A 464,547-nucleotide genomic window follows, 5' to 3' on the forward strand; every position below is an offset into this window, starting at 1 on the left:
TAATTGCTGGGGAATCCGAAAGGGACCTAGCGACCAAACTGACAAAAGTGCTCCATAGGTTCAGAGCAGCAGGGCTTAAATTAAGGCGGGACAAATGCTCCATAGGGGTGCCTTCAGCGGAATTCCTAGGCTTCAAAATCGATGCAAAAGGGATACACCCCACTGAGTCTAAAATAAAAGCCATCAAAACAGCCCCAATCCCAAAAAACAAACAAGAACTGCAAGCCTTCCTGGGGTTAGTTAATTTTTATCACACCTTCCTGCCACATAAGGCTACCATAGCAGAACCCCTCCATAGGCTTTTAGACAAGGGCACCACGTGGTCTTGGTCCCTGCAGCACGATTCAAGCTTTAGACTCCTAAAAAACTTACTGTCCAGCAACGCCACCGTAGCACTGTTCAACGAACAGTTACCCCTTTGTTTGGCATGCGATGCCTCCCCCTACGGCATCGGAGCAGTCCTAAGCCACCTGACAAAGGAAGGAACCCAAACTCCTATAGCGTTCTATTCCAGAACGCTGTCAAAACCTGAGCGCAATTACGCTCAAATCGATAAAGAGGCTTTAGCCATAGTGGCCAGCGTGAAGAAGTTTCACGACTACCTCTATGGGCGCCAATTTACTATTTTTACAGATCACAAGCCCCTGTTAGGAATTTTTACAGTCAATAAACAAACGCCCCAAATTTTGTCTCCCCGCATCCTCAGATGGTCTACCTTCTTGTCAGCCTATTCTTTTACACTAGAACACAAGCCAGGGAAAAGCATGGGTCACGCAGACGGGCTTAGCAGGCTTCCCCTACCAGAGATAGACCCGGACCCTGCACCAGCTGTAAAAATACTAGCTATCTCTGAATTACCAGAATGCCCCTTATCAGTCAGGGACATTTCTTCCGCCACAGCTGCAGACAAAATCCTGGGCAGAGTCTTAGGCTATGTGACTTCAGGATGGCAAACCACACCCCCAGGGCCAGAATTCCAACCCTACTTTCTAAAACAAAAAGAATTATCCTCCCACCAGGGATGCATATTATGGGGCAGCAGAGTAATAATTCCTGAAAAACATAGGACCAAAGTCCTAGCAAGCCTGCACGAGGGTCACCCAGGAACTGTCAAAATGAAAGCTTTAGCCAGGAGCTACGTCTGGTGGCCTGGCCTCGACAAGCAAATAGAAACACATGTGGCTGGGTGTTACCCCTGCCAACTTGTCAGAGCCGCCCAGCCCCAAGCTCCTGTACACAGGTGGGAAACAACAAAAACACCCTGGTCTCGCGTCCATTTAGACTTTGCAGGTCCCTTCCAGGGACAAATGTTCCTAATCGTGGTAGACAGTTATTCCAAATGGTTGGAGGTGGCCCCAGTCACAAGCACGACCTCTGCAGCCACAATACAGGTGTTAAGGGGTTTGTTTGCCACACATGGGCTTCCGGATGTATTAGTCTCCGATAATGGCCCCCAATTTACTTCCCACGAATTCCAGAGTTTCACAACGGCGAACTCTATTAGACACACCACCACGGCTCCGTTTCATCCCTCGACGAACGGCTTGGCTGAGGTGATGGTAAAGTCAACCAAAGAGGCACTGCGGAAAATCATCACCGGCAATTGGCACCGCAGACTTGCACAATTTCTGTTAGCGCAACACACCACCCCCTGCACGACCACCGGAAAATCCCCAGCCGAACTCCGCTGGGGCAAACGACTTACGACCAGATTAGATCGCTTACACCCAGATAGAACCCCCGCAGACCCAGAACTACCCATCCGGCACAGAACTCTCAATACCGGGCAGGCCGTCTGGGCAAGAAACTATGGAGGTGGCAATAAGTGGATACAAGGGGTTATCATAGAACAGACTGGACCCTTGTCATACATCGTCGATACTGGAAACAACAACCACCTCCGTAGACACATCGATCAGTTACGGCAATGCAGCCCACAAAACATGGGGGGAAGGGGGAGCAACGAAATGCCAGCAACCCCCCCCCGAGCAAATACCGTCACACCAAAGCCACCCCGAACAAATATCATCACAACAAAAACCCGAGCATAATGACTTTTTCCAGCAACACGCATCCAACGAGAGGGACCCGGAAACCGAGGAGCCAAACCCCCTGCCCCCCGAGCCGGACTCTAACAGGGACACAACACCAAGAGTCGAGGAACAGGCAGATAAAACACCCCCCCGACGTTCTGGAAGAGCGAGGAAACCCCCCGCCTACCTGAAAGACTTTGAATGGGGAAAACCGCAAAGAAACAGCCGGGGTAACGTTCGACCCAATCAGAGGGAGGGGTAAGGGGTGTTATGTATTTACATGTTTAATCATACATTAAATAATTCAACGGGGCTGAGGTAAAAGCCGCGGCAGCTTTTGACAGCTGTCAAAAGCTACCAGAGATCAACCACGCAGGCGCAAGCCGGTTGACAGCTCTCGGCTGTCAAAGTTGCTGGCTACCGCGCACGCGCCACCAGTTTGACAGCTCTGAGCTGTCAAACCGGCCCGACACCGATTGGCTAGAACAAACAAAGCGGGAAACCAGCTCAGCCCCGATTGGTTAAACAGCTGACAGCTGTAAGTATAAATAGGAGTGCTGTTGACTTGTTCTTTGCCTGGTTCAGAATAAAGTTAAGTTCTGTTTTAACCTGCTGTCCTGCCTGCTCCTTTAAAGCATCTATCTCGACCCTTGAACTAGAACACCCCATGGTTCTATCGAGTCTGGTGCACTGAAGCCTCCTAGTGAGACTTCCGCCTACCACCACAGTTTTTGGGTCAAAAAGGAACCCAAGGAGCACTCTGGATCCCTCACAGAGAACTGGGATGCTCCTTTATTATTATTTTATTATTTATTTATTTTAATTCCATTTATATCCCGCCCTTCTCCAAAGACTCAGGGCGGCTTACAAGCTTAGCAGTAGCCTTCATTCTATGTATATGCCTGCTTATTAGGGCTTTCACACACACCCCAAGCGGCATTATTACAAAGTCAGCTTATTGCCCCCAACAATCTGGGTCCTCATTTTACCTACCTCGGAAGGATGGAAGGCTGAGTCAACCTTGAGCCTGGTGGGATGCGAACCTGCACTAATTGCAGGCAGCTGGTGTTACTTAAGGAGGCATTAGCCCACTGCTCCACCAAGGCTCATAAAGGGATCTTCCACCACAATTTCAGACCAAAAAGGGGTCTGTTGAGGACTCTTCTGCTCCTCTGCAGAAGGTACATGGATGCTGTTACTGGCTTTACCTTCACTTTTCACCACCACTGTTTGCAGACTTCAAATATCTGGGAGGACCTCTGCTTGCTTCCCAGAGGTAAGGGATGCTCCTTGCCTGAGGCTTAATTTCCTAACTTTGCTTTGCTTTGCTCACAGGGCCTAACCAGCTAGTTGCCCAAATCCAATTCTCTCATTCCATTCCATTCTTCACACAGTCTCTCCCTTTTCCCTAACAAAAGGTCCTGCACTCTAATCAAAAGGGTTTTCTCACTCACACACAGAGACATACAAACATTTATTTCACTCCCCTGGGCTTTCAAGTTAAAATTTAGAGGTACTCACCTTCACCTTCTTTCCAAACCAGCCCTTGAGCTCAAACCCAAAACTCCCTTTACTACCTTTGGCTCCACATGGGCAGGACCTGGGAAATCCATCCACAGTCACAAAGGGGTCTGCTGCAGGCAGGATGGGCTTACCAGTCTCAGTCCATTGGAGAGGTTAGCTTGGAGTCCCTTCGTAGTCGCCAAATTGTTGGAAGAAAAGTCTTCATCATGGTTCCTCCAAGCGGGGAATAAACATGGCAACTTCTTTGGGAAGAAGATTGTAGTTTATTGCAGAGGAAAGCCAGACAGAAAGATGGATCCAACTGAAAAAAAAGGGCTGACCACATATGGGTAGTGGCTTTTTATACCCCCCTGGACTCTATTGTTTGGAGTTATTTCCTGTTTCAGGCTTTGTATTTCCTCTGTCACGTATTCTGTCCTGAGTCTAGGTGTGCCCCTCTAGGATTCTTGATGGTTGTGGGTATGTCCTATTATGTTCCCTGCTTTCCTGGGGCTGTGGCTGATGTTGACTCTAGAGATCTTTCTTCCTAATCCCAGTTTCCTGACAAGATTATCACATCTGCATTCCTGCAGACTTGGTTTGTGCTTGGGACAGAGAGACTTGGGGGCAGTGTTGGTTTCTGCTTTTAAAATCCTTTAGAGAAATATATTCTGCCTTTTTAATATTTCCTTCTCTGGGGAGCTGACTTCCCACAAATGTAAGCACTAAGTGCCAGCAAATTTAGAAAACTCAACAGTGGCCACAGGATTGGAAAAGATCAGTTTACATTCCAATTCCAAAGAAAGGCAGTGCCAAAGAATGTTCAAACTATCACACCATTGCACTCATTTCTCATGCTAGTAAAGTTATGCTTAAAATCCTACAAGCTAGACTCCAGCAGTATGTGGATCGAGAACTACCAGAAGTACAGGCAGGATTTCGAAGAGGCAGAGGAACTAGAGATCAAATTGCCAACATACGCTGGATCATGGAGAAAGCTAGAGAGTTCCAGAAAAACATCTACTTCTGCTTCATTGACTATGCTAAAGCCTTTGATTGTGTGGATCATAACAAACTGTGGCAAGTTCTTAAAGAGATGGGCATACCAGACCATCTTATTTGTCTCTTGAGAAATCTATATGTGGGCCAAGAAGCAACAGTGAGAACTGGACACGGAACCACTGACTGGTTCAAAATTAGGAAAGGAGTCCGGCAAGGCTATATACTGTCACCCTGCCTATTTAACTTATATGCAGAGCACATCATGAGAATAGCAGGGCTAGATGAATCAAAAGTTGGAATTAAGATTGCCGGGAGAAATATCAACAACCTAAGATATGCAGATGAAACCACTCTAATGGCAGAAAGTGAAGAAGAACTAAAGAGCCTCTTGTTGCGGGTGAAGGAGAGTGCAAAAGTTGGGTTGAAACTTAACACTAAGAAAACCAAGATCATGGCATCTGGCCCTCTCAATTCCTGGCAAATAGATGGGGAAGAAATGGAGGTAGTGACAGATTTTATTTTCCTGGGCTCCAAGATCACTGCAGATGGGGACTGTAGCCAAGAAATTAAAAGATGCTTGCTCCTCGGGAGGAAAACCATGACAAATCTATACAGCACACTAAAAAGCAAACAAAGGCTGGGCAGCTATGGGGTCTGAAGTTGGATTCTAGCACAAGCAGGATATTGGGGCCCAATGATTAAATAGATCCTTCCAACTATATCAGTCTATGAAGGGAGGGACGGAGAGAGGAAAGCTCACATCCATGTTCTCCAATAGTTTGTCCTGCTGCTGGTAGAGATGTGCTGACTTTCCAATGCAGTCTAGATAAACCTATGAAACCTTGGAGAAGTAGTTAATCTTATTACAGTCTCTGTAATAAGGATGAAAAAACTACTTTGTGAATAAAAAATCTAATATGAAGCTTTTGAGCAAATGACTTCTTGCTTGTTGCTTGCTTGCTTGCTTGCTTTTTCATTGATTGTTAAAATAGTATAAGACCAAAGATATAGGACAACATAAAAGTTATTTTAAAAAGAAAACAAGAATTTTATATTACTGGGATTTAAAGGGAATCATTTTCTGCATTAAGGAATGGTAATTGAAGAAATTTTATGAATCTTCTTGAGATATTAGAGTTCTAACCAGTCCTTAGAAACAAACAAACCTACTCATTCTCAGAGTTAGTGGAACTACTATTAGTAAGTGAAATTCAGGGTGCTACAGGAGCAACATCTAGGAAATATATGGACCAGAGAGGTCTCCTCCACATCACAGGGGTAAGTATAATATGTTATTATGCTTTTCATCCAAAATTGCAGATGGGAGGACATTAAAGTGGGCTAAGAAATTTGAATTTGTGAAATGTAATTTTATGTACAGCAATTATACTTTTACAAAACCTAGAAAATATTTAATTGTGAGTACTCTTTCTTAATTCTTGGAAAACAAAATTATTTGTTTCAGTGAGGACAGAAGTAATTACATTCCAGTGCTAACTGCCTGTTGGGAAGGAAAAGCTTAAAAAATATGTCCATTCCTGTCCAGGAGACAAAAATAAGGTCACCTATTTAGCTTTGGCTGAAAATATCAAGAATTCTAATACCATCAAATTCCAAATGTCAAGACTAAAATCTAAATGCTGGACAAAGAGCAAAAGCAACAGGATTACAGCAATCATTAGAAATAAACTGATCAAAGTGCTCTTATTTAGGCCAAGAATTCCAGTAAAACATCTTGCTTGCTATTCAAAGTTTGGGTTATAGCACAACATCATTTTCTAAAGTGATTCAGGATCAAAACATAACTCCTTAGGTATTAATAACTAAATATGTTTATCAGTTTTCAAGTCTGAAAACCAAGAACCCAGTTTAACATACCCAGACCCTAAAATTTGCCAAGATTTCAGATCCAAAGAGAGGAATCATTCATAAGAAATCTCCTTTCCAACAAAAGTTGAAAATCTGGTAGATTGAAACCATCTTCAGTGTAAGTTAACTTGAGTTTGGCCAAGAATATTCAAGCGGATTTAGCCTGCCATTAAAAAAATAATTAACACAGTGTTTTGAACCATACCTTAACCTGGTCTTATCCCAAAGACTTGATAGGATTTCGTAAATATTGATTTTCCCAAGTAGGAATTTCAATAGGGCCTGTTCAGGAGTGCATAATTTAATTCACTGAGGCAGAAAAAAAGCTCAAAATCAAATTTAATCAGTCAAATTTATTTCAGAGATTGACCAGCAATTAAAGAAACATAATTTTTAAATACAAAGTAAAACATAAAGAACTGGGAAAAGATTAAATATATACATAGAATAAAAGGTACCCGTACAAACCTTAAAATTTTAAAATAAGAGTAAACTAAAATAAGATATTAATGATAAAATTACATTTACTTAAATATTCCACATTGAATTAGGGATGTAATAAAATATTAATATGTTAAGAAAAAAATTATAAACTAACAATCTCCCAAAATATTTTAACAAAAGCAACTGAACTACCACAGGATCAATAAGTCTTGTTTGGTTATTTTTTTAAAAAACCAACTATTGTAAATTGAGGAGGTTGACCTCAGATAGTGAGACAATTGATCAATAATTATGATAATGATTGAAACAAAATGATTTTCAATGTGTATGCCTATGCCTCATTCTTGTAATTATCTGTCATTTATGTGTTTTAATTGCTGCAGTGAAAAAACTGGCAAACATTACAGGTGATAAAAGGCTTCTTGATTAATAGATTAAAAATAGTGAAGACATGTTCATTTTTCCTTTTAAAATCAGTCAATAAAAAGAAAATAAAGGTTTGCTGGCTAATAGGGGCAATATAAAAGCATGGGAAATATAGTCTCCATGTCACCTGTGCTACAAGGATACGTTCTTTCACACATGGGGATTCAGTAAATCTCACTTTGAGTCACTATGAACTCCAATAAGGGGACTCATCAATATCTCCTAATACATTGTGTGGAAACTTAGAGACCTATTGGAGTCCGTTCAGTTATACACACAAACATACAGAATGCATATTTAAGAGCGAAATAGAGTTAAATCTCTGTATTTCATTTCATTTGGAAGTGTATATTTTCAGAGAAAATGTACTGAAAGCATCAACTGTTCTCCTATTGTTCACATCTATAGATAGAAGGCCCAGTGTCATTCTAGAAAAAAGACATAGCTGCTTTAAGGTGCTGCAGAAGGGTGCTATTCCCATAATCCTTTGTTCTCTGAAGCTTCTTGATGGAGATTCAGTCTCTCTCAACTACTGCATAGCCTTAATGGCAAATTCTATGCAATATCGCAGATCACCGTCATGTCATGTCATGTCATGTCATTTTTCATGTTAATTTATTTTTTGTTGTATCAATTCTTTTCTCTTAAGCTAAATGAAGCCTCTGGAGTATCTCTTCTCTTAAAACCACTTTAATTCCTCTTAAACACAGCATGCTATCATAAGCTCTTGTGAATACCCAGAATTCTATGGTAGCAAATATGGCTCTACTAAGAAATAAGATTTAAAAGATGATCTGTTTCATTCAAAATACTTCAATATACCAAAATTCTTCTAAAAAATTGCAGCTGAGATTTCCCCCCAAAAAAATCCTCCACTTCTTTCCTTCTCTCGATTAGCATTCAACGTTTAATGGCTCGCAAAAAAGGGAACTGATTATCTTTGAAGTCCATAATCAAAGATATTACATCCATGCCTTTGGTGTCCACATCCAGATAGAAGGTGAACTTCTGGAGCAGAGCACTGAAAAACAAGAAGAGCTCCATCCGAGCCAAGGCCTCCCCTGGACAGGACCGCTTCCCTGCATTAGCAAAGAAGAAAACAAAACTTATTTAGGAAGTACACCTGCTGGAATTGTGTCTGATAAATGAATAATATGGATAAGGGAAATATATGGCTTTGTAAAGCATCCAATCTGTTCCAGAAGATGGTACCTGCTGAGAATGCCATGAAAGCATCTCTTTTCCTGAACTGGCCCTTTTCATCCAAAAAGTGATCTGGATTGAACTCCTCTGGAGTTTCCCACTGGAGAGGATCATAATTTGCAGAGGGGAGGACTGGCACAACAGCCATGTTCTAAAGGAAAATAAAGAAACAGATGGCATTAATTGGCACTACTTTATGCAGAGAAAAATCTTCAGTTCTTACTTGCCTTAAATAACATAGGTCAGTGGGGAGCCCTCTCTAAAGAGGGAGGGAAATGAGAGATATTTGGTTTAATATTCAAAATGCCTTGAATATGAAGGATCTCTGGATACATAACAGACATCTTGCTTTTTCTTCCCCAGAATATCTTGACTAATAGTTACATCACCACACCTTGGGAATGTTATAACCATGGAATTTTATGTCACAGGTTGTTGCCCGTGGAAAGGTCTCGAGACTGTCTTTCCAACAACGTTGAACCTCATGGATAACAGCATTTGTGAAAGGCATCTTCAAACGGTCTTCCATGCTTGGAATGCGATTTGTACCCACCACCTCATCAATCTCCTTTTGCACTTTAGCTGTGAGAAAAACATATTAAGACCAGATTGACAACCTTTTACTTTCATGTGCTGAGCACCTGCAATCAACTACCACTTGCATAGAAGCATGTTTTTTCAAAGCACATACAGAGAAGATACTTCTAAACAGGAAAATGACTCTCCTCCTCCTCCTCCCCCTCCTCCTCCACCCCCTCCTCCCTCCTCTCACTGAGACCATTTCAATTCTTCTAATTTAAGATGTGATTTATATTGTTTATAGTATATGTACCTGTGTGGCTTCCAAATAGGCCTAGAGCCAGTAAACATAAAGTATTTCCATATATGCGCTATCTGAAGATTAGAATTTCTACTCCAAAAAATGCAGTGGATGAATTTAAATTAATTTAAACTAATTAGGGGGAGGGTTAGATACTGAAATTCCATAAAGTTAGTATTAAATTAATGCAGTTGGCAGCTTTGCTGTATCTCTATTAAGGAAAGGGGAAGGGGAAGGACATGGTACATCATTTCCATAATGGTTCCATCCCCTCCTTCTAATTAGTTTAAATTAATTTAAATTTATCCACTGCATTTTTGGATGATGATGATGATGATGATGATGATGATTATACTGTAAGATCTGAAACCTTTCTATTTTTGTGTTCATTTCTGTACCTTGAAGGTGTGGCAATTTGGCCATCACAATTAGACTGGAGACCAAAGCATTGCTTGTGCTTACTGTCCCAGCAAAAAACAGTTCAAGCACAGAATGCACAAGGCTTTCAGGAGTGTCGATAATCTCGGATGAATTCTGCTCCTGAAGGGGGGAAAAACAGGAAAAAGGGAAGAATAAAGAACTCTAGTTGGAATTAGTAGTAGTTCATGTAGGCATATATTCCTAAAGATTAATCTGGCTTTCTGCTAAAAAGACAGTTTAGAGACTATTCTGAACATTATTGAATATTTATACTATCATAATGAGAAACAGGCAGCTTTAATATTTTTAAATGCAGTGAAGGCCTTTGACAACCTAAATTGGGCTTTTATGTTTAAAATTTTGGAATACATGGACTTTGGAGAGAATTTTATTCAAGGGGTCAAATCAGTTTATATGTCACAGCAAACACAAATTATTATTAATGGGGATCTAAACAATTCATGTGAAATTCAAAAGGGTACAAGACAAGTCCCTTATTGTTTATATTGGTGCTGGAAATTTTGGACAGAGTTATTGGGTATGAGATATGAGAAAATAACAGGTGTAAGCATCAAGAAGAAAGTATATAAATTGAGTGCATTTGCTGATGATTTGGTTATATTTTTGCAAGACCAAAAATAATATACAATATTTTATGTGGAAATTAAATGAAATGAGGGTTTAGCGGCTTTTAAAATAAACAGTAAACAACAATGTTTATTAAGAATAGGATGGTGATTTATTGACTAAAAAGTCTGGTTTTAGGGTTGAGAAAAAGGTGAAATATTTGGGCATTATACTGACAAATGCAAAACATATTTCAAAATAACTATGTGCTTCTCTGGAATGATATCAAAAAGATGGGATAAACTGCATTTTATATTATTGGGTAGAATTTCTGTAATTAAGATGAATGTTTTACAAAAAAAAATTTTTTTGTTTCAGATGTTACCAATATTTACAACTGATATTCCATTTAAACAATGCCAGATGGATATTTCTAAGTTTATATGGCAAGGGAAAGAACCAAAAATTAAATATAAATTACTGGAAGATGCGAAGGAAAGAGGGGGCTTGGGTTTACCAGATTTAAAACTCTATTTTGATGCTTGCTGTTTAATCTGGCTAAAAGAGTAGTTGAACCTCTAGAATAAGAGGCTACTTGATCATGAAGGTCAAGTAGAGCAGGGGTCCCCAATCCATGGTCTGTGGACTGGTACCAGCCTGCGGCATGCCAGCAACCAGTCCACACAAACAAGCAAAGCCCTATCCATGGGATTCAGGTAGTACACAAAACTATGCACCCTCCGGTCCACAGAAAAACCTCTTTCCATGGAACCAGTCCCTGGTGCCCAAAAGATTGGGGACCTTTGAAGTAGAGGTTACTTAATTCATGAAGGACATGAATTAAGATTTGGATGAAACGGTTATTTATGTCTATGGAGATTCTCAGTCATCCAGGTCATAGTTATCCCAAAGATGCTTTTTCAAGAGGCAACTGGACCTTCTTATTTTTCTTTAAAGACGTTTCGCTTCTCATCCAAGAAGCTTCTTCAATTCTCACTGGATGGTGGGAAATGGAAAGATTTATACTCCTTGCATTTTAAAAGAATGCAAATGAACAGCTGTCTGCAAGGAGTATAAATCCTTCCATTCCTCACCATCCAGTCAGAGCTGAAGAAGCTTCTTGGATGAGAAGTGAAACATCTTCAATGAAAGATGAAGAAAGCCCAGTTGCCTTCTGAAAAAGCACCTTGGGGACACGGTTATTTATGGTGTGACAAGTTTAAAGTAAATGTTGATTTTAATAATCACTTTGTTAGGTGTGACATTTTAAGAGTTTAGAATAAATATAAAACAAGATTTTCTATGAAGATGCTTCTTTGGGTGTCCCAAGAAGGACGCTTTTAGAAAAGAAATGATGGCAAAGCCAGACTGGTGGATTTATAGTGAAATAATATATTTAATTTTGGTGATCTTATCCTCAATCTAAGGAGGAGTTACAATCAGAAGGACATGTTTGCCATTGGTTTATATACTTACAATTGAAATAAAGATTTACATTAGATAAAAAGAGTTATAGGTTTGACTTTGTCAAAACTGAATTTGAAATCCTACTGTGTGGTAGTGATGGGACATATTATTGCTAAGTTCTATAAATTATTATTGGAAAATGAACATGTAAAGCATTGAATGATTTAGTGGATAAGGAATTTTGGATATAATGTAATGCTTGACCAACGGGAGAACATGTGGACGAAAGGTTTAAAATTTACACTAAATTATAATTTAAAAGAAAATTTCTATAAGATGATGTATTCCTGGTATTTAACACCAAACTGTCAAGAATGTATAAATTTATTTCAAATGAATGTTGAAAATTAAAATGTAAAGAAGGGATATTTTATCATTTAGGGTGGACATATGACAAAGCAAAGAATTATTGGAGTAGAATTCCCATCCTAATACAGAAGAGTGTTGAAATGAATATAAAAATAAAACCAGAAACTTTTCTCATGGATTTAATGGAAAAAGACTTCGAAAAAAACTTTGGAACTTTGATGTTATATATGTTATATATGCCTGAGCCATGGAGGATGTGAGGGTGTGACTATGTGGCTCAAGGAAGATGCGCACTGTGGGCCCGAAAACATCTTGTCCATATCATAGAAGCTATGATATTATATCCAAGAAACTAATCAAAATTGCTTATAAATTCCAGGAAATTTCACTTGATCATCTTCATATGATCTATTACAAATCTAAACAAACATTCTATAAAGAATGAATTAGGATGGAGAACAAAATTCTACACATACTGATGTTTTTAACAAATTAGCTTTTCTATGAATATAGCAACATTATTTTAAGGAAGTCTCCTTTTACTTTGATTTCTGCATAAACAATACCAAATAGAGATTTCTCATGCTCAGCTTATCTGGAAAATAGTGTATCTATTTTTAGCAACAGCAATTATAGCCAGAAGAAGAATATATGCCAAGAACTAGCAATGTGTTATAATCAAAGAGCAAAGATAGAATATGGAGAATACATAATGTTATAGTGGTTCACATTAGGTAAATTGGTTTCATGTTAGATGCATATCAGCGAGTACTCATATTTATGCAGAAATTTTACAAACACACATATACACATGCACAAACAAACACAAACACAATATATACATACACATAGACACACAAACACACACACATACCTTCTCTAATTTGATAAGGAAACAATCAATGAAGTCACGGGGCTCCTGAATATCCAGTGTTTTCTGGTGAAGTACCACTTTTTCATGGATAAAGTCACAGAGCTTGTCAATATCAGCAAAAGTCTTTGTGTGTTGTCCAGGAAAATATTCCATTATTTTTGGAAAACTATTGTACACCTGTAGCAAATTTCAGGTTAAATAGCATACATTTTTAGACTGTTATGGTGGCATCATAATCCTCCAAACATTCAGAAATTAATTTTTACAGTGAAATTGCTAATTGTTAAGGTTCCCATAGGCCAAGAATGCAAGAACTGGATTTCACAAAAATGTCTGTAATGGTAGTCTCAAATAAATAGAGAATTTGGAAAAGGGTAATAGGAAATTTATATTTACCACCAGTTAATTAAAGCAAACTTTCATTGAAAAGGTTTTCCCCAGATCTCTCCTCACTTGGGCTGAGTTCCATTTGTAAAATAATCTGTCAATTGATTCACCCACTATTTTCCTACCCTACCCACAGTCTCTCACATTAATGGATAGTAGTGTAACTGCTCATAATCTTTGAAATAGAGAAAAGAGAGTGTGATTATTAGCACAGAGGTAACAGCTAACTGGAAAGAAACTGAGGGGAGAGAGAAAGAGAGCTTAATAATTTAACATGAAAATTACTATTACATACCAATATTATTTGGTATGTATGTGCCATGCACTTTTTAAAAATATATAATATACATTCTTTTTTGTGTGTGGAATACTGCTATTTATCACAAAGGTAGCATGCAGAAAATAGCAGTGAAACATTAAGAGGCATCAACTGTTCCAGTGAAATTTCATGTTTGGACCTCCCTGGCAAGTTAAGAAATGAGTAAGTACTAGAAAAAGCAGGCTAAAGTCCAAAGGAATTATGGCTCTAATGCTCAGGGAAGAAAATGGCCCATAGGAAATAAATCCAGCTATGAGAGGTGAACTGGAAATCAACTGATATTTGGGTGGCTCAGCCTCTCTGGATGACTAGATTTAGCTTTCCAAATCTGCAGTTCATTACATCTAGTGTTCACATTTTTGCCTTCAGCATTTGCATCCCTGCTAGTAAAAATGAGGTTTCAAGATAGGAGGTGCAGAGTAGATGAGTAACATACCATTCCTGTGAAATTACTCAAGAGTTTTAATAGAGATTCCACAGTCTTTTGGTTCTCCATGAACGTTTGATCTTTGTAATGAAATCGATTGCCGAAGACAACTGCACAGATTACATTAGCAACAGCACTTGTACATTTTCTTTTGGGTTCAAAAGGCTGCCCTGCAAGAAAGGTCACAAATATTTATGAGTGGTTTCAGAAAATGCTGTGCTTTCTTTCCACAAATCTCATTATAAACCGAGAATAATAATCATGATCTTTCTAGAATGAAGTGGTCCAGATGGGTAATTACTCTGGAATCCATTAAATATGTTAAAATATATGAAAATCTATATAATCTAAAACTCGTCTGTAACTTCAGCTGGATGAAACAGTGTATCATAGGCAAAACACATTCAACTGAGATACCTTAAATTCAGAGTCCCCAACCTCTGGTCCATGGATCAGCACCGGGCCGCAGCATGCCAGCAACCGGGCCGCATAAACAACTAAAGCCCCATCCATGGGATGCAGGCAGCACATGAAACCATGCCCCTTGCAGTCTGTGGAAAAACCTCTCTCCTTGGAATTGGTCCCTGGTGCCCAAAACAGGGGGCTCTGCCTTAAAGGGGGGCTCTGCCTTAAAGTGGGGCTAACCTAGAGGACACACTGCTCCTGTGGGGATAGAATTTAGGAAAGTTCTTGCCATTTCAGCAATGCTATGTTGCTGCTGCTTCTGTGCTGTTGCAGTCACATGATCCTCATTTACAATGTACTCTGACACTTCCCCACAGGTCAATGGGGAAGCCTGAAAAGGTTGCAAGGAGAAAGTCAATGGGGATCATGTGATCATGGCTGATGGCAGGAATGCAGCACTGAGTTTGGACTTCTTCCTTCCTGGGAAGCTTGGAGGGAAGATCACAAGTTACTAAGGTAGGTCTCCCACACCTACACAATCTCTGCCAAACAATGACCAAACAGCTGACAGTGGTGTCTGATACCATGGTACTTTGGTACTCAACTTTGAAACTCATCAAATTTGGTACTCAACACATTTTGATGTGAAAATTTTGTCCCAGTACTCATTGTTTGTTTGGTAGTCAACACACAAGCTAGAACTTGCTGTCAGCTGCTTTGTGACTGACTACATTATTCATTATGGGAAACACTGTTCATTTTTGGTACTCATCATGCCTCCTAGAGCCAATTACGGTAACAATGAATACCAAGGTACCACTGTATAGATTAAATACATGAAAGCCTACATTATGTTTCCACCATCGTATTGCTGGATTCTGCTGTCTACAAGTTTTTCTCATTGTCTGGGGCTCCTCACTCTGCATTTTTCTGCTCATAGCTGGTTTCTTTTATTTTGTTCCCTTCCCTTGACCAACTTAATTCTTCTTTACCTTTTTTAATTTTCTGCTTCTTTTCCCAGTTTTAACCAAACTTTTGTTCTTTCCATATCCCTCTCCTTCTAATCTAGCCAACACTTTTTAAAAAACAGTGCCACACTCTTAGTTTTTATTTCTTTTCCTATCTCCTTCCCTAGACTCCACTGAAGATGGTTTTCAAAAGTAATATAATTCCCTGAGTGAATTTTATTTGTAGCTTTTTAAGTCTACATCGCCTACAGATCTTCATCCCTCATGCAGAATATTCTCATCCATGTTTTCTTTACCTACCTTAGCTTACCTATCTCATTTAGCCATAAAGTGTTTTGCTGGCTGCTGAATTTACCTGATGGGTAATTTAGCATTGATACTAAACCTGGTTAAAAATATCCCTGATTAAAAATCCATAATTACCCCATTAAACAATAGTATTTCTGATCAGTTGCTGCAGCCACACTAAAATTTCACTACTTCTCAGTATCCTTGTAATTTTATGAAGCCAAGAGCGGATAATGGGTAGAAAAGTGTGGGAAACAGCTTGAAAGTTTTATGTATTTCCTTTAAAAAAAGTTTTATTAGTTTTTCAATTTACAACCTATATATCTCTTTACTCTCCTACCATCAGGTAGGAGATATAGGAATATAGCCAGCCGCACCAACAGGCTGAAAAACAGCTTTTATCCATGGACTGTTAGGCTTTTGAATGGGAAATAATTTTTATAAACTTCAATTAAATAAAAATTTTGTCAATCCAATTTCAGTGAAGTATATCTATATTCTGTTATTAAATTTTATCTAATTTTGATGTTAATTATAGTGTCCAAGTTTAACCTTTAACATCCCAAATAGTATTCAGAACCCAAAATTCCCTTATTTTATTACATCAAAGATTGTATCATCTAACATACACCCAATAGTTAAGTAGCTAGCTTCTACCTAATAAACATTGTTTATTTCATATCCTAATACATCAGAAGTTACCAATTGGACAACCTATATTTATCAGTTTACTTCTACTTATATGGTACATAACCAAAATTTTAACATCAAACGTAGGATCCATAAGCCAAATTTCCATTATGTCAATATATAAATTTATAATATTTGGAATAAGCCCAATAAGTACTTAAACACATTCTAATTCTATCTCATGAACATTTTCTATGTCAGATCCTAATAAGTCACTAATTACTAACAAAATGACCTATAATAATTCTCTAGGAATTCTTTTTTTTAATTAAAGAGTTTTACAAAAAAAATTTTTTACAAAACATCCCCAAAACCCACCCACCCCAACCCCCCTCCCCCCACTTCCCAGAGCTTAATACAGGGTCATAAATATAATAATCATATTCTAACTAAAATTATCCATTATAAAATTAACCAAATTCATAATGTGCTTTAACTCCCCTTTAATTCATTTTTGGAATCTAACTCTAGGGGGTTTTTTTTGCCAGTCGGATTTCCAGACCAAGGGCTTTAAATTGCTAAGTAAGTCTTCATTCGCTCTCATGCATATTATTTGCACCAGAGGCCACCCAACCATCAACAATGTACAAAGGTTAAACCATTCATAGTTGTTATAATGTTGCCATGTTGATTCCACTCTTTATTTGCTCTCTGTCTGCTGTTCCATCTGGATTCTAATTCTATGTGGGTTGCTCTGTTTTGAGTAGAAAATCTTATCCAGTTTTATAGTTAGTAGTTGACTGTCCAAGCTTTCCACAGGATTTTCTTTGTTGGTCTTCGGCGTCCTCTATGTTGGCATCACTATCTTTCATGTAGTATACTTCTGAAGTTATAAGCTCTTTAGAAAGGGTAAAAAGTTGAGTATTAAGTTTTTTCCTAGTTTGTTGTTGGTCTTTAGAATTGTCTGTCTTAGTAGTAGTTCCTTTTACTTTTAAAATTGTAGGTTCTTTGAGTAAAGTCAAGTTTTGAATATTAGTTTTTTCAGTACCTTGTTGTTGCTTATATTCCTCTGTCTCAATTGTATCTTCCAATTTTATTATATTCTGAAGTGTAAGTTCTTTAGTTGCAGTCTGGATTTCAGTTTGTGAATTAAAGTTGGCACGTAAATTTTTTAATCTGGAGATAGACATCTCAGTGACTATAGATTGTTTCAAGTATAAGGTTATAATCAAGCAATGTTTGTGGCTGATCCTTCTCCATTTTGTAGTAATTATAAATAGTCCTTAGTGGAGGCTAATTTTCAAACAAAAGTCAGTAAGTGTCCACCTCCACAAGGCTAAGGCAGATTCATCTCCAGCTGTTTCAGGTTTTTATCTTAATGCCAAGGTCAGTCCAAAATGTAAGCAAGCTTGTTTGCCAGTAATATTCACGTGCTATATCAGGCGCGACCACTAGATGTCCCCAGAGTACTTCAAATCCTTTTCAGACACAGTCTTTTTAATTATTTCTTTTTTTTGTCCCCTTTTTTAGACTAATAGGTAGAATAGTCCATTTCTGTAAATATAGGAACTTTAGGCCAAAAGTAGAAAGGCAGTAAGTCCAATTAATCAGTATTATTTAGTTCAAGGCTTTTTCTTTTCTCTCCCAATTTAGACAGAGCCTGCCATTAAGGAGGGTGGGGGGGAAAGTCCCTTCCCTCTCTCCTTGCAAGGGGAAACAAATTCGAAAAGCTTTTAGCTTCATCGGTTCAGAGTATTGCTCCAAGCCAACGGGTGGGCCACCACTGTCAACGCTGCTAACATCTAATGTTATTGCTTGACAAGAGATGAAGAAGTAGCTGTTTCATATGTTAAACTTGTGTATTGCTTTAAGACTAGTGTATTGCTTTAGTTTAAGGTTAGGAGGCGGAATGAGTAGGAATGCACTTTCAAGGCTATTTCTCTCTAAGAAGATAAGGCTTTGGCGGGTCTTCTAATGGAAGGGAAACTGATTCTTTAAATTAATTGGAGAATAAGATTAATGACAAAATTAGAAAGGTGGAGAATTGTGTTTTAATATATTGTGCAAGGGGTGGAGATTTCAGATTCCAGCTTCTTTCGAGCAAGCATTTGCTGGTATATTAGGCTAATAAAGGAGTTTTAAGTTAAACAATGCCTCAGAGTCACTTGAAAAGCCCATATGTCAGAAACCTGACATCAAGCTGGAATCCACACTACTTTTTAAACTAATTAGGGAGTCCCGACCTCCCGTCACTGTCTCCAAGCTTCGGAGGCAGTCTGGCAAAGAGTTGGGGAAGATCCCATAATGGAGGGAGTAAAATTGCCTGAAGCCAGCTCTCCAGCACCACCAGCCACCCCAGTGGGGGAAGGGCCAGTGAAGAAGCTGGCAGGGAAAGAGTTTCAGCAATCCTCCCAGCTGGGAGCTAGACCCAAACAACCAGGAGAATTTGTCTGGTCGTCAGAGTGGATTAAGCCCGGCAGAGACTCCAGGAGCCTCGGAGCAGCCAGGCCAGTTGAGATTGAATACTCAGGTGAGTGGAAAATCCTGTCTGCAGATCAGACTGCTTGCCAGACCCAGGAGTCCCCTGCCAAGCCCTCCAGACCCATAGAGACAGAGGACCCCAGCCTGGGGCCTCTGCAGCAATGGGAGGTTGGGAAGCCCCCACACGTGAAATACCAACAACCTCTGAGCTTGCCCCAGCTAATAGAAGCCTTGCAACAGCTGGGGGTGGTACAAAAACCTGGAGATCAGGAGCTGGTGGGAGGACAATAGCAAGGGTGGCAGCAGCAGGACCCAATGTGCAATCCCTGAATGTACAGCAGGACCAGAGGGGCCAGCAGCAGGGGGGTCCTGGCAGCCATTAAATCAGCAACCAGAATGGGGCCAGCAGCCACTGGAGACACAACAGCAGTGGGGGTCCTGGCAGCTGGTGAATCAACAACCAGGAGGGGGCCAGCAGCAGTGGGGGCTCCAGCAACTGTTGATCCAACAACCAAGTGGGGGACAGCAGCAATGGGGGTCCCAGCAAGCAATGATGAGCCCACCATTCAGAGCAACCTTTGATGGGGACCCAGAGAAACTGATTTTTTTCCCTCAACCAAGTATGCTCTCACTTGAATCGCTGGGGTGCAATGGTCGATGTGATTGCATCCAACCTAGAGGGAGAAGCATCTGAATGGTTGAACAATTTATATAATGAGCAGGCCCCTGAATTGGAGGACCCCCACCTTTTCCTCCTGGGGCTGAGGGAAAGCTTTGAGGACCCATCCATTGCCCTCAAAATATAAGAACAAATCCATAAGATAAAACAAGCTGGCCGGCCTGCCCTAGAGTACGTGCGGGAGTTTCGAAAGATGGAAGGTTGGATAGAGAGATGGCCTGAGCAATCAATGATTCATCTTTTTAGAGAAGGGTTAGACAATCAGTTTTCTCAGGCATGTATCTACCAAGCTGTACCTGACCAGCTGCATGAATGGTACCAGGCAGTGGTGAAATTAGATGTCCAGCTCTCCCGCTATAAAAAGCCTCCCCCACCTGAAGCTGTGCCAAAACCAGGATCCAGATGGCTACCACTACCCCTGAAAACCCCCAACGACTGCTACTGCTGAAAGACCTAGACCACCTACAAGTCCGCCAATCAAGTGCTTTCAATGTGGACAGCAGGGACATTGAGCAGCAAACTGCCCAGTTCCTTACCCGCAACAGCAGAGTAGACTAGATCCAACAACGAGGAAGAAACTCACACAGCAGCCATCAAGAGAAAAGTCCAACTGGGCCACCCAGGGGAGCCCTTCATAATTCAGGCAGACACAAGCTATGTGGCAGTCGGAGTGGTGTTATTGCAAAAGAATAAAAGTGGGGTCCTGCAACCTTGTGCTTACACCTCTAAGAAATTTACTGAAAGCGAGAGGAGATGGACATTCTGGGAAAAGGAAGCCTTTGCTATTAGGTGGGGGCTATTAAACTGGCAGCACTACTTAGAAGGGAGCAAGGTGCCTTTTGAAGTATGGACAGATCACAAAAATTTAGAGGCACTAAAATCTCCCCGTAAATTGTCCCCAAAACAAGTATGATGGGCACAGTACTCCAACTGTTTTAACTTTACTCTAAAGTACATACCAGGAAGAAAAAAACTTCCTAGCTGATGCGCTCTCCTGATTGCCACAGTACAAAAGCAAACGTGAAGAAGTTCATGAGGCAATTATCTCCGGTCCACAAACTGCGGCCCAACTTATACCTTGCAGGACCCCTAATCCTGATGACCCTGGGGTAAAGAAAATAAAGTGAGAACTCCTCACTGATCAATGGTTTAAAGACAATCAGACATCCCTAACATGCAGGGGTGGTCTGGCTTACAAGGGGGGAAAACTGTACTTGCCTGAAGCTCTTCATCTTAATGCCCTCAAACACAGCCATGATGTCAAACAGGCTGGACATTTTGGATGTCTAAAAACTCTACATCTCACTCGCTGGCAATTTTGGTGGCCGGGACTAAAATGAGATGTAGAAAACTATGTCAAGAGCTGTACTGTATGTGCCACCATGAAAAAAATCCCAGGAAAGACCTGTGGGTTACTGCAACTGGTGGCCAAACCTTCTCAACCATGGGAAGAAATAGCTATGGACTTTATAGTAGACCTACCCGACAGTAGAGGAAATACTGTCATTTGGACTGTGATAGACCTATTTTCAAAACAGGCTCATTTTATCACCTGCAAAGGACTTCCATTGGCTCAACACCTGACTAAGTTGTTCCTAAAACATATCTATTGACTACATGGCACCCCTAAGCAAATAATTTTGGACAGAGGGGTGCAGTTCACAGCGAAACTTTGGAGAAACTTTCTTAAATTAATTGGATTATCTCAAGGCCTATCAACTGCTTTTCACCCAGGTACTAATGGAGCAGCAGAATCCGCCAACTAAATGGTGGAACAATACCTTAGATGCTACGTCTCTTACCAACAAACAAACTGGACCGACCTCCTCCCTTTTGCAGAGGTGGCTTACAATAATTCAGTACATAGCACCACCGCCTACACTACTTTCTGTGTAGCCACAGGGAAAGAATTCAACCCCATACCGGAATACCCTCAGTTACCCTCCACTTCCCAGACTCTCTTGATCATTGGGTGAGGGGTTGGGAAGAAGTTTGGAAAAGACAAAGTTGGCCTTAAAAAAGACTTTTGAGACCTACAAAAAGCAAGCTGACAAAAAGAGAGCTCCCCAAAGAACCTTCCAAGTTGGGGAAAAGGTCTATTTGTTGACCAAATATTTATGCCTTAAACTACCCAATAAGAAATTGGGACCGAAACTCTTGGGGCCTTTCCCCATTGTGAAAATCATCAAGCCGGTCACAGTAAAATTGAAACTACCCAGACTTTGGGGGAAAATTCACCCAGTGTTCCATTGTAGCTTGCTGAAACCTTTTCGAACCTCCACTTTAATACCTCCCCCTAAGAAAGCACTTGGACCCCTTGTGGTAGCAGGTTAGACCCATTATGAAGTGAAATATATTCTTGACTCTAGAATCTTTAAGCGAAAATTGCAATACCTAGTACAATGGAAGGGATACCCATTGTCTGAAGCCATTTGGGTGAAATCTACTGATGTGAAAGGTGACAAACTTATCAAGAGGTTTTATGAGAAACACCCCAACAAACCAAAATCCAGTTGCTAACTTGTATTTTGTTTACATTACAGGATCTGTCCTTTTTCTAAGGGGGACCGGATGTCAAGGCTGCTAACATCTAATGTTATTGCTTGACAAGAGATGAAGAAGTAGCAGGTTCATATGTTAAACTTGTGTATTGCCTTAAGACTAGTATATTGCTTTAGTTTAAGGTTAGGAGGGGGAATGAGTAGGAATGTACTTTCAAGGCTATTTCTCTCTCTAAGAAGATAAGGCTTTGGCGGGTCTTCTAATGGAAGGGAAAGTGATTCTTTAAATTAATTGGAGAACATGATTAATGACAAAATTAGAAAGGTGGACAATTGTGTTTTAATATATTGTGCAAGGGGCGGAGATTTCAGATTCCAGCTTCTTTCGAACAAGAATTTGCCGGTGTATTAGGCTAATAAAGGACTTTTAAGGTAAACAATGCCTCAGAGTCACTTGAAAAGCCCATACGTCAGAAACTTGACAGCTGCCTTCTACCGCTGCCCGGAGAGACCTCCCCCCGCTCGTCACCCCTCCAGGGTGACTTTTGACCCCTTTACAGGGGTCCCTCAGCGAAGAAATCCAGGCAACTCAAGGAATGATTTCCTCACACACCTGGCCGTGGTGCGATCTGAAACCGGCAAAAGTTTTATATATTGCCTACATGTATCTGTATCTGTACTCCTGAACTCCAGTGTGAAAAAAACACAGTAGGGGAGGAGGGGGGCTTGTCACCGCCTCTGTTTCTTTTTCTTTATTTTGTGCACAATAAAATGCAGAGGTATTTGAGTTTCAACTTAGAATCTAATTTTCCTGTAATCTTACATGATACAAAACCTCTCTCAGCTTCTTTTTACAAATGAAATTATTCTTCTGCAAGATAAGTGTTTGGGGCTTTTTGTAGTACCTTGCAAGCTGCCTACTTCCTCCACTAGACAAAAGGCTTCCTCCTGCACTCTTTCAGACATTTGTTTCTTTCCCATCCCAAAATTCCTCAAGGTAGATAGCATGAAATGTCTCCTATCCTTCCAATGTCTCTCATTAGAAGTGGCCAGACCTGAAACCAAAGAAACAGGGGAAAGAGCATGATGTCAGTTTTCAGCTTTTGAGAAGTAGCATGTTTCAATATAAACAATGGTTACAAGTACTTTTCTCCTTCACATCTTTGTCCTGCTGATAGCTAAAACAGCTCACTGCGTTGCAATATATTGTGGGTCACAAAATCTCCCACTTTTCAGAAGTACAACTGGCAGCTTGCATACTAATTGGCCAATACAGCTTCCATTTATTTATTCATTCATTTTCAATTTATGTAGCTACCTATCTGAAAAATTTACTCTGGGCAATATTAAAGAAAATGTATTTTTCTCAGCTACTATGTATTTTATAATTGTTATTGGAATTGTGTTTATCTTTAACACAATTCCAAGAACAATTATGAGATTTAAAATAGGTAGTAGCTGTGAAAAATACATTTTCTTAGTCATTAGTGTAACTGGGAGATGAGAGCCTTCACACACTCAGGGCCCCAATCCTGACTGCTGTCATATCAAAAGGAGAATAAGTAAGGTTATGAAAATCATGACACAAGTTTCTGCCATTGTGATACAGACAAAAATATATGATGTATATTGAACATAGAGACAGTTCTATACTGTCGCTGCAATTTTCAGGAAGCAGGGGAAAAATAGATTCACTTCAACATGTGACTGTTTTTGTACAATAGAGACACTCATTGGCTAAGAGAAGATATTTCCTTTTGAAGGTATATGAAATTAATTTTCAGCAATAGCCCAGATGGCATCAGCCGAAACAGTTTTATTTGAAAAAGTATTTCTGGGTCTCTTTCCAAAGGGCCAATGTAGAAATGAGAGTGTGATTTCTCTTTCTCTCTTTCTTTTTTTTCTTTCTTTCATTTTCTTTTTCTTTCTTTCTTTCTCTTTTTTTCTTTTCTTCCTTCCCTTTCCTTTCCTTGCTCCTTTCCTTTCCTCTCTCTCTCTCTCTCTCTCTCTCTCTCTCTCTCTCTCTCTCTCTCTCTCTCTGTGTCTGTGTCTCTGTGTGTGCATGTGTGTGTGTTTGTGTGTGTTAGTGTGTGTGTGTGTGTGTGTACTTACATACTTCATAATGGACCAATAACAGAAAAGATGATACAGTTTTATTCTCTCTTCTACAACTGTGACCAAAATCATCTTTCAAGTGAAGCTTTCTAGATCTATCTAGGATAATTTCTAGATCTCTTTAGCATAATTTAAAATGCATGTAGCAGCTTGCAAAGAAAAAGAAGAGAAAGTAAGGAAGTGCAAAAGTACCAACCATGGTTATGGAATGTTCGCTCAATGGTGGGCACAATAATACGTCCACTAAATTCTTCTGCATGATCTATCAAAGCATCTTTTATCATCTCATATCCACAGAGCACAATCAAAGGTTTTGATCCAATCCAGACGGTAAAGATAGGACCATACTGTCCAATGAGCTAAAGGTAGAATTAAATGAAAACCTAGTTAATTAGTTGATGACCCACATTGGAGTGAAATTATTCCCAAGCGTGTTTGAAGTACATTTTAAATTATCACAGAGAAACACTCAAAATGTTCAAGGAAAATTCCAAGAATTCTTAACATCCATAAATACAGTACAACTAGATTCCAGAACATTGCAGGTGTCTACTAGTTTGTGGGATGTGGCTAATTGTATGGGTTTATGTAAAATGCAATTGCTTTTAAAGTAACAGAAAAAGAAAAAAGCAAAAGAAACAAAGCATAAAATTACATACATTATCAAGAAATACATAACAAAGGCTTTAAAAATAGGTGAAAAAAATACAGCACAGAAAAAATAAGGTATGGAATATAGCAATTGCACTAAAACTTATATATCGCTTCACAGTGCTTTTACAACCCTCTCTAAGCGGTTTACAGAGTCAGCATATTGCCCCCAACAATCTGAATCCTCATTTTACCGACCTTGGAAGGATGGAAGGCTGAGTCAACCTTGAACCGCTGAGGATCAAACTCCTGGCAGTCAGCAGACTGCAGTACTGCATTCCATAACCACTATACCACCACAGTTCCTATTATACTACATTTTTAAAACAATAAACCATTACCATTTTTTTCAATATCATTTTCTAGTAGATACACATACACACATATAATCACACACGCATATTATGTATATACATATATATTTCTAATACTTGTGACAATCATGCTTTTTTAATCAACTGTACTTTGTATAAATGTCTACCTTTATATTTATCCATACAAAGTTTATGTTTATAGGCAATCCACTCTTAAGTAGCAACTATAATCAGTCTTGAATCCATTGAGTATGCTTCCAGTTTTCGATCGCAGTGCTGGCAGACATGTGGGGAGATTGTTCCCTCCACCATCTGGTTTTCTCCCACCGGGGGACCCTGAAAAGGGTCGAAAGTTGCCCTGGAGGGGCAACAAATGTGAAGCAGATCCCTGAGTGATCGCAGAAGGGTGGCAGCCCTCCCATTTGATCCCAGGCAGCTCTTCGAACTGATAGGGAAAAGATTGGCCATTTATGGCCCATCATTAAGCTGCTGACAACCGAGGTCAAACTTACTAACAAGCACTTTGAAAGCAATGTGAAGAAATTGGGTGAGATTTTATCTTCTCTGCATCCCAAGTATTTTTCCTGTTAAAAGCTTCTTGAAAATTTATTCCCTGCCGAGGAGAGAGGGAAGGGATTTTTTTCCCCACCCTCTAAAATGGTGGCATTAGGAAACAAAGCTTTGAAAAAATCAACTTATTACAAGTGGATATTTATTTTCTGTCTGGAACTTGGCGACTCAAAAAATTCCTACTCTTATTGGAATCTGTCATTTTGTTTGATTTGCAAAAAAAGAACTTAAAAAAAGATTTTAGTTTGGGATTTGAAAAAGACTCTAAATGCTATCGGGGATATTTTGTGGTGAGCTTGGCACAACAGTTTTATTACTTTTGATGAAGAGACTTGTTTACAACCAAGGTCTGACCTTGGTTTTATCTACGACAAACCTAGCTTTGAGAGAGCAGCTGGGCAGTGAAACTGGCTTCTAGGAATGGTGGAGGTGAACATTTACTGACTCTTTCTTAGCCTCCACCAGAAAGATCATTTTTAACTATATCAGAAATGAAGCTAGAAAACTAATCCAAAAAACAACAGAAATGGAACAAGTGAACGCCAATGCAGAGGGCTCTACAGAACAACAAGCACAGTCTACTGAAAATCTAGATAATGACACAATAATTTCAAAACTGGAAATAATCTTCGATGAAAACCAGAAGAAGAAATCTGAGAAAGAAAAAGACCAGATCGAATTGAAGACAACTATATCAGAACAAACTTGGGGATCTGGAAGATCAAGGTGACTTAATGATTATAAATGGGACAGACCTCTTAGAAAATTAGCAATTAGATGGTCTCCTTTGATCCACATAATATACACAAGAATGAAGAGAGACCTATCTGATGATTTAAAAGCACTGATATGAAAACCTGGCTGGCAAAAGAAGAAACTTAGAATTAGGTTGAAAAACTGGGGGCCCCTGATTTATTAGAGAGGATCCTAAACTGTCAGTTAGTGGGCTAAAGGGAGATTTTGAAATAAAGAAAATTTGAGTACTAAATTTAAAATAGTCAGAAAATAGTAAAAAAAAACACCAGGGGATTAATTGGTTGAATATTGAAGGTTAAGATTAACAAGGGAAATTTAAATTAACTATAAGAAAATAGGTTTGAATTATTGATTAGCCCAGTGTATATAGATGATGGATCTGAACTAATAAAAGATACTCTATTATTAAGGTGGTGATCTATTAGGATGGAAAGAAGAAAATGTTTATGGAATAGAATAAGAACATATTTAAGTTTTAATAGGTGTATTTTAGATATTATAATTTTTATGAAATGAGATAAAGGAAATTTGGGTTATCTGAAAGTTAAATACTATGGATATTAAAGGTTAACTATGAATATTGTAATTAAAAATTAAAATTGGTAAAATTTTATAACAGGACATTTATTGTCTATCAAGATCTATTAAGATATGTATAAGCAAAAAGAAAAAATGTATATATAAATGTGATAATGAAATTTTTACTGAATTTTGATATAATTAGAAATTTATTAACATAAATATGAAATAGCAAATGTTAAGGGAAACTGAGAAGAAATATTTGATGGTGTAACCTGAGATACTCTCTAATGATTGTATTACTGATCTATTGTTTAACCCAATTATCACATTGCCTTCTAAAATGTTATTCTTAACCCTATAAAATCTAATAAAATCTTTTTTAAAAAAAATCCATTGAGTAAATGGATTTTACATTTATCTTTCCAATGTTGCAGTATCAATCTTTTAATTATGATAATGCCATGGAGAATCCATGTATGCTCTCTAGTTGTCTAATTCCATATATTACCGGTAAGTATATAATCCAACAGAATATTATCCTTTGAAAAATTTAGCTTTAGACACACAGCCAAATTAACATTATTACTTTCTCACAAAACTTAATATGGCTAAAAGCATGTTTACTTTTATGTGAATTAAATATCCTAGTTCACATACAATAGCATGTGCTGTACATGATAAAACAGAGATTTTGTTGCATTTGTAACATACAAAAGTACCAAAACTTCCTAATACTGTTTGTTTCATCCTTTCTGGTAACATTAGACTATGTTCACTCTTCAGGTTAGAATTAAAGTTTCCAAGTGACCAAACTTTGCCTGTTACAACTTTCTAGTTTGATCAAACTCCAATCAACCCCAATGAAAACTATAAACTGTCCATTGTCTTACAATTCACCACCTTTCAACTTAAGTAAGCATTATGCTTTGCTATTTTGTAGTTCCCCATTATATTTATATTCATTGATGGTCTTCAAGGAACTGGATTATCACTAGGTTGCAGTAAGGAATTTCTGTATGTTTTTGTTGATGTCTAGTGATTATGCAGATTTTCGCAACTCATGTAAGATAGTCTTAATGTTTGGTTAGCTAGGACAGAAGGTGTGTCTGCATTTCAACAAACTGTAATCAAGCAGGACGGCTAGAGGAGGAGGAGGAGATTTCATTGAGTTTGATGCTAATTCAAATGAAACAAACTTGAGACCAGATATTTAATTTTCTAAAACTCTTATTAATACTTATTATTCCTTTTATCAACTTTATGCTTTTATCAGGTTGCTACAAAGCAATCCTATGCTAAAATACCAGTTGAAAAATTATATGAATACTCAACAACACCTCAAACTACTAAAACTAGAGAAAGGAAGTAATATAGATAGACTTCAAAGCAATCATACCTTTTTATAGGTTTTATACAGAGGTAGTACATCTTGCTGAAAGAGGTTCCCCAGAATAGGCCATGGAGTAGGTCCAGCAGGCAGCTGCCATTTTTTCTTGTACATTTGGAAAGATGAGAAAAGGGTGAAGAGTACACAGAGAAGAAGCAGAACTCCTGTCCATGTCAGCTCCATCCTTCTCCAAGTTCCTCTTGAAAAATCACAGACAATTTTTAAATGAGACTTATTGAAAGGAGGAGGCCTCCTAGATGCCCAATCACATCTAAAGTCCAGGTTTCCTCTAACCTTTCACATACCTACCTCGTTTGCTTTCTGCTTAATTTATTCTTTTACCTTGAGGAGAGTTACTTATCAACAATTCACAACCTCTCCCTGACGGCAGAAATAAGTTCTTGTTTCTGTCCTTTGGGGGGCAAAGGTAGATTGAAAACTGAAACATTTGCCTTTTATGTAGGTGAGGAGTCTTTCAAGGGGAAAAATGGTAACCAACTATGCATAGGAAAATTTTGACAAAAAATATGTAGTTATTTTGATTGTGCCATTTAGAATAAAAAATTCACTCATAAGTCAATTTAAAACCCCATTGTTACTGAGAGAGGAAATGACTAAGGGAATGGTAGTGGGTAATTCAAACAACTGTGATAAAACGAGCGGGAATAACAGTATTTAGATTCATATGCTATATAATGTTGCATTATGAATACAAATTTGGGGGGAAAACATGGGCCACATAGTTTTTTGTATTTCTGAGCTGTAAAACCTAATTACATGAACAAAGCAGTGAGACTCACTTGTGCTATGCACGGTTACCCAAGTTCTCCTTCCAAGTGGAAAGGTAAGGAGTTTCAACAAAATCTACTTCTTTGTCATCTTATTTAAGTTATCTGTGATCTTGGAACAGTCCAAGCCAGTGTTAAATATAATGAAAATTCTTTTATATTACAGTTCATTCTAAACACTCCCTCTTCTTTGCAGAGTCCTGTATTGTTTCTAGAAGATCCTCAAGAAACAAACTCTCTGGTGACAGCCTCTTCACTACCAGGAGAACGATAAACAGGAAAATCAGGTCAATAAATGAGGAAGCAGCAGCCATTCAGGACTACACCCTTTGGAAGAGCAAAAGTCATCTCTATTTTATTCACAATCTGGGAACTGCCCAGGTTTGGGTGTTTGCTTTTGCACATATAAGTCAAGGAACCCAGTATCTCTGGAGATAACCAATTTAGCCACAGTAACACAAACTTTAAATTCCTCTGGAGGACAGCAATAGCACATTTAAGACAGGGCTGCTTTTATAAAATGCTTTGAAACTTCAAATGATTTCACAATAATAGAAGAACTTTCCATGAATTCTTAAACTATTATGTTTCCATGTTCTTGAAACTGGTGAGCACAAAATTTGCTGTTCAGCACCACAAGAAATTCTGAATCAATGAGGTAAAGTCCTCTTCATTAATTGCTTTCATTTTTTTACATTTTTATAAGAATGTTTCCTGAAAGAATAAGATAGAAATCAGAATAAAGAGAATTCAGCATTTCTATGTTGCTATTATTATGGTTCTTTAGTAATTATCTTCTATCCTCTTGGGTTGGGGATTTGAGCATGAGTTTTTGTTAAATTCAAGAACTACTTCTCTTCGACCTCCATGTAGTGTTCCAACATTTTGAGCCTGTTCAGACTTTACACATGCTTGCTGTTATGTATTGGGAATGAGTTTCCCTGTACTGAGTCTTGTGTCATCATTCCTGCTCACCAGAGCCCACTACTTAACAGTGGTGATGAAGGTGGGATCCTGCTTCGCTGTTTAAAAGGGCTGAAGTCAATGAGGGGTCGGCAGTACACGCTGGAGGGGAGAAGCATTTCCCCCCCTCTCTCTAGGCTGGCTAGTAAGCCACGCTAGTGGCCGTGTGCTCAGTGGATGCATTCCCTGAGCCTAAGAAGCAGGATCCAAGAACGCAGGAATCTAAGGAAGATGCCAAAGGTCGGCAAGCTTAGAAAGTTTGATGTGAAGCATCCAGAAGAATGGCCGTCTTACCTCTCACAAGTAGAGAACTATTTATGAGCAAATCAAATTGCAGAGGAAGGCCTAAAGGCTGCCACGTTGCTGTGCGTGTGTGGCCCAGCAACTTTCAACCTAGCAGAGAATCTTTTCGCGCCGATGCTCATCGAAGCAATATCTTATGCAGACCTTAAGAAGAAGCTGACCAGGCACTTCCAGCCCAAGATGTCGGAGATGGCGTGGCATTTTAAATTTGACCAAACAGTGCAGCTACCCGGGGAGAGAGTTTCAGAGTTTGTCACGGGCCTAAGGTAAGCTGCACGCCTTTGCAAGTTCTCAAACTTAGAAGAATGACTAAGAGACCGGCTCGTCTGTGGCCTTTGGGACAGAACCCATCAGTAGAGACTGTTTGCTAGACCCAATCTCACGTTCTCCGAGGCACAGGACGAGGTCATGGCCAACGAAGCCGCCAGAGGTGCAGTGCAGATAGTTCAGCCCACCAAACCTTCAAAGGTTGAAGATTCCATCCATCTTGAGGTCGCCAAATGCGGTGGAGAATCATAAGATGAAGAACCTGAAATCAACAAGCTCCAAAAGCAACCAAACGTGCAAAACCGCAGCAACCACCAGCAAGAGAACAATTACAAGGTAGTTCTCTTACCTAGATGTAAGGGGTGTGGAGGCAACCATCTTCGCACCAATTGCAGATTTCACTTGGCCACGTGTAGAGCTTGCAGAAGGACCAGCCACATCGCGGTGGTTTGCAGAGCCCACCAGACAGGCCACCCAAACACCAGTCAGAGGAACTGACTAGGAGAGGTACTGGGGACCAGGGTCCAGTTAGTCTGCAGTTCTTCAGAAGCTGGAGAAGCATTTGCTGCACCGGGGCTTGTCGCCCCCTCAAGCCTAAACTTAAGCTCTTGATAGAGCTACAAGGAGTTCCATGTAAGATGGAGTTCGGCTCAGCAGTATCGATCATTTCGCAAGACACATTTAACTTTGTGTGTAGGCGCAGTAACAATTGGGCTAAACTAAGGCCCTCAGATATCATTTTAATGGATTTTCAGAATGTTCATGTTAAAGTTAAGGATGAAGCCACATTATTGGTAAAATTTAAAGGGTTTCTGGGGCACCTGGATGTAATAGTAGTAAGGGGCCAAAGAACGAGTCTTGTTGGACTTGATTGGTTTGATGCTTTAGGTATTCAGATTACTGGCATTAACCGGACACAAACTGCAGACCTCATGACTGTTTGCGAAGAATATGCGGATGTTTTTGATTCAACCCTGGTGACTTACACTGGCCCACCAATTTCTTTTAAGTTAGATCCTAACGTTGTTCCAATTAGGATTAAGCCTCGCAGGGTCCCCTTTGCCCTAAAGCACAAAATTGATTCCGAAATCGATAAGCTCGTAGAACAGGGCGTGTTACAGCCTGTTGATGGGGGGGAGTGGGAAACTCCTATTGTCACCCCACTGAGGTCCAATGGGGAAGTGCACATTTGTGCTGATTATAAATGCACATTAAATAAGGTCCTCAAACAACATGCTTACCCGATTCCTGCAGTCAACCATATTTTAGCCTCTTTGCAAGGGGGAACCATTTTTGCTAAACTTGATTTAGCACAGGCGTATCAGCAATTGCCGGTTGATGAGGCCACAGCAGCAGCTCAAACAATAGTAACTCACAGAGGGGCATTCAAAGTCAAACACTTACAGTTTGGAGTCAGTGTTGCACCGGGTATTTTCCAAGGGATTATGGAATGCATACTTAAGGGTATTCAGGGTGTCTGCCCTTATTTTGATGATGTTCTTATTGCTGGGGAATCCCCAGAAGTGTTGGCCAGAAGGCTCAGGGCTGTTTTGCAGAGGCTTCGCGATGCAGGCCTCAAATTGAAGAAGAACAAATGTAGTATTGGGGTCTCATCAACGGAATTCTTGGGGTTCCGCATCGATGCTAATGGTATTCACCCCGCTGATTCTAAAGTGAAGGCCATCAAAATGGCCCCAAGGCCAAAATCAAAAGGAGAGCTGCAAGCATTTTTGGGCCTCCTAAATTTTTATCACACATTCCTACCTCATAAGGCAGCAATAGCAGAGCCCCTCCACAGGCTGCTTGATTAAAAAAAAGCCTCTTGGAAATGGACTAACTTACACGAAAAAAGCTTCCAGGATTTGAAAGCCCTTCTTTCAGAAAGGTCTACTGTAACTCATTAAATAGAGTCTAAACCTGTATGTCTTGCATGTGATGCATCTTTAAATTTCTGGGAGTCTACCTCTCTGAAGATCTGACCTGGAAAGTTAACACAACCCAGGTGGCTAGAAAGGCCCAACAGAGGCTTCACTTTCTTAGGGTCTTGCGGAAGAACAGGGTAGAACAACGGCTTATGACCCTATTTTACCAGTCTACTATAGAGAGTGTCCTCTCGTATGGTATTGTGGTTTGGTATGCTGGTCTGACAGCCACAGACAGGAAAGTATTACAGGGGGTAGTGAGAACAGCACAAGACATTGTGGGCTGTCCCCTGACACCACTAGATGACATCACCAGGGCTCGTTGCCTTGGAAAAGTGAGGAAAATTCTCAGGGATGACTCACACCCTGGACGGTATCCCTTTACTCTCCTACCATCAGGTAGGAGATTTAGGAGTATAGCCAGCTGTACCAACAGGCTGAAAAACAGCTTTTATCTGTGGGCTGTTAGGCTTTTGAATGGGATATAATCTCTGTGAACTTATGCAGAATTGACTTGGGAGGCCGGTATGTGGTGTAGTTGGTTCACATGGTGTGGTAGGATGGAGGGTTTGTTGTAACTGTGTGTTGGGGGCAGGGAGCACGGGGGGAGGCTCAGCTAATCTCAATGTACACATGTTGTACTTTGACAATAAAAGTTTATTATTATCTCCCTATGGGGTGGGGGCAGTCTTAAGCCACATAGAGAAAAATGGGAAACAGGTTCCTATTGCATTTTACTCTAGGACCTGATCTACTGCTGAGCGCAACTATGCACAGATTGATAAAGAAGCCTTGGCCATAGTGGCTGGAGTTAAGAAATTTCATGATTATTTATATGGCAGAGATTTCACTGTCTACACTGACCACAAACCTCTGTTGGGATTGTTCACAACAGACAAACAAACCTCCCACATACTGTCTCCAAGAATGTTGAGATGGTCTATTTTTTTTGTCTGCATACAATTTTAAGTTAGTTCATAAACCTGGGAAGGAAATGGGCCATGCGGATGGCCTCAGCAGACTACCACTGCCACTAATGGATCCTGATCCAGCTCCTACTGCTAGAGTATTGTCCATACAGGATTTACCTGAGTTGCCCCTCCACGCAGGGGATATTGCTGCTGAAACTGCCACAGATAAAGTTCTGAGTAGAGTGTTATCATGGGTATACATGGGCTGGTTGGAAAAAAGTCCAGGCTCTGAATTTCAAAGTTATTTTGTCAGGAGACATGAGTTGTCTGCACACAAGGGCTACATTCTATGGGGCAACAGAGTCATAATTCCCACTTCATTAAGGGACAGAGTCTTACACTCCTTACATAAAGGCCATCCAGGCATTGTCAGAATGAAAGCTTTAGCTAGAAGCTACCTTTGGTGGCCTGGCCTTGATAAGGCTGTAGAGGATCAAGTTCATGGCTGCTATACATGCCAGCAGTCTAGGCCTGAAATGCCTCAGGCCCCAGTTCACAGGTGGGAGGAAACACATACCCCCTGGTCAAGGATTCACATAGACTATGCTGGGCCTTTTCAGGGGTAGCTTTTCCTGATAGTAGTGGATAGCCACTCAAAATGGCTGGAAGTAATTCCAGTTCCTAACATGACTACTGCTAGGACCATCCAGGTGATGAGAAAACTCTTTGCAACACATGGGTTGCCTGACGTTTTAGTTTCTGATAATGGGGCCCAATTCACTGCTGCTGAGTTTCAGGCTTTTCTTACAGCTAACCTCATCAGACATGCTACATCTGCACTGTTTCATCCTTCTTCAAATGGACAATCCAAACGCACGGTGAGGACAACAAAGGAGGCACTCAAGCATATTGTCACATGTGACTGGCATCACAGATTGGCAGATTTTTTGCTCTGCCAGCATTCTACGCCCTGCACTGCTACAGGTAAAAGTCCTGCTGAGCTTCATTGGGGAAGGCGTTTAATTACTAAACTGGACAGGTTGCATCCAGACAGAGTGGCATCAGAAGTCTCTCGACCAAAACTCCCAAGGGGGCTGCACATGGGCGATTGGGTTTGGGCCAGAAATTATGGGTCAGAGAATGTATGGGTTCCTGGTCAAGTAACAAAGGCATCTGGACCCCTATCTTATGAAGTGGGGTTGGAGGGAGGGCGACTGGTCAGAAGACACATCGACCAACTCAGGAAAAGGTTTCCTGAATGGACACTAAGTGAGGACTGCGGCATAAGTCCCTCCCAAGGTCCTCAAACTGGTAGCCAAGCCAGCCCACACTGGAACCATCAGAGTTTCCCCTTCTCAGCAGAAGTAGAGTCTGAGGAAGAACCAGGAAGCTTGGAAGTGCAACATGGAACCCCTAACCAGGTGAGCCAGCTGAATCTCAGTAACCACTGTGCCTACTCTGCAGAACAGACTGACTCTGGGGTGGGCCAACCTGGTGAGGCCAGCCAGAGCGTTTCTATCCCCCTGGACACTGGAGCACACGGGGACATGGGTCTACCCAGCCCACTGGGTAAACTGGTAGACCACAAAGTGAGGGGAACTCCAAGACATTCCTCGAGGCCACACAAGCCTCCTGCGTATCTCACAGACTATATTGTTAAATAAAGTGATGTATAGTGTTGTGAAACCTGTGCCACTACCTACAGAAACTGGGGCATTTTGGAACTACCGTACTGTTTTGTAAGCATGTTCATGAAACTTTGTTTAAATCATTGTAGTCCTTACTGCATTGGTAAGCCATTCAGACATTGTTTAATCTCACTGTAGTCCTTACTGCATTGATAAGCCTGCAGACATTTAATGTCATAGTAGCCACCACAAATCTATGAGTATTATTATGTATTATTTTTGTTATTATTTCATTACAGTTGTTGGGAGTGATTCATAAGTCTTGACTGTTGTTAAGACTATTTGATGGGTATTATAGTCTGATCTTAGAAGGGAGGGGTGTTATGTATTGGGTTGTGGTATTACACCATGAGCATTGCTGGAGGAGCTAACGGCTCTCCAGCAACCCAGACAGGACATCTCCGGTCCTGCAATTGGTCAGCCCCAGGCGGCAAGCGTGGGTTCAAACCTATTGGTTGCCACCTAGGGGCTAGGCTATATATTGTGGCTGGGGGGTGGCCCAAGCCCAGTACAGTTCCAGCAAGAATAAAAGAATGAGTTTCCCTGTACTCAGTCTTGTGTCATCATTCCTGCTTACCAGAGCCCACGACTTAACACTTGCAACTGGACAGACTTTGGAAATAATCCCTGACAGGTTTTGCAAGTGGTAGCAATGTGGCAGATTGGAAAGTTCAGGAGGGGAACAGGTTACACACCAGCAGTAACTGCAACAATAACAGCAGCTACAACAAAAACAGGGATTCATTTGTTCTAACCCAATCAACAGCATCCACATCAGCCATTACCTGGATTACCTAAAAATAACCCAACTATGTTGCCCTTACTGGTGGGTCACTGAAGCCTTGAACTACCCTGCAGTAAAAGTTTCCTGGCAAAGGAAAGGGAAAATGTTGGCCAAAAACATCCAGAGAGAACAGCACCCAACTCACCTCACAAAGGAGTTGTGATAAAACCTCTTCACAATATTTATTCTGGAGAACACCCTTTGGAAAATAGCAGAACGTAACTTCTGAGCAAATGTGTCTTGAACTTGTAACTTGGAGACAGAAATCCTGCTCAAGGGTACCCTTCAAAGGATAATATGATTATTTTAACCAATGTGCATCAACCAGAACTAAGTCTCAGTTTTAACCTGAGCAACTCCTGCTTTACTATGCAAACTAGTCTTTCTAATCCAGAGATGACAGACAGCCAATATATTTAATCCAGAGATGACAAATCCTACCTACTATGATGGGTACAAAGTATACTGGAACCTAATTTTACTAGTGTGGCTCACGTACAGTGAGTATAAAATTACATTGAAGCTTTTCATATAGCTTCAGCAAGTTTACTGAAAATTTCTGAGACAAATTCAGGATGTATTTCAAATACTTTCAACAAAACAAAACCTCAGAGACTAATTAACTCGGTATTTATTTAATTCTTTCAGCTGACTGGGAAGCATGGGTTTATCTTTAACATCTGGGTTAGATCAAAACTACTAGTTGTTAGCATGATATGGCTTTGATCTTTCCTTCGATCCTTGGGACCTGTGAAAAATGGCCCAACGTAACCAATGGAAAGGGAGACAAGCTGACTGGAAAAAAAACTAGGGATGGTTATCTTTTAAAAACATTTTTGATACAAAAATCCTTTGCCTTTTACTGATTATTTAAATTTATTATAGCTACCCATTCTCATTGACTGAGGGGCTTACAAATAATATAAAACAGTTGAAAGCATACCACCCCCACAGGCAGCCTAGAACAAAACTATCATACCACAACAAATCAGTCCAAACTAGAAGCCCCAAAAACACAACAATCCCAGTCTGAGACCAAAGTTTCAGAGGATGTTATACATATTTCCCCTGGTGGGTGAGTAGGAGGAATGCTGTTTCAGACGGCAGAAAATGTCCAGGTCCCATAAAACGACAGTGTTTATTAGAAGGGATCTGGAGCATGCTCATTCTTCCAGAATGCACTTGCCCGGCAGAAACAACCTGTAAATATTGTTTAGGTTATAAAAATACTTAACGCAGTAAAACCAGATTGGTATAACATTGTGTCATACCTCCAGACAGCCAACGAACACCCAGGACATTAGCATCAGAGCCTTTTACAATGTTTGCCAAATATTCAGGCATTCCAAAGCTGTAGCAGCCTTTGTTAATGGGATGCTATCAGATTTCAGCAGCAGTTAAAAGTATCCTTAATACGAATGGAACAGAGACCAAAATAGAATCTTTAAAGGCAGCAAATCCAAAACGTGCTTTCAACTCAGCCAGCCAAGCATAACAACAAATATCTGGAGCATAACCACCAATTCTTGCTCTCCTTTACAAACCACGTGCCCTGGAAGCATTTTTTTTTAAATTAAGAAGGAGGGATTTCACTTCATTGCTGACAGAACGTTGCTATTTCAGTTTTAGAGTTGGAGGGAATTACGGACGTTTGCTGCTGCTGCCTGCTGGACCTCTGTATTACTACACACTCAATCTTTTGCATCATGGCAAGCAATCAAGGGGGTTTCCAATCACTCACAATATCTGGGGGTTAACCAGGAGTACTCAAAAGTCATAGGGTTTCCAAATGCTGGCTTAAAAAACTGGAAGTTTTGATTTTATTTTTTGTTTTAGTTTCATGTGGCATTTTTGAGATAACTATTAGTTCTATTTAAGGTAAAGGTAAAGGCTCCCCCGCACACGCGTGCTAGTTGTTTCCAACTCTAGGGGCCGGTGCTCATGTCCGTTTCAAAGCCGAAGAGCCAGCGCTTCTCCGAGGACGTCTCCGTGGTCATGTGGCCGGCATGACTAGATGCCAAAGGCACACGAAACACTGTTACCTTCCCACCGTAGTGCTCCCTATTTTTCTACTTGCATTTTTACATGCTTTCAAACTGCTAGGTTGGCAGAAGCTGGGACAAGTAATAGGCACTCACTCTGTTACGTGGCACTCAGGATTCAACCCGCCCAACTGCCGACCTTCTGATCGACAAGCTCAGTGTCCTAACCCACTGATCCATTTAAATAAATATCTTTTGGGCATATGCAATGGTTTGTGAAGAGAAGAAAGACAACCAAGTAAGCCTCTACAAGGCTTTTTGAGGGAAGGTGGGGTTAAGTGAAAAAGGAAAAATAACTGGAAACATTTACTAACCACTTTTATTCCAGCTGAAATTAAATGCACTTTTTGAGGAGAGAAGAAATTTCATGCATAAAATTAGTATTAGAAATATGCTTCTGTTTTATGCACAGTGAATGCAGACTTTGAGTGTATCATACACCTATGCATTTTGAGCGAAATAACCAATGTATGTTTAAAGCAGAATTTAGCTGTTGGGAATGTTGTCTAGTTCAATAAGTGGAAAATAATATGAAGGGATTAGCTATAGCTTAACAGAAAATGAATATTTCAGAAGTTATCTTCTTCATCATCATTATCATCACCATCTGTTTTTACCCAACGGCAAACTACTTTTCTGTGAAAGAAAGTCATGATATATATTTGCAATATATTTGGCAGGTCCTATCAGTTGGAAGGGGGCATTTTGAAACAAGACAGAGACAGGCAGAGCTTCTGCTGAGCCAGTTCTCATGCTGGGCAAGTGTGCATCCCAGGGAGAGGAGAAGCAGAAATCACAAAATGATACTGATACTCTCCCAGAGCTTTGATGGAAGCCTTTTCCCCATGTGTGGAACCTCTGCTCTAATTTCCCATAAAGTCAGAAATCTCCAATAGATTTCTCCCTGCAGCCCTTCCAGCAAATCTCATCTTAAGTTTTCTAGTCAGGTTCATAATCCCTATAAAATCTTTCTCTGCATTACATTTTCCTCCTTATACAGTATAAGCAGCCTCTTGCTTCACCTGCCTTCCAGCCACTGGGTTCATGCAATCTATTACTTTCTCCTTGGTAACACAAACATGCAGGCATAGACATTTGATATTGCAACCTGCAACTATAGTTATCCCTCTTAACAAAAGCTCATGACTCCATGAACAGATGGATAAATTTTGCTTTTCTCCTATGTGGAGCATATGACTGCAGGGGCTATGACAGTAATATTATGAACATGGCACTCTCTGGATATTTCTATTGAGTGTCTGGAGAGAACACTAAATAGCTTATAGTGACAACAACCTGTTCCCAGTATTTCAAGGCTGACACTGTATTCCAGCTCAATACTTTGGAGGACTGGTTAGACAAAAAGGTATGATGTGGAAACAAACACAGGCATTCACAGATAAAGCACAAAAAGCAAGACGTTTAGCTACATAGGCTACGGCTTAGAGGAGATGGTTGAGGTTAACATACCCAAAGTCAAGACAGTAGCCAGCATGGACAGCAATCTAATTATCATCTTCATTTTAGTATAACTTGCTAACAAGGCCTTCTTGGTACTCCCTCATTCTTCTATGCCTATAGCAACAGAGTGTATATGCCAGCCTGATAGAAATCTCTTGTCCTTTTTAAAAAATATTTGATAGGGGAAGCAGAACTGAAGCAAAGATACGGTCCATCCACGGGGGCTTTGTGTCCCTGCCTTGTTCACCCCCTTCCCAGTCCTGTTTCCTTCTCTACACAGCTCTAAACTTCAGCACGGTTACAGTCCTGATAAACGGTATAAAGTTACTGAGTAACTGTGCAAATGTTGAAAGTAAACAGAGAGGAAACAAAGTACAGTTTGCTGACCTGCTTAAATTATCCTTCTACATTTCTTTAATTAAAAATGGTTAACCCATTCCATGAAATAGTTAATGCTGAACGTATTTATAGTGACTATTTGCCTGCTAATCAGTGACTATATTGTCACTTTAAACAGGTAAACTGATTCCAACATTAAGAGTGTGAAAATTCGAGCCGGAAGTGGGGAAAATCATAGCTGAAAACATGCCAAATTTGAAGAACTCATGTCTTTCACTTTTATTTAATCATTATTTTACTTTTTTTAAAAAAAAGTAGATAGGAAGACAGATAGAAAGCTGCTATCTGAAGAGTAAAGCATTCAGAAATAGCATTTATTTACTTTATTTACTGTTGCTGTTAACAGTTCTTAGCCTTTGCCTCAAAGTGTTGAAGCATGCTGTCAACTGTTGTTGTTTAATGCATTTATATTCCATCTCTAGCCTAAAGTAGATTGTAGGAGAGAAGGAGAGTCTCCCCTGATTTTAGCCTTATCATAGCAATCCTGGAAAGGGAGAGAGTGACTGGCCATTCAGTGAGCTGTATGGTTGAATTGGATTTGAACCTGGGTCTTCTTGGCCCAAGCACAAAACATTCACCCCTACAACTTATAGGAAAGGAAAGGAAAGGGGGAGGGAAGGAAGGAAGGAAGGAAGGAAGGAAGGAAGGAAGGAAGGAAGGAAGGAAGGAAGGAACAACAATCTAAAAGGGGATGTAAAGAACTGGCAGAATTGTTTCTTCAGGCTGTAAATGAAAAACAGCTCAGTCTTCCCAGTTTAAAGAAAGTTTTTGCCTTCCTAAAACTAAAAAGCAAAGTACAGGAGACATTTTGCTGTTTTCTTCTGCCACCTAGTGGTTCATGGGGGAATAAGACCCAACCAAAAAAAAATATCCCTAGCATGATTTTTCAGAATGCACCTAATATAAGCCCTACCCCAAAAATAAGCCCCAGAGATGAGACGAGGCAAGTGGACGGGTGGGGTGGCTGGCCTGGGGTGGGTAGCAAGTGGATATGGCTAGTTCATGTCGCTTATGTCGGGGGCACCTGTGGAGGCCCATGCAGGGCTTAGAGGGGATCCAGAGGGGGCAGGACCAGGGCGGGTGCCAGGGCCTGATCCACTGGAGGAGCCTCGCCAAACCTCTCGGGCCATTTAAGGTCCCTGACAGGCAACATGGGTTGCCTGGAGCCCTAGGTGGTGGGGCAGCCGGCCCAGCCCTTTAGCTCCTGGGGCACTGGGATCCCGTGGCCTGGTCCTGCTTCACCGAAAGACTGTCTGTCTTTGCCCACGGTTGCAACTGGGATAGGGCAGGCAGCCGCATGGTTGCCTGGCACATCCGGCAGGCTGAATCACGTGCCTCCTCCCCCCATGTATCTGCCTCTGCTTGCTTGGAGGGCTGGCTTGGCAGCCCCAACACACTCACCACCTCCTGTATATGAAAAAATAAGTTATCACCCAAAAATAAGCCCTAATGGGATTTTTGGAGCAAAAATAAATTTAAGACCCGGACTTATTTTCAGGGAAACACGATATATACCATATGTTTTAGGGGCTGGGTTACGTCAAGGAAGCTGTTTGAAAAAAATAAACTAAGCAACAGAAAGAAACTAGAAATGCATGAAAAATGGAAACAGAAGAGAAAAAAGAGGATAGAGAAAATTTTAATAATAATAGATCACAATATCTGCAGGGTAGGCAAGGAAGGCAAGTGTTAAAAAATAAAGGTAAACATTTCCCATCTCATGAAATATATGTGACAATTAAGCAAATGCTGAGACTCACAGTATATTCTCACCTCAGACATTGATACAGAAATATGTAATCTCAGAATTTGCATGATGGTGTCATTTTGGCTTGTTGCAGGTGCCACGGCACTTGAACTGGGGGAACTCAAGCTGAAAACTTAACCACAGAGTTCACTGGGTGACTATAAGCACATCATTCTCTCTCAATCCATTTTATTTCAAAGGATTGTTATTGTAGGAATACTAGATCAATCCTTATGTGTCATCACCTTGAGCTGCCAAAATTCCTTAAGCCCACAGACGATCATCCTTGTCTACAGATCTGCTCAGCCAGGAATGGTCTTTAAGACATTATAAACAATAATAAAGATCTGGGCAGGAAGTGAAAAAGCTGGAGAAACAGATGCTGTTTCTTTTACTCCTTATCTGTCAAAGAACATGGATCAGAAAGAAAGAGAAGAATATTGTAAGGTAATAATGAGCCCATGTTTAAGCACTTCTGGCAAAAGATGGACAAAGACTGACGAGGGCTGAGGCCAATGAGAGGCCCTTTGGGAAAGCCAAATCCCTTGCAGCGGGGAGAGGAAAAAAAACCAGAAATAGTGAATGCCATGTACTGGGAAGGAACTGGGAGTGCATACTCATCCCCGTAGCCTACTACTGCAATATGAAAGTACCTTGCATTCATTTTCTAAGGGTATGTCCTCACAGTATAGCCTCCATCTCATAAGCAGCCCATTGCTGAAGCAATTTGAAGCCACTCCAGGCTGCTCTGTATGAATACTGCTCGCCCAGGGAATATGGAAGATGTCCTTTCCAGAGTGTCTATGACACATGGATAAGGCTTGAGGTGACTATGAGGTCTGCTCTTCTCTTCTTTGTTTTACAGAATAGATGACTGATGATCCCAGACAGCAGTAAGCCCTGAAATTGAATATCCAATTCGTAGCTAAACAGATGTAATTAAAAATGTAACTAAAGAGTGGGTTCTTTTGCATCTGTGTGGCAGGTTAGTCACATCCTCTCCTTACAGAATGTTCTTGTAAAAAAAATCACTACATCTGGTACAGATATGGTTTTAATATACTTTTTTTTTTCCTCCTGCCCTTTTGGATAATATGGGCTGTATAGTATGTATGCTGTGATTTGACACAAATATCAGTAATGTTTTCTCAAACTCCACTTCTGCACTGTTCTTCTGTTCAATACTTTATCTAACAACTACGCTTTGAATAAACAAATCTAGATGACCTCTAGATACCTGCTGAAAGGGACAGAAAAATCTTTATCTATATGTATTTATATATCAAACTTCTTAACTGCCCATCTCCGTCATAGAGGGGCTCTGGGTGGTGTGTATAAGAATCTTCACTGTCATCTGGGATAAGACCCACCACTGTTATGAGAGAGACTAATTCTTTGCTACCATCTAGTGGTCATTAAGAAAATATATTGTCATTTGGGAGGAAATGATTGATTGGGCAGAGCACCTGCATCCTACAAGCACATGTTCTGCATGGTGTTTGGTGGCAACTTTTCCCATGGTTGATGATACTTCACTTTCATCCAGAAAAATGTACCAAATACTATTCTTACAATGTTGAATGCATGGACAGCAGCACAGCATAATCCTATTCCACATGGGTGGTAAGGGCACACAGTGGGGACAGCACATTTTATGCAACATGATTACCAGTACTAGTGTGGGAGGAACACTGGGCAGAGGAGCTGTGTAGATGAACTCCTATACAGATGTTTAGATATTAGTAAGAATAAGTCAAATTATATGACCCAAAAGTTCCAGTGTCTCTGTACATGATGTATAGGGAACAAATAGAAACAATATAGATGGTGATACTGATGCCTGGTGGGACAAAATTCATCACTGGAATAAGAGAATTGAAGAGTATAACTTATTCAAAATGAAGAAGCCAGTCAAAATGTGAAGAGAAATGGTGTTAAATGTGAAGAAAATGTACACATGTACTGAAATCAAAGAATCTGAGCAGGGGAGCCCAGTCAAAAGCATTTGGATAAAAATAGAAAGAAAGGAGAACAACAAAGATACTATTGCTGAAGTATGCTGTGTAGACCACTCCATAAAGCAGAAATTTTGGATAATGCTCTCCTGGATTTGACTTTATGGAACCTTCAGGGAACAGACATATAGTAATCGTAGGAGACTTCAACCACTTAGACAGGTGATGAAAAATCAGCTCAGCCAAGATTATTACTTCCCAAAATTCTTGGTGATTTTGCTCAGTGCTTTATCTTCCAGTTTGTTCATTTCTTTAAAACATTTATATATCTGCCACTGATACTTTCTAACAGAGATGAAGTGATAGATGTAGTGCCGGGGTGTCAAACTTGCAATGTCACATGATATGTCATGACGTATCACGACTTTTTTGCCATTGCCAGCAATGGGGTGGGCGCGGTTTTGCTATGATGCATCCGGCCCACAGGCTGGCAGTTTGACACCCCTCATGTAGTGGAAGGTGTAGGAACTTTGGGAGAGAGTGACCATGTCATATTAGCCTTCACTATAATGCAGGCACAGGTAACTGAACAAAGTCAGACTAGTGTTTTAGACTTTAGGAGAACTGATTTCAACAAATTACCGTATATACTTGAGTATAAGCCGAATTTTTCAGCCCACTTTTTGGGCTGAAAAACTCCACTTCGGCTTATACTCCAGTGAACAAAAAAAAGAACTGTCCCTTCGTTCGGAACAGGCTGCTGAGAGAAGGGAGCGGCAGAGCCTTGCAGAGCTGGCGGCAGTCCAGCGTTGTTTCTCCCCCTCGTGCGTGCGTGTGTGTGTCAGACCCACGGGAATGGCTGGTAGGGAAGCGGCATTCTGGCATTCCCCCCCTTCCTGTGTGTCGAGCCCACGGGGCTTGACACACAGAGAAACGCAAATGCCGGACTGCCGCCACCTTTACTAGCCATTCCGAATCCTGCGGGTCTGACACACACACACACACGCACGAGGGGGAGAAACAACGCTGGACTGCCGCCACCTCTGCCAGCCCTGCAAGCCTCTGCCGCCCCGGCGTTGGTGGTCGAGCTCTTCGGAGCCGGCAGAGAATCTCCCGCAGGAGGAGGTCGCGGCTTTCTCTCTTGCTTCGGACTGCAAGGATTTAAACTCCAGGAACAAATCCCGATGGAAGTTTTTTTTAAAAAAAATACTCCTCCGGGTCGGACAGGGGACCCAGGCTGAGGTCTAGGGGTAGTGGGGGGGGGCTCGCGGACATAGATGGGCTCAAGTGGAAGCCAAGCAGCCCTCCCGAATCTGGGCTTCTGGACGGAGCAGCTGGTGGTGCGTTTCAAAAAGCAGAAAAGTTGGATTTTGAACATTTCAGCAGCGCATCTGCACCCGCTGCTTTTAGAAAGTACGAGGACCGGCAACTCGGGAGGCCGTGGGTCAAGCAGGCTACACTTCCCCGGGCGCTGCAACGGCACCCATCCTCCCCTGCGAGTCTTCACTACCTGGCCCCTGCAGAATCGCGGCGGCGCCCCCGGAGAAGCCTACCCCGAGGCTGCGGCCGATTTTTCCTTCTCCAGGCATCTGCCACCCAGAGCATTGTTTCTCCCCCTCGTGCGTGTGTGTGTGTGTGTGTGTGTGTCAGACAGAAACGGGCGGCAGAGGCCTGGAGAAGGAAAAATCGGCCGCAGCCTCGGGGTAGGCTTCTCCGGGGGCACCGCCGCGATTCTGCAGGGGCCAGGTAGTGAAGACTCATGGGGGAGGACGGGTGCCATTGCAGCGCCCGGGGAAGCGTAGCCTGCTTGACCCACGGCCGGCGGGGGAGACCGGTGCAGGGACACGCCGGGGAGCCTCCGCCGTGAGGAGGTGCCGCCACTGCCTTTCGCTCCTCCACGACTGCGGAGGCTTCCCGGCAGCGACCTCGAGAGCCGCAAAGCAGGAGCGCCCGCCGGACGGGTCGCGGCTGGAGGGCCGACCTTTTTCCTTCCGTGTGCGGAGCGAAGCGCTTCGACTGCATCGTAGAAGCGCCACCCGAGAGTCTTTCGGGTGGCGGATCCAGCCCCGCCACGGGCGCTGAGTTTGAAGAGAGGCTGGGCCTCCCGCTGCATCAGCCGAGAAGTGGAGTTGCCGGTCCTCGTACTTTCTAAAAGCAGCGGGTGCAGATGCGCTGCTGAAATGTTCAAAATCCAACTTTTCTGCTTTTTGAAACGCACCACCGGCTGCTCCGCCCAGAAGCCCAGATTCGGGAGGGCTGCTTGGCTTCCACTTGAGCCCATCTATGTCCGCGAGCCCCCCCCCACTACCCCTAGACCTCAGCCTGGGTCCCCTGTCCGACCCGGAGGAGTATTTTTTTAAAAAAAACTTCCATCGGGATTTGTTCCTGGAGTTTAAATCCTTGCAGTCCGAAGCAAGAGAGAAAGCCGCGACCTCCTCCTGCGGGAGATTCTCTGCCGGCTCCGAAGAGCTTGACCACCAACACTGGGGCGGCAGAGGCTTGCAGGGCTGGCAGAGGTGGCGGCAGTCCAGCGTTGTTTCTCCCCCTCGTGTGTGTGTCAGACCCGCAGGAATGGCTAGTAAAGGTGGCGGCAGTCCGGAATTTGCGTTTCTCTGTGTGTCAAGCCCCGTGGGCTCGACACACAGGAAGGGGGGGAATGCCGGAATGCCGCTTCCCTACCAGCCATTCCCGTGGGTCTGACACACACACACACACCAGGAAATCGAGAGCGCAGCCTTAAGTTAAAGGTGGCGGACGGGCCCGAGAAAAAAGGCTGCAAAACTCCAATCTTTTAAAGCGTGCAGTGTTGTTGTGTGTTTTTTTCCTCCCCCCGAAAGTGAACGGCAGCTTTCCGTACTAGTGTATTTGTACTGCCGCGAGTGACAACTGACAAAGCTTGCCGGTGTGATCTTGTGTCATTCTTGTTCAGTCGCTAAGTCATGTTCAACTCTTCGTGACCCCATGGATGCCAAGTTCTCCTGTCCTCTACTGTTTCCCAGAGTTTGCCCAAATTTGTGTTCATTGTGTCAATGACACTACCTAAATATTTCATCTTCTTCTTGTCCCCTTCTTCTTTTACCTTCAATCTTTCCCAGCTTCACTGTCTTTTCCAATGAGCCCTTTCTTCTCGCTAGGTGGCCAAAGTATTTGAGCTCCAGCTTCAGTATTCAGCTTTCTTGTGGACCATTGCTTAAGTATGAGTCATCAATATATGTCAGCTTCCAAAAAAGCCAGTAGGGTCATGGGCTGTATCAACTGAGAGATAATATTAAGATCAATGGAAGTGACAGTACTGCTCTATACCATATTGGTGAGGCCACATTTGAAACACTGCATCCAGTTCTGGTCATCACAGTACAAAAAAAGAAGCCAAGACACTAGAAAGAATGCAGAGAAGAACAATTAAGATGATAAGGGCTCTGGAGGCTAAATACTGTGAAGAACAGCTAAAGGGACTTGGCATGTTAATTTACCAAAGAGAAGACTGAGTGGAGACATGATAGCAATCTTCCAATAGTTAAGGGGTGTTGCAGGGAAGAAGTCATTGATTTATTCTTCATAGAACCTGAGGGTAGGACAAGAAGTAATGCGTGGAAATTCCTCAGAAGGAGATCCAGGAAATAAGGAGGAATTTCCTTACAGTGAGAACAATTAAACAGTGGAACAGCTTGCCAGCTGGAATTGTAAGTGCTCCATTTGCTGGAGGTTTTCAAGAAAAGATTACAAAACCATTTGTCCAAGATGTTGTGGAATGATTGGAAACCATTGCAGATGAGGGGTCCTTGGTGCTCTCTGAGCTTGCTTGTTTTCTTGCAAACATTTCATTACCCAAACCAGGCAAGGAACTAGGTAACTTTACCTAGTATGGGTGATGAAATGTCTGCAAAAAAAACAAGCAAGCTCAGAGAGCACCAAGGACCCCTCATTTCAACCCTTAGCTACAAATATTCTCTTTTATTGGTACCATTGTAGATGTGAAGGCAGATTTTAAATGGGTCAAAAATTAAGTCACAAGTATAGGAAATGAATAATGGGTATAATGACCAAAGCAGCATCTCAGCAGGTAAATAATATCTGTAGTTTGATAGTCAGAAAAGGTAAATATAGAAGGAACATACCTCTCAAGTATTTTCTTCCACGTTGAATGTATTCTCTCTTGACTACGTCAATAAGAGAAAGAAGAGAGGGAATGGATCCACTTCATGGAGAAGACAGATAATAACAGGTGCCAGGAAGAGGAAATGCCCCTCAACTTCTATTTTGCTTGCTCTTTTCCTCAAAGAGATCCGTGTACACATGAACCTCAGCAAGGATAGAAGGGATAAGTAAAAGGCTAATTTTATTTAATTATTTATTAAACCAATTTACAGAGCTGCCCATCTCACAAACAAACAACTGTGGGTGTTGTTGTTGTTGTTGTTGTTAGTTGCGAAGTCATGTCCGACCCATCGTGACCCTATGGACAATGTTCCTCCAGGCCTTCCTGTCCTCTACCATCTTCTGGAGTCCATTTAAGGCTCACACCTACTGCTTCAGTGACTCCATCAAGCCACTTCATTCTCTGTCGTCCCCTTCTTCTCTTGCCCTCAACCTTTCCCAGCATTAGGCTCTTCTCCAGTGAGTCCTTCCTTCTCATTAGGTGGCCAAAGTATTTGAGTTTCAACTTCAGGATCTGGCCTTCTAAAGAGCAGTCAAAGTTGATCTCCTCTAGGACTGACCGGTTTGATTTCCTTGCAATCCAAGGGACTCGCAGGAGTCTTCTCCAGCACCATAGCTCAAAGGCCTCAATTCTTTGGCACTCAGCCTTTCTTACGGTCCAACTTTCACTGCCATACATTGCAACTGGGAAGACCATAGCCTTGACTATACACACTTTTGTTGACAGGGTGATGTCTCTGCTTTTTAGTGTGCTGTCTAGATTTGCCATGGCTTTCCTCCCCAGAAGCAAGCATCTTAATTTCTTGGCTGCAGTCCCTGTCTGCGGTGATCTTGGAGCCCAGGAAAATAAAATCTGTCACTACCTCCATTTCTTCCCCATCTATTTGCCAGGAATTGAGAGGGCCGGATGCCATGATCTTGATTTTCTTAATGTTTAGTTTCAACCCAACTTTTGCACTCTCCTTCTTCACTTGCAACAAGAGGCTCTTTAGTTCCTCTTCACTTTCTGCCATTAGAGTGGTATCATCTGCATATCTTAGGCTGTTGATATTTCTCCCGGCAATCTTAATTCCAACTTTTGATTCATCTAGCCCTGCCTTTCTCATGATGTGCTCTGCATATAAGTTAAACAGGCAGGGTGACAGTATACAGCCTTGCCGGACTCCTTTCCCAATTTTGAACCAATCAGTGGTTCTGTGTCCAGTTCTCACTGTTGCTTCTTGACCCACATATAGGTTTCTCAAGAGACAAATAAGATGGTCTGGTATTCCCATCTCTTTAAGAACTTGCCACAGTATATTGTGATCCACACAATCAAATGCTTTAGCACGGTCAATGAAGCAGAAGTAGATGTTTTTCTGGAACTTTCTAGCTTTCTCCATGATCCAGTGTATGTTGGCAATTTGATCTCTAGTTCCTCTGCCTCTTCGAAATCCTGCCTGTACTTCTGGTAGTTCTCGATCCACATACTGCTGGAGTCTAGCTTGTAGGATTTTAAGCATAACTTTACTAGCATGAGAAATGAGTGCAATGGTGCGATAGTTTGAACATTCTTTAGCACTGCCTTTCTTTGGAATTGGAATGTAAACTGATCTTTTCCAATCCTGTGGCCACTGTTGAGTTTTCCAAATTTGGTGGCAAATTGAGTGTAGCACTTTTACTGCATCGTCTTTTAAGATTTTGAATAGCTCAGCTGGAATACTGTCACCTCCACTAGCTTTGTTGTTGCTCAGTTTTTCTAAGGCCCATTTCACTTCACATTCTAGGATGTCTGGCTCGAGGTCAGTGACCACCTCATTGTGGTTATCAGGGACATTAAGCTCATTCTTGTATAGGTCTTCTGTGTAATTTTTCCACCTCTTCTTAATCTCTTCTGCCTCTGTTAGGTCCCTGCCATTTTGGTCCTTTATCATGCCCATTTTTGCATGAAACGTTCCCTTCATCTCTCCAATTTTCTTGAAGAGTTCTCTAGTCCTTCTTATTCTATTGTTTTCTTCTATTTCTTTGCACTGTTCATTTAAGAAGGCATTCTTATCTCTTCTAGCTATTCTCTGGAATTCTGCATTCAATTGGGTGTGTTCTTTCTTTCTTTTTCTCCCTTGCCTTTCACTTCCCTCCTGTCCTCAGCTATTTGCAAAGCTTCCTCAGACAGCCATTTTGCTTTCTTGCATTTCTTTTTCTTTGGGATGGTTTTAGTTGCTGCTTCTTGTACAATGTTGCGAACCTCCATCCATAGTTCTTCAGGCACTCTGTCTATCAGATCTAATTCCTTAAATCTATTTGTCACCTCTACTGTATATTCGTCAGGGATATGATTTAGTTCATACCTGACTGGCCTAGTGCTTTTCCCTACTTTCTTCAGTTTAAGCTTAAATTTTGCAACGAGAAGCTCATGGTCTGAGCCACAGTCAGCTCCTGCTCTTGTTTTTACTGACTGTATAGAGCTTCTCCATCTTTGGCTGCAAAGCACATAGTCAATCTGATTTCTATGTTGACCATCTGGTGATGTCCATGTGTAGAGCCGTCTCTTGGGTTGTTGGAAAAGAGTGTTTGCTATCACATCATATTCTCTTGACAAAATTCTATCAGCCTGTGCCCTGCTTCATTTTGTACTCCAAGGCCAAACTTGCCTGTTATTCTGGTTATCTTTTGGCTTCCTACTCTAGCATTCCAACCCCCCATGATGATAAGGACATTATTTTTTGGTGTTAGTTCTATAAGGTGCTGTAGTACTTCATAGAACTGGTCAATTTCATCCTCTTCAGCACCGGTGGTTGGGGCAAAAACTTGGACTACTGTGATATTGAATGGTTTGCCTTGGATTCGAACTGAGATCATTCTGTCATTTTGGGGATTGTATCCCAGTATTGCTTTTCCTACTCTTTTATTGACTATGAAGGCTACTCCATTTCTTCTGAGGGATTCTTGCCCGCAGTAGTATACCTGATGGGCATCTGAATTAAATTCACCCATTCCTGTCCATTTTAGCTCGCTGATTCCTAAGATGTCCATGTTCAGTCTTGTCATCTCTTGTTTGACCACGTCCAGCTTTCCTTGACTCATGGATCTTACATTCCAGGTTCCTATGGAGAAAATTTTTTTACAGCATTGGACTTTCCTTTCACCACCATATACATCCACAGCTGAGCATCCTTTTGGCTTTGGCCCACTCGCTTCATTCTTTCTGGTGCTACTAGTACTAGTCCTCTGCTCTTCCCCAGTAGCATATTTATTTATTTATTTATTTTATTTATTTATTTAGATTTATATACCGCCCTTTCCCGAAGGACTCAGGGCGTTTTACAGGATATTTAAAAGAAAATCAATACAAAAGTTAAAACAAGTTAAAAAAGATTAAATGAAACCCTGAGAAAAAATAAAAACCCAGTTAAAATTAAAAAAATTTTTTAAAAAATTCTCAGCCTGGGCCAGAGAGCTCGAAGAGCCAGGTCTTCATGTCCCGGCGGAATGAACAGAGGTCGGGGGCAGTCCTAAGCTCCGCGGGCAGCTGGTTCCAAAGGGCAGGCGCGCCCACTGAGAAGGCCCTACCCCTGGGTGTTACCCGCCGGCAATCTTTAACCGGCGGCACCCTGAGAAGACCCTCCTTGTGGGAGCGCACTGGATGAAGGGAGCTTGATGCTGGCAGCAGGTGTTCCCTCAAATATCCCGGACCCTCGCCATTTAGGGCTTTATAGGTCATCACCAGCACCTTGAATCTCACCCGAAGGGCAACCGGAAGCCAATGCAGCTCGCGGAGTAGAGGTGTTACATGGGAATATCGGGAGACCCCCATCACAACTCGCGCGGCCCCATTCTGCACCAGCTGAAGCCTCCGGGTGGTCCTCAAGGGCAGCCCCATGTAGAGAGCGTTGCAGTAGTCTAAACGGGAGGTCACGAGCGCATGAGTGACTGTGCGTAGGGCATCTCGGTCCAGGTAGGGTCGCAACTGGTGCACCAGGCGAACCTGGGCAAAAGCCCCCCTGGTCACGGCTCCTATATGATCTTCAAAATTGAGCCGCGAATCCAGGAGGATGCCCAAGTTGCGAGCCCTATCAATGGGGGGTAACACCTCACCCCCCATCGTTAGAGATGGAATAGTCTGGTTGACCCGAGATGCCGGTATGCACAGCCACTCAGTCTTGGCAGGATTGAGATGAAGCCTGTTTCTCTCCATCCAGACCCGGACCGCTTCCAGGCAACGGGACATCACGGCGAGGGCATCGCTGGGTTAGTTTGGGGTGGAGAAAAAAAGTTGGGTATCATCAGCGTACTGATGATACCCCACCCCGAAACCACGAATGATCTCGCCCAGCGGCTTCATATAGATGTTGAACAGGAGGGGCGAGAGAACCGACCCCTGAGGAACTCCACAAACGAGAGGCCTCGGGGCGGACCTCTGCCCTCCCGTCAACACCGACTGCGAGCGGCCCAGGAGATAGGAGGAGAACCACCGCAAAACAGTGCCTCCCACTCCCAGCCCCCTGAGACACCGCAGTAGGATACCATGGTCGATGGTATCAAAAGCCGCTGAGAGATCTAATAGGACTAGGACAGAGGAACAACCCCTGTCCCGAGCCTGCCAGAGATCATTCACCAGCGCGACCAATGCCGTCTCCGTGCTGTGCCCAGGCCTGAAACCCGATTGGTACGGGTCCAGATAATCAGTTTCATCCAGGAACAGAGGAAGCTGATGAGCCACCACACTCTCAACAACCTTCGCCAGAAAGCGGAGGTTGGAGACCAGACAATAGTTATTTAAAACAGCTGGGTCCAGGGCAGGCTTCTTGAGGAGGGGTCTCACCACTGCCTCCTTCAGGGAGGCGGGGAAGACACCCTCCTTCAAAGAAGCAGTTATTACTGCCTGGAACCAGCCTCGTGTCTCCTCCCGAGCCACATAAACCAGCCAGGAGGGGAACGGGTCCAACAAACAGGTGGTGGAGCTCAGCCTCCTCATCATCCTGTCCACATCATCAGGGGAAACAGGATCGAACTCAGTCCAGATAACATGCTCAAGACCGTCCGATTCCTCCACATCAGACTCTGCCCAGTCAGAGTCCAAACCGGTCTGGATCTGAGCGATTTTGTCTGTCAGATGATGACTAAACTCCTCGGCCCGCCCCTGCAAGGGATCCTCCCTCACCTCTTGGTTAAGAAGGGAGCGAGTCACCCTAAACAGGGCGGCCGGGCGATTATCTGCGGACGCGATAAGGGCAGCGAAGTAATTAGCCCGCCCAGCAGTGGGGGGTAGCATAATGGAAGACCAGCCGCAGGAGATAATGGTCAGACCATGACAGGGGAACAATGAGCTACATATCTTTGCAGAACAATATTGGACGCCTTCCGACCTGAGGGGCTCATCTTCCAGCGTCATATCTTGTTTCCTTTTGGTACTGTCCATAGGGTTTTCATGGCAAAGATACTGGAGTGGGTTGCCATTTCCTTCTCCAGTGGAACACGTTTTGTCAGAACTCTCTGCTATGACCTGTCTGTCTTGGGTGGCCCTGCATGGCATAGCTCATAGCTTCATTGAATTACGCAAGCCCTTTCACCACGACAAGGCAGTAATCCATGAAGGGGGTGGGTGGTGTACAACAGAGCTATAGTTCATTAGACAATCCTTGATCCATTGGATCATTCTTCTTTGCACATATAAGTTGACATCCTTTTTTCTTCCCTCACACCCCTCAGAGTCCTGGTGAAGCCTTCTCACTCTCCTCCTTGGCTGACCTGCCAGAATTCTCTACCACTTTGCTGAGGGTGTGGATGAATAAAGGGAGCTGCGGATTCTGAGGAAAACTATACCCCCACTTTCAATTCCAGCATGGCACTGAAACAGCTACAACTTTTCCAAATTTCATTCCCACAGGAATCATGGGGCCTCACATTTTGTAAATTGGGCCATTTGAGTTGCCTTGGTTCAATACTTCTTTTTGTATACTTTCCAATTTCACCAAGTTGAAGGTTACAAAGTATCAAACTGACACTAGACTTTTAGTAGTGTACAGATATACCAATTAAATCAACTCAGGATGATTTAGGTACTCCTGATTATTATGAACAAGTATAAAATTTCCAGGCTGGGTCAATTGTATCCAAGAATCCAGAAGAATGTTGTGGATGTTAACTTGGAGACCCTTCCTATTACCTCTGATAATTCACAGAACATGGGAGTAGTGCTAGAGAGCTGAAGAAGAGCAAATGTTATTCCTATCTTTAAAAAAAGAGTAACTAGGAAACTGAAGTTGATTTCAGATTTAACTCTCCTTTGTTGATAGAGCAAAGTGGTAGACATAAAGTATCTTGACTTCAGCAAAGCATTTTTTTTTAATCCCATTTATATCCCGCCCTTCTCCGAAGACTCAGGGCGGCTTACAATCTAAAACACAAATCAATGTGCTTACCAATAGCCTTCATTCTATGTATATGCCTGCTTATTAGGGCTTTCGGGGGGCCCCAAGCAGCATTTTTACAAAGTCAGCTTATTGCCCCCAACAATCTGGGTCCTCATTTTACCTACCTCGGAAGGATGGAAGGCTGAGTCAACCTTGAGCCTGGTGGGATGCGAACCTGCACTAATTGCAGGCAGCTGGTGTTACTTAAGGAGGCATTAGCCCACTGCTCCACCAAGGCTCTGACAAACTTTTGACAAACTTTCCCATGAGATCCCAGTAGAAAGACAGCAAAGTGTGGGCTGGACAATGCAATCATTACATGGATGTACAGCTGACTGAACAATTGCACCCACTGACTATATATCAATGACTCTGTCAAGTGGGAGGAGGTGATAAAATTGTACGTTGCAATACTCAGCTCTAGTCCCTGTGCTGTCCTATGTATTTATGAGAGATTTTAAAATAGGGCTATACATTTCCTGAAGTGAAAGAGATGGGGAAGGGGAGTGGGGGGTAACAAGTACTTGATAAAACAATATCAAATTGCAGGAAGTCCTTGACAAGCAGGACCAGAAAGTGGAAACCAGCAAGATAAATGTCATCATGGGTTAATATGCAAAGTACTGCATCTAGTTATAGTAAAATCAAGGGCATGGGTTTAAGATACAGGAGCATACATGTGAAAAGATCTGAGTATCCTGGTGGATTGCATACCAAACATGAATCAACACTATGCTGTAGCTGCATCAACAGTAGTGCTGTATGCTTCTCTCCACTCTGTTTCGCCACATCTAGAATATGACTTCCAATTCTGGGCACTGTGAACATTGACTAACTTGACCAGAAGCTAGCAAGATAAAGGTCCTGAAAGGGAAAGTTAGCATATCCAGAAATTAGCAATCAAGATAAAGGTCCTGAAAGGGGAAAAATTACAGAATGGTTAGAAGTATTGGCTATGTTTAACCTATAGAAGAGGAGATTGTGGGGAGGCTTGACAATTGTTTTTGCATGATGGGCTGTCATGTAGAAGATGGGGCCAAATTGTTCTGAGTTGTTCTAGAAGACTGGACAAGAAACAGTGGTTTAAATTGCAAAGAACTAGGTTTTGGTTAGATATCAGGAAAAATCCTGAAGGAGCTGTTCAGTAATGGAACAGACTACAGGTAGTCAATTTACCAGAACAATTGGGACCCCAATTTTCATTGCTAAGCAAGGTGATTGTTAAGTGAGCTACACCCAATTTTACAACCTTTTTTCCATGATTGTTAGGCAAACTTTTAAGTGAAATGCTGGTCATTAACCAAATCCTATTTCCCCCCCCCCCATTAAGTTGCTTATTGTAAGCCAAATGGTAACCTCATGACCCTAGATGACTGCAACCATTATAAATAATGCTGGTTTTGGTCACATGGCCATGGGTATGCTGCAATGATTTTAAGTGAGAGTACCAGTTCTACGTCACATTTCTCAGTGCAATTGTAACTTTGAATGGTCACTAAACAAGTGGTTGTAAGCAGTGGTGGGATTCAAATATGTGAACAACCGGTTCTCTGTGTGGATGCTGCTTCCAGAAGTCCATTCTAAGATGGCGGCGCCTGGAATGGCTGCGGCTGCATTGGCTCTTGAAGACAAATAGTTTTGGGAGGGATAGTAAGGGCTATAGGCCACATGATCAGGAAGATTTTAATGTGTTTGAGCAACATGGTGGAACTAAGGTAACATACGACATACGACCGACAATCTTTGCTGGCATGGCAAGCTTCTAGTTGTTTTGGAACTGTTGGTGAGACCGTTAAAAGTCGTTGGCACTGTTTGAATTTGTTCTACCAGCAGCAAGATCTGACTGCTGGCCCAGTGATGGATTCTATTGCAAATCAGGGCTGTTTCCAGAGGAGGCAGAGGAGGAGAGGACCTGGAGCTTATGGAGCGAAGGAACTGGATGAGGCTGTTGGCAGGCCCAGAGGAAGAGAGAGAGGCTTTTGGAGAGTTGATGGTGGTGGCAGCAGCAGCATGCTCCAGGGGCGAAAAGAAGCAAGGCCTCTTTAAGGAAAAGGTGGAAGAGTCAGGATCAGAAAAAGGAAAGAAGGCGAGGTTGTCAGAATACAAGCGAATTTGAGGGCTAATCCACATGGAGCCCCATTTCCATCTGTCATGTGTGCCATCGTTCACTCCCTAGAGACTAAAATGGACAATGTGAAATTTGAGCGGGCCACGAACAAGAAGTATATATCGGAGGTGATGACCCTTTGAGAGCTGTATGCAACAAAATTTCATTTTGATGTATGCCGATTGGTGTACATTCAAAGTGACAATAAAGTTATCATCATCATTCTGGGCTTGGGCAACAAAAAATTAGCTACTGGTTCTGCCAAAGTGATGCAAACTGGCTGAATCCTACCACTGGTTGTAAGTCAAAATCTACCTGTAACTCAGAAGCTGGTGGACTCTCCTTCACTAGAGGGGTTTACACAGGCTGAATGATAATTCATTGGCAATATGTAGTAGTGGAATACTTCCATTGCATTGGAAAACCAGTGGGTTGGAAATTTGAAATGTTGAGTCCTGGCACTTGGGGATATATATGAGACATCTCCTGCTACTAATAAAATGCATTCTAATATGTGACTACCTGCAATCAGTATGAAGCCAGTTTATAATACTGGCAAAACATGTGATAAACTCAATGGACACAAAGTTAAGACAGAGTTATCCTTGCCACAGCCTGTTCCAGTATAATCTGTGTTCCCCCTCTTCAAACTCAGATGTCTAACAATTGCAGAGAGGTATGGATTTTTGGAGGAGGCATTGTGGCTTCAAAACATTAAAAAATGAGACAATTGTTTCTGTAGAAGGAACAGTATCGGGATTTACCCTCCAAACAATGTCAGAGATCACAAAGAGAGGGAAATCTTGGTAGATTTGAGGTTCCCGATGCATGACAAAAGCATCATGCCATACATTTTGTCTCTTTCAGGCATGCGTATAACATCATGATGTTTAAATAAAAGTGTGGCTCATTATGCAATTCTGCTTTTATCCTTCTTTTATCTTTTGCTGCCCCCAACGATGTCCCTGCAAAGCCAGAATAGCTAACCAATGTAATGACATAGTATGACTTTGAGCCTAGGGAGGCCTAACCATTCTACAAAATATACAGGCAAATTCCTAAACAGAAACAAACTGAAGTGCAAGTCCCTTAATTTTCTCTGTTTTTTTTTAAAGAAAAGGTTATCCATATAAGTTTAGTGATCCTTCCTTTCTTCCCTCCCTCCCTCCCTCTCTCCCTCAAATAATAGTGTGTAGCCCAGACATTCCTGTTTGTATGTATTAATAGAAGATTGAAATACAATGATTGCCTTATGCCTTACCTGTATATGACATGTGGTGCATCTGCTTCTTTCTGGCTTGACAATTTTTTTAAAAAAATCTTTAATATTGTCCTTAATTTTATAGCAGCAATTCTCAGATGCCACAATTAAGGTTAACCCCTGGGGCTTTTCACTGCACCTCCCCATTCCTTGAGCTACATATCTATTTCTATTAAGAAAATCTACAATGATATTAGCTAAATGGCATCTGTTTAGAGCTAAGTGTTTATAACGGATTTTCCAGGATACATGTCTCCCTTCTCCCCCCCCCCCTCAAACAGTGGAACAGTACTTCTCTTAGTTAGGAGAAACTTGCTTTGCACTGACATTTCCATACAGTACATGTGCCCACCATTTCAGATAACACATTTACAACTTATAGAAACAATTAACATACCATCAGAACTTATCCAGGGCCTTGACAATTTACTTCCTATGGTTCCATGAACTATTTTGGCTTCACGTTATGATTTTCCTTCCTGCTTCATTTTCTTCCTATGCCTTTTTTGCCCCAAAGCAAATCTTGCAGTGGTCTTTAAGACTTTTCTCTACTGCATGCAATTCCCACATGATTTTCCTCATCCTCTTTCCCAAAAAGCTGCTGTTCAATTCTACCTTTCTAATGCACCGCCCATACCATCCCCAGTATGCATAAGGGGAAAACATACTGGCATTTTGCACTGCGGCTTCTGAATGGTGAACAACAAACAGCAAGCCTATGCTGAAGGGCAACAAGTCACACAGGACCAGGAGATGTGTCTTGACTTTCAACACTATCATCTGAAGGAAGGACCTTAGAGAGACAGAACTTGTCTGCCTTGGCAGTTCTCTTTTGCAATGCCAGTGATACAACTAGAAGCAGCTATCACCCAAGAGGACTTCTTTTATATGACTTTCCATATAACAAAATAAACATTAATATTAATATCCTGGATATTAATGTATGAGTTGATTGTTATCAGATAAGTGAAATTTTGCATGACATGAGATTAGAATAGGCAGTTCTCTGAGACAGGGTTCCTCAACCTTGGCAACTTTAAGACCTGTGGACTTCAACTCCCAGAATTCCCCCATGCTGGCTGGGGAATTCTGGGAGTTGAAGTCCACAGGTCTTAAAGTTGCCAAGGTTGAGGAACCCTGCTCTAAGAGACAACAAACTCATGAAGCATTGAACGAATCAGTCTAGAGTTCTCATTTGAGGCACAAATGACTAGGTTCAAATTATCTTATTTCAGACATGTTATGCAAAGACCCAATTCTCTGGAGGATATTGGGAAAGGTGGAAAAAAAGAAGAGATGACCAGCAACAAGGAGGAAAGACTCAGAGTGGCAATAAATGTACAGTTGGGAGACCTGAAAGAACAGGTTAAGGATAGATCATCATGGAGAAGATCTATTTATCTGGTCTCTAGAAGTCAAAAATGATTGGATAGCACACAATCAATTATTGCTTGGTCCAAATTCAGTGTTTTTTCAAATGTAAAATGGAAGTATTTACTATCTGGTTAGATGCCAATAACTACAGGGGGGAAAAATGAAGCAGCACTCCTAGTTTATTGGTAGGATTTGATGATGGAATTCCTGATCTCTGATAAACATCTATTATTAGGGATTTAAATATTATTCTTTTTATATATAAAAAAATCCTTATATGCTGCCCAGAGTCTTTGACAAGCAAGCAGCTCTATACATTTTCATTACAGATAAATACATGCAGTCCAGTGTTTTCAGTGAAGCAAATGATAATATGAAAGAAACAGGATCTTTGCTATCCAGAGATAGCAAAAGCATTTGGAACCGGCATGGCAGGGAGCGGGGCCACCCCCAGGATGGATCAGCAATGTCTAGTAGTGTAACTGGGCAATTGGAGCCACCTGCCCTTTTTAACATGTGCTACACACATCGCATGCATTCAAAAGGGGCAAGGCGTTGTTTTCCCCAATTGCACCTATTGGTTTGGCATGACCTTCCCTGAAAACATCTCTGATGGGAAGTCCCACCAACACTAACAGAAAAATGTCTCATGAACAGGAAGTAAAGATGGTCGAGGATGTCTGCAAATAATTCCAGCATCACCTGCCAGTGCAGAGGATGAAGAGCTAGAAAATTTGTTTCAAAAAGAAACACCCGGCGAATTTGGCTAGAAGGCGAATTGTTGCAGAACCGAAAGAGAGAGAAGATGGAAGCTTGGGGGCCTACCCAGAAAGCAGGAGACAGGAAATGAGCAAATATGCAATTCTGCTCCAAAACAAATTACCAAATTGCCATGGATGGAGGGTGGGTTTTGGCTTGAGTTAGGACGGAGTGGGCTTTAGAGCTGGTCTGCACCCCTTTAGATCTCTCTACTGGTGGAAGGTTTGGCAGCAGGCGGAAGAGAGTAAATTGCGTAAGAGTTTGCTAAGACTGTGCTCCGGTGAGTGTTTAGGGTGATAAAGGCAGGCGTCCGCCATACAAGAGGCTACAATAATACAGTAATTCGAATGTATTTAAAATGCTGGTTATCCAGGCAGGAACTAACAGCAACAGTTAGCAGAGAGGATGGGCACTTCCCATTCCAAAACCAGACCTGCAGTCCGAACGAAGTGGATCCAGATAAGCAGCATCACTCAGAAAAGCGATCCAGATGTTACGCAATCTACCTCCTTCCAAAGGATGCCTCCAGGTGTGTGGTACTACCACCCACACAACAAGCAGCCTTTGAGGGGAAGGCTAGAGAGAAGGAATCCCGTGGCCATCTTGTGGCAATTACCCCGAAGTATGTATCCTCCAGTCTTGTTTGCCACTGTCCACACTGTTTGCGGGTCAAGGAGAGGAGAGTGATAGACGGTCCCCCGCCCCCAAAGGATTGATTTGCTTGATATTCCTTCCAGACGGTTACGATCGTCTTATTCCTAGACTTCCTGGTCTTCTTGGCGGAAATCCCCGCTCTTCGGCCAGCCGGGTCAGACTCCGTAACAGCGATGCTCCTCGTTGCTTCCTCTCTTGCCTCCGCCGGAGTAGCGGCTTCGAAGTGCTCCGCAGCGCCCTCATCCATCACACGTCAGAAAGAGGCGGACAGAAGGAGGGGGACTACAGTTCCCAGCGCCCCAGGCTGGGCAGCCGCAGTGCGAGCCGTTACTCCCCCCCTCCCCGCCCGGTGTAGAGAAGCGCAGAGAAGCGGGCTGGCGCTGATGAGAAAGAGGGGAAGAGAGGGGATCGGAGCGCAGCACCAGCGACCCCGGTGTAGGCCAGGCGCGAGCGCGAAAGGCTTCGGGGGCCTATCGGGCGTGCTCGCTCCGCGGCGGCTGCGCTTATTGAGAGAGAGAGAGAGAGAAAGTGACGCCGCTGCGCACCGGGAGGATGCGGGAGGCTGCGCTGTTGCTGGCCGGCGGCTGCCCTCCTCCTTTCCCGCCGTTGCTGCAGTGCTAGAGTCCTCCTTCGCTTTCTACCCTGCAGGAGAAGGGGCCATGTAACCGCCTTCCCTCCGCCTCTTCCCAGCCCGGGATAGCTACCGATCCTCCCACCTTCCCTCGTTCCGGAGCCCGCCCGCCCGCTGCGCTCTCCGGCCAAGGGCGCAACCATGAAGAAGCAATTCAACCGCATGCGGCAGCTGGCCAACCAGACAGTGGGCAGGTAAGGAGCCAGGAGCGGGGTGGCAGGAAGAAAAATGCCCCTGGCGTAGGTTTGGAGCCCCCCTGGTGCACTGCGCCTTCGGGGGGGGGGTCCGTGCAGGACAAGTATTCTGCGGGGCGTGGTGGTCAGTGGACTTTGCTATGACCTCCGTTCCTTTCCCCCCACACACACACCTTTTAATTTCGCTAGTTCACTTTGGGCTATCCTTTCCTCTGTATCCATTCTTGTTTGGGGTACCCTTTCCTTTGCATCCATTCCTCTCAAACCCAGCCGTGCCCCCAATTCTCGATCATGGCTGCTGCTGTTCTAACCAGCCTACCGTGTTTCAGCTGGGGCACCTTAGATGTCTACTAGTTTCAAGTGGATAGCCAGCTGTCTTGCCTAGTCTTTCTCCCACAGTCTTTGGCCTCTTGCATTGGCTTGCTTGTCAACAACTCCCGACAAGTCCACCAATTAACCCAACTCTTAACCAAAGAAATATTTAGCCTTTAGCTGATGTAGGAGTTAGGCAGTTTCTGAAACCGTGGCTCTTGATTTATAATATCTAGAGATGCCAATCCTGAGATGCCCTTTGTGTGTGGGGGGGGGGAAGGCAATTTTGACTTGTAGTAACATACTTCCTCCTCCTCCTCCCCCCCAAGCAGTTCTTGAAATGGTTGGGTCAAGTCACCAGGTATTTCAGTGAATGAGAATGTTTACATCACTGTGAAAAGGGTGGGGAAATGTGAAACGCTAATTCTGTTTGGGTTTGGTTTTCTTTTAATATGCAGAGATAAAAGTCTGCAGGATTTGGGGAGGAGAGTTGTTGTAGTCTTGATTTGCTTCCTGGGCAGCTGCCAGGTTGGCTTTTAGAAAGGGCCATGGCAGAGCCCCTTTCAAGCAATTGGTACCTTGCTTTGGGGCACTGGCGCTGCAAGATTCTTTTTTAGCTGCTGGTCTGGCTGCCAGAATGAGATTCTGGTGGAAGAGAGCCAGGCAGGCTCTGATGTGCTGGTTTGGCTTGAGTCCAAAGTCTGGACTTGGCTTAGTGTGATTGCTCCTGCCAAACCTTTGAGAATTAGCCTATAATCAGTACATAATCTAACCCCTCTTCCCAAGAGGCATGAAGAAGATGAAGAGTCCGTCAGGATAGGGTGGAGCTGAGCAGTGATTAGAGGACATTGTTACTCGTGGGGGGGGGGAATAATACATCAGACAATCTCTCTGGGCTTTGCTTCCTATAAATTGTGCAGACAGGTCTTAATGGCAGAAATCACAGAAAAATCGTAGCGCTTTGCTTGCATGTAGTTGTCCAGATGGACAGTCCATCATTTATTCATGTTAGTCTATCAGACCGATAGGCTTCCATTTTTACATTCCTGATTCCTCCTGGTAACAGCTGGAGACCATCTTTATATTCCTTGTCTGAGCAGATAACAATGAATGATGCTTTTTTTCTTGCAAGCTTGGGCAAGGGCTAGTGGAGCAGCTTGCAAGATTAAGGATGCTTTTATCCCGTCTTCCTTTGATAAACCTAGATGGCCATTTTGCTATGTTTCCTTTTTTTTTTTTACAGCTAGTTCAAACTCACGATTCTAAGCTTGGTTTTAATTGCAATGCGAGAAATGGCCCTGCTGTGCAGCTAGCTTTTGATCCGTGTGCCTAAAGCGATTCTTCTGTATGTACCCCAACAAACATTTCATTTCAGAACCAGAGGGAAATTATGTTGTCCCTACAACAAAAGAGTGGGCTGTGCTTATTTTTTCCTTCTTAACAGTCCATTTGCTTAAGATCAGTTTTCTGGAAGGGTCATTTGGCTCTGAAAGCAGACAGCTATGGAAGCAAGGGCATAAGTGTGTTTTGATGGGGGTGAGGAGTTGAGGGAGGCAGAGGCTTTGCTACTGCTATTGGTAGGTCTGGTATATATGAATGATGGCAACTAACTTGCTGAACAAATGACCTAGATTAGATATTATGGCAGGAGATGACTTGATCAGGGAGGGGATTGATGGGAACCACAGGGTAACTATACAATACCCAGGGATATATGGAACCAAGTAGTACGTTGCTATATAATCCATGTTGCTTGCTTTACAAATCAATTTGGGAACTTCAGGAATTCTGTCATAAAACAGAAATTTTCTAACATAGATTAGAGTAATTGCATGTTAATATTCTAACTTTCATGTTAATTAAAAACATGCAGAAAGACATGTATGCCAGGTGATAGACCAGGATATATGGTGGTTTTCTACAATACCTGGCCTTTGCCTGACTTTTCAAAATGAGCATCTGTTTTAGGTATATTTAGATAAGCTGCAATCAGTTGTAGTGATGCAAGTATCTGCAGAACCTGTGTGTATTTTGGTTCTCCCTTGTGTGTTAATCAGCTTTTTAAAAACCGGAGTGGGTGGGGAGACGGAAAAAGTCTTATTTGAAAAGAATGGATCTGCTGATGTAACCTAGCATCCTGGTTTAGTTATTTTTGGGTTCAAATTGTTATGCAGATCTTTTAAAATACTGTAGATTTAGAATTAATGGAGTTTGGAATTTGTTTTCTTAATTGTATACTTGAAAGAAAAGCAATGCCTACAGTTTCCAGAATTATGCTTTCCTGAAACTTTAGTGTTACAGAATTACAGAAATTGCCAGGGAAACTTGCCTTGATTCTTGGCTTCTAGACACCTCATTTTGGTTATTATGAGAATACAGATCTTTGCAGATCCAGCTAGTCTTTTCAGATCTTAACCACTTCTTAATATACTCACAAATGAAGAAATGGAAATTATTGCACGTAAATATCTGTTACTTTTCTTTGAATAAATTATTAGAATGCTACTACTTGTTAAATATGATTCCTTATCTTCCATTAGGGACTGTACTGCCCCCTAGTTACCTTATCTGAAATCCATGAGTTTTAGATTTGTTTTTCCATGAAGTAGGATATATGGTAGATAATCTTATGCCCTGCAGTCTGTCTGTGATGCATATATATCATACATAAAGCAAGTGATGTGCCATAAAGCCACTTAGTTAATGCTCAGGAGAGGTTGGGAAAATGTTAGGGAGAAGCAAGATTGTTGAAGAGGGAGCAGTGGTAGTGCTGATGACAGACATAGATCAAATTCTGGGTAATTCTGGTTAAGTGGTTTAAATTGTGTATGTTCTCCATGATATATAAATGGGATGCTTGGCCATGGAAAGATAAGTTTGTGTTGCCCTGAATTCTTTCCAAACCTGGTTTAGGAAAGTCTGCAAGATAGGAGTTTACTGTGGTGACAACGAGGTTCTTGTCTTTGATATGTCTCTAAATGGGTCACATCTCAGCAGCTGGGATTTCTCAGAAATCTTTAGTTAACACATTAGAAAATCACATTTATGTTGGCTACAGCTTATTAGATGTGCTATAATAGCTTGCTAATACAGATACAAATGCTTTCCTTCAGACATTGTGGGTGCTCCATCACTGGAATGGTATGTCTATAAGTATATAAGTATAATGCCTATAAGTATAATGCCTCCTTAAGTAACACCAGCTGCCTGCAATTAGTGCAGGTTCGCATCCCACCAGGCTCAAGGTTGACTCAGCCTTCCATCCTTCCGAGGTAGGTAAAATGAGGACCCAGATTGTTGGGGGCAATTAAGCTGACTTTGTAATAATGCCGCTGGTGTGTGTGTGAAAGCCCTAATAAGCAGGCATATACATAGAATGAAGGCTATTGCTAAGCTTGTAAGCCGCCCTGAGTCTTCGGAGAAGGGCGGGATATAAATGGAATTAAAATAAAAATAAAATAAAAATAAGTCTCCTACTTGAGCAGAGGGTTAGAAGGGCTAGAGCATGGGTGTCAAACTCAGCGCGTCCTGTGACGTGTCGTGACGTATCGCAACTTTTTTCACATTGCCGGAGCTGAGGTGGACACAGCCTCTGCATGATGCAACCAGCCCACAGGCCAGCAGTTTGACATCCCTGGGTTAGAGGGTTAGAAGACCTCCAAGGTCCCTTCCAACTCTGTTATTCTATTATATTTAGAAACATCTATGTTTTATAAGCATTCAGAATTATGTTGCCAGTGGCTTAAGTTCTCCAGGAGAATGGCTATAGGTTGGCAGCCATATTAATTTTTGAAAATGGAATAAGAGTTTAATTTTTAGTTTGATGGGGTTTTTTTAAGCTTAGCATCTTTTTAAAAAAATCTTATTGTAAGTAAAGGTGTACCACCATTTCTATTTTTTGTAAAGTATAAAGAATTAACATTTAGGTAAGATTTATTTACCTTAGTACAGGCACTGATTCAACAAACTTCATGTACAGAGACTGCACATATGTTGGATGATCAGATACTGGGGAGAAACAGCAAGAAGGATGGATAATGGTATCATGTTTGGCTCCTGCAGATATAACATTGGATAAGCGATTTCTTTTTCCTTTGCTTGTTTCTAAAATGAATTGTTAAATGTGGTTAAGGCACACTACTAGACCATTCATTGTTTGTGATTTGGGACCTTGACCGCCATAACCTGTGTTAGAAAAGATAAGAACTATGTTCCTGTTGATTTTCCTTGGTCTTTCTGTGGTTTCTTTTGTGAGTGGCTCTGTGGGCTCTTATTGGTACTGTAATCCTGTTCCTGCTTCTAGAGGCCCACTTAAGATAATTTTTATGAAATGGATATGATTAGCCATAGCATCTTTAATTCAGATGCTGTTCTTTTTTCCATGCTAAATACTTTCCAAAAATGCCTCCTGCCATATTAGCTTGAAAGGCAGATGAACCTTTGAGAGGCTGGGGCTTTGGAAGCGCTGGAATCCTTTTCCCAAGCGAGGTGCATCCAGTGTAACTATTTTTCCTTATCCTTGCTGACTTAAAACAATTTTCTCAAATGTGGCATTTTAATTGTTATGGGGTTTTTTCCCCCAATCCAGTTGTCTTCTGTTCCATTTTATGTCATTGTTTGTTGCTTTGTTTGTCTAAATGGGGATTCCAGAAGGGAGTAGAAGAGGAGCTGCCCTCCCCCAGCTGTCCAATTTGCTGGTTTCTGTGGCTGGATCTAGAGCATTATTTGGTGTAGCCCATTGCAAATTTCTTGGAGGCATCAGACTTGCCATTGTTAGATCCGGAGCCCTAAGGTTTTCTTCTGAGCCAGCCTAGAACTGTGTTCCTTCTGAGAGTCAGAGAAATTGCTAAGGCCACAGACTGTGAAGTATCTAGCTGCTGGAACTGTATTTACAGGCTGAAAGATAGCATTTAGGGCAGGGATAGGCAACCTTGGCTCTTTTATGACTTGTGGACTTCAACTCCCAGAATTCCTGAGCCAGCATGGCTCATCTTGGAAACCTCTCCCTTTTCCCTCAGCATGGCAGGCTCAGGAATTCTGGGAGTTGAAGTCCACGAGTCATAAAAGAGCCAAGGTTGCCTACCCCTGATTTAGGGGGAAGAAAAGCTAAGGGAGATTTGTGAAAGGAAAAGTTTGAATCACACTAATGCTAGCGTTTTTTGTCTTTAGCCAAGGGCTGTTGCAGCAGACATTTATAAAACATGAAGGGAGGGGAAGCACAAAATGAATACAATAAAGTATAAGAGATATTTCAATGAAACAGATAATTATTAGTTTTCAAACCAGGTTATTTAGTATATTATTCTCCTTAGTCATAAACTACTAACTATCCCATACAGACATCTCTATCTTGTTACAAGTTATTGGCCAATTTTAGTATTGTGGTTAGCAGTGTATGCCTTTTTTTTGTCTTGTCTCTGAGACAAATTATGTGCCAGCAGCAAGTGGAATAATTATTTTATTTAGTTTGATATCTCTGTATTTCTTCATTGGCAAATAACTTGGAGCAGAAGTTTTTAAACATTCCCTATAATAGCTTACCTCCTCAATTGGATGGTGAGTTTGACCTTCTAGTTGGCTTTTTGGACTATACACTTACCAATTTATTCAAGGCTCTCATGCCTTCTGGCTAAACATGGGGATTAGTAATAGGGATTATTAATATGGGGATTAGTAATAGGGATTAATTAATTAATCAAAGCAATAGTGCTCAACCCAATGTTTCCTAGCAAAGATAACAATAACAGATTTTTTTCAGAATTCTGTTTATCAAATATTATATAGCCACCCATCTCATCAAAAGTAACACTGAGCAGATGAGCAACAAATCAAATAAAACAATAAATGCAGTATGATAACAATAAATAAAACAAACACAGATATAAAATATAAAATCCATATTAATAAATATCATAAAAACAAACAAACATACCAAGAATTGCCTAAATCTTTCACATTTTTGTCATAGTCACATAATTTTGGTTGGGAATGCCAACATCTGTAGAGAAAAGAGGGAATGCCCTTGAGGGATATAGGAAGAAGAACTGCTAATGAAAGAATGCTCAGATAAAAGAGAACTATGTCCAGAGCAAGAATGTAATGTGAGTAGACATTTCAGACAAGCCCTCCCTAGTTGTTATGAAGATACAGGCAGGGTGGGGGAAATGAATTCAAACTTGCAAGTTATAGTTAATATAGCTTTGCAATAAACATAATACTGACTTAGATGATGCTGGGTTCCTAGTCTGATCTGTCTTGAAAAACTGACATCTCGCAGGATTTTTTTTTCCTTGCAAAAATTGTGCTTATTTAACCTGGAGGTGCAGTGAAAGATATCTCAAAGGAATCCTTATCCCGTGGTGCATGAAGATGCTGTGTTGCCAATTTCTTGCTTATGTGGTGATTCTCAAACGTTTTGGTGATATTTTAGTGGTCTGCATAAAGAAAACCATAAGAACCACTGGATTAAATGTTCTTAGAATGTATTGATTTTAATTGAATTCATAAGCACATTTGGTTTGTGTTCATCTTTTTGTTGCATTCTTAGATGGAAGGACTCAACCACAAGAGAAATAGGGTAATGTTTGTGGCAGCAGATGCTGTGGTCATATGAGATTGAACACATTACATTTTTCTTAGTTCTCTCTCACCTCCATTTCTGTTTTGGCCTCAGAAAAGCTTCCTCTATCATGTTGTCTAGGTGCCATCTATACAGCGAGCAGTCATCTAGGAAGCTGTGGATAAGGAAGTGTGTAGGTGGAACAAAATCTCTTTCCTGAGGAGTACTTTTTGTCAGGACTAAGTTTTCAGGACTGAGTTTTCTTTCTATTATAAATCTCTTGTTTCCTAGAGTGGAGGGTGTTTCTCTGACTTAATCAAAAATCTTCATTTATTCTTCAAATTGCTAGGTAAACTCTTCTGCAACAAGATGTGAGGCAGCAGAGAATCACAATTGACAAGCTTTCCATTTCTCTCCCATTCTCTTGGAATACATGTTCCTTCTCTTTTCTGTTGCCTTAGAATTTTATAAAGTATGTAGGAAAAGGTTATGACTTGGACTAGCAAAGGACAGGATAAGGGAGGTAAAGGCATAGGAGAGAGTGAAATGAATTTATATCCTTCCAAAAGCAAGATTCCAAAGAAGACATTTAATCTTTTTGGAAGGCTAGATTTTTTCCCCCCTATAACATACTTGTAGGAGAGAGAGTAGGGAATAGTGGCGACATCTCCGTTGCATTCTCAGTCTTAGCTAGAAATTATACTGATTGGATCTTTACCCAACTCTGAATTTTTTAGTTGAATAAACTAAGCAGTGAAAAATATAAGAAGTATTCTGGCAAGCTAACAGCTTGGCTGTCATCCTCTCTTATGTGGAATTTGTCTTAAGCTTCAGTCCTCTTGAAGATGAAACCTTGATGGGCATTGATAGGTAGCAGTACTCCTAAGGTGAGAAGTTATTGTGATGAGGACCAAGGATTGTGTAGTCCTATGGTGGATATGTGGATTTCTTCATAGAAAGTTTCATCAGACAGTGACCTACTTTAGACTACCTGTGAAACCTTATGACTGAACTAACCATTATTTATTGAAAAAGTCATTATTAGTTGTGTTTATATAACTTGCTAAGGCAGAAACCATGATTTCTAACCATTGGAGCTAGCTTTTATTTGGTTTAGGATAATGCGTAAACTCAGTTTGTTTCTATACTTAGTTCAGAAGGATCCTCCAAGAAGGGGAAGCAACTGGAAGCATATTATGAAAACAGTTGTGTTGCTATCATTACAACACAAGTTTTGTCCTGTTTTGCCCAGTTGCATTTGAGAGATTAGGGACTCTGTATGTTGTTCACACCATTTGCATGGATATTTAAGATTATGTGTTAGTCATCCTCATGTCTGTTTCTTTATTAAAGTAGTGTTTGTTCTCAGCATCGGAGAATGGTGCATTTATTTATAGTGGTTATTATTGCATTTATCCTCTACCTTTCTGTTTACAATGTATTAATTCTCAAGGCAGCTTACAACATTATAACCTATTTGGATAGCGAGATGGATGGCCTATGATGCTTTGAATGATAAAAAAATATCCACTTCCATAAAGGCCTTCTGTTGTCATATTTGGTATTTAGAAAAGCTGGTTTGTTTTTTTGTTTCCCAGAAAAATAATCTTTCAGAAAAATCTTATGTTTAAAATTCCAACATCTTTTGGTCTTTTTAGATAAGATAAGATAACCTTTATTGTCAATTTTTTTTACTGTGGGCACAAAGGCACACATCAAAAATGAAATTTAGTTGCCTGCTCTCAAAGTGAAACACATACATGACACACACCTAAACATACTATGTACAACATATGTATAGACCCACACCCCTACATATACATAACAAATAAATATTAAATACTGTCCATCTTGAATATATAACAAAAGGAGGAAGCTTGAGAGTTCACAAGGTTAATTGTATTTTAATCGGGCATGCATTTAATTATCTTTTAATTTTTGTAAATTTCTGTGTTTTATTCTTGCCCTGTACACCGCCCTGAGTCCTTCGGGAGAAGGGCGGTATAGAAATGATAATAAATTAAATTAAATTAATGCTGTATGGCATAAAACTATGGCTGAATCTGGATGTTCTGCTTTGGATACCATGAAGCCTCCTCCCAGTAGGTAACAAGGAAAACAGGTTGTGAAGAGGATGTGTAGTTTCCCAGATAATCTTACGGACCCTTCTCAAGCAACGCTTCTGTGCTATGTCCTGGATCGGAGGGAGGAAAATGCCAATGATCTTTTCAGCCATCCTGACCACTCTCTGCACTGCCTTCCTTTCTGAAGCAGTGATGCTTCCAAACCAGACAGTGATGCTGTATTACAGGATGCTCTCGATCATCCCCTTGTAGAAAGTGGTAAGGATAGGAGAAGGAAGGTGTTTTTCTTATGCAACGCAGAAAATGCAGGCGCTGCTGTGCCCACTTCACCAGTGTCTTGCAGTTATTATTATTATTATTATTATTATTATTATGGGACTTATATCCCGCCCTATCTCCCGAAGGACTCAGGGCGGCTAACAACAGTAACATACAACAAATACAGAAATTAAGCTAAAATTAAAATTAAAGGCCTCTTTTGAGTGACCAAGCCAGCCTACTCGTTAGCTGCACACCCAGGAATTTGATGCTGGTAACCCTCTCCACAGGTGAATCATTAATGCACAGAGAAGCGTGGCTTTGCCTGCCTTTTCTGAAATCAACAATGATCTCTTTGGTTTTTCTGGTATTTAAAACTAGGCTGTTTTCCTTACACCAGTTCACCAACCCCTCAACCTCCTTGTGGTAAGCATTCACATTGTCATCATGAATAAGGCCCACTACTGTTGTATCATCTGCAAACTTCACAGTATGGTTAGTGGCAAACCTAGCACAACAGTCATGGGTCAACAGGGTGAACAGCAGCGGACTTAGGACGCAGCCCTAGGAGAACCTGTGCTCAAGATAATGGTATTAGAGGTATTTGTTCTAACTCGCACATATTGGGGCCTGTTGGTAAGAAAATCAAGAATCCAGTTGCACAAAGGAGCGTTTAAGCTTAAAAGGCTCAATTTGTCTACTAGATGCTGGGGAATGATTGTGTTAAATGCAGAGAAACAACAAACGCACATGGATATTACTTTCCTCTAAGTGCTTCAAGCTCGGAGAACGAAAGAAATAGCATTCTCCATAAAGCGATTTTGTCTGTAGGCAGACTGAAGCGGGTCAAATGCTGGCGGGAGGCTAGTTACAATAATGTCCTTTATCAGCTTCTCAAAGCTTTTCATGATGGTGGATGTCAGTTTAACCGAACGGTAATCATTGAGGCCTGTAATTGTGGACTTTTTTGGCACTGGCAAGATGATGGCTGTCTTAAAACACGATGGGACCACTGCCTGCTGCAATGAGACATTGAAAATATCTGTGAGAACACAAGCCAGCTCATCTGCGCATTCCCTAAGGACACGTCCAGGGATGTTATCTGGGCCTGCTGCTTTCTGAATGTTAACTTTCTGCAGTGTTTTCTGGATAGAGGTGACATCAAAGCTAAGCACTTGCTCGTCAGGATGGAGCACAGCTTTCCTAGCAGGAGTGCTATTTGATGCCTCAAATCTACCAAAAAAAAATGTATTCAGCTTGTTTAGGAAGTCTGTGTCGTCCTTGCATCCCGATGGAGCCATCTTATAATCCATAATGGCCTGGATTCCTTGCCACATTCGCCTGGTGTTTGTTGGGCCTGAAAAAAGTTCTGAATTTTCTGGCAATGGTCTTGCTTTGCACCTTTTATGGCACTTTTCAGATTTGCTCTGGCTGTTCTAAGTGCCAGCATGTCGCCGGATTTAAAAGCCACATTCTGTGCTTTCAGCATCTTGTGGACCTCATAAGTCAGGCACGGTTTTTCATTCGCCCTCACAACAATGCTTTTCAGGACACAGACATTTTAAGTTCTAATTTATGAAGCATCAAAATATATGTTGGCCAAGAAATTATTCTGGGTTCCTACATTTTGCTAAGTTATTTGTATTTTTGTGTGCAAACCTAGTGATTCCAGCTGGTAAACCATGATTATGGAGATGTGAACTCAGCCATAAAGTACAATACGTGGACCTATTCATCTTTTCCTTAAAAGTAATTTTAAAAACCTATGCTTATTTTAATTGCATAGCTTACTCTACTTGAAAACATCACGATTTGCTCTGCTATTGAGTAGTGTTCCCCTGCTTAAATGGAGCAGTTCTCTTAAATCCTGTTCCATTAGATACATCTTACTACCTTCTGTTAGTGGCAGACTTTGCCTCCTTTGTGCACCTTTTACATTGCAATTCTTTTTTCCCCCACCTTCTCATATCATTTTAGACAGAAAATAGGAGAAGACTGAACAGAAGTAAAGCTCAATCTTTGACATACAATTATAGTATCTAAGTTTCCTAACTATAATTATTTTTTATTCTTAAAAAGAAAATTTATAGTTCTTATGTTTCCAGTAAAATAATAGTCTTCATCATCATTTAGAAATGAATTTAATTATTCCAGAGAAAAGAGAGACACATGATCTTTCACCAGATTTTCTTTTAATTTATTTTTAAGTGTTTGATGATGGCAAACTGTAACATCGCATATTAATGACAGAATGTACTGAGAATGTTGCGTTTGAATTTAAATCTAAAAGCCAAACACTTTCTGCCTGGGGAAACACCGACATACTTGCAGTGAGCGTGTACAAATTAGCAGCTGTTTGAGAGCAGCCTCTTAAGGAGTAAACAGGGAACCCCTCAGGGATGCTTGGAGGCAAAGAGAATTTCCCAGAAACTGCAGCAGTAACCTCTCTGGATTTAAGAAGGACCTTTGTTATAATGAAACTTCCTGGGCTCCAAGATCACTGCAGATGGGAACTGCAGCCAAGAAATTAAAAGACGCTTGCTCCTGGGGAGGAAAGCCATGGCAAATCTAGACAGCACACTAAAAAGCAGAGACATCACCCTGCCAACAAAAGTGCGTATAGTCAAGGCTATGGTCTTCCCAGTTGCAATGTATGGCAGTGAAAGCTGGACCATAAGAAAGGCTGAGCGCCAAAGAATTGAGGCCTTTGAACTATGGTGCTGGAGAAGACTCCTGCGAGTCCCTTGGACTGCAAGGCGATCAAACCGGTCAGTCCTAGAGGAGATCAACCCTGACTGCTCTTTAGAAGGCCAGATCCTGAAGCTAAAACTCAAATACTGGTGAGTTGTGCTGCTTTTGTTCAGCTTCGTGTTTGTGGTGGTGCCATGTTTTTATAGTGGGTGTCAGTTTGCTTATTGTGTGGTTTGGAGGGGTTTAAAGTGGCTGAAGATCCTGAAGCTAAAACTCAAATACTTTGGCCACCTAATGAGAAGGAAGGACTCACTGGAGAAGAGCCTAATGCTGGGAAAGATTGAGGGCAATAGAAGAAGGGGACGACAGAGAATGAGGTGGCTGGATGGAGTCACTGAAGCAATAGGAGTGAGCTTAAATGGACTCCAGAAGATGGTAGAGGACAGGAAGGCCTGGAGGAACATTGTCCATAGGGTCGCGATGGGTCGGACACGACTTCGCAGTTAACAACAACAACAACAAAGAACTGAAAAGTTGCAGCTCAAAATTAACTACGGTTCAACCCAAATCATGTATCCAGGACACTGTTCTGTTTGTGTGGGAGTACATTCTCTTTGGCCTGCACCTTTTTTGAACAAGATAGGCCCATTGCACTTGGTCTAACTTGCACACGGACAGAAAAGACTAAAATTCTTGAAGGTTGAAACGACATAATAGTAAGTTGCAACTTCACCATTCAGGTAAATGGGCATTTTATGGTTGGCCACCATAAGTTTGTAAAAGTGCCCACAAAGTAAGTTTGAATTCACCCCTCTGGCCAGAAAAGTTGGAGTCCTCCTTTTAAGGCCAGATGCCTGCCTCGTTTTTATTAGTTTCAATCTCACACCAGTCATTTCAGATCAGAACATCCTATATTCAATAGCTATCCTTGTAGGATTGTCTAAAGAGTGATTAATTAAAGTTTTGCAGTAAAGTGTTATTGGGGTTTCGTTGTTAGATATTGTGTTAATGTGTTAGATATTATGGATGTTTCATTACAACTGCTGTGGATGTTTTACCATTTAATATTTTAGATTGTATTGTGGAGGCTTATGTCTTATGGTACTCCATAAGAGGTGTAATTATTATTCTGAAAGCCACCATGAACCTATTTGGATCTAGCTGCATGCAAGACCAATAAATAACTAGCCAACTCTCAAGCCAATTGTCCGGTGCCTGTTGGCTGCTGGTTCATTGCTAACTGAATTGATCTGTTGACAGAAAGAGATGCAGATAGGAGAAGGGTTATCAAGTTGGTTATCCTTTACTCTGCATCTATTACAAGGGGCAACAACCAGTGGTACTCATTGCTCCTTTGATCCTTATTTCCAAAACTAGAATGTCTTATTTGATTCCCTTTTCAGTGAGAAAAAACTATCTTGAAAATAATTAACTCCTAAAATAAGCTTAACATCCTTTTCCCCCCAACTACCTCAATACCAAGGAAAATATCTCATCCTTGGTTTCATCCATGTGAATGTCAAGGTCCTCCTGCCCACTTAATATAATTGCTGCTTCACCTACTGCAACTCTTTGTTGTGCAAAAGTCATGAATCTTTCAAGAATTTTATGGGGAACTGTTCATAGGCTTCTTATTACTTCTGTGTTTTCCATTTTTCCCATTGCTCATTGCTGCTTTCTTCTTTTTTCTTACTGAAAAAAAAACCTCAAGGTAAGTTAGCTGCAAAATGAATTTTTACTTGGTAGCATAAAGGGCCATCTGGAAAAATTTGGATGCAAAGGCAGCTTTGATTTCTTCTCTTTGGCTTCCTTCTTTCCCCTGCTCCCTATTTTGCTGACAGGTTCATACAGCTTTTTAATAATCTATACTGTCAGAATTAATTTAAAGTAACCCATCCCTACACATGGCTCTAGAAAACCTAGAAGTACTTCCAGGCCAATTGTGGTCTGCAGGAAGAAATACAGAGAGGATTTTTTTAAACAAAAAATCATCTACTTCAATAATTGACAGGAATAAAACATGGTGAAAACCTTTTTTTCTTTATTCTTTTAAAATAATGACAGAAAGAGGAAAAAACACAAAAACAAAAATATATGCATTGTCAAAAGAAGAAAAAAGAAAAAATATATCATTTTAATTATAAAGTTACATTTCTGCCCATATTCTCTAATGCAATTATTATTCAAGCACATATGTATTTCTAATATTTATATAACACTTTTTAAACTTACTTTGTATAAATGAGTCCCATATTTCATATTTTTCCATACAAAATCTACATCTATAGGCAATCCGTTCATAGTGGCAAGTACAATTTACTTCAATCCATTGAGTAATATCCAGCTATCTTTCCAATGCTACAATATCAATCTTTTGGCCATAGGAAAGGTACAGAGAATCTATTTATGTTGTCCGCTTGTCAGATTCCAAGCACTAGGAATGTAGTACAAAAGAATACTGTCATCTGAAAATTTTAGCTTGTGTCGTACAATTATTTTTTATATAATCCAATACTTTCTCCCAAAACATAGTAAACATATTGCATTGTAAAAACAGGTATTTTATCATTTCCCACACTTTTGACTAAGATCAAGTGTTAGCATGATGAAAATGTTGTGTAAGGAACCTGGAACTGTGGAGAGTTGTGCAATGTTAGGCTTGATAAGGATGGCAGTAATATAGTTTGCATATGTGCACACACCACTGCAAAATAAATTGGGGGACCATCAGTTGAAACTTGTACACTTTTGTGATGATATGGAATAGTTAACTAAGTTAACTAATAGTTAATAGTTAACTAAGAATTAACTAATTAACTAAGAAATAGTTAATTTTACGAAGTTAGACAAAGATTTCTGCTGAGCCAAAAGTCTGAAATGACTTCTTTCATTCCAGTGGCTAGAAAAATGAAAACCCATTTTGTTTTCAGTGTGTGCTGCTCTGTCTGCTCCTAAATGTGGCTCTTGACAAGAAGCATCTCCAAATACTTTCGTAAAAGCAATGCCATGAATAATAGGAGCCTTTGGTGAGGATGCTCCCCCTTTACCATAATCCCTATCAGGAGTAGTTTGTATCTATGCATTTATTTATTCTACAATGGTTGTAAAATAATATCAATTAATACTCGGCAGTAAACAACAGTATTTATATAAAAATGGATATGTCAGAGTCCTTTTATCACAAAAGAGTGGCCTGTACTTCAGAAACACATGCCCAAGTAATGTGATGGCTGTCCCTGTTGACAAATTATTGTAGCTCTGTTGATTGCAGTAGTGGCTGTGTAGGTTTTCCAGGATTTGTACTTTCCATTTGATGCTATAAATGGAAGAACTCAGGTATTATTTTGGGAAAAAGCATATTGTTGCATAGCAAGGCTAAACTGATCTTCAAAGGGGTGCTTCATTTCAGTCAAGATTGGAGCAAAACACTTTCGGTCAGAAGCAATTTGCTGCTGCATGAAGCAATGTGGGGGAGTCCATTCCCAGCAATGGAAATTCACTGGTTATGGACCAAACACTCTCTCTAATTCACAAAGTTCTTTTGGAGATGAAATAAAAGGAGCCTCCCATTACACCTGGGATTTGTACATAGATACAGACACTTCAAATTACGGTTCCAAGTTAATATTTAAAAATCAAAAATCATGCCCTTTAGTTTTATGCTAAATTTCCACCCAAAAAGAGAATATAGTGATTACATTTGAAATGCCTTTTCCAATTTATAGGCGTCAATGAAAAACTTGGGATGTGCAGAATAAAGCAATACAAAATGTGTAGCTTGTGGGTAGAAAACTAATAATTAACAGAGCTGTTACATAGACACTGCATGCTGAGACTGGGAAACTGACAAGGGTCTAGAAAATGGATCCATGATAACAGAAAGAAAAGAAAGTTTGTAACATTTCCCCCCCCCCAATATGTCCAAGGATATATCTTCTGATGCTGCAGCTTTTGGAGCTGTCTGATTAAGAGTTAGTATGTGCCTCGAGTCCAAGAAAATGCCATATTCCAGAAGCAAAATCATATTAGTTTTTCATTCTTCCACTCTGTCTGATGTTAGCTTATAATTTGCTCCTTCCATCTGTCTTGTTCTTTTGTATTTGGCTTGTTTTCTGAATCTAAACATTGTGGTACCAGATATATATCTCTGATCAGAAAAAAAAATAATTGGTATGCCAGACTTTAGCAAGAAGGTATCTGAGACAAATTGGTTCCGTAGAGATAAAGTTAAATGTCTACTCTAGGAAACTCTCTCCCTTATTTTTTAGAGTGTATGCAACCATATCTCAAATGCATTGATAGCAACGTTCTGTTACATCAGAATAAAGCTTCAGTTTATTGAGACTTATGCTGCCCACCTAAATCAGAAATGAAAGGCATCCTTCAGTGCCATCAGGAATGCCCAGCTCCCAAACACAGATGACTTTAATGAATCAGAAAGAATTTGCGCAGACATTATAAACAAGATAAAATTACATATTGAAATATGTATGAGTTCTATCTTAATACCTGGAATCAGAAAGATTGTAATAAAAGGATTTCAGTGGCAGTGAATATTACCTACAGTATATGTTTGTTTCTAGAATATTGTGGGGGGGAACTAGTGAACTCGATTTGTTAAGGACACAAATTATAGATTTGATTTTTAACAGACAAAATAATAATTTTTCTTGATCTTGACCCAATCTATGGTTGTGTTGGGTTTATTTTGGGAGGAAGGGGGAATCTCCTGACCTGACTGTAAGCCCATATTCATGTTATAATCCACCAAGATAGCCAGATTATTTTTTCATGTAAGGTAAAGGTAAAGGTTCCCCCGCACATGCATGCTAGTCGTTTCCGACTCTAGGGGCCGGTGCTCATCTCCGTTTCAAAGCCGAAGAGCCAGCGCTTGTCCGAGGACGTCTCCGTGGTCATGTGGCCGGCATGACTAGACGCCAAAGGCGCACGGAACGCTGTTACCTTCCCACCGCAGTGGTCCCTATTTTTCTACTTGCATTTTTACGTGCTTTCGAACTGCTAGGTTGGCAGAAGCTGGGACGAGTAACAGGCGCTCACTCTGCTACGCGGCACTCGGGATTCGACCCGCCAAACTGCCGACCTTCCGATCGACAAGCTCAGCGTCCTAACCCACTGAGCCACCGCGTCCCTATTTTTTCATGTACTGCTACCCAATATGACATCTCCCATTATATATATATATATATATATATATATATATATATATATATATATATATATATATATATATATATATATATATATATATATATATATATATATATATATTACACACACACATACACACACACACACACACACACACACATGTTTTAAATGTTTGTTAAGTATTAGAATGCACTTGCTTAGGCCCCAAACACGGGACAAATCTTATTTCCTGTTTCAGCCTAGCCCAAGGCCATCTACAGGCAGTAGCCACAGTAGTGGCAGCTCATATTTGTGTAAAAAAAATTTGGCTTGCTAACAAAGAATAAAGGGAGACAGATATGATCATTTCAAACTTATTTGTTCTCATCAGTCAGCCATACCCTTCTGAGATTCGAACCTGGGCCGACTGCATCTTAAGCAGTTGTTTTAACCCGTAGGTTAAAACAACTTGAAATGACCATATCTGTCTCCCTTTATTCTTTGTTAGCAAGCCAAAAAAATTTACACAAATATGTATATGTATATGTATATGTATATGTATATGTATATGTATATGTATATGTATATGTATATGTATATGTATATGTATATGTATATGTATATATGCTTTTGATTTTTCCACTCATGTAAAGGACCTTGCAGTTGACCTTGTTGCAATTCTTCTTGCTGGGTTTTGCCTATTCTTTCTGGTGACAAGACTACCCTCCATTTTGGTATGGTCTTATAAAGCATTTGTTATCTTCTTTATTCTTTCATTATCTGCTAATTTGATATGTTTAACCCCTCATTCAAATACTTCATAAAACTGTTGAACGACGCATTGGAATCCTATGGTCTCCTTCCAACTTGCTGAAGAGCCCTAGGTGGAAAATTTTCAATTAGTTCTGCATCCATATAATGATAGCATAATCCAGCTTACATTTTGCCAATTTCTGTGCTAGTATTAAGTCTCACTAACAACAGTCAGGACTGGAAAAGAACAGTAGTGGAACTGAATTCAAATTAATAAGGTTTATTAGGAAATAGGTTGAAGTGAGAATACAAGCATTCTATCAACTTGGCTTTCAAATGTGGATCCTATTTATTAGCAATTCAAAACCATTAGATTTTGGCTTTCTTCCTCCCACACTTTTGGTATAATGAGAAGGATGCCAATTTTTTTCAGAGAAGGCCAGCCTGCCTTGATTTTTATTTACATAATTATTAGTAGTCAAATTATTAGTATGAGAATCCTTTTTTTATAATTAGGGTTTCATGGATGACTGACAAATGCTTTGCTGTAGTCAAGATGAATGGTGGAAGGAAAGGGAAGGGAGGGAGGGAGGGAGGAAGGAAGGAAGGAAGGAAGGAAGGAAGGAAGGAAGGAAGGAAGGAAGGAAGGAAGGAAGGAAGGAAGGAAGGAAGATTTGATGTGCCATGTTCTCAATAAACCTATGCTGGCAGCATGCTGTCAAATTACAACTTAATAGTCTCTTCCATGATTTTACCGCAACAGCACCACCAATGTTTTTTTTAATCTCCTTGGATTGCCATTTCTGCTGGTGCACCCACACTCAAAAATACATGCTCATGGCCCCCAGCAACCTGCCTGCAGTTCTTTCTAGCCCACTCGTGCACTGTAGTGCCTGCCCAGAGCTCCCAGCAGCCTGCCTGAGTACTGCAGTGCCTGTTGTGACTCCACACACACCCACTTGTGGCCTTGGCCAACCTGCCACACTCTGTAACACCTGCCCATAATAGTACCTTTGTGCCCCCTGCATTCCTTGCCTGGGACTCCTGCCTCTTCCATCTTAACAACTTGCATGGTCCTGGAGTTATGACACCAACTGGATTGCCATTACTAAGTGATCCATTCACATGATATACAGTAGTGGCCAAAATTGTGGAAACCTTTTGGGAAAAATTTACAGTAGAAATGCCACCTTTGGTTATGTTTCCACGAATTTTTCTTCTAATTTCTTTATAACTGTAGCCTTGTTCACTTAATAATACTATTTTACATCACTTTCTGGGCAACCAGTCAACTCTTTGCACCATTACTTTAATTTTATTATGTTTTACAAGCTCGCTAAATGAAAGAACAGAAACAAACCCAACCAACTTGATAGCGATCACATAACACACTGACAAATGTCTTCCTCTCAGCTTCAGTACATGGCATCAATAACTGAATCCTACTGTGATGTGATTGGCTCATTGCCAAAAACAAGATGACATCTGATTGGCTCTCTACACTCTCATGCTCATTGGCTACAATCAGATGAAGGAAAGCTACTATATCAACCTAAGCAACTTGTGCTTCCTTTTTCTGGTTATTTGGCTATAACTTTTCATAGAATGCAGTACAGATAATTGAACACACTTTGTTGTATTACATTCTTGATTAATTTATCTTTCCATTGATATATAATTTTATGGTACTGCTGCAAAAAAAAGTGGTGTTATTAGCCATCAAACCTCAAAAATACACTTTTCCCAAAAGGTTTCCACAATTTTGGCCACTACTGTAGAGCTTGATGACCACATTGCCAGGCGACAAAAAGGTGGTCCTAATTGATGTTTAAACAGGACTACCTGTTTAATTACTGGTAATTACTTTCCTCAACCCTCTGTAAAGTCTAGTTCAGGGGTGTCAAACTCACAATGTCACATGATGTGTCGCAGCGTATCACGACTTTTTTTCTCATTGCTGGCAATGGGGTGGGCGCAGTTTTGCCATGGCACATCCGGCCCATGGGGAAGCAGTTTTTTTATTTTAATTCCATTTATATCCCGCCCTTCTCCGAAGACTCAGGGCGGCTTTACAAACTTAGCAGTAGCCTTCATTCTATGTATATGCCTGCTTATTAGGGCTTTCACACACACACACCCAAGCGGCATTATTACAAAGTCAGCTTAATTACCCCCAACAATCTGGGTCCTCCTGTTTGACACCCCTGCTCTAGTTCAAGAAGACATTAACCAAACCTTCTGCCAAATCTTTGGTTGTCCATAGCACACTCCCACAATAGTATCTTTATTGTTCCCACTTTGTATTTTTTTTAAATGCTCCTGCTTAAATTCCTTCATCTTAGTACACATGGACATTTTCTTTAAATTTAACACTATTAAGGGAGCCTAAATTGCATATATGGAGGAGAGGACGATAATTCAGATACATTCATTGGATTCTGGGTTGCTGGAGTTACCTTCCTCTTCTGTCTCTCCGTACAAAGTAGCTTAAGGGCATTGGAAAAATTAAGCAGGTTCTCTTCTCAGGAGTTGTCCATCATCCTTGGATTCTGGTTGGACTTGTGAGAGCAATTATTTTCCTCGAATAGTATTATACTGTTCCAATTTGGATAAAACAGAGTAAGAACCCAGGGAGAGTTGCTATTCTTTTCTACTGTAATATTTTCAGGCAATAATACCAAGACCTGCTTTATAGAGAACAGACTCCATTGAACAAAGTGGATTTTGAGTTAATATACATAAGATTAATTTATTGTAAGAGAGATTCAGAATTGGCCTATGCTGGCCTCTCCTACCTCATAGGCCATGTTGACTAGGAATTATAGGAGGAAATGTCAAACAGATTTAAAGGCCATCAAGTTCAGGTAAGATGTTATTCCTCTTCTTGGCTTGTGTCACGGTCTGCAAATATACACAATTCTATAGTGGGCTGATATACATATCAGTCATTCTGGCATGTGTCTGCTGTTCTTCCCCTATGAATAATACAATGTATGCTTGTGAAGCTTGAACGAGAGAGTAACTGATGTTTGAACAAAAAAACCCAAGCTTAACTAAGTCTTGGGGAAAGGGACAGTTGTGGTATTAAGATTTCATTTCATGACTTTTTTCCCCCAAATCCATGGCTGATTTTTATTTTTTATTTTTTTGCATTAGCAAATGGAAACACACATTGGGCGTCTTTAGGACTGGAAAACCACAGTATGCAGTGAAATAAATCTTGTGAGTTAAATTTATAAGTGCCATGTCTGTTTGCTTGAGGTACTGGATATATGCCTTATTGAAATGACGTGGCTGCAACAGAGTTAGTAATTAGAATAAACCCACTTGGAATCAGTTCCACGTCTTGTGGATTCTTTTGAAAACGGGTGGAGTCAGTCATCTGACTGCCACGGGCACTAATGACTCCACAAACATTTCATTTGGTGACCACTGTACTCCTGCCCCACTGTACTTTAAAGTTGTTTAAAGATTACTTTAAATTCTAGCACCTTTCTTTCAAACAATACTTTAGGCTCATAGAAACCCTATGGCAATCTCAGGAAAGAAGACTGGCTCATTTTTCAGGTGATAAACTGGAAAAGAACCGGACGGTTTTATTCTATGTTTGTCTTATGGTGAATGAGGGTTTTATTACCGCTGGTGTTGAGCACGACAAACATTTATTTTATTTATTTTAATTTAATTCCATTTATATCCCGCCCTTCTCCGAAGACTCAGGGCGGCTTACAAGCTTAGCAGTAGCCTTCATTCTATGTATATGCCTGCTTATTAGGGCTTTCACACACACCCCAAGCAGCATTATTACAAAGTCAGCTTAATTGCCCCCAACAATCTGGGTCCTCATTTTACCTACCTCAGAAGGATGGAAGGCTGAGTCAACCTTGAGCCTGGTGGGACTCGAACCTGCACTGATTGCAGGCAGCTGGTGTTACTTAAGGAGGCATTAGCCCACTGCTCCACCACGGCTCTTTTAACATCTTAACATCTTATGAATGAATGTATTCCTCCCTCTGCCCCCCCACCATGCAGTGGTGGGATTCAGCCAGCTCGCATGGTAGCTAATTTTTTGTTGCCCAGGCCCAGAATGGACTTCTGGAAGCGGCATCCACACAGAGAACCGGTTGTTCACGTATTTGAATCCCACCACTGCCCCCATGACAGCCATTTTGGAAGAATTGTTATCATTTCCTATTGCGAGTTTGCCAACCAATGAGCTACCTTTTCAGCAATGTTTCTTTTTGTTCTGTATGGGTATTTATTTCCCTTCCCATGATCCTAGAGTCCTTCATCTTTCTGTTCACTCTTTTTCTATTTGCAGGTCATGTTGCATTGTCTCCAAGTGACAAATAGATGGCAAACTGTTTATTGCCTTCTTGGTGAATTTGTTCCACACATGTCAATTCTATTGTATCAGGATTGATGTTGATGGTTGTGTGTCTCTGTGTGCACATGCTCCAAAACCTAGGCTTGCTTGGGCTATAAACTGAAATGGAGTGATACTATTTCGATATCACGAATAGTGTGGAAGATTACATTCTCATAAGGCTACATAACTGATAATTATAGTTAATAATTTGTTATAACTATTATTTGGGGGAGGGGAGTTGGTCCAGTTTCCTTTTTTAACAGTTGAATAGCTGGAAATGTGAAACAGATCAGTCCAAACCTATTTGCTCCCTTCTCTACTTATTCCTTTCTCCTTTATCTTTGTTTCCATATTGATTATGCTTGGCTTGTGCTGATTGGATTGTCTTCTGTGTCCTGACCATTCTACCATCCATAATCCAGAAATGTATGCTTAACCCATTCTGTTCTGTCCCTAGATTTAATCGTAGCATGCAGGCTGGTTGACTTTCCTCCCCTTCCTTTTGGCTGCATTTCCATTTCTAAAATAGTAATTTTGTGTCTTGAGATTTTAAATATCTTATGAGACTCTGCAAGGAGGAGGCACCAGTAGGGAGGGATGAGTCAGTCTAGCAGAGGAACTGTAATAGAGTTTTACTTCTGATGTGGTGTGCAGACTTTAGAGGTTGCCATGACATTTTATTTTTTCAGAAGTGCTGAGAACTGCACTGGTAATTCAGAGTATGATTCCCTGATTTTGGGGGTTGCCCTTATACTGTTCATAATGACCAGAGTGATTCAGTTGTAATTCTACCTTCTTCCTCAGTACTAATTGCCCATGAATGTTCCCAGATTCTGTATTTGGTCTTCAACCCTATATTAGGGTTTCAATTCCCTTCTACATGTTCTATATTTTTCACTTATGCAAACTTGTATTGAATTTGTAAATTATGGAAAAGCTTTGGGCTCAGACATGTAATTATAATGCAGTCTTCGGTCAGCCTCTGTGAAGTTGACTGAATGAAAAATGTACCAGCTGAATTAGTCTATTGGTATTGTTTTGTTTGGTCAGGAAGCTTATACATCTGGGAATTACTTGAAACTTCAGCATTTGACATTTCTGTTGAAAACGTGTTTTTTTCCAAGTTGTCTTGGAAACAGTTAATTTTTAGGCCAAAAATATATGGGGGAAAATGTTTAAAACCATCTCCTAGACTATTTATATCACAGAACATATTGACTTGAACTGAAGTTTCACTCTAAATTTAACGTTGTATTCATTCTAAGGTGTTAGGATTTAATCCTAATTTCAGATTTCATTGGTCCTGAATAATAATTAATAATAATTGTTTATTAGCCCTGGTTGTTAAAGATTGTCTATTCTTAGGTGTATCTACAGTGTATGTTCCTGGAGTAAAAGCGGCATGGAGCCTAACCTAGATTTTTGTATGAATCAAGATAATTAGTATTTTCAGTGGCAGCAAGGTCATTGTTGATTGATCTGAAATCCTTTGATCAGTAGTGGCAAAGAAAAAAAATGCCTTATTAAATTTATTTCTAAAAAAACAATATCAGTACTTTGAAATGAACTAAATAGCAATGGCAACAGCACTTAGACTTACAGTAGTGGCCAAAATTGTTGAAAACGTTTGGGAAAAGTGGAAAACTTTGGGGTTAAGTTTCCACCAATTTTCTTTCTAATTTCTTTATAACTGTAGCCTTGTTCACTTAATAATACTATTTTACATCGCTTTTGGGGCAACTAGTAACTCTTTGCACCATTACTTTAATTTTATTACGTTTTACAAGCTCACTAAATGAAAGAACACACAAAAAAACCAACCAACTTGATAGCAATCACATACTGCTAAGCTTGTAAGCCGCCCTGAGTCTTCGGAGAAGGGCAGGAGATAAATGTAACTAAAATAAATAAAATAAAAAATAACACACTGACAAATGTCTTCCTCTCAGCTTCAATACATGACATCAATAACTGAATCCTTTTGTGATCTGATTGGCTCATTGCCAAACAAAATGACACCTGATTGGCTCTCTAAACACTCATGCTCATTGGCTACAATCAGATGAAGGAAAGCTACCTGATATCAACTTAACCAAGTTGTGCTTCCTTTTTCTGGTTATTTGGCTATAACTTTTCATAGAATACAGTACAGATCATTGAACAAACATTGTTGCATTACATTCTTGATTAAATTATCTTTCTGTTGATATATAATTTTATGGTACTATTGCAAAAAAAAGTGGTTTTATTAGCCATCAAACCTCAAAAATACACTTTTCCCAAAAGGTTTCCACAATTTTGGCCACTACTGTATATACCGCTCCATAGTGCTTTACAGCTCTCTGAGCAATTTACAATGTCAGCATACTGCCCTCTGGGTCCTCATTTTACTGACCTTGGAAGGATGAAAGGTTGAGTCAGTCTTGATCCGATTAGGACAGGTGTAGGCAACCTTGGCTCTTTTATGACTCATGGACTTCAACTCCCAGAATTCCTGAGAAGTTGAAGGCAGAGTTAGCCTACAATACTGCATTCTGAGCCATCAAGGCTCCTTACTTACTAAAAGTAACTGAAAAGATGTAGGAAAAGTGCATACTGTGATAATTCATGTATAGATCAATATCACTTGGCCCCAATTTCATATGTGTTTGTTCATTTCTATATCCTATCCCCTTCTATATTTTTGTTTGGATTTTTTTTAGAAAAATGCATATATAAGGTTGAATTACATAGGCCCATTCTGGTATGTTATCATAAAATATAGATGGTTTCAAATATATTTTGGAAGCACTCCTTTGGGAAAGCTCAAAGTCACAAAATTTGGAGAAAGTTAATCTGAAGTATAATCGATGTTAGTTTGTGCTGGAATTCACAAATAAACATGTCTTATCTATTAAGAATTTTTGAATGAATGCACAATAGTTAGTCACATGGACATACTAAAAATTACAGTTTGAAGAACATTCCTACAGTTAGACCAGTGTTTGGGAATTCCAATCCTTTTTATAAGCAGATGGCCTGAAAGCTGTACTACCAACTGGAGATTTGTAAATGCAAGAGTTGGCTATATTCCTGGAGAAGCAAACATAATTGCTGAGGAGGCTTTGTTATGGTTTGACTTTGAGCTACCTGATTACGCTCAGAATGACATAAGCCCTTGGCTTTCTATTAGCTCTCTAGGGCAAATTAGAATCCTTTAAGTTAATACCTAGAGAGCCAATTTGCTCTAGTGGTTAATGCACCAGGCTAGAAAGCAGGAGACTGTGAGTTCTAGTCCCACCTTGGGTGGCCTTGTGCCAGTCACTCACTCTCAGCCCAATTCACCTCAGAGAGTTGTTGTGAGGGAAGTAAGACGGAGTATTAGGTATGTTTGCCGCCCTGAGTTGCTTATAACAATTGTAAAGGTGGGATAAAAATATTTTAAAATAAAATATATAAAATAGGAGACAAAAGATCAGAAAATAATAATGAAAGTATATCTAGAATTGCACAGCACTGAAATAATAGTACAGGAAACTGGATCTGTTTTCTGGTTCTCTTTTTCTTTTAAATAGCAACCACACACTCTTAATGAGGTAATATGGTGCAATCGGGAATGTATTGAACTAAGAAAGAGGGAGAACCCAGTTCTACTCCAGAAACTCCCTGGTGACCTTGGGCTAGTACTACTTGCTCAAACCAGAATTGGGGTTGTTGCTTCTCCTGGCATTGAACTAGGCAGCACCTGGTGAGTTTTATTTATTTATTTATTTTATTTTAATTCCATTTATATCCCGTCCTTCTCCGAAGACTCAGGGCGGCTTACAAGCTTAGCAGTAGCCTTCATTCTATGTATATGCCTGCTTATTAGGGCTTTCACACACACCCCAAGTGGCATTATTACAAAGTCAGCTTAATTGCCCCCAACAATCTGGGTCCTCATTTTACCTACCTCGGAAGGATGGAAGGCTGAGTCAACCTTGAGCCTGGTGGGATGCGAACCTGCACTAATTGCAGGCAGCTGGTGTTACTTAAGGAGGCATTAGCCCACTGCTCCACCAAGGCTCTTTTATGATGGTTGGATTCACCAGACTCGGTTTACTTACCTGTTTGGTTCACTTTTTAAAAAATATATATTGTTTTTTAATCTTTTTGTTACATTGTGAGCCCAAGAGTTGTTTGGAGTTGGATGGTGCCTAAATTGAATACATTTAATAAATTAGAAGGAGAAAGACTTATTTATGCTATCTTATTTATTTTATAAAATTCGAGGGGTCCTTGGTAATGAAATGTTTGCATGAAAACAACCAAACTCAGAGAGCACCAAGGAGCCCTCACTTCAACCCCAAGCTACAAATATTCTCCTTTATTTATAAAATTTACCTGACTGCCTGAAACCAATCAGATGCTATGACTTAAAGAATGGGTAAACAAATGAGAATGAAAAAAAATAAAAGAGCTAAGATGCTAAAAGCAATACAAAATGATAAAAGAAATTCTACTTTCATATATAGCTACTCCCCAAAGGCCCTTTTCTCCTGCTTCCAGGAGGCTGTAAGGCTGGGGGCTTCCTGCTATTCAGGGGCCAAGCTATTCCAGAGAAGGGATGGCCACCTCAAATTTTTTTGCCTCTGAGGACAACTAAGTTCTTCCTAGTTGTTGAACTAAGAAACATTTGGGGAAAGGTAGTTGCAAAACTACCCAGATCCCAAGTAAAATAGATGGTGATCAACACTTTGAATTGCATTCTGAAACCTACAGAGTACCAGTGCATTTCATCTAGTAGAGAAGTAACATGATCTAGACAGCACACTAAAAAGCAGAGACATCACCCTGTCAACAAAAGTGCGTATAGTTAAGGCTATGGTCTTCCCAGTTGCAATGTATGGCAGTGAAAGCTGGACCATAAGAAAGGCTGAGCGCCAAAGAATTGAAGCCTTTGAACTATGGTGCTGGAGAAGACTCCTGCGAGTCCCTTGGACTGCAAGGCGATCAAACCGGTCAGTCCTAGAGGAGATCAAGCCTGACTGCTCTTTAGAAGGCCAGATCCTGAAGCTAAAACTCAAATACTTTGGCCACCTAATGAGAAGGAAGGACTGGCTGGAGAAGAGCCTAATGCTGGGAAAGATTGAGGGCAATAGAAGAAGGGGACGACAGAGAATGAGGTGGCTGGATGGAGTCACTGAAGCAGTAGGCGTGAGCTTAGATGGACTCCAGAAGATGGTAGAGGACAGGAAGGCCTGGAGGAACATTGTCCATAGGGTCGCGATGGGTCAGACACGACTTCGCAACTAACAAAACACGATAGTACAGTGACTGACCACTAAACATAGGGGTCTCTGCCTTTGCTTCAAAAGTGAGTGGTGGTTACAAGCTGGGGTTTTTTTAAATAGTAGAACAGTAATCTATTGATAGATTTGGAATGAACCATTCATGTGTCAGTATACAAAATTGATCTTTATAGCTTATTTAGACCATGTCTTTTTGAAATCATTGGAAAAATGAAAAAGATACGTGTTTTCTGTCTGTAAATGTGATTGTATATGAATGTAAACTTAAGAGAAGCATCATACATGACACCAAATTTATGAAGTATCATATTTAAGATACTGGTGACAGTAAAATTGATTTTTTTAAAATTAGAAGTAATTAATTTTATGGATGCTGATTACTTCTGGCAAGAATTTAGTTTCCACTGAAGTTGATCCCAGCAGAAGACTTCTCTTGGGCACTATTTCATTGCATTTCCACTAGGTATATTCTCTCATTCTTCTCCAAATATTTGATTGGAAAATAAACATCTCTATGTGATAACTGAAAATAATTCAATATATAAGGAGAAGAGAAAACCAAAAATGAAACTCTTTTCTTGAAAGGAAGGGGAGGGGGAGAAATGCATAAAAGTTGGAGGAATTGGGAATGAAAAGCCTAACAGTATCTTTAACAGCCACAGTTATTTGCAAAAGACTGGTTTGAAAAGAACTCTGGAAAGCACTGAATCAAACTGGCGGTCCATCTGGTTCAGTTTACTGATTGGTAAAGATTATGACAGCCTGAAGATGCCATGATCTGAATATGGGACCCTTGGTATAGAAAACAATGAATTGCATCCATTCATCCTTGTTTCATTTACATTAGTTTTAGCCATTGAGTCTTGATTTAATATAGAATTCTTCTGAGTCGCCATTTAGGTAGATGCTGGTGTAAGGAGCTTACACACTAAACATGTTATATTGCAAAGTCCTGGCTTCAGGCTTAATAAAGATAAGCACTAAGGAGCCATGGAGAAGACACTGCCCCTCTTCATTTGTTCAGCACTACCGGTAGGCTCTTCCCAGTGGCAATACATTACTAAGTGTTCCTCCTTCCAACTGGCCCCGCTTGATCATATACCACAAACTGTCCACATGGGAGAGAGAAGTAATAGGCAAAAAGACAACAGCAGCTCCTGCCTCAGTCCAGCTTTTCTTTCCTTTTTCCCAAAACCATCTGCCAATAACCCTATTTGCTTGTGATGTGATACCCTCTTTCAGTCTTATCTTTCTTCTGCTGAATTGAGATTAGGTTGGAAAGATTTGCCTCCTTAAAAAGTGGGGCACGTTATTCATATTTGATCTCTCTGCCAAAAAATGGCACTTAGGAAGACCAACTATAAAAAAAATGAGCCATAAACATAATTAATAACACATTTCAATACATTCAGAAACACCAACATCCTCTCAAGAAAGCAGCCAGAAAACACAAGCCAAAAAAAAATCAACCTAAATCAATTTATTTTTGCCCATGAGACGAAGTTAGCAGAAAGGGAGCAGCCTTGACAGGAGTCCCAAACTCTGGCAGCACTCACAAAGAGAAGATCCTCTAGGCAAGTTCCTGAAGGAAAGAATAACATGATCTTTCAGACCATTTTGTCCCACGTTATGTACAGCTTTAGAAGGTAGAACCTCCATTTTGAATTGTATTCAGAAACAGACTACCATCTAGCAAAATACCAGCATATATTCAAGGTCTCACACAAATTGCCCTGGAAGTAATTTCACCAGGATACAACATGCAGGGGAACCTACATAATATAAATAGACTGGGGACAGCCATCATGCTTAGATGTTTTGAATATGCTTCTTCCTTAGAAGAAGAAATTCATCAGTCCCCAGTACAACTGTGCAGATCTGGAGATCCAATCAAATGTATCTAGGGTGAGTAATTCAAGAAGAGTCAAAGTTTCTGGTCATAAAATCCAGTATTTAGAACAAGTAAATGTATATACCTCTAACTTTAGACGGGGGTCATTTCATTTAGTTTTATTTCCAGATTCTGGATTAAAACTAGATCTAGAAATGTGTGTGTGTGTGTGTGTGTGTGTGTGTGTAAGATATTGAGAGAATACAAAAAAAATCCCAAGCACATTCAAATTAAAAGAAAAATCCTCAGAGTTATGTTTTGACAGGTCACTTGTTAAAACATCTTTTTTGGAAGAGAAGAACCTGTCAGAACTTGTAACATCCCTGGATTATTTTAATAAGAACATATGACTTACTTGTTTAGCTTCTGAAACATACATTGCCTTCTATACGTTTGTGGCTGATTTCTCCTGTTTGTTCCACGAATCTGTTGCCCTTTCCCTCCACCCCTTATGATTTAAGTTTAAAACTGGCAATTATAGGGGAGGAAAGAAATGAAGAATATCTTGAGAATAGTTAAGCATTTAAATGTGGGAAGATCTGTCAGGAAGCCAATAAGGACACCTGGGAGCTGGCTCTAGTGAAGATGCCTAGAATAGACGCCATATGAGTGTTAATCCTATATAAACTAGAACAACTTTGCATGCCATCCACTTCCCAACTGCCTCAGGGCAGTGCCAGCATGAGCGCAAAGGAATAAGCCAATATTAAGCCCCAGCCTTTTCATTTACTTCAGTTGTACTTTCTATTATGAAAGGTAGTTTAAGAGATCTCTATTCAGCAGTTGCAATAATATCTGTTTAGAAAATGTTTATGTTCATGTTTAGGAAAATACCCCTTCAAAAACAGTAGCTCATAGCTATTCTCCATGCTTATGCAGAGGTAAATTATTTCTTCCATCATGAAGCAGCTGCAGTGACATCCTATCAGAATAGGTTAGCATCACTTTGGAAATTCTAGGACATCCTGCTTCTGCTCTCAGATGAATCCTTCCCTCCAGGCACAAGAGTACGTTGAGAATGATATATCTAAAGAGTCCTGCCTGGCTACCCTGATTTCCCCATTGTCAGACTGTCAGGCTGTAATTAGAAGCAAAGCTACTTGCCTTTGTAAGATTTCACCATCAAGACATCAGAGTGGTGAAACTCTGCTGTTTAAGCTGATGAGAATAAATTATTCTTTCCTGTGAAAGAAATTATTCTTTCCATTCCTTTTAGAAGCAAATTTCCAGCGGCGGATAACGGGAATTTCATGCCCCAAAGAAAAGGATTTGTAAATGAAATCTGGCTTCCAATCAACATTCAAACACACTGGCATTATTTCAATATAAACTAAATTGGATACCAAGTATTTCTCAAAATTGAGAGTATTGAAGGCATTGTCAGAGGAGATAAAATGTTATACCAAATTAATAGAAGTGTCAGTAGCAAAATTGTTATTAAGAAATGACAGACCAGGGTAAAGTTGCAGGAGGGAAGAATTGGGTTGCTGCATTCTGGTTACCAGACCGTTCTGGTTTCATTTTTACTATCAACTTTAATCATCCCATTTGACATTGGTTTGAGATAGCTAAAATTACTAGCTTGAAATACAAAAAAGAAATAACTTGCTGCTTTCCCAACTCTTTCTATGGATTTCTCCATTCTCACAGCTAGGACTTGACAACCAAACAGGTGACTTTTTTGTTAGGATGAGTAGAAGACCTTTAATTTCTGGTCCTCCTATCCTATTGGAGTCTTTCTCAAGTATCCAGTTAGTGAAAGAAAGCTGAACTAAACAATTGACACACTCTTTGGTTCATTTTGGCTGTGTAGCTCTGTGATTTTGGAAAGAATGTGGAAATAATTTTCTCCCAAGGTCAAATCAAACTCTAACCCTCCATTTCTCTTTTCCATGACCTTGGGATATAATAACCCAAGACTGACTAAATTAGCTTGTCAACACTGAAGCATTAATTAGCATCGTGAGCTTTTTAGCTTTCCCATTTTATACACACAGACACACACACACATACACACACACAGTGTGTGTGTGTGTGTGTGTGTGTGTGTGTGTGTACTGTGTTTCCCCGAAAGTAAGGCCTACCCCCAAAATAATCCCTAGCTTGATTTTGGGGGTGGGGGGCCATACATAAGCCCTAACCCCCCCCAAATAAGCCCTAGTTTTGTGGCAAGGCACACACTTAAAATTCAAGCTAGGATGGGGGAAAGGATTTGGATCTGCCCCATGTGCCCCACACCTGCTTACCTTGCAGCCAGGCCTCTCCTTGCTGGCCTACTTCTTCTGCGGCATCTTCTGCCACCAGGCTTTCATTTCTCAGTCACAGGTCTTTCCGGAAGGCCACTGCAGCCGAGAACCGAGCTATAGGTTGAATCCATAGCTCGGGACTTGGCTGCATAGGCCTTCTGGAAAGGCCTGACTGCAAAATGCAGGCCGGAATGCAGCTGCAGAATGAAGCTGCTCCTTCGGCCCCAGAGGAAGTGGACCTGCTGGGTAGGGCTGTCGGTGCCAGAGGTGAGTATAAAAGACATCTCCTGAAAATAAGACCTGGTACTTCTTTTGGAGGTAAAAAATAAAATAAAATAACACCTGGTCTTATTTTTGGGTATTATATTATATTATATTACATTATATTACATTACATTACATTACATTACATTACATTACATTACATTACATTACATTACATTACATTATATTATATTATATTATATTATATTATTATATTATATATTATATTATATTATATTATTATATTATATTATATTATATTATATTATATTATTAGTTTTTCTGTCAGATTCTGTATAACTATCTCAATCTTTGATACATTAATTTTCAGAATTATTCTCCTCTTTACATCAATTGTAATACTATTGAAAATTACTAACAACATGGCATTATCTGCACTGGTATACAATCTTATTTGCAACTATATCTCTAACATCACTAGAAGCATTTCTTATACATTCATGCATAAGTGTGTTAAACTTATGGAAACTTCATATATTTTGTCTAACATCCTGCTTCGTTTTGAGCCATTTACAAATTACTTCATTTATTCTCACGATTGCTTTGTTTCCATCATTAGCTATAATTATATACAGTAACAAAACCTCAGCTCCACCTTTGTACAAATTCTATAATTCAATCCCAATTAGTTTCATCATATGTTTTACCTTCTCATAATCTTTCATCAGTAAAAAATGGAGTGAACTTTCACAAATTCATATACCGTGATGACTTGTTGAAAGCAAAAATTCTGGACTATGCATCCTCTGCCTGGAATAACACTATCATGACTTCCCAACTTTTGCTCTTTCTTATTTCAAACTCTTTCAGTTAGAATTTCACAAATCAGTTTCACAAGTATACTGAAATCTCTTCCTCTGCAGAGGTTTTTGTTTTTTTGTGTTGTTTTTTTTTGCATTCACTCTTGCTACATTTCTGTTTGTATAAGAGAACAATATCAACATTCCTGCAGTTGTGAAGCAAAAACATTGAATACTCATGTACATTAAACAGGTAGATCAGCTCTTCCGTAAGCAATTCATAGTCATATTTTATCATTTCCCCAGTTATACTATCCAAATCAGAACCATTACCATTATGAAGATTCTTAGAGCATCTATTTCATCCTAAAAGATATCCTAGAAATTCTTAGTATTACACATTATGAATTACAGCTGGGTAGATTAAAAAAGTACCAAATGTTATTAATTCATTTAGATCCCCATTATATATCTGTAGAATTTACATCAAGCACTATGAAGTTCAGTGGCAAGATAAGCCAGATTCAAAAGGGGATAAATACTTCTTCACAAAATGGAAGTTGAAGGATTTATTATAATGGCTAGTTGCACAGTCAGCCAGATTTTTAGACTGGGTTTCACATTTTTTATCCATCTATCGTGTGTTTCCCAAGCACCTGGGATGGGCCAGTGATGGTGTTAAATATATTGTCTCATGATGTCTCATGATCTTCCAAGTAAAGCTGCAATTGATGGTTATTTGGGGGGAGGGGGAGGAGATTAGTACTGTCTTTGCTTTCTTTTGCCCCAGTCATTCTACATCCATTTGCAGGTCTTTATATTTTATGATTGTTCTCCAGTTCTTTTTTTTATTTTGTATTGTCCCCTGGACACTGCCGAGTGCTGCATCTACTATCCAGACTTTTTTGTCTTTCTTACTGACAACTGTTAAGTCTTGGGTATTGTGTGGCAGGTGCTTGTCTATTTGAATTCTAAAGTCCCAGAGCATTTTAGCATCTTCATTTTCTACTACTTTGTCTATGTGGTGGTCCCACCATTTCTTGCTTGCAAACGTATGGTGTTTCTTGCAGCTATTGCAATAATTGTTGAAACTTTGCCATGCTGTTGTTTGAAATCTATAGGTGCAGTCTTCTTGCAGCAACTAACTAGGTGGTCCTGTGTTCCTTCAGCTTCTTTGCGGAGGTAGCATTTGCTGTCTATTGCTATCTTCTCAATTCTTACTTTATCTGCATTTGTTCTTAAGGCTAAGTCTTGTGCAGCTAGCACTAGCCCTTCTGTCTCTTTCTTGTTATTAAATTTATTACAAGTGTATCCCACCTTTCCTCCAGGAACTCAAGGACTACATTATCTGTCAAATTTCACTTAATTTAATTTTAATTTTAATTCCATTTATATCCCACCCTTCTCCGAAGACTCAGGGCGGCTTACAAGCTTAGCAGTAGCCTTCATTCTATGTATATGCCTGCTTATTAGGGTTTTCACACACACCCCAAGCGGCATTATTACAAAGTCAGCTTAATTGCCCCCAACAATCTGGGTCCTCATTTTACCTACCTGGGAAGGATGGAAGGCTGAGTCAACCTTGAGCCTGGTGGGATGCGAACCTGCACTAATTGCAGGCAGCTGGTGTTACTTAAGGAGGCATTAGCCCACTGCTCCACCAAGGCTCTTAAGGCTTTTGGTCTATGATGACTTACATAAGTGGCTGGCTATCGGTATTCCTCTGTACTGTACGGCATAGCCAATGTTCAAGGAAGAGGACAGCTAACATTTGGAACTGCTGCAACTTGCTGTGCCTGAGTTGTAGCATGCTAGCTTCTCACCAAGCCATTAAGGGCTAAATTTGTAGCATGTTCATTATTGATAGAAAGAGATCAAAATGGGCCAACTGGAAACTTGTTCCTATAGGCTGAGCAACTAACTTTGAAGTAACCCACAAGGAATACGGAGATGTTTTCCTGGCTGAGAAGGAAATCCTCAGTGGACCCAAGTAAACTAGAAATAAGAAAAGAGTTTTAGAATAAGCTGTCTCAAATTGCAGCATGCAGCTACTATATATTAACTAAGCTTTGATCCATAAATAATGTTGAAAAAGCTCAAAAATTTAGGAAAAATTAATTAGCTATGTGCGCACTTTATAAGTGGGTTTGTTTTTAAAATTCCTTTGGTGTTCAGGTTGAGGATACTAAACATACTTAAAAATACTTACCAATAAATATTTATGTAGGTAAATCCTTACCTTAAGGATTTGCCATCTTCTCTGAAAGTTATGTAGGGAAGATATGTATCTTCTTTTAGAGCACAAATAAATTTGGTCTACAGCTGCATGGAAATCATATGAAAACATGTGCACTTTTCATAAAAAAATGAGTACACAGAGCAGTTTTCAAGTGAGATGTGAATAGAAACTACATACTGCTTTAGGAGTATAAAGGGCATATACCCCTTAAATTGGCATCCTGTACTTAAGATTCCTTGGGGAGATAGAATTGTGATAAATGTCATCATGAATTTTTATATTTATGTAATATATTCTGAACTCATATCCAATTGTATAGGAGCACATAAGTAAGTGCTGAGGGGGCTTTTTCTACCACCACCTTCAAAACAGCAGGGATTGTATGTTAGGACAGCAACTCCTCATGAAATTTTAACTATAGTGATGCATCCCCAATTTTAACTATAGTGATGCATCCCCATTTAAGAAGACTAATTGTTATAGTTATAATCTGCTTCATTTCATCCCCAGCAGCTTTTGACTGAAGCATAAGACTCAAATTAACAAAAAGTTAAGCAGTGCTGAGGAAATGGCACCAAATATATATAAATGGATTCTGACAGTATGTGCAAAAAATAAATATAAATCTTTTAAAAATGTGAATGCTGTTCTTTTTTTTATATTGAAAAGTTTTACAGTACATTTTTAAATAGAAAAAACTCCCTCCCTCCCCCTACCCTCCCCCCCTCCCCTCCCCTCCCCCCTCCCCGACTTCCCAGAGCTGAATACAGGGTATAAACTTACAAACCTAAGCTGCAATATGCTAACAACAAAAATAAAACATTAAATTCTATCGCACTTTAACTCTCCATAAACATAACTATATTACTAACAAATAACAAGTAACTAATAATACATCTTATAAAACCACTACTTATTCAAATGCTAAATGAAACTTTTTAGTCCCGTAATTGCTGTTCTTGAGCTTGATGCATATGTGACAAATCCACCAGTTGAGAGAGAAGGGTTCTTAGTGGAGTGAGATTTTTACATTCCTCTAAAAATGTTTCCCTTTTAAAAGATTTTTAAAATACGAACATCCTTATTTAACATTATACATACAGTATCTTGGGAAATAGACAATTATTACTAGATTTTTAGTTCCTAGAAATCTGGCATCTAGTTTCAAGTGAGTCAGTGGATAGCTAATTCCTTCGCTATATCTATACCTGTTAGCAGTTGGTGTCTTCTGTTTCTTGCTGTAATGAAAAATGACATCTGAGCTCTTTTCTTGAGAAGATCCATGCCTCTCATTTGCTTGAAAATTGCAAAAATGCATACAATGAGGTGACATAATTAATTGAATGGATTAGGGGAAAATAATTTTAAATGTTGTCCCTAGCAATCATCGCACTGTAAATTTTCAGCAGTAGCCTGTCAAGTGCAATATAGAATTTCCTACTCATAGACAAGCAGTCTTTTGAATAATTCCAAAGGATATAAATCAAAGGCAGCCAAAATGCAAATTAGCACCCCCTGGTAAATTTCAGAGGGATGTGCAATGGGAGGTTTCTTACTCCCAATTCTATAACAGAAACAAGAAAAAGACTGAATTAGGATGCTGAAATGAAGATGAAATGGTGTGCAGAAGGGGAAACCTGAAGTAAGGTTTTTGTGTGTGTGTGTGCAAAAAGTAAAGTTAGTTCTGATAATAAAAGGAATTGCTGGACTGAGCAAATGCTTATGGCACATGGTTTTCTTGCATTTGTACCTCTTACTTTATCATTGATTTATCACTAATAGAACTCCGTATTCTAAAACCTGGTGTTCTAATTAAAAGGGGGGAAAAGAATTTCCAGGGACTTAACGTATTGGCTCCAGGGTGGTTATAAAAGTGTGAGGAAGCTAAAGTATCCCAAGATTTGAGCAACAGAGGGCATCTTCTGTTCCCTACCTACAGTAGTTGTACTGTATCTCATATGCAGTCTTTGTTGTTTGAAAGAGGTCACAGAAATAGGAAAAGGGAAGGAATATTTTCAGTGATGAGTATTAATATAAAAGCTAGAGTTGTATCTTAAGTACTTCAGTTAAGGAGACAGGGTTTGACCATCCCACCTCAGACTTGTCAACTGAATTCTATTTTTGTTGTAGAAAATGTTAAAAGTAGCCATTCAGAATTAAACTTAAATTTATAAATTCATGATAATTCCAGTTTCTGTTCTACAGCTGTTTAAATTCACCTTTCTAGGATATTCATCAGGATAAGAAACATTGCCCCTTTGTAATAATTACAGACATTTGCATGTGTATATATGTGGCTTAGCCAGTCCTTGTTTTATTTGAGTAATGCTATATTAAGGATCATCTCTTTAAGAAGGTGATATATATTCAGTAGGGACGTGGTGGCTCAGTGGGTTAGGACGCTGAGCTTGTCGATCAGAAGGTCGGCAGTTTGGCGGGTCGAATCCCGAGTGCCGCGTAACAGAGTGAGCACCTGTTACTCGTCCCAGCTTCTGCCAACCTAGCAGTTCGAAAGCACGTAAAAATGCAAGTAGAAAAATAGGGACCACTCCGGTGGGAAGGTAACAGCGTTCCGTGCGCCTTTGGCGTCTAGTCATGCCAGCCACGTGACCACGGAGACGTCCTCGGACAAGCGCTGGCTCTTCGGCTTTGAAACGGAGATGAGCACCGGCCCCTAGAGTCGGAAACGACTAGCACGCATGTGCGGGGGAACCTTTACCTTTACCTTTTATATATGCAGTCCTTTTAGAATTGCAACAGACAAACATACATACGGTATATGGAATATAGGATTATTTATTCAAGTTAACAGTGTTTCTTATTAGGAAAAACCAAAGCATTGTTTGTGATTGGATATCTAATTCATCAAAAATTTTCAAGTAGAGAAAATGTGGTCAATCTAATTTCACATAAAAGCTGTGTCATATGTATATGTCTGGTTACATGTATAAAAATAGAGGAATGCTTTTCTCATCTCCTTTCTTAATTTTTTGAATCTATATGGTGTTTTTTTCCTCTGCATTAGAAGCTTCAAGGTTTTAGGGTCCCCAACTTTTGTCTGGCCTTAGTAAAAATTCTGCTTTTCATTTCTTACTCCTCTATTTTTCAAACAGGAGCAATGATGATGTAAGTATGTTGATAAGGTTCTCAGTGCTCCAGGTAGAATTGTCGGGCAACTGGATTTATTTTTTTACTGGTTTGAGTCTTTTCACTGCCCATCCAAGCAGTTCTTCAGTCTGAATAAGTTAGTTTGGGGAATCTGAGTAGGCAGAGAGTCGTTGGAATGCGCCAATTCCTAAAATTCTCACACCAACCTCAGGGTTTCTTCTGCACCAACAAGAAAATAAATCCAGTTGCCATGACTCAATTTCCAGACAATTCTGCCTGGATGACTGAAAACCTCCATCAACATATTGCCACGCACTTTGGAGAAGAAACCCTGAAGAATACCCCTAAGAGTTTTAGGAGCTGACACATTCCAGTGGTTCTCTGCCCACTCAGATTTCCCTAACCAACTTGTTCAGACTGTTTGGATGGACAGGGAACCATTTCAAAGCAATAATAAAATGACTCAGGAATTCTGGGAGTTGAAGTCCATTAGTCATTTAAGAGCTGAGGTTGCCTACCCCTGACCTAGGGCAGTCAGATGGCTTGGTCAATGGCTGCCCTCTTTTCAATGCTACAGTTGCATAAAGGAGGAAAGAGGATTTAATCCTGTTGTGCTGAGGCTTGAAGACAAGCAGCCATTAGGTTTTATGTATTTGTATTCTCAGGGTGATTCCCTGTTCTCCTCATGGCTTTGGGCATGAAGAACCATTCCTTCCAATGCACAAATCAAATATATGGGCATGTTTTTCAATTAAACAAATTATATTTTTATTGATGGTGGGATTTCCATTCCAAGTTCTTAGAGTTATGATACAGTATATTGTCCCTGGAATTGACTGTATTTCTTCTTTTTCAATAGAATTTCCTCCATAATGTAGAAGTTTTAAAAAAAAAGTAAGAGGGAATAAATGTCTGCAGTTTTTATTGGACGCTGCTTAACAGACTGTAATTTTCAAAGTTGTTGCCCAAGTCTAAAAATGATTTCATTATGGAAATATTTGATATATATTCTAGGTGATATACATTTTTTGTTGACTGCATTAAACAGAGTTTCTAAGAGTTAATATACTGCTCAAAAAAATAAAGGGAACACTTAACACAATGTAATGTATTTAATAGTAGGATGTCTTATCTTGTATTCCCTTTATTTTTTTGAGCAGTATATTTCTATTATTCTAGTATTTTATAAGAGTTTGTATCTGCTTTATCTTATCTGGTGTCTGCTAATTCTAGATATAATGAATATTGATGAAACTGAATGTTGAGCATGTGTCATGTAATTAGTCTCTTTTTAAACCTATGCTTTGTTTTTATATGTTCATTTTTAGTGTACTGTTTTTATGTAGTAATGTCTTAATCTAAGATGGATTTTTTTTCCTGACAAGTTGCACTTATCTGCCTAGAAAGACTTTTCGTAGGATTTTTTTTCCCATTTTTCAGGGGCATAGAGTAAAAGCCTCATATTCCATTTGTTTCTGGTATCAGACCTTTGATACCAAAACGATGCTCCATCAATTGATTATGGAAAGCTTCACATCAGATTAAACTGTTCATGCTTTTGAAATAAGGAAAAAAGCAATGAAAAAAATGCCATTTGAAATATCACCACACATTTGTAGAGTAGCAATGCCTCAATCAGGATGAAATTATTAAGACAGCAGAAAAAGAAAAAAATAGCGTAAGAACAATCCTATACTGTTTTCCACTATGCAGAATAGATGAACACTTGCAAAGATAGACTCTTAATATGTGCTCCAGTGATGACCCAGGGCCTGCTAGAATAGGCTGAAAAACAAAGATGTTCATTAGGTGACTCACATTTAAGAAACAGCAGAATATAATTCCAGAGGTGTGTTTTAACACACGAATGAAAGTCTCAGACACATTTGGAGGGGGAGAGTGAAAATCTCTAACTGAGGCCGCAGCCTAGCAACAGCATGAGGTACCAATAAAGAAACTGGAGCAGTCAATTCCTCTGGGGAAAACAAATGTGTTTCTAGTTTGATTTCCTTTGAAAAACTGCACAAAGGAAATAAGCAAAGAGCCCCTTCTTTCCACTTCTCCTGGTTTCTTACAGAAACAGCATAAATGTTGCTGGCAAATACAGCATGCACACCCAAGGCCAGATTCAGAAAGTGCACAGGTTGATAAAACCTGACAGTATCTTCTTGGGATTATCTGGGTTGGTTGGAATTGTTTTGAGTGACATTTCTCTTGCCAGGAAGCTTATGGGAACAAGCAGACTGTACTACAGCGACTTCTGGAGGTCACTTGCCCTTTTTGCCCTTCAAGGAGAGCAGAGAGAGGGAATGGTCTGGGTACTGAGTCTGTTAGGATTTCCCAGTAATGATTCACTCTGGGATGCTTGATCAATAGATGGCAGCAAACTGTGTTCTCGAACCTAGTGAAATAGCAGCCCCTCATTCATTTATTAATTTATTTTTCAGATTTACTATATTAGTAATTCGCTTTAGAATCCGTTAACAGGAAACCCCGTTGGAGAAAGGCAGCTTGTGCTATTGGCTCTTCTCTCCTGCAATATGGAAAGGTTTCTCCTTCCCAAAAGTGTATGGGTCACCTCCTGTTCAGCTGCTTTAGGGTCAACTCCACAATGCAGGAAGGATAGCAGTAGCACTGAAGAGGTCCCAAAGATGCTTTTTCACAAGGCAACTGGACTTTCTTGTTTTTCTTTGAAGACATTTTGCTTCTCATTCAAGAAGTTTCTTCAGCTCTGACTGGATGGTGGGGAATGGAAGGATTTATACCCCTTGCAGATAGCTGGTCGTTTGCATTGTTTTAGAGACTCATTGAGCCCACCTGGAGGTTTACCTGAGGGTCACCTGAGTAGTGCAAATGGGTGTGGAGCCTTCTTGGAACTGTTGAAAGGACTGCATTGTAGACTGGAGACAGATGATGCCATATTTCCCCCCCTCTGTTGAAAGAGGGCTGTTCAATTTTGATGTAGAGGGCCTCTTTGACCCTGCTTTCAAACCAGCAGTCCTCTCTGTCCAAAATGTGGACTTTGCTGTCTTCCAAAAAGTGGCCTTTGTCTTTTAAATGCAGATGGTCTACTGAATCTTGTCCTGAAGGGTTTGTTGTCCTACATTGTGCCATGCATTTATGGAGAGGTTGTTTTGTTTCCTCAATGTACAGATCTGCACATGGCCCACTGCTCCATAAACGCATGGCACAACATAGGAGAACAAACCCATAGCTTCCACTCAGGCTAGCTTGATGTGCTGACGGTAGCATCCTAGAAAGCAGGAGACTGTGAATTCTAGGCCTCTCATAGTCATGAAAGCTGGTTGGATGACTTGGGGCCAGTCACACACTCTTAGCCCACCCCACCTCACAAAGTTGATATTGTGGGGAAAATAGAAGGCAGGAGTACAGAATTAATATCAACATCTTGAGTGGACACAGAGAGAGAAAAAATAAAAAGACAGATTTAAAAAAAAAATCTAACAATAATAATAATAATAATAATAATAATAATAATAATAATAATAATAATAATAATAATAATAATAAGCTATGTCAGTTCAATTTAAAGTTTATTTAGCCAAAGGCCAGCATAAAGTAAACAATTAACAAGTTGTTAAAAGTAAAATAGAAAGAATAAATATAAAAAACAAGATAAAAGAATAGTACTGAATATTATTACCACTATTATGACCAGTATCAGCTGTGTCACTAAAGTTAAGAAATAGAATGTTATTTATCTAAATCTAAGACATAAAACTAAAATTCTAAGATAGATCTTACAATATTTGTTTATTATTTCTGCCTATACATATATTTCTGTTCAAAAGTTACACAGTGTTAAGAATGGGGATTAGTGAATTTGGCTGGCAGCCTAAGAGAATTTGGCAATCTCCCTCTGATGGGAAAGAAGAGTTTGTATGTAAAAGGTATCAGAATGACAAATATTTCACCAGAATAAGGGAAATAAAACAGATTCTAATATTTGTGTAAAAACATTAGTTCAGTTAGTATGTTAGTATGTGGGTAGTAAATTCCACACCATATCTAACATGGATATTCAAGCATCATATGGATTTTCGTATATCTGCCTTCCAAAATAGCTGAAGGGACCCAAGCTGTAACATAATATATTAAAGAAGTGACTGAGTGGAAATAATAAGATCTGAGAGTCTTTCAGGATGCATAGAATATAAATGTTTTAAATTAATTAAACAAGATATTTGTTAATCCACCACCAACAACAACTCACCCCAAAGCAACTCTATCAGAGTTTATAAAATCAAAAGCTTCACTTTATATTTGACTAGTAGCAAAGGGTCTATCCTAAGGCATTATTTGTTACTATAAATAGAAATTACTGAGGAGAAAGGGTGATAGATATTATGCCACTGTAGACTCCCATAGTCATAGATGCTCTGTTGTACTTTAGGTGATTCTGACCTAGATGAATAGGAGTAAAATAGTTCTAGAGAGGAATAGGAACACTTGCACATGACTATTAATTTTCTAGCTTTAGTGGCCTCTAAAGAGAAACAAAATTATCATATATGTCTAGCTATGTATATCCAGAGTTGTGTTTGGATAATTTTTCTTGAGCCTTGCAAGTTATTTTGGAGACCAAATGTTTGTTCATTCTAGAAACTAAATATAGAAAAATCTTTTGGTGAAGTCTAAGGGATCAGAGTAAAATGCCAAGCTTCTGAATCCACCTATATAGTCTAGTGAAGGCACAGTACATATATAATTGTAATATACTCATAGTACCACAGAATTTTCCATGTATATATGTTTATATGCTTACATTGTTTACTTAGAATCATATTTCATTGTATTTAAAGTAGTTGTAAAGATACTGAGCTCAATCCCTAATGGATACGCTTCTATAGTTTTCTGGCTAAAATATGGAAAACAGTTTGCTATTGCTTTCTAGGATAGATTTTCCACTTGCCTGCCCAGGTTACAAGGCTGGAATTTTCGGACTGTTGTGTATGTAAATAGTTGCAAACAGGGAAAGATTGCAGATTTCAAAAGTAGTGGGGTTTGAGCGGGAGATTCTGTTGCAATCATTGGTTGCCATAAACAAGAAGCGGGAAAATAGTCTCCAACGATTGGTTACAGTTCAAACAGTTCCACTATAAAAAGGTTGCAACATTTGACAGTTGCTAGTTGACTTTGTGTATTCAATAAACTCATTCCTTGTTAACCACTCTGAGTCCTCGTCTATCAGAACCAAACAATTGGCGACGAAGGTGGGATAGACAGAAGACCAGAGAATCGGCGGAATTGTCGCGCAAAGGCGGCAAATTCGAATACGTGTCAAAGTCAACCGAGCGGCCGCGGCAGAATAAGAAAAATTCTCCGAATGGCGCAGATTGGGTCATTGAAGGAATTCGACCCAAACTTCCCCGAAGATTGGGAAGAATACGTCGGACAGGTCGAAGGGTTCCTGCTAGTGAACGGAATCACAGACGACCGGAAAAAAGCGGCAGCATTACTGACGATTTGCGGCACACCAGTCTATCGAGTCGCTGTCGGTCTGTGTCAACCGCAACCGGTCTCTAGCGTGCCGTATGCCGATCTCCTAGCCAAACTAAAGGTCCACTTTACACCTAGGAGATCCGAACTATTCTGGCGGCGCATATTCGAGAAAAGAAACCAGAGGCCGGGAGAGTCCATACAAAAAATTGTCGCTGCCGTCAGGGAAGCCGCAGTACGATGTAAATACGATAATCTTGAAATAAGAATTCGTGACCGTGTAGTACTGGGCTTGAGGGACGAGCAGCTACAAAACAGAATTATATCCAAACCCACTGGCGATCTGCAGGAGGTGATCGACGAACTTCTAACGTACGAATCAACCGGGTATCGCGACCCCCCCCGCAGTAGCATGGCAGCATCGTCCGAGATCAACCAAGAGGGCTATGTGGACTGCGGGGAGGCGGACCAGCAGTGGGAAGAAGATATCGCTGAAGTCTCCAGGCGATTCGGAAAATTGGCGCCAAGACCACCCAGAAGCGAAGGGCCCGAACCTAACCGACGTCAACAACCCGCAACTCCGCAAACAAGCGACAGGGCCACAACGACCATGGAGGGACACCGCAACCAGACCGCGCGACAATGAACCACAGAACCGGTGTGGCAGCTGCGGCGGCAACCATCCCCGCGCATCTTGCCGATTCCGCACCGCAAAGTGCAGGGCGTGTGGGAAGACCGGCCACATCCAGGCCATCTGCAGGAGCCGTGCTCGCGACAACCGCCTTCACGAAGTCGATGTGTGGCCCGAAGGTAAGGTAACCCCTAACGTTAGTGGCAAGGAGACCCTTAAACCCTGGGTAAAAATTCCAAAATTAGGGGAGGTGGCTCGAATCAACCGCAGGAGAATTGGGAAAAATGGCAATTTTCCAGAAGGAAAATTAAAAATCATAGTCCATCTGCAAGGGGTTCCTTGCAGAATGGAAATCGACTCAGGGGCTTCAGTATCAATAATTTCCAGTGAAACCCTTGATAGGATTGAACAAATAAGTGGAAGAAAAATTCCACTTAGTTCAACAAAAATTCAATTAACTGATTTCCAAAAAAGCCCAATTAAAATAAAAGGGAAAATTAGTCTTCGCGTAGAATTTAAGGGATTTAAGGGGAATTTAGATTTAATAGTAACTGAGGGTCATAGGACTAGCCTAATTGGCATTAACTGGTTCCCTGCCCTGGGCATTTGGATCGGGGGAATAAATTCAATAATTAAAAATAAGACCCTCGAATCAGTCTGCAATGAATTTGCAGACGTATTCGACGGATCCCTTGGTAAATACAAATGACCCCCAATTAAATTTAATCTAGACCCCTCAGTAAAACCTATCAGGCTTAAGGCCCGCAGGGTGCCTTTCGCCCTGAAGGAAAAAATCGAGGCCGAGCTTGAGAGGCTTGTAGGCCAAGGCGTGTTAGAACCTGTTGAGGGTGGTTTGTGGGAAACGCCGATTGTCACACCCCTCAAACCCAATGGGGATGTGAGAATCTGCGCTGACTACAAGGCCACCCTGAACATTGGAATGAAAAAACATGCTTACCCGGTCCCGACGGTGAAGCAGGTCCTCGCCACGATCCAGGACGGCGCCATGTTTGCCAAGCTAGACTTGGCGCATGCGTACTTACAGTTGACTGTTTCTGAAGAGGCTGCAGAAGCACAGACGATAGTTACCCACAAGGGGGCGTTCCGAGTCCACAGACTGCAATTTGGCATTGCAGCAGCTCCAGGCATCTTTCAAGAAGTGATGGAGAGGACCTTAAAGGGCATACCAGGTGTATGCCCTTACTTTGATGATGTCTTGATAGCTGGAAAAAATGAAGAAATGCTAGTGGAGCGGCTGGAACAGGTATTGGGAAGATTTAGAAGGGCTGGTTTAAAACTAAAAAGGGAAAAATGTTGCATTGGGGTTAAGTCCACTGATTTCTTGGGGTTCAGGATAGACAAAAATGGGGTCCATCCAACCCCTGAAAAAATAAAAGCAATTAAATTAGCTCCTGAGCCTAGGAACAAGGCTGAACTACAAGCCTTCCTTGGCTTAGTAAACTTCTACCATACATTTGTACCCCACAAGGCTGCCATTGCAGAACCTCTCCATAGGCTCTTAGATAAAAAGACTCCTTGGCAGTGGCAGAAGAAACATAGAATTAGTTTCCAAACGTTAAAAGACATTCTTTCCAGCCAATCAACTGTAACCCACTTCATAGAAAATAAACCAATTTACCTAGCGTGCGATGCTTCACCTTATGGTGTAGGGGCCGTGATCAGCCATTTAGACAACCAAGGAATACAAAGACCAATAGCATATTATTCCAGGACACTAACCAAGGCAGAGCGGAACTACGCTCAGATAGACAGGGAAGCATTAGCAATCGTGGCTGGAGTTAAAAAGTTCCACGACTACCTTTATGGTAGGAACTTTACCATACTGACAGACCACAAACCCCTGTTGGGACTGTTTACCACAGATAAACAGACTCCCCAAATCATGTCACCCCGGATGCTGAGATGGTCCATTTTCCTCTCAGCATACTCATTCTCTCTTCAATACAGACCGGGCAAAGACATGGGGCACGCAGATGCCCTTAGCAGACTGCCCTTAAACATCACCGAGGGTGACCCTGCCCCAGTGGGACAAATAATGTCCCTACAGGACATCCCTGACTTGCCTCTAACTGCTAAAGACATAGCTGCGGCAACAAATAATGACCACACTTTAAAGAGAGTAATGGCCTGGGTCCTGAGCGGGTGGCCAAATGCCAACCCGGATGAAAAATACATTCCCTATTTTAGAAGGAAAGATGAACTATCAGTTCATCTGGGTTGCTTACTGTGGGGAAATCGTGTGGTTATTCCTGGGATCCACAGATCAGCTATTTTATTAGAATTACATGAAGGACACCCAGGAATAGTACGGATGAAGGCGTTGGCTAGGAGTCACTTGTGGTGGCCAGGTCTGGACAATGACATTGAGGAATGTGTTGCCAATTGCCATTTGTGCCAACGTTCTAGGCCAGAACAACAACACACCCGTACGCATAAGTGGGAGTTAGCTAGAAATCCTTGGTCCAGGATCCATATTGACTTTGCTGGACCTTTCCAAGGGTTAACATTCCTGGTGGTGGTTGATAGTTTCTCTAGATGGCTAGAGGTAGTACCAGTTAGTTCAGTAACTTCAGGAAGAACAATACAGGTATTAAGGGGCCTCTTTGCCACTCATGGGTTACCGGATGTCATCGTGTCTGATAATGGGCCACAATTCACATCTATTGAATTCCAGGATTTCCTCAAGGCCAACTCGAATAAGCACAAGACATCAGCACCCTTCCACCCATCCACCAACGGCTTGGCTGAACGAAATGTGAGGACCACGAAAGACGCCTTAAAAAGAATCATTCGGGGTGACTGGCATCAAAGACTGGCCGAATTTTTGCTGGCCCAACATTCGACCCCATGCGCTGCTACAGGCAAAAGTCCAGCTGAAATGAGGTGGGGAAGGAGATTGACCACCAAATTGGACAGATTACACCCTGACAGACTTATACCAAGCGCTGAATTGGACATGCCACATAGAACATTTAAAGTGGGGGAATTAATCTGGGCCAGGAACTATACCCAAGGGGACAAATGGATTCCAGGGGTGGTTACTGAAATCTTGGGTCCCTTGTCGTACATTATTGAGGGGGAAGGGAATAGGATCATTAAAAGACATCTAGATCAGCTGAGGAAGAGATCTAGTGGATGCTTGCCAGAAGATGGGGACCAAAATATATTGGGGGGAAACAGTACATCCAGGTTCAGTAATAACATCATGCCAGAGAGTGAGGGAGAGGAAAGGCAAAATAATTCACCCCCTGGTACTCAACAACAACCATTTAGTCAATTTGACTGGGTAGCACCCCTGCGAGGTAGGCCAGTGACCACTAATCTTCAAGCACAAACAAATACACAAATCAGCAACAGGGAAACATCAGAGTCGGGTAGCCAAGAGCCCAGGTCCAACAGAGACAATCAGCCAAGCATAAATTCAGGAAAAGGGGTCCCTTGCAGCCAGAGCAATAGATACCCTTCTAGAATCCATAAGCCACCTAAATATCTAAAGGATTTTGTTCAGAAATAACAACAACTGGGGGGTAAGGGGTGTTGTGTATGTAAATAGTTGCAAACAGGGAAAGATTGCAGATTGCAAAAGTAGTGGGGTTTGAGCGGGAGATTCTGTTGCAATCATTGGTTGCCATAAACAAGAAGCGGGAAAATAGTCTCCAACGATTGGTTACAATTCAAACAGTTCCACTATAAAAAGGTTGCAACATTTGACAGTTGCTAGTTGACTTTGTGTATTCAATAAACTCATTCCTTGTTAACCACTCTGAGTCCTCGTCTATCAGAACCAAACACGGACAATTTCCAATTTAAGTGTTAACTGGAATTTATAGAAATATGGTGACTCACATGGTTGGGACGCTTGCATTTGAGACCGGGTTGCTGCCATGGGACAGGGTGAGCTCCCATCACTCACTCCAGCTCCTGTCAACCCAGCAGTTTGAAAGCTGGTAAATGTGAATAGACAGATGGGTACCACTTCTGTGGGCAGCTTAACGGGGACATGAAAGGAGCCTCCATCTGGGAGTCCCCTGGGCAATGGTGATGTCACTGGCTAATCCCATAAGCACTTCAGCACTCCCAACATGATTATAGCAGCAGCAGCAGCAGCAGCAGCAGTAGCAGTAGTAGTAGTAGTAGTAGTAGTAGAAGAAGAAGAAGAAGAAGAAGAAGAAGAAGAAGAAGAAGAAGAAGAAGAAGAAGAAGAAGAAGAAGAAGAAGAAGAAGAAGAAGAAGAAGATGGAATTAACTTTAGTTAGCATTATTTTTTTACATCACTAAATCAGTTAGTGCTGCCCCATCTTGCTTAGGCCCACTATTTGGGAAATAGGAAATCCTCATAACTTGGAATTTGACACTGCTGATACCGAAATTTTGCATAATAGTTTCCATAAATACCATGATACTTGATTTTATTCGGAGTTAGAAATATGTATGTGTGCATGGACAGAAAAAAATAGAAATACACAATCTAGAAGTCATTAAGATTACATTGAATATTTTGTGATATTACTAGCTGTATCATAACATAACAGTTACACTTGACTCTATAGAACAGACATGTCAAACTCGTGCAACGTATCAGGACAGTTTTGCCATTGCCGGCAATAGGGTGGGTGCGGCTTCCGGATGACGCGTCCGGGCCGTGGGCCAACAGTTTGTCACTCCTGCTATAGAATGTTTACCAGCCCATCATTGTAGAATTTGGAAAGGCTTCTCCTGACATGAAAAAAATAGGCCAATATGAGAAGGGTTACATACATTATAAAGCAGGTGTCTTCAAACTTGGCCCTTTTATGACTTGCGGACTTCAACTCCCAGAATTCCTCAGCCAGCAAGTCATAAAAGGGCCAAGCTTGAAGACACCTGATATAAAGCCTCATCCTCTCATCATCTAAAAGATCTCAAAATTTTAGGAGATGGCACCTGAATTACATTCTGTTCAGTAAATATTAAGCCTAAATGGCAGTGATCTTCAATCTAGATACTCTAATTTGGTATAAAATCTTTTTGCACTGTGCCATTTTTCATACTCTTGTTCCTATAGCCACTAATGACTGTGATATCATCCTTGCTCTCAAGTTGGCTACAATTATAAAGCCAAATAGATGTGTGACTTCCAAGAATTCTGATGTTCTGCTTAATTTAAAAAACAAAATGTTGAAATTTATTTAGCAACCGAAATAGCTGCTGTTTGTAACTATTCTTCCTTTATACAAAGGAAGTACAATAACTGTCTGTTCCCAGAGTATCTTATACCTTCCTCTCTTACAGTATCTGTGAACTTCTAAATCTATTTTGCCATATTTTCTTAAGTTTGTCTGCAGGAGGGGACATGTTATCCCATGTCCCATCAAACACATGTACTGTAACAACATCTCTATTTCTACTCTTAGAAATCCCTGCATTCTCCCTATTTATCGTGCTGCTGTTTAGCAGATTTCTTCTCTCATCCCACTTCGGTCTAGCTTGGGGCTTAGGAGAGAATATTGCTGGCACAATCACATCTCAGAGCCATAATGTGTGCAGCATTAATGTTTTGCTTAGACTTCCTTCTTTGTCAGTACAAATGATTGGGAGGGAGTGCTAAACCAGACTTCAACTGTTTCAAACAATGTGATATTGGCATGCAATCCTTTTTGAAGACTTCAACTAAACCTCTTTTAATAGGTACAAATGGATGCCATGGAATATAAATGCTTTGCTACAGGAGAGGCATCTAATTTGAGACTGTTTCGTAGATTAACCTTAAAAGATCTACAAATGACTCATCCGTTGGGTGAGTCATGGAGACATTTTTTTCTTTCATGGGTTTTCCAGATGCTTCCCCTTTCCCCCTCACTACATTTTTGGATTCAGCCACATCTCCTTTGGTTGTAACACCGATATGCAGAAGCAAGTAAAGTTATGTAGAAATCATAGGATCTTAGATTGAGCCTGGCTTCTTTTTGTTCCTGACAATTTACATGGAAGGTTGTCCTATGTGAGTGTTATATAGAATGGGTTTCTCTTTCCTTTTTAAAAAGTTTGTTTTTCATTGAATGGTTGTACTTCTTCCATATTTTTCTGTTTTACATTTTAATAGTTACTTTTGAATACTGAATATATTTTAATGATTATGTACACTGTGTACTTCTTTGAACTTGCATAGAATTATGCACAGAATGGATTAAATAAAATATGTTCATATATCCATATATCTATTTCTCCCATTTGGATGCTGGCTGTGTTTAGAATGGATAACTTAATAGGCAGTTTGCCTATGTGATATTGTCTGACTGAAATAATAACTAAATAGGGAGCTGAGTCACCAAGATAAATGCTACTTGGGTAGTCTTTACCCACAGTGACTACATTTTGTAAGACCAGCTAAAGTCAAATGATATAGCAAAATCTATGCTTGTAATGAGAATTCTTCTGACATTCCAACCCAATATTCTTTACTCACACATATGGTTAGAAAATATGTTCAAAATTTGCTGCTGAATGTAGTAATATCAAGAAGTAAGCGGGGATGTATATGAAGTAAACAGCACGGGGATATAGCCATTATGGTATGCATAATTCTGTCTGTTTTGAGCTCCTTGGATAGACACTCCAGTCTTGCCAATTGTATAATAGTCAGAAACATTAATTCCTGAGCAACTTTTTTGTTTGCTTCTGTCTAGTACTGTGAGACTGCTTCCTATTAAATGTAGCTGATCCCTAGAGGAATCAGCACATAAGCTCCTTAATATTTATAGCATTAAGATAGGTTACTTAACTTAGCATAAAAGGCAGAGAATGGTGGGAAGAGAGGGGTTTTTTTAAAAAAATAATTCAGATAGTGATATAAAAAATACTAGCCACGGGGACTGTTGCTTCTCTTGCTCCTGTTTCTTGAATGTTTACTGTCTTCCTAACCCATGTAGCAGGTAATCCTCCATGAATTTCCTCCTAAGTCTGTTGCTGTTTAAAATAAGCCAACTGCATACAAGCACATTTCCTGCTTTCTTTCACAGCTTCAGAATTTAGTCACCTCCTCCTCCTCCTCCTCCTAAAAAAGCTTAATATTTCATTGTACAACCCTGCTATTTTCCATAGTTGACAAAATTCCACATCAACTTGAGCTAATAAAATTACAATTCAGCAATCCCATTTTGGCATGATGGATGCCGTGGTGCTCGGATTTCCATCACTGTCCACAACCATAACTCTTTTCAGGTTAAACATAACTTGCTTGATGAACACAAGTCAATGCCAAGTTTTATTAACTTAGTTAAGATCACAAGGTCTAAAGGCAGATAGATATGGGAGCTTTCAAGATGAGTTTGGATCAGGCCATAAACTATATGAATCTGGACTGCGGTCAGTTGGTTTGTTTATGTGCATTTATGTCCATCATTTTTAATGAATTAAATTCCAGTTGTTGGTGATATAAGTCATTAAATGGCAACATTAAGTATTGGATAGAAAAAGCTAAGCTAAAGAGCCCCCAGCTCTAGATCCTAAAATCTAGGATATATTTTAAACTTTAAGCATAATTCCCAAAAAGGTTAGCCTGGTTTGGGATAAGGTATATATGTGTATAATCGAACAAAAAGCCACCAATATTCCAGAAAGCATACTGAAACCATCCATTCTGCCCTCTACTGACTTTCCTAGCTTGGTTTTATTTCTGGACACAGTTCTGATAAAGGCTGCAATCACCCTCATTTCTATTTTCTAAGAAAATGTACAGATCCACATGAATCCAATGCTATCCCTTCAGATATAAGTACTTTTGAAGATTTACACTTTAGTTAGCTGTATAATAGCTTCTTGGGTTTTTTTAATTAAACATTTTAAGGTTAAAGAAGCAGATAGCTTGGCAGACACCAATATAAATATCTCCAGGCACATGAGAGCCATACCTGGATATACAACTAAAGCAATAAAGAGATTCCACAACCTAGTACATCAAAACTTTGTCAAGCAGTCAGAAATGGTCTAGTTTGAGAAGAACTTTACATGTTCTCAGAATTACGTACCAAGCAAGCTTCTTTTGGAAGAGTATTTCAGAGACCAGGAAAATAAGCCAGAAAGCCATTTTTCCAGTTGCTCCTTCCCTATCTACTAATGGAAATGGCCAGAGGGAGGCATCCGTGGATGGCCAAAGCAGATAGGGGAGTTGGTGTGAAAGTAGGCATCTCTCCAAATACATTGTTGTTACTCAGACCAGGGAGGAAAAGCTCACAAGCTATCATTTAGGAAAGGAAAAGAGCTGTGCAGCAGCTGCAGTTGTGTGTTTTTTTTACTCTTTGATTTTTCCAGTGCTCAAGGCTGTTCTTATTTCAAATGTTTGGTTATGCTTTTTCACTTTGTAAAAAAAAATGCCTACAGTACCTTTATTACAACATTGAGGAGATCATGCCTCAAAAGGTAGTTGACTTTCCCAATCATGAGTCTTCTCTGCCTAAACAAAGCAAGCCTTTGAGTGATCTAGGCTTTTTGCCCCATTAGTCTAAAAAGTTGGAGTTTGTGTGGAACTCATAGAAAATTGTTTTCCCCGAAGTGAGAATATAACTTGCTTTTGATTGAAGGGCAGCACTTCCTCCCTTTGTAGCATTTTGTCACAAGTACAAATGGGTTATTCAACTGAGAATGAAGTGGTAAATGCTCTGCGCTAACCAAGTCCTCTTGCAAAAATTACTCAGTGAGCGTTGCAGGATGGAGAAGGCATATTGCATATATGAAATATGAAAGTGGTACTAAAATATGTCATTTTAATTTGTTCTTGACAGATGTACAATAAGCTTAGAAGCTTCACTTTTATGTTTCCATTCTGATGTTGGCTTTGTTCTTCAGTGTTTTTAAGGTAACTTGGGTGGGCCAAATCTTGCTTGGTTTTTTTAATAAGATTCTAGGATTTTGCCTCCAGATGTATTGAGATTGCAAATCTCCAAGTTTGGCCATGTTGGCTTTTATTTTAGAAGTTGTTCTTACACATCTGGCAGACATCAGATTGTGTTAGCCTTCCCAGAGTGTAACTTTCTTTCAGCATCAGGCACGAGTTATGGTTAGTTTCTTCCAAGTGGACTTTGCAGGAGGCTTGTGATTAGTTGCTGTAGTAAGTGGAATAATAGACTAGATGGGACTTTGGACTGAACTGCAAGTAGTGCAGCTAACCAGGCTTTACAACTTGCTCTTAAATATTTGTTTTTCCTCAACCATCTGCTTATTTCTTTAGACTTCTTCCAACAGTACTAGTATGTTAATTGAATATGTGCAGCCCTGCATCTTCTAGGTGTTTGCTTTCCATAAAGCTAAACAAACACTTGGTTCCTTTATGACTTGTCCCTGTACTGTTAACCTCTTCTCAATATAACTATATGTTCACCAGTTGTTTTTTTTAAACTGTGTTGATTGTGATCATCCCACAATGCAACATTTTTCAGAAGACAAACTAGGAAGAATGGTCCCGATGTCAGCTTGTCTATCCTGCCAAGATGTGTTTTGTATTTTGTGTGTGAAAGTGTGTGTGCAGAAGGGCACATTTCTAAATATACCTATGTATTTCTAAAGCTTATAGTACATTTAAAAAGTTTTTTTTAACGAAGCATCAATATTATGTATATGTCATTGAGAATTAGAGAAAAAGCAAGGGCAGAAAGTGAAGAGGCCTGTTTTTTTCATTTGTTGAGCATCATGTAGATTATTTTTAAGAACTTGCATATATCGCTTTGGTCTTCCTTCCTCCAAGCTTCCTATTTAATAGATCTTCCAACTCTGATTGTATCTAATGTTTGGCATTGCATAGTAGTTTAGAGATCCTGTAAGATAGCACTTCTTCATTGACTGATAATTGAATTTATTGTTATTGAAAATATCTAGCCCTACGCCATTGAGATGGGAGATCAACTATCTGTGTTGAGGTTCCCTTGATTCAAAGCTTCATGTCCTTCATGACAGCAAGGAACGGTTCTAGAATACCACTAACATTCTCAGTCATCCCCTGAGATTTGTCGATTTTTCCTCTGATAACAATGATAGCAGTCATAAAAATAAGTCCATGTCTAACAGTTCTTCTGTCAGGAGAAATCAATGCCATCTAAAAAGGAATTGGAACCGCTATGTTCCACTTATTCCATTACTTCCTTTCTGTAGTTGATTTGCCTAAAAAAGTTACTGGGTACAGCAGGACTCAAATTTCTTCTCTTGGATCATTTGTAGATGACACAAATTATTCAAGGGGAGAAGCGTGAAAGTTTGTGTGAAGTAATATCTTGATTACTTAACTATCTTCCAATAACTCTCATCTGAGTCAAGGAAAGGAATGGAGGAGAAAATTTGCTTAAAGTGAATGTGTGCAATAAAAGTACATATGAAATGCAAACAGTAAACCTTAATTCAATTGACCTTTTCCAGGAAAAGGTCCATTAAGTCTGTCCGTTAAAATGTCCATTATGTCTGAATGTTAAATACACATTACATTATTGATGTTTTACAAATTTTGATTTAAATTGATACAAATTATGTCAATTATCCTTATACTGGTTTGAGAATCAAATATTATGTTGTTTGGGAATGAAGCTTAGACACAGATTTATTCTCTTGGATAAGAAGTCCATTAAGTAAGGGTCCATTAAACTAAGATGTTATTGTAGTAATTTTGATGCAAGATTGTTTTTAAAAAATACAAATTGATTTAGAAATGGAGGGTTTATGTCAAGTGCCAGGGAAATCAGGAGATTCAGGCAGTTCAAATGAGTTTAATAATTTATTGCAAGCTTAAGCTCTCTACAAGAATCTGAACTACTAACCGTCTAAGAAAATTAGCAGGAGTTAAGGAATCTCTTGTGGGTGTGCAGGGATTTGTGACTGATGATGCATTTGACCCCTCCCTCAGGGTCAGCCTGGTTATCTCCTATAGATGGTATTTAAGATAAGAGTATTTTAATGAAGAATGGTGAGATTAATTAATGTGGCAATACTGCATAACTTTTGGAGTATGCTGGAGAACTCAAAAATTCTATTTCTATTTCAAGACTGACTAGCAAAGCAAGCAGTGGACAGTAAATTCTTCATGGGGCTTCATTTCCCTTGCAGTTTGAAGGAATCCATCAGATCTGGATAGTTCAGTGCCCCGATGATGGATCTAAGTGCTTTTAATTGGCCTAGGTTAGGCCATCTTTTTGACACAGTCTGGATCCTTGCCTTTCCAGAGTTATTCCTAGGTTGTGAAAGCATTCGATGGTGACTGTAACCATAAAGAGTCAGAATTATTATAGTAAACCAGAATTAATTTCCTCTTGCTTTGATATGATCATAATTATGTAAGCATTGCCCAGAATGAATTAAGCTACACTGCCGAGAGGAGAGAAGATGCCAAGAACATATTATAATCACCTGGAAAATATCTTCGACTACAACATTGCTTTATGCGTGTCTGTGTATGTACGAATATTTGTATGTACAAATAAAAAGAAAAATAGCTAAATAATAATTTTAAAATGACTATGTTTTTCACTTAAATATTAGTACTGCTAATCAGTCAATATTTCTTGTTTGCCATGGCAGAATTATGTTAGGTGTAATTTTGTTTTGTTTTATTATTTTAATTATTGTATTTATTACCCCCCCATCTTACCATAGGGTAACTCTGGATGGCTTACAGTTACATATACAGTTAAAACGTAAAAAGACATTAAAACCAAGGCTACATGGGGAAGGCGGGGGGGAGGTGGGATCTGTTGTTATTCAACCACCTCCTTTGCACTGTTCCCTCACTGGGGCCCCAAGCCAACTGGCACAGCCAGATCTTTAAGTCCTTATGAAAGGATAGGAGGGTTGGGGCTAATCTCACATTGGGGGGGCGGGGGCAAGATGTTCCAGAGGGCAGGAGCAACAGCAAAGAAGGCTCTCCTCCAGGACCATACCAGCTGGAATAATTGGGTTGATGGGACCTGCAGCATGCCTCCTCTGCCGGCATGAGTGGTACAGGCCAATCCCAGTGGGCTGAGATGGTCCCTCAAGTAATTCAGTGTATCAGAGGAATACTATATGGGAAAAGCTGCCACATGTGATGGCAAATATTAGGTTTGTACCAAAAATATCTCCTTTCAGCTCCTTCAGAATCCATGGTAGAGAGGATAGCTGGAGAGACTTGGCTTTCTGTTTAGATGCCACAGGGAATCTGCCTTTGCTTTTCTTGTTTTCTTTCTGTTTTTCTTTTTTCTTAGTAGAATATAGAGTCTAAGTAAAAACCAACTCTTCAACTTTGTCAGCAAACAGAATGTTTCTTGTTTCCTATGAATATTTGGCAAGATCAGCCCATGTTCATTACAGTGATCCAAATGGGAGGAGATCAAAGCATGAGTAACAGTGAGCAAAACTTCCTCATCTGAAAAGGACCATATCTGGCACACAAGAGGAATGTGTACAAAGATATGTCCAGGCATAGTTACTCAAGCAGGAATTGAGTCCAAAAAGATTCCCCTCTCCCCACCCACCCCCGCCCAATTTAAACACTAGCTCTGCACAGTGAAGCATTGCCCCAAGCTAAATATTCAGTATCTCTGAAATGGGAGAGTTTCTATTTCTAAAGTTATTGCATCTTGTCGGGATTAAGTCAAAGCATGATCATTCTCCCAGAGACATTTGTAGTCTCTAATTGTAATATTTATTTATTTATTTATTTATTTATTTATTTTATTATATTTGTATACCGCCCTTCTCCCGAAGGACTCAGGGCGGTGAACAGGGCATATATAAAAATATAAAATACAAAAATTAAAAAGAGAATTAAATACGAGCTCGCACTGAAAACAGTAGAAAAATGTAAAAAATCCCCAATAAAAAACCCCAACGCATCCCCCATAGGATGTAAGAATGACATTGGAAGCTGAAGAGAAGAAATGCTGCCTAGGGAATGATCAGATAAAAGGGCAGAGAAAGAAACTTACAAAAAAATCCACCTCAGACAATAAAAAGAGAATGTGGGAAATTTGCACTTTTAAACTTGCAAGATTCTGTTAATGTTGCCTTACAATAAAGTAGAATGAGTTCTTGTCCTGATTCCTGTCTAGTTTTCTTGGGTGACTGACACTAATCACTGGAACAAAACAGTCAGTCAGATCTTCTGTTCAGCTCAAAGTTGAAATATATAACTGAACATCAAGTACTTATTGACAGGGGATATTGATGGATGATTTAATTGAAATACTTCATATAGATGTTAAATAAGAGCGGTAGGGTGTCAATCCCTGTAACATCCCACAATTGCCCAACAAACCTGGGCAATTTTATCCACTAGATGTCTTTACAGTGACTCAGGAGATGCTCTTCCAGGTACTTGATGAACACTATTTAGAGTGATCTATACATCAGTTAGTTGCTCAGTCATGCATCTGGGACAATATTCAGTATTCTCCCTCTTTCACAATGTTAGACCTCAAGGTCATCCATTAGGACCAAATACATGGAGATTCAGCATAGAGGGGAAAAAATAAATTGTGGAATTTGCTGCCAATAATTCTGGTAAATTCTGATAATTTGGATGATTTTAAAAATCAACGTGAGAAGCTCAGAATCAAACTAGTCATATCGATGGCTGGTATTATCTTCTGAATTGTAGGTGGCATGCCTTAAATATTTTTTGCTAGGAAGTGACAGAAAAGGTCACTGTACAGTGCAAGCATATGAACTTCCCAGTTCTATCCAGTTTATCTTTGTGTAATACTAAATGCTAGACTAAATGTCTTGATCCAAAAGGGTTTTTCTGATATTCTTACATTCTCAGGTTGGAGAAGGGCATTTAACCTATAATTCTACAGCAACCAAAGAACATTACACATAAATCTTGCAACATTTTGTTCTGAAATTTTGCTCATGAGAAAATTTGAAATCAGAAGCTGAAATACATTTGATATTTTGAATGATTCCTTGCTTTAGATAAGCTGTCCCCTTCATGGATTACTGCCTTGTCGTGGCGAAGGGGCTTGCGTAATTCAATGAAGCTATGAGCTATGCCGTGCAGGGCCACCCAAGACGGACAGGTCATAGCAGAGAGTTCTGACAAAACGTGATCCACTGGAGAAGGAAATGGCAAACCACTCCAGTATCTTTGCCATGAAAACCCTATGGACAGTACCAAAAGGCAAAACGATATGACGCTGGAAGATGAGCCCCTCAGGTCGGAAGGCGTCCAATATGCTACTGGGGAAGAGCAGAGGGCTAGTACTAGTAGCGCCAGAAAGAATGAAGCGACTGGGCCAAAGCCGAAAGGACGCTCAGCTGTGGATGTGTCTGGTGGTGAAAGGAAAGTCCGATGCTGTAAAGATTTTTTCTCCATAGGAACCTGGAATGTAAGATCCATGAATCAAGGAAAGCTGGACGTGGTCAAACAAGAGATGACAAGACTGAACATCGACATCTTAGGTATCAGCGAACTAAAATGGACAGGAATGGGTGAATTTAATTCAGATGACCATCAGGTATACTACTGCGGGCAAGAATCCCTCAGAAGAAATGGAGTAGCCTTCATAGTCAATAAAAGAGTAGGAAAAGCAATACTGGGATACAATCCTCAAAATGACAGAATGATCTCAGTTCGAATCCAAGGCAAACCATTCAATATCACAGTAGTCCAAGTCTATGCCCCAACCACCAGTGCTGAAGAGGATGAAATTGACCAGTTCTATGAAGCTCTACAGCACCTTATAGAACTAACACCAAAAAATGATGTTCTTATCATCATGGGGGATTGGAATGCTAAAGTAGGAAGCCAAAAGATAACCGGAATAACAGGCAAGTTTGGCCTTGGAGTACAAAATGAAGCAGGGCACAGGCTGATAGAATTTTGTCAAGAGAATACGATGGTCATAGCAAACACTCTTTTCCAACAACCCAAGAGACGGCTCTACACATGGACATCACCAGACGGTCAACACAGAAATCAGATTGACTATATGCTCTGCAGCCAAAGATGGAGAAGCTCTATACAGTCGGTAAAAACAAGACCAGGAGCTGACTGTGGCTCAGACCATGAGCTTCTCCTTGCAAAGTTTAGGCTTAAACTGAAGAAAGTAGGGAAAAGCACTAGGCCAGTCAGGTATGAATTAAATCATATCCCTGTTGAATATACAGTAGAGGTGACAAATAGATTTAAGGAATTAGATCTGATAGACAGAGTGCCTGAAGAACTATGGACAGAGGTTCGCGACATTGTACAACAGGTAGCAACCAAAACCATCCCAAAGAAAAAGAAATGCAAGAAAGCAAAATGGCTGTCTGAGGAAGCTTTGCAAATAGCTGAGGAAAGGAGGGAAGCGAAAGGCAAGGGAGAAAAACATAGATATGCCCAATTGAATGCAGAATTCCAGAGAATAGCTAGAAGAGATAAGAATGCCTTCTTAAATGAACAGTGCAAAGAAATAGAAGAAAACAATAGAATAGGGAGGACCAGAGATCTTTTCAAGAAAATTGGAGAGATGAAGGGAACGTTTAATGCAAAAATGGGCATGATAAAGGACCAAAATGGCAGGGACCTAACAGAGGCAGAAGAGATTAAGAAGAGGTGGCAAAATTACACAGAAGAACTATACAAGAATGAGCTTAACGTCCCAGATAATCACAATGATGTGGTCACTGACCTCGAGCCAGACATCCTAGAATGTGAGGTGAAGTGGGCCTTAGAAAAGCTGAGCAACAACAAAGCTAGTGGAGGTGACAGTATTCCAGCTGAGCTATTCAAAATCTTAAAAGACAGTGCAGTAAAAGTGCTACACTCAATTTGCCAGCAAATTTGGAAAACTCAACAGTGGCCACAGGATTGGAAAAGATCAGTTTACATTCCAATTCCAAAGAAAGGCAGTGCCAAAGAATGTTCAAACTATCGCACCATTGCACTCATTTCTCATGCTAGTAAAGTCATGCTTAAAATCCTACAAGCTAGACTTCAGCAGTATGTGGATCGAGAACTACCAGAAGTACAGGCAGGATTTCGAAGAGGCAGAGGAACTAGAGATCAAATTGCCAACATACGCTGGATCATGGAGAAAGCTAGAGAGTTCCAGAAAAACATCTACTTCTGCTTCATTGACTATGCTAAAGCCTTTGATTGTGTGGATCATAACAAACTGTGGCAAGTTCTTAAAGTGATGGGAGTACCAGACCATCTTATTTGTCTCTTGAGAAACCTATATGCGGGTCAAGAAGCAACAGTGAGAACTGGACACGGAACCACTGATTGGTTCAAAATTGGGAAAGGAGTCCGGCAAGGCTGTATACTGTCGCCCTGCCTATTTAACTTATATGCAGAGCACATCATGAGAAAGGCAGGGCTAGATGAATCAAAAGTTGGAATTAAGATTGCCGGAAGAAATATCAACAACCTAAGATACGCAGATGATACCACTCTAATGGCAGAAAGTGAAGAAGAACTAAAGAGCCTCTTGTTGCGGGTGAAGAAGGAGAGTGCAAAACTTGGGTTGAAACTTAACATTAAGAAAACCAAGATCATGGCAACTGGCCCTCTCAATTCCTGGCAAATAGATGGGGAAGAAATGGAGGTAGTGACAGATTTTGTTTTCCTGGGCTCCAAGATCACTGCAAATGGGGACTGTAGCCAAGAAATTAAAAGACGCTTGCTCCTGGGGAGGAAAGCCATGGCAAATCTAGACAGCACACTAAAAAGCAGAGACATCACCCTGTCAACAAAAGTGCGTATAGTCAAGGCTATGGTCTTCCCAGTTGCAATGTATGGCAGTGAAAGTTGGACCATAAGAAAGGCTGAGCGCCAAAGAATTGAGGCCTTTGAACTGTGGTGCTGGAGAAGACTCCTGCGAGTCCCTTGGACTGCAAGGCGATCAAACCGGTCAGTCCTAGAGGAGATCAACCCTGACTGCTCTTTAGAAGGCCAGATCCTGAAGCTAAAACTCAAATACTTTGGCCACCTAATGAGAAGGAAGGACTCACTGGAGAAGAGCCTCATGCTGGGAAAGATGGAGGGCAAGAGAAGAAGGGGACGACGGAGAATGAGGTGGCTGGATGGAGTCATTGAAGCAGTAGGCGTGAGCTTAAATGGACTCCAGAATATGGTAGAGGACAGGAAGGCCTGGAGGAATGTTGTCCATAGGGTCGCGATGGGTCGGACACGACTTCGCAGCTAACAACAACAACATGTTGGCTGTAGGAATTACTCCCTGAAAATGTTTGCAAAAATGCTTCTTGTATATGAAATTTCATCACTGCTAAGATAAAACCACACACAGATTTGTGATGGAAAAGAATAAAGGGATATTCTTTGCCCAAATATCCTGGAACCATCTGTTTTTTTAAAAAAACCTCTCCTCAGTTCTAGGTATGTGGCAGGTTTCTTTTCAAAGCCACCTCCTGCTTTTACTACACATCAGGGAAATTAGTATGTAATTTCCTTTCCTGGCATTGAAGCATTTTTAGGTTTATTAGAGGGTGGCAGTGTTGTCATACAGCAGCACTATAACCTCCATCTGCACAGGCATTACTGGAATGCTAATTGTGTTGGTTTGTTAAGCAAGCACAAAAATCACAGCGAAGCAAAGCATGAATATGTCTGAGATTGTGAAAGCAGCTGTCTAGTTTGAGAATCTGCAGACATCCAAATTCAATATAATCAACTCATTTTACATAAGCAGTCGTATTAGGGAGGCTTGTCAGCCTCAGTGTCTGCCGGCAACCTCCCTAGGCATGGTTTCCAGTCAGAAGCTATATGCATAAACTGGACTTTTATTTTCCTCCAGTGCATCTTGTAAAAGTTGAAATAATGTTTTGGAATGAGAAGTAAAGTGTATTGTTATTGTTTAGCCCAGAGATGGCCTACGGAACCTTACACTTTGACCCAATAAAGCCCTAAATGGCTTGGGTCCGGGATATCTGAGGGAACACCTGCTGCCGGCATCAAGTTCCCTTCGTCCAGTGCGCTCCCACAGGGAGGGTCTTCTCAGGGTGCCACCGGTAAGAGATTGCCGGCGGACGACACCCAGGGATAGGGCCTTCTCAGTGGGTGCGCCTGCCCTTTGGAATCAGCTGCCAGTGGAGCTGAGGACTGCCCCCGACCTCCGTTCATTCCGCCGGGACCTGAAGACCTGGCTCTTCGAGCTCTCTGGCCCAGGCTGAGAATTAATCTTAATTTTAACTGGGGTTTTATTTATGCAGGGACAAATATAATTTTTTTAAATTTGTTTTTAACTTTTGTATCTTGGTTTTTTAATCACCCTGTAAACCGCCCTGAGTCCTTCGGGAAAGGGCGGTATATAAATGTAATAAAATAAATGAATAAATAAATAAATAAATTAGTTTTGATTATTGTAACTTGAAGACTATAGTGAGAAATTTCTGACATTTGTATACAAATGCATCATGAGAAATTGTATATATGTTGTAGAACTTTTCTGTTAGGACTTACCTCAACCACAGTCTTAACAACGTGGTAGGAATGGACACGTCTAATTTTGTTCCCTTTCATTTCTACATAATTTTCTGTCTATTACTCGATTTCTACTTTAATCTGCATTTTTTAAAACTACATTGCGCTAGAGAATTCTGAAATCTCTTGGGGCATAGATCCATTTTGTACGCCTACAGAGCTATGGATCGGATATGGATTCCTCTGCCAACTCTTCACACACGAATGGATTCTGAATATAAAGTTGAATAATAACCGGAATTGCTCTTTCACCTAAATATACATAAATTTAACCCAGGAAGCAATGTCATTGCATTGTGTCCTGGCAGTGAATTCTTTGGAGTGAATTGTTTCTATTTGGATGTGGTGGCTATTTTCTTTTCCTACTGTAATAACAACTACAGCTTAGCAGAAACATATTTCAGTTATGTAACCATACATAAAACTTGGGGGGAAAAACAGCTTCACCTTACAAATATTGTAGAAATTAGTTAAAACCAAAGAATAAGTTCAACCAAGAACTGACCTAGATTGTAACTTCCGGTAGTGTGCCAGTTAATCTCTGAACCTCTTCACTTAATTTATGATGTTTACCAGCAGTGCAAGCTGTAGAATCGAGTTGTTTCCTTTGGGAATCATAGGCTGCCTCTTTTTTAAAAAAAAATTTAATTTAATTTTATTAGATTTATATACCACCCTTTCCTGAAGGACTCAGGGCGGTTTACAGGGTATTTTAAAATCAAACAAATACAAAATACAAAAGTTAAAAAAACAATTAAAAAGATTAAATTATCCCTAAAAATAAAACCCCAGTTAAAAATCCTCAGTCCTGGCCGGAAAGCTCAAAGAGCCAGATCTTCAGGTCCCGGCGGAATGAACGAAGGTCTGCTGCCCATTATAGAACATGATATTTTTCTGTGTGAAGATTGCAGGATATGACGGCATGGGGAGAGAGATCTGTGCAAAACAGTATTTTTTTTGTTTTTAAATGTTTTTAACAATTTGTAAACTGTCTAGTCACTGGGAATTGGGCAGCAGATAAATTTATTGAACAAATAAATATACAGTGTTGAAAGCATAATAGAACTTGTGCGATTGCAAAACAAAATACCGTATATACTTGAGTATAAGCCGACTCGAGTATAAGCCGAGACCCCCAATTTCACCCCTCAAAACTGGAAAAAGTTATTGACTCGAGTATAAGCCGATCCGCCGTTCTGCAAGCCTCCGCCGCCGGCGGAGGCTGGATCCGCGCTCTGCAAGCCTCTGCTGCCAGCAGAGGCTCGATCCGCCATTTTGCAAGCCTGAATACACAGGAATACCCTGTGTGGCCGCGGCTCTCGGGGAAGCCCTGGCTGTCCGCTTCCTCGCTCCACGCTGCCATTCGGGGCCCGCGTGTTCCCCGGGCAAATCGCGGCGCCCAGCAGGCGAGGAAACACGCCCGCTCCAGTCGCCCCCCCTTCCCTCAGGAGACGCGAAGCAAGTGACCGCCCGGAGCTTACCGAGGACTTGCGCGCGGCCGAGGCTTCGGTGCTTCCAGGATCGCGCGCACCTCTCCCAAGCCGCCGCCGTCCGGAGACCTGCCGAAGTTTGGGGAGGTTTGGGGAGGTGCGCGCCGGGACTGGAGTATAAGCCGAAGTGGAATTTTTCAGCCCAAAAAGTGGGCTGAAAAATTCGGCTTATACTCAAGTATATACGGTACATTCCTGGAGGAATCACAACCACAGCAATACCACTGAAGATAGTTTGTACCAACTAGAGGCATTCACCATCATTGGCCTTGGGTGGATATCTTCATTGGAGTACAGGTAGTTCTCGACTTACAACAGTTCATTTAGTGAACGTTCAAAGTTACAATGGCACTGGAAAAAAATGACTTATGACCATTTTACACACTTATGACCATTGCAGCATCCTCATGATCACATGAGGATGCTTGACAACTGGCTCATATTTATGACTGTTGCAGTGTCCCAGGGTCATGTGACCATCTTTTGAGACCTTCTGATAAGGAAAGTCGATGGGCAGGCCAGATTCATTTAACAACCGTGTTCCTAATTTAACAACTGCAGTGATTCTGTTAAAAAAATGTGGCAAGAAAAGTCGTAAAATGGAACAAAACTCACTTAACAAATTTCTCACTTAACAACATAAATTCTGTGCTCAGTTGTGGTCACAAGTTGAGGACTACCTGTATCTTCAATGAGAATCCATGTGTTGGGCCCCACCCATTAAATAAGAATGAAGACAGGAAAGGATTGGCTGCAGGGAGATAGGTTTGATGGGGAAATGTCCTAAAAAATCAGCCTTCACTTTGGCTGACCACAGATGACTGTTCAGGGTTGGGAGAAGTGCACCCACCCTGGTTATCCTACTGGACCAACTGCAGGGTTCAGATAAGATACATTGTTCTGCTATGGTTCTATGCAATCCTCAGTGGATCATTCCAGTATAGGAGAGGGGAGAAGATGTTGGTGGTTTCTCTTGATATATAGGATGCTCAGGAATTGGTCCCCTACTTCTTGATATCTCCATGAAGTCACTGAAATACATTTGTGAGGGTTTGGGGTTGAGTATGATGATGAAAGTCAACTCTGCATTGTCAGGTGGTATCTGGAAGTTGTCAGGATCTGAGTAGGGGAGGACAGAGCAAAGATAACTCTTAATAAGTCAAAATTGATACATCAGAATTCTTTGTCGCCACCAGAATATTGTTTGAGAAATAAGCATTATAGATCAGGGAGCAGATTCAGATATCCTTCGTGACTCTTCTTGGAATGGCAGACTGAAATTATCACCAAGTGGATCTACATCCAGCTTTAGCTAAGATGCTATCTGTGGCATTATCTGGGCAGCAGGAACTGGCTGCAGTAAGTCAAGTCCTCATCATCAACTTTTAGACTGTTGTAATGTGTCATATTGGGAGTTGTACTTCTGGTTGCTGCTCAGAAGCTAGAATTGGTTCAAAATGCAGCAGCCCATGTACTTTCCGATTCCTAGCCTTTGGAACCTATAACTGCACTTGTTGCTGGTTGGTTTTCAACACAATTTAAAGTGCTGGCTGTGACCTATAAAGCCTTTATCAGAACAAATTAGATTGCTTAGGAAGAAACTGTTAAACAGCCCACAATTTTAGGAGGTTTGGGGTCTGGCGTGAGGCTGGCACTGGTTTTCTGTGGCAATAACGAACTGTGGAACAGCCTACCCCATGGAAATCAAGCTAGCCCTTTTTTTGCGGACATTTCAGAAATTGTTGAATAACACATTGTTTCAGAGAGCCTCCTTCTGATTTTATCAGGCCATCTTTATTTTCATTTTTCTTGTTTTCACTCTTATGGTTTTGTCTATTGTTTTTATTGTTATCTATGAAGCTTGTTTGGCTTGCGTGTTGCAATGGATATTGTAACTAGTCTTTTTATAATTATATACAGTATAGGTCACCAAGAGTTTCTGATTGTGGAGGGATAGAAATCTGTCTAAATTAATAAATGGAAAGAACACGGTTCTATTTTCATATCATTTTTTCCATATGCTCATACAGATTACACGAAGAAATTTATCAAGCTGAATCAGCCCCTTATAGTGTTCTGGTGTATTTTTTCCTTGTGTACCTTTACAGTTTAGAATTCTTTTTTTAAAAAAACCACTCTTTTAATGTAACTCAGTTTTTTCCTTTGGAAATAGATAAATTCCTTGAAATATCCTTCACTCAGTTCTTTTAAGAGCATGATCTTTTTATCAAGAAAGTAGATTATGTAAGCATTATGCTTTTAAAATACAATAAATAGTGTATAGTGTTTATGTAGGGACGCGGTGGCTCAGTGGGTTAGGACGCTGAGCTTGTCGACCAGATGGTCGGCAGTTTGGCGGGTCAAATCCCGAGTGCCGCGTAACAGAGTGAGCGCCTGTTACTCGTCCCAGCTTCTGCCAACCTAGCAGTTCGAAAGCACGTAAAAAGGCAAGTAGAAAAATAGGGACCACTACGGTGGGAAGGTAACAGCGTTCCGTGCGCCTTTGGCGTCTAGTCATGCCGGCCACATGACCACGGAGACGTCCTCGGACAAGCGCTGGCTCTTCGGCTTTGAAACAGAGATGAGCACCGGCCCCTAGAGTCGGAAACGACTAGCACGCATGTGCGGGGGAACCTTTACCTTTACCTAGTGTTTATGTCTGAAAATCTGAAAAAATGGTCATAAATATGAGTCCATTACTTTTTTAATGACTACATTGGTATATTGATTATATGCTTCAGTAGTCACCATGGTAGTCAGTTTCTACCTTATACTGAAACAAGAGATGCTGGTAGAATTCAATAATCCAGAAACTTTCTAATTCATTAAACCTCTCCAATTCATTTTGCACACTTCTCATATAGGACTTAATGTTTTAGATACTTTTCATCTTTAAGCCTATTTTTCAGTTGGTTCTATTTTTTTTTAATAGTTAAAATTGGCTTCCTCCCTGGAATAATGGTAGCTAACAACCAGTGGCTTTTGGTGGTGGGAGAGAAGGGGATAAAAAGTACTTTTGAATTTGGCAAACATCAATATATAACACTTCTATTTGAAGAAAGTATGCCTACTCATCCCAGCTGTTAGAGATAGAATTGCCATAAGGTGTTTAGAAAGCTTTCAGTTGGGTAATAGATTTTTATTCAAGCAAAAGTATGAAGTCTTCAGATTTTTCAGTTAACTATAAAGCTTAATTTGTTGTAATAGCTTGAGAAGGAAGATCTCTGTTGGGAAATTATAATCGGTGATCTAGAAATAAAGAATAAGTGAGGTGTTTTATTTATTACTACCAAAAAGATATTAGAAAGGAACTATTTCAAACACTGACAGTTATAGACAAGAAAAAGAATATTTAAATTACCTAAAGCTACCTTGACTTGCATTGAGGATTTTATTATTTAACTTAGATTGATCAAGTATGGGTGCATTCGCTTTTTTTCAGTGGATTGTGGTCCCAACACATCAGGGTACTAAGCTGGAGAATGGGAAAGCATGAACTAGGGAAGGTGGAGAAAATAATAGATTATTTTTCCTGACAGTTAGAACAATCAACCAGTGGAACAACCTGCCTCCAGAAGCTGCGAATGCTCCAACACTGGAAGTATTTAAGAAGAAACTAGACAGCCATTTGTCTGAAATGGTATAGGGTTTCCTGCCTGGGCAGCGGGTTGGACTAGATGACCTCCAAGGTCCCTTCCAACTAATTATTATTATTATTATTATTATTATTATTATTATTATTATTATTATTATTATTATTATTATTATTTTAATGTTTGCACACTGAAAGATGCATATATTTAGGACTTTTTCTATGAGAAATGTTAAACGTTGGGAGACAGCTTAAAGATTTTAAAATCAATACATAAATATAGTTTCTTTCACCAGAATCCAATTTATCCAAACATTTGCCCACATAAATTAATGTAAAGATTTTCTACCAAAAATAGTTGTGTTGGCTTAGATATAAATATTGAATATAGTTATGGAACAATAGATATCAGTGACTATTAACCATGATACCTAGAAATGTACAGAGGTAAATATATTGAGAATTTTTAAATCTGGCAACAGTTCTTCACTTTGGAATCATTCAAGAACATTTGCCTAGCTACATTAGAAGACAGATTGGTGGAGTAAATTAGGGATTGTTGATTCAATCCATGAAATGGTTATTTTTGTTCAAGCAAAAGATAAAAAATTAATTAGTAGTCCTATTTTTATAGAAACAAAAACAACAGTAATATTTAAAATCACTCCCGATATATACTCAGGCAAATGTCACAATTTAAACTGGAACAGATTGCGCTTGGAATTTAACATCCAGTTTTGTAGGTGTCTTTGAAGTTGAAAATGGTATTTGATCTGCAAAATTAACATTCAGATATTGAAGAATGATAGTCATATAACAGCAAAAGCACTCATTTTTATGTCCATGTATTCTTTTTTAAAACATTACTCTCAATGTTTATTCAATTCAAATGTCTTTAAAGGTCAGATTTCCAGATTAGTGTTAAAAATTGGACTGTTTTAACAATACATGCATGGGTACCAATTTATTTATTTAAAACATTTATATAGTCACCCATCTGGGTGGCTCTCTATGTCTTAAAGTCTTTATGAGTGAAAGAGTTTGTGCAACTATATTTCTTTAGAATAACCATGTGGCTTACATCCTTTTGATGAAGGCAGACAAAGGAAAAATAAAATGGAGTCAGGAATAGGCAAATTAGAATTCCTTTGATCCTAGGATGATAAAGCAGATCTGACTAAGAAGCCTAGGGGTATGCAGGGAGAAGAAAGGATGAATAACGTCTTGACCCATTCTCCTCATATTGGTATGAGGAGCCATTCTTTCCTATAAGGCAGTTCCTACCTTTTGATTAAAGTTCCTAACAATATGAGTCCCCTTTTGACAACTGGCAAAATCTTGCTTTAAAACACTCTGCAAATTCTTTTCCCATACTGTGGCTCAAAATCTATAAAATGTGTGCACTGTTCACAGAAAAATGGAGCTGGTGTGTTTGGATTTAAGTGAAACGGGGATGAGCACCGGCCCCTAGAGTCGGAAACAACTAACACGCATGTGCAGGGGAACCTTTACCTTTACCTTACTGAATATTAGAGCAGGGCTTTTCAGCCAATGGTACGGGTACCACCTGTGGTACATTGGCACCTGGCAGGTGGTACACGACCATCCTAGAAAAGTGGTAGCAGGGGAGGGGAATGAGCTGAACCGGTGGCAGCACCACACAAGCCTGAGCGAGAGATTGCTGGAGCTGCAGGACTGTCAGGGCTCAATGGAAGCACCAGGATCAGCGCCAAGCTCCAGCTGGAGCTTGGCGCTGATCCTGGCACTTCTGAGCCCAGAAGAAGCACCGATCAGCTGGAATGTTGCAGCATCTCCAGGGTCTTGTCATTTACATTCAGATGCTTGGCAACTGATTCATATTTATGACAGTCACAGTGTCCCAGGGTCATGTGAAGTGACCAAAATCTGCTGCAACCACCTAGCAGATGGGAGGGATAAAAACCAAACACCTCCCACCCGACCTCTGCTGCCAATCCTCAACAGAAATGCTCACAACAATGAAAACCTTGGACAGGAGGAAGAGCACCGCTGGGAAGGCAGGCAGATGTCTTGCTCGGCTGTGGCTTGGGGGGCACTTTTTTCAGTGCCATTGTAACTTTGAACAGTCACTAAGCGAACTGTTGTAAGTTGAGGACTACCTGTACTTCACTTTTTTCCTTTTTTTTTTGGTCATCAAGTTTTTGACACCTTGCTAAGCGACTGGTGGTACTCGGATGTTGCCATATCCTAAAAGTGGTACAATGGGTGAAAAGGTTGAAAAGCCCTGTATTAGAGGACACACTCTAGGCAGTGATGGGATTCAGCTGGTTCGCACCACTTTGGCAGAACCAGTAGCTAATTTTGTGTTGCCCAGGCCCAGAATGGACTTCCGGAAGCAGCATCTACACAGAGAACTGGCTGTTCAAATATTTGAATCCCATCACTGACTCAGAAGTGCTGAATGTATTGAAGCTTGAGAAAAGAAATGTGAAGAGGAAGGTTTGAGAGTTGTCTACAGAAAGATGAAGCCCAGCTCCAGTGTGATAAAACTACGATGATCTATGGGAATTACACAAATTATTCCATATGAATATTAGGGGAAAACTGCCTACTAGTTAGAATTTCTAAATATTAAGGGAAATTCATAAAACTGTTATTGTAGAAGTCCTTAAGAAGATAAGGACCTATCACTTGAATTCTGTCATAAGATTGCAGATCTTATGGCTTGCAGAACCCAGAGTCTATTTCAACTACTGTACAATTTTGTGAAGGTTAAGAAAAATAAGGGTAAGTAAATAGTAAGATCAGTAAACAGTAACTGTTATGTCTAAAAGTTTGATTCTCACTTGCTATAGGGATCATATACAGTATGTTGAAGTTAGCCTTAGTCATAAGTTACTAGTGGCATCAACAAGCAATAGGATGGTGATGGATTTCTCCTATTTTGTGTTCCAATCCTCTTTGAAGACTGTGCTCTTCTTTGGCCTTCTCCAGGTTTTTAAGTTAAAAATTTCACTTTTATAGTGTGACGAACTATTCATTGTGTCATCTTGAATTACTATGCTTTCTTTTTGTTTTAGGGCTGAGAAAACAGAAGTTTTGAATGAAGATCTTTTGCAGGTACTATACTGATGGTTTTTTTTTTCCTGATACCTTATGCTTGCCATTGTTTGATATTGAAATATTGCCATACAGGAAATAAAAAAACAGTCTTCCAAATAGACGTTGCTGGGACCAAGAATGACAAAGGTATCAGGAATAAAGTTGATGTTTTTAGGGTAAGGTCTCTAATAATATTTTTAAAAGACTCTGTTGTTATGTATTTGAACGCTATTTCAGTTATAAAATGAATTAGGAAATATTAAAATATATGTTTTAATTTTTTTTAAAAAAAATTTTTTTGCTAAATGCAAATAGCTTTTTGACACGTCATTATCTTTCTAGTAAATGCTATTTTCAAGAAAGACTAATTTTCTTCAAGTTAAGGTTAACTCCAAAGCAGACTCACTGAATATGTTGCTGAATTCTGTGATACTCTGTTTATAGAAGAGATGTCTGAAATATGTCCCTAATCAAGATAATGGTTTCTGTGTTGGGATCAATTAGATTCAATTGTTGGGAAATTATATGAAAACATAACATAGGATTAGGACTAGGATTAGACTGAGCCTAGACTAGTCTCTAGAGCTGCCTTTCCAAGTATGGTAGTCTCCAAAACTTTTGAAGTTGATCTTCCATCAGCTCCAACCAACTTGGCTAATAACCATGCTGGCTCAGATTATAGGTATTCTTGTCCAAAGCTTTTGAGGGACATTGTTTTAGGAAAAGCTACTTCAAAAAACAGTCCCTTCCAGATACTAGGCCATTCATGTGTAGGCTGGGTCACACAAAACAAAACACAATCAAGTCCATTATATTTTTGTCTCATGGACATCTGTGACTCCTGCCATTGTGATAGCTGCTTGTGTATGTACTACCTAGGCCTTATGTTCCTATTCAGAGATTTTAAATGTAAAACAGATAGTCATAGGAACAACATGAAGATATATAACTAACCTGATTTTTATGTAATGGGTTGTATGGTTGACATAAGGGACGCGGTGGCTCAGTGGGTTAGGACACTGAGCTTGTCGATCAGATGGTTGGCAGTTTGGCGGGTCAAATCCTGAGTGCCACGTAACAAAGTGAGCGCCTGTCACTCGTCCCAGCTTCTGCCAACCTAGCAGTTCAAAAGCACTTAAAAATGCAAGTAGAAAAATAGGGACCACTACGGTGGGAAGGTAACAGCGTTCTGTGCGCCTTTGGCATCTAGTCATGCCGGCCACATGACCACGGAGACGTCCTCGGACAAGCGCTGGCTCTTCGGCTTTGAAACGGAGATGAGCACCGGCCACTAGAGTTGGAAACGACTAGCACGCATGTGCGGGGGAACCTTTACCTTTACCTTACCTTTATGGTTGACATAAGTCTAATTTTTATGTCTGCATTATCTAAACTAGCTTTCCCAAAAAAAACTGCTCATGTTTTAATGCACTGGCCCTCTGCCCTGTGAAATACCTTTAAGAGTACACCTGCCTGACTCACTGATCACTTGGGTACTAAGACATAATAACCGTCTTTCAGATGTATTTGTTTGTTTGTTCGTTTATGAAAGGTATACAGCCATTTTATACATTACAACAAATTTAGGCCACATACAGCAAAATCAATCATGCAATACAATTAAAACAAAAACAACCCAAATGGCAGAGGAAAAGCAACCATTAAAAGATAATCTAACATGTAGGATCCACGTACAAGTTTTTAGAATTCTTTTGAACATGGCCCGGGTAGGAACCAGGTATATCTTGATGCAAGTGGGGCCAATGGTGGGATTCAAATATGTGAACAACCGGTTCTCTGTGTGGATGCCACTTCCAGAAGTCCATTCTGGGCCTGGGCAACAAAAATTAGCTACCAGTTCTACCGAACTCGTGCGAACTGGCTGAATCCCACCACTGAGTGGGGCAGGTTCAATCAGGTGATACTGGTTAATGAATGAGGTCTGAAGCATCACAATGCTGCTTAATCTTGTTGGCTGGGTAGATGGTCCCTGAAGATAACCATTAGCAAATGCCCATTTTAGTTCCTTCCATCTCCATAGTTATTTGATGAGAGAAAATACAATAAAGCTGTCATAGTATGTCATTTCTGTCAAACCAAACTTTTTTAGCTAATTCACCAAGGGACCTGAAAAATCATTGTTGCTCTAATTAGATTTTAGATTGATTTGTTTTTAGCACACAGTCTACTCAAGATACAAAGCACTGACTCTTATTTTAGAAATATAATTCAATAAGATACCTGAAAATATGAAGTTCACATATATCAAGTGGCTTCATCCCTTTGAATGAAACTTATGTTAGATTTTCCATCATGCTTGACAAAAGGTACATCAGTTGTACTGATATTTATGTTTGAGTACAAAATGTAAAATGAAAAATAACCTTAACATTCTTGGTTTTCCAAAGTCTAGTCCTGATTACAGCTTTCATTAACCCCAAGTGAGATTCACTTCACACCAGGATTTATCTGTTGCCCTTTAGTACTCATAAATCATTCTATAGCTTACCTTCTGTGACTCTGTTCATTGAGAGAGAAACTATTATTGGGGCAGGAAAAGACAAAACAAACAAGAAGAAGTAGTTAAATGTAATACAAATTTATTCAACCTAACAAGATTTAATTTCTATTTTAAGACATTTAATTAAAATGAATGCTAAAATAATTGGTTCCTTGTTTCCTGTTGAATTAGTTTACTAAGTGCAATAGTTTATATATTATTGGGATAGAAAAAAACTAATGCGCTATTCATACTAAGTCTGTGATTCATGCAAAATCACAGTTGTTTTAATGTATGAATCTTGGTTTTATCAATAAATCAATATGGAAGATAAGCATGGTAGTCACTGCTTGTTTGGTGATACTAGTCTTGTGAGGATTTTTTCTTTTAAAAATCCTGATCTTCCCTTGTACTTCTATAGACTAATTAGGGGGTTGGCCCAGTTACAGCAACTGAGAAAGAATAAGCTGAGAAATGCCTACTTTTGCTTGTCTGTTGTAATCAGCAAACAACTAATTCTACTTAACTTCTTTAAAGTCCGGATGTACCCACTCACACAAACCACATTATGGCCTAATACTAGGTCTAGGCATGAAAGATATACTTGTGTTAAGGAGCAATGTGATATGTTCACGCATTTTGCATAGTTCAGCATGCTATTAAAAAGAGGCTGTTTCAGAAAGCAAATTGTAACTTGAGTTATGAAAACGTCTGTCAGGTTGGCCGTGCATAGCCTGAATTTACTTTGAGGAGCAGTTTATCTTGAGGAAGAGGATTTGCTTTGTGGAGAGTTGCATGCTGGGAGAAGAGGATGCATTTTTCTGAGGTAATATGTAAGATGTCCGTCCACAGGTGGAGAAGCGGTTGGAGCTGGTGAAGCAGGTCTCCCACAGCACGCACAAGAAGCTGACGGCATGTCTTCAGGGGCAGCAGGGATCGGATTCTGATAAGCGCTCGGTGAGAGATCCTGGTATCCCCTGTATCAGGGAATAGGGCTCTTTAACTTTGAAAAGAGAAGGCCGTGGAATTAAGATGCAAATACCCCTTCAAGGGGTTTTCCACTTTCGTGTGTATGTGAATTCTACAAGAATATGGTGGGAAGTGAACGATTCAGAATACTGGTTACGTGGAAGCAGAGTTGTTTTCTGAATGAGAGATGAAAAGGCTGGGATGTCATTGGTTCTTTTTTTAAAAAAAAATCATAAAACAGTTGCTTTTGTTGCAGAAGAAATTGCCTTTGACGTCACTTGCTCAGTGCTTGATGGAAGGTTCTGCTATCCTAGGAGATGACTGCCTGCTTGGGTAAGTTCCCAGGCCAGTGTCTGTGGAACAGCTACCACTTTGGGAGGGGAGAAGCAAGGAAGGCATTTCAGTCACAATAAAGTTTCCCCATTTGGGGAATTGGCTCATTTGAAAATACGTTGAGTGCTTGTGGTAAGGTTGGAGTGATTAATTTTATGGGTCTGATTTCCAGCTTTTCCTCATAAAGGGGAAGGCAGCTCACAAGTGCAAATCACCACATACAGGGGAAAAAATTAAAGCCACAAATACAGTGTAATAAATATTTTACCCTTCCCCCCATTTGAATTGCTTCAACTAATTGTAAATAAGCCACCACTTTTTCCTACAGACCTCTTTAGCTTAGAACTTTATAATCCATTATGATCGATCGCCAGCATGCAACCTCAGGTCAGATAAATCGAGGGATAAATCAGAGCATAAAGCTGGAACAGCATGTAACCATTTCTTACCACCCACGATTTTTACTGATTATTTATTTATCACTGAAAGTGACTTTTCAATGGAAAATGTGTAGTAAAATCACAAATGTGACAAGCCATAGAAGCCCCCTTGCTCTGCAACCTTGAGTCTAAAAAAATGGCACAATCCTTATTTGTTAGTTTGTTTTTTATTTATCAAATTTATTTGCTGCCCATCTCATGGTTCAGGTGACTCTAAGAAACATTAATGTTAGACATCTGACCTGACCTGCCTCTGAGGAACATCTCTTGGATCAACTGCTCTCTTAATCCATTGCTTGCTTTTTCCCTTGAAATCTGCCTGTTCTCCTTGCAGGAAGATGCTGAAATTATGTGGAGAAGCAGAGGACAAGCTAGCGCAAGAGCTCATCCACTTTGAGTTGCAAGTTGAAAGGGATGTGATAGAGCCACTGTTTGTGTTGGCAGAGGTAAGAGTTGCTTACTTCAAAGTGAATCTCTGTCCCAGGTCCTTTAGGGCATGGTTTGGTATAAATGTGAATGGATCTCTAGCAGATCTGAGAACAGTGAGCATCTGTTTAGGGTTTATATCATCTGCAAGGTACTTCACAGAGGAATTAAGCAGAGTTTGTTTTCAGTTTATTTATGGAGATACTGTCTGGTTTAATTGCTCCCAGGTTTATCCTGCAGACAACATAAACAAGTACTGGTAGTCTTCACTTAACAACCGCAATTGAGACAGGCAACTCCATTGCTAAGCAACATGGTCATTAAGTGAAACATCAGGTGCCTGCACCAGACTTATATGTTCTATGATTCTGTTTCAGTCACCGATGGTCATTAAACTGCAACTTGTGACTTCCTGCTGGCTTCTCCATTTACTTTGCCTGTCAAAAGCTGGCTGTGAAGCTTGCAAACAGTAATTAGGTGACCATGGGAACTACCTGTAGTCCAACTTTCTTTCATTCATATATACATATGCATGTGAAATTCTATTAATTTTTTTCTCTGCGACTGGTACCGTGGGACTGTAATTGCAGAGCTGCTTTCTCTCTTCTGTGCCCCCACACCATCTTTCCTTGTGCTCTTATGATATTATGGGCCAAAGGGTTCTGAGACTTTTCAGAGTACATGGCCACCTGGCTGTGCTTTGTGATGATCAAAATGCCACACATGTGGAAAATACCAGGTTGTAAAGCTGTTCTAGGTGGAGGCTTCTTTTCTTTCCAGCTCTGTTCCTTAAACACCAGTGGCTATTCTGAAGGCAATGGTGGCAAGTTCTCTTGCTGGCCATGTGAGTATTCTTATGGGATAGGAGCTGTCCATGGTTCTGGGATTGGCTGTAATGCTAGGCCTGCGAATTTACTATAATGTCATATAAGCTCAGTACATAGAATTTGCAATGCAATCTTAATATATATATATATATATATATATATATATATATATATATATATATATATATATATATATATATATATATATATATATATATATATATATATATATATATATATATATATATATATATATATATATATATATATATATATATATATATATATATATATATATATATATATTCCCTATATAACCTTCTCTTTTTTCAATTAAAAAAATACTTCAGGTAGAAATCCCAAATATTCAAAAACAGAGGAAGCACTTAGCAAAATTAGTCCTGGACATGGATTCATCCAGGACAAGGTAAGACACAATTTTTTCTCAGTTGCCTTTGCAATGCCAAGTCTTTGTTTGCTTCATGTGTCTGTTTTTATTGCTGGACTAGTTTTTAGAACAGGTTTCCTTAGGGCGGCTTTCAGTATGGAAAAAGAAAATCCATCCCAGATGGAGTTTTATGCTAGACTGACCTGTCTCCTGTCATTTATACATCAGGATTGTACAAATGTGTGCTCTCTCCATTAGCCTTCAGTTTGTGTCAGCAGTGGCCATTGTGGCACAGGGGAAAATCTGTTAGTGCTGGCCTTATAAATTTTAAAAAATGGGGGGAAAGCTTCCTCAAAGATTTAATTATTTGCATAGATTAAAAAAACATCCAACTCACACAGAATTTTTTTAAATTATAAAAAACCTGGAACAATACAATGAAAGAACAAAGAAATATGCATCCAGAAAAAGAATAAAACAAAACAGAATGTTACAGGGTTTTATTACTATCCTACCCAAAGCTTGGGAAAATAATCAGGCTTTCAGGGGTTTCCAGAACATCCAAGTGGAGCAATATGGGCTCTCCATGGGTGGGATGAAGGTAACTTGAATAAGGCATCTCTTTCCACCTAGAGAGCTAAAGTCACTAAGTGATCTCCAGTAATCAATCCCTATTCTTAGAACAGCAAAGACAGTGGAATTTTCTAATCACCATCTGGATCAACTAAATAGTGATCTATAGAATTCCATCATCTATGCTATTCTAATCCAAAGAGATTGTTTTCAAAGTTCCAAAGAAAAGAGAACAGGAGGATTTTCATTTTCCTTGCAATACTCTGTCATAGATTTTCAGTCTTTCCTATTCAGGGAAAAATTAATATTCAGATTTGCACTGACATAGATATGATTGCTTCATTGTACTTTATTAGTCAGAATGCTTGCTCTGATTAGGCCAAAAGCATTGCTCTCTTTCACACCTTCTAGTTGTAGAATCCATGGCTGAGATGTTCATCGATGGAAATAATAAAACAAAATCCTTCTAGTGTTACTGTGCCCTTAGTCAAGCTAGATAGTGACTGTGTGCCTGAAGAAATACACGCTGCTTTTTCTTTCTTGGTTTTCCTCAAAAATCAGCTATTTTTGCCTTCTTCTGAAGGAGCTTTGATATTGCCTTCAAAAATTGAGAAATTTGAAGTCACCGAGGCACTGAGCTGACATTTCTGTGGAGGGGGGGGAAACAACCTCTGAGAGATAAGCACTTGAAAATGTTGGCATCAGTTCATGCTAACAAAAGTGCCTTCGCTCTTAAAATGAGAGGGAGTGTGCTCCCTTCCATGTGACATGATGGTATATTGTTCTGGCAAGACAGGAAGGAACAGTACTAAGATAGGTCCTGTGTCCCACTGAACAGCCTGTATCTTTGTTCTTCTCTCTCCTACAGATGGCAACAGTCAGCCAAGTCTTCAGGTTTGTCAAGCAACTTGCAGCCTTCGGGTGCCAAAGCGGACGCTCTCAGGGAAGAGATGGAGGAGGCAGCAAACAGAGTGGAGATTTGCAGGGTATCTCCCCTCTCCTCTTCTCCTCTTTTTTCTCATTCTAGCCAATTGATTTCCAGGGGGTGGCCAGAAAGTAGCTGCAAATTCATTTTTGTTATATGTGTAAATCTGGTATTTGGGATGGCACATCATCAAATCGGGAAATGGTATTTTTGTATATTTGCTGATTTGTCTCAAAGAGATTATTAAAAGGAATATCAGTGGGTTAGGACGCTGAGCTTGTCGATCAGAAGGTCGGCAGTTTGGCGGGTCGAATCCCGAGTGCCGGGTAACAGAGTGAGCGCCTGTTACTCGTCCCAGCTTCTGCCAACCTAGCAGTTCGAAAGCACGTAAAAAAAATGCAAGTAGAAAAATAGGGACCACTCCGGTGGGAAGGTAACAGCATTCCGTGCGCCTTTGGCGTCTAGTCATACCGGCCACATGACCACGGAGACGTCCTCGGACAAGCGCTGCCTGTTCAGCTTTGAAACGGAGATGAGCACTGGCCCCTAGAGTTGGAAACGACTAGCATGCATGTGCGGGGGAACCTTTACCTTTACCTTTAAGCATTCCTCTGCTTCTTGGGACATATTTTAAACTTTCTGAAAAAAAATGAAGCATCTAGCAACACTTCAGGTGTGGTTGTGAGTTTGAGTTAGAATCAGTGCTTTTCTTTTCTTTTTCTTTTTTTGTGCTTTCTGCAGGATCAGCTCTCAGCTGACATGTACAATTTTGTGGCCAAAGAAATAGACTATGCAAACTATTTTCAAACTGTAAGTACCCGAAAGCCTGGCTTTTAGCATCTTTGTCCCTCTTTGGCTTCCTTCCCCTCCTCTTTGTAATTCTGTGGTGCCTTCAAGATGGTGTATTCTTACAGCCTACATCCCATTTTATTTTTTCTCCCAGTTAATAGAAGTGCAAGCAGAGTACCACAGAAAGTCATTAGCACTTTTGCAGAATGTGTTGCCTCAAATCAAAGCACAGCAGGGTAAGTATGGTGCTTCTCAGGTTACCGCTGCCGCTGTATACGAGACACATTGTGGATTATTTGTTCAGGCAACGTGACGCCTGTCTTTTTTCTCAGGATGATTCAGTTCTCTGTTAAGTATAAAATCCATAAACTTCCACTCTGCTATTGTTGGCTTATTTACCAAACTAGATAGTGAATAATAATCACATCCAGTTAATAACACCATGCTGTCAGAATACCCCAAAATGATATATTACCACTTGAGACTGATTACCACCACCTTATTCTAAAATGCAAGGACTCAGTGGGATCTACAGATAGTCTTAAGTCTAACGACCATGGACCACTAAGCAACACAGACATTAAGGGAGACATCACATGACCGTGACAGACTGTCAGTCACACCTTTGCTGTGATTGTTAAGCGAGTTACCATTGGTTATTAAGCAAGACATCACATAACCACAATCTGTGATTTGACTGCCAGCTTTTCTATTGACTTGTTTGTCCAAAACTACCAATCATGTGACATTGGGATATGTAAACATCCACTGGTCGTGAAGTGCCCAAATTGCAATCATGTGACACAAGGATGCTACAAGGGCTATAAATGACAGGGCAAACCACTAGTATTTAAAATGAAAGCAAACCCTTCTAGCCCTGATGATTTTACTTAGTTTGGTAATGAAATATCTGCAAGAAAACAACCAAGCTCAGATAGCATCAGAGACTCCACAATGTAAATATGTATAAATATATAAATGAATTCTGAGGAGCCTGAATCTAGGAGAAGAGCAAAAAATAACTGCAGAAAAATTCCACTTCCTCTTTGTCTGCCACATAAATGAAACACAAAGAAGAGTGACGGATTTTGTCATCGTTCTGTATGCAGTTGTTAGGAGCTACAGAGGAAGGAAGAGTGGCGTTGAGTAGCTCAAGTGTAGCGAACCTGTTCTGTTTTGATTATATCTTTTTTTTTTTGAACTGCCTTCTACAGAAGCTTGGATTGAAAAGCCCTCCTTTGGGAAGCCCTTAGAGGAACATCTCGCTGTCAGTGGCCGGGAGATTGCCTTCCCTATTGAGGCCTGTGTCACTATGCTTCTTGAGTGTGGCATGCAGGAGGAGGTCTGTACAGATTGCTTGCTTGCCTTTTTTGAGGTTCAATTTTATAGCTAGAGATTCCTAGAATCCACTGGGCTTTGAGTGACAGATCAGTTGCATAAACAAACAAAACATCTGAGTAGGGGTTAGAGAAAGCATTCATTCTCTTGTTTTCAGAGAACCCGTACTATATGGCCCCAAGTGTATGTCATGGCACCTCATCAGATTTTACTTTGCTTCTCTTTGGTTTGCAGGGTCTGTTCCGAGTGGCCCCCTCTGCTTCCAAATTAAAGAAGCTTAAGGCAGCGTTAGACTGCTGTGTTGTGGATGTTCAGGAATATTCAGCAGACCCCCATGCTATTGCAGGTAGGGTATCACTTTTTAGCCTATCAGATGGTCTTCATAATGAACGACAAGAATTTGGACCATAGATGGCACTTCCAGTGGGAAATACAGACCAAGGACAAATACTGATGGCCAGATTATGATATGGAGAAGTGGCTGACTTGCTCAATGTATGCTAATTTCAACAATTCAAAGATAGATTTTGAACTACTTTATGGTAGCTGTTGCACTCCCCTATCTACTGATACATTCCATTGTTACAGAATAAACTCCTTATTTTTTATATACCTGCATTCTTGTGGGGTATGTCAACATTTGCTAGTTATAATATTAGAGCAGAATATTACAGTGGTCCTCAACTTAACAACCACAATTGAGATCAAAATGTTGGTTGCTAAACAAGTTGGTTGGTAGGTGACTGATTTTGGCTGATTTTACAACCTACTGTATTTTGGCATGGTTGTTAAGCGAAACACTGCATGATTAAGTAAAACATCCAGTCAAACGAATCCAACTTCCCCATTAACTTTGCTTGTCAGAAGCCGGCCGGGAAGATCACAAATGGAATCACATGCTGCAACCATTGTAAATTCATGCTGGCTGTCAAGCACCCAAACTTTGATCATGTGACTGGGAATGGTGCAATGGTTGTAAGTGCAAGAACTGGTTGTAAGTCACTTTTTCGGTGGCATTGTAATGGTCACTAAACAAATGGTTGTAAGTCGATGATTTGTTGTTGTTAGTTGCGAACTCGTGTCCGACCCATTGCGACCCCATGAACAACGTTCCTCCAGGCCTTCCTGTCCTCTACCAAAGTCGATGATTACTTGTGTCTATTCTCATAATCCATCCAAAAACATATTTCTATTGAATATGATGTGAATGATTTGAAGACCTTAAAACATTTTCCCTCTTTTGAATTCTATTTATTTAATGGTATGCTCTTAAGCCTATTAATAGCAATAGCAATAGCACTTAGACTTATATACCACTCCATAGTACATCGATCTCTGAGCGATTTATAAAATTTTACTCTTGTCTGCTAATATTGCACAAGGCCAAAGGAAGGATAAGAAAAAGATAGGCATTTGAAACAAGAAAAAGTTCTTTCTGTGTTTTTGTGTATCTTCTACAGGGGCACTGAAGTCCTATCTTCGAGAGTTGCCAGAACCACTCATGACCTTTGAACTTTATGAAGAATGGATTCAAGCCTCTAAGTGAGTTCCTGAAACAATTTTTCATAAAGCCAGGTTTCTCTGTGTTCCAAAGTTTTGCCTCCTGCTGTCAAATTAGAATATAAATAAAATGGCAACCCTGCAGAGGTTTCTTTGGGAATAAACTCTATTGAACTTTGTGAAAGACAGGTGCCGGGGAAACAGCCTGAAATTCTACTTTTTTTATTCTATCAGAACAACCCTGATGTATTTTGTTTGTTATTTTACTATTTATTTTGCAATTTTATTTATTTATTAGATTTATCTGCTACCCTCTCAACTAGCTTGCTATTGAATTAATCTCAGTTATTCTTTCTTTTAGCATTCAGGACCAAGACAAGAGGTTGCAAGCACTATGGAATGCCCTTGAGAAATTGCCTAAGGCCAGCTACAATAATCTAAGGCAGGTGTATACAAGCTGAAGAATATGGTTATGTGTTGATTGTACTAGTCATGGAGGCAAATATTCTACCCCAAAAGACAATCCCTTTACAGTATGATACTTTACTAGAGTCAAAGAAGAAAGAACACTGAGGAGGTCAACATAGCCAATCCAGAAGTTTGCAAAACTTTATTATATCTGCTATCCCTATTCATTCATTCATTCATTCATTCATTCTTTCTTTCTACACACTTCCCATTTTACTAACATCTTAGCAGAATTACTTTTTCCAGACCAGAAAAGAAATCAAACATTGCTCAAAAACCAATATACAAGAATATACAAATATATCTACTAAACTGTTTAACCTATTCAACTTCTCAGAAAGAAACTGGCAATGGTTGTGAAAGTTGCTGTGTCTCAAGTCTCTTTTCTGTATTCTTTTCACTAAAGCCCCTTTATTCATTTGTTTTACAGGCCTTGTGATTTAACAGCTTGGTTAACATTTATTTCTACTTTTAAGGGCTCAGCACTTCATAATACGAAATCATAAAAACTAAACAAATACCATAGAGTGGATTCTAAGAAAAGTTCTAGTGGCAGCCCAGGTCCTACCAAAAGCTTGGTGAAACAAGATGACTTTAACAGCCTTTTGAAAGGCAAGGTGTTCCACGAGGAATGCCATCATGAAAGCGGCAAAAATTATGGTCAATGCATTCTTTTTGGATCGTACACAAATACTAAAGGTGCACAACATATCATTCCTTGTACTAAATTATATATATATATGTCAACTGGCACCCACAAGTAGATGTATTGATTTGTCATTGTTAGATTTCTTCATTGTGATCTATGATTCACACCCAGGGTTATATGCCTATGCCAAATCCCATTTTGAATCTTGTAGATTTTGCAGAATGGTTTGGTAGGAGCCCTATTGCTCACATGTGTCTTCCACTGAATCCGTCAGTCTTGTTTTCAGCTATCACACAATTAGCACATCCAGCCTGGAACTGATCATCCTTCTGTTTTATCGGTGTTCTTTTTTCTTAGTTTCTTTAATCATCTCAACTCTTCTTCACAGTTCTTTAGAGCTGTTCATCAGGACACCTCATTCTTGCTCTGCAGATGTTCGGCCATATGGCTATAAGAGACTGTTCTGCAAATGCCAGCAAACTTTCATTCCTAGGCATGCATTAAGTGTATTTTTTGACCTTCTAAAGTTATTCACTAGACACTTGTAAGCAACACAGTGTTTTCACTAAATGGACACACACAATTCTTTTTTTTTATGAGCCACATTAAGATCAACAAACTCCAAAAGTATTACAAGTTGTTTGTTTTTCACCACACCAAGTGATTAGTTGATTGAATGGACAATGGATTCAGTTGAATTGTCTAAGGCCACCAGGATGTTCAGCACATTGGTCAATTGAGGAAGTCTCCCATGAACGATTCAAGATATAGTCAAGGACAATTACATGTATTGGTTTTCTATTCCATCCTCTTCTCACATTCGCCAACCAATCATGTATTTGAGTAATCATGTAACAGACATCATTTGCAAACATCCTTAAGACTTTTCACTCTTCCAAAATGCTTCTTTGAAGCACATTTCCAGCCTAATATAGCCTTTGTTCTCTTAATCAAATAGATCCAGATTTTCTGGAGGACTCAGATTTTGCCCAATATCATTAAACCTTGAGATCCACTTCAATCATCCCATTGTGTTTGTCTCTCTGAATTTAATCATTATACATTTTCAGTTTAAAATCTCCTTCAACATTACTCAGGTTGGAGACCATTTCTCTAGCTCTCCTTCAAAATGCCTCCCAATTGTACAGTGAATGGTTAGGCTGCACATTCTCTTGATTTTGAGGTTCAACCATTTTTTCCCCCAAAAGGTAGTGGACCAGTATACCAAGTTGCTATTATTTCATCCATTTCATCAATTCCAATACTAGCTTTTATTTGTGGAAGAAGGTATCCCTATTTCTATCATGGTACCCAGAGGATAAGAAGCGTCATTCATTTTTTTCTTCAAACAGAAGACGAATATTTTATTAAGCAGAATACTAGGTGAGCTCTTCATGACTTTCCCAATTTCCAATAACTGACATAATCTGTTATGGATTCAATTTAGTTTAATATTTGTTTTATTTTTTTCATCTTCATTTTATTTACTCAGTTAACATACTGTGGATTGGAAGTACCTAAACTTCAAAACTCAATATTGAGTCTAAATGATATAAGAAGCAAAATCAGGAACAAAGTAATTGACAAGCATAAGAACAACAATATTACAAAGGCCAAGTATAGAAGTTGCAGGAGAAATATAACACTTGAGAAAACAACTCACAAGCCGCTGAATTTTTGCATATGGAGGACAACCAAATCCCCTTTGCCCCTTGTACTCATAGTTAATAAAAGTTATATCTTAATAGATTGAGAAGCTGGTAAATTACTATCACCCAGTCTCAGCCCTTCAAGATAGTCCAGACAGGACACCCAAATCATGAATACTATGACTGCCTTTACTGTAAAGTTACATAAACTGCATCTTGTAACTCTAAAAGCACTTTCCCTCTCCCTTGCCTTTACTTTCCAAATAACTAGGGAGGCTCCCTTCTGCTTTTACCACCTCCGTTCCTTCTTTGAACTCTCTCATATCCAGTGCTTTTTTTGTAAAAAAAAAAAAAAGTGCCGGAACTCACACGTCATACAACCCGCCTTGCCTACCCTACAAGGTTCCATCCAAAAAAGGTGCCGGAACTCCGTTCTGGGCATTCTGTGACAAAAAAAAAGCCCTGCTCATATCAGATGACTCTTAGGGTACGGCTGTTCCTCCTATCTCCCAACATTATTCTCTCAACCCATTACATCCAGTGATGTAACAATGGTAGAGAGAAGTGAAGGAGAAGAATCTGGATCTGAGTGTGAAATAACTGACGCAGCCAACAACTTGCTAGGAAGTAGTACAAATTTGTCCCTGGTTTCAAACAACTGTTTGCTTATTGCCCACACAATTATATCTATTTTCAAACTGCCATCTGATGCCAAGAGAAAGTTAGATGAATTAAAATCTTTGATAGAAAAAAAGAAAACTTCAAACTCTGTAGCAGCTGTCAAAACAGCTAACATGGATTGTGTAACAAAAGATATACAGCAGATAGATAACAGGACAGGTAGTCCTCGCCTCACGGCAACAAAGCCTGGAATTCCTGTCCTAAGTCACAATGGTTGTAAACCGAGTTACCCTCATGACCAACCCAATTTTATGAACTTTTCTGCGGCAGTTGTTAAGTGAATATCACAATTGTTAAGCAAGTCAGTGCATTCCTATGGGCACTTTTTACCAGAAATAGGGCAAAAAAGCCAGTTTCTCCGGCAAAAAAAAAGGCACCATAAGTCACATTGTGCTGCAGCCAGTCATAAAGAGACAATTGCCAATCACCCAAAATGCGGTCATGTGACCACGGGGAAGTGCTACTGTTGGAATTCTGGAACCGAGTCATAAGTATGGTCACTAAGCAAGGACTATCTGTACTACATCTCCTCTCTATACAGCAAAGAGGCAGAATACAGACTTTAGCACCAAAGGACAAAGTGAAACATACGTGAAGGTGAAACAGTTAAAACAGTTTAAAAAACAGTTAAAAATAATAATGCTGTGTGTTGCCATGATTCACATTAATAATCAATGAAACACAAAATAGGCTATCGTGAATGTTTTTAAAGTTTAGCGAGAACTTTGGTAAGTTGCCACAAGAGTATTTCAAGATAGTTGCGCCTATCCTCTGCTAAGCTTTGGGAAGAATGCCAACCAGAAAACAGAGAGAAAGATAAGGCCCTCGTATGGTAACACTGCCCTACATAACAAACCTTCAGATGACTCCTCAAGACTGCAAGAACAAAACTGAGCCCCTCCAATACCCCAAATTGCTTTTCTAGGAAGAGCAGGGACATATAGTAGCAGATCTTGAGGACATTACAGCAAGGTTACAAACAGCATTTTCAGCTGCTAATTCATTAAACATCATTTTACTTCTATATGAGGGGGATATTTTCCCTGGGCTAAATGAGCCAGTCTCTGTACCTGAGTCACCATCAAGAATATTTTTAATGTGTGAGATGCTCCCACTCAATAGCAGGAGGTGCTCTAGTATTAACCTAGTTTTAGGAGAATTCACCCTGCCGCCAGAGGCCATAACCATGGAGTCCCTGGAGAAAGAATTGTCTTCATGGCCTACCCTTCAAGAAAGCCCTAGTCCCAGCACTAAGGAGGAAAGGTAAACTTCAATTTACAAGATTGCTCTAGCTAGCGTCTCAAAATAATACACTCCTAGTAGAAACACAATCCATTCTTCACTTATTAGCATGATCCTTCCCTTGAGATACCATCTAGATCCTCATTTTAATTAATTAGCCCTCAGGTAGGGCTATTTAACTGGTGTGGGAACAACTTGCACACTATCAGGAAATGTTAAGCTTTTTATCCAAATGCAGGGATAAACATAAGAGCCATCTGAATTAGGTCAGCAGTTTGTATCTGGGCCACCTTTTGATTTGAGTTCTCTTTTTTTCCCCAAGAAGACACAAAATAGAAGGATAATAGAAGTATTTATTTCCTCCTTGTAGATCAATGGTCAGCAACCAATTTGTTCTGCTGCAATTTGAAGACATTTGTAGAGACATTTGTATTTAATCCCACTACAATAAGAAACACTCTGAAGGTGGTAAACTGATATGATACCTATATGTGTAATTGTGAGTTACTGAAAAGGACATTATTGATCCCAAACAACCAGGCTTCCAGGTGGATAGATCAACAATTTGATCACTGCCTGGGATTATACCTTGCTGAAAAGTACATCCAATAATCACATTCAAAGTTATAAGCAATGTTTGTTTATTTTCAGACAGCATTTGACTCAGTCTCAAGGAGCACACAAGGGCAGTTTTGAGTAACTTGACAGATGCCTCCTCCTTTTAATACATAAGCAATGTGAGAAGATGGGGTTACGCTCCAGTAAATTCTATCCGCTCCTTCAACATCCATGCCCTAAAATTAGCAGAAAGAAAAATTCAATTATGTGGGTGATGCAGCAGTAATTGAAAACTTCGACATCCTTTTGCAAAAGTGACCATAAATTGAGTGGGGTGGAACATTAAAATGTTTTCCCACAATAAATGAAGACACAAATGGATACTTAATAAGTATACAATCCAACAAATTAATCAATATTAGTTCTGGGGGTTGTTTTCCAAAGCAATAGAAAAATAAAGCTCAAATTATCCATGCTGCTTTGAAAACCCAGGGGAATGCCCCTATTTGGTCCACCTTTACATTTTACAACTAAGGAACAAATTCTGTTAGCTTTCCTTAGAGCCGTAATGGTTGCTCCCAAGTGCCTGTCTGAGGTAATTGCCAAGTGCTGAAATTCGGACCTAGTCTAGAATACTAACAGTTTGGATCAATGTTACTTTAAATCCAAATGGGCTACTTCGGATATTACTTATGGATAAATTTCTAGGAATTTCACTTTTCCTAAGGATGGCAGGTCCAGACCCGTGTCAGACTTCCATCATTTCAGCTTTTAAATGGTTCTCAGTTCAGGAGGGTGTCAGTTGCTCATCTTGCAGAAGCAGGTGTTGCAATATAGAGGAATATCTTGGCCCCTTTTTTGAAAGTGAATGAGACATTATGAGTTATCTACTACTTTTTATTTTGTGTAATCTCATGCTAAAGCATTTGGTTGGTGGCATTTTAGCAAATAAAGTTAACCAGACTGAGCTCATGGTTTGTACCCCAGCACCTATACGGTTTTCTCACTTCAATTTTAACTTGATTTCATCTCGCTGCAGGTACCTGATCAAATTCCTTGCAAACTTAACTGAGTACCAAGATGCAAACAAAATGACACCAAGCAACATAGCCATTGTGCTGGGGCCAAATCTCCTCTGGCCTCAGGCAGAAGGGTAAGAGGTTGAAACCAAAGGCTTTGCTGTGTTAAATTGCTACGTGTTGTAACCTAGGCATGTGAGCTCTGGGACAATATTTTATTTGCTATCCTTTGCCGATATTGATTTTAATAGGAACACTCTGATCGGATGACTGCGTCTTAATGGTTTCCTACGCCTAAAAATGTTTTTTTAGAGAATGGGACATGGCACAAGGCAAGGAGTGCTGTAGAAGCAGGACACAAAGCAGGCTAATTTGAAATTAGAAGCAGGAGATCTTCAGGTTTTTTCCAGGTGCTCAGAAGAATCACTATTCTCGTGACTTTGTCTTTGTGGACCTCTTCATTCATTTCAGAAACATCACAGAGATGATGGCAACAGTCTCTCTACAGATAGTTGCAATTATTGAACCCCTTATCCAGCACGCTGATTGGTTCTTTCCTGGAGGTAGGACACTTTTCTTCCCATCTACTCTTTTTGGATGCCTCTGGGTCAAACCACACCAGAGCTAGTAGTGAGAGTTAGGTATTAGTTCTGTTGCTTGTGCAGTTCTTTCTCACTTACTACCTGTTGTGATTCAGGGTCAGCCTGTGGGTTCGGCAGTTGGGTCGGACGATTCAGAGGAGGAGGAGGGGGGTGTTGGAGAGCTTGCTGAGGGTGTTGGAGAGCTTGCTGATGATGGCCTTGAGGCTCCGCAGAGCACTCAGCCAGGCCCCTCCCACCTGGTCACGACGCAGACCCAGCTGTGTGAGCCTGACAGCGTGGATGAAGATGACCCACAGCTGGCCCTGTTCAAGGACGCCCGACGCAGGAGGCAGTCAATCAGGAGTAAACAGAGGAAGGCAATGGGGCACCTCGGAAGGAGGCAGAGAGAAGCCACGCCCTGAACTGTTTAAAAGGGGAATGTGTGGGAGGGCTGCTTTGCTGAAGGCAACCGTTTGAATAGCTCCTGTTTCATGGTTCGTGTTTGCTCTCTTTGCTCTGTTTGCTCTGTTTTATGTTAATAAATTTGGCAGGCTTAGTTCCAGCCTCTTGCCGTTTTGTAAAAGGGGTTGTCCCTGCCTTTTCTGCAGGGCCGGTAGTAGGCTGGTACAGAACACTACCTACTGTTCCTCCCTACATGACTAGCACCTCTCTAACAATTAGTCAGGCCACAGTGTCTAAGGCTGTAATTTGAAAATAAGAATTGTGATACCAGCTGCTGGAGAGCCAAGATAATGTGGTTTAATGCCTTCTCTTTATATTTACTTTTTGAAAAATACTTTCACCTGATAAGTCCCATAAGAATTTGCTAGTTTGCCTTCTCATATGTGGTGGTGGTGGTGGTGGTGTGTGTGTGTGTGTGTGTGAGTGTGTGTGAGAGAGAGAGACTCTTTCCTACTGGGATGAGGTTCTTCTCTGAGATGGAAGTTAGTCCATGGTAGGCCTTTGTTTGCAACATAGGCAGTGCGTGACTATTTTGCTGTCTCTCCAAATTAGACATTGAATTCAACTTGACTGGGAACTATGGAAGCCCTGTGCATGTGAACCACAATGCAAACTACAATTCTATGCCATCACCCGATATGGACCACGCCGACCACAAGCACTCAGATCAGACCCGACGACCACTCAGTGTGGCCACGGACAACATGATGCTTGAGTTCTACAAGAAGGATGGGTAGGGGCTCTTTTGCTTTGTTGTGAAAAGAGTATGGAGACAATCTGGGGTGCAAGCTAGAAGTGTTGGCTATGTTGGCTCGGAGTGCTGCTTCCTAGGTGAAATAATGGCTATGTTTTAAGGAGTACAGATGCCTCATCACCTTGTCATAACATCTCACCCTGCTCTTAAGTGCCTCTTCCATCCCCAGGCATGAGACTTATGGCCTGCTGAAAAGAAATATGCTATTTTTCCTGCCTGCCTGTCTGCCTAACTGCCTGAGTAGTCCTCTGCTAATGGTATTTGTTCTATTGGACAAGTTAGGTGAGAAAGGTTAGTTTCGGAAGTTGGCAGAAGCCAGGGCAGTGATCTATGAGGCCAAGGATTATGTTCCAGTTATGCTTACTCTGACATATCAGAAAGTCATCCTGAGTTAGCCAACTTTTCCAGAGGAAAGTTGTGCTATCTATCTGTGAACTATGAACTAAATTAATTATGTAACTGATCACAATCTTATCTTTTATCTCTGTCCTAGTAGAGAATTAAGGGAAGTTGTGCTAGGAGATTCCCAAAGCAATCTCTTCCATGATTGACAGTCTATCATCATCAACTCCCTTTCTTCTGTTACCATCAAGATTAATTAGGAGTAAAAGACTAGTACAGGCATTGGTGAAGAAATAAGCCTGGTCACGGTGATACTTATAAGATCCTGTTTTCACCATCCCCTTGCAGTGTGACAATTTAGCCCAGGATGCTTAATTTTTATCGTGTGTTTCCTACTGCCATAAGAAATGCAAGAATAGATCAACATCCATCTGAGGTCTTTGGCCTGAGCTTCTGTGCCCTGGGTTCAGAGATTATACTATGATTTGGTTCTTCCAGTTCATGAGAGCATAAACTTACTTATCATGTTTTAATCATGTTCTAATCATGTTTTAGCTTGGTATGTGAACCCACCATAGTGCTGGGGGGGGGGGCAGTTCTGCTGACATGCTATTCAGGCTTGTTAGCAGGAGTGGAAAGGTTTTCTAGCTTCCCTGTGCAGCAGCTATCCAGTTTAACCTATGGATGCTGTTGAACCTTCATTGTCTAATAATGGCAGGCATTTGTCTCCTGTTTATCTGCACAAAGACCAACCAATACTGGCAGGCATTTCCACATTCTAGGACAGGGGTGTCAAACTGCCGGCCCATCAGCCGGATGCGTCATGCGGAAGCCACACCCATCCCATTGCCGGCAATGGCAAAACCAACCTGATACGTTGCACGACATCACGTGACGTCACAAGTTTGACATGTCTGTTCTAGGAGATAGGCACCTGGCTTTCACTCTTCAAACAAATTATTATCATTATTTGTTGCCTTAGAAGGTGGCAGCACCTGGGTGACTTTGTCTGGACTCAGAAGCTAAGCAGTGGCCTTTGCTGCTACTGTTACTGCTACTACTGATAGTTAACAGCTACATTAAGTGGCATCCAGCAAATGCCAAGGCTATAGGCAAGGCTGAGAATTTTTTTAAAAAAATATAAGAAGGGGGTAATGACAAGCCACTTTAATCCTACTACAAGAGTAGAGCTCAGCTTGAATAAAGTAGTCATATGATATCATATCATACCAAAATAACAAAAAACAAGAAGTAGAAGAAAACACAGGCAAAGGTCATCTTAACCTAAAAGCTCTTTGAAAAAGTTTTGAATTTTTAAAATAATTTTCTAAAACTACCATCCCATTGATATCTCTAAAATATGGAATAACAAAGAGCCCCTTCCTATATAATATAGCAGGCTGAGCTCAACCTGAGAGCAGGAAGAAATCCTGTAGGTAATTGAAATTGATCTCCTAACTCTGTGGATCTCCAGAATAATCTCTGTTTGGACAAACTAGACTCTCTCATTTGAAGTAAATCTGTGTTGCTTAGCCCTCAAAATGCCTTGCCCAGTCACTAAGTAGGCCATTCAGCATGATGTTTCTTGAGCAGCCTACTAACTACCCTATCCTGTTAAGTGATTCACTGAGATTGTGGAAAGTAAACTCAACATTAACCCTCTTCACTGCCATAACCTCTTACACTTATTAGCGGCTGCTGTCCTTCGCCTAGATAGGATCACATTCACTGCCAGATTTGTGCCACCAGCGCACTAGTTATGTCTTAGCTCTCATTTCCGTGAGAAACATTGTCAGACAGGATGCTCAGGAGTGGCTCTGTGAGCAGCCTTCCACATCTTGCCATTTGAAAGCTAGACCTGAGCCTTAATAACTTCTTCTGTGACTTAAGTTGATTTTGAGGAATCATCAACAGATGAATTTGTTATCTGCGTGTTACCAGTTACATTTGCACATCACATTGAATAATAAAATAGTAAAGTAGCAAGCATGGATAGCTAATGTCCCACATATGAGCTCTTCCCCTCATTAGGCACAAATGTCCAGGCCAGTTTATCATCAACAAACTAATCTACCCCAAGTCTTGGACACATTCTTTGGCCTGCAGTGGCTAAAAGAAATGTCAAGCTTTTATGAAAAGTGAATAGGTTTGGATAGTACATAATCTATTTCCTAATATAGATTCCCTAAAGCAGAGACTGGGAACTTTACTTTTTTAACCAAGAGTCAGAAATCTGAGGGAAATCCTTTGAGAACCAGACACAAAGTTAGGAGGAATTGATATCCTTTGAAGGACGTGGCACTCTCTTTCTGTGCTTCCCCCTCTCCGTGCCAGTCCATCTGATGAGAGGCTGCATGCAGATGCTGCAGGTCAAAATCTGTGATAATCAGACAAACCTCAGAGTCTTGTAAGATTGTATTTGGGGCATCATCTGTGAAATTTGCATTAAACAGTTGAGGATCGTCATGTGTTGTTTTTATCCTTCTTCCAGCTATTGGATGTTGTTATTTATTAAGCCAAGGTTTCAGCACATAAAACTAGTCAGCCATGGGCAGAAATACAAATATATGGTTTTAAGTTCATCATGACAGACCTCCTTGTCACAGAACTATATTCTAACCATATGGGAGAAATATGGGAGAAATTATATTCAAAGCATTTCCCAGATGCACCAAGGGGATTGTGATGGGAGGAGCCCAAACAAGAAGAAATAAAGAGAGTACAAATTAGCCTGGGAGAGACGATAGGCTGATTCTTAAAGCTTTCCATGTGCGCTGATAGCTTTCAGTTCCCAGTATTGTCCTTACATCAGACATGAAACGTTAGCTGCCAAGAACAAAAAATCCAACTCCCTCGATCCAGAGAGAGGAACCATATAGGAATTGTGATCCACTCCCATTTCATTCATGTAATCATCCATTCTGTAGTTCCTCTGGTTTCCTATCCTCATAAGACCCAGAGCAGCAAGGATACGATCCTTGCAATCTGCTTCCTTCTGCCTCTCCAAATCATCTCTTTAACATTCCGAGGGGGGAATTGGGGGGAGGGGGAAAGAGGGCTCATTGTTTTCCCAGAATCCTTCCATTTTCTCTGGTTCTTTCCATTAAACACCCTGCTTCCTCTGTAGTAATACCCTGCAGCTGGAGGGACTTGATTACTGGGCTTTTCTCAAGTTGTCCTCTTACCCTCACCGGCTCCCCCCCCTTCCCCCCAATAAATAGCCACGCTGGTGCAGGAGGAGAGCCATTTGGGCCTTAGTTTGTGTTACACTAATGTCTGTGTGTTTCTGTCCATGCAGCCTTAGGAAAATCCAAAGGTACAGTATTTTCTGGGTAGCTCTTGGACCGTTCCTTTTTTCCCCCCAGTATTCAAACCCAGCCTGTTCAGAGCACCCAGGGCCTTGGCAGGCAAAGCCCTCTTTTGCCTGATTGAGAGTCATGGCAAGGCAGCACCAAAGCCAGCGTCTCTTTCCCTGCAGTCAGAATGGAGCAAGTGTTTGGACATACAGAGCTACTTCATGTGGAGGCAAAGGTTCCATAAGATCATAAATAGAGAGCTTTCGCATCCCTGCTGTCTAGGACATGTAAAGTGGCGATGGGGACTGAATCCAGGGCCTTCAAGCCTGCAGAGCATATGTTCCAGTCACTGAGCCTTGGCCCTTCACACTTTCCTGCAATGCCATTAATTTCCACTGCAAAAGACATCTTCCTTCCTCTTTGGAATGTACGGGCAGCTCTACTAGCTGCACGTTATAAAAATAAAAATGTTTCCCCAAAGTTTACGTTTTGGTGGTCAGAATTTTATTCCCAGGATTGCAGCTTCTCTTCATTCACAGGCTCCTTGCTGTTACTCTGGAAAACCCTCTCTAGCTGCAAAACTTTGTTATCCTTAAAAGGTCATTGCTTTTGAAGTTTTTCTTGCAAGTGATTGCAAGGGTCCCTGCATTTTTTTTTATCCCATTTAGATCCCGCCCTTCTCCGAAGACTCAGGGCGGCTTACAATCTAAGCACAAATCAATGTGCTTAGCAATAGCCTTCATTCTATGTATATGCCTGCAAAAGAAAAAAGTGGCATGACGTTTCTTGGCTTAAACAATATTTATTTACAGTCCATGGCCAAACTGCCCCTTTCTCTCTAATCAAGAGATTGGGGGTAGTCAAAACTAGGACATTTTGAGGCCTTGGAAGGGAGTTTCATAGAAAGGCATGCCTTTTTAATGTTTTCTTTAACACAGAAGGACCACTTAGTGGAATTTCAAAGCAATGGGTTTCTCCCTGGCTAAAAGATGTCTGCATTCCATGTTTTCAACTCCCTCTCATCCTGTCTGTATACAGCACCGCATGGGAAACAGGGTCTGTTCAGGATTACAGACCTAGATACACCCAGATGGGTTCCTCTTCTTTCTACTGCAGTGTGTGTGTGTGTGTGTTTGTGTACGTACATGTGTGTGTGTGTGCGCGCGCACATGTGTATATGTGTTTTATACTTTACTGCTTTCAAGATGGTAAGGGTGTATATCTGTGTTCCCCCCACTAGCATGGGCGTCCGGGTGATGGACACCTCTTGGGTGGCTCGCAGAGGCCCCTCCATAGTTCGTAAGGCATCCTCCACCCCTCCTGCCATGCAGCCCCCTGCTCCGCCTTGTGAACTTGCTGCTACTCCTCAGTCACCAATTCCTGAGCAATCTCTTGACATTTCAGCTACTCCCTCCCTTACTCCAACTAGCTTCGGGTTCCCACCAGGGGTTGAGCGAGCAAGGTAAGTACTGGAAGCAACACCGATTGCTACCACTGCGTTTTGTGGTCCATGAACACATCTGCCACTCCCATGCCTGCATTGGCCTTCTTTTGTTATGCTTCAGCTTTCACTTTGTATGTGAGCAGATGGGGGTGGGGGGAGGAAAGAGAGAGAGAGAGAATTCAGGCACAAAATAACAGTACTTTCGTGGCATGAGAGCAAAAAACCTTAATTCTCCAAAGAGAGTAGACGGCAAGGGCAATTGGCACCAATCATGTAAAACAGAACAGTTTTCTTCGATACTTTCCTCTCTCAAATTTATGAGCAATCGACAGACCCTATTATTTCCTTTTCCACCTTCTGGGGAAGAAGGAATAACCTATTGGTTAGTACATTAATATATAATAGTACCTTATTCATTTTTTTATGCTTTACTACTAATCCTTTGAGATTCCATCATGGTATTCCCTTGACCAAATAATATTTAGGTCCTCTGTTATCCTTGGAACAATTCAAAGACTTTCTGAACTTCAGTGTACTCTTTTCAGTGCAGGACAGCAGAGCAAAATTAAACCAGATGAAATGCCATTTTAATGCTATCCTCCATTTTCTTTCTTTTTAATTCTTTCTCTGGGTGTTAAATCAGTAGGCTAAAATACAAGGTTTTTTTGTGGTATAGGATCAGTTTTGTAGCAAGAATGTCACGTGGAACATATTATATTTGCCATTGCAATATATTGAGAGAGCAGAATTTTCTGTCAGAATCATGCATGTGATTCTGGACTACATTTCTATCACAGATTAGTTCCTTATCTGAAAGTGTGGAATTAAACATTAATGTCATGCATGTCACTATGGACATTAGAAACAGTGATTGGGGAGCACATTGGGATGAACACAAGCTACCTTTAGAAAAAATAGTGATGAAACACTGAAACAGGCAGCCTCAAATCACAGGAAGAATCTTACATGAAATTTGAATTGAATTTGATAAGTAAAATTTTGGCATATGGGGGAAGGGGACACCTTTATCATTCCATTTTATCTCCATTTTCTGTTTCATTTTTTTCCCAGTTGCCATCAATTTGCACTTGCATTTTTGCAAGGTTTGTTATTTTTAATAAGGCATCATTTCTAACACTCTGGTCCCTTTGCCCAATCTGATTTTTGTTCTGATGCAATCATATGAGGTTAAATTCTCACGGCCACGTGCTATCCTGTTCCCCATCACTCTTTTGCCCTTGTAGCACCTGCTACTTACTTTGGCCTTTTTACTAATAACAGATTCAATATACCAATTTTAATGTCTGAAGAAAATTAACCAGTAGTTCAGTCCTAGGCTGCCTTAAAAGAGGGATAGAATCAAGATCACATGAAGTGTTAATAGCACTTTATAATGCCTTGGTAAGACCACACTTGGAATATTGCATCCAGTTTTGGTTGCAATAAAGGATGTTGAGACTCTGGAAAGAGTGCAGAAAAGAGCAGCAAAGATGATTAGCGGACTGGAGGATAAAACATACAAAGAATGGATGCAGGAATTGGGTATGTCTAGTTTAATGAAGAGAAGGACAAGGGGTGACATGATAGCAGTGTTCCAATATCTCAGGGGTTGCCACAAAGAAGAGGGGGACAACCTATTCTCCAAAGCATCTGAAGGCAGGAGAATGGATGGAAACTAATCAAGGAGAGGACCAAGCTAGAACTTGACAGTTGGAACAATTATCAGTGGAACGACTTGCCTCCAGAAGTTATGGGTGCTCCAACACTGGAGGTTTTCGAGACGAGATTGGACAACCACTTGTCTGAAATGGTATAGGATTTCCTGCTTGAGAAGGGGTTAGACTAGAACAGCGGTCTCCAACCTTTCCAGCTTTGTGGACTGGCAGGGAGGGAGAAGGGTTAGGGTTGTGTGTGAACAGTGGGTGAGCATGCATATGCACAGCTCCGTTTGCACAAGTGGTATGGATACGCACCTGCTGCTTGCACAAATGGAGCTGAACGTGCATGCTTGTCCACCCACTGTGTGCAGGAAATGGAGCTGCGTGCATGCACATGCTTCCCCACCACTTCTGCAGCCCAGTTCTAAATGGGCCATGGCCTGATAGGGGACCACAGTCCGGGTATTGGATACCTCTGGACTAGAAGATCTGCAAGATCCCTTCCAACTCATCCTATTATTCTGTTATTCATTAGGCATGATTTATATCCCACAGCATATTTGTTTTAATGCATGAAAATAAATGTTTTCCAACTTGGATTAATATCTCCAGTTTATCTCATATTAGTTGCGGTCAGTTCCCTCTGCTTGTTCTTTTTGATAGTTAGGAACTCTCTAACTGGCAAAAAAATAAGCAAAAAGGCCTGCAGTTATTATGCTAACAAGACAGGGAGGAACAGTTGTCTCCCTTCTGAGAGACCATTGGGACAAAGGGAGCTTCACCCACTTTTTAGGCATACAGTATTGCTGACCTTTGACCCAATGTAATGAAACAACATTGCCCCAATAGGTCATATAACAAAATGTCGTAGCAGATTCCCTTTTGGTTCTTCTGGAAATAGTGGGCACACCAATAAATCCCATTTAGAGATGTGTAGATGCACACTTGATGCTCTTGTGGGGTCTTGGGCAGTGTTTTGTACCTCCAAAGTGTGATCATTTGTAGAAACCTCATGATTTCATATTTGCAATTCCCACTAAAACTGCTCTGGGCAGTGTCACCATAATCTTTGGCTGTAATTGGTATCCTTAGAATCAATGGAGACAGCTTCAAGAGATTAAAATCAAGAAAAGGACTTTTCCTGTCTGCATTCAACAGCACTGTTGCTGATTTGCAGGGAAAGAAATTAGAGGGGTCACAGTTCCAACTTTTGACCTAATGACATGCAGCTTCATTATAATTCATTCCACACTTTCTTTGCTTCCCTGGTGCAAGGTGTCAAGTCTCCCTCACCTGCAAAGGTACACCTATATTATGTAAATCTGACTACTTGCTTACCTTTGCATTTTAGTGTGCTGGCCACTGAAGTCTTTATGTTTTCTTCTGTAGCTTTCCTGACCTCAGTTCGTTTGTTTTGCCAATATTCTATTTCTGGTTTTAATTTCACAGTCATAATTTCACAGCATATTTTATTCTTCTGCACCACTTTCTTATGCCTTGATTGATTCGTCTGTTGGAATTTAATCAGCTGGTTCAAATCACAACCTGCCAGTTTCCAAGTAAATAACATTTGAATTGGAGACAGATGTGCATTTCCTTGAATTTCCCCCAGAAAAAAAGCCTTCTGGGATGTATGTTAAAGTACGAATCTTTCACATCTGATACACAAAGGACAATTCCTTATAAAATGCCATCACCACCAATTTCCACTTAAGCCTTTTGGGGTTGTTGTTTTTTTCTGTTTGCAGTACACATTCAGGCATTTGTCTATTAGTGTATTAGGCTCCATAAAGAGATTGTTTTGTTTTCCTTTCTTCTTAAGGAAGACACATTTTGTAGTTCTTTCACTACTGTTGCAAAACAGTAAAGGCAATGTAATTTTATGGTCAATACATAGGTCTTCCAGCAGGCATTCTCTCTCTCTCTTTCTCTCTCTCTCTCTCTCTTTCTATCTATCTATCTCTCTTCTTTCTTTCTTTCTTTCTTTCTTTCTTTCTTTCTTTCTTTCTTTCTTTCTTTCTTTCTTTCTTTCTTTCTTTCTTTCTTTCTTTCTTTCTTTCTTCATATATACCACCCAGCTCCGAAGACATTGACATATTACCGAAATACAGTACAGAAACTAATATATTAATACTAAAAGAATGAATATGTCCTGGAAAGAGAGTTAAAAAGTATCTCAAATCAAATTGCCCTTCCCTTGTTCTGACAGATTAAAGCCATGAAGGGCATCTGCAAACTTTGCTCTACCTGACTGTTTAGAAACAGGTACTGCCTTGGGATCAAGTGTGGCAAGGGGGAAAAATGTGCTGGCCGCCTCTTGGTTTCCAGTGCATGTCATAACATTTGCAAGCAGAAGCAAAAACCAGGGGAACATCTGGACTTTGCCAGCCCCCTTGACTCTTGGTTGCTTTTCTGCCACCCTCATGCTTTGGGGCTGTGATTGGAACTCCAGTTTAGTGCTTCCTTGTACAAATGCTCTCTGCTCTTTTTTTTTCCTTTTTGTTTTTTGTTTTTTTGTTTTGGACCTTTGCAGCACGGATGGTGTGTCGTCTAATTGGTCGGATTCCTGTTACATCTATCCATCCCCCGAAGACGACAAGTCTCCCTTGTACCCCTACTGCTCTTCCTTCTACCCCTACCCCCCCAGGACCAGCCCATGCACTAGGCTTGAGCCTCCCTTGCCACCATACCATTGGGCAGGGAACAACCCAACACTTCCTCCCCCTTGTTCTTCCTCCTGTTTTTCCTCCCCCTCCTTTCAGCCATTTGACATTAACTTCCTACATCTCCCTAAGCAGATTTCCCTCACAGAACTGCATGGTCCTGAGACTAACCTTTCCTTTGTCACCACAAAAACCGCTTTCACCTTATCCAAACCTAATCCTCCTAGCACTCTTCCGTATAGCTCCAGCATGTCAGTTTCTTCCCCCTGGGTCAGCTGCACCTGTGCCAGAGACAGAGGAGCCGGGCTAACTAGGTAAATAATTGTTTATTTGACACTGACAGGGCATGGTGGACTCTGGAAGGGTGACCACCACCTGCTAGCCCTTTGGGATACCAGAGAACCGAGCTTAGGCCCCCACATGTCCTGAGGAAAACAGAAAAGACATTTCTTTGGACCCCACCCTGCTGCCAGTCTCCTCACTGTTCGAGAGCAGTTTAGTTGCTTTGGTTGATATATGATAGAGGAGACCACTCATTGATACAAACTCTAAATGACAGTTCAAAAAACTAGTTTAGTGGTTTATCTTCTTTCTCTATGGAACTTGAGAAAAGTTCTGCAAGGAGACTAAAGATCTTCCAGGAGCATTCTCATCATCTTCCCAAAATAATAGTTTCTAAGAATTTGTAGAGAAACCTCAATAGCAATCCCATTCTTTCTTTGGAGTGTGACAAAATCCTTTATCCAATGTGATTGTGAGCTGGGCCATAGGCAACAGTGCCAAAGCAACAGATTCTTTGGAACTAACCTGCCCGTTGCCATATGCAATGGCATATATGAGACACACCAAGCAACAAAAAGCAGTTTTGGGGTCCTTCCACTAGGTTTCCAGTTACTGGATTTTGTGTCTCTCAGCCTCAGTCTCACTGAGGTAAATTGTTGCTCACTATTGGTGCCTTGGACATTGGGGCACATTGGCTAGCCCTGACCAATGAGTGACTCATGGGCATTTTTATGTCACCTATGGTTGAAGGAATTAAGAGTGGTATATGAGGGACAGATTTGGATGATGGATATGCTCCCAAGACCAAGACGCACAAAAAAGTATCTTAATTGGTAAAACACTCCTTCCTCTCCCCATCTTAAGGACAAACTGAATGCCAGAATAAGCTCAAAACAGCTTCCCTCCATTTTTGTTTTGTCTCATTGCTGTGTACAGAATGATTGAGAGGGCTGTGGCTTCATTCATGCTCTCGTCATGCTTAAATTGCTTTGAAGGTGGATGTGGAAGATTGTCTGGTCCTTTAGGCATGTGTTTGGGAGTAAGACATAAATATGCTTTGCTTTGCAAATATCACTGGATTATCTTAGCAGAGAGCACCCTGGGACTCTGCCAGGAGGAGTAAGGGATCTAAGATGTGTGCACAGAGACTCATAATTTACTACTTCTTCATCTTTTATTTTGTTTTTAGCACTCTGAAAACTAAGGAACTGTCTCTAGTGTCTGGGCAGAAAGGAAGCCCAGCTTGCAGCCACACAACACCAGGTGGTGGGACTGCACAACAGCCCCCAGGTCCTACACCACAGCTATCCACAGAACAAAGTCCACACACCCTGCGGAAAGGTATGCATTTTATATTCAAGATCAAATTTATCCAGAAGATAGAGAACTACTGAAAGCAAAAGTATGCTCCATTATCCACCAATATCCACCAATATCTGACATACTTTTACAGGACCTTCACTGTTACTCTGCCAAGTACTAATCTTGACAGGTGCCCAATTCCTGTATGGCCAACTATAAACTTTGAGTGATATGCCAAAAGATGCAGGTCCCAAATAGAAAGGGAGTACAGCAAAAGCTAAATTTGATTAAATACGATTATCTTGCAATTTAATGAATTAAATAGTATTAATATAATTGTCCCAAATATTAATCCTTTAGTGTCAATTTTAGTGGTGGATTTGGGAAGTTTCAAGTTGTCCATATGGGTACTATGCTCCCTTGCATATGGAGGCTGATAAGGATGTGCAGAGTACCTCTTGAGCTAACAAGAGCGTGCACAGAAAAAGGGGATACTGAGAGTAGTCAGGTTTATGCAGCAACCACACAGATACACTGAGGTGTGTTAAAAACTTTACTTGTAGAATAATACAATAGCACAGTCCAAGATAAAAACAGTCCAGGTCATACACGAGTAAAGAGATGATAGCAAATAACAATAGTCCAAGGAGTATCCAATTCAGAGTCTTCTTACCAGTCTGTAAGTCAAAACACAGTTCTTCAGGTTTAGCAAACAGTAGCAAACCAACAAACCACAATAATCAGCAAGTAACAGCAAATGTTACAGAGAGAATAACAGAGAGAAAGAAGCTACCGTATTTTCCGGCGTATAAGACGACCCCCTACATTTCCTGTTAAATTATAGGGTTTGGGCTATACTCGCCGTATAAGACTACCCCTCTTCCAACGCACACCAAATAAAAATTAAAAAACATCAGATTTGATTTTAATATGGTAATTTTAATTCAAATGCTTATGACATGCAGGTGCTTAGTAGGAAAACTGTCACTTATAAACATAAGGCTGTTTGTCATCAAACATGTAAACATAAAACAGTGCAAGTGGATTAAACAACAACAACAACAACAACAATAATAATAATAATAATAATAATAATAATAATAATAATAATAATAATAATAATAATAATAATAATAATAATAATTTGGAGGGGACCTTGGAGGTCATCTAGTCCAACCCCCTGCTAAGGCAGGAAACCCTATACCATTTCAGACAAATGGCTGCCCAGTCTCTCCTTAAAAACTTCCAGTGTTGGAGCATTCACCACTTCTGGAGGCAGGTTGTTCCACTGGTTAATTGTTCTAACTGTCAGGAAGTTTCTCCTTAGTTCTAGGTTGCTTCTCTCCTTGACTAGTTTCCATCCATTGCTTCTTGTCCTGCTTTCAGGTGCTTTGGAGAATAGCTTGGCTCCCTCTGCTTTGTGGCAGCCCCTGAGATATTGAATCACTGCTATCACCCTTCTCTTCGTTAAACTACACATACCCAATTCCAGCAACCGTTCCCTATTTTCCTAATTCACTTTTTCACTTTTCCTAATTCACTCTAAAGCTTTCCCTGCGCAGAGCCTTATGTAACACCAGCTGCCTTCAATTAGTGCAGGTTTGCATCCCACCAGGCTCAAGGTTGACTCAGCTTTCCATCCTTCCAAGGTAGGTAAAATGAGGACCCAGATTGTTGGGGGCAATAAGCTGACTTTGTAATAATGCTGCTTGGGGGGGGTGAAAGCCCTAATAAACAGGCACATACACAGAATGAAGGCTATTGCTAAGCACATTGATTTGTGCTTTAAATTGTAAGCCACCCTGAGTCTTCGGAGAAGGGCAGGATATAAATGGGATTTTTAAAAAAAAAGACCAAATGGGAGATCCGCTCCAGGTTTTCCAGCCAGCCTGCCCAGTTCCTGAGTCAAATGTGTCCTTTAGAGCTAAGCCGCTGCTCTGGCTGCTGCCTTCCCCACCTGCCTTTCAAGTTGGGATATACTACAGCTGCTCTTCAACTTTAGAAGGAAAGACGCTCAGACCCCAGCCTGTAAAAAATCACAGACTGCAGCTTCTTCTCCAATTGGTCCCGCTTTCCCTGCGCAGACTAAATGGGAGATCCGCTCCAGGTTTTCCAGCCAGCCCTGTTCCTAAATTTTCAGCACCCGGCGTATAAGACGACCCCTGACTTTTGAGAAGATTTTCATGGGTTAAAAAGTAGTCTTATACGCCGGAAACTACGGTATGTCTCTAGCTCCCTCTTATGGCCATTGGAAAAACAATATTGGCCAATCATCACACATTTAAAGTGATACATTACAGTTTCTGTTACAACAACACAATCCTAGTTTATATATATATATTGCCAACCCAACCAGTTAGGCCATAGTCATGTACCTAACAGAGGCTACTAAGTTCAAGAGATCTTGGAAGTAGAATTTGATTTTAAGTATAAAAGACCTCAGTCCAAGGTTACCTAGCCCCTATTTTTTTCAGTCCCTGTTTCTCTTCATTAGTTTCAAGGTATCCGTTGCATAGGTCAGAGCAGAAGCCAAATGCAAGGGAATAATTAAACAGTTTGCAAAATACTCCATTTTTAAAAAGGTCCTTTAAAAATCAGTACTTTAGATTTATCCTCCTTTTTTAACACATGTTGTTGAAATAAGATCAGGAATTTGGTTAACTCATATTTTGATAATAACTAAAAATAATAATCGGTTCTCTTGAACATACAGTAGGTGGAAGTTTGTGAAGAGGCGACTCTTCTTCCCAACTTTAGAAGCAAAGGAACGGTGTATTCCATGGAAATTAATAACAAATAGTTGTAACTAGCATTCATAGTTACATTTATGTATACTATTCAACATGCTTTCTGGTTATTATCAAATTTCCACAAATCCCTATACCAGCAAAGGAACTGGTTAAAACTGAGAACTGGTTAAAACAAGAAGGCATCAAACAAACTGCAGAGCATGTAGTAACTAGAATTTGGGGTTACATGATTAGGAGGGAGACTGTAAACAATAAACTATGTCCAGGAAACTATTCTCATCAAACTATTCTCCAAAGCACCAGAGGGCAGGACAAGAAACAATGGCTGGAAACTGACCAAAGAGAGAAGCAACCTGGAATTAAGGAGAAACTTCCTAACAGTGAGGACAATTAACTAGTGGAACAGCTTGCCTTCAGAAATCATGGGCGCTCCATCACTGGAGGTTTTTAAGAAGAGACTAGATAGTCACTTGTCTGAGATGGTATAGGTCAGGGGTAGGCAACCTTGGCTCTTTTATGACATTGCTGGCTCAGGAATTCTGGCAGTTGAAGTCCATGAGTCATAAAAGAGCCAAGGTTGCCTACCCCGGTATAGGTCCTCCTTCTTGAGCAGGAGACTGGACTAGAAGACCTCCAAGGTCCCTTCCAGCTCTGTTCTATTCTAGGAGACCTCCTTTGAAATATGTGGTTCTACTGGCCCATCAACATCAGCATTTTTTTGTGGGTAAACCATTAGGGCCACTTTACATTAGACTTGTTTCAAATTCATCTGCTAACTATGATTAGGACTTGTCTGCAGTATTCAGAAACAGATAATAATAATCTCAGCTGAGTTCCAATGAACAATGATCCTCATTTCTCTCCGTCTTTCTCTCTCTCTTTCTCTCATTATCTGCAGTTTCAAAGAAGCTGACCCCACTCCCTGCCAAGGGTCCTTATGGCCAGTCTGGTGGTATGTCTGATCCATCAACAGGGCAGCCATCCCCGGCCAGCCTTTCTCCCACTCCACCCAGCACTCCATCGCCCTATGGACTGAGTTACCCACCAGGCTACTCCTTGAGTTCAGGCCCTCTTTCCCCAGCGGCAGCTCCTTCCCTGTCTTCTCCTCCTTCCCTAACAAGCACTTTAACCAAATCTCGGCCCGCCCCCAAGCCACGACAGAGGCCTACACTGCCACCTCCACAGCCTCCCACATCCAGTGCATCTGGCTCCAGTCCACAGTCCACAGAGCACACCCTACTAGACGACATCTCTCCGGGAGAGAGCATGTCCACAGGTAACCAGAGAGTGAAAGTGGGACATCGGCTTGTGTTTTGGGAAATAGCTGGGATCACTAGCAGAGATCAGTGCAGGGAAGAGCTTGTGCAGGTTCTGGTTTTTCTTCCTTTTGCGTACAGGAAGGCAGAGCTAGCGATGGGCACTGCAAAAGGGGTACAAAGATGGGAGCAGCCCAAGTGAAGCAGAGGTCTATATGGGCCACTGTAATCACTGCGAAGACTGAGGTTGCGTTTTGCTGGGCTGCTATCCTTTGTTTGTCTGGTTTTCCCATAGCCTTGATTTCAAAATCAGGAAGTCTCATTTTACTTAACCTTGTTTTAGTTTAAATGAACTAAAGGAAAGAAAGAAGTCTATTCCTATAGGTAGGCATGTCTTAGAGGGACGCAGTGGCTCAGTGGGTTAGGACGCTGAGCTTGTCGATCAGAAGGTCGGCAGTTTGGCGGGTCGAATCCCGAGTGCCACGTAACAGAGTGAGCGCCTGTTACTCGTCCCAGCTTCTGCCAACCTAGCAGTTCGAAAGCATGTAAAAATGCAAGTAGAAAAATAGGGACCACTACAGTGGGAAGGTAACAGCGTTCCGTGCACCTTTGGCGTCTAGTCATGCCGGCCACATGACCACAGAGACGTCCTCGGACAAGCGCTGGCTCTTCGGCTTTGAAACGGAGATGAGCACCGGCCCCTAGAGTCGGAAACGACTAGCACACATGTGCGGGGGAACCTTTACCTTTACTTTAGGCATGTCTTACAAAATACTACTCAATCAGAAAGTCCGAAGCAAGTATTGTATACAGAACAAAGGGCAAAGTGTAAGGAATCTGTCACTGTGATGAGGGAAAGAGGGATACTTTCTGGCACCATGACCTAGGGAGCTGCTTTTTGATGATGACCTTGAGGGACATAGGATAGGTATGGAAGCGGGTTTTTTATCTTAGGGTATTTCCAGACCCAAAGGCAAGTGCCACTGATTCTTGCTTTCCCCAGAGATGATATATTCCAGCATGCAGTACTGTCGTTAGCAAATTGCTGCATAGTAGCATGTATTCCTCCAGGTTTTACTGAAGGCACTATGATAATAGTACACCCCTGGATGTCCCATGTGGCATTCACCTGTGGTGCAAATTTCTCTTGGGCATAGCTGTGCCAAGCAGAGTAAGTCCTGTTCCAGGGTTGGCTCTGAGCTTCTCAGTTTTTAACATTTTTTTCCCACCTCCTGAAGATCTCAAGGAACATGGCCAGGGTTTAATGTGGTTTAAACAGTGAGTTAAACAGTGACGTCATGCTTCAAACATACAAGGTTAGGCTGCTAAATAATTGACAATTTGACCCAGAAGTGCTTTGGTGGCAGAAGGCAAGTTGCCTATTTGACCACATTCTTCCTGTCCACTCCACCCCAGAGCCATTGATTCATAAGCGCCAGTCTCTCTCTTTAATATGTTTTGTAAACAGTAAATAATCCAGCTGTTTTGACAGCAGGGTGAACACCACCCCTTGCACTAGAAGAGATTACTTGGCTTGGCTTGTACTATAAACTGGAATGCTTAATAGAAAATATCCTATTTAGAACAGTTTTCTGCAACCTCACAGGTTTTTCTGGAACTGGACTCCTTCCTAAACATGCACGTTTCAGATAGAATTATAAACAGAACAGATCCACTATTTTCATGTCTCATGCCTGGATGAGCACTAGTTTCTTTTCAATTGGGCTGCGGTTTCTGCTCTTGGCGGTGGGAGTGGGGGTGTCGATGTTGGCTTTTTAGGCACAAAAACATCCAGCTGACAAGCCAAGGGAATTGGCAAAAAGATGGGAGATATAAATAGTTTTTAAACCTCTGTAAGGAGGTTTTGTCCCTATTTTATTATATTTGGGGGAGGGGGAGGAAACTGGCTGGTTCGTGGTAAGCTGAAGTCTTGAGCCAACCATTCGTTCTAAAGATATGAATATTGGAAACTGGAATGGTATGAATATTGGGCAGTAATCAGAGAGGGCAGCAGGTCCCATCATGCCAGCTCCTAAGGACTAAATGGCCGGTCTTCAGATGGATCTCTATTTCATCCAATGAAAGGACAATGAGAAGAGATCAGGTGTCACCAGCTTCCTATTCAGGGATGGGTAGATAGGTGTACTGTTGTTGTTGTTTAGACTTTCCGTTGTGTTTTACTTTTGTCTTGTTGCTGCTGTTTCTCTTCTGTTCCTATTTCCCAATCCTATTATTGTGTCCTTGCAGCTGTTTGAAACACGTGGTGCAATATTGGATAGGTGTGAGGGGACTGCTTGGGGTAAGCTGGAGTCCCACCATCTTCCCTGAACCTTTGCCCCTTCTGCTACTGCCACCTACTGCCCCTGCCCTGCCCTGCGACTATGCCTCGTCTCAGAGTCACCTATCACCATCTCACTGGCCTTGCATGGGGCCTGCTGATCCAGAACAGCATGGTTGCTCAAGCCTGAACCCCGTTCCAAGCTTCCTGATAATGCTATTATTAGTAAACTTGGAGGGTGCTTCTCTAAATCACTGGCCTTCACGCGCCTCAGCCTTTTGGTACACAAACAGTTAAATCCATCCAACTAATTCCTTTCCAAGCCACAGGATTCACTCGCTCCTAACCTTGCTGGTCCTTTCTTGCCAATGTTAATTTTCTCCCTCTGCCATTCCATGTGTTCTTTCCAAAGGGATGTCATGATATTGCCGTTTAACTAATACTAGTGGCACTCACTGTTATGGATGAAGCCAAAAGAACCACATCTGGGGCACTTCAAGTGCACAGGAAGGTTAAGATAAGGTGTGTAGCCAATTCACACAGACGATGGGATCTTCTCTCACCGTCCAAGAAGAGCAGTCTTTGCAATGGAACGCTCTCATCAGGCACCAAAGTTTTGTGAATCATTCCTTTTCAAGAAGTGGGTTTCCCATGAGTATTTGGGAGTAACTTTCTTATTTCTTCAACTTTGGATGTATTCATGTGTAAATTGCATTATGAGGGATTTGTTTGCTTAAATTATAAGTTTCCTATGCCACTCACAGACTCTTGATAGATGCAAGTTCCCATCTTTCTCACTTACATTCAGTGATGATTACAAAGATTACCCAACAATGATATGAAAAGATGTCCATTATTTAAATAGCATAGGATATATCTTACTAAATAAGGAGAGAGGACAATCTGCATTCTGGCTGTAAGAAATTATGGGACAGAGCAGATGAAAAACTGGACTTAACATAAATATATTGTGACAGTGCTTGGTGAGTATTTGCCTTTGGATTACTGGTTGCAAAATTGCTACAGTGTAGTGTAGAACACAAGGCTAAGTTAGGACAGGTCATTCAGAGTAATGCTGACAGTGAACATTTGGCCATCAAGCATGGTGCTGTGTGGTTCCGCCCCATGGTTCCAAACTGGGCAACTGTTTTGGAAATTTGCAGTGAGAACTACAGGTTTCAAAGCAATCTGGGCAACTGTGAACATGTTTTATTTCCCTTCAAATCTGACACTGGCTGGGAAATTCTGGGAGTTGAAGTCCATACAGCTTAAGAGTTGTCAAGGTTGAGAAACACTGCCCTAGATATGTCTATGGAGATTCTATGTCATTCAGGTCATAGTTAACCCAAAGATGCTTTTTCGAATCAAAGAAAACCAAGAAAATCCAGTTGCCTCGTGAAAAAGCACCTTTGGGACTACCCAAGATAGAAAAGGGCTATTCCTCTTGCACTAGATGTCCATCATTTCTTTACCTATCTCTCCCAGTTCTTTTAATGACTTTTGAAGTCTTTTCATACAATTTGAAAAGCATTTTTTTAAAAAAAAGTCGAAGAATTAGATGGTTCTGAACAGATTTTCATACACAGATTGACTGATTGAAAATGACAGTTAGGTTTCCCTTCAGTATCCCAAATATCCCCAAAGCGCTGATTGTTTGGAAAGTGTGAATGAACAGAATGTTCCATCATATCTTGTGGTCCTGTGAGCATTTTGTCGAGTTTTGGAAATACCTTGTGATTTTCAGGGGACATGACTTGTTCAGAACAATCTACATGGTGTCATTTGTCTGTAGTTAAGTAAATTTATCCTACCCTACCCCATATCATGTATTCTCCTAATCTTCCATAAGGGAGAGTTTGTCCAACAGTGTCTAATCACTTCTGACCCTACTTTGAATTTCTCTTATGAATCAAATAATATGATTTGAGAAAGAACTCGTGGGGTATGCTGTGAACCTGGCTATGTTTAGAGTTGAAATTCACATATATTCACTCCCTCCTGGATGTGTGCTCCTTCCTTACTCTTTCCAGGCCATGCTTTGACAGTGAGCAACTCTTCCCCTTAAGTCACACTGTGATGTTGCTGAAGAGCCATTTTGAACGTCTCACACAAAAGTGTTTTATAGAAGGCTTCCTACTGCCCTCTATCGTACTGACAATTCTTCAGAGAAGTTACAACTTAGGGGAGACCTACACAAGTTGAGGTCTTCACCTGACGATAGATAGCATCAGGAAGGAGATGAAGTCCTCCATGTGAATTGGAGCCTGATCTCATAAAGAAAGGTTTCCCATATGAATAATATCACGAGAAAAGGGCTTTTGTTCATCTAATAACTATCTCCTCCAAAGTTTATAGTGGCCACCAGGGAGCAGCAGGTAGTGTAGAGAATTGAATCACTTACTTTTTCAGCAGTAGACCTAGGCCAGAATTTAGGAAGTATTAACCTCACTGCTTTTCAGAATTTCTTCTAGCACTTCGGATTAAGCCATTTCCCCATGCCCGCCCCCCAAAAAAACTGCCAAATTATTTGTTATTCATAAGGCATTGATAGTAAAGTAGAGGAATTCCTTAATAGTGAATTTACACATTTTCCCTTGTGAACCAAAGTCCCCATCACTTTGGTTGATGACTGGAATATTTACTGTTGAGCAAAGGGAAAGGGAAAAACAAGAGATTTCAAATTCTGAGTAAAAAGATTGTTGCAGAATTGGCTCCTTTGCAAGGGGAGCTTTGTTTTAAGCAAAGCTGTGATAGGAGCAAAGGAAACATTTTATCATGTTGAAGTGATCCAGAGAGCAGCTGTATAAGAAGCCTTTGCTTCACAAGAGGTTTTAGGCCAGGTGATCACCCTGATATTATTTGCTCAGCATTTGCCCACCAGGCTGCATTCAAAGGATCCTATGAGACTAACAGGCGTAAGACTTACCACAGATTCACTTAGCAAGGAATGCTTCCAGGGAAGGCACAACTCTAAAGAATAAAAGGAAAAGGTATAGACAAAGATTATATTATGACATCCCTTTCTCTGGCATTAGCAGGCTCTAAGAACTATATTCATTGCTCTGTTCAGTTAAAGCTTCTACATTATCAGATTAACTCAAACGTATATGTGGGGTGGGCAGAAAAGGCTTGGAACAGGATGGTAATTTGTCTCCCTTTTTGTCTCTGCCTGGTTACAGATCTGGCCCATCTTGATATCCCTTCCATCCACGTAGAGGTTGATGCCACACTTCACTTGGATCCCTCGGGTCAAGTCCAGAGACATCCGGTACCAGGGAAAATCAGTTCAGAGGAGGATTCAGAAAGCACCGCCCTATGACATGAAGATCCCTCTTATTTCTCTAGAGTGCTTTCTTGTACATATCGGTGCCCCACATGAACGTTGCTGGAGGAGGCATATCCAGAGACCTTGCCAAGGGATGTCTCTTCTGGATTTTCACTTGCCAGCCACTTGTGCAAGACTGACAGCCCTCTGGGCCTGGTGCTAAGCCTGTCTCTGTGGCAAAGGGCATTGCTGGTGCAATTTCCATTTAATTGTTTTTTTTCCTCTCTCCTGTTTGTTTAGCCTTATCCAAATTTTGCCTTTTTGATGTGGTGCCTATTTATCTCCTTTATAAGCTTTTGGACCCTTATCTTTAAAAAAAATAATAATAATCTGCCCTATCTGGAGATTCATTTCATTCCGGTCTTCAACAAAGAAACAAAAGAGGTGAGAGGGGCAGACTGTCTCCCTGAGTGAATGACATGGAGGGCTGTTGCCACCATCTCTTCTTTCTGCTGTTGCTCCTGCTGCCCCTCCCCTTTCCAGCCGCTAAGTCTCTATTCTTCCAGTTCAAGCTGCTTTGTCCTTGCAGATCACCCAAGGGACATCTTTCCGTTTCTCCTGAAAGCCCTTTTGTTTGGTTTTCTGGAATCTTCAGAGCTCCTGTTGTTTTCATCCCTTTCCCATGACACTTTCGCTAGTACCTGGGCCTATTTTTCATTCCATTCCATTCCTTCTTTGAACTTCCTCTTGGCAAAGAGCAACTTACGGACAGTGGAAGAGCACAGCGTTGCTTCATTTGGCTTTGATCAGAATGAAAAAATCATAGTGGTGAGATTGTTTGAGTATTGCCCTCCCTACTCATGGTTATTTGATTAGCAATAAAAGTATATCCTTGTAGTGTGTTTTGCAGGTGGAATCTGGCCATGAGGAGTTCTTCTTCACCAGCACCATGGGCTTATTCCCCTCTCCCCCACGAGGGCAAGGAAAAGGAAGAGAAATTCCCCTAGCAGGACACATTTGTAGAGGGTAGATTGCAGCTCTCCATAGCATTATAAGCAAGATCCAACTGAGCAGAATGGAATTCACAGCTGTGCATGCAAAGACAGATGTTATTAGCTTTTATCCTTTTCAAAGAGTTGAGATGTATCTGTCAAGATGGATATATATTTGTACATACAAAGTCTATAAATATATACATATATATATATTATATATATTTGGTTTATTCGGGGCCATTTCACCTGAACTGTTGTACAAATGTACAATGTAAATTTAACTGCTTATAATGACTCTTCCAGCCCATATGTACGTACATACATAGTCACACTCAGATTAATGGTAATGATATTTAATGTCTCCTGACTCTACTTTGGCAGCATTTTTGCCAGTTCATATGCCCTTGCTTTGCTACCAATTGTGATACTGTGTACCTCATGGCCCAAACTAGAAAAGGCAACAAACCAGGTGCACGCTTTTGGTACAAGAAAGGGTGGTAGATTTTTCATACTCCCCTCAGTTCTGTCACCTGGTGTTCTTGCTACTCAAAAAAGGAGCCGTAGAGGCATAGAGCAGGTCCCTTCTGGGAGCAATCTCCTGCTTTCTCCATTTCTGGCCTCACTGCTCCACTCCACTGACTTACAGTGTCATTAAAGTACAGTTAATGACGTTTGTGCTTTCTCCTTTCTCTGTTTGGTTTATTTATTGAGGACATTGCAATATTAAACTTAGTATTACAAGTCTAATAAATGTTCAGTATGTCAGACGTTTAAGCAGCTCTTTAAAGTAGCCAGTAATATCTGTACAAGCTTTTAGTATGTTTTTGGAAAAGGGGCGGCCAGCTGAGAGTTAGAATGATGTGAAACCTGTACTGGTAGTCCTCGACTTACAATGTTTCATTTAGTGACTGTTCAAAGTTGCAACATCACTGAAAAAAGTGACTTATGACCATTTTTCACAGCGTCCCCATAGTCATGTGATCAAAATCCAGATGCTTGGCAATCTGTTTATATTTATGACAGTTGCAGTGTCCAGGAATCATGTGGCCATCTTTTGCGACCTTCTCACAAGCAAAATCAATGGGGAAGCCAGGCTCACTTAACAACCGTGTTATTAGCTTAACAATTGCAATGATTCCCTTAACAACTGTGGTGAGAAAGTTGGTAAAATGAGGCAAAATTCACTTAACAAATGTCTCATTTAGCAGCATACTTTTTGGGCCCAATTGTGGTCGTAAGTTGAAGGCTACTTGTATTGACAGCCAGTTGAAATCTTGATTTGTTTCTGTGCAGAGTCATTAATGAATTTGGCTGTAAGTCAAATAATCTCCCTGCTAGGTAAATGGAAAGCCACTTCTGCCCCGGTTGCTACTCTTAAACCCAACACATTATGATGGAAGTTGTATCTAATGGGGCCAATCCCATTAACCATGAAGATTGGCAGGAGAGCAACATGTGGTCATGTGTTCAGCCTCATGAACTTTGAAAAAATAGTACAGTGCAAATCTGGAGGACATTGGTAATGATGAGGGGAGGAGACCAAGGAGGAAGCTCTATGATGTTATACAACATTTAGATGCAGCCCATAATAATAGTATCTATATTGCCTGCCTATCCTCTCATACCGTATTGCCAATTGTGTGGGACACGATTATTGTGGTGGTGGTGGTGGTGATGATAAACAAAATTCAACTACTTTCATTTAATTGGAAAGGGACAAAAGAATACTGGTGGAACTGGTTTTGTAACTGGAATGGCACCAGGAGGTGTTTCTCTGTGGGCATAAGCTATTCCCAAGTATATGTTACAACAGGGGTGTCAAACTGGCAGCCCGTGTTCCAGATGCATCACGTGCAGTCCACGTCCACCCTGGCTCCACAAAGGCAAAGAAAAGTCACAATACATCACAATATGTCATGTGACATGATTGAGTTTGACACGTGTGTGTTACAGAATCATTGGGGAAAATAGTAGTTACAGAACTAGAAATTGCTTGAAATCAAATGCATCTGTTCATAGATAATTCCCTCATTTGCTCCCTTATACAGAAACTAAGGAAGTGTAAATCTTTTGAAATAAGTGTTTCAAAACACATTTTTACTAGTGATATTCCTTTGAAAGCTGGGCTTCAGAAATTTCTTTTTTTCAAAATCTTAAAACTTATCAATTGCCTCAGGCTGCTTTGAAAGTGTCTCCCATCTTTTTCTTGTTATGAGGGCCTGAGAGTAGGGAACAACTATAGGAATAAAAATGGATAAGATTGCAAATGAAGCTGTACGTCTGCATACCAACAGTAATAACCAATAATAATGTTTAAGTGATATGTGTGAAATTCATTAACCCCTAAAATGTTCCAATTCTGCCAGTGATTTTGTAAGCATTGAATAAGGGGTGGTCATTCTGAGTGTTGTGAATTGCTACTATATAGCAAACATTCTAGGTATTATTACACTGTTCTAAAGTCATCATCTCTCTGATTGCAGCTGCCACGTAAGCTTGGACATCAACCATGTCAAAAATGCCTTCTGAATTCTATTGCCCTTTCACTTCTCCCTGTTTACATTTTAATTCAAATTCTTAACTCTCACTTGATGTGTGCTACATTCACTCAGGCATAACTTTATTGTTGTAGGTTGAGATGGAGGCCATTCAGACCACAAGATTTGGCCTTGACCTAGGCTTTTCTAACAGATTTTACCTCTCTTCAGGAGCCGACAGAAATACTAGTCTTGGATTCAAATTAGTAGAAGTTGTGAGAAAACATTTAAAACTCATTCTGCTTACAGAGAAATTTTCCCTTGAACATGATAAGCAGCCTGGGACTCATGTGTTCACTGCCAGATCCCATCGTGGGCTGCTTTTCCAACTCAGGAGATGAATTCTCCTGACTATCCTAGACCTAAAATCAAAGCCCAACACTTAGAATTAATTAGTTCAAGAGGCTTCTGTGGTTCGATGAGACGGATGACAGAATGACTCTGACAGGTTGCTGCATGCTTCCATCTGTTCTGGATCTGAAGGTCAACTGCTACAAGCTGAGTATCTGGTGCTGGCAGGGTTCCAGCACAATTTCTTTATGGAAGTGTGAGCTGTTATTTTACCTTCTGAACTTTCATCATTTCCTGGTGCCTTCTATTTAAAGGAGGAAATACTGGCTGGTATTTTGTATCACACAGAAGTTTGATTCATATGTTAATAGGGATCAGAGGAAAAAATGTGATCCATCTTTCACTGCCTCTTACACAAGATGGGAAGTAGAATTTTTAGGTTACTACCAAAATAAGATTTCTGAAATTGAGAAAATGGTGGAGCTTACAGTTCTTTGTGGCAATGATTCATCCTTGAGGAATCTATATATTTGATTGTCCCCAAACACAAACATGAAGGTAAACAAGAACAAGTTAGCACTTTTTCCTTATTTCTATGTTCCAGAAGATACCACTATTCTAAAATTGCCAATAGTAGCATTCTTGAATATGATACAATTTTTCAGGCTGGGAAAATAAGAAATGAGGTGTTACTAAGATAAAGCTATATTGATTTTCACAGTTCTGTGTAGCATACTAATTGGGGAAAGATGGGTTTTCTTTCCTGTCTATCCTCTAGGTTTAAAATTGATAGAAAAAATAATTAGGGCTGAAATAATACCTTCTACAAACAATGTCAGAGCCAAAATATATGCAGGGCTACATTTATTTGTATCAGAGATATAAATTCTGAAAGAAAACAACTATTTATTAAAGCAAAATCAATTATCTCAAAAAATTACAAGCAGTCCACCTTGATGATCATTCTTCTGTATTGGAATTTCAAGGATGCAATCTGACAGTTCTATCAATACTATGTTGCAGATGTCATAAAGACATTTTTTTCTTAAAAGCCTCCTTCAAAACAGCCCAATCAAGATGACGTTTTAACCGATCTGACAAAGAATGCATGCTGTCTGTTTTTGAGACAAAAAAAAACAGGGTTAGAAGAAGAATCATGAACACCATCCAGGATTAGAAGGCATTCTCGTATGCAAGCTAACGTTGCTAATGGGGACAAAGTCCCAGCTTTGCCCATGTGACATTTGCCCTTCATAGCTGCTTAGGGAACTTTGTGGCTTAACATCAGCTATACTGTATGTCAGCTTTCGAGCATCAGAGATATGTGACATGCTTCTTACCAGCATACGTGAAGGCAGCCAAGCTTTATGTTAAGATACACAAGAGAGATGATATATTTTTTATTCCCCATGGGAGAATGTATATACTTTGATGACATTCACACATTAATATTATAATAAAAGATAACTATGGGGAAAGGCTATATCTTTGAGAACGTCCACATGCAATTGCCTTTATGACCTGGTTCTTGAAAAAAGAGATTATGAAAGCCGTAGTTCAAATAATCATCTAGTCCCAAGGTTGGGGATTATTACTCAAATGCCGGATGGAGAATGATCGTTACAGGTAAGTCCTCCTTCCTACCGCTGTTGTTGAATGCTTTAAAATGTCTCACTCATTCCTTGAACCAAGAGCACTTTCACGCCACTGTTGTTTACCACTTCAGGACTGGCCCAAATGATTTGACAAAATCAATTGTTTTCAGGAGACGAAAGACTTTTTTCTTTGACTTACTAGTGGAAGTAACATTTTCTTTTGACTCACTAGAGTTCTGGCAGACATTAAGGATGATTCATTTCCACATTGCCAGGAATTGTTGCCCATGCTGACTACCCAGCCATTAACTACTCCCCCTCACACATAACATAGTTCAAGACTGTATTCCTGGAGTTTGTCTCATTTTGTATCCTTATTCGTAGTTAAACTTTCCTTCTTCCCCAGTCTAGCGAACATAGCAGCATGTAAATAAAGTTACAGCTATTGAGAAATGTCACTAGTTGCAAATGATTGATCAGCTGCTCCTTTCACAGCCCACAGGGACTTTAGAATGCAATAGAGTGGTGGGACAACAACCAAGAAGCCCTGGAAAATTTCAGTCTATTTGTTAACATTTTTTACAATCTTATCTTGAGTTAAGCTGTTAGTCTATTTTTATTAATATTGTTTGTGCAGTGAAATCTGCCTGATGCCAGCTTGCACAAACCAGTGCTCATATACAGTACAATTAATGTTGTGTAACATTCAAACCTGTTACTTCTACAGGAAGTCCTCATTTAGCGACCACAAATGGGGCTGGTAACTTTTAAGTGAAGTGGTCAGTAAGTGAAAGCATGGATGTGCCTCCGATCTTAGCTTTCCTTTGCTTTAAAGATCTGTTAAGATCATAACTGCAAGGATTAATTGCAAAGTTAGATTTTCATCAAGCTGTGAATGGTCACTAAATGAGGCAGTCGGTAAACAAGGACCACCTATACTGCAACAGCCAGTGATGTTAATGTAGCAAGCACATAAAAGCGGTTCTAGTGCCCAGCAGAGATGTTAGTCTAACTAGCAGTAAACATCCTGTGCCTCTACTCATGCACTGTAAAGGATCATGCGTGTATCACAGTCCACAAGAGGTACAAGGGGAAGAGGTCATCATACTATACCTTCTTGCAGGGTACGAAGAATTTAAACGGTTGCTGTATTATCACTTCGAAACACAAATCCTTTGACCAAAACAAGGACTACCATTAATTGAAGAACTAATTTACTCTGAAGAAAGCCCTTGCTAATGATTGGTCTGATGATAGATGAAAGCCAAATTTAGGTTAACAAGCACACAAGTGCATGGCAATCCTATGTCTGCAGTGGGCTGAATTTTAATCAAAGTTTGAGTCTCATGTATGCTATGCCAATCCCAAACAATCATCCTTCTGAATTGCTGCAAGCCCCATATGTTGGGTGACTCTAATGTGAATGAGGTAAACTTCCAACCTTGGTTAGAATGGGTCCTACAAAGACTTAAGAAGGAGGCTGTGTGCACAAACATTAAGCATTTTATTCGTTTCACATTCATGCGGGCACAGCAAAGAAGAGTCGATCTTGCCCCTTTTTTCAGCATTGACGTGTGGACTAAATTGCCTCTCTGATTTGTGTTGTCTCCCTTAATGCAGGGCTTAGAATAAAAGGATTCAGTGCCTTGGAGCTTGACGATTTGTTTTTCAGTATTCAGAATTACAGTCACATACACAATACCATTTCTGGGTTATCTACCACCTCAAGAATTCCATTTTGTAGCAGAACCCTAATGTGAGGGAAATAATTACTGCAAGTGACTAAATTTCATTTTTAATGTGTGCCGCTGTGTCCACAGGAAAAAATGACAATAAAGGTTATTTATTCTAATCTAAAATCTAATCTATTTATCAAGAAAGTCACTGAACGTATTCGCATTGTGTTTCCTCTGCTTACCACTGTTACAATACATGATAGATCAAGGGTTCCCAAACTGTTAGGAAAGCTATTGCACCTTCCTTTTATGTAATTTGAAGGTACACCGCTCCTCTTAAAAAAACACCACCAAATGAACAATGAAAACAATGCAGTGATATTTGGGGAAAGTGGTTTTATTGTATCAGTGTACAACTTCACACCTTCCTTGCACTCTGCACTTCCCCAGATAGGATCATGTTTAACTCTCCACATGGCTTCTGGCAAAAAAACAGTGAAGCAGCAAAATATTTCTGGCATAGCCAACTTGAAGTCCCTGAAGTGGCTCTATTTTCCCTTCAGAAGGAAAAACTGATTATCTTCTATTTTCTTTCTATCTCCATCCTACAGAGAGCAATCTTAATCTTTTAGTGCTCTTCTGGATCTCCAATTTTACAGAATTCAGGAGAACTTTTAAATCAGAGATTGATTGATTGATTGATTGATTGATTGATTGATTGATTGATTGATTGAAATAAATGCTATGGGGAGAGAATCATATTGGGATTATAACACTATAAAAGGGAATGTTTTTTTCCCTTGAACCATAATCCCTAGATACTACTGGGAGCAGTGGAGAGAAACCAGAAAAATACGCTTATTTGGAAATGCATTTTCCAACACTGGGAGATAAGATCACTTCTTTAAAAGATTTCTACATTTTGTTTAGTCCTAAAAAGTAACCAGTCTGAATAAACCCCTGAACCTACTGGTGTGGATGCATTTTAAGATAACACAAAAGATTTTTACTTAAATGAATAATGAATAACCCTCTACCATAACTTGCCTGACGGAGTCTATACATGCTTTTGTCTGCCAGGTGCTTTGATGAACAAAAAAAGCAAAAGTTCCATTCATGTAATGGCCAATACCTGCTTCTTTAAGACTGCTTGGCTGGGCAGTTGGTGGCTTTTGGATACTGCTCCTTTTATTAACCCTGTTAGCTTTAATCAAAATGTTTCTGAATCTTGTTTGGTCTTTTTGTTCTTTGTCAATACGTTACTCAAAGGATGTTCCTACTGTATCTTTTTGTAATTGCAAGTCTAAATTCTCAATTGGGGGTGGAAAGCCCCAGATGTGGGATATAGCATCTTTGGGGTGTTGGGGCCAAGCCTAGCAATTAAGGAAATTAGCTTGGAAGGGGAGGAGAGAAGGAAAATCTAAAGAGCCACTTAGAGATCTAGTCACTATCACCAAGTTCACACCTATTAGTGCTATTTATGTTTAATAGGAAGAAAGAGAAGTGCTTGCCAAAGATATGGAAATTGCACACAGGTGGAATTTCATGCTTATGGAGCCATTAACTGTATTTCTCCATCTCCAAAACAGAGGAAATCCACAACGTGTGCATTCCACAATGATTCCAACAGGGAAAATCAGGGGGTTGAGTGCATAACACATAAATGAAGCTGATGCCTAGATTACTCTTATTCATTGACAAATCTCAGTCACCCTTTTAGGTATTAAATCAGGTCTTCTGCATAGATTAGGGTACTTGGGGCCAGTGCTTTCCCCCAGCATTTGCAGATCTTTGATCATACATCTGAAGGCTGGGAATCCACAAGACTGAACTGATGGCAAAATTTCTGTAGCAGTAGAACTTTGCAAAACTGGTCACAGCTTTACAAAATTGGTCATAGTGGCTATTCCCTTTCAATCTTCTCTTTGATTTAAAAGTCTATCTTCAGCTTTTGAAATTGTGATTTATAATTCATACATCACTCTGCAGAACCCTACCTAGATAAATATGTAGTATCAGAAACCAAGTGGCTTCCATAATTTGTTATCTAATACTTCTTTTAGTATTTTTACATGACCTTGCTTCTCATTGTTTTTGATAATATAATGGTGGTGTCTTGAAAGCTTTGTAGATTTTAAAGTTGTGTTCTATTGCCCCAGAAAGAAAAGAAGGTAGTGGATAATTAGAATGGCCTATAGCAGGGGTGTCAAACTTGCAACGTCACGTGACGTATCGCAACATATCGTGTCTTTTTTGCCATTGCCGGCAATGGGGTGGGCGCGGTTTCACCATGAAGCATCCAGCCCGCAGGCTGGCAGTTTGACACCCCTGGCCTATAAACTGACAGGTACCATGCACAAGAGCCATGTTATTTATCATACTTAGCCTCAAAGCTTGGAGAAAGTAATATGACAAGACATTCTTTTGACTCAGCACTCTGTCTTGTTATTTCAAAGGTATGCAATTTAAGATATTTATGGTTGTAATAATCCTATGCAAGCAAGGGCCATTGAGCACAGTAAACACAATGACGTTCTTAGGATTCTATTATACGTGCCATAAATTCCTTTGAATAAAATTGTCCCAGTTGAGTATCTATCATATTTGTGCAGTTATAAAAACAGGAGAATGCAAGACGTCATAGATTAGTTCAGGGTTTTGACAGGGTGTGTTTACACTAATGTTCAAGCTGTATCAGATGCTTCTTTGCAATAAAGACTTTTTACTACACTGTCTGCAATGCAGCAGTGAGCTACTACTATATGAGTGAGAAAGGTAACTACTGGTGTTTTTTTCAACTTATCCAAATGGGTTTGGTGAATTTTTTCATGATCTTTCATTCTGCTCAATATGAAAATCTGCCAGTAGCGTGTGGATTGATTTCAGGATACAATATCTTAACTGCTGTGGCTTAATTTGTCTGCCAAATTCGGCTGATGACAACTTTATGCAATGATCACCTTAAGCCATATGGTTCTCCAGATGAACAACTATAAATCCCACCAGCACCAGCCAGTAATGAGTTGGTGGAATATGTGTTCTATAGTATTACAGTCCTCTGATTCCTCAACCGTGCTTTTAAAGTCATACAGTGAAAAATTACCATAGGTCTTCCTCCTACCTTCAGGTTCAATTTACCACATACCTGAGTCCATCTGGATGTTCAGAGGAAACTCAAATAAATGCAGGAATTGAGCTGGGCTCAATAACTCTTGACATTCCAGGAGGAAACCAATGGTGTCTTGGGAAACAATGAACTCTGGGACTTCTTCCAAGAAATGATTTGGTAGGTTCTTAGGGCTCTGAAGGTGACAGAAGCAGCAGTAGCAGCTGGTCAGGTAATTTCTCGCAGCCCAGCAAGTGCAAATAAACACAGTGCACAGTGTTTTGTCTCATACTCGGTTGTGGAGAAACTGTGGCTTGCTAGATAATGCAATGGAAAAGCAAGAAAGGCACCTGTGACACTTCTTTTTGCTTTGAAAGATGAGACTGGGCAGGAATAGGAGCATCAATCAAATAATTGTAGGGGTTGTAGGCGCTGTGATAGTGCCACTCTGTCAGAGGATGGAGGGTTTCTTTGCTCCAAATCTAGATGCTTCCTCCTTGTAAGAATCATCAGGACACCAAATAGCTGTGATGCTAGGTAGCAGTGCTGCCAGGTCAAATACCTTTTATCTTTTAAGGAAAAGAGGTGGAGAAGGGAAAAAAAACCTTCTACCATACTTTAGTTGAAAATCTCCATCAGAAAGAAATGATAGCTATTGTTTGTGGAGTGGGTGCGTGGGTGGGAATGAAGCACCAATTCTGAGAGGCACCACTGCAGTGAAGGCAAAAACCTACATATCCCTAAAATTTCAATCCCAGAGATGATAGGTGGGAACAACTGGCTCTGTCATGTGCAAGACCTTCACTGCAAGGGTGAGCCTTTGCCTCACTGTCACTGTCATATGGCTGCAGACTCTGGGTCTCCCTTCCCACCTTCATAAAGTTAGGCCCCCTATCCTCTTCCCCCACCTTGCATTATTCCAGATATTTGTTGATTATATTGCATGCTGCTGAGGGTAGGTGTGGGACCGCTACATAAAATGTGGGGCCAAGGAAAATGCTGCTGAGGGTAGGTGTGGGACCGCTACATAAAATGTGGGGCCAACAAAAAGCTTTTTCTGTGGTGGATCCCTTCTTTTGGAATATCACTCTCCTGAGGTAAAATTGGCCTCCATCTTGGTATTTTTCTGCAAAGCCCTTAAACCATAGTTTTGTCAGTGAGCCTGGGGATCCAGGTTGATATGCAGCTGAAGAAGTGGCTGGTGTGACTGTGTGGTTGTTGCCACTGCCAGGAGGATGAGTAGGGTGTTTATGGGTTCTCACATTAAGAAATTTTAATGTTGGAAGCTCCCCAGAATCAGCACGCATGCGTTGGGCAGCCATATCAATTTGTTTTATAAATAAATAGCCTCTCCTTCCCTGGAACTCTCTTGCTAGGCACAACCTCCATCTTCCCTCCCCCCAATGAGCAGCACCAATAAGTGACTTCAGTTTCACTGCATTTAGTGAAGAAGACTGGTTAGGGCACAAGTCTTTAGATGTATGAGAAGTGTGTCTCACAGGGTGAATCATCGGCCACAGTTAAGTTACCAGCACCTTCTCAGGCCTCAGGTGGTAACCATGGATATGGAAGAGGCTTAAGGATTCTTCAACTCATTCTGGAAACAGCTGGAGAAGCTATACCTTGGGATACTTCAGCAGATGTTTGCCCAGTTTCAAGAGTGCAGTGAGGCATTCAGAGATGGTAGCCTCCACTGGCTCCTCGTGAGAAGTCTCGTAGTTCAGGTATCTCTCCGGTAGATTCAACACTTTATAGCTCCATTGTGGGAAGAGTCGAGCAGGGAGATTGTGGGACACTACCAGGATCTTAGCATCCAGGACTAGCACTCTGAAATAGATCCGCCCACCCCACCCCCCACAAAAAAGTGGATCAGGACAAAGTCGCTTTAGGTACCAGTGAGAGAGGACAAGCACTTCCTCCTGCTTGGAGAAGATAAAGTAGTCAGACTTCTCCTTTGGAGCAAAAGGCAATGAAGCAGCCTCATTCCAGGCAGAAACAGACAGAGATTTACACACAGAGAATATTAATAATGCCTTAAGAGAGAATTCTTTCTTTTCTCTAGAAATTAAGGCATTTCTTAGGCTTCAAGAGGGAAATAAGGCAAAATATACAAAGACAAAAATGTATTCTCATGTGTAGTATAAACATTAGAGAGAATCGGGGTTTTCCTGTAAGAATCTGGCACCCTGGAACTGTTTTGGCATGTTGACAAATATGTGGATGTCACTTATTCAAATATTCCTCACTGAGGCACCAGATGTCATCCATGATAACAGGAAAAATGGTTCCATTTGGTGACAGAAAAGCTCTATTCAGGCATGACAGTTTATTCACACAACTAGTCATCACAATAACGTATCATCATTTGTTATGTCAGTGGCCCATCTTCTTTCAGAATCAGGCCTCTGGCTGCATATGGAGTTTTAAGTCTGGCCAGAATTACAGTTTATATCTTAATCTCACTTTTCTGTCAAATAAATAACATAAATGGTTCTCTAATGCCTTCACACACTTGTAAGGTAATTAGCTGGAGCAAGGTTGCTCCACAAATGAGAAAGAACATTTGGGAAACCAAAAGGATTGTCGGCCAAAAATATTCAGCACTAAAAAGCTGGGTCCTGTGTCCCACAAGCACAAAATGCATTTTACGGTCTCAAAGCAAAACTTTTCATTAGAATTAGAAGGCGTGGGGGGGGAAGCTTTCGGCTTTAAGAGAATTAATGGCTTACCTCTTCTGCTGTTCCATGTCCCTCAGATCCCGTAGGACAGAGTAGAACACATCACTGGATGACTACAAGAAAAAAATCATGCTAAAAATCACATTAGTAGTAACTCATGCCATTGAAGATCTTGCTCCGGTGAGCCTGTTCCCGGATCATTTATTGCACAGGGAAAGGTTGTCAAACTATTAGGACATCTGCCCATTTTCTCCCCTGGAAATCCTGCACTAAATAATCTGCTGACTTTCTGTTACCACAATTTATGGCAGTAAACCAAGCAAGAATCTCCTTGCCAACCAATAATATGAAAATGAAGAGCACCTTTTTCTCCACATGTCCTCTGTCCAGCAGCATAGCCTTATAATGAAATAGTGTCCATCTGCTTTCACAACGGTAGTCAATCAAAATTTTGTGTTGTGACTTTGTAAATTGTCTGATTCTTATTTTCCCTCATCAGTCGACAGACTTGACAGCCAAGTTCTACATTATTTATTTCCTGATTCCAGTAGGAATCCAGCCTCCTCAAATCTATGATCACTGTAATCTATAGATCACATGACATCTCATACTTTTCTGTGGTGAAATTTGGCACAAGCCTGATTGATTCTATACTGTCATTAGCATATGTTCTTGAAAATAAAGGTTTGTTGGAAAAAATATTTCGATTGGAAAAGCAATCTTTCTGATGTTGGAAAAGATAAAGTCTTTTTTTAAAAAAAATTAGCTTTGGGGTGTAATTTTTGTCACAGATGCCAAGAATTGTGTCCACCTCCACCTTCCCCCCCACTCCCCATATCCTCCTCTCACGGTTCAGGTATCTGGTAACTCTACTAAATAACGATTTTCTTCCTTCTGGAGCTTCCATCAAGAAAAAAGGAACTACTTTGTGATTTGTTTTGCAGCTTTTACTTCTAAAATATAGTATACAGATCTACAGCTGGTATAACATAAGCACAAAGACTACATTAAAGCTATTGGTCTCAAGGGGGAGGAATTCCCCCCAGGGTTCTGCAAGGACATTTCAATAGAATAGAGCTGGAAGGGACCTTGGAGGTCTTCTAGTCCATCCCCCTGCTCAAGCAGGAGAACCTATACCATCTCAGACAAGTGACTGTCTAGCCCAGAGGCCCCCAACCTTTTGAGCACCAGGGACTGGTTATTTGGTGGTGGTGGTGGTTGTATGTGCTGCCTGCATCCCACGGATGGGGCTTTGCTTGTTTGTGCGGCCCGGTTGCTGGCATGCTCCGGCCCAGAACCAGTCCACAAACTGGGGGTTGAGGTGGTCTAGCCTGGTCTAGCCTCTTTTTAAAAATCTCCAGTGATGGAGCGCCCACAATTTCTGGGGGCAAGCTGTTCTACTGCTTAATTGTCCTCACTGTCAGGAGGTTTCTTTTTAATTCCAGGTTGCTTCTCTCTTTGATCAGTTTCCAGGATTTGCTCCAAATCTTCACTCTCAGACAGCAATCCTAAAGACACAGCATGCACATTTTAAGAACAAGTTTCATATTGAACCAATCCAATTTCCTCGGCAAGCATGATCACTGCAATTGCCTTTGCGTAAAGTCCCATGAAGCCGTTTCCACAACTCTGCCTGGCTCCCTCCTTCTGAGCAAGACCTGCCTTGACTCCTCCCACTTTGATTCTCCATAGCGATGATTCAAGCAAACCCACTGGGCAACTGTATCATGATTGTTTGCCACCTAGAGCTAAGTAACTATATAAATTGTTGTTGTTAGTTGTGAACTCGTGTCCGACCCATCACGACCCCATGGACAGGCCTTCCTGTCCTCTACCATCTTCTGGAGTCCATTTAAGCTCACGCCTACTGCTTCAGTGACTCCATCCAGCCACCTCATTCATTCTCTGTCGTCCCCTTCTTCTCTTGCCCTCAACCTTTCCCAGCATTAGGCTCTTCTCCAGTGAGTCTCTCTCTCTCTCTCTCTCTCTCTCTCTCTCTCTCTCTCTCTCTCTTTATATATATATATATATATATATATATATATATATATATATATATATATATATATATATACACACATACACACATACACATACACACACACACACACACACACACTATATAATATAGTTTAGTATATATATATATATATATATATATATATATATATATATATATAAATAAGCTACTGTATATATAATATAAATAAACTATATAAATAAAACTATATAAACAAACGAACAATAAAATCTTCTCAGAGGGGAAACTTCCAGTTTTTTCTTTCTCTGCCGCCACCATTCAGAATCCATTGCGCAAACAGACATGCTGCAGCCACCCGGCTACTCGGTGGTTTTAGAAAATAGGTTCTCCTTGTGCCTTGTATCATTTATCTCTTGCGCATGGTAGTACTTCTGTCAGCAGAGGGAGCTGCCCCCTTTTCTTCTTTGCCACACTATGAAGCTGAGAGCTTTTATAGTACATACAGTACTTGCTTCCAAAGTACATATTTTATTTCCGTTCTATCCTGTTCCCCCATACAAGTTAAACTATGATCAGGAGTTAAACAAGTTAAACTATGATCAGGAGTTCACAGTTCTTGCAGGAAGGACAATCCAGGCTTTGGTTTTTATTTGTCCTACATCCTGACATTTAACCTTTTAGCCATTCCTAGCTTGTTCCAGTCAATTGCAACAGTTGTCCAGATAGTCCTCTACTTACGACCACAATTGAACCCAAAATCTCTGTTGCTAAGTGAGACATTTGTTAAGTCAGTTTTGCCCCATTTTACGACTTTTCTTGCCAAGTGAATCGCTGCAGGTGTTTAATTAGTAACACCGTTGTTAAGTGAATCCGGCTTCCCCACTGACTTTGCTTGTCGGAAGGTTGCAAAAGAGGATTACATGATCCTGGGACACAGCAACGGTCGTAAGTATGAGTCAGTTGCCAAGCATCTAAGTTTTGATCATATGACCATGGGGATGCTGCAACAGTCATAAGTGTGAATAATGGTCATAAGTCACTTTTTCAGTGCTGTTGTAACTTTGAACAGTCACTAAACAAACTGTTGTAAGTTGAGGACTACCTTTATTGCATCCATAATAACGGTAGCAAAAAATAGGTTCTCTTCCTCCCCAGTTTACTGTCATCTTCTCATAGCCAAATGCAGTAGCATTTCCTTTCTTAATCCCAGTGCTGGTCCAATGTTCTATAATTTTATATTGCTCATAATGGCTTATAATGATAGAGATTATGGGTTGAAAAAAATCCCTGTGATTGAGTCCCTTTATTGAAAAATGAAGGTGCACACAGACCCTAATGAGATAAGTCTTTCAAATGAATTAACATCAGAAATATTGTTTATCATATGCCAAACTCTTTCTGTCCCCATGTAGACCAACAGCAACACTATAAACCAGGGGTCTTCAAACTTGGCCTTTTTATGATTTGTGGACTTCAACTCCCAGAATTCCTCAGGCAGTGTGCCTGGCTGAGGAATTCTGGGAGTTGAAGTCCACAAGTCATAAAAGGACCAAGTTTGAAGATCCCTGCTATAAACTTTCCAAAAACCTGAATTGTTAAAAGGTGTAAACTAAGTCTGCCATTGTCCCCAATGTGCTTTTGGCAGACTTAAATGTCTTTGGAGATTCTCAGTCATGGCTGACTCAAAGGTGCTTTTTTTCCCCAAAGGCAACTGGACTTTCTTTTTCCTTGAAGATGTTTTGCTTCTCATTCAAGAAGCTTCTTAGTTCAGAGCTGAAGAAGCTTCTTGGATGAGAAGTGAAACGTTGTCAAGAAAAACAAAGACAGTCCAGTTCCCTTTTGCAAAACAAAAAAAGCACCTTGAGTCAGCCATGGCTCGGATGATTGAGAATCTCCGTAGACATTAAGTCTGCCATTATAAAGAATCATAGTGGTAAAATCAGTTTCTGTTGAGATTTTAAAGTTTGAACCAGTGCTGTAAGTAAGAAGGCCTAGAGACACATGGCATGGAAATGCAGTTCAAATCATTTTTAAGCAGGAAACGAAATACAATATCATTAGCTACGTGTGTTATCAAAGTTAGATTGTCCACAAACATGCTTGAGGCTAGAAGAGAGGATATTCAGCAAAGTTTCCACAAAATCCAACAGTTTCCAAGAGGGAAACGAAAAAGAAAAAAGCCAGAAATAACCGTGAAGAAATAACGTCACTTAATTTTCATAGAGAGGGTGTGTATCTAGTATCTATTACAGAGACATTTTTTTTCTACGATTCATTCGTCACATAGGTATCTGTTTCTAGCACATCATCTTTCTTTTAGGTTAGGAAAAGTAATCAATATGGAATCCTCAATAAAATGATGTCTAACCACCCTGCAAAATTAGAAAATGCTTCTTACATACAGAGTAAAGCTGAGGCATGAGCTGGCTGCAGATTTGCTAAACAGAGTGCCTGTTTTCTAATACACTTTAGACAAATGGGTATATTTTCATCTAAACAATTTGTATGTACAGTATTTAAGCAGCTAATCCATTCAGACAGTTGTTCCATTCATGGTTATTCTCAGGGCTTTTTTTTTCTCATAGAACGCTCAGAACGGAGTTCCGGCACCTTTTTGGGATGGAACCTTGTAGGGTAGGCAAGGCGGGTTGCATGACATGTGTGAGTTCCAGCACCTTTTTCTTTTACAAAAAAAGCACTGGTTATTCTAAAGTGGGGGTTCAATTGTTTCATAGTCATTTACATGGGTACCACACTGTATTTCAAAAGTCTAGTTAAAACATTCAGTATTCAGTTCTATCGGTTGTCAACAAGAGTTAATATAAATTCTTTGCAGAATTGATAGACACTAGTAAACACACAATTTTTAGCTCAGTTTGTAAAACTGTCCCTGACTTTTCACACTAGCTCTCAGTTACTATACAGATAGTGTTACAATGGCAATTGGGACAGAATTTCCATCACTAAGCAAAGTGGTCATAATGCACCATGTCACATGGCTGCATTGCTTAGTGATAGCAATCTCTGCAGTCCTTGCAACTTGCCACCATAACCCCAGGACTGCGCAGATCATTAAGCAGGAAGAGGCAGGAGTCCCAGGCAAGCAGGATGTGGAATGGCACAATTTGTCACAGCCAATTCATTGCAGCCAACTTGCCACAACCAACTCACCATAACCAACTTGCCAAGGGACAACTCACCATCAGACACTTTAGACAAATGGGTATATTGTCATCTAAACAATTTGTATGTACAGTATTTAAGCAGCTAATCCATCCAGACAGTTGTTCCATTAATGGTTACTCAACTTACCATGACTAACTTGTCATGGGATAACTCATCATTGGACAATTCAACAATTAAATTTAATTATTTAAAATAATTATTTTTTTTAATTTTTGTCATTCACATTTCATTCTTTTGCATCCTTTCTTTAATGATTCTATTCCACTATTTCTTTGATATTGGTGTAACTCTTGTCCCACAGAAAGTTGTCCCACAGTGAGTTGGCTGCGGCAACTTGGTTGAAGCAAGTTAGCCATGGCAAGGTGGCCGTAGTGAGTTGGCCATGATGAGTTGGCTGCAGCGGATTGTCATATAGACCCACAAGTGCTACACAGCACCTGAAAAAATGGCAGAAGTGGGAGTGACCTCTGATCAGCTTCTTCATTTACTTTGTTTATGGAAGCTGGTTATGTCAGAAATCGCAATCATGTGACCACAGCTCACTGCAGCATCATAATTTGCGCTGAGCAGTGAGCACCCATTTTCCATCACATGTCTATGGGGATGCTGTGATAGCTGGAATTCTTAGTACCAGTCATAAGTCTCACTCATTCACTCCAGCCATAACTTTGAATGGTCCCTGAACAAATGGTTGTAACCTGAGGACTACCTGTGGAATACAAGCACTGTGCCCAAGACACTCTCTTCACTGCATGGATTAAAGAGATCGCCAATGTTATTTGCTCTTTTATTTACCTTATATGATTAAGTTGATCATGAAAGGAGGCAATGTTTAAACAATATAATTTAATTTACTAAGAAAAAGATTATTTGGGGAGCAAGTTGTTTGCTACTAAAATGCATTTTTAAAAGGCCTAATTTATAATCCATCTAGTAATGGAGAAGTCCTCCGGGAGAAGGGCGGTATATAAAACAAATAAATAAATAAATAAATAAATAATGTGACTTTCTAAATGTTTGAAAATTCAGTCGAAGAGTGAGATATATGTAAATGGTAAGCTGGGATGCTCATCAGGAAGACAAGCTTCAAAAAATGAAAAAGCAACTGTACAAATAAAGGGCATTAGCCCAATTCATTCAAAAGAAAACTAGAATCTCATGAGAATATCTGGAGACTTCAAAGCCCAGCCATCACCAGAGATCAGGAAGTTCAACCAATCGCCTTCAGAACTCTTCTTTAAATTACAGAAAATACATGCAAGGTGATCAAATAGTCGCATTTCTCACAAAAAAGAACATGAAAAATAGAGACAGACATTCAGAACTCCAAAAACAGAACACAGCAGCTTCTTGTAATATAATCTGATATTTAGGAAGGGTCACTTTGGAATCCACATCATAGCAAAGCAGCCTGTTTTTGAAAAATTTCAATCTTGCATGGGAACAAATCTCTTTCTAGCCTTTGCCTGTTAAATGAACTATTTCCATCACAAAGAAAGGAACGTAAGCTACTATATTATCCTTCCCTTCACATTTCAAAAACCTGTGAGTGCCAAGAAGAGGGTTGTTATTCTTATTCTCCACCTGCTTAAAAGTGTGCGTCCTGTAGTTCAAAAATAGGCATAGTCAGTGTGTGAAAAAAATGCCTTTTTGTCCTCTGAATCATTAACAATTTTCACTTATTTCAGAGCTAAATGCAGTTGCCAGGAGAATGCATGCCATAGTACTGCAGCAACCTGAGAGATTGACTTCTGCATACCAGAAAGATGAACCTCTTCTTCAGATTTAATGACTGAGTTCATGATAGAAAAAAGCAGTCTCTTAGATTAAGCTCTTTTAGAATTTAAGCGCAAAAACAATACCTGACTTGTAACTCTTGGCACATATAGTTCATCTGATCCCTGTATCACACACACATTATAATAGGGTAGCCATTGCATTTTACATCAGCTGCAACATGCAGAACTTTTTCCAAAAGTAGCTCTGAAGCATATACACCCATAAGCAAGATGGGATGTAACCAAAACTTAGACAGTGGCTTCAGGGCAGCCAAAGCTAGCATTCTAACCAATATTTTGGAAAGAGCATTCAGTAGTGGGGTCCAGTGAATTCAGTGTCATCTGAGAATCAAGGAATACACCCAGGCAGCAGATTTGTTATTTCAGGGGAAATGTGGATTTTTATGAAAGAGGCTGAAACTTATTTCCTACATCCAATTGTCTATTCATCAAGAGAACCTCCATTTTGCTTGGGCTTAATTTCAGCTTCTTTTCCTTCATCCAGGCCATTATTGAACTTAAGCAACCTTCAAGATTACTGTACTGATTGCACTCTTCTAAATAAATAAAGAATAACTTGCTCAATATATATATGGAAAACTTCAAATTGCTACCCTGAAGGCATCATTCTGGAATTATGGATGGAGGAATTAAAAGGGGCCAGAAGAGTTAGTATTGTTACATCTAAGTTCCAGGATAAGTCTCTATTGAGATAGTAGATAGTTAAATAGTTTTGTAGTCCCCTCTCCTCCTAGGTGAAAGCAATTCAGTCCCAATACATAATATTAATTCAGGGGATTACAGGCCCCTAGGATTGCAATCATCCACCTTTCCTATAAATTGAATGAGGCTAACATATACAGTTGTATTTCCTGTGATTCAAGTACTTAAATACTTCAAGTATTTATCACTACTTTCTATAGACTGGAGGGAAGAATTAAGGTATCCCACCATAAGGACTATTGATCACTTCCCATTTGCAATTTAGAAATTTTCATTTGCAATTTAGAAAGCACAAGGTGCAAGTAGGCAGGTAATAATCCTCATCTCTCCACACACATTGTCTACAAACTGAAAACAGTTCAAAATAGTAGACAAAGAATTAATGAAGCTACATCCCTACGATTTGCGCAATACTGAATTAAAAGTCAAACTTAATCTAGTCAAGTTTCTCTGCAAAGAATGGTTTATGATGAGCCACCCATTGTTAATGCCTCCTTAAGTAACACCAGCTGCCTGCAATTAGTGCAGGTTCGCATCCCACCAGGCTCAAGGTTGACTCAGCCTTCCATCCTTCCGAAGTAGGTAAAATGAGGACCCAGATGGTTGGGGGCAATTAAGCTGACTTTGTAATAATGCCGCTTGGGGGTGTATGTGAAAGCCCTAATAAGCAGGCATATACATAGAATGAAGGCTACTGCTAAGCTTGTAAGCCACCCTGAGTCTTTGGAGAAGGGCGGGATATAAATGGAATTAAAATTAAAAAAAAATCTTGGTGAAGGAGATGCCTCACCATATACAAGAATGGTGGCTGTTCGGCGTGGATGCATTGATGTCAGAGAAATAAGCACTCTTTTCTATTATCAATGCTCTGAAGTAGGTCTCCAGATGAGCGTTCAATTGGGCTCACTCTGATCTATCCTGACAATTTCTCCATTTTGTTTCACTGGATGCCCTGACTGCTTCATTACTCTCAGCTTCCATAATAAACCAAGGGACCAATTGTGAAGAAAGAAATGTTTGGAAGTTATAGTGTAAATGGATCACCTCCATTATTCTACAAATCAACCAGGGTCTTGAGAGTGAGAGCATTTTAACCAGCCTTCTACACCTGTAAAAGTTTGTTATAGCCACCAATCTAAAATGTACCATGGAATGATGCATAGTAATTGATTTTCTCAAATATGTTATTCTCCAAGACCTGCCTAAGGTAGTCCCAGAGAGGCAATCTTCTTTGAAATTACTCCTTGGTTATGATGCAGCCTCATAACAGCTTTGCTCTTGAACACCAGGCCCTGGGATGTAGTGCAGTTTTCAGCAAATGACTTCTGTTGGGTGTAGGCAGTCGAAGATCTTATCTTACGACGAAGCTGTTTCTCTAGATAGCGAAGCATATTTAGGTGGTGGGAATACTGTTCTTTTTCTCTGTAACTACCAATAGCTGGACTTAATGGGATAAGCAACAACAGCTTTCCCTGTTGTTTTTTTCCTCATTTTGCTTTTAGAATTCTTTATAGGCCAAGTGTGATTGGACACACAAGGAAATTGTCTCTGGTGCATAAGCTCTCAGTGCACATACAAGCAACAAGTGATAAATCATGATCATAGTCATCATAAAAAATACATTCATCATAAATCATAAGATACAACACTTAGTGATAGTCATAGGATGCTAAATAAACAAACAACATAAATCATACTAGGATACTAAATAAAGCAATTGATATAAACCATAAGATACAAACAACGTTATGGTCATAAGAAGATATGGAGATAGGTAATAGGAAAGATGAGAAGAATAATAGTAATACAGCCCTACTAGGTAGTTTGACAGTGTTGTGGGAATTAGTTGTTTAGCAGAGTGATGGCATGGGGAAAAATTGTCCTTGTGTCTGGTGTGCAATGCCCTATAGTGTCATCATGAAGGAAGAAGTTGAAAGAAGTTTATGTCCAGGACGTCAGGGGTCTGTAGATATTTTCCCAGCCCTCTTTTTGGCTCACGCAGTATACAGGTCCTCAATAGAAGGCAGGCTGGTTGCAATTGTTTTTTCTGCAGTCCTAACTATCCACTGAAGCCTGTATCTGTCTTGTTTGATTGCGGTGCAAAACCAGACAGTTATAGAGGTCTAACTGACAGACTCAATAATTCCTTTGTATTCCTTTAATAAGAAGGTCAATTTAATTAATTCCTTTACTAAAAAGGTCGTTTTTCCTCTGTCTTTTCCCCAAATGTCTTCTAGCAACTAAGTGTAGCTTGTTCTAGAATACAAGCTTTCCTGTTATAATTAAGCAGGAGCAATTTCTCCAGGCTATAAATTACAAGAGCTTAGAGTCCAGGTTGTGTGATAAAATGGCTGTGACTTAGTTGGCTCACCCCAAGGATGTAACTGAGAAGAGGTGAGAGAAGTATTTTAAATGTTGCTATAATTCCAGAGTTACTCCCATTTGCAGGTAGTCCTTGAATTACAACAGTTTGTTTAATGACCCTTCAAATTTACAACGGCACTGAAAAAAGTGACCTAGGACCATTTTTCACACTTACGACCATTGCAGCATGCCCATGGGTCACGTGGGTCACGTGATCAAAATTGGCAGCTGTCTCATATTTATGATGGTTGCAGTATCCTTGGGGGGGGGGCAACGATATGCGTTCACCTTTTGCAACTTTCTGACAAACAAAGTCAATGGGAAGCCAGATTCACTTAACAACCATGTCACTAACTTAAAAACCTAAGTGATTCACTTAACAACTTTGGCAGGAAAAGTTGTAAAATGGAGCAAATTTCACTTAACAACTGTCTCACCTAGCAACAGAAATTTTAGGCTCAATTGTGATCGTAAGCAATCTTTTCAGACATCAAACACGATCTTTTTAAAACAAATTTTATTGAATATACAATTAAAAACAAAAGTGGACATGTTACAACTTCCCTTGCTTCAACATTGCTATTAGTATTACCTTATATAAAGAAAAAGAAAAAACGAAACGAAAAAAGAAAAAGAAAAAAGTTACACTGTAACACTATTATTGTACCTGATTTTGTGGGTAGATGTTTTTGTTCTGAAATCTTGAGAAACAGTCTATTATTTAATGTCTGTACAATGAACATGTGTAATGAACACATGTGATTAATGTACATGTGTATGTACATGTGTAGTTCCACCCATTTGTGCAGATCCTGAAAAGCTAGTTGTAAGTCAGTTTTCCCCTACTAGTTTAAGTTCCTTAGGAGTAACTGGCCTTGGAATATAGGGTTCCTAGGCCATCTGGGGCTTCAAGGTCAGTCCTTCAAGGTAGTCCTAAACAAGGGGTCCCAAAGGTGCTTTTTACAAAAAGCAATTGGACTTTCTTTGAAAACATTTTGCTTCTTGGATGAGAAACAAAACTTTATCAAAGAAAAAAACCCCAAGAAAGTCCAATTGCCTTTTGGAAAAAGCATCTTTGGGACAACCATGACTTGGATGATTGAGAATCTCCACAGACATTTAACCAAAGGGTTAAAATTATGGTTGCTAAAACTACTTTTATTAAAGATTCCAGTGACAGAATCTATATATACTTCTCATCTCCCTGCCTTTATTTTCAAGAAAGCTAAATAGGGCCAAGTCTGAAACTCTTTCTCAAATTATATTCTTGCTTTGGACTTAAATTTCTCTTAGCTGATCATTGTCTTCAAGACTCTTTTCCTATTCTTCAAGGTTACTCTCACAGTCTATGACATTTATCTGCAGAGGAAAAATGGAGGCATTTGCTAGTTTCACTTGAAATGTTTCCCATTCATTACTCCAGTTTAGATGTTCTCACTGCAAGAAAGCTCAATGGCCCCATCTTGCCACATGGGGTTTCTTGAATAACGCTGGAGATAAAAGGAAGCATTGAAAAAGCTATAAATGGCTGCTCAAACTATTCATGAACTGGAATGGCATTCCCACAAAATTCTCATGTTAGAAACATCACATATTTTGCTTATTTTATGCATTCACATAGATATATATACACACACACAAGCGTGCACAGAAACACACACATGTGAGCTTACCTCTAGTATGTGTATAATGTAGGTAGGATAGAGAAGCAAGAGGCCGGTGATCCCTACTCCCTGACAATACTGGCGTTGCAAATTCAGAAATAGTTGTTCCCAGTACTCTGAGGAGAAATGAGGCAAGCACAAATTGCTTCACAAAATAATGGGTCTGTCTGGCGATTCTATAGCATTATAGACCTCTATCCCCCTTATCCAAATAAAACTCAGTGTTTACTTTTAAAAACAGCAAGGGGGAGGAGGGTACATAAACACAAGTAGAGCAGCAAAAAAGATCAAGAAACAGAAATTGCTGCACTTTTAAAGACAGCTGATATCTGGTCATTAGCTGGTTAATTTAGGCCACACTTTAGTCTGGTGGTTGAGGTGCCAAGCTAAAAACTAGGAGACTATGAGTTCTAGTCCCACCTTAGCCATGAACTCCAGCAAGGTGACCTTGGGCTAGTCACTCTCCCTCAGCCCAACCTACCTCACAGGGTTGTTGTGGAGAAAATAGGAAGGGGGAGGATTAGCTATACTTGCCATCCCCAGTTATTTATAAAAATAATAAAGGTGAGATATAACTACACAAAACAAGGTCTGAGCTAGGCTGCAACATTCTGCAGGGAGAACAAAAAATACTCCTGGTGCTATTTGTTGGAAGCTTCCTCTGCCCTAGACGGCCCTGCATTCATCCAGAGTTTGGATGAGTTTTGTGTATTGGAAGGACCGTTCAAGCCAGCTGTTGTCTTTCAGAAGCTCAGAATGTATTTATTAAACCAACCCATTCCATTCTAAAACTTTCTGACAATGATGTCAAAATGTTCTTGAAAAGAACAGTAGGGAGAATTTTTTACTTACCGGCCAAATACCTTTTATCAGCCAGGTCTGGTGAAATCTTAGCCAGAAAGATCAGCCTGTGGAGGAGGGATTTCTAAAGGCACACAGAGAAAAAAGGTATCTTTTTTTTCCAAAAAAAACCACAACATTGTTGACAGAATATATCAATCAAACTGAATCTTTATTACATAAGACCAGCAAAAGAAAGATGGGTTATAAAGAACTGAAAAGCATAAAAGATAAATCAGAATAAAAAAATACATATCAAAACGTAAGAAATATGAAAACAACACTCTAAAAGGAATTTTTAAAAGAATCTAAAAGCAGGAATAGCAGCAATGGATGGGTGTAAAAATGTGTGGCAAACTAAATCCATAACAATACAAATCACTCTAAAATAACAAGCTAGGTGCTCATTAAAACAGGTTTATGGCTCAAGTTGTTTCTGATGGATTTTAAGCACTGCTGTGCACAACCTGGCAACACTGTATGTTATAGCAGGGTTGATGTCTGAAAACAGCAGGGGAGTGTAAAATTGTCCTGTGCACCCTGAATATTTATGCAATAATGGTGAGATGAGACCACTATAAATGTCTGTATACTACAAACACTAGAGAAGTACACATTCTGTTGTCTCTGCTTGTCCAGAGACACAGGGGCATTGTCTCTCCCCTCCCCCCCACCCTTCCTTCAAGAACAGCTGAGGAGAGGGCATGACTTGTGCCAGAGTAAAAGCCTTTAAATTGTTTAGGCATTTCAAAGCTAGTTAACTATGCCATTGGGGAGGCAGGGTGATTGGTGGGTTCACTGGCAATAAAGGTTGGGAACCTAGTTAGGTCTAATTGCTGTTCTGTGTCTGCTACATGCTGTTTAAAGAGTGTTTTCACTTGATTGTATCCCATGCTGAATAGAAGACCTGGGGAAGAGCCTAAGGATGAAAATGTAGTTGTCACTATCTTTTTTTTAATGTGGACTGGGGAGAGGATAGCCGGTAGTTGAGTTTGTGAAGTGTAGTGGGTTAACACACACAAGACAACGCCAGGCAGTGAATTCAGCTCTTTATTTGTAGAGAAGAACCAGCAACAGAATGGGCTGCCTGTGCCCTTTATATACTCTGGCTGTTGAGCTGACAGCCAATCAATTTAACTAGGCTTTCCCGCCGAAAACTGAGCCACGCCTAGCGGCAGTTATGTACAACCCCTTCTAGCTGTCATCTGTTAAGCTATTGCTTAATACAATACACATTCCAATACACAGCACCCCTTCCCTCTTAAGAATGAACAATACAACAATATAATACAACTATATATACATCTTTTCTGGACAATATGTTGGTTCTTATAGTTGCACATACAGTAATCTTTGAGGTAAGCCGGTGGCCTGTGATTCCTAGCAGATCTTCTCAGAGGCTCGCCCCTGTCCTTAGCCGATGAGTCAGTGGGTGCCTTTGCTCTGTCCTCACCCATTGTACCACCCCCCGTTTCCCAGCTCATTGTGAGCTCCCTGTGTCTGTTGTTGCCCAGGTTGAACAGTACTTTCTGGCCATAGATCCAGTTCCCCCCTTGCGTTCGGCTGGTGATCATATGGAATCGTGGGTGGTACTGACAAGTGTCCCTCATGTTGGTTGCTGGCTGGCAGTCTTTCAGGAACTCATGACCTGATCTGATCAATGTGTCTTCTTATTTGTCGATCCCCCTCCACCCTTATAATGTAAGACAATGGCCTCGTTCTGTCAACCACCACCCCCGGAATCCATACATGTCCAGGCCCATAGTTCCTTGCCCATACCAAGGCGCCTGTGTGTTGTTCCCTAGGGGGGTTGGATCGATCCCACTCCGCAGCCACTCTGTCGGGGTGCAGTCTGTCTAGCTCGGTGATAAGCCTTCTGCCCCAATGAAGTTCCACTGGGCTCTTTCCGGTAGCCGTGCATGGTGTGGTGTGTTGGTTAAGTAGGAATTGGGCTAACCTTTGGTGCCAGTCGCCACTGATAATTCATTTTAATGCGTCTTTGGTTGTGCGCACCATGCGTTCTGCCAATCCGTTGGTGGCCGGGTGGAAGGGTGCTGATGTAATGTGTCTAATTGCGTAGCTCCTCGTGAAAGCCTGGAATTCAGCGGAGGTGAATTGAGAGCCATTATCCGATACTAACACATCCGGGAGGCCATGTGTGGCAAAAAGTCCCCTGAGCGCTTGGAATGGCTATCTACGACCACTAAAAACAACTGTCCCTGGAATGGCCCTGCATAGTCAATGTGGACGTGGGACCATGGGTTGTGTGTGGCCTCCTACTTGTGAACGGGCACATGTGGCATCTCAGGTCTGGACCTTTGACACACATAGCACCCTTTTACTTGCTCCTCTATGGCCTTATCTAGGGCTGGCCACCACAGGTAGCTTCTGGCTAGTGTCTTCATCCTTACTATTCCTGGATGCCCCTCATATAGAGACTGGATGACTCTGTTCCTTAGCTTTTCTGGAATTACCACTCGACTGCCCCACAATAGGCAACCCTTGTGCATGGACATCTCATGCCTGCGAATAAAATACACCTGGAATTCTGGCCCCAGGTTTTTCTCCTGCCACCCAGTTGCTACCCATGTTAAAACTCTGCTCAGGATCTTGTCTGCCACTGTCTCAGCAGCGATATCCTTTGCCTTGAGTGGGCATTCTGTCAGGTCCTGAATGGTCAGTAGTTGAGCTGCCGGTGCTGGATCCGGATCTGCTTGCGTTAGTGGCAACCTACTTAGTCCATCAGCGTGACCCATCTTCTTCCCTGGCCTGTACACCAGTTTACAGTTATAGGCCGATAGGAAAATGGACCACCTGAGCATTCTTGGGGATAAGATCTGGGAAGTTTGCCTATCTGATGTGAACAACCCCAGTAGTGGCTTGTGATCTGTGAATATTGTGAATTCTCGGCCATAGAGGTAATCATGAAACTTTTTAACCCCAGCCACTATTGCCAAGGCCTCTTTATCAATTTGAGCATAATTCCTTTCAGTCCCTGACAGTGTCCTGGAGTAGTAGGCAATGGGTCTTTGGACCCCATCCCCTTCCAAATGACTCAGAACTGCCCCCACTCCATATGGAGAAGCATCACATGCTATGCAAATGGGCTTAGATTCTATAAAGTGAGTCACAGTTGAATCGCTGGACAACAGTTTCTTTAAACTCCTGAAACTATTTTCATATATAGGGGTCCAGTTCCACACTGCCTGCTTATCCAGCAACCTGTGAAGGGGCTCAGCAATAGCTGCTTTATTTGGGAGGAATGAATGATAGAAATTTAGTAGCCCCAGGAATGCTTGCAGTTCTGTCTTATTCTTGGGGGTGGGGGCCATCTTGATGGCCCTTACCTTGGACTCTGCAGGATGGATTCCCCTGGCATCAATTCTGAAACCCAGGAATTCAGTGGTCTTTACGCCAATGCTGCATTTGTCTTTCTTTAACTTAAACCCTGCAGCACGAAATCTTCCTAACACTTGTCAACAATCGGTCAGCCAATACTTCTTCCGTGTTCCCTGTGATGAGTACATCATCAAAGTATGGACATACTCCTGGAATCCCTTTCAGAGTCCTCTCCATCACCTCCTGAAAAATTCCTGGAGCCACAGTCCCTCCGAACTGTAAACGGTTAACTTTATATGCTTCATGATGCGTTACAATAGTTTGTGTGTCGGCCGTCTCCCTGGTAACCGGGAGCTGCTGGTACACCTTTGCAAGATCTAATTTAGTGAAAATGGTGCCGCCTTGTGGGGAAGTGAGGACATGGCTGACCGTTGGGACCGGGTAAACATGCGGATTGAGTGCTCGATTGATCGTGCACTTGTAATCCGCGCAAATCCTAACCTCTCCATTTGATTTGATGGGGGTGACTATTGGGGTTTCCCACTCACCCCCTTCTACAGCCTCTAACACCCTTTGTTCCACTAGTTTGTCCAGTTCACTCTCAATTTTATGCTTGAGAGTGAAGGGAACTCTTCGGGACTTAATTCTAATGGGTGGTACCTTAGGGTTTAACTTAAACGAAATGGGGGCCCCCGTGTATTTGCCCAGTTGATCATTGAACACGTCTGCAAACTTTTTGCAGACAGTTTCGATGCTCTTGGCCTGGGTGTTGTGGATCCCTCCAATCACGATACCCAAGGCCTTGAACCAATCTAACCCCACTAAATTAGTCCTTCGGCCTTCAACCACGAGGACATCCAAACGCCCCTGGAACCCCTTGAATCCCATGGACAATGTGGCTTCCCCCTTAATTTTAATTGGAGTGTTTTGGAAATCTGCTAATTTGATATCGGAAGGCCTCAACTTGACCCACTGCTGACTCCAGTTGCACACATGTTCAAAAGTCTCATTGGAAATTACTGAGACCGCTGAACCGGAGTACAGTTCCATCTTGCAGGGAATCCCCTGCAAACAGATATCCAATCTGATTTTGCGGGTGAGTGGCTGGTGAACCCTGGTGTTAAATATTTTGAAATTGCCAATGGACGACTGCTGGGGCCCCCAGGTACCTGTTAGATCTTCATCCTCGGACTGGATCTCATGCAGGCCATCTCTGGGGCGATTTTGGCAGACTGCTGCGATGTGGCCTGTTTTTCCACAGGCCTGACATTTGGCCGTATGGAATTTGCAGGCTGCTCTGGTGTGATTTCCCCCGCAACCTGCACACTTGGGGTGGGTCGTGCCGCATCCATAGCAGGTGCATTTGTGTTGTGTCGTTGGTGTTGTTGGTTTCTTCTGGGTCCTTTTGCTGTTGTTGTGCCCTTGCTGTTGTTGTGGCATCTGGTCTTGGTGAACCAAGTAGATGTCGGTTGTCTCGTCCCAATGTCCGCTTCCGTCATACATAGTGTTTGCTCGGTGCATGGCCCCTCCAGTAGTGCTGGGTCTAGGGTCACTCTGCTCTGTGCCATCATCCAAGTCTCTGGCCAAAACCTCATCCTGGACCTCCTGGAAGGTCAGGTTCAGCTTGACGCAAAGTTTCTGCCGCAACCGCTTGTCCCAGAGGCCAAAAATGACCTGGTCGCGAAGCCTCTCATCTAAATTCATGAATTTACAGAGGCAAGCAGCTTGTGGCACCCCCGCAATAAAATCTGCCGCTGATTCGCCCAGCCGCTGATCCCTTTTTTCAAAATGGAATCACCAGGTCAGCTCAGACATTCTTCTGTTGAAATGCCTGTTCAGTTTTTCCACGAGGTCGTTGTACATAACGGCTCCAATGGCTGTTGGTGCGCACAGTCCCACGGCCAGATCGTGAACGGCTGGGCTGCTTGTGCACATTAGAGCCACTACCTTCATACTGTCCTCTGTGATTCTGTTCACCCGTAGGTAGAACTCGACTTGACTCAGGTGTGATTCCCACCGCTCTGGACACCTTGGGTCAAATGGCTGGATCTGGCCGAACTGTGCCATGTTGCGTCTGGTCCTGCAGATCCTGCTTTGGATAGCCCTTAAACTCGGTAGCTGGGGAAGATGCCTCTTCCCCCAGTGAGTAATGCAGCCCTTTGTTAAATCAGCTTTTTTCTGAAGCAGGATCCCATCCTCGTCGCCAGTGAAGCGTAGTGGGTTAACACACACAAGACGACGCCTGGCAGTGAATTCAGCTCTTTATTTGTAGAGAAGAACCAGCAACAGAATGGGCTGCCTGTGCCCTTTATATATTCTGGCTGCTGAGCTGACAGCCAATCAATTTAACTAGGCTTTCCCGCCGAAAACTGAGCCACGCCTAGCAGCAGTTATGTACAGCCCCTTCTAGCTGTCATCTGTTAAGCTATTACTTAATACAATTCACACTCCAATACACAGCAGTTTGGTCACCCACCCTCTTGCCCATACTTTCATGAGGCCTGTCTCAAGTCTCAGGGGAGCATTGAAGAGACACACTGAAGAGACAATATTAGAAATTTGGACCTGACAAATTCTAATGACGCAAAATTGGCCCAGCTGGGCTCCACCGGGAAATTATGCTATTGACTTGACTTTGAATATTGCAGGAGTGCTGCAGGAATGTAGTGGCCACCTCTTCTTTTGAGGAATTTGAGGATGGCAGATGAGCTTCTCTGTGTGTTTTCATGGGGTTTCCTATTGTTGACAGAATGTTGGTCTACTCCCAGATATTTGAAAAGGAGACCTTCTCAGTCTTCTGTCCACCTATCCACCAGAATTGGTTCTTGGGTCTTTTGGCAAATGCCATGATTTTGGTTTTCTGATGACTTCTAGCTGGTCTTCCTTGCAATGCTATGTTAGTGCTCTCAGTGCTCTTTTAATTCCAATTGCTGTATTGCTACATCATCTGCACTGAATAAAACAGATGTGCCTTACAGCTGGTTTTGGGGAATGAAAGTTTGTGTCAAGGAGATGGTCCACCATGAAGTTTATATAAAAGTTGAAGGCGGGTGGGGCCAATATGCAGCCTTGCTTTACACCTTCTTCTATTCCAGGTTCACTAGTGAGATGGCCTGAGGGATACAACATATTTTGAATGATGTCCCTTCATGAAGCATACATATTAGATGAATTTCAGTTAGTCAAAGAGGCCACCAGTTTTTCCCCAGAGATTAGCTCAATATATGGAATCAAAAGATGCTTTGAAGTCTATGAGAGCAACATAAAGGCAGGTTGTGTTATAGGAGGAGTATTTTTTGATGTTGAAACACGAACCACTAGTCAGTGGTGAATTATTCTTCCCTAAATCTGGCTTTCTCTTCTGTAAGTATGTTTTCTTGTTCTAGCCAGTCCTGGAATTTCCATTGTAGGTATCTCGATAGAGTTTGTTGATTGGGTTGAGGAGACTGATCAGTCTTGTAACTGGAGGTATCACCCATTTTTCTTTTTTATATATAAGGACAATGATTGCAAGCCCTCCATCCTTTGGTACTTGGCAATGTTGCTACAGGTATAGAGTGAGGCCAGTAAAGGAGATATTTTTGTTGTAAGCTGCCCAGAGTTGCGTTTTAAGATAGGTGGACACACAAATTTTTAAAATGAATGAACTAAAAAATAAATATAACAGCCCTGTAGCTTTTCATGCAAAAAAGAATAAAATTTTATCTATTTAAACACAACAATATGGTTACAAAATGGACTTAATAAAATAACTTAACAAATTTTATTATGAATTTTTTGGGGGGCGGGGAGCATTGGCTGAAAAAAAGGCCAGCCTGAAGTAAAGATCAGGATAATGCCTCTCATTTCACATACAAAAACTGTCCATAACAGTGTTTCTAAACTTTGGCAACTTTGGGAGTTGAAGTCCACACAGCTTAAAGTTGCCATGGTTGAGAAACACTGGTCCAGAAGATGGGTGGGCACACAAATGTTTAAGATAACATTTTATTTTAAACCATACGTTAGCAGTCCAATACAATTTTGAATAATAGACTGTTGTAAAAAGAAGGGTAAGTAGGACTGTGTTCAGAAAATATGCTTACTTGGTCAATTAAAGATCTTTAAATTGCCTTTATACGAAGATTTGATTGCCCTTTGTTTTTTGAGCTTATGTTTTTTGAGCTGCTGTTCAAAGCCAGGTCTTTGGGTTTGTTTATGATTCAATGTATTCTACGTACTCAGAAAATGGCTCAGTATAGCCAGTGAGTAAAACGTGTGAAAATAGCTGCTTGTATAAATTCAGACATCTTCCCATTGCTTGGCAATTGCCTTACTCTGTCAAATGACAGGAATAGTTCTTGACAAATTGCATTTTTGAACCTGTGACAAGAGCAAATTTATTTGTTTTCCTTATCACGTTTTCTAACTAAAATAAATAAAAACAGCGAGAATATAATTTTCTTGGAAAGAAGCCTACTCTGGACATTTTTCTGATCCTCCATTTGAGAAAAGCTTTGTTTTATACCTTGTGATAATTAATGCTCATTTCTTCTCTGAAAAAGATGTAATGTATATATCATTCTTCAGCTTCTTTTCTGGAAGAAAAATATGAGTTGTGCTAGATATCCTGTCTTCTTATATGTCTAACTTCAAAGAGGTATTTTAGCTCATTGCTCATGCTAGGACTGGCTGAAAGGACATGGAGTAGGTAACCCTTTTTCTTATATTGTCTCCTGCCATTAAAACAGAGCTTACCAAGATAAAAATCTTTTCTACCTTGGTAGTATTTAATGTATAGGTACAGGGTCTATAAAAAGAGTATGAAATTGTAAGCATTTATCAAGCATGCCATTTTTTTTAATTTAAAGAATTTGACCAATCCTATCTATGTTTACTAAGGAAGATACTATAGCTTACTCTCAAATAAGAATAGATAAGAATCTGTGTATCATAATCCCTAATATTGAATTACAAAAATGTTGATTTCATTGGTTCAGGACAAGGATAAGCAACCTTTTTTCAGCTGATAGGGGTATTTGGAAAGTTGACACACAAAAAGACTGCTGCAATTGAGCATAACTACCCATTCAAAGAACAAATGAATAAAAAAACATAAGAGGGTTGAGTTGATTCTCCAAAAGCTCCTCTAATGTGTCCCAGAATCAGTCCCCTGTTTCCTTTTGTCTTTTTTTTTCAAGCAAATAACCACTGTTTCAAACAAATCACTAGACTGTGAGTATCATTATTTGTATTTTGTTATGAATGCCTAGTTGGCCCATTTAATGTCTAGAGTTATTTATATAAGTAAAAATGATGAGAGAGGGAGGTGCATTATGTGTTGGTTTACTTCAAAGACCTCATTGTTGATAGGATGAGCGCAAAAATATGTTGGCTTGCAAGGTACTCTCTAAAGCAGAGAACTTAGTTTGCACTGGAATGGTTAAGCATACTTGGGGTAAAACTAGGTTTTGCTGCATTTGTAGTATACTGAACAAAGTCCATCACATTTGATGGACATTGTCTTTACTATTAGCAGACCATGTTCCAGGTGGCAAGGGTATTATTAAAGCTGGTAGTTTGGTGACCAAAGTCATAAGCAACACAAATCAACATCCATGAACCCACATGGTGATGACCATGATATGGAAGGTTGTGACTTGGAATGTAAGGAAATAGGTAGTAAAAAACAGGAATTAACAATGAAATGAAAGAAAAAAAATAGATATGTTATGTATTTGGAAATCCAAGACAAAGGAGAAAAACAAATAGATTTGAATGGAGATGGTTGGATCCTGAGCAGAGGAGCTGATGAATACATGCAAGGAAGTGAAGATGTAGGTTCAGTTATGAATGAAAGAGTTGGTGGGAAATATGAATTGGTGCCTTCTAGATTGTTGTCAAAGGATTGTGATAGTTTTATGCTACATTCCAAAAAAATAGTAATAGTAGAAGGATTAGGAATGAATATGAAGGAAATTGTGCAATAGTCAATATGGATGTGATATCAGTGTTGGGAAACTGACTGTTAGGAAACATGAAAAATTGTTTATTATGAATATTAAGAAAATTAATAAAGGATACAAGGATGATGAGAGTTCTGCATATGGAGAGTAACACTTTTTAATACTCTCAGGAGAGCATCTTTTTTTTTTAGAATAAAATAAAGAAATGAAAGAATCTAGAATGAAGGTAGAGCAACTGCAAGAAGAGAAAAATTAAGTCCTTTGTGGAAAAGTATTAAAAGATAGATTAAGCTCTCAATGACAACGGAATGGAAAATGTAAAAAAAGAGAATGTGGAAACTGCTTGAGATAGACTAAAAAGATGTTATAGAGTGCCAGAGGTGTGTGTGGAATTAAACTAATGGGAAGCATGACAAATGATATTAGATGGAACAATAAAGTGAAAAAAGGTTGTAGATTAGAAAAAATGCATTAAAATGCTGCAGAAAATGAGACTAAGAAAAAAACAACAATGAATGAGAGAGAGAAGAATAGTTGCAAATGAGCAAGGAACAGTTAAGAGGAAAAAAGGAAAATTGCAGAACAATTTAAATGTAAATAAACAATTTGGAGATGGGTAAAGAACTAAAAGAGAAGCCTCCAGCAAAGTGAATGGAATTAAAAATAAAATTATCTTTAAGGTGAAACTGAATTGAAGGAACGTAAGGAAAAGTTTAAATATTTGTGTGGAAGTGGTAATGATAAGTCAAACAGCGGAAGGGAAATTAATGCTATAAATGGGAGGGTCCAAGAAAAAAATAATGATGAAAAAGAAGTCATAATTAGATGAGAATATTGAAAAACAGTAACACTGCAGGTGTAGATGGCACAACTGGGAAAATATAATAGGAAAGTAGTTTACTTTTGAATTAGCCGTGAGATCTGGTGAAAATGTATGTGAAAACTAGATCCATTCTTGTGTCTAATGATTGGAAGAATGCTGTCATCATTTCTCTTTATAAAGGGAAAGTTAGCCAAGAGTGAAATGTGGAAAATTATAGCAGGGGGAGTTAAGTGTGCTGGGGAGGTCTGATTGAAACAGTAGAAGAGGAAGTGCAGTGTGGCTTTATGCCAGGCAGGATCTGTGCAGACTAAAGTTTTGCTCTGCAAAAGGTCATTGAGAAATGTGGCAAAGTTTATATATCTTTGTTGATGAGAAACTCTGTAATAAGGAGAGTATTGTAGGCTTAGGATTAGGAAATGCTTTGACTAGAGCACTGAAGATTGATAGCTGAATGTGGTCAGAGTGATACATGATGAAAGTGAGGCATGCATGAGAGTAATAACCTTTCCTGAGTTGGCTATCATATTTATGGACCATATAAAGAATGGGGTATAGATAGGGAAGAAATGGAGGTAGTGACAGATTTTATTTTCCTGGGCTCCAAGATCACTGCAGATGGGGACTGTAGTCAAGAAATTAAAAGATGCTTGCTCCTTGGGAGGAAAGCCATGGCAAATCTAGACAGCACACTAAAAAGCAGAGACATCACCCTGTCAACAAAAGTGCGTATAGTCAAGGCCATGGTCTTCCCAGTTGCAATGTATGGCAGTGAAAGTTGGACCATAAAAAAGGCTGAGCGCCAAAGAATTGAGGCCTTTGAACTATGGTGCTGGACAAGACTCCTGCGAGTCCCTTGGACTGCAAGGTGATCAAATCGGTCAGTCCTAAAGGAGATCAACCCTGACTGCTCTTTAGAAGGCCAGATCCTGAAGCTAAAACTCAAATACTTTGGCCACCTAATGAGAAGGAAGGACTCACTGGAGAAGTGCCTAATGCTGGGAAAGATTGAGGGCAAGAGAAGAAGGGGACGACAGAGAATGAGGTGGCTGGATGGAGTCACTGAAGCAGTAGGCGTGAGCGTAAATGGACTCCAGAAGATGGTAGAGGACAGGAAGGCCTGGAGGAACGTTGTCCATAGGGTCGCGATGGGTCAGACATGACTTCGCAGCTAATAACAACATATAAAGAATAGGTGTGTGGAAGGGGGGTTGTGTGAATTTGTTTGTAGAACGATGGGAACATGGATGAAAAAAAAATTAAGACTGCATTGGCCTGTGACATGCACAGTTTTGTATGGATTATTGGCTTCTTTGACCAGGCTGTGGGTTACCATGTTTTTTCTTCTCACATATCCTTTAAGATAACTATATAGCAATAGCTGGCATAATTCCCAAGATGAAAATACTAAAGACATGAGGAAGCCTTATGTAGCAGACCTTGCCCTCCAAATATTTGGCAACTGAAGAAGAGAATGATGCTATCTTAACAGAATATCTATTTTGGTCATTGTGTTGCCATAAATATCTGTCTTTAAAGAATCAGAATTTAACTGATTATTGGAATCTGAAAACATTTAATAGCAAGCTAAAAATCCATGATCCTTATAGACTTCATATTGCATATTATTGTTTAGCATCGTAGGGCTTCAAAATGCTACATTTTCCAGAGCATCATGATTATTTAGAAATGTAGAATGGGATTTCCCAGGTTTGGGGATCAGTAGATATATTAAATCTTTGGAAACCATATTATGGGCATTGCCACAATATAATTGCCAGGGTGGATATAACCAATTACAAAACACTTCCTATAACAAAAGGCAGACAGAGCACTGGGATGCAGTGACCCATTCCTCAACAGGTAGCTGGATGATAGGAAAGTGTCACAGATGTCATTAAAAGATGTCATTAAAACTTGGGATCACTACCTTTTATGTATCCTGGAAAGGAAAATTGTTGCGCAGAGGGATGAAGAAAGAACTATAATGTCCAAGCAGATGGCAGTTCCCTCTGAACCTAACCTCAACCTCATATTCCCAAAGTAGAATGACAGAAGTAGTTATGCAGCTCCATTTTTCATAAAGGCATTGAGTGCTGCTTCGTATGACCTTTGTATATTATGAGGAGATAAGGGAAAGATAATAACTCTGAACCATCAATGAAGGATCCCTCTTCATTTTGTGTTTGAAGATGAGTAGGTTTCTAGGTGGGATTGCCCTGAGATAATGCCTACGATCTGACAAAGGGACAATTGATAGTAAAGATCATCCTGTTGTGCTCCACAAAGAAAACAGAACATCAGCTAGGCACTCGTGTCATTGGAATTTGACTTCTCAAAAAAAGGGTGCACACAAAACGTCTGTTTTAAGTTTAGTTTGACATTTTTTGGTAGTGGATCAGGGGAAAAGAAACAGTCCTTTTTTCCCTTTTTGAAGGGAGGAATGACTCTTCCATGAATCTTTTGCACCTGCAGATAGGCAGTCACTTTCTCCACTAAATTCAGAGCAAGACCAAAGGAGGGCACCTTTCCTATCTCTTTTTATGTAGTGGGGAAAGGAAGGTCTTCATTTCCCTAAAGTGCCATTCCCAGACATTGTCCATTCTGCCAGAAAATGGAGGGAGTGGGCAAACAGGAACCAAAGAGTCATCACCATATCACTATACATTTGATATCTATGGGCTTCTGGGAGAGGTATGTAAAACTGAAGACAGCTCTGTAAAAGTGATGCATATTACTGCAGCAAAGATCAACGAACTGGGGAGTGGATGGCTTCCTTGGATCCTCTCTGGATAAGGAGAGGATGAGTAATAGCCCACATGATCTCTGGTCCTCTACTCCTCATGAGGAAACTGCAGGACAGTGGTTTTGAGTGCCAGGAGACTACAGGATTAGCCATCTGGCATCTCCAGCAGAGACTTTTAAAGAACACGAAGTTCACAACCTCACATTCTAATCACTTTTTGAAACTGTTCATTAGCTACCTCTAAGCTGTTAGACAGTTTGAAGTTTGAAAACAACAGGTAAGCCTGCTTTCAATCCTGGGTTAAAAAACCAAACCAAACCATAAGCTTAAGAATTTAAAGAATTGAAGCAAACAGCAAAACTGTGAATAAGATTTTGATTGTAGAAAGTTATAAATGGACCAACTGTACAAAGAAAATTGGAAAATTGAAAGTTTTACAATAAGAGTTGGTAATTAATTATAAAATACAATGTGCTTCTCATGGGAAATACTTTCTACTTTGTTTTTTACTAGATATGACACAAACATGCAATTTCATGATTTTAAAAACTGGACATTATTGGGACAAAAATTTTAGGTAGAGGAAAGATATACAGACCTGTAAATGCTATGACATAAATAGCATTGGAGACTTATGAAGAATGGAATTAGAAAATAGTAGCCACAATATCAATAATGGCAGTAATAATGTCTGCTTCTATGGCTAGATTATGACCAAAATATGCTATTGAAGAAACAATGAATGTAAAATGATGGCAGTGAAAGTGGATTTGCAACTGTCAGGCCAAATGAAAAGCTTAGAAAAAGATGCTGCACTGGATCCAGAAAAGAAACAGGCCAAGGTTTTAAATTTTAAAAGGGAAATACAAATGGCAAACCAAGAGAATGACCTGGTTAATATTTTTCCTTTTGGCTTTCCAAAAAAGGCTTGCTAACGCCCTGAAGAACTTTGTGTAATGACGCAAAGAAGAAATGAAATCAAATCCAATGACAATATTTGTATAAAATAAATATTAATACTACTAGGAGGAAAAGAAAAGACCATAAAGTTGGTGTATTTGATCAAGGTAAAGCAAGATATATTTTTCCTCCAACAACCTTTCATGGATTTTCTGCTGACGTCAAGACTAAAAAGATGTTTTATATATTTGTTTATAGATAAAAGAAGGGACATGGGATGAAGAGATAAATGCTGGTAACTTTAGAAAAAGTGAAAAGTTACTAGAGCTGCGGTGGCACAGTGATTAGAATGAAGTGTTGCAGGCTAACTCTGCCCATAGTCTGAAGTTAAATCCTGACCAGCTCAAAGTTGAGTCAGCCTTCCATCCTTCCCAGGTCAGTAAAATGAGGACCCAGATTGTTGGGGGCAATATGCTGATTCTGTAAACCACTTAGAGAGGGCTGGAAAGCACTGTGAAGCGGTATATAAGTCTAAGTGCTATTGCTACTTCATTTGTTTAAATATTTTTTCTTATATTTTCTTTCTTGCATGTTTTACTCCTATTTTAAGTTTAGTTGGCATTAGATTTTGCAATTATAATCAAAATTCTTGACAAGAGAGAGAGAGAGAGAGCTTTGATAACTATATCCCAAAGCATGCAGATTTAACTCTCAACAGTTTGATAATCTCCTGCACATATGTAACCCTTTCTATTTTTCTCTCAACTCCTTTTCACTCTTAATGCCTTGCACAAACCCTGCCTTCTCCATTCCTTGTAAAACAATAGCATCCTACCCTAGAATACTTACAGTATCCTCTGTACCATGAAGTACTCTATCCAGGAGGAGCTGGTTGAGAAAATTGGTCCTCTCCTCTCCATCTGTTGATTCATCCCGTTTTCCCCACATTTCAGTGCCTTTCTTGTGCTTTCCCAGAGCTAAAGTGCCTGCATTAAATTTCAACATTGTGACCAGGCTTCTATAAAACTTGACTCTTGAAAAGATACAGCCTATGGCACAATTGCTCACTGCATTAATTGTGAGGCAGGCAGAGTTCTGGGCACACAAAGCAGTGTGTTGTCAAAGTATGGTTTTTAGTGCCTTAGAAGCAGTACCAGGCATGCTCAATTGGCTCTCAAGACTGTATTGTCTTTCGGCATTAGCTTAGCTACATCAGGCAGCTGTTGCTCTGGCAACGTTTGATATATAATACAAACATCCAGCTCTAGTTTTACCAGTTCAAAACAACGTAAGGCGAGAGCTATATTTTTATGTATTTACTTTGCACATTTCTGAATTGCCTATCTCCCTCAAAGAGGGACTCTGGGTAGTGTACAATAAAATGTTAAAAGATGAAACAGTGTATAAAAGTTACAAATGTCAAGAGGAGGCAAGGGATTAAAATTAGTCAAAAGGCTAAGGGAGGGCTTTCAGGGGAGATATTCAGAATTGCAATGTGGATTGTTGGCATAGAGCCAACCAAGTTTGGGCTTCTGGTAAGAGCTAGTTTTGCAGGCAGGGAGATTTTATTTACCATATCCCAAGAGTGAAATCCAATACACTCAGGGTGACATTGAGTAGCTGTAAATCATTTTGATGTTGGTTACTCTGAAATCATGACTCCTCAATGAAGTCATATAACATATCTTTTTGCCTTTTTTATTTCCTGGTGAGACCTTCCCCTCTCCACAAAACCCAAGGGGAAAAATCCTCACGCATGCATCCAAACAGTGAATTGACCTTTTCTCCACTTTTTTTTCCCAGTCACTTAAAATATTTATATTAAGGATTTGGATGAAGAGATGAAGGGAATAAATAGTATTAAACCTGCAGATGATACAAAACCAATGGGATAGCTCATATTTTAGAAAACTATCCAAAGGTTACAGAGCTTCAATGGCATCTAAATAAGAATGTAATTGAACAGTGACCAATGGAAATTCTTCATTTAAGACCCCAATAGCAAACATATACGCTAGAAACACCTGTTTGGGACTAGAATCCTTAAAAAGATGTTGGAGTGGTAGTGCAAGCTAAATATGAGTAAGCAATGAAATGGGGTTGCAGGAGAAAAAACAAGAGACAAAATGCCTTTTCTCAGTTTCACTTGTCTCCTATTTGTTTGGAACCAGGTTACTCTAAAGGATGAGTGTTATGACTCCAGCCTACTCTGAGGCATGCTTCAAATGCTCCCCATCTAGCATCTGTTCTGTTGAATCGAGTTGTAGCCCTTGTGAAACTCGCCTCACTTCTCTTTGCCAAGGTGAATGGATCCCTACTCGGGGCTTTTCCCTGCATTCCCACACCACCCTTCATAGTTCTAAACATTAGAAGGAGTTTATTTTTAACAAGGGGCTCTGATAACCCACCCAAATTTAACAAGGAGCTCCCTCTAGCCTCCTCCAGAATACTCCTGGGGATGCTGATACAGAAGGTAAAGCATTTGGACAGGACCGAGTTGTCCTTAAGCTGCCCTTCCAATTTGGGCCATATTGAAGAGCACTGGGCCTATATATATATATAGCACTGGGCCCATATATATATATATATATATATATATATATATATATATATATATATATATATATATATATATATATATAGCCAATACTCCAGAAGATAGGCTTAAGATACAGAAGGATCTGGACAGACTCGAACACTGGGCACTATCTAACAAAATGAAATTCAATGGTGAAAAAAGTAAGGTTCTACATTTAGGCAGGAAAAATCAAATGCATAGGTATAGTATAGGTGGTACCTTGCTCAATAGTAGTAACTGTGAGAGGGATCTCGGAGTCCTAGTAGACAATCATTTCAATATGAGCCAGCAGTGTACTGCAGCTGCCAAAAAAGCCAACACAGTGCTAGGCTGCATTAACAGAGGGATAGAATCAAGATCAAGTGAAGTACTAATACCACTTTACAATGCTTTGGTAAGGCCACACCTGGAATACTGCATCCAGTTTTGGTCACCACGATGTAAAAAAGATGTCGAGACTCTAGAAAGGGTACAGAGGAGAGCAACAAAGATGATTAGGGGGCTGGAGGCTAAAACATATAGGGAACGGTTGCTGGAATTGGGTATGTGTAGTTTAATGAAGAGAAGGTTGAGGGGTGACATGATAGCAGTGTTCCAATATCTCAGGGGCCGCCACAAAGAAGAGGGAGTCAAGCTATTCTCCAAAGCACCTGAAAGCAGGACAAGAAGCAACAGATGGAAACTAGTCAAGGAGAGAAGCAACCTAGAACTAAGGAGAAACTTCCTGACAGTTAGAACAATTAACCAGTGGAACAACCGGCCTCCAGAAGAGGTGAATGCTCCAACACTGGAGGTTTTTAAGAAGAGACTGGACAGCCATTTGCCTGAAATGGTATAAGGTTTCCTGCCTGAGCAGGGGGTTGGACTAGATGACCTCCAAGGTCCCTTCCAACTTTATTATTATTATTATTATTATTATTATTATTATTATTATTATTATTATTATTATTATTATTATTATTATATTATTATTATTATTATTATTAATGTGTGTGTATATATATATATATGTATATATAAAATGTATATACAGTATATATATGTATGTGTGTGTGTATATATATATATAATCCAAGGTCTGGCTTTGCTTTTAAATAACATGCCTGAATTTTTCCCTGAGTCCGACAAAGAGCCAGTGGCGTCTGTAGCTAACTATGTTAAAAGCTTTCTCTGTGCAAAGAACCAGCCCAAGCCCCTTGCCATGCCCAAGCAAACAGAAATTAGTAACTAAAGCTCAGAAGCTGAAATCTACCATCGGCGACCAAGGCCTCATTGTATGCCTCTGATGTCTCCCACTCGCCCTGACACAAACCTTTCCATCTTTTCTCAGCCTCTCCAGCTGCAGCTCATACACAGAGCTCCTGTCTTCAAAGGTGAAGTCGTCGCTCTCGCTCTCGTAAAAAAAGCTGCTCTCTGCCTGGGAGGACGCCATGGCTTGCTGTGCTCCTGTTGCAGTTGCTAGGCAATGGCTTAACAAAAAAAAAGACCCCAAGGAGCTGGAGATTGCTTGCCCCATCCCCCATACCAACAAAGTACAGCCCGAAGGGGCCAGCTATGCGGGGAATGGCAATAGCACAATTCAGCAGCTTGCACAGGTAAGTTAATGAGTTCAAATCCATTCCTCCTTCTCCCTGTGCCTGGGAAACAAGAGGTGACAGTCTTTTCACAAAGCCTAGATTAATAGCAGTCCTCCAAGAAGAGAGGAGACAAGCCTGCAAAGGAATGCAAATTGCATCTAAATCACTCTTTCCCAGCCTGGTATCTTTCAGATGTACATATTAGATTTCAAATTTTCTAAATTTCATGCTGGCATTATCCCTGGCTCTGCTGGATGGGATGAATGGAATTGAGGCTCAGGATCTATAGAGGGCACCAGATTGAATAAAGGTGCCCTAATTCAAGTGCCCAAATTTTCCAGCCAGCATGACCACTGTGAAGAATAGTGGGATCTGAAGTCCTTCCACCTAGAGCAGGGGTAGGCAACCTCGGCTCTTTTATGACTCATGGACTTCAACTCCCAGAATTCCTGAGTCAGCTGACTCAGGAATTCTGGGAGTTGAAGTCCATGAGTCATAAAAGAGCCGAGGTTGCCTACCCCTGACCTAGAGAAACTGCTGTAAATGAACATTTAGATTACCATTTCTTATAAGGCTGAGCGTGCAATAACTACTCTTGAGGAATGACTTCACCTTAGACATTGGGTTCTCTAGGCCAGAGTTTCCCACCCAAACTTGGCAACATTAAGGCATGTGGACTTCAACTCCCAGATTTTCCCAGCCAGCCCTGCTGACTGGGGACTTCTGGAAACTGAAGTACACGCATCTTAAATTATCAAGATTGGGAATCCCTGCTCTAGACTGTATTACTACCCTGGGTACAATGCCTCTCAAGTTTCAACATTGTCTTTCCTTTTGAGTTCCTATTCTCCATTTCTCCCCCCCCCCAAAGAAATAACTTCAAAAGAATTGTTGGTTTGTGAAGCTGTTTTTATTCCCGTATGTGTTTTAATGGATTCTTTTATGAAGAGATCTGTAATATAAAATGCCAATCAAGAGCTTCTTTCCTTGAGTGAGTGGCATACCGTCATAAATTACATAATGAAATGATACAAATTAACCAGAATGCTTTCGGGAATAATCAGAATCCTAATACAATGGCTGTTTTGTGGTTTTCTTGTGCTTCAATAGTTACTTAGGCTCCCTTCTTTTAATCTATTTCCCACCCATTACATTCCACTATAATTGCACTCTTCTAAATCACAGATGATCTGCACAATGTCAGATCCAAATAACTTTATCCTCATTCTCCTTAACAATACTGTAGACTTTGCTATGTTCCATTACACATTTTCTTCTATGCCTTGAGCTTCTATAATTGTCATCTGCTACTCTTTTTAGCTAATCAGACTTTTTCTTCCTTTTCTTTCTGACCTTCTCACGTTCTTCTTCTCTACTGTCATCTTTCTAAATAAGAATAAAGTGTGCTAAGTAAAACAGTTTGCTTTCTCACTCTTACAGTAATCATCCCCAAATTTTCTATTCTACATCTTCAAGTATGTCTCTCGAATTTCCAGCTGGACTTTTGTTCCTGATGTTCATTATACTTAACGGATGTCAACTGTATGAGCCATTCTATAAACGACACACGTTTTGCTTGGACCTTCCTCTATCTCCTTAGCTTTTCTTATTTAATCTAATAACAACAATGGGAAAACAGCACCATTTGTGTTTCCTGTGAAGACAACTCTTGTAATATGCAATTGGTCACATTACTATCCAACCTTACTACAACGTTGGCTGTCATCAAAAAGCTAAGCTGGATCAGACTTGGCTGGCATTTGGATAGATGACTACCAGAAAATTTGAGGTAGGTAAGCTAGACTGCAAAGAAGTTAGCTTTGATTACCACCAACAGGCAGAAGAAAATGAAGTGTTATCCAACATTTTTTTCTGTGAATATTTTTAAACTCTGGAGGAGACCGGGATGCTGCCCCAATGTTCATTTTCAGCCAACACATACAACAAGAACAAATTTATCCCAAATTTATCTCCCAGAGTACAGACAACTCCCGAATTAGCTTACCCATTTGCTTCACTGATTCCCAAAACTATTAATGCTCATCCTTCATTTTAGGTATTTTTAATAACAAACAGATCGGTAAAACCCAAAGTTTTGCAGAAAATATAAACACTGGGATGATTGCATAGAGCAATGTTTAGATTGTCCTCTATCCTTTCTACACCTTAGTACCAAAATAAATGCTGTTACAAAGCAGCATATCCTTTCAAAAGTTGCCAGTTAAACTACAGAATAAATAATTTAACATCTTCCCCCACATTTTTCTTCTTCCCATTTCTAATATCTTGGTCTACAAGATCCCTGCTGCATCCGTACATCCAGGCTACACGTGTTCATCAGCACCACTTGGATTTAGTAACTTTTGTCTGAACAAACCATTAGAAAGCAATCAGTGTCCCAGGTTTCTAGCAATTGGCATATCTTCTTCAAAGGCCTGAGAATTTCTAAGCACCAAAGGTTGACATGATTCTGTTGTTTCAGGTAGAGCTGCAAGGCAGTTCAGAAGCTGGATTCTGGTACTATTATCCTCCTGCCCAAGGATGCTGTATGATATTTTGCCCGCTGGAAGGTGCCACAGGAAATGCCCTCTAAAGTAAGTGGGGGCATGGAGGCTTGCAAGGACCCGTTGTTTGTCTTGCAGAGAGAAGTTGATCTGCTCAGTAACCAGTCATTCCTACCCTTGCTGCTGCAGGAGCTCTGAGCACGCTTAATGTCCACTTCAGAACGGGAGATCCGCCCATTGGACAGCCCCTTTGTGGAGCTGGGGTTCAGGGTTGTGTTTGTCCTGCTGCCAGGGAAAATATTTAGCGTTCCATTGGAGAAGGATGGTTGAGAAGAGGCTATAGAAGACGGCATAGCAGCATGTCTGGGAGACTCACTGTGTCTCTTGGGGTCCTTTCGCAAAAACCCAACTCTGAAGACGGTCAACTTCCCCTCTGATTGTTTCTCAATCTCTGGCTCTTTCTCCCCAAGCCAGGGCCCAGTCCTTTGTTCTGCATCCCCCCGGCTGGAAGAGGCCACATTTGAACCCATGCACAGAGTCCCATTGATGTTAACTTTGGTCTTAAGTTCCTCATCTTTTACTGGAGGTACTGTGCTGAGAGACAGCACCAGTTTTTTGGGGGTCCGCGGTTGCTCACCTGTTTCTTCCTTTGGCTTCCCTACCCGTTTCAGAGTGTTTAAATTTTCCATGGCAATAGCTGCTTTGCCAGTGGTCTCGGTTGGACTCACACTTGTTAGAGCAGGATTGGGCTTAGCTTTGGTGACTGTAAGCTCATCGTCTTCCCCTTCCTTAGTTATGAGAGGGACAATGGACTCATTTGTGAACCAAGGCCTGCGGCCAGACTCCAGATAATCTACGAGTTCCCTGGAGGGCTCGGCTGGCCAATCTTTGGAGGTGAAGGACCAGCGCAAGGGCAGGGTCCTGGGGATGCCCAGCTTGGCCTTATTAGAAGAAGCTTTCAGGCTGACACTTCTGCCCTGCACACCCCGAACCAAGGGACGAGACTCAAATCCTCCTAGAAAAAAACATAAGACAGTAATGGCAGCATTTCTCAGCACTTCTATGGAAATCAAATACACTGTTTCAAATGCTGAGCTCAGACTAATTTTAACAAAGCATTAACAGCAATCTTGGCAAGACGAGCTATTTCTGAACTTAAGGAAGCATTATAAACCTCCACATCTTCTACAGTTCAAATCCCTTTCTTCCACTTTTAGTCTTTTTTTAACTACTCACATGCTATTTTCCTAGACTATAATGTAGTGGCGAAGGAGACATATCCCATCTGCTTGCTGCTAATGCCAAAGCCAAAGTATATATAAAAAAACAACAACCAAAAAAGATGAGATGGACTGATGGAAAGATTTAAAATTTGCTGAGTTATTAATTTTCATCCAGTGCCTCCAGAAGGCAATAGAGACAGAGCTTCCCCATCACTCAAAAGCGTATTAGAGTGGACTAATGGGTAGACCTGAACATTATTATTAATTTTATATTCATTATAGCTGACTACTCCCATAGACCAAAAGTTTTAGATGTCTGAGAATTATTTATGAATGTAATTGGGTTAATGAAGGGTGCACTAAAAGAAAACCTAGAGAGTCTGGTTTCTGTAACTAGAACTGCATTGCTTTCTGGGGCAGGATGATACCCTGCTAAACTTTAGGAAAAGAACCAGGCCTATGATTTGGAATCTTGAAAGAGAAGAAGATTGCCCAATGATACATGAGCTTGGTTCAGGTGTGGCTTTGTGGAAAGCAAGAATAATAAGGGAGACAGGATACCTTTCTCCTGGCTGGTGCTGGCACTGATGAGTATAGGTGAGTGAGATGATTTTGGCAGAGATGGACAGGTTGTTGAGCTCCAGGACACCAAGCTCTCTCGTTTGCTGCTTCGACTGAGCCTTGTCAGCCAATGTTCTGAAACGGAAGAGCTGGTAGATCCTGCAAGAAAAAAATATGAAAAAGTTGTGGAGAAAGACTCTTCTGCATTGTGTGCATTTAGAAAGTATATACATACAGTATATCTCCTGTAATTTCTGAAAGAGAATCATTTAATATCCTTCTATCCTCCACTCCATGAACAAACATATTGCTGTGGGGAGTGAGAACCTTTCTGCTTCAAGTGCAAGACATCCTTCTGATTTTCCTTCAACAACATTTTATTATAAACCACTACTGTCATATACGTAAGATGGGCAGCTACATCAATCAAATCAAATGATTCCAGAAGGAACAAAAAAACTTCTCTTGTTCACCCAAGTCTTCTTGGAGAAGAGTTGGGAGTATATATATGTCAAACTAACAAAAAATAGTTTGGAAACCATTCCTTTGGCTCAAATGCAGGCCAGGTTTGTATCAGGATGAATTTCAGGATCCATACTTTAAAAGACAAGTCAGGAATTATTTTGCATTTCTAGGTATGCCTCAATATCATCAATAAATGACATGGAAGTAAGTAAGTAACCCTTGCCAACCTCTAACAGAGCTTCCTCCAGACCAGCTTGGAACTACATTCCGTCTCTGATAGAAGAGGATGTAGGCACCACGTGTGCTGATGTCCTCTTCCATGACTGGTTCCACGGTACTGTCATCATAGCTATACCAGCGACCATCCAAGGTGTTGTAACAATAGGCTGGAGACAGAGGGAGGACCATATTAGCCGACACATTGGAAAATGAACTCAGCTTCCAGAATTCTCACTAACTTGGCAGTGTTGGGAAATTTACAACCTCACCAGTGTATTAAATGCTTACTCCTCTGCTTCTAGACGGAAGAAAGCCACAAGGAAGCACTGATAGAAAGTAGCAATATTGTTCTGTAAAGGTCAATGTGATTAAAACAAGATATGGAAATTCTCACTCTTGCTGATGGGTTACTTGTATTTACAGGTATGCCAAATGTTTGGTATTTGAGCTGTCTTGGATCTGAAACATTCCCTATAAAGTTCAAAACAGTTTTCTGACATTTGAAACAAACTGCTGGGCATTTGAGACAGACTGTTTTGATAACTATGGAAGTGTTTTGAGCTTGATACAGAGCTGATTCAAGTTAAAAGCACTTCCAAAATGATAGAAACAACCTGTCTCAAATGGAGAACAGCTGCTTGAAACAGCTGCTTTGAATTCAATCTCAAAAAAGTTTGAAGTAGAATGTTTTGCATATGTATTTGTATTTCATATGTTTTTAAATGTCCTATACAAGCACATTTTTGCTAAGTGCACTATTCAGCAACATTTCTTGAAGTAAATGTGAAATTAAGACAGCTCAGAAATGAAAACAGGGCTGCTGAGACTTTGAACGTGCCAAATAGTTCCTTGTTCCTCTCCATCCATTCACAGAAGCAGAATATAGCATCAATTTGCAAACTTCCACAATTTTCCTTAATCTTTCATCTTACAGAATTATTCATTTCGTCAAGCAGAATTCAGAAGTCTCATCCCTTTATGGCAGAGAATACACAGACCTGCCTGTATAAAACAACAATGCTTAGGTCAAGTTAGGCGGGGACACCTAAGGATATGTGGAGTGAACCCCAATGTATTACCTTTCAGCAAGAGTTGGCAGCGATATCTGAGTCACAACTCTGTCTACTTACTGAAAACCCACCTGTATAATGTCCACCATGCAGGCTCCCGTGATGATTGCAGACGGCATACAGATCATAGAGAAAATTACACTGGCCCTCTTCTGGCAGGGATTGCTTCCAGGGGCCCCACTTGCTGCCACGGCTGCGCTTGGCTACGTGGGGAGCCATATCAAGCCCTCGCAGGGGAAAGTGCACCAGAGTGGAGAGTTTGTGGCGCTGCTCCCCCACCTGCCGGAAGCGTTTCAAGTGAATGATGAGGATATCGGGGAGTGTCCACAAGCTGAGCTTGACCATGCCTTGTTGAAGGACCTGGCAGTGGGGACAGCGCCAGGCATCATCTGGAGCCAGCTGCAAAGAAGAATGCAGTACAACTACACAGGAGCTTGGGCCTGAACGCTGGGCCTGATAGGAACAGTTTATACCCACCTCTTCCAGAACCCCCATTAGGTATATTGGCATTGAACAGGGAAGGAGCCAAGCAGATGGACATTCCATTGCTGCTCAGAAACACGATGCCTTGTGGCAGAGATAGTCCTGCTCTAGTAGTCTCCATAATGCCAAGTTGGTCTTAGCCCACCTTTGCCCTCATCCAGAGGTACCTGCTCCTCCTTAGTGTAGAGCTGAAAGCATTCATTCAGGGTGCAGCTATGCTGCTGTTGATGAAGTTGCTGCTTCTGTCTCACACTTTCTGCAACTTCAACAACCTCTTCCTGGATGTTGCCAAACAAGCTGCAAAAATACAAAGGGACAGGTCAGAAATATTCCAGTCTCGGTGGTGGCTGCACTTTGTGCGGGCCTTCAGTTTCATTTAAGGTAGACACATATCAAAGCAAAGTCCTGTGTTGATTTTCCAAAATTCCAATTAAAGTTACCCTAACTCTTTAATATTCAAAGGGTTGAAAAAGCATTGCGTGAATTTCACTGAACCCTAATCCCAAAGGCTCAAGCAGGAAACTGGTTTGTTAGCACAGATGAGTGCTCTTCATGAAGGAGAATTTCAATTTGTGTTAAAGACAAGGCTCTTCTGAGATGTTAGAAGTTTCTGAAAATGTCAAATGTGATGAGGCTCCAATACAGGAAATAAATTTTCATGTCCCATTCTTTGGAAGTCAGTTCAAGTTTTTGTTCTTTCTCAAGTATGCAACTCTCATGCAACCCATTGCGTGACTCTCATCTAAGGTTTGTAAGCTAAGCAATTGAAGAACTCCATAGGGATAAGCCATGGAAGTCTCTCTTAGTGGTCTTGAGCAGCTCGCCCAAGCCTCAGGCCCGAAGCTGCAGCCAATATTGAGTAGTAAGGCTGGCTCTGCAACACAGCAGTATTTCTGACTGTCTTTTTAAAAATGTACTATTTTAGAAGTATTATAGTTGAGTTAAATTTCAAAGCAATGTTGCTCATATTTACCTTTTCACTGAAGTACAATTTTAATCTTAGTACTAGCTCTTTTCCCCCTTGGCTACAATCACTTCCTGGAGGGCAGTGCTACAATTCCACACAAAGCCAAGTGTCTCCTCACTTAAAAATGCTGCCCGTTCTTGCTCTAAACCAAGTGTCACTCAAAGGGGATATAGTGTTGCAACTACTCCTGGCTTATATTATTACAGTGATTCTGATTCAGTAAATGAGATATTAAGAGAAGGCATGAGTGCTTCCATTTTGTTCATATTTATCTTAGGATTTCTATCCTAAGTTTTAATTTAGCGGGATCCTGAGTGATCATGTTCTTTCCTCCCTCCAGAAAGTCCTTTTTAAGCCACTCTAAAGATAGCAGATGCCTCTTGGTGAGCTGTTGAGGAATTTTCTAGTGTGGCATTTTTTTCAGACAACCTATGTCCTGCTTACAGCCTTCTTCCATAGTTGTGTACATGCAGGAAGAAATTATTCCCACAAACAAACAAGGAGAAAGGGGAAGCCCTAATCTAGTCTAATCTACACCACAAAACCAACCTAGAACTAAGGAGACATTTCTTGACAGTTACAATAATTAATTAGTGGGATGAGTTGCCTCCAAAAGTTGTGGGTGCTCCAACACTGGAGATTTTTAAGAAGAGATTGGACAGCCATTTGTATGAAACGGTATAGGGTTTTCTGCTTGAGCAGGGGATTGGACTAGGAGACTTCCAAGGTCCCTTCCAACCCTGTTATTCTGCCATTTTGTGTGAGCATAACTTTTACGGGCAGTTTTGATAGGGATAACTATAAAAAAATAACCGCTGGAAGTAATGAAGCCACCAGGAGAGGACTAGAAGCTTAGGTCTTGCCGGTTTTGTGCAATAGCGTAGCAGCCGAGGGATCACGGGGCTCTGCGCCCTACGGCCATTTGATAAGAATCTTTTGAACAGATTTAAAAGATTAGATGATTGGATTTATTAGATAGAATATTTAAAGATTAAACATTTGTTTGAATATGGTTAAAAGGAATAGAAAAATTCTGGATATAAATGTATTTTAGCTTAAGAGAGACATGTTTTGCAAGTAGTATACTATTACCTTCTTTTTTTTCTTCTCTTTTTTTGCTTTTTTTTAAGATATGAGAAATGTAAAGCTGTTGGAATGGCTTGTATGAGGAAAAAGATTTAAATACTTAAGTGTAAGAATGTTTTGAACATTGCGAAGAAATTTAAATACAACTTTAAAAACAGGATTTATGACAAGGTAATTAAGATGATCAATTAGAAAAGAAACTTTATATTGATGTTGTTGATGTTTATATTGAGGACCCAGATTGTTGGGGGCAATTAAGCTGACTTTGTAATAATGCCGCTTGGGATGTGTGTGAAAGCCCTAATAAGCAGGCACATACATAGAATGAAGGCTATTGCTAAGCTTGTAAGCCGCCCTGAGTCTTCGGAGAAGGGCGGGATATAAATGGAATTAAAATAAATAAATAAAATAAATGTTGTTACTTGTAGAAATACTAGAAGAATGTTTATATTCCATTGTTATCTATCAAAATACTAAGAAATGTACTAATTTAAGGTTAAAAGAGAATATTATTGGAAGAAGAGAAAATCAAGGAAAGCTACTATGTGGATTATGGAATTATAGAAATTAATTGTTATTTATTGTTTTTAAATATAAACCCACACAAGCTGTTTAACAAATATTAAGGTGATTATATTAAAAAAATAATAAAATATATTTTTTAAAAAAGAAGCTGAGGTCTTTAAGCAAGTGCGCTGGTGGACCACATGCACTCAACCTACTAAGCTACTAATGTGAAATAAAAATGTTAATTATACTGTGGTTTTTCCTAGTTCTGTTTCATATTATCTTGAAATTAAATAAAAAATGGAGGCAACATTTTAAAAAAGCCCAGCAAGACATTATGCATGTATTAGCATATTACAAATATGCTGGGGGTGGGGTGGGGGAAGGGAAACTGGAGTAAAATAGGTTTGGTTAAATACTGGGTATACATTTTACACAGCAATTTCTCCCAACCTGGCATCTTCCAGGTAAATGGAATAAAATTTCCCATCTTTCCCTTCCCCCCCCACACAATCTCTCTCTCTCTTTGCATGCATGTATCTGAAGTCAGAAAGAATCATGAGCAATTTAAGCTGCAATGTAAATCTTTCTGGAAGCCACATCTCTGCCTTTTGTGGATAGTCATTTACAAATGGATTTGCAACACAAACTCACCATTCTTTGGTAGTCAGATCCCATTCGATGACCAGCTTCACGTGAGCGGGACCGCCAGGACCTCCAAATTGCAGCGCTCTGTAATAAAAGAAAGCTGCTAGATACATTTGGAGGGGGGAGGGGGGAGTGGTTGTAATACTACCAGTTCTTGAAGAGCAGCCTCAAGTGATGCAGTTCAAATAAATGATTCATTAAGAGAAATGGAGAATTTCATGAGCCGTAGAAGAATTGTGGGTCAGGAAGTACAATCACAGTGGAAGCTGACGGGAAGCCTCAGATACATGGGATCTCAGACATACCCATAATAAACATATTCCAGGCCTATATATGACTTCTATAGCTCCCATTAGATTTACAAGTCAGGAAACTGTACAGGTTTTTTTTCCCCTCACTTGTTTAAATTTAAAGATTTTTTTTTAACATAAAAAGGTATACAGTCTTCACTTCGTGATTGTTGAAAGTTACGACTGACCTTCTCCAAACCACATATGAACCAACTCTGGAATCTGGTGGTGGTACATAACTCCCACCAGTCACATGACCACATTTGGGTGCTTGGCAACCGGTTCACCTTTACAGCTGGTTACAGTCTTCCATGGTCATGTGACTGCAGTTTAAGATATTTTTTGCAGGTCTCCAGCCTTTTTGGCCAGTTTCTGGCAAAAAAAACGCCCATAGGAATGAATAGATTTGCTTAATGACAGCTATATTTGTTTAACAACTGACCCATTCACTAGATGACCACTATGTTCACTTAGCCACCACAAAAAGAGTTTTAAAATCGAGTCGGTCATATGGTGCCTTGACTTATGACAGAAATTGTGGTCTCCATTATTGTTGTAAGTCAAGGACTACCTATAACAACTCTAAGGCAGAGTCTGCTATCCTTAAACTCCACAACTAGTCTCTGACTAATATACCAAAGGCATTGGCTCCAATACTAGCACACCACGGATGAGAGTCAGTTTTGCCTGGTTGTCAGCAGGGGGCAGACTCCTCCCACAGAAGAGCTAATTCATAATCTACATTTTTAATCGTCATAATAAAAATCCCCAAGTAGTTGGATTGTGCACACACACTCATTAGAGAAATCTGGAAGCAAGGAGTCAAACGATGTCCCACATGCTGGTTTATTTTTCAGGTCCCAAATGTAAAATGCAATAGCCTTAAATGCTTTCTCCCCCACTAAAACAAAGTAGCAAGAGAGCCAACTGAATATAGTGGCTAAGTGCCAGGCTAGAACCCAGAAGACTGAGTTCTAATTCTGCCTTAGGCACAAAGCCATTTGAGTGATCCTAGGCCACTCATTCTTTCTCAGCTCCTGGAAGGAGGCAATGGCTACCACTTCCAAAATCTTGCCAAGAAAATTACAGGGACTTGTCCAGGCAGTCATCAGGAGTCAGCATTGATGTGAAGGCTCACACGCACACTACACTTGCACAAAGTACATCTAACTGAACTCCATACATTCATTTCTCTCATTCATTCCCAGAAGCCTCTTGACACCATTTCCACCTTTTGGAAAAAGATTATGTTGTCATAAGCAAATGAATTGTATTTGATAGTATGAACAACCAATAACACCAAGAAAATCATGCCTGACATTGTGGTATGCATGCATGTGCTTGCTTGTGCGTGTGTGTGTGTGCTTGTGTGTGTCCGTGTGTGTGCTTGTGCGTGTGTGTGTGTGTGTGTGTGTGTGTTGGAATTACTGGCTGAGAGGTAAATCCAATTTTATTTGTCCCTTGCACTTTCTGCTCCAATAAGCAAAAGAAACAATTCTCAAACCGTCTGCTTTTAAAACTGTTTACTCTTCAAAGCTGGGTTGTTGTCTTGTTAGTGTAAAGTGACAAACATATTAAAACTATACAGATGCTATCTGGCTACTGCTATCAGTAGGAAGAGGAAGGTAACTGTACTGGCAATAGCTGCTGAGACACGGACAGGCAGTGCAATATCGGCAGATGGCTTTGCCTGTATCCATTAAGGCAGTTACTGCCTTTGGATGCAGTTAGCAGTGATGCTAGGTAAGGTAAAGGTTCCCCCGCACATGCGTGCTAGTCGTTTCCGACTCTAGGGGCCGGTGCTCATTTCCGTTTCAAAGCCGAAGAGCCAGCGCTTGTCCGAGGACGTCTCCGTGGTCATGTGGCCGGCATGACTAGACGCCAAAGGCGCACGGAACGCTGTTACCTTCCCACCGTAGCGGTCCCTATTTTTCTACTTGCATTTTTACGTGCTTTCGAACTGCTAGGTTGGCAGAAGCTGGGACGAGTAACAGGCGCTCACTCTGTTACACGGCACTCGGGATTCGACCCGCCAAACTGCCGACCTTCTGATCGACAAGCTCAGCGTCCTAACCCACTGAGCCACCGTGTCCCTTTTAGCAGTGATGCTAACTCATCGCTAATGTTGAAAATCAAACATCTCAGCAGAGTGAGAAGAGCTGGAATAGATTTGGGGGGTTACATGCAGTACCTGAGATAGAAATGAAAATCTGGGTGCTGTCTTACAACTACAGAATCCTTTGTTCCTTTGGGCATAATCCTTTGGACATGCTAACAATGTTCCAATATTTTAGAGGCTGTCAAGAATAAGAAGGGGTCAACCTATTTTCCAAAGCACCAGAAGGCAGGACAAGAAACAGTGCGTGGAAATTAATCAAGGAGAAAAGCAAATTACAACCATAGGAGAAATTTCCTGACGGTGAGAACAATTAACCACTGGAACGGCTTGCCTCCAGAAGTTGTGGGTGTTTCATCACTGGAGGCTTTTAAGAGATTGGGCAGCACTTGTCTGGAATGGTATAGGGTTTCCTGCTTGAACAGAGGGTTGGACTAGAAGACCTCCAAGGTCCCTTCCCACTCTGTTATTCTGTTATTCCCCTAATCTTGCCAATACTCAGCTGTAATATTTTTTCGTATATTACTATTTTTAGTTATTTACTTGTTTGGTTTCTACAGCCACCCATCTCAGCAAGTTACTCTGGCTGATATATATCTTGTATTCTAGTTGAACTGGTAAAAGGTGGGATTTTAACACCCCATTTTGCATATTATGCCTATGATGTATTAGAATGGAGAATTTTGGTTGTGATCTACAAACTGTGATCTACTCAAGAAGACAACATAGTTTGAAAGGGAACACGATGTAGTAATTATTTATAAACAAAATGTCTTTTCCCATAATGCAGAGGATTCTTGTTGATGCTTAGGCAGGAAGAGAAGGAAGAGGAATTGGACAATTTAAAAAAGACGTGGCTCAGAAAAAGAAGATGCTTTCTGGCAGGAAATAATTTAGCTAGGATTCTCATTCCTAATCTGTGATTACAGACTTCTTTTGGTCATTAATTTCTAGTGCTTTGCCTTTCTTACCTGTCCACAGTGGGATGATGCAGCGGCCATCTGTCCTGAGGAGAGAGATAGCTGCACAGAGAAGACCCTCCAACTACTCGCACCTGGAACAGACTCCCACTAGCCTGAAAGGAAAAATGAAGCAGGAAAAGATAATGAGCCATGAAAATCCCATGTCCTTTTCTCCCTACGGAAGGCGTTTCTCAAATTAGTTTAGGTCACAAACAAGAAGAACAAGGACTGTAGCATTTAAAGAAAGCTCCAGGGTTAACCTCACAGTAAGCATCTTTTAATGGGCAAATCAAGATTACTCCAGGAGATACTTAAAGACTATTATACTATGATGTAGTAAACACAGACTGTTTCTCTATAAAGCTATTTTTTGACTAATGCAAGGTTCATTTTTCTAAACTAGAAATGTCTTAAGTTTATATAGCTCGTTCCCAACAAGGTAAATAGGCACCGAAATTTCCTTACAGATTATATGATTCCAAAACACATTGAAAGAACTTTTTAAAGTAGAGAACTGTGGTTTGAGCATACAAAGCAAGTGTAATACTCTTTGAAACCATGAGTCAAACTATTAACGCAGTGACTCCAAATCCAACTTTTTTGACTTGCAGCAGCCCTCTTAGGCTTTAAGCAAAAGGGGTCTTTCTCAGCTCATTTACCCAAGCTTTTTTCCCCTCAATAAGTCCTGTTGTGAAATATTGCTGAAGGGACACCCTCAAGTCAGGCCTGCATCTAAGGATCTTTAAGAACCACACAATGCTTTTCCCTACTTAGAAACAATTCCCACTTGGCATCAAAAGTAGACGGAGCATTCAATTGATCCAGAGTAAAGCAAATACAAGACAGACTCTGGCTTGCCTCCTAGTCCAATGATGTCTATCAGCACACATTTTTATTTCCTTCTAGATCAATTCCTTTTGGTGCAGGAGGATATTGTTGGGAAATGGCCAAATACATTCCTGCCATTGGATTGACTCTTTGAACCAACCCTCACTTAAAGCCACTTTTTTGCCCCATATATAACAAATAGTGTCTGCTAATTAAGAGCCCTGTGGCACAGTGGTTAAAGTGGGGTATTACAGGCAAACTCTGCCCACAGCCTGGAGTTCAATCCTGATAGGACTCAAGGTTGACTCATCCTTCCATCCTTCCGAGGGCTGTAAAATGAGGACCCAGATTGTTGGGGGCAATATGCTGACATTGTAAAGATCTCAGAGAGTGTTGTAAAGCACTATTGGACAGTATGTAAGCCTAAATGCTAATCAGTTAGAATAATAGTTTTTGATCAGTCGTGTCTGATTCTCAGAGACTACCTGGATAAGCCCCTGCAGTTTTCTTGGCAAGGTTTTTCAGAAATGGTTTGCCATTGCCTCCTTCCTAGGGCTGAAAGTGACTGGCCCAAGGTCAGCCATTTGGCTTCATGCCCAAGATAGGACTAGAACTCACAGTCTCCCAGTTTCTAGCTTGATGCCTGAACTGCTACACCAAACTGGCTCTCAAACTTTCCAAGATACTAAGCTAAGTGAAAGATATAACATAAAAGCAAGCTAAACACCAGGTCTCTGTGGATAAGACTCTCCTGAACACAAAACGTAATCAGTGGTCCCTAAACATGAATTTTAAATCATTTGTCCTTTCATACAAATAAGATTTATTTATGTATTTATAGAATTTATTTGGCCACCTAGTTCATTTAATGATCCTAGGTGGGTCAGAACATAATCAACAGAGACAGAAAAAAAAAGCCAGCCTCAAAGATACCTTAAAAGTAGTGAAAGATTGAAACCTTTGCCACATCTTAGTGCATGTTTATTATATCCTCCATTTGTACACAAATACAGAAGTTTGTGTAGAAGTAAAATTAATTATTTTAAAACAAAGAGGGTGAGGCTGATAATAAAGTAAATTATGTGTTTATGATAGCAAATGGATCCACCTGGCTCTGGTTCCTTCAAAAAACTGTTTTACAATTCACCCCCTTTTCCTTAGTGCAGTTGCAATTTACCCATCGTCATACAAATGGACTAATTTACTCTGTCCTCTCTTCCCATAATGCTTTTTTTTGCCACATCCAATTAGCCAATACATTTTGCACATCAATATGTTTTGTGTCCAGCTCCCTCATCTTCTTGATAGAGACAGTAATGTAGTCTGATGAGAAGACAAATGTGAATCCATTACCCTAACAGCATTCAGATTATAGTCCACTGTTCCTATATAGATTTCAGGAAGACTGTTAAATTCCAACACACATGCTTCACAAATTTAGGACGTGAGTAGAGGTTAACTAGCAATCTGCTTTTTCTAGCTCTTATCCATCTCCCAATAATTCTATCTGAGATAGCTGGTTGTCACTTCAGGGACTAATTAAATTCACATTCTAGTTGGAGCTAAAGATGAAATGGTATTACCCAGTTACATATATTTTAATTAACACATTTCTATGCACAGGATGTTATTTCAAAGAACAGAATGATAGTGGAATGGATTTCTTCTGCCACTGGAGCCAAGTAATTTCAATGAGATGGGCAAAAACTAAGGAAACAGCTAAGAGATGAATGTTTCATCCCTCAAACTCACCTAGCTTTTCCCATAACATGGCTGAGTGGACCCTGGAGAAAACACTCTGATTAAAAACAACTGAAATCTTGAAAGGGACCACCGGAGCCCAAAACATCCTCACAGGGCTTCTCTGAACTTAGTAATGATCCTGTTTTGTACTTTATTTTGCTGTCCTGAAGGTTTATCACTAGGTAGCCTTCTAAGAGAAGAGAATCTATTCAGGAGATTGGAAATAATGCCACCAAAGATGAAGATAGGAGTCTCTTTTAGACTCTTCTTGAATTAATAAACAAAAAAATCTTAGCATCATGGGCTGTTGGAAGCAGGAAACTACTATGAATTGCATACATACATTTGCCAAAGGCTCTCTGATGAACAGCAAATCTTTAGTATTGGCCTGTTGCATTATGATTACCCTTATTATTATTATTATTTCTCCCTCCTATTGGTATTATTATTATGATTATCATTTTTCTGCTGCTTTGTGTGTTCGCTGAGAGCTTCTGTACCAGAGGCAAATTTCTTCTGTGTCTAATCACACTGGCCAAATAAAGCTATGCTATTCTATTCTATTCTATTCTATTCTATTCTATTCTATTCTATTCTATTCTATTCTATTCTATTCTATTCTATTCTATTCTATTCTATTCTATTCTATTCTATTCTATTCTATTCTATTCTATTCTATTCTATTCTATTCTATTCTAATTTCTACTCTGCTCTGCTCTGCTCTATATAATTCTGGGGAATTCCAGACAAGGGAATGCTAATATAGACTTGCAATAGTCAATCTTGGCTATATTAAATCCAATTAACTCTTGTATCAAGGGTTTAATTTTTAAAAAATGCAGATAATGAAAATTTCCTGTTAAGAAAAGATTAGTTTTCAGAATCTCTTTTATGTTATACAAACTGGAATATGACTGGTTAAGTTGCACATATTTTCTCTTCCTGACCCTAAAGAGACGCAAGCTTTCAGGCAAGGCATGTAAATTTTACCCCTGGCCACTAGAAATCCAGCACGTCACCCCATGTTTAATTCTGCTTAAGAGATTTAATGAAACATTGTTGGCACATTGCTCTCCTCATTATAAGGATAAAAATCTTAGGCTGATATTCTCAGGAGGTTCTTTTGCCCCATTTTTATTTCATGATTATAGACTGTCCCTACTTTCAGGCATTCCTAAAGACCCCCTTACGGGATTTATTTCCACATCCTAGATGGAGTATCAGAGAAGTCTAGGCAAACTCACTTACTACTTGCTTTCTCCGGGCTTCTCTACATTTATGCCATGGCCTCACTTTAGCCAGGCATTCCCATTCGCCTCCAAATTACCAGCTGGTATTGCTAGCTAGGCTTCTAAATATCCCTGGATAGCAATGAAAGCAGCAGAAGGCCAGAGAGTTAATTAAACACTTCCATATTTTAATTAAACCAATTTAATGAAATGCATTCTTTAGAATCACACATCCAGGAAAAAAAATCTGTGCTGAATTACAAAGGGGCTTCTTCAGCATCTTATGTAGATACTGGAAATACAAGCATAAGGGATGAGGGGGTGATAGAGCTGCTAAAAATCAGGGAATATCCAATACTGTTCCTACTGGGAAAAGGCTACCTCGGTGATTGAATCAGTTCTACAATGCAGAACTTGAAGAACACAGAAATTTAACAAATGCTGTGGAGGAACAGACTAGGGATCTCTCTTCTAACGCAACTTCCTGCTTATAACAGTGGCCAGAGAGTTGCTTCTCAGAAGACCCAAAGAGGAACTTGACTGGAGTAGTCCACTTTCATTATCTTCTACAGCAGACATGTCAAACACAAGGCCCGGGGGCCAGATCCGGCCCGCGAAGTGGTTTCATGTGGCCTGCGAAGCCATCCTGGAAACAGTGAGGGAACGGCCCCCACTGCCTTGGCCCTGGCCCAGAGACCCTCCTTCTGCCAGAGACCCTCAGATCTGTCCCACTCCTGCCCAGGCCCCCATAGGCACCCTTGATGTGAACGATGTAGAGCTGGCCATGCCCACCCAGTAGGCCATACGCGCTCTAGCCACGCCCACCCAGTAGGCCACACCCACCCAGGCCATACCCACCCGGCCCCTTGAGGGCAACCACAATGCTGATGCGGCCCTCAATGAAATTGAGTTTGACACCCCTGTTCTACAGCAACCAAATTTAACTGCATGCAGATTCTAAACCTTAAGTTTTTATGAAGTTATTACAACTATAGCCCTTGATATTTTCAATGATTTATCTAGATCACTTTTAAATCTTCCATTTATGGAGTAACCATCACTATATATTATAAAAGCACATTCAGCGAATTAAATTTGTACAAGGAACAAATAATTCTTTCCTCTGTTCTCAATCTACTGCCAGACATTTGCTGGTCAACTCATAAAGAAATTAACACGGACCTTGTTATAGTGACTACCTGATTAAGGTATATTGAGAACACAACCATCTGCCTTTAATGTCAGGCAATCAATTAACATAATCTGGCCTCAAAAGGAGATTTTAAGATTCCAAAATGCTATCGGAGAGGGTTTTCCTGATTTCCCCCACAACAACCTTTTATAGTACACTGCACTGTGAGAGTACAATGTCCAAGTAAGATGTTCAAGCTTTTTTGTAAGTTCTTTGGCCTCGTTGGGGTCCCTGGTAAATGATACAACTGGACAAAGAGGTATGTTGGGCTTGTGTATTTTGGGGTGACAGCAGAAGCCCGGAAGGATGTGTCCACCAGGGTTCTGCTTTTGTGATTTGACCTTTCTTATTTAGGGGGTTAAGGATTCTCTTGATCAGAACAATTAAACAATTTTCACCTCATTTGTTACCAATGGTTCATCCCAAAGGGATGTCCCGGCTCCCTCCTCCCTTCCCCACCCTCCATGTCCAGTTTGAAAGCTTTCTGCTATCTTCTCTTCAGGAAGCTTTACTTGTTGGAGTCCATTCCTAAATAGCAGAGCCTCTCCTTCTGTGTCACAAATTTGCACTCCTTCTATCTATAGTGGCATCTCCCATGTACTTTAGATTCCCTTTTGCTTTGCCTGCCTAATATCCATTAGTACCTTGTAAATCTCAGAATTCCATTTTCTGTCTAGTAACCTACAATTGGCTTCCAAGTGCACATGATAGTATTTCTGTGTCATGCTGCTAACATCTATTTCCTTGACTGTTTCCTTCTCAACATTATTGACCAGACTACTTAGATGACACATGGCGAGAATCAGAGGAGCTTGAGGCAAGGTATATACAGTGCTGTGAAGAAATCACAGAAGATAAGAAAAACTATAAGCAGTTGCTTAGCCAAAGCCAGAGAGCGATCAAGATTGTAGGCGAGGGACACCTGAATAGAACAGGAGCTCAAGCAGTGTCTTTGCCCTAGGGGTTGAGGAATAAGTATTGTAATTACAGCTTTCCAGGACTAATGAATGGGGGCAGCCTTCTAGGCTTGCCAACCACAATACGTAAAATGCCCTGGTAATCTCACGGCCCCAATGAAAGCTATCAGATTTGGAGAGTGGGTTCTCGTGACAAAAAATTAGATCAGTTAAAGAAAAAGGGGCTGCATCTGCACCAGGTGGGTTATGTTTTCAGGCTTGGAATATGAGCAAAGCCCTTGTTATTTAAGGATGTCAGTTACTAAAGTCTAACTCCAGAAAGTCCCAATTAAACACACCCAAACCCAAAGCATTGTCCCTATTTTCCTTTGATTGACGGTAACCAGTATGAATTCACTTTCTTTTTAGCTCTCTTCCTAGAGTTAATAAAGACAAACAGACTGATTAAACAAAAAGCAGGCAGCATCAATGGAATAAGAAAACCAGACAGCCAGTGGTTAAGAGTGAGGAGAGCCAAATTCTAGTGCATTTTCAGCCAAAACAGCTCATCTGGTATCAGCCTCACAAGGTAGATCAGACCAGAAAATCAACGCCACAGGAAAATTAGAACAATATTGACTTAAGCTATAATAACAAATCTTGCAGAAGTGATTGTGTTTTTCCTCCCCTCCCTTCCTGGACTCATTCTGTGTCTCTTCTTACTACTGTCTCTGTTCACAGGACTTAAGGAATGCTTCTGTTCTGTTTTATTTACACATGGTTTCCCAATATTTGCCTCAAATTGGCTGGTAATTATGGACCATTTCTTTCCTCTCAGCCCAAGAACCAGTGTGTAGTGCAGTAGTGAGGGTATCATTTGAAAATTATTTAAATGTGGTTCAGAAGTTTATTCTTTATGTACAGAAAGTAATACAGACAACCATCACAATATGTCGCGATTCAGGTGCAGGGCTAAGAGCTGGGAGACCCAGGTTCAAGTTCACAGAAGGTCACTGGGTGACCTGGAGGCTGTCACTCTCTCTTAGCCCAACTTACCACACAGGATTGTTGTGGGGAGAAAAACAGGTGGAGGAAGCAGTATGTACATTGCCTTGAGCTCCTGTAGAAAAAAGGCGGGATATCAATCTAACACATGCGAATAAAAGCAAATATTGTTCCTGAGCCCAACTTTCTGCAGTGCATCTGAGCTTAATTTTCTTTATATTTCAAGTTGACGTCTGACAGAAGGGACTATATAGTCTGTAGGGGTCTTCTTGTTCCTTTCCTGGTGGTTTGAACAAAGTTCTGCAATTGAACAGCTCATTTAGAGCCGGAAATAGGAAATCAACTTAGTTAGGTTTCACAGGCTGCCCTTATTGCCCTGGCCTACGGCGAGGAAGACGTTATGGCACTCAAAAGCCTCTTTTGAGCAAGATGGTTCTGCTAAGGGTCTCCATCTTAGCATTTCATCTCTAGAAGCTATGGGGCAGCTCCCCTGTGGACAAAGTGTGCTGCTGGCTCCCCACTTTCTATGAGTCCTTTACTTGCTAATGCAGAACAGTTGTTCCTACAAGCCACATGCAGAATGGCATATAAAAATATTGGAAGCTGTCACTTAATCCATTTCATTCAATGTGGTCTACAAAACAGTTTTCTGGAGTCTGAGTAGGAATCTTTTCTGATTTCCTTCCCCCCCCCCCCCCCGCCAACCCAAGATGCAGAAAAATAATCCTGTGTGGTATTCGGACTGAGCAGAAAAACTGAGTGCCCAAAAAATATCCAGTGTTTTTCCATGGCTAAAAGTAATCTGGATCTCTTTGGTTCTTGTTTAACAACTTCACCACCATGTTATTCCTACAAATATTTTTGTATGTTCATGTTCCTTCAAATCTTATGAAGTATCCCACATGCATGACCCACGGCACACAACAGGGCTTCCCAAATTATCTATACTTGGCAGAGTAGAGGCTCCCATGCCCCAACCCAATCTTCTCTTCACCACAAACCTTGTAGATTTGAAGCAGTGCAGTTTGTTCTGCACATGCCAGATGTATCGTATGCAGCAATGCTCAGATAATATGATTTTAAGCACCGCTTTTGAGTCTATCTAAGTAGGAATCTCCAGATGAGAAATAAATGGAGTCACTTCATTTTTACCCTGGCAGTAAGACTGAGCAAATGAAAAAAACAACCTTAATGAAACAAATCATATGGCATACTAATGTGTTAATGATGAGTTTTAATACTGTCCCCTGGAATCAAGTGATCCTACACACTGACTGACTTAAGAAGTGGCATTATTTTCTTCCAAACAGTTCACAATGGGCAACTGGTCATTGAAGATGATAGGTCAACTGGAAATGCTGCAGTGTGGATGCATCCTTAAGAGTTTTTCTTAACTTCCAAAATATACTGACGAAAGAACAAAAGATATAATACACTGTTCATTTTTTTTATAAAGCAGTCCTGAAGTGACTGAACTTTCAAAAGTCTTAATGAGAAAATGATGTTGTAATATTACCTCTCTATGGCTATAATGCACTTTCCTTACTCTGAAGTACATCACATCAGGGTTAGCTTTGGAGTCCTTATGCAGAACTTTATCTTTATATGTAAAATATATGAAGTAATAAATTTGTCTTTGAGCATGGAAAAAATGCTTTTCATTTATCTATGAGCAACCCCTGACAACCCATGACTTCTTAGATTTCTACAAAGAAATTAGAGGACAAGAGGTGATCTCTTTGTAGGAATGAATTCCTAAATTTATTATTATATCTCTACATGCCACAAGAATTATGGATGCTGAGATTTCCTGGGCCCAGAAGAGCTGCTGAGAACAAAAATCACAGCATTCTATTTTGTGCATCAGCCATATATGATGCCGTGCCTAGTGGCTTCATTGGAAGCAGAGTGAAATTTTGCATCTGCTCTGCCAACTTGAGGCCAATATTGTAAATGTAATTAACATGAATGTAGCTCCTACGGATTTTGCCACCACCCAGAGAGCTTTGGAGATCAACATGGCAAGAAAAGTTTATCGGTCTCTTGCTGTTATTCCATTCTATGCCACAGAGGTCCCCAACCCCCGGTCCGAGGACCAGTACCGGTCTGTGGCCTGCCAGCAACCAGTCCATGCAAAAAAGCAAAGCCCCATCCGTGGGATGCAGGCAGCATGCAAAACCACGCCCCCTCCGGTCCAGAAAAAAACCTTTCTCCACGGATCTGGTCCCTAGTGCCCGAAAGGTTGGGGGCTGATGCTATACCATATAGTTTAGCCACAGAAATGTAAATAAAACAAAAACACAACATAATTTATTTTTTTATTTTAATTCCATTTATATCCCGCCCTTCTCCGAAGACTCAGGGCGGCTTACAAGCTTAGCAGTAGCCTTCATTCTATGTATATGCCTGCTTATTAGGGCTTTCACACACACCCCAAGCGGCATTATTACAAAGTCAGCTTAATTGCTTTCAGGCAAAGTGCAAAACCCACAGATTGCAAAACAAACAAACAAAAAACAAACAAACCACCCAACAACTCCATATCCAGTTATCCACAAACAAAATCCTTGGTAAGTTTTTTTTAAACTATCTGGAAACAAGGTAAGTGAGTACACTCAGTTCTACGTATCTTCAGGATCCGTTTAGTCCCTGGTGATTGTACCTCGCTGACCCTTCTGCCTTTGAAATGAACAGTTGCCATTCACGAGAATGAGAATAACAGCACTGAGCTCAGCAATACACTGTAATGTGTCAAATCCTGCCCACCAGAACTATACACTGCTTTGACTTCCATATTGGAAGAGAAGCTCTGGAATTGCAAGAACATGAATGGAGCCCCTGTCTAAAATTTACAGGTTGTCCTTGCTTAAGTAGACAATTGGGCTGGCAACTCAGTCACTAAGCACTGCAGAAAATCACAGTGACCATGACAGGCTTATGACCTTACTTCTCCTTTGGTCATTAGGAGATTGCCACAGCCATTAAGCAAAACATTTGGGGACTGCAATTTACAATTTTACATCCTCCTTCTCTGTTATCTTGGCTTGTTGCAAGCCAGTTGTGAAATGCCCGAATGGCGATCATGTAACCACATGTGACGGTTGAAAATGCTGTTCTTTTTTTAGAAAACCATCGTAACTTCAAAGGATCACCAAACAAGGCAGTCAGTAAGCAAGCGCTACCTTTACTAAAAGCAACCATATGGATATGTACAGGTTGCAAAGCATCACTTTCAAGTGAAAATGAAGTGTTACACACCCCAATAATCTACTCACAGGAGTCTCTGTAATATATATTTCCTTATCCATAAGGCTACTTCACTTGCACATTATAAAGGTATCATCTCCTATCAAACATTCAGCATGAACGTGGAAAGGAAAGAAAAGCTATAATTACAGACCCTGTGAGAATATTTGTTCAACTAAGTACATGAAACTAGTACATGAAACTCCTTCATTATTCCTGATTTTTTTATTTCCAAAAGTTTCAGTGGAAAGAGCAAAGGGGATTAATAGACTCAAAAGAAAAAAAAACGCTTTCTCCACTGAGATGCTAAAGAGCAATAATCACGTAGGAGAAATAGAACCAGCAAGCATCTAAAAGCGACTATCCTGAATCTGGATTCGATTATCAATCTTCATTTTGCACAGGAAATTAATTTTAGCTCCCTCGTGACAAATGATTATGATTTAACCAGCTGTAATTTAATTAAAACTCTACTCACTTAAAACAAGTCTGGAAGGCTAGAGACATGCAGGAAAAATATAACATTTTAAGTGACTCATTTGTCCCTAAGCAAATTCAGGAAGTGATCAGAAGTTTCTAAGTTACAAAAGTAAGAAAAACAGTTCCACCCTGCCCAGCTCTCCCTTCCCTTCCCTTTTCTCTATTGCTTCTTCGGTATCAGACTGCAGTTCATGAAGTCTCATAAGTAGGCCTGGTAACCTGACATCTGAGAAGGCATCACCAACACTAGTACAACGTTGGCATGACAATTACTCTTGTCATTATAGTTTCGAAGAATAAACATAGGCCACTCCTTAGGACAAGGGAGGCCAAAGCGAGACTTTTAGCTACTTTGGAGGTTCTAAGAGCATTTGGTGATTTTTTACTCCAAAAATCGATGGCATGGGTTCCAGTCAATTTTTTTTTTAATCCCATTCTCCAAAGACTCAGGCCGGCTTACAATCTAAGAAGCACAAATCAATGTGCTTAGCAATAGCCTTCATTCTATGTATATGCCTGCTTATTAAGGCTTTCGCCCCCCCCCCAAGCGGCATTATTACAAAGTCAGCTTATTGCCCCCAACAATCTGGGTCCTCATTTTACCTACCTAATTTGAGGAAACAAGCCTGTGAAAAGTGTAAAATTGAAAACCGGCTTCATTCTGGCTTAAGCACTTATAAAGGAATGAAGAGCCGTCTCCTGCCTGTGAACGCACAGAGATAGTTTTTGGTGCTCTTCTCCTTAGTAAATTGTTATAATCACAATTTGACTGAGATATCAGGACAGACTTACCTGCACGTGGGCCTCTCTTCTCATCAAATAGCGCATTTTGCCTAGGATACATTGCTGCAGCTGTTCCCAGGACATAGCTCTATCTTCTCGCATCAGTAGCGGAGGGCCAAACCTGGGGAGGAAAAAAAAACACATTAATGACACGTGTTAAGAGGCTACATTTGTTCTAGAGACATCTGCAAGACAACAAAGCCTTAGTTATAGGTTGTCCTTGACTTACAACCACAATTGGAACCAGGATTTCTATGGCTAAGCAAGGTGGTTGTTAATTGAGTTGTCCCTCGTTTTATGACCCTTTTTGCCACAATTGTTAAGTGAATCCCTGCAGTTGTTTTATGTGAATCAGTGAATCAGTTGTTAAGTGAGCCAGCTTCCCCAATTCACATTTGCTTGCCGGAAGCTGGCTGGGAAGGTTGCAAATGGTGATGACATGATCTGGGACACTGCATCTGTCACAAATACGTATGCCGGTTGCCAAGCGCTCAAATCTTGATCGTGTCACCGTGAGGATGCTGCAATGGGCAAGAGCCCGAGGACTGGCGGTAAGCCACTTTTTTCAATGTCACCGTAACTTTGAATGGTTGCTAAACGAATTATTGTAAGTTGAGGACCTGTATCTCTAGTCACCTAGAGACAAACCATGCTAAATGATACCCATCCACTGAAAATAGTACCAACACAGAAAAAAGAAGTATCAAACCGACAAGTGCTAAAATTGGTATATTCATCAAAAGGCACCAAAAATTACAAGTGAAACAAGGGCTTTCCCCCCCCCTCTACAGGGAACTGTATCATTAAACTATTCATATACCAGCTTGAAAACTGAAGTTTTGTTCTTATGTAACCCTGACCATATTGATGATTAAAACATTTGTTTTTCAAAACATGAAGTTCAAAGTACATTCTAAAATAATTGATTTATTATTAGGCCACCCACAAAGCTAAAAAAAAGGCAAGATAAAGACCTAAAAATATAAGGAGGAGGATAGTTTGGCATAGGACAAGCATAATAAGATGCATTAATTGGACAGTGCATTGTGGGCCCTGTTCCTGACAAACCAAATCTCACAAGATATCATTTCTTCAATTCTGCATTTACAAATAAAGAAACTTCCACTAATTTAAATCCCTATGCTTTCAGATTACAGATTCTCTTTACTCATAAAATTGAAAGGATTCTTAACAAATCTGTGCCTCTTTCATCTCTTCCTTTTTGGGTGGGGTAATAATCATACCTTTCATTTAATGCTATCTTTTAAATGGTTTCTTTTTTTACAGGTAATTTTATTAAAGATTATCATTACAATAGCAAAAACTAACAAACTAATGCAAAATTAGAAAGAAAGAGTAAAGGTGCAGAGTAGAAAAAGGTATAAAGAAAAAAAAAGAAAAGTAAGTATATACCAAAGGAAACATAGTATATAAAGAAATGACTTCCAACTTTCATCACACAATTTTAATAACTTTTCATCTCCTCTTAAATTACAATACAATCTCTTCTTCCCATATCCCATCTCTTATGTTCAATAGTCTCAAGCATTATTCAGACACGAAATTATCACTAATTTCTACCCAGCCATTTTAAATTATACATATCTATGTGTAATCTACATGCTGTAATAACTTTAATAAATTTGGTTTCATTATCTACATTAATTCTGTATTAATATTACTACATCAAGCATCCTTCTATTGCTTTGGAGAGATCTCAATAGATCTTAATAAATGTTTTTTGTGCTTTGTTAGCAATACAATTTTTTTTTTAAAAAAAGCATAAGAGTTTGGTGAAATATAAGTAAACAAACAGAGTTAAGGGTGTCATTATAAAACCAAACAATATGTATAACTAGGGCTACCATAACTGGCCTGTAAAAATCCAGTGACAACCCACAGGAGCAAAGAGCTAGGCCAGGGGTAGGCAACCTTGGCTCTTTTATGACTCATGGACTTCAACTCCCAGAATTCCTGAGCCAGCATGGCTCAGCTTGGAATCCTCTTGTTTTCCCTCAGCATGGCTGGCTCAGGAATTCTGGGAGTTGAAGTCCATGAGTCATAAAAGAGCCAAGGTTGCCTAGCCCTGAGCTAGGCTTTTCTAGGTCTCTGTATTACCACCTAGTGGTCATTTGGATATCTGCTCAAAATATGTTATGATTTGGAAGACTTAACCCTCTGAAAATGTCTTTTGTTTGGCTTACCAAAGAAATGTTTCCAAAGAAATTTAAAGGTATAGAAAACATTTCAATTCTGAAATAAAACTAGGGGCAACATGAATACATCAGATAATATTTTGATGTATCTCTTTCAATTTAAATATGTTACTTGGAACTCTTACATTTAGTTAGCATCTGATCAGAAATTTCCTTTAATTTATTCTAAATTGATAATATAAAAACTCCAGGGAAAAAGAAAGATAGGCAAAAGGGAAGGGGTTTCATAAATTTAGCCCAGGGATAGGTTTGCTTACAGGTTGTGACCATTGCCCTAATAGAAAATGAAATCATAATTTTTATTTCCAAATCAAGACGATAATTGTTTTTAGAGAAAGCCAGGCTTAGCTAGTCCATCTGCGGCAAACATTTGGAGTAGGCAAGATTTGCATTGTCAGATTTTTTTCCTTTGGCATAAAGAAAATCATATGGAGTTGGATCAATTTCTCTTGATTCTATAATTAAAAGCAAATGTAACTCACTCCATGTATCAATTTCAAGAGTAGGAAATAGCAGGTAGTTTGGTGTTGTTCTACATGCCCAATCTCTTTTGCTTTTTTGTTTTGAAGGCTATTCCTCTCCTTTTAGAGAAAGATAAGCATGTTTTACTTTGGGATTTGAGAGCCAAACAATTCCACCTTTTGACTTGAAGTGCTTGACTTCTGCCTCTGAAAAGGGCTTCAGGTTCTGTCGGAAGCTGGGCCATAAAGACTGTGGAGGTAGCAGCAAGACTGAAACTGACAGGCTGAAACTCTTCAAGTTCCTTCCCTTTGCTTGTGCAACTCACCGAACCAACCCGGTGATGCCCTCGACGTGATGTCCCGTTGCCTTGAGGCGGTCCGGGTTTGGATGGGGAGAAACAGGCTTCGTCTCAACCCTGCCAAGACTGAGTGGCTGTACGTACCGGCATCTCGGGTTAACCAGTTTGTTCCATCATTAAGGATGGGGGGTGAGGTGTTACCCCCCGTTGATAGGGCTCGCAACTTGGGCGTCCTCCTGGACTCACGGCTCAACTTTGAAGATCATGTAGGAGCTGTGACCAGGGGGGCTTTTGCCCAGGTTCACCTGGTGCGCCAGTTGCGGCCCTATCTGGACCGAGATGCTCTACGCACAGTCACCCATGCGCTCGTGACCTCCCGGTTAGACTAGTGCAACGCTCTCTACATGGGGCTGCCCTTGAGGACCACTCAGAGGCTTCAACTGGTGCAGAATGCAGCCACGCGAGCTGTGATGGGAGTTTCCTGATACTCCCGTGTAACACCTCTTCTCTGCGAGCTGCATTGGCTTCCGGTTGCCTTCCGAGTGAGATTCAAGGTGCTGGTGACGACCTATAAAGCCCTAAATGGCTTGGGCCCAGATTATCTGAGGGAGCACCTGCTGCCGGCATCAACTTCCCATTGTCCTGTGCGCTCCCACAGGGAGGGCCTTCTTAGGGTACCGCCAGTAAAGGATTGCCGGCGGGTGACTCCCAGAGAGAGGGCCTTCTCTGTGGGTGCGCCTGCCCTCTGGAACCAACTTCCGATGGAACTTAGGACTGCTTCCGACCTCTGCTCATTCCGCCGGGACCTGAAAACTTGGCTCTTTGAGCTGTCAGGCCTAGACTGAGGGGTTTTAATTGGGTTTTAATGTTTTAACTTTTTAAATTTTGGGCCCTAAATTTAATTAATTATTTTTTAACTTTTTAACTTTTGTATGATATGATTTTAATTGCCCTGTAAACCGCCCTGAGTCCTACCGGAATAGGGCGGTATATAAGTTAAATAAATAATAATAATAATACTCCACAGACATTAGAAGAAAATTAGGGACAATTTAAAGAAGCCAGGTAAGTGGTCTTCCTTTACTAACAGAACACTCCCCTAAACTCAAACATACCATTGCAATAAAGAAGAAATGCCCAGAAAGCTTTAATTGCAGATGGCATAAACATCTAATAGATAAATAAACAAACCGACAACAGACTGAAACCTTAAAGCACATCTTCTGCTTTCTTCCTCTGGCAGTAGACAAATTCTAATTTTTTGGTCTAGCTGCTATCACTATAAAACTATGAATTTTCTTTGTATTCTATATGCTGGGCTGCACTAACCCCTTTAACTAAAATAAATAAATTTTAAAAAAAGAATAGAAAGGACCAAATGTTTAAAAAGGTCTTCTTGCCCATGGAAAAGAATGGGGAAAATCGGCTGAGCTTGCCTGTAAAATACGGAAATATTGCTAGACAAATTTATCAAGCATAAAACTCAGCATCTCACAAGCTGTTTCCAGCTGATGATAGTTTATTAGCCACTGCAAGTATGCAGAGACTTACTTAATGACATTTGGGATATGCACAGTGAATTCATTATCCGCCTACAGTGCTTTGGCATTCAATCTCCCTCCCATGAGCAACTCACAGCCATGCTACGGAGTGCAGCTCCTCATTTTCAGCAAGAGGGGAAAAAGTGTTTTTGAAAAGGGGGTGGAGGGGGTGTGTGGAAGCACACGTACCCCAAATGGGCAAAACATAGTCCAGACCATGGAGCTGGCTCAGGATTCCTGCTCCAGGTCCAGCTGCATAGCAGGGATTTGGCAGAAATAACACCACTACTGTTCTAACTCAATTGCCTCAAGCTGAGTCTATTAACTTAATGCTACACTTGCTTTATCAGACCTTAACATTAACATTACAAAATCCAGGTGTTGTGCCAAATAACACAAAGGAAACTGTGCTTAACAAGCCCAGCTGCTGCTTATCTGGCTGCTAATCAGCAACCCTGCAGATCTTTGGATCCTGAGGGAAGCAAGTAGCTACCTTTCAGCATGAAGTTCTTTCCCTTTGATGTAGACTCTTCCTTCCAGTGTGGTTAGGGCACTTCTTTCTGTCAGCTTTGGGGACAGTAAGGAGGACCTGGTTTTTATCCTACAGAATAACCACCACACCCGTGAGCAGAATGGGACAACTCGCCAACAGCCAAGTCCACTGCAGCCAACTTGCCATGCGACAACTTGTCACAGCTGACTCACCACATGACAATTTGCTGTGGGCCAATTTAACAATTTTATTTAATTATTTAAAATGAATTAAAAAATTACTTTTGTTTGCCATCCACATTTCATTCTGTCCCGCCTTTTGCATCCTTCCTTTAATGATTCTACCACCACTTCTTTGATTTTAGTGTAACTCTTGTTCCGCAGTGAGTTGTTCTTCAGCGACTGAGGCAAGTTGGCTTTGGTGAGTTGGCCCTGGTGAGTTGTCATAGACCTCCCCCCCCCCCAGTGAGAGGGGTCTAAAGAGGTTCTTTCACAAACACTGCAATGATTGCATAAAAACCATCGGTCACTGATTTCACATTTTCAATTCGCTATCAACTCACAGCAAAAATATTAAGATTTTCTCCAGGATAACATGTCCGTGGCCTGGCTTTTCAGATCTTCCAACAATGCCCCAACAGACTCCCCATCTATCCTTGTGGGCGCCATCCTTTATTTTTCTTTCCTTCCAACTTTCCCAGCATTATAGATTAATGAAAAAGCAGGAGCTTCACAAAAGATGTCCAAAATATGATAATATGAAACTTGCCATTTGTTTCTCGAGTGAGAACTCTGCTATATAAATTTGTTTTCTTGGTTGATCCATAGTATACCCAGTGGTCTTTTCCAATAGTAAAGTTGAAAAGTGTCAATATTCTATCCTCTCTCTTCAAACTTCAACTTTTGGAATTTCAGAGGGAGACACTGTTTGCACAATCCTGTTTTTTGTAGCTATAAACACATCACAATATCTGATATACTTTTTCAAGACCTTCACTGTTACTCTGCCAAGTACTAAACAGTGTGCTTCTTGATTCCATTACTGTTGGTATTGATTCTACAAGGCAAAGCTATCACTTCTCTATCTTAATTGTCAGTTCTAAGGTTGGTTGCCATGCCTGTTGTCATTAGTTTGTGCACTGTGTTAAGTCTCCTTTCTTGTGTACTGATATGTAGACTGACATCTTCGCAATTCGTTTGTCTCTGTGTCACTCTCCTGATTTGGTAACACAGTTTAGGGGGACTCTTTATTAAATCTCCTTGCAATATTTCTGCAGATTTTTCCACCAATTCCTGTAGTCTTCTAACATGGTAATGACTAGAATTCTGATTTAACTGCATTTTTAAGGAGCTAGAAATTTTTGTAAATAGAAAATATTTTTAAAGGTATCTTGGAAGTTGACATTTCTAGTGTTCAGAAATTTAGTATACTTATTCTACCTTTTTTGGATGTTTTTTTTATGTCCTTTAGTATAGCTGTGTGAGGCTGGCCCTCTTTCTGAGTTTAGAAATCTTTTGGAAGGTTTTCCTGGTTTTTTCCATGTTTCCATCTTCAGTGCCTTTACATATTTTGTTGTAATACTGCTTCTTGTCTCTTCAAACAGCTCTCTAAAATGCTTTACATTTCTTTCTGAGACCTGTCTTTCATGGCTTTGGCTTCTTTTCTTGGCAACTTTTACCATTTATTCTGACATTCAATTTGCTTTCTTCTGTTTCTTGGAATTTGGCAGTTTCTTCTCATACTTGTTCTTAAGAAATCCTTTGATTTCATTCCACTCTTCCTCTGGTTCCCTGTCAACAAGTATGGGACTTCCTAATGTTGAAAATGGTGGGCATACGATCAAGAGTATATTGTGGAACGTGGCTGGCTTCTTCTTTCACTTTTGCTTTGCTTAGAATTTACACACCAGTAATTCTAGACCTGTTCTACAGCCGGCTCCTGGTCACATCTTTACCACTATAAACGAGCTATCCTGCCTCACTGTAGTAATAATATGGTCAATTAGATTTATGTACACTGTACTCCGTTTGGTGAGGTCCACATACAGTATATAGGTTTGTTTTTGGTTGTTTGAAGAATGTATTAGGATTAAAAAAATCATTGGACTGGCAAAAACTGATACATCGTTCTTACACTTCATTTCTGTTTCCTAGGCCATACAATCAACCAGTTTTCTCCTTACTATTTCAAGCTTTTAACATCCCACTCTGTTTTTGCATGTTCCCTTTCAGATTGAACTTGATCATAAGACATATTAACCTCCTCTTCTTTTACATTATTGGTTGGAGCATAAACCTCCATGGCCATCATTATTAAACAGTTGTCCACAAAGTTTAACTGGTATTATTTGTTCATCAACTCCATTGTACTCAAGCACTGCTTTTAAATTAAAAATAAATAAATGAGTACACTGAAAGAACCTCAGGTATTCTTCAGCAGCAAGTTGAATGCCATCTGACCTAAGGGACCCATCATCTGCAATTGTATTTTTGATAACTTTATATTGTTTACCCATGTGGTTTTCCTGTGAAAATAGAGGGAGAATTTATTATTGTGCAATCTGAAATAACTCAAGATCTCTTGGGCAGCAGAAGTGTCAATCTTGCAGCTAATAACTGGATTTTTTTCCCCTTAATATTGCATGACCAATATCAGTCTTCTGGTAAGTATAGCCATCTGCACAGAACTCTGTATTTGGCATATGTATAACTGGCTTGCTTTTTTGCCCACATTTCATAAAAACCTCTTTTGGAGGGCATCTGACTTTGAAATATGTTAATCTTACCCAGGAAAATGTAAATAGTTTATAAGAGCAATAAATGAGTTTCTCAATTAAGTTGCAGTACCTGACTAACTTTATCTGGTACCTCCAAGGAACACAAGCATTGCAGGCTAGGCTGAGAAGTAAAACACTAAGATCAGTGACAACCCATTTCCATATTGCTACCTTGAAAAATCTGTGCTGTGAGATGTTATCTTTTTAATGAATGGCTGGGAGGAATATAGTACAGCTTTTTTAGCTAGGACCTGCATGCAAAGTCCATTTGATTCCTTTCCCAGGAGCTGCTGATTGCAGAAAAATAGGTCAAGTGCCTGTTTTTGTTGTTGTTGTTGTTGTTGTTGTTGTTGTTGTTGTTCTTGTACCCTGGTGTAGAAAGAGCCCTCCTGTCTACAAGGGCTTACCTCACAGCCTGTTGCCCTGTTCCGGCTAAATTACAGACAAGGAGCAGGATTCTGCCACCTCCACCATGGTGCAGGAACTCAGAAGACACGGCCCCATTATGAACCAAACGCTGCCCTTCTGGCTCTGCAGAATTGGGAGAAGATGGGAGACTCTGTGGGCAACCTGAAAAAAAGGAAAATATGTACAAATGCTTCAAATCTGGCTTAAAATACAGAGACTATGAAATTTTCAAAGAAATGTCAACAACACAAAAAACAGCCTGCCTCAAATAGGTCAATTTATTAATATGGATAAATCAGACAATGAGATCTTTCTCCCACGGGTAAGTGATTGCTTCTCACCTCTATGCATTGCTTTCTTTTCACAGAAAACGCTACATCCATTTTTTTTCTGATGGAGTAGGGAAAAAAGTGGAAAATGTGACCTGGCAATAGACCAGCCAATTAGTTTGTAATCAAGCTTGGAATCTGAACATACTTTCCCCACTCAGATCCACCATTACTGGGAAGATCACTCTAATTCTAAATAAGAGGGTCAGTCTTAGAAAGCCCATTGTATTCAGAGGTGTAAACTTTGGCATAATATCTTTGTTCTCAATTTATGATTTGGCATACTGTGGTCTCACCTTGTCAGCACTATCTGCTTTGGGACTTAATAAAGCGCTGGCTGAACTGAGGCAGAGGATTTGGGATCTAGATATCCAAAATGACAGAACCGACATCTCCCTTTTTTTATTAAAGAGTTTTACAAAAACAAAATTTTACAATATATCCCCAAATCCCTCCCACCCCAAACCCACCCATTTCCCCCCCCCACTTCCCAGAGCTGAATACAGGATTATAGTTACAATAATCATATTCTAAATAAAAATTATGCATAATATACAATTAACCAAATTCATAATGTGCTTTAACACCCCTTTAACATAACTACAAAGTACCAATAACAATATCCCACTGAAATCTACTCATAAGCTAAATGGAACTTTTTAGTCCCATATTTGTTCTGAATATAATTTATCCATCTCCTCCAAACTGAAATATATCTTTCCTGTGAATGATCTTTCAAATAAGCGGAAATCTTAGACATTTCTGCAAGATTTGAAACTTTCCCTTTTTTTAAGCACAACTGCTGCTCCTCTCTGGACTATCCCTAGGTATATTTTAACGTCTTATATGCCCTATAAAGAAAGCTATTTATGTTGGCCCAAATTGGGCACCACCTACTAAGAGCTGGAAGATATACAATTCTCCAAATGAAAGTGGAACTTGCTTTGTTTGGCAAAATCTGTCACACATGCGCTGTTCAAATGTCTGTTTGTACATCCAATAGCGATCCAACTTAATACTTCCAATTGTTAACATCTCTGCCATTGGGACTAGGAGGCCAATATTTTTGTATTGAAGTGATGGAATCTAGCACTGTGTTATAAGAGGGAGGAGCAAAAAGACATATCAGCCTTGAATTGTTGCTATGCAGAAAGGATCCTCCCTAATTTTTCACAACATTTATCAGATAGTTATGCAAGTATATGGCAAATGCTAACTATTAGGCAAAGTGCAATAAAAAAAATTCGAGCTATTACTCATGTTATTGTAGGTTTCCTATGCCTGACAGCTGCATCCATCCTTATCTTATTTGACCTCTCGGCAGCTGTTGATATCAACCGTGCTATTTTTCTGGATCAACCCAAAGCACAATATTGTGCTTGTTCACCACCTTTCTTCAGGGTCAGTTCCAATCAGTGGTGATTGGGGAGGAGAGATCCTGCCCTGTGCCCCTACTCAGTGGAATGCCACAGGGGTTGGTGCATTCTTCTTTTCTATTCAACAACTGCATGATATTGCCGGGTGAGCTCACTCATTGCCATGGGGTGAGGGATCCTCAGATATGCTATTCTCAATTGTACATCTCTGCCCCTGGTGAATTAAGTGATGCTGTTTCTTATCCTGGTATCTGGAGGCTGTGACGATCTGGGTGGGAAGCAACAGGCTTCCACTGAACTCTGGCAAAACTGAGTGGATTTGGGTTTTGAATTCCATCTTTGGTACTGGATGAGGTTACACTGCCCCAAACAGACATTGTGCATAATCTGAAGGTCTTCCTGGATTCACAACTCCTGTTCAAAAAGCAGGTGTCAGTCTTAGGAGGGTCTTTGCACAAATGTGTCTTGCACACCAGTTGCACCCACTCATGGGCATTCATGCAGTACTGGTTAGACTGTTGCAATTCACTCTACACGGGGCTGCCCTTGAAAAGTATCTGGAAACTTCAGCTGGTGCAAAATGTAATGTTATAAGCAGTTATGTGTGTTTCTGGTAGAATGCGGTGGCTCAGTGGGTTAGGATGCTGAGCTTGTCGATCAGAAGGTCAACAGTTTGGCGGGTCGAATCCCGAGTGCCGCGTAACAGAGTGAGCGCCTGTTACTCTTCCCATTTTCTGCCAACCTAGCAGTTCAAAAGCACATAAAAATGCAAGTAGAAAAATAGGGACCACTATGGTGGGAAGGTAACAGCGTTCCGTGCGCCTTTGGCATCTAGTCATGCCGGCCACAAGACCAAGGAGACATACTCGGACAAGCGCTGGCTCTTCGGCTTTGAAACGGAGATATGCACCAGCCCCTAGAGTTGGAAATGACTAGCACGCATGTGCGGGGGAACCTTTACCTTTACCTTTAAGCAGTGGGCTTTTCTGCTGTGGTACCTGCACTGTGAAATCTTCTCCCATCTGAGGTGAGATTGGCCTCATCATTTCTAAAACTTCTGGAAGTCCTTTAAGATCTGGCTATATCAGCAGGGACTCCAGGGGATGGGTGAACGAGTGAGATGGTTCTGCTATTCTTGTTTGTTTTAGCTTTGTTTTTAATAAATGCATTTAATTTATTTATTAACTGTTTTGGGCTCTCTTGCTTGTTTGTGAGTCAGGCGGCTATATAAACTGGTTTAATAAAATAAAATATTAAAACAAAACGTTTTACCAGCAATAAACTCTTCAAAAATTTTTTAATCTTCTAGACCACGGGTCGGCAACCCGCGGCTCCGGAGCCGCATGCGGTGCGCGTGCACCTCTTTGAACGGGCAGTGGTGCGCGCACACCTCTCCAAATGGAGAGTGGCCCCGCCCTTTTGGAGGGGTGCGAGCGCACCTCTCCGAATGGGCAGAGGTGCGCGCGCACCTCTCCAAAGGTTTGGAGAGGTGCGCGCGCATCTCCGCTCATTCGGAGAGGTGCACGCGCACCTCTCGGAATGGGCAGCGGCGCCACTTGTTCGGAAAGCTGCTGCGGCCCATTTGCAGAGCTGCCACTTTCAGCAGCCTGCAAACGTGCCGCAGCAGCTTTCCCAAAGAGCGGCGCCGCTGCCCGTTTGCGCGGAGGTGCGCGCGCACCTTTGGAGAGGTGCGCACGCACCTCTGCTCGTTCGGAGAGGTGCACGTGCACCTCTCGGAATGGGCAGCGGCGCCGCTTGTTCGGAAAGCTGCCACGGCACGTTTGCAGGCTGGCGAAGGCGGCAGCTCTCGAAACGAGCCGCGGCAGCTTTCCAAACAAGCGGCGCCGCTGCCACTGGGAACCGGTTCCATCACACACAAAAAAAGTGGCAACCGTGGGCATCCGCGCATGTGCAAGAAAAAAACGTTTTGCGCATGCGCAAAACATTTTTTGCGCATGCGCGTGCATGGACGCGCGCACGCGGCACCCACTCTTTTGTGTGTGTGATGGAACCGGTTCCCAGTGGCTCTTTTCCTTTTTCAGGTTGCCGACCCCTGTTCTAGACTATGCTATAATTTTAGGATTTCCTGGTACTATCCCATGCAAATGCTAACTAAATACCATCTTGTTCAGTTTCCAAGCCCAATTGGCTGCAATTGTGACTATAAAACAATAGTTTCTGATGCAGTATATTGATTCTGGAAGATTCCACAGAAAAGCCAGGACTAACCAATCATACATTCATAGAAATTCAAATATTATATTAATGTCTCCCCCTAAAACAAATGTTTGCCTAAATGATCTTATCTGATCCCTTCTACCAGGATAACTATTCCTGATCACTAGACCAGCTAGCCTCATCTATACCCCAATTTCCAGGTGGATCATTCCCTCTGTACAGATTTAGGCTTCCTAATCTATTAATGTCACCTGGCAATAGGACTGTCCCAAAAGCAGGATTTTTCGGGAAAATCCATCTCCCAGATCAGCTTACATACTGTCACCTCTCAAGTTTTTCAATTAAGGCTTCTTGTTTAGCCCAGAGAAACAATAAATCACTGACAGACTATGTCTTCAGACCCATTCTGGTTTTGCATTTACAAGCTCATTCTTTTAAAGAAATGCAGCCATCTGGACAGATGCTTGCCAGTCCCACAGCTCAGCTAAATGATTTTCTGCCTCTTCTCTTCTTCCTGAAGTTGCCCTTGTCAAAAGCTTCATCTCTGCAGATTCCTAACCCAACCAAACATCTAAGAATTCAGAGCTATAGAAATTCTCAAATGGGATAATTCCAAATATTATTTCTAAACATTAATGTCTCTTCTGGGCTGTGTGAAGCCCGCATATTTGAATGTTCCCTACAATTCTTACTCATACAGTGAAAAACAATGAAATCATTCCCCCCACATGATTATTTTATAACACAGAATCCTAACATTCCCTCCCCCAGGAGTCTAATGGGATCTGCAATGTCAGAGGCTATTTTGAACAAAGAGAGTTCAATCGATGGCAAACCAAACATATCTGATCAATAAGCAAGACAAAGCAGATAAAAAGCAGAGGCTGGCAAGCAGAGTGCATAGCTTCCTAAGACTTCCCACTTTTTTGAGAGGTGGAAAGTCCAGCAGGTCAGCAGAATACTTGGTTTGAGTCCTTTTTCCTTAGACAGATGGACCTTTCACCAATATGTATCTAGATGAAATGACTTTCTTAAGCTACAAAAAAATAAAGTTTCAGTTACTGCTATGAAAAAGTCAGGAAGTCATCTATTTAATAGCATCAGGGCTTTTTTTCTCATAGAACACTCAGAACGGCGTTCCGGCTCCCTCTATTATTGGCTTTCGAAAGCCTATTGGAGGGGTAAATCTTGGCTCTTTTTTATCACTCATGGACTTCAACTCCCAGAAATCCTGAGCCAGCCATGCTGAGGGGAAAGAGAGAGGTTTCCAAGCTGAGCCATGCTGGCTCAGGAATTCTGGGAGTTGAAGTCCTTGAGTCATAAAAGAGCCAAGGTTGCCTACCCTGCACTAGAGGAGGACATTAAAATCATTTACAAGGTTACTTCTTTAGGAACTAAACTTTTAGAATTTAAAACAGCTAATTCAAAAAAGCCAACAGGAAAGAACCTCACATTTTTCATCTGCTTCTGTCTTTTGGAAGGTAAAATTAGATAACAAAATAATCTATTTCCTATGTTAACATCTCTGCAATGAAATCAATAAAGGTAACAGGAAAGAAATGAGAAACATTTTTCTCAATGAAATATGTCTAATTTAGCTGATGCTAGAAAAACAATAGTATCTTTTGTACACTCTTGAAAACTATTTTGAATCTATAACCATCTATTACAACTAAACCACTTTAAATTAAACAATTCTTAAGAATGAAATATTCTTAATTTGGACTTTACTTTTACTGTTTGGACTGTTGTGTGTTTTGAAAAATAGATTATTTAGAATCTAGTTATGTTGCGCTTCAGTCTTTAAATAATTAACCTAGTATATACATAAGAATATATGATGTTTTCCATGATGAGCTTAACATCAATAACAACATTTATTAAAAAGGCTAAAATAATTTCTGGTGGTATTATCTGTGGTATTATCTGTACATTAAAATTTTGTTTAGTCACAAGTAAGATATTATTTGCAAATAGGATGGCAATAAACAATTTAGGCTGCATTTACATCAGGGCTTTTCAACCTTTTCAGAAATTGTACCACTTTTAGGACATGACAATATTCAAGCACCACCAGTGCTTAACAAGGTGTCAAAAACTTGATGACTAAAAAAGGGGGGGTATTTTGGCTTTCATTGGTTAGATTTATTTATTGTTATAGAAATGGCTAGTTTATAATATTATAGAAAAGCAAAAAGTTGAGGTTCAATGTTAATGCTTCCTTCTACTTCTGTAACAGAGGAAGTCAGAAGTCAGTGCCTTTTCTTTTTCCCTTCTCCCCCTCACTTTTCCCTTTTTCTCTCACCCTTCGCTCGCAAAAGCTCCCCACTCACTCACACTTTGCTCACAAAAGCCTCCAGTCGCTCTCACTCACTCCTCCATCTCTTTCAAAGGCACCTCATTCAGTCTCTCCCCCACTCACTCCATCTCTTTCAAAGGCCTCTTGCTCGCTCACTCACTTACTGCCCCATCGCTTCCAAATGCCATTTGCTCATTCACTCACTCACTTACTGCCCTGATGCTTCCAAATGCCATTTGCTCATTCACTTACTCACTTACTGCCCCATCGCTTCCAAACGCTTCCAAACACCACTTGCTCGCTCACTCACTTACTGCATTTGGAAGCGACAGGGCAGTAAGTGAACAAGTGCCAGTGCCGGAGGCCATCAGCTGTCTGTCACCAGAGACCACTGCCACGAGGAACACAGCTCTGGGTCGGGGTTCGGAGCAGCTCTGGGTGGGGGCTCAGCACGGGCCGTGGCGTGGCAACTGTGGGGAGGGGAATCCCCATGGCATGTGGCTCCGAGCCGCAGGGGTGCAAAGGACGGGCGGCGACGCCGTAGCAAGACACCGGCATCGCTCCCAGTGACAGCACCTCTGAGTTCCAGCACCTTTTTTTTTTTAGAAAAAAAGCACTGAATAGCATATAGATGGGGAAGAGGAACTCTAAGAATATCTGTTGCATAATAATAATAATAATAATAATAATAATAATAATAATAATAATAATAATAATAATAATAATAATAATAATAATAATAATAATGGATCTGGAAGATAAGCATTAGAGAGATTTGACACAACAACATTGGGCTAAATTTTGGGGGGAGATGCATTTATGATGGGTAGGGATCAGGTGGAAAATTCAATTCCCACATTCAAGAAACAGCAGGTGTCCCTTAGTGACCATGGAACAAACAGAAAGTGAGGATCTTGTTAAAGTCAACCCTATCAAAATATTTCATTAATACCCCAACAAATTCTAGTGCAATTTAAAAGCATTCATTTATCCTGAAATCATATTGCCTCTTACAGCCTATTCCACCTCTACTTTCATGTTTCAGAAATAATCTGTACTGGACTGGTAGAAAGCTGTACTGATTTGTATGCTTAGGTTTCATTCTAAATGGGAAACCAGATAGAAAATCTGAAATTTAAATTCTCTTTGCAGCTCTTCTATCCCTCATAGGCTCCACCCTAACTACATCCTCCCACCAATTGAGGGCTGACAACAAAATCTCACTTACACTCCTGGCATTTGCAAACTGAAAAACCAATTTATCTTGATTCAAGCCTGATCTTTGAAGCAAAAATGGCTTGGCTGCCTGCCAAGTTCAGGAAGGCTAAAAGTAACCTCTTGTATGAGTCAGAAAGCAGGAACAGATTCCCTTTTTTGGCACATAGGAATCAATTACAAAATACTACTAGTAAGATCCTAGCTTACAACAATCATATCGAGTATATTCAGCACCCAAAAAGGTACCCATAAGCCACAATGAAATGGTGGCAGCAGTATCTCAGGTTATTGCCATATCATTCACATTTATAGCTAAGGATTTTTGTTGTTATTTGTTTCCTCCGAGTCAGGAAACTACAGACCAATCAGCCTACCTGGGAAGATACTGGAAAAGATAATCAAAAAACAGATTTGTGAGCAACTAAAAACAAATAAAGTTATAACTAAAAGCCAGCGTGGGTTTGCTAAAAACAGAGCATGCCAAACCAATCTTATTTCATTTTTTGACAAAGTGACTAAGTTAGTAGACCAGCGAAATGCTGTGCACATAGCATACTTAGACTTTAGCAAGGCATTCAACAAAATAGACCACAATCTACTTCTTGATAAGCTAGAAAAATATGGAATAGACAACATCACCACCAGATGGATTTGTAACTGGCTGACAAACCATACTCAACGAGTCGTCTTTAACGGTACTACATCTACATGGAGGGAAGTAAGCAGTGGAGTATCACAAGGTTCCGCCTTAGGCCCAGTACTCTTCAATATCTTCATAAATGACTTAGATGAGGGAATAGAAGGGGAACTCATCAAATTTGCAGATGACACTAAGCTGGCAGGTATAGCCAATACACCAGAAAACAAGCTCAGAATCTTGACAGACTTCAACAATGCCCCCTATTCAACAAAATGAAATTTAATGTGGAGAAAAGCAAGGTTTTACACACAGGCAGGAAAAACCAAAGGTATGAGTACAGATTAGGCGAAACCTGGCTCAAAAACAGTAACTGTGAATGGGACCTTGGAGGTCTAGAAGATAGGCAGGTAGGCTACAAGGAAGTAGCACCCTGAAGTTATGGAGGTTTATGGAATAAAAATAATGCTATAGGGCTCTATTGAATATAGGACCATTCTGGGCAATGAGAACTGGGCAAGTAGCTATTAATTTTGGATGAAAGATGAGTAAGATATGAGCCTGAAAGCCAAGTCATACTGTGGTCTGCATCCACATGGACTAGTTCAGGAAGCATATTAGTTGACTGTAGAAAGCTTAATGATGCCTAGCCAATGCCCAGTTTTGGAAGAGTGTTGACTAATGTGAGGGTTTGAACTTCTAGCTTTCTAGAGATTTCTTAAGCCATCTGTGTCCAAGACTTCTAAACACAACATAGATACAATACTCTTTTCTTCTTTTAACAACTCACACCAAGAACAAGAATAATTACCAACAACCACATCATATTTCCATACAGGTCTCTCCAGTTTATTATGGGAAAACTCTTAAGTTTTCCTTAATGGTTTTTGAAGGATTCAACAGCATCAGCAATATTAAAAATCACAATCAAGGTTAATGCTGTACAGCAAGATAAAACAGAATTTCAAATTTTGCAGTACCATACCCCCTAAAATTATATAGGTATTCTGTGTAGGAATTCAACAACATGTTTAACATTAATGGTTTCATTAGGGTTAGGTTGTATAAGAAATAAATATAAACTTACATTTAATTTTTAAGGTTTAATCTATACATAATACTTGTTTAGCTTTGCAACTACTCACTAAAGATTTGTTCAAGTGAGGAGCAAACTTGAAGTAAATTTTGGCAGCATTCCTACTTTGCATAATTCTAATCATTTTTATAGTATGTAATCATTTTTTAAGTTGCTTGTGACCCCAGGAGAGAAGCACTTGATCCATAGTTTGAGGATTCATACTTTACACAAAAACCCAAAATCTTAAGAAAGAAGTCATCGAAAAAGATAAGTAGGGATTTTTTCCTCTCTACTTTAGACTGCAAGCCACATCACAGAATGTTATTTTTAACAGACTCAAATACATTATAGTTAAAGAGCTTAAGACTCTTTCTTAGAAAGAAAGAATCTTAAGAAAGCTCTGAACTATTGCAATGTTATCTGGAGGGGCAAAAAATTGGAGATGCATACAAAACATGTTTAATACTATTAATATCATGCTGTCTTCACCCTGGAATTCGGTATATATTCATAATTTGTCAGTCAAAAATACTGTGTAATTCATGTTAATTAGGAGAGAAAGATGTACTAGACTGAAATACTTTCATTAATAAAGTATGGATTGACATTTTCTATGGCAAAAAGCTTACAATATGCATGTACAATACACATAAGATAATTTTGTTATTATTAAAAATACTAGCTCATTCTATCATATATATAATTCTCAATAGTAAAGCTCTAAAAAAGAAAGGAAAGACAAAGACTGAGCAAGTTCTTTGATAGTCTAGGACACGAGTGTCAAACTTGCCACATCATGTGATGTGTTGCGACATAGGGCGACTTTTTTTGCATTGGCGGAGTTGGGGTGGGCACAGCCTCCACATGATGCAACCAGCTCATAGGCCGGCAATTTGACACCCCTGGTCTAGGACTACCTCAGAATGTATGTGTGGCATTAACTGGTTAAAGCACACTGCTATCAAAATCTCCCTGTATATGATATACGATTGATTGATTGATTGACAGATTGACTGGTATGCCACCAAAACCATACAACTCATGGTGGTTTACATCAATAAAAAGATTAAAGACATTTAAAATGTCAGTAAAGAATACTACATTAGGCAATTTCAACTTTCAAAAGCCCTGCAGAATTTTGTCCCGGGCGCTTTTCAGAAAGGTGCTAGAGGTGGCATCAAGCTGACTTCTTATGGGACATTATTTCCCAAAGTGGAAGCCACCCACACAAACACTGGCTTTCCTTTATGGAAGAGATTATTACCAGACATAGGTTTCTAGGCCCTGAACTTCGATTATTATTTTGTGTTTTATTTTATTATTTCATGTTCTCTCCAGAGTCACCTCACAGCGAGATGGGTGGCAAAAAAATTAATACATAATAATGTCTGGATAGCTTTTGGAGAAAGGAGGATCTCTAACAAGTGTCACAAAAGTGAAACAAAAAATCAACTCAGACATAAGCAAGAGGAAAAGGAGCAGGAAAAACATGGATTCCTGCTCCTCTTGGTTTTGAAATTCAATTTTGTGCAGAAACCTCCTTTAAAGGAAAGGTAGTTATAGGCTGAGAAAGGGTGATGATAAGAGAAAGCAATTCTTGGCTGATGAATACTTTATTTATACAATTTTCTGTAGAAGTAGTTGTTCAGTTTATTAGCACATATAACAGCTCCTCTTTATAAATAACTTGCAGTTATAACTTTCTTCAGAATCCACTCCATTTCATGTAGAGAGCTAACAGTAAATCAGGCAATTGTCAGAATAAAATAAACACACAGACACAAATACAGAGGACAATAAAGCTGACCAAGGGACAACTCAGCCTTCCATCCTTCCGAGGTAGGTAAAATGAGGACCCAGATTGTTGGGGGCAATAAGCTGACTTTGTAATAATGCCGCTGGGGGCCCCCGAAAGCCCTAATAAGCAGGCATATACATAGAATGAAGGCTATTGCTAAGCACATTGATTTGTGCTTCTTAGATTGTAAGCCGCCCTGAGTCTTCAGAGAAGGGCGGGATATAAATGGGATTAAAAAAAACCCTCTTTTTTTCCTAATAGCCTCATGATGCAATCACCAGTCTACAAATCTTAATAAGAAGCTATTAAAGCGACAGAACTGTAATGCCCCTAAAGCCCACTTAACCAGTGGCTATCTGGCAGGACTATTATTAATCTATGCTACTCAGGCTGTGCAAAAGGAGTGTAATGGATAGACCTAGTCTTCAGTTAAAGTTATTGGTCTGGTTCTGATCTTATCAAGACAGTTAAATATTTTCACTTTACAACCATGTCATTTAGCAACAGAGTTGCCAGTCTCAATTGCAGTTGGTAAGTGAAGCCTATCTGAATAGTGCTATCTGCATTATTATTATTATTATTATTATTATTATTATTATTATTATTATTATTATTATTATTATTATTATTATTTCTTTTCTGGCTCAGGTAGACTATGGCAAAGATAGCTGAGCATTGTTTATGATCTGCAGTGCGCATTAAGAAAGCATAATTTCATACTTTGATCTTGGCATGTATTAATTAGTCTATTAGTATAGTTGTAGACCAGGAATGACAAAACTATGGCCTATGGGTTACAGGTGGCTTATGGAAAGTGATCTATATGACCTACCAATGCTCTTGTCCAATCCCAAGCAGACCATTCATCAGTTATTCAGTTGATAGGAAGAAACTAGTATGTATTGAATATGTGCTCCTGCCAAAAAAAAAGAGGCCAAAAAAGCTGCATTTTCATTACCAACAACCACGGTAATGTATCAAAACAAAGTTTAGGAATCTGGTAAGAGCCTTGGCTTTCCACTATTGTAGATAAAAAGAGGTTATTAAATTTGCAAAATAATGGAAGAGTATTGTATTTTTTTTAACCACCACGGTAAGATGTACCTGAGATTCGGGAGGAGCTACCCCTTTTAAAAGAGAGTGGGGCCTGGAAAGCATAAATGTTGTCCCCTTCTGCAATGGTGTTCAGATCCTCATCATCCGAGAAGGAGCACTGGAATCCTGACTGGTTTAGCTCAGCCAGGATTATCTGCAAAAAGACCAGTTAAGGATATCAACCTCAAAAAAGCCAAGTTCAAATCATAAGGTATGGTATTCTCACAGAGCACAGAGTATGAGAGAAAATTGTCTGGCTAACCTGGTCAGGCGAAATCTTGCCCTCCTCAGCCACCATTTCCCTCAACTTTGACACAGTGCTGAAGAGAGGCACAGCTAGGCCTACACGCACAAATCGCTGGCTTTTGGATTGGAAGACAAGAGTGACATTCAAAGGCCTGGAAGAAAGAGGAACACAAGGGAATTGAGAATTGAGGAATACTAAGAATGCCCCCAATTCACAGTTAATTCACATCCAGTCTGCCCATCCGTCTGTTCATTTATTTGTTCGTTCACTCATTTATTCTCTGCCTTAACTTGGCCACGTAATTTATTTAGATATATGTTATTGCTTATGAACAAAGAAGTGAATTGGAACGTTTCCTAATTTTTTTATCACATATTTTAAGCATGGAAATTTGGGGCATATGTATTGTAAACATATGACTTGAGGACCAGGGATGAACAGATTGGTAGAAAACATCTCCACTTGGAGGCCTGCTCCTTTCAAAGCACTAAGAAATGACACCTTCTGTATCTTTAAGAATGTATCTGTCACCATGGATATTAAACATTACTCATTAAAAATAGTGTATGGCATAGCCTTTGAATTGTGTAGGAGCAATCTGAAATACAGCACTACAGCAGAATAATTCCTAGATTGCTGGAAAGAGCTACGTTACAGCACTCTATCCTTTAACCTGCCCCACCCACTCAGCTATGTTATGGCTACAACTCTTCAAAATTCCCAAACAACCTGCCTTTCATTTTCAGTTCAGCGCCCATAAGATAAAAAGTTTGTACTGAGAAGAAATGAAAAGAGTTGAATTTAAAGCCTCACCCTGAAGGCTCAGAAGAGGGAGGCAAAAATGGGGAAGCAAGCAAGCATTCTGGAAGAAATCACGAAGTCTTCTCTCATGTTCCTACAGTTAATTAGGATGCAAAGGTCTAAAAACAAGGGTTGTTGTTGGTGGTAATTTATTCTACTTAATGGGAGCTATGACTCATCTTTTCCTGACAGGAGCAAAACATGGATGTAACATGGTGTTGGTTGCACAGCGAAGAATTTCTCCTAAAACTTCTACATGGCAGCATTCAGTGAGTGCTTTCCTATGCCCCCTTTAAATGTGTTGCTTGAAAGGAAAGTCTGTGGCGCTTTTCTCTTTTAAGTTCAAACCTATGTGGCTCACGGGCATAATGGATAAGAAAGGTGGCTTTAACTCTTCCCTCTTCCATTCTGATCTTGAGCAATAGATCTTTTTTAATAATATTTTTTATTAAAAGTTGACAGATAAGAGTTAAAAAGGGGATATGAATTAAGCAAAGTATGAAACAGTAAAAAGAACCTGCGGGAGACTGCTATCTGACAGTCTTCTTGTGAGAAGCTGTTGTTATGGAGTGCATGTGGGCAATCCAGAGGCCTCTTTTTGCTGGCCCCTCATTCCCCCATGGCTGTTGGACCTGCTCTCAGCAGCCATCTTCAGTTTGCCGTTGCTTCCCCAGAAGTCTCCACATTCACTGCAGAATCAGTCTTCAGCGGAAGACTCGGGGAAACTTCAAGTGGTCAACCTGATGACAGGTTGAAAGCAGGCACTAAATAGCACTAAGCTGCACCTCTATGTTTCTCACATCAAGTTAAAATGACTCATGGACGCTCAGTGGCTCGCTAAATGGGCAAATCACTTTCTCTCAGCCCAGTCTACCTCAGAGGATTGTTACTAGAGGTAAACATTGGATAAGGGTGTACTCTGAATGCTGTTTTGAATTCCTGAAATAAAAGTGAGATGTAAAACTAACAAATACAAAAATAAATGACACTGTTCTTAAAGATAGAGATTTGCTTCCTTATATTAGGTCAAATAAGGTCACCAGGATATTATCCATTGCATATTCCATAGCAGGGATGAACAACCTTTTTTGAAATTAAGAGTTACACTCCAAGAAGCAACACCAGAGCCAGGACAAAAAACAAATTTATTTCATTTAATTTATATTTTAAAAAAATTACATTAAATGTAATTGATAATGTTATTTAGCAAGTATATATTCATTTTTCCCTTTTGCCATATTTTAAAAAATACTATTTAGTAACAACTTCTATACTGTAGGAGATCTCAGACTGTGTCCCTCTCTTTTAAATCTAAATGTCAAAGGTATGGATCAATATTAGTTTCTAATATTCAAGTGGCGATTTAAACTCCTGTTTTTACAACCCTGTAATCCCTTAATTTGGGGTAGAGTCGGGGTGATTGGATGGAGCTGAGTATTTATTGGCCAGATTCCCTTCCTGACGCTGTGCAGAGTTCACAACAGATATTTTTTTCTTTATGCCCCAGGAGAGAAACATCTCCCAGTACTTAGGATTGAACTTTCAACCTTCTGAGTGGGAGGTGAGCGTCTTCATCATTAGGCCACCACACCACTCATTCAAGTGCAGATATATTGTGCCAATTTCACCTATGGGAAGCTATCCTGCAAACATTTACAAATTCTAAACCTATCTAACCATTTAGAGGTACAACTCACAGGGGTTTCAAAGATTCATATCCATAAAATGGCAGTTTGGAGAAAACACTTTAGATTTTGTTCTTTTTTCTCCTCATTGATAAAGGACTCCGGTGGCTGAATCCCCACAATGGAAACAGACTCATTGTTTAGCCTTTTTGTTGCCAAGCCCAGGCAAGCATAGATAAAGCCAAGAATCTGGAGGGAGTTCTAAGGATTTAACGACTGGAAAGAGAGAGCAGAAAGCAGGTTGGAGGGAAGGTATAAAGGAGAGAGAGGGACACACTGAATCTCCCCAAGCTGTTTAGAAATAGACATTAAACAGACTCCATTTGGATAAGAATAAATTCCAAACTACGTAGGCAATCCTTTAAAAAAAATCAATTCCAAGGGAAACAAAAATCCTATGAATCTTAAAAGCTAAGGAATTAATTCTAGCATAAGCTTCTATAGAAATGATTTTGCTACATCAGGTATCTGAAGCTCTACCAACATGCTTCTAAAGTCAAAAAAAAAGTCTGGTAGCATCTTTTGGGACTACAGTAAGCGTTTTATTTAAGGCATGAGCTTTCCTGAGCTGGTTGTCATAAATTAATAAGACTCTGTTCCTCCGCTGCCTATGAGCTCCTGGTGGCCTTTTTCTATTTCCTCAGAACCTACATCAAGTACAATCAGAACCCTGGAACTCTTGAGAACAATGTGATGACGTGAAATGCCATAACTTTAGAGAGAAGATGGGAACAATATATAAAAGATACACTTAATCTACAGATCAGGTTCCATTTCTCAAAGTAAGGTTCTGTTTTGATAATGCCATGCACATAACTGAAGACAGTGAGATTTATTTCCAAAGAAACATGTACAGGGTAGAGCTGTCAGACACGTGCAGCCCAATCCATTACATATTTATTCATGTTCAGCTCTCAAGAGGTTGAGCACATTGCATCTTTGGAATTCAGATTTGTAATGAGCCCTTCTGTCCAACTAACACTAAAACTTTTCTAATTCAAACTAAAAAGAGGTAGGGATTTTACCTATATTTTAAAGTAGGACCTGGGAATTCTGAAAAACCATGCTTTCTGACTTCCCTAGAGCTCATGCATACATACTTGGCTGAACCCTCAAAGCGGGGGGGGGGGGGAGGGAGTTTTGCTAGTTTCAGGGTCTTGGCTCCCTGCTGTGCATAACCAGCTGCCAAAACGTAGCAATTTCCAGCCTATGGCCCTTTTCTGTCAGTATTTCTCACTCAGCCTGTGATGCTGAAAAAAACAAGACAGTTCTAGTCCTCCTGTAAGAAATAAGATGAGATTTCTGGACAGAAAAAAAGAGAAAATACTTCAGAATCCTGCCTAGCTTCCCAAAACAAGTTTCTTCTTGCAGGAATAGAACAAAAACCACAGTTATAAAAACTGAATTCCTAATGGGGGATTGTCATAAATGGATTTCTGATCTGGCTATCCAGAAAAATTAGGCAGTTCAATAGACTTTGGAAACTTTTAGAACAGGAATGGTGAATTTTGCAGTCCTTCAGATGTTGCTGATAAATTTTGTTCTTGTTGTTGTTGTTGTTAGTTGTGAAGTCGTGTCCGACCCATCGCGACCCCATGGACAACGTTCCTCCAGGCCTTCCTGTCCTCTACCATCTTCTGGAATCCATTTACGCTCACGCCTACTGCTTCAGTGACTCCATCCAGCCACCTCATTCTCTGTCGTCCCCTTCTTCTCTTGCCCTCAACCTTTCCCAGCATTAGGCTCTTCTCCAGTGAGTCCTTCCTTCTCATTAGGTGGCCAAAGTATTTGAGTTTTAGCTTCAGGATCTGGCCTTTTAAAGAGCAGTCAGGGTTGATCTCCTCTAGGACTGACCGGTTTGATCACCTTGCAGTCCAAGGGACTCGCAGGAGTCTTCTCCAGCACCATAGTTCAAAGGCTTCAATTCTTTGGCGCTCAGCCTTTCTTATGGTCCAGCTTTCACTGCCATACATTGCAACTGGATTTTGTTCTTATTGACCTAAATAATACTTAGGCTGGTGGTTCTCAACCTTTTCTTCATCACGGACCCCTTTAAATACCTTTTGTGACCACGGACCATGTGCATGGACTTAACTCAAGATTTAAATCATAACATTTGTTCACGCCTCTGCAGACCCTCTGGGATGATATCTCCACCCCCCAGGGCTCCTCAGACCACAGGTTGAGGACCACCAATTTAGGCAATAAATTGTACCAAGGCAGTTTACACAGAAAATGTGGATTTGTACTGAAAGTGAACTTTTAGTAAGATAGAAAGAGAAGTAAGATTACATTACAAATGTCTTAGTGTGGAACCTAACAAAGCAATGGAAATTCTGAAATTCATTTGTGGATGCAGACCTACTGAAAATAGAAAGATGGGAATGTCTGCCTTTATCAGCTTACTACACAAGTTCTATGCATTAAAAATTGAAAAATTGAAAATGCATATCTCAAAGAGAAAATATTTCAGAAATATACATTTTGAGAATAGTTATTCTTAAAACGACTTTAAATTTGATTTTTTTATCTAAAAGAAAGATTGAAAAGAAAGAAGAACCCACCAATTAGTGAGAAAGATGATAAAATATGTAAATGAATGCCTGCAATGTTAAGAGAAGTAGAATTCGTAAGGTACATTCTAGTGAGAACACAGGAGAGGAACTATGACTTATGATCAAACATACCTGGTTTGACGCAAGGGAATAGGCAAGGAGATACACAGAAAAGGATCAAAAGTATTGCTCTGTTTCCGGCAATGAGGGCAAGTCAATGAAGATCTAGGGAAAAAAATAGAGAAATTCTTCATCAGTAAAGAAACTGATATAAAGTTTAGCAATGCCAGCTTTAAAAAGGTTGGCTTCTAATTTGGTATTCTAGACACCAAACTTTTCTTCAGCCTCTGGGCTAAAAAGAAAACTAGAGATTGCTAAAGACCTGAGAGTACCACTCCTTTCAAACTTCCAAACTGACATTTCTATGAAAATTAGTAACACTTTGATGAGACCCGCCTTGTATATTATGTAATATATAAATTAGAACTTTGATGAAACCCGCCTTGTATATATTATATTATGCCTTGTATAATATACAAAACACTGAGGTATCTCTATCAGGTAAGATCTAGATAAATGGACTTTCAGGGTCTCTCTCCTCTGAAGGGTCTGATTCTGTCTATTAGACTCCTCATGATAAAACTATTACAATAGATATCCAAATGCAGCCTCTTTGGAATTACTATCATTACATTAAATCAACTTATGAGTAATTAAAGGTAAAGGTAAAGGTTGCCCCGCACATGCGTGCTAGTCGTTTCCAACTTTAGGGGCCGGTGCTCATCTCCATTTCAAAGCTGAAGAGCCAGCGCTTGTCCGAGGACGTCTCTGTGGTCACTAGACGCCAAAGGCGCACAGAACGCTGTTACCTTCCCACCATAGTGGTCCCTATTTTTCTACTTGCATTTTTACGTGCTTTAGAACTGCTAGGTTGGCAGAAGCCGGGATTCGACCCGCCAAACTGCCGACCATCTGATCGACAAGATCAGCGTCCTAACCCACTGAGCCACCGCGTCCCTTTTGAGTAATTAAGACCAGACAAATAATATATTTGTATTTTTACAAATATAAAATTGGTAAAAATAGCATACAAACACACAATACTGTAACCATTTTCTTACCATCTCCAGGATCAATTGGCAACGGGTTTCTCTATGGTATTTTAGCTAGAAGGAAGGAAGAAAGGAAGGAAGGAAGGAAGGAAGGAAGGAAGGAAGGAAGGAAGGAAGGAAGGAAGGAAGGAAGGAAGGAAGGAAGGAAGGAAGGAAGGAAGGACTTGATAATGTTAAAAGAGTAGAGTTCATGGACCTTTTCTTTGACATATACTCTTTCTTGCCTAAATTTCAGGTTTTGTTTCTAGCATGAAAAGCAGGGAGAAAAGGTTATAAGTGAAGTCTTTTCAGCTAGATATGTTAGACTTAGCCCACTATATTCTGAAATTCACTCTTTGTCTGCCAAACTAACAATGGTGTGGGCAACCTTTTTTGGCCCAAATATTCTACTATGCTTTTCGCATCTGTTTAGGATCACAGAGAGTGTAACATCTGATAACATCATGATGTTGCCAGAGAGATGGAGAAATGTCTGGCTCAGGCCCCCTCCCCTTTTGGGGAAAAGGAGGTTTAAAGGCAAAGTGAGTGGCTTGACCTGTCAAGTCATCCGTTCTTCCCCTTTAAAATACTTCAAAACAAGTAAAATGGCAAAATGGGAGGCCAAAAGAATAAAAAAAGGTCTTCAATGCCTGAAGCACAATTTTTGGGCATTAACCACCTCCCAGGAAAACAAAAGCCCAAATTTTCAACCCTGTCAAATCAATCTTATAGGCCAGAGGTCCCCAACAAGGAACCGGGCCACAGCATGCCAGCAACCAGTCCACACAAACAAGGAAAACCCTATCCACAGGATGCAGGCAGCACACAAAACCACACCCCCTTCGGTCTGCGGAAAAACCTCTCTTCACCTAACCCAGGGGTCAGCAACCTGAAACAGTGAAAGAGCCACTCAGAACCGGTTACCTCACAAAAGGAAAAACTGGGAGCCGCAAAAAATGTGTGCGCATGCACGTACATGCGTGTATGTGCAGAACAGGGTTTGACTGAAGAGTGGAGCCAAGGCGAGATATGCACCGACCCTGCATATTTGAATTGATTGGTTGAACTTTTTTAGTCCCACTTTTTTTTTTTGGGACTGCACATGGCAGAGGACTGGGAGCCGCAAGAGACGGCAGACCTGTGACCTAACCGGTCCCTGGTGCCCAAAAGGTTGGGGACCTCTGTTATAGGCAATAAACTTGCTACTCCCTGCAATAAACTTCAATAAATCAGCACCAATTTACAATCTGACACCAAGAAGTGTGGCTAAGAGGCTGCCTATGGACTGAATTTGGTGGAAGGACCTAGAAATGAAATCATAACCGGGAAGCACCCTTGTCATAAAGAGGCCATTTCCAGTTAAGATGGCCAAATGGTTTAATGTGTCTTACAAACTGCCCCGTTCGGTATTCCTCTAAGGTTTATTTAATTTACACCCATCAGACTCTCACAGATAAATTGGTAACCAACACCATGGCAGAAAGTGAAGAGGAACTAAAGAGCCTCTTGTTGCGAGTGAAGAAGGAGAGTGCAAAAGTTGGGTTGAAACTAAACATTAAGAAAACCAAGAACATGGCATCTGGCCCTCTCAATTCCTGGCAAATAGATGGGGAAGAAATGGAGGTAGTGACAGATTTTATTTTCCTGGGCTCCAAGATCACTGCAGATGGGGACTGTAGCCAAGAAATTAAAAGACGCTTGCTCCTGGGGAGGAAAGCCATGGCAAATCTAGACAGCACACTAAAAAGCAGAGACATCACCCTGTCAACAAAAGTGCGTATAGTCAAGGCTATGGTCTTCCCAGTTGCAATGTATGGCAGTGAAAGCTGGACCATAAGAAAGGCTGAGCGCCAAAGAATTGAAGCCTTTGAACTATGGTGCTGGAGAAGACTCCTGCGAGTCCCTTGGACTGCAAGGTGATCAAACCGGTCAGTCCTAGAGGAGATCAACCCTGACTGCTCTTTAGAAGGCCAGATCCTGAAGCTAAAACTCAAATACTTTGCCACCTAATGAGAAGGAAGGACTCACTGGAGAAGAGCCTAATGCTGGGAAAGATTGAGGGCAATAGAAGAAGGGGACGACAGAGAATGAGGTGGCTGGATGGAGTCACTGAAGCAGTAGGCGTGAGCTTAAATGGACTCCAGAAGATGGTAGAGGACAGGAAGGCCTGGAGGAACATTGTCCATAGGGTCGCGATGGGTCGGACACGACTTCGCAACTAACAACAACAACAACAAATACATTAAAACTGATAAAAACAAAATTAAGCAATAATTAACTAATAACATATTTTCCTTTCCCACAGGCTCTCTAAAACACTTTGGTTTTTAAAAGCTTATGGACAGCAAGTAATGTGGGTGTTATTGTGATTTCTAGTGGGAAACCAGAAACCTGTGGAAGAAAGAGGTGGCACCTGCAAACCTTAGCTCCTCTCACAAAGTGTTCTGCTTGATCAAGGCACCTTCTGGATATGTATCAGAAATAAAGCCTCAGATTCAAGGGAAAAAATAAAATATCTAAACTGTAATTCTGCACAGAGACCCTTCTTAATTTTAAATACAGGTGAAGAGAGCAGCAGCTTTGTGTTTCATCCAAATAAGGGCCCATTTCAGCCATTGTTCCTCTTCATTCCATTAGTCACCTCTCACTTCCATTCCTAGTAATACCTCACAACTATTTCAACTCAGAAAAGAACTTAAGAAATGATCACATCTGCACTATTCATTGGTTAAGTTAAATCACGTTTTGCACATTTTTACCTTAGTTTAAAATAGCAGAGTAATCTTTTCTTTCCTGAGTTTTGTTAAACCAACACTCAGACTTTTACCATCTGCTCCCTTCAAAATCATGTGGCATATTAAACGACAATCTTTGAAACTTAAACAATTAAGGCACCCACCCTCACTCCCCTTCTTGCAAATGGATTGACAAATTGGGAGAGTATCCATAGATCTCTGGTGCACCTACATATTCAAGAATTCTCATGTAATTTACAGTTCTAGTCAAAGGAATTTAAAGAGCCTAACGCCCTAACTTGAAAGAGGATAGCTCTAATAATCAAATTAATGAAAACTGAACTGGGTAAACTCCAAATCTGTACCAGGTGTCAATCAAGCAACACAATACATGTTTGCTATTTTATAGGGATATGTGTTACTTTACAAAATAAATTGAAGTTCTGCCAGGAAGAGATTGCCAATTAAAACAAAAAAGGGAGGCTGAAAAAAGGGAAGAGGAGAAGAAAGGAAGATACCAATGAGAAGAAACATCTTACTTTGAAATTATTAGCAAATTATGAATATCTCTGAGGTTAAGAAGGATTCAGTTCCAGCTTTCCTATCATAGCAAAGAGAGCAACTCCCCTCCCCCCATTTAAAAAGCACATGAAATTAAATTTATTCTCAGAGCCATAAGTATAGCTAATCAACTGAAAGGTCTTACTAAGACGTCATCGTTGGAAGTATTAGTTGCTTAGCAGGTTACATGAGAAATGAAACCTGCTTCCTGATATGAAAATAAAAACATTTCCAAAAAGATTAACTAAGGGAAGAAACAGTGCCAGGTGGGGAAAAGCAACATACAGGGCTGAATCTATTCCAGAAAAAGGAAGAATGACAGCACTGTAACTATACAAAGTTAGACCTGATGCTAACTCTAGCCACCATCAGAAAGCAAGATTTTTACTCCCTTCTTCAGACATGGTGTACAAATATGTAAATGTCCTTGTGAAAGAGTCACTATAGGATACAAGACAATACAATTCATGTTATCTTTGCAGCTGCTTTTCTGTAACAGTTCTACTATAACATTTCTAAAGGTAAAAGGTAAAGGTTCCCCCGCACATGCGTGCTAGTCGTTTCCGACTCTAGGGGCCGGTGCTCATCTCTGTTTCATAGCCGAAGAGCCAGCGTTTGTCCGAGGACATCTCCGTGGTCATGTGGCCGGCATGACTAGACGCCAAAGGCGCACGGAACGCTGTTACCTTCCCACCGTAGTGGTCCCTATTTTTCTACTTGCATTTTTACGTGCTTTCGAACTGCTAGGTGGGCAGAAGCTGGGACGAGTAACAGGGGCTCACTCTGTTACGCGGCACTTGGGATTCGACCCGCCAAACTGCCGACCTTCTGATCGACAAGCTCAGCGTCCTAACCCACTGAGCCACCGCGTCCCTTGATAACATTTCTACTAGTATTCAATTAAAGTTTCAGGACAGGACTGAAATACACCAATTTACCCAATATCACAGGGGATATACAATTTTAACTAGGCTAATCAGGTTACTAAATCAAGAACAGCAGCAGTGAACATCCAGAGGGAGCATTTTACAGCTTAGTTATCTCTTTTATTGACATAAATCACCATTTATTTATGCAAAGAGATCTTTGAAAATGCGAAAACTGCTCAAGTCTTCTTGTTGAAAACCTTTAGCCAGAGTTAAGAAAGGGACAAAACAAAATTGGGGGTGCCGAGAAAAAGGAAGAAAAATATAAAAAAATAACTTCCAACTTCCTTTGATGCAGATACAAATATAAAATACATTAAACTTTTGCTCTAAAATTAACCAAAATACACAGCACTTCTATAATTGTAAGCAGTTCTTGTATTTTATCTTTTGTTGAAAATTAAGTTTTTCTTAAAAAAAAGAAGGAAAGGAATGCATTAAATGTGATTAAATGGAATGGGACAGTCAATTTCTCTTTCTCTACTTAACAATAATGGCATCTGCTTGGAAATCAGGGAAATCTAAATTAACTCCCACTGAGTAGGCTAGTTTAATCCTCCTGTCATCATTGGAACTTCCTGATAATATCAACAAATACTATCATTCCATCTTGCTTCAATGTGATTGCATCTCAAAGCACACTCACGGAACAAGCTTTGGTAGTTTTCTGGGTAGAGTATATTAAATGTAAAGGTAAAGGTTTCCCCACACATGCGTGCTAGTCATTTCCGACTCTAGGGGCTGGTGCTCATCTCCGTTTCAAAGCCGAAGAGCCAGCGCTTGTCCGAGGACATCTCCGTGGTCATGTGGCCGGCATGACCAGATGCCAAAGGCGCACGGACCCGTTACCTTCCCACCGTAGTGGTCCCTATTTTTCTACTTGCATTTTTACATGCTTTCGAACTACTAGGTTGGCAGAAGCTGGGACGAGTAACAGGCGCTCACACTGTTACGCGGCACTCGGGATTCGACCTGCCAAACTGCCGACCTTCTGATCGACAAGCTCAGTGTCCTAGCCCACTGAGCCACCACGTCCCTTTTAGAGTATATTATTCATCTTAATTGCAATGTATGGCAGTGAAAGGTGGACCATAAAAAAGGCTGAGCGCCAAAGAATTGAGGCCTTTGAACTATGGTGCTGGAGAAGACTCCTGCAAGTCCCTTGGACTGCAAGGCGATCAAACCGGTCAGTCCTAGAGGAGATCAACCCTTACTGCTCTTTAGAAGGCCAGATCCTGAAGCTAAAACTCAAATACTTTGGCCACCTAATGAGAAGGAAGGACTCACTGGAGAAGAGCCTAATGCTGGGGAAGATTGAGGGCAAGAGAAGAAGGGGACGACAGAGAATGAGGTGGCTGGATGGAGTCACTGAAGCAGTAGGCGTGAGCTTAAATGGACTCCAGAAGATGGTAGAGGACAGGAAGGCCTGGAGGAACGTTGTTCATAGGGTTGTAATGAGTCGGACACGACTTCGCAGCTAACAACAAATTCATCTTAAATTTAGGGATTATCCAACTTCACTAAATTTTACACTTTACAGGCAGTCCTTGACTTACAACCCCAATTGAGCGCACAATTGTGGCTAAATGAGGCATTTGTTAAGTGTGTTTTGCACATTTTACAACCTTTCTTATCACAGTTACTAAGTGAATCTCTGCAGTTTTTAAGTTAGTAACATGGTTGTTAAGCGAATCTGGCTTCCCCATTGATTTTGCTTGTCAGAAGGTTGCAACAGGTGATCAACAATCATTAAGTGTGGCCATAAGTCATTTTTTTCAGGTCATTGTAACTCTGATCTTCCATCATCATGGACTGAGATATCATCAATATGCTAATGATACTCAGCTGTGTGTCTCAGCTCATGGTGAGTTAAGCAATGGTGTGTCTCCCTCTTGTAGTGCTTGGAGGCTTTTAAGGGAGCAACAGGCTGAAACTGAATCCTGGCAAGACCAAGTAGCTCTGGGTTTGGGTTCTTTGATTCATGAAGAATTGCCACCTTAGGCCTTGGATGGGGTGGTACTGCCTCAAACAGACCCATACATAATCTGGGGGTTCTCCTGGACCAGGGGTGTCAAACTCAATTTCATTGAGGGCCGCATCAGCATTGCGGTTGCCCTCAAGGGGCCAGGTGGGTATGGCCAGGGTGGGCGTGGCCTACTGGGTGGGTGTGGCTAGAGTGCGTATGGCCTGGTGGGTGGGTGTGGCCAGCTCTACATCATTCGCATCAAGGGTGCCTATGGGGGCCTGGGCAGGAGTGGGACAGATCTGAGGGTCTCTGGCAGAAGGAGGGTCTCTGGGCCAGGGCCAAGGCAGTGGGGGCCATTCCCTCACTGTTTCCAGGATGGCTTCGCGGGCCACATGAAACCACTTCGCGGGCCGCATCCGGCCCCCGGGCCTTGTGTTTGACATGTCTGTCCTAGACTCACAACACCTGCGCAAGGAGCAGGTGGCCATCCTGGCCAGGAGGGCCTTTGTGCAGCTGTTTTGTACACCAGCTACCACCCTTTCCTGGGCCAACAATCTCTACTTACTTCTTGTCTTGACTATTTCAATGTACTCTATATGGAGCTGCCCTTGAAAAGCATCTGGAAGCTCCTGTTGGTTCAAAATGCAGCGGCCTGCACAGTTTTGTGCAGACCCAGATGGGCACAAATGCATCAATTCTCTTGCAGGAGCTGCACTGGATGCCAATTTGCTTCCCAGGTGCAATTCAAGGTGCTAATTGTCACCTTTCAAGCCCTTCATGGCTTGGGACTGGGTTATCTGAAAGACTGTCTCTTTGTCACTCTTTTGTGACAAAGACTCTTTTGATTCCCTGAAGATTTGGTTCTGCCAACAGGCCTGAGGATTAGAGATTGCCCATTTTCCTCTAAGTGTAGATGGGAAAATGCAGAAGATGGTTAAGAAAATGAAAAAGGTGATGCAAAGCAAATCTCAATCCCTCTCCCATAATACTAGAAATCACTGCCATTGATTGGAACTAAGTTCAAGACAGATAAAAGAAAGTGTTCCTTTACAAAGGGTGTAATTTACTTTTGTTATGTCATAGAGCAGACATGTCAAACTTGCGACGTCACACAATGCATCGGGACTGTCTTGCCATTGCCGGCAATGGGCTGGGCGCAGCTTCCACGTGACGCGTCCGGCCCATGGGCTGGCAGTTTGACACCCCTGTCATAGAGCAACAACAGCCATGATTCTAGATAAGTGCTTCCCAAACCTGGGAAGATTACCCCAAATTAGGCAAAAGTGGCTTTTCTTTGGGTAATGACACACAAACTCACTGCCCAGTTACAAAAGGGACATTTAAATAAGGATTTTCTGGTAAATGGTTTGGGGTTGAAGAAAAAAGTTTGGGAAGCCCTGTTCTTGGATGGTTCTCAGAAAGTATTCAATACATTCGTGGAAAAGGGGTTAGTCTACCAAAGATTTTTTTCATGATATCTAAATCGATGCTCAGAGACAGTATGTCACAGAGTAACAGCTGGATTTATGGATTTTTCCAGATGTATAATATCTTTTTGATCATTCTAAGAAATAGTTTGCCGGACTAGGAAGTACTTAGATTTGTCTTTTAATAGATAAACATTAAAACAGAAAAGTAGGTATTGAGAGTACATGGTGATTTTCCTTTAAGGATACTGAAAGGAAATCCTGATTAAATCTCCTGCAAACCACTTCCCTTTCCCAATACTATGCCATGTTTTAAAGAAACTCTCCAGTAAAGCATATCATGAATATTAAGTAGCCAGTTCACCTCCTATGCTGCTGCTTTTCTCACATCCTAAATTAAAATCTAACCAAAGTCTGAGCTTTGTTTTCCTTTGTTGTGCATCAGAGCCAGTAATCTGTGAGCAAAGCAGCATTACACATTAATAGATTGTTTGCGTAAAGGCAGGCTTTGATGCCCAGACTATAAGTTAGCTGACTGAAAAATGAAGGCAGCCTTTTTAATAAGTATTAATGAGAAAGGAATTAATTAGGGAGCTGGAGAGATCTGGCATGGTTAGCATGTCCCTTCTAACCAGTCTGGTGGGAAAGGAGCCTTAAGGGGCACTCAGGGTCAGCTGGTATGTTAGTTTCTATGGCAAGGGGAGACCAAAACCTTTTGTTGGGGAAAAGGTGGAGACAGTATTGAAATCTTACATGCAAATTACAATGACCATAGAGAGGCACTATGAGTGAACAAATTAGGAACAGAATAGGAACTGTTAAGATGATTTAAGCAACAAAATGAAACAAAACAAGAAAATCCACAAAAAAACAACAAGAGCTGCTTCTTAGCTGGTGCAGAATTATATCAGTTAATTAGGAAGTGCCCAACATTTCATTTAAAGAAAAGTACAAATTCCACATGGAAAAAAAATTAAGTACACAACTGCTGGAATATAAGCAAAAGGATGGCATCTGATGATCCGCAGCTAATTTTACAGGTCCTCTGCAACCAATCATTACCCCCAAGAGAGCCAATTTGGCCTAGTGGTTGAGGAACCAGTCTAGAAAATGGGAGGCTGTGAGTCTCAGTCCCTCCTTAGCCATGAAAGCCAGTTTGGTGACTTTCAGCCATTTTGACTCTCTCTCTCTGCCCAACTCATCTCATAGGGTTGTTGTGATGGGGACAACAGGAATAGTGAGGTAGGTGTGCTGGATGTGTTCATGGCCTTGAGTTATTTGTAAAAATACAAGTGGAATGTAATAAAATAAATAAGAGAAGAAAGGAAGCAGCATAAAAAAAGAAGGGTCTCGGCACTGCCAAGTTTGGGGTTCAGTTTGTCAAGAATGTGCAGTAAAAGATTTCCCACACTAGTAGAGAATTGAATTAGATGACTTTGGAGTTCCTTTCAAAATTTACAATTTTACAACCCACTGAGAACTCATTAATCACAGCCCGTGTAACTTTCAAAACTATTGTTGCTCTTAAACACAGGTAACCTGGTGCTCTCCAGATGTTTTGGACTTCAATTCCATTTGCTCTCAGTCAGTATTGTGGTTGATTCCAAATTTGTGACAAGGATAGTTAGTGGGAGTTTTTAGTCCAAAACAGTACCAAGTTCTCTATCACTGGCCTAAACAGTTTTTTTTTTCCAAACAATTCTCTGTTTGCTGAATTTTATTCGCTATCAAGTGTAACTTCAAAACAAACAACACTATTTTGAAACAGTGACTGTCCTACTACAGCAATGCCATTTTTGTCCATCTTTTGTGTGGCTCTAGGTTTCATGCTACCAAACGGCATAGATCCCCTCAAATGACTCTGATTCAATAATCAAATGGCAAAGCTCATTTGCCACCTCAGTTCATTTCAATTTCTTTCCTAAAAATATGTTTTCTTCTAAGAATATAAGTAGGAAAGCATGTGAAAGGGAATTTTTTTTTCTTTTTCGCAAGCACTTCACATTGAACATGAAGTTGTTGATAAGGGGCATATTTGCGGGAAAAAAGTAAATTTCTAGTATCTACTCAAGCAAATGTTTGTGGTTGCATTCCTACGGCATAGATACGAGCCACATCAGCCGCCCTTTCAAACAGTACAATGGGTTGCCATGGAGATGGCTGCAATGTCACAGTAGAGCGAAGCAATGTGCGTTTGTGGCTTGAGAAAGAAGGCTGGAGATTGGGAGGCTCATCTGTTTTCCCATAAAGGAGGGTTAATTGGAATTCTCTGCTTGGGAGGCACAATTGCTGCAGGGAATGGTTCCCAGTATGGTATAGGCCTAGAGACAGTTTTGCTGAACTGATTGCATTTTAAGTGACCTATTATTAATAATTAGGGAAATGTCCATCATTATAAGCTGTGTGGGAAGGAAGAAAGCGATTGATTGCCTCTGTTGAATGCAATCTTCTGCAAAAGGTTTGGCTTACCACTTTGAGTATGGCAGAGACATTTTGCCTTTATAGCAACAATATAATTCTGCCGACTGTCAGCAGTTCAATCCTGACCGGCTCAAGGTTGACTCAGCCTTCCATCCTTCTGAGGTCGGTAAAATGAGGACCCATATTGTTGGGGGCAATAGGCTGACTCTGTAAAAAGCTTAGAGAGGGCTGTAAAGCACTGTGAAGCGGTATATAAGTCTAAGTGCTATTGCTAATATGTACAAATACAGGGATATATTTTTGCCACAGAGATGTGCATCTTTAAGTGCATGTGTTTTCTTTCTCAAATCACTCTTTTAAGATAATACTTCATATATCCCATACGATGGAGAATGTGTGTTAGAACGTAAAGTTTTGAAGTTTTTTGTAGCACACAATATCTCCTTTTAAGGTTTCATAAGAGGCTATCTTGTTTTCACTGCAGCAGCCTTACTCAACTATCAATCTTGAAGCTACTCCCTTTTATTACATTGCATATAGAGATACCTCTATTTGTTTTATTTAAAAAAGTAAGCAGGGGGGGGGAAGGGGGGAGGTAGGGAGGGGAGGAGGGAGGGGGAAGGGGGTTTTTTAAAGGAAAACTGTATTTTTAAAACTTTTCAATAAAAAAAAAAAAAAGTAAGCAGGTATATCAAAGACAAAGTCATTTATTTATTTTTATCCCACCCTTATTATTTTTATAAATAACCTATTGGCTAAAAGAGAAGAGTATTTAGTTTGTAGTCCTCCACTGCAGTCAATCAAAAGTGTAGGTTAGACTAGTATTTTTCAACCTTAGCAACTTTTAAAAAGCGTGGCCTTCAAACTTCCGGAATTGCTCAACCAGCATGCTAAACAGAAGAATAACATGTTGGCAAGATCATCCCTCAGGAATAACTGTCTAATCCTGACTGAGTCTCTCAATTCTTGATTACAGCACATCCTTCAAGTCCCGGATGCAGATGCAAGCAACAAGGGTGGTTTATCCATTAACCTATACAAACAAACTACCATAACAAACAGAACAAGAACAGCTGGAGTGGCAGACGTTGCCCAAGAAAAAATTGGCTAATGGTTTAATGAAATGACGTTTAAAACTGCCTGTAACAATCTGCACAATTTATTTTATTTATTTTTTTATTTTAATTCCATTTATATCCCGCCCTTCTCCGAAGACTCAGGGCGGCTTACAAGCTTAGCAGTAGCCTTCATTCTATGTATATGCCTGCTTGTTAGGGCTTTCACACACACCCCAAGCGGCATTATTACAAAGTCAGCTTATTGCCCCCAACAATCTGGGTCCTCATTTTACCTACCTCGGAAGGATGGAAGGCTGAGTCAACCTTGAGCCTGGTGGGATGCGTACCTGCACTAATTGCAGGCAGCTGGTGTTACTTAAGGAGGCATCAGCCCACTGCTCCACCAAGGCTCTTTACACTCAGATAGGGGAATTATTGATAACTTGTTATGTTTATATTGTGCTTCTACTTCAGGGGTTCAAGGTGATGTACATAGTGCTCCCTCCTGCTACTTTTCACAGTCTTGTGAAGTGAGTTGGCGTAAGAAACAGTGATGGGTCCAAAGTCACCTAATGAGCCTCCTTGGTGGAAGGCAGGCTGACACCTAGGTTCCTAGTGCCAGTCCAAATTGATATGAACTCGCCGTCTAATGTGAACCACTGAGAATTTCTCATACATTCGTTTCACTTGCTGTACTTCTCTCAGTGCCTACAGTGCTCACTCCTCTAAAGTCAAACTGCATTCCACATGCAGTGGGATCAATTTATCCATGCAGTTTTAACTTACTTTATTGTCTCTTGCCTGGACTGCACTAGCACTTAACCATTCTTGGTGAAAATGCTCTCAAGTCTCCTTTTGGTTCCACAAGAGTACAAGCTCTATCAGCCTGTATATTGCACAGAGAGCAAATAGTTTAAATGGCATTTCTTTTGTTCTATGAAGTGACTTTGCAGCAGCTGAAATAGTCTTATTGGTCTCCAGCAAGAACACCTCAGCTGAAAGGGTTCCTAGCCTTTCCAAAACCCATATCCTACATATTATTTAAGTCACCTCTTCCCCCAAATTAAAAGCTTTTATTCACCCCTGAAAAGATTTTTCTCATTTGCAGCGTGGCTGTTCTGCTTATCTGTATAGTTCAGGGTACAGCAAAAGCATCTTAGCTAGCTCTAAGTGCATCCCTGAAGGCAAGGATGCATTATGAAGCATCCAGGCTTTTTCTAGTGTCAGAACAGCAGAATGTTGCTTGCAACATATTTAGCTTTCAAGAATGGACTGAACTGTATCACAACAGACTTTTATTTAATGTAAAAAGAAGAAAGATGTGCTTTCACAGCTAGAGTGGAAGATCTATTTATTCATTTCCCCCCCAGTGAAAATAACCCACAGATCATCTTCTGAATTAAATATAAAGAGAAAGACTCACGAGGAGGCAAATTTAATCTAGAAAAGCCTCCATAAATTGGACACGGTGCAAGTTTAGGATTGTATTGTTGCGCAGTTCAGTAAGCATGACTCTGCCTTTACATTTGTTCCTACTTTTTATATCTATCGGACCTTTTTTTTTAGGAAGAAAAATTACTGTTCCTGTTTCACCTACCTTCTAATGACTGGAACAAAACCCCAGGATCCTGACTGTGTACTTTTCCCCTTGCTGCCATTCTTGCTTCTCTGAAGGGCAGGACCAAAGGCTCACCTGGTTCAGAACACCCGGCTACACAGAACAGGACATAACAATGGAAAGCCCTGGCAATCAGCAGCCCTTTTTTTAAAGGAGTATCTAGAAGAACAGCCTCAAGATGGGGACTGTCTCTCAGTTCCTAATGATTTCATCTCAGTGCCGGAGACACGGATCAGCAGTGTCAACAGCAGGAATCATGCACTAATGGAAGCATTTGTCTGCTGTCTCATCCAAAAGGAGACAGCAATACCTTCCTTTCCTTTTTTCCAACATCCACTTACTATAGCAAAAATGTCAAGAGCTACAACATCCTCAAGATATTGTATACTAATCCAAGACTGCTTTGACTACACAAAGAGAGACAGAACTGAATCACATTCTATATTTCCTATCACAGGCCCTTCTCTCTCTCTCACTCAGGTAGGTCCATGAAGGAAACATGGAACAATTTTCCCAATAGGTAGTATGCAACTTGGTACTTTCCAGATGTCCTGAAATCTTACATCCAAGAATCCTAACTATATGTATTCTGGGAACTGCAGAAGAGACACATTCAGGGACTAGGTTAGAGAAGACTGGTACAGTTGGATCCTGATCTTTTACAAAATGATCCAAGCCATATGCTAATACTCCAGTTCAGTTCTCATATTTTTGCCAGCTGAGAAAGAGCAAATGAAGATAGTAAAACTACATTGGGATTAATTTAGTGTCACTTGTCCAAACACTATAGCTTATCTTGTGAAGGCAGCATTCCATTGTTGCACTGAGGGAATCAGGTTAGATTTCACAGCACTGGCAGCTGACGGAAGAGTAATCGTCAACGGCTCCAAACTGAACTACTGATTTTCACTTTTCTGAAGCATCTTCCTACAATTTACACAGGATTACTATTTAACCAATCTAGTTGCTACATTTTTTTTTTAGAACAGAGTCTCTTCGGCCACTGGTAGGTCTTGGTAGGAATCATGCTTAGGAAGGTGAAGGGGCATCATCAAAGCCCTGCCAACAGCACCTAGTGGAACCATGGTTAGGGACTAAACAAGGTGGGCTGCCTTCTCCTCCCTGCCTGGAAGAGTGACAGCCTTCATTCTGCCACAGGAAGCCACCCCTTAGGACCTCAATCCCTCTGTCTATCCCTGGGCATGAGTTGCTTCCTAGTGAATTGTAACACTGTGGAATTTGCACCAGGTAAGATCTTTGGCTGTATCTACTACAATCTATTTTAGGGGTGACTTCTAGATGGACAAAAAAAATATTGGTAGATCTTTAGTAGTAATGTGGGAAATTCTGTGTTAGTTTCTTACCTGTACTGGGCCTGGAAGTGATTCTGCACAAAGCTTTGGCCCTTGGGAGGCTGAACAGTTGCCTGGGCACTTCCACTGTTGGAGCTCTCTTCCTGTCCAGATGGTGGCTGTGAAAGAAGCCAAAACAGACACTGAACAATAGGAAGCATGCCTATTCGCTCTGAAACTCCACTGAGTAGAAACTCTTTGTTGTCTTAACTAGGCTACCAGGTTTTGGTACCAAAAATCTGAATGACCATTAGATGTCAGAAAACAGTTAATCTTATGCTACTAGCAGGAAAGTGGATTTCTGACCTCCAGAACTGGTAGAACTACTTGTTAAATCACTGTTTAATAAGGAATGGTCAGTCTCAACAGCTTTGCTTTCTTTTTTTTTGACACTCCCTCTCTCTTTCCATTATTGTCTTTCGTTGCGTCACACCTTTACTCTTTCAATACGAAAAATCTGCCTAAAGGAAGGGGGAGATCTAACTAAATGTCATGTTTGCAAACTGTCAATTTAAATATCCCAGTGGAGATTTTAAAATACATATGCATAGACACACACATCCTGTTCTAGGAATTTGCCTAAATAAGTGAGTGGATACAGAAGTTTAATTACTAGTTTAAAATATTCAATGATTTATTTCTCTAAATAAAAGACATTCATAAACAAGGTGAACACTACATGCAAGACATTGACAGACTTGTGGCTAGCTAGGAGAACTGGCACACTTATTAATGTATAGCCCAATGCTAATCTTTGCTATGATTTATGGTTCTATAAATAAGCAACCTTGATATGGCCACACCCAGAGATAATCCAAAGCTATTTTTTTTAATTAATACCTTTTTAACATTCTTCTTGGATCCCCAAATGTAAGGTGTATCTTCCAAGGTATTGCAAGTCATGGAATTTATTTAAACCTGGAGACCTGAGGCCACCGTATGGAGTGAGCTCCCGTTCTTGCCCCAGTTCCAGCCAATCTATTTTTTTTATTTTTATTTTTTTATTTTAATTCCATTTATATCCCGCCCTTCTCCGAAGACTCAGGGCGGCTTACAAGCTTAGCAGTAGCCTTCATTCTATGTATATGCCTGCTTATTAGGGCTTTCACACACACCCCAAGCGGCATTATTACAAAGTCAGCTTAATTGCCCCCAACAATCTGGGTCCTCATTTTACCTACCTCGGAAGGACGGAAGGCTGAGTCAACCTTGAGCCTGGTGGGATGCGAACCTGCACTAATTGCAGGCAGCTGGTGTTACTTAAGGAGGCATTAGCCCACTGCTCCACCAAGGCTCTTGAATCTAGCAGTCTGAAAGCAGGCAAATGCAAGTAGATAAATAGGTACCACTTTGGTAGGTAGGTAACAGCATTCTGTCCAGCTCGGCGTATAGTCATGCTGGCACACGTGACCACAGCAATGTCATCAGACAATGCTGGCTCCCTCGGCTATGAAACGGAGATGAACACCATCCCCTGGAGTCAGATACGACTGGAAAAGGGAAACCTTTATCTTTATCTATAATATCTATATCCTTGGTTAACTCTCATATAAACTTCTTTGCTTTCTTTTATCTACTTCTAATCTCCTTAGACATCAAATATCTCATTATTCTGCATTTCCCTCAAGTATATAGTGTGAGCATTTTCCTCTGTAAAATTAGAAGCTGCCTATTTTCTCCTATTCCCAGTTTTCAATATTTTTGTTGTTGTTTTGTTTTGTTCTATATCAACCAACAGAACAGAATTTGTTGTACATACTACAAAGGAAATGTACTAAAAGGAAGTTAGTGAAAGAGACAAATTGCCCTGTGTTTCAGGAGGAAATATTTGCCTAAGTGTCCTTTTTTATTAATAGAATAAATTACATCACTAGGAGCAAAAGCAATCTTTTCCATTTGTATCCAAGGCTAGTAGGGGATTTTTACATTGTCCAATTGGTATGCAGCTCCTGCTGCTCCCAAATTATTTTGACATAGTTGACCCTTCTATTTGCAGCAATAACATATGCATGCATAAGCCAGCTACCACCATTAAAATGCTGGTCCACTGGCGTAAGAATTAAGCATTCAATCCAGATATTGAATGTGGTCGCTTCCTGCTATCACTTGGGCTTTGAGGGTTTTTTTTTCCCCAGACATCACCAGTACCCTAAAATAGCAACATATGAACTGGATCTTAGTGACCTCACATGCCAAGGACGGTACACTGTTCTTCCTGCTAAGACAAAGGAAAATAATCTTTTAATGGGGTTCTTAAATGTAGCAAGATGAAGAGAAAAGAATACACTGACACCATTAATCAGGCTATTTAGGCTGTCTGTAAAAGCCAAGGAGTGGATGACTCTTGACATGGAAAGAAAAACAGGCTAGAAGCATAGCAGTTTACTGGCTAGTAAATTTTGTAATATTGCTTATGCAAAAACAGGCATGTGTTAATATATTCAGAACAGTTTTTAACACTGTAAGCAAATTCTTTTTCTGCCACAGCTATATACAGTTGTGCAAAAATTTAGGCATCTCTGGCCAAACTGTATGAATCTGTGCAAGAAGAAGCCAACACAATTTCTAGCAGCTACAGAGTTATTCATAACATCTTTCCCCAAATGTCCACAACTTATGTGCTGTTGTTCACAGATTCAAAAAGAACACTTTGAATATGTCATGTGCAGAAGTTGGAACATCATTCTAGTTCAGACATGTCAAACACAAGGCCCGGGGGCCGGATCCGGCCCATGAAGTGGTTTCATGTGGCCCGCGAAGCCACCCTGGAACCAGTGAGGGAACAGCCCCCACTTCCTTGGCCCTGGCCCAGAGACTCTCCTTCTGCCAGAGACCGTCAGATCTGTCCCACTCCTGCCCAGGCCCCCATAGGCACCCTTGATGCGAACGATGTAGAGCTGGCCATGCCCACCCAGTAGGCCATATGCACTGTAGCCACGCCCACCCAGTAGGCCACGCCCACCCTGGCCACACCCACCCGGCCCCCTGAGGGCAGCCGCAATGCTGATGCGGCCCTCAGTGAAATTGAGTTTGACACCCCTCTTCTAGTTGATTCAGTGATACTTTTTTCATTGTACTGTAAAGTTGTTAATACACTCCAGAAGTTGATTGATTTATTAGGCTAGGGTACCATTAGCCTGGCAAGGTCAACTTCACAAGTGAACAAATACTCTGTCCTTTCTAAATTCTCAGTCTACTTGCACAACTGCAGGCTTCTCTAAGCAGCTGTCTGAGAATTTAAAAATAAAAATAATTCACTCTTTTTTGGGGGGAAGGCTATTAAAAACCCCTAAATGCTTTCAGCTACCAATTTCAACTTATTAAAAATGGAAATTACTCACATGGTCAAAAATATGGATACTCCTCTACTTCCCCCCACCCCAAAAGAATCCCAATTTGCTGTGAAACTGAGACAAGTAAATGGCACCCACCCTTTGTTATTCATAATCCACAGAGCAGGCACTTTGCTTTTGATGTATGATTTAACATAGTCTTGCAAATAATAAAACATGAAAATGGTGTGGACATAATTATGGGTACCTCTTAGAAGTTAGAAGACATTATTGGATTTTAGTGATCCCTCAAGTAGACTATTTGCTTTAATTAGCACCACGGGTGTCTTCAATCACATAATCAGTCACTGAGCCTATGTGAATGGAGAGAAGTACTCAAGCGTTTTGGGACGCTGTGTGCAGTGAACACAGACAAGAAAAAGAAAAGCAGAGAGTAGCCTGAGGAGGATGAGAAAAAGCTAATAGCCCCTGCATGGTAAAGGCTACAAAACCTTCTCCAAAGAGTTTCATATTGTTTGCCCATGGCTGCTAATATTATCAAGAAGTTTAAGGTCCATGGGAATGTAGCCAACCTCTCTGAATGTGGCCACAGGAAAAGAAGCAACGGATAGAAACTAACCGAGAGAAGCAACCTAGAACTAAGGAGAAATTTCCTGACATTAGAACAATTAATCAGTGGAACAACCTGCCTCCAGAAGCTGTGAATGCTCCAACACTGGAAGTTTTTAAGAAGAGACTGGACAGCCATTTGCCTGAAATAGTATAGTGTTTCCTGCCTGAGAAGGGGATTGGACTAGATGACCTCCAAGGTCCCTTCCAACTTCTTCTTATTGTTTTTTATTATTATTATTATTATTATTATTATTATTATTATTATTATTATTATTATTATTATTATTATTATTATTATTATTATTATTATTATTATTATTATTATTATTATTCCCAAACTGTAAATGATAGCTCGAATGGTAGAGGAGGAACCAAGGAAAACTTCAAACAGGATCCTGGCTGAGCCCAAGATCCAAGTACAACAATATCAAGTCACCATCTGTTGCCATCTGACTGAAAGTGGCTCCCACAGTAGAAGTTTCAAGAAGACCCCACTCCCGAAAGACACAAAAAAGACCAGACCAGAGTTTGCTAAAGTGCATGTTGAAAAGCCACAGTCCTTCTGGGAGAATGTGCTTTGAACAAATGAAAGAAAATTAAAGCTTGTTCATGCGTCACAGAAGAACTATGTTCACAGAAAAAATAATGCTTTTAAAGAAAAGAATTCCACCTTTACTGAGAAACACAGAAGATGCTCCACAATTTTAGAGTTACTTTGCTGCCTCTAGCACTGGATGCCTTTAAAATAACTTGTTAAAGAGTTTAGCCGGAACTGGAATACTTGTCCACAGCCCCACAGTTTAGTGTTGCTTACACCATAATGATCTGCAAGAGACAAGGAAACTTTTCATCCAACCTCATCACCAAAATAATGATCTAAGTATGCAACGAAACAGAAAAACCCTGACAAGCCTGAAATGCTTTAGAACAAGAGTTTTAGACTAATAAAACAAAAATTGAATTGTTCAGCAATAATAATGCAGGGTACCTTTGGATAAAATATGCTTTGGCGCTATGTGGTGGAAGGTAGAATGGATCCAATTAAATATCATATTCTAGAAGCTTGTGTCCCATAGTCTCACAAAAATGAAGCTGAAAAAAGGCTGCATATTTCAGAAAGTCAATAATTTGAAACATGCTTCCAAATCTACCATGAAATACTTACTGAAAAGAAAGATAAAGGTTGGAATGGCCTTCATATTCTCCACATTTGAATACTGCTGTTAATTTTAAAAGAGACCTCAAACTTGCAAGAAAACCAAAGAATATTTCTGAATTAGAAGAATTCTTCAAGGAAAGTAGAAAAAAAATCAAGAGCAAGAATAGTAAGACAATTATCTGACTACACATGTTATAAAGAACTGACTGAATATGTGTCCAAACTTTGGTGCCTGCTATAATCACTATTCTTTCATTATAAATTTGTAAACAAGTATATAAATAGAAGTTTAACTTTGTACTATGTAGAAATGGTATAGGCTTCTATTCTCATAGGGCAGGGGTAGGCAACCTTGGCTCTTTTATGACTCATGGACTTCAACTCCCAGAATTCCTGAGTCAGCATAACTGACTCAGGAATTCTGGGAGTTGAAGTCCATGAATCATAAAAGAGCTGAGGTTGCCTACATCTGTCATAGGGAGTACATTAATACATATAATTTGATCAGGAGTGCCTAAATTATGCTTGCATCTGTATATGAATGCAGATAGATTCCTTTCTTATACCTGCTGAATTCCAGATTGGAAAAACAAAATATATTTTTCAGTGAGATGAGAATTGATCTTTGAGGCCTGAAGTAGAGTGGGCTGGATACATGCAATTAACATAAAACAGAAGCCTATTTTAATGTAACTAAGGCTAAGGCTTATAATCTTATAAACAATCCAAATGCTCTATCTCAGGCATGTCAAACTTGCGACGTCACATGACGTATCGTGACTTTTCCCCCACTGCCGGCAATGGGGTGGGCACGGTTTTGGCGTGATGTATCCGGCCCACGGGCTGGCAGTTTGGCATGCCTGCCCTATCTTGTTTCAATTATACTAGTGTAAGTACCAGGTCACAGAAGCAGTCTTGAATTAAAATTCTATCAAGATAGTAACAGTGCACAAATATGTGCACATAAGAGCATTTAAATTGAGATTACATGGTTTACATGGTTAACTGTGTCACTTACGGCCAACTTACTTAAATGGCTTTCAGCCTTTTCCATACACACACAGTTCATGTATTTGCAACTATCATGAGACTCATCTAGACTGTATTGAAGACAGCAACCTTCAAAGAACATGGCATTAGCCAAGGCCAATCTGGCTGGAAATTCTGGGAGTTGTTGCCATTAAGTTGGTGAAGAGAGTTGGTGAAATAAAACTCAATAACCTATTATTATCACTAATTATAGGTTCAACTGAAATAGCAATCTTTCTCTTCTAAGATTCCAAACACTGGGAAGACAAGGAAGGCACATTCCATTCTATTTTATAAAATGCCTTAGTTTTAGAATTCCTGTACTGCAGGAATAGTCATTAAGTAACTACTTAATGAAGCAAGAAAATAAGCTACCTTTACTGATAATAGCAGTCTAAAAGGGCCTGTGGAAGTGATGATATTAGACATACTTCTATTCTAAATTCCATAACCACAATTTGCTCTTAAGCTCAAAGCAAAAATGTACAAAGCAAACATAAACAAATGTGGTGGTCATTGAGCATATCTAATGGTCATATAGTACATGGTCCCAATTCTATGATATAATATCCTGAGATATCTTATTACTCATAAAATATTTTGAGAAACTTTCTACCATGGGATTCTCCAACCTTTTGAGGATTTCAGCACATTGGAATTTTATTCTTTTGTGCTAACAAAAAGAGCACAGATAAGCAAGCAAATATTTTGCAAAAAGACAAGTGGGTGATACTAAAAATGAGAAATTTAGCCAAGAATCTAATTATAAGGCAGAGAAATGTATTATTTTATCTAATTTTATCTAACTATTCCTCCCACCAAGAACTTTGTTTTTTCATGCACTGTACCCAAAATACACAGCTATTCCTTTTACTCATGTGTTTCACACAAAATATCGCACAAATATTTAACCTTCCATCATAATCCCATTTTCTCTGCAACATCCCAACTCAGCCTCAGTCTTCCCATTCCTCTTTTTATCATATTAAAGGGAGGGAGGAAGAGAGAGGGGGGTGGGGAAAGAGAGAAGTTCAAGTATTTAAACTTAGAACCTGTGTTAGTGAACTACATTTCCTGGTAGTTCCAACGAGCCTACGTTTTACTGGGAGTTATAGTTCAGCAGCATCTGAAGGATCACATTTCCTGTCCTCTGATCTAACTTAAAAGTGGATGATATCAAGAATTTACTTTTGAATTTTCAGGCTATAAGGATATCCATAATACAAAAAAGAGAAGAAAAGAACAGCATGAACTCTCCTATTTCACAAAGTAAGCCATCCAAATTCATGATCCTGGAAAGCATCCGAAGACAAAACTTTTATGGACTAAGGCCAGTGTAACTGAAATTCCAGTGAGCACTGTTTTTTAAAAGAAAGAATGTGTTTTAGGGAAATCACCAAGAATCACAACATCAGCACAAAATATATTGTGCTAGCTTAGTTGATATAGACTAAAGGATAGTGCATAATAATGTTCTTACAAGTCCACAGATACCATCTCTCAATTTCAGGATAATCTCTCTGAATAAAGCTACTTCTCACAGGGTCATAAATGAACAGCTTGATACCACAGTTGTCTATCATGAGAAGACGAAACATTAAAATTGGGTGTCATGCCCCCAAAAGACAAGTATCTAATCTGTTGCATCACTGGGGTAGTAGAAAGAAGCAGAAGATTTAAACTTTATAAATGAGACTTGCATTTTATGCAAAATAATAGCTGGAATCTACAATGGTATAATCTGATTTCCATACCATGATTTAAAATGCTTTTCATATTTATCCATGTACAAATTCATATTTTTCAGCTTTAACGTGAGGGATTTCTGCACCTGAACAATATTTCTTTCCTACAGTGAATGTATTGTTGAAGGAAAAGTCTTCATCATGGTTCAGTCCAAGCCGGCAATAAACAACATGGCGACTGCTTTAGAAAGAAGGTTACAGTTTATTGAAGAGGAGAGCCAGACAGAAAGATGGCTCTGGAAGAAAAGAGAGAGAGCACATGTAGGGAGTGGGTTTTTATACCCTCTGGGGCTCTTGAGGTTGTTTCCTGTTCCTGTTTGAGGCTTTGTATTTCCTGTGTCATTTTGACCTGAGTCTGAGTGTGCCCCTTTGGCATCTGTGGTTTAATCCTATTATGTCCTGTCTTGGAGTTTGGATGGGGTGTGTAGATTTTAGGTGTCTTTGTCTTCTTAATCTTCTTGCTTCAACCTTCCTGAATGGTTTACCTCTGCATTTCTACAGAGCTGGTTTCTGCTTGGGGGAGGGAGACTTGGGGATATTTAAAAAAAAACTGGGCATGCTTTTCTGCCTCTTTAAGATCCTTTGAAGAAATATATGTTTCTGCCCTTTTAATATTTTCTTCTCTGGGGGGCTGACTTCCAACAGTATCATTGACTGAATCTTGATTTATTGAAGTGAACAGTCAATGGATTGTTCATCTGACATAACTTTATTACTGTGCAGTTACATACCCATGTCAAGATAGATAGATAGATAGATAGATAGATAGATAGATAGATAGATAGATAGATAGAGACAGACAGACAGACAGACAGACAGACAGACAGACAGACAGACAGACAGACAGACAAGAGAAAGGACTTTTTGGATTCTAACATGTCAACTACAGAATATTCTCCATCTACACTAGAGCATAAGTTAGGATCAGTACTGGTTTTATATTTAGGCCAAAGAAAGACATGACTCTTTTTCCAAACTCTGATCTGTAAGCTGTTTTATTGCTGATTGCTCAGTATTAATTATGATGCTGTACATTAATACAGATTGGGTCATAAATATTTTAATTAATATATATCATTCTGAATTCCACGAATACAAAGGCTGATAACTATTTATGAAAATTACATCTCTATGCTTATTGAAGCCTGGCTCAATTTTCATTAAACATATAGTATATATCTATAGTATACTACATATGTATGTATGTTTGTGTGTATACCGGTATATAGATTTGATATCTATGACAATTTAAGGGAACTTTATAAAAATTTCCACAAAGCTACACAATTATGTGAAGCCATCAGTTAATGTCCTCTTCGAGTTTGCTTCCTTTCAAACATTAGGTTGGGAAAATTTCATTTTAATCCTTTACTTGGCCATCATCTCAGTCCCAGGGTACATAAATCAGGAGAGGTTGGCTTAGAGCAGCAGCTCCCAACTTTTTCTATACCCTGCACCCCTAGAATGCTTCTGATATATTCTCGCACCCCTTATAAAAATTTGAAATAACAGCAATGAACTATGCATATACACTATAATTTTGAAAACCCAAGTTTTTGCACCCCCTGTAATATCATCTCGCACCCCCCAGTTGGGAACCCTTGGTTTAGAGCCTGTCTGCAGAAACATAATAATTACTTCTGGAACAAGAATGAATCTTCTTTCTTCTTCAAAGTACTCAGTGCCTTTAACTTAAGGCAGTCAGATTTTACATTTTGGGATTATGTTTGTCATTCTATTTCCAAATATGTAACTCCCTAGCTGCCTGGGGATTATAAAGTTCTTGCCCCATACTTAGAAACCTAGCACTAGTTGATGGTGCTATTATAACCTACATTATTAAAAGACTGGCAGAGAAATGTTAAAAAGGTGCTACTCAAATGCAAAGAAAAGTACTCTAGTCTCATACTCTTGTACTATCTGCAAAATAGCCCAGGTCCTTGGGATTATTATAGGATGGCAACAGCTACTTGGGGAAAGAAAAATTTTACTCACTATAGTTTGGAAACAGTAGATTGAGCCATTGCTGACCAAGAACCTACAGGCTTAATACATGTATTAAATGGAAATTGAGTAATAAAAATTTAGTGGGAGATGTTCCAGGCTCTTTCTTGGCCACAGCTCTCCAGGCCAAAGAAGACAAAATGCATTCCATCAAACCTGCACATTTTTATAGCGATAGTCTGTTTCTGAGTGTGCTGAATGCAAAAGGCATGCAATCTTAACAGTTTGAATTGAGAAGAAGTGCTTCAGAATACAAAAAAGAAAAAAAGCAGCCCCTGTCTTCAACTTAAGTAATGCAGCTGGACAATCCTGGAAACACATCTAGCTGCTGCAGTGAAGAGCAAACTGCTTCTGTATATGCAATCCTATGCATTTCAAGACTGTGGAGTCAACTATTTCCAACTGGAAGTGAAATATTGTATCACCCTGACTCAGGGTAATGCAAATCACTTCTGTGCCTTGTTGTTTGGATCTGAAGAACTAAAGATTGCTTCTCCACTGAGATGATCTGATCCCCATAACGCTTGCTGGTTACTTCTGCAGCTCAGGACAGGCACTTGAAGCGACCTGCCCAAATCTGGAATTTCTACCCCTTGAAAAATTAATGCAGCATCCTATCAAGGCCAATTTATTCTAGGAGCATTTCTCCATATCTGACTCACTTGGGTGGCATATAATGCATTTCTCAATATCTCCTTCTGATACTATTTCCTCTTCAGTGCAACAGATGTCCCCCCCCCCGGCGCAGACATCTTTTGTAATGAATCATTGCTGGATCCAATTTTTGCATGCAGCTGAGTTCTGGGCATTCCGAACTAGCGGAATAATTCTTATTGATGGAAGTGACTTCAAAGAGCTGGTTTTAAAACATTTTCCCACCACCTTCAGCTTTGATCAGATTTCAAGAGAAGACGGGGGGGAGGGGGGAGAGAAGGAACTTAATTTCCAGTTTCCACCTTACATAACTGCATACTTGCGAATAATGCACATGCCTTTAAAAAAACACACCTGGTTTTTCCACCTGAATACAAATATCACGAATACACTTTTTTTCCCAAAAAAAGAAACCCCAAACAGGTTTTATGATCTTATATCTCCTACGGCACAAGAGCAGTATTAGACTTGTGGATTTTGGCATGAATTTAAGCTATAAACTGAAATGATAAAGTACACAAACTCCTCCCATTTCCCCTGCAGCTTCATTATATACTGAGATAGAGACAGATCTTTTCCTACTATTGATTTGAAGTCCACTCTACCTATTCCCAAATCAGCAGAAAATCTATCAATATAAAATTTGTGTTTGCATTTCTGATTCTATCTTGATTTTCTTCCTTAGTTCTCCGTTACTGGTGTAACCTGCAGTACAATATTGTACAGTATTTTTTATGCATTGGGGCGTACAAATTAACGATAGAAGAGCTAGTGGTTCTCTCCCAGATCCCATTCTCATCCTCATATTAGGTCAAAAGGGCAAAAGGAAGCAAGAGAGCACCAAGAGCTGTTTCAGTTGTGCCCTTTCCAGTATCCCCAAGTTGGACTCCACCACCATCCAGAAGACTGGGAAGTTGAGTTGCAGCCCCCAGATCTTCACATGCTGCCACCTAACTACACCAATGATCTCAAACTGAGATTACAGCTATGTCCCTTGTGTGCTGTATCAGAAGCAGGGGCTGATACAGCAATCCAGACTGCTGAAGGGGACGCTTATTTATGTCACCCTGTATCTATGTTGAAGAAGCTGCACTCATGCTTACTCAATACTGTACTGCATCGGGGACTTGATAACCGGTGAAATAACTTGCCTCTAAACAACTGAGGATCCTGCATTGTTACAGACCCCGTTAATCATGAAGCTATGTGGGTTTGCCAAGAAACACAAATTTCATCCGGTAAAACTTCTCTGGGGTGCTGATAGGAAAACTCACTGTAGTAGTACCCAGAAATAAAAAGCCTGAATATGCATCTGTCCATTCTTTTAGGAAACCAGTAACAATTTCCTGTTTTAATGGACTTTGGGGGAAAATTATTCTTCTCATGTTTGGATTAGTGTTATTTTTATTTATTTTTATTATTTTTTTAATTCCATTTATATCCCGCCCTTCTCCGAAGACTCAGGGCGGCTTACAAGCTTAGCAGTAGCCTTCATTCTATGTATATGCCTGCTTATTAGGGCTTTCACACACACCCCAAGCAGCATTATTACAAAGTCAGCTTAATTGCCCCCAACAATCTGGGTCCTCATTTTACCTACCTCAGAAGGATGGAAGGCTGAGTCAACCTTGAGCCTGGTGGGATGCGAACCTGCACTAATTGCAGGCAGCTGGTGTTACTTAAGGAGGCATTAGCCCACTGCTCCACCAAGGTGTTATCATCCATGCTGATACTTTCAGTCCTTCTACCTGTTGCTAACATTTATATGAATATAAAACATGCATGCAGGCCCAATACAGAAACGTGTAATTATTCAGGGCTGCTTTGAGGATCCTTGTGGCTAAACTATGGCTTATGAATAAATAAAAAATGCAAAGACTGCAAGAAAAAAGGAAGTTCAGCTACATCCAGCAAGCTGCATTAGTCAGCTTCCCAAATTACTGTACAACCCATTCACATCCTAACAACCAGGCTGACAAGAGCAGTCATTGTAATTAACTACTACACAGCCAGGAGGTATTTCAGCCAGTGTAGCCAAATACAGAACTCTCACATTTCATTTCTAGTGTTCATATACATTTTTCCATGGAAACTAATGGGAATAAACCTACAGGTTGATATTTGACATCAGCATTAATGACAGTGTCATTAATATACATTAATACAAATGTATGCAGCTTCTCTTTTAATTTAAATTGCACCCCCACCCCAAGTCTGCTTGTTTTCACCAATTTATACATTTCAGCATTCATGGTCAAAAGGTAAATGGTAATGAAAGATGGCAGAAGAGGGAGGGAAATGGTATAACTGCCCAACCCAAATATTTGGGAATCCACTAAGAAAAACTAGCAGCATCATGGAAAGCAGAAATGTTCCACTCTTAAGGAGAGCTATGCTGTTATGTTATTGATACTTAGGTGGAATAATTCATGGCACCTTTTTTGTTTTTGGGCTGTCAGCATCTGGAAAAAAAAAACCCAGGGTTCATCATCGTCTCCTCATTGTACAAGAAAGTCAAACCTTCCACCGTACACCAGGATTTTGTTCTGAACATGATTCGTGATGAAAAAGAGAAATAGAAGTATAAAGAATAAACTTTCAGAGCGAGATCTTATATGTATGTTCATATTATATTCTATGTTTCCCTTATCAATTTCTAGGCCAGTGTTCTAACCCACCACACCACAGCTCAACGATCTCAGTCTTACGTTTATATAGCTTTCTCCATAGAACTTGCAAATTTCTTGCCTAGCAAACTGCACTTATTTCCTTTTGCATGTGTAAGAAGCAACCAAACAACAATAAACATTTATGTTTAAAATATATATTAGACTAAACATCTTGAGAAATTGGCTGACACCTGAGAGTTCCTTGAGGAATGGATGAAAGGCTGACAAATGACTCAGGGAACGCTCAGGTGTCAGCCAATTTCATGGAATCATCTATGCTAGAGCACCTTAGTCTTCAAAATCTTTGGTGTCCCTCCTTACAAAATTTTCATTGATTATGGCAAAGTCAAGATGCTCTAGAACCCACTGCTAACAACAATCCCATGTTTTATTAGTGGATGGATGGTCTATACCAGACATGTCAAACTCGCGACGTCATGTGACGTCGCACAATGTATCAGGACAGTTTTGCCATCACCGGCAATGGTGTGGCCCTGGCTTCCGGATGACGCATCCAGCCCATGGCCCGGGAGTTTGACACCCCTGGTCTATACGATTTGTACATATACGCAACTCTCCCTTACCCTGCTTATATGCATCCATACTTCATCCATATGGCATGTTCCACAGTGAATATGGGAAAAACCCATTTCAAAAGTTCAGATTGAAAGGGTTGAAGAAAAGTTAGTTGACCTTTCAATCTAGGCAACAGTTGGAGATATCCAAGGGCTGGAATAGTCAAACACTGATAAGCCGTTTAGGAGGGAAGGTTTTCTCTCTGAGGTGAAAACGATACATCACCTTTAACTTTTGGTGTTTGTATTATCACCTCCAAGGCCAGCTAAAAACCTGCTGTGACCAAAACTCTTGGTCAGGGGTCACCAATTCCCGGCCTGTGGACTGGCACCAGTCCACAGCATGCCAGAAACCAGTCCGCACAAACAAGCAAAGCCCCATCCACAAGATGCAGGCATCACACAAAACTATGCCCCCTCCAGTCGGTGGAAAAACCTCTCTCCACAGAACCATTCCCTGGTGCCCAAAAGGTTGGGGGCCTCTGCTCTTAGGTAACAGAAACTAGGGTGAAATCTAGTGCACAATGAAGCTAGGTGCAGGATACATTCTGTTTTACTTTATCGTAGAGGCTGAGGTTATGCAAACGTGTTTTACACCAGGGATGTCAAACTCGCAATGTCACGGGACATGTCGCGACGTATCGTGACTTTTTTTCCATTGCTGGCAAGGGGGAGGTGCAGTTTCAGCATGACGCATCCGGCCCGCAGGCTGGCACTTAGACACCCCTGTTTTAAACTGTGAGTGTGCATAAAAGAAAAAGACAGAGAGACACAGACAGAGACAGAGAGTCAGCTCACCAGCCAGCCTCTCAGCTCAGGAGCTTCAGAAAGAAACTGTTCATTTTTGCCCTTCTTTCCTTTTGAATTTTCTTCCATATCTCAGACCCTGCTATTTAAAACTTTTCAGGAACTAGTTGCTCTCCTGGTTCTATTCCTTAGCATGCACCTTCTTGATAGGTCAAGCCAGGAAGGAGAAGGTTTGCCATTTATATCTTATCTGGTACATCAGCAGCAGAGAGGATTTCTCTGGAGTAAATTATCTGGTAGTAGCATACTTAGTTTGCTCTCTCCGAGAATTGGGGAGGGTTTGAAAGACATTTTGAAGAGGAACATAAAAAATGCTTGGGGAAACCAGCAAAAGCCCAAGCTACCACTTACCATGCACCATTAAATCCATTACAATATCCCTGCCAAAAATCTTGCTCTTGAAGCCATCACTAACAGAGAAAGCCAATGTTATGTTCTGCTTGTGGCACTATGTTGTGTGTTAAGGTATTGTGCTTATGTTATTAAACCTAGGAAGATTCAGCCATGCAAACTCCTCAAATGATTTGGAGTCAGTATTGTTTCTCAGCCAAAGGTACCCTGCCAGGATAAGTTGTGGAAAAATTGAAGGAGCAAGCATACTGCTAGAAATACTGGGTGTTATTTGAAGCATTTTACCTATTTTCTGCACAATATGGTAAGATTTTCAGGATGTATCCCATTCCTGAAAATAGCGTTTGATGCTTTGTATATCTTAAAGTGGTACAGGTAAAATCCCAATATAAATTGCTTTATTGTATAGTTATCACAGGGACAGGGTGGCTCAGTGGGTTAGGATGCTGAGCTTGTTGATCAGAAGATCAGCAGTTTGGCAGGTCGAATCCCGAGTGCCGCATAGCAGAGTGAGTGCCTGTTACTTGTCCCAGCTTCTGCCAACCTAGCAGTTCGAAAGCACGTAAAAATGCAAATAGAAAAATAGGGACCACTACAGTGGGAAGGTAACAGCATTCCGTTCGCCTTTGGCATCTAGTCATGCCGGCCACATGACCATGGAGACGTCCTCGGACAAGCGCTGGCTCTTCGGCTTTGAAACAGAGATGAGCACCAGCCCCTAGAGTTGGAAACAACTAGCACGCATGTGCAGGGGAACCTTTACCTTTACCTTATAGTTACCACAGTACAAAAATGGGCTATAGCCAAATCCAAGTAAACCATTTCCAATAACAGTAAATTACCCACTTGGGTTAAACATAAGAATCCTATTTCTGAATGATGGGAGGAAGGAGTTAAACCATAAGAGCCTTGCCTCTTGAACTATTTGCCTCAAACTCAACCTGCATGCACATATTCTATTATGGCCATAGGGTGAGTAGTTCTACTTCAAATCCTCTTCCACAAAAGACTCAGCTCAAGGTGCCTCCAGCATTAATGTTCTTGCTGAATGACTCTAAAGAGTCAAAGCTTCCCTCTGAAAAATCAGAATCCAGTGAATATGAAAAGACCTGCATTTTTATCGTCCTTCAGGAGTAAATTAGCATCCTGGAGAAAGAGCCTTGAATGAGTGACCTTACCAGAATACTAATGCAATTAACTGAAGGACAGACTGGTGAACAGTAATAAATATTAGCTACCCACAGAAAGGTGACTATTTAACAGATGTGTTGAGATACTGGAACTTCTGAACTTCAACACAACTGTGCTTTCTAAACAAGGTTTGTCCCAGACTCAGCAAGAGGGCTAAAGTTACAACTGAACACATAGAGACCATTTCTATTGCCCATATCGGTCACTATATTTCTGGGAGCTGAAACCACAGATGATCTCTGTCACATTGGTTTCAATGCTAAGTTTCAACTTTGGGAACCTCAGGATTGTATAATATGAAAAGCTTTTTTTCAACTGATTCTACTTCCTGAATGTTTATTATTGCCCTGGAATATTGCAATCTACTTTTCTGATCTGATTTGGAGATTCCACCAAAGTAATCTCCTATCTACATGCTTTGCAACCCCCCCCCCCAATCAAACTCTTTGTCACTTACAGTAAAAACAGACTGGCATTATTGGCAATTAGGGATATACAGAGTTTTATGTAGAAGAAATTCAGTGTCACTGCATTGCTTCGTGAAAGTCCTATTTTCACATCAAGATAAGTTAAATATTCTCCAACCTCAATTATCTTAAATAAACGCTGGGGATTTCCTTTGAGTATTGAAACTGCCTGTTTGTGTACCTGCACTTGTAGGAGAGAGAGACATGAGCATGTATAAAGAAATGATATGCAAACAAACATGTGAAAAACAGAAGAAAGAGTGTGGGCGAAAGTTATAAATTAAGAACGGACATACACGTGCCCTATCGTGACCTTTTCAACACTTGGCAGAAAATCATATTCCCTACACATGGAATAATCCTTTATCCAGATGTTTTTAGTTTGTTTTGAGTATGCAAGATTCAATGTCAATGGTTATCTTAAATGCAATAATGAATAACAAAATAGTGAGTTTCTGTTTGATACATATATATGTGTTCTTTTGAGAAAAAATATAGTCAACTGCAGGTACCAGGCAGGGGCACTTCAGCATTCTTCCTCCTAAAAATGAAAACAACTGCAAAAAGAGTAGCCATATGGAACTGTTCTTGTAATATAATCACCTGTCTGAATCTAGAGTTAATAGATGTGCAAGTGCTTATGCTGCACAGGCATTGCAATATTCAGGAGCAAGAGTGTTAACATGGCTCTTCAGATCTTAGAGGTGATTTGGAGGAACTTAACTGACCAGAACCTCTGAGAAGTCACCCCATCTGAAGGGGAAGACATTGCACTGTGGCGAACTAAAGTATTACTGGTACCTGTGCTGCCCAGGATTCCCACAATTCCCAAATTCCCACCAGAGCAAATCACAGCCAGAGGCAGAGCAAGATATGAGAATGCACTATCAAACACGTATCTCAGCATGGTGGATTACTAAGCATTCACCCTCTGCAGGCACATTGGGGCCACTCTGGCCTTACTACTGAAGAGCAATCTATAAAGACAGAGAATCGTGCTCAAGATGTAAACAAACTGTCAAGAGGATTAGAGCAGAGGTCTCCAACCTTTCCAGCCTCATGGCCCGGAGGGAAGGGGAGCAGCTTCCAAATTGGTGGCACGTGTGTGCGCACGCAAACAGAGCCGTGCGCACTGGCACGGCACTAGCAGCCCATTCACACATGCGGCATGCACTGGCACCCTGTGCATGTGCAAAGAGCTGCACACACCCCACAGTGGCTAGCAGCACCATTCACACATGTGCAAATGGGCCATGCACACCCACCTGGCACTAGTGGCATCATTCGCGTATGCACAAACAGGCCACACAAACACACACACACAGTGCTAGCGGCCCACTCGTGCCCGCTTGCATGTGCAAATGGGGCCGCAGGCACTAGCTCTAGTGGGGGGAAGTGCGCCCGCCCATGTGCGCACCAGCCAACCATTTCCACAGCCTGCTGGCCAAAAGCAAATGCAAATGGGCCGTGCACACCCACCTGGCGTTAGTGGCACTGTTCACACATGCACAAACAGGCCACACAAACACCCACATGGTGCTAGCGGCCCACTCGTGCCCGCTTGCATGTGCAAACAGGGCCACAGGCACTAGCACTAGTGGGGGGGAAGTGCGCCCACCCGTGTGCGCACCAGTTAACCATTTCTGTGGCCTGCTGGCCAAGAGCCCACGGCCCCAGTCCCGGGCTGCGGCCCATAGGTTGGGGAGCCCTGGATTAGAGGGCAGGAACAGGTTAGGGAGAACAGATTTTCCACTTGCTTCTGACTTATCTCTCAAGTTACATTTGTGGGATGTTTTGGACCTCTTCTTTGTCACTATTATTTTTTCAAGAATCTTCCTCCAGGCAGATAATGTGGTTGCTATTATATCCTTAAGATTTATTTTAGTTAGAAAAAAAGATATAAGACAAGAATTTACTTATTAAAATAATATTTTCCAGACAACCTTTTTCTAGGAATAAGGCAGAAAATGACAATATAAAAGCCTCCTCTGTTAGTATCTCTACAAAAAGACTTCCAGGTAGGAAAGTGTGTAACAACTACAGTATCTCACCAGATTATATATGGATGAGTTAGCTTCCCATTAAGAGGTATTTGTTCTTAACAATAAGATCAGAGCTGAGTAAAAAGAATCTGAACATGTAATTCCTGCAGCATTAGAACTCAGAAAAAGCTAATAGAACTACAAGAATTAAAGTAATAATCACCTTCTATTAGGGCATTAAGTGGCAGCATCTAAGTACCCCTCATATTCACTTTTTTATGCTGTCTACAAAAAATAACTCAGAATTTGAAAAGAGTAAATACACAATGGTTATGCTTTTAAAACTAAGCTTTACTAGTGCAAATATTTGTTATAAACTTATACAAGCAGATAGTTACATCTATCAGCAGGCAGTGTAGCAAGCAAATTAAGAGCCATCGAGACTTTAAAAAAATTAACATGATTTTATACCATTCCTCATATTGTAATATTAGACTTCCACATTTAATGCAAGCTGGTTTCTACTGCTGAAAAATGGAATCAATTGTTCACTGATATTTGATCTATTTGGTAGTGACAGATAAGAGCTCAGAAGAAAACGATTTTCTTGGTCCTTCCTGGAAATTAAAAAACAAACAAACCAGCAGCCAAACACTTTGGCAGACTAAGTTATGTTATTGTAAAACCTGTTTAAAAGTTGTGAATACTACCTGGATGGAACATTTCCTTAAGATAGGCTCCTAATATTTCAAACCTGTTTTAAATTCTAATTTTCATGCAGATACCTCATTAAAAAGGAGGAAAAATCCAACTTCATTATTCACAAAGAGATTCAGAAACATTGAGAACAATTTGGGAACAAATCCTTAAAGATTTTGCTTCTCTATCAATATATCTTGAATAGCAAAAATTTATTTTTAAAAATAATTGCTGCTTTATCATTCAAGCCTGATTTTTTTTTTACAGTTAATATGGTCACTAATTTGTCACTCTCAGTTACCGGCATTTGCCCCCTCTTAAAGAACGCAACAATAGCCGTGAAGATCTGCTGACACAGCTAGTGATTTCCAAGGAAAACTTTGTAAAATGAGAGACAGGATCTCAGATACCTGCCTGGGGAGGGGGGGAAACAAAACTTTACCCCTGGTGCTCCCATACTTGCTAATTAGAGCTTCCTGCTAATCACATTTTGACAGCTGTCATGTACGCAGATAGGCTGTATAGACAAAAAGTGTGTGATCAGGAGGCACACCTAAACACACATGAACGAGCAGTGTTGCACATAAAGGTTAACAGGCGACTTTCTTCCTATTCATTTGTAGAACTAGGATAGGCCACAAACTGAACTTAATGGTGGGCTGAAAAATCTAATGTTAAATTCTTAGAGGAATGTATTATGGATCATTATTTAGCCCGTGTGATCTTCATAGATTCCTAGAGTTGGATGGGGTCCTGAAGGCCATCTAGTTCAATTCTTTCTACTTAAAAGGATTTAAAGGTTTCCCCTGTCCAGTCATGACTGACTCAAAGCAGCAGTGTCCATCTCCAATTCTCAGCCGAGGGAGCCTGCGTTGTCTGACAGGCGCTTCCATTATCATGTGGCCAGCATGAAAGCACAGTATGCAGTAACTCTCTACTTAATGACTTAAGAAAACCATCATAGCACTATCACTTAGACTTATATACCACTTCACAGTCCTTTAACAGCCCTTTCTAAGCAGTTTACAGAGTCAGCAGATTGCCCCCACCAATCTGGGTCCTCATTTTACCGACTGCAGAAGGAGTCAACCTTGAGCCAGTTAGGATTGAACTCCTGGCTATGGGCAGATTTAGCCTGCAATACTGCATTCTAACCATGGCGCCACCGCGGCACACGAATTATGTCACCAAAGCTGTCATTACAAAACAGTACTGTCACCTACACAGAAGATGAGATACTGCACAAGTGAAAAAAGCAGCAAAATCTTCATTATGCTAGTTAATGTTCCCAGAGTCCACACTTGGGGATTGTGCAGAATTTTCCTACAAACAGAGGTAGCTATAAACAATGATGTCACTGCATGCTCCAGCACCTGTTAATCATAAATTTAGAACTCTATATAGTCTCTGTCCTTAGCCATTCAAAACAATCAGCTTGGATGGCTAATCTGCATTTTTTTTTCCTACCAGCAGCGGGAAGGAAATGATTTTCTCAGTTGTTTATGTGGAAAACAGGAAAAGACATCCTCAAGTCAATCTCAACTCATAACAATGATATGGGGACATCCGCCTAGTCTTCTCGGTGACAGTGTGGTAATTATCTGCCTTTGCTTTCTTCCAGGATGTTTCCTCAATTTGCCAGTTTACTCTTTAGTGCCAGAGTTTCCTGGGAGACTCCCATCCAAGGACCAGCCTGTTTAGATCTCTTTGAGGTAACAAAGTTTATCAGCATCAGCACACTTTTTTGACATACAATCAGGGACAATAAGGAAAGCGCTCTTCATTTGCTTCTCTCCAACAAATCATGCTATTGGACTGGAGCAAGCTTGGTGAAGTCAGTAGATTTTTATGTGTTCTGCTGCGAAACAAAACTGATGGGCTTAGGAACCAATTACTTCTAAGTGAATAACCCACCAATTCCCATCAACCATCACCATTTTACACAACTTCAACTGACATACTGTAGAGTTGCCACATTAAACACAGCAAAGTGAATGTGGTACTCCTCATGTTCGCTCATATCTCCTGAAATCAACTATTATAATCAGAATTTAGCACTTTGGAGCTTCGCTGATTATTCTGAACCAATGCTATCAAACTAGGTGTAGAAGAGCATTTCTTCCACAAGAGGTAAGTAGTGATGGGATCAAACTTAGAATTCTGTACCTAGAACTTGGTATCTTAGTCATGGCTTAAGAGCATAACACAGACCTGGTTCACATCTTATCCTAAGCCATAGTCTGTTTTTTTTCTGCTTTGGGCTTTAATGCATTGTTTAAACTTAAGTCACTTTGGCTTGTAAAACAAGGTCTCTATATTAAGTGAATGAAACCAACGGTGGTTTCTTCAACAAAATATGGCTGAATAAAACATGGCCCAGTGTAATGTTGGATGTGTAACTTGTTTGGAAAACCAGCTATTTATGAATAAGTATTATTATCATCCCTTGTGGCAAAGCTGGAAGGTTTCCCAGTTTTTGTTTTTATTTTCTTAAGAGCAGCAACACAGTTGCCACTAGCTGTTTTTATACTATTCTGATTGTTCCTTCGTGTTGTTGACTAGTTAGCTGCTATGAAATAAATACGACGATTCTCTTCAACACTTCCTGTAATGCAGACATGTCAAACTCGCGACATCATGTGACGTCATGCAACATATCAGGATGGTTTTGCCATTGCCAGCAATGGGTGGGCGCAGCTTCCGGATGACGTGTCTGGCCCGCAGGCCGGCAGTTTGACACCCCTGCTGTAATGTTTCATTACTATTTCCTGGTTTGTTTGTTTTTGCAAAAACAAAAAACTGCTCTCAGTACAAATAAAACTGGTTTCAAACATATTCTGTGCAACACATTTTATCTTGTTACTGTTTCTATATATATTACATTTTTTTCTAAAAAGCAAATAAAATAACTCTTTCTCCAAGATTCACTTGGCTATGTCTAAAAAGAGGAAATGTAATAATATATCTAAACATCACTGGATTAATGTAAAATATGAAACCGTGAAGAGAAAGGCAAATAATTGCTTACCATATGACTAATTATAGAGGTTAAAGAAACTTGAACATCTTGAAGAAAGCCTCACATTCTTAATCGTAGTGTTTTTATTTATTTATACCCTGCCTTCATTATTTTTCCAAATAGCTCAAGGCACCAAAGATATCTAATACACCTTCCTCCTCCAATTTTCCCACCACAACACCGCGAGATAAGCGACTGGCCCAAAGTCATCCAGCTGATTTTAAATTATTTAACTCTGAATTAAATCAAAATTAAATTAATTAAAACAGGTAAGTGATGTTCAAATTATTTTGAATTTTATTTATATGTTTGTTTTTTGCGAACTCCCCTGAGTCATGTAGGTGAGATGGGAGGCTATATAAATGAAAGTAAATACAGTGAATATGAGCATTTAAAACAAGTTACCATATTTAAAGTGACCAAGCTCACACATAATAAGCCACTGTAATGATACGTGGGAAAAGCCCTGGGGACAGGAGGGAGAGCCGCAGACAGAACAACTGGCACGTAAAAGATTTGTCAGCCCACAGAAAGGGGATGGCGTGGGAAATGCTTTAGAAGGGCCCTTCCTATTTTTAAGGGAAATAAAAAGGAGGGGGAAGAAATACTTTCATTCTTGCAAGATTCTGTTAATGTAACTTTACAATAAAGAAAGAATTTGTACTCCTGAGTGTGCTTCTTGTCTGGACAATGTTGTTGGGTTGACAGCCAGAAATCTTGCATTATCAAGCCCCAAGATAGTCAAATAATAGTTTTTATATCAGCCTTATCACCCTTGTCTTCATTCAAGCAATTAAACAATCCAGCTGAAAATAGCTAGGACCAACCTTTGAACCCAGAATTATGATTACCATGACAAAACACCAGGAACTTTATCCAGTTTAAAACTAAGGATTTAAGGTTAGCTAACAAAACCTAACATTTGGCAAAATGATTCATAATACCAAGTTTGGATGTCACAGAAAGTTATTTTTTTTATTCATTCATATGAAAGGAGGGAGCAAACACATTATATGAGTCAGTAAACAGTTCACAGCTTCTCCACGCTGCAGTTTATTAAGCTAGAGTTTGTAGTTTATTGCTATGGATGAATGTAATCAATACAGTTCATCAAATTAGAAACGCTTAAAACTCTGTAAAATATTGCATTTGGCCTTCTGAGGTCTGTAGCAATCCAGGGAGTAAACAACAATAAAGGGTAAAATTAGAATGCCAAGGTGTAAAATACTCATCCTGAGCTCTTATGAGAGAGAGCAAAGAATGTGGGTCTCTTCAGCCTTCTCGAACATACTAATGTGATATTTATTAACTTTTAGAACTGTGCAAAGATCTGAACTCAAAAGTGAAAATGTAATTGTGAGCATATGTGCCCTGTTCACCTCCCTGAGTCCTTCGGGAGAAGGGCGGTATACAAATATAATAAAATAAATAAAATAAATAAAAATAAATAAATATATAATCATGAAATAACACCTGTCAGGCACAACTTAAGGGAATTGTGTCTTCTCTTGGGCTCACATAACCCTAACCTTAACCCTAACCTTAACCCTAACCCTGTAGATCACGGCTGTCAAACTCCATCAGGTCATGTGATGTATTGAGACATATTACATTTTTTGCCTTTACAGAGCCGGGGTGGGTGTGGCCTGTGCGTGACGCATCCGGCCCACAGGCCGCCAGTTTGACACCCCTGCTCTAGATCAGAGGTCCCCAACCTTTTGGGCACCAGGGACCGGTTCTGTGGAGAAAGATTTTTTCCGCATCCCACGGATGGGGCTGTGGACCGGTTGCTGGCTTGCCACAGACCAGTACTGGTCCATGAACCAGGGGTTGGGAACCCCTGCTCTAGATGATACCAAGAAAAGATACATTTAGTTTAATATGCACCCATGCATGTTCCAAATCACCATTTCCCTTTAAAATCTAAATCTCTGCATGTTCCTGGTATTTATACAGTGGATTTCAATCAGTCTTCTAATTCAGCCAAGAATTTTAGGTGTCAAAATGCATAAAAAAATCAGATTGAGCTTATCCACAGACGGGCTCATCTACAGGTATATATAGTAATACTTTTAAAATGTACCCATGTTTCCTATACAAGTAATCCCTGATTTACAGCCAGTCGCTTATCAAATCAAAGGGTACAGAGAAGAGGTACAGAGAAGAAAGATGATTGGGGGACTGGAGGCTAAAACATATAGGGAACGGTTGCTGGAATTGGGTATGTGTAGTTTAACGACAGGGACGCGGTGGCTCAGTGGGTTAGGATGCTGAGCTTGTCGATCAGAAGGTCGGCAGTTTGGCAGGTCGAATCCCGAGTGCCGCGTAGCAGAGTGAGCACCTGTTACTCGTCCCAGCTTCTGCCAACCTAGCAGTTCGAAAGCACGTAAATGCAAGTAGAAAAATAGGGACCACTACGGTGGGAAGGTAACAGCGTTCCGTGCGCCTTTGGCGTCTAGTCATGCCGGCCACATGACCACGGAGATGTCCTCAGACAAGCGCTGGCTCTTCGGCTTTGAAACGGAGATGAGCACCGGCCCCTAGAGTTGGAAACGACTAGCACGCATGTGCGGGGGAACCTTTACCTTTAGTTTAACGAAGAGAAGGGTGAGGGGGTGACATGATAGCAGTGTTCCAATATCTCAGGGGCTGCCACAAAGAAGAGGGAGTCAAGCTATTCTCCAAAGTGCCCGAAGGCAGGACAAGAAGCAACGGATGGAAACTAGTCAAGGAGAGAAGCAACCTAGAACTAAGGAGAAACTTCCTAACAGTTAGAACAATTAACCAGTGGAACAACCTGCCTCCAGAAGTGGTGAATGCTCCAACACTGGAAGTTTTTAAGAGGAGACTGGACAGCCATTTGCCTGAAATGGTATAGGGTTTCCTGCCTGAGCAGGGGGTTGGACTAGAGGACCTCCAAGGTCCCTTCCAACTTCTTCTTCTTCCTATTATTATTATTATTATTATTATTATTAATTATTATTATTATTATTATTATCTTTTGAAATTACAGTAGATACCAAAAAAGCTACTTATGACCTGATACATAGTTCTGACAATGTCCTCCCTCTGGTCACATGACCGCTTTGGGGGCACTCAGCAACCACCCCCCATTTACTAACAGTTGCAGTGTCCCGCAGTCACGTGACCACAATTTATGACATTTTTTCCAGAAACTGATATTTTACTCTGATTTTCGGGCAAAAGACACTCCATAACAAACAATGAGTCCGCTTAACAAATGCTTAACAACCTCCACTAAAAGGTCATATAGTCAGCCACGGTCACAAACACCAACTTAATGATTGTCACCATTTACAATCAAAATTACGAGCTCCATAATGGTCATACGTCAAAGACTACCCTTAAATACATGCATACAACCCACTCTGCAGATAAGCAAACCTTTGAATTTTTAACCAAAATACCACCCAAAAAAAATGCAGGTCAGCCTATCTGTGGATCGCACATTTTTCATGATATTTGGTTAAAGATTTATGGGTCTGCTTATCCACAAACAGGTTTATTTGCAAGTATATATAGTATATTATTTCTATAATAATGAAAATGAAGAGATGAAATACACTATGGAGCATTTACAGAAAGTTATTGTAAGAATATCATTTATGCTATACAGCCTGTACCTTGAGTTATGACCGCAGTGGAGCCTAGAGTTTCAATTGTAAGTCCTTGCAATCGAGGCACCACCTGGCTGGACTCAATTTTATGACCATGTTTATGATGGTTGTAAAGCAAGCTACCACAAGTATTAAATGAATTGCATGGTTGTTAAAGCATGTGGTCATTAAACAAGCCCAGCATTTCCAATGAGTGTTTTTTGGCTGGAAAACTGCAAAAATGTCACAAATCACAGTCACCTGACCACGGGACACTGCAACCATTCATAAATGTGAGCCAGTTGCCAAGTCACCAAAATGCAATCACACAACCATTGTTGTGTATGTGTGCAGCAATCATAATTTGGAAGGTGGGTGGTTGTTGTTGTTAGTTGCGAAGTCATGTCCGACCCATTGCGACCCTATGGACAACGTTCCTCCAGGCTTTCCTGTCCTCTACCATCTTCTGGAGTCCATTTAAGCTCACGCCTACTGCTTCAGTGACTCAGGTGGGTGGTAAGCAGCTTTTTTGATTTTTTAACTTTGAACACTCGTTAAGTGTTTATGCAGCTAGGGAGAGGACACGAGGCTGGCTCCAGGCGGTTATATCTGCTTCTTTGAGTGAGGGTTATTTCCCCACCGTCTTGAAGGAGGCGGTGGTGAGACCTCTCCTCAAGAAGCCTGCCTTGGACCCAGCTGTTTTGAACAACTTTCGTCCAGTCTCCAACCTTCGCTTTCTTGCGAAGGTTGTCGAGAGTGTGGTGGCGCATCAGCTCCCTCTGGTCCTGGATGAAGCGGATTATCTGGACCCCTACCAATCGGGTTTCAGGCCCGGGTACAGCACGGAGACGGCATTGGTCGCTCTGGTGAATGATCTCTGGAGGGCTCGGGATAGGGGATATTCCTCTGTCCTAGTCCTATTAGACCTCTCGGCGGCTTTCGATACCATCGACCATGGTATCCTGCTGCGGCGTCTCAGGGGATTGGGAGTGGGAGGCACAGTTCTTCAGTGGTTCTCCTCCTATCTCCTGGGACGCTCGCAGTCGGTGTTGGCAGGGGGGCAGAGATCGGCCCCTAGGTCTCTCGTTTGTGGAGTTCCTCAGGGGTCGGTTCTCTCGCCTCTCCTGTTCAACATCTACATGAAACCGCTGGGTGAGATCATTCGTGGTTTTGGAGTTGGGTATCATCAATATGCTGATGATACCCAACTTTTCTTTTCGACCCCAAACCACCCCAGTGATGCCCTCGCTGTGATGTCCCGTTGCCTGGAGGCGGTTCGGGTCTGGATGGGGAGGAACAGACTTCAACTCAACCCTGACAAGACTGAGTGGCTGTACATTCTGGCATCCCGGGACATTCAAAATGTTCCATCTCTTTCTATGGGGGGTGAGCTCTTACCCCCCGTGGATAGGGCTCGCAACTTGGGAGTCCTCCTAGATTCACGGCTTACCTTGGAAGATCATATAGTGGCCGTGACTAGGGGGGCTTTCGCCCAGGTTCGCCTGGTGCGCCAGTTGCGGCCCTATCTGAACCGGGATGCCCTGTGTACGGTCACTCATGCGCTCGTGACCTCTCGCCTTGACTACTGTAATGCTCTCTACATGGGGCTTCCCTTGAAGACCACTCGGAGGCTCCAACTGGTACAGAATGCGGCCGCGAGAGTTGTCTTGGGAGTTTCCCGGTACTCCCATGTTACACCTTTGCTCCGTGAGCTGCATTGGTTACCAGTTGTCTTTCGGGTGAGGTTCAAGGTTTTGGTTACGATCTTTAAGTCCCTACATGGCATGGGTCCGGGATACCTCAGGGACCACCTGCTGCCGGCATCAACTCCCCTCCGCCCTGTGCGTTCCCACAGAGAGGGCCTCCTCAGGGTGCCGCCAGTCAAGGAATGCCGACTGGTGGCCCCCAGGGGGAGGGCCTTCTCTGTGGGCGCTCCGGCATTATGGAACCAACTGCCGGTAGAGCTCCGGACGGCATCAGACCTCCGAACTTTCCGTCGTGGCCTGAAGACCCACCTATTTGAAATGGCTGGTCTGGCCTGACGGGGGATTATGGGTTTTAATTTGTTGTTTTAGATTTGTATTACTGTTTTAATTGGGCATGGGTTTAATCTTTTTTTAATTTTTGTATTGTCTTTTTTATATATGCCCTGTGAACCGCCCTGAGTCCCTACCAAGGAGAAGGGCGGTATACAAATTAAATAAAACTTAAACTTAAACTTAAACTTAAGTAACTGGTCATAAGTGGAGGACTACCCGTAACTAACATTCATATGTGACATATTCTAGGATGAGATTTTTTAAATTGTTTTTTTAAAGAGAGAACACTACTTTAAACTCATAACCATAAACAAATATTTTAAAAAATATAACATAACATAACATAACATAACATAACATAACATAACATAACATAACATAACATTATAATATAATAATATAATAATATAATATAATATAATAATAATATAATATAATAATAATATAATATAATATAATATAATATAATATAATATAATATAATATAATATAATATAATATAATATAATATAATATAATATAATATAATATAATATAATATAATAATATAATATAATAAATATAATAATATAATAAAAATATAATAATATAATATAAAAAAGATATAAAAAAGATATTGCTTGGAATCATGTTACAGAGAAGAATGTTTTAAATACAAAAATTTAAAGTCACTGTGAAAAGTATTGATAGCTTGGCCCTAAATTCCCAGGCACATTCCATTAGTGGGAGAGAGTCTGCAAATTCTTTTCTCCTCCACGTAATTCTCAAGCCAACCAGACAAATAGCCTTGATTACCAGGCAGAGCATTTACTCCATAAATCACCCTTAAAGAAGATGATTTAAACAGAAATAATAGTGCTTTACAATAACATCAGCCATTTACATAATGAACTTCACATGCATCCCCTCAGGAATAGTTATGATAACCCTGCAGGGTAGTCCATTAGTATCGTCATCTCTCCAATGATGATAATGATCGTCATCATCTCCACAATGCAGGCCAGGCTACCATTTGCATTCCAGAGGGAGGGCTATGTTAATCTCTTGAAGCATAGAAATAAAAGAACAACAATTCTGTAGTACCTTAAAAAAGGCATTTATATTTTTGCATAAAGTTAGGCCAGAAAAAGCTATGTGCTAAAAACAAAAAAACAAAAAACCACCTATTAGCATTTCAGGTGTCATAAAATTATTTTATTACAACTCCCAATCCACTTCTGGAAGTTACAATGTAAAACAAATTGTCCAGCAAGAAATGCGATTCAACGATCCTTTGCCCTTTGACCAATTCAAGCAAATATACAGACAGGTGTAGAAGTCTAGTGTTTGAACAATTTAAAAAAAAAAACAAAAACAAAACACCAACAAGTGTTAAATTCACACCCAAGTATGGCTCACTGGAGCGTTTTACTATTTCAGTCTCTGTGCTTATGACCTGCCTGCTGTATGTGAGACACAGAGAGTTCACTCTGTAGCATCCTTTTTTTTTAATTACTATTTTTGCCAGCAGCAAAACATCTGCCACATCATTCCAGAAAGCTGCCTGACAGTGTAATTAGTGACAGATTAGTAGCTGTACTCGATGGGGATTCATTTACATAGTGAAAGAAAGAAGCAGAGAATGAGAGAAGACAGGTCATTCATTGCCTGCAGGATCAAACCATATAACCCCAGTGTTTCTCAACCATGGTGACTTTAAGATGTGTGGACTTCAGCTCTCAGGCTTCCCCAGCCAGCCATGCTGACAAAAAAAACAACAACAGTGGAATGACTTTTAAGAGCCCGGTTGTAATTCAGAGCTATGCAGAGGACAAAAATGATGTGGAAGAATTCTGGACCTTGTGCAAGTATTATTCATTAGAAGTAACACCATTCCCCCCCCCTAAGTTTCTGAAGATCATGAAAAAAAGAAAAGACGCTTCTGCTTTAAGGAATCCACTCAATAAAGTTATACCAATTCTTAAAGCGGAATGTGGCTTTAAAAAAAGCTGTGTTGTTCTAATGAATAAGGTAAAGGTAAAGGTTCCCCCGCACATGCGTGCTAGTCGTTTCCGACTCTAGGGGCCGGTGCTCATCTCCGTTTCAAAGCCGAAGAGCCAGCGCTTGTCCGAGGACGTCTCCGTGGTCATGTGGCCGGCATGACTAGACGCCAAAGGCACACGGAACGCTGTTACCTTCCCACCGTAGTGGTCCCTATTTTTCTACTTGCATTTTTACGTGCTTTCGAACTGCTAGGTTGGCAGAAGCTGGGACGAGTAACAGGCGCTCACTCTGTTACGCGGCACTCAGGATTCGACCCGCCAAACTGCCGACCTTCTGATCGACAAGCTCAGCGTCCTAATAGCAGGGAGGTATTGTGTTTGCGGGAAGGTAAAACAGTTTAGTTTGAATCATTGTGAAGCAAACGGATATTCCTTGAGCAATAATAAGCCATTTTTCATCCTCCTTTCGAACTCATACTAAGCCTTAAACTGCCTTTCCTAATCTAACACCCTGCAGATGTGTTGGGAGACCGCAAGTTCCACAATTCCTTGTTAAGCAAATCTACCCAAAGAGTTAATCATTGAATCCTCAGTACTTTTCAGATACATCATCTGCTTGATTGCTACAAGCACTCTATCAGTTAATTAATATTTTGCCTTTTAATTGATTATATACAAAATGAAATGTAGAAACATGATGTAATACTATTATCTAACTCTACCACATACAGTTAAAAGGAAAAGCTGTTCCTGGTTCTAGCAAGTTAAGCAAGTTAAGATGTGGTTTCCCCCCCCCCTTTAATTGAAAGCTGTCAAAGGACAGTCATATCCGGGATATAACTGGGCTGTAAGTGCAACAGGAAACAAATCAGGCAGCAGTTTGGGCACTTACATATGGGTTTGGGGAAACATATTACACGTTTCATAAGCTGCTCATTACCAGTTTGTTTCTGGGTTATTTCAAGATGATGATAACTTTATTGTCACTTTGAATGTACACCAATCGGCATACATCAAAATGAAATTTCGTTGCATACAGCTCTCAAAGGGTCACCACCTCCGATATATACTCCTTGTTCGTGGCCCGCTCAAATTTCACATTGTCCATTTTAGTCTCTAGGGAGTGAACAATGGCAAACAGGACAGATGGAAATGGGGCTCCATGTGGATTAGCCCTCAAATTCGCTTGTATTCTGACAACCTCGCCTTCTTTCCTTTTTCTGATCCTGACTCTTCCACCCTTTCCTTAAAGAGGCCTCGCTTCTTTTCGCCCCTGGAGCACGCTGCTGCCGCCGCCACCAACTCCTCCAAAAGCCTCTCTCTCTTCCTCTGGGCCTGCCGACAGCCTCATCCAGTTCCTTCGCCCCATAAGCTCCAGGTCCTCTCCTCCTCTGCCTCCTCTGGAAACAGCCCTGATTTGCAATAGAATCCATCACTGGGCCAGCAGTCAGATCTTGCTGCTGGTAGAACAAATTCAAACAGCGCCAACAACTTTTAACGGTCTCACCAACAGTTCCAAAACAACTAGAAACTCGCCAGGCCAGCAAAGATTGTCAGTCGTATGTCATATGTTACCTTAGTTCCACCATGTTGCTCAAACTCATTAAAATCTTCCTGATCATGTGGCCTATAGCCCTTACTATCCCTCCCAAAACTATTCACCTTCAAGAGCCAATGCAGCCGCAGCCATTCCAGGCGCCGCCATCTTAGATGCTGATGGAGAGAGAGAGAGAGAGAGAGACAGAGAGAGAGAGAGAGATGGGGAGTTGTTTTTATAAACAACTCAAGGTGGTGCCCTTCATGACAAGGGACTGGGTTATTTGAGGGGTCACCTGTCCCCAATTGCATCTATCACACAGATCCAATAGGGAGCACTTGTTATGTCATCTAGGGAGTTCTGTCATCTAGGGAGCTACATTTGGCAGCTCCTGGCTGGGTGGGCCTTTTCTGCTATGGTACCTGTGTGGTGGAATCTTCTCCCCTGAGGTGAGGTTGGCCCATCTCGTCTGAGCTTCCAAAAGACCCTCAAGACCCGATTGCAACCTGGTGACCCTGGGGAATGGGTGAACTAGTGAGGGGGCTTCATTATTATTAACACCTCCTCATGTGCTGTGTCTTTTTGCTCCGTTTTTAATGTTTAATTAATAACAAAGACTAAAGTACACTAATGGTTTAGTAAGGGATGGCACGGTTTGGGGGGCTTTTGCTAGATACTGTCTCTTGGTATATCTCTGTAACATGAATTATTACAGAATTATCAAGTTTTTTAAATCATTTCTACTAACCTAATGGTCCACATAAATACACACATTTGTCCTCATTTGATTCCACTAATCAGTTGCTAATATTTGCATTTCATGATAACAAAAGACAATTCTGACAGATCTCACCAATCCCATCCTTCAGGTAGGGTAGGGTAGGGTAGGGTAGGGTAGGGTAGGGTAGGGTAGGGTAGGGTAGGGTAGGGTAGGGTAGGAAAGGAAAGGAAAGGAAAGGAAAGGAAAGGAAAGGAAAGGAAAGGAAAGGAAAGGAAAGGAAAGGAAAGGAAAGGAAAGGAAAGGAAAGGAAAGGAAAGGAAAGGAAAGGAAAGGAAAGGAAAAAATGTTTTGATCTCAAACCATCAAAACACTGATTCAGTCTGAAGGCAGATATCCCATCTTAGTCAGCTGGTGCTTTCTTACCTCAGACCTGTTGTCAAGGCACTGAGTTGCTAATACATTAGATATCAAATATTTCCACTATAATTTTTGTCATTGTGGTATTATATTATAAGCTCAAGGAGCCTTAGCCCTTTATTTTGTTCCCATATACCAGGGGTCGGCAACCTAAAAAAGGAAAAGAGCCACTGGGAACCGGTTCCATCACAAATTAAAAAAAGTGGGAGCCGCGTGCGTGTGTCCATGCACGCGCATGCGCAAAAAAAACGTTTTGCGCATGCGCAAAACGGTTTTTTGCGCATGCGCGGACGCACGCGGTTGCCATTTTTTTAAAGTGAGATGGAACCGGTTCCCAGTTGCCCGACGGCGACGGCCCGTCTGCAAAGCTGCCGCTTTCGGCAGCTTTGCAGACGGGCCGCGGCAGCTTCCTCAAAGAGCGGCACCGCTGCCCGTTCGCGCGGAGGTACGCGCGCACCTCTCCAAAAGTTTGGGGAGGTGCGCATGCACCTCCGCCCATTCGGGGAGGTGCGCGCGCACCTCTCGGAATGGGCAGGGGCGCCGCTCTTCGAGAAAGCTGCCGCGGCCCGTCTGCAAAGCTGCCGAAAGCTTCGGGGGGGTGCGCGCGCACCTCTCCAAACGGGCGGTGCCACTCTCCATTTGGAGAGGTGCGCGCGCACCACTGCCCGTTCGAAGAGGTGCGCGCGCACTGGGCGGCTGGGAGCCGCAGGAGATTGGTCAAAGAGCCGCATGCGGCTCCGGAGCCGCGGGTTGCTGACCCGTGCCATATACCAACCTCTGAAATAGTATACTGTAGTTGGTGCTGAGACAGAATGACTTACTCCTGTAAGTTTCCATGGCTGGAGACAGACCTCAGTTTCAAGTCCAAGTACAATAACTCAATCAGAGAGTGGAACAATAATAGCATTTGGAAATGTGGAATTTATGCCTCAGAGCAAGGCTCTCTGAGATTTTAAGGTACTGTGGCAATACTTAGCATGCTGCATCGCAAAGGTTTTGGATGACAGCATCTATAATCTGTTAACAATGCTCCATAGAGACCGCAGTTGAATCAAATACCTGGAGAGTACTAGGATGTCTGTCCCTGTTCTAAGTAATTAATTGGCAATAATAACCAAGATTCCATTTTTAGGTCATCAATGCTTTGGTTACACAGCAGAAAATATTATTCCTATTGGAGAACTTTTTCCGTGGAAATAAAATCTACTACAATGAAGGGAATGGGTTGATATTGGAAGTCCACCTTGGTTATAAATGTCATGTTGTCATACTCCACTGATTGACAAAGAGTTCAGCAAATTTCATTCACATTTTTATAATTCTGGGTCTATTTTGACTGAAATAATATATTAGTAATAGGTTTACTGAGCTTTCAGGGTAAAACAATAAGTTTATTTGCCAATCACTGACCTTTCCAGATGTCTTTAGTTTTTGATTAAAAGAAACAGAACACAGGTCTTCATGCATGCGGTCCAACAACCACAGAAGGAACTCCAGGGCATCATGTTGTGCATTTCCACGAAACTGTGCACCATATTTAGAGACAACATTCTGCAATGAAAACAAGTGAAGAGACTTATTATTTTTATCTGGAATGATAAAGTTGCTCTAGTATTAAAAGACATTCTTGATCTCTTCCTTTCTCCCCCAAATTTATTTGGCTAAACTAATGATTACATGGACTATGCATGTGATTCATCAAGATCCATGTTCTGTGCCAAGAACAACCATAATGAAGATTGTAGGATTTTCTCCATGTCCATTTACTAAGAAGAAGAAAAAATCTTGTATGGAGAACAATCAGGAATTGAGGTCCAACTTGCCACAGTGTGATCAAAATTGTCAACCCAATGAAAATCAAATAATGTAGCAAATGTATATAGTTTGGAATGGCATTTTGTATTTAACATGGTTCAGTTTAAGGAATCAGCAATCAAGAAGGAAATCATCCTACAAAGGAAGCAACAGCAACCCTCTTCCATAAAACTGCAGTGAAATGTGCTCAGTTCTACCCATGTAATTAGCAACTTGACTCAAAGATTTTACCTTAAATCCAATTTAAATCCAGATTAAGTCCAGTTAGCCAAAGGCACTTAGTTTCAAACAGGAAAATTTGGAAGTGGCACCAGATCTCACTATGATTTTTATCAGTGATACCAGAGAAAATTGAGTGACAAAGAATCCTCAGGCCAGGTGGACCAATAATATCTCAGTGTTCAGATGTATGAATAGTTGTGAATCAAATAATTACAATGAAAATGCAATACAGAAAATGGGATAAATCAGTCTAGTATTACTTTCTCATCAGTTACATTTCCTAAAATATTTTCCTCCAGATATACAAGCCATAGGAAATAGACCAGACAGAAAACATGACCAGGTGAGCTAATTCTACTTTACTGTAAAGCTACATTACATTAATTCTACTTTATTGTAAAGCTAATTGTAAGTGTTGACAACAGAATATTCCAAGTTTGAAATTACATCTCTCCTCCTTTTCCTTCACAGCACAAAAATGCAGGGAGGGTCTTTTCTGAGTCTCTTGCCCCACCCACATTCCTGCTGGAGGATCATCTGCCTGGTAACTGCTTCCTTGATTGCATCTCTTAGGACTGTCTCCTAAGGTTATTCTAACAGAATATTGCATGATGGAAACAGGGTGACAAATACAATTCTTGTCAAAATAAGTTATTGTATTTAGCAATAGCACTTAGACTTATATACTGCTTCACAGGGCTTTACAGCCCTCTCTGGGCACTTTACAAAGTCAGCATATTGCCCCCAACAATCTGGGTCCTCATTTTACCAACCTCGGAAGGATGGAAGGCTGAGTCAACCTTGACCCAGTGAGACTCAAACTGCCAAACTGCAGGAAGTCGGCAGTTAGCAGAATTAGCCTGCAATACTGTATTCTAACCACTGCGCCACCACTAATGCATTTAATGTAATTTCTATCTTGAAATATTTTGAAAAAACAACAAACTGCAGCAGTGGGAGATGGGGACACATGCACTGGTCTTGCCACATTGAGTCTAGCCATCCTAGATTGATGGGAAAGATATGTGCAGAAACTATTGAAAGTTACAGCGATCAGGTAAATGACAGAAGAATCATTCACTTACTACATTTAAATCCCAAATTCTCGTCAAAGAACATCAATAGCATATATGGCTTGCCCCTCCCTTTATCTAGCCATATACTACTAAAATTCTCAAACTATGAAAACTCTCATTCCTGCAACCTTTAGCTCTGGTGAAACAGTGGATTATAAGGCAACAATTTTACAAGGTACCTCAAATGGGCTGATGCATCAAAAATCTAGGACCCATAGAATTTAAATTTTGCAAAATTTTATAAAACATTTTATGGCATAAACATTACCATAAAACAGTTTATGACATAACACAAAATGTTATAAAATATTTCCTGTGCTGGTGTTTGACTGTGCTATTTGTCAGGAACAAGGAATCAGAATGACACTGTGAACTGATCAGAGAAGTTTCTTTATTGTGACCTTTTTTTACAAGAATCTCACCAGACTGATTGCATTCTCTGAGGCAAGGGTCCCCAAAGCCTGGGCATGGTCCACTGCAGTTGAGCTGTGTGCGCATGTGTGTGCATGCCAGCCTAACATTTGCACAAGTTGAGCTGCTAGCATGCACATACACGCCAGTCCGCCACTCACACTACCTGGTTCCCCTCTCCACCCCCCAGCCAGGCCGCCAAGCCGCAAAGGTTGGGGACCACTGCTCGGGGGAACAACCAGACAAAGAGCCCAGGTCGCTTCCTCTCCTGCAGGGACACCAGGCTAGCCAGTCTCTTAACTCCATTCCCCACTCTAGCTGCAGATTCTACCACAGCTATACAGTTCAATACGGGCTATTTTCAAGGCAGATATATCTCTGAATGTATCCCAACTTTTCCAGTGAACTTTAAGGCACTGAGGAATCTGGTAAGGAAATATCTCCAAAAAGATGATCCAATGGGTCATGGGTTGTCCAGTCTTTACTACAGCCCTATGAGGATAAGATATCTGGGACTTGGAGGCTCCACATTTAGCTAGACCAGGGGTAGGCAACCTCGGCTCTTTTATGACTCATGGACTTCAACTCCCAGCTATGCTGACTCAGGAATTCTGGGAGTTGAAGTCCATGAGTCATAAAAGAGCCGAGGTTGCCTACCCCTGAGCTAGACTAAAGTTACCCAATTCAGATGAGACAGTGAGATCTAATCAAGCTCAATTCTTTATTTGCTTACATCTAATAGACAAAATCTTGCCAAGCTAAAACTATAAAGTTTTTAAACTACTGGATATATCTGAGAAATTCTAGGGTGTTGTTACCCTGAACCTCTTCCCTGCCCCTCCCCCATCCAGCTTGGGACTATGCAGTTTCTTGATACAAGGTCTCTTTTTGGGAATGCTCTAAGGTGGCCAAATCCTTTCCCTCGACTGCTACAGATGCACATTCCATTACATGAATGTAGATTTGAATCCAGATTCCAACTTGGCCCAACCTGATATCTAATTAATGTCTATGTTGCAATTTATATGCTTCTTTATTACAATATATCATCCTGGTATCACAGAAGACCAAACGTATGGTGTACAGTCCTATCATTGCAACTGCTATTTTGCACTCCTGTTGAAAAACGGAATCAATAACTTTTTTAAAAAAAAATCCAAAGGGATCCCAATCCTTAAATCATGAAATTTACATCAGGGGTGTCAAACTGCCGGCCCGCAGGCCGGATGCCTCACAGCAAAACCACGCCGACCCCATTGCAAGCAATAGAAAAAAAAGTTGCGATATGTCAAGACACGTCATGTGATCGTTTGACTCCCCTGCTTTACATCTTGAGTTCCACCAACATTTGGCAAAGAAGCAACATATTTTACTACTAGCACTATAAGCAGGGATGCTAAATTGATCCCTGGTGCGCTCAACAGGAGAAAACATGGGTTCTGCCTGCCACTGATTTGCCAAACAGTTGCCATGACAACTAACTCTACATTGTTAAGAAGCCAGAAGGAAGTCGCGCCCCCCCCCCCCGCCCCATGTCTGTCAGGGCCACTTTACTCTTTTCTCCCAAGCAGTTACGATGACTTGGTGCTCCCGTTTCAGTCCAATGTTCTTCAGCTCCCAAGTGAACAAACCTTCCCGAACCACAAAACTGAACAGCCACTTGCTGCTCTTTGGAAACAGAGGAGAAACCTGGAAAATCCAATTTTCTCTCCTAAAAGAGGAGGACTCTGTTCTGTTAGCTGTTTCAGTCAGCTAGACAGAAATATTTCTGAAGCACAAGGCATCTTCTTAAAGAGATGCAGGACAGATTTTCTCCTTTCTGGCAATGTATCTCCTCTGCCTTTAACAGCGGTGTGCATGGAGAAACTCCACCAAACAAATTCTTGTACTAGGAAAGGTGACAATTTCAGACCTTCAGCCTCTCATCTAATTATTCAAAGTCATAAAAGCCCTGCTAGGAAAAGAGAAAGAGAGAGAGAGAGAGAGAGAGAGAGAGAGAGAGAGAGAGAGAGAGAGAGAGAGAGAGAGAGAGAGAGAGAGAGAGAGAGAGAGAGAGAGAGAGAGAGATGCAATTTGAAAGCCCAGTCTTCCCTAATACAGATAGTCCTCGGCTTACAACAGTTCATTCAGTGACCGTTCAAAGTTACAACAGCACTGAAAAAAGTGACTTATGACCATTGTTCACACTTACACATCCTCATGGTCATGTGATCAAAATTCAGACACTTGGCAACTGATTCATATGTGTGACAGTTGCAGTGTCCCAGGGTATGTGATGATTCATGTATCAACTGTGGCAAGAAAGGTTGTAAAATGGGGGCCAAATTCACTTAACAAATGTCTCACTTGGCAACAGAAAAGTTGGGCTCAGTTGTGGTCGTAAGCCGAGGACTATCTGTATGTAGTGCTTTAAATGTGTTAAACTAAAACAACCATTGGATATCCTAATAACATCCAGTCCAACCCATCAGCAAAGTGTCAGAAGGATTATTTTAGTCCCTGTTGTCTTTTCAAACAGGTGGTCTGGCTGCACACAAGCAGAATAGAGGAGTGGAGGCAATTCCTAGCTTCCCATCTTCTGAGATCTTCCAACACTTCTTTATACACTGAAGCATTTCCATTCTTCAAGGATGTATCTCCTGAATAAAACACTAAAGATATATTCTGCCATCTCTCCACTCCTCCACACACCAACCTCCTCCCACATGCTCTATTGTTCCTCAAATTCCGTACACTCATTTAACTGCAGTATGTAGGATGCCGAGATGGGCCTGCCAAAAATCTGCAAATACAGAAACAGGGCATGGGAAGAGATTGTGAAAAGAAAAATGCTATGCTTCTGAGAATGGAGAATTTGAAGGTTTGCTTTCAGCAGTTTTGGCAAAACTTGCACTGACTTATCAGTAACGTGAGCATGATAAAAATTAATAAATATACATATAAGTACATATAAGGACGCGGTGGCTCAGTGGGTTAGGACGCTGAGCTTGTTGAGCAGAAGGTGGGCAGTTTGGCGGGTCGAATCCCGAGTGCCGCGTAGCAGAGTGAGCGCCTGTTACTCATCCCAGCTTCTGCCAACCTAGCAGTTCGAAAGCATGTAAAAATGCAAGTAGAAAAATAGGGACCACTACGGTGGGAAGGTAACAGCGTTCCGTGCGCCTTTGGCGTCTAGTCATGCCGGCCACATGACCACGGAGACGTCCTCGGACAAGCAATGGCTCTTTGGCTTTGAAACGGAGATGAGCACCGGCCCCTAGAGTTGGAAACGACTAGCACGCATGTGCGGGGGAACCTTTACCTTTACCTATGCATGTGTACTGTATGTCTGAAGATTGTCCATCATTCTAGCTAACACCACAAATTGCTTCAGATGTGATTCAAAGGCTATCCACATTTTCTTTGTTTGATAAGGAGTTCTTGAAATTCAAAAACTTGCACTAATTTCTTACACGTTTAAGGTGGCTTAATAAAAGTATGATACTACTGCAGATGATACTACTCTAATGGCAGAAAGTGAAGAGGAACTGAAGAGTCTCTTGTTGCGAGTGAAGAAGGAGAGTGCAAAAGTTGGGTTGAAACTAAACATTAAGAAAACTAAGATCATGGCATCCGGCCCTCTTAATTCCTGGCAAATAGATGGGGAAGAAATGGAGGTAGTGACAGATTTTATTTTCCTGGGCTCCAAGATCACTGCAGATGGGGACTGTAGTCAAGAAATTAAAAGACGCTTGCTCCTAGGGAGGAAAGCCATGGCAAATCTAGACAGCACACTAAAAAGCAGAGACATCACCCTGTCAACAAAAGTGCGTATAGTCAAGGCTATGGTCTTCCCAGTTGCAATGTATGGCAGTGAAAGTTGGACCATAAGAAAGGCTGAGCGCAAAAGAATTGAGGCCTTTGAACTCTGGTGCTGGAGAAGACTCCTGCGAGTCCCTTGGACTGCAAGGCGATCAAACCGGTCAGTCCTAGAGGAGATCAACCCTGACTGCTCTTTAGAAGGCCAGATCCTGAAGCTAAAACTCAAATACTTTGGCCACCTAATGAGGAGGAAGGACTCACTGGAGAAGAGCCTAATGCTGGGAAAGATTGAGGGCAATAGAAGAAGGGGACGACAGAGAATGAGGTGGCTGGATGGAGTCACTGAAGCAGTAGGCGTGAGCTTAACTGGACTCCAGAAGATGGTAGAGGACAGGAAGGCCTGGAGGAACATTGTCCATAGGGTCGCGATGGGTCGGACACGACTTCGCAACTAACAACAACAACAATAAAAGTATTCTCTGTGGATTTTGTTTTTTGTTTTCCTTTTAACCAACATGGCTAGTATTGCTTTTATAAATCAAGAAACAGATGTAGTAGAGATAAATCACTTCACTCAGTTTTGATGAAGTGGGAGATAGACTCTTCTTGCAATCTGCAAAATCAGTAAGGGTAGGAAAGGAAATCACCATCTCAAAGGAGAAACGAAGAGGAGAATAATGCACTTTTCATATTGGGTAGTATAAATTAGTGAAAAGTAGCTTTTCTCACCTTCTGCATGGCTGACCATGTGAAGCAAAAGATGGTGGCAAGTTTGGAAACCAATTAAAGAACATCAAATGTTCAGTCCTGGAGTCAATAAACTCTTTTAGAGTTGTAAACTGTAAAAGAAGATTTTTTTAAAAAAAGGGAAAGGGGAAGGGAATTTTCTCAGCTGGCTGGCAGAACATACTTTGGAATTTTAGCTTATATGTCTCTTTTCTGATACTTAACAGTTTAGCAGGAATCTTCTGATGGCTTTTCAAGAAACACAGGTAGTTCTCAGCTTAAGACGTAATGGAGCCTGCCTTTATGGTCATAACGATTTTAAAGTGGGTTACCCATGTGACTGACCTGATTTTATGTCCTTTTTTGTAGTCATCAAGTGAATCAATTCTTCACTATGGGCCAGTTTTGCCCCAAACAGGAAGGAAATGGTATTTTTCAGCAAAAATATAAAATGCAGTCACATAACTGTGGGATGCCACAAGCGGCTATAAATGTGAGCCGGTTGAGCACCTGAAATGTGGTCACATGACTGCTGGAGGGGGGGGTGATGGCTGTCAGAACTTCAGAACTGGGTCAACTGAAATGGTACAGGGTTTCCTGCCTGAGCAGGGAGTTAGACTAGATGACCTCCAAGGTCCCTTCCAACTTTATACTGTTGTTGTTGTTGTTGGTTTTACAAAAAAGAGGTGGCCCTGCAGTAATAGTCTAAAAAAGAAAGAGTAGTGATATGATCTTCATGGCCAGCCAGAGCTTTCTCTTTTCTTTTTCAGCATTTTGATTTTTCACTCCAAGCAGCAAAATATCTTGGCTCAATTCTGCTGCCTGGAGGAAGCCACAACTGCTGAAATTCTCTTTCAAAGATCTCCCAGATCTCTCATAGGTACAGATGGGAGGCCTGGATACAACCATCTAGGCCACAAATTATATATTAAAGCTTGCTTTCCAGTCCTAAATCTGGGCCACACTATGATACCCCAAAAGGCAACATACACAGTTCGGGCCCATGCTCTCCTCAAGCAAAGCTTCTCTATGGATACACTAAAGAGCAATTAAAAGCTAACAAGCACTTGGTTGTTAATACATTTACACAGTATACGGATCCCGATACTGCCATATTACACCCCTCCTGCGTGAGCTGCATTGGTTACCGGTTGTCCTCCGGGTGAGATTTAAGGTGCTGGTACTTACCTTTAAAGTCTTACATGGCCTAGGCCCGGGATATTTGCAGGACCGCCTGCTGCCGGGAACGACTTCCCATCGCCCAGTGCGCTCACACAGAGAGGGCCTCCTCAGGGTGCCGTCGGCTAGACAATGTCGGCTGGCGACCCCCAGGGGGAGGGCCTTCTCTGTGGGAGCACCAGCCCTTTGGAACCAACTCCCCCTTGAGCTTTGGACGGCCCCAGATCTCCAGTCCTTTCGCCGCAGCCTTAAAACATTCCTTTTCCATCAGGCTGACCTGGACTGACGATAGGGATTTTTAAAATGTTTTTAAATTTTAATTTATTAATTTTAATTATTTTATTGGGGCTGTTAGTTTAATTCTTTTTAACTTTTACATTGCTGTATTTTTATTGTTGTTAGCCGCCCTGAGTCCTTCGGGAGATAGGGCGGCATATAAGTCCCAAAATAAATAAAATAAATAAATAAATCTGCCCTCCAGTTATTTATCTGTTGTGTAGCCTCAGCAGGTAGCTTATCGCTGAAACCTTATGGTTACAAAAATAAGCATTCTATTAAGCAAAAAATTAAATAACAAAGTTGCCTGGGAATATTGCTATAATAAAGCATTTTTGTCAGCAATTTCCCCAGTCACTATATGTATTGCAAAATAACAGGCAATTATCAACAAAAATTGCTATTATGTACAGTTCTAAAGAACATAGGTTACTTTAAACAATATTAGTTATTATATGAGATCAGAGCCTACTGGACTAGAGGTCCCCAAATTCCTTGCAACCTAAAACATCCTTAGTTCAGATTAATAGAATTCAGCCTAAAATACTCCCAGAGCACAAGACTGTTGATGTTTGGGCTAGGGCTAGGCTGTGCAAATACATACTTAAAGGAGAAGGCTTTGATCAATATTCTATCAAAAATTGCTACCATACATAAAATAGTCATTTGTTTCAAAAACAGAATTTCCGGTCTTTAAGAAAAAAAATTTGTTGTTTAAGTAAGATGCCAGTTTTGTTTTCTACCACTCCTGTGTCTCCTGTTGACCACAGAAAATAAACAAGGTGTGGAAATGAAATTATGGGGAATAACCACTGTGGGAGAGTGGTTAAGATTTTACATCTGCTGCCTCCCAGAGGTGAGAGCTCTGGGTGGTATTGCTCCCCCGGTTTTATGTACCAGGCTGCTCCCCGGCCTTGACCGCCGTGAGAGGGCGGGATTCGATCTGTTCCGGGGTTTCCCAGCTCTAGTGGCAGTGGAGCTGGGCTGGCTTTCTGGTCATTTGCCTTCGACTTATTTATTTTGAGATCCTCCCGTATCGATCTGGTCTGCCTTGCTGTCTTTTTTGTCGGACTTGTTTAATGATCATGCGTCTGACTTATTCTAGCACGGTCTTACACGCCCTCAGGGGAGCCCCCCCATCCTGGGAGCGACCCGCCTTACTCTTTACACCTCCTCTTGATGAAGGGCCGATTGTTGGGACCCTGAGAGATGGTTGGGCACGGGTAGGGGCCTCCGATATAAGCCAACTAAGAGGCCCCTGGTTAGTTTTTTGGTTAAATTTTTTAGGAGGTTAGGGAGGGGGGTGGGAACTTCTTTTGGTTGTTCGGATATGGGGGGCAGTCCAGCAACCGTTGTTCAGGCCAGGGCCGGGATTGATCGCGGAGGGGAGGAGCGGGGGTCGGTTGCCCCCGGGGCTCCAGGGCAAGTCGTGGGATTGCCCATTCCCACGACGTTAGGGAATGGCAGCAGGTGTAGGAACAGAGGGCCGTATCGATCTCAGGGAAGGCCTCTCCGCTACTTGCAAGCGGTGAGGCCCTCCGACCCTCTTGTTCTGCCCCGAGGTCCCGGGAGTGAGGATGTGCAGCCTCCTGAGCTCCGGCTGGTGTACTTGAATGCCAGGTCTGTCATCAATAAAGCTCCTCTCATCCGTGACTTGGTCGAGTGTGAGCAGGCGGACCTGGCTTGCATCACGGAGACTTGGTTGGGCCCAGAGGGCGGTATTCCTCTGGCTGATCTTTGCCTACCAGGTTTCTGGGTGCTACACCGGCCTCGGGCTCAGGGTAGGGGTGGGGGAGTGGCCGTTGTTATGAGGGAGACCTTGTGTCCGCGGGAGGCCACCGTTCCGCAGATAGTCGGGTGTGAGTCTCTCTTTTTGAGATGCGGCCCTGGTGCGCAGTTGGGCTTGCTGCTGGTGTACCTTTCGCCTAGTCACGCAGCAGCAGCCCTGCCTGAGCTTCTCGATGTCCTCTCTGGGTTGGTGGTTGAGTTCCCGAAACTTATAGTTTTGGGGGACTTCAATCTACCATCTCTGGGAGGATCATCTGAGTTGGCTCGGAAGTTCATGGCTTCCATGACGGCTATGGACCTGACGCAAGTAATTTCAGGACCAACTCATGAGGGAGGCCACACCCTTGACCTAGTTTTCCTATCTGGTCGGTGGTTAGATGATCTTGGTGGGGGCTCCCCAATTATTATGCCCCTGTCATGGACCGATCATCATCTCCTGCGGCTGGTCTTCCGTTTTGCTACCCCCCGCCGTGGGTGTGTGGAACCAGTTAGATGGTACCGCCCCAGACGCTTAATGGATCCCGAGAGGTTCCAGGCAGCGCTGGGGTCCCCACCTGCCTCCCCCACTCACAGCTCGGCAGATGCCTTAGTGGAAGCCTGGGAAAGGGCAGCCACTGAGGCTCTTGACCGAGTTGTACCCTTGCGGCCCCTGACCCGATGCAGATCCCGTCGAGCTCCATGGTTCTCCGCGGAGCTCCAGGAGATGAAGCATCGGAGACGGGGCCTAGAGAGCGGTTGGAGGTCCAGCCGATCCGAATCCGACCGATTGCGACTAAGAACCTATATTAGGTCTTATCTCGCTGCGATAAGGGTGGCGAGGTCTAATCACTTCGCTACCCTTGTCGCGTCCGCAGATAATCGCCCGGCCACCCTGTTTAGGGTGACTCGCTCCCTCCTTAATCAAGAGGTGAGGGAGGAACCCTTGCAGGGTCGTGCCGAGGAGTTTAACCATTATCTGTCGGACAAAATCGCTCGGATTCGGACCGGTCTGGACTCTGACTGGGCAGAGTCTGACGATCAGGACACGGGCGGTCTTGTCGATATCACCTGGGAGGAGTTTGATTCTGTGACTCCGGAGGAAGTGGACAGTATTATGGGGAGGCTGAGCTCCACCACATGTTTATTGGACCCGTGCCCTTCCTGGCTGGTTTATGCAGCCCGGGAGAGGACACGCAGCTGGTTCCAAGCAGTTATATCAGCTTCTTTGAGTGAGGGTAGCTTCCCTGCCGTCTTGAAAGAGGCGGTGGTGAGGCCTCTCCTCAAGAAGCCTGCCTTGGACCCAGCTGTATTGAACAACTTTCGTCCGGTCTCCAACCTTCGCTTTCTTGCGAAGGTTGTTGAGAGTGTGGTGGCGCATCAGCTCCCTTTGGTCCTGGATGAAGCGGATTATCTAGACCCGTACCAATCGGGTTTCAGGCCCGGGCACAGCACGGAGACGGCATTGGTCGCGCTGGTGAATGATCTCTGGAGGGCTCGGGACAGGGGTCATTCCTCTGTTCTAGTCCTATTAGATCTCTCAGCGGCTTTCGATACCATCGACCATGGTATCCTGCTGCGGCGTCTCAGGGGATTGGGAGTGGGAGGCACGGTCTTACAGTGGTTCTCCTCCTATCTCCAGGGACGCTCGCAGTCGGTGTTGACAGGAGGGCAGAGGTCGACCGCGAGGTCTCTCGTTTGTGGAGTTCCTCAGGGGTCGGTCCTCTCGCCTCTCCTGTTCAACATCTACATGAAACCGCTGGGTGAGATCATTCGTGGCTTTGGAGTTGGGTATCATCAGTATGCTGATGATACCCAGCTTTTTCTTTCGACCCCAAACCACCCCAGTGATGCCCTCAACGTGATGTCCCGTTGCCTGGAGGCAGTTCGGGTCTGGATGGGGAGGAACAGACTTCAACTCAACCCCGACAAGACCGAGTGGCTTTGCATACCTTCATCCCGGGTCTATTCGGATATTCCATCTCTTTCTATGGGGGGTGAATTATTACCCCCCGTAGATAGGGCTCGCAACTTGGGAGTCCTCCTAGATTCACGGCTCACCTTGGAAGATCACATTGTGGCTGTGACTAGGGGGGCTTTCGCCCAGGTTCGCCTGGTGCGCCAGTTGCGGCCCTATCTAAGCCGGGATGATTTATGCACGGTCACTCACGCGCTCGTGATTTCTCGTCTAGACTACTGCAACGCTCTCTACATGGGGCTTCCCTTGAGGACCACCCGGAGGCTCCAACTGGTACAGAATGCAGCCGCGAGAGTTGTGTTGGGAGTCTCCCGATACTCCCATGTCACACCTCTGCTCCGTGAGCTGCATTGGTTACCAGTTGTCTTCCGGGTGAGATTCAAGGTACTAGTAATGGTGTTTAAAGCCCTACATGGCAGGGGTCCGGAGTACCTTAGGGAACACCTGCTGCCGGCGTCTACTTCCCTCCGCCCTGTGTGTTCCCACAGAGAGGGCCTCCTCAGGGTGCCACCGGTCAGAGAATGTCGACTGGTGGCCCCCAGGGGGAGATCCTTCTCTGTGGGCGCCCCGGAGCTATGGAACCTGTTACCGGTTGAGCTCCGGACGGCGCTCGATCTTCGCTCCTTTCGCCGCGATCTGAAAACATACTTGTTCGAGCAAGCCGGCCTGGCCTGATGGGGGATTGGTGGGGTTTTTATTATTTTTATTGGGGTTTTTAGTATGTATTAACTGTATTTTTTAATTGGGCATGTATTTAATTACTTTTTATCTTTTGTAATTTCTGTGTTTTATTCTTGCCCTGTACACCGCCCTGAGTCCTTCGGGAGAAGGGCGGTATAGAAATATTAATAAATTAAATTAAATTAAATTAATGCAGGGCTTTTCAACCAGTGGTACGGGTACCACCTGTGGTACATTGGCACCTGGCAGGTGGTACACGACCATCCTAGAAAAGTGGTAGCGGGGGAGGGGAATGAGCTGAACTGGTGGCAGCACAGCACAAGCCTGAGCGAGAGGCGGCTGGAGCTGCAGGGCTGTCAGGGCTCAGTGGAAGAGCCAGGATAAGTGCCAGGCTCTAGTTGGAGCTCGGCGCTGATCCTGCAGCTTCTGAGCCCAGAAGAAGCGCCGATCAGCTGGAACGTTGCAGGATTAAGTTCCTAGTTAAGTTTTTTGTGGGGTTAGGGAGGGGGGAGGGAGAAGACTATGGTTGCGCGGGAAAGGCACGCCTTCCAGCCACCATAACGCATGCCAGGCCCACGGCCGTTCGCGACGGCGTACAACGAGGACCAGTCGCCGATAACACCCAGTGGCGTACTGACAAACGTCCCATCCCTAGGATGGTGGGGAATGGCAGAAGGTGCACAGACAGAGGGCCGTATCGTCACCGGGAGTGTCATCTCCGCTCTGTACAAGCGGTGAGACGCTCCGACCCTCTGTTCTCCCCCGGAGGACCCGGGAGCAAAGGTGCGCACCCTCCCATGCTAAGGCTGGTCTACCTGAATGCAAGGTCCATAGCTAACAAAGCTCACCTCATTCGTGACCTAGTGGAGAGTGAGCATGCGGACCTGGCCTGCATCACGGAAACCTGGCTGGGCCCAGAGGGGGGTGTTCCTCTGGTTGACCTCTGCCCGCCAGGTTTCCAGGTACTGCACCAGCCCCGGGCTCATGGGAGGGGCGGGGGAGTGGCAGTTATCATCAGGGAATCCCTTAGCCCGCGAGAGACCACCGTCCCTCAGATGGTCGGGTGTGAGTCTCTCCTACTGAGATACGGCCCAGGGGCGCAGTTGGGCCTGCTGCTGGCGTACCTACCACCTAATCGTGCAGCGGCGGCCCTTCCCGAGCTACTCGATGTCCTCTCAGGGTTGGTGGTTGAATTCCCAAGACTCATGGTCTTGGGCGACTTTAACCTACCGTCCCTGGGAGGATCGTCCGAACTGGCTCGGGAGTTCATGGCTTCCATGGCGGCCATGGACCTGTTGCAAATAATTTCTGGGCCGACTCATGAGAGAGGCCACAACCCAGACTTGGTGTTCTTGTCTGGACGGTGGCGTGATGATATCGGTGGGGATGCCACAACTGTTACGCCCCTGTCATGGACCGATCACCACCTCCTGCGGCTAGACTTCCCCCTTGCCACCCCCCACCATGGGTGCACGGTGCCAGTCAGATGGTACCGCCCTAGGCGCCTAATGGACCCTGATAAGTTCCAGGCAGCGCTTAGGGACACGCATGCACCCCCTGCTCACAGCTCGGCAGATGCCTTAGTGGAAGCCTGGGAAAAGGCAGCCACGGAGGCTCTGGACCGAGTTGTACCCTTGCGGCCTCTGACCCGGCGCAGATCCCAGCGAGCCCCATGGTTCACCAAGGAGCTCCGGGAGATGAAGCGTCGGAGACGGGGCCTAGAGAGCCGTTGGAGATCCAGTCGATCCGAATCCGACCGATTGCGACTAAGAATCCTAACCAGGTCTTATCTCGCTGCGATAAGGGTGGCAAAATCCAACTACTTTTCCACCCTCATCGCGTCCGCAGATAATCGCCCGGCTGCCTTGTTCAGGGTGACTCGCTCCCTATTAAACCAAGAGGTGAGGGAGGAACCCTTGCAGGGTCGAGCCGAGGAATTTGGTCAATATCTGCTGGATAAAATTGCTCGGATTCGAACTGGCCTGGACTCCAACTGGGCTGAGATGGAAGAACAAGACATGGACAGTCTTGTCGACGTCATCTGGGAAGAATTTGATCCTGTAACTCCTAAGGAAGTGGACAGGATTATGAGAAGGTTGAGCTCCTCCACATGCTTACTGGACCCGTGCCCTTCCTGGCTGGCCTATGCAGCTCGAGAGGGGACACGAGGCTGGTTCCTAGCGATCATCTCTGCTTCTCTGAGTGAGGGTCACTTCCCCACCGCCTTGAAGGAGGCGGTGGTGAGACCTCTCCTCAAGAAGCCCACCTTGGACCCATCCTCTTTGAATAACTTTCGTCCAGTCTCCAATCTTCGCTTCCTTGCGAAGGTTGTTGAGAGCGTGGTGGCGCACCAACTTCCTCAGATCCTGGATGAAGCGGTTTATCTAGACCCGTACCAATCGGGTTTCAGGCCGGGCTACAGCACGGAGACGGCATTGGTCGCTCTGATGAATGATCTCTGGAGAGCCCGGGACAGGGGCCATTCCTCTGTCCTAGTCTTATTAGACCTCTCGGCGGCTTTCGATACCATCGACCATGGTATCTTGCTGCGACGCCTCAGGGGACTGGGAGTGGGAGGCACGGTTCTGCGTTGGTTCTCCTCCTTTCTCCAGGGTCGCTCGCAGTCGGTGCTGACAGGGGGACAGAGGTCGACCCCGAGGCCTCTCGCTTGCGGAGTCCCTCAGGGGTCGGTCCTCTCGCCTCTCCTGTTCAACATCTACATGAAACCGCTGGGTGAGATCATTCGCAGTTTTGGAGTAGGGTACCATCAGTATGCTGATGACACCCAGCTTTTTATCTCAACTCCAAACAATATCAGTGATGCCCTAGACGTGATGTCCCGCTGCCTGAAAGCGGTCCGGGAATGGATGGGGAGAAACAGGCTTCAACTGAACCCGGACAAGACTGAATGGCTGTACGTACCGGCAAGCCAGGATATTCAGAACGTCCCACTGCTTAACATTGGGGACAAGTTACTTCCCCCTGTTGATAGGGCCCGCAACCTGGGTGTCCTCCTAGACTCGCAGCTCTCCCTGGAAGACCACATAGGAGCTGTGGCCAAGGGGGCCTTCTCCCGGGTTCGACTAGTTCGCCAACTACGGCCTTATCTGGACCTGGATTCCTTACGTACAGTCACCCATGCCCTTGTGACCTCTCGCCTAGACTATTGTAACGCTCTCTACATGGGGCTGCCCTTGAGATCCACTCGGAAGCTTCAACTGGTGCAAAGTGCGGCGGCACGGACACTCTTGGGAGCCTCCCGATACTCCCATATCACACCTCTCCTCCGTGCGCTGCACTGGCTTCCGGTTGCCTTCCGTGTGAAGTTCAAGGTGCTAACAATGACATACAAAGCCCTACATGGCATGGGTCCGGACTACCTACGGGAGCACCTTCTGCCAATGTCAGCACCCCACCGTCCTGTGCGCTCCCACAGAGAGGGCCTCCTCAGGGTGCCACCGCTCAAGGAATGTCGGCTGGTGGCCCCCAGGGGGAGGGCATTCTCAGTGGGTGCGCCAGCCCTCTGGAACAGCTTACCAACCGAAATCCGGATGGCCCCTGACCTCCGTACCTTCCGTCGCGACTTAAAAACTTTCCTGTTTCAGCAGTCCGGCCTGGCATGACAGCGTTGATTGGGGCCCCAGTTTGTTTTCATTAGTGTTTCTTATTATTTTTATTGTTCAATCTGTATACATTCCTTCCTCTGTACACCGCCGCGAGTCCCTCGGGAGAAGGGCGGTTTATAAAAACTAATAAATAAATAAATAAATAAATCTCCAAGGTCTTGTGATTTACACTCAGATGCTTGGCAACTGATTCATATTTATGATGGTCACAGTGTCCCAGGGCCATGTGAAGTGACCAAAACCTGCTGCAACCACCTAGCAGAGGGGGGGGGAATAAAAACCAAACACCCCCCACCACACCCCTACTGCCAATCCTCAACAGAAATGCTCACAACAATGAAAACCATGGACAGGAGGAAGAGTGCTGCCGGGCAGGCAGGCAGGTGTCTTGCTCAGCTGTGGCTTGGGGGGGACTTTTTTCAGTGCCATTGTAATTTCGAACAGTCACTGAGCGAACTGTTGTAAGTTGAGGACTATCTGTACTTCGTCACTTTCCTTTTTGGGGGGTCATCAAGTTTTTGACACCTCGCTAGGCGACTGGTGGTAGTCGGATGTTGCCATATCCTAAAAATGGTACAATGGGTGAAAAGGTTGAAAAGCCCTGACCTAATGCATCACCACTGAGAGAGGGATCTCTAGTTTTCCAGGTCTGTGGAGATGTGGCTGATTCAGTATAAGTTTGAACAAGCAGAATGTAACAAAAATATGGTTTGGATAACATGGGAACTTGTACATACTCTTGTCAGATCATTGGTTCACCTTAAGCCAGTATTGCAGACACTGACTCATAGTTTTTCTCAGAAACTATAAGAACTAGGATCTTCTGCCTGGGCCATACAACATAGCTTCAATCCTAAATTATGTTAAATGATATATCCAAAACACATGAACTTCTGTCCATTCTGCAATAACTAATGCCGTAATCACACAATCTCTGTATCTCTGTCTTATGGCCTTCCTGGCATTATGCTGGCAAAATTCAGCAACAATCAATCAAATATCTGTGATGTAATTTCTTGCCACTTTCTAAACCAGTAGGGGTAGGGAGAAAGAGAAATAAAGTACAGGTAGACCACAAATTATAGTCATAAATCATGTCAGTCATTTAGCTAGCTACCATGTGAACATGCCCAATTTTGCAACATCTTTTGAGAAGGGGCAAAAAAGAAAGGAAAAGAAATCAAGTTCTGTGACATTATTTGAATGCACTAAAGATTAAAATCGTTAGAAGGAATATAAAGTTAGTTTATTTGATCAAGATTAAAAGTACATATACTGTTATTTCTGGGTTCCCTTAATGGACTTCTGTTGATCCCAGGACTGAAATGATAATGTTTGTTTGTTTGTTTGTTTATACATACATACATACATATATAGATACATAAAAGATGGGACATGGAAAGATGATAGCACTGGTTGTAAATTAAAAGGTGAAAAGTTACTAAAATTGTTTACATTTGCTGTGATAAACGTTGGATGTCACTTTTTAATACATTTCTTAGGTATCTTAACACTTTCAGGCAGCATCTACATAGTTTTGGCAGTCCAGGGTATGCATGAGAGAGGATTACCGTATATACTTGAGTATAAGCCGAATTTTTCAGCCCACTTTTTGGGCTGAAAAATTCCACTTCGGCTTATACTCCAGTCAACAAAAAAACTTACCGAGGACTTGTGCGCGGCCGAGGCTTTGGTGCTTCCGGGATCGCGCGCACCTCTCCCAAGCCACCGCCATCCGGAGACCTGCTGAAGTTTGGGGAGGTTTGGGGAGGTGCGCGCGCACCTCCCCAAACCTCCCCAAACGTCGGCAGGTCTCCGGACCTCCGCGCCTTGCCTGCCTGCTTCTTTCTGCAGCGGAAAGAAGCAGGCAGGCAGGGCGCGGAGGAACGGAGACCTGCCGACGTTTGGGGAGGTTTGGGCACCTCCCCAAACCTCCCCAAACGTCGGCAGGTCTCCGTTCCTCCTGCCGACGTTTGGGGAGGTTTGGGCGCCTCCCCAAACCTCCCCAAACGTCGGCAGGTCTCCGTTCCTCCGCGCAGACCTGCCGACGTTTGGGGAGGTTTGGGCGCCTCCCCAAACCTCCCCAAACGTCGGCAGGTCTCCGTTCCTCCTGCCGACGTTTGGGGAGGTTTGGGCGCCTCCCCAAACCTCCCCAAATGTCGGCAGGTCTCCGTTCCTCCTGCCGACGTTTGGGGAGGTTTGGGGAGGCGCCCAAACCTCCCCAAACGTCGGCAGGTCTGCGCGGAGGAAAAGAGACCTGCCGACGTTTGGGGAGGTTTGGGGAGGCGCCCAAACCTCCCCAAACGTCGGCAGGTCTCCGTTCCTCCGCGCCCTGCCTGCCTGCTTCTTTCCGCAGCGGAAAGAAGCAGGCAGGCAGGGCGCGGAGGTCCGGAGACCTGCCGACGTTTGGGGAGGTTTGGGGAGGCGCCCAAACCTCCCCAAACGTCGGCAGGTCTCCGTTCCTCCGCGCCCTGCCTGCCTGCTTCTTTCCGCTGCGGAAAGAAGCAGGCAGGCAGGGCGCGGAGGTCCGGAGACCTGCCGACGTTTGGGGAGGTTTGGGGAGGTGCGCGCGCACCTCCCCAAACCTCCCCAAACTTCGGCAGGTCTCCGGACGGCGGCGGCTTGGGAGAGGTGCGCGCGATCCTGGAAGCACCGAAGCCTCGGCCGCGCGCAAGTCCTCGGTAAGCTCCGGGCGGTCACTTGCTTCGCGTCTCCTGAGGGAAGGGGGGGCGACTGGAGCGGGCGTGTTTCCTCGCCTGCTGGGCGCCGCGATTTGCCCGGGGAACGCGCGGGCCCCGAATGGCAGCGTGGAGCGAGGAAGCGGACAGCCAGGGCTTCCCCGAGAGCCGCGGCCACACAGGGTATTCCTGTGTATTCAGGCTTGCAAAATGGCGGATCGAGCCTCTGCTGGCGGCAGAGGCTTGCAGAACGGCGGATCGGCTTATACTCGAGTCAATAACTTTTTCCAGTTTTTGGGGGTGAAATTGGGGGTCTCGGCTTATACTCGAGTCGGCTTATACTCAAGTATATACGGTAATATTTGCAGCTTGATGCTGCTGCTATTATCATCTACTTCAGACAACCCCATGCTACAATCTAATAATGGGTTATGATCCTTAATTGCAGACAATACCAGGACAATACTAAAATAAAAGCAGCACTTGGGACAAGAAAGTACCAATATACTAGATGAAACAGAATGTTCAGTAGAATGTATTAAAATAAATAAAAATAAATAAAAACATTAGTAGTTTTTAGTGTGTTTTTTAAAAATCCCACAGAATTAAGCCACAATTACTGGACTGTTGGAAAAAATCTGTTTTCTACCTTTGAGTGTAGTTAGCTAATGTGGAATTTACTTTATTTATCACTGATAAAGGATTTTCCAGAAGAGTTAAAAAGGAAGGTCAGCAGCAGCAGCAGTACAATGGAAAATGAAATTACTGCCATGAACAGAGCTGAAACACGGCCAATAAATAAACATGAACCAAAGAGTCTCACAAAGGCACAATAACTTGACATTTCTAGAGGAGTGCCGGGTTCTCAAAATCTAAAACCATCACAGTTAGTTGGGCAGGGACCAGCTGCTCATTCATCCAGTGCTTTTAGACTGGCTCTATAGTTACAATAATGTTAGAATAGTGTAAATTATTTTTTTGGCATAGTGCAATCAGAATAGGCCAAACGTTCATAAAAGCCATGGTAAACAAGAGAACACCTTCAGGCTCTTATAGGAAGAAGATAAACCCGGGCACTAGGATTTTAGTATCCATGACTTTCAGGTGGATAAGGCACATGGGAAACTGGCACTTCAGAATTTATACCACTAAAGAACTACCGTATATACTTGAGTATAAGCCGACTCGAGTATAAGCCGAGACCCCTAATTTTACCCCAAAAACTGGAAAAAGTTATTGACTCGAGTATAAGCCGAGTATAAGTATAAGCTTGGCCCCTTCTTAGCAACATATCTATATTCTGTGCCACGACGAGCCGCTCGTTGACTCTGGCAGCATCCCAGAGCTGGCTCGGCCGCGGTTCGCAGGGTCCGCTCATCAGGCTGCCAGGCTTCCTGGCAGCACATCCCGCAGGGAAGGTCTGCTAGGGAGGCGGCAGTCAAGCGTTGTTTCCCTCCTCGTGCGTGTGTGTGTGTGTGTGTGAGAGAGAGAGAGAGAGAGACCTGCGGGAACGGCTGGTAGAGGTGGCGGCAGTCCGGCGTTTCCCCCCCTCATGCATGCGTGCGTGTGTCAGACCCGCGGGAATGGCTAGTAAGGAAGCGGCATTCCCCCCCCTCCTGTGTGTCGGGCCCACGGGGCTTGACAGACAGAGAAACGCAAATGCCGGACTGCCGCCATCTTTACTAGCCATTCCTGCGGGTCTGACACACACACACACACACACACACACACACGCACGAGGGGGAGAAACAACGCTGGACTGCCGCCACCTCTGCCAGCCCTGCAAGCCTCTGCCGCCCCGGCATTGGTGGTCGAGCTCTTCGGAGCCGGCAGAGAATCTCCCGCAGGAGGTCGCGGCTTTCTCTCTTGCTTCGGACTGCAAGGATTTAAACTCCAGGAACAAATCCCGATGGAAGTTTTTTTAAAAAAAATACTCCTCCGGGTCGGACAGGGGACCCAGGCTGAGGTCTAGGGGTAGTGGGGGGGGGCTCGCAGACATAGATGGGCTCAAGTGGAAGCCAAGCAGCCCTCCCGAATCTGGGCTTCTGGACGGAGCAGCCGGTGGTGCGTTTCAAAAAGCAGAAAAGTTGGATTTTGAACATTTCAGCAGCGCATCTGCACCCGCTGCTTTTAGAAAGTACGAGGACCGGCAACTCCACTTCTCGGCTGATGCAGCGGGAGGCCGTGGGTCAAGCAGGCTACGCTTCCCCGGGCGCTGCAACGGCACCCGTTTTCCCCGGCGAGTTTTCACTACCTGGCCCCTGCAGAATCGCGGCGGCGCCCCCGGAGAAGCCTACCCCGAGGCTGCAGCCGATTTTTCCTTCTCCAGGCCTCTGCCGCCCAGAGCGTTGTTTCTCCCCCTCGTGTGTGTGTGTGTGTGCGTGTGTGTGTATGTGTGTGTGTGTGTGTGTCAGACCCACGGGAATGGCTGGTAGGGAAGCGGCATTCCGGCATTCCCCCCCTTCCTGTGTGTCGGGCCCACGGGGCTTGACACACAGAGAAACGCAAATGCCGGACTGCCGCCACCTTTACTAGCCATTCCTGCGGGTCTGACACACACACACACACATACACACACACACACGAGGGGGAGAAACAACGCTGGACTGCCGCCACCTCTGCCAGCCCTACAAGCCTCTGCCGCCCCGGCGTTGGTGGTCGAATTCTTCGGAGCCGGCAGAGAATCTCCCGCAGGAGGAGGTCACGGCTTTCTCTCTTGCTTCGGACTGCAAGGATTTAAACTCCAGGAACAAATCCCGATGGAAGTTTTTTTAAAAAAAATACTCCTCCGGGTCGGACAGGGGACCCAGGCTGAGGTCTAGGGGTAGTGGGGGGGGGCTCGCGGACATAGATGGGCTCAAGTGGAAGCCAAGCAGCCCTCCCGAATCTGGGCTTCTGGACGGAGCAGCCGGTGGTGCGTTTCAAAAAGCAGAAAAGTTGGATTTTGAACATTTCAGCAGCGCATCTGCACCCGCTGCTTTTAGAAAGTACGAGGACCGGCAACTCCACTTCTCGGCTGATGCAGCGGGAGGCCATGGGTCAAGCAGGCTACGCTTCCCCGGGCGCTGCAACGGCACCCGTTTTCCCCGGCGAGTTTTCACTACCTGGCCCCTGCAGAATCGCGGCGGTGCCCCCGGAGAAGCCTACCCCGAGGCTGCGGCCGATTTTTCCTTCTCCAGGCCTCTGCCGCCCGTTTCTGTCTGACACACACACACACACGCACGCACGCACGAGGGGGAGAAACAACGCTCTGGGCGGCAGAGGCCTGGAGAAGGAAAAATCGGCCGCAGCCTCGGGGTAGGCTTCTCCAGGGGCGCCGCCGCGATTCTGCAGGGGCCAGGTAGTGAAAACTCGCCGGGGAAAACGGGTGCCGTTGCAGCGCCCGGGGAAGCGTAGCCTGCTTGACCCACGGCCGGCGGGGGAGACCGGTGCAGGGACACGCCGGGGAGCCTTCGCCGTGGGGAGGTGCCGCCACTGCCTTTCGCTCCTCCACGACTGCGGAGGCTTCCCGGCAGCGACGTCGAGAGCCGCAAAGCAGGAGCGCCCGCCGGACGGGTCGCGGCTGGAGGGCCGACCTTTTTCGTTCCGTGTGCGGAGCGAAGCGCTTCGACTGCGTCGTGGAAGCGCCACCCGAGAGTCTTTCGGGTGGCGGATCCAGCCCCGCCACAGGCGCTGAGTTTGAAGAGAGGCTGGGCCTCCCGCTGCATCAGCCGAGAAGTGGAGTTGCCGGTCCTCGTACTTTCTAAAAGCAGCGGGTGCAGATGCGCTGCTGAAATGTTCAAAATCCAACTTTTCTGCTTTTTGAAACGCACCACCGGCTGCTCCGTCCAGAAGCCCAGATTCGGGAGGGCTGCTTGGCTTCCACTTGAGCCCATCTATGTCCGCGAGCCCCCCCCCCACTACCCCTAGACCTCAGCCTGGGTCCCCTGTCCGACCCGGAGGAGTATTTTTTTAAAAAAACTTCCATCGGGATTTGTTCCTGGAGTTTAAATCCTTACAGTCCGAAGCAAGAGAGAAAGCCGCGACCTCCTCCTGCGGGAGATTCTCTGCCGGCTCCGAAGAGCTCGACCACCAACGCCGGGGCGGCAGAGGTGGCGGCAGTCCAGCGTTGTTTCTCCCCCTCGTGCGTGTGTGTGTGTGTGTGTGTGTGTGTGTGTGTGTGTCAGACCCGCAGGAATGGCTAGTAAAGGTGGCGGCAGTCCGGCATTTGCGTTTCTCTGTGTGTCAAGCCCCGTGGGCTCGACACACAGGAAGGGGGGGAATGCCGGAATGCCGCTTCCCTACCAGCCATTCCCGTGGGTCTGACACACACACGCACGCACGAGGGGGAGAAACAACGCTGGACTGCCGCCAGCTCTGCAAGGCTCTGCCGCTCCCTTCTCTCAGCAGCCTGTTCCGAACGAAGGGACAGTTCTTTTTTTTTTGTTCACTGGAGTATAAGCCGAAGTGGATTTTTCAGCCCGAAAAGTGGGCTGAAAAATTCGGCTTATACTCAAGTATATACGGTATCCTTAAGCATTAGCTATCCATTAAAACAGTGATCCCCAACCTTTGCAGCTTGGTAGTCCGGCTTGTGGGGGAGGGAGAGAGGAACTGGGCTTCTTCAGCTAAAGAAACTTCTTAGATGAGAAGCTAAACGTCTTCAAAGAAAAGCAAGGAAGTCCAGTTGTCTCGTGAAAAAGCACCATTGGCACATCATTTCCAAAGTTCCCTGACAGCTTCCCACTAGGAAAATCAATGGGGAAGCCAGCAGGAAGTCAGAAGTCACTTCTCTCCCATGGCTTTCCTGCCTGCATGTGGTCATTCTGTTTCTCTGTTTAGATAAGAAAATATCTCTGAAACTATCATCCAATGGGGCACGAGTTGTCTAGTATTCTATATTTCTAAGCTTTGAGCAAGAACATCAAAAGCATTTCCTTTCTCTGTTTCCTACAGCTGAGCTGAATGGACAAGTCCTGAGTAGAAGCACTAAGAACTCCTTTGACAAGCAAACTAGTGTGTGACAAAAGATTCAGCCTGACTGGTGGCACCTGTAAATACATTACCTAATTTTCATAGGGAAACCTTTGGAGGAAGGATCTGATAGCGAGCGAAATTAACCCATCCAACTAAACACAAAACATTCAAATATGGATGACAAGATCTTGCTGGTAAATTTTAGAGAGCCTATGGCTACACCAACAATACTTCTCCCTCCTCCTGCTTTGTACTCAGTCTATTTTATAAGCACAAAAAGCCTGGTTAAGGCTTTTTTTAACATAAAGTTGCATATTTTAGCACCCAGTTCAACACTTCCCAGGAGTTTTGATAAGTTCCCTCCATCTTAGCATTTTTTTTCCAAAAAAAGATCCGTCTCTTTTTGCCAAGTTTTTAATTGTTCATTCAATTTTAGAATTCATTTTGATGTTTTAAGACAGTTATAGCCATTTTGAGTACTCATTTGAGGAAAGAGGGTATAAAATGGTACAAATATACTACAATAATTCAATCAAGGCACAATTTTAAAGCTCCACTGTATTGAATGGGTAGTTTTTAAGTGGCATACAAACTGAATAAATGAATAAACCAAAAACAGTAGTGAATGAACGTCCAGGACTTAGATAGTACAATGAAGTTGGATCACATAGCACAACTAAAATATGCATAGGATGAGAAAAACAAACCCTCATATTTCAAAGGAATAGTTATTCTGTGTACAGAAAGGGCCAGGAGAGCAAGTAGGAGAGTTCTACAGTGTCAGAGATAAAAGATATCATTTCCTTTCTTAGGCTTAAAATACCCTGACTTTTAAAATGTTGCTGTGAAGGACAAGCACTATGCACTAACAAGAGCTTCAAGTCCAATTTAGCATTTTAGGATTTTTTTTAAAAAAAACTGTGGCAGAAGCAACCAAGTGAATCCATGCTGGAGACAGCGCTCAACAGGCAGGGAGCTGGTCCTGCAAAACCCTGGATTCTCTTTTTTTTCTACCTGCCCATTATGAATAAAAAAGAAGAGAACTAAAAAAAAAAAGATCATTCTACTGTTCCCAGGGTAAGAAAACTTAAGGTCCCTAAAGAGCTATTTCCCAAGTGATTAGACAATGGGGAAAGTGCCTGGGTTTGATTCAGAGCAGTTGTTGTATTGCCAAGCCCTTCATAACCCAGAAATAGATGAGAAAACTTTGATGAAATTAGAAAAGGGCAGGTTGTGTTCCACCATATAAACGTGAAATTGCCTGGGATGGCACTAGCACAGGAGAAATGCTCTATCTCCTCCTCCTGGCTTTTCCTGCACAATCCTCTTCCCTCTGCTGTGCTGTTTTTAGAAACACAGCTCCCAGCAAATATATTTAATATCACAACAAAGAAACAGAGGGTGTGCATATGCCAAAGGCCCCTCCTACCAAACACTCTAACTTGAAATATGGTGTAGAGTTGAAGAGGAGGTTATCTACCTCCAGCTTTTGGAAACAGAGATTAAGGTAATATTTTAATCTCCCATTCCCCTCCTCCCCTCCAGACTGTTTCTTGTTGTTTATTTAAGAAATTATACAGACCATGGTGTGTGTGTGTGGGGGGGGGGGGGAAATCACATTCCAGCCATGGGGAAAATCTGACTACCTTGCATTCTTTTCTGAAGTGTGAATGTTCTATCAAGATCCTAAATGTTAAGTTCAGGTTTTATGTATTCTAATTCTTCCTCTGAACTACCAATTGATCAATTCCATAAAGAGAACACAGACTAAGAAGACACCTTTAAAAAGCTAGTTGACTATGTAGGCCAGGGGTGTCAAACTCAATTTCATTGAGGGCCGCACCAGCATTGCAGCTGCCCTCAGGGGGCCGGGTGGGTGTGGCCAGGCTGGGCGTGGCCTACTGGGTGGGCGTGGCTCGAGTGCTTATGGCCTACTGGGTGGGCATGGCCAGCTCTACATTGTTTGCATCAAGGGTGCCTATGGGGCCCTGGGCAGGAGTGGGACAGATCTGAGGGTCTCTGGCAGAAGGAGGGTCTCTGGGCCAGGGCCAAGGCAGTGGGGGCCGTTCCCTCACTGTTTCCAGGATGGCTTTGCGGGCCACATGAAACCACTTCACGGGCCGGATCCGGCCCCCGGGCCTTGTGTTTGACATGTTTGATGCAGGTGGACAGCAAGCAGGTCATAGAATTGGCTTACATGACATATCTATCCCTATTCTGCCTGGCGAAAGAGTAAGGCAGTAGAGTTCAATGCAAACCTACAGAGGAGGTGAAAGTGATGGCAACGGAAGTCATTATTCATTTCTTTAATCTTAAATGTATGAATGAAACATTACAATTCTCTGTGAGAGTCGGTAATTATAAAAGGAGCCTAGAAAAAAAGATCCACTGTATTTAATAGGACTAAGTCATTATGCCTACGAATGCAGGTTTCACTCCCAATCCACGGCACATTCAACATTCCAACATGCATTTCATCAACTGAAAAACACAGAAAGGCTTGCCTTCTAATCATTCTAACTAGTATATTCTGTAACTCTTAAGGACAAAATATTCTACCCCATTTTCTGTAAAAGTTGGCGTATGTGGAAAATAGGTGATACTATCCTTACACACCTGCATGTTTCGCTTCTGAGGGTTGAAATCAACTGAGAAATATCAGTCTGATTCTAACCTTACAGCAATCTTACAAGATAAGTGCCATTATTATTATTTCCATATTGCAGATGATGAGGTCAGAGATTTGTCTGAGACCAGGTGGAAAAGTCACAACAGAGATGAAATTTGAATTAATAGGCTGTAGATTTCAATTTCCACACTCCAGACTGCATCAGTTTCTATATAAACAACTTAAATTCACTGACTTTGCCTGCCTGCCCACCCCTGTCCATCTTCAGGACGAGTGCCCCTATTAATACTACCTTTAAATTGCCTCACCAGGAATTAGCAGAGTCCCAAATATGGCAAGGTGGAAAAAATGGTCACATAGGTGCAACAGCCTCCTCATTTGTCAGATCACCACTATTTCCACAAACAGGCGAATAAAAATAGGAAACTTACAATTTCCCACAGAATATTCAATGTCCTGACTGCAGCCTACACCATTAAAAACTAATATTTGGAACTCTGGAAACATACAAGTTATTTATATCTAGAGTTAAGACCTTTAATCCCTCATTCACACATGCAAGCCATCTCTTAATCTTTGATACATGACTGGTCTTGGGCCCCAATTTCTTCTGTTTGCATCTATATAACTATTGCCTTTTCATTTGAATTTCCACCACCTTTGTATTTACCATAGATTTCCAAAGGCTGTGATTTCCCATCCTTTTGCATGTGAACTAACATCTTACAGATTTAAGAAAAAACACAGAAATAAATCAGCTAGGCAACATGATGCTTTGTGATATGGAATGTACAACTTGTTTACATTCTTCCCAAAGAGCATTTTAAAACTGAATATCGATATTATTCTTGCTTCTGTTTTCCCTTGAGGTGCCTCAGTCTGGAGAATCTGAAACCTGATTTTCCTATTTCTAAATCCTTGCCTGTAACCTAATATCCAACAGAGCGTTCAGACTCTTCCCAGAGCAATAAAAAAAAACAGGAAGAAGTTAGAACAATTTCACCTTTGACAGAGGCTGCTGCATCAACAGGGAGAGAAAAAAACACATTATCCTATTATCAGCAGGCCTGTCAAAGAGAGGAATTAGGAACAAGAGATTTCACCAAAGCTGAAACAGCCTGTGACAGCCAGCAGCCAAACGTGAGCATCAGAGGCAGAAGAGGCTCACCTCCAAAGAATCCAATCTGCTAACATAAAGTGCCAGATAATATCTTCAGCAACTAACAAACAGAAATAGGAAGCCTTCATACCAGAGGCTCTCCTAATCCTATCACCTAGGCCCACTTTTCTAGAGAACACATTATTCCCCAAATAGGAAATTCCAGCACACCAATTGTAATTTCTTCTTTTTGAATGAGGGGTCTTTCCCACTGCTCCTCAATCACACTGCAATAGGGGTGCCTGACATCACCTTTGACTGGAGCCCACTATACCCTGTTAAAATAGATTCATCCAAACATGTTACACTTGTTGTGGGAGTGGGGCTTTGTCTTATTTTACATTTTTTTGCACGAGAGGGGCAAAATATAAAGAGTTAGGATCCATTTCCTGCTATTAAGAACTCCAGCGGATACCAGTCTCAGCCACATTTGAGATATGGTCCTTGATAAGCTGTGCAAAGCTTAGTGCTGCCCTCAAGCTGATGGACGTTGTACATTCCTTCTCTGCACTGTCACCAATCAATCCACTTTTTTCCTCCACCCAGGAATTGCAGAAAACGTAAACAAACTGTGCTGGCAAACTTCTGGCTCAGGACACTTAGCTTCCTAGGGATGTTCCTGCAGAGCAGGCCTGGCATCACTTGCTTGATTAAGCGCAGGAGAAAGGCCCCAAGGCAAGCAGCACACAAGATTCCCCACCCCCACCTTAAGGAAATGTGAGCATCTCTTTGTCACTCTGAGGTTTCTCAGCAACTGGTATGGACTGACTTTACTTCTCCAGTTTCCTTCTGCTTGGTTTTTCTCTCACACTTCATGAGCTCAGGTAACAGCAGAGAGCCCTGATTGTCTGTGCCTAGTTGGAAATCAGAGGAGGAGGAAGAGGAGGAAGAAGAGGAGGAGGACTCACAGAGATCTGTGCTTTTGATCTAAAAGCAGCACCTGAGGGACACTGTGATGAAAAGCCCCTCCATCCCCACTGGCTTGCGAACAGCACAGCAGGTCTGGGAGAAGAAAGCTGAAAGAAGGTGATCCAGCTTGATGCTCTTGTTCCTCTGATCTTTGTTCCCAACCGGCAGGCATACGGCATCAGCCTGAGGACAGCCCCAATATCATCTGGGGTTCAGCACAGGCAAGGAATTGCAGGGCTCCTATTTAGTAATGAATCTCTCCTTTTCATCTTCAAAGGTCTGTACCAAAGCTGAACGCTACAAAATTCAGCAAAGCTTCTGAGACAATCAGTACTTGATATTTACTTCTCCAGCACAATGCTTTGTTACGGTCTTTGCCCAGAATGGGGAGAATAGCTTTGAAACACCCAAGCACACTTTTTTCCCCCCTAACTTGGCACTTGCTCGATAAGTTACAATCACAGCTCAGGGAGTTGATCCTGCGAGCCAGGAACTCTGGAAATTGTAGGAGAGGATCAAGCATGACAGTTATCACTAGGCATCTCCTCCTTTGAGCGCCAAAGATTTTTCTATTATCCTCTGAGGTTTAAACCAACACACTTTCAAGAGACAGACTTTATTCTTTCACCTAGTCCTGACAGAGGGCAAAAACACAGACCTCTGTCTATCCCAAGCTCCACAGATACACTACATAAAACCACTGCATTTGCACAGAATATAAAGCAGGTGAGTATCTTTAATATCCGTCTACTTTTAGCCTCCAGGCTAGACTAGTTTCCCAATAAAACAGACCTCCCTTCCCATCTTCCAATAACAGCATCACGAATCTCTCTGAGGCCGGCCCTTGATGTGCTCCTATTGTCAGTAGATCTCTCTTTCCCTCTAGTTGGCAATCATTCTGTTCTTAGTGCACCTGTGTGCATTTGCGGTGCTACTCCTCCTCCCTCTCGAAATCTGACTGCACGGGAGCGAAAGGCAGTTTACTTCAAAAAGCGAGGTGGCTGGGGAAGAGAAAAACCCGAAGGAGCGACCCTCCCAATTTTGACTAAACGGAGCCGTTTCCCGCCACCAGCAGCTTTTCTCAAAGGGCGCCGCCAGAGTTGGAACGATGCCTGAAGAGAAGAAGAACCGTTTGGTTTCCGCCTCAGATTCCGGCGGAGTTTTTACATTAACTTGATCTTATTACCCCCTCAGTGACTGCAGAAGGTTACGCTGTTTCGGCTTTTCTAACTCTGAAGTTAACCACGAAGCCCCGAAAAGGACTTCACTGAAAAGACCTACACAGGGGGCTGGAAAGCGTTCAGACGTTAGGCACGAATGATCTCTGCACAGCTTCCCAACCGAGAGACTTAACAAGTCCTACACACGAATACCCCAGGATAGGTAACGAGCAACCCAGGTGTGCTCGGATAGCTCACCCTTCTCCTCTCTCGTGGACCCTACCTTGAAGTCTGCGGAGAGCTGCGGGGTGTACTCCAGAGTCCAGAGCGCGCGTACAAGCGCTGCCAAGTGCTGAGTGACCTCTCCAGTGGCGGCTTTCGATCCAGCTCTGGGTAGGCTCGGTCGATCGGGCAAAGCCAACAGGAGGAAGGCGGCGAGCAGCTCGGTGTGGCTCAGGCACTGCACCACGGCGTTCAGGAAACACGTGTTGCCGTGATTCTTGAGCCCCTGCGCGCCAGGGGTGAGCGGGCGCGGATCCCCGGAACTGGCCGCAGGAGGAGGGGGGCTCAATGCGCCCAGCCACAGTCGGACGCCGCCGCCGCTGCTGCTGCTGCTGCTGCCACCTGCTTGACCGCGATCGGAGGAGCCGGGCGGCCGCTTAAAGCCGCCTTCGTCGTCTTCCGCCTCAGCGCTTTCCCGCCGCCGCCGCCGCGCTCCCCGCAAAGTTTGCAGGAGCCGCCGAGCCAGTTTGCTGAGGGCGCGCGTGGCTCGGCGCCTTCGCCCTGCGCCGCTGTGCTGGGAAGCTGAGCTCCGGGCCCTCCCCAGAGGGGTCTGCGGAGCGGGCCCGAGCTTATCCTCCGCCTCGACTTCGCCCATCGGAGCTCGGCTGCAGCGGTCAGCTCCTCCGCCAAAGTGCCGCCAACAGCTTCTTCCTCCTCCCTTGCTACCTGCTCTCTCCGCCTCCCGTCAGCTCCGAGACTCTTCGCCCGGCCCCTACGGCTGCCGGCTGGGCAGGGCAGGGCAGGGCTGGGCGGGGAGACGAGAGAGGAGCGGGTCGGGCTCATGACAGGAGCCAGGCGGCCATCCTCCTGGGCCCTGCCGCTTAGGGCACGTTGCTTTTCCCGCCTCCTGAATTCCCCGCCGGATCCAGGGCGCCTGAGGAAGTGCGAGCTAGCTAGACGAGGCTTTACTTTGAAGGAGCGAAGCCAAGCGCCTCCTTCTGCTTGGCGCTCATTCGCCGGGTTCGACGCGGGAGAGGCTACAGTTTTGCGGGCGAGGCGTTGTTGTTGTTGCTGCTGCTGCTGCTGAGAAGTAGCATCCTGTGGATCGCGTTGACGAGCCCGGTGTTATTCTCAGAGTTAGTAGCTGAGCAGAGCGTCCTGCGCTGAGCCATCTGCCTCTTTCCGATTCCGACCTATTCCTCGTGGGCTGCTCAGCCACGGCACGCGTGTTCCAAATCACACGATCCATTCGGTGGGGCGGGGTGTTCGGGGAGGCTTTGGTCATTCGGGTTTTTCCCCACGTAGAATTGAAGGTGTAAGAGCAACGTTTCGACGGAATCCCATCCGTCATCCTCAGGCTGGCGTCGAAACGTTGCTCTTACACCTTCAATTCTACGTGGGGAAAAACCCGAATGACCAAAGATCCACATACAAACACCCCGAAAACCTCAGAATACACACACACACACACACACACACACACACACACACACACACACACATCAGATGGAGGAGATGGGCATAATTTTGGACACGAAGAGAAGCAGAGCAGGAAAGGCCCCCCTCTTTTCAAGCAACGTCTCTGCTTGGTTAGTGTCCGCGGTGCTATTGGAACTCACAGCCTCCCAGTTTCTAGCCAAAGGCCTTAGCCACTACACCAGGGCTTTTCAACCAGTGGTACGGGTACCACCTGTGGTACATTGGCACCTGGCAGGTGGTACGCAACCATCCTAGAAAAGTAGCAGTGGAGGGGAATGAGCTGAACCTGCGGTAGCACCGCACAAGCCAAAACGAGAAATGGCTGGAGCTGCAGGGCTGTCAGGACTCAGCAGAAGCACCAGGATCAGCGCTTCTTTGGGGCTGTCAGGGCTGAGCGGAAGAGCCAGGATCAGCGCCAGGATCCAGCTGGAGCTCGGCGCTGATCCTGGTGTTTCTGCTGAGCCCAGAAGAAGCACCAGTCAGCTGGAATGTTGCAGCATACCCAGGGTCTTGTGATTTACATTCAGATGCTTGGCAACTGATTCATATTTATGACGGTCACAGTGTCCCAGGGTCATGTGAAGTGACCAAAACCTGCTGCAACCACCCAGCAGAGGGGGAGGGAATAAAAACCAACCCCACCCCACCCCACCCCCACTGCCAATCCTCAATTGAAATGCTCACAACAATGAAAACTTCGGACAGGAGGAAGAGTGCCGCTGGACGGGCAGGCAGGCATCTTGCTCGGCTGTGGGTTGGGGGGCACTTTTCAGTGCCATTGTAACTTCGAACAGTCACTAAGTGAACTATTGTAAGTCGAGGACTACCTGTACTTCATCACTTTTTTTTTTTTGGTCATCAAGTTTTTGACACCTTGCTAGGCGACGTGGTACTCGGATGTTGCCATATCCTAAAAGTGGTACAATGGGTGAAAAGATTGAAAAGCTCTGCACTACACCACACTGGCTCTCTGAACTTATTCAACCTAAATGTTTTCATTTAGTTATTTATCAGAATGAAATAAAAGCTCCTCACAATTTGGAATCCATAGCAAGACAGGGTATGTCATTCCAGCATCTGCCTTCCAAGAATAAAATGATGGAACCATACAGTATATTAAGCTCCTGCTACCAAATCATGGCTGTATATTCATTAGGTTTTACCTATGCTAACAGTGAAAGCATGCACGCTTCCTTAAACTTATTAGAGGAGGGGGGGGTTAAAGTCAAGGAATAGATGTTCAAAGGAGGTATCAAGGGGTCCTGTATGACTTGATGCTTGTCCTACAAAAAGCTCAAGGCACCTACATCAATTCTTGAAGCATCAGGTCAAGCCTCTGCTGAAAGCTTTTTGCATCACTGCTTAGAAGCTTTAAAATATTGATTTTCTTTGACACCAGTGAGACGCAGAATGACTGACAGGTATGTGAGAACAAGGAGAGCAACCTAGATTGAATTGCCAAGGAAGCACTACATTAGACAGGCTGATATCTCAACCTTTGTCAATCTTATCTTAAAATAATTTTCAGGTCTCAGAGAATCCTAGCATAAAAATTATTATATCTACATTTTATGGTATTAGTTTGGTCAGTAAGGTGCAGCACATAAAACTTCCCACTCCTACAAGTGCTAGGATTGTGTGGTAAGCAAAGTTCAAAAGTGATGTTTATTTTCTGGGGGATTTTTAATCACAATCTGTAGCAATCTTTCACAGAAACCTAGGGATCTATAGAACCTCAGTTGAAAAACTATCTTCTAATGATAATGTGTATGGATCCTTATATAGGAAGCAGGGAGCATACATACATGCATACTTCCTGGTGACAAGAAGGATAAAATTAGATAGAAGATAGAATGCAAGTAAAGTAAGACCTAAAAATGCAGGCAATCATTTCAAAACTATTCTGGGTTTTCCAGGGACGTAGGGAGTCAAGGATGGTAGTGTAATAATGTCTCAGAAGAGTAGAAGTATCATTAAGGCCTGAAAATTGTGCATCCATTTAGCCCCTGCTTTACTTACAAAAGAAAGAAATGAAGCTACCAAAAATGGGCATTTTGCTAGTAAAATTCCAGTGTTATGGTTTTGGCATGCAGGGGAGGGGCGTCATGAATGTGTAGTGACTGGATGCTCATCCCTGCTTTAATACTTAGCTGCAATTTTATATTCAAATTGTTTCATTTGAGGAAAATTTTCTAAAAATGCTTAAAAGGAGTCACACACACACACTTAGCATCTGGTAAAGAAATTAGCAGAGGTAAAAGTTAGACATCTTGAATCATGATGGAAGCAACTAGCTTAAGGTTTGCCAAGTCCACAGCACCTCAAAACCTATGGATTTGGTGATATCATGGGGTAGAGCATAGGGTTGTTGCAGAATGTCAATTCTTTGGAGCCCCAAATGTGATAAGTGGATTAGTCTTGGGAACAGACCTCCAGAAAGATTCAACTGAGCAGAGAAGAGGAGAGGTTATATCTGAAAGGCCTCAAGATATGGCAGGAAATTGGTTAAATACTCTATTCTATTTTTTATTGCTTAAAACTAAAGATCTTTTAATGAAACATGTTGTAAAGTGTTTACTCTCAATTGACACACCTCATAAAGTTAGCATTGGTAGGCCCTGTGCAATCTATTCCTATATGTCACTACTTACCCATTTATGTGATGTATCGTGTCTACATTATACTGTATTTGTTACTGCTGATAGGCACTCATCACTTCATCTGAGCATTTTGCTATGAACAAGTTGGTGTGTGTGAAACCAGTGGATGGCAACAGTTGCTGCCTCCTGCCATAGGAACAAACCGAAAACCTGAATCTGAAATGTTGGAAGAGGCCTGAATCTGAAATGTTGGAAGAGGCCTTGTAGTCATGTTTGCTTGGAAACTGCTTATAATGTGCATATTTGTAACTTTGGCAGCAATATTTAGTCCAGCTTCATTTCATCTATCTTCACTCTTTCGATTGTGTTTTTAAACTGTTGTCTGTGCTATCTTAGGAAATAACTTTGAAAGCTTTTTTTAAACATAAGACAATTTGTCTTAGAACTACAGATAGTCTTCCACTTACGACTGTTTAGCAACTATTCAAAGTTATACCCACAAAAGAAGACGTATGACTCGGATTCAAAGTTCCATCAGTCTGGCCCCAGTGACTGAACTTCAGTTGCTTGGAAAAACAGCCACGTTTATGACCACTTGTAGCGTCCCCCATATGACAGTGTTTTATGATGGAAAACCGTCACTTTCCGTTTTTAGCAAAACTGCACCCATAACGGAGCATTGGCTCACTTCATGACCACAGCATTTGTTTAACAACTGCAGACTCACTTAATGAATGTGGTGATTCATTTAACAAGTGCCACAAAAAAAAAGTTTACAAAATTAGGTCAGTCATATTACCGACCCATTTTATGACCTTTACACCGATAAAGGGCACACTCCATTATAGTCAGATGTTGGACTCTGCGGGTGGAAAAGCTATCCCATTTGCCCAGTGATTGCCTTAATTATGTCCTTGATTGTGATTGAGTCTGTTTGCCATTTCCTGAAAGACTCACTGGCACAGGCTAAACAGAAATAACAGAATACTAGAGTTGGAAGAGACCTTGGAGGCCCTACATGGCATGGGTCCGGATTACCTACGGCAACACCTGCGGCCGGCGTCAACTTCCCTCCGTCCAGTGCGCTCCCACAGAGAGGGCCTCCTCAGGGTGCCTCCGATCAAAGAATGTCGATTGGTGGTCCCTAGGGGGAGGGCGTTCTCTGTGCGCGCGCCAGACCTGTGGAACCGCTTGCCGGTCGAGCTCCGGATGGCCCCCGAGCTTCGCTCCTTCCGGCGGGATCTAAAAACTTATTTATTTGAGCAATCCGGCCTGGTTTGATGGGTTAAGGGTTGGGGTTTTAACATGGTTTTTAATGATTGTTTATATCGGGCATAATATTTAATTGTTTTTTAACTTTTGTACTTCATTTTTAATATTTATTGCCCTGTACACCGCCCTGAGTCCTTCGGGAGAAGGGCGGTATAAAAATTTAATAAATATAAATATAAATATAGTCCAACCTCCTGCTCAAGCAGAAGACCCTATACCAGGGGTAGGCAACCTTGGCTCTTTTATGACTCATGGACTTCAATTCCCAGAATTCCTGAGTCAGCTGACTCAGGAATTCTGGGAGTTGAAGTCCATGAGTCATAAAAGAGCCGAGGTTGCCTACCCCTGCTCTATACCATTCCAGACAAATGGTTGTCCAATCTTTTCTTAAAAGCCTCCAGTGACAGAGCACCCACAACTTCTGGAGGCAAACCATTCCACTGATTGATTGTTCTATGTTCTAACTGTCAGGAAATAGCATGCAGATGTTTATGGGGAAGAGCCAGGGCTTTTTTTCTCATAGAACGCTCAGAACGGAGTTCCGGCACCTTTTTTGGGATGGAACCTTGTAGGGTAGGCAAGGCGGGCTGTATGACGTGTGTGAGTTCCGGCACCTTTTTCTTTTACAAAAAAAGCACTGGGAAGAGCACATTGGATTGACCTAAAAAAAAACAACCCATGCTTGTGCTGCCAAAAAGAAATGATAGAAGTATCACTGAAAGTAGGTCCAACTCCAGGTCTGCGGAAGCATGTCCCTGTGGCTACCTTTCCAGCATTCTGTGGGCTTTCATGTTCTCTCATCTTCCTTGTTTGTCTACATTTCTTGGACTCCTTACTCCAACTAATTGTGCCCCATCTTAATTCTGCTGGCTTTAAATGGGAGCATAATAAAAAAAAATGATAGGCACTCTGGAGTTTGATAATACACTGAGTGATGCATTTATTATTGGGACTGATAGGTCCTTGAAGCACCAAATTAAAGAGGCAACTGTGGCTGACTGGCTGCAGTGACAAATGTTCTGAATACTTGGTGGCCATAATTCTTCATAGGAGACAGTGGTACTAAATATAAATTATTGTTCCTTAGGATTGGAAGAAGCTGAAAATATTTTAGCTTCCAGATGTCTGCAACAGTTTCTCCTTTACCAAAAAAGTAACTTTTTATTTCATCACCTAGATTTTCCAAATTTGATTGCTGGTGACTTCATGGACATATCCATGCAGTTCTCGTGGTAATAAAGACATGGTTTGGAATTGTCTTATTGACGTTCATTTCTTGCCCTGCTGTTCCCTGGAAGTCTGCCTCTAACTAGATCCAACCCTGCCTAATTTTAGCCAAGACTGGTAGGCTGCTGCCTTTTCATTCGTTCATTCGTTCATTTTATAGTTCTCCATTCATGTACAGAGTCATTAGTCACATAAAATACTATCATTACAAATACCCCATTGCCTAGATATGATTGTTATTACCAGTGCTTTTTTTCCTAAAAAAAAAGGTGCCGGAACTCTCATCTTGTTAATCTTTTATTTATATAATTTTATTTATATATTTATTTATATAATTAAAACATTATATATTTACTGATTATCTGGATTTTTGTCACTCAACCTTAGCTGCACAATCACTGGGAAGCAGGATGTATTAAAATATGACACAAATTCCACCCCTTACATCACAACACCAGTATAAAAGGGGGAAGCTTGTATTATTACTGTATTCTGGAACTGAGTACTGTAGATTATTTTTGAAAACAGGCAAATCCTTGTCTGAAATAATGCTGGTTTTTTATGGATTCACACATTATGCTGAGCCATATTGTTTAACTGTAATAAATCACCATTGGCAGGATTCATACATACTGTATGGACCCACAGTCTAGGTATACTATATTTATTCATATTTTATATATACCATAAATTATGCATCTAATCTGGATTTGGCAAATATGCTAAAGTGGATCATTCATTTGCTGCTTAAAGTGATGTTTGGATCCAGTCATTGCAAAGCAACATTTGAAACACAGTGTATGTCCTAAATAAGTCATACACAGAAAACTATGGCCTAATAATATGATGTGTGAACTTATTTAGAATATCCTCCCCTTCTGCTTTCAAGGAAACCCTTTTTTGTCTTGCTTTCTGATGTCTGATGAACCTACTGATGCGGCTGGGCCAGGTGTCGCTGGCGGAGTCCCCCGGGGCTGGAGGGGCTGGTGCTGTGGGAGCCGCGGGACCCGCTCTACAGGGAGCTGCACAGGGTGGGCGGCGTCACTGCCAGGGTGGCTGGGGGTGGGGGCAGCAGTGGGCTGCCCCCCAAGGCCGGAGTCAGCACCAGAGCAGATAATGTGGCAGCCGTGGGGCCTGCTCTACACAGTGGGGGTGGCTGCGGGCGGTGGGTGGTGGCGGTAGGCTGCCCCCCGAGGCCAGAGTCAGTGCTGAAGCAGGTAGTGTGGCAGCCGCGGGGCCCGCTCTACATGGCGGGGTGGGCAACGTTGACGGGGCAGCTGCGGGCAGGGGCACGGGGGTGGGGTTGCTAAGCAAAACAGTTGTTAAGTGAATTTTGCCACATTTTATGACTTTTCCTGCCACATTTGTTAAGTGAATTACTGCAGTTGAGTTAACCTGGCTTCCCCATTGGCTTTCTTGTCAGAAGTTGCAAAGGGGGATCACATGACCCTGGGCCACTGCACCCATTATAATTGCATGCCATTTGCCAAGCATCCGAACTTTGATCACGTGACTACAGTACGGCAACAGCTGTAATTGTGAAAATGGTCATATTTTTCAGTGCTGTTTAACTTTGAACAGCCACTAATCAAATTTCCTGTACGACTGTCCAGCTTCAAAGTCATGAAGTGTAGGGCACAGAGTCTACTGAAATGAGGGAAAGGTGAGAAGAAGAAACAGATTTAAATTACTTTTGGTGTGTGTGGGGGGTGGTGGAAATTCACTTTCTCATTGATAATTGTTTTTTATGGTTTCAGCCTAGTTGCTATAAAGATTCTTCACTTAATGGCTTATAGGGCATCGGAAAGACTGCTGAATTCAAGCCCAGCAGCTTATTTCAGTAATTAAAATCAACATATTGGAGATGTAAAACTGAATCCTGGTCCAGGGAGTCTGACAATTAATCTCTATTCATTCACACTCCTAAAGGAGGACATGAATCTTTACAGTTTCATTTTAAGCAGAGAAATTTAGAGAAGCTCCAAATGTTGGTTACTTCCTGAGTCAACGAGGCCCTGTCTGGAAGACTGGATTTTCTCTCCATTAAAGGTCTTAAAAGATTCCTATAAACAATATTTCTACTGAGTTACAGATTACTGGTATTCATTTTCTTCCAGCATAAGTTAAGAGCCAGTGAAACCTGTCACTTGATTTACTGATTTAGAACCAGCAAGGATATTTCCTATCACTGTTTCCGCATTTTTGGGGAGAAATGAGGATTTTCATTGTCTCAATACTTATTCCTGAAGTTGGTACAGAATGATATCTCTGGTAGGGAAAATAATGCTGATTTCAATTTCTCTGCGGTCAGCTCAGTTGATAAAAAGGGTTTTTTTTTTGTCTGTATCATATTCAGTGCTGAAATAATCATAGATTTCTATAAACTACCAACATTAAAAACAAAAAAGCCACCTAATTAAGTATTTTTATGGCTGCCCCAAATTATCTAGCCCTAAAAACAAGATTTAAAATATATATTTATATATATTTGTTTAGTTAAAGATAAAATCATAAACTCTAAAAGACTGGAAACCTTTTATGGAATTTATGCTGGAAACAGAAAAATGTGAAATAGTGAATTTTGGATTTGCTGATTGAAAAAAAGGAGTTGAATGTGGGATAGATGGGATCTCTGTAATGTAGTCTGAATGATAGTGGAGGGATAATAACTTTGTCACTACTGCAAAGAAGTCACTTTTGTTCTTTCTTTTTTTAACCGTATTGCTTTATTCACTCTTGTATTTATCTTTACCTAAAAATTTCAATAAAACAAAAATTAAAAACATTAAAAGTAACCAGTCTAGATTTATTTTATCCAAGATCAATTGCTCTGTTCTTATAATCTATTGTACTCTTTAATAACCATCATCACATCCATAATTTTATGTAAGTCTTCTCTCATTCTTTCCTATTGTCTAGTTCAGGGGTCGGCAACCTAAAAAAGGAAAAGAGCCACTGGGAACCGGTTCCATCACAAATTAAAAAAAGTGGGAGCCGCGTGCATGTGTCCATGCACGCGCATGCGCAAAAAGGTTTTTTGCGCATGCGCGGACGCACGCGGCTGCCATTTTTAAAAAAATGAGATGGAACCGGTTCCCGGTTGCCCGACGGCGACGGCCCGTCTGCAAAGCTGCCGCTTTCGGCAGCTTTGCAGACGGGCCGCGGCAGCCTCCTCAAAGAGCGGCGCCCCTGCCCATTCCAGGAGGTGCGCGCGTACCTCCGCGCGAACGGGCAGCGGTGCCGCTCTTTGAGGAAGCTGCCACGGCCCGTCTGCGAAGCTGCCTCTTTCGGCAGCTTTGCAGACGGGCCGCGGCAGCCTCCTCAAAGAGCGGCGCCCCTGCCCATTCCAGGAGGTGCGCGCGTACCTCCGCGCGAACGGGCAGCGGTGCCGCTCTTTGAGGAAGCTGCCACGGCCCGTCTGCGAAGCTGCCGCTTTCGGCAGCTTTGCAGACGGGCCGCGGCAGCCTCCTCAAAGAGCGGCGCCCCTGCCCATTCCGGGAGGTGCGCGCGTACCTCCGCGCGAACGGGCAGCGGTGCCGCTCTTTGAGGAAGCTGCCACGGCCCGTCTGCGAAGCTGCCGCTTTCGGCAGCTTGGCAGACGGGCCGTGGCAGCTTCCTCAAAGAGCGGCGCCCCTGCCCATTCCGAGAGGTGCGCGCGCACCTCTCCGAACGACCGGAGTTGCGCGCGCACCTCCCCAAACCTTTGGGGAGGTGCGCGCGTACCTCCGCGCGAACGGGCAGCGGTGCCGCTCTTTGAGGAAGCTGCCACGGCCCGTCTGCGAAGCTGCCGCTTTCGGCAGCTTCGCAGACGGGCTGCGGCAGCTTCCTCAAAGAGCGGCACCGCTGCCCATTCGCGCGGAGGTGCGCGCGCACCTCCGGTCATTCGGAGAGGTGCGCGCGCTCCTCTTGGAATGGGCAGGGGCGCCGCTCTTTGAGGAAGCTGCCACAGCCCGTCTGCGAAGCTGCCGCTTTCGGCAGCTTCGCAGACGGGCCGCGGCAGCTTCCTCAAAGAGCGGCACCGCTGCCCATTCGCGGGGAGGTACGCGCGCACCTCTCCAAAGGTTTGGGGAGGTGCGCGCGCACCTCCGCCCATTCGGGGAGGTGCACGCGCACCTCCGCCCATTCGGGGAGGTGCGCGCGCACCTCTCCAAACGGGCGGTGCCACTCTCCATTTGGAGAGGTGCGCGCGCACCACTGCCCGTTGGAAGAGGTGCGCGCGCACCGGGCGGCTGGGAGCCGCAAGAGACGGCTCAAAGAGCCGCATGCGGCTCCGGAGCCGCAGGTTGTCGACCTGTGGTCTAGTTCATAGACATGTTGCCATAAAAAGGGCTATTCTTTCTCATTTTTGATGATAAAATTATCCTTCATAATCATATTTAATTTTGACATTTCCTTTCTTATGATTGTTTCTTACCTCTCCAGCATATCACACATTGTTATCTATTCTCAAACCTAAGTAATCCAAACTATTTACTATCTTCACTTTTTTTGCTGTCAACTGTGAATTCATTAAGCATTCTAGTTGAAAAGACCTGGTTGGCATTCTATTTTTATTTTATAATGCACTCTTCTAAGTTTTTCTTATTTTGTGCTAACAAGCAGTATAGTGTACATCTTAAATGGTTAGTCTTTTGACCTCCATATTTGACTTTAGCTATCATCTCTTCTAATACTGCTATCCTTACACATTTGCCATACAAGTTAAGCAGATATGATAATAGTAAACATCCTTGTCTTATTCCCTTCCTAATTCAAACCACAGTTTTTCTATCCACTAGTAGTTTCTCATTCATTATTAAAGTTATTCAGAAAGAGAATCCAGTTCTAGCATATCCTTTACTTTTAATGTGTTCTACATTGTGGCATGATCTAAACAAGGATCTTGTAGCAATAAGTAAAACAGGTAAACCTTAAAACATTCTGGCACTCTTCCTAATCCATTTTATCTTAGTTATTTATTGCAGATGTATAGTATTCAGAGGAATATTTTGGCTATAGCATAAGCATTATGCTATATCTGCAGAAGCTTATAACCAGGGTGGTTTTTTTTCATAGAACGCTCAGAAGGGCGTTCTGGCACCTTTTTTTGCCAAAAAAAAGCTCCCTCTATTATTGGCTTTCAAAAGCCTATTGGAGGGGTAAATCTTGGCTCTTTTTTATCGCTCGTGGACTTCAACTCCCAGGAATCCTGAGCCAGCCATGCTGAGGGGAAAGAGAGAGGTTTCCAAGCTGAGCCATGCTGGCTCAGGAATTCTGGGAGTTGAAGTCCATGAGTCATAAAAGAGCCAAGGTTGCCTACCCTGCACTAGAGGAGGACATTACAATTATTTACAAGGTTACTTCTTTAGGAACTAAACTTTTAGAATCTAAAACAGCTAATTCAAAAAAGCCAAAAGGAAAGAACCTCACATTTTTCATCTGCTTCTGTCTTTTGGAAGGTAAAATTAGATAACAAAATAATCTATTTCCTATGTTAACATCTCTGCAATGAAATCAATAAAGGTAACAACAGGAAAGAAATGAGAAACATTTTTCTCAATGAAATATGTCTAATTTAGCTGATGCTAGAAAAAAATTAGTATCTTTTGTACACTCTTGAAAACTATTTTGAATCTATAACCATCTATTACAACTAAACCACGTTAAATTAAACAATTCTTAAGAATGAAATATTCTTAATTTGGACTTTACTTTTACTGTTTGGACTGTTGTGTGTTTTGAAAAATAGATTATTTAGAATCTAGTTATGTTGCACTTCAGTCTTTAAATAATTAACCTAGTATATACATAACAATATATGATGTTTTCCATGGTGAGCTTAACATCAATAACATTTATTAAAAAGGCTAAAATAATTTCTGGTGGTATTATCTGTGGTATTATCTGTACATTAAAATTGTGTTTAGTCACAAGTAAGATATTATTTGCAAATAGGATGGCAATAAACAATTTAGACTGCATTTACATCAGCGCTTTTCAACCTTTTCAGAAATTGTACCACTTTTAGGACATGACAATATTCAAGCACCACCAGTGCTTAACAAGGTGTCAAAAACTTGATGACTAAAAAAAGGGGGGGTTATTTTTGGTTTCATTGGTTAGATTCATTTATTGTTATAGAAATGGCTAGTTTATAATATTATAGAAAAGCAAAAAGTTGAGATTTAATGTTAATGCTTCCTTCTACTGCTGTAACAGAGGAAGTCAGAAGTCAGTGCCTTTTCTTTTTCCCTTCTCCCCCTCACTTTTCCCTTTTTCTCTCACCCTTTGCTCGCAAAAGCCCCCCCACTCACTCACACTTTGCTCACAAAAGCCTCCAGTCGCTCTCACTCACTCTTCCGTCTCTTTCAAAGGCACCTCGTTCAGTCTCTCCCCCACTCACTCCGTCTCTTTCAAAGGCCTCTTGCTTGCTCGCTCACTTACTGCCCCATCACTTCCAAATGCCATTTGCTCATTCACTTACTCACTTACTGCCCCATTGCTTCCAAACACTTCCAAATGCCACTTGCTCGCTCACTCACTTCATTTGGAAGCGACGGGGCAGTAAGTGAACAAGTGTCGGTGCCGGAGGCCATCAGCTGTTTGGCACCAGAGACCACTGCCATGAGGAACACAGCTCTGGGTCGGGGTTCGGAGCAGCTCCAGGTGGGGTCTCAGCACGGGCCACGGCATGGCAACTGCAGGGAGGGGAATTCCCACACCGGCTGTGGGGAGGGGAATCCCCACAGCATGTGGCTCTGAGCCACGGGCGGGGGTGCAAAGGACGGGCAGCGACGCTGTGGCAAGACACCGGCATCGCTCCCAGTGACAGCACCTCTGAGTTCTGGCACCTTTTTTTTTTTTAGAAAAAAAGCACTGCTTATAACTTTTCCTGAAATGGCACATGCAGGTTCAGGAACTCACTCATTTGAATGCTGAAAGCATAAGGAAGGTAGTGGCAGGATATGGAACTGTACTGCCCTATTCCCATGTCCTTAATGCTTCCTTACAACAATATATATTTGACATTGAAAATCTGCATTTAGACATACCGGTCTTTCTTTGCCCAAGGCTTGCTTTGTCTAACCTTGCTGATTGCTTGTTCTTTTCTTTTTCTTTGCAATGTTGGAGATTTTCCCCCCTCTTCAGTTTTTACGCTCTGTTGTCACTTTCCATAATGCTTCAGATCAAGTTCTTCTTTGCATATCTTAAATGGATAGAATTTGCTCTTTACATTGAACTTATATTTAGATTAACTCCACTTGATCCAATCCTGCTGACACATCTACTCACTTTATTTTTGTAAGTTTAAGCCATATATTTTACACTAATAATCACAACCTGTTTCACAATCTGCACTTGGAAATATTCCAGTTGACTGGATTGCATTGTCTATTATATAAATGGAAAGCAGACGGCTTTCTATTATATAAATATTTTGTGATCCTATCAGTGATGTCCTGGTATATCATCTACATTTATACTACTTGAAGTATATATTAGCCAAAAAAGAAAAGAAAGGAAGGAAGAATTCCTTCCTTCCTATCAGCTGTATTATTGCATTTGCCCAATCCAAATAACTCTAGGGATTCAAGTTCTTGTACTTCTTCATTTTTGCCCTTTTAATCAGTATAATATTACTTCCTAGATGCTGCATTTATTACTTATGATTTGTCATAGAATTCCTCCATGTCTTCCATCAATGTATTTGTATGACACTTAGATTTATTGAAAATCTGCTGAGACTAATAGATATGATGCTATTGTTTACTTAGTTACAGCCAAATATATTTAGTTGTGCCTTTGTTGAGTACTATGCTATTCCACTCCATTGTAGTTTCATATCCTGAATAATATACAATGTAATTATCAAATTTAAAGTGACCCATTACAATCCATCTAAGATAATTTTTCTTTAAAAATCTAATTTAGTACGCTTCACTTCCTCTTTGACCATGTCAATTTTTTGCTGTGTTTCATAGTCCAGTTGTATACAACTTTGTAAAACAAGGAGCTCCTCTTTGTTTACTGAGACCTTATTGATTTGAGGTTTTTGGCAGCTTTAGTCTCGGTACAGATTTTGATGAACTTCATTAAGAAATGAATATTCCTTAGAAGAACATCTTCTAATCTGGGAATGATGGAAGTCTTATTATCTACACCCAGATTCAATGGGTTAATTGAGTGTATACAGTTTATTTGGCAATTACAGAAATGGTTTCCATTGCCTTTGTATGATTTTGAAGTTCCTTGTCCTAGTTGGATTAGCTTCCCTCATACTTGGTGAATTTTACTTGCCTTTGCCCTTCTGTAAACTACTCTTAGTTTTCTCCCTCCATTTTTAACCTTACTTACAGTGATCCTATTGGAAGCTTATGTTTCCATAGTCATCATTTAGGAGTTTATAGAAACTACTTAGCATTCTTATTACATCAAGATAGAGACCAGTCAGAAAGTACATATAATTAATACAACTTTCTGCATAAGCGGATGCTATATTACATATTGAACTGGCTGACAGCTATCAAAGTTGCCCTTACAAAAGTAACCTTCCATACTGCCCAGTGCTGGTAAACCTGAGAAGAGAGATTATTCAAGATGGCTGACTGAATGGCTGAAAGTCACAAAAAGGACAAATCTGACCTGTAGGCAATAGGTTTCCCACTCTTGCCTTAAGACTGTTCATGTCTTTTGTTCTGTCAATTCTTAATGCTAATCAGACACAAAATGAATTATTTTATCCGATATTGGAAAAGCTAGTTATATAAATGAGGAAATGCCCCTCTATAGGGAACAAGAAGATTTAATATGTTAAACTAGACATTATTATTAAGCTTTTAATGAGTATATGTTTTTTAGAAGAAACCATACAAATTCTATTATCTTCAAAATGTACTTTCTCTTAGGTAATTAACTATCTTTAGCTTAATTTTTTAAAACTAAATTGTGAAGTAAAATGGATTTTAATCTGGAATTGCACAAAGAAGCATTTTAGTTGAAACGAAAGAGTCTTCCATCATGATGTGAGAAAAGAGAGCTTATGTCAAAACAACCACCCTCTTTGAAAATCCCCATATATCAAGAAAAACCAATAGGAACTTAAGTTATACTTTGGAATTTGGGGAATATTAAATCTGATAGGCTGTTAATTATTTTCTTCAGTTTACTACATTGCCAAATAATTGCTCTTTTTTAAAAAAACAAAAACAAATACTTGTTTAGGGATAACAAATCTGAGCCATTAACAAAAAGCAGCAAGAAAAAAGTTTTTCAACAATATCTCTTTGTCATCTAGTAGTCCTCTGTATTTTTCAGCTCAGGTTTGGTAGCCCCAAAATTTAATATGACACATTGATCATTGTCTTATTAGGCATACTTAAAGGAACTTGAAATGGGTAAAAGAGAAAGGCTAACAGAACCAACTGTTGAATCTATATACCTTATGTTCTTGTAAATTATCTCATGAGAGCCTTTGGATGCAAACAAGGCTGCAACTGAGTGTTCATAGGGATGAGCGCACAATTTATTAATATTATAATATGATTATATTAGTCCTTGACATACGACCAAGATTGAACCCAACATTTCTGTTGCTAAACGAGGCATTTGTTAAGTGCTCCATTTTACAGCCTTTCTTGCTAAAGTTGTTAAGTGAATCACTGCAGTTATTATGTTAATAACACAGTTCTTAAGTGAATCTGGCTTCCCCATTGACTTTGCTTGTCAGAAGGTTACAAAAAGTGATCACATGACCCAGGACAATGCAACCATCAAAAATATGAGTCAGTTGCCAAGTATCTGAATTTTGAGCATGTGACCGTGGGGACACTGCAACAGTCATAAGTGTGAAAAATGGTCATAAGTCACTTTATTTCAGTGCTGTTGTAACTTTGAGCGGTCACTAAGCGAACTGTTGTAATTTGAGGACTACATGTAATACAATACAATATAATATAATATTGCAAAGTTATTTAAAATAATGGTCTGGCTATTAGAACTAAGCAATATGTTCCATTTTTGCAGATCACAACAAAATCTTTTAGATTATGAACGGGCTAGAGGCAAATTACAACCTAAATGTATAGTAAGTAAAAAAGTGAGCCAGAATATGAACTACAGATTAATGTATTATAACATTATGGGATTTAGGTTAATTAAATTCAGTAGAATTTTCTTCTGAAAAGATTGGTATTGAATTGCACTAAGAATGTTTAAAAAGAATTTAATCTCAAAGGTGATAAGGCAAATACCATTTTCAAAGATAATAATGAAATCTATGATGGAAAACTTCAAAAGACAGGAAATCACATGTATTAAGGAAGTGAGCAAAAGCTTAGATGAAATACCTTTCTCTGAATGCATGGAGTAGGTGAATTAAAAATGGTAGAAACACATAGGGCATCCCAAGACTTTTTCTCATTCCTTAGCTCATTCTTTGAACTAGAAAGTAGATGGTTTTAGTATTTTCTAACTTTATAACAGATTTTTCTACCTTGAATAATCAGTTCATGATAGAATAGTTGACAGCAACAATTAAAAAAAACCCTGTATATATAGTATGTTCTGAATTTTGTAAATTGTTCTCAATAAAACTAACTTTATAAACTAAATGACAGAAGAACACTGAATTAGGACACTACTATGTTTGTACTCATGTGGAACTGGGAAAATGTTAGAAACCACTTCAGTTTTTAGAATTCTTAAGTAAAGCAGAATGCAATTTTACACACATAAATGAATAAACTGGCAGCTCTTTTTGTAACTTTCTTGGTTGTTTTTTTCTAGCACCTTTGGAATGATACAAGGAAAAAATAATAATTTCCTTAAACTTCTAAGACAGGAGCAAAAGAAAGATACTGGAAGATGAATCATGGATTTTGTGTACCACATTTAACCATAATTAAGAAGGCTTATGTTTATTCTATAAGGGCAGTCCTCATTTAACAATGCTAATTGGGCCCAGAATTTCTGCCATGAAGTCACATGGTCATGAAGTAAAAAACAACAACAACAACAAAAAACTGCTTTACAATGACAATTCTGGTTGCCATCATTTAGGAAGGGTCCTGCATCTTGTTAATGACTGTGATTTCTGTTAGGCTCCCCATAGACTGCTTGTTGGAAGCTGACCAAGAAGGTCTCAAATCACAATCATGTGATTACAGGGACACTATAATAGTCATAAGTATTAGGAGTGAACTAATTACCACTTGTTCTGTGTTATTGTAAGTTTGAACAGTCAGCAAATGAGTGGTTGTTAAATGAAGACCACTTGTATTGATTGAGTTCACGCACCATATTAAGCTAGAGTTGTTGAATCAATTACAATTGGCTAGATTCGCTTAAACATACTAAGGGTGCTTAGAAGTACAAAAAGTCAAAAACTGGTAAACCACATTTTAAAGTAGCACATCATGCGAAACTGGTCATTTATTCCTCTTCTCCAGTAGGGTTTACCACAATATTTTATTTATTTATTTAACTTCGCTGAGGCTACTCTAGGCGGCTTGCAGTCCTTCAATAAATTTAACATGTAAAACATTAAAACAATAAATAAAGACCATAAATTTAAAATTTAGTTACAGTTCAATTGACCAAGATAGAGAAAAAGGGAAGGGGTGGGGTCTGCCTAATTCTTTAACGACCTCCAGGAGGCCACCCTCCCCCATTGGGGCCCTAGTTGGCAGAGCCATGTCTTTAAGCCCATTCGGAAGGCCCAAAGAGTTGGGGTGGACCTCATCTCAGCAGAAATGAGGTTTCATAGGGCAGGAGCCATAGCAGAAAAGGCTCTTCTGGATCCCACCAGCTGAAATTCTTTGACTGATGGGATCTACATGCTGTTATTCTGGGGGTGGCAAATCCCTCAGGTAACCTGTACCCTTGCCATGAAGGGCATAACTAACACCTTGAATTGGACCTGGAAACAAGCAAATTATTAAAGTTTAGGGCCATCAAACAAATACATAGATTGCATTTACCTTACATGTTTAATAATAAATTATGATTTACATGAGAGCCAGTTTGGTGTAGTAGTTAAGGCATACAGAAACAAGTTTTAGTCCCACCTTAGGCCATAAAGCCAACTGGGTAACCTTGGCCCAGTCACTCTCTCTGAGCCCTAGGCAGGAGGCAATGGCAAACTACTGTACTTCTGAAAACCTGGCCAAGAAAACTGCAGGGACTTGTCCAAGAATCCAGCATGCTTGAATCAAAAAGAAAAATGACATACAGTATGTATCATAGTGGGAGAAATTTAAATTGTGTGAGTCAGGTCATCAATTAACTAAATATTGTTGGTTTGGGTTTTTTGTATGAAGATGTTTATAATTTGCTCTGTGATTATATGATTCTACGAAATTAATATTGGGTTCTGATTCTAAATATATGTTTCCAGGAAACGAGTTGCAGCTAGAGTAACTAACCGAGGCTGGAGAAGGCTGATTGAAGGAATCATAAAGCTCTGCATGATTGAGGATAATTTCTTAAGATTCTTGTTATATTGTCAGATTGAAAGAAGTACAGTTTCTTTAACAGAATTAGAGGGGGGGAAGGAAACAGACCTTCATAATTCTTAAGTTATGTAACCACTAAGTAAGTACTACTAGATGTCTGTTTACAGTTGCTTAAGTAATACAGATTAAACAGAAGGAGAGGAAGAACATAATTATTTACTGGGGAATTAGTGGGAAAAGATTCTACTTCTCATATTTTTGGGTTCTGAAAATATGAGAAGTCAACAAGTGGAGGTGGGAGGAAACAACAGAATGTAAAAACCATAGAAGGAAATGGAATGGTGAAACCATTGATTGCCAGAGAGACAAAATATGGCTGGAATTTTGTGACTAAAAAGAACTTTTGTTAGCAGAGTTAAAATGTATCTATTATGTGCAGTGGCTACAAAGGTAGGTAATGCAGACTTGAATCTAAATTTCTATTTAATAACAATCTTGCAGCATTTTACCTGTATAATACACACATGCAGAATCACAAATCCAAAATGAGATAAATAATCCAATTCATTTTGTGGAATATTGGCATACAGTATTAGCATTTTGTAAGCTAATATGAATGCAGTGATTTTCTTTGGGGCGTTTTAGCTCCCTGATGCTCATGTCTCTCAGACAAATCAGACAAATCACTATTTAAAAACAGCACTTAAGCTGAATATTTATACACATGCTGTAAGACCGTTCAACTATTTCAGCTAGCAGTTTGTAGAACAGATCACTTGCAGGCCAAATTTGAAGCAATAGAAAAATTTGGTTTTGAACATGCTGCCCTTTGTGGGTTGATCACTTCTCCAAGGCATTATTGCTCTTTCACTGGTCTTTTTCTCTGAATGCATTTGATAGAACTATCCAGAGGTAAAGAGAGGCAAAAAGGCAGCAGAGAAGGTTGCTCCATTTCATTATTTCTATCATGCTGATACATTTCAAGAGATAATGTGAACAGACTCTATTATACCCAGAAAAGATTTCAGCAAAAAACCCCTCACTGGAAAGTGGACCATCCCCACTTCCCAATAGCACATAACATTTAGGTTAGTCTTGATGGCCTGTAATGTGGAAACTAGCCCTTTCAGAATGGAAATGGGAAAGATTCTTCTCTTCCTTTTCTGAAAGAGGATGTGCATCATATTCAGCTAAATCCAGCATTGAATTGAACCACTTGAAGGAGCTTTTCTGGGTCTCCAAAGAGGCATTCCCCTGAATGCAATCAGAACCATATCTGAACTTTAAAAAATGTTGTGATTTAGCACTTTGCAAAAGTATTATGGGTTGGACTGGTAGAACATTAGCTTTGGTTTCATTTTCCCATCTATGGAACATTAAACGAGGCAGAAGTGAAACCATCTAATCACAGATAATGCAGTACCTGGTGCTCTAATCATAGTGTTTTGTGGGGGAGAATGTTGGATCGTACAGTATAAAACCTTGCCTATGTCTGTGCTTTTTCTTGTTCTGTCTCATTTGGGTTGAAATGTTTGGTGCAGCCAGTGATGAACATGAAATGGAGGAACATCATTCCATCTTTCTTTATGGCAGGATATCCTAGACACAGCCCTAGATGGCCACAAGCTATGACTGAGCAGGTCGTTTGAAGGAGCACCGTCTAAAGCATGTTCGCCCAAACAAAGCACCCCTCTTCAAAGTGTCCAAACCTGGCACAGCTGCCCCAGGTTTCCAAGTTATTTGCATGCATGTACACGGTGCATGATGCAGATACTTCCACTAGGATTCCCAATGAAGCAAAGCAGCTCTGCATGCATGTAAATACGGAACTGTCCTGGGAAAGTTTCCTCAAGGTTTTGGACAGTGCAGCTTCCGTGGTTTAAGAATTTACTGCCATGTATTTGCCATGTGGTTGTGAAGCAATCTTTCAAATGCAGTGCACAATATTAGTGCATACTTTGCATATATAACACTCCAGATTCAATACCCAGAAAGAATAGAAAAACTCATTCATAATTCAGGGAGCCAATCAGTTCCAACAATAGGGGAGCAGATGGCCATAGTCATGGTCTAATTTAATAGCTTCCTATAAACTACCTGCCTTTCATTTATATTTCAGCCATATCTTCTGCCAATTCTCATGTGTACGCCTAGTGCATGTTTTCCCATGGTGCAACTCAATGAAGTTAACAAAAGTCAGTAACAATAGTTTTTTTAAAAAAAGTTGCAACTGAAATGTTTTATTTATAGTGTTTATGGACCCAAATAAACTTGCTTTAATCGTATTTCCTATATCCACCAAAAATTGCAAAAAAAAAAATCAAAATACCAAAACTTTGGTAATGAGGCTGGCGATCCATATACTATATGACCCAGAATTTACTCAGTCCACTTGTAATAATTAGACTATTTGTACTTTTGCAGATACTGTATCTGAGCATCTTCACCAGAAGACAAAAAGATAAACCTTTTAGTATAAATAACATAGATGGTTATCAGAATACTGTATATTTTTTTCTGTTTTTATGCCTCTTTCTAATTTTCCAAAGAATGTTCTTGGTAAACTATTATGTAGCTCAATAGAATTATCATATAATTCAAATATATGGAAATATGTGTCTTTTGAAAGGAGACTAAATTTTATTAAATGTTTTTTTTTCTTTTAATTCTTTGTTTTAATATGAATTGTTGTTTGCCTCCAAATATTAATATATGATTTTGAAGTTAGTGTATTTTAATCAAATTTCATCTCTCATTTAGTTTTGGGTCTTAAGTTACTGCATGTATGGTCTATTTTGTTATTAAAAATGCTTTATGCATACACAGTAATAGAAACCATTTTCAGGTCAGTTTTTAAGTACCTGATTGAAGGTCATTTTGTTCTTCTTGTACAATTTATACAAGTATTATTTTACACTACAATCCTTTTTGCAACGTGCAAAGCCATTGGAAATGAAGGTAACTGCTGCTTTGGTTGGCTTTTAAATGGAGAATAGATCTATCCAAGACCGCAAGGAAACTATATACAGTATTAGTAGGTATCAGTAGTGGAATCATAAGCAAGGGAGGGATATTATCTTTTAGTCTCAGCATGTAATATTTCTAGGTATATCCAGCTAGCACTGTTATCAAAAGAGTGGTACATCAAATGAAACTTTGAACTGATCCATTGGGTTTTGTTTATGTTCTGAGAATTGTGGTTCTTAGTGCATAAATAATAATTTGCTATCTGAAGGAAGCCTTAAAATATTATGGAGGAAGGGAAACTCTCTTTAGAGAAAGAAGCGGTGGTAGAAAAAAATAAAACAAAAATATTGGGGAAAAGTGATATTAACACAGGCAATAAACCATTCTGGTCAAATACATTTATCTTTGTGGAATAAAATACAGATGTTAATGGAATTTAATGAACTACTTCCAAAATGACTGAAACACAAAAGTGTATTTTTAATGTTCTGGGTAGTGGTACAAACCAGCCAGCTGCTTGAAGCTGCACCCAGCTTTCTATTTTGACACTTTCCTGTTTTTGCCTGTGGGCAAAAAGCTCTGTCCATAGGGGTTGGACCTCATCAGGCAGACCTAGTGAATTATTCTTGTCTTTCCGAGAGATTCCTACCAGATGCATATAAATATCTAGGTCTATATTCCTAAGATACAGAATTTTCATTAATATCTCAAAATCAGCAGAAACATTTTCATTAATGCCCAGGTTAAAACATATTGGATATAATGTGGATATTCCTCAAGTTCTTTTTGAAAATTTCAGGTAAAAATGTAAGACAATATAAGTAGAGATTTGAAGTAAAGCATGATTTTGAGGGACATTTAAAAATAAATTGTCATTCCATTTTTCTTTCACAAAACACTAAGCAGCATAAACTCTAGAAATCTTTGTCATTTGTTTTTTTTCCCTTTTAGCTATATTCATTGATAGCAGAATTGGACCTTCTCCTAAATGGTTAAGTGATATAGTCTGAGCCTTCTTTGGAATATGGAGCAGGGTTATGGCTTTTGGTAGGGGTTATTTTTCCCATATGCAATTTGTGAAAGTAGCATTTGCTTTCTGCTCATCTCAGCCTGCTAAATTGCCCATTTATTGTTTCTGACTTTGAAGTTAAAGTTGATATTCAGCATAAAACAGCAGGACCACCTTGTTGATTTTGATGAATCACCACTGATTATGGTATCCCAAACATGACCTATCAAGCCACACAACCCATTACAAATTTCCTTTGTAATGTCTAACACAATTCCTCTATCTCCTTAGAATCTACTAAAGATGCACTGTCGCTGTTACTATGTCTGTCTGTAAGTCTTAAACAGTCAAATCTGAACATTAGAACACATTGATTTGTATTGCAAAAATTGAGTTTTAATGAGCATGTTTCATTCTTTCCTTCCATTCTTATTTTAAGTATCATTTTGATTACTGATCGATGAAAGCTTCTTTCGTATCTCTTAGTAGCATCTGGAATTTCTAATCTAGCAGAGATGCCCTGAGCAGGTCTTGTCCTGTGTTCTTTTATAACAGGTAAAATTCAGCTTCATTCCAGTATCTTTCTTGATATCCACCATATGAATACAGCATTCCACTTCATTATACAGGTGAGCCGAGAATAATAGGATTAACCTCTGTGTCTTTGTTCAAGCCAGGAATGAGGGAGGAAGGGAACTTAGGGTATTAGTCAATTATGCCTGGAAGAGTACTCTTAAAATCACATTCTCTGCAGCTACGTGCAAATGGAATGTTAAGACTTTTTATATTTATCACATTCTTAAGAGAGTTGTTGGCCCAAAGGCAGCAACAGCAGAACTTGCAGCAACCTACCAATAATTCAGACCCATATCTGAACAGAGAATTGCCTGAATTGAAGTAAACATTTGTAGAAGTCTCTTTCCTTCCTCTTAAAAAGTTGTCTGAGGTAGCTAAATTATATACAATAAAGGAAGCTTTTTAGTAATTCCCTTTAAAAGATGGCTTTGGTATAAGTAGGAATGGCAGAGAGACAGGCAAGCACTGCTTTTGTCAATTCACCAAACTGCCATGGACAGGCTCCACTGATTTTTCAACATGAAAGTTTGGCTGCGTGCACAGTTACCCTCTGCTGTGGCAACATATGCATTATGTTTAAGATGATTTTCTTTGCCTTTGATGAATATGGATGAGACCCAGCTGCTCAGCCCTACAGAACATGCATTTTCTAGCCTAGATCTGTGCTCACCCCTTCAGAAGCACCGAACTAGAATCCATGTAGTATGAGGTGCTGCCCTATAATGCACAGATGAAAACCATAGGAATGCCAATTCAGTGGCATGGATTTACCCTAGTAACTCTTCGATGAGCTTCCTCAAATACCATTATATGACATTATTGTAGACAATAATCATGCAGCTAGATGTATCCTTAGTCAATCCATCCCATGCTGCCTGCACTGCTAATGCCACGGGGGAGCCCAAGGCTGACCAATGCTTTATGAGAAAAAGAACAATAGTTTTGTTTATCAGCAAGCTGTTATTGTCATTTCTTTCCTGTTAGAATTCTTGTATTTTCAGGGGTGGAACACGAACAGTTTTGTGTATAAGCACCAAGCATTCATCAGAATAACATCAACTGAACATATTCTTGAGAAGGCAAGAATTTGAAAAAGCCAAATGGCAGACTGGCATACAAACAATAGTTTTCCTAAAGATTTCAGTAAGTAAAATTAATGTTATGTGACCCAGTGAATTTAAAGTTGTAATTATATCAAGATCCAAACTGGAGCTTTTTCCACATGGAATAAGAAAGTATTTGGCTGCCCTCTAGTGGTTGCCTTGGCTGGTACTAGAAATAGCATGGCTGATACTCCTATCCTCCAGATGTTCATGCTTTCACGGTTCCATCCTGCTATTTGGTTAACAAAAAGAAAACTTCTTGAAGCGCATGCTCTCCTAGTGAAAAATATAATGGGCATTTGAAGAGGCAACAGATAATTTGCTTTTTGTCATCTGATCAATTTGTTAATCTGATTTTTTGCAGCCAATTCCCCGCCCCCCTTTAAATCACACACATACTCTTCTGGACTATAAATTGGGTTCTTAGGGGTAATAACCTTTGCACCTAGGCTACCTCTGGTCAGCCCATTTTACCACACAAAGATAGTTGGAAAGTAATTCTGAATTAGTTAAAAAGAACATAAACTGAAAGTTATTTATATTCCCTCCCAATCAGCCAATCCCATTTCCCTGAAACATGTTGTGAAGCTTACGGGAGGGGAAAGGATTACAAAGATATTCCTTGATAAAAGAAGATGCAGAGTCAAATCTAAGGGCTTTGGGATTTATATGTAGTAACTGAGCGGATGTAATCTCCAGTAAAATTTTGCTTGACTTGATCAGAGATGATATGAAAAGTGCTTGACACAGGACTAGGTGTTTTCATCAAATTATGAAATATGAATGCATAAAACTTATTCTCTCATGTTTAAGCAGAAATATGAATTAGTTAACAAAGATACTATTAATACCTCACGGGGCATTCATGTTTAATTATTTTTGCCCCAGAGGCATAGCATCAGAATAACTGACCTATACATTCTGGGAGCTCGCCTGTAAAGTCACCACACAAATCAAACCCTTTCTGAAATTTGCCATTCAAGTAGACTGCTTTTGACTCTGAATGAAGAAGCTTCTATCCATAAGCCACTAGAATTACAGGAAAACCTCACTAAATAACAGAATTCCTTATCGCACTTCAGTGAGAGATTAAGCTTTTCAAATGGCAAAGTAGCACGTCAAATGAAGGAGGTTAGTTTTCTTTCCCTTGTCATCTAGCTGTCAAGATGTCAAGAAGATGACTGTCAAGATGTCAAGAAGAGAATGTCAAAATGTCTAGATGTCAAGAAGAGAATTCAAAAGTTCTCACCTATATCCTCACGTCTCTCTTAGAAGACAGTGCAGTGCCTTGCCTAAGGCCTAGATCATTCTTCATATGAGGAAAAATAATGTGATTCCTCCCCCCTGATGGTCATAAGTCCATCCATTATATCAATGATCCAAGAGTTGCAGAAGGCAGAATAAAGAAAAATCAAGACAAATATGGCTCATGTCTGTAAGAAATTTATTTTCGAACACTGCCTTCTGAATCGAGAGACAGTTTTCAGGAACATCTTTTGTTTTAAAGAAACTAAATAAAAGCTGTTTCTTATACTTTCACAGATCAGAATGATTAATTTGCAATTTCCCCACTATGACAGTTAATGGATTTAATGTGGAAGACAATAGATTATCCAGAAGAACTCTACTGAATGCTATATAGATGCTCCTTTGTAACTGGAAATGGCACAGCAAGCAGACAAAGTAGTATATGTAAAAAAATGACAGGTTCATAGTCTTTCATCCCGTATAAAATAGCAAGAGCCTTCAGAGATTTGCTTACTTAATTATACCACTGAAGACAAAACCTTTGAATTAGTTAAGCTTAAATCATATTTGTAGGCAAATGTTAGCCACCTGAGAGAGAGTATTTGCAGTTGACTGGGGAAATGTCAAGAATTTTCCCCCATCCAAAATAAGGGCATGTTGGAATTTGTTTCCAGCACTTCATCTTGTGCTGTTTTCCAGTATTTTTTCTATTTTGGGTGGGAGAATGAAATAACAATTGAATAGGTACATCCTGCTACTTTACTTCTATTTATTGGAGATGAGGGAAAACACAGAAATAGGGACTTGCCTGGAGAAAGAGCTGTACAATACAACACAGGCAGTGCGTGCAAGAGGCTGGTTGTAGGTCTGTGAAAGACTCCTGACTGAACTATATAACTGGGGGGAATTGAAGACCTAACTCACTTGAGGGATTTTTAAATATTCCTCTCTGGACAGAGACAGCTGGGATTCACAATCATTGAGGCACTGCATCATTGAATCAATATATATTCAAACCTGTTCCAAATGTAAAGCTTTTATGATCCCAAGTCTTGCCTTTTTAATAAATGAGATTTAAGGATGTTTTCACAATAGATTTGTGCAACTTCTAATTCAATGTGAAGGAGGGAGTATGTCAATATACATCAACTGACATTTCAGGCATCATACGTTAGAAACATAGTACAAATATACCAAAATATTATATAATTAAATAATTGAAACCAATAAAAACAAATGGTAATAATAAACAGGTGTTTTTTCAGACTAATTGACTTCTGAACAAATTAATGAAGTTCTTAAACGAAACAAGCCTTTTATAAAAACAATACCAACTTCAACAGTTATTTAAAGGTCACCTTTAAAAAACAGTAGAAGTAGCAAATATTTTTTAAGGATTACAAATGTAAGGATATTTCCAACGAAGGATAGCACCGTCAGCACTCACACTCACAATTAATTTATTGTTAGGACAGATCTTCAGGCGGGTGATGCTGCCACTATGACCAATCCCCACAGAAATCACTTCACCTTCATTATAATCCCACACTTTTACTAGATGGTCATCACCTCCTGTAGTATGAAGAAGAGAGAACTGTCAGCATTCTGCTTAGTAGTGGGCACCGAACTACAGTTAGCAGCAAGATATGGTAGATAACGTTTCGATTTTGGCCTCCAGTCAGCCAACAGTGTTTTCTTTGGATGGCCTCCATTCCACGTTCTCATTTTATGTTTACCGTGAGAAGGAGAGACTTTACCAGGAGGGAGAGATAAAATATATTCAAAATTATTGCTTTTTTTAAAAAAAAAACTTACCAGTCACAAAATACAACCCATCTGTTGTAATATCCATTCCGTTGATAGAACCAGAAAGGGAGCCCTCTAATTCTCTGATTGGGGATCCATCAAATACTTCCCAGTAACCAATCTAGAATCCAGAATAAAACTGAATAAAGGAAAGTCATAGAACACTACTTTTCTACAATAATTAATTACAGTAATTGGAGTCATACAGCTAGGTGTGATTTGTTGTTATTTATTCAAATTTGTTATAGCCACCCAGCTCCAATTGATTTCAGACTGTCAAAAATGTCTTGGATTGCAGCAGTATAGAAAATGAATGAATGAATGAATGAATGAATGAATGAATGAATGAATGAATCCTTACCTTCCTATCTGTGCCACTTGTGATAAGCTGATGTTCATCAGGGTGATAGCATACACATTTGAATAAAGTATTGGCCAATATCATCTGCCGTCTCATGAAGTGGCTAGGAAAAAAAAATCAGCTTCTGAAATGACATTTGACTAAATACCTTGACCAATAAATCTTGCTTTTTGGGAGCTGCTCTACTATTTTTGCCTCGGCCAAAAAACAAACCCTAATCTAAAATCAATACCTTGACTAATCTAAAAGCTAAATAGAGTTAGCCTTGATTAGTATTTGGGGGACCCTCTGGAGAGCTACCCAGTTCTGTGAAGTTGAACAAATATTTGGGGGACCCTCTGGAGAGCTACCCAGTTCTGTGAAGTTGAACAAATATTTAGGAACATAGCAAAAAAAAAATGCTGCTTCTCTGTCGTGCTAGGAAAACTGCATGGATTCATTCAGGAATCGATCTTTCAAAGCAACTTTGTATTTCCTACTGATCTGCAATGAAGGAAAGAATTAAATCTCTAAGTTTCTAATACATATGAAAGCATAGGGACAATCTGCTTTTGTCACACAATATACCCAAGTCTGGCATCTGTCTGATCCAATTATTCATTTGATGAAAAAAAGAATTTAACTCAGTAGTATAACTGAGCCATACTTCTATGCAAAAGTGATCTTACACAAGATCCCAGATAATGCATGTTCCATCAGTGCTGGCTGTGACACACTCCTGATTATTCTTCTTTATCTTGATGCAAGAAATAGCAGATACGTGTTCCTTCATTACTTCTTCTAGTTTGCGTGTTTCCTTCCCAACTTCCCATACTCTCACCTGATAGAAACATTATTTAGCATTCATGCCAAAATGCTATTTGAACGGTCTTGCAGTTCATAGATTTTGGGATTTGTGGATTATGATTTGTGGCACATAAATATAAATCAATTATTGCCAAACATTCACATTAACGTATATCTCTTATTCTCTTTTAAAAGAAAATGCTATACTTGGTATTTATCTATCTGACCAGCCAATTACTGTTTTTTATTGCAACAGCATAGAAATATGTTTAGTAATATCACTATTCAGGTTCTATCTAGCATGGCTGAATTATCATTTAATATTATATTCAGAGCATAAAGATATACTTGTTGATGAAATCTGCAAGGCATATCAAGTTTGGGGACTCTTTACCTGACCTTCACCACCTCCACTGATTATTCTTTTGCAGTCACTTGTGGTAGCCACAGCTGTCACACCCATACTATGAGCATGCTCGATCATGTACATCAATCGCCCAGTTTCTGGGGTGAAGGCACGGATTTTTCCATCATTCCATGCTAACACAAAATAAAAGGAGTTTGCTAAGAGCAGTATCTCTCTCTCTTTTTTTCCCCCTCTCCCTCCTAAAGTAAGATTTCTGTAACTCAGTGGTCAGTACAGCTGATTGTTCAGTCTCAAGAGCAGGTAATTTGAAGAACCTATTCCTTTTAAGAAAACTATGTACGGTAGATGATGGATAGAGCATATTTTATCTCTTATCATGAGGTGAGCCTCAGCATTTTCTATTTCACTGAACAAGCTGTACAGCGTAAGCCACCAGGGATTCATTAGTTCACAATGCCAAATTATGAAATTGAGAATTACAATTCAATGTAGCTGCTTATTCCTATCCTGCAACCTTGCCTTCTCTAAATGCAGCCAAAGTGTTTTGCAGTACTCTAAGAACTTAGCAAATGCTGGACTGGCCTTAATAGTTTTGGTAAACGACAAAATGGCTACTTAAAACAGAAGAATTCATGAATTGATACAATCCTTCAATAAGCCAGACATTCTAAAATGCTTTCACCTGAAATGATGCTTTTGCCATCCCGCATGAAATCTATGGCGTGACAAGTCATGTTGGGGACCGTAATCCGCAGCAGCTCCTTATTTTCAGGTGTGTACCATACACGAATATCGTTCTTGGAACATGTGGCAAACAAGTCAGATGTACCACTACAGGGTGCAAAAAATAAAACTTTGAAGGCACAGAGCTGGCTATTGCTGCGGCTACATTTTTGCAATTTGTTATTGAATGTCAATAAGTAAATTACAACAGATTAAAATTACAATAACTCGTTACAACAAAGTCACTGGATTCTTACCTGATTTTTACCCAGAATTTTTGAAAATTCTTCTTTTCAGAAGAAACTTGAAAAGTTTGATTTCAGCCAAAATATGAGTTCCATAATTGTATTTAAAGTAACTGATAAGTATATATTAGCTGCTTTAAAACTGCTTTAATTTGAGGAATGAAATATGGCTCCTTTTAATATGCTTGGAGCTAAAGAATATTCTCATAATAATTTAGAAATTAATAGCAAGGCAAATGTCACAAATTTTGATCCTTACTCCTGGAAGGCACAGGATACAGTACTGTTAGCCTTCTGAAATTGTCCTGATCAGGAAACAGTCTCCACAAGGAGGCTAGAACTATGCTTTAATGAGTTAAGACTATAAAAATGTTGCAAACAGAATGTTGCAAATTAGACCAACATTTCTCCTTCTCTTCCTCTTATTCTACAGGAAGACTGAAGTACTGCTAGATATAGACAGTTCTGGTCTACTCTGGAATAAGAGTACAATAGACAGTTCCTTCAAGGAAAACAGCTTAACACATTCTCTACCCAAACTTCCAAACCTAAAACCATTTGCTGAAATACTGTTGTGAAGTGGGTTGCAGAACAGACAATCCCTCTAATTCTAATAAATCCATGGACTGCAAGCCTCTATAATATGGAGTTATAGTACTGCTAGGAAATCGAGGTTTGAAGGCGCTGTAATTCTCTCTTCTCCGCAGCTCTCTGACAGATCTTCCTAACTCCTTTTAGTTTATAAATATAACTAAATAAATAAATAAATAAATAAATAATAAATGTTTTCAGTCTTCGCTTTGAATCAAGCAGCCTTCATTGGTATATAGTCTATACCAGGGGTAGGCAACCTCGGCTCTTTTATGACTCATGGACTTCAGCTATGCTGGCTCAGGAATTCTGGGAGTTGAAGTCCATGAGTCATAAAAGAGCCGAGGTTGCCTACCCCTGGTCTATACCAATTCGTACATTCCTACCTACTATGCTATTCTCTATTGGGCTGGGGCCCACCCCAGAGCTGAGATTTCCAGCCTAATGAAGGATTTCCCCTCCCGTCCTTCCACTGGGAGGAAATCCTTATTGGGCTGCAGGAACGGAGTTAAAATTGTGAAGAGTGGGGAAAGTAGAAGGGAAATCCTTTGCTAGGCCCCAGGAAAAAACCCTCTCAGGGCCTCCCCCTTCTCCCAAGGCATGCCATGCTCCTTACCTGGGACCCATCTACTTAACAACCCAGAGGATCGCTTAATGACACCTATATGGAAGTGCTGGGATTGCAGTTGTTAAGTGAAATGGCCACGTGGGTGTCTCGCTTAATAACCACTTCACTGAATGACTTGAGATTCTAGTCCTAATTGTGGTCATAAGTTGAGAACTACTTGTATCAAGAAATAAATGTCAGCCAACAGAGCAGATTTCAGATATTTATTTATTTATTATTTATTTATTTAATTTAATTTGTATACCGCCCTTCTCCTGAAGGACTCAGGGCGGTGAACAGGGCAATAAATACTAAAATACAGAAATACAAAAATTAAGAAGAGATTAAACCATAATGCCCAATAAAACAGATAAATTACATAAAAACATGATAAAATCCCAAAACCCATCAGACCAGGCCGGCTTGTTCCAACAAATAGGTCTTTAGATCACGTCGGAAGGAGCGAAGGTCGGGGGCCATCCAGAGCTCAACCGGTAAACGGTTCCACAGATCCGGCGCACCCACAGAGAAGGACCTCCCCCTGGGGGCCACCAGTCGGCACTCTCTGACCAGTGGCACCCTGAGGAGGCCCTCTCTGTGGGAGCGCACTGGGTGGAGGGAAGTTAATGCCGGCAGCAGGTGCTCCCTAAGGTACTCTGGACCCATGCCATGTAGGGCTTTAAAGGTCATTACCAGCACCTTGACTCTCACCCGGAAGACAACTGGAAGCCAATGCAGCTCACGGAGCAGAGGTGTAACATGGGAGTATCGGGAGACCCCCAACACGACTCTCGCGGCTGCATTCTGCACCAGTTGGAGCCTCCGAGTGGTCCTCAAGGGCAGCCTCATGTAGAGAGCGTTGCAGTAGTCTAACCGAGAGGTCACGAGCGCATGAGTGACTCTACGCAAGGCACCCCGGTCTAGATAGGGCCGCAACTGGCGCACCAGGCAAACCTGGGCGAAGGTCCCCCTAGTCACAGTTACTATATGATCTTCTAAAGAAAGCTGTGAGTCTAGGAGGACTCCCAAGTTGCGGGCCCTATCTACGGGGGGTAATAATTCACCCCCCATAGTAAGAGATGGGATAATCTGAGTTTCCCGAGATGCCGGCACATACAGCCACTCAGTCTTGTCAGGGTTGAGCTGAAGCCTGTTCCTCCCCATCCAGACCTGAACCGCCTCCAGGCAATGGGACATCACGTCGAGGGCATCACTGGGGTGGTTTGGGGTCGAAATAAAAAGCTGGGTATCATCAGCATACTGATGATACCCAACTCCAAAACCACGAATGATCTCACCCAGAAGTGTAGATGTTGAACAGGAGAGGCGAGAGGACCGACCCCTGAGGAACTCCGCAAACAAGAGGCCTCGAGGTCGACCTCTGTCCCCCTGCCAACACCGACTGCGAACGTCCCAGGAGGTAGGAGGAGAACTACTGAAGAACCGTGCCTCCCACTCCCAAACCCCTGAGACGCTGCAGCAAGATACCATGGTCGATGGTATCAAAAGCCGCTGAGAGGTCTAATAGGAGTAGGACAGAGGAACATCCCCTGTCCCGAGCCCTCCAGAGATCATTCACCAGAGCGACCAATGCCGTCTCCGTGCTGTACCCGGGTCTGAAACCTGATTGGTACGGGTCTAGATAATCAGCTTCATCAAGGACCAAAGGGAGCTGATGCGCCACCATGCTCTCAACAACCTTCGCAAGAAAGCGAAGGTTGGAGACCGGATGAAAGTTGTTTAATACAGCTGGGTCCAAGGCAGGCTTCTTGAGGAGAGGTCTCACCACCGCCTCCTTCAAGGCGGCGGGGAAACTACCCTCACTCAAATATGCAGATATCACCGCCTGGAGCCAGCCTCGTGTCCCTTCCCGAGCTGCATAAACCAGCCAGGAAGGGCACAGGTCCAATAAACACGTGGTGGAGTTCAGCTTCTCCATAATCCTGTCCACGTCCTCCGGAGTCACAGGATCGAACACCTCCCAGATAACATCGACAAGACCACCCATGTCCTGATCGTCAGACTCTGCCCAGTCGGAGTCCAAACCGGTCCGAATCCGAGCGATTTTGTCTGACAGATGTTGGCTAAACTCCTTGGCACGACCCTGCAAGGGATCCTCTCTCACCTCCTGGTTAAGGAGGGAGCGGGTCACCCTAAACAGGGCGGCCGGGCGATTATCTGCGGACGCGATGAGGGTAGCGAAGTAATTAGACCTCGCCATCCTCATTGCCGCGAGAGAAGACCTAGTAAAGGATCTTAGTCACAATTGGTCGGATTCAGTCCGGCTGGATCTCCAACAGGTCTCTAGGCCCCGTCTCCGACGCTTCATCTCCTGGAGCTCCGCAGAAAACCATGGAGCCCACTGGGATCTGCACCGGGTCAGGGGCCGCAAGGATATAACTCAGTCAAGTGCCTCCGTGGCTGCCTTTTCCCAGGCTTCCACTAAGGCATCTGCCGAGCTGTGAGCAGAGGAGGCAGGTGGAGACCCCAGCGCTGCCTGGAACCTCTCAGGGTCCATTAAGCACCTGGGCAGAACCATCTAGTTGGTTCAACAAGCCCACGGCGGGGCGTGGCAAAACGGAAGACCAGCCGCAGGAGATAATGATCAGTCCATCACAGGGGCAAAACAATTGGGAAACCCCCACCGAGGTCATCTAACCATCGTCCAGATAGAAAAACCAAATCAAGGGTGTGGCCCCCCACATGATTCGGTCCCTGAATTACTTGCGTCAGGTCCATGGCCGTCATGGAAGGCATGAACTCCCGAGCTAACTCAGATGATCCTCCCAGGGATGGTAGATTGAAGTCACCCAAAACCATAAGTTTGGGGAACTCAATCACCAGCCTCGAGAGGATATCGAGAAGTTCAGGCAGGGCTGCTGCTGCGCGACTAGACGAAAGGTACACCAGCAGCAAGCCCAACTGCGCCTTAGGACCACATCTCAGGAGGAGGGACTCACACCCGGCTATTTGGACAACGGTGGCCTTCTGAGGACACAAGGTCTCCCTCATAACTACCGCCACTCCCCCGCCCCTACCCTGAGCCCGAGGCCAGTGCAGCACCCGGAAACCTGGTGGGCAAAGATCAACCAGAGGGACACCACCCTCTGGGCCCAACCAGGTCTCCGTAATGCAAGCCAGGTCCGCATGCTCACCCCCAACCAGATCCCGGATGAGAGGAGCCTTATTGACAATGGACCTGGCATTCAAGTACAGCAGCTGGAGCTCAGGAGGCTGCACATCCTTGCTCCCGGAACCTCGGGGCGACACCAGAGGGTCAGAACGCCTCACCGCTTGGAGATAGCGGAGACGCACTCCCAGATGTCGATACGGCCCTCTGTTCGTACACCTGCTGCCATTCCCTAACGTCGTGGGAATAGGTAATCCCACGACCCGCTCCAGAGCTCCAGAGGCAACCAACCCCAGCTCCCCCTCCACGTGATCAATCCCGGACCTGGCCTGAACAACAGTTGGTGGACTCCCCCCCAATTCCATCCAACCACGAAATCCCTCCCCCTCCCTAACCCCACAAAAAATTTAACTAAAAAAGTAACCAGGGGCCTCTTATTAAATTTGTACCGGATGCCCCTGTCCCTGCCCAGCCATCTCTCAGGGTCCCAACAATCGGGCCCTTCATCAAGAGGCGGAATGGAGAATAAGGCGGGTCGCACCCAGGATGGGGGGGCACCCCTGAGGGCGAACAGAACCGTGCTGGGATAGCTAAGACGCATAATGATTGTCAAAATAAGTCCGGCAAAAAGGCAATCCCTAGATCAAACAGAAGGATCTTAAAACAGAAGTTAAGTGTCCAATCTGCAAACCCAGCCCCACTGCCACTTGAGCTGGGTATAACCCCGGAACAGATCAACTCCCGTCCTCTCACGATGGTCAGGTCCGGGGAGCAGCGTGGAACACATAACCGGGGATAAGGCATACCACCTAGAGCTCTCACCTCTAGGAGATAGCAGCTGGTAAGTCTTGGCCACTCTCCCACAGTGGTTTTATACCCGGGTCCTTCCAAAGCCTTTGGGGAGGGGGGGTGAAGAGGAAAGAGTCAGCAGATTAATCCAGGCATAAAAGCCAACAGAGTCGCAAAATGGTGAGGAATCCTGGCTGCAAAATTCTTACTTGCGTCAGGAGAGGACCAGACGATGATTACGCCAATAGAGGAGGAAACCAGGAAACCCACAGTTCTTCCACTGGGCCACAAACTCGGTCTGGCTGGTTTCTGGCGGCGCAAAGCTGGTTTGTGCCTCTCAACCGTCCAAGGCACAAAGCGTCTGCACTCCACCACTGAGCCATGGTCACCACACCGGAGTGGCCGCGGCACTCCAACTCCCCTCACCGCCAGACGCCCCAGACGCCAACCACAATATCTCCACCACTCCACCACTCCGATGCCGCTCCAAGCCGCAACTCCAACGGCACCAACCATCAGCCGGCCGGCATTCAACAGAGCGCAGCTCCTCCAGGCAGCTGGTAAGTTCTCCCGAGCACCGCCAAGCTCCGCCAGGCTCCACCGGGCTCCCACGGCACCAACAATCAATTGGTCGGTGCCGCATGGAGCGCAGCTCTTCCCAGCTCTTCCGGGACTTCCGCCAGGCTCCGCCGGGCTTCCGCGGCACCGACAATCAGCTGGTCGGCACCGCACAGAGCATAGCTCTTCCAGGCTCTTCCATGCCTTCCGCCAGGCTCCGCCGGGCTCCGCCGGGCTCCCGTGGCACCGACAATCAGCTGGTTGGCACCGCATGGAGCATAGCTCTTCCAGGCTCTTCCGGGCCTTCCACCAGGCTCCGCCGGGCTCCACCAGGCTCCTGCAGTTTACCTAGCTGTTCATTTAGAAATTGGCGGGGCGGGCGGGCAGACAGCTGCAGACGGTGCCGAGCTGAGCTGCTTTCGCAACTAAATGTGAGCTGCATCTAGATGATTTAAACAATGGCAAGCAGACCTTACCTATAAAATAGTGCAGTTCTACCGGTCAGTTTGTCATTTATTTACTTTTATTTCTTTATTCAATTTCTATAGTCACCCAACTCAATCAAATGACTCCTGGCACAAAATACGCAAGTACATTCACAAAGTAAATCAGTACAAACTGCAGCTGTAAAGTTCATCCACATGCTGTTTAGAAAAAAGTGAGGAAATTTAATATTTTGATCTAAATGAATTTGATCTTTGGAAAGATACATCCCAAATTATTTTGGGGATCATTCAAGATAAAAAAATTATAAGTATACATATATTTCTCAACATTGCCTATAGATCTAGTTGTAGAAACTGGAATCGTTTGAAGAATATGTCAAATTTTACTTAATAAGAAAACAGAAGCATACTGATAGTTCAAAATATTTGAAATCAAAAAGTAAGACAGATTTAAAGGGAGTTTTATAAAAGAAGGCCAGCAAAATGTGTCTTTTTCACATTCATGTTATTTTTTCCATTTCTTCATTATCCACTATATTTCTTTTCAGATCACCTTGCTTTTTAATAAAACATACTTAACTCAAGAGTACTGAGATCCTATTTGATTCCATGAATATCAGGATGGTTTGGGGGGGAAACTTATATTTCTCCTGGGAAAACAATTTTATTTTCTTTCTTACACACTTCTGTTCAAATATCATCAAAATAAATGTGAAAGATAAGTTTGCATAATATCAGTTCTGAATATTTTACTGGCAGAATTTATGTGAACAGATACCAAAAGCAGAATACTGTAACCATTGAAAAGTGGAAAAACTACAAAAGCTTCAGACAATACAACAAATTTTATAGTTTTCTCTGGTTCCTGCATCTTCCAAATAGGTAGAGTCTCCAAATAGCTAAAGTTCACTAGCTAGTTAATTCCAATTATTATAATTTTCTTGTAAATTAAGGGGAAGGATTACTTAAGCACATCCTTACCCTCCTAGCTGAAAACGGTTAACATTTCCATTTCAACAGGAGAAAAAAAATCTTTAACTTATACTTACTATGGGAAAGTTATATCATTGATAGCATCATTATGGCAGGTGGCTATGAGCTCATCCTTAAAGTCAGAATATGAGAATCGGTAAATCTGTGACTCATTTGTGCCCACAAAAAATTGGTGGCCCTGGCCTCGTGGTGTGATAGACGTGATAGCACCTTCTAACTGAACTTTTCTGTAAAACAAAAATGAAAGTTTTGCACAAAAGATAAATGGGTTTCTGATGACTAAATCTTCCCTAGTTTTAGGGTGTTTTTTTAACAACTTTTCTCCCTTCAGTGATAGCCAATCTTAGTAATCTCAGCAATCCAGAAATGTTTTAGCAATAGTACATAGACTTACGATATATACCACTCCATAGTGCTTTACAGCAGAGGTTCCCAACCTTTTGGGCACCAGGGACCGGTTCCATGCAAACAGGTTTTTCCACAGACTGGAGAGTGTGTGGTTTTGTGTGCTGCCTACATCCCACGGATGGGGCTTGTTTGTGCAGACCGGTTGCTGGCATGCCGTAGCCCAGTACCATTCCACGGACTGGGGGTTGGGGACTCCTGCTTTACAGCCCTCTCTAAGCAGTTTAAAGAGTCAACATATTGCCTCCAACAATCTGGGTCCTCATTTTACTGACCTCAGAAGGATGGAAAGCTGAGTCAACCTTGAGCCAGTGAGAATTGAATTGCTAGCAATTGGCAGAATTAGCCTGCAATATTGCATTCTAATCACTGTGCAAATACACTCTTACTTTTAAATCTAAAGGTTAGAGTGTAATTATCACTGTGTGGATTTTCCCCCTCTTTTATTAATGCTAATTCATGAATTAAAAAAGAAATCTCAGGAAATAAGTGCTAATATTTTAAATAATCTATTCACTGAGATTGCTGTATTTATTGCACAATTAGCATCCATGCATTTTAAATTGGTACTTCAGAGTTGAATTGTTGAGCTGAAAGACATCACTTTAAATTAGCAATTATATCATGCTGTGCTCTTTGGCTTATTTTTTTTTGTCCTGTATGTCTCCAAAATTGCAGTCCTCTGTTGTTGAAGTGTGTCCCAGGTACCCTGGGAAAAATCAAGCCTGCCTTTCCCCCAGATAGATAAATCTAATGTATTTCGTCTTAGACCCTATGGCATCCATATCTTACAGTTCTGACCTCAACAAAAACATAAAGGGAGTGGGACTGAAATGTGCTTTAGATCCCACACATCACTGACTTGGGGCAGGGAAAGAGAATGTATGTTAACCCTGAAGCTACCATGCACAATTTCTCTGGTAGGGACATTTTTAAAAAGTGGCGAAGGGAGGGAGGAGAATGCCCTTCTTCTCTCTGTTTGTGTATCAGCATAAGCCTATCGAGGCTTTGGATAAGGTGGCTCATACACCCACAGATCTCTCCATGGACTCAAAATAACCCACTCTCTTCATTGTAGGTACCTTTTGCATAACAATGTCCTGGCCCAAGAAAATTCAGAAACTCACTTGATTATTTTATACTTGGATCCCGAGCAAACAGCTAAGATTCCAGCTCCAGTGCCAATGACCAAGTCACCCACTTTCAGCAAAAGCAAAGCTGTGACCCCCTAAAAAAAAGGCAAGATGAAGACATTTAACTTACTTAGATGCTTAACAAATCAATGTATTTATGTATATTGACAGCTTAATTCAATATATTACTGTTGCTTACCAAGATGACATGTTGCATGTAAGCAACTGAGATTACTGTTTGATCAGTAATCTTCTATCAAATCTATTGAGATCAGTTGTTTTTATTATCCTATCGTACAAATACATCATACAAAAGATCTGTCATTCTCTCGAGCTGAGCATGCATATACCTCATGCCAAATTGTATGCATCTGTGGCTATTCTCTAAGACAAATTTAACAGCCCTGAACACTAATCATCTTACTTAGTTACAGACTGAGGCTGAAGGACAGTGACTGAATGATTAGTCAATATGGCATGAATTTTCATGAGTACCAATCTATTTTATCCTTCAGATTGATGGATGGACATATTTCTGCAATATTTATGTCACCTTCGGTTATGTTCAAGCTTATGTACAGAAATCACTTAAAATAAAAATCCCTAAACCAAGAGTGAACGAGCACACATAGAATACCATCTTAGAAGGAGTTAAAGATATCAAATAAAGAAAGCTATTTAGAACTTTATTGCACTACTGACTTTTAAGGCACGCATATCCACACAGCAACATATAAAAACCTGATAAATACAATGGGATCTTTCAAATGGTAATTTGAATTTTCCACTATTGGAAAGCATTTTACTTGTGTATAATGAAACGTTTGCTTTTCACCAATGCCACCATCTCCCAAAGTTCTGTGGAGGGTCAAGTATCAGGAAATTTCTGAAAGTTATAACAGGTAAATTATGAACATCCTGCTTTAAGCTTTCTGATGGCACCACAAAAACTATTAAATGAAACTTTTTTATCAATTCATATAAACACAAAACATAGTTCAAGCAAAATTAAAATTGGAACCAATAAATGTTTTTAGGAGTGGGAGTAGTCCATAAGTGATGCTAAAATTATGGAGGCCCTATTCCCATTTCCCATTGACCTTACCATGAATGACAAAAGCCCATGGAGAGAAACCATCAGGAAATCAATGTACAGCCAGGCTGAGAAAACATGTGGACCATAAAATCTCTAGATTTCAAGTCGCGTTAGTAGGTAAGGAACTGATGTCTTCAATGGAGACCTGGCAAGATTGCTCTCACCAGTTGCCCTCAACTAGCTCAGCAGTTTCTGGACAAAGTTGTCCAAAAAGGAATCCTAACCTTAACTTGCAGAAAATATCTCAACAGAAGTTAGCTGTGGCCAGTCTATATCCAAGAGAGGCTGTAGCTGGTGAAAGATGCTCTGCCAGACCTTCAGTAATATCTAAATCTCTGAGCGCTCCCAGTCTGCAACCTTAATAACCTTAAGGGAGTGTGATTGATTCAAAAGAATTTGAATCTCTTGAATGGTGGTCTTACCTTCATCTTATTAAGCTTCCGTTTATTGGCACCAGTTCTAGCCACTGATTCAACCATTTTGCTGAATCAGATGTATAAATCTGCTAGTGTGCATAAGGAAAGCAAGTTAACAATGGAGAGAGGTAAAGATCATGGAAAACCCCTATACGTGTCCACTAGTTCTTGTAGGAATGTCTTTATTAGTCTTTCTCAAACTAGTACTCTTCAAATGTCAATTATATGTTCACCAAGCCCAAACACTTTGTCCCTGCTAGCCTTAGAACAGGGGTCTCCAAACTTGGCAACTTGAAGACCTGTGGACTTCAACTCCAAGAATTCCTCAGCCAGCCATCCTGACTGAGGAATTCTGGGAGTTGAAGTCCACAAGTCTTCAAGTTGCCAAGTTTGGAGATCCCTGCCTTAGAGTAATGAAAGTTACAAGCCAGCAGAATGTAAGGTTGAACATGACTGATTTTATACTGTGACTTGCATCTCCAAACGGGCATTGGACAGGTACTTGATGCTTGTGGGCAAAGATAGCCATGCCATGTTATCATTTGCCCGTGCCCCAGATGTAGCATTTTTATTTGATAACATATGCACAAACTGCTACCATACACTAAGAGCATGATCTTTTATTAGCTTTTGGAAATGAATGGACAGGACTTGAATAGAGTTGAACAGTAATGAAGATTAAAAAAAAGATAGAAGTTAATGACAGGAGTCCACCTTATAGTTATTTACATAAGCGAAAGATGGTTGTCATTCCATACTTTTAAAAATAATTTTCTAAATGAGTCGAATGATCGATTTATCTCAGTATTTGTTTCTGAATTGCCTCCAGTTATCCTTTCCAGTGTTGTCTTACCAAATAAGCACTCGCAGTGAGCTTCCTTCCTTCCTGATCATTGCCACATTTTTGTGAGATACTATTTTCAGCAACAGAATTCCTTCGCTATCTACAAATTTAGCAAGCTACATAAACACATATCAGTAAAGCTCCATGCGTCCAGTTGTATGAATAGCTTTCAGTTCTTTCCAAATGCATTTAACACTTTTACCCAGCCTGTTTGATCATTGCCTACTCTGTTATATTGCAAAGCACCACCTATAACCGTGTTGGACTGTATCAAGGGGATGCCTATAAAGCATGATCTCTTTAAAATTCTGCTATGGAAGTGCCCTTTTATAATGAACAGATGTTCATGTTCACATGAGGTTACATGCATTAGGGTGGAAGTCAGCTTTTGTGCTAATAGTCTAATGAGAAATGCTCTTTTCCTTCAGCAATTATCCAGCAGCAGGATTATCACTGAACACAAAGCTTTCTTAGGAGGATCAACCATGCTTTACAAATCTCCAGCTATCAACTACCCAACAACTCTCTCTCAACCCAAGTGCAGCACAGTAGTGAGGTGAGTTCGAAATGCCTTTACAGCTTTGGCATGTAACAGTTCTCCATTGACAGATTTTGACTACATTTCTAGGAAAGGGAAGATACAGATTTAATTCTCCTAGGCAATTACCTATCTACTGTATGCATACCATTTTTAACTAACTTGGATGCAGGTTGTTTTTTTTTTTATTCCGTCAAAAAATATACTTCAATGATCATTTTTCGAACAAATCTACTACCAACAGATTAATTTCAAGGTTGTCCTATACATCACTGCTAATAGACCGGCAGCTATATAATCTATAATGCTGATAATGCTCAGCAACTCATACTAATGATGCAGTGCTTTGCTTTATATACTTTACTGTGCCCTTGTGAGTTAAACATAAAGGCTGCTGGAAGGTTAACATTTATTTTATTATTTACTTGTTACACAAAGAAATCATAGCTTTGACAAATACTGATTGCAAAAGACACCTTCCAAGATAAAATGAAGCTCACTTATTTCCCTGCAGAAAAATGAAGCTCTGCATCACATTCTAATTACTTTCACTCAAGTGGTTTAACATAATGTAAACACCTCCATAAACCTCTTTTCATAGCGAACAAGCATTTCCTTTCCGTGGGAGTAACTAAGGTAAGTAGTCAGTATTTAAAGGAGTTTTATTTTACTGATTTCCAAAGATTTTAATGATCACGAGATTTACACTGAATGGTAATTTAAAGGGTGTAATTTCCAGAGATGTACTGTATTACATGCCTTTACATTCTGAATTTACACTTTAAACTAAGCTATGTTTATTTAACCATGGTTTGTTGAATAAGGCAAAAGCAAAGTATCAGCATTTGTTTGGCCAATTCTTGATTTGTTTTTGTTTTTCCTTTTCAGCTGTTACTGTTTCACAATTCTGTAAAGGCTTGGGCATGACATAAAACCAGACCAGGAATAAGACAGGAAATTATAAGTAATCATGCATCTCATAATATGACTCAACACTAAGCCACAATTATACTCTATAAACCCAAAACAATCTTGATTCTAACCTATAGTTTACTTTTTAAAAACAAGCCATGGGTTAGCCATTAGCCCAACTGACAATCAAACTACACTGTAGCTAACCATAATATAAAAACCTAGCAATTATTAAACTTAATCTCATCCCCCTGTGATTTCCAATATTTAAGTAGTGGTATTACATAAAAATTCCACTGCCTTGGTGTTCCATTACTGTAATGACAAAATCGCAATGATTTTAATAAAAGTGGATCATACTGAGCATTAGGGGTGCAAAAGAAATCCATTATGCATTTGAATGGGGTTTTTTTGTTATTTCATATGTGTACTTTTCAGATCATCAAAACAGTAATGGATAAAAGCCAGCATCTCACAGTCAAATCTCTATAATTTTTAGGCATCTAGAATTTATATAATGAACTCTGCCAATTCTAGAAGTGTATAGTTTGAAATACCAATTAGATGAATTCCTTAGTGATACACCTCCGTGCCTAAGCCAGCAGCTGAACATTATACAATATATTCCACGCCTTTACAGAAATTCATTTATTTATATCAATGTAGTGTTATGTAATATTGCATATGAATTCATGGATTAATTTGCTTCTCTTTTCACACCTTCAAATCTTTTCATGTTGCTTCTTATAAAAATTGCAGATAAAAGTCAACATTCATCTCCTACCAAAGGTTTTAGATACACTGAAACATAATATCATCTGAGGAACAAAGCATAAAGAATGACCACTTATCTGTCCATCTCTTTGCAGAGATCGAAACATCCATATAAGAATTATGACTGAGCAATTTCAATCATTTTTTGCATTGAAAACATAGCCTTTGGGGGAACAAAGTCACTTATTTTCCTTTCATTTGTTTCTTTCAGGGTATATTGGTGCAGTTTGTCATACTAAAAATAAGTTGGAACAGTTATGAAAATAACACAGAAGAGATAAATAACAAATTTAAGAAACCAATTTAATTTTTTCTTCATTCAGTGCTATTTTTATGGAAGAAGGAGGGTCAGTTACACAGTAAAGCTGAAGTTGTTTTTTTAAAATATTTCATTCCCTGATTTAATTCTTTAAAATAGGTCTTCTGCCTGTAATGATTTGAACTAATGTGTCTTGGGTTTTTAATTCAGGGAAAAACAGGCAAGTAATATTAAAAAATAATTTGAAAGTTGTGTGTGGAGAATTGTGTTTTCTCATGGAGCTCAGCTGTGATGTTGTGTTCTTTTTCTGTTTTATTCTTCAATATGCTATATTAATCAATTTCAAATATGCGTGAATTGACTCCAGAGGAAACTCTGTGGTATGCATGTGGTGTATATTCATAGGTTGCATATGCTGGACTATTCAGAAAATATGTTAATGGCTCACCCTATTGTAAAAATATATTACTTTTCTACTTGCCTCCTTAATAATTGGCTTCTAAGGCAAAGAATCATAATTGCCTTCATAATTAAAACACTTTTTAAGGTTAAAGTTTGGGCAAACTATATAAAAGTCTAACTGTAAATACAACATTTAATCTATCATCATTAGCCAATTGTACTAAAGATGGAAATTACAATATGAAGTTCCGTGCAGCAGCATCTTACTCTTCTGCTAGCTTGGATACCACCAAGATTAGTTCTTTTATCTATATTGCCATTTTTTATGGCAAAAGGATTCATAACATGCATACATCTCTGAGATAATGTATATTCCTTTACTCATTGCTTTATATTAATGGATATTGTATGTCACTGATGGAGGGCACCTGGATGGATGCAAGCAATGAGTAAAATAGGTTTTTTTCATGAAAAAGTTATTTCTTTTACCAAGCTATAGAATTCTATTCTTGTCCTCGCATCATTTGCATGTACTTTTAATTTTCAAAGTCTGTCTTTTCCAAGGAGGGCCTGTCTGCAGCTTCCAGAACAGTGCTACAAGTGATTTATACCTTCATTACATCCTGGGCTGCTTGGGAAATTCTGAGAGTTTTTTCCTATTCAGTAGTGAGTTACTTAGAATTTCTGAAACTGGAAATACATTTCTACATTATGTTTTGCTTTTTCTTTGCAAAGAATGCCTGAGAATGTCTGCAGGTTAGAATAATACAAGCAAAACCTGGTGGAGCAGTGGGCTAATGCCTCCTTAAGTAACACCAGCTGCCTGCAATTAGTGCAGGTTCGCATCCCACCAGGCTCAAGGTTGACTCAGCCTTCCATCCTTCCCAGGTAGGTAAAATGAGGACCCAGATTGTTGGGGGCAATTAAGCTGACTTTGTAATAATGCCGCTTGGGGTGTGTGTGAAAGCCCTAATAAGCAGGCATATACATAGAATGAAGGCTACTACTAAGCTTGTAAGCCGCCCTGAGTCTTCGGAGAAGGGCGGGATATAAATGGAATTAAAATAAAAAAATAAAAAAAATAAAACTGTCTTAGAACAATACCCCTTCATGGATTACTGCCTTCACAGGATTGGAAAAGATCAGTTTACATTCCAATTCCAAAGAAAGGCAGTGCCAAAGAATGTTCAAACTATCGCACCATTGCACTCATTTCTCATGCTAGTAAAGTCATGCTTAAAATCCTACAAGCTAGACTTCAGCAGTATGTGGATCGAGAACTACCAGAAGTACAGGCAGGATTTCGAAGAGGCAGAGGAACTAGAGATCAAATTGCCAACATACGCTGGATCATGGAGAAAGCTAGGGAGTTCCAGAAAAACATCTACTTCTGCTTCATTGACTATGCTAAAGCCTTTGATTGTGTGGATCACAACAAACTGTGGCAAGTTCTTAAAGAGATGGGAGTACCAGACCATCTTATTTGTCTCTTGAGAAACCTATATGCGGGTCAAGAAGCAACAGTGAGAACTGGACACAGAACCACTGATTGGTTCAAAATTGGGAAAGGAGTCCGGCAAGGCTGTATACTGTCGCCCTGCCTATTTAACTTATATGCAGAGCACATCATGAGAAAGGCAGGGCTAGATGAATCAAAAGTTGGAATTAAGATTGCCGGAAGAAATATCAACAACCTAAGATACGCAGATGATACCACTCTAATGGCAGAAAGTGAAGAAGAACTAAAGAGCCTCTTGTTGCAGGTGAAGAAGGAGAGTGCAAAACTTGGGTTGAAACTTAACATTAAGAAAACCAAGATCATGGCATCTGGCCCTCTCAATTCCTGGCAAATAGATGGGGAAGAAATGGAGGTAGTGACAGATTTTATTTTCCTGGGCTCCAAGATCACTGCAGACGGGGACTGTAGCCAAGAAATTAAAAGACGCTTGCTCCTGGGGAGGAAAGCCATGGCAAATCTAGACAGCACACTTAAAAGCAGAGACATCACCCTGTCAACAAAAGTGCGTATAGTCAAGGCTATGGTCTTCCCAGTTGCAATGTATGGCAGTGAAAGTTGGACCATAAGAAAGGCTGAGCGCCAAAGAATTGAGGCCTTTGAACTGTGGTGCTGGAGAAGACTCCTGCGAGTCCCTTGGACTGCAAGGCGATCAAACCGGTCAGTCCTAGAGGAGATCAATCCTGACTGCTCTTTAGAAGGCCAGATTCTGAAGCTAAAACTCAAGTACTTTGGCCACCTAATGAGAAGGAAGGACTCACTGGAGAAGAGCCTAATGCTGGGAAAGATCGAGGGCAATAGAAGAAGGGGACGACAGAGAATGAGGTGGCTGGATGGAGTCACTGAAGCAGTAGGCGTGAGCTTAAATGGACTCCAGAAGATGGTAGAGGACAGGAAGGCCTGGAGGAATGTTGTCCATAGGGTCGCGATGGGTCGGACACGACTTCGCAGCTAACAACAACAAGAACAATAACCTAAGCTTCTTTAAATAAAACTTTTAAAAGTCTGACTTGGTTTCCCTGTTGCATTTTTAAAATGAGGATGAAGTTACTGAAATGAGAAAATCAAATCACTCCAGGCAATATATATGGAACATCACCAGGACAAAACCTTTGATTTGCATGGGCCAAACTGGACCTGCTGGTGAACAGGAATATCCCCATTAGGAAATGAAAAACCCCTCTCTACAAGTTACCATATCTTCTTCTGTGGGATGAATACGGACTTAAGACAGCTTCTGTTTGAATTATGTATTCAGGCACAATTATCTGTATTTGATTATTTGAATTGTTTCAGTGACTAATCTTTCTTATCTCTCTTAACACACAAGACTCTCCAAGGGTGCAGGTTCCCATCTCAATTCTTGAATTTTTAAAGTTAAAAAGTGAACTACAGTGCATCCAGCAAAGGATTTTATTTCTCCCTCTGAATTGTTGAAAATGGATTCTTTTTGCTATTACTACGTTTACAGTCTAAGGACAGAATGAATATATAGCAGTGAGTGAAATGTCAACCAAGTAAGGCTTAGATAATTCAGGACGGCTTTTGTTAAAAGAAGCTAGATGTCAAGAAGAACAACTGAAACAATCTGACAGAACAGAATACAAAATGCACAAATGGGAGAATGTTTAAGGGGGTATTTAGAACATTAGAAAAGGAAAAGTAAGAAATAATTTATAAAAAAAAAAACCCTTTAGAATCGGAATTAGAATCCAGAGGTTGGGTAAAACATATTCAGAAGCAAAAAAACTGGATTATGGTGACTATAAAAAGTAAAATGAATTGCCATTAATGGATATTTAGCAAGGCAAATAATTTACAGCCGGCAAGCCAAAGTATGAGCTAATTGGATATGAGGCCAAGAAAACCATTATAAGCTTCCCTATATTGTTGCTAAGAAGAGCCATATGGTATGGATTAAGAAATAGTTAATTCTGTCTCCAGTGTTATTTTTCTAGTCTGAACTTCATACATCTCTACTCAAAAATAATATTTGTCCTATAAAGAAATATATAGATTTTTTAGTATAGATGACAGAGATCATATATTATTGACACTGGTATGTTTTCCCTTGCCCACCAAAATCCAAGGTTGACCTTTGCTGCTGACTATCACATCTAAAAAGAAGACCTACTTGTGGACCTTTTATATCACATTAAGATGTGACAATTGGCCTGCAAAGAGATTGCATGTTAGGGTACGGATTAGCCTCAATTACACGAATCTGACACTATTTGCTTCTTCTCTTTTTTCCCCCTCATTGAAATCTCTTGTTGTGTTTTCTGTTCAGTTATGCAAAGTCCATATTTTATCCTGTGAGGTAGTTTTTATGAGTTGTTTAGTTTTAAGTTTTAAGGCATTTGCCAGGGATGTTTCAGCGATAATGATAGTGATTATGTTTCTACTTTGGGGTTGCACTGCCATGGTTTCAATTAGATTGCAGCAGTAGTACAGACTGGAATAAATAAATGAAGAAATAAATACATTTTGCTAACAATGGGGAGAGATTTCCCAGTGGGATTGCGGCCAGCAGAGGTACATTAACTTGCAACGGTTAGAGGCAAATGACAATAAATGTACTTTCTGAATTCCTGATCAGCTCAATGAACGCTTGCTTGTAAGGAAACCAAGACCAATATGAAAAATGACACACGACATATATAGCTTGCTAGTTTTTTTAATCATTTGTTCACACGTGCTAATGGGCACAATACTTTACATTGCCCCCTGCTGTAAATTGTTACAAGTATTCTGTAATATCATTTTAGTGGCAGATCACCTCTTCAGCATATAAAAATCTCAGCTTGGGCCCCTGGCACTTTCAATTAAAAGAAGGAAGAATAACAGTGTTAGGGCAAAATGGGCAAAATGTTATTTGTTAGATTTAACTTTCATGCCAAAGCTCAAGGCAGCATACACAGCGCTCCTTCCTTCCATGTTTTCCCCACAAGTTCCCTGTGAGGTATATTGAACTGAGAGTGCACGAAACAGCCCAAATTCACCCAATAAGCCTCTGTGGATGAGGTAGATCACAGCCTTGATCTCCTAGCTAAATAATTTAATCGCTACACCACACTGGCTCTCAAAATTGTCAGAAAACTGCTAGCAGTTAGAAGTGACAGTAAGGAATTAGATGGGCAAGTGATCTCCTTGGGTTGAAGCTATCCCCTTGATATCTCTAATTGTTAGTATTTCTGCAAAACGTATTATGCAAAACTCTGATTGGAGGAGGCTTGTCCAAACATCTTGGATTTCATCAAGAATGCCCTCCTATCACAGCAAGGAGTCAAGAAAGAAAGAAAAAACAAACTGAGGTTCCATTAGAGAGTCTGAAAACAGCTACCTCAGAGAGTAGCTCATTCTGCGATTGAGTAAAAATAGCTCATAAAAGAGTCATAGGCTTTGCCAATAACTAGACAGCTAGAACTTTATCAGCCTTTTCATTTACCTGACCTCTGCTGAAATTTAGCTCCTGTTGTATTTAACTTACAATACTTACAATGTGGTCTGCAAGATTTTGCTCTCTCCAAGCAAGAGGTGGAAGACAGAGACCACTTACCAAGCTGTGTTTATCCTTTTCCGGGCCAAAGCTACTCATCAGTGTGCTTTTTGTATTGATTTTGAGGATATCACCCGTGGATGTGCCAACATAGAAGTAGCTGTCATCATCTGCCATCTGGGGAAGGGTGAGGAAATGGATTAAAAACCATGCTTCCCACCATTCATTGGGCTGAGTTAACAGCTTTGATATCCTATAATGTAAATTCAATGCCATATTTGTATCTGACTTACAGGATAAAGACTGGATGCCATCACATATAAAAGGACCCAGATACCTATATTTTAAATATTTGATGTTATGCGTCTATTATGTTTTCTTTATACTTGTCTACTGTATGCCTCACCTTCCACAAATCTTTTATTGGTGATTTTTGCAAATTTACTAAGCATCATGTAAGAAAAAGCAGTCATTCATCTAAAATAAAAGTGTTCTGCATACCATTGCAGACACACACAAAAGGAGTAAAATCTCACAAGGTTGTTGAAGCTACAGCTTTGGGCATTCAAATCTCAAATCCCAATATTTCAGACCGGAAAGCCAAACCCTTATAAAATTTGATGAGACCGCAAAAGGATGGCCTTGAATGTTTTCTAAATAAAATTGTATTAATTTTGTGGTTTCATAGGACTGGTACCAAGATCCTCACGAGCACCTCACTGCCAACTTGTTTATCCAATAGTATTCTAAAGTATCAAATGACAATGTAAAGATCCACATAAAGAAAAGAAAAGCTGGGAACTATTGCTTTAACATAAGCTCAGGAATAAAAGCAATTGCAACACTGAATAAAACACAATAATAGTTTTTAAAAGGGTCTACACACACACACACACACACACACACACGGTCTTTGCTTTCACAAAGACAATACTTCCAAAGTAGGGCGCCATTGTAAAACACTTGCACACAGCCGGGCTGTAACTTCAAAAAAATAGCAAGAGCCAGAGGTAGTGTCTCATTATAATTATGATCTTAACATACAGGCAGAATAAAAAGGGAAAGGGACTGGTGCCAGATTCTTCAGTTATATCTTCCAGAATAATCATTCCAAAATGTATTTGTAATAATCATTTCAAAATGAAGTCATGTTGACACAGTGGTTAGAATGCAGTATGGCAGGCTGACTCTGCCCACAGCTAGGAATTCAATCCTGACAGGCTCTATGCTGACTCAGCCTTCCATCCTTCTGAGGTCAGTAAAATGAAGACTCAGATTGTCGTGGGCAATAGGCTGACTCTGTAAACCACTTAGAGAGGGCTGTAAAGCACAATGGAGAGGTATGTGCTATTGCTATTGCTGAGTCTGCTACTTTTGTTGGTTCTTATTTGTGCTACAGTTAGTTATGATTTGAATTGTTTCTAAGAGGGAGGTGACAGCATATGGCTTTGGACATACTTCACCCTACTGAATTAGATGTTTAAACTCAAATGCACCTTTCCCAAACTAAGTAGAATTTCTATAAATTGTTCTCTGGGATTTGTTTGTTTTTTTGCTTACCTGACTCAATTTTTATACATACTATAAATCACAAATCAGCAGATGTCTTACCATCGCACAAGCAACTACTCTTTTCAGCTGTCCTGTTTGACACTCAGTTGGTCGGATTTTTCTGTTGGGTAAATCCAGTTCCCATACTCGAATAGTTCCACTGAAGCCAAAGTATGTATTTCATTATTAACTTGAGACAGATTTATATCACACAAAACACTTTGGTGCAGTACTAAAAGATGCATTTACTGTTTGTCTTCCAGACAGTTATCTTAACTTCAGGAAAGTAGCTGACAACTTGGTATATGCCAAGAGATTGTGTTGGGAATGTAAGTACTTTCTTATTCTATTTTTGGGAGTTAGCTTCATTATGTGATTGATTAAAGCAGTTTGGAAAAGAATGAAATATTTCCTGACTACAGCACTGGTATTTCTCATTTAGTGATCACAATTGGGGGCAGCAACTCAGTCATTAAGCTAAGTGGTTGCTAAGTGAAACCATGATTATGTTACCAATCTTCAGCTTTCCTTCATTTTACATAATTCTGAAGGTCATTAATATGAGGGTAGGTCACAAAGTTAATTTTTCATCACTGTCATGATGAACTGTGAACTGTCACTGTACAAGTTAGTTGCTAAATGAGGACAATCAGTATTGAGCAGTAGCAAGCTACAATATTTTTGATTTGAGTTTTTCCCCCAAATAATTGTATGTAAGTAGGTAATCATTCAGATACAGCAAACCCCAAAGGAAACAAAGGTTACTCAAGCCACTGATTGCACTCTAGGAGTGGTAAAAGAAAACTTTCAAAACTTCTTCCAATGATAAAATGCCATGGAGCAGAGCAACTTTACCACAATGTTTGCTTTGCTGACATTTCAGCATAAACATTCTAGAACTCTTAAGGTAAACTCTTCTCATCAGTCATATAATTTGTGAATTTAGCTTTTTCTATAGTTGATCAATAAAACAGATCTGGGAAGGTCTAAGTCAGACATGTCAAACCTGCGACGTCACGTGATGTCGCGCAACGTATCGGGAGAGTTTTGCCATTGCCAGCAATAGGGTGGGCGCGGCTTCCAGATGACGTGTCTGGCCCGTGGGCCAGCAGTTTGACACCCCTGATCTAAGTCATGCTGTGAATCCAAAGCACTGCAAAGGCAAAAAGGCATTTGGATATAAACATAGCAGCCATTACAATTTCACACAGCAGCTATGCAGAACAGTCCTGCTGTTGCTTTAAGGACTTGCAAGTAAGTGCTCTAGTTATACTCCCATGCCTTCTGAGGCTCTTTCCCTTCAGATCTACATGCTCATAGAGTACACTCAAGTGTACTTCTGGACATACAGAAGCCAATGTACTGTCTAGCAATTCTGAAGAAAAAAAGCATGGATGTCTTTGGTTTTAAAAAAATTCCATTACAGGTAGTCCTCAACTTATGACCCTAATGGAGCCTGCTTATTACAGTTGTAAGTCATGACAGTCATAGAGTTGAGTAATCACATGACCAAGTCAATTTTATCACTTTTTTTTGCAGTGCTTGTTAAGTGAATCAACAGCCATTAAGCAAACCCTTTGTTTGTTATGGGATGTTCTTGCAGAAGACCAGAAATGTTGGTTCTGGGGAAAAATACTGTAAACCATGGTCATTAACTATGGCCCAGTTGCTGAGAGCCCAAAATGTGGCCATGTGACCCTGAGGGAAGAGCATCCATCAGAACTTCGGAATCAGGTTGCAAGTACCTCTTGGGAGATGTTGATCATAAGGCCAAAAAGTGGCTAAGCGACCAGTTATAAATCAAGGACTACCTGTAAATAATTTGGGGACAATGCAATTAACAGGAACAGTACATTTTTAAACAACTGAATTTGATAGCCTTTCCTCAAAAACAAAGCCATACTTTCCCGCACTGATGAACATCTCATCCTTGCAGTTGGAATAGACCAGGGTGGTTGGGTTCCCAGCACTACGAGCAGAAGCAGGACTACCACAAATGGCTTCTTTCTTTTGGACACTCCATACCACAATGCTGTCGGGAAAGCAAGAGATGTATTTGTCTTCAGTGAATAGTTATTTTGAACTTATGATTGTGCTTTGAGGAGAATTTCTCCCAAATAAACACAATTGTAGCTCTCTTTGGTTCAGTCATTATGCAAACATTAAGGAGGCGTAGAAGCACTCGGTGGGGTTTTATTTCAACCTATTTTCCAGTATTTCTGAAGTTTTCCAGATCAAATGAATTGTCTCGCCTACCAGAGGAGAGGCAAGAAAATTGACTGAATGGAAAAAAAGAAGGGAGTAGAACTTATTGTAGTTCTTTGATTGCTCATTCATTTCATGCCAATCTAATGACATATTCATATAACACAGTAAGCCTTCATTGCTTAGTTAAGAGTTTGGTGAGAGGTGAACATCTTACAATAGCTAAACAGCAGAAATAAAACAGTATTTATAGTGGGTTTCAAGAACCAATTAGTAGCTTATCACATCATGTGAATCTTGGATACACAATAAATTCCCAATTTCTGTGAGATGGTCAAAGAATCTTCCTCAAGAAAAAGAGATGGACAAAATGAATACTGGGACATGGATTTCTTTTGATTGCCATCTGTTTACACAGTTCCTCATTTAATCTAGGATATTTATCCCCAGCAAAGAGAAGTTGGCTACTACAAAACCAGTGCAGAAGACTGCAAGGAAAGGTTTACATGATCATCAATAGAGTGCCCCAGGAGAGAATCTCTCATCTATACTTTATAATAAAGATGGAGAATTGTAAGGCCACATCCAATATTTGGTTGAACTGACTCCTTGATAGGCATGTAGTTGATTTAAAGTAACTGACATCTGTACACTGAAATACAAGGCAGCATTTTCCCCAAGTTAAAGGGGGAATGCCTGTTCTTATAATATTACTGGAGGGGAATATATCTCATCTGCACCGTTCACTGACATGTCATGCAGTAACACAATCTTTTGTTCATAGAATTTATAACCCAGTTCAAAGATTGAACATGCCAGCCAAAAAAAAAAAAAAGAATATTGACAACTTATCCATGTTTTTGAGTAAGCACACTGCAAAAAAATAAAATAAAATAAAAATACTTCCCATTATTAAATTGAAGTGAATACAGGACATACATTTTCATTATGTCACTTCACTATGTCCAAACCAAAAGAATGCAATATGCCATCTTATTTGCTTTTTGTTTCTAGTGACGTGCATCTTAAATACAGAAATACTGCTCTCGGTAATAAGCATGGTGTACAAAATAAAAGTGTCTACTAAGTCCATACAACTCATGACCCAACAAGCCAAACACACTTCTAACAATCTTCTCATTTTCTTGGTTCAGGTAACAGAGCATCTAGTATGGCACAAAATACAGATAGTTCTCAAATTACAACAGTTCATTGAGTGACCGTTCAAAGTTACAACAGCACTGAAAATAATGATTTATGACTGTTTTTCCACATTTATGACCATTGCAACATCCCCATGGTCATGTGATCAAAATTTGGATGCTTGGCAACTGACTCATATTTATGACAGTTGCAGTGCTCTGAGGTCATGTGATCCCATTTTGTAAACTTCTGCCAAGCAAAGTCAATGGGGAAGCTAGATTTACTTAACAACCGTGTTACTAATTTAACAACTGCAGTGATTCACTTAACAACTATGGCAAGAAAGGTCTAAAATGGGGCAAAACTCACTTAACAAATGTCTCACTTAGCAACAGAAATTTTGGGCTCAATCATGATCGTAAGTCGAGGACTACCTGTATAGCTGGTAAATTCCATTAAGCTAAGTAAGCATGCTTGGACAATTATATTTGTGTGTAATCCTTATGAATGGTATTCTCACTTCCTATTTCTGTCAGAATTTCACAAATTTTCCTCATAAATTGCAAACTTAATGGGAAAAGGAAACTAGGCAAAATGAAGCAAAGGATATAAAGAGAATATATTATGCTTCTCAAAGGCTGAAGAGAACAGGCAAAAATCATTAAAAGATTTATGGATTCACACTTCAAACTTGCTGCATCATTCTACAGTTAGAAATCAATTATCTTGTTTATTTGCTTTGTCACTTCAACTGATCAGATTTAGTAGTGATTTTTTTAGCATTACAGGTAGTTCTCACTTACTAACCACAATTAGAATTGGCGACTGTCACTAAGTGCTGTGGTCACTAAGTGAAAAATCACATGATTGTGCCAGACTTACAGTGTCACTTCCACACCCATTGTTAAGTGACTTACCACAGTTGTTAAGAAAGACATTATGTAACCAAAACTTGCAATTTCATTTCCGCATTCTCCATTAATTCCACTAGTTGAAAGTTTGCAAATAGTGATTACATGACCAAGAGACACTGTGATAGTCTTAAATGCAAGAATTGGTCACAAAGCTGTTTTTTTTAACTGCCCTAACTTCGAATGGTTCCTAAACAGAGCAGTCAGTAAACAAAGACTACCTGTAGTCCTATTATTTTGTATGTTCCCTTGGGATACATAGGGAGAGACCTAAAGCGGTAATTGATTCTGACAATGGAAATGTCTATTTTATGTGCAATAAGAAACCTGCAAATATCTTATGCCATTTTCCTCCAATGCCCATATATTGGGAATGTATAAAATCTTTGTGTGTGTGTGTGTGTGTGTGTGTGTGTTATTTATTTTGAGCATGATATCCTATCCTCCGTGGAAAATTGCTGTTTCAAGTGCAAAACAGGCTATATTGGCCTTTTGAAGTTTTTTTCCCCAAGAACATTTTGGAATTTGAGCATAAAATAAAATGTTTTGCATAGCTCTGCTACACTGATCTTCAGAAAAAGACATGATTTGGGAGAGATGTTAATATTATCCCCAACCAAATTTGAGGGGTGAAATTTCACAGCAAGGGAATCACGAAGGAGAGGGAGAAATATAATTAGAGCTTTTCTATGATTCAAGACAGGACAGCGGTCTTCTCTGTATCTGACTTCTGACTTTTTACAAAAAAACAAGAAAAGAGAAGAGAAAAGAGAAGGCAACATACTTGTAAAGGAGTCTTACCTCCCATCATCTTGGCCTCCCAGTGAAACCAGGTAAAGGTCATTTGGAGAAAATGCCAGATGTTCAATTTTACCCTTGTGAAGTGACAGCCGAGACAACATCTCCTTTTTGCTGTAGTCCCATAAAATGATATCTGCCTGGGGTAAAAATATAAATAAGGAGTCTAACAACATCATTTGGGGGGGAAAAACCAAGTTTGTAACAGAAAAGCTATTTGGATCCCAAACTCCAGGTTTAAAGGAGTTTTTCTTCCCATGTATCATTACGGGCAGCCTTTTGAATGGCTGCAACTTTATTGAGACAGAAAAGCTCAAATGGAAGCTTAACTTAGCCAAGCACATCCCATTTCTGAGACAAATAGCAGCATCAAGAATGATGTGTTAATACAAGGCAATAGAAGAGCTACTGTTCTTCTATCCAGATGGGCACACAAAAAGTAACAAAGCATTAAAAAGGTAAAGGTAAAGGTTCCCCCGCACATGCGTGCTAGTCGTTTCCGACTCTAGGGGCCGGTGCTCATCTCCGTTTCAAAGCCGAAGAGCCAGCGCTTGTCCGAGGACGTCTCCGTGGTCATGTGGCCGGCATGACTAGACGCCAAAGGCGCACGGAACGCTGTTACCTTCCCACCATAGTGGTCCCTATTTTTCTACTTGCATTTTTACGTGCTTTCGAACTGCTAGGTTGGCAGAAGCTGGGACGAGTAACAGGCGCTCACTCTGTTACGCGGCACTCGGGATTCGACCCGCCAAACTGCCGACCTTCCGATCGACAAGCTCAGCGTCCTAACCCACTGAGCCACCGCGTCCCTTCTAACAAAGCATTATTGGCTACTAAATCAAAACCTCTTATATGATTTGCTCAAAATCATACCAACCCTATGCTGTGAAGCAATTCAGAAATTAGTATTGAACTGAACCTGCCTTTTCATCTAACAGATCCATAAAAGACATTGTTGACAAGGCAGTTAATTTCTCCTTTTCTAAACTGGAGGTGGGAGAGCAAGGGATAAAATTCAATTTCCCAGGAAAGGCGTTCCAGAATTTGGTTAGCTACGTATACTGTTCTGAAAGGTAGGTTTCGGAAAATGGGGTAATTTTAAAGAAAATCTCTGCTGTTGAATTTATTGTTGTATAGATTTATATAAAAGAGATGCTGTTCCTTAGTCAGAGCTGTTTCACGTTTTAAGAGGTAAAAACAATACCTTGAACTGTGTCCAGAAAGTAACTGGTGAAGATTACAGATATGATTCTGATGCTGTGTACAGATCGGCAACCTGGCTGCCACATTTTGCATTAATTGGACTTTTTAGACACCCTTCTGTAAAGTACATTATAATAATCTATTATAGGTAGTCCTCAAAATTACAACTACAATTGGAACTAGAACTTCCATTGCTAAGCAAGGTGATTGCTAAGTGAGTTACACCCAATTTTGCCATTTTTCCCCACGGCTGTTAAGAGAATGGCTGCAATTGTTTATTATTTCTTCTTCAGTGGGGGTTTCCTTTCTTTTCCATTTTTGGGCATATGCCAATCTTGCTGCAGTTAAAATATGCAATAATAAGTAGAAAGATGCTTTGTTGAGTTTATCATTAGGTAAAAGGTAAAGGTTTCCCCGCACATGCGTGCTAGTCATTTCCGACTCTAGGGGCCGGTGCTCATCTCCGTTTCAAAGCCGAAGAGCCAGCGCTTGTCCGAGGACGTCTCCGTGGTCATGTGGCCGGCATGACTAGATGCCAGAGGCGCACGGAACACTGTTACCTTCCCACCGGAGTGGTCCCTATTTTTCTACTTGCATTTTTTACGTGCTTTCGAACTGCTAGGTTGGCAGAAGCTGGGACAAGTAACAGGCGCTCACTCTGTTACGCGGCACTCGGGATTCGACCCGCCAAACTGCCGACCATCTGATCGACAAGCTCAGCATCCTAACCCACTGAGCCACCGCGTCCCTAGAGAGTTTATCATTAATAATCCCTAATAAGAAGGTTTCTGGTTTTAAATCAATTTTTTGTAGTAATATTTCTTCCAACCAATTTTTTATCCGCTGCCAAAAATTTTGCGCTTTTGAACATTCCCACCACATATGATAGTAAGTCCCTGGAAGCCTTCTGCATTTCCAGCACGTCAGTGAGATTTTTTTATCCATTTTTGCTAATCTTGTAGGGGGAAGGTGCCATCTATAAAACATCTTGTACAGATTCTCTTTATAGGAGGTGTTAACCTTTATAACCTTCTCTTTATAGGAGGTGTTAACCTCCTGTTTCTATCCCATAGTGATTGCCAATTATCTAGGTCAATACTGTAACCAAAATTTTTACTACAGGTTAACATTGTTTCTTTTACCTGTTCTTCTAACAAATCTTGTTCTAATAGATATTGATATATCTTTTTTATCATTTGGTCTTCTGTTCCTAGAAGGATTTTATCTAATTGTGTATGCTCTAATTTTATCCCTGGTTCTTTTTTGCCTTTTCTATATCGTGACTGTATTTGTAAGTATGCCCACCATTCCAACTCTATACCGTCTTCTAATAGTCTTTTTCTTGTTTTCAGGTCTCCATTCTCGTCTAAGGTATCTTTATATGTGATTACTCTTCCTAAATTTATGAATTTGGGGTGCATGAATATCTCTAATATGGATAGCCAATTGGGGATTTATATATAATTTTATTTTTAATTTTTATCCACATGTCTAATAGTGCCCATCTAATATAATGATTCTGGAAGTATTAATGAGCCATCCCACATTATAGCATGCCACCCAATTTGCATGTCATGACCTTCTAATGCTAGTAGTCCTCTGTTCCTTAAGTGTATCCAATCCTTTATCCATACCGATATTGCTGCTTGATAATATTTTTCCCAATTCAGGAGGCCGAGCCCTCCTCTTTCCTTTGCATCCTGTAATAATTTTAATTTAATTCTCGGTTTTCTACCTTGCCAGATAAATTTGGATGTAATTCTGTTTAAATTTTCAAAAAAATCCTTACCTAATTTAATTGGTACACATTGGAATAAAAAGAGTAATTTGGGAAGTATATCCATCTTGATTGTCGCTATTCTCCCCATAAAGGAGAGCTGCAAGTTTTTCCATCTAAGTCGGCTGTAATTTGATCTATTAATTTGTCATAATTTTCTCTTTTGAGTGTAATACATCTTGCCAACAGTTGGATCCCCAAGTACCTTACTCTTTTAGATGTCTGGATATTAATGTTTTCTACTAGCTCAGTTTCTTGTAAATTGGACATATTTTTAACTAACATTTTAGTTTTTTCTTTATTAATCTTCAATCCCGCAACATCTCCATAATTTTCCAGGACCTGTAATAATTTTGTTCCAGATTCTAAGGGGTCTTCCAAAATGAAAACTAAATTGTCTGCATAAGCCTCTAATTTAAATGTCTCTTTTCTGATTTCTAATCCTTTAATCAGCTTATCTTTTCGGATTATTCTTGTGAGTGTTTCTAAAGAAAGAATAAATAATAGAGAAAATAGTGGACAGCCTTTTCTCATGCCTTTTTGTATTTGAATGCTATTTGTTAATTCTACATTTATGATTACTTTTGCTTCTTGTTTGGAATAGATTGCTTTAAACATGTTTATAAATTTCCCCCCGAATTCCATCTGTTTAAGTTGAGTCAACATAAAATTCCATTTGACATTATCAAACGCTGTCTGAGCATCAACAAAAATCAATGCCATTTGTTTTTCGCTGTGTAATTCATAATATTCTAAGATGTCTAGTATGATCCTGACATTACCGTATGTCTAATTTGTCTTTTAGGCAAGGAGCTGTTTTGGTCAGTATGGATAAATTCAGCTAAATATTTTTTTAATCTTTCTGCCATTATAGTCATGAAAATCTTATAATTGGTGTTCAGTAAAGAAATGGGCCTGTAGTTTTTAATGGAGGTCAAATCAGAGTTTTCTTTAGGAATTAGTGAGATGATTGCTTCTTTCCATGAGTTTGGGGTTTTTGCTGCGTTTAGTACCTCATTAAATATGTCCAATAGGGTGGGAGCCAAAAGTTCTTGGAGGTTTTTATATATTTCGGATGGTAATCCATCAGGGCCAGGTGTTTTATTACTTTTTTGTTTTTTAATTGCTTCTATAATTTCCTGGACTGTTATGTCTTTATTTAATATATTTTGAAATTCTTCAAGAACCTTTGGTAAGTCTGCTTTCATAAGATATTGTGATATTCTTTCCTCAGTAAACTTTTCATCCTCTTTATAAATTTCATACGTCACCCATTTTTTCCTTCATTTTGATGTACCATCTCCCCTGCTTGATTACATAATTTACAAATCCATCTTTTATCTTTTTGTTTTTTCAATCTATAGGCCAACCATCTCCCGGGTTTATTTGCCTGTTCAAAAAAAATTTGTCTAATACTTTTTATTTTTTGTGCCATTTCTCCCTTTTCTATAATATTCAATTTTTGCTTATTTAAATCTAGCTGTTGTTTTAGATCTTTACATTGTGGGGTTTTTTAGTTCTAATTCTAATTTTTTGTGTTCTTCCTCTACACTTTTTCAATATTGCCTTTTCTTTTTATATTCATTAGCCATGTACGCAATTGCAGTTCCTCTCATAACAGCCTTGGCCATGTCCCATAAATTTTGGGTGCTAGTCTCCTCTTTCTTATTTGTCTGGAAGAATGTCCATATTTGTTCCTCCATCTTATGCTTAAATTCTATTTGGTTTAGGATTGCCTTTTTTAGAGTCCACCTCCTTGTTGTCTTCTGTTCTTTCCATTTAATTATAATGGGATTATGGTCTGCCCAAGTATTAATGTCTATTACTATGTCATCAATATCTGAATTTAATTCTTTTGTTGTCCAGACCATATCAATTCTGGACCACGATTGATGCCGCCCTGAATAGTATGTAAGTTGCTTTTCATTCAGATTTCTCTCCCTCCGACTATCTTGAATATTTAATTCTTCCGCCATTTTAAAAAAAGTACTGGGTAATATTCTCTTGGTTCGTTTCCTTACTTCCTCACTCTTATAATCTAATTCTCTGTCTATAATTTCATTAAAATTGCCAATTATACAAATGTTCTCATATTCCATATCAGCAATAACCTTATGCAGTTTCTTATAAAATTGTCTTTGTTTTTCAATGGGGGCATAAATTACTATCAGGGTGACCTTTTTTTATTCAGGGAAATTTCAATAATCAGTATTCTACCTTCCTCATCTCGATAGGTTTGTCTTGCTGGGATTCTTTCTTTAACATATATCACAATTCCTCCTTTCTTCTGCTGTGAAAGCAATACAAATTTGATTCCTAACTTAGGGTAGTTTAGTAGATCCTGATCTTGAGTCTTTATATGTGTTTCTTGTAGAATTGTTATATCTAAGTTTTTCTTACTGAGCTTATTCAAAATTATATTTCTCTTAGCCAGGGAGGTTAGTCCATTTACATTTAATGATAATACTGTTAATATTTCTACATTACTGCTTCTGTTTTGATCTTGTCGCTCTTTCTTCCTTGAGTTCTTTGTGTCTTCTTTCATCATCATTGTCATAGTTCATTCTCATTTTTTCTCTTCTCTGTTTCCCGTTCTTTGCCTTGTGATTCTCATGTCTTTCTATTATATCTCTCTGTATTGTTCTCTTCTCTTAACTCTCTTTCTTCTAGTTCATCTTCATTGCCTAGATGCTGCTGGAAAAACTCTTCTGCTTTGTCAATCGAATCTAGCCTATATCTTTTTTCTTGCCAGGTCACCAAAATCCCTTCTGGCATCAGCCACCTAAAATTGATGTTTTGTCTTATTAATTTTGATGTAATATGTTGGTAGGGCCTTCTCAGGTCTCTTACCCTTCTAGGGACTTGTTTGAGGACAGTTAGTTGTTTACCTCTGTATTCTGTTGGGTCGTCCCTTGTTCTGTACAAAATATCATCCCTAATTGACTTCTTCACAAATCTGATATGTACCTCCTTGGGTAAGTTATTTCTTGCGTAGTTTGTGTGGATTCTGTATATTTCATCAATCTCATTTGCCATCTTTTCTTTCCCTGTCTCTAGGGCCCTTGCTAGCAAGTCCGTCATCATTTCTGGGAGGTCCTCCCCCTTCTCTTCTTTCACATTTTGGAAACATAGATAATGGTCTGCTTTCTCAGTTTCAAGCAGGATGACAGTTTTTCTGACTCTTTGTTTGCTTGCAAGAGTTTTTCATTCATCTACTCTTCTTTCCTCCTTATTCATTCTGTCCTCCATTTCTAATAATTTCTGTTCATTTTTCAATATTTGTTGTTGGAAACATTCAAATTATCTGTCCATTGCTCCCATCTTCTCTATAAGTTCTCCAGTATCATTCCTTATTTCACCTATTTCTTTTTTAAAATCCTCATGATTTCTCAGCATAACCTCTTGCATGGATTGTAGCATTGCTTGTAGGTCTTTAAGTGAGCCTGCTCTCTCCCATGGCATCATCTCTTCTATGGATCTTTGCCCTGCTGGGCTTAATTCCACTGATAAGGCTTGAGTCATCTGCCTTCTTCCAGTCCCAACTCTTGTTAGATTTGGGATGCTTGTCATCTTTCTAAATAACGTCAACCAACCCTCCCACTTATACACGACCTTTGTCTTTCCCTCCACCACACCTGGAGATGGCTGCAATTGTTAAGTGAATCATGTGGTTGTTAAGTGGATCCAGTTCCCCCCATTGACTTTGCCTGTTGGAAGCTGGCTGGGAAGGTCACAAATAGTGATCACATGACCCCAGATGATGCAACTATCATAAATCTATCCCATTTAGAAAGGACTAAAAATTTTGATACCATAACCATGGGGATGCTGCAACAGTCATAAGTGTGAGGACTGGTCGTAAATCACATATTTCAGTGCTCTTGCAACTGTGAACAGTCACTAAATAAATGATTGTAAGATGAGGATTACCTGGATGACTCAGAATCTCCATAGACAATTACCTGCAGTAATTACATACTCAAGGCATGGATTAATTGTAGGTGAACCTGACCAACCAAGAACAATGATGGTTGTTAATTTAACTATAACATGCAAAAATGCTTTTTTCCCATTGCTATCACTAGCCAGAAACTGCTGAAAATAAGGGAACACCCAAAATTTCAGGCCTATTTGTCAGTAAGAGTAAAATCCCAGCCAAAACATGGTGATTTCCCTGATGTTTTAAATCAGCCATTGCCTCTCAACTGTTATGCTTTCTCTCCAAAACACTATTTGAAACTAATAATCTAATTTATATTTAGACAATTAAATTATTTTATCTCAAATCCAACACTGGACTGACCCCCATCAGCCTATATATATAGATAATGTAGCAGGATTTCTCAGAAATATTCTACAGGTGGCCGTTAATGATCACTTGTTCAGTGCCCATTCAAACATACAAAGGTGCTGAAAGAGTGATAGTTACTAGTGGTCCTTGTAATAATCACAGTGCCCCTGCAGTCACAATTGCCATTTGTGATTTTCTTTGCTGGCTTCTGACAAGCAAAGTCAAAGGGGAAGCTAGCAGGAGGATGCAAATGGCAACAACATAATGTTCTTGCTTAATGACCAGCAGTGATTCACTTAATGATAACAATTGAAAGTGCCAGAATTTTCATTGCTAGGCAGCATGGTCACATGACTAGACTATATAACCACATGGTTTAGCCACGGACATTCTGGTTCCAATTACCATCCTTAAGTGTGAACTACTTATGGTTGTAAAAAGTATAGACATAACTTGAAGTTTAAACAGTTAATCAGAGTTGAAAGATCAGGCTTTAAAGGATCATATTCTTCCCAGTTTAAACAGCAGCAGCCTTTAGGAATCAAATACATTTTTAAAGGGTGCTTTTATCCACCTTAAAGCCCATGAACGTGATCTGACCAGAAGCCACATAATTTCCACTTGGAGAAACTGTGACACAGGAGACATTGTTGGTGTGACCATGTAAAAAATCTTGACCCGGAGTGTTTATGCTTTGGATAATTACTGTACAACCCAGTGGATAGATAAGATGCTCTCGATCTGGATGGCAGATGAGGCCAAAGGGAACATGTCCTGAAGACAAAAGAAATGTAAAGATTATTTTGTTACTAGAGGTAGAACAGCCAACATTTATCTACTACTGAAACTCTTTTGTGTCTGTAATCTTTAACTGGGCAAAATGGTGCACCATAGGACAAAAGAATTCCAACCAAGGTATCCAAAGTAGGCTAACTTACAGAATGCATCCAAAATCTGGGACCCATGATTCTTGTAGAATTGAAATTTGGCAATTTTTATAAAACATGTTATGATGCAAATGTAAGCATTTATGACATAATACAAAATGATTTTAAAAATTGTGTGGTCAAGTTCTGATGTTTGAATACAATATAATTGAACATGGGTTACTTTTAAGTCAGAGACTGAATATCACTCTGATTTTTAACATTTCCAGGGAAGGCAGTATATTAGTGCTCTGTCATTGTTGAAGAATCATTGAGAATTTAGTAAGGAAACATTTTTGAAATGATGATCCAACAGATCACAGGTTCTCTAGTTACATGCTATAGTCGAGCAATAATCAGCAATAATTTTTGGAAACTGAAAGTGGTTTCCCACGTAGGAGAAGCAAAAGATTTATTCCTGCAATTCATCAGGATACTTTACTGCTCTTCATTTTTTTTATCAGTCCCCAATTACTTGCTAATGCTGCCTGTCTTTTGATACTTTGATTCTAATCCATTCTGTCTTTTACTCAAACAGTAGAGGATAATAATAAGGTAAAGGTAAAGGTTCCCCCGCACATGCGTGCTAGTCGTTTCCGACTCTAGGGGCCCGGTGCTCATCTCCGTTTCAAGGCTGAAGAGCCAGCGCTTGTCCGAGGACGTCTCCATGGTCATGTGGCCGGCATGACTAGACGCCAAAGGCGCACGGAACACTGTTACCTTCCCACCGGAGTGGTCCCTATTTTTCTACTTGCATTTTTACATGCTTTCGAACTGCTAGGTTGGCAGAAGCTGGGACGAGTAACAGGCGCTCACTCTGTTACGCGGCACTCGGGATTCGACCCGCCAAACTGCCGACCTTCCGATCGACAAGCTCAGCGTCCTAACCCACTGAGCCACCGCGTCCCTAGAGGATAATAATAATACTGTGCTTAAATCGTGTCTTTCCTTTAACCTTCTGAAAGCAAAGTAATATCATTAAAACAGTTCATTTCTTAAGAATCAAAATCACAGCAAGTATGAGAATAATCACAGGGAGGATGGCCATTAATTTTTAAGAGGCACTCAGATTTGGCTTGTTTTGAACTACAATCAAGGTAAACTTTATAGTCCTGCTGTTTACAGCCCCAGGTCAAACTGAAACTCTGATTTCTCAATCCTTCCCTCTGTAACCGAATACAAACTACTTAATGCACGGATATTTATGTTAGATTACGTCCATGGAGTCCTTCTCTGGTACAGCCTGAAAAACAGTTTGGATTATCATTACAGCCCACCAGTGCAATATATGAATATCCAAGAGGGAACACTTGAGCATGGCCAGAGTTTTTTTGCTTTATGCCGGGCAATTACAGAGATCAACTTTCAGAAGATCGAGGCGGAGTTCCTAGCGGCCAGGGTGGGAGGGGGCTTTTCCCCACAGCAAGGAAATACCGTGACTTCCCTGGTTGCCATCCCGGTCTTCCCCTCTCTGCCCCCGGTACCATTGAAGCCAATGATCGCCTGAAGCTGAAGACCCTCCAACTCGTCCGCCGACTCCGCTTTTTCGTTCGGGACAGTCGCCATGTCGCCGCCGGCACTTAACACTAGCTTAGCGGTTGTATATACCGGTCGCTATGGAAACCGCGCAGGCCCCAGAGGAGGCGTGGCTCTGGGAGATGCTCTGGGACCCGTGATGGAAGGGGCGGCGCCTCTCTCGTTTCCCAGCTGCAGAAGGATCGATCGCAGAATAGGTGGGATAGAGTTTGAGAGCGGCGTTCCTGCATTTTTCCAGCCTTTTTGTAAATGAAGCGGAATCTTACGAGTTGCGCTATTTTCATTGTAAAGACCGCCAAGCCCAGCTCCAGAGTCTTAGGATGGGTGCCCGATGCCCAGAAGCACTTACTGGCTTCCAACCACATTTTAGATAGCACCCTATGACTATGTCAACCCAGCCACCAGGCTGTTTCTAGGTTGTATATGTTAGGAGGGGTCCTTGGTGTCCTCTCAGCTTGGTTGCTTTCTTGCAGACGTTTCGTTACCAAAATATCATCCGTGCTAGTGTGTTTTACAAACGTGATTTAGCTGTATGATCATTGCCCTAAATTAGCTTTACACGTTCTGCTAAGCCACAATTTACTTACTTTTATTTCATTGGATAAAACAGAATTAATGGGGATTATGTTAAAATGCTAAACCAGAATCATTTAGCATTAATCCAGAATCAAAGCAATCTTTTAGGGGTTAAGGCAGATGGTGGACCATCTGTGGTACAAAACCAGTTTGCTTCTTTATGGTTTATCACAAACATTTTATTACGTGTTTTATTGGATTTAGAGGTTGCCTAACTCCCAACAACTCTGGCAGCTTACATTTCAAAAGTGGGAAACAATAAAATGAAAGAAAAGGGAATTTACTTTTGGAAAACAAAACTAACAGTCTCTTCAGTTAGCCTAACTTCAGGCTTAGGACTAAGCCAGATTTTCAGATACTTGCACAATAGCTGCCTGGTGGGAGCTCCTGATCTTCCAGGGTGATGCTGTTTTAGAAGGCAATGGAGAAATTCCTGAATCCTAATAACATCATTCTAGCCATTGTTTATCTACTGCAGGATGAAGGCCTCTTTCGCATGTTTCCAACCAATATAGTCTAATCTTTCTTTTGCCAATTAGGCTCCAAATACTTGCTGCTGTTGTCAATCATGTTTTCGGTCTCTTTCGTGGATGCTTTTTACCAAATAGGATACAAACTATGACTGCCTTGGTCCACCTGTCATCAGTTCTTGTAACCAGCTCATTTCCATTTTAGTTCTTTTACTCTCTTGATGATATTGTATACTTTTGTTTGTTCTCTAAACCATGTGCAGGTCTTTCTATCTTGTCTTGTAATGCCGAGCATATATCTTTCCATGGCTCTTCGCACCACTCACAGCTTGTATTGATTGTGACGTTAGTGTCCATGTTTTACCAGCATCTGTTAGAGCAAATAACACACACTGATCAAAAACTTTTCAGGCATAGGGAGAGGTTGTTCTTGAAAATTACACTTAGCTTGCCAAATGCCTGTCTACCACATTTAACATGCTGTTCAGTTTCCTTTATTGTGTCACCTTTCATTGAGCTCCATTGGCCAAGGTATATGTAGCGGTCTACTACATCTTGTTCATCTCCTAATATATGGCATTGTTTAATTGAAACACACCCACTTGACCCAATCATATTGGATGGGCAGAATCTGATGTAGATAGACAGTCCCTCAAATAATCAGGACCAAAGTACTCTATAGACGAACTGCATTCATAAGCCATTAACAATTTGAGAGACTCACAAAGCAGCAGGGACCCATGGGCATAGCATGGCACACTCATTGCAGCCATTTTACTGTATTCTAGACCACCTGTAGCTTCTCAATGGTCTTCAAGGGTAGCCCTAATTACAGTTGACATTGCACACCATGCAAAGACATAAGCACGGTTTACAAGCCACAGCTAAACCGGAACCATAAACTATTTATTCATTCATTCATTCATTCATTCATTCAATATATTAAATTTATTTGCTGCCAACTCATTTCAAATGACTCTGATGGCTTACAGCATAATAAACATTAAAATCATTAAAATCAATGAATATAAAATGAGAGAACAGACAAAATAAATTCATTACATTATATTGATTATGAAATCATTATAATGAATGAAATCCTTATATTTTAAAATAAAATCATTATGTTATCAATATATTATATTTTAGAACGATCATTACCCAAACATAAATGTTTTGTATGGAAATAGGGATGGTGAATCTCTGGCTTGCTAGAAGCTATTCTTAAAGGCTCCCAGAATTATCAGCCAGTATGACCAAAAGCACTGAGTTAAGGAAAATGTATGTATTTTTTTTAGTTATTATATTCAATTTGGATGCCACCTGATTCCAAGTAGCTCTGGGTGGCTCACAAAAAGAATAGAGTGTATAAAAACAAAATTTTAAAAAAATGAACCAGAACAAATACAAAAGTAATTACACAATCATGATGGCAATTCAAACAACAAAGCAGGCATAAAACTTCACAAACGGGAATCGAATTCACCCTACTGCAAGCCCAGAGGAAATAGCCGGGTTTTCATGGGTTTCTGGAATGCCATCAGGGTGGGAGACATTTTGTTCTTTCCAGAATCAACTGATTTTTCTGCATTAAGTAGCCAAAGTTCTAAAAGTTAAACTTTGAATCAGACCCTGGACTGTCCTGTCCACCTTTATTCAGCAGTATTGATAATAACAGTTGCATTGCTGTTAGAATCTTCCTCTCTTCTCCTGGTCAGTTGGCTACAATCTTAGTATGCTTTGATAAACTATTGAAATGACCCCTCTATTACAACAGTTAGCATAGAGATACATGCAGTTTAATACTTAACCTAAAAGAATGTGTGGGAAGTCAGTTCCCCCACCCCCACCCCAGAGGGCTCAGTGGGTTAGGACACTGAGCTTGTCGATCAGAAGATCGGCAGTTTGGCAGGTCAAATCCTGAGTGCCGTATAACAGAGTGAGCGCCTGTTACTCATCCCAGCTTCTGCCAACCTAGCAGTTCGAAAGCACGTAAAAATGCAACTAGAAAAATAGGGACCACTACGGTGGGAAGGTAACAGTGTTCCATGCGCCTTTGGCATCTAGTCATGCCGGCCACATCACCACGGAGACATCCTCGGACAAGCGCTGGCTCTTCGGCTTTGAAACGGAGATGAGCACCGGCCCCTAGAGTTGGAAACGACTAGCACGCATGTGCGGGGGAACCTTTACCTTTACCTTTACACCCCAGAGAAAGAAAGGCACACTCAAACTCAGGTCAATGTTCATGCCACAGGAACAATTCCAAACAAAATCTCAAGAAGGTATAAAAACCCGCCACTCCCTCAGCTTTCCCAGAGCCATCTTTCTGTCTGCCTCTCCTCTTCAATAAACTATAACCTTCTTTCTAAAGCAGTCTCCATTTTGATTATTCCCAGCTTGGACTGGACCCTGATGAGGATTTTTCTTTCAACAACTGTATAAACATAAACCTCCACAGCAGCAACTGGACTGAGCCGTTCTGAATTTTCTTCCTGAAAGCAGGTAGACAATGAGAGAAATAAAATAAAAGTCATTCATTAGTCGTTCTTGCTAATTCATTGCTGGTCTTAGCTGTTTGTCTTCAAAAGGAATTTCTGTTCCATTGCTTCCTTTTACTGTAATTCCCCACCCCCAAAATATTTAGCGTGTTATTTCAAAAGCTGTTCTGTGCTTTTCTAGCTGGCTAGGCGTACAACCCTTTTAAATGAGTTCATCATTTGTCTTGGGCTCCGGAGGTCACCTGGAGAACCTCTGGAACAGGATTTCCCTGATCAATGCCATGAGCTCCTACCTAATGCACCTTAGGACTTTGGGGCCTGCTGCAGCTTCTGAGGCTTGCCATATCGATCAAGCTCTAAATAGACCACCTTGGTCAAGCTGCTGTTTTCTCCATATTTTTAGCCATCTTCTCATAGGGGCTGCGTGCAGTTTTATCAAAAGGTCGCTAATGGGAACTTAGAAGGTAGCAAAGCACTTTGCTGGCCTCTTAACTGTACTTAACAGTCAGGAGCATATTCTATTCACATGACAATAAGCAATCATATGGAAAGGAACGATTTGCCCTGAATCACTGTATGCTGTATCTTTGCTCTCTTTTTCTTTCTCTCCTGCTTCCATTCAACTCCCCTCCCTTCCTCCTAGCAACAATGGGAAAGAGAATCAAACCATCCTTTTGATCTGGCTGTCCTACTTTTGGGTAAACGGCCACTTCTTGCATTTCCTAAGGCAGGGCAGGCCTCCAATTGTGCTATCTTTGTTAAATGCTGGCATGTTCCTGTGCCCTACTTTATGTAGCATTTGGACCTGTTTAAATGAAGAGAACATTTTTGCCTCAGGAGTCTCTGCATGCTCTGAAGAAACTGAAATTCTCATGTCTTCCCTGACCGGGCCTTGGAACTATTAATATGAGTTGATATCTTGATCAAATGATGAATCATTCAAAGTGACATTGGAGGCTAACTGGGCAGGACTCTGTTTCCCCTGTTTAGTTCTTCTGCTTGTCAAATGAGCATAAGAAACTTGGTTTGCTTTGTCAGAGCAAATGGTTTTGAAACGCAACAGACCCAAAGAAAGCATAATATTGTTCCTTTCATCCATGATTTATTTTTGTTAGCGTTGATGCCAAGGAAAGAAAGTCATAAAAGAACAGCAGTGAGTGGCAACTGACAGCAACAGGTGGTTATATTTACTGACAAAATGCAAATTATAGAGGGACATTTGGTATATGTTTTGAGAGCCACTTTGGTCTACTGGTTCAGGCACTAGGCTAGAAACCAGGAGATTGTGAGTTCTAGTCCTGCTATAGGCCTGAAGCCAGCTGAATGATCTTGGGCCAGTCCTTTCTCAGCCCTAGAAAGGAGGCAATGGCAAATGAATTTTTTCTGAGGAAAAATTGCAGGAACCTCTGCAGGCAATTGGCAGGAGTGGAGAAAGAAAAGGAGAAGAAGAAAGAGAGATAAAGTGATAATCATTACATGGAAGGGGAGAGACAAATAGTACCTCCTCCCCACAAATAAGGCATTGGAGCTGACATTGCTTAGATTTCTTACCTGTTCAGGAGTTGTCCCAACCTATCTGAGTTCAGTGCACACTGAGTTAACAGAAGATGTTGCTGTTATCGTTATTTTAATTTAGAAAATGTTTTCTGAACATTCCCAAAATACAATCTTGCTTCTTCCAAAATCACTCATCAGCCAGCCTACAGAAGGGGCCAATACTGTGCATTTAGAAAGATCCATATAGCACTCATTGTCAAGACTAAGGCCATTTGAGGGTTCCCCCATATCTCTAAGTTAAGGTGCCCGCCCATCCTTGTGTCAGCATGAAACAATGGTGCCCATTAAATTTGTTGTCTGTTTTACCAATTCCTAGCCTACTTCTATTGCTTCTGTTCTAAGTCACTGAATAGTCTTACCCTTATCTGATCCTTATTGCTACAGGCATACTAAAAAACAATTTTCTTTCTGGTTTTGCTTCCATCTCTTTTTAGCATATTGACAGCAAGAATGGCAGCCTTCTAGGTCATTGCCAGAGGAGTGGAATCTTACTTCAGGACTCTCCCTTGGCTGGAGGCAGTCTGTGTGTGTGTGTGTGTGTGTGTGTGTGTGTTGCTGAATTGGTGTGTGGATTCCAGCTGCTGCTCCCTGCATGCTGATCAGGTGTTTGGCAGTCAGCAGCAGCACAAAAGTGATGGAGGAAAAAATATGTTCCTTCAAATCAGTTTTGACTCCTGACAATTGCCCACTGCACTTTTCTCAGCAGCATTTTTCAGAAGTGGCTTATCAGCTCCTTCTTCCTGCGGTTGAGAAGAAGTGACAAGCCCAAGATCAGCAAACTGGCTTTGTGACCAATGCAGGAATAGAAATTACATCTCCTGATTTCTAGTCTTGGCTTTAACCACTACACCAAAGTAACTCTCAGCAGTGAAGAACTGTGTTTGTGTATGTGTTAAAAAATGATCCATCCCAGGTATCAAATATGTTAGGTATGCCACTGATTCTACCTATGTTCCTTAGGTTGGTTTGACTGCCCTTCTTCCCATGCTCTTGTTTGGATAACCGCAAACCTAAAATAATGTAAAATCTTGAAATATCTGGAAAGACACCAGAGCAGATCTGCCCTTAGAGAGGAAGGAAGCAGATTCTACCATGCTGAATCAGTGAACCAAGTCCTGACTAACTAAGTATTAGATAGGGATGGGGTGATAGTGGATTAAAACTGACAAATATAGAGAAAATGTCAAATATGCAACAAATGTATTTTTTAACATGACAGGAGAGAACAATAATTAAATACATGGAAAAATTATAAGCATTAATTTATTTGTCTTTGTTCTGGCCACATTCTTTAGACCAGTACATACTGATACTCAAAAAGCCAAGTTAAACCTCTCAGCCTAAAATATTCCTGACTTAAATAGCAGAAGTGTTCCCACCGCATACTTAAATTGTCACTTCAAGATTTATTGGCTGCCTTTGCATAATATGCCAAAATTGGTAATGTTCATCTTGATGTCAGTGGAAACTCAGAAAATGGGTTAATTCAATAACTAAAATGTGCCCATTATGTGAACACATGAATTGAATTTCTGCTCTGTTGTATTGCAATATAATGAATCTTTGTCATCTTTCTGCTCAAGGATGACCATGTTGAGATCATGGCCACTTTTTAGAGAATGTACAGAAATGGATGTTTTATTTAGATATTGTCTTGGAGCTCTTCTCTAGACCATATTAATGGATTTCCTTTTTTAATAGTTACCACTAGATTAAAATCTTACAACAATGAAGCCTTCATGGCCTTAGTGATGATTAGACAGACTGCATCGTTATCAAAGTGTAGTTCATTTTGTCCTTTTCTGAAAATGTCACCTTGGGATTATTGATCAGTAATGTACTCAGTAAATGGCAGAGGAAGCACAAGAACATGAACTACAATTTGAAAAATATAAATAGACAGCAAACAAATCTTTCAGGGATAAAGTAAACAATTAAATGAACAGGAAAGATTCTTGTAACTGCTGGAAGATTAAGCAATTTATTATGGAATAAACTTTCATGGCACAGAATTGACTTTTCCTCTGCACCATGTTCAGTTTATGATGCACAAAGTACTGTTTTTTGGATAGACTCTAAGGTTTATTATATGTCGTGTTCCTCAACAGTCAACATGTTCTGTGCATTTACCTGAATAGTTGTGTATACACTGCTACTATATTTTTGAATACCAATGATGTTTGCATATGTCAGATGGCAGGCATACTATATGGCTCTTTCCTTTAAATGCACATCTTTGATGACAAGAGCCATGTTTGTTCAGCAACATTTATTCATCATTGAAGATTGAAAGGAAACTGAAATATGGAATGACTGGCAGACCTGAAGGCCAAAGACAATTTTATTTTCTTTCATCTTTAAAGCAGATGAATTGGGCAGACAGGCGGTGCTGTATGTATTTAATGTAAAAGCATTAACTCATGAAAGGGAAGTTCTATTCTTTTTTTACAGGAAATCTTTTACTGACATTCCTTAATGTAGTACATGCCAGATGCGACGCTCAGGGGCAATACTGATAAAAGCATGTAGTCTAAAAATAGCCCATTCAGTTGGATGTCTTAGTTCCTTTGTAAGGAGTTCTCTAGCACCTTGAGATAAGATCTGAACTCATCCGCTTGAGTGTAAAGCCCAGATACTGGGTTGCACCGGTGTGCAGAACAAATTCATTAAAAGGCACATATCATAATAATGCCACTGTACCTTATTTCCTAGGTCCACTTTACACCCAGTGCAAAAATGAACACTTGAGGAAATTTTGGAAATGTTCTAATAATGTTCCCATTACTAGAATTGTACTGCAGTACTCAAGTGATTTCAAGTTTGTTTGTTTCTTTTGCCAGTAAAGGAGATGGAAACAAAACTAAAATCAACTAATTCTGTTGGTCTCCCTTTCCTTTACTCTTGTTAGTCCCAATGAGCACCAGTTGCCAAACACAGTATATCTTGGTACTGTTCTGCCAGTTTTATATCTAAATTTAGCTCTTCTTTAGTTCTCTCATGGGCCCATTTCTGCATGTACAAGGGCAATTCGGAAATAAATCTCCATTTGATTATCAATGACAGATACTCACAGATACAGAATTTTTATTATACACATTAGAAAGCTACAACATTACATTACTTTTTGACATAATCACCATTCAAATTGAAGCACTTTTCATAACGTCTTACAAGGTTTGAAATTCCTTATTCGTAGTCGCTCAGCATCAAATCTGGGCTAAAGGGAGGGGTGATCAAAAACATCCCAACTGAACAGCTTCAAAAGTTCTTGGATGTGTCCAGCGGTGTGCGGGTGAGCATTATCATGAACCAAGACCACACTGGAAGTCAGCATACCCCGATGCTTGTTATGGATGGCTCATCTGAGTTTTTGTAACGTTTCACAGTAGACTTCTGAATTGATGGTTGAACCATGCTCCATGAACTTCATTAGCAGTACTATTTTGGCATCTTCACATTTGGCAGGATTTTCTATGGCACCACTTCCGGTGTGGTGTTGGTTCATGACAATGCTCGCTTGCACACCACTAGATGCACCCAAGAACTTTTGAAGCAATTCTATTGGGATGTTTTTGATCACACACACACACACACCATACCCCAGATTTGGTGCTGAACGGCTACTACTAAGGAATTTCAAACTTTGTAAGACGTTATGACAAGTGCCTCAATTTGAACGATGATTATGTTAAAAAGTAATGCAATGTTGTAGTTTTCTAATGTGTATAATAAAAGTTCTGTATCTGTGAGTGTCTGTCATAGAGGTTTATTTCCGAATTGTCCTTGTACCAGCCACATATTAACATTCTTGGATAATCTCTGGCTTCTTGTGTTTCATTTAATAAGCAGAATAAGCAGGCATATGATCGAATGGGAATTCCATATCTTTTTTCAAAATTAATCCTTTCAAAAGTCCAAGCAGATCAGTTATAGGTAAATATATATCATCTAATATATTTTGTTATGCTCAGGAAAATTCTGGCCAAAAGGACTGTACTAATGGGCAACTACCCAAAATATTTAAAGATCTACTCCTGATGCTTAGATGTCCATCTTTCAGTTATCACCTGATGACATGCTGTGCTTTGGAGAGGAATTTCAGTGAAAAATGTCCATCATGTGGAGGAAAAGGAAGCTCAAGTGTTTTGAAATCCCCAAACTTCTAGTAGCTGGATCTGGAAGTTTTGCTGGCAGAGAGGAGGGTTGTCAAATGTTTCACAATGTTCTGTTCTTCCATGATTCAGATTAGCATCAATATAGAGAGCCTGGCCTCCACCTCCCCCTAGGAAAAAAATCAACATGATTAGTTAAGAAATGTTTCTCACCATCTTATGGAACAGAGTTTTAGATACTGACCCTGGTCTCCTTTCCTGTTACTTGCATCTAGCAGTTTCTGACTTGAATTGAAGATGGATCTGTTGTTATATTAGACATGACACAGTTTTTATAGCATCATGGAAAGTGATGACTTATGAAAAATGTCTTAAATTGATGATTTTAGACATAAATGGTATAAATGGGTATGTCTAGTCTAATGAAAAGAAGGACCAAGGAGGGACATGATAGTACTGTTCCAATATTTGAGGGGCTCCTACAAAGACAAGGGGGTCAAACTGTTTTCCAAAGCATCAAAAGGCAAGACAAGAAACAATGGTTGAAAACCATCAATGAGCACAAAATTCTTGTCTAGATCAGGGATTATTCTGCAAAGTACATAATAGGTTTATTTGATGAATATAAGCCACCAAGGTTTATTATTCCATCCATACTAGGTAGTTCTTGTGTGTGTGTTGTTTCTATTTCTTAGATTTGGCCTGATATCAGTGAACAACATCTCCAGGCTTTGGTTAAGGATTTCAGCTAATTAAAATCCTTAACACAATAAACAATCACTCTCCTCTTATATATATCTGTAATTATCTATAGTTATCTATGAACCATCTTTCTATGAAGAACTCACCAACAAATCAAAATAAATAAAAACAAAACAATTTATATAATTGAAATTTTTAAAACAACGGTCAAACTGCAAAGCCAAGTTTTTAACAGTTGTTTGAAAATTACTTTTAAAACTCAAGAGATGTAACTATCTTTTGCAATTAGGGACAGTAGTATTCATAATAAACTACAACTGGGCAGGTTCATCAAAGCTAACTACATCATGTTGTGGCTTAATATGACAAAAGAATACAACTTAGGGGGATTGCAAGAGAATGAGATGCTCTTGTGAGCACCAACATCTTTCAAGCCTATTCTGCAGATAACTGAACTGGTTCCAACAGATGCTCTGTAATTAGCCAGATCCAGGGACATTTGGAACTTTAAAAGCTAGAGCCAGTTAATGAATTGAACTCATGAAATAATTGATGCTGGGCCCTGATCTTTTCTACTTATGTAATCAGAGCTCAGCGTTATATACTGGCTAGCAGTTTCAGTTTTCACTGACACTCTGAACAATCCACTTCTTACAGAAAAGACTGAACTGAGTTAATTCTCACTGAATTTTCTATTTGAAAATTCAAATTTTATGTGGCTTGAAATCAACCTTTTTTATGTGACTGCCATTTGTAATGACCCTACCATAAGCATCAACTTCACGTCACCATGTAGCGCTCAGCAAGTGTTTCACCTTCCGCTCCTTGAGCTGACTTGTGCTCTCTCCATCCAGCAATCATTTCCTTCTTAGCTACTCCCTTGCCACAGTTACTTTTCACAGCAAAAAAACCCCATACAGGCTGTTGAACAAGAGGCAGCATGGCAAAGCCAGCTCTTGGTGAAAGTGCAGGAGAGAGCAAATAAACTATGGTGGCACATTGTCATTCACCAAGAAAGAGAATCCTAAGCACTGCAAGTTGAGACAAGGTGCAAGGTGGGAGTTCCAGCCAATAAGAAATCACCAAGCACCTAAAAAACAACAACCCCAACACCTTGCCTCATTTCTTCTGGAGGAGGAGAGAAAGGCTTAGCTTTCCAACCCCAGAGAACATTTGTACTGCTCTCCTTTATGGGAAAGGTCTTAGTTTGCTTTCACTTCCTCTAATGCTGAATTCAAGTAGAGTCTGCTGGCAAATTTATAAGCAAAGATGAGAGTAGGAGAAATTTTTTTAGAAGTATTTACATAACCAGAAGTCAGCCAAGTAACTCACAATATTAGCTATGTTTAGATTTTGAGATAGACATGCTGGTTCAACACTAGATGAAGGGAAGTAGGTGGAAGCAAGAGCTAGGAGCTAGAAGGAAGAAACAAGGTCAAGCATATGTGATGTTGTGGAGGAGTGAGAAAAGTAGTCAAGAGAAAGGCACACAGAGGAAACAGGTGGATTTGTAAGTGACAGATTAAGGAAGAAAGAAAAGAGAAAACAGGGCGAAAAAAAGCAAATGTAGCAATACTCCTGGAACAAAGGGTTTTATTGCAAGTCCCACTTGTTAGGATGTTGAGAGGATGATGATGATGGTCATAATGGTCATGATGATGATGATGTAACTGGTTCTATATGAACATTTCTCCTTCATATGTTTTGGTAGGACAACCTTGCCAAAAGTTCCTCATGACCCTTTACCATATTGACTTTCTCCTATACATCTTTTTCCTATCCCAAAATATACTGTAGGTTGTGATCATCCCAGTTCAGCTGTGGTTGACTTTATTTGTTAAATAAGCAGCACCAAAATAACATTTGATTTGAGGATTAGGGGCAGGGGGTGCCAGAAATGTGTATGGTGCTTAGATCTACAGATTATCCACAAGGTTTGTTTGCATCATTACCTATGATGATTCCTTCCTGGTTTCCAGACATAAACATGGAAGCTGTTTTGGAGGGCAACCTGAAGTGTCTAATTGCCAGAAAGGGAGAGAGACGGCATTTAATTGTTTCTAGCTTTGGTACAGTGAGGTGATTTGAGCTGGTTGTTTTCTGACTCTCCAAAGAAAAGGGAGATGGAGAACGCTGGCGTTGGGAACAAGGTAGAGCTTTAGCTTGTTCTGGCTTCTTGATGAAGACCCATTCATATCGCTCCATTTTAGGATGCACCTTTTAAGAAAAGACAATATCAATCAGGGATATTTTGGAACTCACCACCCAGAACAAACAGGCATTTCCCTCCCCCTCCCCCTCCCCCCGGGATCCAGAGTTTTGGTGTCGTTTTGGAAAGGAGGGTTAAAACAGCCCTATCCTCTCCTTAATTGGAGTGTTTGTCCCACAAAACAGAACTGAAATCTGACAAGGGTACAAGAGTACAGTAGCTAAAAAGAAATCAAACCAGAAAGACATCAGAGAAATGGGAAAGAGAAGCCTCGAACACAAAGGAGAGCACCATAGCAGTGGTCTTCAAGCAAAATAAAACTGCAGTTCTTGGCCCTGTAAGATCAGCTAAGAGACAAAGGAGGAAAAGAGTCTGACCAGTGTCTACAAACCCAAGCAAGCCTACAAACCAGGTCCAGAAAGAGAGGACTGTAAGCACTGGGGGGAGAGAAAAGCCCATAACAAAATCTATGGAGAGAAACGGGTTTTCACATGCAAGGGACTGAGGCTGGCTACAAGAGCTGAAGACCTGGGGAAAAGAAAATATTTAAAGAAATAACTGGACTTTCTTATTTTCTTTGAAGACATTTCGCTTCTTATCCAAGAAGCTTCTTCAGCTCTTCAGAGAAAAGGAAGAATCTCCATAGATATTTAAATAAAAAATTAAGGTAGGGAAACATAGTGCTACAAACACTATGAACATCACCATAGAACGTAGAGATAAGAATGTATAAATTAGGATAAAATCATTGTAAACTGTAATGGGAAACCTGTAGATTCAGAAAGGTGGGAAACTAGAAACACGCTTACAGTTAGCATTAAGGTTACAAGTAAGGAAAGGAGTTTAATTTTGTACAAAAGCAGTTTTTGTAGAGAGAGTCCTAACTGTGAAAAATTGGTACATTTAGCAAGGACTGCACAGGAATAGGAAGCTCTAAAGGAAAGATGCATAAACTACAAGTTGTACTAAACTCCCTGATGTTACACAACCACATGTTGGTGGCATACTATGACATGATTTGTATGTAATTACAATTTTAGTAAATATTTAAGTTTTGGCTTAAGCTGGTCAGAAGGGCTTGTTTCAAGGTTGGAACCTTAGTATGTTGTGAGGAGAAAGAATAATCAGATATTGTGGATTTGGGAGAATCAACTAGATTAATAGCTAGTGGAGTGGGCCAAGCAATTTCTATATATGTAGAGTGGCTATGCAATATGTACCATGCTACACTTCACTGGAGGTGACTGTGGAAGAACATCCAATGAAGTAATATTGGTGGGAGGAGAAGCCTCACATCTTTTGAGAGGGCATTCAGGGACATGGTTTTATTTTGGAATAATGAGACAGTTTTCATTCTTTGCAGATGTAGGACTCACCTGAAGCCCCAAAATACATGAGCTCTATTTTCTAATTTTCATCATACCTTTAGGTGGAGGGTTACACTGATGGTCAGATTTAGTTCAGACTGACCAGTGCATATAAGGAACTGAAAGAAAGTACTTATAAAACCAATATATTCTCCATCATGGATCCCTGGTGGCACAGTGGTTAGAATATAGTATTGCAGGCAAACTCTGCCCACAGCCTGGAGTTTGATCCTGACGGGCTCGAGGTTGACTCAACCTTCCATCCTTTTGAGATCGACAAAATGAGGAGCCAGATTGTTGGGGGGCAATATATGCTGACTGTATAAACTACTTAAGAGAGTGCTGTGAAGCACCATGGTGCAGTATACAAGTCTACCTGCTGTTACTATTGCTATGGAAGTAAGTTAAACTTACTGTAAAAATAAAGCATTCTCCTGTGCCAAAGAAGCTTGTTGTTCCTCCCCGTTTTTTCCTTTCATTCCAGTCAGAGGAAAGAAATGCTCCACATACCTGAATGGGAGTAAGATGTGAGCAATTACGTATGGTTTCCTGATAATCAAAAAGTCTCAAGGAAATCTATGATCACAGAAGACCACTTAAACTCTTACTGTATTCAAACCATCCAGTGAAGAAAAAAATGGGGCTATCAAGTAAAGTGGAGATGTAGTTTAAAAACATGTTGTTGTTATTATAATCTTCCACTTATTTTATGAGGGCACCCTGGAGCAGAACATTAGGGACAAGGCTCTAGTATCTCCTTTTGATGCATATACAGGTTTAGGGGAGCAGTTTTGAATACGTTAATCCACTGAAGTTTTGCTTCATAAATACCCTGCACTTCCAGTGTGACTAATGTAGTAAAGGAATACATACAATTCCAGGCAGCAAAGACTAAAAAAACAATCAGTAAAATGCATAACCAAAGATTAGAAATAGCCAAGTAGTTGAAGATAGAACAACAAAATAACGCTGGAGTTTTGGGAACCAAAATCAGATCTTTCTCTGGCATCCAAGAGGATGAGGGTGGAGGTTCATTCTCTGAGCTTGTGGGTTGGTTTCCGAACATTTCAATACCAGGCTAGGTAACATCTTCATTGGAGATGAAGACCCTCACTTGATGTGACCCCCTCACAAGACCCATCACAAGACACTCACCTGATGTAACCTTCCCATCACAAGACTGACTGACCGCACAAAGCCTTTATAAGCAGAAAAACACTGACACTGACATCCCCTAAACTTCACTGGTAACACAACATTTGGAAGCCAACCCATAAGCTTGGAGAACAAACCGCTACCCTCATCCTACACACAAGCTAGAGATATTCACCACCATTGCAATCCAAGAGGATGTCAGGCAATGGTCACGGGAGATAATGTTCAGAGATGAGGCTCTTTTATCTGAAATATGCTATTCTTAGTAACCCAGCATGATGTTCATCCTGTAAATTTAGGACCTGGAAGCAACTTAAAACTTGTCCAGGTGTTAACGCTTCTAAGTGTGTGTTTGAGACTGAGATGTACACCTTTCCATATAAAGCTGTGAGCAAAAAGAAATGTGTGTCATATAAGAATTGCCTGCAATTTCCTTTCGAGTGGTTGGCGTTCACAGTCGGCGGCAAACTTGGTGAAACAACCCTTGGAATGCTTCCCCTTCCTCCTCATCAGGCAGGAAATGGATACTCAATATACAAATTATTACCTTTGAAAGTGTCTCTGATAGGAACACATTCATTCATTCATTTGTATTGATTAAATGGTTCCCCCCCTATTCTTTTTTTTGGTTGCAATTAGTGTGATTTATTCTTGAAACAATCCTCAACAAACAGTCACATGTAAAAACTTCCTGATTGTTTTATAAAGCCCCTTATCTTTTCTTCAATCCTTGTCTTTTTTCCAACCCTCCATTAGCCTCTCAGACATCTACTTACCTCCATCATCAGCATTCTTTAAAAAATACTCCTGATTTAATAAGACTTAGCATGTAGACATTTGAGAGAGTTGTGCATCCTTTTTACATAGAAGTAAATGAATGCATGTTTGTGATTTAAGCACAGAATTTTGTTTTTAGCCTAGAAAACACATGTTGCATATGACTTTGGATAATTCCTGTTTTATTATAGCCCCATAGATGGAAGATCCCACTAACTCAGAATTTTTTGAGACACCGTATACAGAACTAAATCACTTACTTCTCCCAGTGTGTTTTTTAACAACAGTAAAGTTGGCTCATAGCCTTCACAGCAGGAATAAAACCTGTAGGAAGCAAAAATGGGATGAAATGAATCCCCTGCTAATAGCTGGGAAAGCAATTCCTTGATGGCATTGAGACGGAGATGGCTTGAACAGTGGAGCATGTTATTCTTAGTGCTTTATTAATAAGCCTAGAGCAAGAAAAACAACAAGTGGATGGAAACCAGGCAGACTCTGAAATAGAAGTGATCTAGTTACCTTGCAAGTTTTACATTATCTGAGATCCATCTACTTATTGAATATGTACGCAGTAGAACAAACTCCATTTTTCATGCAGAGGATTTTCTGCTATAAATCTTCTAAATATTCCTACCATTAGGAATGGGTGATGAAGATGATGAAACTTGCAGAGATGGCTAAATTAACTTCTTTGATCAGAGAAAAAAAATACTTAATTTATGGCTGATTGGAAACTCTTTAAAGACTTTTTGCATGAATGGGGAAAAAATGCACCTATGACCCATGGTTTTGATGATTAGAACAAAATTGGATAATAGAAAAAAGTGAGCTTTTTTATAATAATCAAATAAGAGATAATTTTGTAATTGTACTTATGTTTGCTGCAAAGGATATCAGACACATCTTCCTATTTCTTTTTAACTTTTGTTTCTGTACCCACCTTCCTTCCTTCCTTCCTTCCTTCCTTCCTTCCTTCCTTCCTTCCTTCCTTCCTTCCTTCCTTCCTTCCTTCCTTCTTTGTGTTACTTTTAATGTTCCTTTTAAAATTTGCAATAACAATGTACATTTTTTTCCTATATCCTTTTTAAATATGCCATTTTTAAACTCCTTGTGGAGTCCTCAGAGCAATGATTTAAAGGATCAGGACAAAGGGACATCTCTGCCAGGAGCAATGGAACAAAATGTAGAGAGTAAAAGAGGTGATCTTGAGGAAAATATGCAAGAACCTTAGACAAAGGAGCTGAGATATTATTTAAGTCCTGGGAAACAAGGTAATATTTGGAAGTGGCTCAGGCAGATATCTCTCTAATTCACTGGAGTATAAGAAGTAGGGGTGGGGGTAGGTGCAGAATATTCTTGTTTACATGGTTCTCCTATTATAGCCCATCTCAACAAAGTATAGTTCTGGTCTTCCTATGGAGCTGATTTTCTACTCCTGTCTACCCAGTAGGCTGAAAGACACTAAATTGAACGTGAAGGTGCTAAGATGTTGGGAAGCACTGTTGATCCTTTCATTTATCTAAAAGCCTTATTACCACTATTGCTAAGCACTCCTTGTCTTCATTTCTCTCTCCTCTTTTAGGATAGCAGGAGAGTTCCTCTTGCCCTGCACACCTCTTACCTTCTGCCCTTGAACTAAGCCTCATGATGCTTTATATGCAGTTTAGTGAGCACAGATGGGACTAGCAAGTCAGTTGTTAAATGAAGCTGTCACTTAAATGAAACTGTGACTGTTCCCTTTGAAGTTACTTAAGCTTTCTTTGCCTTACAGATCTGCATGGCCATACATGTGAGAACTGGTCACAAAGTTACTTTTTCATCACCATCATAAATGGTCACTAAATGAGTATCACCTATATAAAACCTTTTCCTCTTTGGATTTCCAGAGCAATTTGTTCCAGCACCTCTTGTTTTTGTGTTTGACATGACTACATACAGTAAAATGCCCGGAGGAGTAGCAGCTGGTAATGACTGCCAACAAGTCATTGTTATGTTAAATCCATAAAGGAAAAGCCAAACTGTTCCTTCAGACCCACCAGTATTCCTTTCTTTATTTAAAAGTGGCCACCCAATTCAACCAAGGTGATTCCCGCCCCCGCCCCCCAAAAAAGAAAGAAAAAAGAAAAAACTGTAACTTTTTTTTCAAAATCATAATACATACATCTACAGTATAAACAATAATGAGATAATGTTGTTCCATGTTGTATAATAACTGCAAAGTGGACATTTGGAAGCCATAATTTCTGCTAAGTGAAGCAGGTAATTGCTCACATAAAACCTGAATGCATCATAATCTCCATGGCACATGCAGGATCCTGACACAGATTCCTGGGTTTGGAATCAGACAGCTTAACTGTGGTTGTAAAAAGAGTGATAATTTTAATATAGGTGTACCTTGACTATCAGACGCTCCAAGCTGTAATATTCACACCATTAAGGATGTCTTAGATTCGTCTTTTGAGAGGGCATGAGGTTTTCCCACCCCTCCCAACACATCCTTAAGCTGTTCCTATTCTATTGTTGCTAAAGTACCTCCCCAATGTACATGGATTTCTAAATATTTCCCTTCAATTTTGAAAATATGTATAAGGAAAATGGCTAGAACACAGTTGAAGGTACCTCCCCCCCCAATGACTAAAAGGCCAGTTGGTTATATGAACTGTGTGAACTGCAGAGAAGATCCTAAGGGCAGGCATGGGGGCATTCCAAAATATTAATATAAATGGGTCTTCTATCATTACCAGGATTTCAGCCATTTCCCACATATGCCTTTCACAGCATGGCCAAGAAATTACAACTTTGGTGGCCACACCCCAAAGCACCGCTAATGTTGATTCATTCAATGTCTTCTGCCCTCTTCCCTGCAGGCTCCTTTCTGGATGGCAGAATAAGAGGTAGGCCAGTGCAAAGCCATATCATTTCACTCTACTGAGCCATCTCTATTATGATCTCTGGAATGATTTGTTTCACGTTAGTGGCTTCTTGTGAAGAAGCCAGAGTTTTTCCTGTGATATTAGCAATCAAGAGCAGTAAGGGTGAGCTACTTCACTCTGGTGGAGATTCACCAGAAGATTGCTGAACATCAGAAAAGAGGCTATTTCCTCATGGTTTGTTAGGTATGCCCAGGGCTTTTTTTCGTTCCATCACCTTTTTTTTTTTTTGCAAAAAAAGAGCTCCCTCTATTGGCTTTAAGAGTAGGCAATCTTGGCTGTTTTTTATGACTCGTGGACTTCAACTTCCAGAAATCCTGAGCCAGCATGCTGAGGGGAAAGAGAGAGGTTTCCAAGCTGAGCCATGCTGGCTTAGGAATTCTGGGAGTTGAAGTCCTTGAGTCATAAAAGAGCCAAGGTTGCCTACCATGCACTAGAGGAGGACATTAAAATTATTTACAAGGTTTCTTCTTTAGGAACTAAACTTTTAGAATCTAAAACAGCTAATTCAAAAAAGCCAACAGGAAAGAACCTCACATTTTTCATCTGCTTCTGTCTTTTGGAAGGTAAAATTAGATAACAAAATAATCTATTTCCTATGTTAACATCTCTGCAATGAAATCAATAAAGGTAACAGGAAAGAAATGAGAAACATTTTTCTCAATGTAATATGTCTAATTTAGCTGATGCTAGAAAACAAATAGTATCTTTTGTATATACTAGAGTATATAAACCACTTTATATTAAACAATTCTTAAGAATGAAATATTCCTAATTTGGACTTTACATTTACTGTTTGGACTGTTGTGTGTTTTGAAAAATAGATTATTTAGAATCTAGTTATGTTGCACTTCAGTCTTTAAATAATTAACCTAGTATATACATAACAATATATGATGTTTTCCATGGTGAGCTTAACATCAATAACATCATTTATTAAAAAGGCTAAAATAATTTCTGGTGGTATCATCTGTACATTAAAATTTTGTTTAGTCACAATCTTTCAAAAGATGTTACATATGTGCATAAGTGTAGTCAGTAGCATATGCCTTTTTAAAAATATCAAACATGCAAAGAAACAAAAATAAGTCCAAAATATCTGTATTACATCCAGAAATGCCAACTTTGCAACCAATATTTCTCATCCATATCTATGGCACCCTAAGGATACCTGCATACATGCAAATGCTTCTCTGGGATCAGTAACTCAGCAGGGATTGCTTTTTCCTTCCAGTAACAGATTGCTGGGAAATACCAAACATGGCCTTGAGAATTCCAATGTTTGTTACAAATTTTTCTGGATGTGGTTGGAAAGAGGATATTTGGCACCGGAGACCACTGCCACGAGGAACACAGCTCTGGGTCGGGGTTCGGAGCAGCTCCAGGTGGGGGCTCAGCACGGGCCGTGGCGTGGCAACTGCAGGGAGGGGAATCCCCAAGGCACCTATGGGGAGGGGAATCCCCAAGGCATGTGGCTCCGAGCCACAGGGGCGGGGGTGCAAAGGACGGGCGGTGACGCTATAGCAAGACACTGGCATCGCTCCCAGTGACAGCACCTGTGAGTTCCGGCACCTTTTCTTTTTTTTAGAAAAGAAGCACTGGGTATGCCTAAAAGTGAGGGGCTGCTTTGTGAAGTTCCCTCAGAGGGGTTCTTCCATTAAATTTCTTTAATCAAAGTATTACTTCATAATAATCTAAGCATAGGAAAGGTGCGCCCCATCAGGCTAAAGAGAGAAATTTATTCTACAAGCTTTGAGGAGAGATCCGTTCCATTGGCTCCTTCCTTCCCTCATCTGACATTTGCTATTTCCTGAATATTTCAATTTGAAATTAATCATAGCAAGAATATGCTGGTTTAAGAAGGATAGCCTTGGTTTGCTTCTTTCTTCCTCTTTTCTTTCTCCTTCTTAGACAGTTCTATTCTAGATCTGAATGCTGAAATTAGAGGCTATTTTGATTTTACTAATCTTATGTAAGCCATTCTGAGAGACTATAGTTGGAGAAGAGTAAAACTGTTGTAACAAATAAATAGTACATGCTCCAGGGTAATCAACTTCTTGAACTTTTCTCTCTCTCTTTTTTTGGCATCTTAGATTATTTTTCTCTAATCTGATGCATTTCAGAAATTTTGGGAGTTATAGTACTCATATCTAGGAAGACTGCCTAGTTAAGGTCCTGAAAAATACCTAATACCTGAAGATCCAGTTGTGATAAATCTCAGTATTACTTGTTTTCAAAAATACCTCACAACCCACCCACCCCATTTCTCTCTCTGTGTGTGTTTGTTTGTGTGTGTGTGTGTGTGTGTGTGTGTGTGTCTTCTCATGTTATATTTTTCAAAGTTGAAAGTTTGAAAGTTCCAAGGCGCTGGAAATTTTAAAGATCCTACCCCTGCATTTTCTCTGGTGTTCTCCCCATTTGTCCTGAATATGTGCTGATTAGGATCATTCAAAAGAAAGCAATGAGACACTGATTTCAGTGGCAGCTTTCTAATTGCGTCTTCTGCCAAAGGGTACATTTCCAGAGAAATTTACCTATGCTACTGTCTGAGCACTCTACGTGGAAATTGCTTCTGATGAGCAAATATCCAAATTGGGAAGCATATTGCTTAGAGGTTTCATAGCCCACGCTGAGCCCACAAGAGTCTATTATTTGTTTAGTGAACAGAGATGGGATAGGCACTAAGACTGTGCGGCACTTTGGATATTATCTTTGTAAAGTGATTTGGAACTCAAGGGAGCATGAACATAGTACCTTTAAATTATCCCAAGGTTGTTGTGGGTGGGTAGACAACATTTCAAAATGCTGCAGGCTAATATTGTATTCATGCACCTGCTCTTTCTGAAGGTTAATCCTGAAGCACTAAGCAGCCTTAATAAGCATACACTCAGGCTTAGGGGTCCAACAACACTACACTAAGAACTCCCAAATATAAGGAATTGGTCACCTTGGCATCCTTTTCTGTGCTTTTCTACCTAAAAGATTGGATTCAGACACTCTCACAGTTTCCCAGTTTATTTTTTAGCTATGCCATAATCCAAGATCATTCCAGGAAAAGATCAAGAACTCCCAAATACTGGAGCCAAAGAGGGTGACATTTAAGAATCACAGGATACTTGGCCCTCATTTGAGTTTAAGGAAGGTGCATAAACCATAATTCTTATTCTGAATGTTTGCTCAGTCTTTAAATTTTTTTTAGTAAGCTTCCCAAGTGCTTCGTTTTATGAAGATCTAGAACTGCCTTGTCCATTCATTGTGAACACTGTACTTGTCTTTAGTTAAATATGTGGAGTTCTCAGCTATGCCAAGACCAATTATAGTGTCAGTATTATAAGCACTTAAATGGACTGTATGAATAAATATTAAATCCTCCACAATTGTTTAAGGTGACTTTTTTTAAAAGCACATCAGTATACTGACTGCATTAGAATTTTAGACTAAACTTGGTTTCTTTGATTTTGATCACTTGGAACATGGAGATTTTATAATCTTTGTAACTGCCAAACCTATTACTCCGTAAAATACGATGCTCTTGTTTCTAATGTTCTATTCAGTTCCTTGTGCTAATTCTTTAACTGGTCTAACTTTTATAGCACTGTTCAGTTTATTATTTGCCTTAATAAGTGTCACATTTTGGCTATACTATGAAAATATGGCCCTTACCTTCGCAAGCTGTATCCATTTTCAGAAGTTGAGAATAAAAGAACAGGTGGGTATAAAGAAAATCGTTCTGGGATCCAGGACCACACAATGCGCATTTCTTCAGCTTTAACAATGGTGGAACTAAAATTATGTGCATTCACAATGAGGTGGAATGGTTGTCTGTGCAATGGGAAAAGAAAAGAGTCACTCTAATCAAACTATAATTCCAAAGAGATTGACTTTTAGGATAGAGAAGGCACTTTTTGCAAGTAATTCTCAAGCAGGAACAGCTGCTGATATATTACATCCTGGAACTGCAATGGTACAGGACACACAATGGCCATAAACTCTGGGACTTATTTTAGAGCAAGGATGGTCATGTGATCTGCTGGTTGTTCAGCTTTCCTTATTCTTTTTACATTTACAACTACATTTTATTTATTTATTTATTTATTATTGGGACTTATATGCCGCCCTATCTCCCGAAGGACTCAGGGCGGCTAACAACAATAAAACACAATAATACAAATGTTAAAAAAGATTAAACTAACAAGCCCCAGTGATAAAATATTAAAAGCATTTTTTTTAAAAAAAACAAACCGATCGTCAGTCCAGGTCAGCCTGATGGAAAAGAAATGTTTTGAGGTCGCGATGAAAGGACCGGAGATCCGGGGCCATCCGGAGCTCAAGGGGAAACTGATTCCACAGGGCAGGTGCCCCCACAGAGAAGGCCCTTCCCCTGGGGGTTGCCAGCCGACATTGTCTAGCCGACGGCACCCTGAGGAGGCCCTCCCTGTGTGAGTGCACCGGGCGATGGGAAATCGTTCCTGGCAGCAGACGGTCCTGCAAATATCCCGGGCCTAAGCCATGTAGGGCTTTATAGGTAAGAACCAGCACCTTAAATCTCACCCGGAGGGCAACCGGTAACCAATGCAGCTCACGCAGGAGGGGTGTAATATGGGAGTATCGGGATACTCCCATCACAACCCGCGCGGCCGCATTCTGCACCAGCTGGAGCCTCTGGGTGGTCTTCAAGAACAGCCCCATGTAGAGAGCATTGCAGTAATCTATATGGGAGGTAACGAGCGCATGAGTGACCGTACATAGAGCATCTCGGTCCAGATAGGGGCGCAACTGGCGCACCAGGCGAACCTGGGCAAAAGCCCCCCTGGCCACAACTCCTATATGATCTTCAAAACTGAGTCGTGTATCCAGGAGGATGCCTAAGTTGTACGCCCTATCAACGGGAGGTAACACCTCTCCTCCCATAACCAAAGATGGAACCTCTTGGACTAAACAAGATGCCGGTACGTAGAGCCACTCAGTCTTGGCCGGGTTGAGCTGGAGCCTGTTCTTCCCCATCCAGATTCGTACCGCTTCCAGGCAGTGGGACATTACGTCGAGGGCATCACTGGGTTGGTTCGGGGTGGAGATGAAAAGCTGGGTATCATCAGCATATTGATGATACCTCACCCCGAAACCACGGATGATCTTGCCCAGTGGCTTCATATAGATGTTGAACAGGAGGGGAGAGAGGACCAACCCCTGGGGCACCCCACAACTAAGGGGCCTCGGGGTTGACCTCTGCCCTCCTGCCAACACCATCTGCGAATGGCCCGAGAGGTAGGAGGAGAACCACCGTAAAACGGTGCCTCCCACTCCCAACCCCCCAAGACGTCGCAGCAAGATACCATGGTCGATAGTATCAAAAGCCGCTGAGAGATCTAATACGACCAGGACAGAGGAATAACCCCTATCCTGGGCCCGCCAGAGATCATCCACCAGCGCGACCAATGCCGTCTCCGTGCTGTACCCGGGCCTGAAACCCGACTGGTTTTCCTTCTGGGTCATCTTTGGATGAAGCATAAGATATCATACGCTCTTCAAACCAGAACTGTGTTAAGAGATGGTTGCTCATTGTTTTAATGAAAGCTGTCATATTAACAGAATAACAGAGTTGGAAGGGACCTTGGAGGTCTTCTACTCCAACCCCTGCTCAAGAAGGAGCATTGGTTAATAGTTCTCACTGTTAGGAAATTTCTCCTTAGTTCTAGGTTACTTTTCTGCTTGATTACTTTCCATCCATCTTGCCCTTTGCTATCAGTGTGCCCTCTTGTATCAGAGGTGGATATTAGTTATTTTCAAGACTTCTGGGATAGAAATACTTCCCTCCCCCCCTCCACATACACAAATATATGCATATACATGTAAAGTAGACAACCTCCCTTAGACAATCTATTATTCCCAGCACTGAAATTAAGTTTACTTTACTTTACAGATGTTCAGTGTCTTTAGGTTTCAGGAATTGATGCCGAATCTGATATTAGAGGTGATTTTAAGCATGGCGCATCTTGCCAATGCTAATGATCGAAATGTCCATTTCATTTATCTGGGAAAGTGCCCATGCATTTGCATCCCACTCAAGAGAGGGAGCACCAATCTAAAAGGCAGATGGATTCTGCTATAATGTTGGTGCCTCCCCCCTCCCCACCAGACACACTTTTTCAGGCCACTTGACCATTAATGGTATGCTGGCAGTCGTACTCCAAAATGGGGACAAGACCAGGAGAAAAGTGGGGCAGGAGGAGAACACACTTCTCAATTAAATGTAATATATTGCACTCACAGACCAATCTTCAAAATAAAACATATTAGAAACAAAATAAGCATAAAATCAGAAAACAGGATAAGAGTGTTACTATTGGTGATGGATTCATCAGCAGTCAGTCAGAGTGTGACTAGTCTTAGCACATAGGGAATTTTTAAATATCATCCTTCCAGTTATGAGCTAAATACAGTTAGGCTGATTATTCAATTGCAACTACTGGAGAGATTCTGGAAGCAACACTCCAGCTTTGCACGGGGCAGATCCTGAAGCCTTGGGGTCGGACCTTGATATTAGTTCTGTATGTTCTTTTGGAAAAAAAAACATCTGCTGTCAGGAATGGGCTTTGGAAGCCCATGTTCTATAATTCAGACTTAGCAATGAGGTCTGGCTAAAACGAAATCCTACTCTTAAGTTCTGATATAACTCAGAGAAATATAAAGCACAGTAAGGCTTAAACCATATACCTACAGTAAATGCAGACCCCAATGGTAGATTGCATATGACATTGTTAAAACTCATGGAAATTTAAACCAATTTGCTTTCAGGGCTATTATTGATGTATCCTCATGCTTATTTCTACATTTTTTTACAAAGCTGTTATAAATCTAACATGGCTCAAATTTGTTGTTATACTTTTTAGAAACTTCATAGATGACTAGTACTACCTACTGACATGATTATCTAATATGTTTTATGAGGTCTGTAAACTTACAGTGCTTAGGGCAGACTGATTATGGCAGTTGTAGACTAGAATCTCTCTGTGGGGGAAGGCATATTTTACTGTGATTGATAGGATGGGTAGAAAATACTCTGCATGAGTTATTCTACTTGATTAGGTTCTCCAGTCATTTAGAGTGGTATTGTATAGCATCTCATAACTGGAAATGCTATGGCATGTCTGAAAATATAGTAAAGAGGGGTCTTTTACCTGTGCTGCACCACTGTTACTCCTTTATCCACCAGAGCCTTCCGGTTAGCCATCTGAAGAAGCCAGATTTCTTTGCGGGAGAAAAGTCGGATGCCAAATGCTTTCTCTAAAAGCTTTTCAGGTGCCAAGTATTCATGAATGTCCCACAGGAAAGCCTGCAAGCTTCCCTTGATGTCAACCACCTCTTGTCCTCTTGAGGTCATAAAGAGCCGGTATTGCTTCAGCAGTGCCAGAGCAATGCGGTAAAGGACTTTTTGCCCCTCCAAGAGATACACGTCAAAGATGCGAATGACATAATTAAAGGGAAGATCATCAAAGAGCCACACCAGCCACTCAGAGTACACCTCCAAGATGTCTGATGAACTTGCTATCAGTTGATGAGCAGCTGGGCAGTGCTTATTGGCTAAGTCCCCAAAGGTCATGCAGGAGGCCTCATGAGCCAGGAAGGACTGGTCTATGTAGGTGGTGTGGGGAGCCTTGGAGTAGAGGAGTCGGCAAGTCAACTCAAAGCATTGGGCCTCATCTTGGCTGTAATGGAGAAGCAGAGCAATCACAGCTGGGAGCAAAGGACAGTAAGTAATCTCAGGGTACAGATTGGAAATGCAGATAAGTATTTTCTTCAAAGCTGTTATCCCTTCTGGACTGAGGCAGTATTCAGGCATGATGCTTCCTTCCAGGAATTCAGGCAAGGGATCCAAACTTTCACTCTGGTTTCCAAATAACTTGCTGGCAACATCTCGGTAGACGAAGGCATCAGCAGTCATTAGCCGACATGGTATTTCTTGGATAATGTGCTGGTAAGCCTTTGCTCTCAGGGTATGGCTTCCAGCCCAACATCCTTCCCTTGCTAGTTTCTTTAGCTCTTTCCTAGAGTTGCCAAGGAACTGCTCATGAGAGTCCTGATGATTATTCAGCTTGGGGATTTTGCTCTGGTCCACAAATACACTGCAGCCTCGGCAGGAAGCTGGATTACTATCCCCTATCCCAGCTTTGGCAATGATCTGCACAGGTTGTTTAATTGGATTAACTGTCTCTGTAGAATAAAGACATTATGTTGAGTGCAATTTATCTACTATCTGACAGCTTGCTTAATGCTGCTTGACAAGTATGGGGGGGGGGAACCCTGTGTTTAAAATGATAAACAGTAATTTGCCATTTGCTCTTAAGCTTCCATTTCATTCATTAGGTAGTTGGTCTTACCAATCAGAATACCTGTTAGAAATTGAAGCGTAGCGCAATAAAAGATTTTCACTATGGCAGGGTCCAATACTGAATATGATGCTATATTTTTTAAAAATGGGCTTTATTTATCTAAAGGATAATCACAATATATTTCTCAAAATGGCTATAAAAGAATATTTTATAGTCAGTCAACACAGCAAATACCTGTGTCAAATACAAGATTGTCAAGATGCTTCAGAAGATGAAGCTTTCCATCCACAAATCTTTTAGTTTACAGTGAAAAAGTTCACTGTAACATAGCTCTGGACTGTTCTGAGCACTGCAGAAATTCAGACTCTACAAGGACGGACACAAGCACATTTTTCTCTGAGAGAGAATGAAAGCAACAAGAGGTAAGACATTATAGCTATATTATCTAATAGGAAAAATTTGGTGCTATTAGGACTGCATAGCCCAAAGTCTTTCCACGTTGGAAATCCTTGTATCTTTTTGCATCGGTCCCTTGTCCTTCCCATTTCTTCTTTCTCTTCCTCCCCACCTACTCCCTTAGATGCTTCCTAGAGAAACAGAGGTGCTGTAACGTTACTCTGCAGTGCCCAAAAGAAATTAAAGAAAAGAGCCATGGAACATTGCTTTCTTTGAGCTAGGAGAAAAGGACAGCGTGTGCTAGGCACAAAGAAGGAGAAGAAAGGTGAAAAATGTCAGCAGAGAGAAAGGGGAAGAAGGGAGAGGGATAATCTGGGAATGGAACGCGTAAGGCAAATCTGTAATCTCCCATCTCCTGCATATGTTGCCAGGTCCTTTATGTGACTCTGGCAGGGAGCTTAAACTCATTCTGAATTTGAAATCAGGATCTCCTGGGAAATGCTCTACATGGGGCTTCCTTTGAAGATCACCAGGAAGCCACCACTGGTCCAGAATATATCAGTGTGGACAAGGCTAGGTGCTTCTAGGTTTGCCCATGCTATACTTTTGTAGTGTGATCTGTCCTGGCTCCCAGTTACATTTGCATGCAATTCAAGGTATTGGTTATCACCTTTAAAGCCCTACAGGGCAGGAAACCAAGTTATCACTGGGATTGCTTCTCCCTGAGAATATCTGCTTGTTTTACCAGATTGGCTAGAGATAGACATGTCCCATGTCCTTTCTCTAAAATGTTCCCATGTAACAGGACCTTGGAAGTGTGTTCTGTACCAGCCTGCTACCGGCCCTGCAGAAAAGGCAGGGACAACCCCTTTACAAATGGCAAGAGGCTGGAATTAAGCCTGCCAAATTTATTAACATAAAACAGAGCAAAACAAGACACCAACCATGAAACAGGAGCTATGAAACAGGAACTAATCAAGCGGTTGCCTTCAGCAAACCAGCCCTCCCACGCATTCCCCTTTTATACAGTTCAGGGCATGGCTTCTCTCTGCCTCCTTCCGAGGTGCCCCATTGCCTTCCTCTGTTTACTCCTGATTGACTGCCTCCTGCGTCGGGCGTCCTTGAACAGGGCCAGCTGTGGGTCATCTTCATCCACGCTGTCAGGCTCACACAGCTGGGTCTCCATCGTGACCAGGTGGGAGGGGCCTGGCTGAGGGCTCTCATCAGCAAGATCTTCAACCCCCTCAGCAAGCTCTTCAACACCCCCCTCCTCCTCTGAGTCGTCTGACCCAACTGCCGAACCCACAGGCTGACCCTGAATCACAACAAAGTGTTCTTTTTCTGTGGCTACCCTAATTAGGGAATGTCTTCCCGCTGCAACCTGCCAAGCTCCAACCCTTGTAGCTTTCCAGAAGGCGACCAAGACCTGGCTCAAGACTAGACACTGGGATAGAGAGAGGGCGTTTTGGCCTGGTTGTTGAATGGTTTTGTGGTTTTTATGTTTCTGTAGGTTTTTTTTTATTATTGTAAGCTACCCAGAGTTGCCCTCGAAGATGCATGACCATACACATCTTCAAAATAAACAAATGGTTAAATAAAATCCTGTCTTTAATGTACAGAAACTAGCAATGGGAATGGACTGTTCCCATGAAATAATCAACCACCACAGCGACATTTTTGGAGAAACTATGCCGACATGGTTGCAGCAACCTGTAAAAATATTCTTCAGATCTAAGAAAGAAGCAAAACATTAGGAAGAGACTCAGACTGGCTCCCTGGGGTATAGAAGGGAGGGAAAACCCACTCGGGCTTTCAGGATTCTGTTGCTACAGCCAATCTCAATGAACATGGACTTTTGGAGTTGTTTTCCTGGTCTGGCCTACCTCAAATGCTGACCCTGATAATGCAAGCCAGTCCAGGTTCCAGAGAAAGGCTTCTCAAAAGGTACTTGCAGCATGGGGGGAATCAAGCAGGCGAGGCTAATCATTTTTATTTTTCCTAGGAACGCTCAGGATCTGGGAGCAGCCAGCCAGGCAGATGATGATCCTGTCTTGAGCCAAGTTATACCATGTCCCCTATTCTGCATGCTGAACAAAATATCCAAAAGTAACTGTTGATTCCTCAAGATAGAATTTGGGGCTTCTTGCAATAGAAAATATAGGATGGAAATTTGACTAAATCTTATAAATATAATGAACATAGGTAGTGTTGATCAGATTAGTTTTCATCTCTAACTAACCTTACATTTTGATTTGTTGGGGGGGAAAGGCGACTTGGTACAATAAGATATGAGATATGCAACATATCTCAAAATCTACAGTTTTCTGTTTCAGCTTTTCAAATATTCTTGGATTTCTTTAGTTTTTATGACCCAATCTCCCTTTCTGAGAATGTACATGAACAATGGCTGTCTTTTAGATGGGGGCAGTAAACATTTTATTTTATTTCATGGAATGATTTTTTCTCTTTCTTATTAAAAATGCGGCCATAGTTCTGCTCGATCTGGCTGAATGATGTGGCCATGTTGTACTTTATCTTGATTTTCTTGAAGTGCAGCTAGAACGCAACCACTATCTCCACCAATAATGGCATATGTGCCATAGATGTGCTTGCCTTTTGCACTGTTTATGGAAGTAAGCTGCCTCTCAAATGAACATTGTTCCAGCTTGGTCTCTCATGTTGTATACGTGACTCGATAGAAATGGAGAAGAAAATAAGAGTATACCCAAAACAACAATGTAGTTTGTAATAATTGGGTAATACTAATTCCTTCCATCTCTAAAAGAAGTTGAAAATACAGTTGATAAGAGATACTACACATTATTTAAAGGTGAAACTAAAAGTTTGTGGATGTGATATTAGTTTGATTTGCAAGGCCCTGGAACTGGGTGGACATTCTTTGTTGTAAATGAGGATGAAGGGTTCTGTAACTGGAACAAAAAGAAATTGTTTAGCCTAACTATTGCTATCTCGCTTCTGTAATCAGCTTTTGCATCAGGAAAAAAAAATCATGCAAGCCTGGGAAACATGTACATGGATGGGATGTACTGAAGGAGGGAACAAGGGAGTGTACACGAATGATTGATGTCTTCCTAATAATGTAATGACTCTGTTGTCTGATTTTCATTGGCTAACAAAGCAATGCTACTAACTTTCCAAGGTGTGGCACTTCTGAATGCAATTGTTGCCAGAGTTCAGATTGTGTTCCCACCCAGGACTTATTTCAATCGAAAATAAAGTGCTGCACCTTTAAGAAGCCTCTGCTTCAGTTTTCATGATTGGATTTTTTTTATGATTTTCCAAGTTTTGCCAAGGGCCCGTAACCTTACAAGGGTTTAGTCTAGTGGTGGGATTCAGCCAGTTCACACCACTTCAGCAGAACCAGTAGCTAATTTTTTGTTACCCAAGCCCAGAATGGACTTCTGGAAGCGGCATCCACACAGAGAACTGGTTGTTCACATATTTGAATCCCACCACTGGTTTAGTCTTGTAAGTTTTCATTTGCTAGGTATTCAAATCTATTTTCCCAGACTTCTTCATAAAAGCTACCCATGAAGTGATGCAAATGTTTAGTATTCATTTAACACCTGTGCTTTAGCAATTTATAGCATTGTTACATTACTGTTGTACTGCAGAGGAGGAAAACTACCAAAATAGAAACGCCAGTACAGAGCTATTAGTGTCAGCTATACAAACACAGGGCTGGGTGGGGGTGGAGGGTGGGAAAAGGAAAAGATGAGCAAATAACAATCAAGTGCAAAAGTATCTGCTCAGGATAGATACGGTAACTATGTAGTGAATGTAAAGGACTTGCTGATGGACCTATTATGGCAGTTTCACATTATGTGTCAACTGCTGCTAATGTTCTTGAGAGTTGGGAATCTATTTTGAATCCTGTAATGTAATATCCATCAGATTTCATCAAAATAATATAGTCCAGCTGGTGGAGAAGGCGGAGCAGCAGTTTAGAATCATGGAAAGAAAGAAAAAAAATCAGAAAACTATGAACTGGCTGAAAGTGAAACTTCCTGCAGTGTAGAGGGGTACAATGCACATATTTTGAAATTTGATATTTATAATTAAAGCCATCATTACAAGATAATGTGAATCTTCCAGATGATTTTTGCATTTGATTCTCACTTGCTACTCTTCATTTTCAACACTCAGCCGGAGCAGCTGACATCCGTGAATGCCTTCTATTTCTGTGGATTCTCTGCAGCACAACTTAATAATGCAAGAGTGTTATAACATGTGCTAACAGAATGCTAAGTGTTAGCAAGATGAATCTGCCATTATTATTAACAATTCTGGGGAAACAGTTTCTGAATTTGATTCATTCCAATCTTCAGTGCCAATACCACTCATGCCAGGGGGGAAAAAAAGAACTAAACTCTGCTCCAAGAAAATGGAAAGCAATGGACTTCGAAAAGCAGCAGAGGATGGCAAGGGAGGTTGGTACCTAAAAGAGCAAGGTAGAGGCCTGGGGTACTGAAGATCAATATAGAAATTTTTAAGAACAAACAGCTGCTACACCGGATAGGAAAATATCTTATCCAGAATCCTAGAGGAAAGCAGATTGGAGAGGATGTCAGCAGCCTTGCTATGGGGTGGGTATGTAAATTGTGCTAGGGAAAAAAACACTGTAGCATTAGACCATCACAACATGCATTTATTTGATCACCTGAACCTTTTGAAAGACTAAACCAAACATCCCTGCATTAAAATAAACAAAAAGGCTTTATGGTATGCCAGTGGCATATTCACTTCCTCAGTTATCATTGTGCTCCCCCTGGAGGAAAACCTGGGCCATTGTTAGAAAGTACTGTTTAGCTGTGACCTCTTTAAAAATGTAGGCTACAGGGAAAGTGTGTGCGTCCCTTTGAGTCTGCACTGACTCCTGGCAATTGCCTGGATAAGTCCCTGTAGTTTTCTTGGTAACGGGATAAGAACTTCTATTTATTCATTTGCTTAAATAACATTACATTCTGCATGTTGAGTCCTGGATTCTTTGCAGCAAGCAGGAGACGAGGCGAGAGAGTTCAGGCAGGAACATGCTTTATTGAATGCAGGAACTGAACTGTTAACCAAGGATTCTATGCAGCTATTTATACTCTGGCCACTAGTTGGGGGCCAATAGATTTGAAGGAGCTTATTGCCACCCTAGAGCCAACCAATGATGGTCCTGGAGACTGCTTGTCTGAGGAGCTGGTGACCGTTACCCAACTCCCTGATTAAGCAATCTCAACAGCATTCAAAACACACATGGTACAGTTCAAGTAAAACAGGCCCAATACATTACACTGCAATTCCTGCACTTCTGTGTATTGGATTTGTTGATTCTAACAGTGTTAGGTTAGCTGGCTCATATTAAATATGCAATAAACTTCAGAAAGAGAGACCAGGTCAGGAATGAATAATTGCTGAGTTCTTTACTTTCTAAAGTTCTTTGTGACCCCATTTGGCAGACAAACCTTGTACATTGTGAAATATGTTGGAAAGGAAAGTTTCTGGCATTGCCTATATCCTACGTGTGTCTAACATCTCTCATAAATAAAAAACATCTCTCATAAATAAAAAAGTAAAATAAAATCTGTTGGAATATTCAGTCACATTAATTAGTTTATCACAGCACAGCCAACACATGCATCTCCAGGCCTAGTAGAAGTTCACTGTCCATCATCCCTTACAATAATATTGGGCATGGTACCTGAATCTCTTGGGAACGCTGCTCCAGCAATATCTAGAAGGCTATATAATAGCAATAGCACTTAGACTTACATACCGCTTCACACTGCTTTACAGCCCTCTCTAAGCGGTTTACAGAATCAGCATATTTTCCCCAACAATCTGGGCCCTCATTTTACCAACTTTGGAAGGGTGGAAGGCTGAGTCAACCTTGAGCCTGGTGATATTTGAACTGCTGCACTGCTGGCAATCGGCAATCAGCAGAAATAACCTACAATACTGCATTCTAGTCACTGCATCACAGTGCATACAAAAGCGTTCATGGATAAGAAGTCCTCTTCCTCAAACGCCCAAAACTTTCTTACAAAATATATTAGAATGGGTTTGGGGTTGGCTAAAAAGACTCCATCTCTATATTTTTTAAATAAAGTGTTTCTTTCATAGAGATAGCAGTTGAGTAACTGTGAGAGGGACCTTGGAGTCCTAGTGGACAATCACTTAAAAATGAGTGAGCAGTGTGCGGCAGCAGCCAAAAAAGCTAATACAATCCTTGGTTGTATAAACGGAGGCACGATCAAAATCACGTGAAATATTAGTACCGTTTTATAAAGCCTTAGTAAGGCCACACCTGGAATACTGCATCCAATTTTGATACCACATTACAAAAAAGAATGTTGAGATTTTGAAAAAAAAAGTGCAAAGAAGAGCAACTAAGATGATTAAAGGCCTGGAAACAAAAACATATGAAGAACGGTTGCAAGAATTGGGTATGACTAGTCTAGAGAAAAGGACTAGGGGGTGACATGATATTGTGTTTCTCTGAAAATAAGACCTACCCCGAAAATAAGCCCTAGCTTTATTTTTTGGCATGGGCCTAATATAAACCCTACCCCCCAAATAAACCCTAGTTTTGGCACGAGGCGCACAGCTAAAAATCAAGCTAGGGTAGGGGTGTGGGGTGGAGCATACCATTGCAGCCAGGCCTCCCATGGACCAACACTTGCCTCGCAGGAAGGAGCAGCTTCATTCTACAGCTGAGAATGGAGCTCAGCCTGCAGAGGCCTTTCTGGAAGGCCTGTGTAGCCGAGAACCAAACTATGGATTCCATAGCTCGGTGCTCAGCTGCAGTATTCCAGGTGTGGCCTTACTAAAGCTTTATAAAGCTGTACTAATACTTCATGTGATTTTGATTCTGTGCCTCTGTTTATATAACCAAGGACTGTATTAGCTTTTTTGGCTAAGGAAACTGCTCCTTTAGCCATAGAAGAAGTGGGCCGGCTGGGTAAGGCTATCGTTGTCACTGCTACGAAGTGAGTGGAAAAGACACCCCCCCCCCAAAAAAAATAAGACCTGGTGCCTCTTTTGGTGGCAAAAAAAAAAACGGGTCTTATTTTCGGGAACCATGGTAGCAGTATTCCAATATTTGAGGGGCTGCCACAAACAAGAGGGGGTCAACTTATTTTCCAAAGCACCAGAGGGCAGGACAAGAAACAATGGATGGAAATTAATCCAGGAGAGAAGCAATCTGGAATTAAGCAGAAACTTCCTAACAGTGAGGAGAATTAACCAGTGGAACAGTTTGTCTTCAGAAGTGGTGGGTGCTCCATCACTGGAGGCTTTAAGAAGAGAATGGACAGCCACTTTTCCGGTATAGGGTCTCCTGCTTGAGCAGGGTGTTGGACTAGAACACCTCCAAGGTCTCTTCCAACTCTATTCTGATCGATTGAGTATACAATTGCAACTCCTCTCAAGATCCGACCGTGACCACAATTTGTAACTATTGTTGTATTTCATTGGTTAAGAAGAAATAAAAACTGGGCGGAGATTACTCAACTTTTATCCCATTAAATGAGGAGAAAGAACGAAAGGGGCTGGTATTTATAAAGCAAATAGGCTGTCTGCTCTTAGAAGGGAGAAAAGGAGAGAGTTAATTTTGAGTGCCATGATGCTCAAACCTCTAGTGAATTTAGCTCCACTTAGCTCATGAGACAACAAAAATAAGAGCTTCCTCTCTACACCTTGAAAACAAGATTTCCTCCTATTCCAGTGTATCTGCAACATTCCAATGAGTCCATTCTGTGTTGAATAGACTGGCTGCTACACGTCTTCGTGTTCCATTTGATTCAACCCAGGTTTGAGGGGGAAAACTTCAGATTCCGTATTACTGGCCTACTACACTATCAAAATTTGCTGGTGCAACACATTCCTTAGGCTTTGCCGAAAGAGCACCAAAGCTTTTAGGCTTCATAGAAAATAGAGATTCCTATGAGTTCAGCATAATACTAAATAGGCTTGGGATCTCTGGAGAATGAAGACAAAGTAGGGAAGCCTAGACTGGATTGAATATCTTGAGACTGATTGATAATAAATTTATTAAATAAATAAATAAATTCCTATTGTATTGATCTTGCATATATGTTGAACTCAGTGGTTAGAAAGACTGGATATAAAGTGAAATAATAATAACCTCATCTCACAGGAATACCAACAGTTTCTAGTAAAGGAGAATGGGCCCTAGCTAAGCTATTACTGACATTCTTGAAGCTTGACCCCACTTGGAGGTGGGCCACTTCCATATAATAAGGAATGAGGAATGGTGAATAAACATTTAGGCAGAAGAAACATGAAATTCTAAAAATACCAGCAACAATATACAGGTAGTCCTGAACTTTCAACCACAATTGAGCCCAACATTTCTGTTGCTAAGTGAGACAGTCGTTAAGTGAGTTTTGCCACATTTTATAACCTTGCTTGTTAAGTGAATCACTGCAGTAATTAAGATAGCAACACGGCCATTAAGTGAATCTAGCATCTCCATTGACTTTGCTTGGCAGAAGGTTACAAAAGAGGATCACATGATCCTAGGACATTGCAACCGTCATAAATATGAGACAATTGCCAAGAATAATTACGGATACTACTGTTGTGGACACTAAGCTGATGTTGAACTTAATTACGGCAGCAAGACTTTTAGTAGGTCAATATTGGAAGAAGGAGGAACTGCCGACTATAGAAGAATGGACTTTAAAAGTTTCTGACCTGGCGGAAATGGCAAAGATTTCGGCTTATTTGAAAGACCATTCACAACAACGTTATATTATGGAGTGGGAAAAAGTGGATTGATTATATCCAGAACAAATATGGGACCAAAAAGTTTCATCTAGCATTTGTATAAGTTTTTTTTGTGATATTAGTATTGCTTGTAGTCATTTTATATGAGCTAGAGTGCGATAGATTTAATAGTTTATTGTTGTTGACATATGGTTGTTTATGATAGTTTTTACTTTTATACCTTGTATTTAGCTCTGGGAAGTCCGGGAGGGGGGAGGGGGGAGGGGGGGAGGGTTAGGGAGGGTTAGGAAGGGTGGCGGGAGGGGGGGAGGGATTGTTAAAGATAAAATGTATTGTAAAACTTTTCAATAAAAAAAAAGAATATGAATTTTGATCACGGTGGGGATACTGCAACAGTTTGTAAGGGTGAAAAACAATCATAAGTCATTTTTTCCAGTGCTGTTGTAACATGGAATGGTCACTAAATGAACTGTTTTAAGTTGAGGATTACCTGTACAATATAGTGAACTAACTCTGGCTATACTGATGTGCCTGAGGTTGAACATTGAAAGTTTAATGGAGATTATATTCAAAACAATATTAGCATGTAATGTCAAGTATCAACCTGATTTTGCAACCAAATAGATTATTTACCATACTTTTTTTAACTTCTAAAAAAGTTAACATAGCTGTAATGGAAAACTAGGATAAATCTATATTTTTTTTCCAAATTTAGATTTACTGTTCATGCTGTACCAGACATGGTAATGATTTTTTTTCCTTATAGCAAGTTAAAAAAGCATGAATATTATTGGATAACAAATAGTGTGGCTCCATTTCATCAGAATTCAGTGATAGAGAAGCAATGTGGTGTAGCCCAGTATATTAAGCCCAGTGTATGACAATCATTATAGGAATTAGCTAAATCTTTCTTCTTTCAACCAGCTGCAGAGATATCCATCATCAATATTATTTCTTAAACATTTGTTTAGACTAGGTGTGTCCAAACTTTTGGTTTGCCTGGACCGCACTGAGTGAAGAGGAATTGTTTTGGGCCACATCTAAAATATGTAATATAAATAAATATGAATAACAAACTTTATTTTTTATAACTTTATTAGTTTTATGGGACCACATTACTAGTTATCCAGGGTTGCATGCAGCCCATGGCCCATGGGCTCGACATGCTTGGCTTAAACCCTTTCTAAAACTCTGCTTTACAGTTCTAATTTGTCAACACATTGTTATAAGGTTAAAAAAAACTGAGTTTTTTACTTTAAGATAGCAATAGCAACAGCACTTAGAGTTATGTCCTGCTTCACAGTGCTCTACATCCCTCTCTAAGCAGTTTACAGAGTCAACATATTACCCCCAACAATCTGGGTCTTCATTTTACCGATCTCGGAAGGATGGAAGGCCGAGTCAACCTCGAGCCGATAAGAATTGAACTGCCAAACTGCTGGCAGGAGGCAGTCAGCAGAATTAGCCTGCAGTATTGCATTCTAACTACTGTGCTCTTATGATTTAGGCTATTCTACACACTATTAATGCTTTAAAGGTAAAGGTAAAGGTTCCCCCGCACATGCGTGCTAGTCGTTTCTGACTCTAGGGGCCGGTGCTCATCTCCGTTTCAAAGCCGAAGAGCCGTTTCAAAGCCGACATCTCCATGGTCTTGTGGCCGGCATGACTAGACGCCAAAGGCACCCGGAACGCTGTTACCTTCCCACCGTAGTGGGTCCCTATTTTTCTACTTGCATTTTTACGTGCTTTCGAACTGCTAGGTTGGCAGAAGCTGGGACAAGTAACAGGCGCTCACTCTGTTATGCGGCACTTGGGATTCGACCCGCCAAACTGCCGACCTTCTGATCGACAAGCTCAGTGTCCTAACCCACTGAGCCACCGCATCCCAGTTAATGCTTTACTTGCATGCAAAAGAAAATATTTGTAAATACACTGCAAGCATGCAAATGTGTGTATTTTCCAGGAAACTGGTATTGTCCTTCAAGTCACAGCTTTTTTTAAAATTGCAAAACGTTCTGGGGTGCTCCATTCTTGGCACAACATTTGGGAGAAGCATGCTACCTCTTGATTAAAGCTTCTACCATTAGGCAGGTGTAGCAAAGATACAGCTGTTGCCCCGGCAGCTCTTAAAAACAGGGAAAACCTGAGTTTCCCTCAGCCAACACAAAAAACCCCTGCAGTAAGCAGAATCCAATGTGTCTTGTCATGCCATAGCTCATTCTAAGTGAATAGACTGCCAGTCAGGCTCTCAAGCCACACAAATAGACGTATAAGATTTGGATGGACCCCCCCTCCCCCTCTCCTTCCTCACTTGGTTGCTTTAATATTTGCTCCTTGAAAATGACCATTTAAGATGCCTTATTTACCTTGTGTGGTGGCCAAGTTGCTGTCCTTTAGGATATCCATCCTGGAATTTGTGTGTTTTTTCCAAATGTCCCCTCAGTGGGGCTGATATACTTCAGCGCAACCTGGATCATCTCTTGTCCTTGCTTGAAGGATCTGCACGAAGCTCTGCTGCTGTGCTTAATTTATTGGACCTGAGCCTCCTTTACAGGTAAGACCTCCCCAAGGAGATTCTTATTTGCTGTAAACAGTGGTAAAATGTCCCCCCACCTACCCACTTGTCTCTGTTTACCGTATGCCTCTCTGACAGGCAAGATCTGCATAAGCAAGATAGTGATCAGAGTATCAACAAGACCATTAAAAGGGACCGTTTACTTGTGGAAGGGTAAACTTTATCTTCCCGACTTCCCTTGCAACAGAGAAAGAATTCCATGTGTATCAGAAAAGCAAAACAGGGTACACGGAAGACGGAGCAGCGGGGGTGTGGTGCCCTTAGGAGGCTCTTAATTTCTGCCCTTCTGATGATTAAATGTCCTTGAACTGATGGAACATAAAACACAGAAGTTGACTTTCAAACTGCTTCCTACTGGTTCCTTTGTTTCTGTTTGAAGGTAAAAATAGAATCAGGTGAACAGTAAATTTCACATTTCTAAATGATTGGCTATGAGATTTAGTGTCTATGAAAACAAAGGTGCTATAAATGTATTTCAGGGCTAGTCTGGGAAGGGCTTTGTATTAATCGGTCACATGTTTAAAGTGTAATGTTGCGTAGATGTATCCCAGTCCATCAATAAGCACATGGCTTTAATTTGTAGCCTTAGTTGTATCGGAAAGCAAGCACTAAAATGACATTGGTATTATATGGGAATGCAAAGGCAATTTAATGCCACTTCAATTCATGATACGATTTTTCCCCCTTCAGTTTCAGTTGCCAAAGGTCCTTCTAAGTCCTGGAAAACTACATTCATTTTCAGTGACCCTTTCTCAATAAAGGTAAAAGGTAAAGGTTCCCCCGCACATGCGTGCTAGTCGTTTCCGACTCTAGGGGCCGGTGCTCATCTCCGTTTCAAAGCCGAAGAGCCAGCACTTGTCCAAGGACATCTCCATGGTCTTGTGGTCGGCATGACTAGACGCCAAAGGCACCCAGAACGCTGTTACCTTCCCACCGTAGTGGGTCCCTATTTTTCTACTTGCATTTTTACGTGCTTTCGAACTGCTAGGTTGGCAGAAGCTGGGACAAGTAACAGGCGCTCACTCTGCTACGCGGCACTCGGGATTTGATCCACCAAACTGCCAACCTTCTGATCGACAAGCTCAGTGTCCTAACCCACTGAGCCACCTTTCTCAATAGAGGCAGTTAAAGTGGACTTTGGGGAGATGGTCATCCAGCCTGAGCTTCAAAGAAAGGCTCAATTTTGGACCTCAGCTAACTGGATTTTTTTGTTTAATATTGAAATTAGGTCTTCATTCTTCCTCTGATACAATTTTTAGTTATAGATAGGAACGTTAAAAACTGGAAATGTCCAGAACCTCTCTAGATTTCTGAACGTGTCTGTGTCTGCATAATGAAGTTGGAAAATTCCTTCCCATAGTATAATAATCCTTTGCGTTAAGTTTGATTCCTCATAACTTCATGGACATATAGTCTCCACAGACACTTTCAGTTCTTTGGTCTATTGATTGCTGACTGTGGCATTGGGAATCATAAAAAGCTTTATCATTTATAAAAACATAGGTAAAGGTAAAGGTTCCCCCGCACATGCGTGCTAGTCGTTTCCAACTCTAGGGGCCGGTGCTCATCTCCGTTTCAAAGCCGAAGGACGTCTCCGTAGTCATGTGGCCGGCATGACTAGACGCCAAAGGCGCACAGAACGCTGTTACCTTCCCACCGGAGTGGTCCCTATTTTTCTACTTGCATTTTTACGTGCTTTCGAACTGCTAGGTTGGCAGAGGCTGGGATGAGTAACAGGTGCTCACTCTGCTACGCAGCACTCGGGATTCGACCCACCAAAACTGCCGACCTTCTGATCGACAAGCTCAGCGTCCTAACCCACTGAGCCACCGCGTCCCTTATAAAAACATAAGTTGGCCTAATTAAGACTTTGGCTAGTCCAGCCTTCTTTTCTGACAGGGTCTAGGTAGGATAATTCGCCACGGTCAGCTTGGCTGTAGGACAACTCCATACAGCCAACTCGCCACAGGGAGAACTCGCCAGGAGCGGTTGCAGGGAGAGCCCGGCGGGTGAGTGAGTGGGCAAAGCACAGAGCAGCGGTGGCGACCTTCCCATTTTCACAGCCCCCACCAATGCTACTGTGCTGAGTTCAGGGGCCAAATTTTCTAATCCTCCTTTAAAGTTACCCAAAACCATCACTATATTTCCAATGGGAAATTTGCACAATTCAGCTATGCTCCAAATTTCTTTTTTATTGTTGTGATTTTTCCTGCTATTCAGTTCTAAATAATACTAGCTTTTTAAAATTAAGGTTACTGTATCTTGGCTGCAAAAATTTGGATGATGAATAGATGGCACTGAAGACTTTTCTGTAACTTTGCCCGTGATCCCAAACTAGAATTTCTGTACAAAGAGAGGTAAGTTGCAAATATTTTTTTTTCCTTTCTCAAGCCTCCCCCTGCTTTTTGTTCTGGTTGCATATTCTCAACATGCAGCAATATGGAGGATTGTTTCCAAAATTCTCCTAGATGAATTGGAGCAGGCCAACTGGAGATGTATAAAAGGAACTAATTAAAGAACTCTGAGCAAGGGATCATTCTTTCATGAGATCTTAATGGGGAGGAAATTAAAAATGCAAAAGGCCCCATTCCCTCCAGATGAGCAATGTAGTTGAATATAATGAATGTTTCATGATTACTTCATGTTAGATGTGTACTGTAAAGAGGAGAACTGAGCTCAGCATCTTTTAAATCCCATTTGCTAGAGTTCAGAACAGTGAAGAGAGAGCAAGAAATTGCACGGCACAATGGGTTGCAGCCAAACCCTATTCCTGGCAAGAGGACGGATGCTACCTTCTCATTTAGCCAAAATTCTACCATGCTCAAATGGCTTTTGGTATGAAAGGCATCAATATACTGTACTCTTGAGATTGAAAAGAATCACTCGAACCAAATTTAAGGAAGCATTTAAATTGGGGATTTCCAGGAAATATTGATGCTCCTGGCATCACATTAGCTTTGAACCATTATGTTATACCATATCAGTAATGACTTGGCTGTGCAGAGGGTATCAGTTAATGAATGAATTTTACAGTACTTGGCAAGAAACAAATATGAATTGCACCACTTCATCAAAATTCAGTGATGGGTAGTAAACATAATATGGCCCATATATTAAGCCTGTATGTCATTCATTGTTTGAATTGGATGCATCTTTATTTTCCCAACCATCTACACACATAACCATCATCCATATTATTTATTATATAATATTTCTTCTCAGACAAGGTCGCTTGTGCAGTGAACAGATCTTCTACTATGAAATATCACTGAACAGAATAAGGAGTATCAAATACAGGTGATCATTAACTTTACTGATTTAAAAAAGAATTTGACTCTGTCAATAGAATCTCTGAAATAGTGACAGAATGTAGAATGCATTTTGCTGGATATGTGCTCCACAGGAGTAAGCAACATCCAGCAAAGAGCCTTGGTGGAGCAGTGGGCTAATGCCTCCTTAAGTAACACCAGCTGCCTGCAATTAGTGCAGGTTCGCATCCCACCAGGCTCAAGGTTGACTCAGCCTTCCATCCTTCTGAGGTAGGTAAAATGAGGACCCAGATTGTTGGGGGCAATAAGCTGACTTTGTAATAATGCCGCTTGGGGTGTGTGTGTGAAAGCCCTAATAAGCAGGCATATACATAGAATGAAGGCTACTGCTAAGCTTGTAAGCCGCCCTGAGTCTTCGGAGAAGGGCGGGATATAAATGGAATTAAAATAAAAAATAAATAAATAAATAAAATAAAGACCACAATCAATTGGATACCACCACGTGGTCAGAAAAAAAGAGGAAGGCCAAAGAAATCCTGGTGCCAAACATTTCAGGAAGACCTGAAAAACATCAGTCTTAAATGGAAGGATGCAGACACTGTAGCTGCAGACCAAGAACTGTGGAGTATGCTTGTAGTCTAATGTGCTTAGCACAGGATGTGAATATTTATTTAGAATCTTTCTGAAATTGTAAAATCCTTTACCCTTCTTATTTATCAGTACAATACTACTGTAAGGTTAAAAAGGCGAAGTTTTTTTTATTGAGGATATTCCACATATTATGTTAATACTTTGCCTGCGCGCACACACACACACACACACACACACACACACACACACACCAAAATATTGAGAAACACACTGACACCAGACAATGGTTGGATTTGATATAACCTATCCATTCGTTGCCCACCCTCACTCTGGGGGTATTTATTTGACAAATTTTGTCAGCGTCTTTGAATTGTCTTTTCTAATATTATAGATGTTAGGGAGCTCCATTCAGGGCTTTCATTACAATTTCCTATTACCTATACAGGCACAACTGACAGATGTCTCTTTCCATATCAACTCTTTAAAGCCAACCCAACAAACTGCACTAAACAGAACCTCTAAATTTCCTTACCAGAGTTCTACTGAGACAGATATTTTCCAGGAGAATTATTTTGGTGATGACATCTTTGTCAGTAGAAATTTTCTGGCTGACTCCTACATTAAAGTCTTTCTAGTACCAAATAAATACATTTTGATCTTACCGACAATTACGGTAAATATATGATAGTCCTTGTGGATACTCTATTTTTTTTAATGCGGCATTGTTTTTCATCTCTTCTGCTGGTTTTATCTTTCTTTATAAATGTGACTTTGACATTATTTATTTTTCTGAATATATACAGTATGGTAGAGTTTGTGTGTCTATTTGTACACCACCATGTGTATCAACATTGTCTGAATAAAAAGTCTAGCTTTTAGAATCTTAAAGACAAATATTTAATTTACTGCTTTTCAATTTGTGAAGCACGCTTTCCTGAGAAGCTACCAGGAATCCTGCAGTCCGAATGTACAATATGAATTTCAGAAAGGCAAGAAAGATAAACTGTTCAGTTTGCCACTGAAAGCACACTTCCTTTTAAGAACACCACTAGTGCTCTTAAATTGCTCATATATTACTTTTAAGGACAAAGAAACCCAATTATATCTTTTAATAGTAATTTTATTAAAATTATAATTTAAAGAATAAAATAAGAATATAAACTGTAAAAAAGTATAAAAGAAAAAATAGAAGGTGCAGAAATGAAAAAGTAAATAGAAAAGACAAAAAAAAGAATATAGTAAAGAAAAAGAAAAGGAACAGATAAATTACTTCATTAGAGGACAATATTGATCTTTATTTCTTTCAAATAATGTACTAGAACCTAATTTCTATTCATTTTTGTCCCCTCTCACAAAATTCTTCAAAGCTTTAATAAGCCACTTTTATAAACACAAGATAGGAAAATCATCCAGTTCACCGTAGTAGAATGTGTGGTTGGGAAACAAAGGGAAAAAATGCTGCCTGGGAAACAATGAGAGAAAAGAGGCAGTAGCCCACAGTGGCTCAATATTCAGAGGAAAAAAAAAAACCTTAGGAAACTGTCCTAAGCAGTTAAAAAGTAGCAGGAAGTTTGTACCTTCAGACCTGCAAGATTCTGTTAATGTAGCCTTATAATAGTTATATTCCCAGCCTGGGTTACTTGGAAGGGCTGACAGTAACTCACTTGGTTTTTTATTTATAGATCCTCTTTTAATTATTAAGACATCAACTGGTTTCTTTTGTATGCATAGCATCTCTTTCCATATCATTCTTGTAACCTGTCATTTCTAAATCCACTTTCAGATCAGTTGCAGTCTGTCAGCCCACCCAGGGAAACCAGACAGGAGACAAGACTAGATGGGTCTTCCGGGTGGCAAGGCTCCGTCGATGGCGGTCGTTTCAACTGTCAGCCCCGTTGTTTTCCATTGAATCGCGAAAACAGCAACAATCAGCTGTTTCACAGTTCGCGAACCCACCCTCGGGAGAAGAGGGGAGGGTGAGCATTCAGGTAGGGGTAGAGCTCCCCTAGACCCCCAGAATTATTATTCTGGGGGTTGAAGGGTGAGAGCTCCCTCAGAGCCTGAATCAGCTCCGGACTCGGGGACTCCTCTGTTGTAAGGCTTTGGAACAGAGCAGGATGCTGCAACCATCCCTGCAATCAATATCGTACTTTGGATTACTTGGATGCAGGCAGAGCTGTGCAGGAGAATATTGAAATAGCAAGTATATGATCTTTAACTCCGGTGTATTTTAAAAGAAAGGAAGGAAGATGGCGCGGGAGTGAATTGCTAGAGAGAACGGTGAAGATCAAAAGGACAAGGGAAATAAAACAAAATAAAAGACTGAGTGGAAAGAAGAAATTGGGTTATAAAGTGACTTTGTGCAAAATATTTGAAATTGGTTTAAAAGTGACTTGAAGATTTGGATATTTGACTGGGAAGTAATAAAGTTTCAATTTGGGTGGAAAAGTGAAAGTGAGAAACGAAAGTTAATTGGGTGTTAAAATGGCTTCTAAACCACCCAGAGTTTCTACTTCGAGAAGTGCGGGCGCATCACCAACTCAGCAACAATCTGTACTACAGACTTTGATGCCACCTCCCGCAGTACCTACACCTGCATTGACATTAAAAGATCTACAAGATGCTTTACAAGATGCTTTAAAAAGTCAATATGAGCAAATATCTAAGCAAATGGCAGAGCTTATTGATGAGAAAAATAAGGAAATATGAGAGGACATTTTATTGGCATTTCAGGGGCTGGCAGCTTGTATTGAGCGTTTGGATGAATGTGTGGAAGACGTAAATGAAAATAATTTGAGATTGGAGGCTAAAATGTCTGAAACAGAGAATAAAATGGATAAGATTGATGACGATGTGGTAATGACACAATACAGAGACATGGAGTTTGCCCTGAGGATAAGAGGTTTGAAAGAGGATTCAAAGGAAAATTTGAAGGAGATTTTAGCAGAAGCTTTGGAACCGATTTTGGGGTGTCAAGCTGAAGATATTATGGTGGATATAGATAAAATATTTCGTGTCAACTCCTGGATTGCCAGGCAAAGAAAATTACCAAGAGATGTGGTAGTTTATTTCACAAAGAGATCAATTAGAAATGTGATTTTTCAAGCTTTTTACAATAACAGATTTAAAGTGGCTGGTCAAGAGGTTTTGATTTTGAAAGAAATTCCTCCAAGAATTTTAAGGAAAAGGAAAAAGTTTGCTTTTTTGGCAGATGAATTAAAGAAAAGGCAGCTCCAGTTTAGGTGGGAGATACCAATTGGATTGGTGGTGAACTACGTAGGTACAAGATATTGTCTTAATACAGTTTTGAAGGCACGAGATTTTTATTTCAATGTACTGAAAGCAGGTTCTCCACCATCCCCGAAATTTAAAAGAAGGAAGGAAGAAGGAGCGAGACAGGCACAAATGGAAAATATACAGGGAGATGCAGAAATTATTTCATTGATTGCAAAAGAAGCTCAGCAAACTTTGGAAACTGTGCAGCCCCAGGGATTGTTAGAAGAATTTAAGACTCAAAGAGTGACACGGGCTGCAACTAGATGAAAGCAACAAGAACAACCGAAATCTATAACTACAACTCAAGAACTTACTTATAGTGAAGCAGTGGGAGGTGCGTGACCAAAGAGGCAGGTGCGTGAGGATCTGCAAGATGCGCTCCGAAAGCTTCATGTTGCAAAAGATGGCGACAAAGTTTCTAACTTGGAATGTTAATGGTTTAAATTCACTGCAAAAGAGAAAGAAAATATTTCAGTATTTGAAACAATTTAAAAATGATGTTACATGTTTGCAAGAGACGCATATTCGTGTATCTGATCAAAAATATTTGATAAATTCTAGATTGGGTACTCAGTTTATTGCATCTGCTTCAGAAAAGAAGAATGGAGTTGTTATCTATCTGAAGAAGGATTTATCAGCTAATCTAATTGAAGCAGATAAACAAGGAAGATATATTATAATTGAACTTTTAATAGAAGGGCAGAAAATACTTTTAATTGGACTATATGCACCTAATCAACAGCAAGGAGAATTTTATAAATTTTAACATAATAAAATAATTCAATGGGATTATAAATCGTGTATTTTGATGGGAGACTGGAATGGAGTGCTGGATACACAGAAAGATAAAAAAGGACCTTTTAAAAGCACACCAAATCATGCCAGATTGCCTAAATCTTTTTTTGATATGAAAGATGATTTGGAATTGAGAGATGTCTGGAGAGAACGAAACGTGGATGAAAAGGATTTTACCTTTTTTTCTGATAGACATCAATCTTTTTCCAGGATTGATTTTATATTGACTACTAATGATTTTTTTCTAGGGTTAAGAAGATTAAGATATGTCCAAGAACTTTATCAGACCATAGCCCAGTATGGATGGAATTGGACAAGGGAAAGGGAGATAGGAGATCTTGGAGGTTAAATGAAAATTTGTTTAGATATGAAGAAAATGTGGAAGAATGTAAAAAATATATGAAAGAATTTTTTATAACAAATATGCATAAAGGTACTTCTATTGAAATGGTTTGGGATGCAAGTAAAGCTTATATGAGAGGAGTGTTAATATATTTGAATAATAAATATAGACGTAGATTGGAATATAAGCGTAAAGAGTTAGAGGAGGAAATAAAGATGAAAGAGAAGGCTTTTATTTTGAACCCATCTAATAAGAGGGTGAAAGAAGCAATTAATCTGTTAAGAGGGCAGTTTAATATGTTGATGGCAGACCAAGTGGCAACTAATTTACGGTATGCAGTGCTTTTTTTGTAAAAGAAAAAGGTGCTGGAACTCACACACATCATACAACCCGCCTTACCTACCCTACAAGGTTCCATCCAAAAAAGGTGCCGGAACTCCGTTCTGAGCGTTCTATGACAAAAAAAAGCCCTGACGGTATGCTAAACATAATACTTTTTGTAATGCTAATAAGCCAGGTAGGTGGTTAGCTTATCTGTTAAGGAAAAAACAAAAGTCACGTAATATAGATAAGATAGAATATAAGGGCAAAGAGGTGTTTCAGCAAAATTTTATTAAAAAGGCTTTTGTTGAATTTTATTCCAAATTATATGTTAGGGATGTAACTCAAGGTTTAGATATAGATAGATATTTACAAGGTGTGAATATCCCTGTACTTACACAAGAGCAAAGGGAAGGAATGAATCAATTGATAACTGTTGAAGAAATTATTTTAGCAATTAAACAATTAAAAGTGGGTAAGGCACCTGGAACAGATGGTTTGACAGCCATTTATTATAAAAACTTACAAATAGAAATGGTAGAACCTCTAAAAGAATTATTTAGAAAAATTCAGTCTGGAGGAGAAGTGCCTCCTTCATGGAAAACAGCTTTTATAACGTTAATTACAAAGGAAGATCAAGATCTTACTCAAACTAAAAATTACAGACCAATATCGCTTTTAAATACTGATTATAAGATATTTGCTAAAATTTTAGCAAATAGATTAATGAAGGTTATGCAGCAAAAGATTCATAGTGATCAAACAGGATTTATAAGTGGTAGACAAATGAAAAATAATGTGAGACATATTGTAAATTTATTAGAATTTTTGGAAAAAAATAATCAAGTCCCCGCAGCGCTGATTTTTTTGGATGCTGAAAAGGCCTTTGATCAATTGAATTGGCAATTTTTATTTAAAGTATTGGAGAAGATGGAGTTTGGGGATAGGTTTGTACAACCTATTAGGGCAATATATCAGAAACAAACAGCTCAAATAATAATTAATGGTAGTTTAACAGAAGCTTGTAAAATTGAAAAGGGTACAAGACAGGGATGTCCGTTGTCACCTTTGTTGTTTGTTTTAACATTGGAAATATTATTGATCAAGATACGTGATTCAAATAAGATAAAGGGAATTAAAATAAAAGATCAAGATTATAGATTAAGGGCGTTTGTGGATGACTTGGTTATTACATTAAGTCAACTGACTTTGTCGGTTGTAGATTTGATGGAGACAATTTTGCAATTTGGAAAAGTTTCTGGATTTAAGATAAATAGGCAAAAAACTAAAATACTGTCTAAAAATATGACTATAGAACAAAAGGAAGTCCTAGGAAAATTAACAGGATTTGAAATTGTTAAAAAGATTTTAAATATTTAGGGGTATATATTTCAGTTTCAAATGTGAAATTATATAAAAATAATTATGAATTGTTATGGTTAAAAGTACAAAAAGAGTTAGATAGTTGGAGAAAATTACAATTGTCTTTATTGGGAAGAATTGCAGCAGTGAAAATGAATGTCTTACCAAAATTTTTATTCTTGTTTCAAATGATACCTATACTTAAAAAAGACTCAAATTTGGAAGAATGGCAGAAAGGTATTAATAAGTTTGTTTGGGCAGGGAAAAGACCAAGAGTAAAACTTAAGATAATGCAAGATATACGTGAAAGAGGTGGTCTTAAAATGCCCAATTTTAAATTATATTATGAGGCTGCAGTTTTATCATCAATTAGTGATTGGTTTAATTTAATACAAGGAAGATTATTGAATATTGAGGGATGTGATTTATTACATGGTTGGCATGCATATTTGTTGTATGATAAGAAGGTGGATAATATCTTTAAAACTCATATATTAAGATATGCTCTGTTGCGAGTTTGGAAAAAATACCGATACAAGTTAAATTATAAAATAACAATTTGGGCAATACCTAAACACGCAATAGAAAATATAAGTGTGGGATTTAAACATGATGTGACTACATATAAGATCTCCAGTCCTTTTGCCGCGGCCTCAAAACACTCCTTTTCCACCTGGCTGACCTGGGCTGACAGGGATTTTAATTATGTTTTTAATTTTTTAACTCTAATTTTTAATTTTTTTTAATTTTAATTTTAATTTATTATACAGAGGCCTTTAATTTTAATTTTATCTTAAGTTCTGTATTTATTATATGTTATTGTTGTTAGCTGCCCTGAGTCCTTCGGGAGATAGGGCAGTATATAAGTCCCAATAATAAATAAATAAATAAATAAATAAATAAATAAATAAATAAATAAATAAATAAATAAATATAAAGAAATTCTTAGAATGGAAAGGAATGTATGGCAATTAAAGTCATTTAATATTTTAAAAGAAGAAAAAATAGTTCAGACCTGGTTTCAGTATGGGCAGTTACAAGCTAGATGGAAAGAAAACCAGAAAATTGGCATTTTGACAACTGATGAAAATTTGGTAAAACAAATCAGAGATCAAAGTCAAGCGCATATAAGAAGGATATATAATGCATTGATAGAAGTAGATTCAGAAATGGAACTTGTTAAAGATTGTATGATAAAATGAGCCCATAATTTTCAGGAGCCAATAACGATGGATATTTGGGGGAAAATTTGGGTCAGAAATGTAAAATTCACACAGGCACAAAATTTAAGAGAGAATTTTTATAAAATGTTTTATAGATGGCATTTAGATCCTAAAAAATTAGCATGTATGTATCCAAATTATCAGCCTAAATGTTGGAGGTGTGGTTGTGATGATGCAACGTATTATCATATATGGTGGACTTGCAAAAAAGTTAAAGCTTTTTGGATTAAAATTTGGTGGAATATGCAGAAAATATTTAAGAAAAAGATAAGGTTTTCTCCACAGTTATTTCTGTTGGGTATTATTACAGATTGTACTGTTATAGAAACCAAATTGATGTTGAATTTAATAATGGCAGCAAGACTTTTGGTATCTCAATATTGGAATAAGGAGGACCTGCCTACGATAGAAGAGTGGACTTTAAAAGTTTCAAACCTGGCAGAAATGGCAAAAATCTCAGCATATTTGAAAGAACAATCGCAACAGAGATATAGTTTGGAATGGAGAAGATGGATTGATTATATTCAGAATAAATATGGGACTAAAAAGTTTCATTTAGCATATGAATAAATATTAGTATTATAAGATGTATTATTATTTAGTTATTATTATTTAGTTATTTAGTTATGTTTAAGGGGAGTTAAAGTGTGATAGAATTTAAAGTGTTTTTTTTTAGTTAGTTAGCATATTTTAGCTTAAGTTTGTAAAAGTTAATACCCTGTATTCAGCTCTGGGAAGTCGGGGGGGGAGGGGGGGAAGTGGGCGGGGAGAGGGAGGGAGGGAGTTTATGTTTTTAAAATGTATTTTAAAACTTTTCAATAAAAAAAAGACTAGATGAGCTAATTCTACTTCATTGTAAGAGCACATTAACAGAATCTTGCACTTTTGACTTCAAAGCCAAACTAGTCTCTTAAAGAATAGTTTACCTTCAGACTTTTGTGCGACCTTTTCGATATGTTCAAGAAGAACTGATTGCTGAAGAAGGTGAAAGGGTCTTTTATAGAAATGTTATTAGAGGCCATGCCTAAGATTATCCATTTAAGTTATTAAACTTTGAACTTCCCCAATGAATGTTCTGAGGACCATTGATTGGGTTTAGAATGTGTGGCACTCTGAACAGTACATTAACAGATTTACTGTTTGAAAAAGATGTAACTGTATTCCTTCCTTTTTAACTTGTGCATTGAAAAGACCTCTGGTAAGCATTATTTTAAGCAAGAAAATGTGCTTTTGAATATCCTGAGCAAGTGAAGACAACAGAAAATTCTTATCTATCCTATGTAACCCTTCCCCCATTCCCAAAAGATTTTTAGGTCAAGGTTGAATAACATATCATCATGGTTCTAGATCAAGAGTGTCAAAGTGCCAGCCCACGGGCCGGATGCATCATAGCGTAATCGTGCCCACCTCATTGCCGGCAATGGAAAAAAAGTCGTGATATGTCGTGACATGTCACAAGATATTGCGAGTTTGACACCCCTGTTCTAGATAATTGTGCCCAGATATTTTCGTTTTACATAACAAGGCAACCTGTTTGGTGTTTTTGTCTTTTTATAATAGAAAAGGATAGAAAGTGTAAACAATGAAACCTGGGATGAATTGCTTGCCCATCTTTACGGGGACTTGATTGTAACTTTAGGCAGTGGGCCTTCTGCCAAGAATATTTTTAAGACAACAGAGTATTATTATTATTATTATTATAGAGTATTTAGAAGAAAACACCTGAGGATGGTGGTGATGATATATCATATCTGGTCAATAATCTGGGAATCCAGATAAGTACTCCTTTACTAAGAATATTTTTATGAGAATATTACTTTCAGTATGCAGCTATTGTTCCTCTCTCTCCTTTGCAGATATAGATTAGGAAGCTAGTATTGTCTTCTTTATCTTACATATTTTGAATAGGAATATGGTAAGAGGCAAGTGACTAACAATACAGTGATATAGTCCAGAAAGTTTGCTAAGTTACCTCAGCTAGCTAAACAACCCTTTCTTTCTTTCTTTTTTATTGAAAAGTTTTACAATACATTTTTAAATACAACCCCCCCTCCTCCCCCTCCCCTCTCCCCAACCCCTCCCTCCCCTCCCCTCCCCCCTCCCCGACTTCCCAGAGCTGAATACAGGGTATAAAAATACAAACAAGCATAATCTAAAATATGCTAACAACAATAAAACATTAAATTCTGTCGCACTTTAACTCTCCATCGTCAAAATATTAATAAAATAACTACTAACTAGTTATACATCATATAGATCCACTACTTATTCAAATGCTAAATGAAACTTTTTAGTCCCATATTTATTCTGAATATATTCAATCCATCTCCTCCATTCCACAATGTATCTCTGTTGCGATTGGTCTTTCAAATACGCTGAAATCTTTGCCATTTCCGCCAAGTTAGAAACTTTTAAAGTCCACTCTTCTATAGTCGGCAGTTCTTCCTTCTTCCAATATTGCGCTACTAAAAGTCTCGCTGCCATAATTAAATTCAACATCAACTTAGTATCTATAACAGTAGTATCTGTAATAATACCCAATAAAAACAATTGCGGAGAAAACTTTATCCTTTTCTTAAATATCTTTTGCATATTCCACCAAATTTTAATCCAAAAAGCTTTAACCTTTTTACAAGTCCACCATATATGAAAATACATTGCATCCTCACAACCACACCTCCAACATTTGGGCTGGCAGTTTGGATACATACTTGCTAATTTTTTAGGATCTAAGTGCCACCTATAAAACATTTTATAAAAATTCTCTCTTAAGTTTTGGGCCTGTGTAAATTTTACATTTCTAACCCAGATCTTTTCCCAAGTGTCCATTGTTATAACTTCTTGAAAATTCTGAGCCCACTTTATCATATAGTCTTTAACAAGTTCCGTTTCTGAATCAATTTCTATCAATGCACTATATATCCTTTTTATATGTGCTTGACCTTGATCTCTAATTTGTTTTACCAAATTTTCATCAGTCATCGAAAAACCAACTTTCTGGTCCTCTTTCCATCTAGCCTGTAATTGCCCATACTGAAACCAAGTTTGTACAATTTTTTCTTCTTTTAAAATATTATATGGCTTTAATTGCCATACATTCCTCTCTAAACTTAAGATTTCCTTATATGTAGTCTCATCATGTTTAAATCCCACATTTATATTTTCTATTGCGTGTTTAGGTATTGCCCAAATGGGTATCTTATAATTTAACTTATGTCTATACTTTTTCCAAACTCTCAACAGAGCATACCTTAAAATATGTATCTTAAACACATTATCCACCTTCTTATCATACAATAAATATGCATGCCAACCAAATAAAAAATCATGACCCTCAAGATTTAATAATCTCCCTTGTGTTAAATTAAACCAGTCACTTATCGTTGACAAAGCAGCAGCCTCATAATATAATTTAAAATTAGGCATTTTAAGACCACCTCTTTCACGTGTATCTTGCATTATCTTAAATTTAACTCGTGGCTTTTTCCCTGCCCAGACAAATTTATTAATTCCTTTTTGCCATTCCTCCAAATTTAAATCCTTTTTAAGTATAGGTATCATTTGAAATAAAAATAAAAATTTTGGCAAAACATTCATTTTCACTGCTGCAATTCTTCCCAATAAGGATAATTGTAATTTTTTCAAACTATCTAATTCTTTTTGTATTTTTCCCCATAACATTTCATAATTATTTTTATATAACTTCACATTTGAGGCTGACAGATATATCCCCAAATATTTAATCTTTTTAACTATTTCAAATCCCGTTAGCTCTTCTAAAACAGCCTTTTGTGATACTGTCATATTTTTAGACAATATTTTAGTTTTTTGTATGTTGATCTTAAATCCAGAAACATTCCCATATAGCATTATTATCTCCATCAATTCTACAACTGAATAATCCGGCTGGGTTACTGTAACAACCAGGTCATCTGCAAACGCCCTCAATATGTAATCCTGATCTCTTATTTGTATTCCCCTAATTTTTTCTGAGTCACGTATTTTAATCAGTAATATTTCCAATGTTAAAACAAATAATAGAGGTGACAACGGGCACCCCTGCCTTGTACCCTTTTCAATATTACATAGTTCAGGCAAACTATTATTAACTATTATACGGGCTGTTTGCTTTTGATATATTGCCCTAATTGGTTGTACATAGGTATCTTATATGTACAAGTAGTCCTTGACTTACGACCACAATTGAGCCCCAAATTTCTGTTGTTAAGTGAGACATTTGTTAAGTAAGGTTTTGCTCCATTTTACGACCTTTCTTCCCTCAGTTGTTAAGTGAATCACTGCAGTGGATAAGTTAGTAACATGGGTGTTAAGTGAATCTGGTTTTCCCACTGACTTTGCTTATCAGAAGTTTGCAAAAGCTGATCACATGACCCTGAGACACAGCAACGGTCATAATTATGAGCCAGTTGCCAAGTGTCTGAATTCTGATCACATGACCATGGGGATGCTACAAAGGTTGTAACTGTGAAAAACGGTCATGTCATTTTTTCCAGTGCTGTTGTAATTTTGAATGGTTACTAAATGAACTGCTCTAAGTCAAGGATTACCTGTACCTAAGGAAAAAGGAGTATACCACTATCTCCTCACCAATCTTACAGGATGCCAGTATAATAGAGAAAGCCTAATAGTGTTGAGCAGAGATCTATGCCTCCTGCTTTAGAACTGCTTTCTGATGGGCTGCATTGGATGCTGTGTATCATGGGATATAATAAGGATAATGATGATGATGATAATGATAATCATCATCATCGTATGGCATTGTTACATTAACCAGGAGACCACAATGCTATTGCAGTGTAGTAGTTTGGTTGCCACGTTACCAACATTGTTGTAGGAAATGCTCACACACTTCTCAAAGTGTGCCACAGGAGGGTGAGCTGACTTCGCACCAGAAAAAAAGTCACGTTGCTCCTCCTGCAGCATCATTCAAGGCTCCCTCTCTCCCTGGAGCTGCCTTGCAAACAGGCACTGCAACTGGGAAGATTCAGAGCTGGCAGGAATCTGACTGCCTGCACAGAGCACCAACTTGTCTCCCCTATTTATCTACTCACATAGTAGATAAACTGCTTCAAACTGCTAGGTGGGCAGAAACTGAGGCATGTGACGGGAGCTCAACCGGGCACACGATGCCAGGACTTGAACTGCTGGAGAAAGACCATCTCCAACGTCATTAAGCCACCATGCCTCTAATGGGATGCCATTCATTTCTAAGGACAAAGTGATAATAGAAAGAAACTGTGCTTTACTATTATAATTTCAATGGTCCAGGATTTCTAGGCATTGTATCAATATTCTTTATGGCCATTTTAAAGCACTTGGGTCAATGTGAGGTGGAGACAGATTACGCATTTATTTCAGTAGTACTCAACCAGTTGTTGTTTTCATAACTCCTCTTATTTCTTATGGGCTTTCATATCCATGGCTCCATTCATTGCCTATAGTGAGTATTAAGTTTCAGTATATATCCTTGTCTTTTCACCAAACCTTATGGCTCAGATTTGGGCCCTACAATGCCAAGTGCAGAGGGAAAAGTTAGGAAAAAAAGGTTCAAGCTTGGAGAAAAATGCTGATGGTTATTTTGAAATGGGCAGTTCAGCCCATCATCTCTCCCACGATTCTGATGCAAAATTTGGCTTCCAGGCAGATAAGGAAAAAAAAACTTTTTGGACATTTTGAAAACCAATGAATCGTTAAGGCACAAACTTTATGTGTGAGTGGTATCTTATCAGCAATATGAAACGCGGCTCCAAATTATCTAAATTCTTATAAGGACCGGAATTTACAAACGTTATCATGTTTGTGAGCAACGCAAGCTCCACCTTTTTAGAT

General features: G+C 40.8%; 6 protein-coding genes across 6 annotated transcripts; 1 reads left to right on the plus strand and 5 right to left on the minus strand.

The window, feature by feature from the left end:
- Positions 1-8,177: 8,177 nt before the first annotated feature.
- LOC308662873 (cytochrome P450 2C5-like) lies at positions 8,178-28,520 on the minus strand (the record flags this gene model as incomplete). The annotated part of the gene is made up of 9 exons (XM_081319016.1): positions 8,178-8,356; positions 8,490-8,631; positions 8,875-9,062; positions 9,699-9,840; positions 12,938-13,114; positions 14,080-14,240; positions 22,928-23,077; positions 24,334-24,496; positions 28,347-28,520. The coding sequence occupies 9 exons, from the start codon at positions 28,518-28,520 to the stop codon at positions 8,178-8,180; spliced, it is 1,476 nt and encodes a 491-aa protein (XP_081175142.1).
- Positions 28,521-61,044: 32,524 nt separating this feature from the next.
- Positions 61,045-171,558, plus strand: ARHGAP44 (Rho GTPase activating protein 44; the record flags this gene model as incomplete). The annotated part of the gene is made up of 22 exons (XM_081321247.1): positions 61,045-61,097; positions 131,725-131,764; positions 135,099-135,203; positions 135,472-135,548; positions 136,323-136,434; positions 137,592-137,668; positions 139,071-139,188; positions 139,869-139,937; positions 140,071-140,152; positions 141,131-141,258; positions 141,489-141,600; positions 142,715-142,796; positions 143,116-143,202; positions 149,041-149,154; positions 149,492-149,583; positions 150,616-150,796; positions 154,458-154,475; positions 155,696-155,917; positions 160,091-160,534; positions 161,692-161,843; positions 165,453-165,830; positions 171,268-171,558. 22 exons carry the CDS (start codon positions 61,045-61,047, stop codon positions 171,405-171,407), a joined length of 2,883 nt encoding a protein of 960 aa, XP_081177373.1. The 3' UTR covers positions 171,408-171,558.
- Positions 171,559-176,202: 4,644 nt separating this feature from the next.
- On the minus strand, positions 176,203-211,522 carry LOC308662874 (testis-expressed protein 47-like; the record flags this gene model as incomplete). The annotated part of the gene is made up of 7 exons (XM_081319017.1): positions 176,203-176,291; positions 181,593-181,749; positions 183,176-183,380; positions 184,283-184,344; positions 195,937-196,043; positions 196,780-196,852; positions 211,367-211,522. The coding sequence occupies 7 exons, from the start codon at positions 211,520-211,522 to the stop codon at positions 176,203-176,205; spliced, it is 849 nt and encodes a 282-aa protein (XP_081175143.1).
- A 4,586-nt stretch (positions 211,523-216,108) lies between these two features.
- On the minus strand, positions 216,109-344,345 carry USP43 (ubiquitin specific peptidase 43). Its single transcript, XM_081319633.1, has 15 exons — positions 343,716-344,345; positions 313,800-313,940; positions 279,833-279,939; positions 264,798-264,890; positions 259,640-259,775; positions 259,387-259,531; positions 247,369-247,531; positions 239,185-239,296; positions 227,783-227,886; positions 224,412-224,489; positions 221,365-221,494; positions 220,786-221,113; positions 219,653-219,811; positions 218,961-219,119; positions 216,109-218,191 (listed from the first exon to the last, which is right to left on the minus strand). The coding sequence occupies exons 1-15, from the start codon at positions 344,307-344,309 to the stop codon at positions 217,173-217,175; spliced, it is 3,468 nt and encodes a 1,155-aa protein (XP_081175759.1). The 5' UTR covers positions 344,310-344,345; the 3' UTR covers positions 216,109-217,172.
- A 26,611-nt stretch (positions 344,346-370,956) lies between these two features.
- On the minus strand, positions 370,957-409,133 carry CFAP52 (cilia and flagella associated protein 52; the record flags this gene model as incomplete). The annotated part of the gene is made up of 14 exons (XM_081321979.1): positions 370,957-371,138; positions 371,382-371,493; positions 371,734-371,836; positions 372,402-372,553; positions 372,914-373,059; positions 373,569-373,717; positions 381,025-381,195; positions 382,501-382,601; positions 392,823-392,939; positions 394,374-394,473; positions 396,217-396,345; positions 399,374-399,510; positions 407,216-407,415; positions 409,052-409,133. 14 exons carry the CDS (start codon positions 409,131-409,133, stop codon positions 370,957-370,959), a joined length of 1,881 nt encoding a protein of 626 aa, XP_081178105.1.
- A 9,210-nt stretch (positions 409,134-418,343) lies between these two features.
- On the minus strand, positions 418,344-447,348 carry LOC308661306 (TBC1 domain family member 24-like; the record flags this gene model as incomplete). The annotated part of the gene is made up of 7 exons (XM_081316226.1): positions 418,344-418,489; positions 420,974-421,238; positions 423,012-423,107; positions 424,790-424,853; positions 431,123-431,281; positions 434,638-435,670; positions 447,309-447,348. The coding sequence occupies 7 exons, from the start codon at positions 447,346-447,348 to the stop codon at positions 418,344-418,346; spliced, it is 1,803 nt and encodes a 600-aa protein (XP_081172352.1).
- Positions 447,349-464,547: the final 17,199 nt, after the last annotated feature.

Source organism: Vipera berus (genome assembly GCF_964194415.1).
Source record: "Vipera berus genome assembly, chromosome: 2".
In the NCBI taxonomy this organism is placed as follows: domain Eukaryota; kingdom Metazoa; phylum Chordata; class Lepidosauria; order Squamata; family Viperidae; genus Vipera; species Vipera berus.

Excerpts from the sequence above, each read along its gene's own strand:
- USP43 (XM_081319633.1), bottom strand. The coding sequence starts at position 344,309 with ATGGGCGAAGTCGAGGCGGAGGATAAGCTCGGGCCCGCTCCGCAGACC. Across the intron at positions 264,891-279,832 it reads CACTTCCAGGCCCAGTACAG|ATCTTCATTGACTTGCCCTC; the intron begins GTAAGAAACTAA and ends TTTTTTCCCTAG. Across the intron at positions 221,114-221,364 it reads TCTACACTAAGGAGGAGCAG|CTGGCTCCAGATGATGCCTG; the intron begins GTACCTCTGGAT and ends TCTTCTTTGCAG.